At 46.5% G+C, this 570,064-nt stretch overlaps 21 protein-coding genes, 6 long non-coding RNA genes and 1 pseudogene across 46 annotated transcripts; 10 read left to right on the plus strand and 18 right to left on the minus strand.

Annotated features, from left to right (window-relative positions):
• The first annotated feature begins 4,180 nt into the window (after nucleotides 1-4,180).
• RIIAD1 (regulatory subunit of type II PKA R-subunit domain containing 1) lies at nucleotides 4,181-13,800 on the plus strand. Its single transcript, XM_061606539.1, has 4 exons — nucleotides 4,181-4,378; nucleotides 7,938-8,014; nucleotides 11,122-11,168; nucleotides 13,565-13,800. Exons 1-4 carry the CDS (start codon nucleotides 4,295-4,297, stop codon nucleotides 13,636-13,638), a joined length of 282 nt encoding a protein of 93 aa, XP_061462523.1. The 5' UTR covers nucleotides 4,181-4,294; the 3' UTR covers nucleotides 13,639-13,800.
• Nucleotides 13,801-17,599: 3,799 nt separating this feature from the next.
• Nucleotides 17,600-28,293, minus strand: MRPL9 (mitochondrial ribosomal protein L9). 4 transcript variants are annotated; one of them, XM_061606450.1, is made up of 8 exons: nucleotides 27,725-28,293; nucleotides 26,645-26,772; nucleotides 26,098-26,257; nucleotides 25,068-25,192; nucleotides 24,214-24,264; nucleotides 23,085-23,186; nucleotides 21,338-21,421; nucleotides 17,600-17,941 (listed from the first exon to the last, which is right to left on the minus strand). In XM_061606450.1, exons 1-8 carry the CDS (start codon nucleotides 28,011-28,013, stop codon nucleotides 17,864-17,866), a joined length of 1,017 nt encoding a protein of 338 aa, XP_061462434.1. In that variant the 5' UTR covers nucleotides 28,014-28,293; the 3' UTR covers nucleotides 17,600-17,863. The 4 variants fall into 4 exon arrangements, with proteins under 4 accessions (XP_061462434.1, XP_061462433.1, XP_061462436.1 ...); XM_061606449.1 differs by lacking the exon at nucleotides 17,600-17,941 and adding an exon at nucleotides 18,711-19,283 and having other exon boundaries at nucleotides 27,725-28,288; XM_061606452.1 differs by lacking the exons at nucleotides 17,600-17,941; nucleotides 26,645-26,772 and adding an exon at nucleotides 18,711-19,283 and having other exon boundaries at nucleotides 27,725-27,929.
• Nucleotides 28,294-29,415: 1,122 nt separating this feature from the next.
• OAZ3 (ornithine decarboxylase antizyme 3) lies at nucleotides 29,416-35,373 on the plus strand. Its single transcript, XM_061606728.1, is given in 7 exon segments — nucleotides 29,416-29,442; nucleotides 30,261-30,460; nucleotides 30,758-30,818; nucleotides 30,820-30,897; nucleotides 32,327-32,502; nucleotides 33,740-33,825; nucleotides 35,168-35,373. Coding segments are annotated over 7 exon segments (834 nt in total).
• Nucleotides 35,374-35,639: 266 nt separating this feature from the next.
• Nucleotides 35,640-58,657, minus strand: TDRKH (tudor and KH domain containing). Of its 3 annotated transcripts, none has more exons than XM_061606151.1 (15): nucleotides 58,548-58,657; nucleotides 55,729-55,871; nucleotides 54,460-54,566; nucleotides 52,384-52,573; nucleotides 50,633-50,766; nucleotides 47,604-47,910; nucleotides 46,191-46,354; nucleotides 45,910-46,082; nucleotides 43,574-43,638; nucleotides 42,944-43,095; nucleotides 41,599-41,733; nucleotides 41,067-41,163; nucleotides 39,165-39,284; nucleotides 38,077-38,172; nucleotides 35,640-37,361 (listed from the first exon to the last, which is right to left on the minus strand). In XM_061606151.1, the coding sequence occupies exons 2-14, from the start codon at nucleotides 55,850-55,852 to the stop codon at nucleotides 38,108-38,110; spliced, it is 1,833 nt and encodes a 610-aa protein (XP_061462135.1). In that variant the 5' UTR covers nucleotides 55,853-55,871; nucleotides 58,548-58,657; the 3' UTR covers nucleotides 35,640-37,361; nucleotides 38,077-38,107. The 3 variants fall into 3 exon arrangements, with proteins under 3 accessions (XP_061462135.1, XP_061462134.1, XP_061462136.1); XM_061606150.1 differs by having other exon boundaries at nucleotides 39,165-39,752; nucleotides 58,548-58,656; XM_061606152.1 differs by lacking the exon at nucleotides 39,165-39,284 and having other exon boundaries at nucleotides 58,548-58,656.
• A 5,871-nt stretch (nucleotides 58,658-64,528) lies between these two features.
• On the minus strand, nucleotides 64,529-88,274 carry LOC133375087 (semaphorin-7A-like). The gene is made up of 14 exons (XM_061606581.1): nucleotides 88,190-88,274; nucleotides 81,063-81,202; nucleotides 79,958-80,020; nucleotides 79,587-79,682; nucleotides 77,477-77,585; nucleotides 74,687-74,785; nucleotides 72,923-73,062; nucleotides 72,371-72,549; nucleotides 71,736-71,844; nucleotides 70,657-70,861; nucleotides 69,286-69,401; nucleotides 68,469-68,641; nucleotides 65,914-65,969; nucleotides 64,529-64,970 (listed from the first exon to the last, which is right to left on the minus strand). The coding sequence occupies exons 1-14, from the start codon at nucleotides 88,272-88,274 to the stop codon at nucleotides 64,633-64,635; spliced, it is 1,908 nt and encodes a 635-aa protein (XP_061462565.1). The 3' UTR covers nucleotides 64,529-64,632.
• A 5,309-nt stretch (nucleotides 88,275-93,583) lies between these two features.
• Nucleotides 93,584-111,388, minus strand: LINGO4 (leucine rich repeat and Ig domain containing 4). 3 transcript variants are annotated; one of them, XM_061605806.1, is made up of 5 exons: nucleotides 111,303-111,388; nucleotides 109,767-109,861; nucleotides 103,173-103,304; nucleotides 101,396-101,493; nucleotides 93,584-97,809 (listed from the first exon to the last, which is right to left on the minus strand). In XM_061605806.1, exon 5 carries the CDS (start codon nucleotides 97,795-97,797, stop codon nucleotides 96,022-96,024), a length of 1,776 nt encoding a protein of 591 aa, XP_061461790.1. In that variant the 5' UTR covers nucleotides 97,798-97,809; nucleotides 101,396-101,493; nucleotides 103,173-103,304; nucleotides 109,767-109,861; nucleotides 111,303-111,388; the 3' UTR covers nucleotides 93,584-96,021. The 3 variants fall into 3 exon arrangements, with proteins under 3 accessions (XP_061461790.1, XP_061461789.1, XP_061461792.1); XM_061605805.1 differs by lacking the exon at nucleotides 101,396-101,493; XM_061605808.1 differs by lacking the exons at nucleotides 101,396-101,493; nucleotides 109,767-109,861.
• A 2,508-nt stretch (nucleotides 111,389-113,896) lies between these two features.
• On the minus strand, nucleotides 113,897-194,535 carry RORC (RAR related orphan receptor C). Of its 5 annotated transcripts, XM_061606053.1 has the most exons (12): nucleotides 193,942-194,018; nucleotides 175,670-175,718; nucleotides 168,675-168,704; nucleotides 133,744-133,829; nucleotides 131,180-131,321; nucleotides 129,410-129,916; nucleotides 127,788-127,909; nucleotides 126,698-126,830; nucleotides 124,189-124,296; nucleotides 123,322-123,432; nucleotides 122,288-122,397; nucleotides 113,897-121,029 (listed from the first exon to the last, which is right to left on the minus strand). In XM_061606053.1, the coding sequence occupies exons 3-12, from the start codon at nucleotides 168,691-168,693 to the stop codon at nucleotides 120,865-120,867; spliced, it is 1,503 nt and encodes a 500-aa protein (XP_061462037.1). In that variant the 5' UTR covers nucleotides 168,694-168,704; nucleotides 175,670-175,718; nucleotides 193,942-194,018; the 3' UTR covers nucleotides 113,897-120,864. The 5 variants fall into 5 exon arrangements, with proteins under 5 accessions (XP_061462037.1, XP_061462038.1, XP_061462035.1 ...); XM_061606054.1 differs by lacking the exons at nucleotides 175,670-175,718; nucleotides 193,942-194,018 and adding an exon at nucleotides 194,515-194,535; XM_061606051.1 differs by lacking the exon at nucleotides 175,670-175,718 and having other exon boundaries at nucleotides 193,942-194,357.
• A 17,738-nt stretch (nucleotides 194,536-212,273) lies between these two features.
• On the minus strand, nucleotides 212,274-217,700 carry C2CD4D (C2 calcium dependent domain containing 4D). 2 transcript variants are annotated; one of them, XM_061605871.1, is made up of 2 exons: nucleotides 217,622-217,700; nucleotides 212,274-214,447 (listed from the first exon to the last, which is right to left on the minus strand). In XM_061605871.1, exon 2 carries the CDS (start codon nucleotides 214,340-214,342, stop codon nucleotides 213,269-213,271), a length of 1,074 nt encoding a protein of 357 aa, XP_061461855.1. In that variant the 5' UTR covers nucleotides 214,343-214,447; nucleotides 217,622-217,700; the 3' UTR covers nucleotides 212,274-213,268. The 2 variants fall into 2 exon arrangements, with proteins under 2 accessions (XP_061461855.1, XP_061461856.1); XM_061605872.1 differs by lacking the exon at nucleotides 217,622-217,700 and adding an exon at nucleotides 217,096-217,170.
• Nucleotides 217,701-225,733: 8,033 nt separating this feature from the next.
• Nucleotides 225,734-227,935, minus strand: LOC133374969 (uncharacterized). The gene is made up of 2 exons (XM_061606353.1): nucleotides 227,765-227,935; nucleotides 225,734-226,959 (listed from the first exon to the last, which is right to left on the minus strand). Exon 2 carries the CDS (start codon nucleotides 226,815-226,817, stop codon nucleotides 225,960-225,962), a length of 858 nt encoding a protein of 285 aa, XP_061462337.1. The 5' UTR covers nucleotides 226,818-226,959; nucleotides 227,765-227,935; the 3' UTR covers nucleotides 225,734-225,959.
• Nucleotides 227,936-233,807: 5,872 nt separating this feature from the next.
• On the plus strand, nucleotides 233,808-238,554 carry LOC133374721 (trichohyalin-like). Its single transcript, XM_061605914.1, has 3 exons — nucleotides 233,808-233,852; nucleotides 235,496-235,655; nucleotides 236,457-238,554. Exons 2-3 carry the CDS (start codon nucleotides 235,518-235,520, stop codon nucleotides 238,101-238,103), a joined length of 1,785 nt encoding a protein of 594 aa, XP_061461898.1. The 5' UTR covers nucleotides 233,808-233,852; nucleotides 235,496-235,517; the 3' UTR covers nucleotides 238,104-238,554.
• A 1,234-nt stretch (nucleotides 238,555-239,788) lies between these two features.
• On the minus strand, nucleotides 239,789-258,676 carry LOC133374943 (acyl-coenzyme A thioesterase THEM4-like). Of its 2 annotated transcripts, XM_061606290.1 has the most exons (7): nucleotides 258,381-258,676; nucleotides 256,063-256,318; nucleotides 248,202-248,361; nucleotides 246,841-247,009; nucleotides 244,129-244,239; nucleotides 243,392-243,516; nucleotides 239,789-240,854 (listed from the first exon to the last, which is right to left on the minus strand). In XM_061606290.1, exons 2-7 carry the CDS (start codon nucleotides 256,210-256,212, stop codon nucleotides 240,778-240,780), a joined length of 792 nt encoding a protein of 263 aa, XP_061462274.1. In that variant the 5' UTR covers nucleotides 256,213-256,318; nucleotides 258,381-258,676; the 3' UTR covers nucleotides 239,789-240,777. The 2 variants fall into 2 exon arrangements, with proteins under 2 accessions (XP_061462274.1, XP_061462275.1); XM_061606291.1 differs by lacking the exon at nucleotides 256,063-256,318.
• On the minus strand, nucleotides 257,280-257,398 carry LOC133375288 (5S ribosomal RNA; annotated as a pseudogene).
• A 16,686-nt stretch (nucleotides 258,677-275,362) lies between the features above and the next one.
• LOC133374917 (acyl-coenzyme A thioesterase THEM4-like) lies at nucleotides 275,363-285,612 on the minus strand. 4 transcript variants are annotated; one of them, XM_061606241.1, is made up of 7 exons: nucleotides 285,276-285,610; nucleotides 283,183-283,422; nucleotides 280,806-280,965; nucleotides 279,792-279,960; nucleotides 278,944-279,054; nucleotides 277,738-277,862; nucleotides 275,969-276,140 (listed from the first exon to the last, which is right to left on the minus strand). In XM_061606241.1, the coding sequence occupies exons 2-7, from the start codon at nucleotides 283,309-283,311 to the stop codon at nucleotides 276,052-276,054; spliced, it is 783 nt and encodes a 260-aa protein (XP_061462225.1). In that variant the 5' UTR covers nucleotides 283,312-283,422; nucleotides 285,276-285,610; the 3' UTR covers nucleotides 275,969-276,051. The 4 variants fall into 4 exon arrangements, with proteins under 4 accessions (XP_061462228.1, XP_061462225.1, XP_061462226.1 ...); XM_061606242.1 differs by having other exon boundaries at nucleotides 285,202-285,276; XM_061606243.1 differs by lacking the exon at nucleotides 285,276-285,610 and adding an exon at nucleotides 285,057-285,155.
• Nucleotides 285,613-296,047: 10,435 nt separating this feature from the next.
• Nucleotides 296,048-315,943, minus strand: S100A10 (S100 calcium binding protein A10). Of its 4 annotated transcripts, XM_061606506.1 has the most exons (5): nucleotides 315,836-315,851; nucleotides 312,567-312,651; nucleotides 311,911-312,001; nucleotides 298,534-298,700; nucleotides 296,048-296,538 (listed from the first exon to the last, which is right to left on the minus strand). In XM_061606506.1, the coding sequence occupies exons 4-5, from the start codon at nucleotides 298,663-298,665 to the stop codon at nucleotides 296,374-296,376; spliced, it is 297 nt and encodes a 98-aa protein (XP_061462490.1). In that variant the 5' UTR covers nucleotides 298,666-298,700; nucleotides 311,911-312,001; nucleotides 312,567-312,651; nucleotides 315,836-315,851; the 3' UTR covers nucleotides 296,048-296,373. The 4 variants fall into 4 exon arrangements, with proteins under 4 accessions (XP_061462490.1, XP_061462491.1, XP_061462489.1 ...); XM_061606507.1 differs by lacking the exon at nucleotides 312,567-312,651 and having other exon boundaries at nucleotides 315,836-315,911; XM_061606505.1 differs by lacking the exons at nucleotides 311,911-312,001; nucleotides 312,567-312,651 and having other exon boundaries at nucleotides 315,836-315,943.
• Nucleotides 315,944-328,752: 12,809 nt separating this feature from the next.
• Nucleotides 328,753-334,977, minus strand: S100A11 (S100 calcium binding protein A11). The gene is made up of 3 exons (XM_061605906.1): nucleotides 334,711-334,977; nucleotides 329,895-330,053; nucleotides 328,753-329,101 (listed from the first exon to the last, which is right to left on the minus strand). Exons 1-3 carry the CDS (start codon nucleotides 334,960-334,962, stop codon nucleotides 328,934-328,936), a joined length of 579 nt encoding a protein of 192 aa, XP_061461890.1. The 5' UTR covers nucleotides 334,963-334,977; the 3' UTR covers nucleotides 328,753-328,933.
• A 6,773-nt stretch (nucleotides 334,978-341,750) lies between these two features.
• On the minus strand, nucleotides 341,751-346,633 carry LOC133375168 (trichohyalin-like). Its single transcript, XM_061606729.1, has 2 exons — nucleotides 346,496-346,633; nucleotides 341,751-346,337 (listed from the first exon to the last, which is right to left on the minus strand). Exons 1-2 carry the CDS (start codon nucleotides 346,631-346,633, stop codon nucleotides 341,751-341,753), a joined length of 4,725 nt encoding a protein of 1,574 aa, XP_061462713.1.
• Nucleotides 346,634-378,696: 32,063 nt separating this feature from the next.
• LOC133375172 (filaggrin-2-like) lies at nucleotides 378,697-382,313 on the minus strand. The gene is made up of 2 exons (XM_061606742.1): nucleotides 382,176-382,313; nucleotides 378,697-381,495 (listed from the first exon to the last, which is right to left on the minus strand). Exons 1-2 carry the CDS (start codon nucleotides 382,311-382,313, stop codon nucleotides 378,697-378,699), a joined length of 2,937 nt encoding a protein of 978 aa, XP_061462726.1.
• A 20,593-nt stretch (nucleotides 382,314-402,906) lies between these two features.
• LOC133374844 (uncharacterized) lies at nucleotides 402,907-406,427 on the plus strand. The gene is made up of 2 exons (XR_009760002.1): nucleotides 402,907-402,992; nucleotides 405,911-406,427. It is a non-coding gene; the product is annotated as an uncharacterized LOC133374844 (long non-coding RNA).
• A 9,175-nt stretch (nucleotides 406,428-415,602) lies between these two features.
• Nucleotides 415,603-421,693, minus strand: LOC133374707 (keratin-associated protein 10-7-like). The gene is made up of 2 exons (XM_061605889.1): nucleotides 421,618-421,693; nucleotides 415,603-418,661 (listed from the first exon to the last, which is right to left on the minus strand). Exon 2 carries the CDS (start codon nucleotides 418,636-418,638, stop codon nucleotides 417,778-417,780), a length of 861 nt encoding a protein of 286 aa, XP_061461873.1. The 5' UTR covers nucleotides 418,639-418,661; nucleotides 421,618-421,693; the 3' UTR covers nucleotides 415,603-417,777.
• Nucleotides 421,694-427,297: 5,604 nt separating this feature from the next.
• Nucleotides 427,298-432,681, minus strand: LOC133374690 (keratin-associated protein 5-3-like). Its single transcript, XM_061605862.1, has 2 exons — nucleotides 432,573-432,681; nucleotides 427,298-428,745 (listed from the first exon to the last, which is right to left on the minus strand). Exon 2 carries the CDS (start codon nucleotides 428,719-428,721, stop codon nucleotides 427,600-427,602), a length of 1,122 nt encoding a protein of 373 aa, XP_061461846.1. The 5' UTR covers nucleotides 428,722-428,745; nucleotides 432,573-432,681; the 3' UTR covers nucleotides 427,298-427,599.
• A 34,842-nt stretch (nucleotides 432,682-467,523) lies between these two features.
• On the plus strand, nucleotides 467,524-470,105 carry LOC133374696 (uncharacterized). The gene is made up of 2 exons (XR_009759944.1): nucleotides 467,524-467,745; nucleotides 468,801-470,105. It is a non-coding gene; the product is annotated as an uncharacterized LOC133374696 (long non-coding RNA).
• A 2,286-nt stretch (nucleotides 470,106-472,391) lies between these two features.
• LOC133374794 (uncharacterized) lies at nucleotides 472,392-475,155 on the minus strand. The gene is made up of 2 exons (XR_009759976.1): nucleotides 475,076-475,155; nucleotides 472,392-474,369 (listed from the first exon to the last, which is right to left on the minus strand). It is a non-coding gene; the product is annotated as an uncharacterized LOC133374794 (long non-coding RNA).
• A 9,510-nt stretch (nucleotides 475,156-484,665) lies between these two features.
• Nucleotides 484,666-488,202, plus strand: LOC133375089 (uncharacterized). Its single transcript, XR_009760071.1, has 2 exons — nucleotides 484,666-484,912; nucleotides 487,424-488,202. It is a non-coding gene; the product is annotated as an uncharacterized LOC133375089 (long non-coding RNA).
• Nucleotides 488,203-492,213: 4,011 nt separating this feature from the next.
• LOC133375099 (uncharacterized) lies at nucleotides 492,214-502,761 on the plus strand. Its single transcript, XR_009760072.1, has 3 exons — nucleotides 492,214-492,332; nucleotides 499,168-499,361; nucleotides 502,479-502,761. It is a non-coding gene; the product is annotated as an uncharacterized LOC133375099 (long non-coding RNA).
• Nucleotides 502,762-505,321: 2,560 nt separating this feature from the next.
• LOC133375068 (uncharacterized) lies at nucleotides 505,322-522,777 on the plus strand. Its single transcript, XR_009760061.1, has 3 exons — nucleotides 505,322-505,529; nucleotides 517,597-517,768; nucleotides 519,581-522,777. It is a non-coding gene; the product is annotated as an uncharacterized LOC133375068 (long non-coding RNA).
• LOC133375066 (uncharacterized) lies at nucleotides 507,230-513,944 on the minus strand. Its single transcript, XM_061606551.1, has 2 exons — nucleotides 513,851-513,944; nucleotides 507,230-510,096 (listed from the first exon to the last, which is right to left on the minus strand). The coding sequence occupies exon 2, from the start codon at nucleotides 510,072-510,074 to the stop codon at nucleotides 508,797-508,799; it is 1,278 nt and encodes a 425-aa protein (XP_061462535.1). The 5' UTR covers nucleotides 510,075-510,096; nucleotides 513,851-513,944; the 3' UTR covers nucleotides 507,230-508,796.
• Nucleotides 522,778-535,808: 13,031 nt separating the features above from the next.
• LOC133375173 (uncharacterized) lies at nucleotides 535,809-536,294 on the plus strand. The gene has a single exon (XM_061606743.1). It carries the CDS (start codon nucleotides 535,809-535,811, stop codon nucleotides 536,292-536,294), a length of 486 nt encoding a protein of 161 aa, XP_061462727.1.
• Nucleotides 536,295-552,236: 15,942 nt separating this feature from the next.
• Nucleotides 552,237-560,013, plus strand: LOC133375005 (uncharacterized). The gene is made up of 2 exons (XM_061606432.1): nucleotides 552,237-552,399; nucleotides 556,586-560,013. The coding sequence occupies exon 2, from the start codon at nucleotides 556,618-556,620 to the stop codon at nucleotides 557,977-557,979; it is 1,362 nt and encodes a 453-aa protein (XP_061462416.1). The 5' UTR covers nucleotides 552,237-552,399; nucleotides 556,586-556,617; the 3' UTR covers nucleotides 557,980-560,013.
• Nucleotides 560,014-570,064: the final 10,051 nt, after the last annotated feature.

The following is a 570,064-nucleotide window of genomic DNA, read 5'->3' on the forward strand; positions in this document are numbered from 1 at the left end:
AGGACTTCAGATTGGACTGGGAGGGTGCCAAGGCCCCAAAGCAGAGAAGGCTTGAGACAAACTCACAGGTCAGAACACTAACTGCTAGCATTGCTATCATCTTCCCACCCCAGCAGGGCTCATGTGCCTTTCATAGCCATATGTTAGGCAGAAATCCAACAGGTGCAGTTTGGGGGAAGGGCTGTAGCTCAGTGGTAGAGCATCTGCTCTGTATGCAGAAGGTCCCTGAGCCAAATGGCATCTCCAAATAGGGCTGGGAATATCCCCTGCCGGAAACCCTGGAAAGACTCTGCCAGTCAGTGTAGGCAACACTGAACTAAATGAACCAATGGGTCTGACTCAGTATAAGGCAGCTTCCTATGACATTTCCCTACCGTGCCTCTACGTGCGATGGAAAAGCTCCCCTGCTGAACTCCTGCCTGTATTAAAGGCCCAGCAGCCGTGCCAAGAAGATGGTATCAACTCTGCTAAATGTATTTGGCTCTCCACAGGATATTAAAAACACCCACCCGTCAAACCTCCTCAAATATTTCCAAGCCAACAGACCACAGCAATCCAAGTTTCAAACAGTTACAGTGCAATCCAACAGGCAGCCACATTTCTAGGTGGGGCATTTTCTAAGGGGAGGTGTGCAGTGCCAACCAATCTCCACCCGCCCCACCTCACTGGTGGAGATGATATGAGGCCCAGGCCAGGCAAAGGGAAAGGCAGTGACCTCCATCCAGGGAGTGTGCTAACAAATGACGTTTAATTGTCTCACCCTTTTCTGAGAGATCCCCAGGAATACCAGACTCAAAAGCTTGATTTTGCCTACAACTGCAGTCCCCTTTCCCTAGTGGTCTGTCCCTGTGTCCTTATTCTACATGAAACTGAACTATTTTGGTCATGACAGTGAGCTTCTGAGCTTAGCTCTTACGCTAGTTTTAGATTCCACCGGAAAACAAACAAACTTGTCCCTACTACAAATTTAGGGAAGGGCAGTCCTTTCAAGGACTTGAAGAGTGCTATCGTATCTCCCCTCAGTCTTCTCTTCTCCAGGCTAAACATGCCCAGTTCTTTCAGTCTCTCCTCATGGGGCTTTGTTTCCAGTCACCTGATCATCTTTGTTGCCCTCCTCTGAACCCGTTCCAGTTTGTCTGCATCCTTCTTGAAGTGGGGTGTCCAGAATAACCAGTGCTGAATAGAAGTGAACTAGTACGTCACGTGTTTTGGAAACTATAGTTCTGTTAATGCAGCCTGAAATAGCATTTGCTTTTTTTGCAGCCACAAATCAATAATAATCATAATAATCATAATCACAGAACAGTAGAGTTGGAAGGGGCCTATAAGGCCATCAAGTCCAACCCCCTGCTCAATGCAGGAACCCAAACCAAAGCATTCCTGACAGATAATAATAATAAAAAAATAATAAAATTTTATTTGTGAGTCGCCTATCTGGCCGAATTAACGGCCACTCTAGGCGACGTACATGTACATGATAAAATACAATAAAAACCAATGAAAACCACCAACAATAATTAATATACCAATATTAAAAGCAACCCACCCCAGAGATCCCATAGGCCTGCCTGAACAGCCAGGTCTTCAAGGCCCGGCGGAAACCTATCGGGGAAGGGGCATGGCGAAGGTCAAAAGGAAGGGAATTCCAGAGGGTGGGGGCCACAATCGAAAATGCCCGCTCTCTGGTCCGCACCAGCCTCGCTATCTTAACTGGTGGGACCGAGAGAAGGTCTTGCGTGGCTGATCTTGTCAGGCGGCATAATTGGTGATGCTGGAGGCGCTCCTTCAGATAAACTGGGCCGAAACCGTATAGGGCTTTGAAGGTCAATACCAACACCTTGAATTGGGCCCGGTAAACAACTGGTAGCCAGTGTAGATCTACTAACACCGGAGTGATATGATCACGGCGATGGCTGTTCCTAATCAAGCGTGCTGTCGCATTCTGTCTCAGTTGTAATTTCCGGACCGTTTTCAAGGGTAACCCCACGTAGAGCGCATTACAGTAGTCTAAGCGAGAGGAGACCATGGCATGTATCACCCGTGGGAGCAGATGGGCAGGAAGGTAGGGTTGCAGTCTCCTTATCAGATGTAATTGATACCAAGCTGCCCGGCTCACTGCCGAGATCTGAGCCTCCATGGACAGCTGGGAGTCAAGAATGACCCCGAGGCTGCGGACCTGGTCTTTTAGAGGCAATTTTACCCCATTGAACACCAGGTCTATGTCCCCCAGCCTGCCCCTGTCTCCCACAAGCAACACCTCGGTCTTGTTGGGATTTAGCTTCAGCCTATTCCTTCCCATCCATCCACTTACGGATTCCAGGCACTTGGAAATGGTGTCCACAGCCAACTCTGGTGAGGACTTAAATGAGAGATAGAGCTGAGTGTCATCCGCATATTGGTGACACCGCAGCCCGAATCTCCTGATGATGGCCCCCAGCGGCTTTACATAGATGTTGAATAGCATGGGGGAGAGGATAGAACCCTGTGGTACTCCACAATTCAGAGGCCAAGGGTCTGAAACCTCATCCCCTAATGCCACCTGTTGGTGCCTGTCTGAGAGATAGGAACGGAACCACCGTAAAACAGTGCCCCCTATTCCTAATCCCTCTAGGCAATCTAAAAGGATACTGTGGTCAACGGTATCGAAAGCCGCTGAGAGATCCAGGAGGACGAGGAAGGTGGATTCTCCCCTATCCAGCGCCCTCCTCATATCATCCACCAGGGCGACCAAGTATGTTTCAGTTCCATGTCCAGTCCTGAAGCCCGATTGGAATGGATCTAAATAATCTGCTTCATCCAAGTGTGTCTGTAACTGTTTGGCCACCACTCGCTCAATCACCTTGCCCAGGAATGGTAAATTAGAGACTGGGCGGAAGTTATTCAACTCTTGGGGATCCAAGGAGGACTTTTTCAAGATGGGCTTTATGACTGCCTCCTTGAAGGCCAATGGCATTGCACCCTCTTCCAAGGATGCATTTACTATTGCCTCGATCCCTCCGCTCAGTCTCTCTTTGCAGCTCATAATGAGCCACGAGGGGCGGTCCAGCTGCCTCTTGAATGCCTCCAGTGTCAGAGAGCCCACCACCTCCCTAGGTTGTTGGTTCCATTGTCGTACTGCTCTAACAGTTAGGAAGTTTTTCCTGGTATTCAGCCGAAATCTGGCTTCCTGCAACTTGTGCCCATTATTCCGTGTCTGCACTCTGGGACAATTGAGAAGAGATCCTGGCCCTCCTCTGTGTGACAACCTTTCAAGGCCTCTCCTCATAGGGCTTTGTTTCTAGTCCCCTGATCATCCTTGTTGCCCTCCTCTGAACCCTTAGCAATATGCTTAATACCAGGTGCTGGAAAGAGACAGTGTGGTGTACTGGTTAAGGTGTTGGACTACAGCCTGGGAGACCAGGGTTTGAATCCCCACATAGCCATGAAGCTCACTGGGTGGCCTTGACCCAGTCACTGCCTCTCAGCCTCATGCAGTTTGTCTGCATCCTTCTCGAAGTGTGGAGACCAGAACTGGACGCAGTACTCCAGATGAGGCCTAACCAGTACTGAATAGAGAGGAACTAATACTTCATGCAATAATAATAATATACACTAATGAAGGGGGCCAAAAGGGGCAAAAATACTACTACTGATAGTAATAATACTAGTAATACCACATGAGCAAAGGGGCTCTTAATAAAAATAACACTAGCTAATTAACAACAACAACAACGGCTTTTTTGTGATGGCAGCTGTACAGAGTACTGACACTTCTTTTTTGGCTGCCCATGGCAACCCTTTTGTGCTAGTACCCACAGCACTTTTATCAAGGTATGAGTACCGGCACTTCATTTTTTTACCCCCACCCCACCCCACCAGCAACGACCACCACCACCGGACTAATAACAACAGCCACACGAGCAAAGGGGGCCGATAAGGGCAGAGGTCTGCTTTGGCACACACACAGAGGCCTGCGATGGGGGCAACTTTGCAATGCGTCAGCCCTGAAGAGAGAGTGAGAGAGGGCTAAGGCGTGTGCATTTAAGGAGGGTTGTGTGCCACTGTCTTTTTAAAAACAACACACATACACATGCACAGAGTCCTCTCCCACTCGCAGGGAAAGGAAAGCTCACCTGGGGGCTAGGCACAAGTATGTGTGTGTGGAAATGGCAGCGCCCAGCCGGCTCCCCGGGCTTGGTTCTGCTTGGCAGGCATCAAGGCCGAGGAACCAGCTGGTAGCAACCGTCCCCATGGCAACGCTAACACAGCAGCCTGGCTTGCCTGCCTGCCTGCCTTGAGAAGGAGCCCGGCAAAGATGGTTGACGCGGGGTCAGGCCTGGAGAAGCTGGATGTGGGCTCCCTGCATGCAGAGCAGCAGACGAAGCTCATGCAATTCAAGGTGGGTAGGGGAGAGGAGGGGGGGGTCTGTTAGAAAGACCCCCCAACAGACACACCTCTAAAGCATCGCATCTTGCCATTGTTTCTCTTCTTTGCTAAGCGCTTCACCGTTCCAAGGCATGCTGGGAGTTTGGTTCACCACCCTGTGAGGATTTATATAGGATTCCCCTACCTAAGGCATGCTGGGAGTTTGGTTCATCCCCCTGCAAGGATTTATAGGCTTCTCCTTCCCAAGGCATGCTGGGAGTTTAATTCACCCCCTGCGAGGATTTATAGGCTTCTCCTTCCCAAAGTGTGCTGGGAGTTTGGTTCACCCCCGTGTAAGGATTCATAGGCCTCCCCTTCCCAAGGTATGCTGGGAGTTTGGTTCACTCCCCTGCAAGGATTTAATATGATTTGGGGGCTGTGGAAGGAGAAAGAGAGGGGAAGAAAAGGCTGCTATTTTCTGTTCTCTGCATAGATCAATTTGATTTAATTTAAGATTAGGTGAGAAAGAAAGACAAGAAAATAAATATTGAAAGACACATACAGAAACATCAAATTTAGAAGACTAAGCAATGGGTAATGGCAATATTATTCAGACAGGCCTTTGAAATCTGAGATTCTTTGCCAACCAGTTTTTACCGATATATTTGACTTAAAAAAAAAAAAAAAGCTCTGTTTTTTAGGTTCTATACAGACTCATATTTTATATGAATAGTTTATAGATATTTTAAAATGCTGAAAGATCTAAACATGGGATCACAACAATGGTGCTTTTTTTTTTAAGCACGTAAAAGGGATATCGCATACACAGCTCCCTGAAGAAGTTGCTTATCATAACACTTAAAAAACAAAACAAAACATTATTATTTCCTTCAGAATGAATTTTTAAATTGGTACCAGCTTGAGTCTGGCCTCTCATTTTGGGTTTTTTTTAAAAAAAACAATTCTTTTTAGCTCTGTTTTGATATTTCCCCTGTGTTTAGGATAGGATGGTAAGTCGCCCCGAGACTATGGAGGGAAGAGGGCGTTGCTTTCCATCCCTTCCTGTATTCATTGCATAAAGCGCTGTTTCAGTTCCGCTGCAGCTCATCTTCCACCAATGCAATGAAAATGGAGGGGAAAAAACGTAATCGATCTGAAGAGGATTAGACAAATTCATGGAGGGGAAGGCTAGCAATGGCTACTAGCCATGATAGCTACGCTCCGTCTCCGCAGCTGGAGGCAATATGCTTAATACCAGGTGCTGGAAAGAGACAGTGTGGTGTACTGGTTAAGGTGTTGGACTACGGCCTGGGAGACCAGGGTTTGAATCCCCACATAGCCATGAAGCTCACTGGGTGGCCTTGACCCAGTCACTGCCTCTCAGCCTCATGAAAACCCTATTCATAGGGTCGCCATACGTCGGAATCGACTTCAAGGCAGTACATTTACATTTAGTTGCTGGAAACTGCAGGAGGGGAGTTGCTCTTGCACCTATCACCTACTTGTGGGCTTTCCACAGGGATCTGGTTAGCCGCTGTGAGAACAGGATGCTGGGATGAGATGGGCCATGGGCCTGATCCAGTAGGGCTGTTCTTAATTATGAACGCAACAACAGCAGAGAATACTGATCATATTCGCTGGATCAATTTCCCTTCTGGGCATAGGACAAATCACGCAACACTGGCAATTTCTACTACCGTTTTCACTATACAAAGTCTGTGTTTATGATCTTTTAGAATGTTTTTAGTGCTTTTGTTTGCTACCCTGGGCTCCAACTGGGAGGAAGGGCAGGATATAAATCTAATAAATAAATGATATATGTAAAAGGCAGGTAATCAATGTGAACCCTAAAAGCTAACCGAAGCTGTAGTTTTAATGCTGACGTATTCCAGAGGAGGTAGGCCTGGAATTAAGACTTGCTACAGCCCTCACACGCAGAGAAGAGAGCGTTGTGGCACCTTCAAGACAAACAGATTTATCGTGGCAGACGCTTTCATGGGCTGGAGCCCAGCACATCCGACGCATCGAGTCCACAAAAGTTTATGCCGCAATAAATCTGCTAGTCTTTAAAGGTGTCACAGGGATCCTGGCTGTACATTTTGATGGGACTCTCTGCAAGCTGGGGGTGTCTATATTATCAAGGAGGGGGACTTCATGCTCTTCCTTCCCCTTGTTTTTCTGGTCCTTCTCAAACAAATCCCTGTTCTCTCTCTCTCTCTCTCTCTCTCTCTCTCTCTCTCTCTCTCTCTCTCTCTCTCTCTCTCTCTCTCTCTCTCTCTCTCTCTCTCTCTCTCTCTCACACACACACACACACACACACACACACACACACACACACACACACACACACACACACACACACACACACACACACACACACACACACACACACACACACACACACACACACACACACACACCTGGTTTCTATGCCAGTTAGTCATTATAAGAACTACTCTTAATAATAATCGGTGCCTCAGCTTGCTGTCTTCCTGATCTTTTTCCCTTGCGTGTGTGTCAGGATCCCTCCTGCTGCCACCACCTGTCAGGTCCCACCTTGTGTGCCCCAGCTCTGGTCACCACCAGTCAGGATCCTGGTTTTTATTTGTTCTCTCACAGATCTCTAGCACAGATCTTGCAAGATCCCACTGCTAGGCAGCACCACCAGCCACTCCCTATTTCACAATATTGCCTTGAGACTTTGCCTTAGTCTCCTTCTGGCTTATTGTTACTTTGTGTCTGGGTGCACTTGCAGGCCACAACCCCCCTGCATCTTTGTGTCTATAAAGCATACAGCCCTGGGTTGCTCAGGATACTTGATGATGTTACGCTATCTCTTCACCACTGCCACCATTTGATACTGTTTTTCCACCTTGGTAAATATCCTGCCCACCCTTCTGGTCTGTGAAAGCCTCAGCCAAGGATCAGGCTTTTGGTAAACCAAGAAAATATTTATTTATAAATTCCAAGAAATAACAAGATTACTTAAGGTATATTTAACAAGCATATGGTTTCATATATTGCGTTACTCTTTGTTTCTAGTCATATATAATCTGCCTCAATACCAGCCTAATGCAATCCAACCCACAACTCTCTCAACTCCTCACAACCCAAAACAACCTCTCTCAACTGTCATCCTCTCATTTATACCTTCAGCCACTCAAACGCTCAGCCAACCATCATACAACATTCTCCAGCATTCTAGCCCATGTACTCCCCCCTCTCACTCAGTCCACTTACCATATATACTTTAATAAACCTGCACTTACCATATTTACAGTAATATCTATATACAGGGACATCACAGTGTGCTTTTTAGACTGTAAGCCTGTGGGCAGGGATTGTCTTGCTTTAATTGATTGTCTGTAAACCACTCCGGGAACTGTTTTGGCTGAGGATGGAGGTGCTACAGTCTTTCAGCCTAACCTACCTCACAGGGTTGTTGCGAGGATAAAATGGAGAGGAAGGCGTACCGGGTATGGCCCCCTTAAGCTCCTTGGAGGAAAAGCGGCATATAATTGTTAACAAATAAATATGCATATTGGTGTTTGAAAGCTCACATCTTAGCCTCTCCGTGGACCTTTCGTTCCCAGATAAACACCAGGCTTGCCAATGAGAAATACCTTCGAGCCCACAAGGAAGTAGAACTGCTGCTGTCTGGATTTCTCAGGTAAGCTCCGGGTGGGCAGGGAAATCGGATTTTGAGGACTAGCTTTCCTGAGGCAGGGCAGCAGGCTTTACTGCTGTTCAGCTAACTCCAACGCAGTTTCAGAAAAGCTTGCCAGGCCAGCGGTGCCTTCCTGCTGGAGTCTTTTCAGATGCTTTTGGCTGCTGATGGTCAAGGATCATAGCAGCTGGGAGGCCAATACCATTTGGAAGGTCACAGGTTCTATTCATGTTAGTTTTAACTGTTGTTTTTTTTAAAGAAAGATTATATCCAACTGTTTGTTCTACTCAGACCCATTGAAATTAATGGATCAAAGGGAGTAATGTGTATTAACTTCAATGAGTCTACTGCTCTAAGCGGCATTAGCATTGGCTACAACCCAGTCCCTTTAATTCCTTAATCCTAAAGTCATAAAGCCAGGATCCACAGCAGAGACCCTGTGTCTCTACGGATGGGGAGAGGTGCTGTTGCATTCAGGTCCTGCTTGTGGGCTTCCCATTGGGACATCTGGCTGGCTGCTGCAAGAACAGAGTGCTGGACTAGATGGGACAAGGGCCCCCTTTTGTCCTCATCCAGCTGCAAGGCTCTCTTAGCTTATTATGGAACCTCCAGGTCCAGAGGCAGTCTATCTAGATTCCTAGGGGCATTCGGCCACTTTGAGAACAGGATGCGGGATTAGATGCCCATTTGCTACCGGGCCAAGTTCAAGGTGCTGGTTTTGGCGTACAAAGCCCTATACAGCTTGGGACCAGCATACCTGAAAGACCGTCTTATCCCTTATATACCCAGTCGATCACTGCGCTCTGCAGGCAAGGGCCTCCTGCAGATACCATCTTATTAGGAGGTTTGTTCTGTACAATACAGGAAATGGACCTTTAGCATGATGGCACCTACTCTGTGGAATTTCCTTCCTTTGAATATTAGGCAGGCGCCATCTCTGCCATCTTTTCGGCGCCTTTTGAAGACTCCTCTTTCAACAAGCCTTTTGGTTGAGACCTATCCAAGTCTGCGTCTGTGTTAGAATTGCTTAATATGTTTTCTAATAATGTTTTTAACCCCCTTTTTAAAGTTGTTTTCTGAAAAAATGTTTTTAACGCTGTTTTGTTTTAATGTATTTTAAGATCTGTTTTTATGATGTTTTAAAGTGTTTTAGCGCTTTGTTTGCTGCCCTGGGCTCCTGCTGGGAGGAAGGGCGGGATACAAAGTAAATAATAATAAATAGATGAGACCCCTTTGGCCTGATCCAGTTGCAAGGCTCTTCTTAATGTTCCAGTGGTAAACTACAACTCCCAACAATCCCAACTGCCAACACGGCCAACCTCCGCAGGTTCCTCCAACCCTTGTTCCCCTTCAACAAGGGCGGGGAACCTGCAGCCCTCCAAACTCCCAGCATTCCTGACAGCAGGCTTAACTCACCTTTAAGAATGAGATGATCCAGGAAAGCCAAGAGGATTGGGAGGCCTGCTAGGGTAAATTCTGCTGAAGCTGTCAGCAGGTTGCAAGATGCTTCTTCTTCTAAAACCCATGGAAATTTGCATGCAGGTGGAAGGAAAGAGGTAAACCAGCCAACAGGTGCCTTTATTGCATTTAAATAGAGGGAGGTTCCTCTGGGTCCACCCTCCCCTTCCAGAATGTGGCTGGCAGACTTTACAGGGACAGAGATGTCAATAAAGAGGCTTCTTCAGTACATAAGAAGAGCCTTACTGAATCAGGCTGAAGCGATCCAGCACCTGCCTTGCACAGAATGTCAACACGTTTGGCCATCTGCCTGCCAGACAGAAATTGTGGGTGTTTGTGCTTGGTGCAATGAGCTCCCGGCCCTCAGAGGAACACAAGTCTGTTTCCTTGAGACCAAGGTGGCTGACATGGAGAAGCTGAGAGAGAGGCCAGCAGACGAGCCTTTCGGTATGCGATCGCTGCATCCCACATAGAAAAGGAGTGTCTTGGGAAAGGAGCGGCACTCTGAAGATGGAAATGATCAGAAGGGACCCATTCCTTGGGGGATGAATAGTTATCTTCTTGTGCCGGGGGTATCCTGGTCATGGGCGAGAGGATCATTATGGTCATAGGTGTCCATAGGGGGACAGAGCGCAGGGCCGATTAATTCCTTTAATTTACAAGGTGCAGGGGGTGTTGCAAAGAAGAAACTTCCCCCAAAGTTTGGTAAAAAGTTTAAAGGCAAAGTCAAGAGGGTCAGATCTCTTCAGAAGGCTTGAGGGTTGTTCAAAACCACCACAACAGAAGCTCAACTAGAAAAGGTACCACCAAGGTCCAACAGGGCTGGAAAGGCGCCTGTGATGTCACAGAGCCGAGTTATCAGTTCGTCAAAAGCACACAGCAAAGCCCTCCCTGGACTGAAAAAGCATTCTGAATGCTCTTCTTAAATAATAATAATCCTCCTTGCATGCAGAAAATGAACACGGCAGGGATTAACATCCTTGGCCAACTTTTTCCTGGAGGTGCTACCTTTCCAGATGAAGAGAAGTTTTTTTTTTTTTTAATGTTTAGTGTTTCAGTCTATATTCCCACCATAGTAGTTCGTATTGTGTGATTTTGCTTTAACACCATTTTTAGGCATAGGTGAGCAGAGAGTGGGCTCCAGCTACCCTCCGCTGGAATAGTTCCTTTAATTTAGCAGGTGCCTGGGGTATTTTTGTGTGTGTGGCTACAGTTCAGCCTTCCGAACTTTTTTTGGCCAATTTCTTCCACCCAGCTTGGGAGGAGGGCTTCTCAGCCACCTTGCTAATTGCTTTATCGATTCCCGATGAGGGAGCCGTGTAATTCCAAAGAGGTCTTTTTAATTGTTATAAATATTTCCTCGGCTCCGCAAAGGTTGTACGTTCTTGGTTGTTGTTTCTTAAATATAAAATGCGATTCCCCCCCTCCACCGTCGCCAAAGTTGGATGCAGAGGTAAATTAAATGCTTCTCCTTGGTTGCTAATTGGCTTATTGATTCCCAATAAGGAAGGAGTAATTTTTACCCATTTCTTTTGCACACCTCTGATGACTTAGAAAAGCAACAGCGAGGAAGAAAAAACCAAGTGCTTAAGAAACTCTTTTTAAAGTCTTTTTATGTCCACCTTCCCTCCCCCCCCCCCAATTACTTTCAGGGAAGTCTTGATGGAAAGACCAGATAACATACGGGAGTTTGCTGCTGGTAAGTTTCTTTTACTGACCTTGTAGATTGGGAGATATTCCCCCCCCCACATAACGGGTACCACAGCATAGTCCAGGGATGCGGAACCTGCGGACCTCCAGATGTTGGTGGCTTCCATCCTCCCTGACTATTGGCCATGCTAGCCAGGGTCAGACAGGAGTCGGAGTCCAACAGCATCTCACGGCATGGACCTAGCACGGGCAGCACCCACGCCAAAAGGTCAAAGATCCAGAATCTAGACGTGACCTTCTCAGCTGGTGGGACCAGCTTCTGCCTCTGCTTAGATGCAACGGTACTGGGTGTCACGGAATGTCCACTGACATTCCAAATGCGCAGGGATTAAAGCTCCCTGCGGCAAAATGTTCACACATCAGTTTTGGGGAGGAAGGAAGGGTGTGTGCGCTTGACCTGTTGCCACATACCAAGACTAGGCCCTGTGTCCTACTTCCCATCCCAACTAAATTGCTGTCCTTATTCTTTTCCCTTTGAAGGATGCCCAGCTAACATTCCTTTATGAGTTTACTGCTAGCGCAGTCCCCCTTCAGGGTTCAGGTCTCTCCCAAGTGTCTCTGGAAGAGCAGTGGCTAATCTGTGGCCCTCCAACAGGTGTTGTTGGACTCTAGCTCCCATCAACCCCAATCAGGGAATGATGGGAATTGTAGTCCAATAACATCTGGTGGGCCGCAGATTTCCCCAGGAGTGCCTTTCCTAGGATGAGACTGTTCGTTATGAGGGCACTGCCAACGCTTCCTGGCTGCATGGGGTGAGGTGGGGCTGTTGTTGCTGTTTTACTGTTTTGTTCTTAATGGCATATTTATTTGTGCTTTGAACAACGTTGTAAGTTTTTTGGGAGACCTTCAGCTAACAAGCGTCAAACAAGCCTAATAAATAAATAAATAATGCAGTATAATAAACTTGCCAATCCGAAATGTGTCTGGAATTTGAATTAAAAAAAAGGGGGGGGACTTGCAAAGCGCAACAGGCAGCTGAGCTCAAGTAACCCCCCCCCCCACCAGCCAGTTAGAAATGAAAGATGGAGTGAAAGACGCTCCTTGAGCAAGGAACAAACAAACTGAAGCCATTCCAACCGGGGGTTGATGTTCTGGCAACGGGAGTGGAGCTTAGGAGTGGCCGGTGTGCCTAGTACTCTTTGCTGTCAGATCTGTGACAAAGAGAATGTACCGTACAGAAGGGACCATTCAATCAAAAGGTGGGGGGAGGGAGAACGGGATGCCAAGTCCTCACTGTCCTTTCTTTCTTGCTGCACTGGGCCTTTAAAGCAAAGAACTTAACATTAAGAGGCACGCAGGTCGCTGTCCCCAACCAGCCCAGGATCATGTATTCCAAGTGTTGGGAAACTCAAATGCGGCCCTCCAAGCCGCTCCATGTGGCCCTCGGGATTCTCCTGAAGCCACACCCTCACTGGCCTCACTTCACAGCACTTCTGAGCATCTTTGTCTCGCCTGAACGTGCCCTAAGCTCAGGCCTAAATGCGGCCCTCCAGCCCTCTCTGTCCGGCCCAGACCGCACACCCTCCTCGAGTGCTTTTGCCTGGCCAGAACGTGTCCCTGAACTCTGACAATGATGCTTTCTTACCTGGGTGAAGGACAGAGAGGGGCGTGCAAGAGTGTGTAGAAACAAACCTACTGGACAACAGGCAACAATTGCATTTGTTGCTCTGCCGGCCTTTTACCTCTGGCCCTGCCCACTGCTGGCATGCAGCCCCTGAAAGGTTGCTTAGAAGGGAATGTGGCCCTCAGGCTGAAAACGTTTCCCCACTTTGGTGTATTCCAACCAGGCAGCACTTCTCTGAGGTTTCTGGGACATTTTTTCATATGACGTCCCTTGAACAGAATCCATTTATTTTCCGCATCTCTGCATGCACTTTTCACTCCCATGCACACTTTTCAGAACGTGTTCTTTGGCTGGCGAACCACACTGCAAAACTTGGAGAAGTGTGCGTTTCGAAGGAGAGCTTGCCCTCTGGTTTGAGCAGGGTGGATTGGGCCGTTTCTCCGTCCTCTCTGCATGCATGCAAAGCACGTGCTCAACTTCCATGCTACGGGTCCTTGCCCAGTGGAGGCACTGCCCCACCAGCCTTGAGCCTGCCCTGAGCCACCCCCACCTGCCTGCCTTCTTACTTGCAACCAGTCTAGGGGGTGGCTGCCAGTTTCCTCCTCGTTAGCATCAATGTTGCCCTTGTAGAACTCAGCCAGGAGGAGGATGGGGACAAAACGAGAATCTGCTCGTTCTGCCTGTTCATTGGCTGTAGCTCCGCCTGTCATTGGCTCTGGCTACACCTACTTTGGGGCTCTCTGCTTTCCACCCTGCCAGCCCCAATGGGCGCCAGCCACCACCGCCTTCGCCTAATCTCTTCCTCCACCCTCTCATTCCAGACTATTTCACCAACCCGGAACTCCACAAGAAGGTCCAGCAACAGATGATGGAAAAGCTAAATGAGGCCATCTGAGAGCCACCTTGCACCCGAGTCCTTCTCAGGGGAGGATGCCAACTCTTCACCTTTGGATCCCCCCCCCTCCGTAACTAACAAATAGACCTATACCTTGCATGGGGCCTCTTGGAAATGGGAGTCAACGGGTTACATCCAACTCACTCCTTCTCAGAGCAGACCCACTGGAACCCATAGACTTGATTTAGTTGTATCCATTGGTTCCACTGGGTCTGCTCTGAGCAGAGTTGGCTACAACCCAGAGCTTCAGTGGGGTGGCTTTCATTCTTTTGCATTGTCTTTTAACCCTTTCTTCTCCAGGAACCTGGAGCTGCCAATAAAGCTGGACTTTCAATCCAAGGAGTGATTTGGGCTCCTTTATTTGTGGCGATAAAATATCTGCTTGGGGGTTAAGGGCGTGGCAGGGAGAAGGGGCTTTCTTAAAAAAAATACAGCTGTCTTCAAGAGTAGCTACAGACCTCCAAGAAGGGTGTACCTTTGTAAAAAAAGACTATATAAAGCTTGCTATCAATCTTGTGCACGCTTCCTTGGGAGTACTAGAACTTACTCCTGAGTGAACACATGTAGGATCGAACAGTAACTTCTAGAAACCCTAGCCTACTTGTGTGGTGCGTGCTTTGATTATCATGTGGTTGCTCAAGAGATATAAGAGATGGTCAGTGAGGGCAGGCCTCTCACTGACCTTTAGGCCCCTGCAGGCGTTCTATCTTGTTGGCTGCTGGTATCAGCCGTGAGTTGAATCTGGGGTCACCAGCAACCACAGCCCAAAAGGTAACATAGGAATTTAGTTTCAAAAAGGAGGCAATTTGACAAAGTGGGCTACGAGAGGCTGAATCTGCTTGAGGGGGTCCAGTGGTTCAAGGCCTGGGGCGCGAGTGGAGGGAATGCCCTCATAAATCATCTAGAGGTGTGATTCTCTGCTGCCACCTGGTGGTGTTAAACAGGAGAGGGTCACGGAACCCTGTTTACAGGCGGGGACGAGCAAGGGTGCAATGTTTTTGTTGCTGCTGCAAACCAAATAAATTAGGAGCCAAATTGGAGGAAGGCAGAAACACTTGAACGCAGCAGCAAAAGGTGTGAATCTTGCTGTCATTAGTGCCGCCACAGACTCAAGCAGAGTAGGAGTCCAGGCCCTCAGCTTTCTTTCAAGCGTTCAATTTATGCCCAGCTTTCCTGCTGAAACAAAGCAGCTCAGAATAATTTCAAAAACAGAGCAAAGAGGACGATGAAGACCAGTAACTGGTCATCGGCTAATGACCACTGGCTAATGGCTCACTCAGAAAGAGAGCCAACATCATGGCGTAGTTGGTTACGAATATCAGACTAGGACCCTAGGAGATCAGTGTTCAAATCCTCCTCTCAGCCATGAAAGGCTCACGGGGGGGAGGGGGAGAGACCATGGGGGCCAGTCACTATTTCCAGACCAGGGTTCAAATCCCCACACAGCCATGAAGCTCACTGGGTGACGTTGGACCAGTCACTGCCTCTCAGCCTCAGAGAGAGGCAATGGTGAACCCCCTCTGAATACTGCTTACCATGAAAACCCTATTTCTAGGATCACCATAGGTTGGGATTGACTTGAAGGCAGTCCATTTCCATTTCAACCTACCTCAAAGGGCTGTTGTGAGGATAAAATGGGCGGTGGCTGGGGGAGAACCACATACGCCACTTGGGGCTCCTTGGAAGAAAGTCGGGATAGAAATGTAAAATAAGTAAATAAAAGCCACACAGAGAATGGTTGTGCGAATGAAGATAACAGCTGGGGAGGCTCTAAGGGAGAGGGAAAAAAGCTATAGGAAGTTGTCTCATACTGAGTGGGGACCATTAGTCCATCTCGCTCAGTATTGTCTACACTGACTGGCAGGGGCTCTTCTGGGTTTCCAGAGTCTCTCCCCAGCCCTACCCGGAGATGCCATTGGGGATCAAACCTGGGACTTGCACACAAAGCAGATGCGCTGCCTCTGAGCTACGTCCTTTTCCCCAAGAGAAACGGCGGATACATTAATACCTCCAGGGAACATGGCGGGAGACCTTGCTCCCTACAGCAGGGAGAGCTGACGTGGCGACTTCCAGATACTGCTGTAACTTCAGAAGCCAGCATGCCCGGTGGCCAGGAATGCTGTTGGGAATTAAGACTCCGGCAAAACACGGAGGATCAGTTTACTTATGAAGATTGGGGTTCCACAGCAGAGACAGTGAACCTGCGGCTCTCCAGCTGCTGCTAGACTCCGGCATCCATCAGGGCAGAGATGGTGATGATGTGAGTTGCCACCCAGCAACATCTGGAGGGCACCACGTCAACAAACCAGGGGGTGGGTGCCACATCCAGTACTTTCAGACATGCTAGCGGGCGCCTGGATTTTTGCGTCTCCAGCTAGGTCAACTTCCCAGCACAGGTCCCCTGTTAAAAAAAAAAAAGTCTGCCTCTACAGCGTGTGCCATTACACCACCCTCTCCCTCAGCCACCAGCCCCGTTTCCAGGCGTCCTCCCTCCCTGCCTGGCAAGGATCTTCCCTCTGACATTATCTCAAGAGTCACCTTGACGAGGCGGGATGTCAGTCTCGCCATAACTGATGGGCCTTCTGCGGCAAGGGCCTGGCGCGCCCGTGAATATTCATGCCGCCCTCCTCCTCCTCCTCCGGCAGAGCGCCCCTTTGCCGGCCCACGCCCCGCTTTTGTCACGTAGGGGCTTAATGATACTTTTGGCAGCTTTTCCTACTTTGCTTTTAAAAGGAGGGGAATAACTAAAAAAAAAAGCTTTCCCATTATCGTCTCTGTGGGGGCTAGAGGGCCCACACTTTCTTTTGAAGGCTGCTCAAGTGCTTCAAACCTAAAGCAAATAAAAGCTCACGTTTCCCCCTCTAGAGAGGTATGATGATGATGATAATATTTTTAAAAATATATTAATCATCCTTCACACCATCCAGTGGTGAATTATTCTGGTGCACGCTTAAGACGGCATTGCTAATGCTGAAGGCGCATGCCATGTAATTGATGGCTTGGAAAGATATACCCAAATCAGAAGGCAGGCCTGCACTGGCAAGAGTCCACAGGCTGTAGCCTCAGGTGCCCACCGACGTAGAGCCATCTGTGCCCGTCTCCTTTATGTTTCCCATTTCTCGGCTACAATAGCGAGGTCTCTTTTGGTGCAGGAGCCGCCGCCGTGGAAAAGGGCTGCTGTGAGCCCTTCTGGGAGGGCTGTTCTCAAAAAGGTGGTTCGACGCACCAGCTGGGGTTGAGCTCAATGGCCCACCTCCTGAGCCCCTGCATGTTGGCCAGCGGCCTTCCCATGGTTGTTTTTAGGAACATACAATCATAGAATCGTAGAGTTGGAAGGGGCCTGTAAGGCCATCCAGTCCAACCCCCTGCTCAATGCAGGAATCCATCTTAAAGCATCCCCAACAGGTGTCTGTCCAGCTGCCTCTTGAATGCCTCGTGTTGAGAGAGCCCACCACCTCTCTAGGTCATTGGTTCCACTGTCATATGGCTCTAACAGTAAGTTTTTCCTGACGTTCAGCCGAAATCTGACTTCCTGCAACTTGAGCCCATTATTCTGTGTCCCTCTAGGGCAGCGTCTCTCTAGGGTTCCAGACAGCAATTGTTCCCAGCCCTACCTGGAGCCGCCAATGACAGAACCTGGGATATTCTGCATGCAAAGCTCTACCACTACTATGGCTCTTCCCCAGCAGGAAGCTGCCTCTTCTGCTGACTCAGACCATTGGTCTATTAGCTACACTGACTGGCAGCAGCTCTCCAGGGTTTCAGATGAGGGTTTATCTTCCAGCTCTACTTGGAGATACTCTATCGCTGAGTGAGGGCTCTTCCCCTTTGTTAGGCACTCCCTGTGTGGACAGAGTCAAAACCCGGCACAGAGAAAACCAGATTTTGCAATCTTCACAAATGATTTCTGATCTAATCGTGCACGTTTGTTTTTTAAAAATAATAATAATAATAAACAGCTTTCTTGGGACATTATGGCGCAATGCGTTGTAAGGATTAACAAGATAACATGGTGCCTTTTGAGCACTTTGCAGAAGCAGAAGCACCACTTTAGAAACGTTGTGATTTTGCTGAAGACCTACAGCCCAAACACCAGCTGGCGATTTCAAACGAGTATCAGCCTTCCTCCACTCTCCGGCTCTTAACCACGGACACTTCTCCTCTAGGTCTTCCTTTCTCTAGTTTTCCTTCCTCCTTTGCAAGTCGTCCTCCTGAACTTCTCGTTTCACTGGGCCACTCCCTCTTCCAGCCTTCCCTTCTTGGACAGCAGCTTCACCCGCCCGTTTCCGAGGTTATACTGACTCTAGAGGAGTCAGGATAGAGGCACGTTCAGCCAATGGCAACAGACAACTAAGAGCAAGGCTTGGACAATGGCAAATGTGCAACCCTTAGGGCAGGGGTCACCAAACTGGTGCCTGTAAAGGCCTTCAGTGGCGTGGCCAGCAGGTAGCCTAGACCGTGAGCTTTCATTTTTTTTAAAAAAAGTCTCCAGCCCTCCTAGAAAGAGAGTTATGGAGCAAAATGTGCAGGTAACCTTCTAAGCAACTTTTGTGAAAAGAACCAGCCTTGTTTAGGGCCAGCCTTGGGAGAAAAACAGAGTTCTTTTGCCTTTAACAGCTGCATGACAGGCAGAAATTCAACAGGTCAATCCTTTTCTAGTATAGAAATACAATTATGGGGAAAGCTTCACCATGACTGCTCTCTAATTTGGTGTTATGCCACACACCCCTTCGCAGCCACTGCGTGCTATGCCACGCCCCCAAGGCAGCCATTTTGTGACTGGCGCCCCCAGCACACTCTCAAAATTTGAAATGTGCTCTCTGGTCCAAAAAGGTTGGCCCCTTCTGTCTCTTCCTCTGTGACAGCGAGGCGCCGGGGCTGATCAATCAATGCCGATGCCTCCATCACCACCGCAAAGCACTTTCTGCACCTTACAATATAGATCTGCCTTCCTGTGTAAAGAGCAGAGATACGAGGAGTAGCTTAACTGTGCCTTCTCCTCCTCCCACTCATCCATCCCCATCCACAGAAAAGGGGCCTCGCTGGGCTACTCACTGCAACCAGGACAAGAGTTTTTGACACTGGAACATTTTTATTCGTGAGATTCGAGGTTCTGCTGCTCTCCAGCAGAGCCAGATACCAAAAAAATTAAACATCATGGAACAGTATTGGATGTAGCCATCTTATTCAAGAGAAAGTTGTAGAGATGGGAAAATTTTCTTCTGTGTTTAGGATGCGAGATTTATTTATTTATTTATTCTGTGTCCCTCTAGGGCAGCGTCTCTCTAGGGTTCCAGACAGCAATTGTTTCGGTGACCACTCCTACCGCCTACCCCAAATACCGGCACAAGAGGCCCAGTTTGCCCCCCAGGTCCTGTCGAAACTTGACATCGCCAGCAGGCTCCAGACTTGCAAAGCTGGGGAGAAGGCAGCTGGATGGTGTCTAGGTTTTATGGCCTGTTTGCCGAGTGCTCTCCCCCACCCCACGCCAATCCTCCTCGGGGGACTTCAAGGGCATCCTGGAGTTAGTGCTCCAGAGCATCTTCGGACTCTGGTTGGGCCAGCCACAGCCTGTAGCTTTCGGACTTGGGTTCCGAGAACTGTACCACTGACATGGGGACCCGGATGGTGTCAAGGCCGTTCACCTGCAAAACGCACAAGGAAGGCAGAGGTGGGCCAGGAGCCCAGGCGGCAGACCTGCTCCCTACAGGTAAGGCAATGGTGGTGGCAAGAGGAAGGGGGTAGGAGAGAGATGGCAAGGAGGCCATTTGCACAGCCCTGCTGAGACTAGGAATGCCTTTTCTCAGCTAACGGATGGTTTGCAAATTGTTGTAAACTGCCCAGAGAGCTTCGGCTATGGGGCGGTATACAAATGCAATAAACACATAATAAATACATAAATTTGCAAGCTGCAGCCCCCTTTGGGGCAGAGATGACTTCACCACGGTACTCCATGCTCTGGTAACTTCCAGGCTGGATTACTGCAATGCGCTCTATGCGGGGCTGCCTTTGAAGGTGACTCAGAAACTTCAACTGGTCCAAAATGCTGCAGGCAGATTACTGGATTCTGTTTAGAATTCATATAACAGAAACAAAAGGGAACAGCACCAAACAAAGGGCAGGATAGAGAGGCAAGCTCTGGTGCTGGAAGAAGTTTATTAAAAGCTCAAAGCTTCCAGCACCAGAGCTTGTCTCTCTATCCTGCCCCTAGAATTCATATAACCTGTTCTAAAACTGCTGCGTTGGTTGCCAGTTTGTTTCCGGGTCCAATTCAAGGTGATCACTGTAGTGTTTAACATCTCCTCCCCTACAGACCCTCTCGGGTGCTGAGATCAGGGAGTCATTCCACCACCCCCAGAAGTTTTTTTTGGGGGGGTGGCAGCCCAGGAAAGGGCATTCTCTGTGGCAGCTCCTAAATTGTGCAATTCCTTCACCTCTCCACCTGGCACCTTCCTTATACAGCTTTCGTTATATGCTGAATACACATCTCTTCACCCTCCCCTTACACCTTGTTGTTGTAATGTGCCTTCAAGCCGATTTCGACTTATGGCGACCCTATGAATCAGCGACCTCCAACAGCATCTGTTATAAACAACCCTGTTCAGATCTTGTAAGTTCAGGTCTGGTAAGTTCAGGGCTGTGGCTTCCTTTATGGAATCAATCCATCTCTTGTTTGGCCTTCCTCTTTTTCTACTCCCTGCTTTTCCCCCCAGCATTACTGTCTTTTCTAGTGAATCATGTCTTCTCATTACGTGTCCAAAGTATGATAACCTCAGCTTCATTGCCTGGCAGATATATTTTTAGGAACCTCCCCAGTCATGCACGTAAGTTGTTTTAAACCGTTTGTAATATTGTATTTTATATTGTTGTGACACGCCCTGGGACCTACTATTGATGGGCAAGTAATAAATTTAACAATAATAATACAAAATGTGAGATGTTTTTATAGGGCACCTTCTCCCCTGCACACTTCCCTGTGAATCAGTAACTACAGCATGGATCCTTAGCAGCGCCTTAGCCCTATTTGAGTGGCCGGCAGCCACACACTCTTTGCGCTAAACGAAAAGGAGTAAGACTTACCACAATTAACAGGGCCGGAACCAAACGGGTCAACAATGAGCACAGGGGAGGCGACCAACAGCCAGCTTAAAGTACTACACCTTACTGGGTAGACGCTCTGCCAATGTGTGCATGAATGACTGTGTCTATGCACACACCCACACACCATAATATTAATAATAAAAACTTTAGAGGAAACACAAATTGTGGCAGGGGGAAACTAAGGTCACTTATCAGCTTACATCGATCACACCAGTTTGTTGTTTGCACGATGCTCCTCAATATACACAGAGGAATAAGAAATCAGTTTCTATATTACATACAGAATAAGAAAATTCCCTGGATCAAACTGAGGGCCCATCCAGTTCAGCATTTCTGTTTCTAACAGTTGCTACTGGAAAGCTGCCCCCACGGGCATCCCCTGTCATCTGTAGGCTGCCTCTGGACACAGAGGCTCCATTATCTAATCACGTTGGGTAGCCCTCTCTTTTGCGATTAATCTGGATGTGTGTTGCTGGCACCATTTGCCCCATCTACTGGGACAGGCTTGATGCGAGTCCAAAGATGCCCTAATGGAAAATGCCCAGGGCTCTGTTAGGCTCTCCGGGCCCAAGGTGGTAAAGCTGGAAGGTGGCCTTACCGTAACTTCGCACCAATATTCTCCCAATTCTGTGATGGGCTCGTCTGGCAGCTTTAAGGTGTGCGGTGGCACCACGACCCCGAGCTGGAAGGAAGAGGACCCAGCGTTATCACGACAACCCACTACAAACAGGGCAGGGGGCACAGCGTTTGAGACACCTGCTTCCCCTATAGAAACAATCACTCTTCCCTCTTCCTTCTCCAAGGATACACAATACAGAAAGCTTATCCTAAGTGAGGAAGAGACGAACCCTTTGAAATGCTCTTAAGATCCAGTGTCTGCCTGTCCGCCCTCCCCCACCTTAATTAGGTCTCTCCCACGCACATCCTAGCTTTTGGCAACTTCAAAAACTTGTCACATAGCTTACATTTCTGTCTCCTTTCTGATCAGTGTGTGTGTGTGTGTGGCTGTCACACCCCTACTCTGGGTTTAGTCTTGTAATGGATCTCTCACACTGGCCCCAGCAAAGGTCTCTCATGACCCCACTACTAGGTGCCACCACCTCACACTCTGTAATGCAATACTGCCCTGAGTCTGTGCGTCTCCTCCTCAGATTGCTACGTAGTGTCTGGGTGCACTTGCAGGCCACAACTACCCTGTATTTTTCTGCCTTTAAAGATTACAGCCCTGGGTTGCTTTGGATACCTGCTACTATCCTTTCACCGATGCCACCATTGATAGGGTTCCCAGTTTTGGTGTTTGCTCTGCCCACCCTTCTGGTCTGTAATATCCCAACCAAGGACCAGGCAAGTTGTTAAACCAAAACTATTTATTTATTAACACAAAGAATAAACAGGATTACTTTAAGTTCAGTCAACATGTATGTGGTTGCATATAATAGTTTCCTCTTTATATATCTTAGTCCTAAAACCTGCCTCACTACCCGCCTAAACACAAATCCACCTCTCCAAAACCCAGAACCAACAACCAACTCCCTCTCCAACTCAGCCTCTCATTTATACCTTCAACCACCCAGACACTCAGCCAATCACAACTCAGCATTCTTCAACATTCTAACCCGTGTACTCTCCCCTCTCACTCACTCTACTTACCACAATTACCCTACAAAACTGACACTTACCATAATTACTGTACAACATTTACAGGGGCACCACAGTGGCCTTCTTAAGATTAGAGCTGATCGGCAGCATGGCCCTTTTTGGACCACATCTCCCATCAGCCCCAGCCAGCACAGACTCTTTTGGACCACATCTCCCATCAACCCCAGCCAGCATGGGGTATCAGTAGCTGGGGCTGCTGGGAGTTGTAGTCCAAAGCGTCTGGAGGATGCCAGGCCAGAGAAGGCTGCTATATAAGATGTAACCTAAGTCAGTAGTCCCTAGTCTTTTTCCCCACGGACCACGTGAATATTACTGATGGTCTTTGTGGACCACTTAATGATTTTTCTGCCTGTTATAGCTGTTGTGATGCGTTGTGCTAGACACTATATGGCATTTAATTGTATTTCTATTGCTTCTTCCATTTCTTATGCTGCGTTTTACTGCGTGACAATCTGCATTCCATAGAATTCAAACGGTAATGCAATGCAATATAAGGAATAAAAGAAACAAATAAATATACAATTAAAAATCAATATGAATATTTGGTGCGGGCATGTCGCGGGACCACCGGAATGACCAGCCATCCGTGGGCCACAGCCCGGAAATACATCAGGTAAGCCACCCGATTCCCTCCCAATCATGGCTGATGTGCACGAAACACAACTGTTAACAATGGCGGCACTCACGTTTCGGAGGAAGTGGCGGGCTACGATCGCATCGGTCAGCTGCCACTCATCGCAGTCATTCACTCCGATTTCCAGGGTACACTTTCGCAGAAACCGGACGGTCTAAAAGAAGGGGTGGAGAGGGAGTCACACCATGGAAATCCGTATAAAAAACAAGCCCACCAAAGAATTGCACTTACCTAACCCTGCGTTGAAGCTGGAAAAAAAAAGAGAGGAAAAAGAGCAACCCTGAACTAACCTACCAAATAAACCAAGAGAAATGTTAAAAGTACACAAAAGAGAGCCTGCCAGAATATCAACCATCTCGGACCCTGCAAACAGTAGACGAGGACTTCTTGGTGGGGGGACTGCCAACGGGGGCTGCCTGATAGGTGCTGACCTGTGGCACGGCCTTCTCAGTGGTGGTTTCCCCATTTGTGGAATTCCCTCCCTGGTGAGGTGCGCTTCTCCTCCTCATTATTGACTTTCAGAAGGAATCTAAAAACATCCCTGTTTACCCGGACATTTGATGGCCGAAAATTCACTGTTCCTGGCAACTCTGAGATTGAGAGAACATTTTTAATGTTTTCTAGAATGTTTTCAAATTGTTTTTAGAACACTTTCTTGAAAAAAAAAATACTGATGTGTTTCAGGCTCCTTCAAGAGGAAGGGTGGTATATAAATCAAATTATTATTGTTATTATTTATTAAATAATATAATAATACATACATACACTGCCCTTTTAACCTGTCCATAATAATAATAATAATAATAATAATAATAATAATAATAATAATAGACTGCCCTTTTAACCATGTCCTTTGGACCAGAATGCAGAGCTCTGAAGGACTGCAGAGGGTCCTGATCCAGTGGCAGACAGGGAGGAGAGGTAGGTAGATTGAAGTTCACAGGATGACAGCAATACAACACATTAGCCTTACACAAACACAGACGATATTTCATCAGCAACATTCTCCTAAGAACTCAGACCAAAGAGGCCAGCCTGTCAAGAGTGATCTGGAACCTGAACAAAGCTGGTAGATCAGTGATGGGGAACCGGCGACTCTCCAGGTGTTGCTGAACTACAACTCCCATCTTCATCATCACACACATGCCCCCTCCTTGCTCGCTAAATCTGTACTGGCTCACCTTTTCGCCAGTATGAGTCTGGAGTTTTGGCAGTTTCCCTTCCCGGCGTAACTAGGGGGCAAAAAAACGGAAGACAGGGTCACAGGAAGTAAAGAGCAGGACCCCGTCCATATTGCTCGAGGCTCAGACCAGCAACGCAAGATGGCCCATTTGCACATCTGTACATGACAGAAACGCATAAAATTATGCACCGCGAAGGAAGTAGAGGGAGGAGAGCCGCGCTGTCATAATTTTAATATGTGCAGGCGCCGCGCTGTGCATAATTTTAGTAGAGAGCGCGGCTTTCCTCCCTCTCGTAATATGAGAACTCAGGGGCCGCCTGACGAAGTTGGATGTTTAGGGGATGCAGGACGGACAAAGGACTTGTTCACACAGCTTGTAACTGAACTATGGAATTTGCTCCTGCGAGATGTAGTGACGGACACCAACTTGGAATGGGTTTAAAAGAGGATTAGACCACTCATAGAGGACGAGAAGGCTATCAACGGCTACTAGCCACAATGGCTATTGCTCTGCCTCCACGGTCAGAGGCAGGATGCCTCTGAATACCACCTGCTGGGAATCTCAAGTGAGAAGAATTGCTGTCGGGCTCTGGTCCCACTTGTGGGATTCCCATAAAGGGCATCTGGCTGGCCACTATGAAAACGGGATGCTGGACTAGGTGGCCCCCTTTGGCCTGAGCCAGCTGCAGCGCTCTGCTGATGTTCTTATGGAACCTCCATATCCAGAGGCAGTCGATCTATATCCCAAAGTTCCTAGCGGCATTTAGCCACTGTGAGAAGAGGACGCTGGGGAAGAGGGACCTTTGGCCAGATCTGGCTGCCGGGCTCACCTGATGTTCTTATGATACTCACCTGGTTTTCCTCCTCAAATATCTGCTTGTTTTCGGGTGAGGCGTAAACGGCTCTGTTCTTGAAAAGGAGCTCGTTACGACCGAAAGATCTGTGCACAAGGACGATGTCGCCACGGCTTCCCACATCTGCAAATAAGAAGTGTGGAATGTTTTGATCTGCAAAAGAAGGCAGGAACCCCCAAGCATGCCGAACATAACGAGGGCTGGGCGCACAACATGAAACCATGAAAGTACAGAATTCAGTATCTTGCAAATCCCAGCTTAATTTTAAAAAGTAAAATAAAGAGAGGTATGTGTGTGTGTGTAGACATTTCTAGCCACTTGCAACCTTTCTCAACCTGCTGCCCTGCAGTGGTTTGGGGCTACAACTCCCCCTAAAAATGGATACTTGGAATTTTTTAAGAGTACCGTCCTAAAATCCGCATGCACATGAAGGTGTGGTTCAGGAAGTTTAAACATAAATAACAAAACTTCTTGGTGCTGAATTTTAAACATATTGGGTGGGATTCAACGCTGGTCCTGCTCAGAGTAGACCGACTGAAATTAGTGGTCACTAATTAATTTCGATGGGTCTACTCTTGAGTAGGACTCAGTTCAATACAACTTTTTTTTTAAAGAAAGCATGGAATCCACAGACATGGAATCCACAGAGCTTAGTCTTCTCCTTGAGAAGCTAGTTTCCAAGGGCAGAGAATGTACTGTTTTTATGGAAGAGGATAAAAAATAGTTTGATGGTGCAACCTGGGCACAGGTTTAATGCCCCCCCATAAGAAGATAGTCTGTGAGGCCTAACTCCCAACCCTGCCCCCCAAACCAGTTATCCAATCATCTACACCTTCACACGTTCAGGCAAACTGGTGCATCCCCATCTGACGGCACCTCGCAAGCCGCCTTTGAACTCCCAACTCCCTAAGAACGGACCATGAGCAAAAGCACACCCGGGTACGTTAAACCGAATTAAGCGTCTCCAAGAAACGAGCTTGCGCTAGAGGGGAATGCTGCGAGATGCAGGAATCAGTGGGGGAACATACCATCCACAGTCTGGGTGAGGATGAGTTCCAGCGGTTTCTTTGGACTGTGCTTGGTGTCTTCCACCAAACAGAAGACCCGGAACCGGCGGTGCTTCACCCTAGGCTGGCGGCCTTCCTTGCTCAAGGGCACCTTCCACCAGCGCTCCACAATGCACGTTTCCTGAGCAGCGGAGACAGAGAACTTCAGAGGAAGTACCCACCCCTCACCTCTGTCTCTACATACCCCTCTTGGCCTGCCTCCTTCCCCTTCCCTTGTCTTTGGGAGAAGAGTGGCTGCTTTGCATGCAGCAGGTTGCAGGTTCAAACCCCGGCATCTCCAGGTAGGCCTGGGAATGCGCCCTGCTTGAAACTCTGGAGAGAAAAGCTTTTCTCTCTCTCTCTCACAACACTAGAACTCATGGGCCTCCGACGAAGCTGAACACTGGAAGACTCAGGACAGAGAAAAGGAAGGACTTCATGCAGCGCAGCTAAGCGTGGGATTCGTTCCCACAGAAAGCAGCGACAAAAAAGGCTTAGGCAAATACATGGAAATACAACGGCTACTGGCCACAGTGGCTAATGTTCTCCCTCTGCGGTCGGAGGCAGGATGCTTCTGAATAACACCAGTTGCGGGAGAGTTGTTGCGGCACTCAGGTCCTGCTTGCGGGCTTCCCCGAAGAGGCGGCTGGCTGGCCACTGTGGGAACAGGATTCCAGATGAGATGGGCCACTGGCCTGATCTAGCAGCCAGCCAGTTCCGAAGAGAGCCACCACCAATCAGTGTAGATCATACTGGGCTAGACAGACCAATGGTCTGATTTGGTAGAATCATAGAATAGTAGAGTTGGAAGTGGCCTATAAGGCCATCAAGTCCAACCCCCTGCGTAATGCAGGAAAGAAGCTGTATAAGACAGCTTCCTGTTGGGGAAGGGCTGCATCTCAGCGGCAAAGCATCTACTTTACATTTTAAGTAGAGATCTTACCCCAGTCTGCATCTGTGCTGGAATTGCTTTTTAATATATTTCTAAACCTTTTTTAATGTTAATCCTGCCCTTTGTCCCAGCGGGAGCCCAGGGTGGCAAATGAAAGCACTAAAAACACTCCCCCCCACTACAGTCTACTCTTAAAAGGAGCATATGCACAGATTGAAATACATATAAAAACGCCCCCCCCCCTGGAGATTCCCTCCCTCTTCTGCAGCCTCGCCGAGCTTCCCCATAACCAGTCCCCTCCCCCAGAGCAGCACCATCTCCCCCCAATCTACACTCCCTCCCATATATGTTCTCTCAACTACCCCCGAAAAGACAACACTCTTAAAGGCAGCATATGCATGCATGCATGCATGCATATACACAAACGCAAAACCCCAGATCGCCCCCATCTGCACTCCCCCCATATATTTTGTCTTAACTACTTCCTCCACAACTAGAGTCTGCTCTTAAAAGTTGCTATAATTATATTTAAGTACATATATATATATCCACACTCCCTTAGATATGCCCCCTCCCTCGCAGTCTTTCTGAACTGCCCCCCAAAAGCAACCCCAAAGCCCAGGCACCCCCTCCCCATATATTTTACCGCCACCACACACATTCCTCTACGGCGCATATATTTTGCCTTCCCCAGGGCGCCTCCTCTTCCCCCCTCACCAGTGGGGCCGAGAGGCGGAGACCTCGCTGCTGAGGTGGGGGGCCCTTCCCCGCCGCCGCCCCCAAGGCGACCCGCGCGGCCCGCTTCAGAAGCGCCACCGCCGCCAGCATCCTCCGCTCCCTCGTTCACGCACGCGCCTGACGGAGGCCCCGCCGAAGCCTCGGCTTTTCCTGGCTCCGCCCGCCTGGCGGGTCGACCGCGTGGCGGGCAACAATTGAGGGAGGAGCCGGGTGGAGTTGGCAGACACACACAAAAAGCAGCGTGGACTGTTGCTGTTTTCAGTCGCATCGTTTATCTGTTCCTTTTCTCCTTATGGCTTTTGTTTCCTCCAGACAACAGCACCCACCGCCAACCAAATTCTGGCGGGGTGCCTCTGAACATACACAGAGTGTGACGTTTCCTTTGACAGGCAAGCCCTGTATACACGGAGAAGCGGCCAACTAAATTTTAGTGAGGGTACGCCCACTGAAATCAATGGACCTAAGTTAGGCATGTCCATTCATTTCAATGGGTCTACTCTAAGCAGGACTAACAACTGGATACCACTCCGTGGCTGACTCAAAAGCAAGGCCCAGGAAGTGGGTGGAGGCGGTTGCAGCCTCCAATAAAGTCATGAAGTAGGACTCTACAGAGCATGCGCAGAGTGCATGCCTCTTCCCACAAGCCCAACAACAACAAAAAGTGGGGGGAAAAGACCAAAGGAAAAAGTCTCTGAGCATAGACAGCGTGTCTTTCTCTCTTTTACCCCCCCCAAAGGTTCTTTTAAAAGGATCAAGTGTGCACACATATTGAAATTGTTAAGATGCTTCTAAATAATTTTGTTTGTTTTAAGATATTTTGTTTTAAAGATGTTATTAATTGCTTTATCATTTGTTGTCTGCTGGCCTGGGCTCCTTCCATGAGGAAACGCAGGATATAAAATAAACAGTGCCTCCGAGTGTACACAGAGTGCTCCCCCAAAGAGAACTAGATTTCTTTTTTAAAGGATAAAAAGGCAAAGGTGTCTCTGATCGTTTACACAGAAACATACAAACGGAATAAAAGATTATTTGAAAAGGACCTAAGGACAAAGTGCTTTCACACACATACAGAGTACTCCTCCAAGTCCCAGTGTTTAAAACAGTTCCTCTGAGCTTGTACAGAGTGTACAGGACAGAAAGCAACACTTTTTTAAATGTGAAAGGCGTACCATTGAGTGCACAGAAAGTTCCTCCACTTCCAAATACAATTATCCCTCTCCAATTCTTGCGCGTATGCCTACCATAACTTCTAGCTGGCTTTCACTTTCATTAAGCACTATCTATCAATCAGTTAGTAGTAGTAATAGTAAAAATAATGTTATTAATTGCATTTCACATAAGTCTCAAGGCAATTAATAGTGATTAATCAGTTCAAAATTGCAGTTTGAAAAACAATCCTTTTTTAAACTGCAAGCATAGGACTGCGGCCAGATTTGATTTTCGTACAGCAACTACAGGGCGATGAAGAAGAAATCTCATTATGCTACACATCAGATTTCTACTTGGCTTGATCGTGGTTTCATTACTGCAGCTTTGCCAAGCGGGTTGTAGACAACGGCAAACATTTGTTGCATCTCTACAATACACACAAATGTGTGTTAAAAATCCAGTGGCCCTCCCAGTGTTGCTGGACTCGAACTCCCAGCAACCAGCATGGCCAATGGTCAGAGATGGTGACGGAAGTTGAGTCGAGCAATGTGTCCCCACTCTTGCTTACACCCACCTGACTCCAAGAATCCCCACCTGGTTGGGAGCCTTCATCTTCAACAGATTTGAAAGTGGCTTACACGCTGCGTACACCCTATACATTGTTTTTTCCCAAAGGATCCTGGGAACTATAGTTTACCCCCTCACATAGCAACCATTCCCAGCACCCTTAAACTATAGTTCCTAGGATTCTTTGCGGGGGGGAGAAACTATGTGCTTTAAATGTGTGGTATGTATGCCCTAGGGTTATATCCCATGCTAGAGTGCATGCATGGACTGCCTTCAAATCGATCCCGACTTATGGCAACCCTACGAATAGGGTTTTCATGGTATTCAGAGATGGTTTACCATTGCCTTCCTCTGAGGCTGAGAGGCAGTGAGTGGCGCAAGGTCACCCAGTCAGCTTAATGGCTGTGTGGGGATTCGAACCCTGGTCTCTCAGGTTGTAGTCCGACACCTTAACCATTACACCACACTCCTATTGAAATCAATGGACATGACTAATTTAGACCCACTCGTTCCAGTGGGTCTCGTCTGAATAGGCCTTAGTTTGATACTAAGCTCAGCGGCAGGGCATTTGCCTTGCGTGCAGAGGCTCTCAGGTTCAGCCCCCAGCATCTCTGCTGCCAGTCAGTGTTGACAATCCTGAGCTAGTTGGACCACCTGGCTGGGGCCACCAGGTGGAGGGACCCGTCACAAAGATGCTTGTGCATCACCGTTGCCGCGGGCCACGTGTGTGGATGAGAGCCACAGGTGTGTCACAATAGCCAGCCCTGGCCTACTTAAGCTGGGGCCCTCGCCACTCAAGGCTCACTTTGCCCAGGGGGAGGCACTGCCCAACAAGACGCTGCACATCCGGGAATCCCCAAACACACTGACCCTCCTTTGGACCAAGAGGGGGGCAATACGGAACCTCTTCCGCCCACTGTCATCCCCCGTTCCCTATTTCTGCTACTTCTACAAGTGCCGCCTTATGTATCGGCGGAAAATGACTCCCTGTGGCAGGAGGTAAGGCGTGGGCCTTGAGGGTGGCATGGGCCGCTCTCTCTCGCAGGACAGGTGAGGAGCCTGTGTGCACTCCCTGCTCCCGAGGAGACGGTTGGGCTCTCAGGAGACCTAGCCCATGACCAGGGATTGATGGGAATGGTAGTTTACCTACATCCAAACTTGACCTGTGTCGAGGCCAGATGTGTCAAGTTTGTAGTCCCATTTAAGCACCTGTGGACTTCAAAACCTTTTTTCCCCTACAGAAAATGATGAGATTAACAGTGCTGACCCTGCTCTCTGTTCCCTTCTCCTGCACAGCTCAACCCTTACCCAGCGTGAGAGCTTGAGTATCAGGCCCCGCTACTGTCGGCAGTGTTCCTGAGTTCGAGGGCGGCTGCCCAGACAGGAGAAAGACCACCGAAGAAGGGGGCAGCGCAACCTTTAAAGAGGTATACAAGGTAAGATGTCCTGCCTCGAGTCTTCTGGGCCTTGCATCTGGTTATGATTATTTTTCTATCTACAAGGCCATCTACACGCACAACGCTTTCCAAAGTGCACACGGACGGGTCTCTGCCCCAACGGGCTTAGTCTAAAATGCCCTTCCTTCTGCTATACCTGACACATTAAGTGGAGCCAGAGCCAATCACAGGCAGAGTCATCTTCTGATTGGTTGTCAGGAGGCAGATGGGATTGGCTGAAGGCAGACTGAGGTTCATGGGGCAGCACCCTATTCGCCCTAATGGACACGCCCCTATGACCAACCAGCTTGATAAGGCAGAGCACGGAAAGGCAGAGCTGGAAAAGGTTCAGAAAAAGGGAAACGATCAAAGGGATAGAGCAACACCCTTTTGAGGAAAGGCTATTACATTTGAGGCTTTTTGCTTAGAAAAAAAAGACCAGAAGCTAAAATGATGAACCTGAGTTTATACTTTGGACACATCATGAGAAGACATGATTCACTAGAAAAGACAATAATGCTGGGAAAAACGGAAGGGAGTGGAAAAAGAGGAAGGCCAAACAAGAGATGGATTGATCCCATAAAGGAAGCTACAGACCTGAACTTACAAGATCTGAACAGGGTGGTTCATGACAGATGCTCTTGGAGATTGCTATAATTCGACTTGAAGGCACATAACATACACACAAGAAGACACAATTAAGGTATACAAAATTGTGTTATGGATGGGGAGAGTTCTCCTGCCTCCCATCATATGAGGGCCCCAATGAGGTCATTGCATTAAGCTCAAAGGCTTTTTGGGAGTGGGATGGGAGAAAAACCTATGTCTAATCCCAGACATTGAGTCCGCAAGGGGCAGGGGACAGACTTAAGCGTTAACCCAGTGGTCATCCTACATAAGAAAATGGTATCATTTATTTATTTATTTACAGTATTACATTTGTATACCGCCCCCATAGCTGAAGCTCTCTGGGCGGTTTACAAAACTTAAACATAAAAACAAATATATGAAAAAAAGAGAACCCACACAGGGAATCTGACAAGAGAGACCTGCAACACAGTGTTGCAGCGCAGAGTGCTCCTCTTCACTGTCCCAGCCAGCAATATCCTTTTCCAGGTATACCATTACAATCCGCCTCCTGTAACAATCAGTTAGCATCCCGTTGCCACAAAGCAAGCTCAGTCCTCACTGAGCCATTTTTGAACCCTCCCATCCCATCTTAATGGACTCTCCCTCCCTTAAAATTTTTAGTCTTGTTCTTCTGCAGTCCTTGGAGTTCCCGTGCTTGTAGGTACCTCTCTCTTGTGTGTGATGCTGTTTTGGGTACACAAACAAATGGCACTCAGAGTCTGGACTTGGAAAGCGAGGGAATTTTGCTCATGCTTTTTATAATCAGCATTTCCAAACATTTCACCCACTACCACAACAGGCTGGGAATCTCACCGTATTCGCTGGCGATCGTCAGCACCCTGATCACCCGATTCAATTGGACTTCCATTTCACCTGGGGCAGCCAGGGGGTCAGCCACTGGCACGGCCTCCTCCAAGCACACACACTTTTCCTCGACACACCTTACCTCGCCCTGGACCGCAACAGCCGTGAAAGGTGAGTGGATAGCAGCAAAGACTTTTGTGTCAGTCTCCTGTGTGTCCTTGCGCTATGACAAGGCTGGACTCTGGTGATCAGAGACTGTATTCTTCAGCATCCTAAAAGTTTTTAGAATCTCGGGGTCATTTTAGGTATGGGAAGTTAAGTTTCTAGCTCTCACGCAAAGCTCAGAAACATAGCAAGGGGGAAGAGGTCAGCACTTCTTTGGAAAGCAATGAAACCCGAAGACGTCTCAACTCCAAAAGGTCATCTGGTGGGCTCCCAGATATGGCTGACACTTAATGATCACAGGTATTTGCTGAAGCATAGTGGTCAAGAGTATGAACTGTGGAGGGGGGAGTGGAAGGCTGTTGTTCAGAGCTTGCCCCAGATTTACTTCTGAGGCTTTTAGGGAAACTTCTGATGCCTCAGCACCCCACACCCCACACCCCACCCTTCTGCAACACAGAGAAAATACTTTCGTACCTTAAAGGGCTGTTGTAGTGTTCACTCCCACGATAGCGCAGGTAACTGGCTTTGAATGCGGGGGGGGGGGAATCATTCCATTTCGCATGTTTGGAAGAGATTGCCTTTGCATTTGGTAGTCAGAATGACAGCACCCACCCGAGAGAGATAGTAGCAGGTTTGGGGAATCTCAAGATTTGCACAAGTAGAAAAACAGTTCTCTTTCCTAAGGGTGTGGGACCCCAGAAAGAGCCTAGTTAAGTACCGAGCATGGTCAGTGGCAGTGGAGTGCTAACTTGATTGTTGGAGTAAAAATAATGTAAGAGCCTGAAGGAGGGGGAATGGAGTATCCTGAACTCTGTGCTGTAACATTTTGTTACAGGTTTGTGTTAAAATGTACATTTACAGTGTCCCCCCCCCCCAATCATTGATTTGAACTGCTAGCAAACTGGAGGCTCAACTTTAGCTCCATAAATAATGGTGGGGCTAGTTTCACAGTTGAGGGGGTCAGGCTAGGAACCTCTATTCAAAAACAAAACTCCATGCATGTAGAAATCTAGCATGTGAGAGAGAAGAGTTCTGGTGTAGCCAGAACTGTACATTCTCTATGTACAGAGAATCCTGTGTGTGGAGGAACATTCAGGCAAAGACCTCGCACACAATCTGAAGCAGTATAGCCCCAACACAGGCAGAATATCTTACCGGTGACTAGGCCCTTTGAAATCTCACTTGGAAGACAACCGCATCCTCAGGGGCCTAATTTGGACCCTGTGGCTGTTTCTGCTCCTAGCCTGTTCGCAACGCTGGAATACGTGGAGGAGAAGACAGAAGCAGACCAGGTGTTTGTTAACTTCCACAAGTCTCGGCGGGACAGAGGTGAGAAACGCTTTCCCAGGGAATTTATGTATGTATTTGATTTATATCCCGCCCTTCCTCCTGGCAGGAGCCCAGGGCGGCAGTAAGACTCTGGCTTTTTGGCCCGGGATTGAATTCTACATACCATAAAACAGGGGATGGAACAGAAAAGGGCAGCTTAGATTAGCAAAGCATAAACATAGCCATGTTGCCCCATACAAAAAAAATCCAAGGCTATATAAGCAGCAATACTTTCTATTAGCCGTAATAGTGTGCAAGCTCTCAAAGAGCCTTGAGGGAACATAGCTCAGTGGTAGAGCATCTGTCTGACATGCAGAAAGCTCCAGGGTTCAACTCCTAGCATCTCCAGGTCATGCTGAAAGTGTCCCCTGCTTGAAACCTTGGGGAGCCATGATCAGTCAGCGTGGACAGGCCTGTGCTAGATGGACCAGTGGCCTGACTTGGCATAAGGCCGCTTTTTAGGTTCCCTATTCGGATCCATGAGGACCGGGAGCTTACTTTATTTTAAAGGGAAGAGCATGGCTCAGTTTGGCTTTTACTGACAAGTTAGAAAAACCTAGACCAGCACCTGCAAATGAATGAGGACACGTTCAAGGTTTATGAAATTACACATTGCATACAGAAAATGAGGTTTGTCCTCCTCCGATAGTACTAGAAACCAGGGCCATCCAGTGGAGCTGAATGGTGGGGAGATTCAGGACAAGGCAACACACTAAATGCGGTGAAAACTAGAACTGACTGGACACAAGGGATGGGCAAGAAATTACAATTCACACCTAAAGCCAAACCTATCAAATTTGCACTTTCCAAAATATGAGGACCAAAACACAGCCATCCTTCAAAATGCACACTCGTTTGAATTTTGCGATGCAGTTTGCCAACCAATGTTTACAAAAATGCATGTTAGGGTTAAAGCCATAAAAATGAATCTGCGAGTGAAAATAACATGCAAAAATGCATTATGACTAGAAACGGCTAGGAAATGTGTACATTAGTCACAACTGCCTACACAAAGGTGTTCATTAGGAGAAACGAACACTAAAAATGCAGAATTTTCATAAGGACTAAGAAACAAATTTGCAAATTGCTATAGAAGGGTGCAGATCTGAATTTAAGACTGGGGGGGAAAAGTGGGAAACAGAACCGAAACGATAAGTTCTTTCTTTCCATCCCTACTGGAGACACACACCAACTCCAGAATTAACTTTTAGTAATAGTTGTGAAGTCCAGGAAGAGCAAGACGGAAGGGAAGAGTCACACCAGAGCAACAGCACCAGGGCTAGGTAAGCAAAGGTATCTTCTCGCCCTTTGGTTCTCTAACCCTGTTCTCTTCCCCCCAAAGGCGACCTGCTACGAGCGTTTGGCTTCTTGGGTTTCGAACTCGTACAGCCGGACTACCCCAACCTCCCGCCCTGGGAGGATGTCATTTTCATGGCCTACCCCATGGAACGAGAACTCTGCTAAGAGGAGCGGCAGCAGCAGACCCTGAAATCAGACACGCCAAACAGACCGCATGGGGCTGTGCTTACGGGCAGGCTCCTTGAATGAGCTGGCCAGTCTGGCGCCTGCTCTCTACTAGGTGGCATTAAACTGGCATGAAAGCGCAGGCGTGCTGTGGATGAATTGGGTAGGGGTGGGCCAGTGCCTCAGTGGGGTAAAAGGCAGAGTTGGGCATAAGTGTTTTATTTGCCTAATCCTCTTCGAAAGCCATCCGGGTCAGTGGCTATCACTGCCTCTTGTGTGAGTGAATTCTATTGTTTCGCTAGGCACAGGGCGAAGAAGCACTTTCGTTTGTTGTCAGGACAGAACTCCAGTAGAACTAAAAAACAAGCCTTTATTTAGGAGAAAACACAAAATCTATTACCTGATGTACACAAAACATCAGTCCAACATATACCACAAGTCCAAACATACCACACCTCGTTTCTGAAAGGACGAGATGGAAAGAGCCATGTTGCTTCCAACTTTCACGTATAACCCACCCACCCCTTGTCCCGAAAGCAGACAACGCAAGCGACTCCTGTTGTATTCAAACCAGGATGAGACTTTTTTTTTTTTTTTTTAAAGACAAAATCAGCAAACCAGTCTTGCTTATTGGCAGTCGGTGGCACTGGCCTTTTGGACAACACAAATCCACTTGCTTTTGATAAAAGGTCGGCCTTTTTTAAATCGCCAAAGGGGAGCACAAGTAGGACTCTAGCCAAGCGAGGCTTGAGCATCTATGCTGCGGTGGTGGATCCTGTGGCTATCCAGACGCTGTTGGACTCCAACGTCCACCAGCCCCAGGCAGGATGGCCAGTTGTCAGGGATGACGTTGGAAGTCGGGCCACCCCAGGTCTAAGCTGTCAGAGAGCCGCCCCTCAGCCTCCCTCTTCAAGTATTTTAAATTGCTAGCTGTCAATCATCACTGTCTCTACCCCCTGCCCCTGCTTGTAAGAGGACACTTTTCACTTGCCCTGTTGTCTAGCAAGGGCTTGGCTCCCTCAAAGCTTAGCCTAATCCAGGTGTGGGGAACCTTCAGATGTTGCTGAACTACAACTCCCAACATTCCTGGCCGTTGGCTGCTCTTGCTGGGCCAGATGGGAGTTAGGGTTCAGCATCATCTGGGGAGCCAAAGGGTCCCCACCCCTGGCCTAATCAAAGTAGCCGATCGACACATGCAGAAGCCAGACGATGCAATCTTGATGGGCAGTGCCATTTGAGGATGCGGGTGGAGGGGACCGCCCGTTTAGGACGCTCCCCTATGCCCTCTGCACCTACAAACTTAGAACGGACAGGACAGACCTCCTCTTTCTCCAGCTCTGCAATATGAAAGGGGCATTAACTCTGGAACAGGAGTGGTGAGCATTCCCACTATTCCACCTGGAATCTGAAAAGTGGTAAAGCTGCAACTCTGGCCCCGCTACGCAGGGAGGTTGGCTTGACAGGTTCTTGCAGCCGATTCTCAAAACCACTCTCGGCCCACCCAACCAAGTAGAAAACAGGTACGGCCAACGAGGCTGGCAAAATTTTACTGTGAAGAACTGCCACATTCCTCTCTGCCTAAACTTTTATTTTTTGGGGGGGGGAGGGGAACAGATCCACACCTTCAACTTCCCAACATGCAGCACAAAATGCCCAAGCAGCCCTTGATTGCAGTTCAAGGTCATCTAGCTCCAGGAGAGGAGGCTTCGCAACAAGAGGAAGGCGACTCGACCCACCAGTTAGGCATCATCGTGTTGCAAGTCCCCCAACAGAACGCCCCACCCTGCCTGAGTTACTCAAACGCAACTTAAAGAACATCAGTGTACACAGCTCCCTTTGGAAATCGTGTCAGGGAAGCCAGAACTGCTCAGAACAAGAGTCTTAACTTTGTGACCTTTGAAGGAAGCACAAGTCTGCTTTATCGAAAAAGTTCTCGAGCTTCTTGACCGACTGGGAAAACACTACACGGTGGCTGTAGCGGATCTGTCGTGTCATTTAAGTGTCAGTCGTGTTGTTTAAGCAAGCAAAGCTGCAAGGACAGCTCCTGCTGCTCTCTGTTCCAGGCACATCAGCTGGGATCCAAAGAGAAAAGAAAAAAGTTATGTTGGGTGGGAAAGACGAGATGAAACCCTTATCCAGTGATTGACAAGTCCTTCCAACACCCAACTTGGCAGTCGCGTGCCGATCAGTTTGTTTGCCCAGCAGCCACCCCTTCCACCACGTTTGATTGCTGTAAACCGCCCAGAGAGCTTCGGCTATGGGGCGGTATACAAGTGCAATAAATAAATAAACAAGCAAGGCTGCCACTTCTGCGTATATCGTATGCAAGACTGCATACGCAATTGTTGCGACCCGGCCTGGGACCTTAAGGTGAAAGGAAGGTAAGGGATTTGCCAGGTATGTAAAAGTGTTAGGCTCATACATTTAAGGACCTCGAGTGACTGGGCAAGGACTGAGCACGCTCCATAGCCCCCAGCATATACATTAATGCTGCCGTGTAGAAGGAAAAAAAATGATGCGAGGGAAAGAATTGGCCTCTTTGAGCCCTTAACAGGGCCAAGTAGATAAGGGTTACATCGCTGCCATGCATTTAAAAGCCCTTTTCACAGTCATGGCTCCTCCCAAAGCATCTTGAGAACTGGCGCTTGGTAAGGATGCCAAGAGTTGTTAGGGGACCCCTCACAGAGCTATGGTTCCTAGTACCCTTAACAGACAGTTTCCGGGATGCACGTGGGGCACAGAAACTCGCTGGGCTCAGCGCCGCCACCGGCAACACAAGGAACTCACCAGCTTTTCCACTATTACCGTTCTGGGCAGCTCAAGGAGTCAAGGAACCATTGTCCAGCGGGAAGAGGTCGCCACTCTCTGACATGGAGGCAACTTCTGCGGGGACATTAAAAAGCTGCGTTAGCCCAAGAATTGCTAAGGGAGAGTGCGTATTTCTGCTGCCTCTAAACGTGGTGGCACGCAACAGGGAGTGTAAAGAGGTGCTCAAGAAGTGTTCTAGGAGTGCAAGTCCCTTAGGGCCAGTGCCTTATAGAAACAAAGCCGGGATTAAAGCAAACAAACACCGACCCGGGAACCAGAGCCATTGTCTCGCTGTGCCCTGCGCCACCTAAAGGTGGGATCTCTCTCAGTGAAGGTGCCCCAGAGAAGTGAATGAGTGGTGCTGTGGTGAGAGGCAGCCAGTTAAGAAACTCGTAAGTTTATCAGCTTCCTAGAGATAAAAACAGGGTGGCTTGCCAAAAAGCAGCAAAGAAAATGCAGTCTTAGCATGAAATGAACAGAGGCCCATTGTTAGAAGAAAGCACAAGTAGATCCAGAAAAAAAGCAACAGCTGGAGAAGCTAGAGAATGAACTTCCCATCATGCTGACTCAATTATGTCTTTATGGATCAATCGACTCAACCCAAGTTGAGTGATCTACTCATTAATAGTGGCTTTCAAATGTTTAGGGAAGACTTCACACGGATTCATCTGTGAAGAAGGCCACAACTTTAGTACTGGAGGAGTCTCTATGGCATATTTTAAGCCTCTTTCAGTTGGGGGGGGGAAGCCAGGCCCATTTGGCCTCAGTTTCCCTCCTGTTCGAATATACCCAGCTCTCCTCCTATCACTGCAGCTCAAACCCAGTGGGGCCAGCTGTGTTTCACAGAGGTCTCCCACCATGGGAAGCTTCCGCAGAAACCCCACGGCTCTCTAGAACACAACAGTTTGAAAGAAGGGGTTATCGAGCCGATTAAAGCTGGCAGCCTTAGAGAAAAGCCACGTGTCTTCGCAGAAGGGGTGACGGCGTGCCCAGCAAAGTCCCGCCCAAGCGCAGTGCTCCCCTGCTCACACCTCAACGAGGAGTCAGTTCAAGTCGAGGGCCGGTACCTTCTTCCCCAAATGCTTCCTCCTTCTCTCTACTGTCAGGAGCGGGGTTGCCGAAGGCTCCGTGGGCCAAGCGGCTAGAAGGAGACCCATCCTGATGAGACTCATCGAGAGAGGGCGACCCTTTGCAGAAGAAGGCAGAGGAATCCAAACTGTCTACAGACGTGGAGAGGTAGTAGAAGTAGCCCCGGGGAGAGTATGTGCTGCTGTCTGCCTTAGTGAAGGACAAGTCCTCCTCACCGGGGGAATCTATGCTCGAGAGCAAGGGTGCTGAAGGAATCTCCCCGAGTTGGCAGGGATCGGTGGGGGTGGACGTCTGTTTCACTTCAGACCCCAATGCCGCACCATCTGGGAGGAAGGCCAGCTCTCTTGCCACCTCGGCCTGAGCTGGTGCTCCTACAGGTGGGTCTGCTTCAGAGTACCCGCTACGGTTCCCCATTTTGTGTCTAGGTATTGAGGGGGGACCTTCCGGGGGGGTGTCAAAAAGGATGGAGAGCTGCAAGGACTCGAGCGAGGATGCAACACTCTCTGGGGTGGATGCTGAACGACATCGTGGTTCCGTCTCGTTCTGGGGTTGTTCGACAGGATCATCTGACACAAGTTAAAACCAAGTTACTTCACTCACACTCTCTCTCTCACACACACAGGCCCCTACCGAGAGACAGCCATCCTTGAGCAAGTGGCCGAGAAAACCGTTAGCAGTCAGCAAAGCTAGAGATGACCTATCCAACAGGGCACGACTGACCTCGGAAGATCTCCTAAAGAAGCCCCATCTATGAAACTGAAATCCAGGAACTTCCAAGTTGGATTACTGAGACGCATCTAACTGGTTTAATTCCTACATCAGGAGTTACTGAAGGCATAGGATATAAAGAAAATAAGATGTCTCAAGGTAGGCCCTTCTGTCCAACATTGAAGCATGTGGGTGGTCCTTTGAGACCCTGGCATTGCCCCAAAGTTATTTGCTTGGTGCTTTACCAGGCCGTTCTTCATCCTTGGCCTCCCAAATGTGAGACTACAACTCCCATCGTCCTTGGTTATTGGCTATGCTGGCTGGGGTTGATGGGAGTTGTAGTCTGACAATATCCAGCGACCCAAGGTTGAAGAACAGTGCTGTACAGAAGAGTCCCTGCTGAATCTTGGTCTATTCTGTTTCTTCGCAATTGTGAGCAGATTTGAAAGTTCTATGTCCTCCCTCACTTTTGTTGGGGGGGGTGGAGAACCATAGTTTACTGTGATCTCTTATTTGGGCAGGTGATGGTTTGTGCAATTCTCTTAAAGTTACTACAGTAGGTATCCTGCTCTTCTGCTGCTGAGTGCAAGGTGAGGCCCCTCATCAGGTAGATTTTTTCGCAGCCCAACCTGCTGTCATTACACTTCATTAACCATCTCCCGTTTTCCAATAAACCTATCCAGAGAGTGCCTTTGACTGCACTGCAGTAAGCAGGACGAGACAGAAAAGCTGCTGCCCAAGGGTGGTCATACCAGTTATGCGCTCAAGGTGGCTGGTGCAAAAAGGTATTGCAGGCAGCTGCAATCATCTGTCCAATTCATTTTTGTTTTATTTACAGTAGTCTGGTAGAGTGGTTACGAGCATCTCCTAGAAGACCAGGGCTCAGATCCCCAACTCAGCCGCGAAGCTCACTGGAACGACCTTGGGCTCTCTCAGCCTAACCTACATTGCAGGGTTGTTGTGAGGATAAGAATACTCCACCTGGAGCTCCTGGGAGGAAAGGCGGGATATAACATCTTAATGAAAACGGCATCTCGTTAGAAGGCTCTCGACTGGAAGAGCTAGAAAAAGCCCTCTATGCGATATCCCTGCGGTCCCTAGATAAATTTGTGACAGCGAGGGGGCAGATGTGCGCACCTGTACTCACACGTGGCAAAGACAGAGGAGCTTACCTGAGAGGCTGAGGCAAGACAAGGTGTGCGGCATCTCGTCCGGGGTTATCTGTGTGTCTGAGACAAGGCTCTCCAGGGATGCCCCTGTGACATCTCCCTAGGGAGAAAAAGGGTGGTGTTGTTCACAGGCTTTGGGGAGGAACAGACTCCGCTTTTGCCCTGGAAGATGTTTTTCGTTTGCAACAAATATGGCTTATGGAGTTTGAAGTTTCTTCCACGCAGCAGCCAAAACGTCTTGTGCAACCAAAACTTTTGGGATCAGCAAAAGTTGTGCCCCCAACATTTTGCCACCCCTGGAAGCTTCATTTGTATTGCGCTCACAGACTTAATGCCAGAGGGTGAAACTCAAACCCAGCACAGCACCTCCTTCATCTACACAAAAATCCTTACAGCTGTTCAACACCAAGGCTTTTGGCTGCTGTCATGAGAACAAGGATCTTGTTGTCCCAGCATTCGGAACCTGACTACAGCCCCGGGCAGTTACCAGCTGGGCCAGCCTATCCAAACCCAAGGAGGGGAGATTGTTATTCACCAAGGCTCTGTTGGGGCCACTCGAAGTTGCCCCTTTCTCCAACTGATGGGGTCCGTCTCCTGTGCCCCTATCTCTATCCTGAGGGCGCCACACCGCATAGCCCAACCGCACGAGCTCTTCCCCAACATCGATGTCCTGGAAAGAGGGAAATGTTATCAGGAGAAAAGCCGGCTTCATTCAGCTCCCCCTCTCCCCTGAATTGTTTTTCATTCCAGCAAGTCATTATAAAACACAACTTTTTAAGAAAGGGTGTTTGCTTGGTTTTCCTCTTCCCTCCTTATCCTGTTTTCCTCTTGTGTCGTGTCTTTTAAAGATAAAAACCAGCTAAGAGGAAGTTTTTTATATGGCTTTTCTTTTTGGGGCTAGTAGGTGACACTTCCTCCACTGGGCCAAATCCAACCCTTTCAGCCATCACCCCGTGGCTCTCCACTGTTCAAATTCATAGGTGAGAACAATGAATAGCAAAGAACAGTGCTGCCGTCAGGAGAACTGACTGGAAGTTTATTTTGTTGAATGGGGTGGAAGGTGAAAGGACAGCAGCAAACAGTTTCCAGCTGATCTCCTTCCCTCCAAGACATCCTCTCGTGAGACTAGCTCAGCCTTTCCCAACCAGTGTGCCTCCAGATGTTGATGGATCACAACTCCCATCAGCCTCAGCCAGCATTGCCAATGGTCAGGAGAGATGGGAATTGTGGTCCAACAACATCTGGAGGCACACTGGCTGGGAAAGGCTGGACTAGCTCCTGATCAGGCCTTCAAAGTATCTTGTCAAACGCCTAGTCCTCATTGAGGACCATTTTGATGTGGTAAAGCCTAGAAACATGTCAATCACCTCAGTAAGAACTAGTTCAGGGGTGGGGAATCTCTGGCCTGTGGACACAATCAGACCCACCAGGCCTCACCATTTCGTCAAGTCATGCCCAACTGCCCTACCTGAGAAGTGCGACATTAGGTGCAAGACCGTTAAAGACATAGTAAGAGTTGAAAGTTGATTTTTTTTTTTTTTAAGGCACAGACAATCAGTGAACCCTGCAAAGCCCAGACAATCAGCTGATCATTGGGTCTTTTGAAACATCTGCCCACACAGTTCGATTCCAAACCACACAGGCTAAAAATGAGATCACCTAACATCACTGTGACATCAGGCGATTGATAGGTTAGCAGTCCCCACCTACCAAACTCACCTTGTTGAGTACATGGGAGAATTAGATCCAATCCTTCTCATCTGTGAAATAGGGTGTGGGGACTGCACACCCATACCAGACTCGAGCCTGAGCATTATTAAGATTTCTTTTTTTTTTAAAGAACAATGTCTGTGAAAATATCAAAGCAGACACTGCCTTACCTGCCCAGTGGAGGTATTGTACAATCTCACATGAGGCCAAGTGCTACTCCCAGAAGGCAGATAGCTGCAGATCTTCGCCACCACTGGCTTCCACTTGGCACAGTGGGCGAGACGGTCAAATTCGTCCAACGCCGCTTCAGCCCACTGATCTCCTGTTAGATTGGGCAAGGATGAAAAGACAATTATGGTCAAGCACTCTGCTGCCTCCAACAGCCTGATCCTAAGGGGGTTTTCCTTGGAAGCTGATCCCCACTGGACTTTAAAAACAGCTCACGCCAGAGGGATAGCCCTCTGAATTACATCCTGATTTCACAGCCTGCGCCACAGGGATGATGCGATTGGTTAACAGCCTCAGATGAGCTCCGCTGGATCACACCAAGGGCCTGCCTAGTCCGGCATCCTGTTCTCACAGTGGCCAACCAGACGCCCCGCTGTGAAGCCCACAAGCAGGACCCGCGGACAACGGCATTCTTCCCACTTGCGATCCCAGCACCTGGTATTCTGTCTCCAACAGGGGACGTAGAACCTAGCCACTGTGGCTAGCCACTATCGACAGCCTTATCCTCCACGGATTTGGCTCATCCTCTTTTAAAGAAACCAGAGTTGGCTGTTCCCGGGCATGCAACTCACCAGCCGGAGCAATGCAAGCGAGGCTGCACTCGATCGCTTGGAAAGGGAGGCTTAGGAAGTCGCTCCTGGAAGGAGAAAAGGGAGAAATTACGCTCAACCGTTGCGGCCTTAAACAGGAGCCTACCCTTGCTTACCTCCTACCCTCCGCAGCCCTGAAAATGCAGAATACAGATGAATCGACATCTAGGTGTTTTTTTTCTTAATGGCCAACAGCCGAAGAGAATGTAGGGCAAGGGCTCCATTAAAGAACGGAACTATTTTCACTCGCTTCGAGGTGTCCACGCGTGTGTGTATGGGGGGAGGCTAAATGAAGAGCCTGCAGAAGGGTGCTCCAAAGTGGCAGCCACTAAGGAGACCCTGCTTGTTGTCGAAGCCTATGTATGTATTTATTATTTGATTCCTATCCCGCCCTTCCTCCCAGTAGAAGCCCTTGCTGAAGCCTATCTGGGTTGCAAATAAGTCCATTCCATCAGGGTACCTGCATTGTTTCCATCCTAGCTGGTTGCTGTACAAAGTTTAAGAATTTGTTCCTGACGTGCTTTCCCCTTGTCCTCCTCCCTCTTTTGTGTCATGTCTTTTCTGACTATAAGCCTGAAGGCAGGGACTCTGGTCACATCCACACAATCCATTTAGAGCACTCTGCTGCCACTTTTAACAGTCACAGCTTTCCCCCAAAAGAATCCCGGGAAGTGTAGCTTTGTCAAGGGTGCTGAGAGCTGTGGAGGAGCTGTGCTTTAAAACGGACGGTGTGGATGTGATCTGGTTTTTGTAACCCACCCTGGGAACAAGGAAAAGAGTTAATGCTTTAAATACACGCACATGGCATATAATGTTCAACCCATCAGTCGATCAAATGCTTTCCCCCCCCCCAAAGCAGTCAAATGCTCCTAGGTCCTTTGTCAAGAAAGAGGTGCCAACTTCTCATAGGAACGCAGGAATTGTACGGAGTCAGACCCTTGGCCTACCTAGCTCAGTACTGTTTACACAAGCAGTTCCCAACCCTTTTTCCTCCACGGACCACTTGCCAGACCCCTGAATGGTTTTCCTGCCTGCTGTAGGTACATGTAACATGTTGTGTTGGGCACTATAGGATCTTTAATTGCATTTTTATTGCTTATTTTATTTCTCATGTTGTTTTCAACTGTATTAGAATTTCAATTCCATAGATATCAGATTGCGCTACAATAAAACGCAGTATTAAGAAATAAAAACACAATTAAAAAACTCTGGATTTGTGGTTAAAGACAGGAGATGCATAGTAGAACCTCGCTATAACGGGGCTTGCTGAATCGCGGATTTGGTATGACAGCATCCTGGAGTAAAATACTGTTTACGGAACCTGGCTTTTATCATAATGCGGGGACATCCTATGTCCCGACCCTCCACGTTATGGTGAGGTCCTACGGTGTTTAATGGGATGCACGGGCCATCTCTTGCCTTCAACCACAAATCCACAGACAGGCTGCAGACCATCTCAGTTTATTTATTTGATTTATATCCCACCCTTCCTCCCAGCAGGAGCCCAGGGTGGCAAACAGAAGCGCTAAAAACACATCAGAACATCACAAAAACAGACCCTAAAATACACCAAAACAACTTCAAAAACATTTTTTTAAAAAAGCTTTTAAAATATCTTTTAAAAAGGGTTAAAAACATTGTTTTTTAAAAAAATTAAAAGCAATTCCAACAGACACAGACTGGGGTAGGTCTCAACTTAAAAGGCTTGTTGAAAGAGGAAGGTCTTCAGTAGGCGCCTAAAAGAACAGAGATGGCGCCTCCCTAATATTTAAGGGGAGGGAATTCCACAGGGTCGGTGCCGCCACACTAAAGGTCAGTTTCCTATGTTGTATGGAACAGACCTCCTGATAAGATGGTACCTGCAGGAGGCCCTCACCTGCAGAGCACAGTGATGACTGGGTATATAAGGGGTAAGACGGTCTTTCAGGTATCCTGGTCCCGAGCTGTATAGCGCTTTGTACGCCAAAACTAGAACCTTGAACTTGGCCCGATAGCAAATGGGCAGCCAGGGCAATTCTTTCAGCAGTGGGGTGACATGTTGGCGATACCCTGCCTCAGTGAGCAGTCTCGCTGCCGCATTTTGCACCAGCTGCCGCTTCCAGACCAAAGAAGCTCGCAGACCAGTCGTGGTCCTACGGGCCGCACTAGGGGAACCCTTAATCTACTACTGACCGGCAGCGGCTCCCCAGGTTTTCAGGCAAGGGCAGATTCCCAGCCCCACCTGGAGATGCCATCAGGGATTGAACCTGGGCCCTTCTGCAAGCCAAGCAGACACTCCGATGCCAAGCAACGGCCGCATTCCCAGGCGTGGCTCTCACCGTAACTGCCTCAGCTTCTCCAGAGGAGCCTCCCCGTTGTCCCCGAAGTCGACGTAGTAGAGATCCAGGTTCCCACTGTCCAGAGTGCCGAGGACTCTGGCCCTGTACCAAGAGCGATCTTCCAGGTACGGGGCAGCCACAATGTCCCCCAGGCGCACGTTCGGGAACTCAGACTGGGCGGGCAGAGAAGGCGAAGCGTGTCATGTGACGCGAGAGGGGAAGGAGGGGTGTTCCTGCCTCCCCACCACATATGTGTTCCCCCCTCCCCAACGGAGCCTCACCGCGCAGCTGCTTTCATAGTGCTGTGTCATTTCCCAGGTGAGCTTGTCCAGCTGGAGGGTCCGCGAGCCGATAATTTGGATCCAGAAGTGGTTGGGGTTTTCGGCTGCCGACACGTAGACCTCCAAGTGCTCGTTGGCATGGAAGCTGAAATCCGGGCTGGGGACTGAATGCGTAGGGAGCAGAGAGTGAGGAACTGTTCCCCCTCCAGGTACCCAAGGTCAGGGCCTGACCCACAACTCAACGACTCCTCCCTGCCCCAATAAGATTTAATCTTTCAGCATCCGAACACCAGACATTTCACAGCAGCAATATATTTCAACCCATTCTACCAAAAAAAGGAAGGCACTAGACCTCATGATTAGGGAATATTTACTTTGATGAGTAAGGTGTTACGTTGCTTTGGGACTTTGTGTGGAAAATGGATATAAACTAACAACAACAACAGAAGAGGGAGCCAGCTGTGTGACACCTAGCCAAGTGAGACGACCCCTCCCCTCTGAACTGTATTTAAGGGCAGGCTCGGCTGAGGCTTCCTTGGAAGTGCAGCAAGACAAACATCTGGAGCTCTACTGTCTGTTAGCTTTCTTTGCTCTGTACTAGTGTCTTTAAATCTGGATCGGTTGTTCCCAAACCTTTCTCCCCCATGGACCACCTGAAAATTATTCATGGTCTTGGCGGACCACTTAATTTTTATCTGTATATTGCGGCAATTGTAAATTTAGCGCTAGATGCTTTATGATTTTTGTTGGCCATTTCATTGCTTATTTTATTGTATTGCCATTTGAATTCAACAGAACTGTATAGAATTCGTATGCTTTTCACAGACATGCCACGGGCCACTGGAGGTCCACGGTCTGGGAACCCCTGATCTGGGTTAGTTCTTGTGTAATATCGTGTTGATGTTCGGTGTTAACAACTAACAGGTTGCTGGTTTTCCTCCTATTTGAACTGATTACGTTTCGTAAGCCATCTTCTCTCCCCTACACCCAATGATCTGTATTTTGCTATTTTAAATGTTCGTTGCAAGCCACGACATATAAATAAACTCAATCAATCAGCCAACCAACACCTATTGTACTTGAAGCATGGGAACGTTGTGTATGGGTGTATAAAACCAGCCCGGGGAGGACTTTTATGCAAGCATAAAACTGACTGCAGAACATAGGGACCAGCATCCTGGGCCATTTCATGCTTTAACAGAAAAAAATGAAAAAAAGTTTCTAGCAATTTAAGAAACTCACTGCTGCAAGATACAGCGATTGCTCTTAAAGGGGAACCAACAAGCTCACAGAGAGGCCAATCAACCGTTATAGACCATGAGAGTTAAATGGAACCTCCAGCTTCAGAGGCAGTGTAGCTCTGAATAGGCATTGGGGGGAGAGAAGAGATAAAGGCCGCTTTCTTCTGCTTACCTTCAAACACGGAGCTTAGCCAAGAGGTTTCCGGTGCAGAATCCTCGGGAGATCCGACTTCGCTCTTCAGCTCCTGCGGTTCATCCGGGGGATACTCCGGGATCTTTTCGCCAGCCCCTTCCCTGTGCAATGGGCTGGGTGGCCGACGGGAGGCTTCTCCGGTGCACGGTAGGCCCTTGTGGTCGCCAGCGGCAGCTTCCTCCCTCCTCGTGCCCAAAGGCTGCTTGCGCTGAGACCGCGCTGACGCCACCTGCGAGAGCTTCTTGCGAAAAGTCTCGTCCTCAGCAACCTTCTCTGCAATCAGTTGCTGCAGGAGATTGGGAAAAGAAGCCAAGGAGGCTGCTGCATTTAACAGCCATTTCTCACTGACCCTGCGTGCCGTCGTCTGCATCTGTTTCCAATCTGATTCAAGGGTCCCAATTCAGCCTGGGGACAGGTAAGCCAAAGGATCACCCCCCTCCCACAGACCCCCTGCCTGGATCTTAAGGTCGTCATCAGAGACCATTCTCCAGGTTTTCTGCACTCCTAAATTGTTAGCTAGGGTTTAAACGCCATTTTAGAACGATTGTATACTGCTTGTGTTTGTTTTACGTAGTTTTTTTAGAAGAAACCTCTTGCTTTCTGTTTTAATTTTTTAAAAAAAAGATAGTTGTGAATTGCCAAGGGGATGATTAATGGGCACAGTCTAAAAAGGTTATAAAAATATATGCGGCTGCAGAGACGGGCCTTTTGTCCTGGGATCCCATAACTGCTTTTGGCTGGGCAAGGTTGCTTACTGCCACATCCAGGTCCTCGCATCTGGACATTTTTTAAAAAACTGTTGTTAACAGCAACCCAATCATCTTTCCAACTAACCCTGCAAGGAAGGCCAGCATCACCTCCGCCATACCAAGGAGGAAGAGCTGCGGCTCACGCAAGGCTGCCACATTAGCATTTCTGTAAGAAGTTTATAAGCCGCCTTTCCATTACCGCAAATGTTAACACACCGTGAGAGCACAAGAAAACCACGTGACACAGATGGGGAACCTTAGGCATGGGGGACAAATGAGGCCTATCCAACTCTTGAGTGCTTGTGTGTGTTCCTGATAGTGCCTCTATCGCCATTCAAAAGACCGGCCAAAGCTCAGCAGCAAAGCACCTTGGTTTGCGTGCAGAAGATCCCAGGCGCAATCTCTGGCGTCTCCAGGCAGGGCTGGGATAGACCCCTGCTCTGGAGAGCTGCTGCCAGTCAGTGTTGACAATACTGAGCTGGATGGACCAAGAGCCTGATTCCTAGTAAAAAGCAGCTTCATCTGCTGTTCCTATATTGCTTATCTGGATGGAGAGATGTGGGAGCAGGTATAGAAACCCCAGACCAAATACAAGCTACTGCACCAAGTTAAAAGAGTGATGTCAGTGGCTCCACCCACTCTCACCTCTGGCCCCGCCTACCACGGCCATGTGCCCTCCCGAAGGTTGTCCTTGAAGGAATGTGGCTCTGGGGACTGAGAAAGGTTCCTCACATTTGCTATACAAGAAAACAATTAAGGGGGGGGGAAACAGAGCAGGAAGAAGCCCAGAAGGAAATGAGCAGCCAGCCTTAAAAAAGAAAATTCAGCACTGCAAATTGTAAGTCTTTTACAGCACGGCTTCTCACTAAAAAAAAAAAAGCTTCCAAGAGACACAAAAATGAAGCTTAGTGAGGGTGTTCCTTAGGAACAGGCTCCCAACACCTGATGAGGTTTTCTCCCTCTCTTGCGATACTGCAGCTTGGAGCCATCCAACGAAGCTGGTTTTTGGACGATTCAGGAGAGACAAAAGGAAGGACGACTTCATACCGTAGACGGCCAAACTATGGCAGTGGTCTCCAACCTTTTCCCCACCATGGACCTCTTGAAAAGCACCGAGGGTCTTAGCGGACCACTTCATGATGTTTCTGCCTGTTGTCAGAATTGCCATGCGCTGTGATAGGCACTTTATCTTTTTTAATTGTATTTTTATGGCGTTTATTTCCTGTATTGTATTTTCAAGATTCTGGTTTTGGTGTACAGAGCCCTATACAGCTTGGGACCAGGATACCTGAAAGACCGTCTTACCCCTTATATACCCAGCTGATCACTGCGCTCTGTAGGTGAGGGCCTCATGCAGATGCCATCTTATCAGATCAGTTCCACACAACATTGAAAACAGACCTTTAGTGTGGTGACACCTACCCTGTGGAATTCCCTCCCCTTAAATATTAGATAGGCACCATTTTTGTTATCTTTTCGGTGCCTCCCGAAGACCTCCCTCTTTCAACAAACCCTTTAAGTAGAGACCTTATCCCAGTCTGCGTTGGAATTGCTTTTTAAGATGTTTTTAAAGCTTTTTTTAAACAAGATTTCTTAAAATATGTTTTGTTTTAATATATTTTCAAGTCTCTTTAAGATGTTTTTAGTGTTTTTGTTCGCCCCCCATGGCTCCTACTGGGAGGAAGGGCAGGATAAAAATTTAATATTTTTTTTTTATAGTATCACAATTTGCATCCCATAGAATCCAAACTGTTGCACAATAAAATGCAACATAAGAAACAGAAGCAATAAAAATCCAGTAAAAATCAATATGAATATTTCATACAGACCATGGGCCACAGTTTGGGAAGCCCTCAATGCTGGGATTTGCTCCCACAAGAGGCAGCGTTGGCCACCAACTTGGATGGCTTTAAAAGAGGGTTACACGAATCCATGGAGAATAAGGCTATTGACAGCCCCTAGCCAGGATGACTACGCTCTGCCTTGACTGTTGGAGACAGGATGCTTCTGAATACCAGCTGCAGGAAACGGCATGAGGAGAGAGTGCTCTTCCATTCAGGTGCTGCCTGTGGGCTTCCCATAGGGTCATCTGCCTGGCCACTGTGAGAACAGGATTTCTGGACTAGACGGGCCACTGGCGTGATTCAGCAGGCTCTTTATGTACTTAAAAAATGGCAGTGCTCAGCACTAGGCATTCAGTACTAGATGAACGCAATCTTAACACTCAAGCACTGTTAGCAAGCAGGGGGACGAGCTCACCTTAGCCGCTTCCACCTCCTTGCGAGTCCCAGAGAGAGTGATGAGGCGGGTGAGCGAAAGGCTACCTTCCCGGTCGCAATCCACCTTGGCTCCTGTGCTCTGGCTGATGGCTCGCACCGTCTCCCCACCCCTGCCTCCAGACGAAATGGGATCAGACGCCGTCAGTGGGGGCCCCCCAAGGTCGTACGCGCAACAGGATGAGAACATGCGAGAGAAAACACAGAGCCCGATCTAAGAAGCGCAGACTTGTAATACAACTTGCCTTGTTCAAAAACGCCCCTTGAAGATCAGGCAGGAAAACATTACAATCTTGGTTCTGGCGTCCTCCTAGGCCAGCCTTTCCCAACTAGAGGGCCACCAGATGTTGTTGGACCACAACTCCCATCAGCCTCAGCCAGCATTGCCAATGGTCAGGAAAGATGGGAATTGTGGTCCAACAACATCTGGTGGCCCACTAGTTGGGAAAGGCTGGCCTAGGCCATCTAGAGCGGCCAGGCTGGTAACCTGTGGATATACTGAAGGCTGTATACCATTCTGGCACTTCAAAGACTCATTGGCCCAAATCGACAAGATGCTTTGGCCTGTGCTGTTCCCTGCTGGAACCCTAGCCAGTCACCTGTACCTCCCCACTGCATTTTGTATTTTAAAGTGTTTTTAGTACTTTTGTTTGCTGCCCTGGGGCTCCTGCTGGGAGGCAGGGAGGGATATAAATTAAATAATAAATAAATAAAAATGTATATGTAGAAGGAAAGCAACGACTGGGTATAAATCGCCACCTGTAAAATAGACTGAGGTCCACCAGGGAGGCAATTGAGAGCTGAGCACCCTAGGCCTAGATCTTCAGTGCCAGCAATACCTCAATGCCAGCAATACCTCTTCATCAAGATGGCCTTTGTCATAAGAACATAAGAGCCTGCTGGATCAGGCCAGTGGCCCATCTAGTCCAGCATCCTGTTCTCACAGTGGCCAACCAGGTGCCTGGGGGAAGCACGCAAGCAGGACCCGAGTGCAAGAACACTCTCCCCTCCTGAGGCTTCCGGCAACTGGTTTTCAGAAGCATGCTGCCTCTGACTAGGGTGGCAGAGCACAGCCATCACGGCTAGTAGCCATTGATAGCCCTGTCCTCCATGAATTTGTCTAATCTTCTTTTAAAGCTGTCCAAGCTGGTGGCCATTACTGCATCTTGTGGGAGCAAATTCCATAGTTTAACTATGTCCCTTCCCCTCTCCCTGGCCTACTGTGCTGCATTTTACATGTCCTCTGAGGACCTTTAAGATTTTCATAGGGAATGCCACAAACTCAGTGATGGTTGAACGTGTGAGAGAAAACTCGGAGCCCGATCTACGGAGTGCAGACTTGTAAAACCACTGGCCTTGTTCAAAATCGCCCCTTGAAGATCAGGCAGGAAAACATTGCCATCTTGGTTCTCGCGCCGTCCTAGGCCACCTAGAGCGACCAGGACGGTAACACTGAAGGCTGTATACCATTCCAGCACTTCAAAGACCGACAGACCCAGATTGACAAGATGCTTTGGCCTGCGCTGTTCCCTGCTGGAACCCCAGCCAGTCACCTGTACCTCCCCACCGCATTTTGTACCAACTGAAGTCCCTGAACAGACTTCAAGGGCAGCCCGGCATCGAGCACGTTGGGCTGTGATGCAAAGCGGGCAGCCCATCAACTCCTCCCTTCCCACCCGCCAAAGGAGAGCATGCAAGAATATTTCGGGGTAGGGGGGGACGGAGAGCAATTACCAATTATCCGCCCGACAGTGCGCTGGGGCACCTGAATCTTTTCCTTCACGGGCAAGTTCTCCGCCAGAATTTGATGGATGGCGGCTTTAGCCTTGCACACCTGGACAGGGGAGCCACAGATCCGGATCAGCCGCTGCTCGCCAGAATCCTCCACATCAACATCAATGCGGGCTTGGGTGTCCTTCTTCAGCTATTGGGGGGGGGGGGAGAGACAAACGGGCTCCTGAACAGCAGCATCAACAGCTTTCTAGATCTAGGCTATGCCTAGGGTGCCCAGCTCTCAATAGCCTCCCTGGTGGACCTCAGTCTATTTTAGGGGTGGCGATTTACACCCAGTTGTTGCTTTCCTTCCACATATACATTTTTATTTATTTATTTATTATTTATTTTATATCCCACCCTGCCTCCCAGCAGGAGCCCCAGGGCAGCAAACAAAAGTACTAAAAACACTTTAAAACATCATAAAACCAGACTTTAAAAAACAAAACATCTTTAAAAACATTTTTTTATAAAAGAAAGCTTTCAAGACATCTTAAAAAAAGGTTAAAACATGTTAAAAAAAGGTTTAAAAACAGCTTAAAAAGGAATTCCAACACAGACGCAGACTGGGATAAGGTCTCAACTTAAAAGGCTCGTGGAAAGAGGAAGGTCTTCAACAGGCGCCGAAACGATAACAAAGACGGCGCCTGCCTAATATTTGAGGGGAGGGAATTCCTTGTATTTTTAGATACAAGGGCTTTTTCTTTTTAAATGGCCAGTGTTGTTACTGAATGGGTAGTATAAACTATTTCTTTTTGTGGCTGCTCCTGAGGAAGAAGATTCCAAGGAACAGAAGCGTGTTGGGCCAGTAACTGCTTGTCTGTTGCATGGAGTATTAAGGCAAGCCACGAAGGCCACTGTCGGAGGCAGTACACCTCCGAATACCAGGTGCCAGGAATCCACAGGTGGTGCAAGTTGCTGCTGCACCAAGGTCCTGCTTGCGGGCTTCCCAGAAGAGGCATCTCGTTGGCCAGTGCAAGAACAGGATGCTGGACTAGAGGGCCCTTTGATCCCATTGGGCAGGGCTTCTCTTAGGTTTTTGCGAGATGGAAAATGTTCCAGAACCCCCCCAAATGGAGCACTACCTCTATGAAGGCCCCTATTCTCTCCCCCCCATGGCTTCTTTACGGAGGGGCAATGAACTTGCACCCTGGATCAGGCCTGACAAGCTATCTTCATCCTCCATTCCAACGCTGGGCTGGAAGGAGAGAGGTTGCCTCCCAGTCCTGGGAGCGAGCACAGGGTGCGCAGTCACTCACATGAACATGTGCTATGCACGCATGCAACACCCCCATGCTCTAGGTGTGGGTTTATGTGGCAAGCGTGATGCGTGCACAAGAAGTGTGCCCGTGGCCACCACCAGCATGTGGCCCTCGGAGAGCTGGGCAACTTTATATTTGTTTTCTCATTTGTATAGCATCTTCCATTGCAAAGAAACGGATGCAGCCCCCAAGACAAGAGGTTGACAGCTCCTGAATTAATGCGAAGGCAGGCAGTACTCTACTCCCTAACAATTAACCATTTTTATGATTCTGCTGGTTTTAGTTCCAACCCCTTTCCCAGTGATGACTAGCATAGCACTGACCTTTCCCCCGTTCCAGTGCCAGCAATACCTCTTCATCAAGATGGCCTTTGTCCCTTCCCCTCTCCCTGGCCTACTGTGCTGCAGTTTACATGTCCTCTGAGGACCTTTACGATTTTCATAAGGAATGCCACAAACTCAGTGACAGTTGGAGGCAGGCCAACAGTGGGCGGAGCCAGGGTCAATGGCGGGCGGAGCCAACTAATTCTGCTTTCCCCCGCATCTTCTAACTTCCGAGTTCTGCAAGGGCAAAACGGAGACCGAGGAGGACGAAGAGGATCACAGGCAACGCCAGGAACCTGGGCTGACTCTCAGGTAAGAAGGCTGACAGGCATGGGCTGAGGTTGGTGGAGCACTGCCTCATTTAGCCAAATGCACCAACATCCAACGCAATGAACCACCCCGCGCCCATGAGGTAACAGGGGATCCTTACTTAAAAAAGGAAAGAAGCCCACCTGCTTGACATTGGCTCCGTGCCGCCCGATAAGTAGCTTCACGGCATCCTTCGGTATCTTCATTTCCACTTGCATCTCCTCTTCTCCCACAAACGTCAGCCGCTCCTCTGGATACCCCAACCGGAGACAGACAGGATGTACACAAGAAGAGAAACGGCCAGTGAGGACCCAAAACATTCTCCCACATCTCAGGGGGTTGCCTCTCCTTGGCTGCTAGGAGCCCATCACCCCCAGGGAAGAGAAGGGGGCCGGCACTCCCTGCACACTCCCACATTTTCGGCTCGAGGAGATGCATGGCTATTGTTTTCAGTATGCTGCTGAAAACCAACAGCTGGGAATTGCAGGTGGGGAGATGGCCGTTGCGCTCAAGCCCTGCCTGTGAGCTTCCCAGTGGGAGCACTTGACAGGCCACGTCCCAGCAGTGCTCTTAGGATGTTCTTATGGATCCTCCAGACCCAGAGGCAGTCAATCTAGGTTCTTAGGGACATTTGGGCCACTGTGAAAACACAGCGCTGGACTAGATGGGCCCCTGGCTCGATCAAGCTACAGGGCTCTTAAGTTCTTAGGATCTTATTTATTTATTTATTTGATTTATATCCTGCCCTTCTTCCCATACATCTTGAAACATTTCAGACTTGATGAAAAAACACATTGGTAGTACAGCCTAATAAGCCAACAACAATATGGTGCTCTTCATGAATTAAAAAAACAACAACAGCCTGGCCTCTCTATGCATCTATAGTGCCACCCTAAAGGCACCAATTTGCCAAGCGAAGAGTATAAAAACATGCTGGGACTGTGCTCAGCAGGTGGGAGGCTTAGAGAAAAAGCACTCCCCAAACGCACCATTTTAAAATGTGTTAATTTCTGGCCCTGAGCCAACACGCACTGACTTAGGAGCAAGTGAGCCCCAACTAATACAGCAGACCTTCACTTCCAAGGAAACCCGAATGGGAGGCACTAAAAAGCCCCCACCCCACCCAACACCATGTTCCAGTCGGATTTGATGGCAACCGTCCCCTCCTTTAAAAAGTGCCCAAGGACAGGAAAAGGAATCAACAGGGGGCGGGGGAGAGAGACAGATGAAATGACACCAACTGTCAATCAAGAGGCAGCTCTAGTGCGGGGCGAAGCTTTGGACTCTTTCCAAGAGTGGAGAGGAGACGGAGAGAGGAAACGCACAGCGGACAGAAGCCATAAACATTTCACAGCCCAGATTCACCCACGAAGAGGAACCAGCCCTCCCGCTTTACCGGGGCACACACCCACCTTGGGTTTCCCGGTAGCGGCGGTACAGGATGTAAAGGATGGCGCCACTGGCTGGGACCCCGAGGCCCAGGGCCACCTTCTGCAGTGTTGTCAGGCTGTTCCAGGAGCTCTGCTCGCCGGCCATGGCCTCCGCAGCCGGCGCCCTAAACGCAAAAGGGAAGAATTTCCTCAGATACAGCTCCCTGCTAGAGAGACCCACCAGGTACATCATCCGGAGAGGGATCCGGCGGCCCGCAGCATCCGCCAGACAAGAGCTTGAGAAGCAGTCTGGCTGCCTGAGAAATGACTTTGCTTCGAGAAGCCTTGGATGGACGCCTGGAGCTGCCTGCATCCCAAGCAGAGGTTGGGCCCAGCCCCAGTGAGGAAAATGCAACATGGGTGAGATGCCCAGCTGAGTGCTCCAAAGAGAATGAGCCAAGCCAAACGGGGGAAGGAGAATCAATCTGGTTTTGGAAATGCTGAATGTGGCCCTCCCAGACCTCTGGAGGCCACACCCCTCGCTATACCCCGAGTGTCTCTTGCCTGTTTGAAATGAAACTTTTCTGACTGAAGGACAGAGAGGGGTGCAGGTGCGTGGGTGGAAACTAGCTTAGGGTACAAAGGTAAAACCCACTTTTCCCCCCACAACCGTTTTTGCCCTTGGTTCTGCCCACCACTGGCATGTGGCCCTTCGAAGGTTGCCCAGAAGGGAATTTGGCCCTTGGGCTGAAAAGGACTCCCCCACCCTGATCTACAGGTTCCTGTCATTCATAGTGGCCAGACTTAGGCTCCAAGGTAGCCTGCACGTACCCACAAGGAGAGAAGCCAATAGCCCCTACTACTATATATGTGCCCAGTATCTAGTGCTCAGAGGTATACTGCCTCTGCATTTGGAGGCTCCCTAACTAGCATAAGAGCCAGAAAAGCCTTGCTGGATTGGATTGAGGGTCCATCCAGCCCAGCATCCTGTTTGCCAGAGTGGGCAGCCAAAAGCCTACAAGCGGTGTGTGAAGGGAATAGCATCACCACCTGCTTTCAGCCTCCATGCCCACCAACAAGTGGAACCGACAAGTTGAATGCCCTCATTGTGGGGCATCTCTTTGGCCATCACATGACCAATGCAGGTTCCTCCTCCAAAAACTTCGTCTAATCCCCCTTTAAAGCCATCCAGTGGTTCTCGCTACACCCAATGGCAGGGAGTTCCACATGCCCAGGACACATTGTGGTCAACAAGCCATGTTCTTAACCTGCTGCCCACCACTGCACTCAAGTGGTTAGCCTCCACCACATCCCGAATGTTCCAGCGGTAAGAGCAGAAAACAGTCGTCTTGCCATGCAAGCCTGTACGTTGGGAGCCGGGGAACCTGTGGCCTTGATGTTGTTGGACTTTTCCTCCCATCTATCCCAGTGACCAGTGACTAGGGATAATGGGAGCTGTAGTCCAGCAACATCTGGAGGGCCCCAGCAGCCCATACCTCGGTATAACATGCCAATCCTCGCATTACAACACTTCTACTGTGCCATTCTAAAATAGCAAATAGAGTCTATTAACTAAATAGCTCTATACAACTAAAAAATACTAACCGTGGGATACTGAACACACAATATCCTGGGCTTTCCAGTTTTTTCAGTTGTTAAGGCATGCAAGCCATACAGCAATTAAAAAATGAATAAGATCTCATTCTCTTAGACATATTCCCCTGGTAATAAAATGAACAGAAATGTAAATAAAATCCACCCAGGACCCTGTCTTCCCCATTTCTTTGAGGGAATCCTACAGACCTGGTAAGAAAATTAATGCAAACTCAAGTGAAACCCACAGAAAAGCCCCTCCTCCCCATTCCTCAGAGTTAAGGCATATGACCCTGGTCAGAAAGTAAAAAAGGTAATAAAATGAGTTAACATTAATGAAATATATTTGTATTTAATACAGAAATAAGACCCATGCAGCATCCTGCCCTGCCCATTTCTTTGAGACAACCATACAAACCTGGTGAGAAAATGAATTAAGGTAAGAAAATAAATTAACCTTAATGAAATACCATTATATTTAAAATATAAACAAGACCCACACAGCATCCTGGCTTTCCCATTTCTCTGAGATGGTTGTATAAGCCGGCAGAGAAAACAAATGAAGGTAAAAGATTAAGCATAAGTATTAATTTATGTTTATAGTTAAACTATAAATAAGACCCACAAACCATCCTGGCCTCCCCATTTCTCTGAGTCAACAGGATTAACGGAGCGAGAAAACAAATAAAGGCAAGAGAATAGACATAAATATAAATGAACACAGATATACTGAAAACATGAATAAGACCCGCACAGCATCCTGGCTTCTGCACTTCTGAGACAACTGTATAAATCGGGTGAGAAAACAAATGAATATAAATGTTTGAAATATAAGTAAGGCCTACACAGCATCCTGGCCTTCTCATCTCTCTGAGACAATTGTATAAACCGGATGAGAAAATGAATGAACAGAAATATAAATGAATATATATGCACATGCATGCTTTTGTGTAATATATATATTAAAACCCACACAGTATCCTGGTCCTGCCATTTCTCCGAGTCAACTGTATTAACCGACAAACGAAGGCAAGAGAATAGACGTAAATATAAATGAATATAGATACACCGAAACACGTAAGTGAGACCCACGCAGCATCCTGGCCTCCGCACCTGAAGCAATTACATAAACCTGGTGAAAAACGAACGAAAACCAGAAAACGCAAATAAAACCCACGCAGCCGCCCCCTTTCCCGTTAACACACCTGGCTCCCCCCCCCCGTCTACAGGTGTTGCCTTCCCCCAGAACTGCCCCCCTCCTCACCTACCAGCGCACCCCCCCGAACCCTCCGCAGATACTCTCCGCGCCGGATTACAAACGACAATGACGACGCCCAGTCGGGTTTTCTCCACCCTCGCGCTTACGTCACCCTCTAAGCGCCTCCCCTTGCTCCCATTGGAGAAAAGGAGACGACCGCTCCAATTCTCCCGTTAAAAAAAAAAAGAGTTGTAATTGGGCACGATGCCAGCAGGTGGAGACAGAACGGACGGGCAGTTCTAATTGGACGCTACTGCCGGGGGGGGGGGAAGAGTAGCTCATTCTAATTGGATGCTAATAACAATGCAAAATAAAAAAGGGGGGGGAAGGAAAGAAGTGAGAAAGCGGTTTTAATTGGAAGTCACTAGTTGGAGGGCGTGTCAACTCTTCAGAACGACCCTCCCACCACTGCGAGATTAAATTCTGACTGAGCCTCCCCCTCAAGATTTATTTATTTATTTTTAGCCAATGAGGAGAGACGTGCTGGGTTCCCGAGGCGACGGGAGGCGGAGTAGGAAGGGAGCAGAGCAACCAATTAACTTTAAGCTAGGATCCAAAAGGAAAGGGCGTGAGGGAGGGGGAGGAGAATAGCTGTGGGCGGTGCTTGGGATATTTTTTTTTTAAATAGGCAGGGAAAGAGTCCAGGCTGCAGCCAATCAAGTGCCAGCATTGTGAGGGGGGGGGAGGAAACAGGTTTAACTGGTCCCATGATGCGCTGGGCCCCCCAACAGGGATGCTGTTGCTGGTTTCCCACAATTCACTGGGCAAAACAACAACATCTTTGGTTCTCTTAAGGATGGTTACACAAAATGCAAAAGATTTGGGAAATGTTCCTGTGGGTCTCATTGGGGGAGTGACTGAGATTTGAGCTGTGCCTTCCTCAGTATTTCTTATTAGCCTCAATATTAATTTGATGCGTTATTCCCCTGGTAAAAAACACACAATAAGGGCTAGAAACTTGGTGTCTGTGTATTTTGAATTGAAGGCAAGCTTTCTCGGATTATGGCATTCTTGGCCACATTGCATGTGATTTATAGAATTTATTTATTTATTTATTTATTTCATTTTTAAACCGCCCATAGCGAATAGCTCTCTGGGCGGTGAACAAAACAAGATTAAAATACAATATTACAATAAAATTACAATAAAATCAGCAACAAGTTAAACGAAAAAAAAAAATTAAATGAAACACATTGAACATTAAAATGCCTGGGAGTATAGCCAGGTCTTAACCTGGCGCCTAAAAGAAAGTACCGAAGGCGCCAGGCGTATCTCCACAGGTAGGCTGTTCCACAGTTCGGGGGCCACCACAGAAAAGGCCCTAGATCTAATAACAATCCTCCGGGCATCCTGATCAGTTGGTACCCGGAGGAGGGCCTTGGATATTGAACGAAGTGAACGGGTAGGTTCATAGCGGGAGAGGCGTTCCACAAGGTATTGTGGTCCCACACCGTGTAAGGCTTTATAGGTCAAAACCAGCACCTTGAATCTGGCTCGGAAACAAATAGGCAGCCAGTGCAGGCGGGCCAGGACAGGTGTTATATGCGCAGACCAGCGGGTTCTCGTTAACAACCTGGCTGCCGCATTTTGCACTAGCTGAAGTTTCCGAACGGTCTTCAAGGGCAGCCCTACATTGGGAATTGCTGCAGGGAACGCTATGAGGTCTATGCTGGAAAAGATTGGTGGCTGCTGCTATCCTAAGTGCTAGCTCCAGGTATCAGCTGAGACACACACTTTTTTCAGGGTTCAAATCACTTTTATTTCTCTTCCCCACCCCACACAAGTGCATTTTTATGCTTTTCCACTCCTCAGACAGTGGCAGAAAGGACTGGAGAAATCAATACAGATCAATGCTTTCAATATGCAAAGCAGAACCAGAACCAGAAAAGAGGCTGTGTGGTGGAAGAAAACAGCAAAACCACCCTGGACTCAGAGAAGCAGCCTATATTTTGGCCCCTGGCCTACGATGACGGCAGCTAAGTGGTTAACGCATTTCCTCTAGATGCAGTGCAACAGCCAATGGTTTCTGGAGATTCATTCAGAGTTAACTGAACAACGCTCAAGTGAACTATAACTCTGGCTTTGCTTTCCTCTGCGATCAAGGAAAACTCGGGCAAAGAAATGAAGAACAAAGAGGAAAGGCCCTCTCACTGGAAACTACTGGCAATCTTTACTCTATGGCAAGGATTTTCAACATTTTTCAGCCTGAGGGCCGCATTCCCTTTTAGGCAGCCTTTTCGGGGTCGCAAGCCAATGACGGCCAGGGGGCAAGCAACAAATGTTAAGTTGTTCTCACACATCACCCTCTCTTTTCTCCGTCCAGGCAAGCAGGAAGCTTTATCAAAGTTCGAGGATACATTTTAGCTAGGCAAATGCCACTCGAGGTGGGTGCAAAGCACGGCTAGTGAGGGGTGTGGTCCGAGGGTCAGATGGAGAAGCACAGAGGTCCGCGCTCAGCCCCCAGGCCTGACCTTCCCCAGCCACACCTTGCATTAAAGCTCCAGTCCCTGTCTAATATACATGTCCCGTTCTGAACAGGCTTTCCCATTCACTCAGGAACCCCGCCATTAAATTGAACAGGAGAAGACGATATGTTGTTATATGCCTTCGAGTCGATTACGACTTATGGCAACCCTATGAATCAGTGACCTCCAAGAGCATCTGTCATGAGCCACCCTGTTCAGATCTTGTAAGTTCAGGTCTGTGGCTTCCTTGATGGAATCAATCCATCTCTCGTTTGGTCTTCCTCTTTTTCTACGCCCTTCTGTTTTCCCCAGCATTATAATAATTGAAAATGAAAGCCTTGCAGTCAGCTCAAATCTGAGGTGCGCTTACGGTCGCACTCGCACAGCCACACCATCCATTTAAAGCACTCTTAAACCATTTTGACAGTCATGGCTTTCCCCCCAAAGAACTGTGGGAAGGGTAGTTTGTGAAGGGTGCTGAGAATTATCTTAGGAGACTCTTTCTTCCCCTCACAGAGCTACAATCCCCAGCGTTCCCTGGAAAGAGGGACGAATTGTTAAACCATTCTGAGAATTTTTGGGGAAAAGCCATGTGATTTGAATGTACTTTATATGTATAGGGTGGGCGTGTCCCTTACCTGATGAGCCACATCTGCACCTTACATTTAAAGCACCCTTATCCCTCTTGAAAGATCATGGCTTCCCTCAAAGAATCCTGGGAACGGTAGTTTGTGAAGGCCCTCCTAATAACTCTCAGCACTCTTGGCAAACTACAGTTCCCAGGATTCTTTGGGGGAAGCCATGACAGTTAAAGTGGTACAGGAATGCTTTAAATGTGTCGCGTGGCTCTAATAAAGTCCACTCGCCCCAAGCTGACTGTGTTTGCAATACCCCAGTGGGTTAAGAGGCTCAAAGAAAGAGCATTTGGGGGGTGTCAATCCACCCCCCTTAGCCCACTCCTAAACAGCTGGTTGCCACCAACCAATTGGAAGAGAAACTAACTGCATTCTGAGTTTTTGGACACAGTTCCTAATCCAGCTATGGAGATTTTATTGATTGATTCCGTGCATTTATATCCAGGCATTTCTTCCTTCTATCATGGAGCCTAAGGGGTCCCCAGGCAGTCATCCATCCAGGCACTGAGCAGACCCCGACTGGCTTTAGCAAAGGGGTGGGGTGAGCTCCTGCACCTTTAGACCATGCTGTCTGTTTGGATGCAAACACTGCCCTGTCTGGATTGGGACAAATATATCCATGAAGACACTCCCTATCACAGTGCAATTCTATGCATGCCTACTCAGAAGTAAGACCCCTGGCATTTCACTGGCCCTAGCCCCCAGATAAATGAATGCATGAAAGATTGCAACCTATTGTGTACACACAACTGGGGCCTTTGTGCGCTTCAAGGGACATTGGACACTGTTAAAGGCGTTGTCGTTGAAATCTGACAAAACTGACATGCCGTTTTGATGAGTCACCAGCTGTGCCGCAGCCAAAGTTTAAACAAACCTCAGTTGGCTCGTTCGGTCCTCTCCTAGACAGGCCTGCAGTTGGAAGTCTCATGAGATGGGGATTATTTGGCATTTTGTGGTTTCTTCTCATGCCTGGTCCCTGCTTGCAGTTTCTGAAGCCCTGAGGGTCTGAGGCTTTGTGAAAAAGCTTCCAGAAAGCCCCTCTCTTGGTTAGGCATAGAAATTGGGGTAGCCAATGTGGTGTCCCCCAGATGTTGTTGGAGCTTGAGAGCTGGAGTCCAACAACATCTGGTGGATGGAGGGCACCGCGTTGGCTATGCCTGACCTATCCAATTATTACTGGACATCCACAGATATCTGGCAAAATCATACAATTATTTCCAGACTGGACTCAAGGCTATTTGCCTATTTTTTGTCCCGCTGCTCGTATCCATAAGAACGTAAGAAGAGTCTGCTGGATCAAGCCAGTGGCTTGTCTAGTCCAGCATCCTGTTCTCACAGTGGCCAGCCAGATACCCAAATAGGAAGCCTGCAAGCAGGCTCTGTGCACAAGAGCACGCTCTTCTTCTGCGGTTTTCAGCCGCTGGTATTCCAGCCGCTGGTATTCAGAAGCATCCTGCCTCCATCTGTGGAGGCAGCACTTACACTTTGGAACCCCTTGCTTCTTGACAGCTGGCAGGCACGGTCTTCACTGTCCTCTTCGGCACCTGCTCAAAACACTGTTGTTCAGGCAAGCCTCTCCAAGCACATAGGATTTGTTTTAATCTGCTTTCAGCTTAGCTGTTGATTTTAATGATATTTGGATTTCTTTGATATATATATATATAAACCCCTGTTCCCTGCACAGAGCTACAGTTCCCATGGTGGACTACAGTGCTTTTTTTGGTAAAAAATGAGGTGCTGCTACTTATATCTTGACAAAAGTACCATGAGTGCCAACAAAAACTGGTTGTCACAAGCATCAAAACAAGTGGGGATGATACTCCGTACCAGGGACTACTGTCACCGAAAACCCCCTGGAAATAGGGGTCTCCTAACAACTCTCAGCACCCTTAACAAACTACAGTTCCCAGGATTCTTTAGGGGAGGTCATGACTGTTTAAAGGAGTATCATATGGATGGCGAGGATATACAATCTAGAATTCTTCTCCACTATTGGCTGGTCATCATGACCCACATTTACGTTCCTTCACAAGTTTAACCAGCTCTTTCCTCCACGTCCTTCCATGGAATCTTCCCACGGATTTTCTCGGGATAAAATGCAGCGGTTGCATGCTATGTTAGGATGCAAAAGTTATATGGGTTGGGCATAATTTACATCAACATATTTTAGGTTATTGGAACGCTTGGGATAATTGTCATGAAGGTATGACAGCAACAAGGGTCGGACTCTGAACTTTTGAAAATGTCTTCTTCCAGATGAATTTACACACAGGACTGGCAGATGTTGACAGCTGTTTTGGCACCCAGCTTGTGAAGTAAGGCAGCGTTGGCCAGCATTTGCTGCAAACAGTGACTGAGGCCCCAAAGCTATTTTGCTACATAAATCCCACTCCTTCAGAGTTGGCCAGGCACCCAAATCAATCTCTTGCTTCAAGCGCAGAAAAGGTTTCCCAGGCTATGGAGTGCATGCAAACAAGACAAAAGCTTTGAGTGCGTTACATCCATCATCCAAAATAGAAATGTAACATTTAATGTAGTATATTTCTTTTCACCACTTGAAAATGGTTTGCTTTTCAAAAAAAAGAGGGTTTTTTTGAGGTGGGGGAAGTTGAGCCCGGGTTTAATCCAAGATGACTCAGACACGTTCTTCCATCCGTAACCCTGCTGGAATCGACAAAGCAATCAAATATTTTCTTGCCCGCCTTGATCCTGCTGTGACTGTTGACATTTCCTAATGAAAGGTCATTCTAGAACTGGGAGTAAAAACGACGACTGTGTTTGAGTGGGACAGAACAGCAGCCTTAGAGGATGGAGCGTTCAGATTTTGAAGCTACAAACCATCCTTTTGGTGAACTGGGTGCGATTTGCTCCATGTGCAAACACAAGTGGCTGGAAAAAATGAGCAGGAACAACAGAATTATTTGGTACTAATTGTTTTTTTTAAAAAAACAGACAATGAGTTGGCAGTGTGTGATGATAAGATCCACAGCCTGGTCTATAGCAAGAGAATCGTTATGGCCAGAAACAAGATGCCTGTAGCCACAACAGCCAGGGAGACCTCTGGGATCCGACCGCTGTTGAGGGTGACTTTGAAGGCTGTGATTTCCTCTTGATACCCTTCTTCTCGGGCAGTGCATTTAAAGACACCTTGGTCCATTGGGGTGCTCTCCCCGAAGCGGAGAGTGCAAGATTGCTCGTCCATGGAACACGGGTACGTCTTGTCGTCTTTGACCCAAGTATAGATGGCATGGCGAGATTGAAGAGGGCATGGCAAATAGATATAGCCAGTGGGGTCTACGCTCACTTTCTTGAGTGCCTCCTGGGCTAATTTTTCTTCAAAGTTCAGAATTAAAAGAGAGAGAGAGGGGGAGAGGGAGTGAGAGACAATGTAGGAGAAACCATTTTTAAATAACAAGGCCTCAATTTGTTTCCAGGTTCAGTGAAGGGCTCCCCCAGACAACTTGTTTATTCAGCATTCATCCTGATTTGCTTGTACTGGCTAGACTGTCTGGTCTTTACTGAGCACTGGTTCTGATCTGTTTATGGGGCAGTTATACAACAATGAGCATTCATCCTGCATTCATCCCGATTTGCCTGTGGGGGTGTTTACACAACTTCCTGTTAATCATTTATTCACCGGTAGGGATGGAAAGATCTGTCCATTTTTTTGGTTCTCTCCGTTTCTCATTTTTCCAGCCTGAAATTCAGTTCTCCACATTACTGCAGCAATTTGTGACAGATTGTTAAACCACTCTGGGAGCTGGAGCTCTGTGAGAGGAAAATGATCTCCTAACAACTCTCAGCACTCTTAACAAACTACAGCTCCCAGGATTCTTGGGGGGGGGCACGACTGTTTGCAGTGGTATCATAGTGTGTTAAAAGTATTATGCAGATGGGGTCCAAGTCTTTGGCGCTTAATTTTTTCAGTCCTTGGAGCAAGTCAAACAAACCTGCACTGGAATTATCCAAGGGGCTCAGGGCAGTAGCACTCTGGGTTTTAGTCCAAACTTTCAAGGAGCTGTCCCGGGCGCTGAAGCTAGGTTTTAACACCTTGGACAATGCCTTGAAAGTTCAGACTAAAACCTGGAGTGGATTCCACTGCCCCACTGACATGGAGCCACTGGCTGCCACTGGGTCAGAGATAGAGGCGTTGAAAGCAGACCCAAGTAAAATCAGGATTTTCATTCTTCCATCACCCGTGCCTCCTAAAGGACATCCAACCCTACCCAGCCAATCGGGCCATGTGCCGAAAAGGTTCCATGCAGCGTTGCCTTACCTTTAGCCTTCTCGCACACAGATGCGGCGTTGGACGAACCCAGGTTCTGAAACAAGCTGTTGAAGGAGAACGGAAGAACATAAGGAGAGCCCAGCAGGATCAAACCAATGGCCCATCAGCACCCTGTTTTCCAAAGTGGCCCAAAAGATGCTTCAAGGAAGCACATGAAGACAACCACACTCCCCCTTTCCCCCCTTTGCTTTTGTGTTTATCTCAAGTGTCAGATACCAGTGGGACCAGGTGAATCGGTCAATTTCAATTTCTAATTTTTCCACTCACAAGGTCAGTTCTCCACATTAGTCAATGATTTTAAATTTTAAATTTTTACAGTTTTTTATTGTGTGTGTGTGTGTGTATATATATATGATAGTTTCTTTATGAATAGCAGTAAGCAAATATTTCTATAAATAAACACATAAACAATCGACACATTTCTTGCAAAGCAATTCCCCTAAAATAATGCATTTTCAAAATTTTATTTTTGCTAACAGATGCATTCCTACACTCACTTTACCCAAGTACGTGCACTTTATCCACATTACCTGGCTGAAAAACGGCAATGTAAAATTCGGCAAAGTGCAGATTTCGAAGGCTGGCTGCATTTTGGTTTGCGTGTTGTGCATTAGGCAAGTTTGCTTTTAAACGCGGGTGGCGGTTGTTTTGTTATTTGGTTTTTATGGTATGGTATATTTACTTTTGCTTTTTTAACAGCGTTGTAAGCCGCCTGGAGACCTTTGGGTAAGAAGCGACTAACAAACCTGATGGGCTCCTTCAAGGAGGAAGAGCGGGATGTAAATTGGATAGACAGACAGACAGACAGACAGACAGATAGATGAAAATGGAAATGGACTGCCTTCAAGTCTATCCCGACTTATGGCTACCCTATGAATAGGGATTTCATGGTAAGCGGTATTCAGAGGGGGTTTCCCATTGCCTCCCTCTGAGGCTAGTCCTCCCCAGCTGGCTAGGGCCCACTCAGCTTGCCACAGCTGCACAAGCCAGCCCCTTCCTTGTCCACAGCTGCCAGCTGGGGGGCAACTGGGCTCCTTGGGACTCTTGCCCACGGCTGCACAGGTGGCAGGGGACGTGACTCCTGAGCCACTCCCAGTGGGGGTGATCTTCAGCTGGCCCCTGACACCCAGGAGACACGAGCAGGGATTTGAACTCAGACTCTGGACTCCCAGCCAGGCTCTCCTCCCGACTGTGCTATACCAGCTGTGTCGATAGATGATGATTTAAATGAGAATGGAATTGAATTTCTCCCCCCCCATTGCTACCAGCAACAAAAAGCTGCTGTGTATCCTCCTGCCCTAACAGATGTTCCTGCCCAGGATTCCTACTCCCCATCAGGATACCATAAGCTGTCTGGAGCAAGAGGCAAGGATTTCATCTCTCCCCTTCTCCAAAGGACCCCAGGTTTTCGTTTTTGAAGTAACCCTCAGAACACTTTGGAGTTTTCCTTTGTTGCCATTTCTCATCTCTTCAGGAATGTGCATGTTTCTCAAGAGCTTGGGAAGCTGCCTTATACAAAGTCAGATCCTTGGCCCAGTCAGCTCAGTACTGTCTACACTAACTGGCAGCAGCTCTCCAGGGTGTTCAGGTGGGGTGTGTGTGTCTTTCCCAGCCCTTTCTGGAGCTGCCAGGAGCTTTCTGCCAATGTTCTACCACTGAGCGACGGCCCTTGCAGATCCCTGAAGTATTAGGCTGGCTGGGAGCTCTCAGATTTGAAGGCAAGTCTCTCCGCAACCGCTCAGAGGTCTGTGTGTGTAACATATAGCCTATTTATGACCCTTCCTCTGAAAACAGCATAAGGTTCCAGTCCTCATGTTTCCGAATAAAGGGCTGGTTGAAAGAGGAACACAGAAAGCCGTCTTTATACAAGCTAGACAGTTGGACCATCGAGCTCAGTGTTGTTGACACGGACTGGCAGCGGCAATGTGGGGTTTCACAGAGTGGTCTCTCCCAGCTGTATTGGGAGACTCTAGGGGAGCATCACCGAACAACTAACAAAGCGGAATGATGTATGGATGGGGCCAGTATAAATCTACCACTCATGCCCTATTATTGACATTTGAACAGAAATATTGACATTTTGAAGGGAAATATCAATACAATTATCATCCTTAATACCAATATTTTAGAGGTGGATTTTTTTTTTAAAAAAAATCAATTTTAGAATATAGCTGCGGAAACTCGCTACATAAAAATCCAATCCTATAGCAAATCAAGCAAATTAATGGAAAATTCTGTACCAAATCTGAATGGGGCAGAATCTTAGCAGGTCCCTAATTGCAGCAATAATATATTATAAAATATACCCCCCCAAATGAACCCAGTCTGGAGGAGCCTTACCGTAGGCCCATTAATTTCAGTGGGTCTACTTTGAGTATAAGCTGAATGCAGCCTAACATCCCAAAGAAATGTAACAGCTAGACTGACGCATCAGCAACGACCATGGGGAGCGATGCTTTGGAAAGGTGACTGATCGGGATCAGCCATTTCCCTCTCCAATCTCCTACCCCCACCCGACCCCAGCCTATGCTTCTGTGACAGACCTGCCCGTGCGGTTACCGCCTTGAGAGACGGCAGAGCAGCTCTTCCCGTCCACGTCCCACCCGCAGTACGGGTCACGAGCCAGGACACACTTCCAGCAGTTTTCCTTATACTGGTTGCAGTCTGCCAATGGCAGGCGCGTCACCTCGAACTCAGTGCTGGCGTACAGGTGGCCCTGCCAGAGAGAAGGTGGATTATAGCGGGGGAGAGAGAGAGAGAGAAAACCCAGTTTGCGCTACACAGTTAAAGCACCATTTTGCCGCTTTGAACAGTCATGGCTTCCCGCCTCCAAAGAATCCTGGGAACTGTAGTTTGTGAAGGGTGCTGAGAGGTGCTCAAAGAGCCACAATTCCCAGAGTCGTTTAACAATAAATCCTTCTTTCCAGGGAACTGTAGGAACTGTAGAGAAATAGGGGGGGCTCCTAACAACTCTCAGCACCCATAACAAACTATGGTTCCCAGGATTCTTTGGGGGAAGCTGTGACTGTTTAAAGTGGTATCATAGCGCTTTAAACGGATGGGGTGAAAGAGAGAAGAAGAACAACTTGCAGAAATAGAGGAGCCTTCTCACCAAAGACAATTCTCCCCCCACCTGGGAAACTAAAGAGGAAGCGAATTCCGTATTAGGAATTGTTGGCAAAGGGATCCAAAGTTTTAAAAAACCCTGCCCTGCTGCCCTCTCAGGCAGCAAGGGGGCAAGGAGGAGGACATTTCTGAAGGGGCCCAGCTGGACCAGTGCACAGGCAGGATATGTAAGGGGGACCCCTGGCATTTGCCCAATTGTGTCATTTGCTGGCGCCGCATCAGCCACCCCCTTACCGTGTTGGCGTCCAGGATCATAGAAGAGACAGGGGCTTCCGTCTTGAAGGGACTCATCTCCGCCACAATCACCGTCTGGTCCTTGCTTCGCAGCACCTTGTGGATCTTCCCTTTGGCTGCCGAAATGAGAGAGAGAGAGAGACAAAAGTTGAATCTGATAATGCCTCTTTGCTTGCCAGGATGGAGGACTCCGTGAAGAAAGTAGCCTACTGTGCCAAGGTAACATTTACATGGGTTGCTCTGCCCATTTTTGCCTTTGGCCCCACCCACCTGCTGGCACGGGGCTCTCAGAAGGTTGCTCTAGGCCATGCCCCTGACTGCTGCTGTTCTGTGCCCCCCATAAGGGCTTCTACTGGCTGGAGTGCTTGCCTGGCTAGAAGACAGAGAGCAATGCATGTGAGCATGAAACCTACTGTCCAAAGGCAAGGGCATGTACACGCTGCGTGATCATCTGCATTCAGCGTGTGATGCAACCGCCTTCTGGGGGCGCTGCACACACAAAAACATCCCCATGTCATCCCCGACTCACACAATTTGTCACTCTAAAGCACATTCTGCTGGAACGGTTACAATCCGTTCAGTGCTCAGAATGCCCTTCTCAAGGGCTTGCTGCATACACAGAGAGTGCTTTTGCCTCCTATTGGGGCAGCCCTACTGGCACCACAGGGCTGCGGGGTTGTGCTGCCACCCCTCACTGTGTTCAGCTTCTCTACGAATGAAACAGGCAAATTAGGAAGCAGGGCAGCAGCTTACCTGCCCCCCAGTGGAGGCGCGACACTGAATCCACTGTAGGTTTCAGCCCAAACTTTCAAGAGGCTGTCCAAAATGCCAAGCCCAATTCCAAAAAGAGGTTCCCCACCTGGAAAGTTCAAACTAAAGCCCAGAATGGATTCCACTGCCCTGCTAACATCAGAGCCACCAGTCTCCATTGGCTGCTTCAGTACACTGATATACAGTATATCCTGATATATCTCAGCACCCCAGTTTCCAGCCCCTTCCTTCCAAAAGACACAAAATAAATAAATGGCTCTGTGGAAACTCTGCTTGAGGAGTTTGAAGACACGAGTACGCAGGCAACGTGGACAGTTGCTGCAGCTTTAGACGACGTTATTGCTCAAAAGTGTGCACAATCACAAATCATTATGTACAAAAGCTTGCTGTGAATAAAACAACCAACCCCTGTGCGTCTCAAAGGGTATGTGTGTACCCCCCAAAAAATCACTTTTGCTGCTGCTCTGCAGAGGTCAAGACTTGCTGCTGAAGTTCCCCGCCCCTGCCATTGACGATTGATTCTATCTCCCCCCCCCGCCAATATTTTGGGGTTGGAAGGGTGATCTCCCATGTTCCCCTTCTGGCCCCCACCAAGCTCACCTGTTCCTAGGAAGAGGACATCATGGGGTGCACCGCTGGCATCCCGCACGCTATCCACCACCACCTGGGTGTACGTGTCGTTATTCTGGAGGACAAAGAGGGGACGTTCCTCGTCCGGGTAGATGACTGCATCTATTTCTGGGTGATCCTTGATGAAGGTTAGGGTAGCTTTAGGCAAGGGTGGATGGGTGTCCGGTGAGGCACACTGTGGCAGAGGGGAAAAAAGCAGACAGGGATGAGTCGGAGTTGCATGGGTGGTGGTGGTGGAATTAAGTGGTGTTTGTTGTTATGTAAGAAACTGGGAATGGAATTGGTTTGTTGAATGATATGATTGACCATTTATGGTGGTTGGAAAGTGAGTTTTTTTTTTGTTCTAGAGGGAGATATTCCACCTTGAAGTTGGTGCAATGCTTACAGAGGCTCTTCTATGAAGGGATGGGGGAAAGTGGCTGCCATTGGGACCCAGCGTCTTGTTTCCAAGAGTGGCTAGCTCAGAGTGTGGGGAAGGGCGAATCTCTCAGCTGTGGCTTTTGCTGGTTGCTCAACTTCTCCGCATATGCACATTTTTGCTAAGCAGTTTTGCCTAATATGCTGCGTTTTGCAAAGCCAGCTTTGCCTAATACAATGCATTTTTTTTGTATGCTACTTTCAGCAATATGTGCACTTGCATCCCAGTACAGTATATGGACTTTCATCCACATGACTTGGCTGGAAAACTGCACTGCAAAATTCAAGCAGAGCTTGGAAAAGTTATTTTTTGACTACAACTCCCATCAGCCCCAGCCAGCATGGCCACTGGATTGGGCTGATGGGAGTTGTAGTTCAAAAAAGTAACTTTTCCAAGCTCTGAATTCAAGGATGGCTCTGTTTCAGTTCAGGAATAGTTTTGGAAAGTGCAAATTAAATAGGTTTGCCTTTGAACACAAACTGAATCAAATTTCGCTCCTATCTCTAGTTCCATCGGAATTGCAGCATACACACACAGCTTTGAGGATGGACTTTGGGTACCAGGGGCATCTGAAAGGGAGATGTTCAGATTGCCATTCTGAGAAAATCCAGAGGAATGGGATGGACCTTACCATGCCAGGTCTGGGCGAGGGGATGGAACCCGTGACACCCTTGAACTTTGAAGTCTTGAAAACTGAGCTGATTTCGTTCATGGAGTATGAACAGACAGCCGATGACCCCCTATGGGCAATAACAAAAACACTGATGTGATATCAATCAAATATTACAGTCAACCAGTCATTAAAGAAGTACAAAATATATATTTTTTAAAAATACAAAATCACAGCTTCAGAAAAACAGGTGACATGTTATGAACTTAACAACCACGTATTATCACCTCTTCGGTAGTGGAATTATTATTATCTGATTGCCTTCCTCACATGAGTTTCAAGGCAACATACAAAATTCAATAGAAACAGCTAAACAACAGTTAAAAACATTGAAAATAACATCAAATTTAAAAACAATCCAAAATAGGGACCCATGGCAGAGACTTCTTTGTCCACTTGGGAAAGCTCATCAAAATAAAAATTGTTCCCGGAAAGTGCAGATAGTGGGGGTGTCTGTTGATCGCTGTTCCACGCAAAAGCACACCAATAAAAGCAGCAGGTAGCGGACAAAGAACCAACTTGAATCGATATCAGCCTGTTAGGTTGACGGGATGCTTTCAAACAGGCACCAACCGACGGATCCCATCCCTACTCACCACGTGCTGGAGAAGATGCCGTACAGCACTGTCTCGTTCTTACCACCCTCCTTCTTGAAAACAAAGGTGTCCCGGAGGTGGTGGAAGCGCTTTGGTTCAGTGGGGTGTCCGCACACCAGCCTCGCCTCAAGGAAGGTGCTCCAGGAATCTGACATGACGGGCTTCCCACCTTGGTCAACCTGGAACGCCCAAAGGACCATATATCAGGGGAAGCCTTTCAGATGTTTTGGGACCACAACTCCCATCATCTCTGACCATTGGCTACGCCGGCTGGGGCTGATGGGAGTTGGAGTCCAAAAGTACTGGAGGGCACCAGATTGGCTACTCCTGCTATATATGAACACAGGAAACTACTTTAGTTGGGCCATTGGTCCCTCTAGGCCAGGATCATCTGTCTGAGTGTCTCAGGCAGGAGTCCTTCCCCAGCCCTACCCAGAGATGCCATTGGGGATTGAACCTGGGGCCTTCTGACTATAGAGCAGGTGCTCTACCACCAGTCTACAGCCCTTCCCCCCATGGTGGAAACCCCCAGGTCACACTCTCTCCTTGTACCTTGCAGACACGTCCGAGCCGGGCTTTATAAGGCTCCTCATCCAGCCCGGCCGTCTGGTTGACCTCGTTGTAGAAGAAGAAGATTTCGTCATTACTCCGGTCCTTTTCCGCCAGCAGGGCGGCGCCAACAAATTCCGCTCCTGGGCCAGGAGAGAATTGAAATGGTGCGACAGCTATTGTGACCTACACAAGAAGAGCCCTTATCGAGGGATTGACTGGGTCTGTCCACGGAGACCCCATCACTCCAGTCAATTTCTGCTGATCGGCATGTTTTGCAAGACATTATTCCTATATCACAAATTTACCCTCGGCAACAGGGGTGGGCAACCTGTGGACATCAGCCTAATTTTCGCGCTGCTCTCAACCTAATTTAAGAATATCAGAAGAGCCCAGCTACTGGATCAGGCCAATGGCCTGTCTAGTCCAGCCTCCTGTTCTCACAGTGGCCAACCAGATGCCCCAAAGGGATGCCCACAAGCAGGACCTCAGTGCAAGAGCAGACCTTCAAACGCAAGCAATCACTTTAATGTCTGGCAAGAGAGGAAGACAGAGAGAGGAAATGGGGGGACATTAGGAAGAAGAAAAAGAGGACCATCCATCTGCTTGTGGCTCTGGTAGGGATGGGCAAATCTGTCAATTTCTCCACATTTTCAAATCGGTTTGTGGATTTCTTTCTCTTTAAAGACCTCACGAATATTCATCAGAGTTTTAGTGCAGATTTCTCGTAATATACAAATTTTTCTTTGCAATTCCCCCCCCAATAGAGACATATTTGCAAACCAATTTTCCCTCACAGAATGCATTTCTGTTATTTTGACTACGCTGTGCATTTTTATGTACCCTTTTCTCCTGTATCTGCGTCTTTGTACACAGTGCTTGGCACTGCAAAATCTGGAGAGGTGCACATTTCGAGAGACGGCTGTGTTTCGGGTTTGCGTAGTCTTTCACAAAGTACGAATTAGGGACGTTTGCCTTTCATTGTGAACTGAATCAAATCTCTCCCCCCCCACCCCCAATCTCCAGCTTCGGCCCTGCCCATAGCCAGCTTGAAGTTCATGACAAATTTATTTTATTTATTTATTTGATTTATATCCCGCCCTTCCTCCCAGCAGGAGCCCAGGGTGGCAAACAGAAACGCTAAAATCACTTTAAAACATCATTAAAAGACCTTAAAATACATTAAAACAAAACAACGTTAAAAACATTTTTAAAAAAAGCTGTAAAAACATCTTTGACCCCCCCCTCAAGGGACAGGCCCTTGATAGAAAAAAAAATGATTGGATGCCACTCACCTATCTGTTCTGAACAGAGAAGTGCAAAGAGCTTCTCTCTGTGAGTGAACACGGCAGTGGCTGATGTGCCTTTTTGCCCATTAATGGGGGGGGCTGATGGGGGTGTATGGCCACTTTGCTCTTTTTCTGCTGTCTTAGATATGCCATGCCCCCCCCCCCCGCACTTCCTCAAAATTCCAAAGGTGCCCACTGGCTCAAAAAAGGTTGGCGACCCCAATGGGATTGTACTTACAGACAATTTTTCCCCTGGATTTTTTTCTTGATTTATTGAACAGGATTTATAAAACGCCTAGCCACCAAAAAGTTCTAAGTGGGTTACATACAACAATTCTTCATCGAAAAATGCCAATAAAAGCAAACGCTGAAATTGACTTCAGATTCATAAAATATAAATAAAATCAGGCATTTTAAAACAGATATTACAATGGGGACAAAAGGACGAATAATAATTTTTAAAAAGTGTGTTTCTTACGGGCCAGCCAGCTGTCTTCACTTTTAAGCCCCTTTTTCTTCCCAAAGCTCCTCTGGATAGTGCTTTTGTTCCCAGACAATGCAGAATAAAGGCTATCTTCTGAAATGGGAACATCAAAGTGGAAGATTTGGGGGGGGTGAGGGACACAAAAATCTCGAGTCACCCATTGCAGACGTCAACATGATGAGAGTCAAAACAATATACTGTATCATATGTTTTTACTTCTTCCAGGCTTGTAGTGCTTCTGATTAGCCTTGCAAACTTATGTCTACAATAATGAGGACTAGAACTTTACATCAAATACACACAAATACACATACACACATGCAATTAATTCGAAGAAGCATTGGTAGGCTGCACAGAATTGGTAGGGTGCACCCCTTTGGAATGGGGTGAACATGGGCCTTGACGGGTTAGGTAACAAATGAAGCTGCCTTGTATCAAGTCAGGCCATTAATAATAATAATAATAATAAAATTTTATTTGTGAGTCGCCTATCTGTCCAAATTAACGGACACTCTAGGCGACGTACAATAACATAGTAAAATACAATATACAAATCAAAAAACCACAATCAGTAGTTAATCTAAAACCAGCCTTCAATTAATACATCATAAAACTAATCCACCCCAGAAATCCTATAGGCCTGCCTGAATAGCCAGGTCTTTAAGGCTCGGCGAAAACCCATCAGGGAGGAGGCATGTCGAAGGTCAAAAGGAAGGGAATTCCAGAGGGTGGGGGCCACAATCGAGAATGCCCTCTCTCTGGTCCGCACCAGCCTAGCTGTTTTGACTGGTGGGACCGAGAGGAGGTCTTGTGTGGCTGATCTCGTCAGGCGGCATAATTGGTGATGCTGAAGGTGGTCCTTCAGATAAACTGGGCCGAAACTGTATAGGGTTTTAAAGGTCAACACCAACACCTTGAATTGGGCCCGGTAAACAACTGGTAGCCAGTGTAGGTCTACTAACACCGGAGTGATATGGTAATGGCGACGGCTATGCTTAATCAAGCGTGCCACCGCATTCTGTACCAGTAGTAATTTCCGGACCGTTTTCAAGGGTAACCCCACGTAGAGCGCATTACAGTAGTCTAAGCGGGAGGAGACCAGGGCATGTATCACTCGTGGGAGCAGATGCACAGGAAGGTAGGGTCGCAGTCTCTGTATCAGATGTAATTGATACCAAGCTGCCCGGCTCACTGCCGAGACCTGAGCCTCCATGGACAGCTGGGAGTCAAGAATGACCCCCAGACTGCAGACCTGGTCCTTCAGGTGTAATCTCACCCCGTTGAGTACCAAGTCTATATCTCCCAACCTTCTCTTGTCACCCACGAGCAACACCTCGGTCTTGTCGGGGTTTAGTTTCAGCCTGTTCTCTCCCATCCATCCACTTACGCAGAGCTTGGAAAAGTTACTTTTTTGAACTACAGCTCCCATCAGCCCAATCCAGTGGCCATGCTGGCTGAGGCTGATGGGAGTTGTAGTTCAAAAAAGTAACTTTTCCAAGCTGTGCACTTACGGACTCCAGGCACTTGGACATGGTGTTCACAGCCAACTCTGGTGAGGACTTAAGTGAGAGATAGAGCTGAGTGTCGTCCGCATATTGGTGGCACTGCAGCCCAAAACTCCTGATGATGGCCCCCAGTGGTTTCATATAGATGTTGAATAGCATGGGGGAAAGGATAGAACCCTGTGGTACTCCACAATTGAGAGGCCAAGGGTCTGAAACCTCATCCCCTAATGCCACCCGTTGATGCCTGTCTGAGAGATAGGAACGGAACCACCGTAAAACAGTGCCCCCTATTCCTAATCCCTCCAGGCGATTTAAAAGGATACCGTGGTCAACGGTATCGAAAGCCGCTGAGAGATCCAGGAGGACGAGGAAGGTATATTCTCCCCTATCCAATGCCCTCCTCATATCATCCACCAGGGCGACCAAGGCTGTTTCAGTTCCATGTCCAGTCCTGAAGCCCGATTGGAATGGATCTAAATAATCTGCTTCATCCAAGTGTGTCTGTAACTGTTTGGCCACCACTCGCTCAATCACCTTGCCCAAGAATGGTAAGTTAGATACTGGGCGGAAGTTATTCAACTCTTGGGGATCCAAGGAGGACTTTTTCAAGATGGGCTTTATGACTGCTTCCTTGAGGGCTGATTGGCATTGCACCCTCTTCCAAGGATGCATTTACCACTGCCTTGATCTCTTCGCCCAGTCTCTCTTTGCAGCTCAAAATGAGCCACGAAGGGCAAGGATTAGTCATTCTAGCTCATTTAGACCTGCCCTAAAAATAAAGTAAGGTTCCAGTCCTCATGGTTATTAGAAGACCCGTATTCTCCTTACAAAGCTACAGTCCATCAATTGGTTTCATAATCAATCCTTCTCCCCAAGGAATTATGGGAATTTTAGCCCTGTGAGGAGAACAGAGGAGTCCCCTAACAAGTCTCAGCACCCTTGACAAACTATAACTCGCAGGATGCTTTGGGGGGGGGGAGCCACAACTGTTAAAATGGTATAATAGTGCTTTAAATTTTTAGTGCGGATGCAGCCATGCTCAGCTGTCGCTGGGCTTTTTTTGTGTGGGTTTTTCCCTCTTTAGTTTGTTTTAAAAAGGGTTTTGCACTTCTGCAATTCTTGGGCTTCCCTGGAGCAGGCTAATACCTCTCCCTTCTATTCTCAGTGGGCCTCATTTTGGGCCGTTTTTGAAACATGACCTGTCAATTCGGAACCCCGTAATACCAGTCAAGAAATTGAGATGGGGAAAACTTCAGCTCCTTCCTCTATTCCTCTTTACCTACGACAATGGTCACAGCATTTTGGGAGGGTGACACTGGGGAGATGTTTTCCCCTGCGGCGGTGAAAATCCGGCCTTCCTTGTCCTTTTGCAACGTTGTGCCACTGACCTTGAAAGAGACAAAAGTAAACAAAAAGCGAAGAATGCCTTTTGGTGTATCAATTAAGCTCGTGACCTCCTTTACCCCGATTCCCATATCTGTGGCTTTACTGCCACATTGTTCCACCCACCCAGAAGAAGGACCCGCCTTTCCTGTTTGTCACCTTCCTTTCTTTCCACGGGGATCTGCAGGAATTTTCCTCTGTGTGTGAGCAAAGTAAATACATCCAATAAGCAATCGAACGTAACTGAAAGTGTGTGTGTGTGTGTGTGTGTAACGGGATAGTTTCTCGCAAACAAATGAGACCAATGCCTGCACATTTCATCTCATATCTCTGGTTCTACAAATGCTAGAAACTTTAAAAGAGAAAGAAAGCTGGGAATCTAGGGATTATGGTTCATTTAGGGGGCAGCTGCCCCCTTGCGCCCCCTGTGGATGTGCATGCAGATAAATAGAAAAATAGGCAGATAGTGCCCCACCCACTTCCCAATTCAGCGTCCAGGAAAAGCCCACAAAATATACAGGTATCTAACATGTTACAACTGGAACGAGATGCTCCTTGTCCAGATAAATAATTGAGGTCACATCCACAGCATACATTCAAAGTGCATTTAAAGAATGTGGCTTCCCCCAAAGAATCCTGGGAACTGTAATGTTAAGGGTGTTGGGAATTGACGCCCTGCAAAGGGTAAACTACAGGATTCTTTGAGGGAAGCCACGTGTTTTAAATGTCTAGAATGGTACAGCTAGGGATGGAAAGATCTCTCTATTTCACTTCTCTCAGTTCCTAATTTTTCCAGTCATGAATTTGTTAGTGCAGCAATTTGCAATTTAAAAAAAAATCATGAAAATTCTCCAGAATTATAGTGTGAATGTCTCCCACTAAACACATTTTTGTATGTAGTTTTGACTAATGTACACATTTTTGCAATTTTTCCTAATATAAAGCATTTTATATGTTATTTTCACACACACATTCATTTTTCTGCACATTTCCCCCGAATATATGCATTACCGCAAACATTTCTTCAATGTTTCAGTTAATGAGAACTGCATTGCAAAATTCAGCTAAGTGGAAATTTGGAAGGATTTGTCTGTGTTTCGGTTAGAAAGTGTGAATTTGATCAATTTGACTTGAAATAGAAAATGAATCGAACTGTGCCCTTGGCTACATGGGCTTTCTTGGCTGCCATCTGTTTCACTGTGGCTTTCCTAGCCAGGAAGCTGCCTGGAGCTTCCAACAAAGCCAAGTTGATCACCTAATCCAACATTCATCCTACTCAGAGTAGGCTCACTGAAATTCATCAGCATGGTTAACTTTTGGAGACAATAGTCAAGAAATCAGAAGAAGGCTAGGACTGGGGAGGGCAGCTATGAGAGAACTAGAAAAGGTCCTCAAATGCAAAGATGTATCACTGAACACTAAAGTCAGGATCTTTCCGATCTCTATGTATGGCTGTGAAAGTTGGACAGTGAAAAAAGCAGATAAGAGAAAAATCGACTCATTTGAAATGTGGTGTTGGAGGAGAGCTTTGCACGTACCACGGACAGCGAAACAGACAAATAATTGACAAATAGACAAATAGAGTGGCCATTGGCCAGATAGGTGACACATAAATTAAATTATTATTATTATTTATTATAATTGGGTGTTAGAACAAATTAAACCAGAACTATCACTGGAAGCTAAAATGATGAAACTGAGGTTTTCATACTTTGGACACATCAAAAAAAAAGAGGAAGGCCAAACGAGAGATGGGCTGATTCCATAAAGGAAGCCGCAGACCTGAACTTACAAGATCTGGACAGGGTGGTTCACTCGCTGATTCATAGGGTTTCCAGAAGTTGTAATTGACTTGAAGGCACATAACAACAACAAAGTGTTGGATTCAGTGCATATTTATTATTTTTAAAAAAGAATAATATAAGCAAACACCTGCCAATTCTGCCTCCCTCCCCTCCGCCGCTATTTCTCAAAGTCCTTCATGAATCCACTGGTCTCAGGCTTACCAGAAACCAACATTTGGGAGAAGCTGCATTGGTTCCACAGACAAGGATCTTGTTGTCTTGCTTCTCGATCACCCGGATGAAATTATCACAGTCCTCCTACGAGGAACGGCGGCCAGCAGCAGCGAATGCGGCAGGGTGAAAAGCACAGAAATGTTTCTGTCAGGGCAAGGGATGGCTCTCTGCTCTGTTAAATGTCAAAGCGTCCTACTCCAGACCAGGCCAGGAGCGCTCTGCCTAGCCAGATCGTGCCATCGCAGGGCCGGGAGTTGAGGCACCCTGCCCCCCCGGAGTCCCGCCCACTCACCCTTCTCTTGGGAAACATTTTGTGGATCTCTGACCTGGGTCCCTGTAGCTCCCTTCATCCTCCTCACCTGTACAGCTCCAGGCTTGCTTTTACAGTCCTTCTCAGCTTTCACGTCGGCCTTCAGGGTGACCTGGAACAAGGAGAGAGTCCGCACTGAGGAAAGCGGGTTAGCACCGGCCCCATGTTCCCACAAAACCCAGGGAGGCTAGGTTGTCGCATGCTGGTCCTACAGAGTAGTCCATGAAACAGAGCAAGTCAGGGTAGGGACACAGGAAACGGCCTAATGCTGAGTCAAAACTACAGTCTATTTAGCTCTGTATTGGCCACACTGGCTGGCAGCACCTCTCCAGGCCTTCAGGACAGGGGTCCTTCCCAGCCCCAGCTGGAGATGTCACTGGAGATTGTGTTGGAAGTTTCACTTCAGTCAATGCATTGTCCTGCTGTGTGTTCTGAAACTGTTGACCATTGGGGCTCCATGTAGGATCCTTACTTGAAAGGGCCCCTGCTTGAATTCTCCCCTTGCTACTTTCCTCAAGTTTAAGAGTGCCTCTGATTGGCTAGACTGATATTTTCAGGGCTGTCATCAGACTGAACCTGGGACCTGCTGGGTTGTACCTAATTATGTCCTGCTCAGCATAGACCCATTCAGATTGCCGGACCTAAGTGTGCCACGCCTATTAACTTCAATGGGTCTACTCACTGTAGGGTCACTCCCACACCATATGTATATGCCACTTTAAACAGTCATGACGTCCCCCCCCAAGAATCTTGGGAAGTGTCGTTTGTGAAGGATTGTTCGGAGAGTTGTTTGGAGACCCCGATACCCCTCACAGAGCTATAATTCCCAGAATAACTTAACAGCCAGTCCCTTTTCCCCAGACAACTCTGGGAACTGTAGTTCGGTGAGGGGAATAGTGTTCTCCTTACAGTTCTCGGCATCCTTCACAAACTACCCTTCCCAGGATTCTTTGGGGGAAGTCAGGACTATTTAAGTGGAATGAATGTATGGTGCAAATGTGGTCCAGCACTAGCATCTGATACTGGCAAAGCCAGTATTTTCTCTCTCTCTCTTCTCCCTCTCTCAGCTCTTTGGTTGAACAGGCACAAGCAAGGAGGGGGAGGGAAGAAAAACACCCAGACTTCCCAGCACCTTGCCTCCCCCATCTCCTCACCTCTGTTGGGGTGACCTCAGAACCTGTAAATGTCAGGAGATACAGCCTCCCTTGTCCACCGACGAATACCTGGTCAGATCCGGTGTCGTGGAACATCGTTGTTGGTCTCTGCCTACTCTTAAAAGTGAACGTCGGGGCATCTGAAAGGAGAGAGGCAAAAAAAGGGTTAAAATGTTAAGATCCTGCCCACCCCAGTGTTGGGATTTAACCCTGTCAAGACCTGGAATCTGAGGCATGTGCAGAAATCAGCTTACTTTCCAATTTAAAGTATACAATAATTGTTCCGCCCCACCTCTGGCCATGCCCAACACTGGTCTGTGGCCCCCAAAAGGTTGCCCAGGAGGGAATGTGGCCCTCAGGTTGAAAAGGGTTCCACATCCTTGACCCACAGAGGGCCTTAGTTCTACGAAAGCACATGTAGGTGTGTCAGCTGACCAGGAAGCTCCTGTTACGTGGGGGGCAGCTGCATAAATGCAGTCAATATATAATAAATAAATAGCCTTAAGAGATAAAAAACATCAGAAAACGGAGATGAGAAACAACATCCAAAAGGGCATTATGTTAAGGAAAACATACGTATTAGGGGAAATAGGCTGTGCAACTATGCGGACATTATGTATTTATTTATTTATTAGATTTGTTAGTTGCTCATCTGGCTGGTTGTCCAGCCACTCCGGGCGACGTACAGAATAAAAACATACAAATACATTAAAACATTAACATATCAACAGTAGTAATAAGCCTAACCCACCCCAAAAGCCTGCCTGAAGAGCCAGGTCTTCGAGGCCCGGCGGAAGCTCATCATAGCGGGGGCGTGGCGGAGATCGTTTGGGAGGGAATTCCACAGAGTGGGAGCCACAATAGAAAAAGCCCTCTCCTTAGTCCTCACCAGTCTAGCTGTTTTAACTGGTGGGATAGAGAGGAGGCCTTTTGAGGCTGATCTTATTGTGCAGCATCCTTGGTGAAGCTGGAGGTGCTCTTTCAGATAAACTGGGCCGAGACCGTATAGGACAGCCTTTCCCAACCAGTGTGCCTCCAGATGTTGTTGGACCACAACTCACATCTTTCCTGACCATTGGCAGAGCTTGGAAAAGTTACTTTTTTGAACTACAAGTCCCATCAGCCCAATCCAGTGGCCATGCTGGCTGGGGCTGATGGAAGTTGTAGTTTAAAAAAGTAACTTTTCCAAGCTCTGAATTGGCAATGTTGGCTGAGGCTGATGGGAGTTGTGGTCCAACGACATCTGGTGGCCCACTAGTTGGGAAAGGCTGGTATAGGGTTTTAAAGGTCAAAACCAACACCTTGAATTGGGCCCGGAAAATAACCGGCACATTAGGCAAAACTGCAGACCACAATGGATTAGGGGAAGATCTGCATTATGAGAAGGATGAAGAATACTGAGTAAGATGGACTATCGGTCTGATTCAGCATAAGGTAGCAGCAATCTGTGCACCTATCCTGACGTCCTCTGCCCCGTGGACTTCAAGAAATTCGATTCAGTTCGCATTCAAAGGCTGTCACACTTGCACTTTCTGAAGCATTTGGATTTTGCGATGCCGTTCTCCATCCAACCAATGTTTACAAAAACGCAAATATTAGGGGAAAGTGGCATAACAATGAATCTATGAGTGAAAACAATATACAAAAATGCATTCTGTTAGGGAAAAGCCCTTGCAAAAACGTGCACGTTCGTCAGCGATGCCTACAGACGTGTGCTTATTAGGAGAAACTCGCACGGCACGGCTGACAAGGTTTCGTGAGGAGTTTTTAAACAAACAAATAAACCGCAAATTGCTGAACAACGTGAAGAACTGAACCGAAGACTGGGAAAACCAGACACCGAGAGAAACCAAAATGGACAGAACCGCCCCTCCCTCGGCTCTAGCAAGGCCCCTGCTCGAAAACGGAAGCGTTCCTACTCCTTTGCATCACGCAAACATTGCAGCCTTGTTGACAAGATGGAGGGAGAAAAAATACACAATAATGGAACATTTGTCAGAAGATCAAAGATGGCTGGAAACTGTACATTAGCAAATAAATGGATGCTTGGATCTATATACATAAGTGGTTGCTTGGATCTGTTCACATTGAGTTACAAGGCCGGGCTGGGCACCAGAAAATAGCAAAGTGCAAAATACCCAACCCTGTCCCAAACAGCATCTCTCTGTGGCTGGTGTAATGCTAGCTCCCTGCATTCCCCACTCCCCCCCCCGTTCTCTGACGGTTTTCCTAATTAATACGACATGAGCAGTTCACAATTTGAGTCTGCGAGGGTGAGCAGGAAATACACATTGGAGAATAAATCTGGGGCGTTGTGTTTTCACCCCCCCCCACTCCTCCTCCTTTTCCTTTTCCTCTCACTGCCGGGATCTTTATTTTATCTGCATTGCAGAGAGTGCCAAGACTAGCCTGACCTAGTCTATAAAATCTCCTCCTCCATCTCTCCACAAAAAGTCTCCTGTTTTTCAGTAGACAGCAGCTATCTCTGAGCCAACCCCTGCAGTTTCAGGAGTGGTGCTGCTTTTAATGCCTGGGAGGGGGAGGAACGGAAATCAGATGCCTAGCTCTCAGGTCTATATCTGAAAACTGCCCTGTCTGGTCTAGAAAACCTTGATGGGTGCAGAGATTCCCTGAGTATGTGCAGAATGCATCATCTCTGTCCTGCCTATGTGGTGAGGGAAGTAAGCGCTACAGGTCCCTAGAGGCCATTTCTTTCTGCTTCTTTCACAGTACCCAAATTTCAGGGAGAATGAGGGTGGGGCTGGACTTTGGGCCAGACAACTGCGGAAAGCGGGGGCATGATTTGGATGAAATCAGGAGGTCAAGAAGAGAAAGAGAGCTTATGGGCTTCAATGTCTGTTAGCCACAAAGGCTAAATGGAACCTCCAGATGCAGATGCAGTCTACCTCAGAATATTAGTGGCTGGACAGCAATACAAGTAGGGGAAGGCTGTTGCCTTTTGTCCCCTACTTGAGGGATGCCCAAAAACATCTGATTGGCCTCTGTGAGGAACAGGATGCTGGACTTGCTGGATCCTCTCAGTCAGATTCAGCAGGTTTTTTTGTTGCCCATCATAGTTAGGAATAGAACCCCCATTTCTAAAGACAGCCTTGCCTTGCTCTGACCCAGGGGGGCTCTTCTTATGTTCCACCCCCACTCCAAACATTTGAGCACTGTTCATACATTGGAGGGCTCAGCCCCAGGATTAAAAGCATCCCGGGGAAACTGTGAAATTAAAGACAGCCTGGCTGCTAGCTCAGGCCAAAGGCCCATCTAATCCACCATCCTGTTCACATAGTTTCCAACCCTCCCTTAGAGCAGAGGAATCTGGATAGACTGCTTCTGGACCTGGAGGTTCCATAAGGACGTTTGACGACTCCTGTAGCTGGATCAGACCAAAGGGGGACCATCTAGTCCAGCATCCGGTTCTCACAGTGGCCAACCTGATGCCTCTTTTGGGAAGCCTGTAAGCAGGGCATGAGGGCAACAGCACTCCACCCACTTGTGATCACCAGCAATTGGTATTAAGAGGCATCCTGCCTCAGACAGTGGAGACATAGCCATTATGGCTAGTAGCCATTAATAGCCTTATTCTTCATGAATTTGTTTAATCATCACTGCCTTTTGTGGGAACGAATCCCATCCAGGGCCAGCTCCAGCAGGCGGCCAGGTCGGGCCCTGGCCGAGGGCCCCTGGGTCCCAAGGGGCCTCTGAAGGGCCCCTCCTTAGGGTGGGTAGCGCTCCCTTCCGCGATCCGCGGCAGTGTCGGCTCAGTACTAAATCATTTGGGTCAGTTTTCAAAGGTTAAGAAAGGTCACGTTAGCAGCTTCATGTATTTGCCTAAGCCCCTATTAAAGCCCTCCAGGTTGACGGCCCTCACTACATCTTGCGTTCAGTGGATTCAGTGATCGTTGTGAAAACAACAACACAGGAACTTAGGGATAATAACAATCATACAAGTCAGATGTTGGTCCTTCTAATTCAGCATCTTCTACACCAACTGCCACCAGCTCTCCAGGGTCTCAGACAGGGAGCCTTTCTCAGTCCTACCTGGAGATGCCGCAAACTGGACCTGGGACCTTGTGCATGCAAAGGAGATGCTCTTCCACTGAGCCATGGGCCTTCCCAACAATGTCAAAACAGACACAGGGAACTGGCGGATCTAGATTTTGAAGAAGTGGGTGTCTTGTCAGCTCACGTATCCATGAATCATAAGGGTAGGATAAGCCAAACGTCCATTCCAAGAGGCCGTGTTCCATCCAGCCACGACACTTATCACTCCACCCTTCTTGGGTACAATGCAACAAAAGGTGGCGGTGGGAAGCAAGCTCCGCCCTTTGCAATGGTAAATTGCAATGTGGTGGATTGCAACTGAGCCAGAGCCAACACACTCTTGGTGGATAGGGCCCACTCAGTCTCCACCGGTGACCCACCAGATGCTGCGCAGGCTGGTGGTGACCCCTGGAACTGGTGGGGCGGAAAGCAGGGAGCCCAACAGGAGGCGGAGGCAGAGCCAATGGTAGGCTGAGCCAACTCTAATTCTAGTTTTGGCCCCTCCTCCTCCTCCCTGCTGAGTTTTGAAAGGGGCAACCCTGAGACTCATGGGGAGGAAGCCGAGAGGGAGGACCATGTCCCCGGACTAGCTGTGAGCAGGAACGCAGGTGGGAGGGCTGGCTGGGGGCAGTGCCCCCCTTGCCCTAAGGGAGGAGCCCCCACTGATCAAGATGCTTCTGGAAAGCTCACAAGCAGGAACGATGAAAGATGCACAAGCATCCCCGGTCGCTTATTCCCGGTATATAGAGCGAGACCAGAACACTCGCGTGCATATATAGATCGGCGTAAAATGCCTTTTGGCACTGGACACAGCTGTGTCAGACCGCTGGTCCATCTAGCGCAGGATTGTCTGCACTGACCGGCAGCGGCTGACTGGGTTTCCGACTGAGGTCTCTCCCAGCCCTACCTGGAGAGGCCGTTGGGGAGTGAACCGAGAGTTTTGGCATGCTCCGATACTGACCTATAGCTCTTCGCCTAAAAGTAAAGCAAGGTTCTAGTCCTCATGGCTCCGAATAAAGGACTGGTTCCGAGAGGAATGTGGGTAGCTGTCCTATCGCAAAGCAGGTCCTTGGTCCTTCTAGCTCAGTGTGGTCTATCCCAGCCCTACCTGGAGAGGACACTGGGGAGTGAACCGGGAACCTTCTGCACTCAAGGCAGCCACTCTAGCACTGAGCTGCAGCCCTTCCCCTTAGAGCATGGCCCTTCAGAGCTGTAAAGAGCACTCTTCAAAGCTTGAAAAGCGACACTTTAAGGAAGGTGTAAAAATATCCTGAACTTTTAATAGGCAGCCCCCAATAATGGTTTTAAAACACTGTCACAGGGTTGGGTTCAACTAAGTCCAACTTAGAATAGGCCCACTGAAATTCATGAACCAGTTAGTTAATTACTTACATTAGTCATGCCTGTTATTATTATTAGCCAATGCTGTGGTATAGAGTGTTGGACTAAGAACTGAGAGATCAGGGTTCGAATCGCCACTCAACCATGAAGCTCACCGGGTGACCTTGGGCCAGTCACTGCCTCTCAGCCTAACCTACCTCACAGGGTTGTTGTGAGGATAGAAGAGGAAGGAGCATGTAAACCACCTTGAGCTCCTTGGAGGACAGGTGGGACACAGCCATGCAATAAATAATATTAACTTCAGCAGTTCTACTCTGAGCAGGACCCCCACTGAATGCCCCCTTCAGTATCTTATATAACCTTCGAAGCCTGCTTGGTCACCCCCTCTGCAATATGGAGAGAGTGTGTGCTGCTTTGGAAAGGGAGAATTCTATAGCTGCACAGACAGGCTCCTCTTCCTCCAGAAGCCGCAGCATAAATCAATTGACTAAATAAACTGCCTTGCGGCTGTCTAGTGACTCAGACAGGATTCTATACCTGAATGCCGGAGCTATCCCCGGATTGTTGTACTGCATCGCAAACAAGAGGCGGCTTTAGCGAGAGAAATGTTCCATCGTCTGGTCCAATGACAAGGAAGGACCCTTTGTGTAACGAAATGTCTTTACAGCCCTCAACGAAGGGGCAGGCGGCGTTCGAATTGCTGCCAGCAGGGGCGCACCGGCGAGCGCTTTCACAAAACTGCATGTGCTCTGCTGTGTCAGGCCGTCGTCTCCAGACGAGGGAGGCACAGGACTGCGTTGCTGCTCCACCCTATGACGTTACTGCTCTTTTCTGAAGGCGTGGATCAACTTCATCCCAAAGCATGTTGTTTGGAGCGATCTGGCATCAGAGGAATGATCACCCCAAGACCCAGCTTGTGTATCCGAGTGCTAGTGCTACTCAGAGTAGACCCTTTGAAATGACAGGACACGGCGTACTGAGGTCCGTTAGTTTCAATGGGTCGACTCTGAGTAGAATTCCATTGGGTGCACCCTGCTGTCTGCAACGGGTGACCCGCCCTGTCCAGACACGAAATTTGTCACTTGAGGTTGCACTTCGCAATGAACATGGACAGGTTAACTGGCTCAGAGCGATTCAGCCAAGCCGGTCCCCTGATCCTCTCCAAAACGGGTAGAATAAGTAAGTTTCTGTGGCAACAGCCTCTTCCCTCCTCCTCCTCCATCATGCCTCTTTGCAAAAGAATGCATAGCATCTTAGTTTTACTTTGAAAATTGAGGCTCTCGGAGGTGAGTTATCGGGAGCCCATGAACTCAACCCCACCGCCAAGAGGATCGGTGGGCCTCCCATGTTTAGGGTGGAAAGAAATCCCTACAGACTGCCCAACAGACGCAGAACAAATGTCTGGCATGCCTTCTGCAGATCTGCAAAGAGTTTCTCTAGAGGAAAATCAGCAACGCTGTCGCATCAGTGAAAACCTGCACAGGAGCAGTTCCTTTCCATACTGCCCCCTTCAATCCCCATGCATTAAATAAATTAGAAAGCCATCGCAATCTGCACCCTGTCTTTTTTTTTGGGGGGGGGAGAGGTGAGGGTAAGAGCTTCTGGTCAGATAGACTAAGACAGGTGCCAGGCTGACCTTTTATAAATGCGCATCGTTTACACACAGCTCTTTTTAAAAAAAAAACGCAAAATGCCCACATCAAAAAGGGGTACAGCCCTCTCAACCAGCTCACCTTGCAGAATCAGCTTCAGCCTGGGGACCTTTTGGGAGGAGATGAGGCAGAAGAGGGAGAGGAGGTAAACAGGGGGTGCTCTCATCTTTCGGGGTGCCTGCGAGGAGGACAAAGATAGAGTCCTCCTCCGAAGGATGGGATGCTGCAGCAGGAAAACTTCACAGGCGGAGCCTCTTCCCAGCTTGTGTCTGTGTGCTTTCTCCTTCTCTGTTTTCTAATTTATAGCCCCTTCAAAAAAAAAAACACCCACCAATACACCACCCTGGCCAGATGCAGCAACGTCAGCATAACTTCCTCGAGGAGGAAAGGGGGAAAAACACACAATATGACCAACCTCCTTGTTTAAGCACATGTGAAAGAGCTGGTGCAGTTGAAAAGGAATAGATTTGCAGAGGGAGGGGGCAGGAATGAGCCAATGAACAGAAATTCAATTCCGTTGCCATCAACGATCCTCACCCTGGAGGGAGAGATTCCCACCTAGGAGCTGGTGCGATGCTTACAGCCCCCTCTGCCGTGAGCGGATGGGGGGAGGTGGCTACCACCAGAGCCCAGAGTCTCCCCCCCCCCAGGAGTGGCTAGACCAGAGAGTGGCGACGGGCAGATCTCTCAGTTGTGGCTTTTGCTGGTTGCTCATAAGCATTTCAGCGCAAGTTTCTCCTCATATACACATTTTTTTGCGAAGCAGTTTTGCCCAATATACTGCGTTCTGCAAAGCCAGCTTTCCCTAATACAACACTTTTTTTTTTTTTGGTATGCTGCTTTCAGCAATATATGCATTCGTACCCCAGTCTATGGATTTTCATAAGCATTCTATTGCGAACGTCCCGATATACATGCTTGTTGCAAAGCAATTCTGCCTAATATGCTGCATTTTGCAAAGTCCCCCTTTTGCCTAACAGAATGTGTTCTTTTGCATGCTCTTTTCAGCAACGCGTGCCTATTCATCCCATTTTTGTACCCACGACTTGCCTGTAGAGCTGCGGTGCAAAATCCAGAGTTGTGCGAATTTCGAAGGATGCCTCCGTTACTGTTCGTGTATGGTTTTGGAAAGCACGAATTAGGGAGGCTTGCCTTTCCGTGTGAACTGAATAGAGTTTCTCCCTGCGGGGAACCATCTGATGTTGCTGGACCACAGCGCCTCTTGGTCCTAACCGTTCGCCAAGCTGTCAAGGGCAGATGGGTGTTGGAGTCCATTAATATCTGGAGGACTGCAGGTCGCCCCCATCCTCCCTGGGCTAGCCCAACGCTGATGGGAAGCCCACCGACTGGGCGCGATGGTAACAGGCCTGGCTTGCCACTTGTCCCTACCACCGTATATTCAGAAGTAGGCTGCCTTTGCATATGGACGCTCTCTTTAGCTAGCACAGCGAATAGCCCCTGGGAGGCCCACCTAGATCCAAGGACCTGCCTGTGCTGGATCTGATCTGCCATCCTCCTCCCTATCGTGGCCAACCAGATCCCCTGGAAAGGCTCTCAAGGGATGGTGCAATGGCAAGAGATCTCCACCGCAATTCCTCCCCTAAGCGCCTGGCTGCTGGATCAGGCCAAGGAGAGAGCCAGCTAGTCCAGCACATCCTGTTCCCACAGTGGCTAACCAGATGCCCATGGAGGAAGCCCGCAGACAGAACCCAGGTGCTTCAGCAGGGCTTGCCTTCCTGCCTCCCCAGCTAACGGCAGGAGCTGAGCTACAGTCTCCATGTGGGGAAGCTGCCCTTTTAGAGACAGAGAGAGAAAGCAGACAGAGTGGCTGCGTGCTGTCCTGGGCAACAGCCACAGCACCATCCACAGCCAGTCCAAGGCGAGGGTCCAAATAGGCAGAGTCCATAACAAAGGGTCAGGCGAGAAGCAAAATCAGAGCAGTCCAAGGTCAGGGTCCAAACTGTTGGAATATGTGGTTCAACTCCAACTTGTGGGTTGAGGCTGCACGGAGTTAAAAAGGGTAGCTAGAGAGGAGACCTCCTCATTGCTAGGCTAATACCTAACCTTTGGTCTCCTGCTGTCTCCCTTCCTGCTAGACTGATATGCATAGGATGTTTTTATGATGATGATGATGATGATGATGATGAAATACCCCACCTTTCGGCCAGAGGCCTTCAAGGCGGCTTGCAAAAAACACAAATATAAAAATACAATATAAAATACATCAATAAAACAATACAATTTGCTTAAAACGTTTCTCTTCAGGAACACCTGTCCAGGCATGTAGGAGTCGATTAGTGTTTTAATCTGCTTTTGGCTTCGATGTATGTTTTAATTATTCATTTTTTTCATTCAAAAGGAAGCTGATCTCCACCCCTGCTGCCCCCTGGGAATTTCCCAAAAGGCAGAGAGTGCCCAACAACATTATGGGACGATCATATATTTTTTTCCTAGCACAGCTTGAGCCAAAAGGCCAAAGAAGCAATGCTGAAGAGGATGGATGGCCAGTGATTAGGGATCAGCTTCAGCCTGCAGGCCGCCCTTTAATGTTATGCATCTCGAGCAGGAAGCCTGCCTTCCCCTCATCCCCTTTTCCGTCTGTCTTTCTCGCAGCCATCTAAAGCCTGTCTCCCAGTTTGCCAACTGATACTGCATGCAACCTTCATCTGTTCTGGGAACAGGCACAGTCCATCAACAACATCGGTTCTGAGGGGGCGCCCTCTTCTGTCGGCGCTGGAGCACTGCAGCTGTCTGGCAGAGTCACCCGAAAAATAAAACCAAACCCTGCTCCTGCGTCACGCTTGATCTGTAAAAAGATCAGGGAGCACGGCTTCAGCTTTCACGTGTGTGCTTGCAAAATGAGGTGCAGGGCCTTCTCTTCAAACCTCAAGTGGCCCTCTGCTCTCCCTCCCACCTCCTCGATAGCGCATTTTGACACGCATTGGCTGGAGTTCATTTTTCAATGTTCCTGTAATGGTTGGCAATGTTCTCAGCACAGGTTTCTCCCCCCACCCCGCCAGTCAGTGGGATCTGCAATTTTTGGCACCCACAGACTGTTTAATTACTCATCACTATGGGGACTCGGAGTGAATTTTCTCACAAACAGCGGAGGATGAGATGAATCTGTCGCTAAGCTTTACCAAATGGGTATGTGCTTGTTTTGAGAGAACAAGCTAATCATCCTGGGTTTAAAGTCTGTCCAAAGGGTGTTCTCCATTACTTATATTAATATCTCCATATTATTTCATATTTATATTCATATTTATAGGTGAACCTCCCTAATCTGAACTTTCCAAAAGGAATATGTGAACCGAAACAACTATTCTCCAAAATTTGCACTTCCCCAAATTTTGCAATGCTGTTCTCCAGCCAAAACATGCGTACAAAAATGCACATATTAGGGTACTGGGGGGGGGGGGCGCAAAAATTCATCAAGTGAATAAAAATAGTGTAAGAAAATGCACCCTATTAGGGAAAATGGCTTTGCAAAAATATGTCCGTGAGGCAGAAAATTGCATACAATTATAGAAATTTCCACAAAAATGTCTATGCATGTTCACGAGGACCTTGTTTTGGTTTTAAAACACAAACTGATATGGAAATGTGAAGAACCAAGTAAGCCTGGGAAATGTGAGAAACTGATGCATCTGCCTGCCCAGAGCTGCTACGCCCCTCAAAGGACCTGGGGTGTGGGTTCATGCCACAAATTTGCACATGCGAAGTTATTGCCACCAAGAGCTTGTCCCCAAATTTGCTGACTTCCTCCTCCCTCTCAATCCACTTTCCTTTTGTGTCATGACTTTTTCGATCGCAGGTGGGTAAGGTTTTTCAACCCTCCGCGGGCCATTTTTGGACAGATGGGCAGACTCACCCACCTGTCAATTACCCAATGTCACATGTGACCCAATATCACATGCCACATTCAACGTTCAGACCAGGAACGGGCACAAGCTTATCTTTACAGCTTCATGCTTAAGCTACTGTTCTCCCCCCGCTCCAGACGGAACTTGTGAAAATTCCATTTTCTCCATTGCTACAAAACATTATTTAAGTCCTATTACCCTCTGTGTTCCATCATCCCACACACAGACTCTCTGGAATAGCTAAGAAATAATCAGGGTGATGTGCTCAATGCCGGGTTTATGCTGAAGTTGCCTTGGAGGTGTTCAGGATGCTGCGTTGTTGGTTTCAATTGTTGTGTGGGGTTGGGGTTTAATTTTTTCTTTCTTTTTTCATCTCTCAATTTTTTTTAAAGCCACCTCGGGGGCTCTCTCTGTGTAAGGTGTCTGCTAAAAGAAAGAAAAAATCCCTAGAAAATAGGTGGAGTCTGCAAAAAAAATGTTGCAGTGTGGGGTGCTTCCATTTAGAGCTCCAGCCAGCCATGCCCTCTTTCAGAGTACTCCATTCCATCCCCCCTTCCTCCATGGTTTTCCACCCCCACTCCAACAATTTGCAACATTCCATAGCTACTGAGCATGCTCAGTCACCACTGGACTATTTTGGGTACCTTCCTTATTTGTGGTTCCCCCCTAAAGGTTTTTGGGGGGCACTTCTACAAATGTGGGGTTCCTCTGATCCTCCTGATACCCTCCTCTTGAGTGTGTGTGGAACTGTTCCAACTACATAAGGATCCACCCTCGCAAAATGTGTTCACTGCTGGTATAGGACGATAAAGGATAATGCTAGGATAATAAATAAGAATTGCTGTGATTAATGCCATTACTAATTTAATTTTAAATTGGTTGCTTTACAAAACATTTTTTTGGGTGTGTGTCAAATTATAAATGACAGGAGGAACGTCACCCTTGTGTTAAAGTGTCTGCTTCTACCTCACCCCATTTAAACCCACCTCCATCTCCTCCCATCTTCCTCTGGAAAGTTCATTTTTAAAAGGAACTCGTTCTAGTTCAAGTTCAACTTGTCCAAAAAGGAACTTATTCCAGTTCATGCCCACCCTGTTACAAAAGAAACTAGTTCTGCTCACATTAGCTCAGAGTTCAGTTCTGGCTCATCCAAACAGTCCTCAACAATTCCACCCCACCCCAAGAATGTTTTGCTGGGCTAAAGTGTAAACTATACTTAAGAATGTTGGGAGTAAAACACCAATGCATGTTACAAGGGACCTGAACCAGCGGGGGGGGGGATAGGCAGAAAGGAAATATATTCTTCCCTCTGCTGGTTCCTTCTCTAAAATGTTTGCTGCTTTTGCAGGCTTTGCTCCTTCCCTGCCTCCCTTCTCTTCCTGTCTTTGTTCTCAGTTAGTTAGTCATGGCTCCCTGAGTTGAAGCTACATGGCTGTTTTCAGCGTGTATGACTTTACCTCTTTGTAGTAATAAGCCTTAAGTTTCTTTAGTCTTTCAATGACCAGTCTTAACAGACCTGTTATTTCTGCACTCTGCTGCAATACATATATACCAAAACTCTAACAAAGATGACTAAGGAAACACACACACACACGCGCACGCAAATGGGTTAATTTATTTTCCCCAACAATTATGATCTTGAATTATGATCTATGGGGGTTGGACTTGATGGCCTTATAGATCCCTTCCAACTCGACTATTCTATGATTCAATGAAGCTTAAAGACCCAGAGTCGAAAGCGTAAAAAAAAACACATATGAGAATAACGAGGAACTAGAAATTGTTCAAAGTCTGACCCTAAAGCAAACTTAATTCATGTTCAGTTCACCCAGCAATGATGCGAAATAATTTCAGGTGCAGTCCTGAGATTTTTGAAGAATTCAGTAAAGTTTGTTCAGCCCAACTAGTTCATTCCAAGCACTGGTTGGACCTCAGCCCCCAGCAGCCAGTAGGTCTAATTGTCAGGGTTGATACAGATGGGTGTTTTAGTCTGGCAACGTTTGAAAGGCTCCAGGTTGAGGAAGGCTGTCCTAAGGCTTTGCAAGCAGGATGTTCAGGGGCGATGCCAATGACCCAGCAGGGATCATTTCTCTTTGAAGGAAAAGGCACCGGGGACTGAGGGGTTCATGTTAAAAAAAAAATGTGTTTATTTATTATACAGCCATGAGAGTGGCCGTATAATATAGCCAGCATGGATTTTTTTGAATTCCGCAACATTAAATTGAAAATACCCCCCATGCCATTCTGCTGCTTCCCATAAGCTCATTTCAAAAACAAAACCTTTCAAAACCTGTAGTCCTGAACTCAGAAATGCTCGCTTAACAACCCTCTAAGTTCTTGTGGCGATACACAAAACCAGAGAGGATCGAGAGTTCAAAGTGACAAGAGAGAGAGAGAAAATAAATGTATAGCTGATCTGAAATTGTCAAGCACAGGTAGAGGGAATCGTAAGGCAGGCCCCGGTTCCTGAGAGCTTCAGAGCTCTTTCAAATGACAACCAATGTTAAGCCTCTTGTTTTCCAGCACCGAGCCGAGTCCAACCTTCAGAATTCAAATCCTCCACTTTCCAGTTACCACTGAGATTCTGGCTGCCGAGATTTGCTTGCGGGAAGCCTCGTAAGACTTCAAAACCTGTGCATGGATTTCAATGCAGCACCCAGAGTTCCCTGGGAAGAGGGACCGATGGTTAAGGCGCTCTGGGGACTGTAGTTCTGTGAGGGAAGTCGGGGGTCTCCCAGTAACTTCAGCACCCTTAACAAACTACAGCTCCCAGGATTCTTGGGGGGAAGCCACGGTGGTGTAATGTGGTATCACAGTGCTTTAAATGGTTGGGTCGGATGTAGCCTGAAGCTCCTCTGGGCATGGAGGAAAACAGTCCATGCTCCTTTGGCAAACGGCACACATACTGCGTAGGGCCTGTGAAGCACGAGAAGTCCAGTGGAAACTAGAGATGGAAGGCTGTGTCAGTTTTGGTTCTCTCTGTTTCTCATTTTTAAAATCTTCAATTCGTTTCTCCACATTTCTGCAGCAATTTGCTTAAAAAAAATCCTCATGAAAGTTCTTCAGCATTCCAGCGCGAATTCCTCCTTCTGAACACATATTTGTACAGTAATACCTCAGTTAACGAAATAGATGCATGCCTGGGCATTATTTCTTTAACAGAAATTTTGGTACCAGAGGGAAGAGTAACATGGAAAGAAAAGGGATAGGTTCTTACATCACCAAAAAGAAGAGCAGTTCAACGTATTTCAGCAAACTTTTTATTCAAAACTAACAATACGCATGTCTGAAATGAAACAACCAGGTCAGGTGAGCCTTGCATACAGACCACTTGAAGGCTTCGTACCTTTGAGCAGGCAAGGAGCACCACCACCCTGTGCTTGATCTCTCTCTCTCTGCCACCCTCCCCTACACTCGAGCAGACAAGTCTGCAGTAAACAGTGCTTCCAGGGCACCCAAAGCACTATTTACTGCGGAGGCGCCTGCATCACTTGGCAAGGAGCGCCATTCCAGCCATGCGTGAGACAGCTGCCTGCAGCAGCTGCACTCCCCTAGACAAGGAGCCACTTTCTGACTATGTCAGAGCATACGCTCCCCCGCACACCCCAAAAAAACTTTGTTAAAAGGAGCTTCTTTCCTGGAGGATTTGTTAACTGAGGTATTACTGTATTCAGTTTTGACTCATCTGCACATTTTCCCAAACAATTTCTCCCAATGTAATGCATTTTTGTATGTTATTTTCACCAATATGCTCGTTTTTATGCAGACTTTCTCTAGATATATGCATTTTTGTAAACATTGGTTGCTTGGAGAACTGTATTGCAAAATTCAAATAAGTGCAAAGTTCGAAGGATGGCTGTGTTTCGGTTCTCATATTGTTTTCAAAACTGCAAATTTGATAGTCGACTTTAAATTCAAACTGAATCGAATTCATCACCCATCCCTAGTGGAAATGTGAAAAATTAAGATGTCCCTTGGCCTGTAAGTGCTGGCATTTGAAGAAAACAATGGTGACCTTCTTCAGTTCCAGAGAGAAGCCAATTGGATAGTTCATCTGGGCTTTTCTGCTCCTGTCCTGGGTCTGCTAGATACGGCCTTGTAGCCTCGGGAATAGCGTGGCACAGAGCTGATCACATGGTGCTTGACATTCCCTCTGCCCTTACTCCAGAGGGAGATGAAGACAAAGCAGACGGTGACAGAGCACAGGAAGGGCACTATCCCAATGGCCAGGATCCCCGCCAAGGTGCCAACATCAACAAAGAATGGGTGGGAAGCTCTCGAGGCGTTGAGGGAGCTGGCATTGTTCCAAAGGGAGGAGTCATTGAGGACATGCAGATAGACCAACACGGTGTCGTTCCCTGCTACATTGCTCGCAACGCAGCGGTATGCCCCACTATCTTGAAGAAACACGTACTGGATCTTCAGCGTGCCATTGGAAAGGACTGTGATCCGACCCTTGCGGCTGGCGTCCAAGGAAATGTTATGAGGGGACAGCCAGGAAATGGTGGGTGGCGGATTCCCATCACCTTTGCAAGTCAACATCACCTGGGCACCTTCTACAATGCTCTCTCTCTGAGGAGTCTTGCCCTCGATTATAGGCTTCCTACAGGTGAAGTGCTCTGGCAGGACATCAGAAAGTTTACGGAAGACCTTCCCTTCGCTTGTCGAGTTGGTAGTGCAAACAGGCTGCTGTGCCTCAAAGTTCAACCTCCGCTGCCTCCGGATGATCCAGAGAAGGCGGCAATCGCAACCCAAGGGGTTCCTGTCCAACCTGAGGACCTCCAGGTTCCCCACCGAGTGGAAGATGCCTTCTTCAAGGGTTCGCAAGTCGTTGCCTGAGACGTTGAGGACACGGAAGTGGAGGAGGCCTTGGAAAGCATTGCCTTGTACTGTGGCTAGCCGCCCACCCGTGAGGTGGAACTCCTGAAGGCGGGAGAGTTCAGCCAGCTTCTGCCCACGAATCACGGAGATTGGGTTGTAAGAAAGGTCGAGGGAATGGAGATAAGCCAAATGCTTGATGGCTTTATAAGGGACATCCCGGAGGCTGCACATTGTGATCGACAAGGAGGTAATGTTCAAGCCAGAGAGGCTCTGAGGCCCCAGCACTGTCAGGAAAGGCCACCGGTGGATCTCCAGAATCTTCAGGTGATGCAACTTCCTGAAGGAGTGGTCAGGGACGACGCTGATGTTCAGGACCTTGAGCCTGAGCTCCACGAGGTGGTGGAGGTTGGAGAGGGCTTCTGTCGGGATGCCAGTCAAGTTGCACTTCTCCAGGGTGAGCTGCCGCAGACTCCGGAGGCCTCCGAAAGCTCGGCTCGAAACAAAGATCAAGTGGTTATCCCCCGCCTCCAATTTCCGGAGACTGGATAGGTCCTTGAAGGAATGGTCCAGGAAGAGGACAATCTCATTTTCGCTAATGTCAAGGACGGCGAGGTTGGGCAGCCCCGTGAAGAGGCCAGGCGGAACCATCTTCATCTTGTTGCCCGTCAGCCAGAGGGTCATCAGCCTCTTCAGACTATTGAAGGCGCCGGGTTCGATGTTGGAGAGGATGTTATAGCTCAGGTCCAGCTCTTTCAGGGCCTGCAGGCGGGAGAACATGCCTTGGTGCAAAGTGCGGAGGAGGTTTTGGCTCAAGTCCAGGAGCTCAGAATCTGGAGGGATCCTGCCTGGCACGGTCGTCAGGTTCCGCCCGTTGCAGAAGACAGTCTTATCTTGGGAGAAGCAGTTGCATTGCGAAGGGCAGCTGTGCCTGAATCCTGTCAAGAGGGCTGCCGGAATGAGAACCAGCAAGAAGGGGCCCCAGTTTGTCCAGGGGGAAGCCGCCATCTCACTGAGTTTCTGCAAATAACAACAAGAGAAGTTAGAGAGACGGAACTGAGAACAGGGAAGGCAAAACTCCCAGATCATGTGATGATTGGGTGTTGCGACAAAGAAAATGCCTTCTTCTCCAGTAGGAGAACAGGGATGTTTCCCTTTGGTTAATGTTGGTAGATTTCAGGAGGCCTGACATCACCTCTTGTTGCTGTTCCCCCACCAGCATCAGGTAATTAGGGGTAAACTGCTTACGAACATGGAGGATTCACTTACCTGCTACAGCCGTGCCCAACTTTGCCACAACGCATCTCTCTCAGAATGCCATTTGAGATTAGGATGAAAGGATCTGTCCATTTCGGTTCCAATCTTAAATTCAGTTCTCTACATTTCCGCAGCCATTTCCAATTTCTTTATTTTATATATTAAAAAATCCTCATGAAAACTCTTCCGCATTTTAGCGCAAATTTCTCTTAATAAACACAATCCTTGTGTGTAGTTTTGACTAAGGCACACATTTGTTGCAAGCAAGTTTTCCTAATATAATGCACATTTGTGTTTTATTTTAACTAACATTTATTTTTATGCACTTTTTCCTATTATTATTAGGACCTAGTATGCATTTTTTAAAACATTATTTGGTTCGAGGACTGCATCACAACGTTCGGATAAGTGTGAATTTCGAAGGGTGGCTCGGCTCTCAAATCGTTTCGGAGGATGTGAATTTGATAGATCTGCCTTTAAATGCAAGCGGAATCCAATTTCTCCCCCACCCGTTTGAGATATATAGAAAACTGCCCTACACTGAGTCAGACCATTGGTCCATTTTGCTCAGCATCGCTTACACTGACTGGCAGCAGTGGCTCCCCAGGGTTTCAGGCAAGAGTGTCTCCCAGCCCTACCTGGAGATGATGGTCAGGACTGAAACTGGGAGCTGCTCCATGCGCACCAGCAGATGCGCTGCCACTGAGCTATGGCCCTGCCCCTCTATGTGTGTGAGACAGGAAGTGTGTGTGTGTGTGTGTGTGAGAGAGAGAGATGTTGATGGTGTGTGGATTAAGACTGACCACAATATCCACAGATTCCCTCTCGGAAAGCCAGTGGTGGTGTCGTGGTTGGAATTATTTTATTTATATCCCACCCTTCCTTCCAGAAGCTCAGCAAACAAAAACACTAAAAGCACTTTAAAACATCTTAAAAACAAGACTTTAAAACATATTAAAACAAAACATATTTTTTAAAAAAAAACTTTAAAAACATCTTTAAAAGCAATTCCAGCGCAGACACAGACTGGGTTAAGGTATCTCCTTAAAAGGCTTATTGAAAGAGGAAGGTCTTCAGTAGGTGTCGAAAAGATAACAGAGACGGTGCCTGTTTAATATGGAAGGGGAGGGAATTCCAAAGGGTTGCTGCCACAACACTAAAGGTCCACTTCCTGTGTTGTGCAGAACAGACCTCCTGATAAGCTGATATCTGCAGGAGGCCCTCACCTGCAGAGCGTAGTGATCGACTGGGTATACAAGGGGTAAGACGATTTTTCAGGTATCTGGGTCCCAAGTTGTATAGGGCTTTGTACACCAAAACCATAACCTTGAACTCAACACAGTAGCTGATGGGCGGACCAGGAGATCTGGGTTGAAATCGCTGCTCAGCCTCAAACCTCTCACTGGATGACTTGGGCCAGCTGCCATCCCTCAGTCTAACCTACCTCACAGGGTTGTTGTGAGAACAAAATGGGGGATTAAAAGAGTGGGATTAAAAAAAGGTAACCCTGTAAATACATTTGAGATGTGTTTGACCACCTGGGGTTCCATCCCTGAAGAAACGTGGGATATAAATATAAGAAAATAAAAGAAAAAGGTTTTTGTTTTTTTTTAAAAAAAGTTTCATTTTTAAGATATACTATAAATGTTTTTAGTGTTTTGTCATTTGTTTGCTACCCTGGGCTCCTTCTAGAAGGAAGGGTGGCATATAAATTTAAGAAAGAAACTAAAAGAACCCTGTTTGGGGGAAATAGCGAATTTTGCGATGCAGTTTGCCAACCAAACAATGTTTTCAAAAGTACATATATTAGAGGAAAGTGTACATAAAATGAATATATATGTATTATTCGATGAGAAATGGCTTACAAAAATGTGCACATTACTCAAAACTGCCTACAAAATGTTTTTATTAGGAGAAATATGCACTAAGATGCTGGAGAATTTTCATGAGGATTTTGTGTTTAAAAAATGTGCAAATTGCTGCAGAAATGTGGAGAAATGGATTTAAGACTGGAAAAAAGGAGAAATGGGGAGAACTGAAATGGACAGATCTCTCCATCCCTGTTGTTGTTATGTGCCTTCGAATACGACTTCTGGCGATCCTATGAATCAGCGACCTCCAAGAGCATCTGTCCTGACCCATCCTGTTCAGATCTTCTAAGTTCAGATCTGTGGCTTCCTTTATGGAATCAACCCATCTCTTGTTTGGCTATTCAGAGTAGACCCAGTGAAATTAATGGACCTAAGTTAGTCATGGTGAATAACTTCAGTGGGTCTACTCTGAGTAGGACTAACATTAGCTACAACCTAAATTATTAAAGTGCTCATTTAAAGCTAGCAGGGCTTCTTACAAAAACATGCATTAGCCCCAGGATTCAGAAGTAAACCTTTTTACATGACCAATCATTCCTTTTAATTTAGAAAACTAGAATTTCTTACCAGTGTATGTACTAATACAACCATTTGTTAAAGAGATCACATTTATAAAAGATAGTGGGGTGTGTGTGTGTGTTATGTGCGTTCAAGGTGATTATGACCTATGGCAACCCCATGAATTGGCGACCTCCAACAGCATCTGTCATGAACTGTTCAGATCTTGTAAGTTCAGGTCTGTGGCTTCCTTTATGGAATCAATCCATCTCTTGCTTGGCCTTCCTCTTCTTCTACTCCCTTCTGTTTTTCCCTATCAACTGGGAAATGGAGGTACTGCCTTCTCTCTCCATCACCCTTGAAGCTAAGGACAGACTTTTCATTTTTTCAGTCTTATGTTCAGTTCAGCAGATTTCTGCGTCGGTTTCTGCTTTTGTTTCTCAAATCTTCCCAAAGATTTGCCAGCATTTTAGTGCCCATTTCTACAAATATACACATTTTGTTCTGTGCTTTTGCCTAATAGACATTTTTTTCAAGCAATGTCCTCTAATACAATGCATTGTAATGTTACTTTTGCTGCTGTATATGTGCACTCTGCCTCCTAATATATGTATTTTTGAATATTATTTTTGCTATTATGCATATGCATTTCAATGCACTTTCCCATAACACATACATTTTGGAATGTTATTTTAGCTACTACATATATGTCTTTTAAGGCGCTCGTTCCCCTGATATACATATTTGTGTGCACATGCCTTTGTGAAAGCATTGTAAATTTTAGTGTGAATTTTAGTGTGAATTTCAAAGACTTTGGGTTTGTGTATTGTTTTGGGAACGGTGAACGAGGAAGGTTTGCATTAAAGCAAACTGAATCAAATTTCTCCCCCAACCCTTATTCAGACTCAAAGCCTCTTTGCAAGCCCTTTATAAAGAAACTATTTTTTTTTGGGGGGGAGGGAGGATGTAATTTTACTTACACAAAGTTGTGCCGGAGAAACAAGCTTCGGAAGGGCCCGACTCCTTAAGTTTAGTCATCTAAACTCACCAGATTTCTGTTTATACTATTTTTCTCCGCCTTTTAGAAAAAAAAAAGTCTTACTGCGGGTGGAACCTAATTGGTGATGAATCATCATTTTATATAATTACATCCTCATTAAAGGTGGCATTTCGCTCAAGGGACACATTTAAACCTTTGACGGAGCATCAAGGCTGTAACCAATTCTGATCTGCAATTGCAAATTCCCCATGCCTTTCAACCACCACCACCACCCAAAGTCAACATGGGAGGCTGAGACTTTAAGCCAGCGATGTGGCTTTCCAGATGTGGAGAGGGTGGATAGCAGAAACCTTTTTCTCCCCCTCTCATAATACTAGAACTCAGGGGCATCCTATGGAGCTGACCGGTAGAAGATTCAAGACCGGCACAAGGAAGAACTTCTTCCCCCAGTGCAGACTGAAACTATGGAATCCGCTCCCCACCAGAGGCAGTGCGGGCCACCAGCTTGGACGGCTTTCAAAGAGGATAATAATGATAATAATAATAATAATAAAATTTTATTTATGAGTCGCCTATCTGGCCGAATTAACGGCCACTCTAGGCGACGTACATCAATACAATAAAATACAATATAAAACAGGATGAGACAAATTCATGGAGGAGAAGGCTATCAGTGGCTACTTGCCACGAAGGCTCGGTTCTACCAACACTGTTGGAGGCAGTAAGCCTCTGAGTAATACCATCTGCTGAGAACTGCAAGTGGGGAGAGTTTCTGTTGAGCTCAGGTCCTGCCTGTGGGCAGTAGCGCAGTAGCAATTTCAGAAGGGCAAGGGTCCCTTTGTGATAGTCACAGCCACACACACCCCTTTTTGCTCCTGGGTTAAGAATGAGATCCTTGCTAACACCTTCTCCTAAAACAACAGACATCTCTAGGAGCCAATCGCGACAACCGGACAAGATATGGAGTACACAAGCTTCCGAGGAGCCACGTAGCACATCGCCTCAGCCCCGGAGGCCTGTGCCGAGAAAGGGAGGGAGAGAGGGAGGACACCCACCATGGGGAAAGAGAGAAGAAAAAACTTAACTTGCTGGTTCTCTTAAAGCTGTATGTACACCAGGGATGGAAGGGTCTGACCCTTTGGGTTCTCTCTGTGGCTCGTTCTTCCTCTCTGAAATCCAGTTCTCTACATTTCTGCAGCAAACCCTCATGAAAATTCATCAGCATTCTGCAGTGCACGTCTCCTGATAAACACATTTGTTGTATTTCGCTTGGAGTCACGTTCACGTTTTTTGTGAGCCATTTCTCCTAACATAGTGCCATTTTGTTTGCAAATGGTCACCGTCCCTTTTCATGCATGCTTTCCCCTAATAGATGTGTATTGTTGCAAACACTTTGGTTGGAGAAGTGGACTGCAAAATTTGGAGATGTGTGCATTCTGAAGGACGGCTACGCTCCCGTTGTTGTGCTGTTTTGGAAAGTTCAGATTTGATCATTTTGCCCTTGAATGCAATCTGAACCAAATTTCTCCTCCCCGCATCCCCAACATACACACACCCCAGGAACAGCCTGAGGTAAGGGATTGGCAAGAAACTCAATTCAGTTCACATTGAAAGATGAATTTATCCAATTTGCACTTTGTGAAAACTATAGGACTAAACCAGTCTCTCTCTGAACCAGTTATCTGTTCAGCAAAGTGTGTTTCACATGTGGGGAAGGTGAAATTTGGCATTATTTCCCCAGAAGGCAACATACTGACCTATGATCATGACAGATGCGGCTGTGCAGAATCAGGTGATGCGAGCACCCCACAAATGCTAGCCCTGACGCCTTTCTGCTTCAGCAGATCCCGCTGGTCAGTTTTTCCGTCATCAACATTGTTGCTTGACTGCTGCAGAAAGAGAAGAACAACAACATATATATTTTAAAAAATATATCCAAGTCTCTTTGGGAAGAATAATTCTCACTCTGCTCAGAATCTGAAGGCCAGAATGCAGCCAGGCCCTTAGGAAGACAGGAAGCTGCCTTATACCAAGTTGTACCATTGGTCCATCTGGCTCAATATTGTCTACACTGACTGGCAGCAGCTCTCCAGCGTTTCAGGCAGGGAGGACTCTCCCAGTCCTACCTGAGATGCCTTTGGGGATTGAACCTGGGACCATCTGAATGGAAAGTGGGTACTCTACCACTGACCTGTGGCCTTTCCTGCATTTGAGGGACCTACAGTCCTTGCACTAGAAATAAAGCAAGGTTCTAGTCCTCATGGTTCTGAAAAAAAGGGCTGTTTTAAACAGGAACACAGCTGCTTACGCTGAAATTTGCAGTTCTCTGAATCCTGCAATGCAGTTCTCCAACCAATGTTTACAAAAGTGCATCGAGCAGGAGAAAATGTGCAAAAGGTAATACGGAAAGAACGTACAAAAAAGCATTATATTCAGAGGCATGGCTTGCAAAAGTGTGTACGCTAGTCAAAACTGCATACTAACCTGCTTCCTTAGAACATTTGCACTAAACTGCTGAAGAGTTTTTTTTTTTTAATTGCCGCAGAAATGTGGAGAACCGAATTTATGACGGGAAATATGAGAAGCGGAGACAACCGAAATGGACAGACCCTTCCATCCCTGCTTGAGGACATCACATTCTCCCTTGCAAAGGCCGTTCCTGACCAACCTGGACACCGCTGGTTCTCTCTCTGTGCCAGGCTAAAGGAACACAATTTCTTCTAAGTGTCCCCTTGGCACAACTCCAGTGGATGCATTAAAACAGAGGGATCAAAAGGCAACAATGATTTAGAAAGCGAGAGAGACATGCACGGGGGGGTTGGTGAAGGGCGGGCCGTAATATGACACAGACATTTGGAATGGGCAAAGGCGTCTTCTCCCCTGGATTACCAAGGCTGCAAGAGAAGAGCCGTGATGACGCACAGCAGTTCTTAATGCTGCCCTTCCCTCTGCGGCTGGAGAACGGCATACAACTGACTTGTCTCCTACTTTCGTCAGCTGCTGGTATAAATCTTGAGTCCGCTTGAAAGCTGGCAGGCCATTGTGGCTAAAGGACTGTGGGACAGACTGGGAAGGCTCCGGAGGGGAACGCAATCAGTAGTATAGCGGCAAATTCAGAAGTGCAGGCTCCTTTTATGTTAGTCACAACCACGCCCCCTCTTATTTTGCTGCTGGGTTGAGAATGAGATCCTTTTTAATGCCTCCTCCCACAACAACAGATATCCCTAGAAGGCAATAAGCATGAAAGTGGAGGGTGTTAGCTGCTGAGAAGAGTCTTCTCAGTGGCCGACTCAACTCCTTCCACTCTGATTGCCTCCAATCAGCAGGAAAGGACAAGGAAGCATGTTAGAAGACTCTTCTCAGTGGCTAACACAGACCTTTTTCATGCCGACTGTCTCATGGGATGCCGGAGACATAGGGATCCGCTGGGACCCTGCTCCCAAAAAAGTAAGGGGTCTAAGACCTCCCGAGACCCTCGATGACCATGCCCCTGACCTCAACCCCAAAAGCACTAGGTAGCCATAGGCAAGTCACTTTCAGCCTTCCCAATAAGGACATAAGAAGAGGCCTGCAGGCCGAAGGGGACCCTTCTAGCCCAGAATCCTGTCCTCACAGTGGCCAACCGGATGCCACAAGCAAGACCTGAGCGCAAGAGCCCTCTCCCCTCCTGTGGCTCTTTAAATGCAAACTGAATCAAATCTCTCCTCTGTCCCTAGTCAGCTGGTATTTGGAAGCATCCTGCCTCCCCTCAATCTTCTAAACATTTAGCTTCTTTGGATCTGCAATAATAATAATAATAATAATAATAATAATAATAATAATAATAATAATAATAATAATAATAATAATAATAATAATAATAAAACACTTGTTCACAGGCCTTCTTTACTAGATTGTTTTGGGAAGAGCCGTAGTTCAGCGGCAGAGCCTCTGCCTTGCACATGGACGGTCCCGGGTTCAATCCCCGGCATCTCCAGGGAAAGTTACTCTTGCTGAAACCCTGGCGAAGCGCTGCTAGTCAGTGCAGGCGACACTGAACTAGATGGACCAGTGGTCGGACTGTTGTAAGGATGACAAAGGAACTTATGAGCGACAAGAGAGTCTTGCACGACATCCTCAAGGCTTGCCTATCAAAGCAAAAGATTTCGTGAACTTGCACCGACTTCCCCGGCCTGACGTGGACTCTAGTCCACAAAAGCTCAGGCCGTGATAAACCTGTTAATCCTTGAAGATGCCACAAAATTAGCCTCACGCTTTAAGCGGAGGCCGCAGAGGCAAAGCACGTGCCCAAAGTGCCTTGGTTCTGAAAGTGCAGGGCAAGGTCTCCCCCTGAGCGCAGCGCCTCCTGCCTGAGAGGAGCGAGCGGTGTGACGCTGGCCGTGGATCCTAATGGGGAAATTTAATCAGACTAATGGGATCACAGGAAGGCCAGAGACAAAAGGAACAAGGCAGCTTGGAACAGAGACTTTCTGTCCAAACCAATCTCTTGATGGCCTCTCTGTGGCCGGGCCGCTGTCCTGCACCAGCAAAGCGCAGAGTGTTTGCAAGGTGCAGAACTTAAAACGGGACTGCAGGGAGATGCATGGATTTGTGTCCAATGAAAGAGAAGTTCTCCCTGGATCTGGGGGTTGCAAATTAGCTGTTCTCATTTCTGAAATGGAACCTGGAATGCACTTCCCGGTGTTAATCAGGGAGGATGTTTTGGCAATCAGGGATGTTTTGGCAAGAACTCGCAGGCAGGGGTGTAGTCGCCCAGTGTCTCAGGGGGTCTTAAGTTCTGTTACTTTTTTGGGAGCCAGATCCCAGCAGGGTCCCTATGTCTCCAGTATCCTATGAGCCAATCAGCGTGAAAGAGGAGCGTGTTAACCACTGAGAAGAGTCTTCTAAATCAGTATTCAAGCCTGGCCAGATTATTCTATAATCTTAGAAAGCTGTATAATTTTAGAAGGGGGCGTGGCTGTGACTGTTACGAAGGACCCCTACACTTCTGAATATGCCACTACACTACTGCTCGCAGGGTTCTAGACCTCACTGAGGAAAGAGGATTTTGAGACGAGGCACAGTCACTCAAAGCAAATTTGTCATGGCCTCTCACGAAGCACAAGGGCCGGTGTTCAACGCTAGCCCTTCTCAGACTGGACCCATTGATGTTAATGGACACCACTCACTTAGGTTCATTCATTTCAACGGGCCTACATTGAGTAGAAAGTGAAATATAATCCATTGTTTTCCTAGTCTTTCCAGGTGGTATGGGCTCACATTCCCTTTAGTTGTAAGAATTCTCCATTTTTTAAAAGTTCCCATTGTTTCTTCAAAAACAAAAAACCCCACACTGCACACACAGAGACACATTTGGCACGGCTTGTGGCTCCTTCAGTTCATTGGCAAACCTTGACACGGCACATGTGCATGCACCGACAGAGCACTTGCAAAAAAAAAGAGAGGGAAAGTTGATGTGCTTGTACCTAAGAGCATAAGAGTCTAAGAAGAGCTCTGCTGGATCAGGGCAAAGGCCCATCTCGTCTACCCTCCTCTTCTCACAGGGGCCAACCAGATGCCGCAATAGGAAGCCTGCAAGCAAGGCCTGCCTGCAAGAACATTTCACCTCTCTTGCCTTTTCCTGAAACTGGTCTTCAGAAGCATGCCACCTCCAACTATGGGGGAAGAGCATAGCCCTCGTGGCTAGGAGCCACTGACAGCCTTGTCCTCCATGAATTGGTCTAGTCCTCTTTAAAAGCCCTCCAAGTTGATGGCCATCACTGCCCCCTCTGCCAGCGAACCCCATCATGCAACTCCGCGCTGTCTGAAGAAGTCCTTCCTTTAGTCTGTCCTGAACCTTCCAACATTCACCTTCGTTGGATCTCCCATGGGTTCTAGGGTTACGCAAGAGGGAGAAATACTTCTCTCTATCCAACTCTTTCCATGCCATGCATAATTTTGTACACTTCTGTCCGGTCGCCTCTCTGGCACTCTAAACCAAAGGGCCCCTAGAACTGCAACCTTTCCTCACAGAGGAGTCACTCTATATGATATGATATGATATGATATGATATGATATGATATGATATTATCAAGATTCCTTTGGCGCTGGCTTCTCAAGGAGAGCATACTTTATTGTGAGTGCTGAGAAGAAGCCACAAAGGAAGCTATGTGCATGCGCCATCCGGCAGTGTCACATTTCTTATCGCATGGTGTTTGACCAATGAATGGGAGCACGTGGATACATCAGTTAAACATCTCTCTCTCTCTCTCTCTCTCTCTCTCTCTCTCTCACACACACACACACACACACACACACCTTGGTGCAACCATCCTGTCCCATTCTGGACATTCAAAGGAGCCCACTGGTCAAGCCATGGAAATGTCAAGGCAGGCCACCTGTTTCAGCACCATGGAGACCTCCTAGAGTGCAACATGCTCCCTACAAGGACTGACGTGAACTGCGGCCTTCTGAGCCGCTGGCTCCCGCCTCCTCCTAGGCTGCACCCCCTTTTGGAGCACTTCAGCCAGTAGCATAGTGATAACTCCAGCAGGGCAGGGTCCCTTCATGACAGTCGTGCCACATCCCCTCACAGCCAGTCCCCCTCACTCACTGGCTTGCTATCCGTTGTCATCTCCACACTCCTCAGTCCTTCCTTACATGCAACTTCTCCCACAACGTCCTTAGGAGCCAATCAGCATGAAAGGGGAGTGTATTAGAGTGTTAGCTACGAGAAGAGTTTTCTCAGTGGCTGACTCACCTCTGTTTCCTCTGATTGGCTACAATCAGCAGGAGAGGACAAGGAAGCATGTTAGAAGACTCTTCTCAGTGGCTAACACACTCCCCTTCCATGCTGATTGGCTCACAGGATGCCGGAGATGTAGGGACCCTGCTCCCAAAAAAGTAAAGGGTCTAAGACCCCGAGATCCTGCACCACTACACCCCTGAATACAGCAGGGGTTCCTTCAAATATCCCAGCATCTGGTGAATGACAGTCATTAAGCCGTGGGTGGAGGGGACGGTAACAGCTCTTGGGAAATCCCAGGAATCTATGTTGGAGGAAGAGCCAGCGCTCAGGGGTGGAGAGCATCTGCTCTGCATGCAGAAGGCCCTAGGTTCAATCTCCAATGGCATCTCCAGTTGAAAGGATCAGTGGGAATGTGACAGGAAAGGTGTCTCTCTGACCAAAGTCCTGGACAGATAATACGGGCCAGGATGCAACAATGGTTTGACTAGATGGAGCAATGGTTTGCCACCTCTAGGCTCCTCTGGGACAAAGAGTGGGACAGACATGCATTAAATATAAAAGGGAGCTTCTTATGTTCAAATACGGCAGGAGTAGCCAACTCGGGGCCCTCCAGGCGTTGTTGGACCCCAACTCCCATCATCCATTGGACATGCTGGCTGCTGGGAGCTGGAGTCCAACAACACCGGGAGGGTCACAGGTTGGGGAAGGCACGGCCAGGGGTGATGGAGCCCAACAGCAACTGGGGCCCTGAGGTTGAAGAACACTGGTGAAGGCAGTATTAGGCTAGATTGCCTAGTGGTCAACAGCAGCTAGTGGCTCCATATCAGTGGGCAATGGAATCCGCTCTGGGTTTTAGTCTGAACTTTCAAGGAGCTGTCCAAGCCATCTCAGCAGCTCCTCAAAAGTTTGGATTAAAACCCGGAGCGGATTTCATTGCCCCACCAATGTGGAGCCACTAGCTGCCACTGTCACTGGTGTGACTTGGTATAACACAGCCGTTTTTTGGGGGGGGGTTATGACTCATGAGTAGCCCTTTTTTCATGAGCAAGGCTCAAGCAGAACAGGAAGGCCTTTTATATTCCTTCCTACACAGCAGGACCCAAAGGTGGCCTGGGTGGGTGGAGTCAGTCTGAGGGCAGAAGATTCTTCACTGAGAAGGCTGCACCCTGCAGTTCAGTGTTTCACCACATGGGGCAGCCTGGCAGCAGCTTCCAGCATTCACAGTGATTTGAGGCTGAGGAGTGGCGGGGGAGAAAGGGGTCAAGCTCTCCTACCCGCACAGCTGTTCCGCTCCAAATCCGCCTCCCCAAAGCTGCTTCTGCTACCCGTTGTGAATGTCACACCTCATCCCACCCTGAGCCAGGGCGTTTTGCTAGCTGAGTCTGTTCTCAAGGGGGCGGAAATGTCTCCCTAGTCCATGCAATCCTGAGTTTCCAAGTCACTGCTTGTATTTTCAGATCTGGCAGGAAACATTTACGTGTGTGTGTGTGGGAGGGGGTAAGTGCGGGGAGGAAAAAAAGTTTAATTTACTGTTGTCTGCTCTGGATTTCTCTTTAAAAAGTTTTTTTTTTTTTAAAAAAGCACATTAGCATTTGCAAGAAGGAAATTGATGCTCAAACTCACCCCCTCCTCCCAAATGTCACGGAAACCTTCCCACGAGGATTGGAAGCAACCTGGGTCTTGGCAGCAGAATCTGGTAGAATCATATTTGCAGTTCCCTTTTCAAAATAAAAATGAATGAATGAATGAATGAATGAGGGGGAAACCTAAGAGCTCTGTGATGCCTTCAGATGGCATGTGTTGGCTTGGATACCTACTACACCGGTGGGCTGGAGGCTGGGCCATTCGGGCTAATGGGGCAGTGCCCTGCCAAGCACAGTCTGCCCTTGCCTGCCTCCACCTGCCTGCCTTCTGACTTACAGTGAGCCAGTCCAGGGGGTGGCACCGCTTGTCAGTTTCCTCCTCAATCTCAGTTTTGCCCTGGCAGAATTTCGCAGGGAGGAGGAGGAGGGTGGAGACAAAACTAGAATGAATTGGCTCCGCCTCTCATTGGCTCTGGCTCCATCTACTGTTGGGCGCCTTGCCTTCTGCCCCACCTGTCCCGATGGGCACCTCTGAAAGACAGCAACAGTGGCTTAATGTGTAGGGATCTGTTCCCTTAAAAATAAAGTATCCCTCTCTAACTTTTTTTTAATTAAAAAAGTATATATAGGGCAAACATAGATTCTTCCAGTGCTGAGATGTTAATGTCAAGCTTCTTTAAAGAGAAGGAAAAGCGAGTTTAAATGAAATACTGACAGCGTGCAAATAAATGCACATTCTTTCCCTCTGCCCACCCCAATTTATTTCATTCACCTTCCTCCGTAGTCTCCATGGCATCGAAACTTTGACTGGAAGCGCTTTGGGGACAGGGTCCTTTGTTGTTGCTCTGTCAAGTTTGGGAGATGATGGACCAGAGCCATCTCCCCCCCCCCCCATATGCCTTGAAGGGGCCGGGAACCAAACCTGGGCTTTGTGTAACATGCAAAAGCGCACGCTCCGTCCCTTGAGTTAGGAAGCCCGCTTCCCCCCAATCTCATTTCTGCAAATGGGGCAGAGATCAGACCGTAAGTCAGCTCCTGGCTACGATGGCTGTGTGGGGCCTCCTCTGTCAAGAGGCAGCATGCCTCTCTGAACAGCAGTTGCTGGGAATCACAAGTGGAGAGAGTCGCACTTGCGCTCCCATCCTGCTTGCAGACTTCCCTTTGGGGCATCCGTCTGGCCACTGTGGGAACAGGATGTTGGACAAGACGGGCCCCCCGTGGCCTGACCCAGCAGACGAGCTCTTCTCAAACCCCATCACCATCTCCCCCAAATTGTTGCCCCCCATCCATGGGGGGGAAGCTGGGACCTTCTGCACAGGACCCGGGACCTTCTGTGTGCAGAGCACAGACTCCACCACAAAGCTAAGACAAGTAATATCCAGTTAACAATTTTGCAGACCTCTGTCGTCCTAATGCCCTCATTGAGCTCTGGGAAATAAAATAAGGTTCAAATGCACATTGCCCTTTACCTCCTAGGGAGAGGCGTCACTGGAATGGATCAATGCGCCCTTGTTTCTTACACATTTTTGAGGGGGGGAGAGGGTGTTTTCTCAACAGAAGAGAACAGGCAGCTTACCTGAAGTGTGCCGGAGACAGAAAGCGTCTTCTTGCTCGTTCCGGTGACAGAGCTCCTCCAAACGATGCCGAATGCTAGTCGTCCCCTTTCTGCCTCCCTCCCTCCTTCTCTCGCTCTCTGCCAGCCACGTGGATGTCACTTTGCCAAGGGAACGTTCCATCCCCGAGTTTTTTCTGCTTTCCTAAAGACTCAGCGCAGACACAGCCGAAACAGATTTATCATAATTGCAGAACGAAGCAGCCGACATTCAGCCCAGCAAAGAGAAAAGGAGCAAGTGGATTTTGGTAGCTAAGGCAGGGGGGTGAGGAATCTAGGCTGGGGGCCAAATACGGCCCTCCAGACCCCTCTGTCTGGCCCTCGGGACTCTCAGTTCCCCCTCCCAAGGCCACACCCCTTCACTGGCCCCGCCTTATGTCCTTGAGTGCTTTTGCCCAACGAGGTGGGGAGCATCTGTGGCCCTCCAGATGTTGGTGGATCCCAATCAGTCATGCAGGGTCACGGGGAGGGGGACAAAGACCCCTTACATTTTTGGGAGCTATGCACAAGCCAATCAGCATGAAAAAGGCGCATGTTAGCTGCTGAAAAGAGCCTTCTCTCATGCTGATTGGAAGTCCATCAGAGTGAAAGGCGGTGAGTCAGGTTGCTGAGAAGACTCTTCTCAGTAGCTAACACACACCTCCCCTTTCATGCTGATTGGCTCCTACGGTAAGTGAGCTTCATGGCAGAGTACCTTGGTCTCTCAGATCCTAGTCCCACACTTGGCTTCATTTCAGAGTTCTTAGAAATCAGAAAGTTTCTAGCAACATTTAGCCCCCTGAGAGAGAGATTTGGGGAGGGGGAGCCCATGCACCATAACAGTTTCACTCTGGTTCTATAATTCTGCAATTGCAGGAGAGTGAATCCCGGGGGCGTGGCTGTGTGTGGTGTGTGGTGTGACTATCATGAAGGGACCCTGCGCTCCTGAATTTGCTGCTACACTCTGAACTCCCAGCAGCCCCGAGCCAGCATGGCCAGTGACAAGGGATGATGGGAGTTGGAGTCCAGTGACATCTGGGGAGATGCAAGTTCCCTAACCTCTGGGCTAAAATGCATCCTCCTACTGAGAGAACGCCGCTTGCTTGCCTGGGTGGAGGATGATGGAAGCGTGTGTGTGTAGATAACTCTGTCTGTAGCATGGTGAGAATATAGCTTCCTCTACAATGGTGAGTTGTACCTGTTGGCCCACCCATTTTCCCCCTTTTGGCCCTGCCCACCCCGGCACACAGGCCTCAGAAGGTTGCCCACAAAGGAAAGCATCCCTTGGGGTGAAATAAAGCTCCCCATCTGTGACCTAAAGTGGGTTTGAATCTTAAGGGCTCCTCCCCTTCTTGGGGAAGCCCACAAGCACGGCACAAAGCGACAGGCCTCCCGTCGCTTGCCACTGGCATGTGGTACTCAGAGGTAGACTGCCTTTGTACACGGAGGTGCCATCGAGCCATCAAGGCTAATAGCTCCCGACAGATTCAACTTCCTCCAGGGGTTTGCTTAAGCCAGCTACGGGAACTGGCAATTGCTACAGCTCATCACAGTTCATTTCCGAAGTACCTTTTATGCGCAGTGGCGAGGTGCGTCGGAAAAAGAGGATCCCCAATTGCCGACCGTATTGCTCGCAGGTGGCGTTTCCAGCCCTATGGCTAGGGATGGAGGAGAGATTTGATTCAGTTTGCATTTAAAATCAAATTTATCAAATCTGCATGTTCCAAAACAACAGAACGACAACACAGCCATCCTTCAAAATCCATACTTATCTGAATTTTGCAGTGCAGTTCTCCAGTCAAGTATTTTTTTTTACAAAATGCATATATTAGGGGGAAATGAACATAAAAATGATGACTAATTAAATTTATATCCTGCCCTTTCTCCCAGAGTGGCAAACGAACGACAAAACACTAAAAACATCTATAAAAGATATTTAAAACATCTTAAAGACAAAAAAAAAAGCTTTGAAAAAAATATTTTCCAAAAAACCCTTTTAAAACAGTTCCAACATGGATGCGGGCTGGGATGAGGTCTCTACTTAAAAGGCTTGTTAAAAAAAGTTCTTCAGCAGGAACCGGAAAGATACGGTAACATACAAAAATGCATTCTGTTGGGAGAAATTGCTTGCAAAAAGTTGCATGCAAAATTGTATCGATTAGGAGAAATTCACACTAAAATGGTGAAGAGTTTTCATGAGGATTTTTTTTTTAATTGCAAATTGCTGCAGAACCCTGCAGAATGTAATTTAAGACTGGAAAAATGACAAAAGGGGAAATGAAACGGACAGATCCTTGTATCCATACAGATGGCCCCCAAGTGGAAGGGCAACCAGGCCGTGTTATGCACTTCTCGTCTGGGTCAACAGCAGCGACATTAAGCAGAGCTTTGGTGGATCAGACCCACAGGGCGCTTCCCCCCCACTGTGAACAGAGGAAGCTGCCTTTAGAGCACTGAGTCAGCCTGGCAGTGGTGGTTAGTGGTGTTGGATGTTGTATCTGGCGCAAGCAGATGCCCAGGATGCAGAACAGTATAGTGACAGGCTAGATGCCAGTTGAAGCAATGAACCAGACAAGTAATAAGTCTTAAGAGTCACTTTACTGACAATAGAATATATCACAAGCTCTCTCTCTGTACAAACTCCTCGGCCCCCACACCGACTGGCCAGATCTGCTAAGTCTTATAGATAAGGCCAGCTGGTTGACTTGGATATTTGTCCTTGAGATCTGCACGGACTCTGTGCTTCTTGGCCTTGTAACTCTGCTGTGGAAAAATACATTCAGGTACTCTTTCTTTGCCAACACCCCCCACCTATTTTTCCATAGCATAAACCTTTATCATTTACATTACATCTTTCATGTTTCTTCTAACTTTTGTTATCACAATTACAGTTACATTTCTTGCAGTCACTTCAATTACATTTCTCCACATGATACATTTCTTTTCTTCAGTTTACATCAGCATCATTTGTAATACAGTTACTCCATTGCAATCTCAGCATCATTTGCATTATATTTCTTTCAGCAATTATTTTTCATGATTCCCATCATCCCACTTTTTCCAGTTACTGAAGTCTATATGCTTAATGGAATTTATTTTAAATCTAACAGGTGGAATACCTTTGGTTGTTCTCTCTGATCTGCGTGGTTGTATTTCTGCCTTAGTGTCTGTGTCTGTGTCAGGCGATTCCTCAGTTTCTCTCTCAGAGCTAGAACTTGATTCACTACTGCTGCCTGTTTCTTCTTGTTTTATTGGTACTGTATCTGCCTGTTCTTGTTCATTACTAACTTCAGTGTTTCCCAACTCCACATATGTTTTCTCTTCCCAATCCTGCTCTATTGCTTGCACGCTTCTGCTTAACACCACAGACCTTTGTTTTGGCATCCAAATTCTGTAATACGTGTTTTCAAATCCCAGCATGTACCCTTTGTCTGCTCTCCTTTGCAGCTTCCCTGTCCTTTTATTTTTGGGAACATGTACCCAGCATTCTGCTCCAAACCTAATCAAATGTTTTAATCTGGGTTTTCTGTCATACAATTTCTGATAAGGAGACATTCCAGTGGCCTTATGGAATATTCTGTTTTGAATGTAAGCTGAATACAGAACACACTCTCCCCAGAAACCTTGTGTTAAAGAGGAGTCACATAGCATTGATCTTATTGAGTCCTGAAGCAACCTGTTCCAGCGTTCAGCTAACCCGTTCTGATTAGGACTATAAGGGGCTGTTAACTCCTGTTTTATTCCTCTTTTATCCAAGTGTTCAGTAAAAGAGTGTCCTAAGAACTCTCCTCCTTGATCTGATCTTATTCTCTGTATTTTGACACCAAACTGCACTTCAATTTTTGTAATAAATCTTTTCAGTTTCTCTGCAGCTTCACTTTTAGCTTTTAGTAAATAAACAGTGCAGAATTTTGAAAAATCATCAACTATTGTCAGGAAATATCTTGCACCCCCCTGAGTAGGTTGAAATGGCCCCACTAAGTCCACGTGTATTAATTGATAAGGTGCATTTGTACTGGGCATGGCTTCTTTGTTCTTTGCAGCCACAACTGCCCTAGTTTGTTTACACACGTGGCAGTCTACATATTTTTCACAGTTTCTCAATGTCACATCATTACTGTTCTCTGTTGTTTTCACCACATTTTCATATCCTATATGGCCTAGTTTTCTGTGCCATAAATGAACACAATTATTATGGGGTTTCTTATTAGCACACGAGTACATGATTTGTTTGTTTCACGTGTAAGAAGAACAATGAGTTCCTCACTATTCCTTTCATGAATATTTTTCCTCCTCTCATTACATGCACTGAACCCCTTTTGAACATTACATTGAACCCCATTTCATTGAGTTTCGACACAGCCATAATGTTGCATTCAATATCAGGAACAAACAGCACATCAGTCATAATGGCATTGAAACCTGCTAATTTCACTGTTCCCCTACTTTTGATCTGTTTCTTAGATCCATCAGCCATTATTACATGATCCTCTATGTCACAAAATGTATGAAACATGGATTTATCTTTGATTATACTATTTGTTGCCCCACTGTCAATTGCCCATAAATCTTTACAGTTATTTCCCTGCTCATTGTTAATACATTGCTTATTCTTACTAGCATAGATCACCTGTACACATGGTTTTCTTCCTCTTTCTCTTCTTCTTGCTTCACAATTCCTTTGAAGATGTTGCTTGGAACCACAAAAATAACATGCCTTTTGTCCATACAGTCTCTCTTGCGCTGCTTTGTTGTTCTGCTTTTCCACGTGTTTAGACTCAGTCCTTTCTTGCTTTGCCATTTCTTGCCTTCTTTGAAATTCTTGTAAAAGTTTTCCTTCTATGTAATCCATATTGAGATTTGCATCGTCCATTGCTTCCAAAGAGCTCACCAGACTATCATAACATGAATCTAGTGAAGATAATGTGATATACACTTTTTGCGTTTGAGAATGTTCAATTTCACGTTCTGACAACTCAGTAAACAGTCTGTTTATCTCCAACAAATGCTCTGACATGGTTGTATCTCCAGATAAGCGCATCTGATACAATCTTCTGGCAAGATATATTTTAGAACTGGCAGTCTTTTTCACATGAATATTTCTTAAAGTTTCCCAGGTTTCCTTAGCCGTTGTTGCATCACGCACGTGCAGTAATTGAGAATCATCAATAGCAAGAACAATTAACGCCTTTGCCCTCTCATCCAGCCTTCTCCAATCTGCTGGAATAGGCACCCCGGCGGGTGGGTCTTCTGCGATAGCTTTCCACAGGTCTTCTTTCACTAGAAAAGCCTGCATTCTCTGTTTCCAAGTGCCATAATTTTTCCCTGTCAGCCTTTCCAAGGGAATCCCGGCTGATAATGTAACAGACATACTTTCACTTTTCACAGTTCACCGCCTTTGTAATTAGAGCTTCTCACCTCTGTCCTTCAGTCCCACGGCTCTCTCACAGCTTTCAGCTCAGCTTTCGGTTTCTCCGTCTCTCTGCTGTTTTACTCGCTGGTCTGCAGTTCTGGCTTTTCTCCGGACATCCATCTGCGCATCGAAACCATCCTCTGCTACCACTTGTTGAAAGTTGTATCTGGCGCAAGCAGATGCCCAGGATGCAGAACAGTATAGTGACAGGCTAGATGCCAGTTGAAGCAATGAGCCAGACAAGTAATAAGTTTTAAGAGTCACTTTACTGACAATAGAATATATCACAAGCTCTCTCTCTGTACAAACTCCTCGACCCCCACACCGACTGGCCAGATCTGCTAAGTCTTATAGATAAGGCCAGCTGGTTGCCTTGGATACTTGTCCTTGAGATCTGCACGGACTCTGTGCTTCTTGGCCTTGTAACTCTGCTGTGGAAAAATACATTCAGGCACCCTTTCTTTGCCAACAAGTGACTCCAGGTTAGTGGGGCAGCACCTTGGACATCTCCTTAAAAGTATGGACTAAAACCCGGAGCGGACTCCACTGCCCCACTGACGTGGAGCTGCCAGCTGCCAGCATTGACCACACGGACCGGCAGTGGCCCCTCCAGGGTTTCACGCAGGGAGTCTTTCTTCCATCCCTATGTGGAGATGCCATTGGAGACGGAATCTGGGACCTCCTGCATGGAAGGCAGGTGATCTGCCACTGAGCTATGGTCCTTCCCTTAAAAACTAAGCAAATTCCCAGTCCTCATGGTTCTGAAGAAAGGACTGATTTAAATAGGGATATAGGAAGCTGCCTCATACCAAGTCCGGCCATTAGCCCATCTGGCTCAGAACTGCATGAATGAACTGGCAACGGCTCTCTTGGGTTTCCCAGCCCTACCCAGAGATGCCATTGGGGATTGAACTTGGGACTTTCCGCCTGAAAAGCAGGTGCCCTACCACTGAGTGATGGCCAGCCCAGTCAATTCTGAGAAGCCCACCAGCAAGGGCAACACCCCTCCTTCATGGTTTGCCCCTCAGGAACTGGAATCCAAAGGTACACTGCTTTTGACCATGGAGGCTCAGGGGATGCTGTAGTGCAAAGCCTGCCCCAAGCAGGGGTTGGACTAGATGGCCTCCAAGATCCCTTCCGACTCTACAGTTCTAAACTTCTAAAGCTGTTGGAGGCAGCATATGTCAAATTTGCTACTCCATCAATAGGAAGTCCATGAGCCAAGACCAACAGAGGGAGAGAGAATAAACCCAGCCATACATTTTCATATGCACCATCATTTAATTAAATTAAAAAGCAACCTAAAACATTTCTGTTGTACACTTTGAAAAGAAAGATAGCTCTAAAGTTTTTTTATCTTAAAATTAAATGTTTTAAAAATAGATATTTACACAAAAACAACAAAAATCCATTTAAAGATATCAAATAGATTTTTCAAAACAATGATAATAATATGGGGTTTTGTTCTCTAGAAGACAAAGGCTACACAATAACAGAGAAGATCAGATGGAAGATAGTGCAAAGCAGGCTTGCAAAGTTAGGGTGAGGTGAGATGGTCGCTATTTTCAGGTGGGATCCAAATCCAGGTTGTGCAATTCTTGTTGATTGATTGATTGATTACATTTCTATCCCAGCACTCCTCCAAGGAGCTCAAGGGGGTGTGCATGGCCCCCTCCCCCCATTTTGTCTTCACAACAACCCTGTGAGGTAGGGCTAGGCTGAGCGACAGTGACTGGCCTCCAAGGTCACATCTAGTGACCTTCCAGCTTCCCCAAAAGATTGGATTTTTCTCCTTTTTGCAATAAAGCAAGCAGAGGGAAAAATGCACTGGAAAGTTTGAGATGACACTTGCAACGTCATCTAACCTCCATGAAAACAAATAAAAATGGAGGCTCAATAAATAGCCAACGTCATCTAACCTCCTTGAAATCCCTTGGAATCAGGTGGTTACAAGACGGGATGATTTGCTTCCAAATTACATTCAATATCATCTCCTGCCTCCCTTGCTTCTACCAAGTATAAAAAGGTAGTTTTATTACATTAAGTTTCTCCCCAGTTATGTCAAAGGAGTTGTGCAAAGGGCTATTTCTTGCGCTCGCTCTCTCCACGCACAAAAATATGCATAGAAACTTGCTCATTCCAAAAATAAGATGATGTTACCTAACATTTGTTATTAACACAGCTTTTTAAAAAAAAAACTCAGAGAGGTGTGTGGGAGAGGAGGAAAATACCAACTGAGACCTACTCAGAGTAGACCCACTGAAATGTATGAACCAACGCGAGTTGTGTCTATTAACTTCAACAGGTCTACTCTGAGCAGGAACATTGGACACTGCCCCAAGGGTCCCACAGCAACTGGAGAGCCACAGGTTCCCACAAACCCTGTTCTAAGATAAAGCACCCCATCCCCTCTCAGACAGAAGGGAACGTGTTGGAGCTGTCATCACACACAAAAAAGTGAGAAGTGGCTTTATTTTATTTTTGCTTTCTGACCTCCTGCTTAATCCATCTGCAGATTCAACCCACTGTTTAAAACCCACGTGATGCATTGACTAAGATTCCTTTAGTTGACAGACAGCCTGAAGAAAAAGATACAAGAAAGGTCGCGTTCCCATCACTGAGTCGTAACTGTCCCCGGAGGGGGAGACAGATCATTCTCTGCAAACAATGATTCCCAGAATTCTTTGGAAAAAGCCAAGAAATGTGAAACTGGTGTATCATAGAATCATAGAATAGTAGAGTTGGAAGGGGCCTATAAGGCCATCAAGTCCAACCCCCTGCTCAATGCAGGAATCCAGATCAATATAAGTGGGTGTGGACTTCATGGCTGTTTAGGACGGAGAAAGGGTACCGGGGTTGGTTAAGCAAGAACTGAAGTTCTGCAGAAAAAGAAAAACTATAGAAAAATACAACCGCTTAATTCAGCTCAAGTCCTACAGCTGCCTCCCTGCTTCCTGGGCTACCCCACCCCAATGCCTTCCCCATTGCCATCCTACAAACAGCATGCCCCTTTCTGTGCTTAAACCACACAGGTGGTTTCTCCTGAGCCAGCTCATCCTTCTCACAGAAGCTGCGTGGCTGGTCAATATTCTACCGATCGTCAGCTGCGTGTCTGGGCAGCTTAAGCACGGAACGGTCGTGACGACAGACTTTATGAGACGATTCACACGAGGAAAGCCCACGGGCTTCTCTGCTGCGATGGGAAACGGCTAAAGACTCTTGGATAAAAGCTACTGGGCAGTATTTGCGTTTGGTATCTGTGTGCAAATCTTTTGTTTTTTTTAAAAAAAACTTTTTAAAGGAAAGCAAACGCAGCAAGATTTGGGTTGGGGAGGTTTTTTCTTTTTTGGTAAGTTGCTGGTTGTTTGAATCTAGTCTGAGAAGTCAGTCTCTGCGTGTGTTTTGAAACACGCACAGTAAAAGAAAAAGACAGAGACTCCTTATCAAATACAAAAGCATACAGACATTGAAAAATAGAGATCTATCTTATAGAACCACATATATCACATATATAACAATATAGATAATATATTATTTCTTAGAAACTTAGTTTCAAGGGAAAAAAAAACTGAATAGCTTAGTGGAGTCTCATGCCATTAGACAGCACAATGAGGTATTCTTGGCTACCCAAGTCGGCCATCTTGGCCATGGTGTTACAATGAGGGCAGCTAATGGGACTTGCCCCTCCAATGAGAACGCACCATATTAGGAGCGCTGTTTGTCCACAAGACCCTCCCTTGATTAACACTTTGACTTTGAGGGTGGTGAACCTCCATATGCTTCCCAAAGTGCTACATAAACATCGCTTAGCCCTCAATCGCTAAGGTCCCCGTGAGACGTGGGTTCAGTGTGGGCCCGCCCGCTCCGCATTTCTCCAGGGCCGAAGTGGCGGGGTCAACGTTGCATACCAAAGCTGGTGTCAGAAGTGGGGATCTTTTGAAGACAAAAAAACCCAGGCATTCTCTTCCGCTTGCCCCGGTTCCATGCGGGAACACATGGACGGGGGGATTTTGGTCTCGACGATCATATCCCACCCCTGCCCGGTCTGGCGTCAGTTGGAGAGGGGAAAGCTAGAGAAGGCAGGGAGAGTGGCAAGAGATCCCTGGGAGGTCCTCGCCTCGCTGGGAGCAGGGATTACTCTCCTGCTGTTCCCTGGAGTGGATCACAGTCTGAGCTGAACAGCTCCTTGTATAGAGGTGGGAAGACAGCATGGACAATGATGGGGTACATCTCGCGGAAGGAGCGCAGCTTCTCCACATGTTGACAGCAGAGGCTTCGCAGCTTCCCTTTAGGGGGTAACTGTTGGACATGAGAAAAAGAGAGATTTTATATAGATCATTCTATCTACCTACCTATTGGTGTAATTGTTCATTATATTGAACATTGTTATCTTTAAAACACCTAACAACAATGGATTTTGTGAGCCCTTATGGTTAGTAAGAGGGGAGGCAGACGCAGCCCCTGCAGACGTCACAACTGGGCAAATGCCAGGGCCCCACACACTACGGACAGAACGATCTGTTAATTTCAGTTTTCTCACTTTCACATTTTTCTGTTCTTCTACATTCATTTCTCCACATTTCTGTAGCAATTTGAGAGCGGTTTTTTTTTTAATCCTCATGAAAATTCTTTGGCATTTTAGTGCAGATTTCTCCTAATAAATACATTTTTGTATACAGTTTTCACTAAGGTACACATTTTTTTGCAAGCAGTTTACCCTAATATAATGCATTTTGTATGTTATCTTCACTCATATCTTCATTTCATGCACACTTCCCCTTAATATATGCATTTTTGTAAACCTTGCTTGGTTGGAGAACTGCGCTGCAAAATTTGCATAAGTGCAAATTCTGAAGGATGGCTGCATTTCAGTTCTCCTATTGTTTCGGAAAGTGCAAATTTTGACAGATTCCGCTTGAACAGTTTTGTATGCAGTTTTTGACTCATACACATTTCTGCAAGAGATTTCTCATCATATAACGCATTTTGCCTGTTATTTCCACTCATATAGTATTAACAACATTTCTTACCTGCCCTTCACCCAAAGGTCCCAGGGCGGGTTACAACAATCTAAATCAGACAAATACATGGCTATCAATGGCTACTAGCCATCACGGCTAGCTTCTACCTCCACCACTGGAGGGAGTATGCCTCTGAACAATATCAATCACTGGGAATCACAAGTGATTACGTTTAGAACTTGCTTGAGGGCATCTGCTTGGCCACTGTGAGATTAGAGCGCTGGACTAGACAATCCTCCTTTGGCCCAATCCCAGCAGGTTAAAAACTTCAACTTATATACCTGAGTAGCACTAGCTTGAAGTGAGGTGTACAAAGAGGACGAAGGCTCGATTCTATCGACCTAGCACGATGTTGTCGTTTTACCAGGAAGAGCCAATCGGGAAGCTGCACCTTGCCAGCCAACCACAGAGGCTGATGTTGCACCCCTGCATTTCCCTTCTGTGCCTCTAGAGGGCTCTTGTAGAGGGCACACAATTCCAGGCAGCTTTCCTAAGTGCTCCCGGTTCAAACCTTTCTGTCCCCGACAGACACCCACCTTGGCCAGAATGCCTTCCCGGTGGTTCTTCCGTAACATGTGCTTGAAAGCCAGTTCCAGGTTGCTCTGGAGATGCTCGACTTTGCTCTTTTCCTGCAACCAGGGACGGCCTGCAAGGGAGGAGAAAGAACTGAAAGAAGTCCCTTGCGGTTTTGCCACCGGCGGCTAGAAAGCTTGGCCAGCTCAGAATCAGCCACTTGCCTGAGCCTAATAATTTATTGCCTTGCAACTAACCCAAGCAATGCCCCCTTTCTGAGCCTATAAATCTACTGACACTTGAAAACAAATATTGCCACGAAGGGTGGGGAAACTCAGGCCTGGAAGGCTGAATGTGGCCCTCCAGCCCTCACTACCTGGCCCTCGAAATTCCCCCAGGCCACACCATCACCATCCATTCACTGGGCCCTCTTCCGCCATATCTGTGCTAGGAATAGGATCCATAGTTCGGTGCCAGTTCAATTTTCACTCCGTGGAATTTCCTTCTGGACCGCCTCATTGGGGGTCAATGTTCACTACTTGCTATAAATACCAACTCATTCCTCCCCCGCAAAAACATCAATATTAATGTTTTTTTTAAAAAAATCATTATTTCATGGATTTTTAAAAAACACTGATGTTTTAAATGAACTATTAATACTAATATCGATATTTTGAGGGAAATATTAATAATAATATAAATAGTTTGAGGAGAATATCAATATTAATATTTTTGAGGCAAATTTTTAAAGAATTCAGCGTCAGCCATGGAAAAGCACTAAGAAAAAAACCTGATCCGCAGGACAAAAAAAAGTGAATAAATAGGAAATCCGGTGTCAGATACAAATTTTTGCAAAATTTGAGCAAATCCCTAATCTGCACCATCCATTCAATGCACTATGATGCCACCTGAAACAGTCATGGCTTGTCCCAAAGGCTCCTGGGAACTGTTGTTTGTGACGGGTGCCCGCCGCTAAACCCCATAACTGCTACTCCTGCCAGCACTCTCTTTAAAACATAACTCAGTATCAACAAGCAACCTTGCAGAGGGCTCTTACTTGAGTTAATCAGCACCAGCGCCGTGAAAAGAGCGATTTCGTTCTCGGAGAAGTGGAACGAACAGAGACTGTGAGCAAAGTCGAAGATGGAGGTGATCAGCTCGTTGCATCCTGGAAGGGGAAGGCAGGGGAAACCCAAATCAGCAGCAGCAGCAACAACAAAAGCCACCCTCCCCTTTTGGCCTGCAGGGCCTTTTTTTTGCAAAGCTGCCCTCCCGACATGAAAATCTGAAGTGCCTGCTGGATTAAGGCCAGTGGCCGATCTAGTCCAACATCCTGCTCTCACAGAGGCCTCAATAGGAAGCCTGCAAGCACCTGCCCCACACCTGATAAAGATGGGACAGGCAAGGATGTGGCAAAGTGGGGCGCGAAGCCCTGTGCTTTTGCAAGCACCACCAATACCCTGAGGCTCATCCCGCAGCGGCTAACTGGATTTTGCAGACTCGACTGAGGACAAGACGGCCTGTTGGCCAGCTGGTTACATGTGTAACAGCTTGGATGTTGCCTCCAAGCCTGCAGGGGCAGACATCTTGTGCACCTACTCAAACCGTGGCCTATTCAATCCTGGCAACACACACCCTGACAGATCTCCCTTTTCACAGTTTGACCATAGCTCAGTGGTGGATCACTTGCTTTGCATGCACAAGGTCCCAGGTTCAACCCCCAACAGCATCTCCAGGTAGGGCTGGGAGAGACTCCTGGTTTGGAACCTTGGGGAGCCCCTGCCTGCCAGTGTAGGCAATGCTGAGCTAGATGGCACGACAGTCTGAGTTAACATGAGGGAACTTCCTATGCGCCTAACCATCCTTGGGACCAGTCGCAGGGGGGGTTAGGGCTATTACCCCAAGATGACAGGTGTTCCCATACCAAGGGATTTGAAGAGCTCTGGGCCAGCGTATTTGCCCTCAAAAAATACAGTCCGGTTCTCGGAATTGAAGGCACGGCACATCCTTACCAAAACCACTTCCATGGCACCTGGGTGGAAAAAAATAATGTAAAATAAAAACAAAGGTTTAAAAGGAACAACGACCCTAAACAGGAAGATATAGACAAATACTGTTCTTTCAAAACTGCCAACACCATCTCGTCTAACATCCTGCTCTCGTGGCGGCCGCTTTAGAATGAAGTCCAAACATGGCCCCTGTTCTCAGGTGGCCAAGTTGGGTGCCCATTTCCGGGGACAGTGGGGAGGCAGTGGCCGCTCCTGCACATCATTCTCAGGGCTCTAGAGAATTGGGAAGAGCGTTGCCACCCCCCAAAACAAGCGGCATCTAAGAATGGACTAATGGGCTTGCTTTTCTGTTTTTCGCTTCAGCCTTCAATTCGGTTTCCCCATTTCTGCATCTGTGCATTTCTCTTCAGGCAGGGGTTCCCAAACAGCGGTCCACGAGCTTTTGCTAGGTGGTCTGCAGCATGTCCACATGAAATATTCATATTGATATTTATACAGCCTCTAGCAGGGCATATTACAATCGCTACAACATGCAGAAAAATCATTAAGAGGTCTGCCAAATCCACCAGCAATTTCTAAGTGATCCGTGGGGGAAAAACAAGTTTAGGAACCTCTGTCCTAGTATACAGTAATATCTCAGTTAATGAATCTTTCAGGAAGGAAGCTCCTTTTAAGGAAGGCTTTTTCCTCCCAAAGGTGAAACTGACCAGCTTTGCTTTGCTATGGGTAAACTTTCAAGCCTGTGACTTTGCTTTAAAGTGAAATTGACCAGCACGTAACTTTGCTTTGCTAGCATGAAACTGACAAGCCGGTGGTGTGTGCTTTATATTAAAGAGATCTCTTGCTTTCTTCCAGGCTGGGGAGGGAAGGATCCGATATGATTCAGAGGAGGAGAAGGAGGGGAGAGGAAAGGTGGGTGTGTGGAAAGGGTGCCGGGTGGACATCCTTTAAAATCCCTGCCAACTGTCTATGAGCAGGTGTAGGAACCTATCCCTATTCTGTCCATGTTATTCCTACCTCTGGTACCAAAGCTTCTGTGAAAGAAGTAACGCCCAGGAATGCATCTACTTCGTTAACTGAGGTATTACCCTACGCAGTTTTGTAGGCAAGTTTGTCTAATGTGCATATTTTTGCAAGCAATTTTATAATACGCTACGGCCGTTAAAGTTGGTACAAAGAGCAGCAGCCCGAATGATCATGAGAACCGGCCCGCGGGCTCGCACTACACCTCTTCTTTTTCAATTACATTGGCTTCCCATCGGTCTTCGACATCAGTTTAAAATTTTGGTTTTAACCTTTAAAACCTTGCATGGTTTAGCGCCGTCATACTTGTCAGATCGCATTACGGAATATAAACCTTATCGGCCTGTACGATCTATAAATGACCATACTCTCACTGTTCCATCAACCTTCTCTGTTTGCCAAATGGCTACCAGAAAGAAAGCTTTTTCAATTGTAGCCCCTACTTTATGGAATAATTTACCACCTGAGATACGGTCCTCTTCTTCTCTCATTGACTTCCGACGCCAGACCAAAACATTTTTATTTCAGCAAGCTTTTAATACTTAATTGGTGCTGATACAGTTGTTTTTAGGGATAATACTATTATATGAATTGGTTTTTTTGTTTTATGTTGTTAGCAATTTGGGATGTTTATTGTACGCCGCTCTGAATTCCGAAATTCGGAACTAGAGTGGGATATAAAATTTTTAAATAAATAAATAAATAAATAAATAAAACATAAAGACTTGTTGTATATTAATGCTGTATTTTAAATTGGCGTGACCCACCCTGAGACCTTAGGATGAAGGGCAGGTAATAAATCAAAATATTATCAATAAAAATAATATTTCACTAATATTCCCATTGTTATACACACTTTCTCTTAACATACACACTGCTGTACACTTTTTGGGGGGGGCGTGTGTGTTGGAGAACTGCACTGCAAAATTCAGAGAATTGTGAATTTCGAAGGACAGCTGCTTTGCTGTATGTCTTATTCTGTATTCCTCAAAACTCATCTCGACTGGGAAGACTCGGTCTTGGATCAGGCATGTGGAACCTTGGCCTTCCAGAGATTGCTGAACTGCAACTCCCATCATCCTTGGCCATGCTTGCTGGGGCTGATGGGAATTTAATTCAGCAACCTCTGGAGTGCCAAAAGTTCCCCACACTCCTTTGTCGTCTCCCCAAACAGAAACAAAGCTTTGCACACTGAGAGCTCCTGTCGCTTCCCACTCTTTCCCTTCGCTCTTGTGGCTATCTCTGTGCACCATTAAAATTCAGACTGTAAGTGCTTTGTGGCAGGGACCTGTCTCTCTCTTCAAGCTTGTTTTGCTCCATTCAAATGGCATTGACGCGGCTGGTGGTGCAGAAAGGAATCAAGAAGAAATTATCTGGCAAAAGAGCACCGGCGGTCCTCACCCGCTTTGAGCAGCACAATCTGATCGTTTTGGCAAAGGTCCATAAAGCTGTCCATCCGTTTAGCGAACTCCACCACATACTGGATGGCTTCGGTGATGCGGCAGGCACAACGTTCCCACATCTCTTCCATGGACTGGACGAGAGGAAAAAAATCACAGAGTTAGCCGCCTTGCACTGAATTGGAAGGTTGGTTCATCCGACTCCCTTAAGGCCTAAGGCAGGTCCACTGCCAGCCCGCATTGGAAGCACATGACTTCCCCCCCGCAAAGGATTGTGGGAACTGTAGTTTACCCCTCGCTAGGGATGGAAAGAGGTGGCCATTTCAGTTCTCTCTGTTTCTCATTTTTCCAAGCTTAAATTCAGTTCTGCACATTTTTGTAGCAATTTGTGATTTTTTGAAAAAAAACCTCATGAAAATTCTCCAGAATCTTAGTCAGAGTTTCTCCTGACACGCACATTTTTGTAGGCAATTCTGACTAATGTACACATTTCTGCAAGCCATTTCTCATCATACATTTTTGTATGTTATCTTCACTCACATTTTTATGCACACTTTCCCCTAATACATGCATTTTTGTGAATACTGCTTGGCTGGCGAACGGCATCGCAAAATCTGAATAAGTGCAGATTTCGAAGCCTGGCTGTGGTTTGGTTCTCTTATTGTTTCAGAAAGTGCGAATTTGATTGATTCAGCTAGAAATGCGAACTGTATTGAATTTCTTACCCTTCCATCACGAAGACCCATTGAGTTGAATGAACCTGAATATCTTAGGTCCACTCTTTTCCAACAGGTCTACTCTGAGCAAAACTTTGCTGGAGAATCCAACAGCTATAACCACTTTTCCAATGGAAAACAATGACACTCCCTTCAGAGTAGCCATATTCAGGATTGCACTGTTAGAGGCAGAGCCCCAGACCTTAAGTCCCTAAGGCAGCCTTTCCCAACCAGTGTGCCTTCAGATGTTGTTGGACCACATCTCCCATCTTCCTGATCACTGGCAATGCTGGCTGAGGCTGATGGGAGTTGTGGTCCAACAACATCTGGAGGCACACTGGTTGGGAAAGGCTGCCCTACGGAACCCCTCCTCACCTTTTTCTGATAGATCCCAACTTCCTCCCGGGTGAAGGTCTCCCACCTCAGGAGCTGGAGGTCCTCCAAGCGAAGTTGACAGGTCTCCCGATAGGATTTGACGATGTTCTGTGTGAGATGTTCTGGTGGTGGTGGGGGGGCAAAGAAGACAACAGGTAAACAAATCAGGATAGCAAGTTCCTGGTTAGACACTCCCACTTCCTCCTCTAGCTCCGCCCACTCCCACCCCCCTGCCGGAAAGACGTGAGAGATACAGTAAGTGGTGAGGGGAAGCTTGCAAACCGATTGCCCTCTGTGTCCTCCATACTTCCGTCTGCACATCATAGAAAACATGGAATGTGTATCCAGGGATGGGCGAATAAGTCAGTTTTGGTTTCTCTCTGTCATTTTTTCAGTCATAAGTTCAGTTCTTTACATGAGTTTGCAGTGTTTATTTATTAATGTAATGTTTTAATTTATATCCCATCTTTCCTCCAAGGAGCTCAAAGTGGTGTTCAAACATGGTTCTCTCCCTTCCCTATTTTATCCCACAACAACCCTGTGAGGTAGGTTAGGCTGAGAGACAGTGACTGGCCCAAGGTTGCCCAGTGAGCTTCATGGCTGTTTCGGGATTCGAACCCTGGTGTCCGAGGTCCTAACTCGACACCCTAACCATTACATTAATCTGAATTTTAGTGTAAATTTCTGCATGCAATTTTGCCCAATTTTGCAAACTGTTCTCCCGAATATAATGTCATTTTCTACATCGTCTTCACTAACATATGCATTTATTGTATATTCACACTTTGTCCTAGCGTACACATTTTTGTACACACGACCTGGCTGGAGGGCTGCACTGCAAAATTTGGAGCAGTGTGAATTTTGAACGACGGCTATGTTTCGGTCCGCATATTGTTTCGGAAAGTGCAAATTTGGTAAGTTTGCCTTTAAAGGCAAACTAAGCTGAATTTATTTCTTCTGGTCTCTCATACCAAGCAGCGTATGGGCGGTGGGTGTCAAAAGAGCTGAGCTTTCACCATTCTCTGGGAGGTCTGCGCCAATTTCGGTGGCTACTTAGCACCTTTGCCATCCGGTCCCAGTGCTAAGGTTTTGCCTCTTTCTGCTGGGATTTCCCCAGCCAGATCTGCATTGGCCAGGTTGGGGGAGGGCATTCTGGCTCACCATGGGGGCCTCTCACTTTGGGAAGTGGGGGGGAACATTATTAGCCTCTGGGGGCATCTGCCATAGTAGAGTCATATGGCTGGGCCGTAGCTCAGTGGCGGAGCATCTGTTTTGCATGCAGGTTCAATGCCTGACATCTCCAGGTAGGGCTGGGAATGTCCTCTGAGTTTGAAACCCCAGGGAGCTGCTGCCAGTTGGTGCAGACAAGACTGAGCTAGATAGACCAACGGTCTGACTCTGTACGAGGCACCTTCCTGTATGAGCAAAAGGTCATAGCTCGGTGGTCAAGCAGTTGCTTTGCAAGCAGAAGGTCCCAAGCTCAATCTCCGGCATTTCCAAATGGGGCTCGGAATGTTCCCTGCCTGCGACCTTCGGGACCTGCTGCCAGTCAGTGTAGACGATACTGAGCTAGATGGACCAACATTCCTATTCTTACGATCTGTGTAATGCGCATCGCTCACCAATTTCTGTCAGGGAAGAGTTTGGCGATTCCAAGAGGCTGGCGAAGCTGGTGTAGAAGTCAAGGCTCTCGAGGCCCTCGCCGCATGCTGGCCGCTTTGCCCCGTTGACATCTGGGCGCAAGAGCTCTGGTGACGCCTGCGCCTCCAGGGCGTAATAGACGCTCCCCCGGCTCTCCATCTTGATGCGCTCGGGGCTGTACTCCTTGGTGAAGGGAGCCCGCAGGTCCTCGCCCAGAATGCTCTGGGCCTTGGCGAGTCCATTGGAGTAGGCCAAGGCGGCCGTCTCAGCTGAGGGCTGGCTGAGGTGGGCCTGCCCATTCAGGAGTGTGGTGGAGCACGCCGAGGCTTCCAGGAGGTCCGGTGGGGGAGCCAACTTGAGCTGCCCATTGGCCACCCCCAAGGAGTAGGCCGAAGCTTCCCCGCCCTCTTGCTGCTGCTGCAGCTGCTTCTGAACCTCAGCGTGGAGGCTGTCCCGCTGCTTCTTAGACATACGGCCAAATTTGACAGCTGGGAAGGAAAACGATCTGTTATTTGTTGCCCAGGAAAGGAGAAAGAAGATTGTTAAAGCCAGGGTGTGTAAGTGAGTAGCTTTTCCTAAGAAAGAGATGTGATCTTCTTTTAGTGGATTTAACTTGTTGATAAGTCCTTTATGTATCAATATAATCCACTATTTTATATGGATCAAATCCAATGTTAGTCCGATTAAGAGTAGGCCTGCTGAGTGATATCCAGCTAAGTCTGACTCAGCGTAGACCCGCTGAAATTAACAGAGCGAAGTTAGTCATGTTGATTCATTTCAATGGGTCTACCACACCTCCTGAACGTCAGAACTCGGGACACATGATACCTCTGTCTTTTCTGGATTCAGCCTCAATTTATTGGCCCACATCCAGCCCATCACCACCTGCAAGCACTGGTCCAGTACCTCAACTGCCTCTCCTGATTCAGATGGAACAGAGAGGTAGAATGGGCATCATCCGCGTATTGGTGACACCTCACTCCAAACATCCTGGTAAAAATCCCCAGGGCTTATTGTTATTATTATTATTAGTTGCTTGCCATCTGAAGGTCTCCAAGCCACTTCCAACAATATTAAAAACAAAAACCAACGATCATAGCATAAAAACAAACCAACAAAACAGCAACCACCCCCATGCAGCCACAGGAAAGCTTTGGCAGGACACAAGTTACTGTAAACTGCCCAGAGAGCTTCGGCTATGGAGCGGTATGTATATAAAATAAATAAATAAATAAATAAATAAATAACAGACAACACCATCTCAGTCTATCAAATGGGCTCCTACTGGGAGGAAGGGTGGGATATAAATCAAATAAAAATAAAAAATGCCTGGGGAAAAAGCGAAGTCTTTCCTTGGCGCCGAGAGGGTGTCAAGGAAGGGGCCAGGAGGACCTATCTGGGAAGTGTAATGTAGATGTTAAACAAAGATGGAGCTCTGAGGGACACCACAGGACAGCTCTGATGGTGTCGAACAGTTCCCACCCCGCATGACTGGAAATAGCTCTGGAGGTAGGAGCGGAATCACTGAAGCACAGTGCCCCTGATCCCTGCCTCCCTGGGATTCTCCAGAAGGATACTGCGGTCAACCGGATTGAAAGCTGCCGAGAGGTCGCGGAGAACGAGCCGGCGTTGGCGTCCGGCCCACCTGTCTCTCCTGACAAATGTCATCAACCAGGGTGGCCACCCAGTGCCACAAATGGACCCACAGCCCCGCCCCTTGCCCCCAAAGGCTTCCCCAGCTGGTGGCTTACCATCTCGGGACATGCCAAGGCTGAGGCATTTCTGCAGGCGGCAATGCTGGCATCGGTTGCGGCTGGTGCGATCGATTTGGCAGTTCTGCTGCCGGGTGCAAGAGTAAGTCACGCTCCCTTGCTGGCTGCGCCGGAAGAACCCCTGAGAGTGGAAGACCGAGGAGAAAGGGGTGGGGGAAGAGATGGGCACCTTGAGAACCTGAGCTTCATCTGCACTACACATTTAAAGCAGTTTTGTACCACTTTAAACAGTCATGGTTTCCCGCAAAGAATCCTGGGAACCGTCGTTTGCGCAGGGTGCAGAGGGTTGTTAGGAGACCCCCTACTCCCCTCGCAGAACTACAATTCCCAGAATGGCTTGACAATCAATTTCTCTTCTCAGGGAACTCCTCCCAAGGAAAAGGCTGGCTCAAATCCTGGTGCCTCCAGTTAGCGTTAGGGCAGGGGGGAGAAATTGGTCTCAGTTTCCATTTAAAGGCGAATCTATCAAATTCGCACTTTCCAAAACGATGCGAGAATGGCAACACAGCCACCCTGCAAAATTCTCACTCATCCAAATTTTGCAATGCAGTTGTCCAACCAGTGTTTACAAAAATGCATACATTAGGGGAAAGTGTGCATAAAAATGGATATAAGAGGGAACATAGCATGCAAAATGCATTATACTAGGAGAAATAGATATATTAGGCAAAATGTGCTCACGAGTCAAAACCTCATGCAAAAATGTGTTTGCTGGAGTGAGGGGCACTAAAACGCTGAAAAATTTTCATGAGGATTAAAAAAAATATCACAGATTGATGCAGAAATGTGGAGAACTGTAATTAAGATCAGAAAAATGTGAAACTGAGAGAACCGAAACTGACAGATCTTACCATCCCTCGTTAGCGCTAGCCAAAAATCCTGTCTGAAACTTTACAGAGCCATTGCTGATCAGCATAGATGGTACTGGAGGTAGACAGGCAGATAGTCTGCTCTGAGATAAGGGAGCTTTTTATTTACACAAATGAAGGTAGGGACAGGGGCATGACACATGGATTTTTATCCGCCCTGCTGAGCGTTTCATTTTGTGGAAATCCTCACGACAACTCATCAGCATTTTATTGTGAATTTCTCATACTACACACATATTGGAATGCAATTTTGCATAATATACACATTTGCTGCAAGCTGTTCCACCTAACATAATGCATTTTTGTGCACTGTTTCCCATTAATATATGGCACACATCCCCCTAATTAGAGATGAGGCCCAGGGGGAAAAACACTGGAAAATTTCAGGGAAAAAAAGGGGGGGGGTTCCCCAATTTTCAAAAGAACAGAAAACAAGAAAGCTTCTGGAAAAACCCCTACTCCACCCCTCCACTACTTTTTCCGGGTTTTTTCCCTGGGCCTTCACATGTCTATCCCTAATAAACACATTTTTGAACACGTTCCCTAACATTACACAAATAAAGACAGAGACAGGCAGACTATGGAATGATCTCTGTGACGAGGTGTGCCTGGTGCCAACACTGCTATCTTTTTGGTACCAGGTCAAGACTTTCCTCTTATCCCAGGCATTTAAGCATGTGTTTTAAATGTTTAAATTGTGTTTTAAATTGTTTTTAAAAGATGTGTTTTAAATTTGTATATTTGTTTTTAATGTTTTTAGGTACTGTAAACCACCCAGAGAGCTTCGGCTATGGGGCGGTATATAAATACAATAAATAAATAAATAATGTTAAATTTAATCCGTCCTGCTGAATGTTTAATGAAAATTATCAAGATTTTAGTGCATGTTTCTTCTAAGATACCCATTTCTGAATACAATTTTGCCTAATATACACAATGAATGACTAATTTATTACGATCAAAGATCAGTACATAAAAAAGCATGAGTAAACAACATCATATAAAGTACATAAAGCCATAAATGAGTAAAAAGTACAAAATTAAAATCAGTATAATATACTCTGCAAGCACATCCCTCTAACATAATGCACGTTTTGCATACCCTTTTCATGAATATATGTTTCATGAGCACAAATGTATAACTGTTATGCACATATAAGATTTTATCTCCTAATATGCACTTTTGATTTAGTTGGAGAACTGCTTCACAAAAATTCGAAGCGTGCATTTTGAAGGGCAATTCTTGTTTGGTTCACATGCTGTTTTGGGAAGGATGAATTAGGTAGGCTCTCATTGAATTGTGAACTGAAGCAAATTTCTTACAGCCTGCCAATAAAGCCTGCTCCCGGTTTCATGTAAACGTAGAGTTTGGAGAGGAATGGGTGTGAAGATCCCTAGTACCCTCCTTAGAAATACAGTTGCCTGGGGAGAGGAAATAATTATTAAACTAGTTCAAGCCCATCGCAAGGGATGGGGAATCTGTGGTCACTGAGATATTCTTGGACTGCAACTCCCATCAGCCCAGCCACTACGACCAATGAATGAGGTAACAGAAGGTGCAGTTGAGCATATAGGGGAGGACACATGTTAGCCACTTGTCCTGATGTGTGTGGATAGCAGGCGGGCCACCGCGAGGAGGAAACCAGTTGTGGGATCGAGGCCACCTGTACTCACCTTGCACCCTTCGCAAGTGATGACGCCGTAGTGGATCCCAGAGGATTTGTCTCCGCAGATCTTGCACGGGATCACCTCTATCTGGGCTACAGTAAAGACGACAAACTCAAGCTTAAAAAAAGGCACATCCATTTTAGACTGCTTTCATCGGGAGCATAAAATTTATGTTATTTATTTAAAATATTTCTATCCCGCCCTTCTACTCTATAATAGGGCATTCAGGGCGGCTTACAAAAATAAAATCAGACATGTAGATAATAAAATTGTAAGCAGTAAAATCACAAGAACATTAAAATAAATTAAAATACATAAAATACAATTAAAATATATAAAATACAATATATAAATCCAACAGATATATACATATATATAGGGACTGGTACTAAAGGGACTACAAAGGTAAAATTTAACGTAGAAGACATAAAATCAGTGTCAGACTCTACCTTCAGTCCCTCCCAATTATGGGATTATGATTACCTCGTTTAGTTCCTGTGTTCATTTTTGTCATTACAACCTTTGCTTGCTTTGTCGTAGATATATATTTAGAGCCCGTTCTAGCTGTGATTGTCATCTGCTTTAAACATTGGATTCTATACTGTTGTGACCTGCCCTGGGACCTTTTGGTGACGGGCATGCAATAAATTTAATTATCATGATGGTTACAATAATAATAATAATTACCATTTGTTAAAACCGTATTGATTTCGTTGAGTTTCCCCTCAGTCATTTGGGAAATACACTATATTTGTTTTTATTGAAGAAAACTTATATACCACTTGACTGTTATAAAATCTCTGAGCGGTTTACAAGAAATATTCATTTTATCAATTAAAAACAAATTAAAAACAAATAATTACAAACATTTAAAAGATAATTAAAATGAACAGGAGATGAAAAAGAGATTAAAACACATCAGCATCTACCTGTCTGGAGATGCTTGTCTAAACAAAAGCGTTCCAGGCAGGTGCCGAAAAAAGTACAGCAAAGGAACTTGCCTGATGTCAACAGGCAGGGCGTTCCAAAGCGTAGGTGCTACCGCACTAACATGCAATTTATCTCCTTCTGGAGAAAAGCTCCAGGTGCAACACAGATTGTGGTCCACCAGGGGGCACCCTTGCACCACACTCCTCCTTGCCAGCTTTCAGGAGGACACAAATATTCATCCGTGGCATCCAGCAAGAGTGCTTCCGAGCACATGAGAAGTGCCCTTCCTTTGCTGCTCTCCCAGGTCTTGGGGAGAGAAGGATCCCCCCTCTTGCCACCTGAGGCCCCCTTCACCTGGAGATGCTAGCTATTGCATCCTGGACCTTCTGTCTGCAGGTGCCCTAACCACTGAGCTATGGATCCCCTCCCGAACTATGGTTTAAACCAGGTGTGTTAAACCCCCCCGATGTTGTTGGACTCCAACCCTCATCAACATCCCTGACCGTTGGCCATGCTGACAGCTAGGAGTTGTGTGTCCAGCAACATCTGGAGGGCCACAGAGGGCTCCCCCACCCCCAGCTCTAATGGCCATAGAAGGATGCCTGCGTCCCTTCCCCTAGAGGACATGGCTGGGCCTTCCATGTAAACCACAAAGCCGCATTTTCAAAGCTGCCACTCAATCCCTGGAAACATGAGCCATAAATTACAACCCTCCCCCCCAAAAAACCAGTGTCCCAAGGCATGCACAGAGAGTATTTTGCTCCCTTAGGGACACAGAAACACAGAGGTTTGAACCTGGGACCTTCGGTGTGTAGAGCCAATGCTCTGCCACTGAGCTACAGCCTTTCCCCTGGGAATGAAGTAAGTTTCCAGTCCTCATGGTTCCGAATAAAGAGCTGGTTTAGATACCAACACAGGCAGCTGCCTTACACCAAGCCAGACCCTTGGTCCACCTAGCTCACTCTGGCAGTGGCTCTCCAGGGTTTCAGGCAGGGGGCTCTCCCAGTCCTACCTAGAAATGCCACCAGGGATTGAACCCGGAACCCTCTGCATGCCAATCAGGTGCTCTGCCACTGATCTACAGCCCTTCCCCTACCCAACCCCTCTGAGTAACAGCAGCCTGCTCCCATGCCTGGCTGGGACCGTCGTCTCGGTGGTGAGCGATGGCACCAGAGCCACGAGGCTGCCGGTTCGAGGCGGACCAACCCTCCCTTTGCTTCTCGCTGCTAGATATATTTAACCACCCTGAGGTGACTTGGGGAGAATCCACCGGGCTGAGGCATCATGTCAACGCAGCAAACCGCACACAGGGGAAGGGAGCTTTGTCATGCTTCACCAGGTGGCTGTGGCAAAGGGGGGGCAGAGAAACCCCAAGAGGCGCGCTGCATACGTGCAAAATAACAGCAACCTTCCCACCAGAGATGGAAAGATCTGGCCGTTTCAGTTCTGCCCATTCTCATTCTTCCAGTCCTAAATTCAGTCCTGCAGCCGCTTGTGAATTCTTATTGTTTTTTAAATCCTCCTGAAAATTTGCAGCGGTTTCGTGCAAATTTCTCCACACACACACGTTTTTGTAGGCAGTTGTGCCTAAGGGATGCAGTTTTGTGAGCCGCCTCTCGTCCTGTCGTGCATTTTTGTCTTCTATTTTCACCAAGGTCTTGGTTTTGATGCACGTGTCCACCAAAAAATGCTCATGTCAGGGAAATTTTGGTTGGAGAGCCACATGGCAAAATTCCAAGGAGTGCGAATTTCAAAGGATGGCTGTGTGCCAGTCCTCTCCGCATTTTGGAAAGTGTGAATTTGAGGAAGTCAGCTTTTCTCTCTTCTCTACAGCATGAACACAACCCTACATTAGGGATGTGTAGAGTTCCACCCAATTTAGATTCGGTACTGGATTTTCCATTAATTCGCTTATTCTCGATTTACTGAGGGTCAGAATTAAATCTGCCTCTAAAGCATCGATTGTAAGAATGATAGTCTATTGATAGTTCCTTTAAAATATTGATACTTCTTTCAAAATATTGATATTTCCCTCCCCTTAAATATTAGACAGGCGGCATCTGTTATAAGAACATAAGAAGAGCCTGCTGGATCAGGCCAGTGGCCCATCTAGTGCAGCAACCTGTTCTCACAGTGGCCAACCAGGTGCCTGGGGGAAGCCCGCAAGCAGGACCCGAGTGCAAGAACACTCTTTTCGACACCTACAGAAGACCTTTCTCTTTCAACAAGCCTTTTAAGTAGAAACCTTATCCCAGTCTGCATCTGTGTTGGAATTGCTTTTTAATAATGTTTTTAAACCTTCTTTTAAAAAAAATGGTTGTAAAGCTTTAAAAAAAATGTTTTTAACGACGTTTTGTTTTAATATGTTTTTAATGGTTGTGGTTTTTTTAATCTATTTTGAAGTCTGTTTTTATGATGTTTTAAACTGTTTTTAGGGCTTTTGTTGGCCGCCCTGGGCTCCTACTGGGAGAAAGGGCAGGACACAAATCAAATAAATAAATTAATTAAAAAAAATCGATATCAATATTGGTATTTTTTTTCCAAGTGAAAAAAAATGGATTGGTAAAAGCAGGGGCTAGAAGAAACATGAATTGATGTCAGCATGTCAGGCCGACAGGATGCTTTCCAACTGACACCGGCCAAAGGATCCCATCCCTACCCTACCCGGAGTCTGGCTGTTGGATCAGACCCCCCCCCAAAAGCCCATCTAGTGCAGCATACTGTTATCCCCAGTGGCCAACCAGAAACCTCTAGGAAGCCCCTCAAGGAGGACAAGAGTGCAACAGCTCTTCTCTGCAGCTCCCATAAGAACGGTAGACTGCTTCTGCATAGGATGGTTCCATTTTTACTATCATGGCCAGGACCTGAAGGCAGGTCTCTTCTCCACTGAATTGCCCTCATCCACTACTTAAGAGTCATCTAAGTGACCAAACGACTGTACAACCCTACGGTTTGTTGGGCTGTACAAATCAGCAAGGGAGCTCTCTTTCACACAAACCCTCAGACACTCGTAGAGACGTGTCCAGGAGGCTGTGCCCTGCCTATGCCAACATTTGGCTCCACTCACCACCTTTTTTTCAGCCCAAGGGCCTCATTACCTTGGGGGGCAGCCTTATGAGGGCCACATGACAGTGACAGGCAGAGCAACGGACTCTTAAAAGGTCTGTTAAAAAGGGACTCTTAACCTTTGTACAGTAAGTGAAATTCCAGGCTAGCAAAGGGTGTTATCATGCTTCAAGGGCATGTTCCAGCCAGCCAAAAGTGCACAAGGAGGGTGTGCAGCCTGGGAGAGTCCAGAGGGCCGAGCAGAGAGGCCTGTAGGGCCGCATGTGGCTTCCGGGCGGGAGGTACCCCATCCCCTGCATTAACGTATCCCAATCTACATCTGCGTTGGAATTGTTTTTCAGATTTTTTGGGAAGATGTTCTTTAAAAAAATGTTAAGATTGTTTTTTGGTTTTTTTAGGATGTTTCCTTTGTAAGATTTTTTTAAAAGATATTTTGTTTGTCATATGTTTTAAAAGATGTTTTGTTTTTGAGATGTTTTTAATCGCCCTGGGTTCCTTCTGGGAGGAAGGGAGGGATATAAATCTAATAAATAACCAAGATTTATTATTGTTGTTGTTGTTGTTGTTGATGATGATGATGAATGCCTTCTGTGCCTGGCTCTAGTTGATAGATCTAGGGATTCTAGAAAAAAGAAAGTCCATCCAGCAAGCCTGAAGTCTGCCCACTCCTGACATAGCTCACCTTGCAGGCCTGTTGTGAGGAGAACCCCAACAATCACCCCATCCTCTGAAAAATTCCCTGCGTCTTTACGGGCAGTTAAAACAAAACAAAAGACACCCTACTCCTGCTTTGCATCACCTGCAGCTGCCTTGCGCCATCTCAGTGTAATACCAAATTAACAGTGGAGGGAAAACATAAAAAAATAAAACCACAGAGAGCAGCGGTTTCTGCTGCTAGCCTCAAAAAACAGCGTCGCTAGAGAAAGGAACGACCGAGAAGAGAGGTGAGTCAGCCCCCTAAATTAGTCAGTCAGTACACCTTGACGATCCTGCCAGTAAAGAAACTACTCTCACTTTTTATACAAAGATTGATGCCAATAAATCCATGCCCCTGACACAAGGTCAACAGAAGCCTCAGTGGAGGTGACTGCAAGGAGATTTCAAAGAGAAGTGAAAAAAGCAGAGAAAAACATGACAAATTATATATAGATATAGATATAGATATAGATATAGATAGATAGATAGATAGATAGATAGATAGATAGATAGATAGATATAAAAACTGGTGTGGTTAGGAAACTGGGTTTTTTATAACCCTGTAATTCCCATCCACCTGCGTCACAACTTCCGTTGCATCATAGGAAACTGAGCTAGCGTTGGTGGAAAAAAGAAGGGCGGAGCTGGCGTGTTCTGTGGGAGGGGTTGGGCTCAAAATCTATTCCCTCAAGTCAAGCGGAGCCCCCCCCTCCCAAGTCTCCAATGCCATTAAGGATGGGGGAAGAAATGTGATCCACTTTGCATTTAAAGGTGAATGTACGTAACTCGCACTTTCCGGGAAAAAAAACACACGCAAACCAAAAACCCAGCTGTCCTTTGAAATTTGCACTTTTCCAAATTTTGCAATGTAGGTTTACAGCCACGCAACGTGTACGTGTAGCGGGGTCAAGCGTGCATTTAAAAAATGCACACCTCTAGCAAAGGCCAAACGGCATAGAAAAACATTTGCGCTTAAAATGTTGATGAATTTTCATGGGGGCTTTTTTAAAAAAATCATAAACTGATATGAATTTCGTGTAGAGAACTGAAAAATTAGAAACCGAGAGAAACCACAATGGGCACATTTGTCCATCTCTAGTTGCCACAGCAACCAGGAGCATCCCGCCATCATGAATGCAACTTTGGTGGGAATTTTCCCATTGTGGGAATTCAAGAGAGGGGGTATGGAGAAAGAACGAAGGACTGATTTTGGATGCTGAATGGAGCTACAGAGAGGAAAAATGACTATAAATCTCGCCAGGACGGACCCAGTCTGAGGATCTATATAGCAAAACGCCCTGCCATCTTGTTAAACGGTCACATATTGAGAATCCATGGGGAACTAGAGGGCCTGCAAACATAAGGCTGTGATCTCAGGCCGTGTTACCACAGCAACTGGCCAGGGCCTGCTGCCATCTTGAACATGGCTGCCACTGCAGCCAGTTCCCAAGCACATCGCGCTACGGTCCATTTGGATCCCCCCCCAAAAGCTAAAAGAATGGACTTGCTTTCATATCAATGCATTGTGTGTGCATATATATGTGGGTGTCGTCGGAACCAACCCACCATGAATGATCTGCAAATAAGGGTCAGAGATAACACACTACAAAAATCGTCATCTGGGCATGATAGTACATGGAATTGCATCAAGATGATTTTTGTGCGTGATGCCTTCCCGACGGGCTCATGAGCTCCCGTGCATAGGGAGAAACAGCACACGAATGAACCATGATGTAAAGGATGACTGCATCAAGATTTTTTTGGGGGGGACTGTTTTATCCACGTCCCCAGATGTTGTCGGACTACAACTCCCATCATCCGTGGCTGTCGGCTAAGCTGGCTGGGGCTGATGGGAGTTGTAGTCTGACAACATCTGGGGACTCAAAGCTGAAGGACTGTGACACCATTCAGTCCCACTTCCCAGGAAACTCTGGGAACCGTAGCTTGGTGAGGGGGAATAGGGGTCCCCTAACAACTCTCAGCACTGTGAAGAATCTACAGTCCCCAAAATTCTTTGGGGGAAGCCAGAGTGCAGGACACAGAATAACAGGCTCAAGTTACAGGAAGCCTAAAAGAACATTTGCCTTTTTTGCAGCCACACTGCATGACAGCGCTTCCCAACCCCGGCGAGTTAAAAGCCTGTTTGATGCGGCAGTTCAGCCCTACCCCCCTCAAAGCCCAAAGTTCTCCCTTCCCCACATCCCCTTACCAACTGGGGTGACAGGGAAGAGGGAATGAGTCATGCAGGCACAGGGGGTGGGGCAGGAGGGAGAAAGCACTTATTGGCTTTTCAGAAATCCAGGATGGGTGTGCGCTGCTAAGAAACCCAAAATAAGAGTTCCCCCCCTTTCAAGGGTGATTCAGGGTGCTAATAGACCCAGGGGCTGGTACAGCTGTTTGCACACTGCTGAGGCCTCTGATAACATCAGAGGCTGCTGTGGGGGAGCAGCGAGATGGAGGTTGGCGGGGGGCCCTTCCAGCTGGGGTATTCTGGGTCACAAAGGCACAGGCATCAGCTGCGAGAGGCTGTGGCTTAGAGATAAAATCCTGCCTCATTCTTCTATATAAAACGCCCAGGGCTGAAGGAAGGTTAGGCTCCACAGGCTACACAATGGACCCCGGCTCAGTCTGAGTCCCCCGCTGCACGCATTTCCTAAGGAACCCAGAACAGCTTTAGGGTCCCTGGAAAACCCCTTTCCTGGTTTTCCCTTGGGGGGAGGAGTTTCTCATTTTTTAAAAGAACTGTTCATATGTAGAGCTAAATAATAAGTTGCACCCTGCCATTTCACGGCTCCAGCCTGGTCTTTTTGGAAATTAAATCGCTGGGTGTTAAGAGTCTGTGTGAAAGTTTGCACGGATGTGAGAAAACAAGCAAGCCCATTTGTGGGTTTATGTGTGCGAGAGCGAGGGTGTGCGAGTGACGGCACGCCAGAATCAGGCTCTTGCTCATCCTTGGCAGCTGCTGGGGGCCGAAAACATGCAGAGGCATGCTGATATTGGAGGGGGCTATTACAGGGGTACCTTGCTCAGAGGGCCCTCACATCTATGGACGACCCTGGCACAGATGCATCTGCTTTCCCAAGTGGTTCTTCTGAAGGAAACCAAGCAGCCACTAGGTAAGCCCACCGGGGAGTGGAGGGCAAGTAGCCCTCACTGCTTCCATTGTTCTGCAAGGACCCCTAAAGCCAAATCCCACTGCTACCACCATTTCCTGCCCCCCAACCTCCCAGGAGCAGAGTGCACCCCTCTCTCATCACTGAGAAACTGGTTTGTGCACACACCTAAGTTGTCTGATTGTCTCAGCGGGAAGAATGAGTTAGCTCCCTTGAAAAAGGTTTGTGTGTGTGTGTGTGTGTGTGTGTGTGTGTGAGTGAGTGAGTGAGTGAGTGAGAGAGAGAGAGAGAGGGGGGGGCATGTAAAAGCTCTCTTTGCGGCACTTGGACCCATTCAGATGTGCAAACCATCGCTCGGGGTGGTAGCCACGAAGTGACTGACCTGCATGTGAGAATGTTAGCTACACTTTGCTCTCTCTGATTATTGGTTTCTGCTGATCCTAGCCCCCTATAAATAGTTGCAGGCAACCCTCCAGCTCTTTTTTTTGGAACAAATGCTTAACTATGTTTCTGGCCCTCAGATCCTCCATTTGAACTCTGGGGTGAGGAACATGCAGCCATTCAGCTGTTGGTGGGACTTCACCTCCATTATCCCTGACCATTGGACATGCTGGCTGTGGCCGATGGGAGTCCCAAGAACAAACAGAGGACCACAGATGTTTCCCAACTCTTATTGCTGTTGGGTCTGTGGTCCTGGCTTGGCCATGAGCTCCTGCTCAGCTAGTTTTCCCGCTCACAGTCACCAAGACTGTCACTTCCCTGGAGTGGGATCCCATTGCTAACACCACTTCTTGATGTCCTGGGAGGATTGTGCTTTTAAGCAAACCACAACCGGCCTTCCTCTCCACCCCCAATACCTTGGAAAGTCCACCGCCACACCATTCCAGGAAGAGTTTGAACCCAGCCACCTCTGGTTTTGAGGCATTCAAAGCACAAGTTTAAGATGCCGGCCCTCAAGCACGGACCAGCAAGCACATGCATGTGCCATGACATCAAAACTAGCTCTCGTTACAGAATTGCATCTGTTAGCAAAACACACACAAAACCACATTGCAACATTATTTTTTTTAAAAAAAGTATTCAGGATGACTGTGTTTATTGGTAGCAATGCATCCCTCCCCCCTCCATGCCCCCTCCTCTTCCTTTCCCCTCTTGCAGCGTACGGGCAGCCGCAACGAGGTGGAGGGGTGAGTCGTTAACACTTTCCCCACATGAATCAAAGCAAAAAAAACACAACAAAACCCCAGCACCCGCGTCTGGGAGACACGGACACCCAACTCCCACCTGTTGAGTTTCTTACTCAGCTTGTCTGGGTGCTCTTGCAAAAGTGAAGCTGGAAGCAAAACAACCCACCCACCCCTCCTTTGTCACGGCTGAGACCAACAAGAGTTAAAGGTGTTGGTCCTGGGGTACAAAGCCCTATAAAGGGTTGGGACCAGGGTATTTTAATTTATTTTAATGTTTTTCTGATCTTACTGCTTACAATTTTATCATGTACATGTCTGATTTTATTTTTGTAAGCCGCCCTGAGTGCCCTATTATAGGCTAGAAGGGCAGGATAGAAATGTTTTAAATAAATAAATAACAAATACCTAAAAGATCACCTCACTCCTGATTAGGGATGCGCTAGAATCCCGACCAATTCAAATTTGGTGCCAAAGTTTCCATTCATTCGCTTATTCTCTGTCATTGCGGACCAGATTTTTAGGTAGCAATTTTCCGCAGATATTCTCAAAAAAGGATTTTTTTAAAAAAAAAGAATGCCTGTAAAATGTTGATATTAAGAACAATAACTTTATCAGCGTTTCCTTTCATTTATCGACACTGCCTTTCAAAATACCAGTATTTCCTTTAAAATTATTGATATTAATATCTTCCCTTTTTTTTTGGCGAGAGAAAATGCCGGATCAGTAAAAGCAGTGGCTTGCGGACAAAGAACTAACTCGAATCAATACCGGCCTATTCGGTTGACGGAATGCTTTTGAAGAGGCACCGGCCAACAGATCCCATTCCTACCCCTGATATACTCAATCGATCACTGACTCTGCAGGAGAAACCCTCGTGCAGATATCATATCATCAGGAAGTCTGGGAGGAAGGATGGAATATCAATCAATTAGTCCGTTCCCTACAATTAGGGAAAGAGCCACAGCTCAGTGGTAGTGCATCTGCATCTGCTTTGCACTCCCAAAGGTCTCAAATTTAGTCTCCAGTATGCCCAAAATAGGGCTGGGAGACACCCCCAGCCTGAACAGCCACTGCCAGTCAGTGTACGCAACACTGAACTTATATCCAACTCCATTTAAGGTCTCTTCCAATGTTCCCATATTAATCAGCCCTTGATTCAGAACCGCAAAGGCTAGAATTTATGTTTTAGGCAAAGGCCAGAGCTCAGTGGTAGGACATCTGCTTGCATGCAGAAGGTCCTTGATTCAGTCGGTGGCATCTTCAGGGAGGGCTGGGAGAGGCTCCCTGCCTGAAACTCTGCAGAGCTGCTGCCAGTCAGTGCAGGCAATGCTAGATGGAACAATGTCTTCTTATGGAATCAGGCCTTTAGTGTGGTGGCCCCACCTCGGGACTTCCTCTCTGTTACACATCAAGGAGAGGTGCCTATCGAAGACCTTCCCTTTTCCAACAGCCCTTGTAAGCAGAGAGATTCTTACTCTGGTCTGAACCAGATTTGAGATTTCAATGTCAGTTGTACCCAAAGTAAGCCCACTGAAATTAATGGATCCTAGTCGGTCATCTCCATTAATTTCAGTGGGTCTACTCTGATCAAAACTAACATTGCATACCGCCCCTTATGATTTTGGACTGTGTCCTTCTAGCAGAGGTTTCGTGGAAGCAGCGCTTTTTATTCCTATTTCCCCTCCCCCAGCATTCTTTATATCTTTATTAAATTTATATCCTGCCCTTCCTCCCAAAAGGGTCCCAGGGTGGCAAACAAAAACACTGAAAGCACCCTAAAACATCTGAAAAAAACAAAAGACTTTGAAACATATTAAAACAGCACTATTATGACTGTAGTATTTATACACTAAGACATAGGGTGGGTCAGGGTATCTTTCGCTCGGGAGAGGAAATTTTATTCGAAATGTATTCTTTTACTGTATGTTGATGAGCTGTGATTTGTTGAAATATGACTTGTATTTTAATATGTATCTTGTATTTGCCTTTTACATAGGTTTAATTGTGGTAGCCTATGGCTCTGAGCAACAGATTCATTTCATTTCAATATTAACACAAAGCATCTCTAAACGCACTTTAAAACAAAACATTTTTTAAAAAACCTCTTTAAAAAACAACTTAAAAAGCAATTCCATCACAGACGCAGACTGTCGTACAACATCCTTAGATTCAGCTCTTAAGGGGAAAGCGAATGCATCTGAGTGCCAGCTTCTTGCAATGGTGCAACCCTTTTAGTGGGGTGGGAGAATTCACCTCACTGCTCCTAGCAAGGAAGCTACATCAGCCTTTGCCAACTTGGTGTTCTCTAGCAGTTTTTGGCCTGCATTTCTCATCAGCTGTGGTAGCTGGGGCTGATGGAAGTTCCCGTGCAAAACCTCTGGAGGGCACCAGGTTGGTAAAGGCCGAGCTAGATTTCCTTGCTATTGTGTATATTTTGCTTTGGTGCCAATGCTGTATTTCTCATTCTCTTTTGTGAGGGTGACTCACAGGCCAAACAATGAAGGCTGACTACAATGAAGGAATTCTTGCTGGGGGTGAATCGTCGTTCGTGGGGGTGGGGCGGGAGACAGAGACGCTGAATCACAAAACAGTGGGAGGACAGTCTCGGGGTCAGAGACAGGTTGGAGGGTGAGAAAAAAAAGAAAAGACACACACTTTCCAAAATAATCTTCCCTGCCTTTCCAGAGCCCTTGTTCAAAACAGTCTCACCTGCAGATCACAAGCACCCCGGCGAACCAAGAGGCGGTCAAAACAAAAGTTAAGAGACAACAGTGGCCAATGCTGTATCGGGGGCGGCCAATGTGGTGACCACCAAATATCGCTGGACTCCAACTCCCTGAAGCCCCCCACAGCCAGTATGACCAATCAATGGCCAGTGATGATGGACCCCGCAGTCCTCAACATTTGAAGGGAATTTTATGAGGGTCACCTCGTGTGACACTCAGGAATAATGTAGAATTCTTATTTTTGCTTTGGACACGAGACAGGCTAAAACTCATACCCCACAGCCTGGGGACAAATCTGGAGCCAGAAGCATTTTTAGGCTTCCAGGGTGGATCGACGGTGTACAACCCAGTCACCCCTTCCTTCTGCGGCGTTTTATGAGAAGGGTGGACATTTACTTATCATTCTGCTTCCTGTTGAATTGACCTTTTAATTGTTATTTTACTGTGTCATTGAGCTATCGTACCCTGTCTGGGGAACCTAGGATGAGAGGGAGGTAAAAATGCGCCCAATAAATTGGTAAGACAGATAAGTAAACACTTATGCCGCCCTATACATTTAAAGCAATATTCTGCCAATTTAAACAGTCATGGCTTTCCCAGTTTGTTTCGGGAATTCTGGGAATTGAAGTTCTGTGTGGGGAATGGGGGGTGTCTCCTAACAACTCTCGGTACCCTGAACAAATGCCAGTTCCCAGAATTCTTGGGGGGAAGCCATGGCTGTTTAAAGTGGTATGATACTGCTGTAAATGTACAGTGCAGATGGAGCCATAAAGGAGAGCAGTGGCCTCACTCTGCATAAGCAAGAATCCAATGCTCCTTTCCAACATGGAAACATGCGTTTAAATGCAGATCTTCCCCTAGGACCCCTTTGTGGGGTGACCCAGGACTGGCTTCAGGTTTGGGAGTCCCCTTGCCTTGGAGGGGGAGGGTGACGGGGCCACCCACTTACCTGGCAGCAGCAATTGGCAAACCGAAGCTGCCACGTGGAATTTTCCAGGGCATTCTGAGAAATTTTTAATTAAGTGGTGGCTCACATGTTAAAGATGGGGTGGGGAGTGGGGGAAGGTGCTGGTGGTTGTGGGCCCCTGCTTGGTGAGGGGGCTGTTCTGCCTTCCTTAGGTTGGGTGGCTTTTTCTGCGGTTGCATCTCGGTGATAGAATCCGCCCCCTAAACAAACCCACCATATCTTTCTTCTTATCTTTTGGATGGGCAAGGCTCAACACATTCTGCTTGATCAGGCTTTCTTTCTTTTTTAATCTCAATTAAGAGATTTATGAAGCATTCCTAAGGATGGGGTTAGATATTTGGTTCTGCTTGAGTTGAAAGGCAACCCCTACTTAATTTACACTTTCCAAAACAATACACAGACTGAAATGTAGCCATCCTTCAAAATTCACACTTCTCTGAATTTTACAATGCAGTTCTCCGGCCCAGTAACGTGTGCAAAAAATGAATATAGGATGGCAAGTGTGTGCCTAGAAATGCATTTATTATTGACAACACCACACAAAAATGCATTGTGCTAGGGGAAATGCACATGGAATGCCGACACATTTTTGGTGACAATTTCTGCACGAACCTTTAAACGTTGCTGAAAACGTTTCTAAGCCGGCCAAGTCTACGCAGACCATTACGAAAAGTATTTTCTGTGTTAGCTAGCTGGTGATCTGTAATATATATATATTTTTAATGTGGTTGTAAGGTGTATATAAAATTGCTATGAGCCACTTTGATTTTGTTTTGTTTGAAACACAACTGCGGCATGCCCGTGTTTGTATAAATAGAAAATGAAATAAAATAAAATGGCAAACGGATGCTGAAATGTGGCCCACTAAGACTGGAAAAATGAAGAACGGAGAAAAGCCAGAATGGAAGGAATTCATCCATTCTTGAAAATGAAATGATCTGCCTTCAAGTCGATTCTGACTTATGGCGACCCTATGAATAGGGTTTTCATGTAAGCGGTATTCAGAGGGGGTTTACCATTGCCTCCCTCTGAGGCTGAGAGGTGGTTACTGGCCCAAGGTCACCCAAATGTACAGAATGTATAGAAGGTCCTCAGGGCAACCAAAATGACCATGGGGATAGAGCACCCCCCATATTAGGAAAGCTTGCAGCGTTTGGCCACTCTTACTTTAGTTTAGAGAAAAGGCAAATGAGAGGTGACATGAGAGAAGCGTATAAAATTGTGTGTGGCACAGAGAATGCGGACAGATAAATGTTTTTCTCCCTCTCTCCTAACACTTGAAAGGGACATCCAATGAAGCTGAATGCTAGAAGATTCAGGACAGACAATAGGAAGGACTTCTTCACGCAGGGCACGGTTAAACCGTGGAATTCCCCGCCACAAGATGTACAACTTGGGTGGCTTCAAAAGAAGATTAGGCAAATTCTTGGAGGCTGTCAATGAACAATGGCAGACAAAATGTCTTCCAAGGAAGTCTGCCTGCCTCTCATTGGCCCAGGGAAGACTGAGCATGCTCAGTTGCCACTGCATGTTGACCTATCGCCTGGAAAATGGAAAAAGGGGATGGGGGAGTGACTTCCTGCTGGGGGAATCAGGAGGTGAGGATGCCTTGCAACTCTTAAGGATGGACAAGTCTGTCCATTTCAGTTTCACTTTCCCTCCCAATCTTAAATTCAGTTCCCCACATTTCTGCATCCATCTGCAATTTTAAAAAAATGTGTTAACATTGTAGCATGCATCTCTGCTAACATACATATTGGTGATTGCAATATCGCCTAATAAACATATTTTTCAAGCAATTTCCTCTAATATAACACATCTTTTTAGTTTTGTTTTGCTAATAATAAGCATTTATGGCCACTTCCCCCTGATAATATCAGAGCTTGGAAAAGTTACTTTTTTTGAACTACAACTCCCATCAGCCCCAGCCAGCATGGCCACTGGATTGGGCTGACGGGAGTTGTAGTTCAAAAAAGTAACTTTTCCAAGCTCTGAATAATATACACATTCCTGTGCACAGTGTTTGGCTGGAGAACTCCATCGCAAAATTCAGAAGACGCACGGAGTTTGAAAGTTGGCTGCGTTTCAGGTCAGATGTTGTTTTCGGAAGGGCGTATTAGGAAGATTACCTGTAGACGTGAGCTGAACTGAATTTCTCCCCTAATACTTAGCAATGCTTCATACATCCATTGAGATTTTTAATTTTTTAAAAAAATAATTGGACAAATAGAGTGGATTGGGCCTCACAGTCCCAAAAGATAGTGGCAAAAGATGTCAGTGTGAATTTCCCTAGGACAGGGAAGGGCGAGAAATTCAATTCAGTTCACATTTCAAGCAGAATCTCTCCAATTCACTTTTCGAAAAAATATGAGAACCGACACACAGCCCTCCTAAATTCACACTTATTCAAATTTTGCAATACAGCCAAACAGCACTTACAAAAATGCATCTGTCAGGGAAAGTGTGCATAAACATGAACATATGAGTGAAAAAATAACATACAAAAATGCATTATGTGAAGAGAAATGACTAGCAGAAAAAGGTCAAAACTGCCTAGCAAAATGTGTTTATTAGGAGAAATTTGCTCTAAACGGCTGGAGAATTTTCTTGAGGATTTTTTTTAAAAAAATTGCAAATTGCTGCAGAGATATGGAGAACTGAATTTGAGACAGGAACAAAGAGAAATTGAGAAAACAGAAATGGACGATCTGCCCATCCCTAGTCTAGGGAGGGTAGTCCATAGCCGGGATGTCCCCGCAGAAAAAGTGACGAGAAAATGCCTTTCTAAATAGAGGCATTCTTCCATCCCTTGCCTGTTGTAGGGAATGCTAGTTCTTAGATCAGGCATGGGGAAACCTGTCGTCCAGCTGAAGTTGCCAGACCCCAACTTGCATTGTCCCTGACCATTGGCCATGCTGACTGCCGGACAGTCGCGACCCCAGAACATCTGGAGGGCCTAACAGATGTGCCCCATCCCAGATGTTACACCACTGAAAGAGAGAAATAAGCAACACAGGTAACTGCATCTCACTCAGCCCTATCAGGGAATCTTCCTCCGTGTTGCAACACAATCATTTCCGAAAAAAGGAGAGGAAAAAGTTTAAAAAAAGGGTAAGGTGACCTCATCAAACTGCTGAACTCAATTTTATCTGCAGATTTGAGTCTACCCACTGAGGGCTCAATCAAAACCAGAATTCTCTCTCCCACAACTACAGGTATTAATTCAGTCAGGAAAATTGCATCATGGCCAGCAAACCGCTGCAAAGGTCACAGGCTTTTTGTGCTTTGTTTTCGCACGGGGCTGCCTTTGTTATGCTGTTTCATGGTATGTATTCTATATATTGTCTTTTGAAAAACAGAATGGGTTGCATCCAGTGCCAGTCCTATGCCACATCTCCATGGTACATTTAAATGTCTTTTGTAAACCGCTTAGAGGCTTTTTCCAATCAAGTGGTATATAACTTATTTTAAAAAATTAAAAATAGACGATAAAGCACTCTGATTCCACTTTAAACAGTGACAACTTCCCCCAAAGAATCCTGGGAAGTTTAGCATGTTCAGGGTGGGGAGAGCTGTTAGGAGACCCCCCGTTCCCCTCTCGGAGCAACAATTCTCAGCGTGGGTTAACAATCTATCACATGGCCCCCAGAACGTTGCCCAGAAGCGAATGTGGCCCTTGCACAGAAAAAGGTTCCCTACCCCCTGATCTATCAGCTCAACATTTCTCGCATCTCAATGAAGTGGGCTCAAATCCACCCATGCGCTCCCCACAAGAAATGTATCAATCTTTTAAGATACTACAAAATGCTATGTGCGCATGTGTGTTTTCAAAGATACGCTGCTGGCATTTTGATGGGTTCTCTGATGTGAGCTACTGAGACAAAGCAGGAACAGATGTGTGTGGGGGGGAATGAATGCAGATGTGAAATGAAGGTTTTGCAAGCGAACCCAAAGCCACAGAACTGATGCGCCAAAGAGGAGCTTGTAGGTTCTCCACAGGCCACCAACAGGCGCACACAATAAAAACTAACTTTAAAAAAAACCCAGCAATTTCCTCCTGTTGCTTTAACATTTCAGTGTGCTAATACATCGCAAAAGCCCACATCCTCCCCCCAAAGCTCTAGTTGTATCTACCCATACATTGCTTATGCCCCACATCTCTCCTTTGAACACTGGAGCCCCTTCAAAAGTCGTAACCACAGAGAAGGATGGGGGCCTGCAATATGAAAAAAACACCACCACCAAAAACCTTCCCCGAAAGCAGCCTGTCGCTTGCTCCTAGTCTGACTTGGTCACTCCTGGAGAGAGAGGGCGAGAGAGAGAGAGAGACCAGCCCATAATTTCTTATGTGGCCAGGATGCTCTCGGGTTTCTGCTATGGCTATCAATTTCTCCCTACTTTTTTTTAAAAAAAATTAGCTAATACTAACATATTGCCACAGGGGCTTCAGCCAAGGATCTCCCAAACAGAGATGGCACAGAACCTCACCGCGGTTCAGATTTTGACGCCAGCTTCCCTAAATCACACTTTTCTGAACCTAGGAAGCCGTCAAAACCTGAGTCAGACCAATGCTCTATCTAATTCACATACCCTGTGGAATTCCCTCCCCTTAAATATTACGCAGGCACCATCTCTGTTATCTCTTCAGCGCCTATTGAAGACTTTCCTCTTTCAACAAGCCTTTTAAGTAGAGACCTTATCCCAGTCTGTGTCTGTACTGGAATTGCTTTTTAATATATATATTTTTAAAAAAACCTTCCCCCCCAAACAATGTGTTTTTATTTAAGATGTTTTTAAAGCTTTTGAAAAAATATGTTTTTAAAGTTGTTTTGTTCTAATGTATTTTAAGGTCTGTTTTTATGATATTTTAAAGAGTTTTTAGTGCTTTTGTTTGCCGCCCTGGGAGGAAGGGTGGGATATAAGTAAAAAAAAAAAAATAATAATAATTCAGCACTGTTTGCACTGACCAGCTGCAGCTCTCCGGGATTTGAGGTAGGGGACATTCCCAGCCCGACTTGGAGAAGCGATGGAGTCTGGGGCTTTCTGCACGAAAAACAGGTGCTCTGCTAGTGAGCTGCTAAGTCCTTTGACTAAAAATAAAGCAAGATCCTGGTCCTCGTGGTGCTGAATAAAGGGCTGGTTCAAAGAGAAATATAGGAAGCCGTCTTGTTACGATAGTCAAGACAGTTGGACCAGCTGGCTCAGTTTTGTCAGCACTGACCGGCAGCGGCACCCTAGGGTTTAAGGCGGAGTAGATTCCCAGTCCTACCTGGCGATGCCATTAGGGATCAAACCTGGGACCTTCTACATGCAAAGGTGATGCTGTAATATTGGGCAAAATTGCGAGCAAAAATGTGTAGGAGAAATTTGCCCCATAACGCTGATCCATTTTTTAAAAAAGAACTGCAAACTGACCACAGAAATGTGGAGACCAAAAAAAGGAGAAACTGATTCTTTCAACTTATAGCTAACTAAAAAACAGAAACACAAACGCACATCGACAACACTGTGAGAGTTTCAAAAGCAGCAGCACCCAGGAAGAGCATCCCTGCAAGATCCTGAGATTATAAAGATCGCAAGGATTTGGGGGTAGAAAAAAGAGAGGTGAAACCCAGGATACGTCGGGGAGAGAAAATGTGTGGCCCTCCAGACATTGTTGGACAGGTCCCACCACCATCGCTGACCACTGGCCATGCTGGCTGGGGCTCATGGGGGTCCAAAATCATCTGGAGGGCCGCAGGTTCCATGACCAGCTCAGTTCTTTAATCTGGTTTTGAAACTGGGCATGGAAATACTTTTGTTAATGTACATCTGGACTCTATTGAGGAAAAGGTGCCTGTGCTGCACATGGCTAGCAGCAAATGGAGCCTTCTGATGCAGTTGCATGTCCGGACGCAGCCCTACATTGCCCCTGCACTTATGATGTAGATAACTATTGCTGGGGGGGTAGGTGGTCCGTTCACACTGTATCACAGTTGCAACCATTTCTACATGTTGTAATCGTTGGGGCATTGGGGTCATCGAGACTGCAATGCACTCTGTTATTTATTTATTGTACTTAAGAACATAAGAACATAAGAAGAGCCTGCAGGACCAGGCCAGTGGCCCATCTAGTCCAGCATCCTGTTCTCACAGTGGTCAACCAGGTGCCTGGGGGAAGCCCGCAAGCAGGACCCGAGTGCAAGAACACTCTCCCCTCCTGAGGCTTCCGGCAACTGGTTTTCAGAAGCATGCTGCCTCTGACTAGGGTGGCAGAGCACAGCCATCATGGCTAGTAGCCATACTTATATACAGCCCCATAGCCAAAACTCTCTGGGCGGTTTACAGTGGGGCTATGTGGGGCTTCTCTTACACCTGACCTGGAAACTGCACTTAGACTGGAATACTACAGCCAGGTTCCTGATGGGTGTGAAACTCTGTCAGCACACAATGCTTCCGCTTACAGATCTGCACTGGTTGCCAGTTTGTTACCGGGCCAAGTTGAAGGTGTTGCTGCTGGTATATAAAGCCCTTAACTGCTCAGGACCAGCTTACCTGCAAGACCGCCTTACCCCAGATTTAGACAGTGGTGCAGTTAGGTCATTTTAGAGTCTGAACTGAATGGTCTTAGGGGAGGGGGGTAAATATTCAGATCCAGGGTGAGGAACCTTTGGCCCTCCTGATGGCACTGAACTATAACTCCCATCAGCCCCAGCTGGCATGGCCAATGGCTAGGGATGATGGTAATTGTAGGCCAGCAACACTGGGAGGGCCAAAGGTCTCCCACCCTTGCAATCAGCTATTGCAAGCCAGTTTATTTTGTAAAATGCATGATTAGCGGTTGCATAACTTTATGTTGCCGGACGGCTGTACAGAAAAAGGGAATAGCTATGATGAAAAGAGAACATGAAATTGATTTCTTTTCTTTTTTTAAAAAAAATTAAAACCACACTGAAATTCAATTTGCCCACGACCTTTTGGAAACCTTGGGATCCCCACCTCTCAGCAGATAGGCTGTGACAGATTAGCCCAGCAGATTCTATCTGACACAGACGAAAGCTGTTTATCTCTCAGAACAGAGTGGGAAGGAAGGCCTTAAAAATTGTGCCCATCACAAAAAACACAGAAAGCAAAGGTGGCAACTTAATTTGATGGCTTAATGCCCTGTTGAAACCTGAGAGAGACTTAAGACAGAGAAATTATTGGAGCGATGACCTATAGGGATGCAGTTAAAACAGATAGCCATTTCCTAGTTTATGGGTGCCTCTGCGTAAAAGTAACATTACAGGGAAGAAGCAGGAATGGAAAGATCTGCCAGTTTCAGCCATCTCTCATTTTTCCAACCTTAAATTCAGTTCTCCACATTTCTGCAGCAATTTTTTTTTAAAAAAATCCTCGTGCAAATTCTTCAGCATTTTACTGCAAATTTCTCCTGATAAACACATTATTATTAATTATGAAATTCATATCCTGCCCTTCCTCCCAGAAGGCACCCATTTTTCTATGCCGTTTTGACTAATGTATCCATTTTTGCAAGCAGTTTCTCCTCATGGCATTTTACTTTCACTAATACAGCCCTTTTTTAAAAAAATAATGTACATTTCCCCCTTAATATTATGAATTTTTGCAAACACTGAGCTGGAGGACTGCATCATAACATTTGAGTAACTGCAAGTTTTGAAGGATGGCTGTGTTTCAGTTCTCATGTTGTTTCAGAAAGTGCAGATTTGACAGATTCCGCTTTGAAGGAAGAAAGAAAATTTAACCCAAGTGCGAAGTATTTCCTTGTAAGCATTCAAGTCCCAACTGACTTCTCCTTGTAGGGATTTAAACATGGGTTTAAGCCAGTGGTGGTGGACATACGTGTCCTTCCAGATGTTGGACTACAATTCCCAACAGCCAGCATGACCAATGGTCAGGGATGATGGGAATTGGAGTCCAGCAACATCTGAAAGGCCACAGGTGTTCCCCCACCCTTGGGAGAAGTGAATTCCTGTGATGCACAAGGAGGCAATCTTGTGCATTATTATTTATTACTATTATACATCAATTTCCACACCACTAAATCAAGGGTAAAAAAAGAAATTCTCAAAGTGGGGTACATAAAGTCAAAGGTAAAACTCAATCAAAAAGCAGAAAAATATAAAATTGGGTCGCATTGGAGGAAGGAGGGAGAAGTTTCATTCAGAAAAAAACTGGGTTTTAGAGGGTTAAATGGAGCACCCCAGTCCGCTGGGTGTCAAACTCTTGCTGGTGGGAGGGGGGGGAATCATGTTTTTGACAGTGTTTATACACTTCTGTTGATGTGCGTGACACTTAGGGATGAGCGAGAAATTCGATTCAGTTTGCATTTAAAGGTGAACCTGTAAAGTTACTGTAAACCGCCCAGAGAGCTTCGGCTATGGGGCGGCATACAAGTGTAATAAATAAATAAATAAACCTGCCAGATTTACACTTCTCAGAACAATACGCGAACCTAAACACAGCGATCCTTCAAAATTCACAGTTCTTGAATTTTGCAATGCAGTTCTCCAACTAAGCAATGCGTGCAAAAAATGACAATAAGTGTATAAAGTGTATAAAAATGCACACGGTCATGAAAACAGCACACACCAAATGCTGGGGGAAACTGCTTTGCAAAAAAAGCGACTCTTAGGCAAAATTGCACCAAAATGTGAATATTATGAGAAGTTTGCACTAAAATGCAGGTGAAGTTTCACAAGGACTTTAAAAAAAAAATCAGATACTGGGGCAGAAATTGGAGAACTGAATTTGTAAGATTGGAAAAATGATACACCTGAGCAGAACAGAAATGGGCAGAATCTCCTTGTCCCTAATCACACTGAACAAAGTCTGCCTGGATAAATATAAAATGTTTTAAGCTGGTGTCTAAAACGAAACGCAGAAGACACCTGCCCAATGTGCAAAGGGAATGAACTTCACAATGGTGGGGGTTGCTATGTGAAATTGGGGTCCACATGGATGTCCTAAAAGGGGACCATTAGAAATGCTTCTCCAGCAGACCACAAAGAACAGGCAGGAATGTGTAGAGAAAAGTGGTTCTTGGTAATGGGAGGGGAAACCATACATTTCTAGTCCATTTTCCAAATGTGCATTAGAAAAAAAAGTCATAGCAAAATAATTACCCTGAATAATAAATGTTCTTTCCCCCCATTTCAAGCATTTGGGTGATGAATTTCTGGTTTTATATTCTTGTTCGCTCACAAGTAAAACGGACGGAGATATTTGATTTAGTTTACATTTAAAGCTGAATGCATCAAATCGGCACTTTCCAAAACAAGGAGAACCAAACACGGCCATCCTTCAAAATTCGCACTTATCCGAATTTTGCAATGCAGTTCGCCAACCAATGTTCTCAAAAATGCTTATTTTGAGGGAAAGTGTGCATGAAGATTAATATATTAATGAAAACAACAAAATGCATAACAGGAGAAAATGCTTGCAAAAATGTGTACATTAGTCAAAACTGCCTATAAAATGCATTTATTAGGAGAAATTCATGTTACAATGCTGGAGGATTTTCACAAGGAGTTTTTCTTTTGTAAAAAAATTGACAGATCGCTGCAGAAATGCGGAGAACTGAATTTAAGACTGGAAAAAAGGAAAAACCGACAGAAGCGAAGCAGACAGATGTTTCCATCCCTACTTGTTAGTAATCAAAATTCTTGCACTCAGACTTCTTTGTTGGTTGATGGATGAATGAGATGGAGAAGAAGATTGTAACACTAGGTTTCTTGTCTGACAGTTTGGGCACAGAAGGTTTAAAGATGGCTCAGTGCTCTGTTAGGCAGAGATCAGTAACTTAGATCTACATCAGCGTTACGCAACCTTTTTCGACCCAACGCCCCTTTGCAAAATCTTTTTGTGCCTAACGCCCCCCTCAGATTAAGTATATGCCAATGCTTCCTATTCTTCCCATAAAATATGAGTAATGCATAAAAGGTATTTTCAATTATTCTTACTGATCGTTTTTATCATGCCTTTTTATTGCACTCAGATTACACACTGAATTCTTAGTATGATTTATTAATATACATACATAAGCAAAAACTAATTAAGTCCACACCAATAGAATACACTGTGTTACTTAACAACAAACTCATTCAGTTTACTGGCATTGTTTCGTTAAACAAGTTCATTTAAACATCACAGAAACAACGGGTAGTGAGTGTGTCCCATTCCTAAAGAAAACCAGCAAATAACTGACTGTCTGTGTCACCCGTTTGCACATGACACTCATCCGTTGGAAGAATCCGCCCTCCACCAATACACCCAGCTTATCAAACACTCTCTCGTGATTGGTTCCAACATCCCTCAAGACAGCATTGGAACATTACCTAGTGCTGGGGCATGGCTAATATCCCCATTCCTTGATATGACACTGGCCGCTATTCAGAGTTTCTTTACTAAAGAGCACACACTATTTATAGTGTTATTTCCATGAACTGAGACTATTAAATACATTCTAACTGGGGACAAAACAGTTTAAAAATTAATGATTTGTGTATTAAATAAAATTAAACTTAAATGCTTCAACTGTCGCATCAGACCGCCAAATGTCAATGAACCCAAACACCCCCTTAAAGTTTGTAGTCATGCCAATGCCCCCCTGAAAGGCTGTAATGCCCCCCAGGGGGGCGCTACCACCCACATTGGGAATTGCTGATCTACATTATCTGAGAACTGCAGCTGAGGAACCCTGATCTCCATTATGCCTCAATAATTCCCTAAATTATGGAATTGTTAGAGTTTTGTACTTGCCTACATTAACTGTCCCCAAATATAGGTGAATATTTACACTCGCTCATTTCGATGTGCTGCCTTCCGTAGTGATAAATGGACAATTTAACAAGGTCCTGGTGAACAAATCTGGGTGGAACTGGAGCCACAGAATCTGCTGATCAATTTCTTTTTCATTCTCCTCCAATTAAGGACTCTCCCCAAAGATCTTCTATAAATTTGCAATTGTTGAGAGCCCCCTCCCCCACTATGAACACCTTGAGGACCAGCAGTGGATATTTAAAGTCGTGCCGGAGAACAGAACTCTTTCAGAGCAGCCCTTTTGGAGAGGCCGACAAGAACGAAAATAACTTCAAGAATGACTTTCAGAGGGCAGAGAAACACGCAAAATGAGTAAGGAGTCTCACGAATCCAAATAATTTGCTTTAAAGATGACACATTTTTTAAAAATAAAACAAGTATGCAAGGCCCAGTTGTGAGAATATTAAAGTGTGTGGGAGAGTGGCGATAGTTTTTTTTAAACAACAACAACAACAACAACCAGCTTCAGTTACATAAAATATCCAGTGTTGGATATAAAAAATACAGGTTTGTCTTCAATTTACTCTGAGTAAACTCACTGAAATTAATGGACATAACGAAAGGTTGTATGCAACTAAGTCCTACTCAGAGTAGACCTACTGGCATTAATGAGCCTAAGTTAGTCATGTCTATTAACTTCTATGGGTCTACTCTGAGTAGGACTAACATTGAATACCACCCTAAGTCAGGTTCATTCATTTCAATGGGCCTACTCTGAATAGGACTTAGTTGAATACAGCCCTTAGATATACTGAAATGAATGGGCATGACTGACAGCACCATTTGTTTCAATGGGTCTTCTCCGAGTAGGAGTTACTTGGGATTAGGACTGGGGAAAATTTCGATTCAGTACGTATTTAAAGCCGAATGTATCAAATTTGCACTTTCCAAAATCAATATGAGCACCAACACACAGCCACCCTTTGAAATCTGCACTTATCCGAATTCTGCAATGCAGTTCCCCAACCAAGCAATGCTTACAAAAATGCATATGGTTAGGGGACAGTGCGCATAGCCAAGAATATATGAGTGAAAACATACAAAAATGCACTGTATTAGGAAAACTGCTTGCAAACATATGTACATTAGTCAAACCCGCATACAAAAATGTATTTATTAGGAGAAACCTACACTAAATATTGGAGAATTTTCACGAGGATTTTTTTTTTTAATTGACAGATTGCTGCAGAAATGTGGCGAATCGAATTTAAGGTAAGAAAAATGAGACACTAAGAGAACTAAAAGTGGCAGAGCTTTGCATCCCTCGTTGGGGTACAGCTCACGGCTTCTACCAAAATGGGGAAAACAGGGAAAATGATTTCAGCTGATTTACTTGAGAGGCGAGATGCTCCTGTGATTCTTTTGGAAAGAAACATCTAGCCAGTTTGGAAGCCAGAGCTTGGAAAAGTTACTTTTTTTTGAACTACAACTCCCACCAGCCCAATCCAGTGGCCATGCTGGCTGGGGCTGATGGGAGTTATAGTTCAAAAAAAGTAACTTTTCCAAGCTCTGTTTGGAACGCAGCACCAGCAGAAGAGCCTTACTGCCAGATCAGGCTAGTGACCCGTCTAGTCTGGCATCCTCACAGTGGACAACCAGGTGCTTCTTCTGGGAAGCCTGTAAGCAGGACCTGAGCGCAATAGCAATTCTCCCCACTTGCCATTTCCAGCAACATGCATTCAGAGACATCCTGCCTCTGAAAGTGGGGGGGGGGGACATAGCCATTGTGGCTAGTAACCACTGATAGGTTTAGCCTCCTCCATGAATTGGTCTAGTCCTCTTTTAAAGCCATCCAAGTTGGCAGCCATCGCCAGCTCTTCGGGCAGGGAATCCTGCAGGTGAACTCTGTGGCAGGCGAAAAGGGACTTACTTTTGCCTTGTGCCATATCTCCCAACATTCAGCTTTACAGGATGACCCCAATAGGTCCTAGTATTATGAGTGAGAGAAAAAAATTTCTCTATATCCACTTTCTTCACACTATGCATGATTTAAATGGAAAACTTCAAAACTGAAGAACAGGGCACTGTCAAACTGTGTCCGTTGGCAGAGTTTTTTTATTTTAAAAAAAACACATTCTTCAAGTTTATGCAGCGTCACTCATGCCTAAGAGCACAAGCCAGGAACAGCATCTCGCTCAACTCTGCCCTGAGATCAAAGGCTGGCACAAGTGGGTGGGGGGAAAAAGGGGGCAGCCCCACACATTTTAAGCAAACGAGAGGGGAAAAAACTTCATGGTGATGGCACATTGGAAAATTTGGATGTGCACAATCAAAGTCAGCCAGCCATCCTTTGAAGTCCTTCACTGGTGTTTTCAGCCCCACAATAGCTCACAGCCTGCATAAGTTTTCTCAGATGTAAGCTCCGCTATGTTCAATGGGGCTTACCTTCATGTAGCCACACAAAAGCCTGTGGTCACACTCTCCTTTTCTCTCATCATCCTCAATGTTTAATCCCGTGTTTTGTGAAGAAGGCTTGCTTTCAGGTGAAGAAGGGCTTGCTTTTGTCTGCCTCAAATCTCCCAGCCATCAACTTGCTTATTTTAAATATCCCACACCCTCATCCAAAATAAAAAAAAATAGGTTTCACAGTGGTATTCATAGGACTTTAAAATCTACAATACAATGTTAGTACCACACAACTGAGAAGAGTAAAAGAAATTCACCCAGTTCAAAATACAATAATTTAAAACGGCTTTGGATGACCTAGGATTATGAGAAGAAAAAATATATATCTCATATCCTCCACCCTGATCATAACTGTATACAGGACTTTCATTTGTCAGTCTGTAATCTTGTCCCCATCAGTTTAAGACAGGCTGTGGTTACTGAAAAAACAACATACACACTGTAGAGATTTGGGGTTGTATCTAACTGAATTCTTTACAGAGTAGACCCATTGACATTAGTGGACTTAAGTTAATAATCATGTCCATTAATTTCAATGGGTCCACTACAAATATGACTAATGCTGGATATAACCCTTTGTTTTCTCCTGCCTTCACTGAGACACAGTGTGGCATAGTGTCACACTGGGACCTGGGAGACCAGGGTTCAAATCCCCACCCGGCTATGAAGCTCACTGGGTATGACTTTGGGGGCAATCACTGTCTCTCAGCCACCTCACAGGGTGGTTGTGAGGATAAAACTGGGGGGGGGGGAAGGACCATGTTTGCACGCCACCTTGAACTCCTTGGGTGGAAAGGTGGGATATAAATGGAAGAATAAAATAAAACCACTGCAGCTGCTCATCACCCTAATTTGCTCAGAAACCACATTTGCATCCATACACATACATTTTCCCCCCATTTGAGTTTGTTTTAAACTTTCTGATGTTTACAGCATTGGCATTTTCCATCTAAAAGGCATAAACATTTCCAGATATCCTGTTACCCCTTCGACGGATCAGATGTGCCAACTGCCAGATGGATAAACCACAGGGTTTCTAATGTATAGACCCCATGTTGTATCTGCCTTTCCCCTTTCCTCTCACATTTCTGCCAACTCTCCAGGCTGTTTCAGATTGTTTTAATTTGCGTCCCAACAGAAACAAATGATAAACGCACAAATACTCCACCAATCAAGTGCATTACACAGAGGAGGGCCTAGGTCTCGATCGTCCCAGAGTGCAGGACACGGAATAATGGGCTCAAGCTGCAGGAAGCCAGGTTTCGGCTGAATGTCAGGAAAAACCTCCTGTTAGAAAAGCGGCAAGACCGTGGAACCAATGATCTAGGGAGGTGGTGGGCTCTCCAACACTGAAGGCCTTCAAGAACCAGCTGGACAGCACCCTGTTGGGGATGCTTTAAGCTGGATTCTTGCATTAAGCAAGGGCATGGACTCAATGGCCTTACAGGCCCCTTCCAACTCTACCATTCTATGATTCTATGAAAATAATAAATAAATATGGTGAAAAAGACCAACAAGGAAAAATCACAGATACGCAGACGTTCCTAAATCAGCACCTGTTTTCATGGTCAGCAGTAGCTTTCATGGTGAGGTCCCCTCACATTTTTTTTTAATCAATCCACAAATTGTTGCCTGGCACTTCTCCACTCAAGGCTGCACCAGTTTTGGCATTTTTGCAGTGCCTGGTCTGCCTCAAGCAAGAACAGTAAAAAGATACAACTGCGGCACCGAGTTACTGAAGTACGCCTTCTTGCACTCACCTCCACAGTGAGGGCAGGTGAATCTCTTCATTTTGGTTTCTTTATGTCTCTTGGATTCCCGAGCCAAAGTTCAGCTCTATTAACAGTTTGATACCAATTTTGTTTTTTAAAAAAATAAAAACGAAATGTCTACATGAAAATTCATCAGCATTTCACTGCAGATTACTCCTAACTACGGATGGAAGGATCTCTCAATGTCAGTTTCCTTGGTTTCTCCTATTTCCTATCTTAAATTCAGTTCTCCACATTTCTGCAGTAAATTTGCCATTTTTTAAAATCCTCAATGAAATTCTTCAGCCCTTTAGTTCAAATTCATCCTCATAAATACATTTCTGTATGCACTTGTGTCTACGGTACTTATCTTTTTGCAAACAATTTATTCTAATGTAATGCATCTTTGAATGGTATTTTCATCAATTCATTCATTTTAGGCATAGTTTCCCTAAAATATGCATTTTTGCAAACAATGCTTGGTTGGCAAACTGCATCGCAAAATTCGGGTGAGTGTGAATTTTGAAGGATGTGGTTCTCATACTGTTTTGCAAAGTACAAATTTGATAAAATCAGCTTTAAATGGAAACTGAATCAAATTTCTCTCTTAACCCTACTTCTATAACATGCACATTTCTGTATGCAAATTTCCCAAATACCCAGTTTTGCAAAGCAATTTCCCCTAATATAATGCATTCCTGTTTGTTATTTTCACTAATATACACATTTCTACGTTCCCTAGTACACACAGTTTTGTATATATGCATGCCTTGGCTGGAGAACTGCATTGCAAAATTCACAGAAGTATGAATTTCAAAGGAGAGCTGTGTTTCGATTCGCTGATCATTCCGGGAGGTGCAAATTAGGTACGTTCATTTTCAAATGCAAACTATTGTGAATATCTCCCCATCCCAAGAAACTCAGCTGTGCACATGGTTATTGGCTTGAGAATTTATTTTGTTTTGTTTTGGGGGGCTTGAGCAATATTGCCCTTAAATTGGGAATGTTGCAACCTCACCCCTGCTTGAGAACGAGACCCTCCTTTGGGTTTCTTGGGGCCCTGTCAAATGCCCGAATGTTCTGAGTGCTGCAGCTGGCCTTAAACCCACAAGTGGTAACAAGCAGTGGCCTTCATCTCCCCCTAATATCTTCCCCTCCACGTACCTCGCATGACAATGCCGGCTTGCAGGCAGAGGGGACTCTCGGTGATTTGATTCAGCAACACCTGCTTGCCTCTGGCTGTCAGCGCTTTTGTATGAGCCTGGGTGTGTTTGTGTGTGGAGTCTGATTTCCCTTTTTTTAAAAAAAGGCAGCATCAGCAGCCACATTTACAGGTGATCCAGCACACGGGAGAATGACATGCCTGTCAGCCAATCAGAAACTCTGGGTGTATTTTGGGAGGGAGGGGTTGTGGTGCACGACGCTGAAGAGAGAAACTGAGAGCAGCGAGGTGGAAAGTTCCAACCCCACAAAAGGCCCAAAAAAGAGAGATAAAGAAAGATGAACAAAGAAACCACAAGAAAAGTTTCCACTTGCCAAAAAAGAAAAGAAAATTGGAAGGGGGCGAGAGGGTCTGCTCTGAGAAAAAGAAGCTTTGAGCCCACACGCGAAGTTGAAAAAGCCACAGTAGGGTGCTGGTCCTGGCTTTTTGCAAGCCGCAAGGAGAAGAAACACCAATCCCCTCTCTAGCACCATGGCTCAGTGGCACAGCCTCTCCTGGGTGTGAAGGATCAATCCCCGTCATCTCCAGTATAGGGCTGGGAAAAGATTCCCTGCCTGAAACTCTAATGAGCCACTGCCAGCCAGTGTGAGCGATACTGAAGCTACAAGGGCCAATGGCCTGAGTCAGTACGAGGCAGCTTTCCTATGTACCATTGCCCAGCGAAGGGCACTTCCAGAGCCTCCACAATGAGCTGCCATCATTTAGTAACGCCCCTCTGAGGACGGCTCACAATAATATTTACACACACACACACACGCACAGTTCCCAAAAAATCCTTTCATTAACACATTTTAGAGAATAGCATTCAAGAACTAGCACGCCAACCAAATACCGTTCTTGGAAAGCCCAGTATCATTGGGGCTGTGCCTACCTTCCCGGGGAAGGAATGCCAAAAGCTGTTGCAGTCACCACCGAGAAGGCCCTGTCTCTGGTACCTGCCAATCGCAATGGCGATTGCACAGAGACAGGGCCAGTGAAGCTGACCTTAACACCCGGGGAGATGCACATCGGTGCAGGTGTACCTTCAGCTCATCTGGTCCCAAAACAGTTAGGGTGTGTGTGCAAACTCAGATCTGGGAGCCCAATGAAGCTCTCCAGGTTTTCCAATCTGGCCCTGAAGAAACACCCCTTGTTTCGTCTACCTTTCGCATCTGACCTCGCTCACCACCGATACGTCCCCCTCCCGAAGGTTGCCCACAACGGAATGTGACCCTTGAGAGGGCAAAGGGCCCCACATTCTGGTTTAGAACTTTTAAGGGTTAAAACCGGTGCCTAAATTTGGAACCAGAAATGAAACAATAGCTAATATAAAATGGAACAGAATCAGTGCAACATGTTCTGAAATGCCTGGCCAAGCCTGTTTATTTACATTCATGTGTTTAACGAGGCCTGAGCAGAAATGTCCAAAAAGGTGAGTTTTCGGACAGTGTTTTGGGGATTTCCCCAACAGCTAAGCCTTTCATCTTCTACATATTCATGAGTAGTTTAAAAAGGAAAAGGAAAAAGATTGCGGACTGCTGCAGAAATGTAGAGAACTGAATTTAATGCGGGAAAAATAAGGAACTTGGAGAACCAAGCTGGGCCGATTTGTGGTAGATTGCTCTGGTCCCAACTGCATGGATTCAAGTGTGAGGATGGTGTGACTCCAGATGGATTTCCTTATTCCCCACCCCACCCCTAGGCCCACCACCAGCCTGACAATTCTAAGCAATTCCAAGTGTGCCCAATCCAGCATTGGTAGATGCAATCTCTCCTGTGACTTTGGGAAGCAACTTCGCAAAGCTTGAAATATACGGTTAGATTAATCAACTGAAACTGCCTAGATTAATCAAATGAAACTACCCTCGATTAGTCAATGGGATTATGCCATTAACCAAGGTCACTCTGTTTTTGATTCATTGGTAAGCCACTCTGAGCTCAGTGTTGTAGGAAAGGGGCATATGTATTGATCTATTAAGCAATCATAGTTTATGACTTGAAACTGGGATTTGAGATGGTTGGAGCGAGCAGCCTGAAAGCAGAAGAAAGGGGAACCTCATAAACTCCTAGAGTTCCTTGGACTCCCAAATTTAGGGATAGAAAGCAGTTAATTTTGGTTCTTTCAGTTTGTCATTGGTTCTTTCACTTTAAATTCAGTTCTCCACATTTCTGCTGCAAATTTGCAATTAAAAAAAAAAAAACTCCAGTGTTTTTGTGTGAATTTCTCCTAATAAGCTCATTTTGGTAGGCAGTTTTGATGAATGTACGTATTTTTGCAAGACCTTTCTCCTAATATGATCCTCCGTGGCGCAGAGTGGTAAGCAGCGGTAACGCAGCCAAAAGCTCTGCTCACGGCCGGAGTTCGATTCCAACGGAAGGAGGAAGTCGAATCTCCGGTAAAAGGGGTCAAGGTCCACTCAGCCTTCCATCCATCCGTGGTCGGTAAAATGAGTACCCGGCATATGCTGGGGAGTAAAGAAAGAAAGGCCGGGGAAGGAACTGGCAATCCCACCCCATATATACTGCCTAGTAAACATCGCAAGACGTCACCCTAAGAGTCGGAAACGACTCGCACTATAAGTGCGGGGACACCTTTACCTTTTCTCCTAATATAATGCACCATTGTATTTTTTTTCATCAATACATTCATTTTTATGCACACTTTCCCCTAACGTGCATGTTGGAAAACATGGTTTGGTTGGCAAACTGCATCGCAAAATTCAAATATGTGTGAATTTTGAAGGATGGTTCTATTTCGGTTCTCATACTGTTTCGGAAAGGGTGAATTTGATAAATTTGGCTTGAAATCCTTGCCCATTCCTACCCATCTCCCAACAGCCAGCATGGCTAATGGTCAGAGATGATGATGGGAGTTGCAATCCAACAACATCTAAAGGGCTACAGGTTCCCCACTTAAGAGTGTGCTTGTCTGTTCTTTGAAACCACTTTGCCTCTGACACACAAACCTCTTTTCTCCATTCCCACAACAGTATTTAAACATGGCATAACAATGAACAGTATTTCTGCTTATTAAATGGGCCAGTCTACGCCATTTCTTGCAATGTCAAGAAGTCACCGATAATCACATAGTGCACCCATTTAAATTTAATGGGTTGTGTCCAGCCTGGGTCCTTCTCAGAACAAATCCACTGAAATTAACGGACTCGACTAACTTAGGTTCACTAATTTCAATGGGTCTACTCTAATTTAGCTGGATACAGCTCATTTTTTTAAAACAAGATCAACCTATCAGTTAAAAGGGTGATGACCAATCCATTAATTTTTTTTAGAATGTTTTGAACTGTTTTCAGAATATTTTTACAATTTTTTTTTAAATTGATGGGTTGCAGACCTCGGCTCCTTTGGAAGGAAAGTTAGGGTATAAATTGAAATACTACTGCTACTGCTGCTACTGCTACTGCTACTGCTACTGCTACTGCTACTGCTACTGCTAATTTAATCTGTAGATGGCATGGGGGGATTCAGAAGACAGAAGTAGAGGTAGTGATGGCCACCAACTTGGATGGCTTTCAAAGAGGATGAGACAAATTGACAGAGAAGGTTATCAATGGCTACTAGCCACGATAGCTGTGTTCTACCTCTACTTGCCTTGCAGTACCAGTAGCTGGGAACTGCAAGGGGAGAGAGTGCTGTTGTGTTCAGGTTCTGCTAGTGGGCTTCTCATAAGCACCTGGTTGGCTACCATGAGGCCAGCCTAGATGGGCTTTTGGCTGACCCAGCAGGGCTATTATGGAGCCTCCAGGTCCAGAGGGAGTCTATCCAAATTCCTAGGTCCTTGCGGGCATTTGGCCGCTGGGGGGAAGAGGATGCTGGACTGTGATGGACCACTGATTTGATCTAGCAGGGCCCTTTTTAGGGTCTTAAAACCCAGGACCTCACTCCTATCCTCCTTTCGATACCGGCTGTGCTATTTCTCTCCGGATGTGTTTTTATCGAGGTCGTCCCACCACCGCAAAGCGTGGCATCAGGCCAGGAGGCCCTGCGTCCCCAGGTACGGGGACCGTGCTCGGCAGCCGGGGAGCCCAACCGCATCATGTCAAGTAGAGCACCGTGATGCTGATCAGTGCTCCACAGCAACAGGAAGGGGTTGCACCACACAAAGGTTGTTCCAGGCACCCAATGCAGGAGAAAATAATGTTCCCGTGCCCCTAGCCTGCAGAGGCACCGAATTTTGAAAAAGTAGGTCCCAGGGAGGGGGAACAACAACAGGAAGCCATTTAAGCATGAGGCGTGGCGATGGAACTTGGTAACCCAGGGTTCCATTGACGCAGCCGTCCCAAAACTGGTGCCCTCTATAAGTTGCTGGACTCTAGCTCCCAGCAGCCAGCAGGGCCAACGGTCAGGGATGATGGGAGCTGTAGTTCAGCCGTGTTCTTGGACTCCAAATCCAAGTAGCCAGCACAGCTAAAGGTCAGGAATGATGGGAACCGACGCCCAACAACATCCAGAAGGCCTCAGGCCTGGGGATGGCCCCACTAATGAAATGGGCGAACACTCAGAGGCATGGGCTGTTGGTGGCTGTCAATGGAGCCTCCTTTCTCAGGAACAGCGTACCTCCAAACACCAGGACAAACAGCAGCAGGAAAGGCTAATAGGAAGGGCCGCAGCTCAGTGGGACATTATTCGTGCTGCATGCAGGGGTTTGCCTTGCATTTTGCAAGGCAGGACTTGGACCAGGCTCTCAGAGATGATGGCTGTTCAGTGGGGAAATCGGATCAATGCTTGTACATTCGCCCTCCCCCTCTCAGCATAGTCTACCAGTACGCTGGACGCTCCATTAACCTTTCACAGCTCATCCCCACTGAATACCACTAATTATCCCACACAATGAGTTTTGAAGGGGAAAGGCACAGTGGATTCCCACCCCCCTTTCAGGGGCAAACCGTCATCCATATTTTCAGTGCCATTGAGTATAACAGTTCCGCTTCAAAATCTGACACGTCTGTCCTAAAGCGTATGCTATCTAATAATGACGGCACAGACTCCGCTGGCCCTTTGGAGGGGGACCAGGATTTAAGGGCAGAGCGCCTGTTTTGCGTGCAGAAGAACCCAGCTTCAATCTGCTTTGGCACCTCTAGGCAAGGCTAGGAGCAGCCCCGGCCCGAAACCCTGGACAGCTGCGGCCGCTCAAGTGTTGACCAGGGGCAGAGAACCTGTGGCCCTCCGGAGGGTGCCGAGTGACAACTCCCAGCGGCCCCAGCAAGTGTGGCCAATGTTGTTCAGCAACCTCTGGAGGGCCAAAGGTCCCCCACACCTGGTCTAGGCCACGCTGAAGCAGATGGAGCAATGCTGTGACTCGGCAAAGGCGGCTGTTCGTAATGGATGTCACGAACTCCTTACGAACTCCCAGGATGCTCCTGCTTTTAAAGCATTCGCACCTTGCGTTCGCAGCTGCAGATCATTAACTTGAAAAGCGGCTGAGCTGGTGTCACCGAGTGCTCCTTGGCTGGTAGGGAAAAACAGAGGGCCAGCTAGGGGTGTAGTTGTGCAGGGTCTAGGGGGGTCTTAGTCCCCCTACTTTTCTGGGAGCAGGGTCCCAGCAGGGTCTCCCTGTCTCCAGCATCCTACAAACCAAGCAGCATGAAAAGGGAGTCTTCTACCATGCTTCCTTGTCCTTTCCTGCTGATCGGAGCTGATCAGAGAGAAAGGAGGTGAGTCAAGTCATTGAGAAGACTCTTTTAAGGAGCTTAGAAGAGCAGCTTTCATGCTGGCCGTTTCCTAGAGATGTCTGTCGTTGTGGGAGAAGGCACTCGCAAGGATCCCATTCTCATCCCAGGAGCAAAAAAAGGGTGTGTGTGGCTGTGACTATCATGAAGGGACTCTGCACTTCTGAATTTGCCACTGAGCTACTGGGGCCAGCTTTCAAAGGGGTTGCATCCTCTTACCTGGAGTGAGGCTGCTCTTGGGGTAAAGTGGCCGCCTGCACTCACTCAGAGATGGAGGTGAGGGAGGAGAGAGAGCTGTGGTCGCTTCACAGACTTGCCCCACCAAACAAAATGATTATCGCCTTTCCCCTCCACACCGAACCAATAAATAAGGAAATCGCACTCACACGTATGCGTCTTCTTCATCGCTGCAGACCCTGCAATCAAGAAGGAGGACAGGGAGTTAGAGAATATGCGGAATCCAACACAACCAGCTGGGCAGAAAAGAGACATTTTCTCCGCATCCCCCAGGCAAACTGCGGTGGCACCGCGGAACATCCAGCAATGTACGCAAAAGGAACGGTTGCGGGATTTAAACAAATGGTCTACCTGTTCCGTGGGATTAGCAAAGTCTGGTTTGAAAGATCTTCCAGCAGGGAAGTTACAGGGAAATCAGATGGGGAGGGTGGCTAGAAGAGGCGACAGAAAATAAGAGTGTGGGTGGCTAGGGCAGCTGCAAGAGAGGGCTATGAAAGAGGGAAAGCAGCCCAGAGGCAAAGTGAATGAGGGACTGTGACGCAAGGACAGAAGAGACCAAGTGAGTGTAGAAGCAGAGCACATAAGAAGAGCCTGGCTGTTGGGATCAGGCCTGTGGCCCATCTAGTTCTGCTCTCAGAGCGGTCACCCAGATGCCTTTGAGAAGCTTGCAAATGGGACCTCAACACAAGAGCACTCCCCCCCGCGTGGTCTAAGGCAACACGTATTCACAAGCATACCGCCTCCGACCGTGAAGGCAGAGCATAGCCACTCTGGCTAGTAGCCACTGGTAGCCTCCATAAAGTTGTCTAATGCTCTCCTAAAGCCCTCCAGGTTGGGGGCTGTCACTGACTCCTATGGGAGCAAATTCCACAGTTCAACTGGGTGAAGACGTCCAGCCTTTCACCTGTCCTGAATGTTCAGCTTCACTGGACGGCCCCGAGTCCTAGTGTTGCGAGATAGGAAGAGAAACTTTTCTCTGTCCACCTTCTCCAGGCGGCGCTTCATTTCATACGCCGCTATTGTGTTGCCTCCTACTCACCTTCGCTCTACGCTAAAAAGCCCCAAATGATTGATTGATTTTAATATTTCTACCCCGCCTTTTTGCCAAAATGCTGCAACCTGTTCTCATAGAGGCCCACAGAAGAATAAGCCAAGGGTTTGACATGCCAAAATTACTTGGGGCGGAGGAAGAGAGGGGGAAAAAAAAGGGGGACAAGGCCATTTTTGAGGCTGCATTCAGACGCACTCATTAATTAATTAGGAAAGTGACTGGGTCACACCCAAAAAGTGTGGGATGATGGATCAATGCCTGCAAACAAGCTAGGAGAAATGGAGGATGACTACTCGTTGATTGTATAACCTCCTCACAAACAAATCAGAAGGAATGCTCAATAAAGACCGGGCATACTTTAACCTCCCAGTAAGCTTGCCACGAGCGAATCATGATGAAGGCGGAATCAAAGAAGTCTCCAATAGCAGATTGCAAATAGACATAAAAAAGTTACGTCCTTAACCAAACGCAAAACTTTAGCAAAAAAAGAGTTGAGGATAAATAATACATAAATGTAAGAATTTTAAAGTGTCACACAATAAAAGCAAACTTGAAATACTTATTTCCAAAGGCGCTTATGTCGCCAGTTGATAGTCTGCGATATATATTGTTTCCAGTTTGAAAAGATTTTTTATGCAAAAGCCTGGATTTTATGCACTTGGCCACTGAGGAAGACTGGCTGTCGAAATGCATCTTGCCAAACCACCAAAGGAGCACTTCTGAAAAATATGCATTTGTCTCATATTTGCATGTGAGGTTGCAAATGGCACCTAAAAGCCAAAGCGCACTGAAGCTCCATATTTTGGCCACAAGAGGGGGCCAAAAACAATCTATTTTTTAAAGCGTGGAGAGAGAGCCCAAAATAAACCAGCCATGTGTCTTTGATCAAGAGAACCAAGCCAATTAATAAAACGCTTGCATTTAGCCGTAACACATTCTCTCCTTCACGCTGAAGAGAGGTGGCCTGCCTATCCCTGCCACCAAAGCACAAGACCTATACATATTTGCAATTAATTGGCAAATCACAATCTCACCGCAATTGTGATCAAACCGTCACTGGTTAACAGTATAGAAAGCTCACAGTGGCCAGCCAGATGCCCCAAAGGGAAGCCCACAAGCAGGGCTTGAGCATGACAGCAAATCTCCCCAGTTGCGATTCTTATTTACAGGTATCCAGAGGCACGCAGTGCCTCCAAGTGCGGACGCAGAACAGCACCATTGTGGCCAGTAGCCACTGATAGCCTGATCCTCCATGAATTTGTCTAACCCTCTTTTAAATCCACCCTCTTTTAAAGCCATTGCTGCCTCTTGTGGGAATGAATTCCATCATTCAACTCTGCACTGCACGAAGGAGGACTTTCTTTTGTCTGTCCTCAATCTCCCAACATTCAGCTTCACTGGACAGCCCTGGGAGTTTTAGCATTATAGGGGGGGGATCTTCTCCCTGTCTACTTTCAGCTTCGTTGGACGGCCTTGGGAGTTCTGGCATTATATGGGGGGGGGTCTTCTCCCTATCTACTTTCTCCACGCCATGCCCAATTGTATGCACCTCAGTCAAGTCCCCTCTTATCCGTCTTTTCTCTAAACTTAAAGAGCCCAAATATTGCAACTGTTGGGAGAATTTTGTATTTCTCCTGTGGGTTCTTTAACGGGGGTCTCCAGTTCTCCAACACAACCTTTCCTCATGGGTGGCTGGGTGGAGTACCTCCAACCCCTTCATTGCTGGGGTCGCTCTCTTCAGAGGGGTGGGAGCATGCGACAAGCAAAATCCCTGTTGCGTTCATGACTGCTGCGCCTTTGCCAGATAATTGGGAAGATCCTCTATGGTGGCTAAGCCAGGCCTAAGCAGCTTTATCATTTTGGTTCCTCCTGGTTACCCCTTAATCTTTGTGCCTATTTATAACCCGGGCTAGATGTTCCATGGTACAGACAAAAAAAAAAAAGCACAACCCCCTGAGAAACTCAGTTCTCCCTCTTTGTAAAAAAGTTGGGTTTTTTTATAAAAAAAAGTCAAGTTGCTAGTCCTTAAGATCGTGGGGATGTTTTGCAAACAAACGGTGAAAAACACACAACCCAAGCCCTGCACATCAGCAATCTGGCACAGAATTCATTTCAACTGGAAGAGGAGGGACAATCTACCCAAGGTAGATCACAGCTAGTTGTATGCAACTATGCCCTGCTCAGAGGAAACCCACTGAAACTAATGAGCCTAAGTTAGTCATGTCTGTTAACTTCAATGGGTCTACTCTGAGTAGGATCAGCATTAAGTACCACCCAGAGACAGGAGAGGCAAACCGTGGCAGAGGTAAAAAAAAAGGGCAATTAGTTCAGTGATATGTCCTCCTGAGGCTTACAGTACAGTCCTAACCATGTCTACTCAGAAGTTGGTCCTACTGAATCCAATGGGGCTTACTCCCAAGTACGGATGGGGTGAGAAATGCGATTCGGCGAGAAATGCGATTTGGTCGGCTTTTAAAGCCAAATCTATCACATTTGCACTTTCCGAAACAATGTCAGAAGTGCAGCCACCCTTTGAAATTGGCATTTATTTTAATTTTGCAATGTAGTTCACCAACCAACCAATGTTTAGAAAAATGCATCTGTTAGGACAGTGGTTCTCAAACTTTTGTTGGTTTGCGGCGCACTGTAAAACATATAAATTTTTTCTGGCGCACTTCGTGTGCAAAATTAAAAATATATTAATATATTTTAAACTATGAATAAAAACAATACAGAAAACTATTACTTACCCTATACAAATGGGTTTCTTCTCATTTTTAAAATACACTTTCATAATATTTGAGGCACACCTAGCCACCTCTTAGGGCGCACCAGTGTGCCTGGGCGCACCGTTTGAGAATCACTGTATTAGGGGAAAGCATGCACAAATAACATACGAAAACACATTACGCTGGGGGAAATTGCTTGCAAAAAAGGTGTACCCTCAGTCAAAACTGCAGACAAACGTGCATTGACTAGGAGAAAAACGCTGGTGAATCTTCACGAGGATTTCCCTCCCTAAAACCCAGGAGTGCTGCTGCCCATAAGTGTGGACAATACTGAGCTGGATAGGCCAATAGTCCAACTCGGAAGGCAGCTAACTGTGATCCTCTTTAAATCTGCCTTGAATTCAGAACGATGAGGACTAGAATCTGCATTTTGAGGGGAAGGGCCACAGCTCCTACTGTCTTGTGTGTGAGCCCATGTGAGACCCATCGCCTGCGTTCTAGCGTTTTATTTTTTTGTAAGTAAGAACGCGCTCTCTTTCTCTACAGTTTCTCCTTGCTGATTTTTTTCCTTTCCTGTAAAGGGTGGGGAAAACCACCCCAAACCCCTGCAAAATATATCCCCTCCCCCCACCAGCCCTCGGTTCCTGTTCACTTCCTGCTCCACACTGGCCCTTGAATGCTCTGAAGAATAGATACCCTCCCTTGCCGCCTCTTTCCGTGGATGAGGTTTAAATAAGGCAGCCAGCTGGTCGCTAGGGGAGCTCAGCAGTCAGAGAGGAACGAGCGAGCAAGAGAGCTGTCCTTGGGCGAACTCTGCAGTTACATAACTCAGCTCCCAAGCCTTGGCAGGGCGCCAGTCCCCAACAGGGCGGAAGATTCTCCAGCAAGCTGATCCCAGCCAACACCAGCTGGGGAGTGGCTTCTCTCTCCCCCCCCCCTTTTCCAATCCTGCACAGGCCAAAAAGGGGAAGAAAAGGACGGAGGCAGACTGTAGAGAAAGGGTGCAAGAGAAGGGAAAGAAAACGAACAACAATCTTCTCCCCGCCTGCTCCCCAAAATGCTCTCTCCTCGCCCTCTAAAAGGCCCCGCACAGCAGTGCCTCCAACTCTGACATGCAGCAAAAGACGTCCTCGACTCAGCCCCGCCTGCCTCTCTTCGGACGGGTGGGGCAGACAGGAACCGACCGCTTGGCACCGGGCTGCAGCTGGTGCTGGGGAGGAGGAAAGGCTAAAACTGGGAGCAATGGCAAGACAGGGGCCTGCCTGCGTGGGGCATCGCAGAACGGGCCCGGTGGCTGGCTCAGGCCAAAGGGGCCCCCGACATAGTCCAGCATCTTGGTCTCAGAGGGGTCAACCAGGTGCCCCTCCACGGGAAGCCCACAAGGAGGCCTGAAGTGCAACAGCAATGCTCCCCACTTGCGATTCCCAGTGGCTGGTATTCCGAGGCATCCTGCCTCTGACAGGGGAGGGCAAACACAGTCATTGTGGCTAACAGCCACTGAAAGCCTTCTCTTCCTCTATGAATTTGTCAAATTCCCCCCTTTTAAAGACAGCAGGCCAAAGGGGGCCCATCCGATCCAGCACTCTGTTCTCAGAGTGCCTAGCTGCATGCCACATTATGGGTAGCTATAGGGGAACCTGATGTGAGCTTTTCAGTTGGCGAGGAAGCCTGTTTTGAAATCTCTCTCCCCCTCCCCAACAAACACACTCTGGTCAGCCCCTTTCCCCAACTGGGTGCCTTGGGAAGAGCTACAGCAGGTGTCGAGAAACCTTTGTCAGCCCAGGGGACACATTCCTTCCTGAGCAAACTGCCCAGGGGCCACATAGCAGTGGTGAGCAAGGCCAGAGGCAGAAGTCGGCAGACCAACGGTTAGTTTCTACTAGGGATGGAAAGATCTGTCCGTTTCGGTTCTCTGTTTTGTTCCAATCTTAAATTCAGTTCTCCACATTTTTGCAGCAATTTGCAAGCTATTTTTTTTTTTAAAAAAAATCCTCATGAGAATTCTCCAGCATTTTTGTGCAAATTTCTCGTGATAAACACTTTTTTTGTAGGTGGCTTTGAGTAATGTACTGTATACATTTTTGCAAGCCATTTTTGCATGTTTTCATTCATATTTTCATTTTTACGCACACTTTCCCCTGATATATGCACTGTTCTAAATGTTGTTTGGTTGGCAAACTGCATTGCAAAATTCAAATATTTATTTATTTAATTAAAATGTTTCTATCCCGCCCTTCTACCCTAATAGTAGGGCACTCAGGGCGGCTTACAATAAAATCTCACACACACATAATAAAATTGTACACAAAGAACTCCAAAACATTAAAATAAATTACAATACATAAAACACAACTAAAATACATAAAATACTATATATATATACACACACACACATATAGGGGAGTAGTACTAAAGAGACTAAAAAAGTAAAAATTAAAATAAAAAGCATAAAAACAGTCACATAAGTCAAAAAAGTGCAAATTTCAAAGGATGGCTGTGTTTCCACTTCCATGTTGTTTTGGAAAGGCACATTTGAGAGATTCGGCCTGACATGTGAACCGAATCGAAATTCATGGCTACTCCAAATTTCTAGACACCCGCATTCTCCATCTAGGCAAGCGAGAGGCATGGTCAGAATTCAAGGGCACATTCCAGCCAGTCAAAAGCTTAAAGTGCAGAGCAAAGGGGTGTAGCCTGCAGAGAGGGGGTGTGGCCTGCAGAGAGGGGGTGTGGCCTGCAGAGAGGGGGTGTGGCCTGCAGAGAGGGGGTGTGGCCTGTGGAGAGCTCCAAGAGCCAGCTAGAGAAGCTTGGGGGGCCACATTTTCCCCACGGAGCCTGAGGGATCCCACTCTGGCAATATAGAATACCCAGAAATAGGAAAGGCTCTATACCATGTCCAGAATGAAAGAAAACAGGACTCGCAAACATTTTGGGGGTTTTGTTCCAAGGGGGGGGGAATTGAAAAGATAGCCAATATTTCCTCACTCCTCCCCATCAATACATGGAAATTCCCACACAGATGCAACCTCCTCACTCCACCCCAAGATTTGGAGGAAAGGCACTTCCTGGAGTTACTACATCGGAGCTTCCTTGGGACGCCAAATTATTTTGCGAGGTTTTCCCCCTTCCCCTTTTTTCCACTCCTTGCCGCATCTTTAAAAAACAGCCCAAGAACAGAACAGGAAAAAAACCAAAACAGTCTTGTCTCTTGTTTGAAAGGCTTCCTCCGCACCTCCTCGCATCAGGGCCCTTCGACGTAAAATAAACAAGAATTGGAGTGCTTTGATATCTCTCGGCAGACAGAGAAACACTACCCCCAACTTCTCTCTCTCCCACACACACACAAACACACAGACTAACCTACCTCGCAGGGTTATTGAGAGGATCAAAGGAGAAAGAGGGCCTTCTTTACGCTGTTTGGAGAAGAGGTTAAAAATTATAATGTATTAACAGCAGCCTATGGTTTACCTGGGCTTTAACACCATCCCCTTTAACTTGTAAACGTTTTGGCTAAGGGCTCCAGATGTTGCTGGACCAGTGGTCAGGGATGATGGTGGGAGTTGGAAGTCCAGAGGGCCTCAGATACCCCCCCCGCTTCTAGCTAAATCCGACATATCTGGACATGTGTGTGTGTGGGTGCAAGACCCAGTTACCCAAGCGTCGAAGAGGCTGTAGCTCAGAGACACACCATCTGCTTTGCATGCAGACGGTTCCAAGTTCAATCCCTGACATCTCCAGGTAGGGCCAGGAGAGACTCCTTGCCTGAAATCCTGGACTGCCACTGCCAGTCAGTGTAGACAACAGTAAGCTCGATAGGCCCCAAGGTCTGACGCTACATAAGGCAGCTTCCTATGTTCCTAGGAAAGGTGGTCTGCATGTGCCCAGAGGCACTATCTTCTGGACAATCCTGTCGGGACTACCTCCGGGGGGTGTTGAGTTGGTTGAAACCCAGCCCTGGGGATGCCTGAAGGTCATCCCAAAAAGACAAGTGAATTTTCAAGGCTTCTGTGGTCTGAGCAGGGGTGGAACGATCTGTCAATTTCGGTTCCCTCCGCTTCTCGTTCTTTCCCAATCTTAAATTCAGTTCTCACCACATTTCTGCAGCAATTGGCGAGTTTTGTTTTTAAAGAATCCTCACGAAAATCCTTCAACATTTTAGTGTGACTTTATTAGGAGGAATTATTAGTTTATTAGAACACATTGCTGTTTACAGTCTTGACTAACGCACACATCCCTGTAAGTGCTTTTATTCCGACACAATGCATTTTTGGAAGGCGTTTCCACCAATACATTCATATTCAGGTACACTTTCCCCTAACCGTACGCATTTTCGTAAATATTGTTTGGTTGGCAAACTGAATTGCAACTTTCAAATCAGTGCGAAGTTCAAAGGAGGGCCGTGTTTCGGTTCTCCCATTGTGCGAATCTGACAGACGAGGCTTGCAGTGTGAACTGAATCGAATCTCTCCTCTATCCTTAGGTCAGAGGCGTGTCTTGTGTACGCACACTCCCCCCCCCCCCACTCTTCCCATCAGGAGAGATGGCTTGGGCGAATGCAAAGACGCGCCCAGGCACACCCTAGCCTGTGCAAGAGGATTATATAACGACCGAATGTTATGCAGGTATAGACACTCGCCTCATCCAAGTCAGGCACCGGCCAGACCCGCTTGTCTCACCGGCAGGACTCGACAGCGTGACAGGGGAGGGGGTCCTGTTGGCGCACGGCAGGGTGGCAATTAGGCGTGCCACCTTGGGTGTGCGCTGCCAGCTGCTGTCAGAGGTATGGTGTCGCCTGAGATGGCTCACCTACACGTGGCCCTCCATGCACTTGAAGCCACAGAGGTGGTGGCAGAAATGAGAGCATCAGAACCAAAGCAGAAGAGTCCGGCTGCTGGATCAGGCTAATAGACCATCGAGTCCAGCAACCTGTTCTCGGGAGCGTTCGGCCACTGTGAGAACCTAGGAATCTAGATAGACTGCACCTGATCTGGGAGGTTCCACAAGAATGTCAGAAGGGCCCTATAGCTATCAGGCCAAACATCCACTGAGTCCAGCCTCCAGTTCTCACAGCAACCAAGCAGATGCCCTCAAGGGAAGCCCGCAGGCAGGGCCTGAGAGCAAAACAACCCGCTCCTCTCCTGCAGTTTCCAGCAACTGGGATTCGGAAGCATAGCGCCTCTGACTGTGGAGACAGAACACAGCCATCAGGGTGGATAGCTTTTGGGCAAGGAGGTGGCTGCTTGAGATGGGTCTGTCTGATGTCCCAAACACTGTAATTTTCTTTCCTGGTGGGGGGGTAGCAGGGGGGCAGGGATGCGCTAGCAGGGAGACCATCGCCTCTCATGGGTGGCTCCCACACCTACATGTTAACAATAGGGATGGAAGGATCTGTCCAATGCGGCTCTCTGTTTTTCGTTTTCCGAGCCACAAATTATTATTATTATTATTACTACATTTGTATACCGCTCCATAGCTCTCTGGATGGTTTACAACAATTTAAAAACATTAAAAACAAATATACAAATATACAAGTTTAAAAACACTTAAAAGAAACAATTTAAAAACACATGCTAAAATGCTTGGGAGAAGAGGAAAGTCTTGACCTGGCGCCGAAAAGATAATAGTGTTGGCGCCAGGCGCACCTTGTCAAAAAAATCCTTCCATAATTTGGGGGCCACCACTGAGAAAGACCTCTTTCACTTCTCCACATTTCTGTGGCAATTTGCATTTTCTTAAAAAAAAAAAGCTCATGAAAATTGTTTAGTGCGCGGATTTCTCCCAACAACCACACTTTTGCAAGCAATTTCTCCGAACGGAATGCATTTTTGGATGTTATGTTCACAAATGTGCTCATTTTTATGTACACTTTCCCCTAATATATGCAACTTTTTTGGTAAACATTGCTTGGTGGGAGAACGGCACTGGAAATTTTGGGTAAGTGTGAATTGTGAAAAATGGCTGCGTTCCAGTTCTTGAATTTTTTTCGGAAAGTGCAACTGTGATAAAGTTGGCTTTAAATGTGAAATGCATCCAACTTCCTCCGATTTGCCTAGCCCCACCCACCGACCTATCTGCATAGCTCCGCCTCAGTTTCCATTTATTGGCCATGCTTGAGCACCGTGGAATGTTGTGAACTTCCCTTGCTTTCCTTTAAGATGGTCACAAACAAGCCCGACTTTTCCTGAGGGGGTGGGGCTTTAGCTAAAAGGGGTGTGGCCACCTGTTTCAGAGGGGAGGGGCTTCTAAGCACCAGGGTGGAGCCAAAAGCCTCTCTCCAACCTGCCCCTCTCCCAATATTTAAACCAAAACAACTTCTGAAGAACAGAAAACCCAAACACGGAGGCAGGTATCAGAAGGAAAAAGAGTACAAGACGGCTTAGTCCTTGTTAAAAAAATAACACCCCCCCTGCCTGAAGCAGGTCAACAAAAGTCTAAATCTCTCACCTGAGAGAACATTTCTGGGGAGGGCATGTTTATTTCATCTTTCCTCCTCCCCCCCTTCCCCAAAGCCGAGTAAACTCCTTTCTCTGAGCCAATTTCTTCCCCTGCAAAGTGAGAGACGAAAAGTGCGAAAAGGGGGCTTTGTTAAGATGGAGCAAATTGGCTCAGAGCTCATAATCCTCCTTCATAAATAGCCGCGCTCTCTCCATGGGCCTCAGAACAGGGGCCCTTGCAACATCTAAATCCCCCGAAAGGCCTGCCGCTGGCTTCTTGCGCATTTGGAGTACACGGTTATAATTTTTCTTTTCAAGTTCCGCATCGAGAAATGCTCAGTTCCACAACCAATACAGAAATAATACACATCCTGCCAATGGATAGGATGGTTTCATTTCACACGCTCTTCCCAGTTTTGGTTTTGTAAGCCCAGACATTCAACAAGGAGCCTGACTCAGGGCAGGGGAGACCCTGAACTCCAGCCGCTGGAAATCTTTTCATTCTGCCCCTCAACTGCCTTCTGAGGTCTTGGCAAACTTTGCCTGCAATTCACCTTTAATGCGTGTGGAGGCAAAAGCCGCTAACTCATCACTGAGGAGAGGTACTCTTATCTTTGCAACCGGTATTTATTTATTTATTAGATTGATATCCCACCCTTCCTCCAAGTAGGAGCCCAGATTGGCAAACAAAACCACTAAAAACACTCTAAATGTACTGCCTTCAGGTCGATTCCAACCTATGGAGACCCTATGAATAGGGTTTTCATGAGGCTGAGAGGCAGTGACTGGCCCAAGGCCACCCAGTGAGCTTCATGGCTATGTGGGGATTCAAACCCTGGTCTCCCAGGTTGTAGTCCAGCACCTTAACCGCTACACCACACTGGTAAAAACCACATCATAAAAACAGACTTTAAAATATATTACACCAAAACATCCTTAAACATATATATTTTAAAAACATATTTTTTAAAAAGCTTTAAAAACATTAAAACCATGAGGACTAGAACTTTGGTTTGTTTGCTCTAAATAGGAGGAAAGCCACAGTCCGCAGGACTTCTGCACCAGCCACCACCCTCTTTGCCCTGCTGCTGACACAGATTTGCCTCGATCTTTTACGCCTTCTTACCCATCACCGCCCGCAGTGTTCAGCACAGTGTTCAACATTAGCCCTGCCCTCTGACTTGTTTGGTACTGGACCAGGGCTGATGCCCTCTGGATTGGAGCCACGGGTTGGGTGGGGGCTGTGCACAGCCCTATTCGGAATGGCTCGAGCCTCTGTTTCCCAGGTAGGAGAAGGATTCAGCTGCAGTCGCACTGTTCAAGGAGGCAAATACGAAAGGGCTGCCCTCCGGGGCATTACTAGGAACTCAAAGTTCTCCGGGGACAGTACAAGCTGGCAGGTGGCTGGGGAGCACCACGGTGCTCACCCTCCTTGTAAGCTAGGGGCGGGGAGCCTTTTTCAGCCGAGGGCCGCATTTCCTTCTGGGCAACCTTCCGAGGGCCAGATGCCAGTGGGAGGTGTGGCTGGAAGCTACAGCAGGCGGATCGACACATGCACAAAGGCACCTCTGCACGATTGGCTACTTTCTACACAGATCCCTCTCTGTCCTCCCATCTAGAGGATGATCAGAGTTCCAGGACATGTTCTAGCCAGTCAAAAAAAAACTTGGGGTGAGGTCTGGGGACAGTCCCGAGGGACTTCTGTAAGCAAAAAGTGTTTTTTAATAGTTAAAAAATGGGTGGTGGTGGTGGTAAGAGATCTGAGGGCCCAAGGCAGAAGACCCATGCATGACCCCGCTAGCAGCAGCACCGACTACACCTGGGAACTGGGCCCCTCGCCCTCTTGAGGCGTGGGCACTTGTCATCACAGGGTTTCGTTTGAGCCAAGAACTTGCCCCAACGTCAGCTTCGTTTGTGTCTATTTTCAGTGCAGGTTATAACTAGTCCTCTCTTCCTCCCCCACCCCCCGTCAGATCATAATGGGAAGGGTGTCTTCCTGAGCATGGGCCAAGGGCATTTCTCCCAAAACGCAGCTAGCGTTTGGAGGGGGGGCTGTCAAAGGCTGAATTGGACAGCGCAGGTTCAAGGCAGAGTACAATCCTGTCCGCTCTTGCGTTAGGAGAGTGGGGGAAGAGTGGCTGTTTTGCACGGAGACGGTCCCAAATCCAACCCCCGGCGGGTAGGTAAGACCCCTGACTGAAAACCCAGAGAACCTGCTGCTAGTCAAAGCAGACCACAGAAGCCAGATAGGCCTGTGGGCTGACTTGGTGCAAAGCAGTTTCCTATGTTCCTACCTAAGCCAGACTTTAATCCAGAGCCATGAGGACTGACACCTTGGTTTATTTTCAGAACAAGACACCTTGTTTGGCTCCGACTCCAATACCTTTGGGTAGGCAGCACTGCGCTAGATGGGCCAACGGTCTGTCTCGATATAAGACCGTTTTCTATGCTCCTATTTAAATCATCCCTATTTGGGAACCATGAGGACTGGAAGCTTACTTTATTTTTAGGGAAAGGGCCATACCTCAGTGGGCTGAGCACCTGCTTTGCATTCAGATCATAGAATCATAGACTAGTAGAGTCGGAAGGGGCCTACAAGGCCATCGAGTCCAACCCCCTGCTCAATGCAGGAATCTAAATGAAAGCATTCCCGACAGATGGCTGTCCAGCTGCCTCTTGAAGGCCTCCAGTGTCGGAGAGCCCACTACCTCTCTAGGTCATTGGTGCCATTGTCGTATGGCTCTAATAGTTAGCAAGTTTTTCCTGATGTCCAGTCGAAATCTGGCTTCCTGCAACTTCAGCCCATTATTCCGTGTCCTGCACTCTAGGATGATCGAGAAGAGATCCCGGCCCTCCTCTATGGCAGCGCATTCAATCCCTAACAGCATCTAGAGGTAAGCCGGGAGGGGGGATGTCCCCTCTTATGAAGCCCTGGTGAGCTGCTGCCAGTCAGTGCAGGCAGTACTGAGCTAGAGAGACTTGGCGTGAAGGCAGATTCCTAGGTGTTGCCTTCCAGGAAGCTCAGATTCCCAAATAAGGAGGGGGGATCTTGCCAAAGCTTTTCGCCCAGGCCTCTGGAAGTGAGGAACACTCAGCCGCCAAGTTTTCCATGGGCAGCCTTCCTAGAATTCCACAGTGCTGAGCTGGCTGATCCGAGTGCGCTCCCTCAGAAACGCACACATATATAAACCCACAGACACAGCCTGTTCTCCCTGCTTTCCACCAAGAGTCTTCGCTCAAGGGACACACCCCTCCAGATCCCTGCCCTCCTCCACCTTTCCTTTCTGCCAGCTGCTTTTCAGTTTTCTCCCTTGAGCGGGTATAAGTAACCCATCACTCCACCCCAGACGCAGCTGCATTCCACCACTGGGAGAAGCCAGGAGGCCTGACAGGTGGCCTGTTAGGGCTGAGCAAATATGTCAACAGGGATTTCTCTCTGTTTTCCCATCTTAAGACTGGTTCACCAGATTTCCACATCAGTTTGCAAATTATTATTATTATTAAGCCCTCAAGAAAATTCATCAGCATTTGAGGGCTTTCCCCCCTGCTCCCGATGTATATATTTTTTTGCATGCAACTGTGGCTACTGTACACATTTTTGCAAAGCAATTTTCCTTAATGCAATGCATGTTTGCAAGCTATTTTCACTTAACATATGCAATTTTATATGCAGACTTTCCCTTAGTATATGCATTTTTAATAATACTATATTTATTTATTTATTATTTGATTTATATCCCGCCCTTCCTCCCAGCAGGAGCCCAGGGCGGCAATAATAATAATAATAATAATAATAATAATTTTTTCCAGAAAGGTGAACTCAAAGTGACTTACAATTACATTTCTACCAATTCTTTAGCTGTAGAGGACTGCATTGCAAGATTTGGAAAGGTGCAAATTCCGAAGGATGGTTGAGTTTCAGTTGGCTCATTGTTTCAGAAAGCATGAATTCGGTAAGTTTGCCTTTATATGCGAACGAGGGATGTGGAAGAAATTCAATTCAGTTTGCATTTAAAGCCAAATTTATCCAATTCGCACTTTCCAAAACAATGAGAACCGAAACACAAATCCTTCAAAATTCACACTTCTCCAAATGTTACAATGTCGTTCTCCCACCACGCAATTTTTACAAAAATGCATATATTAGGGGAAAGTGTACACAAAATGAATATATTGGTGAAAGTAACACGCTGAAAAGCAGTATATCAGGACACACTGCTTGCAAAAATTGAGTATGTTAAGTCAAAACTGCATACAAAAATTTATTAGGATAAAGTTTTCCTTAAAATGTTGGAGAATTTTAATGAGGATTTTAAAAAAAAGCACAATCGCATGCTGCTACAAACATGTGGAGAACCAAATTTAAGGAACATGAGAAACTGAGAGAACCACAATTGACAGATTTTTCCATCCCTAATGCGAACTATATCCAATTTCTCCCCTACCTCTATCCCTGGGCCTGTTTCCTCCCTGAAACACATTTTCTTGCAAAGCGCTCAGCTTAACCCCGACTGCGTCCATGGAAGAAGCTACATGAAGTGTGTGGTCCCAGATCCAATCTCTGCTGTCTCAAATTAGAAAAAGAATCAGGCCCCTCTCTGCTAGAGACCCTGAAGAACAGGGACAACCAACTGGGTGCCCTCTAGATGTTGTCGCACTGAAACTCTCATCATCCCGTGACCATTGGCCATGCTGGCTGTTGGGAGTTCGGTGACATCTGGAGGGTGCCAGGGTGCCTACTCTGGGGGGTAACTGCAGGCCAAAAGTGGTGCTGGTCCAGGTGGACAAAAATAGCCTGCTCTTTTCCAGAATGGGATGTTGGGAGTTCTTGCACAGCAGATTCTGCATAGATCAGTAGGGAGAGAGGGGGAAGAAATTCGACTCCACTCACATTCAAAGGCGGACCTTGGTAATTCGCAGTTTCTGAAACCACGCCCGAATCAAAATGCAGCAAACCTTCAAAATTTGCACTTCTCCACATTTTGCAATGCCATTCTCCAGCAAAGTAGCACGTACACAAATGCATATAGTAGGATAAAGTGTGCAGGGAAATGCATACGCTCAGTGAATGCAATATACAAAAATGCACTACATTAGGGCAGATGGATTTGCAAAAGCGTGTCCAGCCACTATTTTCAATATAAGAAGAGCATGGCGGCTGGATCAGGCCAAATGGGGGCCCACCTAGTCCAGCATCCTGGTCTCACAGTGGCCAAATGCCCATAGGAAATCTAGATAGACTGCCTCTGGACCTGGAGGTTCCATAAGACCATCAGAAGAGCCCTGTGGCTGGATCGGGCCAAAGGGCCCTCTAATCCAGCATCCGGCTCTCACAGCGGCCAACCAGGGGCCCCCAAGGGAAGCCCCAAAACAGGACCTGCGTGCAGCAGCACTCTCCCCTCGTGCAATTCGCAGAAACTGGCATACTTACTCCAACAGTGGAGACAGAATACAGAATACGTGGCTAGTAGCCACGGATAGCCTTTTTCTCCATGAATTTGTCTCGCACTCTGTTAAGGCCCTCCACGTTGGTGGCCATCACTGCTTCTTGTGGGAGCAAATTCCAGAGTTCAACTCTGCACTGTGGGAAGAAGGAATTCCTTGTATCTGTCCTGAATCTCCTGACACTCAGCTTCATTGGATGACCCCGAGTTCTCGTATTACGAGGGAAGAAAACTCGCTATCCACTCTCTCCGCACCATGCCTAATTTTATACGCTTCTAACATGTCTCCCACCCCCGTTTAATATCCTTGTTACCTAAACCACCCCCCATTCTTCTGGTCTAGAAAAAACCTGGGCAATTCCATATACACCTCCCTCCCCGGCGAAACTGACCAACCCAAGGGAAAAGTCGGTCAGTTTCAACAGTGTCCTTTGCTGTTGATGTTGCCCTAATTGATGCAAAGCACACACCTGCCTTTTGGAACTGGTGGGTGGGTAGGATGAAGGAAAGAAGAAAAACAGTGAAAGTGGTCACATTCATCTTTAAAGCACATGGCTTCCCCCAAAGAATCCTGGGAACTGTAGGTGGTTAAGGGTGCTGGCAATTGTAGCTCTGCAAAGGGTAAACGATGGTTCCCAGAATTCTTTGGGGGAAGCCACATGCTTTAAACGGATGTGTCCATTGACACGATTCCCGATTTGGGGAATTTCACTGGTGACTAGATGGTTGTCCCTGTTAGCCACTAGAGTGTTTTATAAATAAATTCATTTTGAAGTACACCCCCTATCCACCACACATGAACTATAGCCTAGGGCACTGTTTTTCAAGCTTGGGTATCCAAATGTTGTTGGACTACAACTCCCATCAACCCCAGCCAGTTCAGCCAATGGCCAAGGATAATGGGAGTTGAAGTCCAGCAACATCTGGGGACTCAAGGTTGAAGAACAGTGGCCCAAAGGACACCCTCTCACACACCTTGTTCCAGATTGTAAATGTATGTAAATATATATGCACAAACAACAAACCAAGACGCTGTGTAGGGATGGGTGAGAATTTCGATTCAGTTAGGATTTCAAGCCGAATCGATCACATTCGCACTTTCTGAAACAATATGGGAACCGAAACACAGCCATCTTTCAAAATTTGCAGAATATTGTGATGCACGTCGCCAGCCGAACAACGTTTACAGAAATGCATATATGTGGAGAACATGTGCATAACAATGAATATATGGGTGAAAATTAACATACAAAAAGGCATTATATTAGGACACATTGCTGGCAAAAACTGTGTACATTAAGTCAAAACTGCACAAAAAATGTGTTTATTAGGAGGTATTTGCACTAAAATGCTAGAGAATTGTCATGAGGATTTTTTTTTTTTAAAAAAATAGCAAATTGCTGTTTGCAATTTGGAGATCTGAATTTAAGATTGGAAAAATGAGAAACTGAGAGACCTGATATGGACAGATCTTTCCATCCTTAGGGCTACGTACTGCCCAGCTTATAGAATCCTGGAGTTGAAGGGGTCCTTAAAAGGTAATCTATTCCACCTCCCCTGCCCAGTGCAGAAACGGCCATGACTAACACTACTGATTTCAGTGGGTCTACCCTGAGAAAGGATGGAAGAGAAATTCAATTCAGGCAAATGTGCACTTTCCGGAACGCCACATGAACAGAAACACAGCTTTCCTTTAAAATCTACACTTCTCTCAATTTTGAGATCCAGCTCTCCAGACAACGAATGTGTACAACAATCCACGCAACACCAGTCTCTTAATTTCCACCGTCAGCCTCAACCGTGGCACAGAGATCATAAGGACAGCTAGGGTCCTCTCTCTCTGGTATATCTTTAACCACAAGAACAAACATCCCCTTTCCTCTCAAATCAGTCCACGACAAGCGATTGTTGGGTAAACCAAGAAAGGGAATGCAGAAAAAAGTTTCAGCTACATACAAGGCCCCCAGTTTACACTGCGTTTCCTTTGCACTGAAAAGAATGGAGGGTGGACTAACATGAAGGCATTAATGTAAACTTAGGTCATTTATGTAATTAATTATGCAACTCGCATCACTCTGCTGCAGCAGACAGAGCAACGAGTGTCCTTGTTGGTGGACAACAAGCTGCGGCAGAATGGAAAGAAAGGCAAATATACATCCCTAAGGATCTTCATCCATCCTTTTCCATGAAAGTATCTCCTGGCTAAAGGGTGCCCACTGTTCCTCCCATTGCACAGGTGTGGAAATTGAGGCTGACCCAAGGCTAGCCAGCCATCAAACTGAAGGCTCCATCTGGTGGTAAGGTCATAAGAGGTCGCAGAACAGTAGAGTCGGAAGGGGCCTATGAGGCCATCGAGTCCAACCCCTGGCTCAATGCAGGACTCCAAGTCCAAGCATCCCCGACAGGGGGCTGTCCAGCTGCCTCTTGAAGGCCTCCAGCATTGGAAAGCCCACCACCTCCCTAGGTTATTTGTCCCATTGCTGTACCGCTCTAACAGGAGGTTTTTCCTGATGTTCAGCCAAAATCTGGCTTCCCATAAGATGAGCCCGTTATTCCGTGTCCTGCACACTGGGACAATTGAGAAGAGATTCTGGCCCTCCTCTGCGGTGCTCTCTCTCTCCCCCCCCCATCAGCTAGGCCACACATATACACCCACCCTATTCTGTTAAGCAGAAAGGTCAGGTGGCAGAGGAGACAATCCATGCGGGCTAGGCGTTGCCCCTAGATGGGTGAGAATTAACCACCGGATGCTTTCACACGGGGGGGGCACTTGCTAACCTCCTTGGACTGTTCCCAGCCGGGGGCCACCATTAGAGTTCCCTTTAAGGTCCTCTGTGCCTTCCCACTCTCCCTAATTGGTGCAAAATGTTCAGCTAGCTCCAAGCTGGGATCCTTAGGTGACCACTTTTGTTTTTGTCGCTGTGCTCCTTCCTTTTGAATGCCTCCAGTGTCGGAGAGCCCACCACCTCCCCAGGTCATTGATTCCATGCTTTCTTTCTCCCCCTTTCAAGAACATGCACGGAGAACCTGATGTTCAGATGCTGCTGGACCTCCAACTCCCACCATCCCATGGGGAAGAGCCGTAGGTCAGTGGGAGAGGACTTCTCTGCATGCAGAAGGTCCCAGGTTCAACCCCTGGCATCTCCAGGTAGGGCTGGGACAGCCTGAAGTCGTGGAGTGCCACCATCTGCCAGGTTGCAGATAACAGTCAGGTAGATGAGCCAACGGTTTGACTCTGTATAAGGCAGTATCACCCCCGGCCGTCGGCCATGTTGGCTGTTGAGAGTGACTGGGTGTCGCCAGTCCAGCCACATCTGGACACCCACAGATGTTCCCAATCCATACTTTAGTAAATATAAGCTCTGCTGGATCATAGAAAGCAAAGGCACATCAGACGCTTTGCTGGATCATACTCCATTGAGGCCTTCCTTGTAGTTAAAGGGCGGCTAAATTGAAACCATAAGTGATTGATTGATCCCATAAAGGAAGCTACAGACCTGAACTTACAAGATCTGAACAGGGTGGTTTATAACAGATGCTATTGGAGGTCACCGATTCTTTTTGTTGTTGTTATATGCCTTCAAGTCAATCACGACTTATAGCGACCCTATGAATCAGCGACCTCCAAGAGCATCTGTCGTGAACCACCTTGTTCAGATCTTGTAAGTTCAGGTCTGTGGCTTCCTTTATAGAATCAATCCATCTCTTGTTTGGCCTTCCTCTTTTTCTACTCCCTGCTTTTCCCCCCAGCTTTATTGTCTTTTCTAGTGAAACATGTCTTCTTGTTACGTGTCCAAAGTATGATAACCTCAGTTTCGTTTTAGCTTCTAGAGATAGTTCTGGTTTAATTTGTTCTAACACCCAGTTATTTGTCCTTTTCACAGTCCGTGGTATCCGCAAAGCTCTCCTCCAACACCACATTTCAAATGAATTGATTTTTCTCTTATTGACTTGAAGGCATGTAACACCAACAAACTGAGCCCCTGAGATGAACCAGACTGGGGCCACATTCGCATCATACATTTATTCTGCTATTATTCCACTTTAAACGGTCATGGCTTCCCCCAAAGAATCCTGGGACGTGTAGCTTGTGACGGGTGCCGAGAGTTGCTAGAAGACCCCTACTACCATCACAGAGCTACAAATCCCCAAATGGTTTAACAATCCATCCCTCTTCCCAGGGAACCCCTGGAGTTGTAGCTCTGTCATGGGAAAAAGGGGTCTCATAACAACGTATAGCACCTGTCCCAACTCCCCTATGCAATGCTGCCTAACACACATGCTTTTGCAAAGCAATTTCCCCCAGTACAATGCATGTTCGCATGTTATTGTCATATTTGCATTCATTTGTACCCTTCACTGAAGCTTGTGCATTTTTGTACACAATACTCGACTGGAGAACTGGCCTGCAAAATTCAGAAGAGTGCAAATTGCAGAGAGATGAGTTTCGGTTCATGCACTGCACAAGACGGTGCGAATTTGGCGCCTTTGAATGCAAACTGAACCAAATTAATCCCCTGTCCCTAGCTGAGGCCCTGAGTCTCTTGACAGCTGACTGCCATAGGCCAAACTGGTTTGGATCAAGTGCTTTCCCTCTGCACAGGCGACCCTAGTAACTTTCCGGCAACAGCCAGCGACTCCTACGGCCAGCCGTTTCTTTGAAAGCTTTGCGTCCAAGAAACCCATTCAGTCCCAGGCTTGATCTAGGGGCGCAGAGCCAACACTGGGGGATTTTTTTGGGGGGAGGGGGGCAAAAGATTATCAGAAGCTTAAGAATGAGTGCCACATCACATCTGAGTGAGATCAGCTGGGCTGTGCCGGAGACTGGTCCGGCGCATTAACATATTAGCTCAAATCCTCCACGGTTAAAAATAAAAACGATCACTTGCAGGGAAAAGCAGTCAGTCACCCCAGTTGCCAACAGGGGCAATTAGCTGGGAAAAGAGACAGCCAGAGAAACCTTCGGTGGAATCCCACAGGGTCTCTGTCGCAGCCAGAAAGGAGCGCAGAAATTGCAGTCGCAGAATTGTGGCCAGTTCTCCGAAGAGACCTTGGAAAGGGCGAGACATTATCCAATTCTCATCTGCGCTATACATTTAAAGTAGTATGATACCACTTGAAACAGTCATGGTTTCTCTGCAAATAACCATGGGAACTGTAGTTTGTCAAGGGTAGCTTCACAGCACTACAGTCCCCAGGGTGGCTGAACAATTGATCCCTCTTCCCAGGAAACTCAAGTCTTTGCTCTGCCCACTTTTGCCCATCCCCGCCATGTGGCACCTGGGAGGGTGCCCATAAGGGAATGTGGCCCTCAAGGTTCCCCACCCCGCCGTACATGGTCAAAGGCACTTTGCATATGGTCTGGAGACACCTCCAAGGGGGTAGCTTTTTTAAAAAAATGGAGGGAGTGGGGGGTGGGGGAAGAAGGGACTCCAACTCAAATTAAAGCAGCGTCCACAGTATTTGTCTTGAGTCCAAAGGCTCAGCACCTTCAAGCATCTAATAATAATGGAAAGGGCGCCTCTGATCACATGCAGAGCAAGTCTGCCATTTCTTCCAATGAGACAACATCCAGGATTGGGGAAGCGGGGTCAGAGAATGGGCTCAAGTTGAGGCACCATGAAAATATTTAAAAAACCCATACACTTGTTCTCTGAATAAACACATTTCTGTATGCAGTTTGGACCAATGCATGCATTTTGGCAAACAACTTCTCCTAATATAATGCATTTGTGTATGTGATGTTCTCAAGTATATTCATTTTTATGCATATTTCCTCCTAATATATGCAGTTCTGCAAATGCTGGTTGGAGAACTGCGTCACAAAATTAAGGTACGTGCAAATTTCAAAAGATGCCTGTGTTCCAGTCCTCACATTGTTTCGGAAAGGGCGAATTTGATAGATTCAACTTTAAATGAGAACAGAATCAAATTTCTCCCCCCCCCCAAACAACAACACCCCAAACTTCTGCTGAAGACAACAATCCCTTGGCACTCATGTGAAAACGGAAGGCAGGTGGCAAGTCTCTGCTGGGCTTTAAGCTTTGTAGGTACTTCTGTGGGAAGTTTAAAAAAAAGTTTTCAACGAGATGAGAGCTCCGGGAAGCGGGTAGGAGGAGGAGGTGAGTGTGTGCACCTCTCTGCTAAGGAATCAAAGCAGACCAGGCCATCCACACATGAGGGTTTGTGAGAGGATCCTTTGGCACAGAAAAAAATCCCTTTAAAGGGGCAAAGGTGTTCATCAGAGAGGTAGTGACGCCAGGAGTGAAACCCAGAGTCACTCAGAAACTGGCCAGGCGGCGTTCACCACTTCCCTCTGCCTCGGAGAAGAGATACCATCTCGCTCTCTCCCCGGCAGAGAGCAAAGGACTCGAAATTGCCACTCTGCCGTAACCACCATGCAAATGACTTAATTGGGGCTTTCAGCAGATGGAGACGGTTTTGTCAACAACCCCAAAGGGGTATGGGTTTAAATGTGTGCTGTTTTTTTAAAGAGATAAATCAGAGCAAGGGGTGGTGGCGATTATCTGGGGTTATGGTGCCACTGTGGCAAAGGCCACATTTAGAACTGCTAATCCTACCAGGATTTTGGGGCCTAGGCCTCTCTCTCTCTACCATGCAGGTGATTGCATTAGGATGACATAATCCCAACCAATGTGTTTTTTTCCAACAGGGAGGACTAGGAAACCTTCTCACCCCCAGCTTCATCACCACAGTTGCCATTTATAGGAACACCATTAAATAGCACTTTGCACAGCAAATGTGCGCAAGGCTCAGGTCTCTGCCCCAAACCGCTTGCAGTCTATAAATTCATCAGGGAGTGGCAAATGACAGGGTACATAGGAGGCTGACTCAGACCACTGAACGTCTAATTCAATACTGTCAACACTGACCGGCAGAGACTCTCCAATGTTTCAGACTCCCCAATGTTTCCTGGCCTACCCGGAGATGCCAGGGTTTGAACCTGAGACCTTCTGCATACAATAGAAATGGACTGCCTTCAAGTTGATCCCAACTTATGGCGACCCTATGAATAGAGTTTTCATGGTAAGGGGTATTCAGAGGGCGTTTACCATTGCCTCCCTCTGAGGCTGAGAGGAAGTGACTGGCCCAAGGTCACCCAGTGAGCTTTCATGGCTGTGCGGGGATTTGAACCCTGGTCTCCCAGGTTGTAGTCCTGCACCTTAACCACTCACCACACTAGCTCTCTGCATGCAAAGAAAGTGCTTTATCACTGAACTACGGCTCTTGCCCTAAAAATAAAGTAAGAACCTAGTCCCCATGGTTCTGAGCAGAGGACTGATTTAAATGGGGATCCAGTTAGTTGCATCGGGTGTGGGGAGCCTTTGGCCCTACAGATGTTGCTGAACGACAACTCCCAACATCCCTGGCCACTGGCCGTACTTGCTGGTGTGGATGGGAGTTGTCCTTCAGCAACATCTAGAGGGCCAAAGGTTCCTTGCTCCTGTCCTAATGGACACTGACCAGCAGTGGTTCTCTGGGGTTTAAGGCAGGGAACGGTCCCTGCCTTACCTGGAGATCCCAGGAAATCAAGCCGGCAACCTTCTGCGAGCAATGCAGGTGCGTTTTGGGCGCAGGTGTGTTTTGGGCTTGTTCAAACTTCCCAAGGCCAACATCCCAACCAGGTCAACAAACAGCCCAAAGATCAGAGAGAAGACTCTCCTTCTTGAGAAAGCAGCAAGAGACCGAGTTCCTGTATAGGAAGACAGGAAAATGTCTTATACACCCCGGGGGGGGGGAGGGGGAGAAAGGCCAGCAGACCAAAGATGCATGGGGAGGCAGTATTGGTCTCTGCAGAGGCAGGCCCCATGGCGAAGTGGCCAGCCACATGCACAGCAAAGCGACCTCACTTCTACTTCCCGTGAAATAGGCATCCTGGATACCTCTGTGTGTTCAGAAACAAAGTTACCTCCGATTAACCCCTGGAGAAGGAGCACATCAAAATGTGAGTTCCCATACAGCGAGAAAGACCAAAAGACAGAGGGAAGGGGGAATATATAAATTTAATGGAGGCATAAATCCATCTCGCTTTTCCGGGGTGGTGGTGTATAGCCAACAGGGGGCCATTTGGGAAGCCCTTATGTTTTCAGTAAAAGATAGCAAATATTTTATCTTTTGATAAAAGAGCATGGCGTGTGTGAGAGAAAATCAAGGGAAAATAAGTTTGTTTCGAAACAGTAGGCCATCGGGGACACGGAGGACAAGGCTACCAATGGCTACTAGCCACGACGGCTAAGTCCTCCCTCCTCTGTTGGAGGCAGGGGGCCTTTTGAATGCCAGTTACAGAGAGAGTTGCCGTTGCGTTCAGTTTCCTGCTTGGATGGGGGCATCCGGTTGGCCAATGCCAAGTCCAGAGTGCTGGACAAGCTGGGCCCTTCTGATGTTGTTATGAAGCCTCCAGGTCCAGAGGCAGTCTATCTCTGCACCTACGCCTCAGACACCCGAGCTATGTCTTGGCAGGACTCACCCTATTCCAGCAACCGTCGTTTGTTTTGTTGTTAATATTGAATTTAAAATTGTTGTAACCCGCCCCAGGACCTGCTAGTGGAGAGTCGATCAGTTCAAAAACTTGATCCCGAGGTGCTTAAAGGCATTTGCCCCCTGCGAGAACAGGAGGCTGGACTAGATGGGTCCTCTGTGGCCTGATCCAGCAGCCGGGCTCTTCTTATTACCCGAATGGGCCACGATATAACCCACCCACCTACCCAATAAAGTTGCACATAATCTGATCCCAACTGATGGAGAAAATTACCCTTGGCAAAGCAAATTCCTGGATTCTCCAGGTGGGGGCCACAGCGGGCGATCAAAAAGCAGGTATAGTTTGGGGGAGGGAGAGAGAGAGAGAGAGAGAGAGAGAAAGAGGATGGGCACAATTGCCCTTTGATCACCAGCAGCAGCAGCAAAACTCTTAGGACAAAACTCGTTTTGCAGTAAGATGAAGTGTGATGGATGTGCAGCGTTCAAAGGCGCCCGAATACAGGAAAGCTTTTTTGGGGGGGGGATAGGACCTGCAGATAGCTCTCCGTAACTGAATGCCTGCACGCTTGTGGGAGGGGGTAGAAATCTCTTCTTGCTTGCCTCCCCACCTTTTTTCCTTTTAGAACCTCCCCTTGAGTTTTGACAGCGACTACGCTCTTAAACATGACTGCTTAAAAGCTGTTTACCTTCCTCTCCTCCCCCCCCCCCGCCACCTCCAGGGCCACTTTTGCCCTCTTTTAAATGTGCAAACTTTCCCTTTGCAGCCCACCGGGAATTGCCCCCTTTAATACTCAACGCCCACTTCTCTCACCCCATGCAAATTCCCTCCCTATTCCAACTTACCTCTCTCTTAATACTTCCTCCCCCCAGCGCACCAAATCTGTGCCTTCCTCATTTCCAAACAGCCCTCCTCGCTCAGAGGCTTAGAGGGTGGTGTGTCCAACGCCAACCCCCATTTTGAACTTACCTCCTTTTTTGCCTCTCAACCCCACCTCGCATTCACCCCGGGTTCAGTCCCCCCATTTCTCCAGTCCCCCACCTTTGCTAACCCACCTCCTGTCTCCCTCCCAAGAACGAAATGCCTCTTCTAACCCTCCACTCCGGCGCTTACCTCGCAAGCTACCCCGAAAGCCCCACGCCTCCCTTTCCGGGTTCTGCCTCGCTGCGGGGAGCCCACCGACAGGGCGCGTCTCCAGGGCGCACCAGGAGGAAGAGGAGAGGGGGGGAACCTAGGGGTTTGTCCCACTGGGCTCGCTTACCTCTGGCGGCGACGGCTACGGCAGCGTCTCTACCACGCTTGGCTCCTGCGGGGCCGCCGAGGCTGGTGCTGGGCTCCATGGAGCCGGGGAGGGGAGCGCGGCCAGCAGCCCGCCACCTTTCGCTTGCCCAGCTGGCTCCAGCCCGGGGAAAGTGCGGGCAGCCAACAGCGATCGAGGACGACTAAGGGCTGGCTGATGGGCTGGCGGGCTGGCTGGGGACGCGGCTACAGCGGAGGAGCAGGGGAGAGCAGTGGCTCTCCGAAACGGCGGCGGCGCGCTTGCACCGGCCCCGCGCGGCCGCCAGGGGCGCACCGCCAAGACCCTTCCCCCTCCGGCTCCTCCCCGCTGCGCAACAGGCAGCAATTAAACCGGTCGAGGTGTCTCCTCCCTGATCGATGCTTCTCAGCATCCCCCCGCTCCCGCCTGGAAAACGCTCGTCGGCTTTTGAAATATATATTTGCCTGTGCTAACCAAACGTTCGCCCCGTGGAACAGGCGAGCAATTAAACCGCCCGAGCTTCCCCTCCTCATCAATGCTTCTCTGCCCCACTCACGGCTGGAAAATACTCCTCACCTGTTGGCTTCTCCTTCCATCACCACCACACAAAGCCTCGTCCTCGCCCGACTTTTTTTTTTTTAAATGCTTAGGAAGATGGGCTGTTAAACAGATGAAAGTGTCCCCCCAAAATCATTGCATCATCCTCCTGGCTGGGAAAACCTACGCACACCCTGTTGCATTCCTGACTGTTTGTGGCACTTGTCGTGTCCCAATTGTTCCTTAGCTTCATTTACTACTTCTACTATTTATTTATTTATTGTACTTGTACACAGCCCCATAGCCGAAGCTCTCAGGGCGGTTTACAGTACCTAAAAACATTAAAAACAAATATACAAATTTAAAACACATGTTTTAAAAACAATTTAAAACACAATTTTAAAAATGTAAAACAATTTAAAAAACACATGCTAAAATGCCTGGGAGAAAAGTCCCTCGGAGTAGGCACCCGGAGGAGGGCCTTAGATGTTGAGCATAGTGTACAGGTGGGTTCGTATAGGGACAGGCGGTCCATCTGGTATTGTGGTCCTAAGCCGTGTAAGGCTTTATAGGTTAAAACCAGCACCTTGAATCGAGCTCGGAAACATACAGGCAGCCAATGCAAGCGGGCCAGAAATGGTTTTATATGTTCGGACCATACCACTGCTATTATTATTAATGGGAAGCGGGAATCTCTCAGTGGTCCCTCTCTTATAAAGTGTTTTTAACAATGGTGGCAACAGATTGTAATTAAACAGGTGAAGCTGAACGTGTCTTCCTGGCTGGAAAGCTCACATCACCAGTTGGATTTCTGTCTGTCACACAAACGCTTGTCCTGCCCACCACTCTAAAGCTTCTATGCTTAACAGCTGCAAAACAGGCTGTTATTAAACAGGCAAAGTTTTCCTCAATTTTGTTGCCTTTCTGCCTGTCCCTGTGCCTCCCTAGCTTGGCAGCTTTTTTCTTTTTTCTTAAACTCACTCTCTCATAATCACTGCTCAGCTAGCAGAAACTAAACAGGTGAGGTTTTCCCCGTCAGTCAGAACCAGTATGGTATGGGTTAGAGTGTCAGACTGGGACCTGGGAAACCTGGGTTCAAATCCCCCGGCTCAGCCAGAAAGCTCACTTGGTGCCCTTGGGCCAGTCACTATATCTCTCAGCCTGCCCTACCTCACAGGGTTGTTGTGAGGATAAATCAGGAAGGGGACACCCATGTTTGTACACCACCTTGAACTCCTTGAAAGAAAGGTGGTGTATAAATACAACCGTGAATAAAACAAAATAAATCTCTGTCTTGAAAAACATCACCTGTTGAATTGTGCCTCTCACCTGCCCTGTTCTGGCTCTAAGTTTTCTATGCCTAACAACCGCATTACAGGCTGTTATTAAACAGGTGAAGCTTTCTTATTTATTTATTTCTTATTTATTTATTTGTTACATTTATACCCCGCCTTTCTTTCACCATGGAGCCCAAGGCGGCATACATGTGGTTCCAGGCGGTCTCCCATCCAGACACTGACCAGACCCAGACCTGCTTAGCTTCAGCAAGGTGGTGGCCTCCTGTGCCTTCAGACCAACAGCCTGGGTCTTCTTGCATCTAATGCATCATCTACTTGGAAAAAACACTACCAGCTGCATTTCTGACTGTCTTGGAGGACTTTCCCATGGCCCACCTGTTGGATTGCAGAGAGCTTTGTCTGCTGAATCTCCTTCCCCCCCCCCATGCAACATTAAAGATGAGATGTGCCACCTGACCTGGAAACCCCTACCTGGGGCCCTCCTTATACGCCTTTAAGACTCAAGAATAGTCTGCGCAACAGCAGGCAGAAATTCAACAGGTGCTGTCTCCCTTAACCCAACCCCCCCATGCTCCCATCAGCTGCAGATAGGTTGGATTACTGACAGGCAGCTTTTTAAAGGGACAAGAGAAGCGGGGGGGGGTGTTGCTGCTTGGCATTCCTACAGTTAAGATTGGCAGAAATCAATGGGTTTTTTTTGGGGGGGGGTAGAGCTATGGGAACTGAAGGTTGGCAGAAGTTTTGAAATGTGTTTTCAATATGCATTTGCCAAACTATTTCCTGAAGGCTTTGGAGGGGGCGTGGAGAATCAATTCCAACCCTTCCCAGTAACAAACTCAACTCTGAGGATTGTACAAGCTTCCCATTTGGAAAAGCTGATAGGAAACTTATGCCCTGTAAACAATTCTATGTATATTTTAATTGCAATGTATTTTTTTAAAGGCAAGGTTTTGTATTAGACACATTTTGTTCAACAACAAGGAGAGTCACATAGGCAAACCCTCCTATTTCACAAACGGTTTCCACATCTCTCCTTCGTTTTGGACAGAAATTCAACTGGTACAGTCCTTCAGCATCGACAGTCCTCCACCCTGCAAGCATATTTTCTAACTAGTGAGTGTTGCAGCCTTTTTTTTTTAAAAAAAAAGAACGTTCACCCCCTCTCCTGATAAGGCTGTGGTGTTTTTTACCACCTGCCTAACAGGCAAAAATATAACTGGTGCAGTTCTCCGGGCATGCAACATCCTTTCCCACATGCATATATCTCCTTCCTCAAACACCTGCTTTGATGGGCAGAAGTACAACAGGTGCAGCTCCTACACTTACAAACCCGCCACCTTCACAAAGAATTGCCCAACAGATGCCATTATCCCCAGTCTGTTGTTCCAGTACAGCAGTTGCACCGGCAACTAATACAGTTCCACTTCCACAGCTGTGCTGACAGGCAAAAATGCAACTGGTGCCCCTCTCCATGTACGCGACCTCCTTTCCCACACTCTCTCTCAAGAATTTCCCAACTGCACTTGGCTATCAACCCTCCTTCTCAGAATCCTGGTTACTTTAGCTGTTGCACTGGCAGGCAGGAATGAAACTGGTGCAGCTCCACCCAGGCGCGGGACCTCACCCAGCCCTGGCAACACGGATGCTCTTTTTAAAAACTTTTCGCGCCTTTCCCAGCAAATCTCTCCCCCTCTTCTTTTAACAGCCGTCTTGACAGGCAGAAGTGCAACCGGGGCAGCGTGCACCTCCGCTCCCTTGGGCGTTCTCCAGGCGCCTTTCTCAGCCTGGTACCCAGCAGCTCCGAGGAGCGGCGTTCGATTAGCCGGGGCTGGACCTTGCCCTGCCACATTACACAACGCCTCATTGCTGCAGCTCGGTGTCATTCCAGCCCGGGCCCTGGATCGGGGCCAGCAGCTCCTCGCCTGGCCCAGGCGGTAAACAGAGCCGCGCAGGCAAGCCACGCCGAGGCCGCGTGACTCGGCCTGTCCATCACCCTCCGCGGCTCCGCCCACTCCCCAGGCCCTGCAAGCCCCGCCCCGCCCCTCACGTGCAGCCGGGCATGGCGAAGGGACCGCCGTCGCCATTATTCCGGTTTTAAACGCTTCCTCCTGTCATGAGTGTTTTGCACTCACATATATAGTTTGCACTTAAAAAACCCCCAACACTCACATAGATGTTTTGCATTTAAAATACCCTCAAAACTCACATAGATGTTTTGCATTTAAAACACCCCCAAACTCACGTTTTGTGTTCAAAATACCCCAACTCATATATATATTTTGCACCTGCCACCCCAAACTCACATAGATGTTTTGTATTGAAAATACCCTCAAAACTCACATAGATGTTTTGCCTTTAAAATACCCTCAAAACTCACATAGATGTTTTGCATTTAAAACACCTCCAAAATCCACATTTTGTTTAAAATACCCCCCAGACTCACACATATATTTTGCACCAACTCCCCCCAAACTCACATAGATGTTTTGCGTTTAAAATACCCCCAAATTCATATTTTCCCCCTTATTTCATTTTCAAGAATCTTACCATGCATTTAAAGTACATTTGACAGGTGGCGTCCCCACTCCCCAAAAGAATCCTGGGAACTGTAGTTTGCTAAGGGTGCTGGGAATTAAAGCACTGTGAGGGGCAAACTACAATTCCCAGGATTCTTTTTGGGGAGGAGGGACGCCATGTGCTTTCAATGTCATGGAGCGGATGTCACCAAAGCTGCCTGTTAAAGTGGCAGGGCAGCTGCACTAGATGCATTTCTGCCTGTCTCATGGGAAGGAGATGGGGAGGGGAGTGTCAACTGCTGGGGCGGGAGAATTTGTGGGGGTGCACAAAATGGGGGCAATTTGGCACCAATTTAAATAACTTCTTTTAAAGAAAAAGATTAGACCTATTCATGGAGATCCGACAATAGCGACCAGCAGATCTGCAGCCAGGAGTGGGCTGGGGGCCCTGTCCCGCTATTTTTTTTCTTCCCCCCCATTTGTTTTATAGAAAATAATATAATTAAATTTATTACAGAATGTTTTTCTCCCCCCCCCACTTGTTTTAGGCTGGGGCACGGCTTGCTGGGCCTGGTAAGTGGGCGGAGCTGCGGAGGGTGATGGGCAGGCGCAGTCACGCAGCCTTGGCGTAGCCCCAAATGTTTAGGCTGGCTACGAGTCTCATTCAGAGGGAGGCAATGGGAACCCCCCTCTGAATACCGCTTACCATGAACACCCTATCCATGGGGTCGCCATAAGTCGGGATCGACTTGAAGGCACTGCATTTCCATTTTCCATTCATGCTACAGAGAGCCAGTGTGGTGTAGTGGTTAGAGTGTTGGACTACAACCTGGGAGACCAGGGTTCCAATCCCCACACAGCCATGAAGCTCACTGGGTGCCTTTGGGCCAGTCACTGCCTCTCAGCCTCAGAGGAAGGCAATGGGAACCCCCTTCTGAATATCGCTTACCATGGAAACCCTAATTCATGGGGTCTCCCTAAGTTGGGATCAACTTGAAGGCAGTCCATTTCCATTCCAAAAACAAGTCATTAAAAACAAACAGGAAGTCCTTTGGAAGGAACCGAGTTCAGGCACTAGGGGGCGGTGCAGAGGGCAACCTTGACATGGGGGCTTTGGGAGGGAGGGGAGGTCCAAATGTCCCCCCCCTTCATATTTTGGAATGATGGCAACCGAGCGCAAGACCTCTGGGAAGATGTGACGTCCCCATTAAAATGCCCAACCTCCTTTCATTGGGCCAAATGCCCATTACTGGCCCCGGGGATAATGACTGTTTACTGGGACGGCTTCTGATGGGGCACATGGATCCCTGCCTGCGGGGTGGGAGTGGCGGGCCAGGCCGCATGTGGCGAGTGGGGAGACGGGGCTGGGTCGAGGAGCCTGTTCCTACCCCCCTTACCCGCCCCCAGTGTTCACCTCCTCTCTGAGGCTGGCTCCTTGGCTCTGCCAGGTGTTGACGAGCCCTCGCAATGCTGTACCCGGGCAAGTTGCCACCCTTTCGCTCCCCGCCCATCGCCCCCAGGGCTCTGGCGGCGCTTTTTCAACCGCTGGGTGGATTTCACAGGTGCAGTTTTCACAGCATTGCGTCTTGCTGATGTAACATGCGCGGCCAAGCGACGGGAAATTAGGAAGTTCCCAGTCCCAAGGAAGGCTGGAAGCAGCCTGATATGGCATTTAGGCCATCGGTCCATTGGGCCCAGTATTGCCGACATGGACTGGCAGTGGCTCCCCAGGATTTATCATAGAATCATAGAAGAGTAGAGTTGGAAGGGACCCATAAGGCCATCAAGTCCAACCCCCTGCTCAATGCAATTTCAAAAGGAGTCTCTCCCAGCCCTACCTGGGGGTGCCAGGAGGGATTGAACCTTGGACCTTCTGCATGCAAAGCGCATGCTCTGCCACTGAGTTAGGGCTCTTTCTCTGAAAAGAGACTAAGGCTGCAAACCAATAAACACTTCCCTGGGAGTAAGGCCCATTGAACCCAGCTTACTTTGAGTAAGCATGCATTGGATTGCAATCTAAGGCTCCAGTCCTCATGGTTCTGATTTAAAAAGGAACACAGAAAGCCGTCTTAATACAAGTCAGACTATGGGTCCATTGAGGTAAGTATGGTCTACTCTGACAGGCAGCGGCTCTCCAGGGTTTCAGGTAGGGAGCCTTTGTCCTAGCAACAACCATTCCATAATGCAGGTGTGGAGCACCTTTGGCCCTCCAGATGTTGCTGAACAGCAACTCCCATAAGCCTCAGCGAGCAAGGCCAATGGCCAGACATGATAGGAGTTGCCGTCCAGCAACATCTGGAGGGGCAAAGGTTTTCCACATCTGTCCTAATGTGTATAAGTCGGAGGAAAAATAATTGATTTGTTCGCGAGTGATTAAAAAAAAAATTCAGGATGACTGAGCAGCAATTCCAGGCGCTTTGAGACAACCTGGTTATTGAGCATGCATCCTGATTTGTTTGCAGGTTGGTCAGACGACGTTGTGTCAAAACAAGTCTCACCTCATGCTTTTCCAGGTCATTTCCCATATCACAAAAAAGTCGGATCTTTTGGGGAAGCGGGTTCATCATGCAAGACCTCCCCATCAACTCTGATCCCGGCACATGACTGAATCCCACCCCAAAATAGCGAGAGCCTGGGGAGGTGCCCAGCAAATGCACCAGAATGCGCAAGCAGCTGATTTTTAATTTTTTTTTAAACTGATATCATTTTTGAGAAACTGCATTTCTGTCTTTCTCACAGATGGGTGGAGAGGAGATCCCAGCCTGCATCTGTGTTGGAACTGTTTTTCAGAAGTTTCAAAAAGATGTTTTGTTTTCAATATGTTTTTAGTGTTTTATCGCTTATTTGCTGTCTTGGGCTCCTTCTGGATGGAAGGATGGGATACAAATTAAAGAAAGAAACAGAAATAAATAAAGCAAGCAGCAGACGTGAAATTGCTCTTAGGCAAAGACGAGCGCTTGGTGCTGTGTGGACGGGTTGCCATGGACAGCCATCCTCATGTTACACGAGAGGATGGAATTTGCTGGGCTGGGCCTGGATAAGGTGTTTACCTGGCCGCTATGCCAATTTCGCGCACCTTGCCTCCGAAATTAACAGCTCTCCCACTCTTCAGTGGGAGGTGCCCAGCTGAGAGATTCCCAGAGAATCACCTTGCCCTTCCTCACGCTTTTGAAGTTTTACATTTCCCAACGTGGGTTTGCTTCACCCTCAACAATCGGTGGAAATGTTCCAAGATAGAAAATGCTTACTGTGAGATATTAAGCGTCTGATCAACAATCCCTCTGTCTCTTGGTCACATGGGCCGTTTGGTGCACTGCACCTTCCCATCCTCTAGGGGGCTTCAGGGGCACGTGTAATTGGGGAGACCCACAGCCATACTCAAGGAGTTTCAGGGCAGACTTTTAAACACTGTTTTCAATAACAAAAGGGGGAAACAATAAAAAACGAACCCTACCTTAAGGACTGAGAGCCAGTGTGGCGTAGTGGTTAGAGTGTTGGACTACGACCTGGGAGACCAGGGTTCGAATCCCCACACAGCCATTAAGCTCACTGGGTGACCTTGGGCCAGTCACTGCCTCTCAGCCTCAGCGGAAGGCAAAGGCAAACCCCCTCTGAATACCGCTTACCATGAAAACCCTATTCATAGGGTCACCCTAAGTTGGAGTCAACTTGAAGGCAGTTCATTTCATTTCACCTTAAGGACTAGAAACTTGGTTTCCCTTAGCTGAGATTCTTGAGCTTCTATATGCTGCACTCAGTTCTAAAAAAACCCCGCTCTCCACTTGCAAGAGATAAAACAGGAGATGTTAAAATAACGTTTCTCACTGAGTACATTTGTATTCGGCCTTTCCTCCGCAAAAGCCACACATGGTTGCCCCCCCCGCATTTTATCCTCACAACAGCCCTATGAGGTAGGTTAGGCAGCGAGCGAGACAGACAGAGACAGGCCTAAACTCAGGTCCTGCTTGCAGGCTTCCCAGTAGGCCATCTGGCTGGCCACTGTGAGAACAGGACACTGGACTAGGTGGGCCACTGGCCTGATCCACCCACAGGGCCCTTCTGGTGTTCTTACAGAACCTCCAGGTCCAGAGGCAGTCTGTCTTTGACTGGGGGCCAAATGATGGACATTGACAAACTTCGGTGGGTCCAGAGGAGGGCAACTAAGGAGGTGAGAGGGGTCTCTTGATAGCAGGAGGCCTCCCGCTCTTGACTGGAATGAGATACACACCAGAGCTTCCTGTTGCGCTCAGGTCCTGCCTGGGGGCTTCCCTTTGCAACATCTGCTTGGCCGCCATGAGAGGGACTCCATGGGGTCCCCTTTGGCCTGATCCAGCTGCAGCCAGGCTGCTCCGATGTCTTTATGGAACCTCCCGGTCCAGAAGCAGTCTATCTTGATTCCAAGGTTCTTAGGGTCATTCCACCACTGTGAGAACAGGATGCTGGACTAGATGACTCCCTGCCATGGCCTCATCCAGCAGCCAGGCTCTGCTGATGTTCTTAGTTGCTGAGGACACACAAAATGATTGCTGCTTTCATGCCCCCCCCCACCTTCCTGGGGTCGGAAAGTGAGTTCTGAGCCAGCTGCTGTGAAAATCAAGGGGCCAAACACTTTTGCACGGATCCATCCATTAATTCCCCAGCCAACTCGCTTAAAGCACAAACACCAGGCACTAGGATGATCTTGCAGTGTCCATGGGGGCGGGGGGGGGGCAGGCAGAGGATGATAGACCCTTATTTTCCTTCTATTCAATTCCCCTGGAAGGCACTCAAATGTAGGCTGATCCCCAGAGCCACACTGCCCTCTAGTGGAAAAGAGCCCTGCCTGCCGTGCCACCATCCGGGCTTGATTTGTCTTGCCAACCAGATGACTCAAGCCAACGTCTGTGGGTGCCACTGCCAGGCAGTTATATAACCAGGGCGATGACTCAGCGTCCTTTTGCTCACAGAGCTGCTCCTGGGTGGGGTCCTCCTGCTGCCACTGCTTTTTCTTTTTTTTTAATTTGGGCTCCGGAAAAATTGTGGAGAGCCAGCCCTGCAAGGCTGAGGATGGATGGGGCCTTGCGCCTGGAGAATTTGCCCGATGAGTGGGAGTTTTTCCAGTCTTAAATTCAGTTCTCCACATTTTTGTAGAAAGTTGCAATTTAAAATAAATAAATAAATAAATAAAAACCTGTGGCATCGCAGTGTGAGTTTCTCCAAATATACATGTTTTTGGATGCTGTTTTGACTAAGGAACTCATTTTGCAGGGGATTTTTTCTAATATAAATACATTTTTTTATCTTATTTTCACTAATATATTCATTTTGTGTACACTATCCCCTAATACATGCGTTTTTTGTAACCATTCTTTGGTTGGGGAACTGCATCACAAAATTCGGAGAAATGCAAATATTGTTTAGGAAAGTGCACGTGATGGATTTGGCTTCAGAATCATAGAATAGTAGAGTCAGAAGGGTCCTGTAAGGCCATTGAGTCCACCCCCTGCTCAATGCAGGAATCCAACTGGAAGCATCCCCGACAGGTGGCTGTCCAGTTGCCTGTTCAACGCCTCCCATGCTGGAGAGCCCACCACCTCCATAGGTCATTGGCTCCATTGTCAGACTGTTCTAACAGTTAGGACACTTTCCCTGATGTTCAGCTGAAATCTGGCTTCCTGCAACTTGAAATGTGAACTGAATCAAATTTCTCCATCTCTAGGGGAAGGGCACCATTCTGTAATCAACACTGCAAAGAGCGTGGGGAGGAGATAAAAGGAGAAAGCAGATTTGGACAAGCTGACCCCTCCCCCTCCAACTCATGCCAAGTTACACACAAGGTCCAGCACAATGAGATTCAGATAGTGTCTGTCTGGGGGCAAAGAAACATCTTTCTCTTAAAGTGGGATGTGTTGTTTAATCCGCAAAATGGGCATTTGCTAGGTTCAGACGCAAATCTGCATTTATACGTCTTGATGCAAATTTAGGGCTTCAAGCGAATTAAATATGGTGGTTGGCTGGCTGGCAGAGATGGGCACATCTGTCGATTGTGCTTTCTCTCCGATTCTCGTTTTTCCATTCCTAAATTCAGCTTTCCACTACTCTGGAGCAATTTACATTAAAAAAAAATCCTCATGAGAATTTGTCAGCATTTTAGCGTGACAGCGTCCTAACAGGCATATTTTCGTATACAGTTGTGACTCACAGTTTTGCAAGCAATTCCCCCTAATATGTAATGCATTGTTATCTGTTATTTTCAGGAAGGTATGCATTTTTGCACCCATTGCTTGGTTTGGAGAACTGCCTCGCAAAATCCCCCAAAGGGCAAAGTTTGAAGGACAACTGAGTTTTGGTTCATGTACTAAGTTCTAGAAGCTTGAAGCAGGCAGTTCCTCATTAAATGCAAACAAAATCAAATGTCTCCCCCGTTCCTGTGACTGGGGGTCTCAGTGACGCTATGCCTTGTCATACGACCTTTAACCCTGTATTCAAAGAATAAATGCTTTTTAAAGTTTGAACAATAACGGGGAAAGGCCAGCGCAAAATACCTTAAGTCACCCCCTAAACAGTGGAGGCTGGTCTGTTTGGGCAAATGGAGATCTGCCTCACCAATCTCAATCTACCCCCAGACAGCCCCCACTTGCCTGCCTTCTTATGTAAAACCAGTCCAGGGGGTGGCACTACCTGTCCACCTCCTCTTGAAATGCCCTTGGTGGTGGTAGTTCTGCTAATCAGTTGGGTATTTCAGCATATCAGTGTTGCCTTTGTAGAATTCAGACGGAGGAGGAGGATGTGGCAAAAGTTGAAGGAGTCAGCTCTGCCTGTCATTGGCTGTGACTCCACCTCCTGTTGGGCCTCCTTGTGTTCCGCCCTACCGGTTCCAACGGGCACTAGTCATCACTGCCCCATATGATGCCCATGTTCCCGTATACTCTCTACAGGGCAAAGTGATGGGAGAGCCAGAACTTCCACCCTTTGCATCTGATGAAGTAGACATGTCACGGTTTGGAAGGTGTAAACCAAACCCCACCTGCTGGTGTATGAGCAATGCGGACTCCATAATAAACTCCTGCACACTATCACAGCCCTTCAGGACTCTTTTGGATTTTTTTTTAACATTATTATTGGGCGTTCATGATGATTTGTGCTCATCATGGTGTCATGTCAGTTATATGCGATTCCACTTTCAGTAATGTTTGTGTGCCTGATTGGGACAGGCATATGCTTCAGTTCCAAGCAGCGCGTACTCTGTAGTCTCTTGCTGAAATCCTGGAACTTTTCATACTGCAAATGTTCCAGGTTTGTTTCCCCCCCCCTTCCAAAGGGGGAGCACAAGAGTGCCCTTCCAGACAGCAATAATATGGTAATGTTGGGGACGCATTGCAGAACAACTAGCAAAGCGGACTGGTGTGTGGACCATCCAGTATAAACCCACCATTAATGCACTATTCTTGCGGTAACAACATGTTGCAAAATATTCTTGCAATCCTCCCCTCCACCAGATTCAAGACAATTAAAGATCATTACCACATCTCTCCTTAGTCTCTTGGCATTTCCTATCTTTTGGGACACCAGTGCTGGCAAGCACACACAGGCCAAACCGGTGAAATCTTGGCTGATTTGCAACACGCCAGAGCAGACCCAACATCCAATTGACTGGCAGAACTACCACCGCCAAGGGCATCCAAGGACTCCCGTCCCCATTTCCACAGGTAACATACAACGGTTTGTTGAGATGCATCCTGCAGAGTATGGGGGGGGGAAGGGGGAGTAAAATTGGGGGGAGGGTGGCACAACGGGCCAAACCCTTTCATGTGAATGATCAGTGCCTCTCATGAATGCCAGATCCACCCTGAGCAGGCCTCCCGATTTCTACATCTGAGGAGGCTTCTAGGAGAGGGAGGGGCCCATCCCAGAAAACATGTTCAAAGAAGAGTCCAAGTTTGACTTTTTGCAGAAGAGCCTGAGGCCTTGGTGGGAGGGATCCAAGAGAGATAAGAACGGAATCACAGAATAAGGAGAGTTGGAAGGGGCCTGCAAGGCAATCGAGTGCAATTTGATGAGAGAGAGAAAGAGCTGTCCACACAACACCATAATCATAATCATTATTATGGTTATTTTGGGATTTATTAGTCCCGTCTTACCTGAAGGTCTCCAAGCAACTTACAACACTGTTAAAAACAAATATAAATATAAATATACCATACCATAAAACAAAACATGAAATTACAGAAAGCATTGGCAGCACACGAATACAAACATAATCATCTCAGTCTATCCAATGCCTGGGGAAGAAGATAAGTCTTTACCTGGCACTGAAAAGATATCAATGAAGGCGCCGGGCTGACCTCACTGGGGAGCATATTCCACAGACAGGGAGCCACAACTGGAAAGGCCCTTATGTGGCGACATGGTAACAGATGTATAAAAATTGCACATGGTGCGGATGAAATGGTCGGAGAGGCATTTTTCTTCCTCTCTCATAACACCAGAACTCGGGGACATCCAACAAAGTGAAATGTTGGATGATTCATGGGGACAGATAGTTGGAAGTCCTTCTTCACCTACCATGAGGGATGGGAAAATCTATCCATTTTCATTTCTCAGAGTTTCTTCTTTTCCCAGTCTTCTGTTCAGTTCTTTTCACATTGCCACATCAGTCTGTGAACTTTTCTTTTAAAAGTCCTCCTGAAAAGTCATTGACATTTTTGTGCAAATTTCTCCTAACGCGCACATATTTTTTTACAAAGCAGTTTCCCCTCATATAATGCATTTTTTGCATGTTGTTTTCACAAACACCACCCAAGCATTGTATCAATGTTAGTCCTACTCAAAGTAAACCCACTGAAATCAATGCCCTGACTTACTTAAGTCTGTTGATTTCAATGGATCTACTCTGGAGCAGGTTGGATACAACCCAATATGATCACCTCAGATTGCTATGCAGAGTAATAAGGTGTTAGAATAAACACGAGGTGCTAGTGACCTATTTTTCCTAACTCTGTATATAACAATTAAAAGTTATGTGGCTAGTCCTTATGATGCTATTGTAGTCAGAAGAACCCCCTTGCTTCTCAATACCTTTTACCCCCATTAATGTGGGGAGTGGCTGGGCCCTGCCCATAATTTGCCAAGTTAAAAGTTGCCAACCCTGCCTGGGTACTGGAAGACTAAAACTGACAGGAATAAACATCTATCTATTCTGTGCCCTAGGATTTACACAAATTCTCCAAAACTAAACTATTTGTTCCAGGACTGCCATCTGGTGGTAGACACTGGTATGACAACATGATCCCAGGATAATCTCTGTATTCCCTCTTTTGAGTGAGTCAAGACCATACTTGTTGTTGTTGTTATGTGCCTTCAAGTCGATTATGACTTATGGCGACCCTATGAATCAGCAACCTCCAAAAGCATCTGTCATGAACCACCCTGTTCAGATCTTGTAAGGTCTGTGGCTTCCTTTATGGAATCAATCCATCTCTTGTTTGGCCTTCCTCTTTTTCTGTTCCCTTCTGTTTTCCCCAGCATTATTGTCTTTTCTAGTGAATCATGTCTTCTCATGATGTGTCCAAAGTATTATAACCTCAGTTTCATCATTTTAGTTTCTAGTGACAGTTCTGGTTTAATTTGTTTTAACACCCAATTATTTGTCTTTTTCGCAGTCCATGGGATCCGCAAAGCTCTCCTCCAGCACCACATTTCAATGAGATGAGTTTTCTCTTATCCGCCTTTTTCACTGCCCAACTTTCACATCCATACATAGAGATCGGGAATACCATGGTCTGAATGATCCTGACTTTGGTGTTCAGTGATACATCTTTGCATTTGAGGACCCTTTCTAGTTCTCTCACAGCTGCCCTCCCCAGTCCTAGCCTTCTTCTGATTTCTTGACTATTGTCTCCATTTTGGTTAATGACTGTGCCGAGGTATTGATAATCCTTGACAAGTTCAATGCCCTCATTGTCAAGCGTAAAGTTACATGAATCTTCTGTTGTCATTACTTTAGTCTTCTTGACGTTCAGCTGTAGTCCTGCTTTTGTGCTTTCCTCTTTAACTTTCATCAGCATTCATTTCAAATCATTACTGGTTTCTGCTAGTAGTATGGTATTGTCTGCATATCTTAAATTATTGATACTTCTCCCTCCAATTTTCACACCTCCTTCATCTTGGTCCAATCCCACTTTCTGTATAATATGTTATGTGTACAGATTAAACAAATAGGGTGATAAAATACACCTCTGTCTCACACCCTTTCCAATTGGGAACCAATACTAGACCATACTAGACATTAGAAATGCCTTTGCATTTAACGTGCAGGTATTTTTTTTAAAAAAATCAATACAAATAACATCAGCTGCGGGTGGCTGAAGATGATCAGGCATGGAGGGGGAATGTAACCCTTCCCTCCTCTGCTGTGGACCCAAGGGAAATCATTCCTATAAAAATTGATATTTGCTGTGGAATGGTGCGGGGGACATTATAGAGATGGGAAAAGGTGAAGGAAAGAGCAACCAAAATGATCAAAGGGCTGGAGAAACTCCCCTAGGAGAAGCGTTTGTAACATTTATTTATTTATTTTATTTATTATTTGATTTATATCCTGCCCTTCCTCCCAGCAGGAGCCCAGGGTGGCAAACAGAAGCGCTAAAAACACTTTAAAACATCATAAAAACAAACCTTAAATACATTAAAACAAAACGTTAAAAACATTTTTTAAAAAAGCTTTAAAAACATCTTTTTAAAAAGGGTTAAAACATTATTAAAACAACATATTAACAAGCAATTCTAACACAGACGCAGACTGGGATAGGTCTCAACTTAAATGGCTTGTTGAAAGAGGAAAGTCTTCAAAAGGCGCCAAAAAGATAGTAGAGATGGCGCCTGCCTAATATTCAAGGGGAGGGAATTCCACAGGGTTTTTTTTAGTTTAATTCCATTGAGCTGCAGTTTGATTTTTACTCTTTTGCCTAATTTATAGAGGAGCACCCCCTAGTGCTTTTATTTATTAAATCCTCTATATACCTGCTCTTCTCAGATTTCAGCAGGCATTGCCCAACAGGCTTTCAGGCAGATCTTCTCCTTCAAAAGGACTAGAAACTTAAAAAAAATGTTTTCTTAAAAAGCTGCAGTTCTCAGGAACCTGAAGTCTGTACCTAGTACTGTGCTCTGCTGCGTCTTGGGTACCATGAGGATCCTTCCCCTATGAACTTTCAACTCTGATTGCTTTCCACACATCTCTGATTTAATTCCTCCCCATCCATGAAAAGATTTTTTTTACCCCACGCAACGGAAATTTACCTGCGTCTGAAGCCCACCTGACACAGAATCAATATTTAAATAGGTTTATTAGACCATCTGTCTAATCTTGGCTTCAGCGTCATTGGCGGGGAATATACTTTCTGCGTGCTTCTGCTGTTCCGCTGGAAGCAGAAGTAGGAAACAGGTTTTCTTTTAAGCAAATTAGGGCAATGGGTTTTAGGAATGCAGGAAGCTGCCTTTGCCAAGTCAGACTAACAGTACATCTAGCTCAATATTGTTGACACTGACTGGCAGCGGGTTGCCAGGGTTTCAGGTAGGGATGGAAAGATCTATCCATTTCAGTTCCCTCGGTTTCTCATTTTTCTAACCTTAAGTTCAGTTCCCCGTATTTCTGCAGCAATTTGTGGGGTTTTTTTTAATCTTAAAAATTCCTCGTGAAAATTCGCCAGCCTTTCAGTGCAGATCTCTCCTAGTAAACACATTTCTGTAGGCAGTCTTGACTAATGTCAACTTTGTTTTTTTTAAGTAATGTTTTTGAAGCTGTTCTGTTTTAATGTGTTTTAAAGTTTGTTTTTATGATGCTTTAATGTTTCTAGTGCTTTTGTTTGCCGCCCTGGGCTCCTCCTGGGAGGAAGGGCGGAATATAAATCAAACAACAACAATAATGTACACATTTTTGTGAGCTGTTTCTTGGCACAGAATGCATTTTTGTATGTTATTTTCACCCACATATTGATTTTTACGCACACTTTCCCCCAAGATACGCATTTTTGTAAACCCTGGTTGTTCGCCGAACTACAACGCAAAATTCAAACATGTGCACCTTTTGAAGGACAGCCGCATTTTGGTCTCCATATTGTTTTGGAAAATGCAAATGTGATAGATTTGGTTTGAAATGTGAACTGAATCCAATTTCTCGCCCATCTCTAGTTTCAGGGCAGGAACTTTTCCCCAGCCTTACCTGGAGATGTTGAGGATTGAATCTGGGACCATCTGCCTGCAATACAGTTGCTAAAGGTTTTAAAGCAGCCCAGTCTTGCTTAAGGCTAAACATCCTGTGATGCCAAATATGTCTTTGCAATTAACGTGCAGGGCTTATAAAAAAATGCAGAAAGCATCAGCTGGGGGGGGATATAATTGGGATCACAGCAGGCATGGATGGGGGCTATTTAACTCTCCATACCCTGTTGGCAGAGAAAGCGGTGTGTCTGAACTGAAATAAGGATGGATGAATCTGTCAATCTCCATCTCATTCACAGCTTCACAGTTTCCCAATCTTAAGCACAGTTTGGCACCTTTCTGTGTTTTTACAGTTTTTTTTCTTTTGTAATTTAAAAGAAGTCCCCACAAGAGTTCATCAGCATTTTACAGCACAACACACACGTTCATGTATGCAATTTCCTCTCACGAGTTTGCAAGCAACTTTCATGCGTATTATGCATTTTGCTAATTATGCATTTTCACTAAAGCAGGCAGTTCTGTGCGCTGTTTCCTTTTAATATGTGGCTTTTTGTACACTTTTGGCCTGAGGAGAATGACATTGCAAGAGTCAGAGAAGTCCGAATTTCTAAGGCTATCTGAATTTTGGTTCATGCGTAGAGTTGGGAGGATCTGCATTTCCCCTGCACCCCAGTCTGAAAAACAGACCGCTCTGCATCTACATGAACTTTTGGAGCTGGGTGATCCGGAATGCCAAGGTTGCCCACCTTTTCTGGTCACAGCTGCATTTTTAAAGGTCCACTGCCAGCCTTTTGTGTCATTCACCGCCCCCTGGCAGCTCCTGCCTGCTATTGAAAGACGCTAAGACGAGACAGGCTTAATTTCCGCTGCCTATGAATTTCATCCTTTTTTTTGCCATACACCTTTACCTTGAAGGTGACCGTGTCTTCATCTGTGACACCCCCCCACACACACACACTTTCCTTGGCTCAGTGATGGAGCATACACTTTGCACATTGAAGGTCCCAAGTTCAATCCCAGGAATCTTCAGGTGGGCCCGGGAATGTCGCCTGCCTGAAATCCTGGAGAGCCTCTGCCAGTCTGTGTGGACGGTGCTGAGCTAGATGGACCAATGGTTTGATACAGTAGAAGGCAGCGTTATCACTTAACCCATTTCTTTATTCAGAACGACGAGGACTAGAATCTTAGTTGATTCTTAACGGAACTGCAGTAGTTCAGTGAGGAAGAGCACCTACTTTTGCATGCAAGGGGCCCCAGGTCTGTCTCCAGGTAGGGCTGGGAATGCCTCCCTGCCTGAAACTCTGGAGAGCTGCTGCCAGTCAGTGTAGCCAATACTGAGCAAGATGGACCAATGGTCTGACTCAGTTTAAGGCAGCTTTCCATTGTCTTTTCCAGAGTCCAGCTGCCTGTCCTGTTCCATCAAGATCGTCTGCTTTCCGTTTAGTGGGGAATTATTATTAATCATCACATCATCGGGCACTGATATTGTCCATGTAAAGCAGAGCAGCCGAGGCATAATTAGTTGGTGTAATCATCCTGAGGACTGCGGATGAATTGAATTCAGTTCACATTTAAAGGCAAATCTATAGCATTCAGACTTTGGGAAACAATATGAGACCCGAAAGAGAGCCACCTTTCGAAATTGGCCCTTATCAGGATTTTGTGACGTAGTTTTCCGACCAAACAAGGTTTACAAAAAAGGAGTATATGGGAGGGGGGGGGAAGAGGGAAGTGAGCACAAAAAATTATTAGTGAAAATAACATAGAAAAATGCATTACATTAGGAGAAATGGTTTGCAAAAAGGTGTGCTTTAGTCAAAACTGCCCACAGAAATGTGTGTTAGGATAAATTCACTGAAAAATGCAGATGAATGTTCCTGAGGATCTTTTTTTTAAAAAAAACACACCTGCAAATTGCTACAGAAATGTGGAGAACTGAATTTATGATTGGAGAAATGAGAAACTGAAACTGACGGATCCTTCCGTCCCTACTGACATGAACCTGACGTGGGTTCATGTCAACCCTTCCCCTCTCAGTTCACAGGGCCCCTCTCTGAGCTACAATCCTCTTGGCACTCCCCTCCTGCTTTTGCTATTGGAAGGAGCGACAGGAGAACAAGTTGCCCGATAGGCATGCATTTGAAGCAGGAGGGGATTCGGTGACTGGCGGTTGGCCAGGCCAGTGACAGGGGCTTGATAGGGCTGAGTTGAACCCCACTGGCTCCCCTTGCGTTCCCTGTCCATTGGCTTTAATTGGAAGCTGCAGTTCCGCCTTCCGTCCTGCTGTACTGGTGGCGCCAGAGCACAGTGAATGATAGCTCAACAGCTCCCCCTGCTGGTGGCATCCAGTCAAGAGCCTGGATCTGGTTACCAATTGGAGACATTTTCCCCAAAAATATTTGTGGCATGCATATGTGGGGGTGTCGAGCATTGCCCGGTAGCTCGAAACTCAGAGAGAGTTGGTTGCTTGTAGCTTTCACAGATGAATGTGAAGCACAACCCATCCAGATCTCAGCTGGACGTCTTTGGCAATGCAGTGACAGCAGGGGAAGTCTGCAGGCTTCCCATAACGGGCATCTGGTCAGCCGCTGTGAGAACAGGAAGCTGGATGAGATGGGCCTGATCCAGGAGAGCTCTTCTGATGTTCTTAAGAGGATCTACCTCCCTGGAGAAACACCCTTACTGAGACAGGAGGCCCCATGGCCCCGCCTCTACCTGCCAAAGATGGCGACCTTTGACCAACTTCCTGTTGGTCAGTTGCAACATTCACCAGGACCCCTTTCAGGGCAGTAGAGAATCTAGCGGCACATCGCATTCGCCCAGAACCACGTCCCTCCGCATTCCAGAGCCTTTGTTGAGGACCTTCAGCCGCAGGCTGCACCTGGACAGCTCCTCCGAGGAGACCCCCTCGAAAAAAAAGTCCTCGTTGAAGATAGGGTTGCGGCTGCGCTTGATGACAGCACTGCGCTGCCTCGGGCCCATCCCCGGCCGCAGCTGCAGGGAGACGCAGCAACTGACGTGACGCGGGTCGCAGTGGGGTGGGTAGAAGGACTCCGCGCTCACCAGCCTGACCCGGAGACGCCCTTGCGGTGGCAAGTATTCGCTGGAGAGCCGCACGCGCCCCCCTTTGCTCACCGTCAGCACCACCTCCTTGGTGAGCCGCTCGTGGCAACGGATCAGGTCCAACGGGAAGAGTGGCAGAGGAGCCACGGGTCCCCACGGGGGCTCCTTCTCCCGGCGCGGAAAGCTGGGGCTCGTGTCCGTGGAACTGGTCTCCGCCGTTGACAGGGAGCTGGGGCGAGGTGCTGCGCTGAGGTTTGCGGAGCGGCAGGGGAATCTCCGGCGATGCCCGTAGGCTTGGCACGACAGAGGGCAGCCTAGAGAGCGCATCAGCAGGGGAGAGCTGTACGGGGACGTATCGGTGGAGGAAGCCGTGTCGCTGTCCAACACTAAACCGGGACGCACAGGAGGCTTAGTTGGAGGGGAGGAGAACCTGGCACCGTGGAATCGCCGTGGCAGGCACCTGCCGTGGAAGAGAGACTCCCGGCGGCGTGTGTGTGGGCTCTCAGGCAGGATGGCCATACCCATTGGGCCAGAGAGCTGAGGCATGGAGGAGGCGCTGTAGAGCCGCCCGAAAACCTGGCCTTCCCTCTGGTCTGAGTTCTCCGCTTGGACGATGTGCTCCTCGGCAGAGTGGGCCGGAGCCTCAGAGGCTTCGGGGCTCTCGCTCCTGCATGAGCGGCGGTCCTGGAGGGCGGCCAGATTGGGTGGGATGAAAAAGGTTGGGATCCTGTCCGGTGTAAGCACATTGGGGCAAACCAGCTGGGGGCTGGGGGGCTTCCTTCTGGAGAACATCTTGGATCAGGCACAGGCCGAATGAGGGGAAACGCAGCGCGGGCTGGAAGGTGGGCGCCCCATGAGAGAACGGAAGCCAGTCAGGCTAAAGCGTCTCAAGTTGACCTACGAAGAAACAGAAGGAGAGCTGGTTAGGCCTTTGAGGGATAAAGAGGCCATTGCTGTGGCCTCAGTGGCGTTGAGGATATGTCCAAGTTTCCTGCTATAAATTTTGAGAATCAGGAACAATCAGTGGCGTTTTCAGTCCTCATGAGGACTAGAAGCTTTTTTTTAAAAAAAGGGGTTGTCACATTCAAAACCAGATGCCGTTTCTCACATGATAATCCCACAGAGTTTATTAATTTTGCCTTTCTCCACCCGCCCTTTTCCATCACTGCATTTCTTTGGGCAATGTGGAAGAAGGTTTTTTCTTCCCCCAGGGGACTTTTTGGGTGCTCTCTCCTTGACAGGATTGCTTGACGGGATCATCATGAGACTGAAAGGAGGTAAGGATGTAGGGAAACTCCCACCAATTCAAAGAGGCTGACCCACCCACTAGGCCCTGCTGCTTTCAGTCCATCAAGGTTTCCCCATAAATCCCTGTTTTGTATAATCTCTCTCTTCCTCCTCCTCTTCCTCCTCCTCTTCCTCCTCACACAACCCCCTTCCGATTCTCACCTGGGTCACCAGATGTGTCATGTGCTAAATAACCTTTCCTCCCCACTCCTGGGCTCCTGTGCCAAATGCGCGCTCACACCCCTTTGGGGGAAAAAGGCTCTGATTTTTGCAAAAACATGAGGGCAAGGCCTTTCTGAATGATCTGGTGATCTTCATTTCCTCGACAGAGAGAGAGAGAGAGGTTGCTTCTGGCACAAGCCAAAAGGTGACTTCAGTATCTCATTAGTAACTGAGTCATTAAACCGGCTGCTCGTCAGAGCGTAGCTAAGTACCTCTTTGCCACTGACGTTACTGTGCTCTCCTGGGCCCTCTAAAAAGTTTTGAAATGTCAGGAGAAGCAGCAAACCTGAGGCCAGAGCTCTCTGTGTGCGTGGCGAAAGCCAAACAGTATTCCTCAGTGGAGGCTGGTCTAGGTGGGCAAATGGAACACTGCCTCGCCAACTTCAGTCATCCCCCCAGCCAGCTTTGCCTGTCATTGGGTGTGGCTTCATCTGCTGCTGGGCTGCTTCCTTTCCGCCCCACCTGTCCCAATGGGCACCAGTCACCACTGTCTCACATGGGGGGGGGATCTTGGTGTGTGTGCGTCCCCCACTGAACCTTCCAAAACCTGCTCCAAAACCTTTGCCTGTCTGATCAGCTGGCTTAGTCACCTCCATGTTCTGGCTGCAGAGCTTAGAAAAGTTACTTTGAACTACAACTCCCATCAGCCCCAGCCAGCATGGCCAGTGGTCAAGAATGACAGGAATGGTAGTCCAGTAGACCCACTGAAATTAATGACCATGACTAACTTAGGTCCATTCATTTCAATGGATCTACTTTTAGTAAAAGTTAGTTGAATACGACCCATAGACGGGGGGGGGGATATATTGTACGCTGCCCCTCCCACACTTGCTGGCTGAACTCAAGACTCATTGAGGCAAAGGGAACAGCGCCTCTGACCACGTGCAGACTGGGCTCTCTCTTTTAAATCTGCTGCTGAACTGTCACCTTACTTGAAATGGAGAGGGCAAAAGGCAGGTCAGTTAGGCATGGCTAAAACAGGAAGGGGTGGGACTAAGAGGTCAGGGCTAAAGCGAGCTTCGCTCTTGCTTGGGTGGGGTTAGTGGGGTGGGGAACCAGAAAACCTGACCCTCCCCGGATCAATTTTATAACAGTACAAAACAATGCCCTCCCCCCCGAAAGGCTGAAATCACAGATGTGGAAATGGGACATGTGGAGTTTTTTTTGTTTGCTTGTTGCTATTTAACGTTTTCGAGTAGGACCTGCAACAAAGTGTTGCAGCACGGATTACTCCTGTTCAGGATTCCAACCAGCCAGCTACGCCCTTTCCTAGGCTACTCCATTCCATTCCCTCTGCACACTGGTTTTCCATTTCCCCTCTCCAAACACTCAGGCATTCCGTGGCCACTGAGCATACTCAGTTCATATTGGGCTTTTTTTACAAAAAAAACACCCCTCCTTCAGTCTCCATCGCCCCAAAAACTTTTTTGTACTTCTGAAAACATTGTGGTTCTCCTGAGCGTACTGATACCTCTTCTCTTGTTTGCTCAGGGCCTTCCTGTTTGATTGCGGCCCTGTCAGCACTCACCAACTGAGTTTGCTATTAGACGGCAGGATAGATGGAGAATTGGGAAATGGAAGTCTCTGAAAGTCCCAATTCAGGCCAATAAAAGGTGGTCCCTTGGCCTTTTGTAGGCCACCCACACCACAATGGGGTGTGCATTCCAAAGCATGAGAGCATCCCAGTTGCCTTGGCCAAGGGAACGTTTGTCCTTCTCCTACCCCTGCCCCCACAAGACCCACCCTGACCCTTGGAGATACTTCAGCAAATGTCCACAAAGAGATGCAAAAAATTGCCCAGAAGGAAGGGCACGTTTCATTCCGAGACTGACAGAGCGAGAGTGAAGCTGTTTTCAAAACGTGCCACTCTAATTTCAGCTCAGCCCATTAATAAGGGTCTGCGTGCATAGTGAAACAATGCATGCACAGAATACATTTGTGTGTGTGTGTGTGTGCACCCTGCAACATGAAGTTTGCAGGGCTTAAGTGCCACCAATAAGCACACCTAACCCTAACAGGGAGACATAGATACACACCATGCAATTTCCATTCCGAGGCAGGCTGCCAAGTCCCACTCCCACTTTCAGAATAGGGAGGTTCCTAGTCCTCAGGGCCCCAAAGAAACACTCTTTTTAACGCGGTGCCAGATGAAATCTCAAAAGCCACAGGGCAAAACAGAATTTCCCGTTGCTGCAGGTGTGTGTAGAAAGTTTGGTTTCCTGCGTAGCGTGACCACTGCAGAGTAGGCTTCTGTCTGTGTGGGGAGGATACACACTTCTCAAAATGGCAGAATGCAAAAATGAAGGCGAAACAATGCACATATTCACCCTATATATATAGCTCATGACCTCCAGAACTCCTTGACATACCGAGCCCTTTGAGGTACCTTCCCTGAATGAGACTCAAGCATGTCTGTTGTCTTCCATTAAACGGCATGCAACCTGTTCGCTAAGAAAAGAAAGTTCTCCTTTCCACTTTTGGAGTCTCCCTCTCTCCGTCCTCACTTGGAAACATCTCCAGCTAACCCACCCAGCATAACAGAGCCAGTCGACCCGAGGTTACCTGCCGTTGTGCCTTTGCTCTTCTCCTTTCTCGTTTCCTTGGATCTCCAGGAGACCAGCTGGCATCAGAGACAAGCTCACGGTCCTGCTGTTTATACCTCAGGCTTTCCGACGTCACTCTTCTGTGTGACTCACGGCGAGTCGCTCTGTTGCCCACTAGAGGGCTTTCGGGCTAGAGAAACACAATCTTGGGAAGAAAAAACAACAACCCTTCAATCCTCACTGGTGTATGAAGCTCAAGAATGCATTTGAGAATGGTGCACCTTTTGGAGAGAGATGAAAAACACCAAAGGAGCACACAGAGAGCCGTTTGGCCCAGGAAATGCACAGTGATTTCTGATGGCGAATCAACTCCCCCAGTTCTTTTCTGGATTCAGTGCCGGGCTGAAATATCCTTCATGTCCCCAGAGTTGCTTTGGCACGATGCCTTAGGTTATCCAGTCTTGGTTCTGCTGGGAGGATTAGCACAAAAGAATCATTCTTCCCACCTATGTTAAATGTTTGCAAATACTTTAGCGGTAGGCCTTTCCTGTCTCTCCAAAACGATGCAACAACAGGGTTCACATTGCTCATAACCGCCAAAATATTCACAGAAAACTGGACAGGATGGACTTAATTATCAAATGCATGGGAAACTGCCTCAAAATGGAAGCAGACTGACCTTTCCATCTGTAGTCTGAATGCAAGCAAAGGTCACGTTTTGTTTTGACAAACGCAGTACAAAACAAGCAAAACACAACCTGCCTGCCTGCCGAATCGCTTTTCATGTAAACTCTTAAAGCGATTTGCAACCATACAATGAAAACAACTAAGAACAACAACACAACAGCAGTTTCAGAAACAACACACAAACAACCCCAAAGATGGATTTAAACACCACACAAATACAAAAACCACGGCTGAGCCCTGAAACATTTTTTCCCTCACCCCATCCAGCTGGAAAAGCTTTTCAGAAGAAAAACGTCTTCGTTCGTTTCTGGAAAGTACAGACAGTGGGACGTCCGCCGTCGCTCAAACAGGGATGCGCATGTCCCAGAGAACAGGGATGGCCACGCTGAAAGCCTCGCTGCGAGTTGCAGAGGAGTGGGCTTCTGACATTTTAGGGACTTCAAGGAGAAACTCTCCTGGAGACCCCAGGCCATGTTCACACTATACACGTATCCCACTATTATTCCACTTTAAACAATCATGGCTTTCCCCAAAGAATCCTTGAAAGGGTAGTTTTGGAAGGATGTTGAGAGCTGTTAGGAGATACCCTAATTCTCCTTCACAGAGCTACCATTCCCAGAGTGGTTTAACAGTCAGTCTCTCTTCTGAGAGAACTCTGAAAATTGTACCTCTGTGAGGGGAATCAGGGGTCTCCTAACTACTCTCAGCACTCTTCAGAAACGACCCTTCCCGTGATTCTTGGAGGGAAGCCATGATCGTTTAAAGTGGTGGAATAAATGTACGGTGTGAATGTGGTCCTGCTGACCTACTGAGCATGTAAGGGATAAGCAGGTCTTTCCAGTATATAAACAAACAGTCATCATCTATACAGTAATTGCTGCCAGCTTGAGCTTCTTGACTCTCGATACATTATAACACTAGAACCCCAGAACCATCTAATGAAGGGGAATGTTAACATCCCAACAAAAATAGTTAGCTGGTAATCTGAGAGCCAGTGTGGCATAGTGGTTAGAGTGTTGGACTATGACCTGGGAGACCAGGGTTCGAATCCCCACACAGCCATGAAGCACACTGGGTGACCTTGGGCCAGTCACTACCTCTCAGCCTCAGAGGGAGGCAATGGCAAACTCCCTTTGAATACCGCTTACCATGAAAACCGGGTCACCCCAAGTTGGAATCAACTTGAAGGCAGTTCATTTCATTTCACCTTAAGGACTAGAAACTTGGTTTCCCTTAGCTGAGATTCTTGAGCTGCTATATTGCTGCACTCAGTTCTAAAAAAAAGGCAGTCCATTTCCATTTTTTCATATTTGGGTTTTAATTATTGTTAAGCTGTTTTCTAAGTCACTTTAGACTAGGGATGGAATATATCTATCTATCTAGCTATCTATCTGTCTATCTATCTGTCTATCTATCTGTCTATCTATCTGTCTATCTATCTGTCTATCTATAGAGAGAGATGTGTGTAGTGGTTAAGGTGAAGGCAGTCCATTTCCATTTCAATCTGAAGACAAATGCATGGAGGATAAGGCTATCAGTGGCTACTAACCCTGATGGCTACGCTCTCCTTCCACTGTCGGAGGCAGAACGCTTCTGAATACCAGTTGCTGGAAACTGCCGGAGGGGAGAGTTGCTGTTGCGCTCAGGTCCTGCTTTTGGGATTCCCACAGAGGCATCTGGTCGGCCACTGTGAGAACAGGATGCTGGACTAGATGGGCCCCCTTTGGTCTGATCCAGCAGAGCTCTTATGCTCGTCTACTGACCACCTCATTGGATGCCTTTAGAAGAGGACTAGAGAGACTCAGGGAGGAGAAGGTTATGGATAGCTAGCAGCCCTGATCAGCATCATCACGCATCACTGTTTATTTGTACCCCGCCTTTCCATAACAGTGTATGCACAAGGTGGCTCACAGCATGAACAGAAAACAAGTCACACAACTCGCCGCAAGAAATAAATTCAAATGGTCAATCAGTCAACAAAAACATCATAAAAAACATACAATAAATTGATGCATCCTTATAATTCCTAATAAAATCCAACAATAAAATACAGAAGCATAATCCAAATAACAGCCAAAAAAAAAAAATGACCATCAGAGATTAAACTTGTACCCAAACAGAAGCCCCTAAACAACACCCCACAGTCAAGGTGGTCTCTGGCATCTTCAGGTAGTGACAGCTGCAGTCAGTCAAGGCCCCACCCTGCCAGGCCAGGTGGAAAGAGGCCAGCGAGCAGGGAGAGGGTCTTACAGCCAAGATGTTCAAGGGTCTGGAGCAACTCCCTGATGAGGAAAGGTTGCAACATTTGGGGCTTTTTAGCTTCAAAAAAGTGTGTGCGTGTGTAACATGATGGAGGTGTATAAAAGGATGCATGCTGTGGACAGAGAAACATTTATCTCCCTCTCTCTTAACAATTGGACTCAGGGACATCCAATGAAGCCGAATGTTGGAAGATTCGGAGCACGCCAAAAGAAAAGCCTTCTTCGTGCAGGGCGGAGCGAAATGACGGAATTTGGCTCCCACGGGAGGCAGTGGTGGCTTTGAAAGGAGCTTAGACAGATTTCTGGAGAAGGCTATAGACAGCGACCAGCCACGATGGTTGCGTACTACCTCCGGGATCAGAGTCGGCATCTGTCGGAGTACCGGTGGCTGGAGATCACCGCCAAGAGAGCATTACTGCGCTCTTCTCCCGCTTGTGGGCTTCCCAGAGGCATCTGGCTGGCAACTATTTTATGAAGCAATTGTTTTAAACTTGTAAATTTAGTGCATGTATGCGATCTGTACTTAAAATCAGAGGCCACCTTGACTGTTGCATGTATATATATTAGGGATGGAAGATCTATCAGTTTCGGTTCTCATTTTCTAATCTTAAATGTGGTTCTCTGCATTTCTGCACCAATTTGCAATTTGTGGTTTTGCTTTTTTTAAATCCTCATGAAAATTCTCAGTGCCTTGAGTTTCAAATTGTATATTGTTATACATTCTAATCAAGTCTGGTCATTTCATTTGCTTTGTGTTTATATCTGTGCACAAAATTGCTGGTGTTTTGAGTTTGATCGTTTCACCTGCTTAGGTGTTTATATATTTTTGGATTTCATAGAATAGTAGAGTTGGAAGGGGCCTACAAGGCCATCGAGTCCAACCCCCTGCTCAATGCAGGAATCCAAATCAAAGCATTCCCGACAGATGGCTGTCCAGCTGCCTCTTGAATGCCTCCAGTGTTGGAGAGCCCACCACCTCCCTAGGTCATTGGTTTTCCATTGGCATACTGCTCTAACAGTTAGGAAGTTTTTCCTGACATTCAGCCAAAATCTGGCTGCCTGCAACTTCAACCCATTTTTCTGTGTCCTGCACTCTAGGATGATTGAGAAGAGATCCTGGCCCTCTGTATGAAAATCTTCCAAGGACTGGAAGAGCGGTATTATATCTCCCCTCAGTCTTCTCTTCTCAAGGCTAAACGTGCCCAGTTCTTTCAGTCTCTCTTTGTAGGGCTTTATTTCCAGTCCCCTGATCATCCTCATTGCCCTCCTTTGAACCTGTTCCAGTTTGTCTGCATCATTCTTAAAGTGAGGTGTACAGAAATGGACGCGGTACTCAGGATGAGGCCTAACCAGTGCCAAATAGAGGGGAACTAGTACGACATGCGTTTTGGAAATGATACTTCTGTTAATGCAGCCTAAAATAGCATTTGCCTTTTTTGCAGCCACATCGCACTGTTGGCTCATATTCAGCTTGCGATTGACAACAATCCCAAGATCCTTCTCAGAATGTAATGCTCAAATTGCAAAAGCCAGTGGCTGATGCAAATTAATATCTTCCTATGTAGCTAGTCCCATCCACGTTTGTAGTCGCTGTCCAAATAGAGTAATCCGAGGATTAGCAAGTGTCGCATTTCCAAAAACACCCTACAGGAGTGAAGGTGCAGTCAAGAGAGTGGGGAAGAGATCCTTCTTTGTTTTGTTTCGAAATGAGGAAATTTAAAAACCAAAATGGTGTGACCTTCATGCTCCACCTAAAAGCTCGTCAGCAGGTCTTTCACCCTTTTGGCACCTCAGGGATGGGAGGGGCAGGAGAAATCTCCCAAATGTCATTCATTGGACAACAGCAACCATTTTTGAGGCTTGTGGGGGGAAGGGGAGTTGGAAGGTAGTGCTGCTCTCAGTAAGCTTTCAGTGGAAAGAAAAATTATAGGTCAGATCCTGCCCCCCCAAACTCTGGCTCCCAGAGTTGTGTACAGCGAGAGTTTTGCTTGGCAAAGGAAACTTTGGCACAGAGGAAAACAAACAGAGCAAAGCCGTCTTTCCCCCATTAAATGCCGAGGACGTGTTTAGTCACTCGCTGCCAGTTCAAGAGGCCACAACGATCGTGACTGATATGCCATACCAAAGCGGAACCTGCAACAATATGTTGCAGCACGGAACGCTCCTGTTCAGGTTTCCAGCCTGCCATTAAGGACACGCCATTCCATCCTCTCCACCCCCGGCCTGCTTTTCTGTTCTCCCTGTCCAACCGTTAGTCGGCATTCTGTGAACTCTGAACATGCTCAGTCTTCACTGGGATGTTTGAGTTCCCCCCCATCCACCCCCAGAAAGTTGTCCCCTAAGGTGTTTTTAATACTTCTGCAAACTTCCATGGTTCCTCTGAGTCTGTTGATGCCTCCCTGTTATGTGTGGAAGGTGCTGTTTTTGAATACATCTGGATCAGCATTCAGCATGTGAGTTTGCTATTGATGTGCAGGGGTGCTGCTTTGGCTGAGTCAAAAATTCTCCCTGTTGAGAATTTTGGTTTCAAAAATCTATGGGGGATGAAACAGCCCCCCCCTGCCCTTTCCATTTTGCTTTTGTTGCCATCTCCACCATGTCAGGGTGCTGATCCTCTGTCTTGCAGCCAGGGGCTGCCATATTTTTCCTCTTAGAAAACTCACGACATTACGTCATTCTGAGGAGCTTCTGAGAGAAACGACAGCCACTAGGATTTACTTGGCTTCCTTCCTTCATATGTTGCCCGTTCTCAAAGGAGATCAGAGGCAGCATTAACAGTTGTCCCCTCCCTGTTTTGTATTCATAACAACCCTGCGAGGTAGGAAAAATTGAGGGGTCGCAAGTGGCCCAAATTCACCCAGTGAGCAATGAGTTCTAGCCAACTAAATTCTACTCAGAGGAGACCCACTGAAATTAATGAGCCTAGGTTAGCCATGTCAACTAACTTCAATGGGTCTACTCTTAGTAGGACTAGTGTGGAATACAACCCAGGATTTGAACCTGGGGCTCTGATTCTGGTTTATAATGTCTCAAACCAGAGGTGAGGAACCTGGAGCTCTCCAAGTTGTTGAGGGTTGATGGGAGTTGTAGTTCCCCACTCGATAACCTTGCATCTGCAATGGAGACCTCCAAATATGCAAATCCACAGTTACCGTTTTAGACTAAAAATCCAGGTTGTCATTTCCTGCCCCCTCTGATCAGGGTTGCCAGCTTTTCAATCAGTCACTGTAGCTGTGCCTTTAATAAAGCAGCTAGCTGCCCAGACTTCAGCAGTGATCCAATTTACTTCCATGCTATGAAAAGCTTTATTAGCTGAATCCTGTAGATTGAAAGGACAGGAGCAGAAAAGTCCAAATACTTTTTTTCCTGGTCAACTGAGATTTGTTTATTTATTCTGTTATGTAAAGCGCACGGCAATACTATCCCACAAAGGCCAGAGTTCCAGGGATACACAGCCCCTCCGGACTAGGGATGGGCGAGAATTTCAATTCAGTTCATTTCAAGTCAAATCTGTAAAAGTCACACTCTCCAAAACAACATGAAAACTGAAATACAGCCATCCTTTGAAAATTCACCATTATCTGAATTTTGCAATGCAGTTCGCCAACCAAACAATGTTTACAAACATGCACATATATTCCTCGTGACAAATCTTCTCTCTGACCTACATTACGGGAACAAGACATTTTCCTGCGAGCCTGTTTAATCCCTCTCCCACTGAAGAAAGAAAAAAACCCCAAACATTCAGTCCGCTTGTGGTACGTGAAACAGGAAAAGCATTCGACGGAGCCAAGAGCAAACTGACGGGGCGGGAAACAGAGAGAGGGAACTCGCCGTCGCTTGGACAAATGGAAAGAACAGTTGCTTGTGAGAAGTTATCGCAAACTCTTCTGATAATGAATAAGACTGTGTGCTTTTCACATGACAAATATTGAAGCCTCTCTCTTTGGCTTTGGCAACCAAGTACATTCTGTTTTATTACCGAGAGAGAGAGAGAGAGAGAGAGAGAGAGAGAGAGAGAGAGAGAAGGTTTCTAGACCTCATGGGAGATTCTGGAAAGATGTGGGCATGGCACGGCGATCGTTGAGGTTAGGGCTGCCTCAAGGGCAAAGTGGCCACTAGTGGCCCCCAACCTCAGTCAGTGCCCCCCGTTACCTGGTGGATGCAGGCAGTGGTTCTTTGAAGAGCACTACAAGGACACCAAGCAATGAAGCCCCCATCTGCACTGTACAGTTAAAGCACTATCATACCAATCATGGCTTCCCCCAAGTGGGAAATGCAGTTTGCTAAGGGTGCCGAGAGTTGTTAGGAGACCTCCATCGCCCCTCACAGAGCTCCAGTTCTCAGAGTGGTTAAGCAATCAATCCCTCTTCCCAGAGAACTCCGGGAATTGTAGCTCTGTGAAGGCCACATTTGGCACTCTCAAACTCGGGCTTCTCCACTCCTGGTTTAAGAAAAGTGGACCATTAGTCATCCACCGGGACAGAATAACCCCCAAATTCATTAATTCTTTTTAAAAGGGGAAGGACCAGTGTCAGTGCAAGCAGAGAAAAAGAGAAGAGAGCAGCAATCTGTGAAAAATTTGGAATGATCGCTCCCTCCCTCCCTCCCCCTCCCCCTCCGTGTGCATAAAACCCTTGGATGGACATCTTGCTTTATTAACAAAGGGTGAGAACCACAAGACTCTTCCTCAGGAGAAGGGTCTACACTCAGTAATGGAGTCCCTGATTCATAGATGGAAGCCCCCAGATTTATCACTAGTAAGTGGGATTTCAGGAACCTGTGCAGGGAAAGATGGTGGGGAGAATCTGCTGCCAATCAGAGGAGACAGCAGTGGGCTCAACGGACAGGTGTCCAAACTTTGTATAAGACAGCTTCACGTGCCCCTCATCCCCTTTTAAAATTGGGGGGGGGATGGTTCAAGGGTGGAGCAAAGGATTTGCATGCAAAAGGTCCCATGTCCACCTCGATATCTCCAGCCAAAACAATCTCAGGTAGCAATCTTGGTAAAGACCCCCCCCCCGCACACACACACACACACCAGAGACGCTCTAAAGCCCTCACAGTGATCTGGCTCGTTAATAAGGATGCTCTCTGTATCCTTAACAGGAAGACAGCGGAACTGTACAGACAAACCACTCCACACCATATTCTTATCTGCAATCTCTTTTTATTGCCTTATGCAGAAGCAGGATGGAAAAAAGGGGGAAAACACCTATTCTAATCTGTGCACTCAAGAAAGCTCAAACAGTGATGGGCCTATTAGTGATGGGCCTGTTCCTTTCTGGAGATTCCTAATTTTATCAGTAGATTGATTCTCCAATTGCACAGGTGCAGGGGGGCATGTCCAGTTCTAGGGATGGATATTGAGGGATCTTCAGCTGTATATTAAGCAATTTCTCTCCTCCTCTAACCTTCTCGCCGAAGCCTTCTCCGTTCACCCTCTCCTTCCAGGACTCCGGGTTCACAATGCAGCTCTTTCTTCGGAACACACTCGCTTAATCCTGGCTCACACCCTTGAGGCCTCCTTCTCTCACCATCACACTCCTTGGGTTCAGGGTCACAACACTGCTGTCTCCCTCGAATATCCTCTTGGCCAACCCGTTCACGTCGCAGAGTCCTTCTCTGCTCCACGCCTCTTTCGAAGACTCCAATCTCATAACATTGATGGTGCTGCCTATCCTCACGGAGGCCTGGTTTGCAAGTTTGAGGCCTCCTCCGCTCAGCATCCCTTTCAAAGGCCTCAGGATCACAGTACTGCTGCTTTTTCTGAACATCCTCACAGAGTCCTGGTTTGCAAGCTTCAGACCTTCTCCATTCAACATCTCCTTCGAAGGTCCCAGGATCATAAAAGCACTGCTTCCTCTGGTCATCCTCACATACTCCTGGTTTGCAAGCTTGAAACCTCCCATCATTCGCATTTTCCAGGAGTTCATGTTCATAATGTTCTAGACTTCTCTGAACCTCATCCCACAGTGCTTGCTCGCATGACCAAGACCTTCTCTTCTCACAGTCCACGGATTCATTGTAACACACTTGTTGTGACTTTCTGCTTTTGCACCCTTTTTCCAGGGCCTCATAGCAATCCTCTTTCCTCTGAATAGCCTCTCTCAGTGTTGCTTCACATATTTGAGGCCTTCGCCTTTCACAATCTCTTTGCAGACTTTTCGACTGAAAACTCTCCTTGTTCGGTTCATTGTCTCTTCTTCGTGGCTGTGCCCTCCCCCCCTCCCCTTCTCCTGATCCACACAGCCATGGTCTCCTCATGTTCTCCTCCTCAGTCTCTTGTCGCTGACATTGCCTCCGGTCTTCCCCTCTTCGTATGGAACATTGGTCCCTTTCATCTCCTTCCCGGAGCTGAGACTGACATAACGGATGACAGCTCAAGGGTCTGAGGATCGCAAGCGTTCTGCAAGTCGGGGAGAAAGGGAGTTGGATCATTGGGGCTGTGAGCTGCTGTTGCCATCGACCAACATTCCTGTAGACTCAGTATCCCAACAGCACATCCACCCCCTTTTCTTCTCTTTCCATTTAAATTATGATTAGTAATATTGGCATTGTTTTAGTTATTATAGACACTGTGTCTAGGGAGGATAGGATTGTATGTGGGAGGGGGATTGCAATTGTACTGATGCAGTCCACACATGGGGACACATTTCCCAGACATAGAACATCAGTGTGGCCTGGGACACCCAACACCATGAGCGGAGAGTAGTTACTCCATCACTACAACAGCACCCACACCATCTGTTCCTTTTTTTCATCTGCAGATCCCCATACCTCAACTATTCTTGTTGCTTTAACTTTTTCTTATGATCTTCACCATGCAGTTCCCAAACTGCTTTGCTTTCTTTGGTACACCCCACAGATTTTAACCATCATGTTTCGTTTAATGATCACATAGTTTTCCCTCCCCTAGACTCCTACTCATCTTTTTTGGGGGGTAAACATCTAAAAAAATGTAACTGAGCTCTTGTAGGTCAATGGTTCAAGATGGATCTCCCAGATATGGAATGTGAAATGGCAGGCTGCACATACCATATTGCCGTTGTGTTTATGTAGAAGTGCACTAAAGATATCTGCCCTCCAATTAAGAGATCTAACGTCTTCAAGCCCAGGGAAGGGGGAGAAATCTTGGAGAAAGACACCTCTGGAAACCCAGATATTCAAAGTTAAGTCACATGGACTCATAATCCATATCAGTTCCTGCTCACCTTGATGACCTCAGCCAACTCCTCCTTGATCAGCCTCTTCATCTCCCTCTGGCTCAAGGTGACGCTGCCCCCGTGACGTTTGGCATGCTTGTAAAAGACCCCAGTGATGTCATGGATGCTGTCCAGAAGGTGAGCCATCTTCCAGAAAGTTCTGCAGGGACCTGTACAAGTAGGAATTGTTGTTAGCACAGGAATAACATTTTCTCTTGATGTAACCTTCACGGGAATTATTTAATGCTTTTCAAAGTTCTCAGTTTACAAACAAACAAACAAACCCTTAAGCATTGTGACAGCAGTTTATAAAGCTGTGAAGGATACGTAGAATATGGAGGGAGGAAATAATATGAGAATTTGGGGTCACCCAGTGAAAGAGATGGGTGTCATGTTCAGGACAGTCAAAAGAAAATCCTTCTTCACACAACACAGGTTTACCTTCGGGATTTAAATCGATGAAAGCCTTAACGTCACCCCCTCTAGGCTATTTTTAACGAGGTGATGAGTGTGTGGAATCCCACTGTTGATTGGCCCAGCAAGTAATATTCAGAGGCAGACTGTGTTGGACCATGGAAGTACTCCTTTTGGCTCTCACAATTAACAATAGATGGGTGATCCTGAGTTCTCACACATAGGAACATAGAAAGCAGCCTTGTACTGAGCCATACCATCGCTTCATCTAGCTTTATATTGTCTACACTGACTGGCAGAGGTTCTCCAGGTTTTCACACGAGGGGTCTCTCCCAGCCCTTCCTGCAGATGCAGGGGCTTGAACCCAGGATCTTCTGCATGCAAAGCAGGTGCTCTACCACTGAGCTGCGGCCCTTTCTCTGGTATTATGAGATGGAGGCAGAGAGAGTCTGCCCCTCGCCATGTACCATTCATAACTTTACAAACCCACTACCATATTCCCCCATCTTAATTGCTCGCCCCCCTCAGTTTAAAACCCCCTCCAAATCTTCATCTGTTCTTCATGGAAAACGAGCTCTCCAATCCTGGTCATCTTCCCTTTTCTTTCTCTTCTACAGCATCAAAACTTTCATTTTCTTCACCCACTGAATTTCCCAACTTTTCAGATCGCAAAGACCCATCAGATTTCAACTCACCCAGGGCAGTAGGAGCAATGGTTCGCAGGCACTGGAGATGCAGGATGGGGAACACTGCGGAGCTGGTCCCTTTTTATACGGTTCTTAATTGCGCCGGTGGAAGGCAACACCCTCCCGAGATGACGGGTCTGATTCATGTTCCGGCCAGCCCACACTGCTACACCTTTGTCTCCTCCCAATGGCTTGTTCATGTTGTTCTAGCTGCCACTTTACATTGGCTCTCGGCTTTTGGGGCCCTGCACTAGCATCAGTTGCCACATGACAACTCAGAGAGAATACGGAATCCCATCATCTCCCTTGGTTAGTTAATGCTCCGTGCACAGATTGCCCACAATCGTAGAAGGGCCGCAGCTCAGTGGTGGGAGCATTCCCCTTGCATGCAAGAGGTCCCAGGTTCAATCTCCGCATCTCTTGTTTAAAATCCTGGAGAGCAGCTGCCAGCCAATACTGAGTTAAATGGACCAATGGTCTAGCTCAGTGTAAGGCAGCTTGCTATGGTGTGCAAAGGATGGTCGAGTGTCAGTCTGCATATTTTTTTGGAAAGTGTGAATTAGGCAGCTGCAGTTTTAAATTCAAATGGAATTTACTTCTCACCCATGCCTTCCAGTGGGTTCTGATTGGCTTAGGCATGCCCAGTAATAGTAATAGTAACAGTAATAATATTTATATCCCACACTTCCTCTCAGTAGGAGCCCAGGGCAGCAAACAAAAACACTCTAAAACAACATAAAAACAGACTTTAAAATATATTAAAACGGAACATCTTTAAAAACATATTAACACAAAACATGTTTAAAGATATCTTTTTAAAAAAACATCTTAAAAAGCAATTCCAACACAGATGCAGACTGGGACAAAGTCTCTACTTAAAAGGATTGTTGAAAGAGGAAGGTCTTCCGTAGGCACTGAAGAGAACAGAGATGGCGCCTGTCGAAATAGTTAAAGGGAGGGAATTCCACAGGGTAGGCGCCACCACACTAAAGGTCTGTTTCCTATATTGTGCGGAACAAACCTCCTGGTGGGATGGTATCTGCAGAAGGCCCTCACCTGCAGAGCGCAGTGATCGACTGGGGATATAAGGGGTAAGACGGTCATTCAGGTATCCTGGTCCCAAGCTGTGTAGGGCTCTGTACACCAAAACCAGATCCTTGAACTTACCCCGGTAGCTAATGGGCAGCAATTACATGAGATATCAAAAAAAGAGAAATAAACGATGAAAAAGCATAGGAGGCGGCTGAGGTGAGCCCTGCTTCTAGTGAGTAATGGGTCAGCCCTGTTTGCAAAAGCATAAATCAAACCTGTAGCATTGTCAAGCCCTCACCCAGGTTATGCCATGTTTCCAGAACAACTTGAGGGAATCTCCAGAATTTATTTTTGGTCTGCACAAGGGATATGAGTAACACTGTCCTTCAGACACCAGTCCTAGACTCCTATCTTCAGTTTGGCTAATTACACCCTTGACCCTTTGGGGAATGACATCTTAAGTGAGCTGGTCATTTGATTCAGAGCATCCTCTTCACCTTGGAACACTGCGGTGCTGAGAGAACACAAAGACCCACTCTCACTATTATTATTGGGCTGCATCCAGCGTTAGTCACATTCAGAGTAGACCCATTAAAATAAATGCAGTAGTAGTCATTTTTATTTCGGTCAAAGACCAGCAAAATTAAAACGAATGGGCGTGACTAACGAGGGTCCATTATTTTAAACAGGTCTGCTCTGTAGAACGGAGTTTGATGGTCTCCATTATTATATATGGTTCAATACAGATATAAACAAGACCCTCCGTGGCGCAGAGTGGTAAGCGGCGGTAACGCAGCTGAAACTCTGCTCACGGCCGGAGTTCGATTCCAACGGAAGGAGGAAATCAAATCGCTGGTAAAAGGGGTCGAGGTCCACTCAGCCTTCCATCCATCCGTGGTCGGTAAAATGAGTACCCGGCATATGATGGGGGGGTCAAGAAAGGCCGGAGAAGGAACTGGCAATCCCACCCCATATATACGGCCTGCCTAGTAAACGTCGCAAGACGTCACCCTAAGAGTCGGAAACGACTCGCACTACGAGTGCGGGGACACCTTTACCTTTACATGAATATTATTATTATTATTATTATTATTATTTAATATTATTATTATTATTAACAGCATTTGTTAGTCGCTTTTTTCCAAAAACAGGACTCAAAGCGACATACAAAAAGGAAAACAAAGACGCACTGCATATGAAATAGCTTACAGCAAGTCAAACAATGGCAAAAACAAATTCAAGCGAAATAGCAGAACAGTAGGGAAAGAAACAAATGGCAGATATAACGGCAACACGGCTATTCCAGCACCTACATAGAGAACTGTGTAGCACACCAAGCAGACCTAAACAAAGTCGTATTAATTACGTCAACTGATTGAAAATATTATTACCAAAAACTCCTGTTTTCTCAATTTACTTTCTGCTACTTTGAGTGAATACCCACCTGAACGGCACTCCCAAATTTCAGCTAACGGACATGATGGTTGTGCTCTGCCTCCATGCTTCCAAATACCAATTGCTGGAGACCCCAGCAGGGGAGAGTGCTCTTGCGCTGAGGTCCTGCTTGCCGGCTTCCCAGAGGAGGCGTCTGGTTGGCCACTTTGGAAACAGGATGCTGGACTAAATGGGCCACTGGCCTGATCCAGCAGCCAGGCTCTTCTTACCTTCGTACATTAAACTTCCCCCAGCAGAAGTGTGGATCCGAGGGCCTTAACTCAGTGGCAGATCACCTGGTTTGCATGCAGAAGGCCCCCAGTTCGATCCCTGGTATCTCCAGCTAGGACTGGGAGAGACTCCCTGTCTGAAACCCTGGAGAGCCACTGCCTGTCAGTGTAGACAATGCTGAGCTAGACGCACTAAGGGTCTGACTCAGTATAAGGTAGCTTTTCGTGTTCCTGTGCGGAATGATGATCACGTTGGTCCAATGGAAACAGCCAGTTATGAAAGAGTCATGGTGCTTTGAATACATAAATTGGAAGGTGCATGTCCCTTACGCTCTTTTTAGGGATGGTTTTGTGGGTTAATAGTTCGCTTATATTATAACCAGGGTGGGGAAACTCTGGCTTGGGGGCCAAATATGGCCGTCCTAAACTTCAATCTGGCCTTGGCTATGAATACAACAAGAAGGACTAGGTGGGGTGTGTGGGGGTCATCGTAGGCATTGTCCCAAGGGACCCCCCCAAAGTTTGGTGTTGGCTGTCAGTTTTTTCTTTACTCCCTTCTAGGTATGGGCAAAATCCATCCATTTTCTCTCCGTTTCTCATTTTTTCCAATCTTAAATTCACTTCTCTGCTTTTCCACACCAGACTGTGATATTTTTTAAAGTCCCGATGAAAATCCACCAGTATATTAGCATGAATTTCTCCTGACAGGCACATTTTTGTATGGAACTTTGCCTAACGTGCATATTCTTGCAAAGCATTTCCCCCTAATATAATAAATGGTTGTTATGCACACTTACAGCCAGTGTGGTGTAGTGGTTAAGGTGTTGGGACTATGACCTGGGAGACCAGGGTTCGAATCCCCACACAGCCATGAAGCTCACTGGGTAACCTTGGGCCAGTCACTGCCTCTCAGCCTCAGAGGATGGCAATGGTAAACCCCCTTACCATGAAAACCCTATTCATAGGGTCACCGTAAGTCGGGATTGACTTGAAGGCAGTCCATTTCCATTTCCAAATACCATTTGCAAGGACTTTGGAATTGTAGTGGATCGCAAGTTGAACATGACCCAGCAGTGTGATGCTGCGGCAAAAAAGGCAAACGTGGTTTTGGGCTGCATAAACAGAGCTATAGTTTCCAGGTCGAGGGAAGTAATAGTCCCACTATATTCTGCATTAGTCCGACCTCATCTGGAATACTGCGTTCAGTTCTGGGCGCCTCATTTTAAGAAGGATATAGACAAGTTAGAGCGGGTTCAGAAGAGGGCGATGAGGATGATAGCCGGTATGGAGAACAAGTCTTATGAGGAAAGGTTGAAGGAACTTGGCATGTTCAGTCTGGTGAAGAGAAGGCTGAGGGGTGACATGATTGCACTCTTTAAGTACCTGAAGGGCTGTCACATAGAGGAGGGTACAGATTTGTTCACTGCTGCCCCAGAGGGTAGGACTAGGTCTAATGGTTTTAAGTTGCAGGAGCGTAGATTCAGACTGGACATTAGAAGGAACTTCTTGACAGTAAGGGCAGTTCGGCAATAGAACCGACTGCCTAGGGAGGTGGTGGGATCCCCTTCGCTGGATGTCTTCAAGCAGAGGCTGGACAGCTGTCTGCAGGAGATGCTCTAGCTGTGGATTTCCTGCTGTGAGCAGGGGGTTGGACTCGATGGCCCACAAGACCCCTTCCAACTCTATGATTCTATGATTCTTTTCATGTACACTTCACCCTAAGTCTGTGCATTTTTGTACACATCCCTGGTGAGGAGGACTGCACTGCAAAATTCATAGCAGCACAGAACTTTGAAGGATGGCTGTGTTTCGTTTGCGCATTGTTACATAGGTTTGCCTTTAAATGCAAACTGAATCAAATTTCTCCCTCACTCCTAATCCCTTCCAGGTTTAAAACTAAAAGCACAACCCAGAATCCGACATGTTCTGCCGGGACCGCGGTTTGATTTGCTTTGTCTTGACGTTGCTTGCCAATTTGTATTACGTTTCCTTTTGATTGCAGACAGATCTATCCTGGGCCCAGTAACTAACCAGGAAAGGTGGGACTTCACCTGCTTGTCCCATGGCAACTGGTGCTAGTTCAGGTCTCCAAAAGAGAGGCGAGAAAGAAGCTAAACAACCCGTCTGGAGGAGACGAGCGTGTGACTGGTTGGGCTGGGCTAGAGATAATGAGGCCCTTCATCTAAAGAGGGCCTCGCCCTCCACCGGTATAATTAAGAACTGTACAAAAAGGGACCAGCTCCACTCTGTTCTCCATCCTGTGTCTCTGCAGTTTATCAACTGTTGCTGTTACTGACCTGGGTGAGTTGAAATCTTCGGGTACTTTGGGATTTGAAAGTGTGTGTTTGTGGAATATCAGCACGTGATGATGGAGAAGTTTAGAAAGAGCCTGGTTTGGAAAGAAATATTGTTGATATTTAAGAATGGAAGGAAAGGGAAGGTGATCTGCAGGTAAGAGCTCCATGAAGAACAGATAAAGCTGGGGGGGGGTGGATTAAAGTTGATGGAGAAATCAGTTACTATGGGGAAATATGGCAGTGGTTTATAAAGTTATGAGTGGTATGGAAAGAGACTCTCTCTCTGCCTCGCTGTCTCACAGTACTAGAACTAGAGCAGCTCAGGACCCCAATATCTTCTGGGATGCCTCTCCCAATATGAACTTACCTGGACCCTTAGATCTTTTTCTGAGGCTGTTCTTCAGGTCTCTTCTCTAAGGAAGGCTCAGAGGCTGGTGACAAGGCAGAGGGCCTTTTCTGTTGTGGCTCCTTGTCTGTGAAATAACCTCCCCAGTGAGGTCCGCATGGAGCCATCATTGATATCTTTTTGGTGCCAGGTAAAACACTTACCTTTTCTCCCAGGTATTTGATAGACTAAGATTATGTTGTTTGTATTAGTGTGCCACCAAAGCTTTCTGTGGATGCAAAGGGGCGGTTGTTTTATTATTTTTGTTTTATGGTATGATACATTTATTTTGATTTTTAACAATGCTGTAAGTTGCTTGGAGACCTTCAGGTAACAAGCAACTGATCAATCTGGTAATAATCATAATAATCAGAAGAAGAAGACAATGAAGATGAAGATGGCGACGAAGAAGATGACGAAGACGACGAAGAAGATGAATATGACGACGACAAAGAAGACGACAAAGAAGAAGAAGGAGAACAACGACAACAGAATTTGGAATCACCAAGAAAATGTTAGGAACATCGGAATCTGCCTTATACCAAGTCAGACCATTGTTCCATCTAGCTCAATATCATCTACACTGGCTGGTAGCAACTCTCCACTGTTTCACACAGGGGACGTTCCCAGCCCCACCTGGAGATGCCGGGGATTGAACCTTCTGCATGCAAGGCAGATGCTCTACCCGTGGACTATGGCCCTTTTCTTTAGAGCTGACTGGCAGTAGCTTCATGGCTTGGAATGAACATTTGGTATCCACTGCTGCAAAATGTGGCAACAGCTTCGAAGGTGTTATGGCAGAATGGTGGAGGAGGAGGAGGGCCCATCATTGACTGTTAATCGTGATAGCCAAAAGGAGTACTTCCATGGTCCGACACAGTCTGCCTCTGAATATTACTTGCTGGGCCAATCAACAGTGGGATTCCACACACTCATCACCTCGTTAAAAATAGCCTAGAGGGGGTGACGTTAAGGCTTTAAATCCCAAAGGTAAACCTGTGTTGTGTGAAGAAGGATTTTCTTTTGACTGTCCTGAACATGACACCCATCTCTTTCACTGGGTGACCCCAAATTCTCATATTATTTCCTCCCTCCATATTCTACATATCCTTCACAGCTTTATAAACTGCTGTCACAATGCTTAAGGGTTTGTTTGTTTGTTTGTAAACTGAGAACTTTGAAAAGCATTAAATAATTCCCGTGAAGGTTACATCAAGAGAAAATGTTATTCCTGTGCTAACAACAATTCCTACTTGTACAAGTCCCTGCAGAACTTTCTGGAAGATGGCTCACCTTCTGGACAGCATCCATGACATCACTGGGGTCTTTTACAAGCATGCCAAACGTCACGGGGGCAGCGTCACCTTGAGCCAGAGGGAGATGAAGAGGCTGATCAAGGAGGAGTTGGCTGAGGTCATCAAGGTGAGCAGGAACTGATATGGATTATGAGCCCCTGTGACTTAACTCTGAATATCTGGGTTTCCAGAGGTGTCTTTCTCCAAGATTTCTCCCCCTTCCCTGGGCCTTGAAGATGTTAGATCTTTTAATTGGAAAACAGATGTCTTTAGTGCACTTCTACATAAACACGATGGTAATATGGTATGTGAAGCCTGCCGTTTCACATTCCATATCTGGAGAGATCCATCTTGAAACCATGGATCTACAAGAGCTCAGTTACATTTTTTAGAAGATGTTTACCCACAAGAAATATGAGTAGGAGTCTAGGGGAGAGAAAACTATGTGATCATTAAACAAAACATGATGGTTAAAATCTGTGGGGTGTACCAAAGAAAGCAAAGCAGTTTGGGAACTGCATGGTGAAGATCATAAGAAAAAGTTAAAGGAACAGAAATAGTTGAGATCTGGGCATCCGCAGATGAAAAAAAGGAACAGATGGTGTGGGTGTTGTTGTAGTGATGGGGTAACTACTCTCCACTCATGGCGTTGGGTGTCCCAGGCCACACTGATGCTCTGTGTCTGGGAAATGTCTCCAATGCACCAATATGATTGCACTCCCCCTCCCATATACAATCCTGTTCTCCCTAGACACAGTGTCTATAATAACTAAAACAATGCCAATATTACTAATCATAATAATTTAGAAGGAAGGAGAAGAAAAGGGGGTGGATGTGCTTTGGGATACTGAGTCTACAGGAATGTTGGTCGATGGCAACAGCAGCTTATAGATCCAACGATCCAACTCCCTTTCTCCCCGACTTGCAGAACACTTGCGATCCTCAGACCCTTCAGCTGATGTTCCAACAGCTGGAACACAACAAGGAAGGCGTGGTCGACTTCAACAGCTACCTGCATCTCCTCTTCAACACAGCTAAGGCCTGCTTCAGACACCAAGAGGCCAGAGGATGCTTCCTTCCATGTGATGGCAGCAGGAGAAAGGAGGAGAGGAGAGATTACCTTCGCCGTGAGCCCGTAGTGCAAGTGGATGAAGGAAACTGCTGTGTATGTCAGCTTGAGCTGAGAGGTGATTGCAGGAAAGACTGTCCACCACATGACCATCCAGAAAGGGAAGATGAATGTGAAGATCAATGCCGTGAGTTCGAATGCCAGGCGATTGTGGAGAATTGTGGGCAGTCCAGAGAACAAGAGCTACAAAGGAATGAAGCCAGCTGTCGAGACCTTCTGCAGAGGGACGACCTTGAGAGATGTCATCCGTTATGTCAGTCTCAGCTCCGGGAAGGAGATGAAAGGGACCAATGTTCCATACGAAGAGGGGAAGACCGGAGGCAATGTCAGCGTCAAGAGACTGAGGAGGAGAACATGAGGAGACCATGGCTGTGTGGATCAGGAGAAGGGGAGGGGGGAAGGGCACAGCCACGAAGAAGAGACGATGAACCGAACAAGGAGAGTTTTCAATCGAAAAGTCTGCAAAGAGATTGTGAAAGGCGAAGGCCTCAAATATGTGAAGCAACACTGAGAGAGGCTATTCAGAGGAAAGAGGATTGCTATGAGGCCCTGGAAAAAGGGTGCAAAAGCAGAAAGTCACAACAAGTGTGTTACAATGAATCCGTGGACTGTGAGAAGAGAAGGTCTTGGTCATGCGAGCAAGCACTGTGGGATGAGGTTCAGAGAAGTCTAGAACATTATGAACATGAACTCCTGGAAAATGCGAATGATGGGAGGTTTCAAGCTTGCAAACCAGGAGTATGTGAGGATGACCAGAGGAAGCAGGGCTTTTATGATCCTGGGACCTTCGAAGGAGATGTTGAATGGAGAAGGTCTGAAGCTTGCAAACCAGGACTCTGTGAGGATGTTCAGAAAAAGCAGCAGTACTGTGATCCTGAGGCCTTTGAAAGGGATGCTGAGCGGAGGAGGCCTCAAACTTGCAAACCAGGCCTACGTGAGGATAGTCAGAAACAGCAACAGCAATGTGAGATTGGATCCTTCAAGAAAGGAGCTGGGAGGAGGAGGTCTGCACGACGTCAGCCACAACTCTGTGAGGATGTTCAGAAGAAGCAGCTGTTTTGTGATCCTGAGACCTTTGAAAGAGACACTGAACCCAGAAAGTCTGAAGCCTGCAAACCAGAACCATGTGAGGATAGGCAGCACCATCAATGCTATGAAGCTGGAGCCTTCAAAAGAGGCATGGAGCAGAGAAGGTCTCTGCGACATGAACGAGTTTGCCAAGAGGATATTCGAGGGAGACAACAATGTTTCCAGCCTGAACCTATGGAGTGTGATGGTGAGAGAAGGAGGCTGCAAGGGTGTGAATCAGGATTAAGAGAATGTATTCCGAAGAAACAGCTGTATTGTGAACCCGGAGCCCTGGACAGGAAGTGTGAAAGGAGAAGGCCTCTGTTGAGGGTGGAGAAAGTGAGAAGGTGGGACCTCAAGTCTGCAAACCTACCCTGAGAGAGGAGAGATGGGGAAGGCAGAGATGTCATGACCCTGAAGCCCTGGGAAGGAGAGCATGACAGGAGAAGGTCCCCATTATACGATCCTGAAGGAAGAGGAGGCAAGAGGCTGCCTAACTTCCATGCCATAGCAAAGTCTCAGTGTTTATCTCATGAACCATACCAGGCTCCATCATCTCACACATTAGAAAGCCAGGCTGATAGTCTGAATGAGCGACCCCGCCCCACCCCCAGAAACAAAAGGATCTGATCCTGCTCAATGAATTGGATCCTGTGTCTCTAGCAAGCCCAGCACACAGCCAGCGAGACAGACCGAACAGCCATAAAATAACAGCCTGTAACCCTACTCAGATGTCTGACCTTTCTTGAGTGCACAGATTAGGCTAAACAGATGCTTCCCCTCACCCCTTTCTTCCTTCTGCTTCCACATAAGACAATAAAAATAGATTGCAAACAAGAATGCAGCGTGGAGCCCTTTGTCTGTACAGTGTTCCTGTTAGAACACAGAGTGGCCTTATTGCTAACACTAGGGTAAGACCATTTCCTTCAGCCCTGACCATTGGATGTGCTGGTTGGGGCTGACAGGAGCCACATTCCCAAAATTCTGGACGGCACTCAAGGTGCGACAAGTTGCTTGAGAGGAAAGGTGAGGAAACCTTAGGCCCAGGGGACAAATATAGATCTTCAGACCTCTCTGTCTGGTCCTTGGAACTTTCCCCAGGCCACACCCCCTTTTTAAGCCACACCCCTTCTCCCCCAGGCCACACCCCTCACCAGCTCTGCTTTGAACCTTCCTCGACAGCTTTTCATCTGGCCGGAATGCGTCCTTGACCTCTGATCATGCCCTCTTGGCTGCCTGGATAGAGAAGGGGGTGGGCAAGCATGTACAGAAACTAGCCTACTGTCTAAAGGTAAAATGTGCATTTCTTGTTCCGCCCACTTTTGCCTCTGGTGCCGCCCACAACTGGCAAGTGGCTCACGGAAGGGAAAGTGGCCCCTGGGCTGGAAAAAAAACCCTTCCCCACCTCTGATTTGAAAGAACCCTGCCTATTTTTTTCGTATTAGATATTAGCTTGTTACCCGATTGTCTAAGCGGCACCAGAGTAGGCATAAACTCTGCTTGTCTGAATAGAAGAGCATTTTACGATGTGCTGAGATATACGTAGCGAGTCATAATAAATGCACCTTCTGGGTCTGTGCTGATGTTTTCAGCCTGAATGTTAACAAATGCCCCTGAAGCAGGGCTGGCTCCAAAGGGTGGCCAGGTAGGGCCCTGGCTGAGGGCCCCGCAGCCCACAGGGGCCCCTCATTATGGTGGGGAAGTAGTGCTCCCCTTCCACGGCAGGCTCCTTGCCGCGGACCGCAGGGAGGGAGCTGTCTGCCCACTCGCCCTCCCCCCTGTCCACTCACCCTCCCCCTGACTGCTTGCTCACCCACCCTCGCCCCCTGCTTGCTCACCCTCACCCCATCTGCTTGCTCTCCCCCATCCCCCACTCTCCCCTGCCTGCCCCCCCGCTCGCTCACCCACCCAACCTCCTGCTCCTCCGCCCGCCTGCTTGGTAGGTAGGTAGGTCGGTGGGGCATGCATGTGTGCATGCAGGTGCCAGGGCCCAGGGCAGGCTGGTGCCCAAGGGCCCCGGCATGCCTGGGGCTGGCCCTGCCCTGAAGGAACGCAACTGGCTCTTTTCAGTAATCATTTTTATTGCAGCGTTTACAGCTAGCTTCGTCGAGAGGCCTGTGCTATTTAAAAACAACCCCCCCCATCATCCCTGGCCCTTCGCCATAATGGCTGGGGCAATTGTCGGAGCCCAGTAATATCTGGCAAGAATGGCACATTCATTCATTCATTTAAACCCTTCATACCCTGCTCTTCAGTCAAGCAAGTCTCCTAAAGCGGCTTTGCAAACGTCAGTGAGAAGATGGCCCCTGCTGTCCGGCTTACAGTCTAAAAGACATGACACAGAAGAAAAAGGGTCTGGGATGGGGGAGGAAAAAAAGCGCCCTCCTCTATTTTGTTACTTATTGGTTCACCATTACCTGCTTGAGACAACTCATCTTCATTAAAAAAAGCAAATACACCCAAAATGCTGAGGTTTTTTTAATGACAAATTGGACGTGCACCCAGCAGATATTGTTAGTTCAGTTCCATCTTCTCCAGCCTGATGTCTTCCAGATATTGTTGGACTATCAGAAGTTGTCTTGAGCTAGCTCAGCTGGGTTAGCGGAAACAGGCTGCTCTGCAAAGAGTTAGGCTGCGTAGATGCCATGCCTTTAAAGCACATTCCCCCCCCCCACCAAAGAATCCTGGGAACTGCAGTTCAAGGGTGCTGGGAATTGTATGAGTGGTAAACTATAGTTCCCAGGATTTTTTGGTGGTGGTGGTGGGGAATGTGCTTTAAAGGCATGGTGTGCACACAGCCCTGATTAAACCACACACGTAAGTCCCAAGATATTCCCCAAACGATTAGGAAACTTGCTCCTCCTGAAAGCAATTGATGCTAAATTGCCCTTAAAACAACAACAATAGCAAACAGCTTGTAATACAGAAGCGAACAAGGTCAAGAGAGATCCGATCTCTCAGAGAGCCAGCTTCTTTGATCGTAGCGCTTCTCGATGAAATGGAATCGGGGCGGGGTGGTGGTGCCGTCATTTTCCTGGGAGATCTGAATTCCTCAGGTGGACTCGGGTGAACCGCTGGAACGGGCCTGTTGCTGTGGGGAATTCTTCGATTCCAGTTTGATGCACAGAGCTGAAAGCCAGCGAGATGGGCAAAAGGTAAAAAAAAAGGGACGCCCTGCCCTTCGTGTCATGCTCTGTAAGGCTAGCAGACTGGACGAGGCCCTCAGGCTAGCGAGGGACTGCTGCTGTCTTAACCTGCTTGCGTGTTTTGTGGGAGTCAGGGCTCCCATTGTTAACAACAGCAGCCTAAAGCAGAATATCTTGGTTTATCCCTATATGGCCGTCCCTTCACATCGGACGCATCTTTGCTGCTCTCTAGTGGGCAGCCAACACTTTGACACTTCAGCAGCGAGAGGGGAACCTGCGACTCTCCATGGGAACTTAAGGAGAGCCTATTGGATCAGGCCAGTGGTCCATCTAGTCCGGCATCCTGTTCCCATGGTGGCCAACTGGACATACCTTTGAGAAGCCCCAAAAGAAGGCATGAGCTCAACCGTTATCTCCCCTCCTGCCGTTTCCAGCAACTGGTGTTGGGAAGCATACCGCCTCTGGCCAGATGATGTTGGACTACAACTCCCATCACCTTTGGGTGTTGGCTGTCTGGGGATGAGAGACGGAGTCCAATCATGCCCAGAGCTTGGAAACGTTACTTTTTTAAACTACAACTCCCATCGCCCTTGGCTGTCTGGGCCTGAAAGACGGAGTCCAATCATGCCCCGATCCATAGTCAGAGGCAGTACGTTGCTGGAAACTGCAGGAGGGGAGAGTTGCTCCTATGCTCAGGTCCTGCTTTCAGACTTCCCTTTTGTTGGAAGTGGGGCAAGAGCAACTCCTGTTTTGTTCTTTTATGTTCCAGAAGGGAGATAGGGTCCTCCAGATGGATAGGCTTGATTACCTTTACCTGTCATGCTCTGACTGACTTGTCTCTGCTCCCTCTCTCCTGAGGCATGAGGACAACTCCCAAGCCCGGGTGTTGCGCCTCCAACTTAGTTAGTTAGTTAGACCTAGGCATGCCTTTCTATCTACTATGTATTTCTATAAATAAAGTAGCTTTTCTTATTTTACTAAGTCTTAAGTCTCAGTGATCTCAATGCAGGGTAAAAGCCTGCTTTGTTAGGTAAACGCACGCACTGGCACATGGGCATTTCAGACCGTTGCCGTTCTCTGCTTAACAAATATACAGATTCACACAACAACACCTGTGGGGCATGCGGCTGGCCACTGTGAGAACAGGAAGTTGGACTGGATGGGCCACTGGAGAGACCCAGCAGGCTCTTCTCACGTTCTTATATCTGGAGGGCCTAAAGATTAGCCATCCCTGCTCTATGGAATTGTCTGCAAATGAAAAAGCAGCAGCTCACCGCTGTGGCTACAACCATGTATGCCCGGTGATAATGGACCCGGCCCAGCAGAGGACACCTTGCCAAGAGGGTCCCCTCAAACCCGGAGTCAGCCATGCACGTTCAGGAGGGTTAAAAAGTGGCAAGGGAAGAGACAGAAGTGCCCCCAGTTTCTTTCAGTGAAGGCCGATAGATGGGGCAGGATTTGGATCTCCTTTGATGACTACTGCCCGGTTGGTGTTGACCCGTGACAAGGCCTTTTCAGTGGCAGCTCCCTGTTTGTGGAATGCCCTCCCTGAGGAGGTGTGCTTGTGTCCCTCATTTTTCACTTTCAGGAAGAGTTTAAACACACATTCCTGTTTAGCCAGGCATTTGATGTTCCCGTTCCTGGCAACTCAGAGGTCGCTGGTTGAATGTTTTAACTTTTCTTTTTTTAGTATTTCTAAAGAAGTTCTATTATTTACGTGTTTGTGGCCCTTGCGTTCCTTCAGGAAGAAGGGTGGGATATAAATCGAGGTGCGCCTGGCGCCAACACTGTTATCTTTTTGGCGCCTGGTCAAGACTTTCCTCTTCTCCCAGGCATTTTGGCTTTTAAATTGTTTTACATTTTTTAAATTGTTTTTAAAAGATGTGCTTTAAATTTGGATATTTGATTTTAATGTTTTTAGTTACTGTAAACCACCCAGAGAGCTTCGGCTATGGGGCGGTATACAAATACAATAAATAAATAAATAACAACATTGCCATCGTCTTTCTATGCGAGACTTTCTACCAAAAATCAACACTCAATGCAGAAATCTAACCACGTGCCCTGCAGTTCCTCTCGGCGCTGATCTGGGTCTGCAGGATTAGTGACTCATTTATCTGACACATTTATGCGCCACCTTTGTGGTATTGCACACTCCCTGTTTAGAACAGCAGCTTATAATTTAATAGCTGTGACTCACACAGGAGTGGAAGATTAAAATAAGGTAATCCGGGTACCGAATGAGTACTGGGAGATGAAGAAAGAAATGATTCCTGGGCCCAACCCAGCTTGATGGAGCGGGGCTCCCTGTCTCGTCTCTTCCTCGGAGGCAGGGAATGAACACAGTCATGGGAAAGGTAGAGCCCAAATGACATCTAGGAATGTCAGCTGAGCATGCCCAGGGCCTGTCTAGTGGAATGTCAGTTCTTACAAAGCTGTGCAGGGCATTTTAAGGCAGCAGCAGGGAAAATGGTCCCAGACAAGCGTCAAACTTGAAGGGGGAAAAAAGCGAACACTCACCAGTGGCGTCCACGTGAAGGACCTGCCCGTCAACACTCTGCACCTGGCCAGACACGAATGTTTTCCTCCCCTCGGTTCTGTCCACTTTGGTGTCCACTAGGACCACAGACCCCAGCGGGACTGGGCTGCAGGGGGAGATAATTTGCTGGTCAGCCTTCCTCGTCTCTCCAGGTTCCCAGGTTTCCAAAGACAGAATTGGGGGAAAGTCAAGTGTTCAGAACTGGTAAAGGTTGGTACATAGGCTCTCGGCCACAAGGAGCAAGCCATCAGCTGATTCCCAGTCAGATTCACCTAGCAGCTAATCAGGGCCTGGGAACGTTTTGGGGCGGGAGTTTCAGCTGTGTTCCGCACTCACTAAAGAGTTCCATCCCTCACCATCGCTCTGTGTGATCTGGATCCTGACACAGTTTTTGCAGGGGCAGCCAGTGCCTTCCTCAAAGCTGGCATCTCTCTCCATTATCTATCAACTCCACACCTTTACAATATGCAAGAGAAGCCCTTCTCGTGCTTCTAAGGGTAGAGACACATTTAGTTTTCTGTTGGTTTGTAATCAGCTTTACTTTTTAAAAAAAGTTCAGCTTCAAACAGATTTCGCAACTGATTGGCTGATCAATCCGTTGCCCGTCCAGGTGTGGCCAATGGAAACCCTTTGCTGTAGGATACTAGTGTGCTCACAGTCTGTCTCTTCCAAATCCTTGTCTTTTCTTAGGTTATGTAGGCATTCCAACCCCCCTTACCTCCTGTAGTTTATGCTGAGGTTAGCAGTTATCATCCTGCCAGTGGATAAGAGGGAACAGGCCGCAAGGGTGTTGTCAAGGATGGTGGCGATGGCACCGCCATGCATATATCTAGATAGAATAAAGTCAAATGTCAGATGCCCAAGAAGAGATGAGGAAGATGGTGTGGAATGAAGACTGGCAATCCTAACTGTAGACCTGCAATGAGGCAGAGATCAAGACCCGGTATAAATGCTCCTAGGTTTTGCAGGACAGCCTGTTAGAAGAAGCTAGTTTTGCCAGTTGTCTTGTGTTAAGGGTCGAAAGGTCTCATGATTGGGATGCGGCCAATGCAATCGTCCATCTTTCCTCTTTCAAAAAGCCTAAGTAGGGATGTAAAGGAGGCATTGTTCTTTGGGTTTTTTTGTGTGTCCCTGCATTCATCCCATACAGCCCTGTTTCCGATCCATCAGTTTACCTACTGTCAAAAGCTATCCATCCACTGTGGTGAAATTATGTAACTTACGCAAGGTACAGGATTAATTGCGCAGCCATCACATTATTCCTCCCTGTTCATTTCAATGCAAATAAAAGCCAGTGCAAATGAGGGAGGAAGAAACCCATAATAAAAACAACAAGAGCAAATACCAATAGAATCTGCTGGATTGATTTCCATTCCAGATACAGAACGGACAAGTGAACACTGGCAATTTCTACTCCCGTTTCCATTGGAATTCTCAACTTCTTAGCTTCTAAGTGGAGATTTTTTTAATAAAAAAAAAAAAACCTCATTCGGTATCTATATTAGATTTGAAACCGTTTTTTAAATCAGATGCATTTATTTGTTTTACTTGTATTGCGAAATCCATTTGAGGTGCTTCATTAAGAAGCCCTTCATAAATGAAGCCACCATCACCATCTTTTTGCCTTGCTAAAGCCCCTCTGGATAATATGATGTGGCTTGCTCCCCTCAGTTAATACCATGCCTTATTTCAGGTAACGATGGGAAAAAATAGATTCTGTTAGCATTTAAAGCTAATTCTGTCAAATTTGCACTTTCCAAAACAATAGAACCAAAACGCAGCCATCCTTTGAAAGTCGCACTTCTTCAGGTTTTGCAGTGTGGTTCTCCAACCAGTGTTTACAAAATGCATCTATTAGGGGAAAGTGTGCATAAAAATGAACAGTGAAAGTAATGTACAAAAATGCATTCTGTTAGAGGAAATTCCTTGCAAAAATGCAGAACTGCATACAAAAAAAGTGTCCACTAGGAGAAATTCACACTAAGACTCCAATCCAATACATATCGACTTTGAAGTAAGCTTCATTGGGTTCAAATGGGACTTACTCCCAGGTAAGTGTGTACTGGATTGCAGCCTAAAATGTGGATTTTTAGTAAAACTAAAAAAGAAGTCTTTGGAGAGAATTCCTACTTGTGTCTTGAAACAGAAAATGGCACTGCAGTTTTCATGAGTTTTTTTTTTTTAAATCACAGATTATTTCCATTGATTGATTGATTGATTGTATTTGTATACCGCCCCATAGCCGAAGCTCTCTGGGCGGTTTACAGTACCTAAAAACACAAAAAACACATATACATTTTTATTATTATTTATTAAATTTATATCCCGTCCTTCCTCCCGGTAGTGTGGAGAAGTGTGGCGAACTGAATTTAAGATTGGAAAAAGGAGAAATGGAGGGAACCCAACCTGACAGGTCCTACCATCCCTAATTCCAGGAGATGGTGATGATGAGCTAATTTATGAATCACCTTTTACTTGCGACTGAAGGTGATGTACAAATGTACCCTATAAACAGCTCAAACAGTTTTAAATAAAGGACAAATAATGTAAGAAAACACAATACGGAATGAACACCTGAGGCAGAGACACCTGGAAAAGTGTGTTGAAAACATCTTCACTGGTTAGCTTGCAAGCCAGACTCTTCTCTGTTAACTTGTTCCCTTGATTATGATTATTTATCAATTTATAGGCTGCTTAATCGCCAAAGGGGCTTCTACGTGGTACGCAAAGGAGAAGACCAATGGCAACACACACACCCAACTAGACGACACACAATAAAATAATTCCATCAAGGAGGGTGTGTCCCAAGGGCCAAACAGAGAGACCGGAGAGCCGCATTTCACGGTTCTGGTTTTGGCATGCAAAGCCCTAGACAGCTTGGGACCAGGATACCTGAAAGACCGTCTTACCCCTTATATACCCAAATTGATCAGTGCTGTCTGGAGGTGAGAGCCTCCTGCAGATGCCATCTCATCAGGAGGTCCGTTCCGCACAACGTAGGAAGCGGACCTTTAGTGTGGTGACACCCACCCTTTGGAATTCCCTCCCCTTAAATATTAGACAGGCACCATCTCTGTTATCTTTTTGACGCCTACTGAAGACCTCCCTCTTTCAACAAGCCTTTTAAGTAGAGACCTTTATCCCAGTCTGCATCTGTGTTGGATCTGCTTTTAAAAATGCTTTTAAAGCTTTTCTTTTAAAGAAAAATATTTGTTTTAACATGTTTTTAAATATGTTTTGTTTTAATATATTTTAAAGTCTGTTTTGATTATGTTTCAGAGTGTTTTTAGTGTTTTCGCTTGCCGTCCTGGGCTCCTGCTGGGAGGAAGGGCGGGATATACATTTAATAAATAAATATTAAATAATTTGGCTCCTGGGTCTTACGTTCCCAGAGTCTGAAATACGGGGTACCTGGGATTTCAAGCCTTACCCTGTCAGCCCCTCCAGGTAAAGACCCGGCTGGAAAATTGATACCACCCTTTTCTCTGAGGCACTGAAGAACATCACAAATTCAAAGCCTAGGCCTTCCGTGTACACGTTTCGTAGGAAGCAGCGGGTGCCATCTCGCTTCTTAGCGGCGGGTTCTGGCCTCATCTGTTCTGGGGCGGGGCAAGAGAACCAAGAGTTGATTTAAAGTTCTCCCTTCCCCGTCAAATATTTCAATTTACATATTCTCAGCTTTTCTTTTTAACCCCCCCCCCCGAACAAGAAAGGGAAGAGGGGTTGATTTGGGCCTTTTTAATTTAGAGAAAAAGTGAGCAAGAGGAGACACAATAGAACGGTATAAGTGTGTGCATAGCACAGAGAAAGTGGATAGAGAAAAGTTTTCTTTTGTCCCTCTCTTATAACATTAGAACTTGTGGACATCCGATGAAGCGGAATGTCGGAAGATTCAGGACAGGCAAAAGAGTAAAATGAGTATCAGAGATGGGTGTGGGAGGCGGCGGTGGCCCAGGAAGAGACTGGTGCCATTTGATGATCTGGGTTGGGGCAGTCGGTGGTGGCTGGACTAAAATCCACTCTGAGCAGCATGGCGTTGCTAATCCATCATCTCAGTCGTCATGGAGAAAGGACCTCTCCTCCAGGTCTTTTCCCCCAAGATCCATTCCTTTGGACTTCTCCTGTGCCCATCCTTCTTCTCACCAACATTTACTTATTTATGTATTGCCTATTGTAAATTGTATGGTTTTTATTGATGTATTTTTATATTTGTGTTTTTGTAAGCCGCCTTGAGGGAGAGAGGGGGAGGGAGGGAGAGAGGGAGGGAGCGAGAGAGAGGGGGAGAGAGAGAAGGAGCGAGAGGGAGAGGGAGTGAGTGAGGGAGAGAGACAGGGAGGGTGGGAGGGAGAGAAAGGGAGAGAGAGAGGAAGGGGGGAGAGAGAGAGGAAGGGGGGAGAGAGAGAGGGAGGGGAGAGAGAGAGGGGAGAGAGAGGGGGGGAGAGAGAGGGAGAGAACCAATGACAGGGTTCAAGTAAAACTTTTCAGCTGGGCAGTAGAGATAAAAAAGCAGAAGTGCTCACTTGGGATATCATCCACCAAGTGCCTGTGGAGAAAGAGAGGGAGGGAGGGAGGGAGGGAGAGAGAGGGGGAGGGAGAGGGAGGGAGAGAGAAGGAGAGAGAGAGACAGGGAGAGAGAGGGAGAGAGAGAGACAGGGAGGGAGAGGGAGAGAGAGGGAGGGAGAGAGAGGGAGGGAGGGAGGGAGAGAGAGAGGGAGAGAGAGAGAGCCAACAACAGGGTTCAAGTAAAACTTTTCAGCTGGGCAGTAGAGATAAAAAAGCAGAAACACTCACTTGGGATATCATCTATCAAGTGCTTGTGATTTGGCATCCGCTTCCACGTCCCGTCTTTTGACATCGCCACGAATTTCTCATATTGAGCCATCATGTCCCGGCTCCAGCTCGAGTTGGGGAGGCCAAAGTCCTTCGCCTGCTGAAACTGAGAAAAAAGGGCCTGGAAAGCGAAAGCAGAGAAAGTAGCTTACACGGGCGTTGCAACAACAATAACAAAATCTCTAACCCCTTTATATATATATAAAATCAAGGGCCACCCATGGGAACCCCCCCTTTGCTGCTGTTCATTCTGCTGCTGATTTCTTTTTTTTTTTTACAATAATTTTTATTCAAATTTTCATAAAACCAACAAAACAAAATAAAAAAACATAACACAATAAAAATAAAAAAATTGACTTCCGATTTGTCACAGATCAGCTATAAATATATAATATATATCAAACCTGTCCCTTAATACATACAAAATCACTTTTCTCCATAGTCTATCTTAATTAATCGTCAAATCCCATTGTCATCATTTCATTTTTATCTTTCGACAAAAAGTCTAAGAGAGGCTTCCATTCCTTAAGAAATGTATCTGTCGATTTTTCTCTAAGTAAACATGTCAATTTATCCATCTCTACTAAGCCCATTAATTTCAATAGCCATTCTTCCGTTGTTGGTGTTGATTCCATTTTCCACTTTTGTGCATATAATAATCTTGCTGCCGTAATCATATATTATAATATTCTTCCATATTTCTTTTCTATTTGTTTATCCATAAAACCCAATAAAAAAAATTCTGGTTTTGACTGAATATTTATCTTTAAAAATTTTTGCATCATCCTACCTATCTGTGCCCAAAATAATTTTGCCTGTTTACACAACCACCACATATGATAAAATGATCCTTCTTGTTGTTTACATTTCCCACAAACATTAGAAACATTACTATACATTTTTGACAACTTTTCTGGAGTCATGTACCAACGATACATCATTTTATAGAAATTTTCTTTAAGATTATAGCATAATGTAAATCTCAAGCCTTTTTTCCACATATTTTCCCATTGATCCATTTGTATATTATAACCAAAGTTTTTTGCCCACTTTACCATACACTCTTTTACTTGTTCTTCTTCCATATCCATTTTCAGCAAGAGTTTATACATTTTCGCAATTATATTTTCATCATTTGTACACAAACCTATTTCAAAATCAGATTTACTTATTTCAAACCCATACTTTTTTTATCCATTTTATATCTCTCTAACAATTGTAAATAGGCAAACCATTGAGAACTATATGCTTCCTTTGTCAGTTGTTCTCTCTCTTTCATTATATATTCTCCGTGTACATTTTCTAAAAGTTCTTGATAAGTTAACCATTTCTCTTTTCCAGTCATTTCTCTTCTATAAAATGCTTCTTGACTTGAGACACATAATGGTATTTTGGAATAAAACCTTGGTTTATATCTGTTCCATATTTTCAACAAAGGACGTCTTATAAAATGATTGTTAAAGTCCACATTAACTTTTACTTTGTCATACCATAGATATCCATGCCATCCCCACTTCAAGTTATGGCCCTCCAAATCCAATAGTCTTTTATTCCTCAATAAAATCCATTCCTTTATCCAGACTAAACAACAGGCAGCAAAATAAAGTCTCAGATTTGGTAGTCCCAATCCTCCTCTTTCTTTGGCGTCTTGTAATAATTTAAATTTAACACTTGGTTTTTTTCCCTGCCAAACAAATTTAGAAATATCTTTTTGCCATTGTTTAAAAGGTAAATCAGAGGATATTACAGGTATTGTTTGAAACAAAAACATCATTCTCGGCAATACATTCATTTTTATCACGGATATTCTGCCCATTAATGACAATTGTAATTTATCCCATCTTAACAAGTCTTTCTTGATCTCTGTCCACAGTTTTTCATAATTATTATGAAACAACTTTGAATTTTTATTTGTCATAATAATACCTAAATATTTCAACTTTTCCTCTATTTTAAAATCTGTCTTGTCCATCAACTCTTTTTGTTCCCTTGAAGATAAATTTTTCACCAACATCTTTGTTTTTTGATTGTTGATCTTAAATCCTGCTAACGGTCCAAATTCTTTTAATTTGTCCATCAATACATTAATTCCTTCCAAAGGGTTTTCTAATACGATTATCAAATCATCAGCAAATGCTCTCAATTTATATTCCTCTTTTTTATCTTTATTCCCAAGATCCTTTTATCTTGCCTTATATCTCTAAGCAGCACTTCCAAGACCAAGATAAATAAAAGAGGAGATAATGGACATCCCTGTCTTGTACCCTTTTGTATTTCACATGATTCCGTTAACCCCCCCATTAACAATTATCTGTGCCTTCTGAGATGTATAAATAGATCTAATCCATTTTATAAAATTATCTCCAAAATCCATTTGTTCCAAGACCTTAAACAGAAATTTCCAATTCAAATTGTCAAATGCTTTCTCCGCATCCAAAAAGATCAAAGCTGCTTGTTTATCATTTCGTTGTTCTAAGTATTCCAACACATTCAAAACATTCCTGACATTGTCACGTAATTGTCTTTTAGGTAGAAACCCCGCTTGATCTTGCTGAATAAATATTCAGGAAGATTCTGCTGCTGATTTCTAAGTTGCTTTGGACAGAATCAGCTGGGGGAAATGGCATACAACGAAAGAAACAAATTAGTTTCAACTCTAGGATTGCGATCTCCACATCTGAATGGGCTACCCATCATTGACCCGAAATTGTATCACCTCACATTGGCTTCAATGCAATACTTTCCCCCCTCCCTCCATTGTAGACCCATTGGGTGGGTATTCAGTGGTGGTCCCACTTAAGAGTGATCCCACTGAAGTTAACAGACATGACTAACTTAGGTTTGTGAATTTCATTCGGTTTGCTCCAAGTAGGACTTCATTGAATACAACCAATTGGAATGAATGGGCATGACTGAGGCCCCGTTCATTTCAATAGGCTGCATCCAGTGTTCGTCGTATTCAGGGTAATGTAAATGTACTGCCTTCCAGTCGATTCCGAGTTATGGCGACCCTATGAATAGGGCTTTCATGAGGCTGAGAGGCAGTGACTGGCCCAAGGTCACCCAGTGAGCTTCATGGCTATGTGGGGATTCGAACCCTGGTCTCCTGGGTCATAGTACAACACCTTAACCATACACCACACTGACTCTCATACCTATTCAGCATAGACCCGTTCAAAATAATGGGCACTTCAGTCTGTTTATTTCAGTGGGTCCACTCCTAGAAGAACTTAGTTGGATACAACCAGATGGACGTACACTTGGAGTGGCATAAACCCATGTACAGTGTTGGACCACAAATACCTGGAAGATCATCTCACCCCTTATATACCCAGTTGATCACTGCGCTCTGCAGGTGAAGGCCTCCTGCAGATACCATCTTATCAGGAGGCCTGTTCTGCACAACCTAGGAAGCGGACCTTTAGCGTTGTGGCAGCAACCCTTTGGAATTCCCTTCCCTTAAATATCAGACCGGCACCATCTCTGTTGCCTTTTGGGCATCTCCTTGAAGATCATCCCAGAGTGCAGGACACGGAATAATGGGCTCAAGTTACAGGAAGCCAGATTTTGACTGAACATCAGGAAAAACTTCCTAACTGTTAGAGCGGTACGGCAATGGAACCAATGACCTAGAGAGGTAAGTGGGCTCTCCGACACTGGGGGCATTCAAGAGGCAGCTGGACAGCCATCTGTCAGGAATGCTTTGATTTGGATTCCTGCATTGAGCAGGGGGTAGGACTTGATGGCCTTATAGGCCCCTTCCGACTCTACTATTCTATGATTCTACGATCTTCCTCTTCCAACAAGCCTTTAAAGAAGAAACTGTCCCCAGTCTGTGTCTGCATTGGAATTTGTTTTTTAAAAATGTTTTGTTTTCTCACCGGCGTGTTTCCTGCCCTGGGCTCCCTTGGAAGGAAGGGTGGCATGTAAGTTTAATGAATAAATGGTGTTGGCCAGGACCCAAAATAATTGAGAGGCGGACAGCGAATTGAGTGCTTCTGAGCCACCACCTGCAGGGCTGCTTATTACCATCGGAACCTGATTAGGTTTGCCACGACCTGATGGTTATTGGCTTGTGGGTGATGTGGAGGCGGGCGATTTCACTGTCGGCGCCAGCGTTGTGGAGCGCTCTCCCTGCTGAACTATGAGAGGGGCCTCATCTGCATTCCATTCTGCCGCCTCCTGAAGACATCCTTTCTCCCAGCCAAGGACGACAGGTGTACTTCCTTGTAAGTAAAGAAGCCAAGCTTTGTTCCAGCAGACTGATGGAACATACCGAGCAACGGGAGGAGAGCAGAAATGAGCCCATTAGTCTTTTGGCGCCAGCAATGTGGCAAGGATCAAACCAGCTCAGGAGAGGAGCTGCAGGGTTCCCTAGATGCAGTTTAAGGTCAAGTCCAGGTGTCAGGATTCCAGGATCAGAAGAGCCCTGCTGGACCAGGCCAGTGGCCCACATAAGTCCAGCAGCCTGTTCTCCTAATGGCCAAATACCCTTAAGAAACTAGGAATCAAGATAGACTGTCTCTAGACCTGGAGGCTCCCTAAGATCATCAGAAGAGCCCTGCTGGACCAGGCCAGTGGCCCATTTAAGTCCAGCATCCTGTTCTCCTAATGGCCAAATGCCCCAAGAAGCAAGGAATCAAGATAGACTGCCTCTAGACCGGGAGGCTCCCTACGATCATCAGAAGAGCCCTACTGGATCAGGCCAGTGGCCCATCTAGTCCTGCACTCTGTTCTCACAGTGGCCAACCAGATGCCTCCAATGGGAAGCCCCCAAGCAGGACCTGAGTGCTAACAGCAACTCTCCCCTCCTGTGGTTTCCAACAACCGGTATTTGGAGACACCGAATGGGGTGCCTGTGAGTCGCCGGATGTGATTGGACTCCAGCCCTTAAGAACAGAACAAGAGCTCAGCTGCTGGATGGGGCTTATGGCCCATCCGGTCCAGCACCCTGTTTTCAAAGTGGCCAACCAGATCCCTCTTCCGGGAAGCCCACAGGCAGGACCGAGGACCAGAGCATTCTCCCCTCTTGCAGCTTCCAGCAACTGGCACGATCAGGACCTGTGATCCGAGACTGTACAGGAGCCCTACTCGCAGGGACACCTGTCCTGCCGAGAGCTCCTAGCCTGAAGCCGGGCACACTTCCTCCGGGAGTGGGCTTGCTTCTGCCTCTTGGGGCACTGCAGTGGCCTTGGAGACAGTACCTGGCAGTGCAGCGTCCTCTTTGGCATCAGATGGGCCCACCTCCCCTTCCCCGAGCCAAGGAAGAGGGGGGCTGTGAGACTTCCAAAGGGATAGTCTCAACAGGAGGGGCCTGCTCTAGCTCAGGGGCTTGCATGGAAGGGCTCCAATCCATGGCCTCTTCCTCCCCCTCTGCATCCTCATCAGTGCCCTTGGTGAGGGCTGTGCCCTCTGCTTAGGCAAGCGTTCGCTTGAACCGGAATTCCCTGATTGAATCATTTTGCTGGCTGCTGTTGTTTTTAAAAACAGTGTCAATTGTTATGCTGTTTTTCAGCCAGTTTGTTTTGTTGCATATATTCATTATGGGCGTTTTCAGCGCTTTGAGGGAATGGCTGATGCACGTATTTTAAATGTGAGTGGCTTTCACAACTGAGTTCACGCTTGCAAACTGCTCTCAGGAGCCATCTTCTCATGCAAGCAGGATATCAACAGATTAATTGATTCGGCAGCAGCACCTTGCTCCGAGGAAGGATCACCAAGGCCTGCCCCCACAAATGTAGATGGAGGCAAAACAATTAAGGATAATCCAGGGGTGGGGAAGGGCAGGGGAGGAGAGGAGAAGCTGGCGACAGTGGTAAGAGCAGCACCAGTACAATAATACCTCAGTTAATGAAGCGGATGCGTTCCTGCGCATTACTTCTTCAACAGAAACTTTGGCACCAGAGGTAGGAATAACATGGAAAGAACAAGGATAGGTTCCTACACCACCACGAAGAAGAGCAGTTCAACATATTTCGGCAAAGTTTTTGTTCAAAACTACCCATACGCCTGCCTAAAATGAAACAACCAGGTCAGGTAAGACCACTTGAAGGCTTCTTCCAACATGCATCCAGGGAGGCCTGCCTTGCCTTTTTTCTTTTATCATGTAGCATCTTGTTATAACAGTCTAAAGCATTGAGCACAGATCTCCTCTTTGTACACTTGAGCAGGCAGGTAAAGGGCAGCTGCTGCCACCACCACCCTGTGCCTGATCTGTCTCTCATTCTCTGTGCCACCCTCCCCTACACTCGAGCAGACGGGCCTGCAGTAAACAGTGCTTCCAAGGCATCCGAAGCACTGTTTACGGTGGAGGGATCTGCGCCACCTGGCAAGGAGTGCCATTCCAGCCACGTATGAGAGAGCTGCCTGCAGCAGCCGCAATCCTGTAGACAAGGAGCCACTTTCTATATCAGAGGGTGCACCCCCCCAAAAAGAGACTTTGTTAAAAGGAGCTTCTTTCCTGGAGGATTTGTTAACTGAGGTATTACTGTATAACACTTAAGGACTAATGGTGATGGTGGAGGAGATAACCCCATCCTGTGTACCTCCGGAAGTGCTGTTGCCTACCAGCAACACTGCTCTCACTGTCTCCAGGATCACTGTCCCCGATTATAAGGGTGCTCTGACTAATCCGTCAGCTTCAGGTGTGCCTGGAGAAAGCAGATTATTCAGATCTATTCCAGTCAATATAAACCATGGTATGGGCATGCAGTGCTCTCCCCCCATTCCATCCGAATCAGGAGACGCTGTAGACAAGCGCCTGGAGGCAGGGATGGGATGGATGGGGGCCAACAAACAGGCTGACTCCTAATAAGACAGAAGTGACATGGATGGGTGGTTCCAGCATCTGGGAATTAAGTATACAACATGTTCGGGGAGGGGGTTGTACTCCCAGACAGAACAGGCTTGTAGTCTGGGGGTACTTGTGGATTACAACTTGACACGAGTGTCCCAAGTGGCTTCTGTGGCTAGGAGTGCTTAGGCCCAACTTAGGCTGATTTGCTAGCTATGGACCTTCCTGGACTGGGATAGCCAGGCCTCAGTTGTCCATGCTCTACTGAAGACCTTTCTCTTCCAACAAGCCTTTTGAAGCAGAAATCTTCCTCAGCATGTACAGTATCTGTATTGGAATTGTTCTTAGATATTTTAATTTTCACCATCACTTACATGTTTGCCACCCTGGGCTTCTCTGGGAGGAAGGGTGGTATATGCATTTATACATAAAAAAGAGTTAGTCCTACTCAGAGCAGACCTATGGAAGCTAACAGACACAACTAACTTAGTTTCATTCATTGCAATGGGTCTACTCAGAGTAGAACTTAGTTGAATACAACCTACAATCATCATCAGGTGGTGACTTGAGACAGGATCTTTTCCATGATGGCACCTTGGCTACACAACTGCTTGTGTGTGTGTGTGGAAGAAATGCAAACCTACCTAATTTTCACTTTCTGAAACAATATGTAATCTGAAACCCAGCCATCATTCAAAATTCACATTTCATTGTATAATTCACTACGAAGTTTACAGTGATGTTCTCTGGCCAAATAATGTTTACAAAAATGCATGTCCTAGGACATAGTGTGCAGAAATACATATACTAGTGAAAATAACAAGCAAACAGGCACTAGGTTAGGGAATATTGCTCTGCAAAAATATCTATTGCATGCAACAATGTGCCATGTTAGGAGAAATTCACACTAAGATACTGATGAATTTTCATGAGGACTAAAAAAAAAGGCAAACCAATTTGGAGAACTGAACTAAAAGATGGGGGGGGAAGAGAAACCAACATTGAAAAGATTCACCCATCGCTACTCACAGCAACATTCCACATCGGCACACAGGCAGGGTGCATAGAACCACGTGGCAAAAGCCCCACGGATGTTGTCACCCAAGGACTGCATTGGGGGGACTTCCAGCGAGTGAGTCCCTTTGCCAGCTGACCACAGCTCCGTGGAATAACCTGCATGGCAGATACCCTTCAAAGTCGCCTGGTTGCTGGGAGCAAGCGTCTCCCTTTTAACATCTTGTGGCCCTGCCCACAAAAGAACCAGCAGTCACCAGGATTCCTCTCCCTGAGAGTTAATTAAGAGAGAAAATTAAAAGATTGCACAAATGACACAGATAATCATATGCTTTAGTTGGACACCGAACCCCAACTTAATTGCAAGTGTCACCAAAATCTTTCATATATGTCAGGCCAGACAGACAACATAACTTCTGGCAGAAGCTCAAAATCACAGGGCTTAAATAGATCACAAGAACTTTTTGGGGGATGCCATTTCTATTTTTCCACTAAATGGCTAGGAAGCGTTGACTCAGAGTTGTGATTAGGGATTGGTGAGAATTTCGATTCAGTTGGCATTTCAAGCCGAACCTAAACAATCAATCAAAACACAGCCATCCTTCAAAATTCACACTTGTTTGAATGTTGCAACGCAGTTCGCCAACTAATGTTTACAACAATGCATATGTTAGGGGAAAGTGTGCATAAAAATGAATAAATGAGTGAAACTAAGTTACAAGAATGCATTACATTTGGAGAAATTGTTTGCAAAAATGTGTGCATTAAGTCAAAACTGCCTACAAAAAAAGGAGAAATTCACATCAAAATGCTAGAGAATTTTCATGAGGATTTTTTTTTTTAAAAAAATTGCAAATTGCTGCAAAAATCCGGAGAACTAAACTTAAGACTGGAAAGATGAGACACGGAAAGAACCAAAACTGGCAAGGTTTCCCCATCCCTAGTTGTGTCCATAATTGTACCTTCTTCCAGGGCATCGAACCCAGCTGAATAAGCTCATCATTTGCCTCCTGCATTGAGCAGGGGGTTGGACTTGATGGCCTTATAGGCTCCTTCCAACTCTACTATTCTATGCCCCCTGCTTGAGCTTAGGGAAGTTTCCCAAATGGTGTTGTTATATGCCTTTAAGTCGATTACGATTTATGGCGAGCCTATGAATCTGTTCTGGGATATATCCTTAGGGTTTTCATGGTAAGAGGCATTCAGAGGTGGTTTACCATTTCCTTCCTCTAAGCCTACAGCACCCGGAATTCCCAGGTGGTCTCCCATCCAAATATTAACCAAGCCTGACCCTGCTTAGCTTCTGAAATCAGACGAGATTGGGTGTGTTCAAGGTAGTAGGGCCGTATTTCCAAGTGAGAGCACGATGAAGTTGATGGAGAACACCCATGAATGGCCTGTTGGCATTCTGGGCCACGCTACACTGCTGCATGGTCAGCTCCAAAGCCGGTGTCGACTAGGCAACGTGGGCTTTCTGGAAAACGCTGGATCGGAATGTTTTCTGAAAAGCTTTCTGGAAATCACACACACACACCGCAGTTGATTTTGGGATCCAATTTAGGGGGTAAAGCACGCCCTTTCGATTTTACATGCTGATGAAATCTCAAAAAAAGTTCTTACAAAAGTTTTTAAACTAAAATATGCAATGATTTTCTTTGAAAAAGGCATTTTAGGAACTGTGTTATTTACATATTAAGTTACTTTTTTGAACTACAACTCCCATCATCCCTAGGCAACATGGCCACTGGATTAGGCTGATGGGAGCTGTAGTTCAAAAAAGTAACTTTTCCAAGCTCTGAGTTCCAAGATGGCTGCGGCAGAGTGAGTACAGGAAAAACCCTGTGTTAGAAGTATCAAATAGAATCTTAAAAGAGAAAGATAACTTAAAATAGTTATCTTATCTGAAGCGGCTACTACTTACTTGTCCTCCGCTATACTGTTCTATATATTTTCTTTTTTATACTCAGAGGTTTTTGTTGTCTGAGTACTGGGAGAGCCCCAGCATTGTTGTTTTTTTCAAAAAAGGGAGGCAATAAATTTTTAAGATAAGACGACTTTGCACTTTACAAGCTTGAATAACCAGAGAAAAGAAAGGAAAGTGGAATCATTATTTTTCCTCTCCTTTTATCAACAATTGATAATATTTTAACATTTTAGTTTTTCTTTTTAATGCCTCAGAACTAAAATAATTGATAAACGTCGGTCTTCCCTCTATGATTTACGTCTGACTCGGCTAAAACAACGGTTCTTACCAGAAGAGGGTGTAAAGACTTAGGTATTACACCAGATAATGAAGGGTTACAAAGAACAAGAGAAAAGCAAACAAAAATTACCTCATATTATCAGACGAATGAGTTTGTAGCCAAGTCGCATGATGTGGCAGAGTCGAAAGAACCTCTGATTTACGAAAATCTAATTACAGACTGGGAGGCTGATAAACTGCCAATATGGCTCCGGAATAAAGAGGATAAAAACAACTTCCCAAATCTTGCACAAGAAATTGAGGAAGTGGAAGGTTTTGGGGCTTTGCATGATATCTTGTGGCCTTTGAATCACACCACCATATTAACAGCAGATGAGGAGGACTCAATGCCACCACTGGAATCCTCAAGTTGCTATGACTTCTGGGAAGGGTGACTTCGCTTGTGCCTGCTTTTGAGACAGGCTCCCGCCTCAGAAGAAGCTTATTCAGATATAAATCAGTCAGAACTTTTTTTTTTTTTTTGACTGATGAAATTTCTCCCGGGCAGGGAGAAACGTAGAGATCAACCTCAAAAGCCTGTTTTTGTTGGGAGGACTGGATTTCATTAATTTATGAGATAAGGTCCAGCCAACAATGCCGGACGGACTTCCGAACAAGCTCTATCTGTTTAAGCGATACGTTTATCTTTTCTTTAAAGAGAGAACGGACTAACAGGCAAGCACCCTTCTTTCTATTATTTTTTTTACTTGGTTTAAATTGTTGCAGCAAAAGGAGATTTGTCAGATTGATCGGCTTTGGACAACTTCTGGGTGAGCTATAACTCTTCTCTGTTATTCACGAAATTAACAGCTTATCTCTGTTTCTGTCGCAAAAAGCTGTCCTGGAAGTGCATTCTAAAGATATAAACAGAAGAGGGATTTCTATTCCTGATTTCTATTCCAAGGAATATTATATTGTCTGGGACTATTCTCTTTTTGGTCTATTTTATTTTGACGAATCTGCTTCTTCACGACGCCACTAACTGTTTTGATGCTGGGAACTAAATTTGTTTTGCATTCTTGAACATAGAGAGATAAGGCAGGTTGCTCTGTTTATACTGTGATGTCATCAAGCCTGGAATATTAACCCAATTGTTGCTGAAATAAGAAGTGGTTCTTCTTTATTTTTGTTTTGCTTTGTTTTCGTGGTTTTAAAAATGGCAATAAAGAAAGTGGCTGAGAATCTGGAAGTAACTATGTTTCAGAAAATAATGGATGAGATTGAGATAACGAAACAAACCCTGCGACAGGGTAGTAAGGAGCTGAAAATTGAACTGAGCAAAATGACGCAGGAGCTTAAAGAAATAGGGGATCCTGTGAGAGAGGAGAATGAGATCAGAGATGAGAAAAGAAAAAATAAAGGGAAGATACAAGCCCTGGAGATTGGAACAAATGTGGAATTGGGAAAAGATCTGGAGTTTATGGATTTTAGAAATAAAATCTACTGTTTGGAATTTAACGTTATCTCTGAAGAAATTAATGAAGATATTAGAGATAAAGTTATCAATGGCTTGGATAATCTTCTGGACTGGAATGATGTGATGGAGCTTGATATAGAGAAAATCTATGGAATTAACTGCAGCCTTGTGACAATGGAAAAACTCTTAAGAGATGAGCCAGTGCATTTTGTAAAAAAGAAGAACACAGATATGACTTTACAACAGTATTTCAGCAACTTATTCAGAATGGATGGCAAGAAAATATTTGGGATAGAGGAAATTCCCATCAGACTCTTATTATATGACTATGGCTACAACAGCAAGATTATTATGGAATACTGATAATGGAAGATTGGACACTGAAATTACTGGACTTAACAGGACTATTGAAGATGGAAGATGGAACTAATAGGGATAATGGAATAATGGCTATTGAAATTATTGGACCTAACAGATTCTGATGAGATGGATTAATCGAAATGTTTATTTGGACTATGGTTATGACAATAAGATTATTATAATTATTAACGAGATGGATTAATTGACATGTTTATTTGGAGAAAAATTGATAGATATATTTCTTAAAGAATTGAAACCTCTCTTTGACTTTTTGTGGAAAGAATAAAGTAATGTTTATGAAATTTGATGATTAATTAAGATAACTACTGGAGGAAAGTGATTTTATAATATGATTTAAGAGACAGGATTGTTATATATTGTAGACCTATAACTGATTTGATATGTGACAAATGGGAAGTCAACATTTTATTTTTTTTGTTTAATCATTTTTGTTTTGTTTTGTTTTTTGTCTTTGAATGTTTTATGATTTTGTTTTCTATGTTTTATGAAAATTTGAATAAAAATTATTGTAAAAAAAAAAAGTTGCTATGACGAATTCAATCCTTTCCCTCAGGCTATCGCAATGTCCAAGGAAAAGAAGAAAGAACCTGAATCACCCAATCTACGATCAACATCATTAAATTATGGAGACTTCCGGGAAGGGTGACTTCGCTTGTGCCTGCTTTTGAGATGGGCTCCCGCCTCAAAAGAAGCTTATTCAGATATAAATCAGTCAGAACATTTTTTTTTGACTGATGAAATTTCTCCCGGGCAGGGAGAAACGTAGAGATCAACCTCAAAAGCCTGTTTTTGTTGGGAGGACTGGATTTCATTAATTTATGAGAAAAGGTCCAGCCAGCAATGCCGGACGGACTTCCGAACAAGCTCTATCTGATTAATGCAATACGTTTATCTTTTCTTCAAAGAGAAAACAGACTAACAGGCAAGCACCCTTCTTTCTATTATTTTTTTTACTTGGTTTAATTTGTTGCAGCAAAAAGAAATTTGTCAAATGAATCAGCTTTAAAGAACTTCTGGGTGAGCTATAACTCTTCTGTGTTATTCACGAAATTAACAGCTTATCTCTGTTTCTATTGCAAAAAGCTGTCCTGGAAGTGCATTCTAAAGATATAAACAGAAGAGGGATTTCTATTCCGAGGAACATTATATTGTCTGGGACTATTCTCTTTTTGGTCTATTTTATTTTGACGAATCTGCTTCTTCACGACGCCACTAACTGTTTTGATGCTGGGAACTAAATTTGTTTTGTATTCTTGAACATAGAGAGATAAGGCAGGCTGCTCTGTTTATACTGTGATGTCATCAAGCCTGGAATATTAACCCAATTGTTGCTGAAATAAGAAGTGGTTCTTCTTTATTTTTGTTTTGTTTTGTTTTTGTGGTTTTAAAAATGGCAATCAAGAAAGTGGCTGAGAATCTGGAAGTAATTATGTTTCAGAAAATAATGGATGAGATTGAGATAACGAAACAAACCCTGCGACAGGGCAGTAAGGAGCTGAAAATTGAACTGAGCAAAATGACGCAGGAGCTGTGAGAGAGGAGAATGAGATCAGAGATGAGAAAAGAAAAAATAAAGGGAAGATACAAGCCCTGGAGATTGGAACAAATGTGGAATTGGAAAAAGATCTGGAGTTTATGGATATTAGAAATAAAATCTACTGTTTGGAATTTAACGTTATCTCTGAAGAAATTAATGAAGATATTAGAGATAAAGTTATCAATGGCTTGGATAATCTTCTGGACTGGAATGACGTGATGGAGCTTGATATAGAGAAAATCTATGGAATTAACTGCAGCCATGTGACAATGGAAAAACTCTCAAGAGATGAGCCAGTGCATTTTGTAAAAAAGAAGAACAGAGATATGACTTTACAACAATATTTCAGCAACTTATTCAGAATTGATGGCAAGAAAATATTTGGGATAGAGGAAATTCCCATTAGACTCTTATTATATGACTATGGCTATGACAGCAAGATTATTATGGAATACTGATAATGGAAGATTGGACACTGAAATTACTGGACTTAACAGGACTATTGAAGATGGAAGATGGAATTAATAGAGATAATGGAATAATGGCTATTGAAATTATTGGACCTAACAGATTTTGATGAGATGGATTAATCGATATGTTTATTTGGACTATGGTTATGACAATAAGATTATTATTATTATTAACGAGATGGATTAATCGACATGTTTATTTGGAGAAAAATTGATAGATATATTTCTTAAAGAATTGAAACCTCTCTTTCACTTTTTGTGGAAAGAATAAAGTAATGTTTATGAGATTTGATGATTAATTAAGATAACTACTGGAGGAAAGTGATTTTATAATATAATTTAAGAGACAGGATTGTTATATATTGTAGACCTATAACTGATTTGATCTGCGACAAATGGGAAGTCAACATTTTATTTTTTTGTTTAATCATTTTTGTTTTGTTTTGTTTTTTGTCTTTGAATGTTTTATGATTTTGTTTTGTATGTTTTATGAAAATTTGAATAAAAATTATTGTAAAAAAAAAACATCATTAAATTATGACTGGTAAGAACATAAGAACATAAGAAGAGCCTGCTGGATCAGGCCAGTGGCCCATCTAGTCCAGCATCCTGTTCTCACAGTGGCCAACCAGGTGCCTGGGGGAAGCCCGCAAGCAGGACCCGAGTGCAAGAACACTCTCCCCTCCTGAGGCTTCCGGCAACTGGTTTTCAGAAGCATGCTGCCTCTGACTAGGGTGGCAGAGCACAGCCATCATGGCTAGTAGCCATTGATAGCCCTGTCCTCCATGAATTTGTCTAATCTTCTTTTAAAGCCATCCAAGCTGGTGGCCATTACTGCATCTTGTGGGAGCAAATTCCATAGTTTAACTATGCGCTGAGTAAAGAAGTACTTCCTTTTGTCTGTCCTGAATCTTCCAACATTCAGCTTCTTTGAATGTCCATGAGTTCTAGTATTATGAGAGAGGGAGAAGAACTTTTCTCTATCCACCCTCTCAGTGCCATGCATAATTTTATACACTTCTATCATGTCTCCTCTGACCCGCCTTTTCTCTAAACTAAAAAGCCCCAAATGCTGCAACCTTTCCTCGTAAGGGAGTCGCTCCATCCCCTTGATCATTCTGGTTGCCCTCTTCTGAACCTTTTCCAACTCTATAATATCCTTTTTGAGATGAGGCGACCAGAACTGCACACAGTATTCCAAATGCGGCCGCACCATAGATTTATACAACGGCATTATGATATCGGCTGTTTTATTTTCAATACCTTTCCTAATTATTGCTAGCATGGAATTTGCCTTTTTCACAGCTGCCGCACACTGGGTCGACATTTTCATCGTGCTGTCCACTACAACCCCGAGGTCTCTCTCCTGGTCGGTCACTGCCAGTTCAGACCCCATGAGTGTATATGTGAAATTCAGATTTTTTGCTCCAATATGCATAATTTTACACTTGTTTATATTGAATTGCATTTGCCATTTTTCCGCCCATTCACTCAGTTTGGAGAGGTCTTTTTGGAGCTCTTCGCAATCCCTTTTTGTTTTAACAACCCTGAACAATTTAGTGTCGTCAGCAAACTTGGCCACTTCACTGCTCACTCCTAATTCTAGGTCATTAATGAACAAGTTGAAAAGTACAGGTCCCAATACCGATCCCTGAGGGACTCCACTTTCTACAGCCCTCCATGTATGATGGTTTCCCAATCACACAAATCACTAAATTTGTGGCTGAGGCAAATTCGCTTTTAACAACTCTAACAGAATTTATTGTGAAACGGGAACCACAAACCAATGCTGAGACAAAGGCTCTAATGGCAAACACTCTGCTCTCTCAACCAGTCCAAAAGAAAGACTACCATCTAGCGGAGAAAAAAGGGAAGTGCACCAAACCTCCAATACTTGCTGTTGAAAAGACCAAAAACCTCAAACCTGCTAGGAGCCACCATAAATGCCACATGAATTTCCTAAGACTTTTTAAGCTATTGGAAACAACTAAAGAGCCTATAGGAAAAAAGAAGAAGCGGAAAAGGAAGAGAAAGAGAAAGGAAAGGGTCAAGACAACTAGAACAACGATTACAATGCCCTCTGATGAAGAAATATTACAACCAAGTTCAAATGAGGATATACAATGTCCATCAAACATGAATGAGCAAGAAAACCTCAAATCTAATCTACAACTAAATGATGCTTACGAGCAGCCAATAATTAACTCAGACAATTTCAGATTATCCTTTCTTAATCAAAATGATGAAAGGTGGAAGCTGACCCTAAAAGAAAATCAGTTGGCATTGATAAACTTCCCAAAACCGAAGGGTTATTTATCGCTAAAAGATAGAAAGAAACATCTAATAAAGACTGTTAATGAAGTATCTCCTGGGCTCATTCAGATAAAAGACATTGCAAACATCAACTACCTTTTTTATGACTATGTAAAGGCAAGAGGCATAGTAACTTTTACATCGAAAGACAAAACAAGTCTATTTTACCAAAAGAGAGGACTCTTGACAGTATTACACATATTTACTGTTAGAGTATTTGAAAATTTAGCCCCTCCACAGAGATTAACAACAATCTCCCTTAATCAGTCTCTATCTATGCCGGATACTAAAGAGAAACCAAATGATGAGGCTCACCAATTTTTACCTGAAGAATTAATATTGTTGGATACTTTTGTTTCTCTGCCTTCTGAGGTAAAGATAGAAATTCGTACTAAACTGGAAAAACTACAAACAACATTAAAGGCAATTGATTCTGCTGAAGAAAGCCTGAATTCTAATACCTACACAGTAAAAAAGAGAATAACTCAAGAGACATCTGATTCACTTAGAATTACTCAAGATAATATAAGCGAAAAAGTTCCCCTACAAACCTCAATAAGAGCTAACGAAGTGGGAGGACATCTGGACAACCCAACCACCAATTGACGCATCACTAATCTAGGACCCCCCACTTTGAAAATCTTATCGTGGAACATCGCTGGGTGGTCTAGTAAAGTTACAGATCTATCATTTATGAATTTCTTGGAACAATTTGATATGTTACTTCTACAGGAAACCTGGACAACAAATATAATGAGACTTGATGGATACTCACCGTATCAAATAGAAGCCACTCCTAGTCATAGGGGGGGCCGTCCAAAAGGGGGTTTATGTATATTTATCTCAACAATAATTAACGCGCCTATTACCACCTGTGAACCCTTATTAGGGCTAGCCAATGCAGTAATGATAAAATTTCCTTGGCAATCTGTATTATTACTTAATGTATACCTTCCGCCAAGCAAATATAAAAAATCGGGCATAGATAAAGTCATCAAGCTTGAGAATTATATAACCAAATTAACATTAAACTACCCAGATGCCTTATTGATTATGGCAGGTGACTTCAATGCCAGACTAAATTCATTGGACGAAGCCCTGTTCCATAAACATCAAATGACAGTCCCTTCCTTAGACAGTCCAAGCTTTATGCCCACGAGACAATCAAAAGACAGTGGATCTAACTTTGTTGGCCTTTGCTTAATGCAATTGATAATTAAATTAAATTTAACTCTCCTCAATGGATGCACTTCAGGAGATCTTGAAGGTGAATTTACATATTTATCTTCCAGAGGTGCATCCACAATAATAATAATAACAACAATAACAACAATAACAACAATAATAACAATAACAACAACAACAACAACAATAATAATAATAATAATTTAATTTCTGTGTCGCCTATCTGGCCAATGGCCACTCTAGGCGACGTACATATAAACAGTTAAAACACAATGTGATAAAATACAGTGATACAATATAAAATAATACAGCAGCAACAAATACAGGGTAAGAGGCATTTCAATCATAACAGTTAACCCTCCCCAGTTAACCCTCCCCGGAAATCCCAAAGGCCTGTTGAAAGAGCCAGGTCTTTAAGGCTTTACGGAATACATTTAGGGAAGAGGCGTGCCGTAGATCTTGCGGGAGGGAGTTCCAGAGAGTGGGGGCCGCCACTGAGAATGCCCTCTCTCTAGTTCCTGCCAATCTAGCTGTTTTTGTCGGCGGGATTGAGAGAAGGCCTTGTGTGGCTGATCTTGTCGGGCGGCATAGTTGGTGGCATGGAAGGCACTCCTTTAGATAAACTGGGCCGAGACCATATAGGGATTTAAAGGTTAATACCAACACCTTGAATTGGGCCCGAAAGACAACTGGAAGCCAGTGTAGATCGAACAACACAGGTGTGATGTGATCCCGGCGGCGGCTATCCGTAAGTAGTCGAGCCGCCGCATTTTGTATAAGTTGTAATTTCTGGACCGTTTTCAAGGGTAACCCCACATAGAGCGCATTACAGCAATCCAAACGAGAGGTGACCAGGGCGTGTACTACCAGTGGGAGCTGATGAACAGGAAGGTAGGGTTGCAGTCTTCGTATGAGGTGTAGTTGATACCAGGCTGCCCGGCTCACTGCCGAAATCTGAGCCTCCATGGACAACCTGGAATCAAGTACAACCCCAAGGCTGCGGACCTGGTCCTTCAGGGGTAGACTCACCCCATTGAACTTCAGGTCGACATCTCCCAACCTTCTCTTGTCCCCCACGAGCAGCACCTCGGTCTTATCGGGGTTCAATTTCAGCTTGTTCCTTCCCATCCATCCACTCACAGATTCCAGGCACTTGGACAAGGTCTCCACAGCCAACTCTGGTGAAGATTTAAATGAGAGATAGAGCTGAGTGTCATCCGCATATTGGTGACACTGCAGCCCAAATCTCCTAATGATTGTCCCCAGCGGCTTCATATAAATGTTAAATAGTATGGGAGAGAGGATAGAACCCTGTGGCACACCACAATTGAGAGGCCAAGGGTCTGAAACCTCCTCCCCCAATGCTACCTGTTGAAACCTATCGGAGAGAAAGGAGCGGAACCACTGTAATACAGTGCCTCCAATTCCCAATCCCTCCAGGCGATGTAAAAGGATACTGTGGTCAACAGTATCAAAAGCCGCTGAGAGATCGAGGAGGACAAGAAAGGTGAATTCTCCCCTATCTAATGCCCTCCTCATATCATCTACCAGAGCGACCAAGGCTGTTTCAGTTCCGTGACCAGTCCTGAAACCCGATTGGTATGGATCCAAATAATCCGTTTCATCCAAGTGTGTTGACAACTGGTTGGCCACCACTCGCTCAATGACCTTGCCCAAGAATGGTAAGTTCGAAACTGGGTGAAAGTTATTGAAAATTTGGGGATCTAAGGAGGGCTTCTTCAAGATGGGTTTTACAATTGCCTCCTTGAAGGTTGATGGCATCACATCCTCTTTTAAGGATGCGTTTACCACTGCTTTAATCCCCTTGCCCAGTTTCTCTCTGCAGCTCATAAGGAGCCATGATGGGCAAGGATCAGTTAAGCAAGTGGTAGGCTTCACAGTTGAGAGCACCTTGTCCACATCCTAGGCATTGTAGCCCAAGAACTATACCATGCTATAGAGAGCTATACAATTATAGGTAGGCTGGAAAGTGACCATTCACCTGCCAATATAGTCATGAAGTGTGGCGATGGCCAAATATATACGGATTTACAAACATTTCCAATTGCTGATTGCGAAATCTACCTGACCAGAATTAAATGGATACCAAAACTAGATAAAGAGGTATCGGATAGATTAAATGCCCCAGATAGCCTGGCACTAAAGGAACTTATGCTTTCAAAAAATCAGTTAATAGACCCTTACTATCAATTTCAACAGATAATTAAGAATCTTCAGGCGATATTATACATCATAGGGGGCCCCAATTAGCGTAGTGATGGGCAGAGGGAGGTATGGCGCTGTGCGTAGGACGTGCCAGGTAAGGGGAACGCGGCCCAGACATGTAGTGGCTGTGCCTTGTTCCGGTCCTTCTCACACCTACAGGGTTGTTGGTTGTCCTCTCAGCCAACTCTCGGATCTCCAGTTGCTGCTTTTAAATGCCAGATCGGTACATAACAAAACTCCCTCGTCCATGACTTGATTGTGGATGAGGCAGCCGATCTGGCATGTATAACCGAGACCTGGGTGGGCGAGCAGGGAGGAGTTAGTCTTTCCCAGCTTTGCCCACCGGGGTACTTGGTTCAGCGTCATGGTAGATCCGAGGGTCGGGGAGGTGGGGTCACTGTGGTCTATAAGAGTTCCATCTCACTCATCAAGCACCATGTCCATGTAGTTACTGGTCTGGAGTGTTTGCACCTTGTGTTGGGCCAGAGGGACAGACTGGGAATCTTGTTGGTGTACCGCCCACCTTGCTGCCCAACGGCTTCCCTAACTGAGCTGACGGAGGTGGTCTCGGAGGTATTGCTGAGGTCCCCCAGACTATTGGTACTGGGGGATGTCAACATTCACGCCGAGGCTACTTTATCCAGGGCGGCTCAGGACTTCATGGCCTCCATGACAACCATGGGGCTGTCTCAATATGTTAGTGGCCCAACACATGTGTCGGGGCATACTCTAGATCTTATTTTTGCGACTGGACATGGAGATGGTGATCTGGATGTAGGGAGTTTTACATCTCTCCCTTTGTCATGGACAGATCACCGCTTGCTGAAGTTTAGACTTACAGCGGCCTTTCCCCTCTGCAAGGGTGGGAGACCTATTAAATTGGTCCGCCCCCGGAGACTAATGAATCCTGAAGGTTTTCAGAGGGCTCTGGGAGATTTTCCGGCTGAGAAGACTGGCGCTCCTGTCGAAGCCCTGGTCGAAATGTGGAATGCGGAGATGACTCGGGCTGTTGACACGATTGCTCCTGCGTGCCCTCTCCTGTGTAGAGCTCATGCACCTCCATGGTATACCCCGGAGCTGAGAGCGATGAAACAAAATAGGAGACGCTTGAGCGGAAGTGGAGGCGAACTCCTGATGGATGCAATTATGCGCTGGTAAGTGGTTCCACTAAGCTGTACTTAGAAGCGGTGAGGGTGGCGAAAAAACAATACTTCGCTGCCACCATTAAGTCATCCCTTTCCCGCCCAGCGGAGCTTTTTAGAGTTGTCCGAGGGCTACTTCATTCTGGCTCTCAGGACATGGCAGAGTCATTGGTAGCCCGCTGTAATGAGTTTGCTGGACACTTCCAGAATAAGATCCTATGCATCCGTCGGGACTTAGACTCCCAGTTTATAGCAGTTGATCCTATTGAGGTGTCCAGAGCAGTCTTGTCATGTTTTATTGGATGAGTTTCAGTTGGTTCAGCTTGAGGGCATGGACAAGGTACTTGGACAGGTACGTGCAACCACTTCGGTACTAGATCCTTGCCCCTCTTGGCTTATAAAAGCTAGCAGGGATGGAACAGTTGGCTGGGCCAGGGAAGTGATAAACACCTCTTTACGAGAGGGAGTGGTCCCTGGTTGTCTGAAGGAGGCGGCAGTAAGACCACTCCTGAAAAAACCTTCCTTGGACCCAGAAAATTTCAACAGCTACAGACCAGTAGCGAATGTTCCATTCCTGGGCAAGATCCTGGAATGAGTGGTTGCTGGCCAACTCCAGGCGCTATTGGATGAAACTGATTATCTAGATCCATTTCAATTGGGTTTCAGGCCCGGTTTCGGCACTGAGACAGCCTTGGTCGCCCTGTATGATGACTTATGTCGGGAGAGGGACAGAGGGAGTGTAACTCTGCTGATTCTCCTTGATCTCTCAGCGGCTTTTGATACCATCGACCATGGTATCCTTCTGGAGAGGCTCGCGGAGTTGGGAGTTGGAGGCACTGCTTGGCAGTGGTTCCGCTCCTACTTGGCGGGTCATCTCCAGAGGGTAGTGCTTGGGGAACATTGCTCGACACCGTGGGACCTCCAATGTGGAGTCCCGCAGGGATCGGTTCCATCTCCCATGCTTTTCAACATCTACATGAAGCCGTTGGGTGCGGTCATCAGGAGTTTTGGAGTGCGTTGTCATCAGTACGCTGATGACACGCAGCTCTACTTCTCCTTTTCATCTTCTTCAGGTGAGGCTGTCAATGTGCTGAACCACTGCCTGGCCACGATAATGGACTGGATGGGAGCTAACAAACTGAGGCTCAATCCAGACAAGACTGAGATGCTGCTCGTGGATGGTTTCTCTGACTAGGTGGATATTCACCCTGTCCTGGATGGGGTTACACTCCCCCTAAAGGAGCGGGTTCATAGTCTGGGAGTTTTCTTAGATCCTTCCCTGTCACTTGAGGCTCAAGTGGCCTCAGTGGCTCGGAACGCGTTCTACCAACTTCGGTTGGTAGCCCAGCTACGTCCCTACCTGAGCAGAGGGGACCTTACATCAGTTGTACATGCTCTGGTAACCTCGCGATTAGACTACTGCAATGCGCTCTACGTTGGGCTGCCTTTGAAGACAGTTCGGAAGCTACAGCTTGTCCAAAATGCGGCGGCCAGATTAATAACGAGGACCAAGCAGTCGGAACATATAACACCTGTTCTGGCTCGCTTACATTGGCTGCCAATATGCTTCCAGGCCAGATTCAAAGTGTTGGTTTTAACCTATAAAGCCCTATACGGCATGGAACCACAATACCTGTCGGAACGCCTCTCCCGATATGAACATGCCCGGACACTGCGCTCTACATCGAAGGCCGTCCTCCGAGTCCCAACTCATAGAGAGGCTCGGAGGGTGGTGACAAGAACTAGAGCCTTCTCAGTGGTGGCCCCCGAACTCTGGAATAGTCTCCCCATTGAGGTGCATATGGTGCCGACGCTGCTGTCTTTTCGGTGCCAGCTTAAGACCTGCCTCTTTTCTATGGCGTTTTAATTTAAATTTTAAAAAATTATGTAATCTGATTTTTGCACTTTATATGTTTTTGTAATATTTATTATGCACTTTTTATGAGATGTATTTTGTATTTTCTGTTGTACACCGCCCAGAGAGCTATTGCTAGTCAGGCGGTATAAAAATCTAATAAATAAATAAATAAATAAATAAATTTGATTGCTGATCAGGAAGATACAGCTGTCAGAGGTTACCAGCCATGATGGTTCTGCTCTGCCTCCAAAATCGAAGGCAGTATGTTTCCGAATCCCAGTTGTTGGAAACTGCAGGAGAGAGAGCTATTGTGCTCAGGTCCCGCTTGTCTGCTTCCCATCTGGGCAGGTGGCTCGCCACTGTGAGAACAAGATGATGGATTAGACCGGCCATTGGCCTGTTCCAGCAAGCAGGCTCTTCTGATGGGAGTTCTCTTTTGATTCTGGTTGCTGTGATTGCTGAAATGAAGTGTTACGTTTTATGAAGGAACTATTTTAATTTATAGGTGCAATTTCTCTGAAGGTGGGCTCTCAGTTTAAGAACATCTGCCTTGCAGACAGTCTAGTGGTTAAAGCAATAATTATAATATTTTGTAAGAGGCAGCTATGTTTTCTGGAAAATGGGGCCTCTCATGGATCCGATTTCCAAGAGAAGACAAAGTCCTGGTCCCTTGTAACTAGCTTTTATGGGCACAAACCTGATCTGGGTTCACAACGTCATTTCGTGACACCACACTACGCACTTGACCAGATAGATGTCTTTTGTAGCAGACCAAAAGCAAGCAAAGATTTATTTACTTATTTATTTGTTTCATTTATAAACTGCCCATAGCGAGTAGCTCTCTGGCGGTGTACAAAAAGGTTAAAATACAGAATATCACAATAAAATCAACCTACCAACAGTAAACATAAGCAGCAAACAAAAAAATAAAAGATTTAAAGTTATAACATTAAACGCTTAAAATGCCTGGGAGCATAGTCAGGTCTTAACCTGGCGCTGAAAAGATAGAAGCGTAGGCGCCAGGTGTACTTCTTCAGGGAGGCTGTTCCACAGTTCGGGGGCCACTACAGAAAAGGCCCTAGATCGAGTAACTGTCCTCCGGGCTTCCCGATGAGTTGGAACCCGGAGGAGGGCCTTAGATGCTGAGCGAAGTGACCGGGTCGGTTCATAGCGGGAGAGGCGCTCCACAAGATATTGCGGTCCCACGCCGTGTAAGGCTTTATAGGTCAAAACCAGCACCTTGAATCTGGCTTGGAAACAAATGGGTAGCCAGTGCAAATGGGCCAGAACAGGTGTTATATGCGCTGACCGGCTGGTCCTCGTCAGCAGTCTGGCTGCTGCGTTTTGCACTAGCTGAAGCTTCCGAACTGTCTTCAAGGGCAGCCCTATGTAGAGCGCATTACAGTAATCCAACCTAGAAGTTACCAGAGCATGAACAACTGAGGCGAGGTCATCCCTGTCCAGATAGGGGTGTAGATCTTCCTTCTAGGGAAAAAATAAGTCCACCAAAACTTTTCATTCATTCCAAAAATAGATCTTTATTTCAACAAACCCTCTTTCCAAGATAACAAATAAAGTTCAGCAACGTGCCGCAAGAGGTAACCAGCAACCAAGCAGTGATGGGCGAATGGTCCAATACCTCTGCGTAACTGAGCTTAACAAACTGCACAGCTTCGCAACAAATCAGAACAGATCACTTTTTAAAGCTCAATTATGAATCAAATCCAGATCCTGCCATGCCCCAGCGACAGCAGTAGCAGGTGTCTAATCCCTCCTGCCCCACATCCCCTGAATCCTGCTGAGAACTCCCAAACCCTCTGACCTAACCAGGAGTGATGTTTGTGTCCCCACTCCATCAACGCCTGGAATGCATTTAACAAGAGGCTGGGGAAGTGAATTTTCCCATGATACCTGATACGCTTACAACAATGTTGGGTGTCCTGGGAAGATTACAGTGCAGCAATAGTTGGATTCCAGGTGCTGGGGGAGAGGAGCAAGACAGTCCTTCCTAGCACCAGTGCTGTGGCTGGCTGCCGGATAACTGCATCCTAGTTTGAAGTGCATGGTAGGAATTTTCCACCTTAGATTAAAATATCCAAGCCGGAGAAGAACAGAGGGGCAGCAATTATAACCTCATGCTGGAAGTGTGCATCACAAGTTGCTGAGGTTGAGATTCCAGACCAAGGAGTTCCTTGACACAACCAAAAAACACAACTATATACACAGAGATGAGATCTCTAGTCCAACCCAGCATACAGATAATACTGCATTAGAAGTATCCTTCTAACGCTTACCTATCCATTTAAACCCTCCGTGGTCATTCACTAAGGTAAAAGACATTCTATAGCTTCTTCCATTAAAAATGACTTACTCCACTCCACAGTCATATTGTTCCTATGCCATTGGCTTGGGAGGTAGGAGGGGACAGAGAAGGGCGCATTTCTCAGGACAGAAGGTCGCAGAAGAATTTCAAGAGAATCTGTCACCCTGTGGTGAGCGTTCCTTTCAAAGAATGTCTTGTCAGACTGGGGGAAGCCAAGCTGAGGCCCTCCGGATATTGCTGGACTCCATCTAGACCATGAGCTGTCATGCCTTGGGCCTTCAGATTCAACAAATGCAAACCCTGGAGAGTTTCGTGCAATCCATACTGTATGTTAACGGTCCACAGTAGCCGACAGCTCTCTCAAGCTCTCCATTTCCAGCCCCAGCTCCTAGGTCACCAACATATGGTAGAGAAGCCAAAGTACGACAGCCATACTGCAACATCTTCACCCCAGTGGGAAAAACCATCTCCCTTGTGGGACTCCCAGCTCCCATCATCCTCAGCAAGCAAGGCCATTGGTCAGGGGTGATGGGAGCTGAAGTCCCATGACATCCGGGGGGCCACAGGCCACCTGCTCCTGACTTATGGATACTGGGTTGGCAAAAATACTCATTAATATGGTGGCTCTCCCATTTGAATGTCCTGGAAGAACTGCGCCCCCCACCAAATGCCCAGGTGTGAACTTAAATCCTTTCCTCCATGCAAGCGCTTGTAGTTTATAGGTGCAGGGGGAGGAAATGACTGAGAGAGGAAGCACAGGCATCCCTTAGAGAAGCCGAACGGAAGAGCTCCCTTGGCTGCGTCCCTCAAAAATTGAAGGAAGGAGATTAATAAGCAATGTAAAAGCAAAAACTGCTATCCAACAGCGAATCTGGGATATAGAATTACAAAATCGTTTTGAGTCTTGCTGGTATGTACCTTGAGTTCAGGGACAACGGGAGCGCACTGGTGCCCATACATTATGTGACAAATCTGAATATTCTAAATACAGAAGAGTTTTCACAACAGCTAGGTTCAATGTTCTGCCGTCTGCCCTCCGGGGTAGAAGGTATAGAAGAGTATCATGAACGGGTCTGCCGTTGTGGAATGGCAGAAGTGGACACAGCAGGTCATGTTTTATTGTACTGTAGTTTTTAATAGGCATTTTCGTAATTCTTTTATTACTCCAATGTTACAGTGCATTCCGGGTAAATCTGATGGGTTTTGCTTTACTTAATGCATTTATGGGCAGATATGAATCCACAGGTGACAGCAAAAGTGGCTAGTTTCTGCACTGCTGCCATTGTATGCCAGAAATCGATGACAAATCATTTTATATAGGAAGGCAGTATGCTGATTGTAATCTCCTATTCAGTCCTGATTTTATATGGCTTTGATTATTTATGATGTGTATGTACTGGTCTGTGACTGAAATAAAATGTTACTTACTAGATTATAATAAGTGCTTTTTTTCATTTGTATCTACAGGCTCAAAGAGAAGCTCTGGATATATGCTCTGGGCCAGCTTTAGCTTGCTCAAAGGGTCTGTATGCATGGTGCTCGGCCCCAACACGTGAAAACGCACAGTGCGCACCGGCAGTGAATTCTGGTGAACGCAAGCTCATTTTTCAGAGCATTTCGGGCACCTGTGGAACTAAACTAAAGGGGTGGGGACGGGGGCAGGGAAGATAACCTTCAGAAAGCATGATGCTCTGCAGAAACAGGCTAAGTGTGGCTCCCAATGATATCTAGGAACATTCCACGAGGGGAATGGGCTCATGGAAGTTGCAGATTTACAGGATTGTTATCAGGCTCTGAAAATTGATCTGTATGAAAAGGGATCCTTTTCCACCTGGGAAGATGGGCTGAAGGTGGGGGGGAAGGGTGGAGGGGCATGAACAGCAGGAAAAACTCCACTCCCTGTAGGGAGCAAAAGCCTCAGATGCAAACATATGCACATTCCCGGACTCCAGAGGGCACATCATGAGACGTTAGCCTGGTTACTCTGGTTCAACAGTGGGGCACATTTTGGTCAGGTTTGCCCGCCACTCGTTAAACCACTTAATAAGTCACCAGGGTTTGCCAAATCACAGAAACCACACGTGTATGAGGACTGCTGAACACCACCTATTTGAAAACATACAGAAAACAGTGTGAAGTTGCCCTGAGCTTGTTGGAAACTCTTTTGCAGAAAACGCCTTTCACACTGCAGTGAGTAAACTTAGGGACACACACACACAAATACCAATATATTACTCTGCTTATTAGACATTTCCTCCAAGACCTAAACATGCCTTTTATATCAAAACCACCTTATTCATCCCAAAAATGACAGTGTGGTTAAGAAGCGGAAGCATCAACAACACTGTTTGGTCCAAATCATTCGCTCTGGAAGAACCAGCTGCCTTGCCTGTACAAAAGACCCAACATTTCCAGGAACTAGCTTCCAGGACTGCAGCATTTCCGCAAAAGGGGAAAAGGCAGGTTTCCCAACTGGAAGAGGCAGCCTGTTTTCTGAAGGAGACAGGGAAGGCTTAGACATCTGCTAAGCAGTGGATGTGGGGAAACTTCGGCGGTTGCAGAGGGCTCTCGGCTGAGCTGGGCAAAGGCCAGAGAACATCCCCTGGAAGCGTAATACTGCGTCACGAGGCTGGATTTGTAAAACAGCTGCCACGTTCCAGCACCGACTGCTCCGCGCAAAAAGAAACAGCTCCCAGGAGGACAACTTTGGCTAGATGTCAGGCAGGGAAGAGAGGCATGCCTTGGATTCAAACAGGTGGAGAGGAACACACCTTTGCCAAGGTATGCAGAGATGGTTCTGGAGGGAGTTGAAACGTTGTTGAGGAGGTCAGCTCCCGGGTGGGAGAGCGCCAGACTGGGAAACTGCCTGGCTCTCTTTGATGTGACCGGCTTTAGAAGGACTGGGCCTCCTCAGGCACAACTGGAAGGTAATTGTTGCTGGATGAAGCTCTTTGTCTGCAGCTGGGTGATGTCCTGTGCCTGCAGCTGGATGAAGAGAGCTAAAACCAGAGAGAGGAGGAGGGGAAAGGAAAATAAAAGATCAGCCTCAAAAGACCTTCTCTCCATCCCACCAGGTAAAACAGCCAGACTGGTGAGGACTAGGGAGAGGGCTTTTTCAATTGTGGCCCCCACCCTATGGAACTCCCTCCCAAATGATCTCCGCCTTGCCCCCTCTATGATGAGTTTCCGCCGAGCCTTGAAGACCTGGCTCTTTAGCCAGGATTTTGGGGTGGGCTAGGTTTTACTATTATTGCTTCAGATTTTTAATGTTTAATGTATTTGTACGTTTTATTTTGTACGTCGCCCAGAGTGGCTGGAAAACCAGCCAGATGGGCGACTAATAAATGTAATAATAAATAAAAAATACAAAAAACATGTGTGCCGCTCAGCAAAGATGCACATTTAAGTCCTTCTAGGGCAGGGGTGGGGAACTTTTTTTCAGCTGAAGGGCCACGTTCCCTTCTAGGAAACCATGCAAGGGCCGCATGCCAGTGGCGGGCGGGCCCAGGAGCTAAAGTGGGTGGAGCGGCAAATGTTAATTTACTCACAGTTCCCCCTCTGTCCTCCATCTATCATTAATTATTATTAATTAGATTTATATCCTGCCCTTCCTCCCACAGGAGCCCAGGGAGGCAACCAAGAGGCATTATCAGCGTTCAAAGACATATACTATCCAGACAAAAGCAACCGAAGAGTGCTTATTATTAACTGCTTTTACTAGTCACTTTTTCCCACAGGAAGTAACCCAAAGAGACTTAAATGTTACTATGGAAGGAAAACAATCAGTTCTGTCCTGGAAGACTGGAGAAAGATCTCATAAGAACATAAGAAGAGCCTGCTGGATCAGGCCAGTGGCCCATCTAGTCCAGCATCCTGTTCTCACAGTGGCCAACCAGGTGCCTGGGGGAAGCCCGCAAGCAGGACCCGAGTGCAAGAACACTCTCCCCTCCTGAGGCTTCCGGCAACTGGTTTTCAGAAGCATGCTGCCTCTGACTAGGGTGGCAGAGCACAGCCATCATGGCTAGTAGCCATTGATAGCCCTGTCCTCCATGAATTTGTCTAATCTTCTTTTAAAGCCATCCAAGCTGGTGGCCATTACTGCATCTTGTGGGAGCAAATTCCATAGTTTAACTATGCGCTGAGTAAAGAAGTACTTCCTTTTGTCTGTCCTGAATCTTCCAACATTCAGCTTCTTTGAATGTCCACGAGTTCTAGTATTATGAGAGAGGGAGAAGAACTTTTCTCTATCCACTTTCTCCATGCCATGCATAATTTTATACACTTCTATCATGTCTCCTCTGACCCGCCTTTTCTCTAAACTAAAAAGCCCCAAATGCTGCAACCTTTCCTCGTAAGGGAGTCGCTCCATCTCCCGGCAGGGGAGGCACCAAGGACTAGAATCTTACCACTGGCCAAACAAGCACATCATTCCTATGACAGTTGATCCAAACTTTCGGAAGAGGCCTTGGCATCGTGCTTCTCTGGCATCCATGTCGGGACTTTTGCGAATGTCACCGTAGCCCAGTTAAGGACTGGCAATCCTATGTTGCTGGGCGCTAATTAAAACCGCCAAAGCTTTGAGAACGAAGCACTTACCTGTGGACTCCACGTGAACGGTCTGCCCGTCAATGCTCTGCACCTGCCCAGTCATGAACACCTTCCTCCCCTCCATCTGGTCCAGCTTGCAGTCCACCAGGACTACAGAGCCCAGCGGAATTGGACTAAGAAGGGGAGACATTATCTCATCTCAAAGCGATTAACCGGAACAACATCCGTAATAAAAACCGTACACAAAACAATTTCATTGATAATAAAAAAAATCAAAATCCAATGCAAGTACAAAACGGGATTAAAAAGAAAACCCACTTAAAAGGCTTGGAAAAGGGAGGTTTTTAAGAGGCGCCCAAAAGACAGTAGAGACAGCGCCTGTCTTGATATGTAATGGGAGGCAGTTCCAAAGGTCAGGCGCAGCCACGCTTAAGGCCTGAATCTTTTAGGTATCCTGACCCCAAGCTGCATATGGCTTATCTACAATATAGCTTCCTGATTGGTAGCTGAAGGGTCACCTTGGCAACTACGGTGAAGAGCCGTACCTCAATGGCAGAGCACCTTCTTTGCATGCAGAAGGTCCCAGCTTCAATCTCTGGCACCTCCAGGTAGGGCTGGGAATGTCCCCTGCCTGAAACCCTGAACAGACACTGCCAGACAGTGTAGGCAATACTGAGCCACATGAACCAATGGTCTGACTTGGTAGAAGGCAGCTTCCTCCGTGCTAAACGTTTAAGAGGACTTTCAGGCTGGCCTTTGTCTTCTGGACCAAAAAGAACTTGCGTCGTCCATGACCAGGGCTTGTCCTGACTGAAAAGGGCCTTGGCCAATACATGCAGAGTCCATCAGGGCCTGGAACATAAGAATAGCTGTCTGGATCAGGCCAATGGCCAATCCACTGTTTTTTTGCCCACGTTTTCTTAAGCTGCTGGATCAGGTCGAAGGGGGCCCATCTAGTACAGCATCCTGTTCTCACAGCGGCCAACCAGATGCCCATTATGGGAAGCCCGCAAGAAGGACCTGAGTGCAAAGAACAACTGGTATTTGGAAGCAGAGCAGAGCCATTGTGGCTAGTAGCCATCGATAGTCTGATCCTCCATGAATTTCCCTACCCTCTTTTAAAGCTATCCAAGTTGGTGGCTGTCGCTGCAAACACTGTGCTGTAACTATGAGCTGTGTGAAGAAGTAACAGGAAGAGGAGAGCCTCTTCTCTGTCACGTCAAGGGCACCAAGAGTAGGTCCAGATTTGATTACCTCTTATAGTTGATGCTGAGATGAGCAGTCATCACCATGCCCGCAACTTGGATGGCACACTTCCCGAGGGTGGCGTCGAGAATGGTGGCGATGGAGCCGCCGTGTGCAAACCTGGAAAATAAAAAAATGCACAAAGTCAGGCAGCCAAGGAAGAAACTGATGTGCAAAGCATGGAACCGGGAGAAGCAAGGGTGGGTTAGGAGAACCATAAGGTTTTGGAGCAGGGCTTGGGGGTACCAAGCTCCATGGGACTGTCTGTTAAGAGATGGCACATTTTCTTGGTGTTAGGGGAAGAGGGAAGGATCCCAAAAGCAACAAGGGTTGAGGAAAAGTCTGGACGCCAAACCAACCACCCCCTGCAGCCAGTCACAAGACTCCAAGCCGTCAGAAAGCACTAGGTCAGGAAAGGGGAACCTGTAGCCCTGCAGATGTTGTTGGACTCCAACTCCTATCAGCACCTCCCCCCCCCAGCCGAAGGGTCAGGGATGATGGAAGCTGTAGCACAGCAACATTTGGGAGGGTTACAGGCTCCCCATCTCTGCTTTGTACCTTTGTAAGTGAGTTTAATATGGGATCCCTGATTGATTGGCACCTGTGTCTAGGCCAGGGGTGGGAAACTCAACAACCATAGCAACCAGCATGGCCAATGGCCAGGGATGACGGAAATCATAGTCCAACAAAATCTCAGAGGGCTACAGGCTTCCCATCCCTGCTTTGCACCTGATTGGTTGGGACCTCTGTCTAGGCACTGATCTGGGGTAAAGAAGTAATGAGATGGCTGGCACCCTCAAAAATCCAAAAGTGCCCACGGGCTTAAAAAGCTTGACAATTCCTGGTTCAGGCCTTACCCCGAAGGCCCCTCAAGGTAGGGACCGGGCTGGAACATGCACACCATCCTTTTCTCCGATGGGTTGAAGAACATCGCGTATTCAAAGCCCATGCCTTCGTCGTCGATGTTCCTGAGGAAGAGACGGGTGGCTCTGTCCTTCTTTGGCTCATTTCCTTGCCTCATCCGTTCTGTGGGAGCAGCAAGAGACAAAAGCAGTTGGCATCACAGACTGTAAATGAGAGCAGCTATCATGGATATCAGATAAAGATGGAATGATATTGCAATTCCCGAAGCCTCTGTTCGAGTGCTTAGTTTGAAAACAAATGCTGTAAATTTTTGCTTACTTAAACAGCCTGCCCACACTTTGCTTCATGATTGAAATATTGAGAGAGAGAGAAAAAGAAAGTGAACTGTGTTGAAATAATTTTGGTTTGAACAGTTCATTCACTCCATTTGACAGGGTGTAATCTCTCACCTAGAGACTCGGAATACTTTTTACCTTTGAACTCTTACCTTTGTTAACTTAAGGGCCTAAAATATTATTAGACTTGCTTTTCCCCTGCGAATTCTTATCTCTGAAAAAGTAAAGAAAGACCTTTAAGAGGCTTAAGAGGATAGTTAACTTGGACTGATTAATACTGCTTGCTAACATGGTATGATGAACATGTAGGCAGGTTCACATGGAACGCTAAGCCAATGTTTAACAAGTCACAAGATAACCATGAATTGTCCCACAGACGATCAAACAAACCATGACTTGTTAATACAAATAATGGTTTGGTTTCCATCTGCTCTTGTAGCTGTGTCTTTGTAGCTTGGTAAGCATCTCGGGTGGGGAGGCCAAACGATGGTTAAGGAAGGCTACTTGGTCTGCATACAACACCAAGACATAGTTAAAACAAACCAAAGTTTGTAAGGCAAAAACAAGCCATGGCTTCCCTGGTATTCTGAATACGACAGAGAGGCTCATGGCAAAACTCTGAACAGGGAGAGAATAAAGAAGACATAAAATAAAAATACAAGAGATCCTTGCCTGGAGCATAGTACACAATATTTCTATATGAAGGCAGCTTTTTCCAAGTTCCGCCTTTCACCATCTCCATGAACTTGTTAAACTCATTCACCATGTCTTTTCTCCAGCTAGAGTTGGGGAGGGCATAATCCTTTGCCTGCTCAGACTCGTGGAACCGGGCCTGAAAAGAAAGGTTAAGAGAATGTGCACAAGTCAAGAAAGTGCAGGTGTCCACAGAGGAGTGAAAAAAGATTCAGGCTGCACACCTCCCTAAGCCTGTTCTGGGTTTCACCCCCCCCAACCCTCTAGAACAGATCTGAGGAGGGTGCCAAGGGGGAGAGGGAGGGAAGTCCTGTTGCGCAAGCAGAAATCCTTGCGCTAACGGAATGAGTGCACTGGATACCACCTAACTCTCTCAGCCTAACCTACCTCTTGGGGCTTTTGCGAGGACGAAAAAGCCATAGGAAGGGCCATGGACACACAAACTTAAGCTCCTTGGAGAAAATAAATCCAAACGAATGGCAAATTACCTTTAGAAGAGACAGAAGGGCCCATTTGATCTACCACCTTGTTTCCCAGAGAGGCCATCCATACAGCCACACTCAGACCCAAGGCTCAGGAAAATAAGAAAGCTTGTATATTATAGGAAACACATAGATGGTTGGGGGGGGGGAAGAGTAAATTCCTGGTCTTTGACCTCAGTCTGCTGGTGAGACATACACAAAAGGAATACGTTTCCTCTCTCCAAGTTAATGAAGGAGGAGGAACTGGAAATGAGGTCAGCAACCCTGAGAGCATTAGTTTATACACTGAAGTATAGGTTACCACAGAGATCAACGGGAAGGGAGGCACCCTAGGAATCCTATCGCGATATCTGTCTCTTTTAACCTCATGCAAACCCAACAAGTCTGAGTTGTATTCCAACAGTCCTCTCCGTCTCAACCAAATTCTCTCTCCCCCCCCCCCCGCCTTCAGACCCCTAAGCTAACTGATACGACTCAATCGAAAACATAGCAAGCTGCCTTATACCAAATCAGACTCTTGGGTCCTTCTACCTCAGTATCATCCACTCTGACTGGCAGTGACTCTCTAAGATTTCAGGCGGTGGCCTCACTCAGTCCTACCTGGCAATGCCAGGGATTGAACCTGGGAGCTTCTGTCATGCAAGGCAGGTGCTCTACCACTGAGCAATGTCCCGTCCCTTAAAAACAATGTAAGATTCCAGCTCTCATGGTTCTGAATGAAGGGATTTAAAGAGAAACCAAGAAAAACTGCCTTGGACCAAGGATGTCCACTGGACGACGTGGCTCAGTATGGTCTACACCACCCTTTCCCAACGAGTGGGCCACCAGATGTCGTTGGACCACAACTCCCATCAGCCTCAGCCAGCATTGCCAATGGTCAGGAAAGATGAGAGTTGTGGTCTGTGATGTTCATGTATTAGTGTATATATGGTAAGTGCTGTTTGTATAGGAGATACATGGTAAGTGGAATGAAAGAGAAGGGGGGAGTGAATGGGCAGTAGAATGCTGGATGATTGGCTGAGTGTTTAGAATGGCTGAGGGTATAAATGGAAGGATGACAGTTAAATCTGTGTGGACGGTGAACGTGAGTGGTTTGTTTTGGTGGGTTTTTGAGAGGAGATTGGGTGGAGAGTTGGTGGATGTGAGGAGAGTGTGTTTGGATTAATACTAAGACCAGTACCTCAGGAATAGATGAAACCATATGCTTAAGTGCCTTTATAAAGTAATCTTGTTATCTCTGTTATTTAATAAATATATTTGGTTTACCAAAGGCCTGATCCTTGGCTGGGGTTTCACAGACCAGAAGGGAGGGTAAGGTAAATACCAAGGCTGAAGGGTAACAGATGGTGGCAGCGGTGAAGAGAATAACACCACAAGTATTCAGAGCAAACCAGTATTATCTGCATTGATACAAAGGGATTGGGACAGCTTAAGCACGCAGTCACAGAGGTAACCTGATAGAGAGACTCAGGCAGAGTCTCTGGGAATACGGGTTATAGGACGTGACTGGTGGTGCTGCCTAGCAGGGGGATCTGGTGAGGTCTATGCTAGAGCGGGGAGAGAAACCATAAAAAAGGACAGTCCGGACTGGTGGAGTCCCTGGTGGTGCCTAGTGACAGGCAGTAACCACGAGCAGGTAGGAACCTGACAGGGAGAGCCAGGGAAGGGCGTCACATGGTCCAACAACATCTGGTGGCCCACTGGTTGGGGAAGGCTGGTCTACACTAACCAGGAACATCTCTCCAGGATTTCAGCCCCAACTGGAGATGCCAGGGATTAAACCTGGGATATTCTACATTCAAAGCAGCTACTCTATCACTGAGCTACGACTCTTCCCTTAATAATGTTTTCTTCCCGTCTCTCTTGCTACTCACTGTGGCATTCCACAACTGCACGCGGGAGGAACCCAACAAGGCTCCTTTAGACGCTGCTGCTTGACGACCACATCTCGGGGCTGTCCAGCGAGCCAGCCCCTTCGCCAGCCAGCCAAAACTCCTCAGCATGACTCACGCAACAGAGGCTTCCCAGCCGCACGCCTCTGAGGAATAGGCTTCAGCTGCTCCTCTTGCCAGTCAGAATGCAGCTGGAGAAGATCCCAGTGCAGGAGGCCACACCTGCCAAGGGAAACTGGCCCACTCAGGCTTTTGCAAAAAGAAATGCCAATAGCTCGTGTTCCCCAGCCTCTGCTTTTCAGAGGCATACCACCTCCAATAGTGGAGGGAGAATGCAGCACGCCCAAGGGCAACAGGCTTGCAGAGCAGGATGCAGGGCAGGCTCCATCCAGGTTTCTCTTCCAGTGCTTTGCTGCCAATCCGCAGCATCTGCCGCCTCAGGCAGATGCTTTGCTCTGCCTGAAATGGCAATGGACTGCCTTCAAGTCGATCCCGACTTATGGCGACCCTGTGAATAGGGTTTTTATGGGAAGTGGTATTCAGAGGGGGTTTCCCATTGCCTCCCTCTGAGGCTAGTCCTCTTCAGCTGGCTACGGCCTGCTCAGCTTGCCACAGCTGCACAAGCCAGCCCCTTCCTTGTCCGCAACTGCCAGCTGGGGGGCAACTGGGCTCCTTGGGACTGTGCAGCTTGCCCACGGCTGCACAGGTGGCAGGGCACGTCACCCCTGAGCCACTCCCTGTGGGGTGATCTTTAGCTGCCCTTGACACCCAGGAGACACGAGCGAGGATTTGAACTCACAGACTGTGGACTCCCAGCCAGGCTCTCCTCCCCACTGTGCTAATGGTAGGGAAGAGCCACCACCAGTTAAGAACATCAGAAGAGCTCTGTAGCCAGTTCAGGCCAACAGGGGCCCATCTAGTCCAGCCTCCTGTTCTCACAGCAGCCCGCCAGATGCCTCTTTTTGTGGAAGCCCGCAAGCAGGACCTGAGTGCAACAGCAACTCTCTCCTCCTGTGGTTCTGAGCCACTGGCATTCAGGAGCATGCTGCCTCTGTCCGTGGAGGAAGAACATGGCCATCGATGGCTTTATGCTCATAAATCTGGCGAATCCTATAAGAGCATAAGAAGAGCCTGGCTGCTGGATCAGGCCAAAAAGGGGCCCCCTCTAGTCCAATGTCCTGTTCTCCCAGGGGCCAACCAGATGCCCCAAAGGAGGGCCTGAGTGCCACGGCAACTCAGTCTGCATTCTGCATTCTGAATAAAGGGCTGGTTTTTTAAAAACGTTTTTAAAAAAAGTTGATTGTCACTTTTCTATAATTGCATCAGTAATTATATTTACAAATGGTAGTTTTTATTAATTATATTGTTAACTGTTATTAATGGACAAAAATAATAATTAGTATATGGTAAGTGATCAATTATGAATCACTATTAACACAAATGAGAGCCAGGGTAGCGTAGAGGTTAGAGTGCTGGACTACGACCTGGGAGACCAGGGTTTGAATCCCCACACAGCCATGAAGCTCACTGGGTGACCTTGGGCCAGTCACTGCCTCTCAGCCTCAGAGGAAGGCAATGGGGAACCCCCTCTGAATACCGCTTACCATGAAAACCCTCTTCATAGGGTCGCCATAAGTCGGGATCGACTTGAAGGCAGGCCATTTCCATTTCCATAAATATTTATTTATTTAAAATATTTCTATCCCGTTCTTACCCTATCATAGGACACTCAGGGCGGCTTACAATAAAAACAAACATATATATAATAAAATTGTACACAATGAAGACAACAAATATAAAATAATAATAATAAATCCCCCCCCCACTTAGAAATGCTATCTTTAACCCCAGCTGACCTCTAGCTGACCTCTAGGGTGACTTCTGGCCTGGCCCTCCCTCATCACTCCCCCTCCTTGACCTCCGTTGACCTTTGACTCCCCCTCTCCCGGAAAAAAATTAACCCATCACTGTCCCCTGTCCCTTTCTTTTCCCAGCTCACACCTTCCCCTCCTCTTCCTCCCTCACAGTAAACCAGGAACCGGCGCCTAACTTCCGGTGACGTCTCTTCCTCTCACCTTCTTCCTTTAGAAGACAGCAGCCGGGATCAGGTTCTACGCATGCGCGCAGGTGGCTTTCTCTCGCTTTCTCTTCAACCTTTCGCGGCCTCGTCGCCGTGACAATGCGGCGACGGGAGTTGCCAATAGTATGCCCTGTTCTATTTATCTTTCTGCTTTTCTACCTATCTCTAGAGAGAGATTGACATAGATGCTAATAATAATATAATGAAAAATATAATATAGTTATGCGTGAAATATAGTGTCCGTTGATGGCTGTGGGCCCGTCAATCATGCAATCCAATAAGACACCTTCTACTCCCGCCCTCCCAATATTCGCTTGTTCCACGTTACGCGCCCCCTTATCGAATGCTAGGTTCTGATAGGGCGGAAGGAGTGTCAATCCAAGTCGCTTTTGTCCCGTTCCTGCGCGATTTTCGATTTTTATTGGGCTGGATATCCGCCAGTCGTGCCCGGTTTTTTTTTTAAGGAATACACGATTGTGATTGGACAATGGGAATGCCTGTCTAGTTTGTCTCTTGAAGCCAACCCCAGTCTTTTCTTAGTAATACGCGCCTCCGATTGGACTAGAGGCGTGCCACTCGAATTTCTGTGGGCAGGTTTTAGTTGTCTTGCCAACATCGTGGGATTGCAGGCCTACAACCAGGGCTTGAACTTGAGGAGGTGACCTTTGCGCGTGCTCAGAGGCACTGTATCTTTCAGGACTCCCCACGTTTTCTTTGTAAGCCTTCTGGCACCTGTCCTTGCCTTCGTGTCTCTGACCATGTGCACAGTTGCTGGTTTTGTTTAAATTAAAAATTAAGTGCCATGTGTCTCTGAGTAAGTGCAGAATGCCATTGCCAGCATCTCCGATTATGAGGTGGACTTTTTCCCCCTTAAAGCTTCAGCTCCCCTGCCCAATTCTATAATAACAAATCACAGCAACAGCCCTGCAGCCAAAAAATCAAAAGAGGCTTGACTAGAATCCACTTCATCAAATGCATTTCGTGGGCTAAACTTTGGTCCTCGAAAGCTCAGGACATCATAACTCTGTTAGTCTTTATGTTAGCTGTATGTTAACCAATTAGAATGGGAATTGTCATTGCAGTCCCACATTCAGATAATCTGTACCTGTTGAACTTCTCTTTATGCCAGTGTTAAAGACTCAGGGGAAAAGCCACCATTTGTGGCATTTATTTGGGACTAGCAAAATGGCTGTTAATAATACTTTGTAATCTGTCTTTCCTTGAAAGTCCAAGGTGCTAGCTCTCTGTGTCTTTATTTGCTTATTATGGGAGGGGGAGGGAAGAGCCCCCTGGAGGTGTGCAGTATGCTTTTGTATGTCCCCCAGGCTGCGTTTAGGGATGGGGTCTGGGACATTCAGAGAGGCAGAACCGAACTGCTGGTCCAAAAACATTAAGGATCTCAGTGCCTTTAAGCATGTGCAAAGTTCTTTCCAACCCCCAGAGAGACCACCCCTTTTTTAAAAAAAACAACACAACCAGATGACCACAGAACGTGAGTGCAGCAGCAACTCTCCCCATCTTGCAATCCCTGGCAACTGGTATTCAGATTGCGGCACACTGCATCTGACAGTGAAGGTAAAACATAGCCATTGTGGCTAATAGCCACTGACAGCCTTCTGCTCCATCAGTCTGGCTAAGCCTATAAGAACATAAGAGCTTGGCTGCTGTTTCAGGCCAAAGGGGGCCCACCTAGGCCAGCATCCTGTTCTCACAGTGGCCAAACGACCCTAAGCATCTTGGAATCGAGATAGACTGCCTCTGCACCTGGAGGTTCCACAAGAACATCCGAACAGCCCTTCAGCAACTGGCTCAGGCCAAAGGGGACCCATCTAGTCCAGCATCTTGTTCTCACAGGGGCCAACCAGATCTCCATTATGGGAAACCCAAAAGCAGGACCTGAGTGCAACGGCGACTCTCCCCTCTTGCGGCTTCCAGCAACTAGTAATAGTGGAGGTGGAACAGAGCCATTGTGCCACAGCTAAACGACGAACAAGTCCTTCCCTTTTGCCTGCCCTGAATCTTCTCAGCTTTTTCCGAAGGAAGACGCAAGAGGGAGCTGTTGGGCTGAACTATGCTCAGCGTGTTCTGCTAATTCCAGAGACAGCTGGGTGGCCTTCTGTGCCAACTCTGAACCTGGCATTTATCTGCGCTGTTTTCAGGGCAGATGGCAAAAAGCCTCTCTCTCCATTAGGAATGAGATTGAATGCTGACAAAAAAAAAGAGGAAGAAAAAAAGGAAAGTACTAGAACACTGTGTAACGGTGTCACGAAACCTCTACCCAGCAAATACATATTTGTATATTTAATGCTGCATTTGGAAATGTAAGTCTCAATTGTTGCTGCGGCCCTCAGAACTCCACCTGGTTTACGCTGCTTTGAGGACTGCAGGGAGAGGCTGACATGACAGAATGCTTCTCCGTACGATAAAGAGAACAAAGTAAAACGTCCCTGCAGGTAGAAAATTAGCAGGTCAGGGAGATGTCTGGGCCTTCGAATCCTGAGATGCTAATTATCTACATGCAGGGATTTTTTATTTTGGCATTTAATTACATCAAATGCCCCCCTGACATCTGACGTGGTGCAGTCCAGACCTCACACAGGAAAATGATTTTGCTGTAGGGTTGCCTGATTCAACAGATTTCTGCAGCTAAACCCGCCCTCTCACCCCCCATCCTTGCCCCATTTTTTGGGGAAAAATCCAGCCTGATCAGCCAGCCAGCACCAGGTAGTTTGCTTTGGGATACTGTGAGAGATTAAAATGGTTCAGCCACCGCTGAAGTTCTGATACACCAAAGAGAAAAATCCTGGAGGTACTGCATCTCTTATCCCTGCAGGACTGTGATGACGGGAGAAGCAGATCTATGCAATCATGAGGTCTAGAAACTTGGAAGTGAGAATCTCGGGGACTTGAACCCCCAAACCATATTCCGCTTCCTGTTCTGCTCCGATATGAAACTGTCGCATAAATGCCAACACTCTGCTAATGTGGCATGTGATGGTGGGATGGAAACCAGAATTTGGGAGAGACAGAAATGCTGGCCTCTAATGCTGCTCAGGGGAGATGGCAAACTCCTGATGTCATTTGCACTCCATTTTTGAAGACACAACTGGGAGGAGAGCGTTGCAAGAGGCCCCTTGGTGGGGTGGGGAGAACCCTTTTCAAATTGAGGGCCACACACTCTTATTTGGGAACCTTTGGGGGGCCGCATACCAGTGGATGGCGTGGCAAGAAGGGAAAGTGGGTGGGGCATCATCTCAGTTCAATGGCACTTCCCAAGCAGGCAAAAGCACTTGAGGAGGGTGTGGTGAGGGGGTGTGTGGCCTGGGGAGAATGGGGGTGTGGTTTGTGGAGTGTTTTGAGGGCCGGATAGAGAGACCTGGAGGGCCACATTTGCATCCCTCTGCCCAGGCCTGGGGTTCCCCATCCTCTTGTTTTAGAGCTACCAAACTGCTTTTTGGCTGAATGATTCCATTGCAATTCCAGCGTCCTGGCAATTCTAGGTATGTCGTTTTACTGAATTAAACATGCCCATGAAACGTATCCTATGAAGGAACCTGCAGCCCCACCCTCTGCTGAAAAGCACATGGCTTCCCTCAGAGAATTCTGGGAACTGCTGTTTGTTAAGGGTGCTGAGAATGATAGCTCTGTGCCGGGCAAACTACAGTTCCCAGGATTCTTTGGGGGAAGCCACATGCTTTGAATGTGCCTGAAATGCATGGTATGGATGTCACCAGAGATGTCACTGCCGGGGCTGGAGCACTAGAGCACCAATAAATGGCAAAGGCTCATTTAAGGTAAGACCCCCTGACCCCGTTCAGAACTGGGGTGTCCCACCACTGATCCCTCCTGCTCCGATGGCGTTTTAATGCATGTCCGGTTCCCAATCTTGGGCCATGGGTGAGGCCTTCCTGGCCCCATTAGGAAATGCTAACCCTCGCCACAGCGTGGCAGATCCTCTTGCAGGGCACTGGGAAAAAAAAAAGTACCGTAGGTGGAGAATGCAGCTGAGGAGCTGAGCCTGGCCTGACAGCATGTGGAATGCGCATTAAAAACAAAACAAAACCCAACGTGATTACCACCTTAGCCTGGGATTCAACTCCTAACCCTGGGAGTGTCCACTCCTTCCTGGCCTCTGTCCACATGGCATGCCGGTGCGCTCAAGGCCGTTTCTCCCTGTGTTTCATTCCAAGGATTGCTTTGTATGCCTCGCCCTCCCAACTACAATGGAAGGATCTGTCCATTTCCAGTTCTGTCAGTTTCTCTTTTTTCCAAACTTCACCTCTCCACATTTCTGCAGCAATATGCAATTTTTTTTAAAAAAAATCAAGAAACCAAGCCCAGAAACCAAGCAGACTGGTAGTGGGGGGATGGAGAGGTCGCTTCCTCCTTCCCCAGCCCTCCCACTCACCATTCATGGAGTTCCTTGTCGCCTATGGCGATCAGGCGAGTGGTTAATGCCAAGACTGCTCTAGCGATCGGGCCCTCAGCTTCTGATGGATGTGAAAGTCTAAATCATCATTTTCTCCACCCCACCCTCTCCCTCCCTGTCTCGGCCATAAAGAGTGACTGTTTCATCCCCTTTACAAGCCTCTGTGGTTTACTGTGCGGCAAGAATGAGTCAGGGGCTTATTCACAGGAAGCGTTTTTTTTTAATTTTATTTTTGTCACTCCAACCAGTTACTTGATTACCAATGCTGTTCTGAGACAAGGCAACCAATTGGCCTGTTGCCAGAATCGGAAAATGCAAAGAGAAAAAATAATCAAAAATCCCAGCTGAGTCTTTCTTACTGTTTGTATTCATGCATACACAACATACAATGAAAAAGCACATTTAAGGACCTGCAACTTCATGCAGAGCAAGTGCTCTACTCACTGAGTTACGGCTCTTCCCTAACGAAGGTTGCTGAGACCTGCATGCATTTGTTTTTTTTGTTTTGCTTGCCAGGATTCAGGACCCGACGCCATCGACCTTCCCTCTAGAGAAAAATGATGAGTTTCCCCATTGCTGGAAAGGCCCAGAATTCTATAGGGGAAGAAAACCACTTCCTGAACTGTTATGAACAACAGCAGCAACCCCCCCACTCCACATAGCAACTGTTGTCGCTGGTAGTGCCACACCCAGCCTTCAGCTCAGTCGCCCTGGCAACATCAAATATTTTTGGCAAAACACACACGGGACAGGAACCACAGCGGGTGAATCACACCTGCCGTAGTGGAGTGTGTGTGTGTGTGGTTAAAGCTTGCAGTGACAGCTACTGTTTCTCATTCAACAGAACAGGGACGTGGGGGGAGAAAAAATTGGTTCAGTTCGCATTTAAAGGCGAACCTATCAAATCGCCCTTTCCGAAACAAGATAACTGAAACACAAGCCATCCGTTGATATTATCTGAATTTTGCCATGCAGTTCTAATCTCTAATCTCAGTTCTAAAGCATGCACAAAAATGCATGTATTGATGAAAATAACAGACAAACATGCATTTTGCAGGGGAAAATTGCTTTGCAAAAATGTGTTTATTTGGCAAAATAGCATACAAATGTGCGTATGCAGTGTGTCGATCCCTTGAAATGAATATCCACCCATACGTGCTTGCCAAGATTCACCTCCCCAGACCAAGAGTTGTATTCAATGCTACTTCTAGTCAAAGTTGACCTACTGAAATGAATAAACATGCCTACCTTAGGCCCATTCATTCCCATGGGTCTACTCAGAGTACAACTTGCTTAGATACAACCCTTGGTTTTTAACTGTGCATTTTTAATTGCACAGTTAAGAGTTGGAAGGGGCCTATAAGGCCATTGAGTCCAACACCCTGCTCAATGCAGGAATCCAAATTAAAGCATACCTGACAGGTGGCTGTCCAGCTGCCTCTTGAAGGCCTCCAGTGTCGGAGAGCCCACCACCTCCCAAGGTTATTGGTTCCGTTGTCATACCGCTCTAACAAGAAGTTTTTCCTGATGCTCACTTGGAATCTGGCTTCCTGTAAGTTGAGCCCATTATTCCTTGTCCTGCACTCTGGGACGACTGAGAAGAGATCCTGGCCCTCTTCTGTGTGGCAATTTCTTTACCCCTTTTCCGTAACAGCACACGAAGTTGTGTGTGATTGTAAAACGGAGGATTTTAGCATCGTACAAACCAAACGGCATCATATCATACCTGCTCTTCTTGGGGCGGGAGGGATTGTAACTGAGTGGTAGAACACACATTTTGCTCATAGGAATGGCCACTGCTCTATTCCTGAGCTGTCCCTCCCCCCCCCGGAGTTTAGAATGTTTGCGAACATGCTGTGACCTCCCACCAACTCCAGCCAATAGCCTCGCAGCAGAGGCCAAAGGTAGGCATCAGGTTCTGTGCACAACATCTCCAGCTAAGAATATGCCAGCTGGCAGAGGACGGGAAAGGCCTCTAAGCAAGGGATCAAGATGTCAATATCGGCTACAAAAGCTAGCAAGATGCCCTCCAGGCTTGAGCTAGGAGAGAAAAATCTAGAAGCGTCCTCAACAGCCCGCTGCTCAAACCACCTGGCTGCGCTCCGTGGTGTTTTGATTTCATTTTTGCCTCAGTTGCCAGTGTTGGTAACATTCCTCTGGGCTGAGGGTATATTGCTTGTGGGTGCACAGGATACATTCCTGCATCTCTGTTTGGATAGGCTGAGTGAACAAAGATAATCTGGAAACAGACTGTCTCCTGCAGATGAATTGCTCTTCGCGACTGTGTGATGTAGAGAGAGCCATAATTATGCCAAGCTGCCTTGGCGACGTATTAATCCCCAGAAATGTTGGTCTTTGCGGGCTCCGGTAATGCCAGACTAAAGGGGAGACGAGGGGACAATGCCATTGGCTGATGAAAAAACAAAATTGATGGGTTGTAATATGCCGGGGGGGGAATGGAGCAGTGAAACCAATGAACGACACCATGAAAGTCAGGCCTTGGGCACAAGATGGCCAACTTTGGCACAAGATGGCTGCCATCTTCCCGGATAGCACTGCTGGTTTTTGAGTTTAAAAATACTGAGTCTGGAGGTGAGATCAGGACAGAGGATGTTAGGGCCAATGGTGATACATTGGGGATGGGGTTTAAGGGGATATGGGCGGCGCCAAGCAGAACCTGGTGAAGCCAAAAGGCAAGGTCTTGGACTCGGAATGTCTCCTGCCTGAAACTCCCGAGAACCCCTGCTTCCAGTCAGTGTAGACAGTACTGAGCTGGATGGGCCAACGGCCTGATGCAGCATGAGGCAGCTTCCTCCGCTCAAATCTCATTGGGCAGCTGTGAGATTGTTCTGCTTTCACCTTCGGTTCCCCTCTCCACACTTCTCCAAACTTTGGGCCTCCCAAAGTCTGCCCATGCTTCCCTCTCGGGTGTGGCCGGCCCTGTTTTGGCGGCATAAGCAACGGCAGGTATGCCTGAACATCAGAAATAGAGGGAAAGTTGACTTCAGGTTCTCTGGCTGGTGCGTTAGATAAATCCCCCAGGGTCCTCTCTATGCAACTGAAGCCACATCCATGCCACGCATTTAAAGCATGCCACTTTCAACAGCCAAAGAACCCCGAGAACTCTAGTTGGTTACTGGTGCAGAGAGTTGTACGGAGACCGCCCCCTCCCTATTCCCCTCCCCGTGCTATAATTCTCAAGAGTTCCCTGGGAAGAGGGAGTGATTGTTTTGGAAAGTGCGGATTTGATAGATTTGCCTTTAAAGGGAAACTGAATCCAATTTCTTCCCCCTGCCCTAATGCTAACGGGAGATACCAGGATTTGAGCCAGCCTTTTGCTTGGCTTCCCTCAGAAGAGAAATTGACTGTCAAGCTACTCTGGGAATTGTAGTTCTGCGAGGGGAGTAGGGGGTCTCCTAACAAGCCTCAGCACCCTGCGCAAACGGCACTTCCCAGGATTCTTTGAGGGGAAAAAGCCGTGACTGTTCCAAGTTGTCCTTTCAACCTATGGTGCGGATGTGGGTGAAGAACGCACCGTGCTGGATGAACATTTTGGGTGGGGAATTGTTAAGCAGTTAGCATCAACCTTGTGGAGAACTTCAACCTCTTTAAGGCTAATGTGCAGGGCGTACAAAGCAGGAAAGTTCCCCGTGCAGAGGGATGTTGAAAAATATCCATTGTGGAGAATCGTGCCCACGCTGCGCGTTTATAAATGTTTATGTTCGTCTCCATCAGCAGGCTTTTTTAAAACCATGTTTTCCCCCTGGAGCATCACACGCAGTTTGGTTTTTGAAGCTTTTTAATTTAGAAAAAAAGGCAAGTCAGGCCAGCGGGAGGCGATGTCGGGGGATACAATAGAGTTGTGTTGGATTATGTAAGGTGTGGAGAGAGGGGATCATCATCATCATCATCATAAAATTTTATTTTTAGGCCACCTATCTGGCCGAATGAACGGCCACTCTAGGCAGCGTACATAGATTAAAATAAGATACAACATATAAATACAGTTCCAACATCAGTCTTCAAATAATCAACCCACCCACATCTGTACGTTATAAACTAAAATTACCTAGAAATCCTGTATGCCCGCTGAAACAGCCACGTTTTTAATCCTTGGCAAAAACCTACCAGGGAGGGGGCATGGCGAAGATCACATGGGAGAGAGTTCCAGAGGGTGGGGGCCACAATCGAGAATGCCCTCTCTCTGGTCCGCACCAGCCTAGCTGTTTTCACTGGTGGGACCATCATGCCAGAACCCAGTGGGGTCATCCAGGGAAACTGAACGTTGGGCAATTCAGGACAGACAAACAGAGAGACTTTTTCACGCAGTGCAGAGTGAAAACTCCCACGAGGGGATGCATTGGCCACCAGAATCGACAAATCCACAGAGGCGAAGGCTGTCAATGGCAGTGGTGTTCTACCTCCACAATATCTGTCTGAATGGCCGTTGGTGGGAATCACAAAAGGGAAGAGTGCCGTTGGACTCAGATCCTGCTTGCAGGCATGTGGTTGGTCACTGTCAGAACAGGAGGCCAGACTAGATGGGCCCCCTTTGGCCTGATCCAGCGGCAAGGTGTTTCTTATGGTGTTGCACTCTGTATACACACCGCAAGTAGGCAACAGGGTGCCCTCTGGATGCTCCTGGGCTCCAGCCCCCAGCAGGCAGTATGACCAACAGTCAGGAATGATGGGAGTTGTAGTCTAGCAACATCCAGAGGGGAACACCTTTGCCAACTCTGGGTATATCAGGAGTACACCTACTGGCCAGGGTGCTTCTTTGGGAGGAAGGGGGGGATGGAAATGTAATAAATAAATATATCCACACACATAGGCCACATTCGCACCATACATTTATTCCACTATTGTTGTTATGTGCCTTCAAGTCGATTACGACTTATGGCGGCCCTATGAATCAGCGACCTCCAGTAGCATCTGTTGTGAACAGTCCTGTTCAGATCTTGTAAGTTCAGGTCTATGGCTTCCTTGATGGAATCAATCCATCTCTTGTTTGGCCTTCCTCTTTTTCTACTCCCTTCTGTTTTTCCCAGCACGATTGTCTTTTCTAGTGAATCGGCTTCCCCCAAAGAATCCTGGGAAGTGTAGTTTGTTGAGGGTCCTGAGAGTTGTTAGGAGACCCCCTGTTCCCCTCACAGAGCTACAATTCCTAAGGTGGTTTAACGGTCAATCTCTCTTCCCAAGGAACTCTGTGCTGGATCACTGCTGTCAGGACAGTGTGGACATAAATGGACCAACGGTCAGAAGACAGCTTGCTAGGTCCCTATTTCCTAAACCAGCCCTTTGTTCAGAAACATGAGTACTGGAATCTTACTATTATTTTAAAGGGAAAAACCATAGCTCTGTGGTGGACACCTGCCTTGCATGCAGAAGGTCTCAGGTTCTAACCCCGGCATCTCCAGGTAAGGCTGTGGAAAGACTCCTGACTGAAAGCCTGGTGAGCTGCTGCCAGTCAGTGTAGATAATACTGTGCTAGATGGACCAATGTTCTGAGATAAGACCGACTCTTACATTCCAAAGACCTACTTTGTCTTTAACAGATGCCTGAAAATCATCAACATGAGGTGGGGGAACAGAAAAGTGTTCCCCCGGGAGGAAATTCTGCAGTTGGAAGCATTCTAAATGAACTGCCCATTTGCTACCAAGTTCAAGGTTCTAGTCTTGGTGTACAAAGCCCTATACAGCTTGGGACCAGGATACCTGAAAGATCGTCTTACCCCTTATATATCCAGTCTATCACTGCACTCTGCAGGTGAGGGCATCCTGCAGATACCATCTCATCAGGAGATCAGTTCCGCACAACATAGGAAGCAGACCTTTAGTGTAGTGGCACCGACACTTTGGAATTCCCTCCCCTTCAATATTAAACAGGCCCCATCTCTGTTAATCTTTTCGGCACCTGTCGAAGACCTTCCTATTTCAATAAGCCTTTTAAGGAGAGGCCTTATCTCAGTCTGCATCTGTGTGGAATTGCTTTTTAAGATGTTTTAAACGTTGTTTTTTAAAGATGTTTTGAAGATGTGTTTAACTACATTTTTAAAGATGTTTTGTTTACATACATTTTTAAGTCTTTTGTTTCTAAGATACTTTAAAGTGCTTTTAGTGTTTTTGTTTGCCGCAATAAACAAACACTTGGGGTCTGGACCTGGATTCGAGTCCTGACATCCAAGGTTTGACCTCAATAATAAGCTGGTGGAACCAGTTTACCTTCCTTCCAAAACCTAAATCCCTGCAACCTCCAGCTCCACTTATAATTTTAAGACGAGCTCAAAAAGAACGAGTTCTTAGGATTTTCCCTCGTTAAAATATGAAAACAGGCCCTCTGATTTTAAAAAGAAAAATGGTTTATTTCACGGCCGAGTAGAGGATACAGCATGGGAAAGGGATTTGGGGATTTCAAGGAAAGGATGGAGGAATGAGAGGTTGTTGATTGTTAGGGTCCAGATTAAATGCAAAGTTGGATCATTAGGCTGGAATGCACAATGTGACATTTTTCAAAGCAGAAACAGCTAGCTAGGCAGAAGGGTTAGCCAGGCAGAAGGGTTAGCCAGGCAGGCTCTTTCGGGATTATCGGTATCACGGTGGCAACACGGTTGCTCCAAAACGTGCCATCAGTGCTCCACTAGTGAGATTGCGCACCTCCATCTCATCAGTACTTCTTCCCTGAGGGCTTCATCTTTTTCACGTAGTACTCGTTGCATCCGTTGGTCAGCCCCGCAAAGAGAGAGAGGTACCCCTCAAAGTTGACTTTGCCATCCCGGCACTCTTCCAGGTTCTTCATGATCCGGTCAATTGCCATTGGATCTTTCTGGTTCTGAGAGAAAAGGGCAGATGGGTGGGGGAAAATCAGAGAAGGGGCATTTAAAACAGATACTCTGGCATAAGGATGGAGTAGAAATTCGATTCAGTTTGCATTTCGAGCCAAATCTATCAAATTCACACTTTCCAAAAAGGATACGCGAACCCACACACAGCCATCCTTCAAAACCTGCACTTACCCAAATATTGTGATGCAGTTCTCCAACCAAAGAATGTTTTACAAACATGCATCTATTTGGGGGGAAGTATGCATAAGAACCTATTATCTCAGTGAAAAAAACCTACAAAAATGCACTGTAGGATGAGAACTTGCTTGCAAAAATGTGTACATTTGCAGACAAAAATGAGCTGATTAGGTGAAATTTGCACTAAAGTGCTGAAGAATTTTGAGGATTTTTCAATGGAAAAAAATCACCAATTGCTGCAGAAATGGGGAGAATTGAATTGAAGAGTGGAAAAATGAGAAAGCAAGGGAACTTAAGTTGACAGATTCTCCCCCCCCCCCGCTCTGGCAATTCCTATTTACCAGGGGCAGACTCTATATTTCTGGGGCCCATCCTGGAATAAAAAAGAAAAGAAAAATCCCTATTTTTCTATTTCCAATGGTCAGGTGTGAGTGTCATCGCTTGTGTGGCCAAGATTGCACCATCCTCATATAAAAGGGAAGCACTAGGAGACTTGGGGGAAACCCAAAATTTGCAGAAGTACCCCTAAAAATATTTAAGGGGAACCTCAGCTAAGGATGAGATTCACTTGGTGGTGCCTGTATTCTACCTAACTAGTACATAGTTATGGTCTGTTTTTGTTATTTTTTCTGCTATCTTTTGCTTACCGGTTTATTGTTTTCTCCGGAAAAATAACATTATTGTAATCATTATTTCTAACAACGTTTTCCTTTTGGAAAGGAAAGTGGCTTTCTCTTTGCCTCATGCCCACCCACCCAATCCCCCCCCGCTTTGCCTCCTCCTTCTGCTCCAGAATTGAAAGCCAGAGATTTCCTAGTCAGTTACCCTGAGAGAAAGAGAGATGTTAGTTTCAGGTTAGCAAAGCAAAGACAGGTGAAGGTCAGTTTCGCCTGAGCAAGGCAAAGACCTATGTCAGTTAATTTCACCTTAGCACAGCAAGGACCAGTACTAGTCAGTTTCACCTGAGCACAGCAAAGACCCATGCTGGTTAGTTTCTCGTTAGCACAGCAACACAGCATAGGGAATACAAGATAATAATATTATGTTCAATGCAGTTTTTGCTTTTTTTAAAAAAAATCAGTAGTTGGGAAAAGCTGCAGAAGTTTGCAGCATTCAGGATCGGTCGGCAAAGAGAGCGGATGTGTGAACTACAGGGAAGTTTGGTGCCAAGTTTGATTTTAGCTAAATTCTTACCCATCCCTAGTCTCGGTTGCCCTTGAAAGACTGAGGAGGAAGGAGGATGGGGGCAAAACTAGAACAAGTTGGCTCTGCCTGTCCTTGGCTCCCTGCCTTCTGCCCCACCAGTCCCAATGAGCACCAGCCAACACTGCGTACAGTGGGCCTGCCTTTCCTGAACACAATCTGAGGCGAGAAATCAAGCTGCCTGGCTTAATGGAGCAGAGGAGCTGTGAGGGCGCTGCCTGGTACTCTTCAGTTTCTCGTATGCATAGATTAGGCTAAGGGAATGCTTTCTTGCTTCTTTGCAAGACAATAAAAGGAACTGCAATAAGAACATGGCACGGACTCCTTTGTCATTACAGTCAAGCCATTTTTGCTGCTTGGAATCAAGCACGAGGCTGTGTTAGCCTGGGACAGGGCATTGAGGGATCCCAGCTCTAGTGCAGGAGATCTTTGTGAAGCCCGCGAGGCTTGCCCTAGGCCACTGGAGACTGGTGGCTCCAGTGCCCTACCTGATCTTCAAACAACAACATCACCTACAGTCTGGGGAAAAAATCAGGATATTCCCCCCACACATACACCCACCCCGCTGGCCTTGCACATTTTCCCAGAGCTGCCGCACTCACTTCCATATACCCCGGGACCTCCTTCTCCATCAGCTGCCGGAGATCTTCTTTTGTTAGATAGTTCTTGTCCCCTGCGTATTTGTGAAAAGTAAACATCGCGGTTTCCATAGCGTGTTCCAACTGGGATGGCATCTTTGCGCTAATTTATGTATGGGACCGGTATCAGCCTACAGAGCGGGAGAGAGAGAACGAGCTGTTGAGTTGCATGGTTAAATCCTTTGAAGGATGGAAAAGTAAAAAGCAAAAGAACAGTGAGCAAGAACTAGGCCGGACCAGTTTGCCACCGCTGCATGGACACCACAAATCCTTCGCCATGGCTGTAGATGCCAATGCCCCCCCTGCAAATCTCTAGGCAATCCCATATTACGTGCCCAGGGAATCTAAATCAGAGGCGGGGAACCTTTTTCAAACCCGGGGACTGCATTCCCTTCTGGACAACCTTATGGGGCTGTATGCCATTGGTGGGCGGTGCCAGAAGCAAAAAGTGGGTGGAGCATCGGATGCAAACACCTCTCCCCCTTCATCCAGGGAAGCAAGGGGCATCGTCAGAGTTCAAGGATGCATTCCAGTCAGGCAAAAACACTCCAGGAGGGGGCACTAGAGAGAGTTCTGAGGGCCAAACAGAGAAGCTTAAAGGGCCACTTTAGGCCCTTGGGCCTGAGGCTCCCAAAACTCCTGATCCAAATGGTCAGAGCTGCATGCATCACATACATTGTGCAAAACAGGCATCATTTCTTTTAGTTTGCATAACATATTTTGTAATTCAGCGCTTTTAACTGTTTTGCATAATTTGAGCTGGTTTTTTGAGCTCCGTTTCACGGAGGTGGGATGAGAAACTACCACAGATTAACCCAGTTCTGTCCTCAACTGCTGTTCTGTCACCTCTTTCCGCTTCAGCAGTTTCAGCTGACCCACTTTAAAAAATGTCTAGGCAGCGAAAAGGACTAGAAACTTGATTTTCTCTGCCCCAGAGATTCCCAGGAAGTGGAATCCGGTGGTCTTCTGGAGTACTAGCCCAGCTCTGTTGCTCTGAAAGCTGCCTTGGCGGTTCTGTCCAGCACTAGAGGTTAAGCATCTCACATTTTCATTTCAATTTAAGCAGAGCACGTTGCTAGTCTTCATGATCAGAGACAGAAAAGCATGAAAAACATGGGGGTGGGTAAGAAATGGGTATTCTTCATCTTGCTTCCTTTTGCTGGCAAGACTCCAATATCACTGGGAGGGCAGGACAGGACAAAATTCAACTGGTGTAGCTCTTTTTGGAATGTGACTGATTTCAGTCAGCAGATGAACCCTAATCCCCAGATTCCCAGCTTTCATTTTCTTTTCTTTTTAAATAGTAGGTTTCTAGCATTTGTAGAAACTGATACAGGAGGCAAAACTTACCGGCACTGACATTTACAAAATGTACAGGCATTTATATCCACCACCCCCTTTCAGTGTTTTACTTTGCCCACCCCCTTAGGAAAAATTCCTGTGGATGCCCACAAACGCTAAATATCTTCCCTGGGAAACATGCACGTCACAATGCTCAAGTGCTCACTTGAGCACGTCCAAAGTGCTGCCTCCCCCCTTACTACTCTGCAACTGTGGTCTGCAATAGCGGGTTCTCTTGACCTCTTGGAAAAGTCCTCCCTAAGGACAGAAGGACAGTCCTGAAGGGCCGGTTTCGAACAGCCCCAGTAGAGCTCTCCGAAAGCAGCCCTCCCCCCTTTCCATCTCTCTCCTTTCCTGTCCCTTCACATTCCTTTCATTAAACCCTCCAGCCTCATTGCCTTTGATCAGCAGCCCTTTTTTGCTGCCAGGAACATCTGCAAACTGGACAGGCCATCTGGTTCCTATCTGGGGAGGGCTCCGCCTGGGGCAAAAGCGTTTGGCTGGGTTCCCTTGGCAGTCCCCGCCAAAGAGTTCCCCACCCATCCACCCGCCTTCCCCCTCCCAGCTTGCACTAGGAGGAAGCACACTCTGCATGGGATCATTCTTTCAACTGAGCACCTTAACCCTTTCCTGGCTCAGGCCTCCCCTTTAAGCATGTGGTACAGTCCTCCCTTGGATGCTCCAGCCCTCGCAGGGCACAGAGCATTCCAGAGTGCTGGTGGGAGATTTGCACGGCTGCAAGCTTCCTTCCATCCTCCCCCATGGACAAAGTCTTTGCACAGACAAACAAGTATGGTACAGCCCTCACACAAATAAACCTCAAATGGTGCAGCCTTTCCTTTCAGGCTGTATGAACGAAAGCCCCCCCTTTCCCTCCTGAGGGAACTTGTTGCACATGGAAACATAGGCTGCGTGCACACCACACATTGAAAGTACATTTTTTGTCCCCCTAAGAATCCTGGGAACTGTAGTTTGTCGGGGGTGCTGGGAACTGCAGGTCTGTAAAGGGTAAATGACAGTTCTCAGGATTCTTTTTTGGGAGGGAGAGGGGGATATGGTTTAAACGTATGGCATGTACACAGCTGTCAAGGAAAATGGCTAGGTTAGAAACCTTTTTCTCCTAACAAGCTTAAGAACCTAAGAGGAGACTTGCTGGGTTGGACCAAAAAGGCCCATCTCATCCCACAGTGGCCAGTCAGAAGCCCCAGAGCAGGGTGTAAACGCACCAGCGCCTGTGGTCCCCCAGAAGGTGTGGGGCTCTAACTCCCATCAGCCCCAGCCAGCATGGCCGATGGTCAGTGATGATGGGAACTGCAGTCCAGCAATAGCTAGGCCACAGGTAAGCCCTGTCCCCAGTGATCTAGCACCTAGTATGGAAAGGTAGGCTGCTTCTGTACATGGAGGTTCAGTTCCTCATGATCATGGCTAATCCAAATGGAAGATGAGCCTCGCTGGATAGGGTCAAAGGCCTGTCTAGTCCAGCGTCCAAAGTGGCCATCCAGATGGAGCCCAGAAGCTGGGCAGGAAGGCAGTAGCCCTCCCTGGCTGTCACAAGCTCTCACCCTACGCCCTCTTCAGTGGCATGTTGTCTTCTCCCCCACCCCCCACCTGCAAACGTGCCAGCTGGGCTGGCTAAAACCGTCATTCCAGTTCATGGGCATTTTTGTAAGCGAGGGATTTGTGCCGCCACATTTGTGAATGAAACCTTCGTGCAACAAAGAGATTTGAACCGAGACGGAATGACTTTTCTTTTGTTACTTTTCTCTCTCCTCCCCACCCTGCATTCTATTTTTTTTTTAATAATTTTTATTCAAATTTTCATAAAACATAGAAAACCAAATCATAAAACATTCAAAGACAAAAAACAAAACAAAACAAAAATGATTAAACAAAAAATAAAATAAAATGTTGACTTCCCATTTGTCACATATCAAATCAGTTATAGATCTACAATATATAACAATCCTGTCTCTTAAATCATATTATAAAATCACTTTCCTCCAGTAGTTATCTTAATTAATCATCAAATCTCATAAACATTACTTTATTCTTTCCACAAAAAGTCAAAGAGAGGTTTCAATTCTTTAAGAAATATATCTATCAATTTTTCTCCAAATAAACATGTCAATTAATCCATCTCGTAATAATTATAATAATCTTATTGTCATAACCATAGTCCAAATAAACACCCTGCATTCTATTGATGTGCTCAAGGCACTGTGCGCAAGGCAATCCCCTCTTTTTAATCCTCACCACAGCCCTGTGAGGGAACTTAGGCTGAGAGAACAGTCAAAAGCTCAGCATCGTCCAGGGAGCTTCATGGCTGAGCTGTGAGCTGAAGCTGATAACTCCAAGGCTGCGCGTGCGGGGAAGGGGAGTGTGCTCCCCCATCCCAGAGGGTAGATCTGAACCTAATGGGCTTCAATTACATGAGGGTAGATTTCGGTCAAACATTAGCAGAAAATTCTCTATGGTTAATAAGAGCATCAATTTAAGAATGGTCCTCCCACACCCAATTTGTCCATTAAAAATAAAAAATGGGTCACTCCCGGAGATCCCCTGCTGCGAATCTGCAATGCGATTCAGGTTTTTATGACACCTCTCCTAATGTGCCCTTAAAAGTTGGGCTACCCCCACTTTTGCACCCTGGCCACACCCACTTTTGCACATAGCCCTTGGCCAGCAAAAAGTTAGCCACCTCTGCCCTAGAGGAGTGCTGGGCTCTCCCTCTTGGGTGGTCTACAAACAGAAGCAGGTCAGCCCTATGTTGAAAATGCTCCAGCTCTGGATTTCATGCGTCGAGGGGCTGGCCTAGAGGCAGCCGCACAAGGATCCCTCCAACTCCGTGAACGCCAAACTCTGCAGTCTCATGTAGGCACTGTACCCAAACGCAGAGGCCCCTTTCTGGAAGGAGGCTGCAGAAAAGCCGAGATAAGCGCATGGCACAATCAATCCATGCGTCTTCCGCCTCATCCATCGATGCCACAACCTCAAAGTGGCTACAGACTTTTCTTCTTCTTCTTCTTCTCTCTCTTCCTCCGTTAGGGGCCCCAACGGCTTAATCATCACACCGCAGGATCGTTCAAGGCCTCTTGCAAGCTATAAACCTCAGTGCAAAGACCAGGGAAGGAGGCGGAGGGAGGCCAACTGTCGCAGCGCCCACATGCCAAAGGGCGCGGTTCTAGGAGTCCGGAAGGCCTTGGCTGCTGGCTGCAGGCCCATTTGTTTGCTCATAACCTGCGGCTTCTCCTGTCCGCACCTGGAGCCTTCTGGAAGGAATCCCACACCACCAATGGCGCGTCAGACCAGACGCCAGCACTTGAGGCCAGGCAAATTGGTAGAGGAGGTAAAGGCATTCTAGACATGCTCAGGAGCTCTCTTTATATTGCTAGGGCAGATGCTCAAAGGGGAGCCCGTGGTCAGAGGAAGCTGCCTTCTACAGAGTCAGAGCACTGGTTCATCTAGCTCAAGGTCGTCTGCACTACGTCCAATACGCTAACCACTATGCCACACTGGCTCTCCTTAGCACGAATGGAAAATGGAAATGGCCTGCCTTCAAGTCGATCCCGACTTATGGCAACCTTATGAATAGGGTGTTCATGGTAAGCAGTATTCAGAAGGGGTTTCCCATTGCCTCCCTCTGAGGCTAGTCCTCCCCAGCTGGCGAGGGCCTGCTCAGCTTGCCACAGCTGCACAAGCCAGCCCCTTCCTTGTCCGCAACTGCCAGCTGGGGGGCAACTGGGATCCTTGGGGCTACGCAGCTTGCCCGCGGCTGCACAGGTGGCAGGGCATGTAACCCCTGAGCCACTCACTGTGGGGTGATCTTTAGCTGGCCCTTGACGCCCAGGAGACACGAGCCGGGATTTGAACTTGCAGACTCTGGATCTCCTCCCCACTGTGCTATACCAGCTGTCATCTCATGATTCTAAGGGCTGATTTAAACTGGAAGCTGCCTCCTACCGAGTTGGATCACTGGGTCATCCGGCTCAGTGTTGCCTACACTGACCGGCAAGCAGCAGCTCTCCAAGCTTTCACACAAGGGCCTTTTCCTAGCTCTCCCCGGAGACTGACCTTCTACGTGTGCTCTGCCACTGAGCTAGAGGCCTTGCTCGAAGAAGAAAGCAAGGTTCCAGTCCTCATGGCTCTGAAAGAAGGGATGGTTGAAAGAGCAGCACAGAAAGCCATCTTCATACAGGTCAAACTATTGGTCTAGCTAGCTTAGTATTGTGTACCTTGAGTGGCTGCGGCTCAGGGGACAATTCCTAGCCCTGCTTGACAAAGCTAGGGTTGTTCTGCATGCAAGGCAGACCGCTGCTGAGTTGCATCTAGGGAACACTTGCAAAGGGGGAAGAGGGTTTGCTTAGCCGCAGAAGCCTCCTGCTGCCCCCTGGGTGGGTGTTGGCTGGAAGCCTCAGAGGAGACGCTCTCTTGTGAAGGCGCGGGGGCCAGGGGAGAGGTGGTGAGGAGGGGAAAGGACATCCTCCTGCCTGTTGCCAGGATGAACAAACAGGGCTTAAGTGCATCTGGCAAGCTTCCCTCTTCAGCTGCTGTCGCCAGAGTGGTACAGGCCACCCCGGAGTCCCGAGCGGATGGGCGCGGCCCTGACTCGGCTAATATTTGCCCACAGCCAGCCTCCTGGGAGATGGCTCCGCTTGGAGCCATTGCCAGCTCTCTGCAGGCAGGGGACTGAAATATCAAAAAGCAGGTGATGCATTGTTGGCCACACTCGGGGGAGACCTGCTGAAATCGGCCGCGTCGTGTGTTGTTGACGTCAGTGGGTCTGCTCTGAGTATGACTCACGGCCGATATCTGCCGCAACCAAAATACACATTTCGAAGCCTGGATCAAAATCAAGTCAACACTCGCTTTAGAGGATTGAGGTCAGAGATCCACCAGGAATGACCCACGGTAGAGAGATAGGCCCAAATCCTGCAGCAACAAACACTCCCATTTTGCAGCTTTGCTTAAAAGCACCATAGTGAATGGCTCGCTTTGGAGGACTGATGCTGGTCCTGCTGACCAAGGAGAAGGGGGGGGGAAGACCTTAGCATGGCATCGGAAAAGGCTTGGATCCTGCAACCCACCACAATCCTGTTCCGTTTCCCCCTCCCCCCTCGTTCATTGGGCTGGAAATCACATACATGTGCAGGGTTACCTTTGCCATCTTGAGGACCACCAACCTGCTTCTTTTTTAAAAAAAAATATTATTTATTTACTAACAAGATTTATAAGAATGTAAGAAGAGCCTGCTGAATCAGGCCAAAAGCCCATCTAGTCCAGCTTCCTGTCCTCACAGTGGGCAACCGGATGCCCCAATGGGAACCCCACAGGCAGGACATCAGCACAACAGCAACTCTCCCTTCCTACAGCTTCCTGCAACTGGTATTCAGAAACATGCTGCCTCTGACCATGGAGGCAGAGCGTAGCCGTTATGGCTAGTAGCCCTTGACAGCCTTCTCTTTGTATTTGTCTAATCCAAGCTGGTGGCCATCAGTGCCTCAACAACCTCTACGCTGTTTACGTAAAATGCACATATACATTCATAGGCAAGATGGTCAGGGTGCTTGCACAAACCTGAACCTTGTACCGATTCCTGTAGCTACGCCGGGTGAATGTGGAAAACGCTACGCTCCTAGGAAGTCAGCATATTTCACAGCTTCATAGCGATTTATAGATTTGTAAGTCAGAACTGCCACACTAGGTGCCATGGGGAGATTGAGTCGTGGACTCTGTCTCCAGCCGTAGCTAGGAAAACGCATCTTGAGAAGCTCACAGAGCAGGGTGAAGAGGCAACAGCTTGTTTGTTGCCCAGCAGCTGGGATCCAGGGGTAGACTGCTCCAACACATTGAGGCTCCATTGGGCTACCATGGAGTTTTGAAAATCGCTGCACACCTGTCCAATCCTTTTTTAAAAAATGTTTCCTCCTCCCCCCCAAAGTGATCCGTGCTAATGGCTCGCACCATTTCTCGTGGCAGGGATTGCTGTAAATGACTGGAAGCCCCACGGCTAGTTCTGCTGGTCAGGAGCAATTCTTTAGCAACCTGGACACTAAGGATTGGGGGGGGGGAATCAAGTCAACTCAGTTTGCATTTAAAGCTGAATCTATCAAATTTGCAGCCTCCCAAACCGTAAGAGAACCAAAACATGGCCCTCTTTCAAAATTTGCAGTTCTCCGAATTTTGCAGCGCAGTTCGCCAACCAAAGAAGGTTTGCAAAAATGGATAGATTAGGGGAAAGTGTGCATTAAAATGCACAGATGAACGAAAAGAAGATACAAAAATGCATTCTATTCCGGGAAAATGCATACACAAAAATGTGTATTGTAGTCACGTCTGCATAGAAAAAAGTGTGTGTGCAAGGAGAAATCTACGCTTTCCCTACTTTTTTAAAAATTCGCAGCTTCCTGCAGAAATGCAGAGAACTTAACTGGAAAAATGAGAAATGGAGGGAACCAAAATGAACAGATCCTTCTGCCCTCCTGCACACATCTATGAACTCTGCTCCCCACTCCCGAGAATAAAATGACGCACAGCAGCAAAAGATAAAAAAGGGAGAAATTTGGACGCCATGGTAAAACTGGCACGATTGCTACAAGTTTCTCATTATGTACATGTTCGATTTTATTGTGAGCTGCCCTGAGTGCCCATTATAGGGTAGAAGGGTGGGATAGAAATATTTTAAATAAATACGCAGGTTGCACAACTGGGCATTTCTTGGCCCAGAATGAATCATCCTGCCTCGACACCGGGGGGGGGAGGGGGAATAGCCCAGCCGTGATGCTTTGGGAGTCTGAGATGGATATGGTTTCCAGGCGTCAGCTGATCTGGGTGTGGCTTTTCGCCTGCGGCCCCCTCTGCAAACAGGAGTCCCAGCTGCCACTGCAGAGGGAGAGAGAGAGCGCACGTAGAAGATTTACAAGCAGACGTCAGCCAGTGCCAAAACGTTCAGCCCTTTTAGAAGCTTCTTGGAAGAGTCTGGGCACTGCAGAGAAGATAGACAGAGGAAAAACCACACAGCCCTAATTATGGGAGCGAGATGGATTTTCCTTCCATTTTTAATCCAGAGCTCACAGAAGCAAGCCAGACAAGGAGAGGATTCAGATTGCACAGCACCTGACTGACATTTCTTGCTGATGCTACAGAGTCAAATCCCAGCAGTCACACAAATGGGCTCACCTTTAAGTCAGAGAAACACACGCGGTACAGTCCTTGTGGACTGTGGCGTTGCAGGCTGCGCGACTGATCACCCTACCCTGAACAAATTCCCTGTATGTAGAAACACAGCAAGTCAAGGGAAAAGCTAGGTGGGGGAATCTTTCTCCCTGGTGAGCAAAGGAGTGTTAAGGTATATAACTAGCTATCGCTAGTCGGGCGGTATATAAATTTAATAAATAATAATAATAATAATAATAATACCTTAGGCATGAGGAAGCTTTGGCCCTCCAGATGTTGCTGAATGACAACTCCTATCCACCCCAGCAAGCATAGCCAGTGGCTAGAGATGATGGGAATTGTCGTTCAGCAGCACTGGGAGAGCCAAAGCTTCCCCGTGCCTGGTCTAAGGCCATTTGATAAAGAAAAATGGGGAAAAGCGGCTTTCGACTCCATGCTGTGCTCCACAGTGTGGAAATTTCTACCACCCAAGGGAACCTTGCGGGGGCAACATGCTGGTGGTGGGCAGGGCCAGAGGCAAAATTGGATCGATGGGTGCCACTCTTTCCTTTGGGCAATAGTCTGCATTCTAGCAACAGGAAGAGAAGCCAGAGGTGGGATGGCAGTGCAAAGGCACGCTCCGGCCAGGCAAAAGCACTCGAGGAGGACGCAAAGGAGGGCTGGTCCAAGGGCCAGGCAGAGAGGGCTGAAGGGCCGCATGATATTCTGTTGCATTGATCACACAGATCTTGAGAAGCCCCACGCACTTGCCCTCTCCATCAGCGAAGAGAGAGCTTACGAAGCAATCTCTTGTCCTCCTCCTTTGGGACGTTTAGAAGATTATAGGAGGTCCCAGGGCCCGAGGTGCCAAATCTCTGCTCTAGCCATTGCACAAGACAGCCCTCCCTCTCGACACAAGGCCCATCCAGGAGAAGAAAGGGACACTGGTGCTCGGACTCAGCACGGTAGCAACCGCTCTCTCCCCCCCGCCATCGGTGCTGGGCGCAGAAGGGTAGCCCCATCCTCCCCAAGCAGCAAGCAAGTTACTCATAGGTGGCATTCCATTCATACTGAGTCAGTGTATCAATGGGCTCCTACGCCTCTGCAGGCATGCACTGGGGTGCGCGCGCACACGCAGCCAAGCCTTGTTTATTTTAAGTGATGTCCTTTGTTCATTCCTTAGGGACTGCCTCCACCCCATATTCCACTCTAAGCTCCACAGCCAGCCGCAGACGCCCTCTTCCTTTGTGGCCAGTGGTGTGTGTGTCTGTGCGCGTGCGCATGCATGCGCGCACACACCCAGGCTCCCAAAAACTTGGAGCTGCCTAGCGCAATTCATCGGCCATATCGAAACGCCGCTGTTTCGACAGGCTTCAAAACTTAGCAGGTTGACACTGCAGCCTGATCGTGCAGATTGGTATCTGAGTGATGTGTTAAAAAATTAGGGTTGCATTCAGCTAAGCCCTACTCAGAGCGGTAGACCCACTGAATGTAATGAACCTGTTAATCATGCCTATTCACTTCAGTGGGTCTACTCTGAGTAGGAATAGCATCATCATCATCATCATCGTACACCTGCATGGCATATTATGCTTAATTCATGATTAGGATTAGTTTACAGAAAGGTTTGCCAGCTACATTCATGGAAGACAGCAGGGGGGCTGAGAGCAAAATAGAACCTCCATGTACAGGGACAGTGTATCTTTACCAGAAGCAGGAGAAAAAAGGCCGGTGTCCTCATGTCTGGCTTGTGGCCTTCCCAGAAGCATCTGGCTTAGGCCACTAGGGATACAGTGTACTGAATCAGACCAATGGCCCATCTAGCTCAGTTTTGTCTCCACACTGACTGGCAGCAGCTCTTGAGGGTTTCAGACAGGCCGTCCCTCTCAGCCCTACCTGCAGATGCTCGGGATCGAACCTGGGACCTTTGGCGCGCAAAGCTGGGGCTCTACCACTGAGCTAGGATGCTGGAATAGACAGATATTGGCTCTAATCCATCTTTACACCCTTAAGCATTTGCAGAGGCTGACCTTCCAACCAGGAATCACTCTCTCGTTTTTTAAAATACATAAATGAAGAAGGAAACATTTTGTCCCACATTTTGCTCTAAAACATACGGCCGGCAGGCATTTTTTAAATAGGCTGGATGCTCTCGTCGGGGCAACCAGTTCACTGATGCAGCACAGATTTAAAAAAAAGAGGAATGAAAAGCTGGAGATGCCCTTGGGGGGAGAAAGAGGAGCGAGAGCTGATGTAATCTGTGGGATGCAATGCCAGGAATTTTTTCATCCCGAGGGCCAAATTCTTATCTCGCCAATCTCCTGAGGGCCGAGTGGGAGGCACCCAAGACCAAACGGGTGGCACGAAGGACAACACACCACGTCACCGTGAGAGGAGGGGCGGGAACCTTCAGCCCTCCAGATGTGGCTGAGCTACAGTTCCCAGCAGCCTTACCAAGCGTGACCAATGGCCAGGGCTGATGGGAGCTGTAGTTCAGCAACATCCGGAGGGCCGAAGATTCCCCACATTTGTGTTAGAGGATCATAGGAAGCCCCCTAGTCAGACCATTGGTCCATCTAGCCAGTAGTGGCTCCCCAGGGTTTCAGGCAGGGGGCGTACCCAGCCCTATCTGGAGATGTTGCCGAGTATTGAACCTGGGGCCTATTGACATATTCTGCTTTTAAAAAATCCCCCTTTTCCAAACCCAAGCCTACTGACGGCTCCCTCTCATGCCTAGATTATGCTGTTTGGGTTATATTAGGATCGGCATGCACACCCTGGACATTGGGTATAGAGGGAAGAATCCATCGACTGGGATGTGAAAAAGGAAAGAATTGAAGCAATCCTAAGTGTGTCTTTTACGATCTAAATCCCATTTGGGGGACTTACTCCAAGATGAGTGTGTATATTAATTAGGGATGGGTGAGGGATTTGATTCAGTTTGCATTTAAAGCTGAATAGGAGAACCGAAATACATCCATCCTTCAAAATGCACCCCTATTCAAATTTTGCAACGCAGTTTGCCAACCATGCAACGTTTATAAAAATGCATATGTGAGGGGAAAGCGTGCATCAGAAATGAATATACGAGCGAAAATAACATACAAACATGCATTGTGAGACAAGAAATGGCTCGCCAAGATGTGTACCCTAGTCAAAACTGCATACAAAAATGTGTCGATTAGGAGAAACTTGCACTCAAATGCTGGAGAATTGATTAAAAAAAAAAGGTAAATTGCTGCAAAAGTGCGCTGAACCGAATTTAAGATTGCAAAAATGAGAAAACCGAGAGAATTCAGACTGACAGAACTTGCCGTCCCTAGTGTTAATCCAGAGTTGCTCACTACCCCTTGCTGGCCCCACAAGCAGTCTGGACCCTAAAGACACGCAGCCAAGCGAAATGGTAAGACCTCGAGGCAGAAGAAAGGACTGTACCAGTTCAGCCTTACAGGAGAGAGAAACAGCTGGGCCAATTCAGACCACAAACGTGTGCAAGAATCACATTTTTTTTAATGCTCCTTTGCTTAAAAAAAACACCAAACACAACACCCCTGCAAGTTAAACCTAGGAGCCCATTGGAAAGGAGTGTCCCAGGCCAACCTGTAACCTGTAGGGCACAAACTGGAAATTTTAGGCCTGGGGCCCGGATGTGGCCCTCCAGGCCTCTAACTGGCCCCCGGGACTCTCCCCAGGACACACCCCTCGCTGGCTCTGTTTTCTACCCTCCTGGAGTGTTTTTGACTGTCTGGAACAAACTCTTGGTTGCCCGGATGGAGGATGGAGAGAGGGTCGTAGAACTAGCCTACTGTACAGAGGTAATATTCACATTCATCGCTCTGCCCATTTTTGCTTCTGGCCTTGCCCACCCCTGGCTTGCGGCCTCCAGTAGGCTGCCTCAAAAGGAATGCGGCCCTCAGGCTGAAAAATGTCCTTGCTGCAGGGCTAGCTTTCTGCTTGCACCCTTGCTGCAGGGCTAGCCTTCTGCTTGCAAGGAGTTCCCTATGCAAGGGATCATTCAAGTGGAAGATTCTTCACTTCCGGCCAGAAGATTGTCTGCCGCCTCATTCGGCTGCAAGACTTCAAGACACATTCAGCTCCTGTGGATTTGAAAATGGAAATGGACTGCCTTCAAGTCGATCCCGACTTACAGCGACCCAATCAATAGGGTTTTCATGGTCAACGGTATTCAGAGGAGTTTTACCATTGCTTCCCTCTGAGGCTGAGAGGCAGTGACTGGCCCAAGGTCCCCCGGTGAGTTTCATGGTTGTGTGGGGATTCGAACCCTGGTCTCCCAGGCCGTAGTCCAACATTACTGATCACATTTCACATCAATTAAAAAAAAATCAGTAAAAACATCCATAACTACTGGTTGGTAAATTCACATTTCAAAGTCATGGCTAAACAACACAGTTTTGAGGAGATGTCCAAGGGAAGGCAGGGACGAGTCTCAGCTAGGGTCAAGTCTACACCTGCAGTTTGCCCAGGGTGCTGGGAACGGTAGTTTTTAAAGGGATAAACTACAGCTCCCAGGATTCTTTGGGGGAGGGAGCCATAACTGTTAAAGCAATGCACAGTGCCTTGCAAAAGTAATCAGACCATTGCCACATGCTCTCATATAACTGAATTACAAATGGTGCATTGTAATTTCGTTCTCAATGATATTTGGAAACACTGAAACTCAAAATCAATTGTTGTAAGGTGACATTGGTTTTACGTTGGGAAATGTTTGCCAGAAACATAAAAAAACTGAAACACGTTGCTTGCATAAGTATTCGACCCCTGCACTGTGGAAGCTCCCAGGTTACACAGGTGCAAGAAATTGCCCTCTCGAGGACACAGTTACCTTACCATTGGCCTCCACCTGTGAACCATGAAAGTTGCTGTCACATTGTCAGGATAAATACCCCACAGTTGAAAGATCATTGGTCAGGCTGTGGATCTGAAGGAAAATAAAGACCAAAGATCATTCTATAGAATTACAATGTACCGTTTGTAATTCAGCAACATGAGAGCATTGGTCAGGGGTCCGGTTACTTTTGCAAGGCACTACATAGGCATGGTGCTTTCAAGGCATGGTGCAGACGTGACCTATGGTTGCAAAGGACTGAACCTCCAAGTACAAAGTCAGTCTACCTCCAAAGCACTGGGGGTTACAATGAGAGGACTGGGGCAGTTGTGTTCTGCTTGTGGACTTCCCAAGAGGCCTGGAGCTGGCCGCTGAAAGTAGGAGGAGCTGGACTCGAGTGGCCTTTGGCCCAATCTAGCAGGACTCTTAACATCTCGTGACCCAACAGACAGCTCACTGCCTTGCCGCCCAGGAAAACAAATATCCTTTTGAGAAACTTTCGAGCCCCACCCTCCTCTCTCTCTCCCCAAAGCTAGGAAGGGAAGACAAGGAACTGGACTCTCCCCAAAATGACAGATCAACTCCTGGGACAGAGGGAATGAGGATCCCCTGCCAACATGTGGCCTGATGTTCTCTTAAGTAGGTCACAGAAACTCACCAGGAGAACAGTCTGTTTTCTCTTCCCCACACAGAGATGGAAATATCTGTCAGTGTTGCTTCTCTCAGGTTCTCATTCTCCCAATCTGAAATCCAATTTTCCATAACACTGCAGCAATTTGCAATATATATATATATATAATATTTGTGAGGGTTTTGTTTTAAAAAAACAAAACCCTCACGAAAATCCTGCAGCGTGCTGGTGCAAATTCCTGCTAATAAACACATTTTTGCAGGGAGTTTCAACTCAAGCACACATTTCTGCAAGCCATTTCTCATCCTATAATGCATCTTTGCATGTCATTTCACTCATACATTCATTTTTATGCACCCTTGCCCCAAATACATGCATTTTTTGTGAACACCGGTTGATTGGACAAATGCATCGCAACGTTGGGATAAGGGCACATTTCGAAGGATGGCTGCTTTTCGGTCCTCACTTTGTTTCGGGAAGTGCAAATTTGATCAATTCAGCTCAAAATGAGAACTGAACCAAAATGCTCACCCATCCCTACCCACGTCACGTTGGCTTCAGACCCGTCCATTTCCTTGCCCTGAACACTCACACTGGGGTCGCGTTTGAAAGCCGTGGGGCAAGAGCAATCTCTCCCCCACACCCCAAATCATGACACAAACAATCCTGAGATTGCAGAGTTTTTTGGAACGTGCACATGTGTACAAACTGTACATTAGCCTTTCAAACGGCTCTCTTCCGCTTTGGGAAGGGAAGACAGTGAGCCAAAGCTCGGACGGAAGGGGAAGAGCCGAGTGGCAAAGTCCCAGGTTCAATCCCCGGCAGCATCTTCAGGCAGGGCTGCCTGAAATCCTGGGCCGCTGCTGCCAGTCAGTGCGGGCAGTACTGTGCTAGATGGACCAATGGTCTGGCTTGATATAAGCCAGATTCCTATGAAAGAGTCAGTAAAGGACATTCCAAATATACAGAAAAACCCAAGATGTACATAAAAACAGCTCAATGGCTCTCTTAGCAAGAAATTGAAGGCTCAGCTAAGGATCTGTGTACCCAGACTGCTCCAGTGATCCTGGTCTCTCCAGGCTGATGCCCCCCACCCCAGAGGAGGTGGGGCAGGGCAACTCCTCACCCTCCACAATGACAAAGCCGATTCCACACCTTTTGCTTCTCTCTCTCTCTCTCTCTCTCTCTCTCTCTCTCTCTCTCTCTCTCTCAGATCCCCACCCAAACAAGAAAGCAAATCCGCTATCAGGTCCTGTCCAGGAGTAGACTCTCCCCATCGAGGGTGGAGGAAAAGATTGCTCATTGTGTAATCAGACCACTCCCTGGGGGAAGGAAGCAGGAGGGGTGCAAAACAGGGTACAGCAAACAGACCCCCTTTCCCCCCATAAATGTGAAATTAAATGGGTAGGCCATTGGTCAATTTCTGGTGGACAGTTCAGGGGCAACCTGGGCAGTGGGCTACAGATAGGGTCGGACCCCAATTTCCAGGTCAGTGACGATGGGAGTCAGACTCTAAAAGCATCTGGAGGGCACCACTTTGTCTATCCATGGCCCAGCAACCTGCCCAGGGTTGGCTCTTGCCAGCAGGGCTGAGTGAGACGGACCTTGATCGAATGCAGCAGGGCCCTTCTGGATGCATCAGGACAGCTTCACGCAAAACCGTCACGCTGCCCGTGGCCGTTAACTGCTTCTGCACCCTCACTTAGCCAATTTCAGGGATTCTAGTCCTCAAAGAAACAGACAAGGCTAGGTTGATGCCAGCCTCCACCCACTCCTAGGGTACTAGGGCTGTTTGTCTTGTTGCTCTCAGTGTAGAAAAAGTGGGGTGTTTGCTGCTGTGAATCTAAGACACCACAAAATGGGTGGGGGGTTGCTCAGTAGGTGGAACATCTGCTTGACATGCAGGAGGTCCCAGGTGCAGTCCCTGGCATCCCCTGGTCGGGCTGGGGAAAAGACTCCCGTCGGAAACCTCGCAGAACCACTGCCAGTCAGAGTAGACAAGACTGAGCTAGACTGAACGATGGTCAGACTCAGAATCAGGCCGCTTCTCCTATGCCTATATGTGTTTCAGAGGAAATGCACATCTTATTTGGATCTGCAACTTCCCTTTCCCCATAGCTGGGTTTGTTAAGCCACACTGCACCGTGCCCCCTCCATGTGGCCACAGCTAGGGAGGGGCACGCCCTTCTCAAATGGTGGGATACCCATGAGCCCTATTTCCCCCAAATTTTCTCTTTTGGACCCCTACTTACCCAAATTTTAGTTGCAGGGTGGTGGTGGTAGACCTTTCCATCCCCCCTCCAAGCACTAAATTTGGGGTTACCTTCTCCACTTTCCCACTTCCCACCTCCTAAATTCTTCTCTCTGGAAACCCCAATAACCTCTGCCTCTAAATGAATAACGCCCCATTGGCTCCAATCACCATACTGGGGAAAAAAAACACTGTATCCCCTCCAAAAAAACAAACACACCCCACACAACTCTCCCCTTCCCTTTTTAGCCATGCCTTGCAGACAAGAGGACACCCCGTTTCAGTTGCAAAGGAAATTCTTGCCAGCCATGTTGCAAGAAAAAGGACACCGGGTTGCACTCAACTTACATGCCATGCCATGCATTTGACGCACCCCCCCAAAAAAGATTCTTGGGAACTGTAGTTTACCCCACACAGAGGTACAATTCCCAGCACCCTTCACACACTAAGGTTCCCAGGATTTTTTTTTGGAGGAGGAGGGGAAATGCACTTGAAATGTGCAGTGTATACGCAGCCTTAGCCTGGCTCAAAGCAAACCCTCCGAAATCAATGGGCCCAACTTAGCCATGCCCCATTTCAATGGGGCTCTTTACTCTGAACATGCCTCAGGTTGGATACAACGCCAAAGAATTCTGGGCAACGAAGGGTTCATTTAGGAGAGAAGACCCCCCTTCCCCTCACAAGACACGCGACACATTTTCAAAACAGGAGACACCCCCCCTCTCATTCTCCAGGGGGTCCAATGAGGGCCATACCCTTTTCCCCAAGCCGCACAGTTTTCTACCTCTTTTTTTGTTATTTCTTCCCCTAAGACACCCCCCACCTGGTTTCCCAGACTGGAGAGCACCCCTACTCGCATTCTTTCCCCTAGAGTGCAGATTTTTTTGTGGGGGCTACTCTATTTTAATCGAGCCCCCCACCCCACTTTTCAGGACCCGAAGTCTTTCCCAGTTTCCACGGAGGCAGCGCGCGCGCAGCCCGTGCGCCCTTCTTTACGCACCACTCCAAAAGAATCCCCGTTACGCGCAGCGGAAAAAACACTCACCCGAACAAGACGGCTCTTGGTGGTGAAGCTGCAAACGGGGTGAACAGCCTGGAGGGAGCGCAGCCCTCGCCAAGGCTGGGTTGGGCCGGGCAGGGGGCGGAGAAGGAGGCCGGCACCTCCAGCCCCGGCTGGAGAGGGAGAGCGAGAAGACCGGCCCCTTGGAAAGGTGCCAAGTGGGGTTACCAGACATGAAAAAGCCAACCTCGCCGAGTGAAAGCAATCCATTTTACAGCCCCTCTTAAAAGCCTTGTCAATTCTCTCTCTTTGTCTCTCCCCCCCCCTCACGCCAGTTGCTTTCTTTTAAAGGCTTCTGTCTGCCCTTAACAGCCACCAGGCGGATGTTTGGCAGGTGCAGAGAGTAGCGGCAGCAGCGAAAGAGAGTGGCCTCATGCCTCTCACAAGTATTACGTTATTTATTTCAACAAGCGCATATGTTGCTGGGTTGTAACAAAACCTCTGAGCTGTTTAAGGAGAAGTAGGGCAATGATCAATGAAAAGAGTGAAAAGCAAGGCATTAAAGACATTCCAAAGACCGTGAAACTCAGTAGAAACCCAAAAGAGATGAAAACACATCAACATCTATGTGTCTGAAGTCTATTTTTATTATTATTTATATGTTTAAATAACTTTAGTAACTATTTAGCAGGTTGCAGCCATTTAAAAATACAATATTATTGTTATTATTTTTTAAGACACATCTTTTTCAAAGGACGTTTGGAGGGTGGACCTGATGGCTGCTGCTATTAGTAGCTGTCTTAAATCATTAGATTTGTTGCTTTAATGGACTGTGTTTTTCAAAAGGGATTTTATAAATTCTTAGTAGGTCCTGTGCCAGAGGGTGGCCATGTTGGGCCCTGGCCTAAGGGCCCCAGCAGCCCAGAAGGGTCCCTGAAGGGCTTCTCCTTAAGGTGGGAGGGTGGCACTCCCATTCCATGATCAGAAGAACCTGGCTGCTGGATCAGGCCAAAGGCCCATGTATTCCAGCATCCTGTTCTTTCCATGGCCAATGAAATGTCTCTGGGAAGCCTAAAAGTAGGGCATGAATGCAACAGCAGCTCTCTCCACATTCTCTAGCAACTGGGACCTCTGCAGGCTACCTGTGTATCGATAATTCATTCCGGTTAGCGTGCACACAGCCCATGTGGAGGTTAGATTATGTCCCGCCTTTGTGGAGCATTCGTTCCAATTTGTTTGCCGGGAGGTTACATGCAGCAGTGAGCATTCATCCTGCGTTCATCCTGATTTGCTTGCGGGGTGTCATCTACAATCTTCCCATTGACCATTCATTTATCCCACACTGTTCAATGCATTTCCCTGTCACTTTCCAAAAAAAGTTAATGGATCAGTTGCACGCAGGCAACTGAAGTTGCAAACCTAAAGTTCTGGGGTGCAACTGAATCGCTCCCACAAAATACTGGCAGCCTGCACGATACATTTAAGGCGGCATTAGAGCACTTCAAACAGCCACGGCTTCCCCCAAAGAATTCTGGGAAGTGCAGTTTGTGACGGCTGCTGAGAGTTGTTAGAAGTGGTTTAACAGTCAATCCCTCTTCCCAGGGAACTCTGGGAAGTGTGGCTCTGAGAGGGGAATAGGGGTCTCTTAATCATTCACAGCACCCTTCACAAACTACAGTTCCCAGGATTCTTTGGGGGAAGGCGTGACCCTTAAAAGTGATAAGATATTGCTTTCAATCTACAATGCAGATGAGGCCACAGTCCTGAGCGCCCACCCGGTATTCAAAGGCATACTACCTCCAATAGTGGATGTAGAACATAGCCATCCTGGCTAGTAGCCACAGACAGCCTTACCTTCCATGTCTAATTCTCTTTCAAAGCCGCCCAGTCTGAAGGCCTCCTCTGGTTGAAGGGTGGTCTGATTTAAAGATACAGAGCCTAAGAAGGAAGACTGTAGCAGAGATGGGGGATGGGGCACCTTGACGTTGCCCATCAACAGTTAACATCACTTGGAGCACGAGTGGAGGAGGCACGCAGGTACCTGGCCACAGCCGTCTTCACTATGATAAAATGCACTTTATTTTTATTTCAGTTATGATTTCTACTTGTGCCCCTACACAGAGAAATTAAGGGAAGGGCTGTAGCACAATGGTACAGCACCTGTTTTGCATGCAAAAGGACCCAGGTTCATCTCTTGGCATCTCCAATTCGGGCTGGGATTGTCCCATGTCTGAAATCCCAGAAAGCCTCTGTCAGGCAGTGTGGACCAGTGGTCTGGGCTCAGGATAAGGCAGCGTCCAACGTTCCTATTTAAATTGGCCTTTAATTTGAAACCATGAGGACTAGAACCTTACTTTATTTTGAAAGGAAGGGCCATAACTCAGGGGTAGAACAGCTGCTTTGCATGCAGAAGGTCCCAGGTTCAATCCCTAGCATCTCCAGGTAGGTTGTGGGAATGTCCGCTGTCTGCAACCCTGGAGAGCTGCTGTGTGTGGACAGTACTGAACTAGATGGACTGATGGTCTGACTCAGGATAAGGAGCTTCCTGTCATCCGATCTATGAAAGATCCGGCAGAACCAGTTGGGGCTGTTCGACCGGCATTTGATAGGTGGGCTACTCAGGAGGACTCACCCGTTCTTTGTCAGCCAGAAGTAGGATTAACAGGTGAGACAGCAAAAATTCTGCAGAATGGGCACGGCAAACCACAGCAGCAGCAAAAACAAAATAAATAAATAAATCACACCTTTGTGTTGCAAAAGCTGTGTTACACCCTTGAAAAGACAACAGGGCTCATTTTAATATATATATATATATATATTCCCAAAGCACTTCACACAGTATACAAAGCACAGCTGTAAAGAGCAAGAAATATCATTTTAAAAAGGGGTTCCTGTTTTGGACCCAGGTGCATCACCTAAAAAAATCTGTCCTAAAGCAGCTCTTTGATTGGGACAAATCTGGGTGTGGTGCTCAGAACACCACCCCTAAATAACAATAACACACATACACAAAAAGCAGGAAACAACCCCCCCCCCCTTAACAGGCAACTCTGCTTCCAAAAACTCCCTGAAGGCTAGTTTGTTTTTTTTAAAAGAGGGGTAAAAAAGCCTTGGCAGGTGCCTAAGTCAGTGGCTGAGGGCCATAGGGGTGGACCAGGATTTAAAATATTACAATTGTTCATTTCACATCCTCAACGATCCTCACACATTGAGAACCCCAGATCTAAAATATTTCCGTCCTTTTGTTCCCTCCTAGCAAATATATGATTTACCCCCTTCTGTCCAGTGAGGGGGAAAAAAACACTTGAGTGAGGCGAATGCAAGAAACATGGGGAGAACAGCCAAGAACAGCATCCAGTGGAATTTTAAGAGCCCAAGGGAGGAAAAAGGTGTAGACAAGAGAGCATTGCTGGGATTATCTATAAGGATGGGGAAAATAAACTTCAGCACAGCAGGAGGGGCCCATAGCTTAGTGGGTGGGGCGCGTGCCTTGCACCCAGAAGATCCCTGCTTCAATCTGGGCCACACTGATTGATTGGTTTAGATCAGGTAGGGGTGAACTTCAGGCTCAGGGGCCAAATGTGGCCCTCCTGGCCCCTCCAGTTGGCCCTCGGGACTCTTCTCTTTTTCTTGCTCACTCGCGGTCAAACTTGTCACTCATCCTCTCCTCCCCCCTCCCCCAACTCGGGATGGGCAAATTAGCTTCTCTCGTTCCCCCAGGCTTTTAAAGTTCATTTCTACATCTTTCCACCTCAGTTTAGATTTCTTTTAAATTTTTTTAAAAAGGACCCCCCCCTCATGAAAATTCATTAGCCTTTAAGGGAAAATTTCTCCTAATGCATACATGTTCGTAAGCAATTTGGCCCAAGATGCACAGTTTTGCAGAGCAATTTCCCCTGAAGCAATGCATCGTTGTGTGTTATTTCACTAATACACTAATGCACGCATTTACATGCATGCACATTACCGTGGCGCAGAGAGGTAAGCGGCGGTAACGCAGCCGAAAGCTCACGGCGGAGTTCGATTCCAACGGAAGGAGGAAGTTGAATCTCTGGTAAAAGGGGTTGAGGTCCACTCAGCCTTCCATCCATCCGTGGTCAGTAAAACGAGTACCCGGCATACGCTGGGGGGTAAAGAAAGGCCGGGGACAGAACTGGCAATCCCACCCCATATATACTGTCTGCCTAGCAAATGTCGCAAGGCGTCACCCTAAGAGTCGGAAACGACTCGCACTACAAGTGCGGGGACACCTTTACCTTTACCTTTTACATTACCGTCGGACCTGCATTCTTGTACACAGCACTTAGCTGGAGAGCTGTGTTGGCCATCGTGGTTACGAATTAAGGGCCAATTTAAACAGGAACGCAGGGAGCAGACCATCAGTTCCACTGGCTCAGTATTGTCAACGCTGACTGGCAGAGGCTTTCTAGGCTTCAGGCAAGAGAATCTTTCCCCTGGAGGGGTATTGAACCTGGGATCTTCTGCATGCAAAGCTCTACCCACTGAGCTGTATGGCCTTTCCAGCCTCTTGGCAAAACCCTCCTTCTGCAGTTGGCCACCGTGGCCTCCCCTCTTTGCCTGCCTCCTTTCCCACTGCGTGGCTTCTCCTCTGAAGGGCTGTCGTAAAAGGCCCGTTAGCCGCTATCGCTTCTGGCCACTGCTTCCTCCTTCCTGCAGGTCTGGCAGCCTTCCCAGGAAGGTTTCTCTGCCTTTTGGAAACCCAGAGAACAGCTTAGCCACACACGCTCTCCCCCACTCTCTCTGCAAAGCCTCCGCCTAGCTCGGCAGCCTGTTCTACTCTGAAGGGGTGTCCCCAGGACAGTCCTCTGTTGGAAGGCATCCTATGTTTGAAAAGTTGTCCCTTCCAAGTCCGGGAGTGCCTCAAACCTGCCCATCCATGGAGAGCACCTGATCTGAGCAGACACTGGCGTAGCTCAGTCAGAGAGCACTTGCTTGGCCTGGGGGGGTGTTGGTCCAGGGTGTCGGGGTTTGTGCGTCTTAGACCCTTTACTTTTTGGGAGCCAGGTCCCAGCAGCGTCCTATGAGCCAATCAGCATGGAAGGGGAGTGTGTTAGCCACTGACAAGAGCCTTCTCCAGCAGTATTCAAGCCTGGCCAGATTATTCTATAATCTCAGAAGGTTGTATCATTTTAAAAGGGAGGGGGGTGGCTGTGGCTATAATGAAGGCACCCTGCACTTCTGAGTTTGCCAATACACTGCTGTGTTTGCATGAAGAAGGTCCCACGTCTAATCCTCAGCACCTCCAGGCAGGGCTGGAAATGCTTCCTGTCTGAAGTCTTGGAGAGTTACTGCTGGTCCCTGACAGTTTAAAGCGACATAATAAAGTTTTATTTATTTATTTATTTATATCCTGCTCTTCCTTCCAGTAGGAGCCCAGGGTGGCAAACAAAAACACTAAAAACACTTTAAAACATAACAAAAACAGACTTTAAAATATATCACACGCTTAAAAACATATGAAAATGAAACATCTTTTTAAAAAAGCTTTAAAAAGCCATTCCAACACCGATGCAGGCTGGGATAAGGTCTCTACTTAAAAGGCTTGTTGAAAGAGGAAGGTCTTCAGCAGGCGCCGAAAAGGTAACAAGAGATGGAGCCTGTCCAATATTGAAAGGGAGGGAATTCCGAAGGGTCAGGGCCAATGTTTTCATGTATAGTGTAGATGGGGCCTGGAACTTAAGGACAGATGAAGCTGCTTTATAATGTGGGTCCACATCGGTAGGTATCGCCTCGCTGACTGGCAGTGGCTCTCTGGGATTTCCAATGGGGATTTTCTCCCAACCTTAACTGGAGATGTCAGAAATTGAACCTGGGACCTTCGGCTCACAAGGCAAGTGCTCTAGCACTGACGTATAGTCCTTGCCCTAAAAACAAAATAAGATTCTAGTCCTCATGGTTCTGGAATTAAGGGGTGCTTTAAACAGAAACGCAGGAAGCAGCCTTCCATTCAGTCAGACCCTGGGTCCCCCTAGCTCAGTGTTGCCTACACTGACTGGCAGTGGGTCGCTCCCCAGGGTTTCAGGCAGGAGGAATTCCCTGAGACGCCCGGGAATCCAACCTGGGACCTTCTGCATGCAAAGCAGATGCTCTGCCACTGAGCCACGGCCCTTCCTGGGCTCCCAGAGTTTATCCCCTGGCCTCTTCTTCACTGTTAAGGAGGGCTTCTTTTTTTTACGAGAGTGTTTACTTCTTCAAAACCTGCGGTGGCCACCCACCTTCCCCTCCCTGCAAATCAGCGCTTCTGAGAAAAAGGCAATCGTCAGTTCCTAACATTTGAACCGCTTGTGCAACGTTGTGCGTTTTGTGTGTCCCCTGACGGCAGGATGCTGGTGGCACAACGCGGACCCTGAGAAAGGGTAGTTGCCCCAGAAAGGTTTCCTTCCTTGTAAACAGAAGCAGTTCAGAGCAATGTTTGGGGGCCGCATTTTGGTGGATTCCCTGCGACCTTCGTAGGGATGGGGGAGGCAGTCGATGTAGTTCTCATTTAAAGGTCAGCCCATCGAATGCACATTTTCCTAAACAACATGAGAAGCAAAATGCAGCCGTCCTTTGAAATTTGCACATTTTGCGATGCAGCTCGGCAACCAACCAGAGGACACAAAAATGCATATGTTTGCATAAAGCTGAATACATTTCTGAATACAGCGTACAAAAATGCTTTCTATCTGGGAAAACTGTGTACCAAAAATGTGTTTATTAGGGGAAATTTGTACTAAAATGCTGAAGGATCCTCACAAGGATTCTTCCATCCCTTAGTAGATCTGTCATGCCCTCAATGAAGTATACATATAAATAATGGGGAACCTGTGGAAACATCTATTGGTCCATCTGGCTCAGTATTGTCTACACTGACTGGCAGCAGCTCTTTTAGATTTTAAACAGGATTTTAACCCTCCTTAGAGATGCTGGGGATTGAATCTGGGACCTTCTGCATGCAAAGCGGGTGCTCTACCACTGAGTTACGTGGCCTTCCTGGGTCTTGTCAGACTCCAGCTCTCATAAACCCCAGTGGCCCACACGGTCAATGGTCAGGGATGATGGGAGTTGTGGTCCAGGCAGAGTCTGGAGGACCGCAGGTTCCCCCCACCCCCAAAATATATACATTTATGAGCTGAATGACACAGAGACATACGGGTCCTTAAACTTGAAGTTCTAATAACATTGTCTTAAGAACATCAGAAGAGCCTTGCTGGATCGGGCCAAACGGGGCCCATCTAGTCCAGCACTCTATTCTCACAACAGCCAATCAGATTCCTCTAGGAAACCCACAGGCAGGGCATGAAGTCAACAGCCGTCCCTCTTACTATTACTCATAAGGAGCCCTGCTGGATCAGGACAAAGGCCCATCTGGTCCAGCATCCAGTTCTTATAGTGGCCAACCGGATGCCCCAATTTCGCCTAATGCACACAGGTTTTGGTATGCAATTTTGCCTGACGTGCACATTTTTGGCAAAGCCCATTTCCCTCAATATAACAAACTTTTGTATGTTTCCCCCCCCACTTCCATATGTATTTTTCTGCACCCTTGAGTTTTTGTACACAAGACTTGGCTGAAGAACTGCAATGAAAAATTCACATGAGTGCAAATTTCAAAGGAAGGTTATGGTTCGATTCCCATATAGTTTTGGAAAGGGCAAACAAGATCTGTCTGCCTTTAAAGGCAAACTGAATCAAATTTGTCTCCACTGCCCCATCTATAATCCTATGATTCACTCAATCCAGGAATCAGAAATTTGACTGTTCCTGGGAAATAAAATTAGGATAATTACAGTTTCTGATGGCCCTCGAGGTAGCAAGGCCTCATTTTTGTGAGAGTCTGTTTGACAGGTACCTGCATTTAATGGCTCCTGCGTGGCCTTTCTTGAGCCAGATCAGAACCAATCTTGTTTGCTCAGCGAATTCACTGGCTTTGTGTACTTGATTATTCACGGCTTCCGTCTGTGCCTGTTTTAACTGGTTAGTTTTTTCTTTCCTTCTGTGCTTTAAATAAATATCTTAAACCTGGAATTGAAGTAAATGCATGTTAAAAAAAGAAGGAGACAGCATCATCGAAACTGGTGGGACAAGATTTTACCCACCTGGCTTTATAGCCTTGGCTTCTGGCAAAAGACCAAGAGCATAATATTCTGGTTGGGCCGGTGTGATCCTGGCTGGGTTACAACCACCTTGACATCACTCTTGGTTCACCTGGATTCGCCTGGAGATTCCTGGCTGCTGTCTCAGGCCGGGCCTACCAACAGGTGAAGGGTGGGGAGCCGTTGGCCCTGGGGACTGAGTGCGGCCGTCAGGACTCTCCACAGGCCACATCCCTCACCATGCCATGCCCACTCACTGGCCCTGCTCCATGCCCCTTTTGCCAGGGTGGAATGTGGCCTTGGAAACTCTGATAATGCCACTTCCTTGTCTGGATGGAAGATGAAGAAGTGTGTGTGTGTGGGGGGGGGGGATCAGAAATGTCTATCAAAAGTCAGAAACCTTTGACTTCTGCACAGGTGGAAGGTCAGGTGCATGTCTGCTGCTCCACCCACTTTTGCATACGGCCAGCCCACATCTGGCAGGGAAGGTTGTCAATGAGTAGCAAATTGTCAATGGGCAAATTTGTCAATTTCAATTTCAGAAGCCCTCATGATAATTCATCAGGGTTCAGGAGTGCATTTCTCCTAACATCCACCATCTCTCTTACAAGCCTTTTGCTCCATGAATTTGACCAGTCCTCTTTTGAAGCCATCCGGCTTGGTGGCCTCTGCGACATCTTGCCAGAGGGAATCCCAGCATTTCACTGTGCGCTGTGTGAAAAAGTGCTTTCTTTTTTGTCTGTCTTGAAACTTGAATAATTCCCATCTGTCCAGATTTCCGTTGTTATTGTTCAGATGTTTAATGTGAACATTCAGATTTGCACTGAATGCCGAATTTTCACTCCAGCCTTTGAAACTTGGGTGCTTTAGATTTATGGGTTGTTCCTGATCAATCTGGCAGGCATGACCTCTCAGAAGGGGTAAAAGCATCAAATGCTAAATACCACTGCATGCCAACTCTTGGTTACAGGAGAAAACTATTGCACAGCAGCCAGCATGACCTCACATTTGTTGGTGTCCCTGAGCTCTAGTTTGAGAGCAGAAAAACTTTTCTGTATCCACTTTCTCCATGCCATGCATCGTTTTAGGCACCTCCACCAGGCTGGAGAGGTTGCAGCCTGATAGCTGTGCAACCGCGCTATCTCACGTTGCGAAGCTTGGACCTCCCCATTTTAATCTCCTCGACTTGTGGGGGCTCGCTGAGGTTCTGTCCCGACTTGGCAAGGGGATTGGTGCCTGCTTGACAGAAGCTTTGCCAGGGATCTGGAAACAAAGGGGCTGATTCTTCCAGGTGCTCTTAAGACACGGAGTGGGGTGGCCATTATTCATCAGCAGTCACAATCCACCCATCCTGTGAGTGCCGTGGACCAGCCCCTTGGCAGCAAAATCCTGTCAGGGTCATGGAGAGAGCAGTGCTGACTTGGGCAGAAGCTTGTGATGGTGACCCTGTGAATCTTTTGGATGTATTTCTTTATTTAATTAATTTATTTTTTGATTTATATCCCTCCCTTTCTCCCAGCAGGAGCCCAGGGCAGCAAACGAAAGCACTAAAAACACTGTAAAACATCATAAAAACAGACTTTGAAATACATTCAAACAAAACATCTTTAAAAATATTTTTTAAAAAGCTTCCAAGACATGTTAAAAAAGGTTAAAAATGTATTTTTTAAAAAAAAGATTTAAAAACATATTAAAAAGCAATTCCAACACAGACGCAGACATATTCATAGGGTTTTTTCATGGTAAGAGGTATTCAGAGGTGGTTTATCATTGCCTTCCTCTAAGCCTACGGCACCCGATATTCCCAGGTGGTCTCCCATCCAAGTACTAACCAGGCCTGACCCTCCTTAACTTGGGTGTGTTCAGGGTAGTATGGCTTTGGCTATATATGTGTGTAAATATATATAAATATATACTGTATATGCCCCCTTCACAGCACATGCTTCTTTTACAGAGAGTATGGCCCTGTCTGTGCTATACATTTCAAGCAGTATCATACCACTTGAAACAGCCATGGCTTCCTCCAAAGAATCCTGGGAACTGTAGTCTGTGAAAGGCGCTGAGAATTGTCAGGAGATCCCCTGTTCCCCTGATAGAGCTACAATTCTCAGAGTTCCCTGAGGAAAGGAATGGGGGAGAAATTCAATTCAGTGCACATTTAAAGCAGAATGTATCCAATCTGCCTTTTCTGAAACAATCTGAGAACTGAAACACAGCCCTCCTTTGAAAGTCGCACTTACCCGAATTTTGCGATGCAGTTCCCCAACCAAGGAATGTTTACAAAAAATGTACATATTAGGGAAAAGCGTGCACATAATGAATATATTGCTGCAAACAACATACAAAAATGCACTACATTTGGATAAATTGCTGGTAAAAAAATGTGTACATTACTCAAAACGGCTGACAAAAATGTATTTATTAGGAGAAATTCGCCCTGCATGCAAAATACTGGAGGATTTTCACGAGGATTCTTTTTTTATTATTATTAAAGAAAAATCGTAAATTGCTGCAGGAATGTGGAGAACCACATTTAAGACTGGAAAAATGGGGAATGGAGGGAATTGAAATTGACAGATCCTCCCATCCCTGCTGGGGAGATTGTTAAACCGCTCTGGAGTTGTAGTCCACGCAACACCTGGAGGACCACAGCATCCCTACTGATTCATGGGAGAGGAGCCTGTGGTCCTCCAGATATTGTTGGTTTCTCACTCCTGTTGTCACCTCTGGCCGTTGATAGTACTGGTTGCTGGGGCTGATGTAAGCTGGACTCCAGCAACATCAGGTGAGTCACAGGCCCCCTATCCCTCCTGACTGGCATCCGTTTTGATCCAGAAAATATCAGCCATGCCTCTGTGGCCACAGAACGTAACAAAGTGCCGTGGCTTCTCCCAAGGAATCCTGGGAGTTGCTGTTTTTGCAAAAGGTCTGAGGATTCCTTGTGGGCTTGTTCAAGTTCCATCCCAGGGCAAACGGCAAACCCTAAAATTCCCTGGAGGTTGGGTAGAGGGGAGTCACAGCGGTATGCGTTGAAGCTATCTTACTTATTTACCAAAATTTATATACCGCTTGATTGTAAAAACAACAACAGCCACCTCTAAGTGGTTTACAAAAAACATTAAAATGGTCAATGAAGACAGTTAAAAAGAAGTAAATAAAACATTTTTTTAAAAAAATGGTTAAAAACAACAGTAGACTAAAACGAGATTAAAACATGTGATTATCTATGCGTCTGGACTCCATTAGCCAGGTATTCAAAGGGCACTTTGGTGTCAGGACTTGGGCTCAGCTGAAATGTGAGGTGCAGAAGGCCCCAAGTTCAACTTCCAGGTAGGGCTGGGAATGTCCCTTTCTGAAAACCCAGGAGAGCTGCTTCCAGTCAACGTAGACAATACTGAGCTAGATGGACGAATGGTCTGACTCACTGTAAGGCGGCTTCTGATGTTCCTATAAAATGGTGTTTTGTTTTTAAAAAAAAGCCATGCAGAGCTTTCGCAGGCTGATGGTGGATTCCTAGGCATTGTGGCACCCTCTAGTGGCTAACCTGCACAGTAATCCCTTTCACTCCCAAAGGGGGAGTGGATATGGTTGGATCCAACCATCCGGTAGAATGAGGTAGGAACAAAGAGGTAAGAACGGGCTGTGCCATTTTGGATGGCAGGTGGGCCTTACTGTTTTTCAGCGTCCTTTGTGCAAATACAACAACCATTCCTTGCAAGCAGAAACCTAGCAGAGGGCCAGCCAGAATCCTTCCCCTTGCCATCCCGGTTTTTTATTCTGGCATAGAGCTCTGTTAAATAGTGGGGTGTTGGTTGGTTGGGTTTTTTTTAAAAAAAGCACAATACTTCCCTCTGCAATCTGGAGTGCGGAGGTGGGGAACCTGTGGCCCTCCGGATGTTATCAGACTCCAACTCCCATCGGGCCCAGGGTTCATGGCCAATGCAGAGAGGAAAAAAAAATCAGAAGGAAGTAATGCCTTTCTGAAACAAAAAAGATAGCCCTTCTTTCCTCTAGACACAAGTCAGAACCATGAGGACTGGAGCCTTCAAATCTTAGGGGTGTGTGCTTGTTCTTTCGCGGGTATGTCTGTAACGCAATCATCGCTCATTAGGGGTGGATTTATACCGGAGTGTCCACACATCAGTCTGCTTTGTGAGCTGTTCCTCAAGGTTACTGCATTCCTTGCCACCCAGAGGGGCTTGCTTGCCCTACAGAGCAACCAAAGCATGGGCAAAATAAATAAATAACCCGGAAAGCTGGCGCTATGAAAAAGTGACAGGATTTCAGCAGGAAGGTATGGGACGTGCACCGATTGACAGCAAAGCAATACGTACACCCAGAAACCTTTGCAGGCACAAACGGTATTGAAAGTGGCATCGCGTAAAGCTGCCCAGGTGCCATCATGAGCCCAAATTGTCAGGAATGCAGAATAAAAGAGATGCCTGGAGGAGCCCATAGTCTTGAGACAGCCACAGATGTTGCCCATCTCTGCTCTAGTGGCGACCTCCTGCTTCACCACCCTCACAATTTTAGCACTTCCTTTGGCTCCTCTGCCAACTGGGTCTTTCCGTGGTTGCATCGCCATGCACTTTCCTACCGTTTGGTAGGCACATTGCAGAGCCGGCCCTACCGTTGGGAAGAGAGAGGCTGTTTCAGGGGCCCCGTGCGGGACTGTGCAGGAGGGGGCTGTGCCCTGGGCAATCTTCCTGTGCCTTCCCTCCGCCCCATGAACAGGGCACCGCCCTGACAGCCGGCGTCTACTCTCAGCCAGCCCCCACCTCCCACCCTACCAGTCCCAACAGGTGCCAGTCCTCACTGCACAGCTGTGTCCCTTTTGGGTGCTTTACACGGGAAACAAGGACACCGTTGTGATTTGCCCATCGGCTTTATTGAGAGATAAAAATATATATATCTGTAAGAAGCGAAGGTCGCTCGCATGTGCACATTGGATGCAGCTCCTATGTTGTGACTCGCACGCAAGTGTTGGATTTTAGAATGCTTGGGAAGGTGCTGGTCTTGGGTTGGAAAGGTCAAAAGTGGGGGTGTTTCATGGTTTCTGGGGCAGCCCGCCGGTCGGGGATGACAACACGTGGGCGTGGCAGGCCTGGGCCATGCCCCCGATGAGATTCAAAAACTCGCCGAAGTCTATCTTCCCATCACAGTTCATGTCGAGTTTCTTCATCATGCGGTCGAGGATGGCCGGGTCTTTCTGGCTCTGAAAGGCAGCGAAGGAGTTTAGAGCAGACATTGGGCTCTGCCTTACCTCTGTTCGTCAGGGATGTGGAACCTTTGGCCCTCCAGATGTGGCTGAATGACAACTCCCCTCAGCCCCAGTGAGTGTGGCCAATGGCCAGGGATGATAGGAACATCTGGGGGGGGAAAGGTTCTCCATGTCTGCTTTGCAGACTGGATGGACCTTGCAATGGCATGGAGCTGGCTTAGTGGTGGGCAGATGTGCCCCTTTGCCAATTTTGCACCCACCTCCCCACTTGTAGGCTGCAAACGCTCTCCCCCCCCCAAGGGACGATTTTGGCTATTTCCATTGGCAGGGCAAATGTCGACGGCGAGGGGCATAAAACTGACATTCCTCTTGGCTCCTCTCTTGCCCAACACATTGGCTTCCCTAGAATTGTGACCGAGGCCACATCTGCACTGCACACTGAAGGCACTAGGATGCCACTTTAAAAAATCGTGGCTTCCTTCCCCGAAGGATCCTGAGGACCTTAGTTTGCTAAGGGTACAGGCAGCTGTTAGGAGATGCCTATTTCCCTCCCAGAGCGACAATTCCCAGAGTGGTTTAACAATCAATCCCTCTTCCCAGGGAAGGCAGAGCCAACTAATTCTAGGTTTGCCCCCATCCTCTTCCTGCCTGCTGAGTTCTACGCTAAGATTACGGCAGAGGAAGGCTGGGTGGGGGCCGAGTGAGGCTGGTGGGGCAGCTCCCCCATCTGCCCAAATAAGACTAGCCTTCCCCACTGTCCGAGACATTTGGACGGCAAAAACCACACCTTGGAGAAAGAGGCCAGCTCAGTGTTCATGAAGGTCAGGAACTCCTTTTTGGTGAGGGCACTGGCGTCCCCATCCCGGCCGGCGTAGCGCTGGAAAACAGCGAGGAGAGACTCGATGCAACGTTCCGTTTCTGTGGGACCGACGGTGTATCTGGAGGACTGGAAAAGGACAAGAGTGCAATTTTTTTTAAAAAGTTTTCTTTCTTTGATGACCACAACCCTTCTGATGGATTACAATTACTTAAATGCCCCCAAAGCAGCTTACAAGAGTTTACATTTTTTTTCAATAAGCCTTTCCAGTAGAGATGCTGTTTTAACCCCAGGGCCCCTTTAGACTGGTGGGTTGTTTTTGTTTTTTTGTGTGAGTGTATTCTGCAACATGTCATGGACGCAAGAACTGAGCATTGGTGGCGGATTCATAGAATCATACAGTCGGAAGGGGCCTGTAAGGCCATCGAGTCCAACCCCCTGCTCAACGCAGGAATCCAAATTAAAGCCTATCTGACAGGGGGCTGTCCAGCTGCCTCTTGAATGCCTCCAGTGTCGGAGAGCCCACCACCTCCCTAGGTCATTGGTTCCATTGTTGAACTGCTCTAGCCTTTCCTGATGTTCAGCTGAAATCTGGCTTCCTGCCATTTGAGCCCATTATTCCGTGTCCTGCACTCTGGGACGATCGAGAAGAGACCCAGGCCCTCCTCTGTGTGACCTTTCAAGGACTTGAAGAGTGCTATCCTATCTCCCCTCAGTCTTCTCTTCTCAAGGCTCAACACGCCCAGTGCTTTCAGTCTCTCCTCACAGGGCTTTGTTTCCAGTCCCCTGCACATCAGGAAAAACATCAGGAAAAATGACCTAACTATTAGAGCGGTATGACAATGGAACCAATTACCTGGGGAGGTGGTGCGCTCTCTAGCACTGGAGGCATTCAAGAGGCAGCTGGACAGCCCCCAGTTGGGGATGGTTTGATTCAGATTCCTGCATTGAGCAAGGGGTTGGACTCAATGGCCTTACAGGCCCCTTCCAACTCTACTATTCTATCATTCTATGAACCCCAGGACGACAGTTCTGGGTGACTTCAACATCCACACTGCATGGAGGTTGCTGTTCGGCTGGCACGGGACTTCATGGCCTCCATGACAACCATCGGGCTGTCCTAAATGGCTGTCGGTTTTATGTACAGTGCCATGTGCATCTGATGGCGCTATATAAATAAATGATAATAGTCATAACAATCAGTCTGACACATTGAGGAGGGTACACCCTTGACGTAGGCTGTAGCCCAAGAGATGTGGGGGATGGACCAAAAGTTGTCTCGTGTAAATCAAATCCAAAGGGCAATGAATCACCCCTGTTCCTCCCTCTAGTGGCCAAACGTGGCCTTGCAGTGCCTGCATGTGTGTGAAAGAGACGTCCTTCAGCAAAGGCGGGTGGGGTGGGGGTCATGGAGATGATGAGTCAGTTTTGGGAGCCAGGCCCGTTCTGTCCCTGCCAAGAGACACCGTGTGAAACGGCGTGTTTGCTCTGAGCAAAGGAGTGAGCTCAGGACGGGGGTGGGCGGAGGAGAGCCTTGGGCGTCTCCTGACTGAAAGGGAGGTTTGCTGGTATCCCAAAAAGTCGCACTCTCTCTCCTCTCTTTGGGTCTGAGTAGAAAGGGCCGGGTGGGGGGGAAGGAGATGAGGATCGATCCCCCTGGATCTCCTTTTCGGCCTACCCTGTTTGTTGCCACGTGGCTCACAGCCTGAGTCAGAGTGTGGCTGTGTCTCGCTCCATGTTGTCTACAAGCTCTTCGCGAGGCTTCCCAGCCCTCCCTGGAGATGCCACTGGGGACTGCGTCTGGGACCTTCTGCATGCAAAGCAGCCACTCTACTACTGAGTTATTATGTTCCCAAAGATTCTAGTCCTCATGGTTCCACAAGTCTGATTTAAATAGGAAGTGGCCTTCCGCTTGGTCGGATCATCTAGCTCAGTGCCCTGATGGGCCAGCGACTGTCCAGCATGTCAGGCAGGGATTCTTTCCCCAGACGCACCCAGAGATGCCATCAGGGATTGACCTTGGGACCTTCTACCTGCAGAGCAGATCCTCTACCACCGAGCTGCAGCCCTTCCCCAGATTTACAGGGAGGAAGACAAATGCTTTGGGCTGATTTGCTCCGTTGCTGGGCCATGCAAAGGGCTTTTAGGGCAGCCCAGCTAGAAAGCAGGAATTTGGAGGATAGTCAAAGGTCAAGACCTGGAGCAGCAGTGATTTCTAAAGCAGGGGGGAGAACTGTTGTTGCTGTCAAGAGCCACATTCCCTCCGGAAAAGACATGTTGGGGGCCGCACCCAGTGGTTGGCAAGGCTGAGGCCAGTGATGGATTGGATGAGAGAAAAACTGGACAGGCACCCCTTTTCTCCCTCTATCTCTCTGCAACCCTCCCATCTGCTTTTAAGCTGCCCCAAGGCTTTTAGTGGGTTTTGTGGCAAGGTGAAGATCCTTTGTACATGCTCAGAGGCTGGGAAGCCCCTCCCATCAATACTCAGCTCCCTGAAGGCTTTCTTAATCGTTTTAGCTTGGGTGGGTGTAGAAGAGCTTTGTACACGCCCAGAGGCTTGCTGCTATTTCCCTCGCAAAGCATCTTTGCCTCGTTTTGCCCTGGAAAGCCAATGCTGTGATTGTTGCGATGGGCACGCACGGGGAGGGAGGATTCAGAACGCAAAGCCTTTCCCTGCCTGGTGAGTTAAAAATCTTCCGCTGGATGCGTCTCTGCCTGTTGAAAGCACGCTTGCCCTGCCGGGGAAAGCAGAAGTTGGCAGCCCTTTGGACGACAGGCCCAGAGGGCATGAACAGTTGGCAATGTTGCAAAAAATAAAAAGAATGTATGGAGGGAAGTATGATGAGCAACCGTTTCCTCCTCTCCTCTCCCCCTGCCTATTGTTTTCTGACTCCCCCAGGAAATGCACCTAACTGAAATAATTTGGCCTTTTTTGGCCGGAGACTGACGTCAGAGGAAATTGGCCAACTCTTTCCAGGGCTTCTGTAACCCAATATCCCAGTCGCTCAAGAGAGGCCTGTGTGTGTGTGTGTGTGTGTGTGTGTGTGTGTGTGAGAGAGAGAGAGAGAGAGAGAGAGAGAGAGAGAGAGAGAGGTTAAGACCATAAGAAGAGGCCTGAAGCTGGTTAAAGCCTGGGAGGGGGGAAACAGCATCCTGTTCTCACAGTGGCTAAATGCCCCTAAGAGCCTAGGGATCAAGATAGACTGTCTCTGGACCTGGAGGTTCCGTAAGAACCTCAGAAGAGCCTGGCTTCTAGAGCAGGCCAACAGGAGCCCTTCTCATCCAGCCTTCAGACTTCTCACAGTGGCCAACCAGATGCCCAATACAGGAAGCCCGCAGGCAGAACCTGAGCGCCACCGCAGCTCTCCCCACTTGCGAGAACTGGGATTCAAAGGCGTACCGCCTCCGACAGTGCAGGCAGAACGCAGTTCCACCTCATTGCAAAATCACCCTCCCCTTCCTCATAGGCTTGCTCAGGCCCAGAAGAAGCTGGCCGTGGCTCCACAATGTTATGTTGCCCGATGCAACAGTTATTTTCGCTTGCCCAACCCAACACATTGTTTTCTTGCTGTGGGGAAAAGACTTCCGCATCAGCTAGAAATAGCTGTCTAGCTGACCACAAAAGGGAAGGGGGGGATGGTCTTCTCCTGCATTTTTAACAACAGCATTGTAGAGTATAATTAGGAAAGGAGAGCCGCCTCAGAAGCTCAACAGTGAAGCCTTTTATGGTATGCTGACACCGTGATGGGGTGGGCCGTACCAGTTGAATTTCTGTCTGTTGCACAGTCCTATTGGGAAGCGGCTTGTTGTTTTCCCTCCCTGCTTCTTGTTAAGGTGTCCATGCTGTGAGGCAGGCAGGCAGAAATCCAACAGGCACCCCAATTCTCCTCACAACATGCAGAAAAAAAGCTTTACCTGTTGGAATTCTGCCAGGATGACAATCCTACGTCATGTTGACATCCCCCAAGGATTTTGCTGTCCCCAAAACCCCAAATTGCATCCTGCAGCATATATAGGCGCACAAGCTGGAGCACACCTCAAAGCGGCTTGAGCTGCCACACCCTTTTGTAGGCCTCCCATGAAAACGGAGGTACTGAACGATTCCAGAGGCTTTTGAAAGACCTTCCTACGGCCATGAGTCTGAATGTTGACTTTTGCGCTAGTGGTCACAACGGGATCAAGCTGCCCCAAGCGTTTGTGGTGTGTAGCCCTTTCGGTACCAAGCGAGGGAAGACGCTCATCTCAGACGGCAGGAGCGCCTGCCACGTTCCAGCGTGAAAAGGAGATGCACTTCTTCAAACACCGTGATTGTGCACAGCCATGGCTCTTTGGTGCACATCTACCCTGCGCCACCATGCATCACCCTGCACCACATGCACCTCCATTCCCCTCTTTACATGTTGCCACAGGGAACGAGTGGTGTTCCACATGCCACAAATCTGAACGAGCACGGAAAAACTGAATTGGGCCCATGGGGCTCAGCTGTATGAGCTTGGTCCTCCTGGTTCCACCTTCTCTGCCCCCCCCATCCATCCCCCTGTCTTTGCGGAGACAATGATTTCAACCTTGGCCCAGCTCTCCTCTTTTCCCTGCCAATGTCCTTTCCACTTCCCCCTTTGCGCGGAAACAAACGCTTGGGGCCCGTCATCCCCCAGAAGTGCTCAAGGGGGAGGTGGAAAAGAAAAAGAGGAAAAGAAAACACCCCACATGTTTTCACATCCTGTGCATTACGGCGCATATGTTGTGGTCCCCCTGCCAGAGTGCCAAGCGACAGGCGTCAACTCACCATAGCTGTGGAGAGAGAGGGAGGAGAGAGAGAGAGCCGACGTGGACCAGAGAGTTGGCTGGCAGGCGGGCTGCTTGGTTGGCTAGCTCTGAGCGATGGATCTGATGGGCGATGAGAAGCTCTTTGGCTCCTCCTTGGCCCGGCCAACGCCCTGCTTTCCCTCTGTAGAGACAGCCTCCCTCCCTCTCTCCCTTGGCCTGCTTGAGCAATCACTTGGAACGACAAAGCTAGACATGCCTGTTTGGAGAGCATACAGGCCCCACCTTACTTATGCGCTCAGGAATGTGCTAGGGAGAGGAGGGGGAGGAAGAGAAAGTGTGGGTTCCCCCCCCTTCCCTGTTATCTAAGAACATAAGAAGAGCCCGGCTGCTGGATCAGGCCGGTGGCCTATCTAGGCCAGCATCTTGTTCTCACAGCCAGAGAGATGCCCCAGAGGGAAGCCTGCAAGCAGGACCTGAGCGCAAGAGCGCCCTCCCCTCCTGCGGTTTCCAGCAGCTGGCTTACTGCCTCTGACAGTGGAGGGACAGCACATGGCTAGTAGCCACCGATAGCCTTATCCTCTGTCAATTTGTATAATCTTTTAAAGCCACCTCTCTCTTTTTTTTTCCTGGCTCCCATGCTGCCCAAACAGGCAGAAATGCAACAGGTAAGGCTCTCTCGCCACACAGGGACTGCGGGATTTCTGGTGCTAAGAGCACAAATAAAGTCACTCTCACTCCAAGGTGCAGAGTCACTGCGGTGCAGTGGTTGGGCTAGAATCAGGGAGGAGGCTTGGGTTCAAATCCCCGCTTGGCTATGAAGCTCACCGGGTATCCTTGAGACCAACGCCACATCCACAGAACGTAAGAAGAGCCTGGCTGCTGGACTGGGCCAAAAAGTCCCCTCCTGTCCAGGGTCCTCTGCTAAACTCTAGGTGGCACCCAATACTGTAGTGGCAAATTCAGAAGTGCAGGGTCCCTCACTGCCACTCCCCCGTCTAAGGTGATAACATAATCTGGCCAGGCTTGAAGACTGCTTTCTGCTTCTCTGCCACTGCTGCTGCTGGACTGTCCTTTCACACTATCAGAGCTACCATTTGAATTACTGAGCTCAGGGTCTACACATTTATCTCCTGCTGCTACCAAACCGATTGATGATGTCGATGGGATGCTACCCTTGGGATTTGCAGCCTCTTCTGCAATCACAGGATTGTCTAGGCTTTTTGGAGTAGGAACTAATAAAGGCTTGCTTGCCATCGACACTCATTGGGACTCTTCCGAGCAGCTAACACACACTTCCCTTTCACGCTGATTGGCTTGTAGGGTGCTGGAGACATAGGGATCTTGCTGGGACCCTGCTTCCAAAAAAGTAAGGGGTCTAAGACCCTCCCCACAGGATCCTGGACAACTACACCCCTGGTAGCGCCGAAACGTCACCAAAAGGCAAATTCAAGATTTACCTGGGACAGGGAATCTCAGCACATATATAGGCCTTGTCTATGCTAGGGATGGAAGGATCTGTCCCTTTCGGACCTCTCAGCTTCTTCTTTTTCTAATCTTAAATTCAGCTCTCCACATTTCTGCAGCAATTTGTGATTTTTTAAAAAAGAAATGAAAATTCTTCAGCATTTTAGTGCGAATTTCTCCTAACAAATACATTTTTGTATGCAGTGTTGACTAACATATGCATTTTTTTTGCAAGCAGTTTATCCTATCACACATTTTTAGATGCTCGTTTCACCAATACAGTCATTTTGTGCACACTTTCCCCCAATATTTTTGCAAGCATTGCTTGGCTGGGGAACTGCATCGGAATGTTCGGATAATTGTGAACTTTTGAAAGATGGCTGCGTTTCGCTTCTCTTGTTGTTTTTGAAAGTGTGACTTTGATGCTTACGGCTTGCAAAGCGAACTGAATTGAATTTCTCCCCCACCGCTAGCTCTGTACCCAAATATCTGTTTCAAAGGTTCCCTGTTTGGGCAACGTTGCACGGCCTTAGGATATCGCCACTGACGCTTTCGCCATCTCTTTAGCAACTGCTTTTCAGCTGGCCCAGCTGCCTTGTTTGTGAGACTTGTGCTGGAAGGGAGGGAGGGTGTCACAACCACGCGATCTGCTTTCTGGACGCTTGCTCAGGTTGGGCAAGAAACCTTGGCGTGACGTTTGGACAGCCACCGAGTTCGGCGACATCTGGGGAGGGCTGAGGATTGCCTGCTAGCTGGGGTCTGCACAGACCCATCACCGCAACTATTGCAGGATGCGGCTGCAAGGCCAGCCTTTCTGCTAGGCAGAGTGAAGCAACTGCCCTCAGGCATCGGATACTGAGGCAGCGGCGTGGGGGAAGCTGTCCTGTTGCCAGTGTTGAAAGAAGATTCCAGTGCTATGTGTTTGAATCATCTGTACGGGGAATGGGAGGTCCTCCTTCGCCCCAGGCTGCAAAACATCTTGGACCAGCCCTGTGCAGCTGTCAGAGTCTTCACAAGCTCATCCGTTCGAATCGCATCACGCCGATTCGAAAGAATCTGCACTGGCTGCTACCAACAATCTACTGGGCCCAATTCAAGGTGTAGTTAACGTTCACTTATAAAGCCCCAAACCAGGGGGTGGGGAACCTTTTCCAGCTTGAGAGCTGCATTCCTTTCTGGGCAATCTCTGGGGAGTGGGGAGGCACAAACGTGAATTTTATCTACTAAATGATGCTTTCCTCTAGGGGTGTGCTAGAATTCTGCCCATTTCCGATTTGGTACCAAGTTTTCCATTAATTCGCATATTCTCTATTGTTGTGGACTGGATTTTTACGTAGCCATTTTCCGTGGCTGTTCTAAAAAATTGAGTGTTTTTTTTAAAAAACCCTCCTCTAAAATAATTGATGGCTGGCCTACCTGATGGAAGAAATCAGCCTGGTTTCAACACCTGTCCCCTCCTTGACATGTCTTGCGTCCAGGCCTCCAAACCGATCAGAGAGTTGGGGACATAAAAGAGCCCAATTTGGATCGGGCGCGTGACCTCCCCACTTGCCATTCCCAGAAACTGGCTCCAATAGTGGAGGCAGAACATAGTCATCGTGGCTAGTGGCCATGGATCTCCTTATCCTCTGTGAATTTGTCTAACCTTATAAGAACATTCCAAGAACAGGCTGGGTCAGGCCAAAGGAGACCCATCTCATCCACTCTCCTGTCCTCACAGTGGCCAACCAGATGCCTCCATGGGAAGACTGCAAGCAGGACCGGAGTCCAACAGCAACTCTCCCCTCCTGCGGTTTCTAGCAACTGGCGTTCAGAGACACATACTGCATCTGACAGGGGAGGTGGAACATAGCCATCATGGCTAGCAGCCAGTGATAGCCTTATCCTCTGTGGATTTGTCTAGTCCCCTTTGAAAGCCATCCAGGTTGATGGCCATCACTGCCTCTTATACAGCGAATTCCACAATCAAGCTACAAGAACACAGGAAACTTGGGAAGTTGCTTTATATTTACTGAGCCAGTCCTCTGGTCCATCTAGTCCAGTACTGCGTACACTGACTATCAGCAGCTCTCTGGGGTTCCAGTTAGGAGTCTTTCTGAGCCATATCTAGATACCTTCTGCATGCAAAGAAGCTACTCTCCCTGAGGAGCAGGGGGAGACATTCGGTTCAGTTCACATTTAAAGCCCTTTTCGAAACCAAATTTCAGCCTTCAAAAAGTCACACTTCCCCGAATTTTTCAAAGCAGTTCTCCAACCAAGCAGGGTTTAGAAAAGGTCTCTTCACCTGGGAAGCCTGGATGGTGTCCAGAATAGTGTGGGGAAAAACAGGGAGTGTCTGAAGGCCAGGGGGAAAGGCCCACAATGGACTGGTTTCAGATCAACACCAGCAAATGGGTGCGAAGAAATCAATCGTAACGTGCAGGATCAGACAAACAAAACACCCTGGTGTGTGTGTATGTGCGTGTGTAAACTTTCCCCTTGTGTGCCTCTTGTGGCATTTTTTATTCTCGTTCCACGCAGGCAAGTTCTGACTCGATAGAGGGAAGGGGGGGGGACTTCACAAATTCCCCGAACAAACTTTCCCGTGACTCATGCAATTAATAATTTCTCTCCAGGCAATTCACCAGTTCCTCTGTTAGATCGTTGACTCTTGGCTTCCCCCTGGTGGTACAGGAGCACCATCTCCCTTGCCTTTTTCGGGGCCTGTTAATTTTATATTTGATAAGCTGCACTTTCATAAAGGTCCACCGAGGTGGCTTGCAACATGCAAAAACACGGTAAAATTAAAAACCAATAAAAACCTCATTAAAAACAATAATAAAAGCGTCAAAAAATACTGCGTTGGTCAAACGGGGGAAAATCATGTTAAAAGGCTTGGTGTTCAAGAGACGCCTGAAAGAAAGGAGGGATGGTTCCTGCCGAACCTCTATTGGCAGGGAGTTCCACAGGGCAGTGCCTGCCACGCTAAAGACTCAGACCCTGGTGGAGGCCAAGCGAAACTCAGGGGCATGGGGAACAGTAGTGTAGAGGCACATTCAGAAGTGCAGGGTCCCTTCATGATAGCCACACTTTTGTTTTTTTTGCTACTGGATTGAGAATGAGATATTTGTAAATGCCTTCTCCCACAACAACAGACATCTCTAGGAGCCAATCAGCAGGAAAGGGGAAAGTGTTAGCTGCTGAGAAGAGTCTTCTCAGTGGCTGACTCACCTCGTTTCCCACTGTTGGCACCAATCAGCAGGGAAGCACAAGGAAGCGTATTAGAAGGCTCCTCTCAGTGGCCAACACGCTCCCCTGCCATGCTGATTGCCTTGTAGGATGCTGGAGACATAGGGACCCTGATGGGACCCTGCTCCAAAAAGCCTAAGGGGGGTCTAAGGGCCCCTGAGACCCTGGACAATTACAGCCCTGATGGGAAACCACCAAAAGTGCCCCTTCTGAAGATCTCAGTGATTGAAATGGAACATAGGTTAGTCAGGTGGTCCTTAAGGAAAACTGAAAAGCCCCCTTTCCCAACAAGCCTTTTAAGAGGAGATCTTCATCCTAGTCTGTGTCTCTGCACTGGATTTGAAGCTGTTTTTGCATGTGATATTTTCATCGTTTTTACCTGTGAAAGTGTTTCCCATTGTGTATGTGTTTTAAAATGGTTATGATTGCTTTTATACTGTATATGAAATGGTGCAAATGTTTTTATTGCTGATTTTTTTTTTTAATCGCAAAATTGCTTTGAGATGACTTACGGGAAGCGATGCGTCAACGGAACATAACACATGAATAAAATACACTCAAAATAAAGCCCTCCCCCACCTCAACACACACAAGAACAGGCCAACAGTCCATCTCCTCAGGGATGATGGGAGTTGCAGTTCAACAATGCTCTTGCACTATCAACTCCCCATCAGCCCCGGACAGCATGGTCTATGATCAGGGACAAGGGGTCCAACAACATCCGTAGGACCACTGGTTCCCCATCCCAGAGACAGGAAAAAATGAGGATTGAACAGAGTCGATTAATCCAGTCTAGAGCAATTTATTGAGCATCATCACATAATATAGAAGCATGAAAAAAAGAAGTCATTTACTAACATTGTAGCTTCAGGTCTATTCAAAGGATCTATAGCTGCAAGCGTCGGAAAATGGTCTGTGTCCTCTCTCATCTTCATGTTTCTATAACAATCAAACTCAACCCCCCCCCTCCAAAGAAGGTCAGGGGCAGAAGAGTTCTGTCACTCAATCAGCTGCAGAAGGAGAGGCATTGCATTGAAAGGGGACAGAATTTAAGAGGGAAAGTCATTTTACAGTCCCTCTGAAACCATCACCATCAACCACTTGGCAGAAGCAGGAAAAGAGTTGGGGCTGTCATCCAATCTGTTAGCTGATTTTAGTGTTAGTTAGCTATGTTTTAGTTGATTAACTGAGTAATTATTCAATCCAATTTTCATAAATCTGCAGAGGAGTACAAATGGTGGTTCTGAAGGGGAAAAACATACATTCCTTTTTTAAAATAAAATGATTCTTGTGGGGTACCTGAGTGGTTCCTATTGTCCAGGGACCGCCTTACGAGTGATGTATGTGGTGCCTACACAATCTCTGTCTGTCTGGGATCACCTCAGAAAAAGGCAATTTTAAAACATTAACATGGAACTGAAGCAGCAGATTAGGGAAAAGCAAATGTGAACTGGGGCAAACAGCTCACACACAGGCACACACACAAAGATAAACTAGAGACATTTGTGAGTGTGTGAACCTTTCTGCCCCTTGAAAACCTATCTTTTTTGCCTGCAATTTTTTGTGGGCAAAAAGTGCAGCATAGTCCTAGTGTCTAGATCCTTAATTTAGTTATCTTTCTGTTTATCTAGGTTTGGCAGAACTCAGCTCATTCTGACTTGCTTAGGCTGTGAAACTGAAACATATATTTTATGTGAGCAAGCCCTATTGACCATAGCAAAGTGAATATGTATAAGATTGTGCCAAAGACAGAAGTGTCAGCGTTCCTACCCAAAGCTGATGGACTGCTGTACTTTTCAGGTACAGATGCTTAGTGTGCATATATAATTACTTCCTAGCGTAAATACCAATTATGTAAAGCAAAGGCTGATTCAGAGCTGATTATAGGAATCTATTAGAAGAAAACCCAATGGGGATCATAGGCAATCTAAAGAAACGGCTGTCATCTAAGTGCTCATGAACACATGGATGGTTTGTTTTCCCTGATTGGCTGGGACCACTGAATGCCTATGTGGTCACTGATTGGCTAGGACCACTTTAGGAATTATAAATGTAAGGTACCTACATGGTCCCTTGGAGCAAAAGGACTGATGTAGGGCTGATAGGAAGAGTTTATTAGGTCCCTGCGCAAGGTCACAGACAATCTAAAGCAGAGGGTGGGGAACCTGTGGTCCTTTGGATGTTGCTGGGCTCCAACTCTCATCACCCCTGATCATTGGCCATGCTGGCCAGGGCTGAAGGGAGTTAGGAGTCCAAAATATGGAGGGATGTAGGTTCCCTAACCCTGATCTAAAGGATAGGTTGGGCACATGGATGGACAGGGGGTCGAGGAGGAGGTGGCTTCAGCCCGCATCCTTCCTGAGCTGCCTAATGCTGCTCTTGCTTCTTCTGGGCCAGGAGATATTGATACAGTGGGTTGCAAACAAGGGGCATTTTGTCACATAGAAAACCTGGCTTCTCTTGGGAGGCATCAGTCGCACTCGATTCAGGCTTGCTCTCACTCTCAGCCCTTCCTTCACCAGGCTGGCCCTCTTCCTCCAACGGTGGCTGGGCTTCTCGAGCTTGTGGGCTGCTTCTGTCACTGCCCTCCTCCGACGGTGGTTCCGTCGACGCAGGCCAGCCACCATCTCCTTCATGAGATGCACCCAGGACTGGTGGCTGCCGTTGTTCAGGTGCCCCAGGCTGTTGCACCTGAGCTCCATCTCTCTTATCAGGGGCGTCAGGTTTGCCCTTGACTTTAGGTTCTGGGTTGGGCTCACGCCCTTGGGGCTTGCCTCGCTGGCCCTCTGTGGCTTGTGGCTCACAAGGCTGAGAGGTGGTCGCCTTGCCAGCAGGGGATCCAGGGTCTTGCCGCTGTTGTCTCCTTGAGTCCCCTTCTTGAGGCCCATGATGATGCAGCTGCGGCAGATTCCTCTCAGTCCCGCTCCGTTCCGGGCCCCTCGGGCACTGGCTCCCTCTTGTGGCCTGTCTCAGCTCCGGCCCACGTGGGCGTGCTCTGCCCTGCTCCCTCTCACTCCGTTGAGGCTCACGTGGTTGGGCTCTCTCCCGTCTGACCTGACTTTGCTGAGCGTCTGCAGACTCAGCCACCCCCTGCCCTTCAAGTGCACCCTCTGCAGGTTTCAGTTCCTGTCGCTGTGGCCTTCTGGGTGTGTCAGTCATGGGTGCAGCTTCATGTGAGTGGGCTCTGCTCCCCTCACCTTCTTGCTGCAGAGGCTTGAGCGGTTGGGCACAACTTGATTGAGCCGCTTGGGTTTCCGGCTCCCCTTGTCTCCTCTGAATGTCATCCTTGGGTTCAGGTTCCTGGGCTGCGTCCTGGGCTGTCACCTGGTCAACATCTCTTCGCTTGGGGTCACATGACTGGGTCGGTCTCTGCTGTTCACTGTCTCTTGGGTCAGCCTCATGTGCCCATCTCTGGGTTTGCCTCTGCTGCTCACAATCGTTTGGGTCAGCCTCAAGCGCCTTGGTTTGTTGCCGGTCAACATCTGTAGTGACAGTTTCACATGACTGTGTTCTCATCTGCTCTTCCGCTTCTCTTGGATCAATGCCATGTGTCTGCCTCTGCCTCTGAGTGACATCTGTGTCCTGAGATGGTGTTCTCCCCCGCTGTTCACCATCCCTCGGGTCAGTGTCCCCTGAATGGGTTCTTCTTTGCTCACCATCTGATGCATCCCTTTGCTGTGACTGGGTTCGGTTCTGCTGACTGTCTCTTTGTTCAGTGTCACGTGACTGCGTTGATCTCTCCTGTTCGCTGCCTCTCGGGTCAACCTCATGAGACACGGTTCGCTGCCGGTCAGCATTTCTGGCATCAGTTTCCCAAGATGGGGTTCTCTGGTGCTGTTCACCATCTCTTCGGTCAACATCACGTGTCAGCGCTGGCCTCTGGCCACCGTCCCTTGCAACAGTGTTGTGTGACTGGGTTCTCCTTTGTTGCTCATAGTCTCTTGGTTCAACATCATGGGACTGGGATTGCCTTTGGTCCGCATCTCCAGCATCAAGGACATGGGACAGAGCTCTCCTTTGCCGTTGATCATATCTTTGGTCAACATCATACCTCTGGGTTTGCCTCCGGTCACTGTCTCTTGCATCAGTGCCACAGGATGGGGCTCTCCTTTGCTGTTCATTGTCTCTTGGTTCAACATCATGTGACTGGGATCGCCTTTGGTCAATGTCTCCAGCATCAATGTCACATGATGGGGTTCCCCTCTGCTGTTCATTACCTCTTCGGTCAACGTCATGCCTTTGAGTTTGCCTCTGCTCAGTGTCCTGTGATGGGTTTCGCCTTCGCTGTTCACCATCTCTTGGACCAACCTCAAGTGACTGGGCTTGCCTCTGGCCAACCTCTATTGGCTGAATGGCACACGACTGGGTAGGCCTCTGCTGTTCACGGTCTCCTGGCTCCCCATCACGTGAATGGGTTCTCCCCTGGACGACATCTCTAACACCAATGTCACATTCTTGTGCTCTCCTCTGAGTTTCATCATCTCTTGGGTCAAAATCACTCATCTGGGTTTGCCTTTGGTCAATATCTGCAGCATCAATGTCCCGTGATGGGACCCGCCTCCGCTGTTCACCCATTCTTGGGTCAGTCCCTCTTCTCCTCTGGTCAACATCTCTGACATCGGCGTCATGAAAGTGGGTTCTTCTTTCCTGCTCGTCATCCTGTTGGTCAATGTCACACAACCGGTCTCTCCTCTGATCGCCATCCCTGGCCTCACTGTCATGTATTAAGGTCCAGCTTCTCTTGCTGTCACTTTCTTCAGTGTCACGGAACTGGGAACGCCTCTGCTGTTCTCCATCTCTTGGATCAATCTCCCAAGTCTGGGTCTGTCTCTCATCAACATCTATCAGATCGGTGTTGGGTGACTGGGTTTGCCTCTGCAGGGGTCTGCTCCGTTCATGCCGTCTAACTCCAGGTTCACAATACATCTGACTTCTCTCCTCATAATCCTCATGTTCAGGATCACCTAGCCTATGCGTTCTCCTCTCACCTTCCCAGGGTTTGGACTTGTATGTCCGTTGCCTGTTCTGATCGCAATCAATCAGGCCACCCTTGGATGGATAGCATGCATCTTGCTCCCTGGGTCTGGTACGGGGCTCTCTTGACTGGGGCCTCTCCCACTCGTCATCTCTGAAGCCAGTCTGTTGATGTCTTCTCTCACCTTCAGAGTCACGTGGCTGGCATCTTCTCCTTTCACCATCTCTTTCTAGGATCTCAGATCTGGCATACTGCTGTCTTCCTCGGCTCCCCTCTCTCTGAGCTGGTCCACGGGCATCAGGTCTTCTCCGTTCACCATCTCTTTCCACAGGCTCAGTGTCATAATATTGCTGCTGCCTCTGACCATCCTCTCTTGGTTCTTGCTCACGTGCTTGAGGCCTGCGGGACTCCCGGTCACTGGATGCAAGCTCAGCAGGCATGGGTCTTCTCCTTTGATTCTCTTCCTCTTGGGCTTCATCTTGACGGCATGGCTGCCTTCTGCAGTCTTCTTCATTTGGTGTTTGTGCATGTTGTTGGGACCTTCTCCTATCTCCCTCATGGGATCGGGGCCTTCTCCTCTCACAGTCTGTGGGTTCAGGCTTGTAGGGACAGAGACCACTCTGCTCTCGCTGTCTGCGTTCTGGTTCACGTGACCACCGCTGGTCCTCCACTTCCACTCTTGTGGTCGGCTCACGTGTACGAGGTCTGGTCCACTCGTCTTGATCCACAGACTGGGTCTGCCTCCTCCTTTCAGCTTCTCTTACTTCAGGCTCATGCTGCTCAGCCTCCCTAGACTGAGGTGCATATTGATTCTGTCTTGTCCACTCAACTGCTCGGTGTTCAGGATCACTAGCCCAGGATCTCTCTCTGCGTTCGGGCTCACGTGTCTCCGACCTTCTCTGCTTACGTTCCAGATCATGGGACCGAGATCGTCTTTCTCCTTCTCTGGGCAATGGGCCAAAGTCATCATAAGAATCTACTGGTTCACGGCCACGTCTTTGATCCCAGTGCTCATCAGCCACACGCCAGTCAAGATCACGGGACCTCGCCTCATCTTCCGTTTCCCGTTCTCGTGGGTAATCCTCCCTCCTTCCACCTTCCCGTTCTTGGGATTCATGGGATGGGCGACATCTTCCATAATTGGATCTGATTTTCTGTGCTGCACGTGGATGGCGACAGCTTTCTTCGCCCACCCATGGTCCAAACTCACGTGGCCTGGTCAGGTCCTCCTCCGCTTGCCTCTCAGACTCTTGTAGCTGATGTTGCCTCTCATTTTTGCCTCTTTCTGTGGCCTCTTGGGAATATTGCTCTCTTTCATCCCCTTCCCGTGGCAGAGGCTCACGTGGCAGACGTCTTTCATGGTAATCTCTTGACACATTCTCTCGTGGCTGGTGCTGGCGGCCCCCTTCTGGTTCCCTTTGTCTTAGCTGATGACGGCCTGCTTCATCCCTTTGTGGGTCATGCTCATGGGCATGCCACTGAGACTCCACCTCTCCCTGCATTTCAAATTCACGTGGTCGGCCCTCATACACATTTTCCCATTCCTGAGGCCCACGGGAGGGATGGTCTCTCCCACGATCATCCCTCAACTTCTGATGGTGAGCTTGCCAGTTCCTCTCACCCTCTTGGGCTACAGGCTTCCATGGAAGGTAATCTCTCCTTTCCTCCCCTCTTGTGCTAGCTTCTGTCTGGCGAAGATGAGCACGGTCAGAATCTTGTCTCTCACGGACATAGTTTCCTTCTCTTTCATCCTCCTGTAGCTGGTGACGGTCCTGTCCATCCTTCCATCGTTCCCCTTCACGTGGACCTCGGCTGGTTTCTCCCTTTGGAATGAGGCATTCTCTGGGCTGCAGGTGACTATAGCAAGCCTTGGCCACTTTGAAGATGAGGAGAAGGTACTCGTTGAAGTCCACCAAGCTATCCCCATTGATATCCAGCAGCTGGAAGGTCAGCTTGACTGTCTCGGGGTCGCTGGGGTTCTGAAAGATGGGGAAGGCATAGAATATTATGCCTTGGATTTGCTAAGATGCTGTTGATCAGAAACAGTCCTCATTTCCTTATTCCTGCACCCAGTAGACTGGCCAAACCACAACCCACCACCCTTAGGTGCTGGTCCTCCATCAGAACTCCTGCTCACCTTGATGACCTCAGCAAACTCCTTCTGGATGAGCTTCTTCATCTCCCTCCTGTTCAAGGTGGAGCAGTCCCCATACTGTTGGGCATATTTGTAGAAGACCCCAATGATGGTGCATATGCTGTCCAGAAGGTGAGGCATCTTCATGACAGTTCCACTGAGAGTAAAAAGAAAGCTACACAGTTAGGGCAGGACCCACTTTTTTAAAAAAGCAGATTTTCCAACTGCACAAATTCTCCAACACCCCACTCTAGGAAAAAAAGAGGAAAGCTGAATGAACACAAATCGCACTTTTGCTGTTTGCTTACACCCTGTTATCAGCGGTGATTTCTCCATCAGAGCCAGTAATTCATACTGTAGTTCTTATACAGGCATGATTCATTTATGAACCTGCCTTAGTTTAGTAATTAACACTGGCATACAAAGGCACACAGACAGCTGGCATAGCACAGTGGGGAGGAGAGCCTGGCTGGGAGTCCAGAGTCTGCGAGTTCAAATCCCCACTTGTGTCTCCTGGATGTCAAGGGCCAGCTAAAGATCACCCCACAGTGAGTGGCTCAGGGGTTACGTGCTCTGCCACCAGTGTGGCCGTGGGCAATCTGCATAGTCCCAAGGAGCCCAGTTGCCCCCCAGCTGGCAGTTGCGGACAAGGAAGGGGCTGGCTTGTGCAGCTGTGGCAAGCTGAGCAGGCCCTCACCAGCTGGGGAGGACTAGCCTCAGAGGGAGGCAATGGTAAACCCCCTCTGAATACTGCTTAACATGAACACCCTATTTGTAGGGTCGCCATAAGTCGGGATCGACTTGAAGGCAGTCCATTTCCATTTTCCATTCATGCTAAGGAGAGCCAGTGTGGTGTAGTGGTTAGTGTGTTGCACTAGGACCTGGGAGACCGGGGTTTGAATCCTCACACAGCCATGAAGCTCACTGGGTGAGTCACTGCCTCAGAGGGTGGCAATGGTAAAACCCCTCTGAATACCGCTTAATATGTTTTTAAATATGCTTTGGTTTTTTTAGATGTTTTTGATTGTTTTTAGTGATTTTGTTTGCTGCCTTGGGCTCCTTCTGGGAGGAAGGATATAAATAAATAATATTTTTTACTAAACAACAACTAAAAAACCTGGTTGCAAACAATTAGCAAACATTGGGTGATAGCCAATTAAGTCATACTCGGAGCAGACCCATTGAAATTAATGGATGTAACTTGCTTGTTCATTGATTTCAGTGGGTCTCCTCTAATGTTAGAGATTGCTTTCTAGGCACAAAAAGTAGCTTACCACAATCGTTAACTCCATTAGACTAATCAGTGTGCCAGTCTACCTTAATTACCCCACCTTAATCAGTGTGGCAATCCTAACTTTCTTATTATTTATAATTATGTGCGTGCACACATGCACAGACAGAGAAAATCTGATTGCAAACAGTTACATATAATTAGTAAACATTGGGTGATATCCAGCTAACTCATATGCAGAGTAGACCCATTGAAATGAATGAAGTCAGATTAGATTACATATTTATACCCCTCTTTTCCATTAAAATGATACCCAAAGCAGCTTACAATGAAAACCCACGAAACATACATGACAAACACAAGCATGAATAGAATGCCAATGAATAGAAATGAAAAATAAAAAATACTAATATATAAAAACACTCAAATCACACATTTAAAAACAATAATATCAAGAAGAAACCAAGTTGCTTAAGTCCATTGATTTTCAGTGGATCTCCCTTAAGACCCCATCTGCACTATTCATTTAATTAATTTATTTATTTATAATTATTTTTACCCCGTCCTTTTTCCAAAACTGGAACTCACGGCGGCTTCCAGATAAAAGAACACATATAATTAAAAACATACAAAAGTCTAGATTAAAATAGAATTAAACTATTTACAGTATTAAAACCATTCATACATACAGTTAAAATAATTCAAATTCAGTTTAAAATAATACAATTAGACAATAGCAATGCAGCACCTTTCAAGCCCTGTTCTTAACAGCCTTCAATTCCAAAGGCTTGTTGGAATAAGAAGGTCTTTGCTTGCCGACGGAAGGACTGCAAGGAGGGGGCCATTCTTGCCTCCCTGGGAAGGGAATTTCAAAGCCTCGGGGCAGCCACCAAAAAGACCTATATTGCGTCCCCACTAGTGCTTGTGAGGACATGGGTATTGAGAGAAGGGCCTCTCCTGAGGATCTCAGGGCCCGGGCAGGCTAATATAGGGAGATACGGTCTGACAGATAGCCTGGACCTAAGCCGTATAGGGCTTTATAGGTCATCACCAGCACTTTGAATTGTGTCCGGAAACAGAGTGGCAACCAGTGGAGCTTTTGTAACAGGGGAGTCGTATGGTCTCTGTAACCAGCCCCAGTTAACATTCTGGCTGCAGCACGTCATATCCTATTTAAAGTCATATCCTAGTGCTTTAAACAGTCCTGGCTTCCCCCAAACAATCCTGGGAAGTGTAGTTTGCTCAGGGTGCCAAGAGTGATTAGAAGACCCTCTGTTTCCTGCACAGAGCTACAGGTCCCAGAGTTCGCTGGGAAGAGGGGCTGATGATTGAACTACTCTGGGAACTGTAGCTTTGTAAGGGGAAATACTAGAGGCCTCCTAACAACTCTTGGCACCCTGAACAATCGACAGTTCCCAGCATTCTTTGGGGGGATGTCAGACCCCTACTCAGAGTCTGGTCTTGTAACAAATCTCTCACACTGGCCCCAGCACAGGTCTCTCATGACCCCACTACTAGGTGCCACCACCTGACACTCTGTAACTCAATACCGCCCTGAGACTGTGCCTTAGTCTCCTCCTCAGATTGCTACGTAGTGTCTGGGCGCACTTGCAGGCCACAACTCCCCTGTATCTTTCTGCCTTTAAAGATCACAGCCCTGGGTTGCTTTGGATACCTGCTGCCGTTACACTATCCCTTCACCGCTGCCACCATTGAGACTGTTCCCAGCTTTGGTATTTGCTCTGCCCACCCTTCTGGTCTGCTCTATCCCAGCCAAGGATCAGGCGTGTTGTTAAACCAAAACTATTTACTTATTAACACAAGGAATAAAGTGGATTACTTTAAGTTCAGTCAACATGCATCTGGTTGCATATAATAGTTTTCTCTTTATATATCTTAGTCCTAAAACCTGCCTCACTACCCACCTAAACCCAAATCCACCTCTCCAAAACCCAGAACCAACAACCATCAACTCCCTCTCCAACTCAGCGTCTCATTTATACCTTCAACCACCCAGACATTTAGCCAATCACAACTCAGCATTCTTCAACGTTCCAACCCATGTACTCCTCCCTCTCACTCACTCTACTTACTACATTTACCCTACAAAACCCACAATTACCATAAATACTGTACAAATACAACAGGGCATCACAAGGGACCATGACTATTTAAAGTGGCCTGACACTGCTTTACATGTATAGTGCAGATTGGGCTTAACCCTGGAGATTGCCCATTGCTGTCTCAGCAACAGACAAAGCTCAGTCTTTAACATTTTAGGTGAATACGCCTCCTAGCTTAATTATCATCAAAGAAATGGGAAAGAAAAGAGAAAGGGGGGAAGGAATAAAGGGAGGGGAGAAGACTAATAAGAGAGCCCCCTAAAAACACATAAAAGGAACAAGGAAGGAAAAGAATTACGTCTGAGCATGCCTTCCAAAAGTCCTTAAACGGCTCTCCTTCTTGCACAGGTCAATGCATTGTTTCCCCTCGTTTTGACCCATGAAATCTATTTATTATTATTTATTTATTACATTTATACCCCACCTTTCTTCTCATGATAGAAACACAAGGCGGCTTACATATGGCTCCCAGGCGGTCTCCCATGCAGGGACTGGCCAAACCTGACCCTGCTTAGCTTCAGCAGGGAGCTGGCCTCAGGTGCCTTCAGACCGTAGCCTGGGACCAATCTGTCATTTCACTTAGCTTTGCCCATTCCCACCATTGGGCAAGCTGCTGTTTTAAGCAAAGGATCCCTCCTCTTTCCCAGGACTTTAGCATCAGGCTTCCTCTCTTCTCTGCCAACAGCCACATTGAGAGAGGCGTTTGTCTTTTATTTTTTTCATTGATGCAACATTTGGGGAAGGGCCATAGTTCAGGGGTAGAGCGCCTGCTTGGTATGCAGAAGGTCCCAGGTTCAATCCCCAATGGCATCTGCAAGTAGGACTGGGAGAGACCCTGGTTTGAAACCCTGGAGAGCTGCTGTCAGTCAGAGTAGACACTATTGAGCTAGGTGGACCAAGGGTCTGACTTATGTTAAGACGGCTTTCTATGTTCCTTTCTAAACTAGAACCATGTGCGCTGGAGCTTCGGTCTCATTTTGAGAGAAAGGATCCTGGCTCAATCTGCTTTAGAGGCAGAAGATGCCTGGTTGAATCTCTGGCATCTCCAGGTAGGGCTGGAGAGCTGCTGCCAGTCAGTGTAGACAACACTGAGCTAGATGGACCAACGCTCAGTCTAAGTCACCTCATCATGTTCCAGGAAACAGAAGTCCCTCTAAACTTCACTGTTGCCTATTGAATCCTGACTCCCCCCCCCAACACTTTCAGGCTACAAAATGCCAAGAGATTTCAACTCACCTGGGTCGGCAAAATCGAATGGTGTGCAGGCTTTAGAGAAGCAGGTCGCAGCGCACCATAGAGCTGTTCCCTTTTTTATACGGTGGAAGGTGACACCCTTTTGGGATGACGGCTCTGATTCATCTCCAGCCCTGCCCGAAGCAGCCAGTTACACCTTTGTCGCCTCCAAAACGGGTTGTTTAAGCTTCTTTTCATACTGACCGCTTTTAGCTGGCCTGTCATATATATATATATATTTAACAAACTGAAAATAGCATCAGCTGCTATGTGGCAACCATCAAGGAAAAATGGAGACCCACCTTCCTTGATGAGCTGTTGGGTGAGACGTTCTTTACCCCACCACCACCTTGCTTTTACAGGGTGGGAACTGGTGAACAAAGATTGGGTGAGACCTAAGAACATTGGAAGAGCCCAGCTGCTGGATCGGACCAATGGGGGCCCATGTAGTCCAGCATCCTGTTCTCACAGTGGCCAACCAGGTGCCCCAAAGGGAAACCCAAAAGCAGGACCAGAGCGCAACCGCAGAACTCTCCCCACTTGCAATTCCCAGCAGCTGGCTACTAACCGTGATGGCTACTTCCACCGTCGAAGGCAGGAATCACAAGTGGAGAAAGCGCTACTGTTGTGCTCAGTTTCTGCTCATGGGCTTCCCATTGGGGCCACGGTGAGGACAAGATGCTGGGAACATCATCATCACTGATTACCCGCCCTTCACCCGAGGTCCCGGGGCAGGTTACAACAATTTTGAAATACAGCATTAAAAAAGCGACAATGGAAAATTGACTGCCTTTGAGTTGATCCCAACTTATGGCTACCTTATGAATAGGGTTTTCATGGTAAGCGGTATTCGGGGGGGGGTTACCATTGCCTCCCTCTGAAGCTAGCCCTCCCCAGCTGACTAGGGCCTGCAACAACCTAAATTCACAAAATAGGGTCTGTTCTGAAAATATATACCTCAGGTGTCCAGATGCATCTAAAGCACTCCGTTAAAACTGTACAGTGAAGTTTCCAGATGCACCTTGGTGGGGAGGAAGTTCTACAGCTTAGGGGCCACCACAGAGAAAGCCCTCTCATGGTCTACCCCCAAGCTTCTGAGGGCGATGGAACTACCGAAAGGGCCCCCTCTGCTGATCTCAACACCACAGAGGATCTGTAGGGAAGGAGGTGATCCGTTTATGCTCCAGAAATTTAACAATGTGCATTGCAAAGATGTAGTTTTTTTTGTCTGTCCTGAATTTTCCAACTAATTGTGTGCAAATCATTCACCTCTGTCCAGATTTCTGGCTGCATGATTCAAATGTTTAATGCAAAAATCTGGATTTGCATTGAATGCAGAATTCCACTCCAGCCTTTGAAACTCAGGTGCTTTAGATTTATTGGTTGTTCCTCATCAATTTGGCAGGCATCGCAAATGAAACCTCACAAGTGGTAAAAGTGTCAAACGCTCAACACCACTGCATGTCAACTCTTGATTACAGGAGCAACTATTGCATGTCAACTAGCAAACCCTGACCAATTCAAAATATTCAAGTAAAAGATCAGATGCTGAGATTAAAACAACAACAACAACAATGCTAAGATGGAAATGTTGGTGTCAAACATTTGGCAAATATTCTACTGTCTAGAGTATGGATGAAGGAACCTGTGGCCTTCCAGATTTTGTTGGACGGCTTGCATGGCGGCTCCATGGTCAGTGGGGCAATGAATTCACTCTGGGGTTTCACTTGGAACTTTCAAAGAGCTGTCCCAGGTGCTGAACCTACTTGGGGAACAGGTTTCATCACCTTGGACAGCTCTTTGAAAGTTTGGGCTAAAAACCTGGAGTGGATTCACTGCCCCACTGACCTAGGAGCCTCCAGTCTCATCTGGCAGAGGCCACATGGAAACAGAAAGGGGCAGCTGGGGGGGCTCATGAGGAACAGCTGGAGGCTGCCGGCCCTGCCCCTTTTGCATCTGCTGCCTGAGGAGGCTGCCCCATTCTGTCTCATGGTGAGACTGGCCCTGCCTGGAACGATGCTACATCCAGGGATGGCTGGTCCATTAAGGCAAATGGGGGCGCTGCCCCAGCAACCTCAGTCAGCCCTCAGCCAGCCTGTGCCTGCCTGACCTCTTACTTTCAACCAGTCCAGGTGTGTGGCACTGCCTGTGATCTTCCTCAGTTTCAGTGTGGCCCTTGTAGAACTCAGCAGGCAGCAGCGTGGGGACAGAAGTAGACTTGGTTGGTTCCGCCTACCATTAGCTCTGGCTCCGCCTACTGTTGGCCTCACTGCCTTCCGCCCCACCAGCACCAATGGCTATCTTAGCACTATTGATTTCTATGGGTCTACTGAGTAGGGCCGAGGTGGACACAACCATCTGCTGCGGGTGGCATGTGTGCACTGCAACCCTTTCCTCCCCAGCTGTCAGTCTCCCCTAACCCCAAATTGCCCCCTGCTCAGCAGTCAGGCTTAGGGAAAAAAAACCCTTCCATTGGTTTAAGTCATCCAGAGGAGCAATGTTAGCTTTCTTTTGTGTTGCAGAGGCCTAACTGGCCTCCAGTAGAAGCTGGGCATTTAGCGTCATCGGTCCCTGGCTGTGGAACACTCTTCCAGCAGAGACGCAGCAGGCACCCTCTTGCTTTGACTTCCAGGTGTCTCTTGAAGACCTTTTTGTGCTGATGGCCCTTTGCTGTTGTCTATTTATTTATTTCAATGATTTTCTTGCTTTTTTAAAAAGATGGTGTTTGATGTTTTATCACTGTACACCATCCTGCTGTTTTTTTTGCTATGGCCGTATCAGAAATACTTTTAGAAATAAACAAATAAAATAAAGGTAAAGAAGGCTAATTTCACCTGGGGGGGGGGGAAAGAGGAACCCGCGGACACCAGAAAAGGCCTCTGAGGGCCCAGCAGTGCCCACAGGCACCACGCTGACGATCAACAGGGTCGATTAGGAGCGGGAGCCCTTTTCGGTCCAAGGACCACATGCCCTTTAGGGTAAGCTTCCGAGGGCCGCATGCCGGTCAGCGGTGGGTGTGTCCTGAGGCAAAAGTGGGCAGGGCAATGAATGTAAATTTTACCTTTGTACACCAGGCTAGTGTCTACACACATAAGAGCCTGGTGGATCAGGCCAATGGCCCATCTAGCCACCTGTTCTCACTGACAGCCTTCTCCTCCACCAATTTGCCTAATCCTCTCTGAAAGCCATCCAAGTTGGTGGCCATCACCAACAAGCCACACGCTGTCCTCCACCCAGGCAATCAAGAGACATTGTCAGAGTTCGAGGACAGGCAAAAACAGTCAGAGTACCAAGCAGGGTCGGTGAGAGCTATGGCCCGGAGAGTGCCCTGGGGGCCAGACAGCGAGGCCTGGAGGGCCACATTTGGCTCCCAGGGTTGAGGTTCCTCACCAATGAAGTAGATGGACCATTGGAAAAGGGCTGTAGGTCACTGGTAGAGCATCTGCCTTACATGCAGATGGTTCCCGGTTCAACTCCTAGCATCTCCAGGTAGTCTGGGAATGGAGAGCTGCTGCCTCAGTGTAGATTGCACTGAGCTGGATGGAGCAAAGGGTCTGACTCAGTACAAGGCAACTTCCTCTCTTCCTGTTCAATAAAGACCTGTACTCAGTACCATGAGGACTAGACTCTCACTTTACTCATAGAAAAGAGCTGTGGTTCAGTGGCAGAGCACCTGTCTCGCATGCAGAAGGTCTCAGACTCAATCCCCGGCATCTCCAGGTAGGTTTGGGAAGGACTCCCTGCCTGAAACCCCAGAGACTCCCTGCCAGTCAGTGTAGACAACACTGAGCTAGGTGGACCAACAGTCTTATTCAGCACGAGGCAGGTTCCTCTGGCTTGGAAAGGAAATGGCCTGCCTTCAAGTCGATCTTGACTTATGGCTACCCTATGAATAGGGTTTTCATGGTAAGCAGTATTCAGAGGGGGTTTCCCATTGCCTCCCTCTGAGGCTAGTCCTCCCCAGCTGGCTAGGGCCTGCTCAGCTTGCCACAGCTGCACAAGCCAGCCCCTTCCTTGTCCGCAGCTGGCAGCTGGGGGGCAACTGGGCTCCTTGGGGCTCTGCAGCTTGCCCACGGCTGCACAGGTGGCAGGGCACGTAACCCCTGACCCACTCGCTGTGGGGGTGAGCTTTAGCTGGCCCTTGACGCCCAGGAGACACGAGCGGGGATTTGAACTCACAGACTCTGGACTCCCAGCCAGGCTCTCCTCCCTGCTGTGCTATACCAGCTGTCTATGGTCTGGCTTAGTATCCTGTAATTTCGTGAGATTCGATGGACCAAATGCCTGTTGTGCAACCCAAACTGATGGCTGTCCATGGATGTCCTTGTGAGCCTCTGGATGTGTGAAGGATGAAGGGCTGTCACTAATAATCCTTCCTTTGTTTTGAATCATATCTTCCCTTTAAAAGAAGGGAAATACCGCCCGCAAGTTACACCCCACCCCTAGACTAATAATACCTCCTCTGGGACGGTAATTTCACGTTAGGCGAGGGACAGCGGAACAAAAGAACATGACGAGTGTGGCAGATGGGGGAACTTCTCGCAGTTGCGCAAGATTGCTGATAAAAAGAAACGACTGATAGACCCGCCCGCCACCATTCTGTGGTTCCATAGGAAGCTTCCTTCTACTGAGTCAGACCTTTTGGGCCAACCTGGGACCTCCTGCATGCCAAGCCACTGGGTTGCGGCTCTTCCCCATGGGCTCATTGCAAAGCGTGGGGAACGGCTTCCCCCTCCCTGTTTGATCCTCACAACAAGCCCTTGAGGTTGATTAGGCTGAGAGAAGATGACTGGCCCAAGCTTCATGGGTGAGCAGGGATTTGAACCCAGATCCCAGTTCAACACTACACCACACTGACACACTCCACTTGTTGCAAGTCCCAGTGGTGTCATTCTAATTGTTAATAAGAATGTCAATTTGCAAAACGAGAAATGCGGCATGCCAGATGCGTCATCAACTCCGAGACTTCTGTTTGCTCTGTTGCCCCTAACATACCCTTCTGGCTTTGCTCATCAGAAGATTTTTAGATTTTTTTGAGGGCCCTTGCTCTGTTAATACAACTTTTCCTAGGTGTATATAGATATATATATACGCACACATTTATATTTTGCTGTCAACGGGAAAGGATGTGAGTAACTGCGCTGGGCACACACCTGACTTAGTTTTATATAGCCAACCGGGTTAATTATAACCTTGACCCTTTGGGCTAATGATATCTTAAAGTGATCCGGTTGTTAATTTTGGTGCATGCTCTTAAATGCTGGAACATTGCACTGCTGACAGGACAAAAGGATCCATCCTTACGTAAGGCGATAACATTGGTCCAACAGGAATGGGGTTAAGTAAGCATGCCGGCTTGAATACACTCATTGCGAAGGTGCCTAATTTGTTCTCTCTCCCTCTTTTTTGTTCTTTCTTTTCTGGCCAAATAGCGTTGCATTTTGTGACGGTTTCCATATTGCCCTCCCTTCTCTCTCATCACCCTCCTTTTGGGCTTCACACCCAGCCTTGAAAAAGTCACAAAGTGTTGTGCGATGGGCGTAAAGGCTGTGATTTCAGGATGTGGACACGTTGCTGGCTGTGGCACGAATCTAGGTGCAGGCAGGGAGTGGAGAAATCTGGCCCAAGTTGTCTCCATGCGCCCAGGGAACTCTCTGGCCCATCGCTGGTAGCATTCCCCAGGGAGGAAAAACAAAACAATCCTGTTGTGTTGTGGCTTTCCAATTGTAGGAGATACAGAATGTTCCATGGGGCCAAATGCAGCCTTCTAGGACTCTCTGGCTGGCCCTCAGGGCTCTCTCTCCAGGCCCCACTCCCTCCAATAGCTCACCCCCCCCGAATGCTTTCAGTTGGCTGAAAGTTATTTAATTATGTTGGCAAATGTTATGGTCTTATGCATTGTTGGGTAGTTTAGGCTGTTCAGTTGAGTTTGCTTATTTGTGTAGTTTTACTGATGGATCTTTTGAAAGTACATGTATCACTATTATGAATAGAGAGTGGCATACAAATAAACATTCTGTTGATGAATACGTCCTTGAAATTTGTGATAATACTTCTTGCTTGCCTGGGGCTATGTCTCTCTCTCTCTCTGTGTCTCTGTGTGTGTGTGTGAGAGAGAGAGGGAGAGAGATGATGGGATCCATTGGCCGGTGCTGGTTCGAAAGCATTCTGTTGACCTAACATAGTCAGGTATAGATTTGAGTTTGTCCTTTGTCTGCAAGCCGTTGCCTTTACCAAGCCATTTTCCCCCTCAAAAAGAATATTGATATCAATACCAATATTTTTCAAGGAATTTTCAGTTTTTCAAGGATATATTGATAGGAATACCAATATGTTATACATATTTGGTATCAGTATTTTAGACACAGTTTTTTTTTTTTATTTAAAAAATGACCTTATTTGGAGAGACTGAAAGAGCTGGGCATGTTTAGCCTTGAGAAAGGAACACTGAGGGGAGATATGATAGCCCTCTTCAAGTGAGGAGAGACTGAAAGCACTGGGCATGTTGAGCCTGGAGAAGAGAAGACTGAGGGGAGATATGATAGCACTCTTCAAGTCCTTGAAAGGTCACACAGAGGAGGGCCAGGATCTCTTCTCGATCATCCCAGAGTGCAGGACACGGAATAATGGGCTCAAATGGCAGGAAGCCAGATTTGAACTGAACATCAGGAAAAACTTCCTAACTGTTAGAGCCATACAACAACAGAATCAATTACCTAGGGAGGCGGTGGGCTCTCCAACACTGGAGGCCTTCAAGAGGCAGCTGGACAGGCCCCCATTGGGGACGCTTTAAGTTGGATTCCTGCATTGAGCAGGGGGTTGGACTTGACCGCCTTGTAGGCCCCTTCCAAGTCTACTATTCTATGATTTCATGGTATAATGCAGCTCCATATATTCCTAGGCTTGCAAGACGGATAGTACAAGGTTGCTCCAAGTTCCACAACAGCTGCTTGTTGCCACACATTCCCCATACCTTCACCCAAGGCACAATTATACCCTTAGTTCCATGAAATGAAAAATATGTGCCCTGGCCACAGTGTCTGTCTTCTTGTTCATGCGGTCCCAAATCTAACATGAAATTACCACCCCAGAGCAGGTATTATTAGTCCAAGGGTGTGGTGCAACTGGAGGCGTGTATCATCTATTTTAAAGGAAGAGATTTTTTGTTAAAAAAAGTGGTGGAATTATTAGTAACAACTCTTCACACTTATTCTTCCCAGCACTCTGTAGGGCTTCCTCAATTGCTTCCAAACTGAACTCCTGGACAGCTTATTCACTCCGTATTGAATGCTTTGTCAGAGTTAGAGATGGGGGGAGAAATTGAATTCAGTTTGCTTTTAAAAGCAAACTGATTTCATTCACAGCTTCCGAAACAACACATGAACTGGAATGCAGGAATCCAAATCAAAGCACTCCCGACAGATGGCTGTCCAGCTGCCTCTTGAATGCCTCCAGTGTTGGAGAGTCCACCACCTCCCCAGGTCATTGGTTCCATGGTCATACTGCTCTAAGAGTTATAATCTTAAACATAAGAACATAAGAACATAAGAAGAGCCTGCTGGATCAGGCCAGTGGCCCATCTAGTCCAGCATCCTGTTCTCACAGTGGCCAACCAGGTGCCTGGGGGAAGCCCGCAAGCAGGACCCGAGTGCAAGAACACTCTCCCCTCCTGAGGCTTCCGGCAACTGGTTTTCAGAAGCATGCTGCCTCTGACTAGGGTGGTACAGCACAGCCATCATGGCTAGTAGCCATTGATAGCCCTGTCCTCCATGAATTTGTCTAATCTTCTTTTAAAGTCATCCAAGCTGGTGGCCATTACTGCATCTTGTGGGAGCCAATTTCCATAGTTTAACTATGCGCTGAGTAAAGAAGTACTTCCTTTTGTCTGTCCTGAATCTTCCAACATTCAGCTTCTTTGAATGTCCACGAGTTCTAGCATTGTGAGAGAGGGAGAAGAACTTTTCTCTATCCACTTTCTCAATGCCATGCATAATTTTATACACTTCTATCATGTCTCCTCTGACCCGCCTTTTCTCTAAACTAAAAAGCCCCAAATGCTGCAACCTTTCCTCGTAAGGGAGTCGCTCCATCCCCTTGATCATTCTGGTTGCCCTCTTCTGAACCTTTTCCAACTCTATAATATCCTTTTTGAGATGAGATGACCAGAACTGTACACAGTATTCCAAATGCGGCCGCACCATAGATTTATACAACGGCATTATGATATCGGCTGTTTTATTTTCAATACCTTTCCTAATTATTGCTAGCATGGAATTTGCCTTTTTCACAGCTGCCGCACACTGGGTCGACATTTTCATCGTGCTGTCCACTACAACCCCGAGGTCTCTCTCCTGGTCGGTCACCGCCAGTTCAGACCCCATGAGCGTATATGTGAAATTCAGATTTTTTGCTCCAATATGCATAATTTTACACTTGTTTATATTGAATTGCATTTGCCATTTTTCCGCCCATTCACTCAGTTTGGAGAGGTCTTTTTGGAGCTCTTCGCAATCCCTTTTTGTTTTAACAACCCTGAACAATTTAGTGTCGTCAGCAAACTTGGCCACTTCACTGCTCACTCCTAATTCTAGGTCATTAATGAACAAGTTGAAAAGTACAGGTCCCAATACCGATCCTTGAGGGACTCCACTTTCTACAGCCCTCCATTGGGAGAACTGTCCGTTTATTCTTACTCTCTGCTTTCTGCTTCTTAACCAATTCCTTATCCACAAGAGGACCTCTCCTCTTATTCCATGACTGCTAAGCTTCCTCAGAAGCCTTTGGTGAGGTACCTTGTCAAACGCTTTTTGAAAGTCTAAGTACACTATGTCCACTGGATCACCTCTATCTATATGCTTGTTGACACTCTCAAAGAATTCTAATAGGTTACTGAGACAGGACTTTCCCTTGCAGAAGCCATGCTGGCTCTGCTTCAGCAAGGCTTGTTCTTCTATGTGCTTAGTTAATCTAGCTTTAATAATACTTTCTACCAGTTTTCCAGGGACAGAAGTTAAGCTAACTGGCCTGTAATTTCCGGGATCCCCTCTGGATCCCTTTTTGAAGATTGGCGTTACATTTGCCACTTTCCAGTCCTCAGGCACGGAGGAGGACCCGAGGGACAAGTTACATATTTTAGTTAGCAGATCAGCAATTTCACCTTTGAGTTCTTTGAGAACTCTCGGGTGGATGCCATCCGGGCCCGGTGATTTGTCAGTTTTTATATTGTCCATTAAGCTTAGAACTTCCTCTCTCGTTACCACTATTTGTCTCAGTTCCTCAGAATCCCTTCCTGCAAATGTTAGTTCAGGTTCAGGGATCTGCCCTATATCTTCCACTGTGAAGACAGATGCAAAGAATTCATTTAGCTTCTCTGCAATCTCCTTATCGTTCTTTAGTACACCTTTGACTCCCTTATCATCCAAGGGTCCAATTGTCTCCCTAGATGGTCTCCTGCTTTGAATGTATTTATAGAATTTTTTGTTGTTGGTTTTTATGTTCTTAGCAATGTGCTCCTCAAATTCTTTTTTAGCATCCCTTATTGTCTTCTTGCATTTCTTTTGCCAGAGTTTGTGTTCTTTTTTATTTTCTTCATTCGGACAAGACTTCCATTTTCTGAAAGAAGACTTTTTGCCTCTAAGAGCTTCCTTGACTTTGCTCGTTAACCACGCTGGCATCTTCTTGGCCCTGGCGGTACCTTTTCTGATCTGCGGTATGCACTCCAGTTGAGCTTCTAATATAGTGTTTTTAAACAACTTCCAAGCATTTTTGAGTGATGTGACCCTCTGGACTTTGTTTTTCAGCTTTCTTTTTACCAATCCCCTCATTTTTGTGAAGTTTCCTCTTTTGAAGTCAAATGTGACTATGTTGGATTTTCTTGGCAATTGGCCAGTTACATGTATGTTTAATTTAATAGCACTGTGGTCACTGCTCCCAATCGGTTCAACAACACTTACATCTCGCACCAGGTCCCGGTCCCCACTGAGGATCTTCTTGGTAGTCCTGTCACCCTCAGAAGTTCGGATGGTGGCCGTGGCCGGGAGAGGGCTTTTTCTGTGGCAGCCCTAAGTTGTGGAATTCCCTCTCTGCCTGGCGCCTTTGCTGCACAGTTGTCGGCGACTGCTAAAGACGCACCTCTTTACCCAGGCTTTTGGCACTTGAGATGTATGTTTTTAGGACCCACCCTGTTCATGTGAACGTAATGTGTTTTAATTGCTTTTAATGCTGTATTTTAAATTTCTGTAACCTGCCCTGGGACTTACTGATGAAGGGTGGACAATAAATATCATCATCTTCTAGATTTGTTCATTGCTTGTTACCTGAAGGTCTCCAAGAGACTTACAACATAGTCATACAATATGTCATACAATAAAAACAATGCTAAGGCTGCAATCCAATACACACTTACCTGGGAGCAACTCTCATTGAACCCAGTGGGGCTTACTGCTGAGTAGACATGAACTGGATTGCAGCCTAAAGCAGCAACGACCCCCATTCAGCCACAGGAAGCTTGCGCAACTCCCGGATAACAAACAGTATAATCTTCATCTATCAAAAGCCAGGGGAAACAGATAAGTCTTTACCTGGTGCCAAAAAGATGTCAACGAAGGAGTCAGGTGGACCTCAGGCGGGCAGGCCATATCTGCACCTTCCATGTAAATTTATTTTATTATTTATTTAAAATATTTCTGTCCCGCCCTTCTACCCTATAATAGGGCACTCAGTGTGGCTTACAATAAAATTGAGCACATACATAATAAAATTGTACACAATAAAAATCACAAAAACATTAAAATACATAAAATAATATATATACATATACACAGACATACACACATATATACATATATAGGGAGTGGTACTGAAGGGACTAATGAGGTAAAAATTAACATAGAAGGCATAAAATCAGTGTCAGGCTCTACTTTCAGTCCCTCCCAAAGGCTCTCCGGAACAAGATCATTTTCAGAAGTCTCCGGAAAACCATCAGGGAGGGAGCAGAGCAAGCACTGCGATATCACTTTGAACAGTCGTGGCTTCCAGGGCCGGCTCCAGGAATGCTGGGGCCCTTGGGCATCAGCTTGCCTTGGGCCCCCGTCATGTGTGTGTGTGTGTGTGTGTGTGCATGTGCGTGCATGCCTGCGCCCCCACCTACCTGTCTGCTGTCTTTTACCATTGCCCTTAACGAAGATGGCGGCCGTGGTTTCCCTAAGGGAATGATGCCTCCACTGCCATCTTTGTTGATGACACACATGAGTGCTATGTGCGTGCATCTCTGCCATCAACTAAGATGGTGGCAGGGGTTTCAGTACCTTAGGGAAACTGTGGCCGCCATCTTAGTTAAGGGCAATGGTAAAAGACAGCAGACAGGTAGGTGGGGGTGCGTGGGGATGCGCAGATCATGGGAGGGGAGCGGAGGGGCGGCTGAGGGGCCCCCTGTAGCTCCAGGGGCTGTTGGGCCAGTGCCGCACCTGGCCGTCCTTTAGAACCGGCCGTGATGGCTTCCCCCCAAGCATCCTGGGAACTGTCGCTGTGAGCACCTCTGAGACTCCCTCACAGAGCTATGGGTTCCTCTTCCCAAGGAACTCTGGGAATTGTAGCTCTGATATTTTATGATATGGCAGTATAGAAATACTTTTGTAAATAAATCAAGGTCCATACCCCAGGCCACACCCTTCAGTGGTGCAGCTCTGCTCCCTCCTTGAGTGCTTGTGCATGGTACGCATGTGCCCTTGAACTGTGATAATGCTTCTTTCTTGCCCGTGTGGAGGATGGAGAGGGGTGGGTGGGGGAACACCTCTGGCCTTTGCTGGAGTATAGCCTACATACTATACTAATCATCACATCCATTGCTCCACCCACTTTTGACCAAGGTCCCCGCTCACCACCAGCACACAGGCTCCAGAAGGTTGCCCATGGAGGAATGCGGCCCTCGGATTGAAAAGAGGTTCCCCACCCAAGACCAAGCCAAAGAAGAGGGGTGTTCGTGTGTTTTCACATCTGCCGCTATGGCAACGGAGGCTATTTCTGCACTTGCCAAGTGACAGGTACAGCGCAGGATGGGATGGGTAGGCGACAAAAGGAGTCGAACGGTCTGTTTGAAGGTGGTGAGGGAGTAACAGGCTGAGCTAGTCTGCGTTTATGCATCACCCGAGGAGGGTGTCGCCTTCCGCTGGTATAATTAGGAGCTGTATAAAAAGGGACCAGCTCTGTGGAGTTCTCCAACCTGGTTCTTTGAGGCCTGCGAACGGTTGTCTTTACTGACCTGGGTGAGTGGAAAACCTCCATGCTACCTTGTGATCTGAAGGGCAAGGGGGGGGGAAGCCGTAGCGGATGATGGAGAAGTAGGGATGGGAAGAGCTGCCATTTTTGGTTCTCCCGGGTTCTTATTTTTTCCAATCTGAAATTCAGTTGCTCAGCAATCTGCTTTTTTTTTTTTTTAATTCTCATGAAATTTCTCCAGCTATTCAGTGCAAATTTCTCCGGTGAATCCCATTTTTGCAAGCAATTTCTCCTAATGCGCTTTTGTAAGTAATTTTCACTAAGATACTCATTTTCATGCACACTTTCCCCTAATATGTGCATTTTCGGAAACTTTGGTTGGAGAACGGCACTGCAAAATTCAGAGAAGGGTGAATTTTGGATGCCTGTGTGCTGCTTCTCCTGTTGCTTCAGAAAGTGCAAATTTGATCGATTTGCCTTTAAATGCGAACCAAACAGAATTTCTCCCCATCCTCCATATAAGTTTAGAAAGAGCCCCAATCTTTTTTTAAAAAAGAGGATAAAATATACAAATGTTAGTCCTACTCAGAGAAGACCCATTGAAATTAATGGACATGACTAAATTAGCTCTGTTCTTCTCAGTAGGTCTGCTCTGAGTGGAGGTGAGTTGAATATTCAGAGATGCAAAATGAATAGGAACGAGCAATGGCTACTGTAACCACAACATCAGATCACCTTCTCCACTAAGGGCTCATCCACATGTCTGTTTAGTGTGAATCTGGTGCTACTGGCTTCCCTCTGTAATTTGCATGGTTCACATGACATTGCAGGCAAGCAGAAGCTAGAATGCAGTTTTCCCCTTTAAATCCGTATCAACCCAATCCAATTATAATGTGAAAAGGAAAGGAAAAACTGTCTCAGCTTCGCTGCGCTACTTCCTGTAGGCACTTTGCCTCAATTTTTGGGGGGGCGGGCTCTCTTATGCCCCATTGCCCGCTCCCTCTCCCTCTGCCACCTGCAAAAGCTGCCACAGCCGCTGCCCACTCTGCCTTTCACTCACTCCTCTCTCTAATCAGTTTCATATAGTTTTGTGTCAATTGCACCCCAAGGCAATCCCGGCTTCAGCTGGAAGAGGAGTGCAATTGACAAGAAACAATGAAACTGACAAAAACCCCTCCCCTTCTCCATTAGCAATATCGACACTCCATAGAGAGTAAACATGTAAAATTGGGGACAGGGCCACAAGGAAACAGCAATATCAAACCTTCCAAAAGAATGCCAACTAGTGTGAAAGGAAAACAGCAGATTGGAAGCTACCATTTAGCAGAAATTGTGGACCTTGAAAAACTATTGGATGGTAAAAGCAGCTTCTTCAGTACAGGCTCCAGTGTGGATAAGCCCTGAGAAGAAGATGAAAGGTCTGGTTCTTCTTAGCTTTTTGAGGGAGGCAGCCATTCAGATGAAGGGATGTTGGCAGACAGTTATAAAATTATGAATGATTACGGGAAACTGTTTCTAAGAGAAGAAGGAACCCTTCCTCTAGGATGGTATTCGAAGAAGCATTCTCTCTGGAGTGGAGAATAAGGGAAATGCCCCTGCTAATACAATCTTAGCAGAGGCATTCTATCCTGTATCACAGAGAAGAAGGAATATAGGCCCCTTCCAACTCTACTGTTCTGTGATTCAATGAGGAATATGGGGGTTGCCTTTTATATTTGCTGCCCTAGTAATCAGGGCATGCTTTTCTCACTAAAAAAAAAAGTCATCAATTGATTAAGGAACTCTGAATGGTTACAGTCCAGGGAGATATACTGCCCCTGCGCTAACCACAACTGTTGTCTCAACAGGTCTCAGTGGAACCTTCTGAAAGATGGCTTACCTTCTGGATGGAATCTGCACCATCATTGGGGTCTTTTACAAGCACGCCCAGTGTCAGGGCGGCAGTTTCAGCCTGACCCGGAGGGAGATGAAGAGGCTTATCCAGAAGGAGTTTGTTGAGGTCTTACGGGTGAGCGGAAGCTGTGATGGAGATCAAACGGTTAAGGGGGTGCATGGGGAGTCATGGTTTGGTCAGTCTAGCAGCAGTGATGGCTGGTGCCCATTGGGAGTGGTAGGGCGGAAGGGAGAGAGGCCGACAGTAGGTGCAAGCAGGGCCAATGACAGGCAGAGACAGAGCCAATGGTAGGTGGCATCAGAAGAGTCAATGTTAAGCAGAGCCAACTAATTCTAATGTTCTCCTCCTCCTCCTCCCTGCTGAGTTCTACAAGGGAACACCGAGATTAAGGGTTAGGAAAATGACAGCTGGTGACACTCCTTGGACTGGTGGCAGGCAGGGGGTGGTTGGCTGAAGGCAGACTGAGGCTGGTGGGGCAGTGCCCCATCCTCCCTAATAGACCAGTGTCCACTTTTTGCCAGGGACAGGGATAAGGAAATCAGGACTGTTTCTGATCAACAGCATCTTAGCAAATCCAAAGGGTAATCCTCTATGCCTTCCCCATCTTTCAGAACCCCAGCGACCCTGAGACGGTCGAGCTGACCTTCCAGCTGCTGGACATCAATGGGGATAGCTTGGTGGACTTCAACAAGTACCTTCTCCTCATCTTCAAAGTGGCCAAGGCCTGCTATAGTCACCTGCAGCCCAGAGAATGCCTCTTTCGGAAGGGAGAAGCCCGCTGTGAAGGGGAACGATGGAGAGATGGACAGGACTGCCGCCAGCTATGGGAGGATGAAAGAGAAGAGAGACGAGATTCTGACTGTGCACGTCTTCGTCAGACGGAAGCTAGCACAAGAGGGGAGAATCCCATAGCGCATGAGGGTGAGAGGAACTGGCAAGCTCACCATCAGAAGTTGAGGGATGATCGTGGGAGAGACCATCCCTCCCGTGGGCCTCAGGAATGGGAAAATGTGTATGAGGGCCGACCACGTGAGTTTGAAATGCAGGGAGAGGTGGAGTCTCAGTGGCATGCCCATGAGCATGACCCACAAAGGGATGAAGCAGGCCGTCATCAGCTAAGACAAAGGGAACCAGAAGGGGGCCGCCAGCACCAGCCACGAGAGAATGTGTCAAGAGATTACCATGAAAGACGTCTGCCACGTGAGCCTCTGCCACGGGAAGGGGATGAAAGAGAGCAATATTCCCAAGAGGCCACAGAAAGAGGCAAAAATGAGAGGCAACATCAGCTACAAGAGTCTGAGAGGCAAGCGGAGGAGGACCTGACCAGGCCACATGAGTTTGGACCATGGGTGGGCGAAGAAAGCTGTCGCCATCCACGTGCAGCACAGAAAATCAGATCCAATTATGGAAGATGTCGCCCATCCCATGAATCCCAAGAACGGGAAGGTGGAAGGAGGGAGGATTACCCACGAGAACGGGAAACGGAAGATGAGGCGAGGTCCCGTGATCTTGACTGGCGTGTGGCTGATGAGCACTGGGATCAAAGACGTGGCCGTGAACCAGTAGATTCTTATGATGACTTTGGCCCATTGCCCAGAGAAGGAGAAAGACGATCTCGGTCCCATGATCTGGAAAGTAAGCAGAGAAGGTCGGAGACACGTGAGCCCGAACGCAGAGAGAGATCCTGGGCTAGTGATCCTGAACACCGAGCAGTTGAGTGGACAAGACAGAATCAATACGCACCTCAGTCTAGGGAGGCTGAGCAGCATGAGCCTGAAGTAAGAGGAGCTGAAAGGAGGAGGCAGACCCAGTCTGTGGATCAAGACGAGTGGACCAGACCTCGTACACGTGAGCCGACCACAAGAGTGGAAGTGGAGGACCAGCGGTGGTCACGTGAACCAGAACGCAGACAGCGAGAGCAGAGTGGTCTCTGTCCCTACAAGCCTGAACCCACAGACTGTGAGAGGAGAAGGCCTCAATCCCATGAGGGTGACAGGAGAATATCCCAAAGACATGCACAAACACCAAATGAAGAAGACTGCAGAAGGCAGCCATGCCGTCAGGATGAAGCCCAAGAGGAAGAGAATCAAAGGAGAAGACCCATGCCTGCTGAGCTTGCATCCAGTGACCTGGAGTCCCGCAGGCCTCAAGCACGTGAGCAAGAATCAAGAGAGGATGGTCAGAGGCAGCAGCAATATTATGACGCTGAGCCTGTGGAAAGAGATGGTGAACAGAGAAGACCTGATGCCCGTGGACCAGCTCAGAGAGAGGGGAGCCGAGGAAGACAGCAGTATGCCAGATCTGAGATCCTAGAAAGAGATGGTGAAAGGAGAAGATGCCAGTCATGTGACTCTGAAGGTGAGAGAAGTCCTCAACAGACTGGCTTCAGAGATGACGAGTGGGAGAGGCCCCAGTCAAGAGAGCCCCGTACCAGACCCAGGGAGCAAGATGCATGCTGTCCATCTGAGGGCAGCCCGAGAGATTGCGATCAGAACTGGCAACGTACATACGAGTCGAAACCCTGGGAAGCTGAGAGGAGATCACACCAGCTACGTGAACCTAAGCCTGAACGTGGAGCTCGTGACCTGAGCAGGCAAACCTGTTGTGAACCCGGAGCCATAGGGAGGGAAAGGAGAGCCCTTCCTCGCGGATCTGAGCACAGATTGCCTGAACAGCGCAAGCCCCAACGTCGTGACCTTGAAGCCAGAGAAAGAGGGAATAAGAGGCAAGATGTCAACCGCAACAATGCAATCTAGAATCTGTTGCGGGCAATGCAGGTGTATCTAAACAATGTGAGGCTGAATCTTGTGTGTTTTTCCTTTAACTAAGGGTATAATTCCACCTCGACTATGGCTGCATACACACCATATATTGAAAGCACATTTAGACTACATCCCCCCAAAGAGTGCTGGGAACTGCAGTTTGTTAAGGGTGCTGGGAACTGTAGCTCTCTGAGGAGTAAACTACAGTCCCCAGGATTCTTTGGGGGTTAGGTGTGCTTTAGCATGTACATAGCCTGAGTATGGCATAATGTGGAGCATTTAGTGAGGGATCTGGGATGCAGAGCAACACTGTACACCACGGGAGTGGGAACCTGTGGCCCTCCAGATGTTGTTGGGCTCCAACTCCTGTCTGCCCCAGCCAGCAAAGCCAATGCTTGAAAGAGATCAGAGTTGGGAGTCCAGCAACATCTGCAAGGGCACAAGTGTTCCATCCCTGATCTAAGGACTAGTATTCCCTGCTGCATGCAAGAGATGGAAGAATGCCTCTATTTAGAAGAGGCACTCCCTCAGGAGAGATAAAGAAATGCCTCTTTTTTAGACCGGTGTTGGTTGGGGAACTTGTGATTCTCCAGATATTGTTGGGCTCCAGGTCCTATGTGCCACAGCCAGCATGGCTAATGGCGAAGGATTATGGGAGTTGTGGTCAAGCAACATCTGGAGGGCCACCCCAGGTCAGCCACCCCTGATGTACATCACGAATTGCAATCCAATTGTTTTAAAAACAGGCATTTATTTTCCTTCCTTCCTTCCTACACGAAACACTGTAAACTAATTTCCATTGTAGTAATTGGTAGAGAAATTACATGAGTTCAATATGGCACACTTTTCAAAACATTCTGCACCCCCCATTGGCTTCTCTTATTTCAAACCAGTTTTTCTTAGCCTCTCATTGGCCTCCTGCTCAGCCCTCTTTCTGATTAGCTGGACAATCCCGTGTCTCTTTCTTAGGCCAGGTCAACTACTTAGTCTTAGATATTCTGGGCAGAACTTGGAAAAGTTACTTTTCTGAACTTCAACTCCCATCAGCCCAATCCAGTGGCCATGCTGGCTGGGGCTGATGGGAGTTGTAGTTCAAAAAAAGTAACTTTTCCAAGTTCTGATTCAGGGTACAACATATTCCCGCCCTGTCTATGGGTCGTATTCAACTAACTTTTACTAAAAGTAAATCAATTGAAATGAATGGACCTAAGTTAGTCATGGTCATTAATTTCAGTGGGCCTACTCCAGAGCTTGGAAAAGTTACCTTTTCAAACTACAACTCCCATCAGCCCCAGCCAGCATGGTCACTGGATTGTGTTGATGGGAGTTGTAGTTCAAAAAAAGTAACTTTTCCAAGCTCTGGTCTACTCTGAGTACAAGTTAGTTGAATACGACCCTATGCCTCCAAACTATGGCTTGGTGTGGTGGTCAGCATGTTGGACTAGGGTCTGGGAGACCGGGGTTCAAATCCCCATTCAGGCATGAAGCTCACTGGGTCTCACCTTGAGCCAGTCACTGTCTCTCAGCCTAACCTATCTCACAGGGTTGTTGTGAGGATTGAGCTCCTTGGAGGAAAGGTGGGATACAGATGTAGTAGATCAGTTGACTCATACTTAATGTGTAAGGGTGTCGGTGGGGGAAATATACTGTAATCTGTGGGGTTCTGAGTACCCTTCCTCATTCCTTAAGGGCATTTGGGTTCTGGTGTATTGCTGTAAAGGTAAATGGAGAAGAAATAAACACAGATATTATTTCAAACAATGAGTAGTTGCTTCTTGTCAACCAACCATAAGCTATCGAAAGGCGTTGTCACTGGTGGTGGTGACCTCAGAAGGAGAAGATGCACAAGGTCAGGTCTCCCTGGTTCCTCCTTAGAGGAACCCTAGTCATCCTGAGGGCCACATCCCCTTTTGGGCAACCTTCCTGCAGAGGGCACTTGCCACTGGTGGGCACAGCCAGAGGTAAAAGTGGGTGGAGCGACAGGTGTGCATTTGACCTTGGCACAGCAGGCAAGTGTCTACACACACTGTTTTCTATCCTCCATCCAGGCAAGCAACAGGCAGGGTTGGAGTTCAGGCTGGCTGCTGGGGCTGCTGGGAGTTGGAGTCCAAACAGCATCTGGAGGGCACCACAGGCCTACCAAGTTCTTACTCAGGCAGTCAGCCCAGTGGCAGCTGGTGCCCATTGCGGCTGGTGGGTTGGAAGGCGGGGAGCCCAACAGGAGGCAGAGCCAGAGCCAATGACAGGCAGAGCTATGGCCAATGATGGGCAGAGCCAACTAATTCTAGTTTTGTCCCCATCCTCCGCCTTGCTGAGTTCTACAAGGAACGCCACTGAGACTGAGGAGGAGGCAGCTGACAGGGCCACCCTTAGGACTGGCTGTAAGTAAGAAGGCAGGCAGGTGGGGGCTGGCTTATGGCAGACTGAGATTGGTGGGGCAGCATCCCATTTGCCCCAATGGACCAGCCTCCATTTTGCCAACCTGTGTCTGGGCTTCAGCTTAAGTAAACGAGTGCTTCTCCATACATAAGCGAAAAGGGGAAAAAAAACCCCACCCTCTCCTTCAACGTACTCAATTTCAATGTGCAAGGATTTTGTTCTTTTCTTCAAGAGGAGCATTCCGTCATGGGATCCTTCATGCGCAGTGTGATAGCCCACATACAAGGTGATCATCACCACAGTGAAGATTAAGGTATAAGTCCCAGATGACAAAAATGCAGTAACACTGGAGAAGCATCGCAGTATAACTGGTAAAGTGGAATGGTGTTGCGGACAATCCAGTATAAATCTATTGCTAATTGCAGCAATGGCATAAATAAATAAATACATACATACATACCTGTCTGGAGGGGTCCTTTGAGGCTTCAAATCCCCCCCAATAGTTTCACATACATCACCGGTTCCCAAACTTTTCTCCCGAATGGATTACTTGAAAATTGCAGAGGGATTTGGCAAACCACTTAATGATTTTTCTGCCTTCCGTAGCCCTTGTCATTCTGTAGATTTCAGTTTGTGCTACAATGAAATCCAACATGAGAAATACAGGAAGCAATACAAATGCAATTAAAAATCAACTTGAACATTCAGCGGGATGGCTATGCCATCTCCCATCTTCAACCGCAAATCCACAGACACACTACGGACCACGTGAATGAAGCTCACGGATCACTGCTAGTCCACAGACCATCGTTTGGGAACCCCTGATGTAGATGTTAAACAGCACTGGGGGAGGGACTTTGACCTGTAGCAGTCACCTTCCAAGAGCACCTAAGAAGCAGCAATCATTGTCCGATGGCGAGTGATGCATGACCACCACCCATTGGCTTTTTGGGTCAGCAATTCTGTAGACCTGAGGTCTACAGCAATGAAATGCTGCCTGCATTTTTGGGGAAATCAGGGACGGCCAGTGTCCTTGCACCCCCTGGGGTGAGGAGTGAAAACAGCTTTCTCCTATCGGGTGACATCTGTGTCCTAGATTGAGGAGGCAAGTGAACAATGTTGGAAGATAAGGAATGGAATCCCTCCCAACTGTCCATCACGGTCTCCTTGGTTCTTCATTTCCCCCTATCTTAAATTCAGTTCTCCAGCAATCATGGAACTCCTCCAGCATTTATCATGGAAATTTCTCCTGACACACACATTTTTGCAATGTCTCTTAATGGAATGCAATTTTGGTATGTTATTGTTGCGAATATGTTCATTTTAAGGCACACTTTCCCCGAATATAGGCATTTTTGTGAACATTGCTTGGTTGAATTGGCAAAAGTGGAATAAGTGGGAAATTTAAAGGATGGCCGAGTTTCGGCTCTCGCATTGTTTCAGGAAGTGTGGATTCGATCGATTTGGTTTTGAATGAGAGCCAAATCAAATTTCTCGACTCCCCAAGTTCTCATTCTGCCCTTTCACTCAAAGCACCCAAAGCGCTTGGCACAATCGTCAAGGGCTACCTAGATGCTGAAAGTAATTACCTGCATGATTAGACCTGTTAATCAATCAATCAAATCTTTATTTACAGTCAATTGACCACAAATACAGAACATAATATTAGATGTTATGAAATAAAAGTCTACATAATAACACAAACTACAACATACAGCATACATAACTGGGTTATAAAAACAACTCAATTAGTTTAATTGCCATTAACAATCATACGGAGTCTGGTCAAGATGGCCACTCTATAATGGCCTTCTTGGAAGGGGGCTCTTTCATACATCTCCATTAGCCATGGGATTTCCCCCCCCCACTCATCCCTTCGATGACACAATGCCATGACCTTTCCATTCACACGGGTCTGTAAAGAAATGGCTTACAGAGAAGCACGGCCGAAGAACACGGTGGAGCTAGTCCCTTCTTAAACGTTTCTTAATTATCTGTTTCTGCTTAATTATCAGTCTGCTTCTGTGTTGGAATTGCTTTTTAATATGTTTTTAAACCTGTTTTTTTAAAAAAACAAGATTTTTTAAAACTTTTTAAAAAGATGTCTTCAAAGCTTTTTTTTTAAAAAAAAGTTTTTAAAGTTGTTTTGTTTTAATGTATTTTAAAGTCTGTTTTATGATGTTTTAAAGTGTTTTTAGTGCTTTTGTTTGCAGCCCTGGGCTCCTGCTGGGAGGGAGGGTGGGATGCAATTAATTAATTAATTAATTATGGGAGTGGCTGGTGGCACCCTCCTTAGATGATGGTCTGATTCACCTCCATCTCAGCCTGCCTAGTCCCATCTTGTTCACCTCCCAACGGGTTTTCTTAACACTGATCTTGTCCAACTTTATTTTATTTTTGTTGTTACCATCTTTTTGGAGTCCAGCAATAGCACTGGCGGCAATAGGACAAGTAGAAGACCCCTTGGTATGCCATCTTCCTTAGTGAACTTTTGGAACAGGCCGCTATTGGAGTGCTGTTTCCAGCCTGAGGGCTGTGTCCCAGGAGAACAGAAGAACAGCCTGCTGGATCCGACCAAAGGGGGGGCATTTATCCTATATTGCCACCATATATTTATCCCATGATTATTCCACTTTAAAACACATGGCTCTACCCCCAAACCAAAAGCATCCTGGGAAGTGTAGTTTGTGAAGGGTGCTGAGAGTTGCTAAGAGACCCCTGTTCCCCATAGAGAGCGGCAGTGGCCAGGGTGGTTTCAGAGTGGAATTGTGGCACTGAAGCTCTATGGGGGGAATAGGAGGTCAAATTAACAATTCAACAATAGGGGCTAAACCTTTCAGAGACAAGCTGTTAATGGCCCTATCACATCAAGAGAGATATCTGAAGCTATAAACAAAATTAAATCAGGAAAGGCGCCAGGACCAGATGGGTTACCTGCAATGTACTATAAATGTTTGGAGGAAGAACTCTTGCTACCTTTACAGTATACAATGAATTCTATTTTGCAAGAGGGAAAGATACCGGATAGTTGGAAAAATGCTAACATAACATTAATACCTAAAGAGGAGCAAGATTTAACTAAAACAAAAAATTATTGGCCGATATGTCTATTGAATAATGACTATAAAATTTTTACAATGATCTTGGTAGAAAGAATGAAAATAATATTGCAACAATTTATCCAGGAAGATCAATCGGGGTTTTTACCTAAAAGACAATTACGTGACAACGTCAGGAATGTCTTGAATGTGTTGGAATATTTAGAACAAAGAAATGATAAACAAGCAGCTTTGATTTTTTTAGATGCTGAGAAAGCATTTGATAATTTGAATTGGAAATTTGTGTTTCAGGTTTTGGAGCAAATGGATTTTGGAGACAATTTTATAAAATGGATTAGATCGATTTATACATCTCAGAAGGCTCAGATAATTGTTAATGGAGATTTAACGGATTCATGTGAAATACAAAAGGGTACAAGACAGGGATGTCCATTATCTCCTCTTCTATTTATTCTGGTCTTAGAAGTGCTGCTTAGAGATATAAGGCAAGATAAAAGGATTTCGGGATTAAAGATAAAAAAAGAAGAATATAAACTGAGAGCATTCGCTGATGATTTGATAATTGTATTAGAAAACCCTTTGGAAGGAATTAATGTATTTATGGACAAATTAAAAGAATTTGGACCGTTAGCAGGATTTAAGATCAACAATCAAAAAACAAAGATGTTGGTGAAAAATTTAACTTTAAGGGAACAGAAAGAGTTAATGGACAAGACAGATTTTACAATAGAGAAAAAGTTGAAATATTTAGGTATCATTATGACAAATAAAAATTCAAAGTTGTTTCATAATAATTATGAAAAATTATGGACAGAGATTAAGAAAGATCTGCTAAAATGGGATAAACTACAATTGTCATTAATGGGTAGAATATCTGTGATAAAAATGAATGTATTACCGAGAATGATGTTTTTGTTTCAAACAATACCTGTAATATCCTCTGATTTACCTTTTAAACAATGGCAAAAAGATATCTCTAAATTTGTATGGCAAGGAAAAAAACCAAGAGTTAAATTTAAATTACTACAAGACGCCAAAGAAAGAGGAGGACTGGGTTTACCAAATCTGAGACTTTATTTTGCTGCCTGCTGTCTAGTCTGGATAAAGGAATGGATCTTATTGAGGAATAAAAGACTATTGGATTTGGAGGGCCATAACCTGAAGTGGGGATGGCATGGATATCTATGGTATGACAAAGTAAAAGTAAATGTAGACTTTAATAATCATTTTATAAGACGTCCTCTGTTGAAAATATGGAATAGATATAAACCAAGGTTCTATTCGAAAATACCATTATGTGTCTCAAGTCAAGAAGCGTTTTACAGAAGAGAAATGGCTGGAAAAGAGAAATGGTTAACTTATCAAGAACTATTAGAAAATGTACACGGAGAATATATAATGAAAGAGAGAGAACAACTGATAAAGGAAGGATATAGTTCTCAATGGTTTGCCTATTTACAATTGTTAGAAAGATATAAAATGGACAAGAAAATGTATGGGTTTGAAATAAGTAAATCTGATTTTGAAATAGGTTTGTGTACAAATGATGAAAATACAATTGCGAAAATGTATAAACTCTTGCTGAAAATGGATATGGAAGAAGAACAAGTAAAAGAGTGTATGGTAAAGTGGGCAAAAATTTTGGTTATAACATACAAATGGATCAATGGGAAAATATGTGGAAAAAAGGCTTGAGATTTACATTATGCTATAATCTTAAAGAAAATTTCTATAAAATGATGTATCGTTGGTACATGACTCCAGAAAAGTTGTCAAAAATGTATAGTAATGTTTCTAATGTTTGTTGGAAATGTAAACAACAAGAAGGATCATTTTATCATATGTGGTGGCTGTGTAAAAAGGCAAAATCATTTTGGGCACAGATAGGTAGGATGATGCAAAAAATTCTAAAGATAAATATTCAGTCAAAACCAGAATTTTTTTTATTGGGTTTTATGGATAAACAAATAGAAAAGAAATATGGAAGAATAATATTATATATGATTACGGCAGCAAGATTATTATATGCACAAAAGTGGAAAATGGAATCAACACCAACAACGGAAGAATGGCTATTGAAATTAATGGACTTAGTAGAGATGGATAAATTGACATGTTTACTTAGAGAAAAATCGACAGACACATTTCTTAAGGAATGGAAGCCTCTGTTAGACTTTTCGTTGAAAGATCAAAATAAAAGTGATGATATTGGGATTTGACGATTAACTAAGATAGCCTATGGAGAAAAGTGATCCTGTATGTATATATTAAGGGACAGGTTTGATATATATTATATACTTATAGCTGATCTGCGACAAATCGGAAGTCAACTATTTTATTTTATTTTTCTTTTGTTGTATTGTTGTTTTTGTTGTTTGACTTTGTTTTGTTTGTCTTTTGAAAAATTTGAATAAAAATTATTAAAAAAAAACAATAGGGGCTAAACCTATTTTGGGACTAGGCTTCAGCACCTTGGGCAGTTCCTTGGGAGTTTGGACTAAAACCCAGCATGGCTTCACTGCCCCATTGATGTCAGAGCCACCAGTTTGCACTGGCCTAGGGCAAGCCTCACAGGCCTCACCAATCTCCTGTGGTAGAGCTGGGATAACACAATGCCCTGTCGCAGGCGTGTTGGAAGTGGGGCAAGAGCAACTTCTGCTTGGGTTCTTTTGTGTGTATTTCAGAAGGAAGATAGAGTCAGGGTCCTCCAGCTGGCCAGGCTTGCCTACCTTTACCTGTGCTCTTCTCTGGCTAACTTCCTTCCATTGTAAACTGATATGCTCAGGGAAGCTGACCTGCCCCTCCTTCCTTTGTTGTCTTCTTCGACTGTCCGAGGAGAGAGGAGACATCTTTGTCCTTTTTCTCTCTCATGAGCCATGAGGGCAATACTGAAGCCTGGGCATTGTGCCTCCAACTTAGTTAGTTATTTAGAACTAGGTATGCCTTTTCTATCTACTATGTATTTCTATAAATAAAGATGTTGTTCCTATGTGCCTCCAAGTCGGTTACAACTTATGTCGACCCTATGAGTCAGTGACCTCCAATAGCATCTGTCATGAACCACCCTGTTCAGATCTTGTAAGTTCAGGTCCATGGCTTCCTTGATGGAATCAATCCATCATAAATAAAATAGCTTTTCTTCTTGTACTAAGTCTGAAGTCCCAGTGATCTAAATGCAGGGTAAAAGCCAGCTACTAAGGAAAATACACATACTGGCAACCACGCAGCTCAGACCGCTGAGAATCTCTGCATATATGTATACATATTATTTCCATAACAAGGCTAACACAGCCTCATGCTTGATTCCAGCAGCAAAAACGGCTTGACTGTAAAGACAAAGGAGTCCGTGCCATGTTCTCATTGCAATTCCTTTTATTGTCTTGCAAAGAAGCAAGAAAGCGTTCATTCAGACTAATCTATGCGTATGAGAAACCGAAGTGTACCAGGCTGCGCCCTCACGGCCCCAGTCCTCTGCTCCGTTAAGCCAGGCAGCTGAATTTCTCACCTCAAATTGTGATCAGGAAAGGCAGGCCCTTCTACTCTGTGCTCGGTGTTGGCTGGTGCACATTGGGACTGTTGGGGTGGAAGGCAGGGAGCCTCAACAGTAGGTGGTGCCTGAGCCAAGGACAGGCGGAGCCAGCTTATTCCCATTTTGCCTCCATTCTCCTCTTCTTCCCTGCTGAGTTCCACAAGGGGCAGACGTGAGACTAAGGGGGACACAGGCAAGACCACCCCATGGGCTGGTTGTAAGTTAGAAGGCAGGCAGGTGGGGGCTGGCTGGGGGGAAGACAGGTTGATGGGGCAGCACCCCACTTGCCTTAATGGCTCAGCCTCCACTGATTATACGAGAGGGATATTAGCCTTGGGTAGAGAGATTTGGGGCCGGTTCGTTACCCCAAAGAAGGGATGGGAAACCTGTGGCCCTCCATAAGTTATTGAGCTACAACTGCTGGCCATACTGGCTGGAGCTGATGGGAGCTGGAGTCGAAGAGCAACTGAAGGGCCTCAGATGTTCCTCATCCTTGTGCTAAGGTGGCTCCTCCGGTGATACCTCCAATGGAAGAGGGAGCGGGAGGAAATCATGTGGGATGGGTGCATAACATTGGAAGCTTCCTTATAACTGCTCAAGCATTGGTCTATCCAGCTCAGTATCGTCTACACTGACTGACAGTGGCTCTCCGAGGCATGAGGTATTCCGTGTCCTGCCTGGAGATGCCATTGGGGGTTGAACCTGGGACCTTCTGCATGCAAAGCAGGTGCTCTAGCACTGAGCTAAGGTGCTTCGTGTTGGGGCTGCAGTGATAGAGGCGAGGGCTGGGAGAACTGAGTCCCCAAATGTATGTTTCAGTTGAAAGTGGGCCGTGGGTCTGGAAAAGCTGAAGAGTACAGGTGTAGACAGCACTGAACTAGATGGACTAGTGGTCTCACTAGGAATATGGTGGTTTCCTAGGTCCCTATTGAAATCCACCCTTTGTTCAACACCATGAGGACTGGAATCTTGCAGAAGGGCCCAGGTTCAATCCCCAGTGGCATCTCCAGGCAGGGCTGGGAAATACTCCCTGCCTGACACTCTGGAGAGCTGCTGCCCATCTGTGCCCTGAGCTAGGAAGGCTGCTTCCTATTTAAATCAGACTTGTGGAACCATGTGGACTAGAATCTTTGGAAACATAAGAACTCAGTGGTAGAGCATCTGCTTTGCATGCAGAAGGTCCCAGGCGCAGTCCCCAGTAGCATCTCCAGGGAAGGCTGGGAATGTGCCCTGCCTGAAACCCTGGAGACCTACTGCCAGTCAGTGCAGACAACGCTGAGCTAAATGGGCCAGTGATCTGACTCGGCATAAGGCAGATTCCTGTGTCCCTGAGCACCAATCCTGATCTCTGAGGCTCCACCCCTGAGGTTATCTGAGGACTAGATGGAAAGCAAGGGTTCGTGAATATTGGGTTCTTTGGAGGTGTGTGTCCGAGAGCTAACATTTCTCTCAAGGGAACCAACTTTGGTACACCAACTAAATGGTGAAGCATATCAATGATTTTCATTCTGGATGCCCACAAATAAGCCTAGCCCCAGCCCCTTTCTTCTGGTGGCCTAGCAAGCTAAGAATATCCAACTGGCCACTCATCATGACTTGTTGGGTGCTTGGCAATTCTCCCCAACCCAGTTCTTGCAGCCCGAGGTGATTGGGAAAAAAAAAGTTTATCCAGCTCCTGTCAGCCACCACACACAGCTGTGTATATATGCGCACGACTGTGTTCAGCTTAGTGGGTCACCAAACTAGCATCTGGAGGGCTTCTGGATTTGGCGGTGGCTTTAGTGTTTCGGGGACCATGGAGAAGGGAACTGCAACACTCTTCGATGTTGCTGGGGCCAAGCAGATCTGAAGGGCTGCCTGGCCAAAGACTCTCTTGGCCCTTGGGTGGCTGGAGTCTCCATTAGCCCGCAGTTGGCTTCCCTCTCCTGTGTCTGAAGTGGCATTCCTGGTTGAGGGGAAGGGGCCTGCTCTGGTGTCAGAGAGCAGCAGTCACAATGACAGCGATACTGGCTCTGCCCTGAGCTTCGAGGCTTCCTCTCCTCTGGATGAGGTTGATGATGCCTTGGGATTGAAGATGGACATTTGTGATGGCCAGCTGCTGCCCGTTCCATTGGCTTACAGCAGGCTTCTGTCTCTGATACCATGGGCTTTGTCTCCTCTTGAGGAGAAAGGGCCTGCTGTGGTGTCAGAGGCTGACATTCATTACACTGATACTGACTGTGACCTGAGTTTTGAGGCTTCCTCTCGTCTTGAGGGGGTTTGCCTCGTTCTGAGGTCAAAGATTCATCTTCCTGATGGTGAGTTGGGGCCTTCTCTGGAGTCTCTGCTGACTCACAGCTTTCTTCTCTCTCCTGGGTCTGAGGCTTTGTGTCCTTTTGAGGGGAATGGGCCTGCTCTGATGTTCGAGACTGACATTCGTCACTCCGATATTGGCCCTGCCCTGAGTTCTGAGGCTTCCTCTTGTCTTGAGGGGGTTTGCATTGTCCTGATGTCAAAGGTTCATCTTTCTGATGGCCAGCTGTGGCCTTCTCTGGAGTCTCTGTTGGCTCACAGCTTGCTGCTGTCTTGGATGTCTGAGGCTTTGTCTTCTCTTGTGAGGAAGGGGCCTGCTCTGGTGACTGACATTCATGGCGGCGACATTGGCAGTGCCCTGAGTTTTGAGGCTTAGTCTCCTCTGAACAAGGTTGATGATGTCTTCTTGTCAAAGATCGACATTCACGATGACCAGTTGTAGTCTTCTCTGGAGTCTCTGCTGACTCATAGCTTTCTTCTCTCTCCTGGGTCTGAGGCTTTGTGTCCTTTTGAGGGGAATGGGCCTGCTCTGATGTTAGAGACCGACATTTGTCACTCCGATATTGGCCCTGCCCTGAGTTTTGAGGCTTCTTCTTGTCTTGAGGGGGTTTGCATTGTCCTGATGTCAAAGGTTCATCTTTCTGAAGGCCAGCTGTGGCCTTCTCTGGAGTCTCTGTTGGCTCACAGCTTGCTGCTGTCTTGGATGTCTGAGGCTTTGTCTCCTCTTGTGAGGAAGGGGCCTGCTCTGGTGACTGACATTCATGGTGGCCATATTGGCTGTGCCCTGAGGTTTGAGGCTTAGTCTCCTCTGAACAAGGCTGATGTTGTTTTCTTGTCAAAGACTGATGACCAGTTGTGACCTTCTCTGATGTCTGTGCCTCCTCACAGCTGGCTTCCTTCTCTGAAGACTGAGGCTTTGTTTCCTCTTGAGGAGAAAGGTCCTGCTCTGGTGTCAGAGGTGGACATTCATGACAGCGATATTGATTCTGCTCTGCATTTTTAGGCTTCTGGTCCTCTCGATGTGCTTGGCGTTGTTCTGCAGTCAATGACTGACATTCTTCATGGCTAGTTGCGGCTTCCTCTGGAGCTTGAGACTCTTGCTCCTCTCGGCCAGTCGAGGCCTGCTTGGGACCTCGAGACTGACATTCTTGTGGCCGAGTCAGTTGCTTCCCATGTGTGGGAAATCTACAGCCTGGTTGACAACTCCGGGCACGTTCTGATCCTTGAATTTCCTTTGTTGGCTGTTCACAAGAATCGCCCTCTGTTTCCTGATGCTCCTCTGCAGGTTTACTATTTGGGTCTTGTTCTCGTGTCTTGGGATTACATCCCTGTTGGCGTGTTGACCTCTCTCCTCTCTGAGGCCCCTGCTCTCGCCGGCAGGTTGAATGTTGCTCAAACATTGAAGCTCTTCCTTCCTGGCAGCCTGATGAAGACCGTTCTGCCTGGTGATCCTGGATGGCCCTGGAAGCTTGAGGTTCCTGCTCCTGCCTTTGGTATGCTCTTCCGACTGTTCCCTGTGACTTTGGCTTCACCACATCCTCTTCTTTCTTTGGTGGTTTGTGGGTGTCTCTCTGACTCAGAGTTTGCTCTCTCTCGTGAGTACCTTGTTGACCTGGCTGGTCTTGCTCTGGTTTGTGTGGCCCTGTGCAGCCCTGTTCCTCTCTCTTATGTAGCTGGGACGACTGCCGGACTTTGCTCCTTTGAGTTTCTTGAGCCGAGTCTTCATCTAGTCTGAGAGCCTCTTGTGGACTTCGGCCGTTGAGGTCCTCATCTACAGTTTGAGGTTCCTTCTGCAAAGGCTTGGTGCAACAGTGCTCTGCTCTCCGTTCCACCCGAGAAGCTCGGTGCTTTGGTTCCTTCTCTGCCCTTAGATGCTCCTTGGTCTCCTTCTGATTTGGACATACCCCCAAAGGCTTCTGTGGAGATCGGGAAGTTGGCTCCTGCTCTCGTTTTAGGAGTTCTTTATCACAGCATGAGTCCGATTTGTGAGGCTCCCACTTTCCGTCTTGAGACGAGCACTGAGAGTCAGCATCAGAAGCTTTCTCTTGCTCTCGGGAAGCTTGACGGGTTGAGTCTCTGTCCGGGGCCGATGCATCCTGTTGCCGTCTGCTGCTCCCTGATTTCTTGGGCTGTCCTTCTGTTCCTTGGCACTCCTGGTCTTTCTTGTAGCAGGCCTTGGCCACTTTGAACACCAGGACGGTGAACTCCTGAAAGTCCACCTTGCCATCAAAATCTTTGTCGAGCAGCTGCAGAATGGTCTCAATCGTCTCGGGTTTGTGTGGGTTCTGCAAGGAAATGCATCAAGCCTGTTACTCATTTAGGAACACAGGAAACTCCCTTAAGCCAAGCCAGATGATTGGTCCATCTCATTCACTGTTCCCTATGCTAACTGGCAGATATGGGGCATTCCCACCTCCAACTGGAGATGTGAGGGACTGAGCCTGGGACCTTTTGCGTGGAAAGCAGGTGCTCCGCCACTGAGTTACGACCTTTCCTCTTAAAAAATAAAAAATAAAGTAAGATTCCAGTCCTCATGGTTCTGAAAAAAAGGCTGATTTAAATAGGAATCTGCCTTATCAGACTATTGCCCCATCCAGCTCAGTATTGTCTATGGCCCTGTTCTTCAACCTTGGGTCCCCAGATGTTCTTGAACTACAACTCCCATCATCCTCAGCCAGCTTGGCTACTGGTGAAGGGATCACGGGGATTGCAATGCTTTAGTGTGGCAGCACCTACTCTTTGGAGCTCCCTGCCTATTGACACCAAGCAGGCACCTTCGCAGTATTCCTTTCGATGCCTGCTTAAAACTTTTTTTGTTTCTTTTAAGGAAGCCTATCCAGACCCATAGAAGTCAATCTGCTCAATCTTTTTAGTGGTTGTTTTAATTGATCCAAAGTAGGCAAGTCTTCCACGTTTGTCCTCCCTTCCCACCCCTGTGGCCCAGAAGGCTGGCATTGCTACTCACCACGATCACCTCGGCAAACTCCTTCTGGATAATGTGCTTCAGCTCGCCCTTGGTCAGCGTTGCGCAGTCCCCATCGCTCTTTGCATACTTGTTGAAAGCACTGATGATGCTGTCAATGTTACCAAGGAGTTGGGACATCTCTTTGCAAGTTCAAGGGAACCTAGAATGAAAGAGCAGGATATGATGTTCTGCCTTGGGGAAGCCAGCGTCAGCCTGGGGTATCTGGGAGAACATATTTGGACGCAACTAGTGGTGGGAGAATCTGTCAGTTTCTCATGTTTGCAATCTGAAGTTAAGTTCCTTCACATTGCCACATCATGTAAGTGATTTGTTTTAAAGTCCCCATGAAAATTCACCAGCAAGTTTCTCCTCCTAATAGACATATCTATGTGTGCAATTGTGCCTAACACATACATTTTTGCCCAGCAATTCCCCAATATATAATACATTCTTGTGTGTTATTTTCACTAAACAGTGCCTTTTTATGCATGCTTTACATGACTATGCACATTTTTGTACACACTCTTGGGATGGAGATCTCCCTTCCAAAATTCAGAGAAGTGCCAATCTCAAAAGATGGCTGGGTTTCAATTTGTTTTGGAAAGTGCATATTTTGTTATCATCATCATCATCATCACCATCATCACCATCATCACCATCATCACCATCATCATCATCATCATCATGATCATCAGTATTTACCCACCCTTTACCCAGCGGTCCAAGGCGAGTTAAAAACACATAATTAAAATAGTTGAAAACAACCTAAACAACATCACAGGGTGATGTCCACCACAGGGTGGGTCCTAAACATATACAGAGGTAGTGGGCTGTCTGACACTGGAGGCATTCAAGAGGGAGCTGGACAGCCATCTGTCGGGAATGCTTTGATATGGATTCCTACATTGAGCAGGGGGTTGGATGGCCTTATAGGCCCCTTCCAACTCTACGATTCTATGATTCTATGATCTCAGGTGTTGAAGGCCAGGGTGAAGAGATGCATCTTCGGCATTTGCAGGAAGTTGTGCAATGAAGTTGCCAGATGCACCTCGGCAGGGAGGGAGTTCCACAGCTTAGGGGCTGCCACAGAGAAGGCCCCTCTCCTGGGCCATCACCATCCTGAGCTTCCAAGGGTGGTGGAATTACCAAAAGGGCCCCCTCTGCCGACCTCAACACCTGCAGGGACTGCAGGGAAGGAGGTGGTCTTTCAGATATTTGGGACTTAAGGCATTTAGGGCTAACGCTAACACTAGCAGCTGGAACTGGGCCCAGAAGTGAACTGGCAACTGATTAGGTAGGCCCGCCTTTAAACTCGAACTGAATCAAATTTCTCCCCCGTCCCAGGATACAACCCAGTATAACCTAGCTACTTAAGTCCTACCCAGAGTAGACCCACCACTGTCACCATCTATGCAAGGGCTGGGGAACCTGTTTGAGCCCAAAAGCGGCATTCCCTGCTAGGCAACCTCCTAGGGGTCACAAGCCAGTGGTGGGCGGGGCCAGAAGCAAAAGTGGGTGGAGCAATGAGCGTTATCATTGCCTTCTACCCGCACGAGAACATTCCTCTCCCAGGCACACCAGAGGAAGGATCAGAATTCAAGGGCACATCAGAAGAAGACAAAAACCACTCAAGGAATGCACAAAGCAGGCCCAGTGAAGGGTGTGCAGCTGGGGAGAGTCCCAAGAGCCAGACAGCACAGTGGTGAAGCATCTGCTCTTCATGCAGAAGGCCCCAGGTTCAAACCCCAGCATCTCCAGGTAGGGCTGGGAGAGACGCCCATCTCAAATCATGGAGAGAGTGGCTGCTAGTCAGTGTAGACAAGACTGAGTTAGGTGGGCCAAGGGTCTGACTCAGTATAAAGCAGCTTCCTCTGTTTCAAGGTTGAATCCCATATCTGCAAAAAAAAAGGTTCCTACAGCTTCCCATTCGTCCCTGTTACCTACAACGGTAGGATCTCTTCCTGCTTTGGAACTCACCTGTCCGGCAAGCAACAGTGTGTAAGACTCCAAAGGCCCGTTGTGAAGCAAATTGGCAGCCAAATATCTTTATATAGGCGCCTCTTAATCACAGCCTCATAGCAGGAGGCTACCTCTGTCTGTGCCAGCCTCTGATTCAGATGCAACCAAGCCCAGATGGGGATCTTTCACTTGACGAGTCAGCAGCTGAGCTCACACTCCCCTGATTTGGCTTTGCCTTGCCGCAGAGCTTCTAGGGGAGGCCAACCTGCCCTCTTCCACACCCATCCCAGCACGACAGACTTATAAAAACTACAAAAGCACAGGTGCTAATTCTGCCCTTTTGTAGCTTTTAGCGGGACATGGTCCGCCTGAATCCCGTTTGGCAAAATCCAGTCATGCAAGGGCGCGGCGGCGAAGCAGAGGGCCTGCAGTGTTGCTCAGCCTGGTGTTGGCCCTGCAATTAGGGCTTCAGCGGCAGCTTGAGAAAATGTCAGGGGTGAGTGGATTTCAGGCTGCAGTCCTTTAGCATCCCTCTGTGTTTGTTTGGCGCTGCGTCACATTCCGCCTGGGTTTCTGTTGAAGTGGGAGGACTTCCAACATTAGTTTTTGGGAACGGGGTATACAGACGTTGTGGAGGATTTTCCACTGCCTAACTTCCTGTTGCTGATCTACACCCATGAATGGATAAAGAAGAGTTAAAAAGCAATCATGATGGGATCACCTAGAACAGGAGTAGGGGACTTTTTTCAGTTTGAGGGCCAGAATCCCTTCTAGAAAACCTGCTGGGGGCCACATGTCAGTGGTGGATCATATCAAACCAAGTCAAGTCAAGTCAAATCCTTTATTTGCATTACCCACAAGCCATTGCAGTGGAGATATATAAAATAAAAACAATAGAAAACAAATATACAGCTTAATCAAGTTTTCCTGCTGAGATTCTACCATAAAATGCCAGACAATAAAGTTAATATATCCAAAGTCCATCAGCGTAATAGAAATGGATAAATGAAGCTATCAACTGAAAAAAAAAGTTGTGACAGATTAGAACTCAAGGCATCATTGTTGATCTTGTTCTAATGGCATCTGCTTAAAATTTTGCAGACACTTCTGTCACCCTCTGTATCATCCTAAGAAGGGTCCTGCTGGATCAGGCCAAAGAGTGGGGCATCTAGTCCAGCGTCCTGTTCTCACAGTGGCCAACCAGATGTCCCAAAGGGAAGCCCACAAGCAGGACCTGAGCGCAACCGCAACTCTCCACACTTGTGGTTCCCGGCAACTGGGATTCAGGGTCATCTTACCTCTGGCATTGGAGGTGCTTCACAGCCAACATGGCTGATGCCATTGTGAGTCTTATCCTCCATGAGTTTGCCCAGTAGGACTCCCTCCCAGGTAAGCGATTCACAGGGTTGCATTTGCATGGATGCATGTACACATGGTGCATAGGGACACCAGAGACAGCAGAGCATTCCATCGGGATCGGAGATGGGAGTGGAAATTGCTGCAATTCGCACATCTGTCCGAGGTCAGGACAGGAAATCAAGTGAGCGCATGTGAGTGGATTCGCGATCAGGGTTTTGTTTTAGTACGCAAACGTTATGTAAATAATTAGGCTATTTTCTGCATTGTTTTTGACATTTCTCCTTCCATGGAAATCAATCATGTCATTAATTATGTTAGTTTTGGCCATCATGGATAGTGAGATGAATCACATAGGCTTTAGCGGAAACTGAACTGCAGCAGGATGAAAGCAGTGCTGATTCTGACGAACATGGGACAGGATGGTAATCACCGTCCCTTTACATCCCTAATGGACACTAGAATAAAGGCAAGTGGAACCTGCAACAAAATGTGGCAGCATATTGTTAGCTTGCCAGCCAGTCAGCTACGGCCTCCCCCAGGGTATTCCATTCCATTCCCCTCTTCCAGATTTCCCCCAACAGATCCTCATGATGCCAAGTTCTCATTGGGTTGTTTTGGGGATTTTCATTGCGCCCTTAGGGCTATATAACTGAAAACCTTGGTGTTCCCCTAAGCATGCCAATACCTCCAACTTGTGGCCTTTTCGGCTCTAATCTTGTCGGCACTCACCAGCTGAGTTATTTACTAGAGGGATGCATCCTGCTACTCCTCCCATTAGCAAGCTACATTCTAGTGGCCTTGAAGAAAGGAATGGAATTTGCAGCGTATTTATCTGAACGCTAATGCTGGTCTGAAAGGCCTCCCTCAAGTTTCAAGGCACCATTCATATTTGGAAGATATTTGGTCTATATTTGGGAGCCTGGTGGCAATTTGGAGGGCATCCAACTCATTGGTGCTCAGCCTCTCTGTGCCCAGCTGGGCAACCATGTCATTATTTCCATGATCCTAGGAATGTGCATGATGGAGTATCGACCTCAAAAGCGTTCTGTGGAGGAAATGGCACCCCCAGCTGGCTTCCGCCATCAAGGAAGCATTTCCAGACACCTCCCCGGGAGAGACAGCCTTTCCTCAGGATCAGGTATCACAGGACTGTCCCTGGGAAATGGGGAACCACTACAGCAAATGTCTGTGGTAGGCTGGCTTTGGCTTGGACCCTCACAGATTTTGTCAGGCTCCTGCTGGGATCAAGAGGGGACATGATGGTGGTGTACAAAATTATGCAGGGTGTGTGGAAACAGTGGATAGGGAGAATTTTTTCTCCCTCTCTTATAATGCTAGAATTTGGGGACATCCAAAAAAGCTAAAATTTGGAAGATTCAGGACAGAGAAAAGGAAGGACTTCTTCACACAGTGCAGAGCTGAACTATGGAATTCCCTTCCCCAAGAGGCAGGGATGGCCACCAGCTTGGGTGGTTTTAAAAGAGGACTAGACAAAGTCATGGAGGACAAGGCTATTGACAGCTACTAGCCAGGATGGCTTTGTTCTGCCTCCACTATCTAAGGCAGGATGCCTCTGAATACTAGTTGTTGGGAATCATACGTGGGGAGAATGCTCAGGTCCTGCTTTCAGGCTTCCCATGGGCATCTGGTTGAGAAAAGGGTGCTGGACTAGATGGGCCTCCTTTGGCCTGATCCAACAGTCAGGCTCTTCTGATGTTCTTAAAAGCCATTTCATCTCAAGTTTTTGTTTTAAAGGACTGACACCCGCTGGCCAGTTCAGGATATGACAGGGAAGCTAAGAGCTACTAAATGCAGAGGAAGTGAAATCGGCTGGTGGGTTGTCACTAGGCATTGAATCCTCTTCTTTTTTACATTCCGTTTTTAAGTGTGGCCCCCTGGTGGTCGTTAATGATCTGATTCGTTTTTCCTCCAATATCTTTTCATTTTTCCAATCTCCTCAGATATTATTTTTTGCTTTGCAGAGAATTATTGATATTATAATTGTTATTTATTCACGAGTCTCCACTGGTATCAATCTTTATTCTGAATTCTGTAATGATTGCCTGTTTTCATTCCTTTTCAAGTGCACTGCAGAGCAGATTAAGGCAGATAATCAAGTCAGTGTCTTCCCCTCTGCTGCTTACATTCAACACCCCATTCCCCCTGTTGCTTTCTGTCTGTAAGTTACAATCAACACTTCATTGACATCAGTGAAAGGGAATACACATTTGAAAAACTCAGATAGAAAGCAGAGCAATAAAAGTATCACTCACACTATTGAAGATTTCAAAGAGGTTTTTTTTGTACAAAAGGAATTAGAAAAGAAGAAGAAGAATGAATTGGAAACCAGGTGTAGAGAGTTGCTACTTCAAAATTCTCTCCGCAAAGATAGAGAATATTAGAAATAATAATTAATCCGATGGCAAATCTGATTATTGAAGAAACGGAGCCCATCGCTAGTTGTCACTAGGAATAGGGAAGAAATTTGATTTGGTTCACATTTCAGGGCAAATCTGTCAAATCTGCACTTACTGAAACAATATGAGAACCAAAACACAGCCCTCCTTCAAAGTTCACACTTATTCAAATTTTGCAATGCACTTCTGTGACCAAATAACCTAAGAATACAAAATATTATGGGGAAGTTTGCATTAGAATGAATACATCAATGAAACTAACAGAAAAAAAGTACATTTTACGAGTCAAAACTGGAAATGCATTTATCAGGAGAAATTTGCATGATAATGGGAGAACTTTCACGAGGATCTTAATCCCGCCCCCTTGCTGGCCCGCAAATGGCTGCATAAATGTAGAGAACAGCAACTGAAAGAACTGAAATGCCCAGTTCCTTCCATGTCTAGCTGACACTCTAAACTACAGTGAGGTGAAACAAAAGCTGTAAGCAGTTGACGCTAAATGCTGAATGTCAGGATTTGTGGTGCAGGAACCCGAGAAATATTTGCACACGTGTAATCTGCGTGTTACGAGAATTGTGCAAATAACACTTTAAAAGATATTGGCTGAGTTGGGTTTCTTGGGGAAAGTCACCTTAGTGGGAAGTTTCTAGTCCCTCTGGCGGGTGAAAAAACAACCCTACAATTAGGAAACAGCTCAGTGCAGCCATGGTGGAAGTCCAACAACAGCTGGTGTTCTCTTCCTCAGAGCAGCAAGCAGGGCCCTGTGGAGGGTTAATTTGCCTCACCACAGCCCCCCCACCTCAGAGAAACTCCCTCATTTTGCCCCTTGATAGGGCCAACCCTGATTTTAGGACTATCAGCTCCCCAGCCCTACCTGGGGATTGGACCTGGCACCTTTTGCATGCAAAGCAGATGGCCACATTCCCCTCCTCCCATGGTTCCATAGCCTTTTACTATGTATGTATCAATCAATGTATCTGTCTGCACTTCAGAACTCCTCTCTGGGGGCATAATCAACCTTTCTAACTGTATTTGTTTTGATTTTTGTAAGCCGCCTTGAGTCCTGTGGAAAAGGTGGGCTATCAATGAATAAAATAAAGCAAATAAGAAATAAATGCCTCATTCCTACATTGAGGAGGGGGTTGGACTTGATGGACTTATAGGCCCCTTCCAAAACTATGATTCTATGATTCTATGAACTGCTGAATGCTTAAAATGTACCCCTATGCCAGTGTTGGTCATAGGTTGCATTCCTATGCTGGTTCTTAGTTCTTGGTTACAGTCAGCGGCCAAACCACATCTAAACTTAGCTGGATTGTTATGTTTATCGAGCAGCACCTTCAATGACTAGGCCAATTGCAGGAATGTCCACATCTCGGCAGATCTGAAAAAGAAAACTTTGAAATATTTAAAGGCACCATGGTGCTTGAACAAGGGTGACTAAGAACCTGTGATCTTTCCCACTTTATCAGCATATGGAGCTCATTGCCACAAGATGTGTTGGTGGCCACTGTTATTAGAGCAGCGGTTTAATTATATTTATATTTATTTATTTTTTTTCAATAATTTTTATTCAGATTTTCATAAAACATACAAGACAAAATCATAAAACATTCAAAGACAAAAAACAAAATCAAAAATAGTTAAACAAAAAGAAAAAAAAGAAAAAAAAAACAAAAATAAAAAATAAAGAGTAAAATATTGACTTCCCATTTGTCAAAGATCAAATCAGTTATAAGTCTATAATATATAACAATCCTGTCTCTTAAGTCATATTATAAAATCACTTTCCTCCAGTAGTTATCTTACTTAATCATCAAATCTCATAAACATTACTTTATTCTTTCCACAAAAAGTCAAAGAGAGGTTTCAATTCTTTAAGAAATATATCTATCAATTTTTTTTTCCAGATAAGCATATCGATTAATCCATCTCATTACTAATTATGATAATCTTATTGTCATAACCATAGTCAAAATAAACATTTCAATTAATCCATCACATCAGAATCTGTTAGGTTCAGTAATTTCAGTAGCCATTGTTCTATTATCCCTATTAGTTCCATTTTCCATCTTCCATCTTCAGTAGTCTTGTTAAGTCCAGTAATTTCAGTATCCAATCTTCCATTATCAGTATTCCATAATAATCTTGCTGTCAAAGCCATAGTCATATAGTAAGAGTCTGATGGGAATTACCTCTATCCCAAATATTTTCTTGCCATCCATTCTGAATAGGTTGCTGAAATACTGCTGTAAAATCATATCTCTGTTCTTTTTTTCAAAATACACTGGGTCATCTCTTGAAAGTTTTTCCATTGTCACATGGCTGCAGTTAATTCCATAGATTTTCTCTATATTGGGCTCCATCACATCATTCCAGTCCAGAAGATTATCCATGCCATTGATAACTTTATCTCTAGAATCTTCATTAATTTCTTCAGAGATAACATTGAGTTCCAAACAATAGATTTTATTTCTAAAGTCCATAGACTCCAAATCTTGTTCCTGTTCCACGTTTGTTCCAATCTCCGGGATCTCCTCTCTCACAGGGACCCCTGTTCCAGTCTCCAGGGTCTCCTCTCTCACAGGGACCCCTGTTCCAGTCTCCAGGGTCTCCTCTCTCACAAGGACCCCTATGTCTTTAATCTCCTGTGTCTCCAAACAATAGATTTTGTTTCTAAAGTCCATAGACTCCAAATCTTTTTCCTGTTCCACGTTTGTTCCAATCTCCGGGGTCTCCTCTCTCACAGGGACCCCTTCCAGGGTCACCTCTCTCACAGGGACCCCTATATCTTTAATCTCCTGCTTCATTTTACTCAATTCAATTTTCAGCTCCTTACAACCCTGTCGCAGGTTTTGTTTCGTTATCTCAATCTCATCCATTATTTTCTGAAACATAGTTATTTCCAGCTTCTCAGCCACTTTCTTAATTGCCATTTTAAAAGAAAAATATAGGAAAACCACTTCTTATTTCAGCAACAATTGGGTTAATACTCCAAACTTGGTGACATCACAGTATAAACAGAGCAGACAGCCTTATCTCTCCATGCTTAAGTAAACAAAATGCAGTTCCCAGGATCGAAACAATTAATGGCGGTCGTCAGGAAACAGATTCGTCAAAATAAAATAGACCAAAAAGAGAGTAGTCTCAGACAATATAATATTCTTCAAAATAAAAATCTGGAATAGAAATCCCTCTTCTGTGTATATCTTTAGAATGCAAATCCAGGACAGCTTTTTGCAACAAAAACAGAGATAAGCTATTAATTAGTGAGTAGCAGAGAGAAGTTATGGCTCCCCAGTGAGATGTCAAAAACCGATCAATCTGGCAAATCTCTTTTAAACAGCAACAATTTAAGTCAAGTAAAAGAAAAATATAGAAAGAAGGGTGCTTGCCTGTTAGTGCGTTCTCTCTTAGAAGATAAGATGAACGTTCGCTTTATCAGATAGAGCTTGTTGTTGAAAATCCGTCCCACCTTCGTCGGCTGGACCTCGTCCCATAAATTAATGAGATCTGGTCGTCCCAACAAAAATAGGCTTTGAGGTTAATCTCTTCGTTTCTCCCTACCCGGGAGAAGTTTAATCAGTCAAAAAAAAAAAAAAATCTGACTGATATATCTGAATAAGCTTCTTTTGAGGCAGGAGCCCGTCTCAAAAGCAGGCACAGGCTAAGTCACCCTTCCCGGAAGTCAATTATATTTATATTTAGAATGGCCTCATTATGAGATCTCTCACTGGGTGGTACACAACTAAGTCATGCTCAGAGTAGACCCACTGGAATCCATGGACCTAACTTTGGATGCCACCCAATGCCACGCGAGCCTGTGTGGTGTGGTGGTTAAAGGGTCAGATTTAGGCCACATTCACAACATACATTTACTGCACTGGTACTCCACTTTAAACACATGTGGCTTCCCCAAAGAATCCTGGGAAGTATAGTTTGTGAAGGGTGCCAAGAGTTGTGAGGAGACCCCTCTTCCCCTCCCAGAGCTGCAATTCTGTTAAATCACTCTGGGAACTGTAGGTTTGTGAGGGGAACAGGGGATCTCCTAACAGCTCTCAACATCCTTCACAAACTACACTTCCCAGGATTCTTTGGGGGAATCCATGGTTGTTTAAAGTGGAATAAAAATGCATGGCGTGAATGTGGTCTAGGATCTGGGAGACAGGGGTTCAAATCCCCCCTCTCTACTCAACCAGGACGCTCACAGAATGTGATCTTGGGTCTAACCTGCCTCACAGGGTTGTTGTGAGAACAAAATAGGGAGTGGGAGAAGCGTGTGCGCCACCTTGAACTCCTTGGAGGAAAGGTGGGATACAAATGTGACGGATCAATAAACAAAAGATACGGCACAGATGGGGACCCTGTCATTCTCCAGATATCTAGATTCTGACTCCCATCAGCCCTGACGGTGGCCATGCTGGCTAGAGTTGATGGGAGTTGGAATCTGAAGGACTGCAGATTCCACATCCCCATCTAAAGCCTTTCAATGGTTCCTGTTCCTTACAGGAAAGGACTGTTGAAGTCTCCATTTTTAAAAAATCTGTCTGGGCTCCTAAATGATTGCTCCCCCCTTTTTAAAACCAGTCCACACTCCAGTAATGATGGGTGAGAAATTACTCTCCGGGAAGCATTCTCAATTGCAAAAAAAAAAGAGCTTGCCTTGGCCAGATCTACAGATCCCTTCTTCAGCTGCTTAGCAGGCTACCATCTTGTGGTAGAGATGGGAAGCGCAGCCCACTCAGTTGGCTCTGCTGAAAGATTCCTCCTGCCCCTACACGGTTTCCACAACAGCTGATCATTATAAGAACTTACCATTTAACTTTAAGCATTGCTGCCTGTTTCCCCCCTCTTCCCTCCACATCCTTTTTTCCCCTTTTGTGCAGTGTCTTTTCAATTGTAAGTCTGTGGGCAGGGACTGCCTGATTTTAACTGTAAGCCACTCCGAGAGCCTTTTCGGCCGATGAGCTGGGTCAAAACATTCTAAACAAATAACATATAAGCTGGGTGGGGTCTTTCTATGACTTTCCCCCCCAATTTCTGGGCAATTGGCAACTGTGTGTGAAAGAAGACATGCAGGAAATCTTGCCGTAACCCTCCCTAAGACCTTATGGGGAAGGGTGAGTAAGAAACCTAAATGATGGTGACAATGAGGATATTCTGTACTTTTCATGGAAAAGGGCCACTTAATGTGTTAGAAGAGGAGCTGGTTTCAAACTTGATGCAGTCTTGATGTTTCTGGACTACAGCTTTCATTGCCCCTAAGTCCAGAGCTTGGAAAAGTTACTTTTTTGAACTACGACTCCCATCAGCCCAATCCAGTGTCCATGCTGGCTGGGGCTGATGGGACTTGTAGTTTAAAAAAGTAACTTTTCCAAGCTCTGCCCCTAACCAATGGCCATACTGGCTACTGGAGCTGCTGGGAGTTGGAGTCCAACAACGAGGGCACCATGTTGGCTATCCATGCTCTGGACCTTTGCTGGGTCCCTTTTGAGCTCATTGATGTCCAGCTCCTGAGGGCCCTGTAGTGATTCTCTATTTGGGGCATTGTGGGGAATTTAAATGGTGGTTAGACCCTGGTGGCCCAGGGCAGCTGCTAGAAACGCCTCTCCTGGTGCTGATGTCAGTTCTGATCTTGTACCAGAGGGATGGGGAGCATCTGTGCCCTTCCAGATGTTGTCGGCCTCTAACTCCCAACAGCCCCACCAGCCAGCAGGGCCAATGGTCATGGAGGATGGGAGCTGGAGGCCAGAAACATCTGTAGGGCCAAAGGTTTCCCTAACCATGTTCTGTCAGCTGGGGTGACCAACGATCTCCTTCTCTCTGCCCATTCACCTTCACTGGGCGAAAATACTGTATCTGGAATTTTGCACAGTCTGCTTGCAGTTCTGGGTTCAGACACTACAGGTCTCTTTTTGCTTTGGGTCTGGAAAAGCCGGAGAGAATGACAACTAGGAAACCAAGGCTGGGGCATCCAGCTAATGATTTACTTTGGATAATGCATCATGAATTCACTGCCGTAAGTCATGGACCCACATTCACACCATACATTTATTCCACTATTATTCCACTTTAAACAGTCATGGCTTCCCCCAAAGAATCCTGTGAAGTGTAGTTTGTGAAGAGTTGTTAGGAGACCCCCTGTTCCCTTGATAGAGATACAGTTCCCAGAGTGGTTTAACAATCAGGGACCTCTGGGAATTGTAGCTCTGTGAGGGGGATAGAGGTTCTCCTCTCAGCACCCTTCACAAACTACACTTCCCAAGAGTCTTTGGGGGAAGCCATGACTGTTCAAAGTGGTATAACCTCCAACAAAGGAGAGTCCACCATCTCCAAAGGTAGCTCATTCCACCATCCAACAGCTCACATGTCCGGGAAGTTCTTCCTAATGTTTCATTCTAAACACGTTTTTCTCGCAGTTTGAACCCGTTGGTTTGGGTCGTCCTCTAAAATCTTTTGAGGACAGAGAAAGCTTGGCTTTTCTGAGCTGCTGAAGTTCAGAGAGGATCTTGTTGCACCTTTTGCTTAGGATCAACTCACTCGTCTTCCTCTCAGAATAATTGCACCCTAACAGGGGTGGATTGCATTAGGGGAAAAAAAAATGAAATTAAAAATAGAACATTGCTTAGGTGTACAAAATCGTGGGACATCTGTAAGCAGAGAGCCTTCCCTATCATTATCAGGGAATTTAAAAGCCATTATTAGGGGCAGGTCTATCTCCAGAGCATGCCAGAAGGGTAGTTTTGGCTCGCTGTCAAGAGGCTGATTCACGGCGGATGTTTAAATGGCCACAGGCCCCGGCCTGCTCTGTAATTTAAATTGCGTGTGAATTTGATGAGCACCTGCGAGGGCCTTGTGATAATGGAGCATTCTGGGACATGCTCAGTAGAGGTCCGTAACGATGTAAGAAGCCATCGCTGGAATTTTGAAGAAACTCCTGCAAATGCGATGAACAAGGCACTGTTTAGAGAGAGCAGCTCAAGTGTCTAATGCCTTTCCCCGCACATCTGCCGTCTTCCACTTTTTCAGGCTCAATATTTTCCCCCGCCTTCAGCCAGCATCCTGTTCGTACAGTGACCAACCAGATGCCTCTTGGGAAGCTCAATGTAACATACTGTTTCCGACACTGGAAGCAAAACATAGCCATTGTGGCTAGTAGCCACTTATCCTCCATGAATTTGTCGAATCCTTTCTAAAAGCCATCCAAGTTGATGGCTACCATTGCCTCTTGTGGGAGCAAACTCCATAGTTTAACTATGTGCTCAAGAGGGGAGCAGATCAGAAATAGACCTCATTCTGCCTCTAGAGTGCCTGATTTTTAATCTCTTCCTGTATCCGTATCGTATCCAGGCAGCTGGTGATCCTAAGACACCTGTTGGTATTGTTGCACACACCATACCAGGGTGTTGAAGCAATACTTTGCTGCAATAGATGTTATGGGAAGGCAGGAGAAGAGCATGAATAACCCTCAGAGGAATGTCGTTGGCTGTTTACTTCTCGAAGGCACCCTCACGGTGCTTCCCACTCCACGAGGCCCCATGCCAAGGTGCCTACGAAATTCTCTGGGGAGTTGGTTATTGTAAAAAGCTGGCAGTCCTGTTGGTGAGGTTCTTTCCATTCCTGGGAGAGGATCTCCTGCAATGCATCGCTGCACTCAGTCTCCTGAGGCTGAGCACCTGGAGACACCTTGGCGGCATGCATAGTTTGGCCAGGCCTGTCCATGCATAATTCTGGAACACACCGGGACACTCCAGAAGTTGCTCCAACACAGCTCCCATCATCATTCCGGATCAATGGACAGTCTGGCTGGGGCTCAAGGGGATTAGGGACATAGATTAAATGAACTGTGCTGGATCAGGCCAGAGGTCCATCATTGTCCAGCATCATTGTCCAGCATTGTCCAGCATCAGTGAGTGAGTGAGAGAGAGATGGGCTGCCTTTAAGTCGATCCCGACTTATGGCAACCCTATGAATAGGGTTTTCATGGTAAGTTGTATTCAGAGGGGGTTCACCACTGCCTTCCTTTGAGGCTGAGAGGCAGTGACTGACCCAAGGTCACCCAGTGAGCTTCATGGCTGTGTGGGGATCTGAACCCTGGTCTCCCAGGTCATAGTCCAATACTCTAACCACTACGCCATACTGGCTCTTGTCCAACATCAGTAACCCACATTAAAATGGGAAGGGATAATGTGATCTGGGGTCCAACACCACCATCAGAACGAAAAAAGAGCCCTGCCGGATCAGGCCAGTGGCCCATCTAGTCCAGCATCCTGTTCTCACAGTAGCCAACCAGATGTCCCAATGGGAAGCACATCAGCAGGACCTAAGGGCTAGAGCAACCATCTCTTCCTGCGGTTTCCAGCAACAAGTATCCGGAGCATAGCCATTATGAGTAGGAGCCTTTGATAGCCTTATTCTCCACAGATTTGTCTAATGCTCTGACATACATACATGTAGTTAGATAGACAGACAGTCAGACAGACAGACAGATAGATGATAGCTAGATAGATAGATAGACAGACAGAAAGATAGAGACAGTCAGGTAGACAGACAGCCAGACAGATAAGAGGGCCATTCCTATCATGAATCAGAGTGAGACGGCTGACACTGGTGAATGGCAAGGTGCTGGACGGGAGAGCTGCATGCACCATGTCACCTACCCTGCACTCCTTAAGCTAGCCTGCTTCCCCCAAGCAGAACAGAGGGATCGTCAAGTAACATTCAACTTGCCAGTTCAGTCAATTTCTGTCCATGGAGGAGGAGAAGTTGCCATCTTGTTCTTTCACGGAGACAACAAAATCTCTTGGGCCATCCTAGATAGATGAGAGATGAAAGGGGCCCATAGCTCAGTGGCAGAGCAGCTGCTGTGCACATGGAAGGTCCCAGGTTCAGTCCCCAGCATCTCCAGCTTAGGATAGGAGAGAATCCTTTCTGAAACCCTGGAGATGAGCTGCCAGCCAGTGTAAACCATATTGAGCTAGATGGACTGATGGTCTGACTCAGGTTAAGGCAGCCTCTGATGTTCCTAGATAGAGAGATAAAGAAGGAAGTCTATCTGAACTTATCAATGTAGAATTATTATTATTATTTCAGTTGTTTATTGTTATGATTATATTTATATTAGCCACCCAATATCGTCATCAATATTATTATTATTCCTCCCCAAAGTATCCTAGGGCAGCAAATAAATATAACACTAAAAACATCTGTAAAACATCTTAAAAACAAAACATCTTAAAACTTTCATGAAAATAAAACATCATAAAAACATATCTAAAAAAGAACTTTACAAACATCATGAAAAGCAATTCCAACACAGGCGCAGACTGGGATAAGGTCTCTACTTAAAAGGCTTGTTGAAAGAGGAAGGTCTTCAGCAGGTACTGAAAAGGTAAAAGAGATGGCACCTGCCTAATATTTAAGGGGAGAGAATTCCAAAGGGCAGGTGCCACTATACTGTTATTATTATTATTATTATTATTATTATTATTATTATTATTATCATTATCATTATCGTCATCATCATCGTCATCATCATTATCATCATCATCATTTTTACCCCGCCCTATTTTCCAAACTGGAACTCAAGGCGGCTTCCAGATAAAAATACATGTAATTCAGAACATAAAATAGTCTAAATTAGAACATACAATAGTCTAAATTTACCCCACCCCTATTTTCCAAACTGGAACTAAAGGTCCACTTCCTATGCTGCATTGAATAGACCTCCTGATAAGATGGTATCTGCAGGAGACCCTCGCCTGCAGAGCGCAGTGATCAACTGGGTATATAAGGGTTGAGATGATCTTTCACATATTCTATTTTGAGGCTGTATAGGGCTTTATACACCAACACCTTGAACTTATCTCAGTAGTTAATGGGCAACCAGTAATAAAGTACAATATCAGTAACTTCATTAAAAAAAACCCACAATCGCAACATAATAATTTCTCCATATGACCAGTGAGATAAAAACATTCTCGGCTATGACCAGCAGAGGGAGTTGAGCACCAAATCAAGAGGGAAAATTCAAGCAAAATCCCCAAAATTATCAGGCTTTGAGGCTATGTTTTGGAATGCTTAAAAAAAAAAAAGGCAGGCAATCCAGTTGTGTCCCCTTTAGGGGGCATACGCTATGTGCTCAAGGGCTTCAGGTTTTATTTTATTAAATCAAAATTGTGCAATGCTATTACAAGTTTAAGGCCACTGAGAAGATTGCAAGGCTCATGGCTGGACTGGAACTTGCAGGAAGGATGGGGAGAGACAATCCCAAACCTCTGTTGGGCATGGCTCTCTGCACAGAGCATTCCCGGCACTGATAAAAAGATTGTTCAGAACGATAGGAGTTTTTCAGAGCACTGGGAAAACCGCCCTATAAAAACTGCAAGTGGTAGCTTACAAGACTAGTACCTCAAGAAATGCTAAAAGGAAACACTCTGGAGTCTTTTTTTAAAAAAATAACCCACAAGACAGTTTTATTTGCAAACATTGAAACGTTGCAATCACTTAATTAAATGTCAACTTTTTGTACAGTGCACAGCATGCTAAGAGCATCGGAAGTGGGCTGCTTTAAGCACGGATGGAAAGATCTGTCCATTTTGGCTCTCTCAGTTCCTCATTTCCCCCAACTTAAATGCGATTCTCCACATTTCTGCAGCAATCTTCTTTTTTTAAAAAAACCCTCATGAAAATTCTCCAACATTTTAGTGCAAATTTCTTCTAATAAACACGTTTTTACCTTGGTGCACATTTTTACAAGCAATGTCTCTTAATATAGAATGCATTTTTTTGGTATACTAGATTCACTTATATTCATTTTTATGCACAGCTTTCCTCTAACATACTTTTTTTTGGAAACATTCGTTGGAGAACCACGTTGCAGAATCTGGATAAGCACAAATTTTAAAGGATGGCTGCCTCTTCGTTCTCGTATTGTTTTGGAAAGTGCATATTTGATAGATTTGGCTCTGAATGTGAACTCAGCCGAATGTCTCCCCAGTCCCTTGGTTCAAGGCTATCAGACTCCCACCCTTTAAAACCTTCAAAAGATACAACTGCTGCAAAGAAAAATAATGGCTCCACCAGATGTCCTTTTTATTTAAAGATCTTCCAGTCAAGAAAGGCAGCCTTGAGGACAGCCTCGTTACAGCTAGCTGGGCAGCGAGAGACTCCTGCAGTGGTAAGTAGGTATGCTTGGGAAATTCAAGCCAGAATTTCCAACAAGATCAGAAGGATCCAGTATGATTCCTACAGTATGATACCTGCTATTGGAAGCTTGTAATTGCTGTTTTCTTTTTTCTTTTTAATAATGTTATTTGTTATTTAATTTTGAGAATTGTATTATTTTATTGGTGTATTATGTTCTATTGATGTATTGCTATATTCATGTTTTTTGTAAGCCGCCTTGAAGGCCTTTTGGCCATAAGGAGGGGTATAAATTTAATAAATAAATAAATAAATAAATTGTGTATTCATCATGATTTGTACTCATAACAGGTATCAGGTAGGGATGGAAAGATATGTCCATTTCGGTTCTCTACATTTCTCATTTTTCCAATCTTAAATGTAGTTCTCCACATTTTTGCACCAATTTGCAAATATATCTATTTAAAAACCCCTTATGAAAATTCTCCAGCATCTTAATGCAAATTTCTCCTAATAAGCACATTTCTGTAGGCAGTTTGGAGGCATGTACACATTTTTGCAAGCCATTTCTCATCATTGAATGCATTTTCGTATGTAATTTCCACTCATATATTCATTTTTATGCACACTTTCCACTAACAGATGCATTTTTGCAAACGTTGTTTGGTTGGCGAACTGCATTGCAAAATCTGAATCAGTGCGAATTTTGATGGGCGGCTGTGTTTCAGTTTTCATATTATTTTGGAAAGTGTGACTTTGATATATTTGGCTTGAAATGCAAACTGAATCAAATTTCTCACCTATCCATATTATCAAGGTAGTTATACACAATTCTGTTTTCAATACTGTTTGCTCCTGCAAATGTTTTGGGGCAGACATACTGCTTCGTTTCCAATCAGTGCGTATCCTGTAACTTCCTTCTGAAATCCTGTAACATTTCACATCCCCAAATGTTCTGGGTTGTTGTTTTTTGGTCTCACTTTTGTTGCTCTCTAGTGCAAGAGTGCCCTTCTAGGCAGCAATAATGTGGTAACATAGGGAAAGCATCGCAGAACAACTGATACCCCAGGATGATGTGTGGATGGTCCAATATAAATCCACCACTAACAAACTGTTATGGCATCTATTAAATGTTGCAGAATGAGGGATGAGTGAGAATTCTGCTGAATTTGAATTTAGCAACAGATTTTTCAATGGTTCTAATATTCTGTATCTTTGCAGAGCAATCCTGTTTGGTCTGAACTTCAGCCATTTCCCCAGCACCAGATTCCCCCCCCCTCAAATATATTGTTCTTTTATTGATTTTACTTACACCACAGCACAGCACACCAGTATAGCTCTCTCTCTCCCACACCCCACTTGAATAATCCAAGCTCCAAACAGGGAGGAAGCAAGCCAAGCCTTTAATAGCCTATAACAGTGGAAGAGGAGGACGATGCAAGGCTGGTTTCCTTTCAAAATATCACTATTTTTTTTTCAAAATGTTGATAGTTTCCATTTATTGATAATTTCTTTCAAAATATTGATATTAATATTGATATTTTTGTGAGAAAAAAAGTTAAGGCAATACCTAATGGACAAAGAATGAACTCAAATTGATATTGCCTGTTAGATTGATGGAATGCTTTCAAAGTAGCGCCGGCCCTTTGCAGAAAACACTCGCAAACAAAACAAAACAAACCCAACTCACAGACTGGAGGGCCCCAAAATGCAAACTGCTAGGAAGTTGTGGGGTAGGAGGTGAATGAAGAAGACGCATATCTACGATATATTTTGGAACATTGTTTGTTTGCTATGCAGTTGGACATCTCTTGATATTGTAACTAAAAGATGCATTATGGTTCCTGAGAGTAAGGAGCAGGTTTTTGGCTAAGTTCGCATACAAGCTGGATGCCATTTTGAATCAAGGTGGTGGATGGAATATTTCAAAATGGCCTTGCCTTTAACTAAATGTTGTGTGATGGTTCTTGAGATCAAGGAGCAGGCTTTTTTGGTCAATGTTTGAATACAACTGGATGCCATTTTGAATCAAGATGGAGAACTAATTCTTTCAAAAGTGGCCTCAAAACTAGGAGAGCTGCTGGGAGACATTTGACGTAGTAAGCGACTGCTAAACGCAACAGATCAATTTCCTTCCCAAGCAATCATCCTAAGAAAGGACATCTCCAGCAACCCAGGGTTTAATTGGTAGTTGGCTCAGAAGATCTTAACCGCACCTGATTGAGATTATTCATCTCCTACTGTATGATGCTGATCTCTTTTTCAGTTCTAAGAAATGTGAAGAATTTGGGAGGAAGAGATTTTTTCCCCAGCTCTGTGTGTTGAGTGTTGACGGAAACATTCGGCACGTGCTCATAGGGTCATAAGGGCCAACCAGAGGCCACAGAAGGAGGTGTCAACACATTTCTCAGAACAGGAAACTGCTTAGGGCCTCAGAATGGAAAACTGCTTATTCTTCTGGCCCGAATTAATTATTTTGTTTTATTTATGTTTTTCTCTTCCCTCCCCCTTCTGCTTTTCTACAAATCATGCCCCTCAAAACAGAATACGACTTGAGGGCCAAATGAGATGAACAGCCATTTCTGCAATTGCATGAATGACTTTAAAAAAGGAAATTGCAGGTGTGAAAACCCAACCCAGATCAATGTGTGTGTTCAGAGTTTGGCGGCGGCGGCGGCGGCGGGGCTATAATGCTCTGCTGCAGTCCCAGATCTAGAAGGATCTATTTGTATTTGAAGAAAAGCGTCCACTGATGTGAATAGGAATCCCCCCCAAACAAATAGAAATCATAGATCTCATTTTTCCAATCTGACATTTAATTCCACTACCCTCTGAAGCTCCAGTGGTGGTGGCCTGAGAGAGGGTATTCTCTGTGGCAACCCCTAAGACTTGAAACTCCCTCCCCACCGAGGTGTGTCTGACAGCTTCACTCCACAAATGCTGAAGACAGACCTCTTTACCCTGGCCTTTGACACCTGAGACATATATATTTGTAGGACCCACCCTATTTTGTGATTCTGGTTGTTTTTAATTGTTTTTCGCACTGTATTTCAAAGGTTGCTGTCACCTGCCCTGGGAGCTCTGGGTGAAAGGTGGGCAATAAATGCTAATGATAACAACAATTATTTCTGCAGCAATTTGCACATTTTTTTTGTTTTAATATATTTTAAAGTCTGTTTTTAAGGTGTCTTAAGGTGTTTTTAGTGTTTTTGTTTGCTGCCCTGGGCTCCTTCTGGGAGGAAGGGTGGGATATTAATCAATCAATCAATCAATCAATCAATCAATCAATCAATGAAATAAATAAGTTAGGCCAGTGTTTTTCAAACTCAGCCCTACAGATGTTGGGTCATGATTCCCATCATCCCTGACCATTGGCTAAGCTTGTTGAGGTTGATGGGAGTTGTAGTCCAACAATGTTTGGGGACCTGAGGTCTAAGAATACTGTGCTAGGCTGAGAAAGAAAGAATAATCTGAGTTGTACCACCACCACCACTACTCTCACCACTCACTATTCTTCTTCTTCTTCTTCTTCTTCTTCTTCTTCTTCTTCTTCTTCTTCTTCTTCTTCTTCTTCTTCTTCTTCTTCTTCTTCTTCTTCTTCTTCTTCTTCTTCTTCTTCTTCTTCTTCTTCTTCTTCTTCTTCTTCCTTCCCACTCCAGAAAAAGCCAAGAATTGCACAAGAATGATGGTGTGAAACCTCACCAGACAAGCATGTTTTATCCCCTGAGCCATTGATGGAGAATTTTGGGAGTTGCTGGTGTGAAATTCCATTGGGTCAATTGGGTAATTATCACCTGCGCTCGATCCGGTCCAAACTTCTCTGCCCGGAAGAGTCATTTTAGAATGCAGTATAAAAGAGCGTCTGGCAGTGCTTTGCTCCTCAATCCATTGGGTTGACCTGCCTCTTTGCTCAGCTCTGTCTGTCTTGTGGATTTGGGTAAGTCTCTTTGGCCACATGGCACCCTGCCCTGCACATTGCTCTTCTCTGTTCTCCTCCTTGGGGCTTTCAAAAGAGGGTTAGAGATACGATCTTCACAGAGGAAAGCTCATGTCACAATCCCTGGCGTTCTGCAACTCCAGGCTGGTGCAGGAGGTGACATCATGAGAACCTGAAGCAAGGTGGCATGCTTATCTCTGATTGTTTTCTTTGGAAGGAGGTGGGATTTAATAAGTTGGCTGACTAGAGTTCCCCCAGAGTCTTCCTAAGAAGGGGAGAAGGGACTGCCTGTTGATCTGGAAATCACAGTGACACTTGAGTGTTGCTTCCAAGATTTAAGGAGTCCTTGAGTGTCCCCCCCCTTGATGAGTGGGTCAACCCTTTCCACACCACTGTTGTAGCTTTCCATTGCTGAGGTAGTGGAGCATCTGCTTTGCATGCAGAAGGTCTCAGGTTCCATCCCACATGTGGCTGGGAAAAGACTTATTTTTGGAGCCCCAGAGAGCCTCTGCCAACCAGTGTAGACAGTACTGAGCTAGATAGACCATAAGGCAGGTCCCAAGGTTCTTATTTAAAGCAGACCTTTATTCGACATCATGAGGACTCGGATCTTACTTTATTTTAAGGGGAAGAGCTGCGACTCAGTGGCAGAGCACCTGCTTTATGTGGAAGGTCCCCCAGTTCAATCCCCAGCTACTCCAGGGTGCCCTGCTTGCGGGCTTTCTAGAGGCATCTGGCTGGCCACTGTGAGAATAGGATGCTAGTCTAGTGTCTGGACTGCTCCGGCAGCCAGGGAACCTGTGGCCCTGCGGATGGTGTCGTACTCCAGACCCCATCAGCTCCAGGCGACCTGGCCAATGGTCAGGGATGAAGATGGGAGATGGTGTCCAACAACATCTGCAGGGCTGCCAGATTCCTCACTCCTGAAGCAGAGAACGCCTTCGAACAGAGGACTGTCTAGGAAAGCTCTGAAAGTAGAGGATACCTTCAAACAGAGGGCCATCCTCTCTGCCTTAAGGCACATGGCCACCTTCTAATTGTGTGAATGAAGGTCTTATCTAGTTTGCCATGGAGATTTCTGGTGCACAGATATTTGTGGCCTGGAACTTTGGGTGTGTGGCTTGCTAATAGATGGAGGGAATTGGCCTCAAGAGGTTGCAGCACTGGAAGCTGGTCCATTAGGGCAATTGGGGTGCTGCCCCAACAGCCCCAGTCGGCCTTCAGCCTGCCCCATCTGCCTGTCTTCTTATTTGCAACCAGTCTAGGAGGTGGCCCCTGGCTGCCAGCTTCCTCCTCCTTAGGTGTCAGTGTTGCCCTTGCAGAACGTTGCATGGAAAGGATAGGGACAAAGCTAGACTTGGCTCCCCCATCCTTTGGCTTCTCGGCCTTCTATCCTGTCAGCTGCAATGGGCGCCAGCCAATGCTGGATGGTGGCGATGGTCGGTGGCTCAGACGCCTTTGAAAGGGGGCAGCTCAAAATCCCGGAGAAGAGTGAAGACTGCATCAGCGGCCCCCACTGGCCATGACAGCTAGATGGAACCTCCGCCGTATTTCTGAATCCCAGATTTTGGGGAGCATATTACAGGAGAGGGGCTATAGATGTGAGCTCTCTTTGTGGTCTTCCTAGGAACATCTGGTTGGTCCACCGCGGTGGAAGGAGAGAACCCGGCAGCTGGACTTGGGTGGTTGTTGTTAAAAACACACACCCACAACCCAGCAATGCCATTGCTAAGGGGGCTCTTTCAGTGGAGGCATCCTGCTTACGAAATGCCCTCCCCAGCTAGGCTTGCCTGGCGCCCACCTTAAGATCTTTGCAGCAGGGGGTGAAGATGTTTCCCTTCTCTTGTCGGAATTTCTCTACTGAGATGCGTAGCAGAATTGCGTAGCGCAGCGGAACGGAGAGTATTGAGCGAGCTTAGTGTATGTGTGTGTTTTTTGAATCTTTGCTAAGATTCTACCTTCCCTACAAATTAGTCAGACAGAGACTTTAAGCTTTAACATAAGAAACAACTACGTTATTCTGGAAGTACATGCTTGATAGGAAAGAGTTCTATATCTAGCTAGCTAGCTATGCTGGAGCAGCGAGCACTGGTCCCAGTACTCGCCCTCATCCTGGTTGAGAGAAGAGACAAAAGAGAAGATGTCTGCTCCCCTCTTGAGAGAAAGAGAACACAGAGAGAGGAGGGAAGGAACTGGGATCAAACATCCTGTTGCTTATCAGTCTAGCAGGAAGGGAAGAGACGGCAGGATCAAAGGGATCGGTATAGCCTCAACCAGCAAGAAGTCTAGCTCCTTAGCTACCCTTATTAACCCCATGCCACCTCAACCCACCAAGTTGGAGTTGAACCTCATACATTCCAACATCTCTCAGGCCTTTCATTTTGGAATGAACTCTTTTCAAACGACCCTTTAGCACTGTTTTTCGAATGATCTTTTGTTGTGTCTGCTGGGGATGGGCCATAGCTCAGTGAGCAGAGCGCCTGCTTTGTGTGCCAAAGGTCCCAGGTTCAATATCTCCTGCCTGAAACCATCTAGCTCAGTATTGTCTGCACTGACCAGCAGCCGCTCTTCAAGGTTTCAGGCAGGGCTTCCCCACCCCCAGCTCTACCAGGAGTTGCCCAAGATTGAACCTGGGATCTTTCACATCCAAAAGGGATGCTCTACCACTAAGCGACTGCCGTTCCCAAAGTTCTCTCGTTAGGAAGGAAGCCTCCATGGACAGAGGCAGTGTATCTGTGATTACAAATTGATTGGGATGAAATGAAAAGGAGAGGACTGTTGCTTCACGATCTGCTTGTGGGCTTCCCGGAAGCATCTGGCTGTCCCCTGTTGGAAGCTGGAGGCTGAGCCAAGGTGGACCTACCGTTGGACTCTCTTTACAGCCCTGAGTTCATGTTTGTTTGTTTTTGTCTCTGCAGGTTTGTTCTCGTGCTTTTGGAAACATGTCTCAGTGCAAGCAAGGGTGCAAGGCCCCTCCCACCAAAACCGTCCCATGCTGCCCTCCGGCCGTGAAGTGTCCCCCCAAAACCGTCCCATGCTGCCCTCCGGTTGTGAAGTGTCCCCCCAAAACTAAGCAACCTCCAAAGGGCTGCTGTTGATGATGCTCCTTTTCGATGACTGGGACTTCTATCACCCTCCAGATCTTGTTGATGCGACCTCAACTGATTCCTTCTTCACCCCACTTTGCAGTCCTGTTCTCTGTGAAACTGCTGAGTGCAGGGGTCCCCGTTTGTCCTATCCTATGTGCCTGCATCACATCATTGCGGTGTGACAACATCTTGTTGACCAACTTAATTCCTGTCTGGAATCCCCTTCTTGGGACAATGGAGGGCTCTGCCATGCTGTTGTGAAACACCCAGTGTTATGACTGGTTTCATTGTCTCCAGCACTCATGGGCTGGTGGACAGCAATAAAAAATGATCCCTTTCCTAGCAACAGGAGATTGTTGGATTTTTCTTTCCTCTGCTACATTTCTCTTACTAATTTTTTAAGTCAATGGATCAGGGTCAAATGCAACCTTACGTGCGTGCACACAAATATAATGCTAATGATGAGAACACAATGCCTCCATAACTTCCAGGAGTCCATATAGACCTGCAGTTTTCCCATCTCTCCCCTCCATTCCTCCTTTCCTGGCACCTTGAAGGTTGCAATGGCATCATCTGAGTGGTGCCAGGGATCTTGAAGACAACAATTTCCCCAGGGCACCCAAATCCTTGGTATATTCATTGGGATGCATTTCCCAGGCCTTCTTGTGCCTCAGATGCTGCTCAGCATTTATCAGCCACCAAAGCTATTAGCCATTTCAATTCTGTCTAGTTCAGTGTAGTACAGCAATGGGGAGCCTCAGGTCTAGATGCTAAATGTGGCCCTCCAGGCCTCTCTATCCGGCCCTTGGGACTCTACCCAGGCCACACCCCTCACTGACCCCGCTTCACACCCTCCTTGAGTGTTTTTGCCTGGCTTGAATGTCTCCTTGAACTCTGATCATGCCTCCTGCGAACCTGGATGGTGACTTAGGTTTAGAAACTAGGCAACTGTACAAAGGTAAAATTAACAATGGTTGCTTCACCTACTTTAGTCTCTAGCCCCACCCATACCTGGCATATGCCCCCCATGGGACTTAAAGCCAAAGGGACCTGAATTCATCTCCCCCACTCAGAAGTCCCTGCCTTCCCTTTGGCTTCCTTCCTTCTTCTCCTCCCCACCTGGCCCACTTCACAGGGTTGTTGCGGTGATAAAATGGTGCCTGCCTTGTCTCCTGTGCTCAGTTTCTTGGAGGAGCAGTACTGCATCCATGCAATTAATATGCATTTGGGGAGCCTTGTCTGCCTCCGGGTTGGAGTTCATGATGAACTTGATTAGGCTCCAACATGCTGCTTGACATAACAGCTGCTTTATGATGAAAACAGGCGCTGTGCCCTGGAGTGTCACAGATCTGCATTTGCAATCAGGACCATGATCTGGATGACTTGGGCAGAACAGGGTAAACCATGAACGGGGTCCCTCCAGCTGATTCCAGTTTCGAATCCAGGTGGCCTTGTCTGCTGTTTCCTCTTCACCCTCCTTGAAGTTTATCTTTATGTCCTTTAGATCGTCCCTGAATGACTCCAGTTTGGGGCATATTAATTATGGGGTTACCGCAGGAGTGGCAAGGCTTTGTCTGGCTTCCCATTGCTTGACACTAGTGGCCTCCTCTCTGTCAAAGATGGGTGCTTCGCCATAGCTTGGTTCAATTTCCCCTGTGGGCGAATTTCACAAGGAGGCAGTGTCACTGTTGCTGCCCAGTTTTGGTGCTGCAAGCTAGGGGTGGGGGATAACCTCAGTTTACATTTAAAGCCGAAGCTATCAAACCTGCACTTTCTGAAACAAAATGACAACCGAAGCACAGCCGTCCTAAATTCATGCTTCTCTGAATTTTGCAACGCAGCTCCCCAAACCATGTTTGTGGAAATGCGTATATTAGGGGGAAGTGTGCATTCAAAATGAATACACGCGGGAAAACAACGCACATGAAAGAATTACGTAGGAGAAATTGCTTGCAAAAATGTGTACATTGGTCAAAAACAGCATGCAAAAGCGTGTACGCCGTTAGGGTAAATTTGCGCCAAAATGCTGAAGAATTTGCATGAGGATTAAAAATAAAAATTGCAAATGCCGCAGAAATTCAGAGAATGGAATTTCAACTTGGGAGAGTGTGAAACTAGGAGAATCAAAATGGATAGATCCTTCTATCTTTACTGTGAACTTTATCAAATGATGTCCCTCCAGGACAGTGAAGTGTAGGACACCCTGTCAGGTCATCGGTGGTGGCGGCTGGCGCCCATTGAATCACCAGCCTCTGGATTTTGGTCCTTCAGCCCTCTAGTGGAGATCCAAGGGAAAGGCCTGAACACCCAACCCTCCACAATTTGGGGTCTCTTTTCAGTTTCCTCTAACATGACCCCCTCCAGGTTCAACCCCATTGGTCAGCTCTTGCAGGGAATCACATAAGAGGGGCAAAGGCACCTGAGAATATTAGTTGTTCATTTATTTATTTATTTATTTATTTATAGCATTTATACTCTACCACCCTTGAGCCACAAAGGCTCTCAGAGTGGCTTTGAAAGCAAACCAGTCCTTATTTATTTATTTATTTGTTATTCATTGAATTTATATCCAAAAACACTCTAAAACATCATAAAAACAGACTTTAAAATATATCAGAACAAAACATCTTTAAAAACATGTTAAAACAAAACATCTTTAAAAACATCTTTTTCTAAAAAAAGCTTTAAAAACATATTCGAAAGCAATTCCGACGCAGATGTGGACTGGGACAAGGTCTCTACTTAAAAGGCTTGTTGAAAGAGGAAGGCCTTCAGAGGGTGCAGAAAAGGCAAGTGAGATGGTGCCTGTCTCATATTTAAGGGGAGGGAATCCCAAAGGGTCAGTGCCACAATGCTAAAGGTCTGCTTCCTATGTTGTATAGAACGGACGTCCTGATAAGATGGAATCTGCAGGAGGCCCTCACTCGTAAATCGCAGTGATCGACTGGGGATGTAAGACGATCTTTCAGGTATCCTGGTCCCAAGCTATATAGGGCTTTCTACACCAAAACCAGAACCTTGAATTTGGCCTGGTAGCAAATTCGCATATTTAAGATGGTCCCTCTCCTCAGGCTCACCACCTCAAAAGACAACATGTGAATAAGCAGCATCAGGAGGGAAGAGGGGAAAACAAGCTCAGCCACAAAGGCATAAGGTCACAAATGGCTCGATGGGAGTTTAGTTGCTAGCTTCAATGGAAGCTAGACTATGACCTTATATTAGTTATGGGGAATCTTTGGCTCTCCAGATGCTGAGGAGCTGCATCTCCCATCAGCCCTTGCAAGCTTAGCCAATGGCCAGGGATGATGGGAGTAGTAGTTCAGCAACATCAGGAGGTGCACTCCTGCCTTACATCCAGCTAAATTGTACTCAGAGAAGACCCATTGCAAAGTATAGTCCACTTCCTGATGGAGGAAGGGTGGGATATAAATACATAAATGAATAATTGAAATGAATGGACCAAAATTAGCCATGTTAATGTCGATGGATCTATTCTGGGTATGACTAATATTGGTTGTTCTTTCATGTTTAATGTAATCAATTAACCCATCGTTAAATATTCATCCCTTATTTAAATTGGCAGCTTTGTGATTTGTGGCAACTCCCTATGACATCGGCTTAGGGTAATGCCAAGATGGATGGCAGAGTGTTTTGGAATAATGGGATGGATGAGATTATAAACCAAATTAAACCACAATTAACAAGTCATGATTTCTTGGATACATGGCTTGGGAAATGGCATCTTGACATTTCACAACCCTGACTGGAGATGGCCCAAAACTGGAAGGATGATAGCAGGTTGACAATGAGAATTGGTGTAGCAGACTCTGGGAAATTGCTACAGCAGGAAAACTAATGCATAACTTGACGGTGGCCAGGGGTGAGGGTAATGTATTAGATTTCTAATCAGATGGTTCTGCTTTATCCAACACACCAGAGAACAAGACTTGGATCTGATACTTGCACCTGCCTTTCAAAGGCTTTGGGAGAGAGGATAAAGGTGGAAATTGTTTTGTAGAGACTTGCGTCAAGTAGAGGACTTAGCAACCTGGAAATGGGGTCAAGAGTGGCAATTTATTTGTGGCAAACTTTTATACTGGACTGGACACTCTGACATTGTCATAGCTTTCTATGTACTTAAAATAGCCTTACAGGACGGTCAAAGAAGGGGCTGTTTTGAAATTTGAAGTCATCCCTGGATTTCTTTGTTATATGTTGTTCTGTTGATCTACATGGTTGTGTTTATGCATACTGAAAACAAATATTTTTTTTTTAAAAAATCCCTTCACTGATCCTGACTCTGAGCTTCCCTGTAAATGCTTTTGGCAAAGTTCACCCCCTCATTTAGATGGATTTCCGCATGTTGACATCTCACACATGCCCCATGGGTGATTTTGAACAAGTGATGATGGTGCTGGGTTGGTAGCAGCAGAGGAAAAATTGCATAGAGAACACTTTTGAAATGATGACGAAAGGCATTTTTTCCTTAACCACCCCAGCCAGTTTGCACACACCCTCTCATTAATGAATGATCCACAGCTAATTCCTCTCAATGGGAATGTTGCCTGATGAGAGGTTGCCTCTCGGATGCCTGCAAACCATTTCATAAGGAAAGTGCTTCCCTGGTCAGATGTCTGGATCTTTGGCCTTTCTGCATATGGAAAAATCAACAACAAAGTTGCCTTTGCCTGTTAAACAACCGAACAAACCATAGATCCATGCAACCAAAGGTTGTAGAAAAGGCATGGAACAGCAAACATTTGGAGAACGGGACTATTCCTAGAGCTCTCGACTTTTTGTAGGCGTTTTTAAACTATGATAAAAAGTGCTATCTGCAACAAGATGTTGCAGTGCAGAGTTCTCCCAGGTACCAGCCAGCCATGCCCTATTCTTGGATGCTCCATTCTGTCCCTCTTCATCCTCATTTTCACTTTCTTGTTACTTTTAAAAAACCAGCCCCAACAGACAGTAAGCAAAAAACAACATTTTGTGGTTGTTATTGGTGGTTGCTTTGCACACTTTTAAGAATTGCTGGTTGTTTTTTTTTTAAAAAAAGGATTTTCTTAAACTTATGCTTATGCTCTTTTAAACATTGTCAGCTGCTTGGAGACCTATTTTGTTTCACAAGTTTAATTTGTTTAACTTGTTTAATGGTGATGATGATACCATTAGCAGTAATAATAATGATGGTTATGTTGCGTAAAATGCTTCTTAGAGTTCCCTGTGAAGACGGATCAATTGTTAAACTACTCTGAGAGCTGTAGCTTTGTGAAGGGAAACAGGGGTTTCTAACAGCTACCGGCACCCTTAAACAAACCACATTTCCCAAGATTCTTTGGGGGAAAACATGACTGTTTCAAGTGATATAATAACTGCTTTAGTAAGTGAGTGGGCCAGTGACATGTCTCATTTCAAATGCCAGTCAACTCATGTGCATGAACATTTAGATACTCTGCGGTGCCCAGTCTACCATTTTGCACCCTGTAAATGTGTTTTGAACTGCAGCTCATAAGGATATGCTATTTTCCAAGCATATCTTTCAGCCAAAGAACCAACACCTTCATTCCTCTTAAATCAGTGGAGGTTGGGCTGGTGCAGGCCAAATGAATAAGACATTTGGGAAATGGAATCAGGCCTTCAACAATGCATTATCGTATCCAGGAGCTCAGCCAGTGACCCTTGGCAGGAGCAAAATCATAGCACTGTAGAGTCAGAAAAGGCCTTTGAAGTCACCTAGTCCTAGGACCCTCCACCCAAGACAGGACCTGCAATTCAGGGTGCATCTGATGAACAATGGCCACCAACCTGGGTGGCTTCCAAACACCAGCTCATGGAGGGTAAGGCTATGAGTGGCTACCAGTGTCCTATTCTCAGTAGGCTCCTGAGAAAGCAAGAGGCTTCCCAGCAACCACATTACTGTGGGCCACACCAGGCAGTATCCAGGACCAGTCTAACATCAGAGTCCAAACAAGCAGAGTTCAGAAGAAGTCAGGCAAGCAGCAAGCAGCCCAAAGGTCAGGATCCAAGGAGTCCATGGGCAAAGCAGGAGAAGTCACGTGACAGGTCTGGGATAATCTATAGTAGATAAGTCAGGTACAAGGCTGGTACGTAAACATTGTTCTAACAGCTCATTCATCCTAACACTGGGGTTTTTGAGCTGGAGTTGCTGGAACCACGCCCTCAGCCTCAGCTGACTCCCATCAATTACCTTCAGCGAGAACTTTACTCCTGAGGAGACCTTGCCAGCAATTGGGCACTTCTCCAGATGGGCTGTGTCTCTAGCTGATGTTTGAGGTGACATTGTGTCTTGGGCTTGGGACCCATTCAGTCTCCATCTCAGAGGCCAAACTCACTCTGGGTGCAGATGGCCCTTCGTTGGCCTCATCTCAGGACTCTGGCTCCTCACTACCCCCCAATGGAACTTGGCCCAGGACCCGGTCTAAGGCTGGAGCCTCCTGATTTTCCCCTGATGAAGACTTTGCTTCTGGGGACCTGGCAACTAGCCTCAATGGCTCGCCCTGCACTGTGGAAGGAAGTATGCTTCTGAATGCCAGTTGCTGGGAATCACCAGTGGGGAGAGTTGCTGTTGCGCTCCGGTCCTGCTTGCGGGCTTCCCAGAGGAGGCATCTGGTTGGCCATTGTGAGAAGAGGATGCTGGACTCACTGGGCCCCCTTTGGGTTGATACAACATCAGGGTTCTTCTTAGGTCCTACAGCAGGGATGGTAGAACCTGTGGCCCTCCAGATGTTGGTGGACTAGAACTCCCATCATGCTTGAGCATTGACCATGCTGACTCCTGGCGATGCTGGGAGCTGGACTCCAACAATGTCTAGAGGGCTTATGAAACATTCAGTTCCTCCTCTGCAGCATGCCTTGATGCTTAAATACCTGCAGAGATGGAGAGCCCACCACCTCCCAAAGCATTCTGTTCCTCTAACAAATGGCGTATCCCACTAGGATGTTTCTCCAAAGCCAAAATCTGCTTCCCTGCAATCTCCACCCACTTGTTCTATCATAGAATTATAGAATAGTAGAGTTGGAAGGGGCCTGTAAGGCCATCGAGTCCAACCCCCTGCTCAGTGCAGGAATCCAAATCAAAGCATTCCCGACAGATGGCTGTCCAGCTGCCTCTTGAAGGCCTCCAGTGTCGGAGAGCCCACCACCTCTCTAGGTAATCTTGACGTCCGGAGTAATGGAGAACTAGTCTGCTCCATTGTCTGTGTGGTGGTGATATTTGATAGTTGACCTCTGCTGTGCTTCCTCTTAATCTCCTCACTCCCTAAGTCTTCATGACAAATTTTCAGCAGCGGCTCCATGTCAGCAGGACAGTGGATCCGCTCCGGGTTTTAGTGCTGAAGCACCTTGGACAGCTCCTTGAAAGTTTGGACTAAAAGACGGAGCCGAGTCCATTTTCCCTACTGGCTTGGAGCCATCAACAGCCACTGCAAATTTCTCAGTGTTTTAGTGTGCATTTTCCCTTGTGACTGTATGCAATATTAGAGGCCATTTTCCCTAGCGTACACATCTGGGCAAGCAGGTTCCCCTAATATAATTAGGGATGGAAAGATCTGACCGTCTTGCTTCTCCCAGTTTCCCCCTTTGTCTAATCTTAAATTCCCTTCTCCACAGTTCTGAAGCAACTTATTTTTTATTTTTTTAAAAAGAATCCTCAGGAAACCTCTTCAGCATTTTAGTGAGAACTTCTCATACTAAACACATCTCTCTGTGCTGTTTTGAATAAGGTACACATTTTTGCAAGCAATTTCTCCTCATAGAATGCATTTTTGTGTGCTATTTTCAGAAATGTATTCCTTTGTATCCACACCTTCCCCTGTCATATGTATTTTTGAAAACATTGGTTGGAATGCATTGCAAAATTTGAATAAGTATGAACCAAAGACGGCTGGGTTTCGGTTCTCATATTGTTTTGGAAAGTGTAAATTTGATAGATTCAGCTTTAAATGTGAACTGAATGAAAATTCTTCCCCTGCCCTAAATATATTGCATTTTTGTCTGTCATTTGCATGAATATATGCATTTTAATGCATATTGCCCTTATATACACATTTTTGCACACATTTTTGAGATTGGAAAACTGCCTTGCAAAATTCCAAATTCCAAAGGACGGGTGCATTTCAGTTTGTGAATTGTTTCAGGAATAGCGAATAAGGTATGCTTGCTTTAAAATGTGAACTCAATCAAATTTCTACCCAATCCTTAATGTTAATCATGTGTACCCCAACTTACTCAGGCTCTGTATTCATTCAGGGATATGTCCCACTGGAATCAATGGACTCAAGTTAGGCACGCTCATTGATTTCAATAGACCAATTCTGAGGCTACAAACACACTCAGTCCTACACAACTGAATTAGTATTCAAGAAGTCCTATTCAAAGTAGACCCATTAAATTCACGAACCCAAGTTAGTCATGTCTTTTAACTTCAATAGATGTACTTTGAATAGGACTAGCATTGAATACCACCCCATTCATTAAAAGCACTTCCCCCAAAGCATCCTGGGAACTGTAACTTGTTAAGGGTGCTTGGAATTATAGCTCTGTGAAGGGGTAAACTATAATTCCCAGGATTGTTTGGGGGGAAGGCATGTGCTTTAAATGTTTTTTAAATGTATGGTGCCTATGCAGCCAAAGTTAGTTGGATACAACCCTATGAATCCATACTTTTCTTTTTCTGAATCCACAGTATTCTTTTCGGTAAACTACACATTCCCAATCAAACCCTCATATATATATAAGCAATTTTTTTATGTGTGAAAGAAACACCCCCACCCCCAAAAAAGTTTAGCGACAGAGTGTAAACTTTATTGCAGCCCTTCAGGCACACATAAGACATTCCACAGACACTTGCAAAAGTTATTTTGTGTGTAAGCGGTGCAGGCAAGTTGAAACAGTGTTCTTTCTGCTCTGACACTGGCAGAGACACAGATCTGCAGACGGCAATAGGAAGATGATCCGACGGCGTCAAGGCAGGATTCCAAAACCATCACAGAGAAACCTCTCAATTAGATGAAGAAGAATGTACACTGTCGGGAGCAGGAGGTGGTGAGCCTGTCTACAACCGGCTCTACTGTTAGGTAAGTAAGGCTACCGCCTTGGGGGGTAGATCTGGAGGATGGGCAAGAGTGCTGAGTGTGTGTGTCGTATGACGTACCCCGTGGAAGGGCCCTAGCTCAGTGGTAGAAAATCTGCTTTGTGTGCAGAAATTCCCAGGTTCAATCCCCGCCACCTCCAGGTAGAGGTTGGGGATGCTTGTGACGTCCTCCCCCTGGTTCTCCCTGTCAGGTTCCCACCTGCTTGTGGCTACTGCCTTTCACTAGGCACCACCAGGGATACCACCAGTCCGGACCGTCCTTTATATGGTTTCTCACTCCGCTCTAGCACAGATCTCACTAGATCCCCCTGCTAGGCAGCACCACCAGTCACGTCCTATAACCAATACTCCCAGAGACTTTGCCTGAGTCTCTCTCTAGCTGGTTACTTTTGTGACTGTGTGCTTATGCTGTTCCCAACCCCCTTGTATCTTTATAGATAAAGCATACAACTCTGGGTTGCTCTGGATACTTGACTTGTTACTATTTCTCCCTTCACCGCTGCCACCATCAGATACTGCTTCTGTTCAGCCTTGGTAATTACCTTGCCCTCCCTTCTGGTCTGTATATCCCCCAGCCAAGGATCAGGCCTTTGGTAAACCAAATAAGTATTTATTAAATATCAGAAATAACAAGATTAGTTTTAGAATGTTTCACAAGCATATGGTTTCATCTATTCCTGTTTTGTACTTGACTTATTATTAATCAGAACTCCAACTCCCTCTTTCTCCACACTCCCAACATCCACCCAGATTCAACTGTCATTCTTCCATTTATACTCCCAGCCATTCAAACGCTCAGCCAATCATCCAGCATTCTACTGCTCATGTACTCCCCCCTCCTCTTTCACTCCACTTACCATATGTCTTCTATATAAACAGCACTTCCCATATTTACACTATAAGCTCCCAGTTTGGAATCCTGAAGAGCTGCTGCCAGACAGTGTGTAGACCACTGTTCTTCAATCTTGGGTCCCCAGATGTTGCTGGACCACAACTCCCATCATTCATTGGCCATTGGCTAAGCTGGCTGGGGTTGATGGGATTTGTAGTCAAGCAACATCTGGGGACCCAAGGTGGAAGAACAGTGCCGTAGACATTACTGGACTGATGATCTGACATCTTATAAGGAGGGATCCCCCTGCACCCCTTGATTTAGCCTGTTGCCGTTAGGTGTCACTGAAGTGCCGACCTGTCATCAGGGCGGAAGTAAAAATCAGACAATAGTCCAGTTGGCTTCACTACATAGAATTTGGGTGTGTGTGTCTTTTTCTTTGCCTTGTATATTTTTCACGCTGGCCCTGTGCATGCCAGAAGGTTCTTTGGGTTTTGACTTTCACGGGAGTCCTCAGAACTGAATCTTACATGCACGCACAGACAAACAATTCTCAGCTAGGCACATGAGCCATTGGGGGGGGGGCTTCTAGGCAGAGGAATTTAGATGGACAGCTGTGCGTTTGATAGTGTGAAGGTACTTCCACTTGACGTAGAGAGCTGGAGTTGGTACATATGTGGTCCAAGTCTATTGGGCTACTGAAAATACAGTCCGAAAGCAAGATATTTTATACACGAGTCCCCTAGAAGGAGGGTGTGAAGTGTACCGCAAATGTTTCTGAGTGTTGACATTCAGTTTTGAGAAGCTTTATTGGATTTCCTTTCTCCCGTTGAGTCCAGCCTTAGGGAATGATGCACTCAAGGGCCAGTCACAATGGACCACTGAGAGAGGCAGTCTGTTCCACTGGGGAGTTTACAGAGATGATGGGAAGTCTTTCAGCACCTTAATGGCCAACAGCTTTATCGTGGCAGAAATCCTTGTGGCTTACATTGTCAGATGCACAAAAAGGGCCATAGCTCAGGGGTGGAGTATCTGCTTTGCATGTAGAAGGGCCCAGGTTCAATCCCTGGCATCTCCAGGTAGGTCTGGGAAAAGGCCCCCTGCCTGCAACCCCAGAGAACCACTGCCGGTCATGCTAAGCTGGATGGACCAATGGCCTGACTCAGTATAAAGCAACTTCCTTTTTTCCAGTTGGCAGATATATGGGAGTTAATATAGGTACTGTAGATAGATGCATCAAGACAGTAAGGAGATCCCTGCTAGGTCAGATCAAGGGTCCATCTAGACTTACATCTAGATTCTCACCATGGTCAAACAGGTGCCTCCAGGAAGCTCATAAGCTGGGCATGACGGCAGGACTGGTCTAAGATATTTTACTGGTCCCAGGCTATAGTCTGAAGGGACATGAGGCCAGCGCCTTGCTGAAGCTAAGCAGGCCCAGATCCGGTCAGTGCCTGGATGGGAGACCACCCGGGAACCACATGTATGCCGCCTTGGGTTTCTATCATTAAAGAAAGTGGGGTATAAATGTAATAAAGAAATAAATAGATAATACTGCCTTAGGCCAGGTGTGTGGCACCTTTGGCCCTCCAGATGGATGATCTATCTCCATCCACCCAACCCTGCAGAGCTATCTGCCCTTTGAATCTAACACTTCATGTGTCTGACCAAGTGGTCTCCCCCTAGCTCACAGAAGCTTCTGCCACGATCAACCTGCCCGCTTTCCAGGCGCTCCAAGACTCCTGGCTGCTTTTACGAGAAGTGGGGGGTGTAGGGTTGCATGAAGACGGAGTCGCAGCAGGCCTCCCCTTCGCTTGGGGGGCCTGGCTTCACCGATACGTGGCCAGAGGGATTCAAGCAGACGACGGAGCCCGGCATCACGTAACACCCCACTGCCTCTCTGGATGGGGCTGAGGAGGCCCCCAAACACTCACTGCTGCTGCTGCTGCTGCATAGGGTCACACAAGGGGGAGCACAGGGGCCCGCATCGGCGAGGAGGGTGGACGACCCACATGGGGCAGAAGAAGCCTCCATGCACGGAAGGGGGCAGGGCTGTTCGCTGGCGCTGCAGGCCGGTGCACATGTGGTCAGGCTTTCAGTCGGGCATGGAGGCATGCAGATGGGTGGAGGGAGGCACGGCTGCGTGGACTGGTACATGTTGCTCGGAGGGTCCCCGCATGGAGCTGAAGAGACCTCCATGCAGGGAGTGGGGCAGGGCTGTTCGCCAGCGCTGCAGGCTGCTGCACATGCGGTCAGGCTTTCAGTCGGGCACGGCGGCATGCAGATGGGCGGAGGGAGGCACGGCTGCGTGGACTGGTACATGTTGCTCAGGGGGTCCCCGCATGGAGCCGAAGAGACCTCCATGCAGGGAGTGGGGCAGGGCTGTTCGCCAGCGCTGCAGGCTGCTGCACATGCGGTCAGGCTTTCAGTCGGGCACGGCGGCATGCAGATGGGCGGAGGGAGGCACGGCTGCGTGGACTGGTACATGTTGCTCAGGGGGTCCCCGCATGGAGCCGAAGAGACCTCCCCACATGGAGCACGGGCAGCTTCCGTGGGGCACTGGGGCGCACCGGTGGGAGGAGGGAGGCAGGGCTGTCTGCACTGGTAAGCCATGTTGGTGGGTGCTGTGGGCGATGCTAGAAGGAAAAAGGAAATCCTATCGTTATTCTTCGTTTGTAATTATCATCATTATCCTCGCAGCTTTGCACACATAGGCAAGTTGCAAGCCGAAACCGCCGCTTTGTTGTCGGACAGGATTGTGGGTGGGCGGGGAGAGTTCCCTGCAGCTTATGAACTACTCCAGGTGTTCCAGGTCCTTCTGCGGAAGGGCTGAAGCTCAGTAGTCGAGTACCTGCTCTGCAGGGAGAAGATCCCAGATTCAACCCCCAAGGGCATTTCCAGGTAGTTCTGGGAGAAAACTGCCTGAAACCCTGGGCAGCCACTGCAATGCTTCATTAGGTGGATTAATGGTCTGACTCAGCAGAAGGCAGCTTCCCTTCCTTCATGAGGGCTAGAATCTTACTGTTCATAGAATCATAGAAAGGCAGAGTCAAACCCCCTGCTCAGTGCAGGAATTCAACTTAAAGCATCCCCCATAGGTGGCTGCCCAGCTTCCTCTTGAAGGCCTCCGGGGTTGGAGAGCCCACCGCCTCCTTAGCTTGGGGGTCCTTTTTGATCCATTCCTGCCGCTTGAGGCTCAGGTGGCCTCGGTGGCACGGAATGCGTTCTACCATCTTCGGTTGGTAGCCCAGCTACGCCCCTATCTGGATAGTGGTGACCTCGCCTCAGTCGTCCATGCTCTGGTAACCTCGAGATTGGACTACTGCAATGCACTCTACGTGGGGCTGCCTTTGAAGACAACTCGGAAACTACAGCTAGTGCAAAACGCAGCAGCCAGACTGCTGACGAGGACCAGACGGTCCGCACACATAACACCTGTTCTGGCGCGTTTGCACTGGCTACCTATTTGTTTCTGGGCTAGATTCAAAGTGCTAGTTTTGACTTATAAAGCCTTACACGGTGTGGGACCAAAATACCTTGCGGAACGCCTCTCCCGCTATGAACCTACCCGCTCACTACGTTCAACATCTAAGGCCCTCCTCCGAGTCCCGTCCCATAGGGAAGCTCGGAGGGCTGTTACTAGATCCAGGACCTTTTCAGTGGTGGCCCCCGAATTATGGAACAGTCTCCCCGATGAGGTGTGCCTGGCGCCTACTCTTCTATCTTTTCGGCGCCAGGTTAAAACCTTTTTATTCTCCCAGGCATTTTAATGCTTATTGTTAATTTCTTCTATATTAGTTGTTAAATGCTCAAGTTGTATGTTTTTAATGATTTTATCTGATTTTTTACTGTATTGTATTTTATTCCTTGCTGTGAACCGCCCAGAGAGCCATAGGCTAAGGGCGGTATAGAAATGGAATGAAATAAATAAAATAAATAAATAAATCTATTAAAGTGAAGGTGGAAGAGCACCTGCTTTGAATGCAGAAGGTCCCAGGCTGAGTCCCCTGCACCTCAGCTAAGGCTGGGAGAGGCGCTTGCCTGAAACCCGGAAGAGCTGCTTCCAGTCAGTGTAGACATACTGAGCTAGGTAGACCAATGGTCTGATTCAGAATAAGTCAGCTTCCCGTGTTCTGGCAAGTTGAAGAAGAGTGTCTTTGTGCTGTTTAAGTTGGAAGGGCCTTTTCCTCCATCCCAATCCTTCTGGCTGTCAGCCACACCTTGGGATGGAGGAAACTGAGGAATGGGGAATGGAAGCTTGGGAATGACAAAGTATCTCTGGACTGGCATGGAAAGAGGACATACAACAGCTGTGACCCATTTCTCTGTTAGAGCAATTGCAATTTCATCAATGGAAGGAAATGAGAAGAACGGCCATCTCAAGGACCTCCACAAGCATCTCCCCCTCCTCGTTCCACTAGGAGGTAGGATGGAAAGATCTGTCAGTTTTGGTTCTCTCGGTTTCTCATTTTTCCAATCTTAAATTTGGCTCTCTTCATTTCTTCCACAATACCTGCTTTAAAATCCTAGGGAGCTGCTATTAGTCAGTGTAGAGAAGACTGAGCCAGATGGATCAATGGTCGGTCAGGGCATTTTATTGATTGATTGGTTATTTATATATATATTTGAGAGAGCCAGTGTGGTGTAGTGGTTAAGGTTGAACTACGACCTGGGAGACCAGGATTCGAATCCCCACCTAGCCGTGAAGCTCACTGGGTGACCTTGGGCCAGTCTCAGCCTCATGAAAACCCTATTCATAGGGTTGCCATAAGTCGGAATCGACTCGAAGGCAGTACATTTACACTTTAAATATATTTGTATACTGCTATTTCATTTAAAAACATTAAAGGGGTTTACAACAGGGGAAAGAACGTACAGTGAATGCCGTTAAAAATGCGGTAAAAACAAAAGCCAGCTGTTGCAAAAAAGACATCTTAATTGCCTGCACAAGCCTAGCAGAACAGAAAGGTTTCCAGCAGGCGCTTAAAATTGAAAGAGAAGGAGCCTGCTGCACCTCTGTTGGAAGAGGGTTCTGGAGAACTGGGCCAATGACGCTGAAGGCTTGATTTCGGATCGATGTTCAGTGAGCCTTGGGGAATGAGCAAAGCTGCTTCTGCAGATGATCTCCGGGTATAAGACGCTTCCCTACGTTCCTACGAATGTACTCTGCTTCAGAACTGAGAACTGGTAGAGTCAATTAATGCCACACTCAGCAGCCCAAGGAAGGACACACACAAGTGTGTGTGTGGGGTCCTGAAGGCAGCCTGAGAACAGGCATGCTTTTTTTATCCCCCCCCGTCTGTGAAATGTTGCAAGAGGCTAAAGGCAGAGCCGCCCTCAACATCTCCCCTAAGATCTCAGACACGTCTGGGCATAAATTTCTTTCTTTCTTTCTTTCTTTCTTTCTTTCTTTCTTTCTTTCTTTCTTTCTTTCTTTCTTTCTTTCTTTCTTTCTTTCTTTCTTTCTTTCTTTCTTTCTTTCTTTCTTTCTTTCTTTCTTTCTTTCTTTCTTTCTTTCTTTCTTTCAAAAAACCCTCTTCATTTGGTAAACTTCCAAACAATCAAACAAACAAAAATCAACAGAGGACTTACCCAACTCTTCCAGTGCTGATAAGAGAAGACGTCCAAGGTGAGAGGGGCTGTCGAGCGCTCTTTTTTATACAGAGGATGTAGGAAACAAGCCTGCTCCACCCACAGCTCACTCAGTGGATTACATTCGGGTAATTATTAGCTGTGGCAGTAACAGGCTGAGATGTGTTCCTTAGTGCCCCTTTGATGCCCTCCTTGACTCCAGCAGATAATAAACAAGGTTCGCCCCAGCCTATTATTTTCCAGACTACATGATTTGTGTAAATATTGAGGCGTCGGTCAGAAAAATGCAGGAGGGAGCTGTGACTGGGGATGAGAGAATCTGTCAATTTTGGTTTCGCTCTGGTTTTTCCAGAATGTATGCATGTATGTATGTATGTATGTATGTATGTATGTATGTATGTATGTATATCCTCCCCTTCCTCCAGCAGGAGCCCAGGGCGGCAAATAAAAGCACTAAAAACATGTTAAAACATCATAAAAACAGGCTTTAAAATACATTAAAACAAAACATCTTTAAAAACTTTTTTTTTTAAAAAAAGCTTTCATATATGTAAGGTTTAAAAACATATTGAAAAGCAATTCCAACATAGACGCAGACTGGGATAAGGTCTCTACTTAAAAGGCTTGTTGAAAGAGGAAAGTCTTCAGTAGGCGCCAAAAAGATAACAGAGATGGCGCCTGTCTAATATTTAAGGGTATGGAATTCCACAGAGTAGGTGCCATCATGCTAAAGGTCCACTTCCTATATTGTACAGAACAAACCTCCTGATAAGATGGTATCTGCAGGAGGCCCTCACCTGCAGAGAGCAGTGATCGACTGGGTATATAAGGGGTAAGATGGTCTTTCAGGTATCCTGGTCCCAAGCGGTATAGGGCTTTGTACACCAAAACTAGAACCTTGAACTTGGCCAGGTAGCCAGTCCCAGCCAGCATGGCCAATGGTTAGGGATGATGATGGGAGTTGAGTCCCAACAACACCTGGAGGACACTGCATTGGCTACCCCTAATCTAGTCTCACATATCTATTTCTAAAAGATGTCCCTGAGAAGCCCTCCAAGAAGCCATGGCATTTGTCTTTCAGCAACTGATATCTCAGAGATAGACTGCATCTCTACAGGGAGGCTCTGTCTCTGTCATGGTTAATACAAATGTATGGAGAGCTCTGCTAGATCAAACCAAAGGGCTATCTCAATTTTTACATGGAGAGGTAAGGGTAAGGGTAAGAGTCTCAATGGTTACTAGACACAATGGCTATGTTCTGCATCCACTGATGGAAGCAGTATGACTCTGAATACCAGTTTCTGGGAATCACAAGTGGGTAGAGTTGCTGTTGCCCTCAGGTCCTGCTTTTGGGCTTCCCATGATGGACATCTGGTTGACTACTGCGAGAACAGGATGCTGGACTAGATGGACCCCTTTTGGGCTCTTCTTATGTACCTGATTGAGAGTCAGCGTGGTGTAGTGGTTAAGGTGTCGGACTACGACCTGGGAGACCAGGGTTTGAATCCCCACACAGCCATGAAGCTCACTGGGTGACCTTGGGCCAGTCACTGCCTCTCAGCCTCAGAGGAAGGCAATGGTAAACCCCCTCTGAATACCGCTTACCATGAAAACCCTCTTCATAGGGTCACCATAAGCCGAAATCGACTTGAAGGCAGTCCATTTCATTTTTTTTAATGTGCCTGCTCAGGTTCCCCAACAACTGCTGTTCAGAGCCATGGTGCCTTTCATCCTGGGGATAATCTGTAGCCATCATTATGATTATTTAATTTATTGATACATTTATTTATTCATTTCATAAATGAAATGGCTCTATCCATTCTGGTTCTCTGTTGGCACTCATAAAAAGAGGATCTGCTTGGGCTGGGACTTTAGCTTCCCACAACCTGGCTCCTTCCCTGGCTTTGATATCTTGGCTCCAACTTTTGGGTTTCACTCATTGAGTGCCTCATCTACACAATGGAACCATTAAATCAATTCGTTCCAGGCCTACGAAGAGTGATTTGTCTCCCCGCCAACAGATGCACTGAGGAAGCCACAGTTTCTCACACACTTTCCCACCCTCTCCATTGTTCTCTGACAAGGTGAATGGGTGAGCCATTGCGTTTAAGATTTGCGTTTGCTCCTGAGGTACAGTGTTGTCACAATGGTGCCTTGTCAGGGCATGACATGTTTGGCCGTGATGGGAGTGAGTTCATTCCAATTTATGGATCTTTCAACTGGTCCCGTGAGCAATGGCAGGAGATCAACACTGATGATTTAGGCGAGGTGAAACTCCTTCAGGAAGGAAACGAGGAGACTGTAGGTGGGTGGGTGGATTGTGGGTGGTTGAAAGATGGTTGACAGTGAATTGACTGCGGAGGTAGACTATGGCTGTTGACAGTGGGCAGCTTGTTGCTGCTGTTGTTACCATTATTTAAACTTATATCCTACCTTTCCGCCTGAAGGGAGCCCAGGGCAGCAAACAAATGATAAAGTACTAACAACAACTTAAAAACAATACATCTTTAAAAATGTCTGTCCTTCCCTTCTTCCTCTTTGACCCCTGATGGGATGCATCTGGTTTCAAAGCTGGGGTGTGTGTGTGACAACAGGCCTAAATCTCCCCAGGGAAGGGAGATTTGTGCCCATTAATGTGCAACAGATCTTGGAGATGGCTGCATTCGATTGGGGGGGCATCAACGGGCCTAGATCCCCCTGCAGAAGGGAGATTTGGGCCCATTGTCATGCCCCCCAGTCAGCCAGAAATCCAGAGATTGGGGTGACTCATGCAGAGATCCTGGGAGGACCCCCCAAAACCAGAGTCTCTGGGTGAAATCCGGAGTCCTGGTTGAGGCTGGTTGAGGGTAGATTGAGGGTGGTGTGGCAGTGCCTGATCCACCCCAAAGTCCCAGCTTCCTCTTGAGGCAACTTTCTTCCTTGATTTCCTGACATGTGTGACCAAACAACCCATCTCTCTCCCCAGGGAACTCTGGGAATTGCATGTTTGCGAGGGGGAATAGGGGAGTCTCCTGACAACTCTCGGCATCCTTCACAAACTACACTTCCCAGGAAGCAATGAGTGTTTTTAAAGTGATATGATTCTGCTTTACATTTATGGTTTGACCTGGGTAGAAATTTCATACAGTCATAGAATCATAGAATAGTAGAGTTGGAAGGGGCCTATAAGGTCATCAAGATGCGGTAATGGCCACCAGCTTGGATGGCTTTAAAAGAAGATTAGACAAATTCATGGAGGACAGGGCTATCAATGGCTACTAGCCATGATGGCTGTGCTGTGCCACCCTAGTCAGAGGCATCATGCTTCTGAAAACCAGTTGCCAGAAGCCTCAGGAGGGGAGAGTGTTCTTGCACTCAGGTCCTGCTTGCGGGCTTCCCTCAGGCACCTGGTAGGCCACTGTGAGAACAGGATGCTGGACTAGATGGGCCACTGGCCTGATCCAGCAGGCTCTTCTTATGTTCTTATGTTCTTAAGTCCAACTCCCTGCTCATTTGCTGCATTCATACCTTTATACCCAGTCAGACCAACAGTCCCTTGAGATCCACAACGTCTAGACCAGGAGCCTGAATGTGGCCCTCCAGACCTCATTATCTTGCCTGTGTGGCTCTTCCCAGGCAACATCCATCAACGGCCTTGCCCCATGCCCCCTTCATGTGCTTTTGCGTGGCTGTGATGTATCCTTATATTAGGAGAATGACTCTGGAGGTGTGTGTCTGTGTGTGGCCACATTCAGACCATACGTTTATTCCACTTTAAACAGCCAAAGCTTCCTCCAAAGGATCCTGGGAAGGGTAATTAGTGAAGGCTGCCGAGAGCTGTTAGGAGACTCCCTTATTCCTCTCACAGAACTACAATTCCCAGAGGGCTTTAACAACTGTCCCAGGGAACTCTGGGAATTGTAGCTCTGTGGAGGGAATGGGGTGTGTGTGTCTCTGAACAACTCTTCGCAAATGACCCTTTCCAGGATCCTTTGGGGGAAACCGTGACTGTTAAAAGTGGAATACATGCGGAATAAATGTATTAACTTTGGACACTTAATGAGAAGGCATGATTCCCTAGAAAAGACCATAATGCTGGGAAAAACAGAAGGGAGTAGAAAAAGGGGAAGGCCAAAGAAGAGATGGATTGATTCCACAAAGGAAGCCACAGACCTGAACTTACAAGATCTGAACAGGGTGGTGCATGACAGATGCTCTTGGAGGTCGCTGATTCATAGGGTCGCCATAGGTTGTGATTGACTTGAAGGCACATAACAACAACAAATGTATTGTGGTAATGTGGCCTATGTGTAGAGACCTCCAGAGTTTGCATGGCTGCAATGTAGCTTACTGCACCAACGGAAGAGTCGAATCCATTGCTCTGCCCTCTTTTTGCCCATGGCCCTGTCCACCACTGGTATGTGGCCTCTGGATGTTTGCTCAGGAGAGAATGTGGCCCTCAGTCTGGAAACGTTTCCCCACCTTTGGTTTGCACTGACTGGCACAGGGGCTCCAGGTTTACAGGTTGGGTTCTTATCGCGTCCCCCACCAGTTTAACGTCAAGAACACACAGCAACGTCATGCATCTCCAAATCATTCACTGGACCTAATCTGTTCTGTTGGGGAAGGGCCATAGCTCAGTGGCAGATGCCTTGCTTGCGGAAGGTCCCCGGTTCAATCCCAGGCATCTCCAAGTAGAGCTGGGAACGTCCCCTGCATGAAATCTTGGAGAGCGGCTGCCAGTCAGTGCAGACAATCTTGAGCTACATAGACCAAGAGACGACTCAGTAGAAGGCAGCTTTCTAGGTTTCAGGTAAGGATATACAACATGATTCCCCAGCCCTGCTGTAATAGCAACAAGTCCCTCTCCTTTTATCTTCATGTTTATGCATTCAGGTTGCATGCCAATACGATTCTGGCAGGTGGCAACTTATTTCCTTCTTGTCTGGGAGTCAAACTAGGCAGGGATCTCACACCCCAAGGCTAAGAAATGGACTAGTAACTTAGTAATAAAAACAACTCTCTCTGTCTCTCTCTCTCTCTCTCTCTGCCTCAGAGCCCTCTTTAGGCAGATCTGAGTATAGCGTCTGGACTTGGAAATGGCAAGCATCCTATAGACCAAGCGTGGGGAACCTTTGGCCCTCCGGATGTTGCTAAGCTACAACTCCCATGGCCATTGGCCATGCTTGCTGAGGATGATGGGAATTGTAGTCCAGCTTTTGGGTTCGCTACGCCTGCTATCGATTGACCAGACCTAGTATACATGCGAAGACCATCAAGGCATGGGCATCCATGGGTAGGATGTGTTTTCTCCATCCTGTCTCCGCCCCCCCCCAGCATCCTAGGAATTTGAATTCTTTATTTCCACAGTGCACTTATTTTGCTTTCTCCAATATTTCTAATGCTGCTTGCACCTTGAGAAGGTTTTAAAGCAAGAGATAACAGTTGCCTCCCATCCTTCCTTGGACGAACCATAAACCCCAGATCCCTAGTTTTCATTTCACCCCCCCCAAGAAAAAATTCCAGCATTGATAAAACCTGAGTTATTAGACAAAATGCACAAGCTCTATTGTTTTGAGAGGAACTAGCCTGCTCAGTGTGTTACTTTCCGTCCCTCCCCTTGAAAAATTCATGCAGATGTCCATGCGTCAAGATCAGTGCGATGCATGTGAACAGGAATATCCGAATACAACAGCATGGGTGTTTTTATATTTGCTTTTTATTGCTGTCTATCTAATGCAGAAGCTCTGGGAAAGCGAGCTGGAGATGTCCCACCACCAAACAGCATTCATTCTCTCTCTCTCTCTCATTGCAAGGGAGATGTGCTATCCCAGCAGGATCATAACTCGTGCATTTTAATTTGAAGCGGTGACTGGGGAGACGAGCAGAGAAGGTGCAAACAGGCATCTTTCGGGGTTCACGGGGAAGCTCAGCAAAAGCTGGAGGAAGGAGCACGTCTCGTCGTTTCGCTCATTCCATATCTGAAGATGACCTCACGGGCGCTTAGGATTTCTTTACGTTGCATTGACCCATGTTAATGGAAGGACAGCTCTTCACGCTGACTTGATCAGAGCAGACGGTGACGCCGGGATTTCCGCCCTTGGTAGCGCAAGTCTTCACACACGCCGCAGCCCCGCAGGTGCTGGTGCAAACAGTGGCGCCTGGAGCCCCACACTTAGTCTCACAGGGAGTGATGCTGACATTGCCACAGGGGTCCTGGCAGACGGTTGCACACTGGCCCTTACCTGGGGCCACACAGACAGAACCGCCAGGGGTCTGTTGTGGCGTCACGCAGATGGAACCACCAGGACCTTGACAGACAGTGGCGCACTGAGGCTGTTGTGGCATCACACAGACGGAGCCACCCGCCCCCTGGCAAACAGTAGCGCATTGAGACTGGCCTTGTGGCACGAAGACAGATCCAGAGGGGGTGGCGCACACAGTCGGGCCTTGGGTCTGCTGTGGCGTCACACAGACGGAGCCTCCGGGACCTGTGCAGACAGTGGCGCACTGAGGCTGTTGTGGCGTGACACAGGCGGAGCCACCCGCCCCCTGGCAAATAGTAGCGCATTGAGATTGGCCTTGTGGCACGAAGACAGATCCAGAGGGGGTGGCACACACAGTCGGGCCTTGGGTCTGCTGTGGCGTCACACAGACGGAGCCTCCGGGACCTGTGCAGACAGTGGCGCACTGAGGCTGTTGTGGCGTCACACAGACGGAGCCACCCGCCCCCTGGCAAACAGTAGTGCATTGAGACTGGCCTTGTGGCACGAAGACAGATCCAGAGGGGGTGGCGCACACAGTCGGGCCTTGGGTCTGCTGCGGCGTCACACAGACAGAGCCTCCGGGTCCTGCGCAGACAGTGGCGCACTGGGGGCGCTGTGGCGTGACACAGACAGAGTTACTCTGCCCCTGACAAACGGTTGCGCACTGGCCCTGCCCTGGCGCCATGCAGATGGAGCCTCCGGGGCCCGTGCACACGGTAGCACATTTCGGAGCGCCCACGTCTGCGCACGAGGTTTGAGACGGGGTCACGCAGATAGCACCTCCTGGCTCGGCACACACGGTGGTGCCTTTCATGCAGGAGGGCGGTGGCAGGCAGGGTTGCTTGCACTGATATGACATCTTGTTGGGGAGTTTCCCAAAGCTCTGAAAGTGAAAGAAATGATCATTGAGAGATGCCAGTTCAGGAATGGTCAGCCCAATCCTCACTTTGTTTTCCCCACACTGGGGAAGGGACGTAGCTTGGTGGCAGAGCATCCGCTTTGCATGCAAAAGGCCCAATCCTCAGTATCTCTAGGTAGGGTTGGGGAAAGTCCCCTGTCTGAGATCCTGGAGAGCTGCTGCCAAGTCAGTGTAGGCAATAGTGAGCCAGATGGCTCACTATTGGCTTAAGGCAGCTTCCTGGATCCCTATTTAAAATGATGAGGACTGGGATCTTGGGGAGGTTTTTTTTGAAGGGCTACAGCTCAATAGTACAGAACATGCTTTGCATGCAGGAGGTCCCAGGTTCAATCCCCGACATCTCCTGGTAGAACTGGGAATGTCTCCTTGAGAGCTACTGACAAGTCAACAGACATTACTCAGCTAGAAGAATGAAGGGCCTTACCCGGGATGAGGCAGCTGCCTCTGTTCCAGAAGAACAAGATCCCAGAAATGAGTTATTGGCTACGTTATGTACCATATTTCTTACAAGGTGAGTAGCCAACAAGAGCAGGAGTAGCCAACATGGTGCCCTCCAGAGGTTGGGGTACTCCAACTCCCATAATCCCAGACCATTGGCCATGCTAACTCATGGGAGTTGGAACCCAAGAACATCTGGAGACCTACAGGTTAGCCTTCTTTGTTACAGACAGGTTTACTGTAGGCATCTGGTTGGCCACTGTGAGAACAGGATGCTGGAGAAGCTGGGCCATTGGCTTGATCCAGCAACGCTCTTCAGATGTTTTTGTGTTCTTATGTACTTGGCATAAATAGCCTTTCTGAAAACATTCTTCACCGCAGGGATGTGTAGTCCTCCAGATGGTCCTGATCTGTAACTCCCATTAACCCTGACCATTGACCATGCTAGCTAAGGCTGATGGGAGGTGTAGTCCAACAACATTTGGAGGGTTCCACATCCCTGATATGAAGACTGTAAGCTCCCAGATTCTATGGCCTCCCTGGTCCCTCTTACCATTCAGCTCCCTATGAGGAGCGAAACTGCATCCTGCAGTGACATCACAGCTGCTAAACCAATGGCTGTGAGAGGGAATGCGACATCTCTGCCTGAGAAGCCCCACTGTGACATCAAAGCAGATTTTCTAATGGCATCCAGTGAGGGCAGAGACTGAGAAGGAGACTGTGTGGAGAGGAATATTACAGGTGATAAAGAGGGGCCCTTAGCTATGTAAATCATCCCCGTCTTCAGCATAACAATAATTAATTATGCCGTCTAGAAATTAACAGCTCTCTTACCAATGCTAAATACATCGGCATTTGTTCCTTGGAAGTTGCTACACAGCTATTAAAGGGCGCCTGCAATGCCTGCAGACCACAAGTGGGTGTCCATAGACGCTGTTCTTCAACACAGCCCGCTTGTTACCCAACCCCACTGTAAAATGAATGGAGGTTTGGGACATGCTGATGCACAAACCAGTTTGCCCAAGGGGACCTTAGCTAAATGTTGGGTTGTCCCAATGGAGAGGATCAAACCTATTAAGTCATCCTAAATCCAAGTCCTCTTGCAAAAATGGCCAAGCTCTGAAGCTGATGCGCACGAAACCCACATGAGACATGACTCGGATCTCATTGCCTCATTACAAAATGTCTCCAGGGAAGTATCCCCTCAACATACCCAGGTCTACATTTTTCAACAGTAAGATCCTCTGAGATGTGAGTTGGCTGGATCATGGCCAAAACTCCTCATATGCTGAGATTCCACAGGGAAACAAACAAAACCCTAACCCTGCAGGATGTGACCTCATCTTTCTGAGAATGTCATTTTCAAGTTCCTAGACCTTATGATTGCCATGTTGCGCTTGAAAGTGTGGGAGCATTCCCCTCCAAAATTCTTGTCCTTTCCTCAAGCATAAGAACGTCAGAAGAGCCTGGCTGCTGGATCAGGCCCAAGGGGGCCCATCTAGTCCAGCATCCTGTTCTTAGAGTGGCCGGATGCCCCTAAGACTCTAGGAACCAAGATAGACTGCCTCTGGACCTGGAGGTTCCATAAGGACATCAGAACAGCCCTTCAGCAGCTGGATCAGGCCAAAGGAGGCCCATCTAGTCCAGCTGTTCTCACAGTGGCCAACCAGATGCCGCAATGGGAAGCCCGCAAGCAGGACCTGAGCACAGCAACTCTCCCCGCTTGCAATTCCTGGCAACCGGGATTCAGAGGCATCCTGCCTGTGACAGTGACTTCTCCTGTGCCTGCCATCATACTCATAGGGTGCAGCAAAGGCCATGCGCCACACAGAAGTCTCTTCTCCAAGGCCAGGCTGCTGCCGCCTGCTTGCTCTTCTGCCTGGCTTCCAGCCCCACTGCGCTGCATCTGCCACCGGAAGCATCGGTCTCACTCAGCCGCGTGGCCGAGCTGACCCTGTGTGCATCCACAACTTTGCAGCGGCGGCTGGTGGCTCCATGTCAGTGGGGCAATGGAAACTTCCCAGGAGCTGTCTGAGGTGCTGAACTTGGACAACTCCTTGAAAGTTCAGACTGAAACCAGGAGCAGATTCCACTGCCCCACTGTCATGAAGCCACCACTGCAACTTTCTATAGAGGGTTGTTCATTCAGGCAAGCCTCCACCTGCAATCTGGAGTGATATACCTCACCCAGCTGCTTTTTATAGGGCACCCAGAGCTGGAAATCCCCAGAGGATGCCTTTCTATGACCCCTGCTTGACAAACTCCATCCGTCAGAGGACTTGTCATCCCTTTTTCTGCGCCAGTTGAGTTTGAATGGTGATACTTCTTGATGAGGGTTTGTTTTCCTTGTAAGTTCTTTCCCCTTTTAATGGTTGGTTGTAAGCAGCATGTAAACCATCAATTTGAATGAATAAATAATAAAATTAAGCCCTCGGGCAAAGCAACAGGCAAATCATCTATCTGAATGAATGAATGAACAATAATACGAATAGCGCATGGGTACTGCTTCTGCATAGAAGGCGAATAATTCAGGGCGGGGCAAAATCGGTGAGTAATTTGAATGGGGAGGTACCGTTGTTGAACTGCACCTCCCATCACCCTCAGCTGGCATGGCCAACGATTCGGGATGACGAGAGTTATGGTTTGACAATGTTCTTGGACTCCAACTCTCACCAGCCCCAGAAAGCATGGCCAACAGTCATGGAGGATGGGAGTTATAGTGCAGCACCAACTGGAGAGCTACAGTTTCCACAGCCCTGTGGTAAAGGATGTTTTCTGAAAGGCTGTTTCTGCCCATTGTATTTTGGAGCCAACAGCCCGTTCTTTCTCCTTCCTGCTGCTGTTATGATTATTCCTGTTTTATACCAGGCCATCAAGTTGTAAATTGCTAATCCCATGAAGAGTGAATTGTTGATGGTTATCTCCACCATCAAGCTCTTACTCTGCTTTTCAGCCTCTCTCATCTCCCTTTGACCTTCTGCTTTCCCCAGGCATCTTCTCATCCTACAAACTGGAACTCCTGTTCCACACTGCTCCAACTCCAATTTTCTTCCCTCCCCATAATTCTCCTCCGAAATTGCCTCCTCTGAAAAGAAGGTATAGATATCCCCCAAAGGCAACAACTTCCACAGAACAGGTGGCACCTTGGTCTCTGAGTGGCCATTGCATACCATCCCTGAAGTCACCTGTGGAGATGACTACTTTGGATACTACCAATTTTCTGCCCAGCTGCGGATACAGTCCAATAACCAAGGGAATGCTGCAATAAGCAGCCAGACTACAAGCAATTTATCAGGAGAGCAAGAGAATGGCTTTTCCTTCAGACAGAGAGACAGAGATTCCAAGATACTTACTGTAGTGGATGGCAAGAGCTGGAAGATCCAAGAGTCCAAGTTGAGTTTGGAGGACACCGGGAGCTCACTGTATCTTTTATATGACTTTCAAGAGGCAAGCTCCCGGAAAGGCGATGCCCCAAGGGATGGGAAGGAAGCATGTTGTTAAGAGCATCCAAAGCTCACTCCACCTAGTCATCTCCAAATTGCTGACAGATGTCATTAGTTTGAATGGGATCCTAATGTGAACAGAAGGCTTTTGACAATGAAAAGGTTGGGTCATGTGCAGGTGGTTGGACCCACATCCCAGCCCATATCATTCTAACTGGAAATGGACATGTGAAAAAGAAAACATAAAGAACCAGGAAGAACTTAAAAAGTCACAAGAAACGTTTAAGACCTTAAAAAGGAAATATGGATGGATGGATGGATGGATGGATGGATGGATGGATTCTCTCTTCTGTTTCTGTCCTCCTATTCCTTCATTAAACTTTGAGTCACATTGTGCCAGAATCTATTCTATTCTTTGGGCCGCTATTTGAATTGGCCAATTTTTTTCTGGATCTTGCATGCAAACTCAAAGGTGACTAGAGGAGTTGTTGCTTGGGGGCCACAGGAGGCAGTGACGGCCACCAAGTTGGGTGGCTTTAAAAGAGAATAAGACAAAAACATGGAGGATAACACTATCAGCCCACTCCACAATAACGTAGAGCAGGGGTTTCTCGGTGCCTGCCCCTCCTCTCTGGCACCGCATTGCTGCTTAAGATAAGTGCCCCATATCTGGACTTTCCAGAAACAGTTGAAGACATTTTTCTTTCTAAAAGCTTTTGCAGCCAGATGAAGGGCTGCCATGGTGTTCTGCCTTAGGTGTTTATTTTGATATTGTTTCCCCCCCCCATCATTTTCTGTACTGCTTTTATATCCATATTTAGCAGTGTTTATGGTGTATTTATATATTGGCTTGAAACATGTGAAGGGTGATTTGATGATGATATAGCCAATGAAGAATTACGCAGAGTAGACCCACTGAAGTCAATTGTCCTAAATTAGTCATGCCCATTAATTTCAATGGATCTACCCTGAGTAGAGCTAGCTTCTGAGACAACCGAGAGCCAGCGTGGCAAAGTTAACTACTTTGTTCTGGGCTATCACCTTGGGAGACCAGAGTTCAAATCCCCACTCAGCCATGCACCTCACCGAGTGACCTTGGGCCAGTCTCTGCCTTTCAGGCTTCACCTACCTCACATGGTTGTTGTGGGGATGAAATGCATGGGGAAAAAAAAAGAAAAATATGTATGCCACCTTGAGCTCCTTGGAGGAAAGGCAGGATGTACTTGCCATAATACATACATACATAACAAAATAACACTAATAGTATTAATAGCAAACGAGAACAGTCATGCCCAAACTGGGCATGAGAGTGGATGGATGGGTGCGGGATGGCGGGCCACCACCCGGAACTGCCTTCTAAAAGAGTCCCTCTGAGTGAAGTAGCTGCTAATCGTCTCTGTTGGATGCGTATGCACCAGGCTTATGATATTCTTATTATTTATAAGCAAGTGACTAAATATAGGCTATTGCAAAATGCAATGAGCTTATACGTATAGAACAGCCTTTGGCTTATTCCTGGGGTTGGCCCCATCATTAGGCAGAATGAGGCAACCTCCTTTAGGCGGCAGATGCTGGAGGGCAAGGGTCAGCAGCCCCCTGGCCCTTCGGAGTCATCTGGCCATATCCTTCTGTTGGAGAACTGAGGCGTATGTGTGTCCGTGTGTCCGTCACATTGCTTGGACAGTGCCCCGTAACTAGCCTGCTATCCTCAGGTGTGGTGGAAGATGTCACCCTGTTGCCAATGTTAGAGTAATAGCCAACTGCATTCCAGTTGTCTTCTGCATGTGGAAAAGGGGCGGGGTGCTGTCTTGTCCTTCCCTGATCACCTGATCACCCCCCTACTGCAGGAGTGGCTAAACTTTTTTGACCCTACGGCTAGATTCACCCTTGGCCAGGCTTCCAGGGGCCACATGGCAGTGGTGTGGGTGGCAAACAGCGGAGCCGGCAACCCCACACACTTGCACTTTCACACGCATCGTAGGAAGGAGCGGTTAATTTCCATCCTCTCCATTTCTCATTTTTTCTATTCTTAAATTCGGTTCTCCACATTTCTGTATCAATTTGCAATTAAAAAAAAATCCTCATGGAAATTCCCCAGCATGTTAGCTTGAGTTTCTCCCAATTAATACATTTGTATGCAGTTTTGACTAATGCACACATTTTTTGCAAACACCTTATTCTACTTTAATGCCTTTTTCAATGTTATTTTCACCAGTGTATTCATTCTGTGCACACTTTCCCCTAATATTTTTTTGTGAATTTTTTGGGGGTAAACATTGCTTGAACAGAGGACTGCATTGTAGAATTTGGATAAGTGCGGATTTCATAGGATCGCTGTGTTTTGGTTCTCATATTGTTTTGGAAAATTTGAGAAATTCGGCTTTAAATGCAAACTGAATTGAATTTCTTCCCTATCCCTAATGTGCACACACACACAAAAGACACAGACACAGACACAGACACACACACACACAAGATACACACATGCTCAGAGAGCCAGAAAAAAAAAATCATGGAGTGAGAAATCAGGATCCTAATCCAGATGCCAGCTATTCTTGTCCTATTTTTAACTAAGCCAAAGTAGGAGTCATTGAAGCAATGACATATTCGTCCCCTGCCTACTAAAGGTAAAGGTGTCCCCACACTTGTAGTGCGAGTCTTTTCCGACTCTTAGGGTAACGTCTTGTGACGTTTACTAGGCAGACTGTATATATGGGGTGGGAGTGTCCAGTTCCTTCCCCGGCCTTTCTTTACCCCCTAGCATATGCCGGGTACTCATTTTACCAACCATGGATGGATGGAAAGCTGAGTGGAACTCGACCCCTTTTACCAGAGATTCGACTTCCTCCTTCCGTTGGAATCGAACTCCGGCTGTGAGCAGAGCTTTTGGCTGCATTACCGCCGCTTACCACTCTGTGCCACGGAGGGTGTTCCCTGCCTACTAGAGATGGGCAAATCAGTTTCAGTTTCTCTTATCAATCTTGCCAGTCTTAAGTCTACTTCTCCTCTGTGTCTCCACATTAGTTTATGGATTTGTTTTAGTTCTACAAAAAAAAAAAGCCCTTTTAAAAATTCATCTGCATTATCTGCACATTTGCATGCCATTTTACCCAATGGACACAGTCTTTGCAAAGCCATTCCCCATAACGTAATGCACTCTTGTGTGCTATTTTCACGAGTGTGTGCATTTGGAGGCGCACTTTGTTCTCATACGTGCATTTTTTGTACACTGCAAAATTGCAGAATGGCACCGCAGAATTCAGAGACATGCGGATTTCAAAGGATGGCTATATTTCCTTTGGTGTGTTGCTTCAGAAAGTGCAAATTAGGTAGGCTCACCTTTAAATGTGCACTGAATCAAATTTCTCCCCCATCCCTAATGCCTAGAGAGAGAGAGAGAGAGTGGTGTCCCTGCCCTCCTTGGGCTCTTGTTCCACCTGTCACTGACATTGGCTCTGCCCACTTCTGTCATGCAACCCCCAACAGGGTCCCCCCCTATATGGGGATGCGGTCTTCAAAAGAAAAGCAAGATGTTGTCCACCCCTGGTACAGAGCAGCTTCATAGAAGCCCATCTTTGACGAAAGCCTTCAAACACGCAAAGATCATCCCTGCTGGCGGTTCTCTTACATCAGACAGGTAACATCTCTAATTAAACCCAGCTTTATCTTTTAATGCTGGGGTGTGGTTTTTAAAATCTGATAAGGAAGACAGCTAGCTGTCTCCTCTTCCTCATGCGACATTTGGCTTTAACAGACGCAGTTAAAAAAGGGGGAAAATAGGAATGGGAAAAGAAGCTGGAGGAAATGTAGCAATTAAATTGTATTTTGTAGGCAGCTGTTTCCTTTTATAAAAACATTTGAAGGTTATTCCCTAGGGCAGAAGTTCCCAAACTGTGGTCCGTGGACCACTAGTGGCCCACGAGCTTCATTCCGGTGGTTTGTGGCATGTCCACACTAAACATTCATCTTGATTTTTCATTGTAGTTTGATTGCTTATTTTAAGGCCTGGATTGCATTTTAATGTATTGCAACAAGAATTCTGTGGAATGCAAACCACAAATAGAAGACATCAAAGAAGCAATAGAGGCACAATGAAAAATCATACAACACCAAGCGCAGAGCCTTACAAGTGCTACAACAGGCTGTGAAAAATCATTCAGGACCCTCAGCAATTTTCAAATGGTCCGTGGAGAAAAAACTTTGGGAACCATTGCCTTAGGGCAGATCTTTAATAACCAGAGAGTTGAATCTAAGTTCTACTCAGAGTAGATCCATTTAAATTAATGAACCTAAGTCAGTCATGTCTATTAACTTTAATGAGTGCGTTCTGAGAAGGACCAGCATTGGGTACAAGTCTCTGTGCTAGAATGATAAGCCAGAGCTCTCTCTCTCTCTCTCTCCTTGCAACCCCTAACCCTCTGATTTCAGCTCAGAGGACAGTTGGTGTTCCCTTGCAGGGATGTTGCTAGGCACTGAAATGATTCAAGGCAGGGGTCGCCAATGTGGCACCCATGGGCACAATGGTGCTCTTGCGTTTTTTTGCTGGCACCTACATAGCCATAGACTCCACCCCTCATCTCCCTCTTGGTTATGGAGCCATGAGGTTGGTCATATTTTTCTCCCTTGAAAAGTACCATTGCATCTAAGTGAGTTGTATTGAGACTCAACCCATCAAAAGAAATGGACCTAACTGATTTCATCGATTTCCGTGGAGCTACTCTGAGGAGGGCTACCATTGGACCCTTTACCATTTGTGATGTGTCCTCTTAGCTACTGTTTTAGTCATGGGAATGTGATTTGGCCCCTACGTGCAGGCCAAGCTGGATGTGTCCACCATAACGCGATGTGAAAGGCAGTGTGGTGTGGTGGCTAGAGTGTCAAACTAGGAGATGAGGGTTCCAATCCCACCCAGCCACGAAGCTCTCACTGAGTGTGTCCTTGGGCCAGTCACTGCCTCTCAGTCTAACCTACCTCACATATATGACACCTTCAGCTCCTGGAGAAAAGTTGGGATATCAGTGTAATAATAATAATAATAATAATAATAATAATAATGATGATGATGATGATGATGATGATGATGATGAAGAAGAAGAAGATGAAGAAGAAGATGAAGAAGAAGAAGAAGAAGAAGAAGAAGAAGAAGAATTTGTTGTATTTATTTATCGCCTTGGTGTCAAGGCCCCCAAAGTGGCTTACAATTTTACAATCATCATAATCAGAACAACATCATTAACAACAACATTCTTCAAAAGATCATTTCCAGAATGCCCAGTTCTTGATGTAATCAGGTGCTCTTAACATCTTGGTGGAATGTAAGATGTCACACCCGATTTGGAGAGAGAGAGAGAATAATCTTATGCCAGTTAACAGATTTATCCTTTTAAATAAATGGCTCCTGAGTCATCATTATTGCCTCTGGAGCAGAAAAGGACCAATAAAAATATGTCAGGGACAGCTCAGTCCCACCAGAGAAGGTGAGTCCTCTGGGATGGAATGTTGCCCAGTCACGTCCGTGGTAGGATGAACGATGGAAATTGGAAGGACTTACCTTATCCTTTGATCCTTTTGATTAATTAATGGAGCATGTGTGAGTCAATAAATGTATTCCTTGTTTTTTGTTTTTCCTTAATTGGAGTAATGCTCCTGAGTTCCTTCTTTTCTCTCCCCCCCCCTTGATGGAGTCAGGATTTGAACCTGCACTTGAGCTGGTAACTTGGAGTGACATTTGGTGGGGATATTGTCTTGTGTGCAAATGCTCAAGACAGGGATGTGTGAATCTGTTCTTGACTTGGGGACCAGGTTGCTATGGGGCTGCCTCAACCCCACTGTGGTGTAGTGGTCAGAATGTTGGACCAGGACCTGGGAAAGACCAGGGTTCAGACCCCCACTCAGCCATGAAGCTTACTGTGTGACCTTGGCTCTGTCACTGTCTCTCAGACTAACCTACCTTACAGGGTTGTTCTGAAAATAAAATGGGGAGGGGAGAATCATGTATACTACCTTGAGCTAGGTGAGCTTAAGATAGGTGTCAATGTAATAAATAAATATAAATAAAATAAAATAAAAACATACCACTGCTTGACACCTGTGCTCCTCAGAGGAGGTACATGTCCCAGATGTGTGCTTAGTTATTACTAGAAGCTGGGTTTTTAGTCTTGTGGTTCCAGCCCTCTGGAATCAATTGACAGCCAAAGTGAGACAGGCACCCAGTTTTGATGTCTAAGTGCCTATTGAAAATGTTTTTTTTCCAGAGAATCATAGAAAGGTAGAGTTGGAAGGGGCCTATAAGGCCACTGAGTCTAACCCCTTGCTCAATGCAGGAATCCAAGTTAAAGCACACCCGATAGGGGGCTATCCAGCTGCCTCTTGAAGGCCTCCAGTGTTGGAGTGCCCACCACTTCCCTAGGTCACTGGTTCCATTGTTGAACTGCTTTAACAGGCAGTTTTTCCTGACATCCAACCGAAATCTGCTTCCCTGCACCTTTAGCCCATTATTCCGTGCCCTGCCCTCTTGGACGATTGAGAAGAGATCCTGGCCCTCCTTTGTGTGACAACCTTTCAAGGACTTGAACAGTGCTATTGTTTCTCCACTCAGTCTTCTCTTCTCATGGCTAAACGTTCCCAGTTCTTTCAGTCTCACGTCACAGGGCTTTGTTTCCAGTCCCCTGATCATCCTTGTTGGCCTCCTCTGATGTTTATCTGATGTTTAGCAATTTTGCAGTTCAGCTTCAATGATCTCTTCACCAAGAGAAAAGTCAATCTTGTTTAAGAAAGCTTTCCCTAAGGTGCAATACGGTCTTTTATGGAATATTCATTGTACATCTGTAGAAATGATTCTCTTGTCCTAGAATTTGTAGGAACAGTTTTATTGTTTTAGAGTTTGTAGGAATTTTTTTTTTTTTACAGAACTTGGTATCCTCTGGAGTGCATTCAGCTAACGTATACTCAGAGAGGGATGCGGTTCTCTTCCCAGTTCTGATCCACTTGCATTCCGATAGTCCATCGTTTGATCTCGATCCACCCTTTTTTTGTTCCTGATTGCTTTGGCACTTGGCAATACGATCTGCTGCTGTTGTTTTTTGGTTGCAAAAAAAATTGCTTAATTTTTAATGTAAATACTTATGTAAATACTTACGGTGTTCCATGTGATTTATTTTTTCCTATTTATCACACCTACACGCTGTTATGAATACATCAACTTGGAGGAAATTATGAAGGTAATTATGTAAAAACGGGGAAAAATAATTTTAAAAATCCATGCCGATTACAGCTGTGGCCTGCCACATAAAATCCTTGCTGATCACAGCCACAGCTTGCTGCAAGAAATCAGTTGGAATCCGGTACTAAGTCCGATTTAGCAGATATTCTCCTCCATCCTTACTCTGAGTAGACCCATTGTCTAACGGACCAAAGTTAGTCATGGTCATTCATTTCAATGGGTGTCCGCTGAGTAAAAGTTAGTGGAATACTGCCCTTTGTGCTTCATTTCATTTTTATCTTGTTGCACACCGCTGGGATGGCTCCAGGCTGTGAAACAGTTTATAAATTTCTAATAAATAAATAAATTAGAGGTTGCATCCAATTAAGCTTTATTCAGAGTGGAAGTCCCATCAGAATTCATGGACCTAAATTAGCCATGCCCATTGACTTCAACAGGCCGGTTCCAAGTAGTATTAACAACTGGAGTAACAAGGGGACAACTTTTACCCCATGTAGTGTCACAGCCAAAGCTCCTCTTAGTTTAGGTGGTTATTTATATCATATGTCCTTTGTGTTTAGTAGGATTCTGGAAGAAGAAGTAGGCAGTGACAACCTGTAAAACGAGAAGAAGGACGAGGGGATCACATCCTGCCCTCAAACAGCTTTTCCTAATCCCTTCCTGGCCCAGGAGATCACGCCAAGGACTCTCATGGGAATCACGAGCCCTTGTTTGTGGTTCATGCTACTATTTGTTTAGGCTTGTTAGGCAATGTGGCTTATTCATCATCATAATCCCATTGCTGTCATTCCTGGCTTTTCTAGACAAGGAAGGCCAGCACCCCTGGTGCTGTGGTAGGGGATGAATTAGGGGGAGAGCTCTCGTCGGAGGCCGCTAGCAATGACCAGAGCTTGGGAAGGTCATTGTAACATAAGGACGTGCCTGAGTCAGAACCTTGGCTCCGTCTAGCTCAGTACTGTCAACAACGACTGGCAGATTTTCGCTCCAGATTTTCAGCTTTCCTCAGCCCTGCCTTGAGAGGCTGGGGACCGTCTGTGTGAAAAGCAGGTGCCCAGCCACGGAGCAAGCGCCCTTCCCTGCAAGTTCATTGTAAAAAGGAGCAAGTTCTAGTTCAGACTCGACATTTCCCCAAAAGGAACTAATTCCAGCTCACGCGGATCCCTTTACACAACAAACTGCTTTGGGTTCACCGTCAGTGCACAGCTCAGATTGGGGCTGTGAGCCAGGCCTGAGTCCTGAGCTAAATTGGGCCCATTCAGATGTTTTTGGGGACTCAGCCTAGCCCGGTTCAGACAGCCATGGATCGCTACAGATCAGATCAGAGGACCCAGAGCATCCTGAGGCTGTCAGGGGGTGGGACACCAGGCAGGAAGAAGAGGCAGCTGTGACTATCCGGATCGCTCCCTCTACTCGTCAGCTGTTGAGCTGGGGAAGCATTCCTGGGGGGAGGGTGTTGCGAGGGGCTTTTCTGCCAAAAAGGCCCTGGCAGACCAGCATTGTGGAGGATCAACCCCTCTGCTCAACAGCTGATGAGTGAAGCGATCCTGCACATAACTGACCCTCTCTCCATTGGGAGAGGGGAAGGAGACGCAATGTCTCCTTCCCTGTCCCCTCCTGGTGATATGCTTAATTGTTTTTTTTTCAAACCCTAGCCAGGGGTGGCTAACGTTTGGCACTCCAGTTGTTGCTGAACTACAATTCCCATCATCCCCAGCAAGCACGGCCCATGGGCAGGGATGATGGGAGTTGTAGTTCAGCAACAACTGGAGTCCCAAAGGTTTGCCTACAAGCCCCAGGTTATTTGGGAGTGGCTCCAATCTGGGCTGGATGGTCCCCAAGTTGACCCAGGGCAGATTGGCCTCCTGATGGGCCCCTGGAGTGGAGACACAGAGAGGATGGGGGGTATCTGTTGGATGTTGTATCTGGCGCAAGCAGGTGCCCAGGATGCAGAACAGAATAGTGACAGGCTAGATTCCAGTTGACGCAATGAGCCAGACAAGTAATAAGTTTTAAGAGTCACTTTACTGACAATAGAATATATCACAAGCTCTCTCTCTGTACAAACTCCTCGACCCCCACACCAACTGGCCAGATCTGCCAAGTCTTATAGATAAGGCCAGCTGGTTGCCTTGGATACTTGTCCTTGAGATCTGCACGGACTCTGAGCGTCTTGGCCTTGTAACTCTGCCATGGAAAAAATACTCTCAGGAACCCTTTACTTGCCAACAGTATCTACACCAGGCTGGTTCAAATTCATCCCAAATGACCCTCAGCAAACCCTCTCCAGCATTCCGAATGTTACAAGCTGGATCTATCTATCCTTTTGATTTATATCCCACCCTTTCTCTCAGCACAACCACCTACGTTCGTCAAATGGTCTTTCCATTGATCCATCTCATTGGGCTGGCTTGGGAGCCAGTTCATTGCTTGTAGATCCTGTCAAAATGGATGTGAAATGTCAAGTCATGACTAACTGACTGAAGTCCATACAGGAGCTGCCCGTGTAAAACTATCTGAGGTGAAGGACAAGACGGCACCTTCTTCCATTCCATGGACAGAAGCCAATTAAAGGGCAGCTGAATATTTCTGAATATTTCTTCAACCTTATTAAATATATGGTCAGGAGGGGAACAAAGGAGATCCTGTTGTCTGAAAGGGTTGTCTGAAAGCCCTTTCCCCATGGATCTTTTCCAGATGGGGAAGTGCGGGAAGCAGGGAAGCCTGGCGAATGCTGAAGAAATGTGTACTGGGAAGGAAAATGGACACACCACCCTTTTGACCATCTCACAACAATCAGGTAAGCTCAAAGCCCCGCACAAAAGTGGAGACTGACTGCTCTGATGTCAATGGGGCAGTAAATCTGCTCCAGGGTTTAGTCCAAACTTCCAAGGAGCTGTCCAAGGTGCTTTAGCACTAAAACCTAGAGTGGATACCCTGCCCCGCTGGCATTGGAACCACCAGTCTCCGCTGAAGTTCTAAAGAAATTCTAAAGCACTCTGGGAATGAGGCAGAAAAACAGAACCCTTGAAAGCAGATTTTGGTACAGCATGAGTTCAAATCAAGCAGGTTCTGCTTTAAATCAGCATGATTCATTGCAGAGGAAATGAAGCAAATGAAATTTATACATTTTATACCTTTTGTTGCACCATCCCGGTCGGGGATCTGCAAGTCAGATTTCAGGATGCATCTCAAAATTACAGCTGTGAGCTCTGGAGAAAACAAACAACTCAGTGGGCAATAATTAGCAAAGAACAAATAGGTAACATGTCACTGAGGGAGAATGTTTCGGCTGGCCAGCATCTTCTTATCTGGCTTCCAGGACGTACATGAAGGGTCCTTGACTCTCCTGAAAAACTCGCAGAGAGACTTGTTTTGGTGGAATTATCACAGAACATTTTCACTTATGAGCGGGAGTTTTCAGGAAACCTCTCCCCATTCATCTGTTTTGCCACCACTGTTATCTGTTTTTGTGATCCGACCACTAGCAGAGATCACAATCTCAGTGAACATAGGAATCTGCCTTACATCAAATCAGATCATTGGTCCATCTTGCCTCAATATCATTGACATTGATGTAGCGGCTCTCTCCAGGGTTTCCAACAGGGGACATTCCCAACCCTATCTGGAGATGCCAGGGACTGAACTTGGGACCATCTGCATGCAAAGCAGATGCTCCGCCACTGAGCTACGGCCCTTCCCTTAGCGGGCCTTTTCCCTCCTGCTAGGCTGCAGGCTGAGAGCAGGTAGCCTTGCCCTCACTCGCAACAGGCTTCATGAAAGAATCAGAGTGGTGGCCGTTCTCCCTGTCCTCACCATACAGCCTTGTGGAGGGCAGAGGGAGGTTGTACCTGAAAGGAAACAGGACCAGGATTGCTACTGCTGATAAGGTCACTGCTCCCCCATTTTACTCCTGTTTGTTCGCTCCCGGTCACTAAAACCCGCTAACTTCACGTCCTTTGAAAAAAGGTGTCGCTTGGACTGTCTTCACCCTTTGAAGTCCTGGCAAGCTGTGGCTCTCTGTCTGCCATGCTGGTGACAATGGCAGTGAGGGGGTAGACTTCTCCCAGCTCTTCACCCAAAACTTGGGCATGGCACTGACCATCTCCTTCCTCTTTCCCCCAGGTGAAGCAGTGGTCCAAACTCACAAATATCTAATTCAGGGGCAGCTGGCCTGTGCCCCTCCAGACATTGCTAGAGGACAACTCCCATCCTTCCTGACCCATCATTGGCCATGCAGGCTGGAGCTGATGGTCGCTAGAGTCCAACATCTGGAGGGCCACGCAGGTTAGCCACTTCTGATCTGGATATACCAATGGATCAGGGATGGGGAACTTGTGGCCTGCCAGATATTGATGGACTCCAACTCCCATTGCCCCTGACTGTTGGACATGCTGGTTGTGGGCCTGAGAGGAGTTGGTGTCCAACAACATCTGGATGGCTGCAGGTTCTCCCTTCCTGCTTTAGGTAATCAGATATAACGTAAATCAAGGGGAGCCAATGTGACTCCAACTCCCATTGTTCCTCAGCTAACATGATCCATGGTCAGATATGAAGAGAATTGTGGACTGGCAATTTCTGGAGGTTGTCCTGTTGTCTATCCCTGGTTTAAGCAAACGGTCAGTCTAAGCTTGGAATGTGTGTACATCTTGTTAACATCCAGCTACAGTGACATGGGAAACACACACACACACTTGTGGATTGAGGGCTATCATCGCAGGGCTTTCTAAATCAGCTAATTGCTCTGTTGACTTCAACCTCAAAAGGGAGATTGCAGACCTGCATGGGTGCTTTCCTGTTTATGTGGGGCAATGAGTGAAGGAAGAGTTTAAAGTATTAGCCTCCGGAGTCCTTTGTGGGACACTCCTGAATCAGGGATGATGGGATGCTCTTTCACATTGCTTCCGTTCTAGAGCGGCTCTGAAGCTTCCATTTGGAACTTTTCCATTTGGAGGGTGCAGATTTGGAAGGAGACAAAAGTAGGAGGAAATGCATTCATCTTTAATGGGTAGGGGTTAGAAGCATTAATGTTCTCTGGAGGAAGGAGGGGGTCATCGGTAAAGGAAGGGGCACTGAGGACTTTTCAAAAGCAATGTCCCCCTTTAACATATATTCTCTGTGCCATTTTTAAGTGGCACAAGGACACACGTGGGCCACCATCTCCCACCACCATGCCTCAGTTGGTATGACACTGGAAAATTGTTTGCACATTTTATTGAACACAGCTAGATGACTCTACGCATGCGCAAGAGTTTCCGGGAAGAGTGTGCAGTTTATTGATGTGTACAGCTCAACTACTATTTCTTATTTACGTATTCTTACGTTTCTATCCTGCCTTTCCTCCAAGGAGCTCAAGTTGCCATACAAACATGGTTCTCCGCCTCCTGATTTTCATCCTCACAACAACCTTGTGAGGTAGGTTAGGCTGAGAGACAGTGGCTTGGCCCTCAGGGTCACCCGCTTTGTGGCTGAGCGGAGATTTGAACCCTGGCCTCCCAAGTCCTAGTCTGACACTCCAACCACTACACCACACTGATTGTTGTGGACACGGGTACACAGATTATACTCATTGAATGTCACACGTGGATAACCCAACTATTTGTGTCGTATCTAACCAAGTTCCACTTGGATGAGCCTGAGTTCTAGAACGTATGAACATAGGAAGTAGCGTTATACCGAGTCAGACCAATGGCTCACTTTGCTCAGTATTGTTGACACTGACCGGCTGAGGCTCTCCAGGGTTTCAGACAGAGGATATTCCCAGCCCGACTTGGAGATGCCGAGGACCTTTGGCATGCAAAGCAGATGTTCTCCCACTGAGCTATGGTCCTTCACTTAGGCATCTGGTTGGCCAATGTGAGAACATGGTGCTGGACTAGATGAGCCTTCATCCGGATCCAGCAGACCTCTTCTGATGTTCTTATCGATGACAAACTTTCTGGCTTGTCTTCTTGGTAAACCGCTCTCCTGATTTTCACCTTTTTTTGGGGGGGGGGAGGATGCATTATGAAAACGTTGGTCATGCAATTTGGGAGCGATACCACTCATCAGGAGTCCACTCCATCGAGTGGGCGCATGGACGTGGATGACCATGCTTTCAACAATTATCATGTTTTGCTGTGGGACCTGAGGTATATCTGAAGAGCTTATTGCCACAGCCTTCCTGTGCTAACAGTGAGTGGGAGTGGGGGGTTTGTTGGTATTGGGGTAGGCATCCAGCCTCTCTAAGTGTGGGTTTTGCTGACAGTTGCCCAGGGCTCAGAAGAGAGTGTTGTTCTGAGGAAGAACGAGCACCAATTCACAGTAAACTGAAACCTGAGGTGACTACGATCAGGACTTGACATCTTCTCCAGCCCCACCCAACTAATCCTAATCAATTCTCCACCCTCTTCCTTCTCCCAACTGTCAACTGGCCCATCCCAACTGTCATTCCATTCTCCTTTCAATTCCCCCCACCCACCTACTTTCTCATTCCCGACTCCGCTTACATTCATTTCTGTACTGGGCCAGCCCTACCATTAGGCAGAGTGAGAAGCCATTTCAGGCAGTACATATGGTGTAGCGAGGCAGGCATGGAGCAACTGTATGGCATTGGAGGACTGAGCTGTGTGCACCAGGGCCACTGTTCACTGGGTAGAGTTGTAGAGTGATTGAGCGACAGAGCACACATTTGGCATGCAGAAGGTCCCCTGTTCAGTCCATGGCATTTCCTGTTTAAAACATTTCAGGTAGCAGGAGATGGGGGGGAGGAACTCTGCTTGAGGCCCTGGAGAGCTGCTGCCAGTCAGTGTAGACAATACTAGGCTAGATGGACACTCTGGTCCTGCTTGTGGGCTTGTAGGGATCTGGCCACCCACTGTGAGATATAAGGCAGGTTCTGCAGGCAGAGAAGTGCCCTCAGTAACATGTGGCCAGAAACAGAAAGGAGGCTTGACTGATATGCTTAACCCTAACCCCAACCCTATCCCTAACCTCGAACTGATGTGGCTTCTAATGTTGAGAACATCATATTTGATTTTTATTGCTATTGCATTTATTACAATAGTATCCCACCTTTCCTTCAAGGAGCTCAAGGTGTTATATATGGTTCTCTTCCCTCTGCATTTTATTCTCACAACAACCCTGTGAGGTAGGTTAAGCTGAGAGATTGCGACAGGCCCCAGGTCACCCAGCAAGCTTCATGGCTGAGTGGGGATTTGAGCCCTTGTCTCCTGGGCCCTAGTCCAACACGATCACCACTGCATCCCCACAAGCACTTGGGTGAGACCTGCCGGATCAGAGCAAAGGACCATCTAGCCTGGCATCCTGCTTTCATCAATGCCCCACCAGATTTTTCCAAGAAACCCACAATCATTAAAAAAATGTTAATATGATTATCTCCCTGTTGCACCAGAGAAGGGATATTTCATTGTATAACTGGAGGAACTGGTATAGCCACCATGCCTAATAGCCACTGGATAGGGTTATGGTTCCTGAAAGTTCAATCTACCAATGTCATAAGTTGAAGGATTTATTCATTTATTAAATGTACATCCTGCCCTTCCTCCCAGAAGGAGCTCGAGGGCGGCAAACAAAAACACTAAAAGTACACTAAAGGTATTAAAACAAAACATCTTTAAAAGCATCTTAAAAAAACAACTTTACAAACATCTTGAAAAGTAATTCCAGCACAGACACAGACTGGGATACATTCTCTATTTAAAAGGCTTGTTGAAAGAGGAAGATCTTCAGTAGGCACCAAAAAGATAACAGAGATGGCGCCTGTCTAATATTGAAGGGGAGGGAATTCCAAAGTGTCGCTGCCACAACACTAAAGGTCCACTTCCTATGTTACCTAGATCACTGTTCTTCAGCCCCAGATGCTGTTGGACTACAAATACCGTCATCCCTGGACAGCATGGTCGATGGTCAGGGATGATGGGAGCTGTAGTCCATCAACATCTGGGGAACCAAGGCTGAAGACCAGTGACCCAGAAGATGGAGCACAGTTGTATCGTGCTGCTCTGGAAGGCAGGATCCAAAGCCAATGGGTTCAAAGACTGGCCACCAACTTGGATGGCTTTAAAAGAAGATTAGACAAATTCATGGAGGAGAAGGTTATCAATGCCATTTCTATATCGCCCCATAGTCGAAGCTCTCTGGGCAGTTTACAACATAAAAATCAATATACAATCTATAATATACAGCTCATACTTGGTGCAATTAAAAGGAAAAGCAATACACCCCATTTTAAATAAACATAACTAAACAATAAATCTCAACAATGTACATAACATAAGAAATAAAACATACCGAACATAACAATTATAAAAATATCTAAAAATATCCTCCAATGTCCCACTGTGCCTCTCCCCACCTAACCCCATCTTCTACAACCAATAGCACTATAAATTAAGAGGTGAGCAAGTCTGCCAGCGTGAGTTAAGATCTTCACAGGGTGGACTCAGAGTGGGGTTAACATGGAACTGGCTCAATGAACATATCGCTTCCCAGCACCACAGCTGCTTGATGATTTCATGTATGCAGTTACTTCTTGCAGAACCCCTCGCAGGCACACGGTGTGGAGCATGAATCCCCACTTTTGGTCGAGCAAGAAGAGCACGCATTGGAGCATGGGATCCCACATCTTGTCGCCCACATGCATATAACTTGGGGCACGCAAGAAGCTATGCCTTTCCCAGAGGCACAAACATCACAGCCTTTTGTGGTGTATGGGATGGTGCTGGCGCATCTTGTGACACATGGGATGGCCCTGCCACAGCATGCATCACAGGTTCTGGTGCATTTTGTTCAAAAGGCCGCAGAAAAGGGATCATGGCCCTCGGGAACACAGGGGAGCGGGGGCGGAGTTGCACATGCGCTGCTGATAGGAAGCTCACCACTTGCAGCACATGAATTCATGCATGGGTCTGGGAGTGGCATCACAAAAACCAAAGGGGTTGTAGGCGTAGTCGGAGTATCACATGCATCTTCACATCTGAAAATGGTAACCTCTGCACAAGGGGTTGGGCAAGGCATCCCAGAGGAAGAACTGCATGCTATATTGAGCAGAGGAGGGGCACATGAATCTGAACATTCAGGTGTGCATGGGGCTGCACATGGGGCTGCACATGGGGCTGCACATGGGGCTGCACATGGGGCTGCACATGGGGCTGCACATGGGGCTGCACATGGGGCTGCACATGGGGCTGCTGGGATTGGCCCAGTGCCGGAAGTGCATGGGAGGTTGCATCCCACATAGCATGAATCCATGCATGCCTCTGCGCATGGGACTGTGCATGACTTCACACACTGAGTTGTACAGGCTTCTGCAGATTTTGTTGCGAAGATAGGAGGGGATGGGCAGGGCTGCGTGCACTGGAACATCCTTTCAGGGCTGCAATTCGACCTGAAGGAGGGGAAAAATAGACTTTAGAGCAGAAGTTCCCAGACTGTGGTCCATGAGCTTCATTTGGATAGTCCATCATGGGAAATGTGAAACAGCCTAAAAGAGTTTTGAAGGAGGAAGTTTCACAACTTTGAGGTTGCCACAGAGAAGGCCCTCTTCAGGACTGTTGCCCCTGAAATCCTGAGGGCAGTGGCATGACCAAGATAGCCCCCTCTGCTGTTTGTGACACCTGAGAAGTTCTGCAGGGAAGGGGTTGGTCTTTCAGGTATTGTGGGCACAAGTCATTTAGGCCTTCAAATGTTAAGGTGAGCAACTTGAATTGGGCCTGGAAACCAACTGGGAATTGAGAGATGCCTCCTGATTTCCTGGTGAATTGTAGCCCCCAAACGTCTGATCTTCACCGGATCTCCAGTGGTTTTCTCCCCATCATCAGGAGATGATGGAGACTGAACCTGGGACCTTTGGCATGCCATGCAGACATTATAATCATTTATGCATTAAACAGAGAAAAGCACTGCCTGCTTGCTCCCAAGTCCGGGGCCGGCAGTGAACGCCGAAGCGATTGCCATGAATTCCTTCTGCAGACTGCACTCTGTTTTCCTTTGTCCAGGAGAGCCACCCACATATTAACCGCAACAAATTGGCTTCGTGCCCAGTCAGTTCAAAGCCCTAGCTTTGAACTTCTGCCACAGGCTTCTGAGCATGCACGCTTAGCTAGATGACATCATCCCTCTTACTTCACCCTTCCAACCTTTTACTAAGGAATATTAAAGGTACAGAAGACCTCTTGGAGGCTGGGCCTGGCAACCAAGAGATCTTCTGTATCTTTAAAAGTTGGGCAGGGGGAAGGGAGAATTCCACCTTGTGGTTTTTCTCATTACAGAGTTGCAAGAACACCTGCACTTGGCTGACCTTCTCTTCTCCTAAAGATACAGGATCAGTCTCAGGCCATGGACCTGGCAACCCTAATCCACACCCACTTAAAACACTTTCCATCCATACATTTAAAGTACTGTGATAACACTTAAAACAGATCCCCCCCAAAGGAACCTGGGAACTGTAGTTTGTTAAGGGTGCTGAGAATTGTTAGGAACCCCCCTCTCCATCCACCTTTTCTGATCTGCAATTCTCAGAGTTCCCTGGGAAGAGGGATTGACTGTTTCAACCTCTCTGGGAACTGTAGCTCTGAGAGGGGGAATAGGGGTCTCCTAACAACTCTCAGCGCCCTTAACAAACTACAGTTCCCAGGATCCTTCGGGGGAAGCCATGACTGTGTAATCATAATGTGTTAAATGCATGATGAGGATCTGGCCAGAAGCTCCTTGTTCAAGATTGTCCTGAAAGAAACCTGAAGGACCTAAAGGCAGCAAATCACCACCGGAAATAACCTCACAAAGTAAAAATAGATGGATAGACAGGCAGACAGAGAGGGTAGAAGGATCCTAAGGATCCGAAACTTACCCACAGTAGCAATGGAAGCAGGTTGATGGAGACCACAACAGGAGTGGGAAGCCTTAAAGAGCATCCTTTCTTTTTATGTGTTCCTCAAGGACATGCCCTGGGAATGATGCACCTCGGTGACTAGAGGAAATGTATAGTTACAGAGTCAAATCCCCACATCATCTCGTAATTTTCATCTTACCGTCCACATTTTCAATAGGACTCTAATTTGACAGGATGTGTGATGGGGTTCCGGTATGAGGTGGCTGGGGCATATTAATCATGATAGGGTTTTTTTCCCCTGGTGTGAAACTCTTGTTGGGGGGTTAGCAAATCTGTCAATGCTGGTTTCTAATTTTTCCAACCTGACATACATTTTTGCAATCTTAAGTACAATCTTAAGTATGTTTTCCACATTTCCACACCATTTTCTTTTCAAGTCCTCATGGAAATCCATCCGCATTTGAGTGCAAATTTTCCCTAGTGCATATGTTTGTATGCAGTTTTGCCAACAGTGCACTTTTTTGCAAAACACTTTCCCCCCTAATAGAATGCATTCCTGTATGCTGTTTTCACTAATATACGGTCTGGTCCTAGAGATGGGGTTAGGTAGAATCATAGAATCATAGAATAGTAGAGTTGGAAGGTGCCTATAAGGCCATCAAGTCCAACCCCCTGTGCAATGCAGGAATCCAAGTCAAAGCATTCCTGACAGATGACCGTCCAGCTGCCTCTTGAATGCCTCCAGTGTCGGAGAGCCTACTACCTCTCTAGGTAATTGATTCCATTGCCGTATGGCTCTAACAGTTAGGAAGTTTTCCTGATGTCTAGTCGAAATCTGGCTTCCTGCAACCTGAGCCCATTATTCCGTGTCCTGTACTCTGGGACAATCGAGAGCTTGTTCCTATCTGTTTGTATTCTGACAGTCTGGCTTTCAGTACCGATTCACCTTTTTTTCTGTTCCTGATTGCGCAATTGCCAATTCGCAATTTTTTTCCAGTGGAAAAATAACGTATGTGGTTTTATTTCCAGTGAAACATTTCCCCAGTGTACTGCAGCCTCCCACACTGCCTGATCTGAAAAAGATCCACAGGAGGAGTTAACTTGTGCTGACTTCCTCGGAGCTTTAATTGAAGTGCAGGTGCCAGGGGAGGCTGTAGGGAGCAGACCACCAGTGAGGTGATTTGTAATGTAAGAAAGGGGTATTCACAGACACCCCTTGACAACCCCCAAAAGCAAGGCAAGGGCACCAAAAATACTTGATTGACCTGTGGCAATTTTGAGAGTCAAAACTCCATTTCCGGGGGAGCTTTTCCAAAGGAGCTCTTCTGTGACTCCTCCATGTGGAATCCTAGCTTCACCTTGTTTTTAAAAGCCGAGCCTTGAGGGTCTCAGATGCCATGATTAAGCATGAGGAGACAGGTGGAGAAGGGGGGAGATTACATCTTTCCAACTTCTTCTAATGAAAGAGTCCCAACTATTCATTAACTACAACTGACACATGCCTTAATGATGAGGAAATCTTGATGCACTGTCAACATCTGCTCTCTGGACTCATGTAGTGCATTTTTCCTCTATAATTGGGCTTGTGTTTTTGGATGCGTGTATATATATATATATATATATATCTCCATCCCATAAAACATGAAGGTAATATTTATGTGATGAATTTGTTTATTTATTATTTGCTTTCTATCCCGCCCTTCCTCCCAGCAGGAGCCCAGGGCGGCAAACAAAAGCATTAAAAACACTTTAAAACATCATAAAAACAGACATTAAAATACATTAAAACACAACGACTTAAAAACATTTTTTTAAAAAAAAGCTTTGAAGACTTTTTTTTAAAAAAGGTTAAAAGCAGACTGGAATAAGGTCTCAACTTAAAAGGCTTGTTGAAAGAGGAAGGTCTTCAATAGACGCCGAAAAGATAACAGAGATGGCGCCTATCTAATATTTAAAGGGAGGGTGTTAAAGCTCCCAGTAAATAAAACAGTTACTACTCATTTTGCATCTGCTTTGATTGCATCTTAATCCAACCAAAACAACATATAGTTCCCTACTGTGTTCCCATACAAAGGCACACATAGGCAACTAGGAATTCAGCTTCTTGTATCTCCAGTCTTAGGCTCCATCTGCACTATACAATGAAAGCAGTATCATACCACAATCAAACATTATTTGATTGGAGAAATGCACTGCAAAATCCGGATAAGTGCAGATATTGAAGGAGGGCTGTGTTTAGGTTCTCAAATTGTTCAGAAAGTATTAATTTGATAAATTTGCCACCCTGGGCTCCTGCTGGGAGGAAGGGCGGGATAGAAATCAAATAATAAATAAATAAATAAAATAAAGGTGTCCATTCTCTTGGCTTCAACCTTTTGCTCTATTTCTTCCTGCTCATAGCAACACATGGAATTCTAATGAAAGAGTCCCGACTATTCCTTAACTACAACTGACACATGCCTTCTCTTGGAAGAGGAAACTGAAGAGTTATGGCCCTCTGGTGTATCACATACACCTTGGAGAGAGAGATTGCGTGAAGTAGGCTATCAGTGGTGGACTCGGGTCTGAGACCGGAAAGATAAGAAGGAAATTTTCAGGGGCTTAACAGGGCAAATTCAGAATTTTGAGATCTAGGCTTGCTGGCATCTCTCGCTTGCCAGAGTTTGGTCGGAGTTTAGCTCCCCCTGCAAATCAGCTTGCTAAAGAGAGTTAAAAGCTACATGCTGTTGCATGTCAGCCATCAAATGCTAAACATCGCTGCATGTCAGCTTCCACACCAAAATGCTAAATGCCAAGGTATATCAGGTATTTAAGTCTGATGTACATCAGCCTCCGTATTGCAGCCATTTTATGTGACATTGACGGAATGGCTATTTCACACATAATCATGTGTGTGACTTGATTTAGCACTCCTTATTACTCAACACACACTGGGACACAAGAACAAAGGAAGTGGCCGTATACTGAGTCAGACCAGCGTTGTTTACACTGATTGGCAGCAGCTCTTCAGGGTTTCAGGAAAGAAGTCTTTCCCGGTCGTACCTGGAGATGCTGGAGACTGAACCTGCAACTGTCTACATGCAAAGCAGATGCTCTTTCTCTGAGCTATGGTCCTTCCTCTAAAAATGAAGTAAGGTTCTAGTCCACAAGATAATTCCTGAATAAAGGGCCAATGTAAATAGGAAGCTGCCTTGTACCAAATCAGATCGTTGGTTCACCTAGCTCAATATTGTCTACACTGACTGGTGGCGGCGGCTTTCAGCAGGGGAACATTCTCAGGCCCGGAGATGCCAGAGATTGAACCAGGTGGTTTGTTTGTTTACACGCTATGGTCTACGGACGAATGCAACAAACCCGATTCTAGTCTTGTCTGTTTCCCCAAATGTCATTGCGTGTCAGCTGCAAAAAATAATGTCAATGATCTGCCGTCAAATATAAGATCCTGGAATGAAATACCATGGGATAGCAAATGCTTTTTTTTGAGGGGGTGATGCTTTTCACAATGGACATGTTGATGTTTTTGTTTCCCGCCCTCTCTCCCCCACACCTGAATTCATCCTCACAAACAGCCTTGGAAGGTAGGCCCGGCTTTGAGTGGGTCACCCAGCTGCCTCGTGGCAATGAAGGGACTTAAACCTGGATGTCCCCACTCCTGGCCCGACACTCTAGTCTGATGCCAGATATAGCTCACCTGGGTCAGAAGCAGAGCTTGGAAAAGTTACTTTTTTGAACTACAACTCCCATCAGCCCCAGCCAGCATGGCCACTGGATTGGGCCGATGGGCGTTGTAGTTCAAAAAAGTAACTTTTCCAAGCTCTGATTAGCTGTCCTAAAAATCGAATCCATCTTTCCAGATTCCAGGCTCCCTCCCCTAGTCGTCTGCAAACTGCATAGTAGCTAATCAGCTTCCTCAGTTTGTCATATCCTTGCCACAGGCGCCATCTGGTGGCTGACTGCCTTGCCCTGCACACTTTCAAGCAGGGATCTACACTCATAAAGGCCAGGAACTTAAAAGCGGAGATGTGCAGGTCGCTGAACTCTGGGGCCGGCACTAGTGTCCTTCTGCTCACCTGAGTTCCTACAGAACGTAGCCTTCCTACATTCGGCTCTCTTCAGGAGTTATCTGCAAAGGAAAATGTAGATAAGAACATACAAAGAGCAGCATAGCTGAATCAGGCCTCAGGCCCAACTGGTCCAGCGTCCTGTTCTCACAGCGGTAGGGATGGAAAGATTTGACAATTTCGGTTCTCACCATTTCTCATTTTTCCAAGCTTCAGTTCTCCACATTTCTGCAGCAGTTTGAGAATTTGTAAATGAAAAAAAAAATCCTCATGAAAATTCCCCTGCGTTTTAGTGCTAATTTCTCCTAACAAACATATTTTTGTAGGCAGTTTTGACTCATGGACACATTTTTGCAAGCCATTTCGCATCATATGATGCATTTTTTGTATGTTATTTTCACTCACACAGTTTACGTTCATGCACATTTCCCTCCCAACGTATGCATTTTTGTAAACATTGATCTGTTGGCCAACTGCATTGCAAAATTCGAGTAAGTGTGAATTTCAAAGGAGGGCTGCGTTTTGATTCTTGTAGTGGTTTGGAAAGAGCAAACTTGATAGATTTGGCTTGACATGTCATCTGAATCCAGTTTGTCACCCGTTTCTACACAGAAGCTGACAAGATGCCTCTGGGAAGCTTAAAAGCAGAGCCTGGGTGCAATAGTGCTCTCCCTATTTGAGATTTCCAATCAAGCGGTATATGTGAGGACACAATCACATGAATGTCAGCCCAGATGCATAGAACAGAAAAAGGTGCCTTAAAGTGAGTCAGACCACTGGTCCATCAACCCCAGTACAGTCCGCACTGACTGGCAGCAGCTCTCCAGACAGGGGTCTCTTCCAGCCTTACCAGGAGATTGAACGTGAGACCTTTTGCATGCAAATCAGGAACTCCACCACAGAGGTACAGGCCTTTAAGCGCATAAGCTTATCCAGAATCTGCAAACCCAACTTCGCAGGACAGTGTGTGAAAGGAACTATGCCAATGTTGATGTGTTATCCTTGCGTTATGGAGGAAAGATACAACGTTCAGGTCTGAGGTTTGGGAGGTCAAATCCGGGCATCGTAGAATGGAGAGCAAGGCCTAGATAATGGATGGGGACCCTCTGCCCCTCCAACTGTCATGGGCTGCAACTTCTATTATCCCTGACGATTGGCCATGCTGGCTTGGGCCATGGGACTTTGAATCCAACAACATCTGGAAGGCCGCAGGTTCCCTGTCCCAGTCCTAGATTCTGGTCAATCCTGCTGGGGAGTTGGCTTAACATGTTGGAGTGCCCCATGTCAAAAATGAGGATTTGTGAGACCTAGGAAGAGAGGAAGCTGCCTTATGCTGGCTCAGGCCATGGGTCCAGCTAAGGCTCAGCATTGCCTACACTGACTCTCTAGGGTTTCAGAGAAGGAGACATTCCCAGTCCTACCTGGAGATTCCAGGGATTGAACGTGGGAGCTTCTGCATGAAAAGCAGGTGCTCTACCACTGAGCTGTGGTCCTTCCTGAACAGGAACATAGGATGCTTAAACCATTGGTCCATCAACAGGATTTCATATAGCAGTCTTTCCCCTGTCCCTACCTGGAGATGCCAGGGATTTAACTTGGGACCTTTTGTATGAAAAAGTGCTCTGTCACTGAGCTATGGCCCTTCCCATGTGTGAATTCATAACCTGGCCATTGGAATGAGGATCCTCCTCTCTCCGGCTCATTTTAGTCCCGCTAATTATATATCCTCCAAGAGTGTACGGGTGAAAAATGAGGACACCCTTCTAATAACAGCTCTGTTGTTCATCCTGAGATGATTGCCCAGCTCATCTGCTGCATGACATAGTGCTGAAGGCTCTTCTCCCTGTTAAGCATGTCCTGTTTGTTGATTCTATTACTGCTTCTCCTTCGTTGATTTGAAAGTCAAGAAGGCATTTTGAAATCCAATGGGTTTGTCATTTAGGTTAAAGATGCACTAGTAAACCAATGGGCCATAGCCAAATAAGGTTTACTTTGAGTAGACCCATTGGCACACGTTGACCTCATGTAGCTACGTCCAGTCAGGTCAGTGGGTCTATTTTGAATATAACTAACCTTTGGCCACAACGTTTGACATTTTAGCCAACTTTCGACCGACTCAGAGAGTAAACCCATTGAAATCAATGGGCATGGCTCACCTTGGCCCATGAATTCCAATGGGTCTTCTGTGAGTAAAATGTCGTTGGTTCTATCCAATGTCACTCATGGAGGACTGTAGTCCTATTCAGTCCTACCTAGAGTAGACCTGGCCTTGAATACCACCCACTCAGAGAAGACCTACTGAAATTAATGCGCATGCCTAATTGTGGTCCATTCATTCCAGTGGGTCTACTCAGATTATAGTTTAGCTGGATACAACCCAGTCAGAGGTAGAAATGTTGTAAAATGCTGAATGTGTTCCCACCACAAAGCCTCATCTCTTCCCAGGCTTTGTGTGCTTATTCCCCTTATTCCAGAGCAGTTGGAATGTTCTCAAACATTCTATACGACCCCATTGTATAGGGAATGCTGAGTTTAAACCACTCAAGCTGGATCTGTTACACTTACAGAAGATGGGTGAGAAGTTCCCATTTCAAGCAGAATCTATCAAATTCACACTTTCCGAAACAGTATGAAAACCGAAATGCAGCCATGCTTAGAGATTCACACTTACTCAGATTTTGTGATGAAGTTCGCAAACCAATGTTTACAAAAATGAATATGTTAGGGGAAAGTTTGCACAAAAATGAATACGTGACTGACATAGCATACAGAAATGCATTCTATGGCATGAAATTGCTTTCAAAAAATGTGCACATTAGTCAAAACCGCCTATAAAAATGTAGAATTTGGAGAATTATTTGGAGAAATTCACACTAAAATGCCGGAGAATTTTCATGAGAGTTTAAAAAAAAAAGAATTGGCAAATTGCTACAGAAATGTGGCGAACTGAATTTAAGATTTGTAAATGAGAAACGGAGGGAACTGATATCGACAGGTGCTTCCATCCCTGTTACAGGCAAGACCCACTGAGGTTTTGACAATTGCAGCTTGTGTTTGACTGTCTCTGATTTTACAGGTGTTATCAACCCCAGCCAGCAAGGCCCAAGATTAGGGATGATTAGAGGCCAATAGTATCTGGAGGGTCACAGCCAGATCTTCCCCTGAACACATGCTGTCTCTCTCTCTCTCTCACACACACAATCTTGTGTCATTTCCTGTCCCTCCCCTTCGTATGAAAGGTTTCCTTGACAGAATATGGGAAAAATCATTTCATAGCGATCACCAAAGCTGAAATGAAGCTCAGATCTGTGGGAAACAGATCACAAGAGTCTTATCCTTTTATTTTGTACAATCAGCCTTGTACCCATTTTAAGAACCCCCCCACCAAAAAAGTGCAGTGTTTGAAAGTGTACAGGTTTGAAAGGTCCATCCCACCACCTTGATTGAAAATAGCATCCCGCTGTTTCCAAACACAGATGAAAACCTGCTTCTTGATCTCAGGAACCAACATGCATACTGTGGTTAAATTCAGCGCACTTCTGAAAGGTTTAGTCCTCCATGGCTTCCAAACATAGACAGAGACCTGCTGTATGGTCTCAGCAAGTATCTTGCCAGATTTGCTTCTGGTGTGAAAGATCCTCCATGGCACAGAGTGGTAAGCAGTGGTAACGCAGCCAAAAGCTCTGCTCACGGCCGGAGTTCGATTCCAACGGAAGGAGGAAGTTGAATCTCCGGTAAAAGGGGTCGAGGTCCACTCAGCCTTCCATCCATCCGTGGTTGGTAAAATGAGTACCCGGCATATGCTGGGGGGTAAAGGCCAGGGAAGGAACTGGCAATCCCACCCCATATATACGGTGTGCCTAGTAAACGTTGCAAGACTTCACCCTAAGAGTCGGAAACGACTCGCACTACAAGTGCGGGGACACCTTTACCTTTACCTTTAGCAAGGTGCGTCCAAGTGCATAGCGAACATACAACTTTCCAAAATATAAAGTCAATTTCAGGATGTGGCTGAGCATTTTTTTTTTGCGGGGGGTGAAATAGACCTGTTGAACTAGTCTTTCAATGATATGTCCCTGTTGGCAGACAGTACATCATCTGGAATGAGGAATGAGGCATATGAAGAAGAAACATATAATTCAATGTCATTTGTCTGTGCAGGTCCATTTAATGTCCTTGCTGAGTGTTTCATGTTTATATTTCCATGAGTTTCAAATGACTTAAGACACCATTCCTCTCTCTCTCTCTCTCTCTCTCTCCCACCCTCCTTTCAATACAGGATGCATCCCAACTTTTTAGGGCTAATTACCCTTTGTGCTTAAAAGTCTGAAGCCCAGAACAGGAAACAAAGAAAGGGGGAAATCCCACGAAAGGACATTTACATTCCTGTCAGTAAATCCGAGAGCAAACAAGTCTTAGATTCACTTCAAAACCAGCAGGGGTGGTTTGCCTTGAGACATTTAGGACTAGCAGGGTAGATTTTGCCAAAGCTGAATGTTGGCTATTTCAAGACTTTTTTTTTAAGACAAAGCTTTCTGTGTGAAATCAGGGTGCGAACGTTTCAGCGAGAGCCCCTTCCAAATTCATAGAAATAAAGGAAGCCATCTTCTACTAGGTTAAGAACGTAAGAAGAGTCTGCTGAATCAGGCCAAAAGCTCATCTAGACCAGCTTGCAGGTCCCAAAGTGGCCAACCAGATGCCTCTTCTGGGAAGCCCACAGGTAGAACAGCACTGTCCCCACTTGGAAAGTACATAGGGACCTGGTTGGGCCCTGTTCCCAAAAAAGTAAAGGTTCTACGACCCACCCCACCTCCATGACCCTGGATGACTACACCCCTGTTTAACAGCAGGGTGTCGACAACAAATTCACAGAAGTCTGGGGGGAATGGGATTTGAACAAATGATCTTCTGAACCTATTCCTACTCAGATAAGACCTCTACTCTCCACCCTATCCCCCCTCTCTTCCAGCTTCCCAATTAACACTGTCTACTCCCTTAAATGGAAAAAATGGACTGCCTTCAAGTCGGTCCGGACTTATGGCAACCGGAGGGGGTTTCCCCTTGCCTCCCTCTGAGGCTAGTCCTCCCCAGCTGGTGAGGGCCTGCTCAGCTTGCCACAGCTGCACAAGCCAGCCCCTTCCTTGTCCTCAACTGCCAGCTGGGGGGCAACTGGGCTCCTTGGGACTATGCAGCTTGCCCACGGCTGCACAGGTGGCAGGGCACGTAACCTCTGACCCACTCCCTGTGGGGGTGATCTTTAGCTGGCCCTTCACACCCAGGAGACATGAGCGGGGATTTGAACTTACAGTCTCTGGAGTCCCAGCCAGGCTCTCCTCCCCACTGTGCTATACAAGCTGTTTACTCTCTTAAACCCCCCTGTCCATTTACCTTGACATGTCACATTCCAAGCAAGCTCCTTCCTGTTCCCTTCCAAAGACAGCCCCGAAACACGGTTCAATACATAATTTCATTGGGGGGGGGACTTATAGGCACAGCCAATTCTGCATATTGGAAGGCATTGTTTACTTGTAGCATTCCAGCCTCGTTCTCAAGACTGGGGTAACAGGGGAATGACCTTTGTGATCTTACACAGACACTCAAGCGATGTGATGCATGATATTTTCTCTGCAGAGGGAGTGGAGCAGATCTGAGGTGCTTCTAAAGACATGTGCCAAAACACAGGGGCAAAACTTCAAGGTGATGATTCCTAGACATCATTTGTTGTCATGTCGGGCATTAAGTCACTGGCTTGGTCATTTTCTAGGGCTCTTGGGAAGCATATAAAAGTCCTCGCTTCCCTTGGCTCCCAATAACACTTGGAAGGTTTCCTCCTTCGGTCTTGGTGAGCGAACTGGGTAAGTAATTTTATTATGGGGGTTGGAAGGCTTGCTTTCTGCTTCCTTTTTATTCTGGGGGTTTGTGCCTGAAGATGTTCTGAAGGTGAACTGGAGAAGGGCCATAGCTCAGTGGTAGAGCATCCGCTTCTCAAGCAGAAGTGTAGATGTTCTGTGTCTGAAGGGAATAGGCTATAGCTCAGCGACAGAGCAGCTGCTTTGCTTGCAGAAGATCCTAGGTGCAATCCCCGGCATCTCCAAGTAAGGCTGAGGAAAGACTCTGGATTGAAGCCCTGAAGAGCCGCTGCCAGTCAGAGTAGACAATACTGTGCTAGATGGACCAGTGGTTCTGACTTGCTGCTTCCTATGTCCCTGTGCTTGAAGATTTGCTGGCACTTGGAAAAAAATTGGTTTTAGACATAAGTTTTCTTCCCAGTTCTTGTGAGGGGCCTCTTATGAGCTTGATTTCCTGAAATCTTTTTTTTTCTCCTGATGTATGTCAGGATTCATCATCCAGGCAAAGAGGGGAAAAAACATGTCGTGCTATCAACAGAAATGCAAGCAGGCTTGCCTGCCTCCTCCCATGTGTATGAAGACATGTTCTCCTAGATGTGTTGACCCTTGCCAACTGTGTCCACCTCGACAGTGTGTGAAGGTGTGTCACCCCCAGTGTGGCTGCCAATGCATTCCAGTTTGCGGCCCAGCTTGCGGTCCGACCTGTGGGCCAGCCCGTGGCCCAGCCTGTGGTCCACCCTGTGGCCCAGCCTGTGCAGCGCCTTGTGTGAAGAAGTGTGCTGACAAATGCATGGATCCTTGCTCACCGAAGTGGAAATAACCAAGAAGGAGTTGCCATCACCTGACAACCACAAACAGCAGAAGAAAGGGCTAACGTTGGGTGCGAAAGGCTGTGCGGATTCTGAGCATCATCACATTTCGGCAACAACGCAAGCCAGCATCTGTGGTCCATGAAAGCCTAGTTCTGCAACACAAATAAAACATGGCAATGAAACTGATTTGTGCAATGTTTCTGCGTAATTTATTCTCCCTCCCTATTTTGCAGTCCCCTCACCCACTTCTGGTAATTATGGTTATGATGAGTAGGATACCTGAACTCTGAGAGCATTGGAGGTTTTATCCAGTTACCTCTCGAGCTCCTGAGGTTTCAAAGGGAATTCCTTTCAAGCGTATCTTTGCAATCATGAGGCCTAGAAACATCTTTCAAAAAGAAAAGAAAGAAAAGTTGAACCAAATTTCACATTTTAGACCAGCTTTTCCCAACCAGTGTGCCTCCAGATGTTGTTGGACCACAACTCCCATCTTTCCTGACCATTGGCAATGCTGGCTGAGGCTGATGGGAGTTGTGGTCCAACAACATCTGGTGGCCCACTGGTTGGGAAAGGCTGTTTTAGACCATACTGAAAAAGGATGAGGCATGCAACTAAATTTCACTCAGAGTAGACTCATTGAAATTAATGGACCTAACTTAGTCATGGATGTGAAAGTTGGGCAGTGAAAAAGGCGGATAAGAGAAAAATCAACTCCTTTGAAATGTGTTGCTGGAGGAGAGCTTTGCACATACCGTGGACTGCGAAAAAGACAAATAATTGGGTGTTAGAACAAATTAAACTAATGGACATGACTAATTGCATATTTGCATTTGTAACATGAGTAGGGAACCTGTGGCCCTCCAGCGTTGCTGGACTCCAACTCCCTTAACCCTGGACCATCGGCCACTGGAAGGAGACAGAGTCCAACAACAACAACCAGAGGGCGCCAGTTCCCCGTCCCTGCTTTAAGCAGAGCAATTCATACAGTAGATTGAGGCAATACTTCCCTCTGGTGGCCAGGTGAAGGAAGATCACTCGGTTCACCTTAGGGCGGTTTGTTTCACCGAGGGGCCTGGGATAAAGTCGCATGGAATCCTGAGCAATGAGGTAATGTTTCTGGGGAGAGCCAGTGTCCAAGGCTGATAGGTCAGAAGAGATCCAATGGAGCTAAAACAAAATTGCTGCTGGGGCAAACTTTCCCAGTGTTTGTCAGGAGCCAACTAGCCTCCTTCATTTTATAGGGTGGTTTTCTCCCATGCTCAAATAGCTTCTCTTGCACGATTGCATCAATGCTCACAGAAACCTTCTGTTGAGGTGGGGAAGATTTTTAAGGTCGAGAGGCCACATTCCATTTGTGGAAGCCTCATAACTGTGGTTAACAAAACAGAGTTTTGTATTGTTCTACCAAAAGGTTTCCGCTTCATCAGATGCTAACATTCAAATGCTGCTACCAAGGTGGCAGTTACAGAGGTTTGAGGATGGAATGCTCAGAGGGGCTTCATTTGCAGAAGCTAAGTAGTGGCGGTACTGACCTCCAGGTTCAGGCTATGTAGTGCCAATGTGTCCTGATAATGTATCCAAAAGTTCTCCCTCTAAATCAGTGCCGCTGGATCTGTTGGCATCTCTATAGCTATTATAGAAAAGTCCAACAGGCTGTGGCCCTCAGTGTTGAAATGTTTTGCGACTGGTTGCTCCACTTTTTTGGTCAAGAATGCTGATTTATGGTTTCTGAAGCATGTGTGTAGGTCAGTTGTAGTTTCTCCTACATGTTGGATATGACATCCTAGTCTTTTGCATATGTATATATACACATACAGTTTTGAAAGCAACAAACAGAATTTCACCCAAGCTTGCTCTGGATCCCTGTAAGGATTCTGTTAATCACCTAAAAATATATGCACGTAATTGTGATTAACAAAACAGAGGTTTTTATTTTACTAGCAAAACATTTCGACTTCTGGGTATACCCCCTGGACACATTGGCACCTACCATGTCCCTTTTGGGTGTCAATTATTAATTTCATCCTGCATCTATCACACCTCATGATGTCATTATTGCATGCTATCCTTCCTGGCCTCTGTGGAGAAGAAGCCAGTGTTCATGGTCCTCCCCATCTCCATTTTATCCTCACATCATCCCTGTGAGGTAAGTCAGGCTGAGAGAGAGAGACCGAGAGAGAACGAGAGATTGGCCCAAATTCAGCCAGTAGCTGTTATAGCCCAGTGGGAATTTGAACTCAGGTCTTGCTAGTGGTAATTCGATACTCTAACCACTCTCTCAAGATGTTCTAGGGCCAAGGAGACCATCTTTCAAATCCTCATTAGGCCATGAAGCCCCACTGAGTGACCTTCAGAAAGACTCTTTCTGCCTAACCTACCTCAAAGGGATGTTGTGAGGATAAAAACAGTGATAGGGAAATGGCATATGTACCACTCTTGAATTCCTTGGAGGAAAGGTGGGATTAAATGTTTTAAATAAATACTGAGCTACATGGACCGATGGTCTAACTCAACAGAAGACAGCTTCCTGTGTTCTTGTGTTCGGTCAATGTGAGGATTAATGTGAGGCAGGGAGCAGGTAATCCACCTAAACCTTGGAGAAATGTAGGAAGCTGCCTTTTACAGAATCAGGCCATTTTTCCATCTAGTTCAGTGTCATTTATAGATGGGATCCTCTTGTTGGTGCCTGTTCGTTGAACTGGCAGGTGGTTCCATTCCATGTTTGTTTGTTTTATGCTATCTCTTGCTTTGAGCACTTTGGTAAAGTCAGTTTCAGATTAGCAAAGCAAAGAGCAGGCCGGTCAATTTCATGTTTGCAAAGCAAAGATGCAGGCTCGTCAGTTTCATGTTAGCAAAAATCTGGTGTTGGGAAAAGCTGTGGAAGCTCACAACATTCAGGATTAGTCCGCAAAGATAGCGAGCATGGAAACGAGCAGGAAGTCCAGTGCCAAGTTCAATTGTAGTGAAATTCTCACCCATCCTTAGTGTCATATAGACCAGTGTTCTTCAACCATTGGACTCCAAAGTCCATCACTCCCAGCCAGGGATGATGGGAGGTGTTAGTCCAAGGTTGAAGAACACTAGAACAACTGGCACTGGTTCTCCAGGGTTTCAGATGTGCCGGAGGTTGAACCAGGGACCTTTTGCATGCAAGGCAGATGCTCAGCCATGACATTTCTCCAAGAAAGATCCCAGTCGTCATGGTTCTGGATAAAGGGCTGATTTAAACAGGAAGCTGCTTTGTACCAAGTCAGACCATTGGTCTATCTAGTTCTGTATTGTTGACACTGATTGGCAGTGGCTCTCCAGAGTTTCAGACTGGAGATGCTGACGGGGATTGAACCTGGGACCTTCTGCATGCAAAGGAGATGATCTACCACTGAGCTAAGGGCCTTCCTTCAAAAATAAAGGGACATAGGAAGGTGCTTTATGCTATGTCAGGCCCTTGGTCTATCTAGCTCAGTATTTGTCTACACCACATCGCCTCTCCAAGTTTCAGGAAGGGAACATCCACAAATGCCTCATACATATCGGCCAAGGAAACTCTCTTTTGTAGCTGACACTGTCAAAGTAGAAATGAAAAGCAGGACAACTCATGTCAGAGCTGGCTGAACTGCAGACTCGCCTCAGGAAACTCCGTAGAATTGTTTTGCTTTGCAGATTTAAAGAGGAGTTCCTGTCCAGGCTTACATTAAAACAGAGCATCTCCCTGGGGTGGATCTGTGCTGCAGATGTGCACTTGATTTGTTCCCCCCCCCAGTATGGAGGATAAGATTATAATGAGAGTGATCAAAATGCCACTGGTATGCATAAGCTGTTTATAGCAGGAAGATTGCATTTTATTCGTATTGAAATAATATCACAGGCAGGCAATATCTGGAGAGTTGTGCATTATTCTGTGATGCAGGGTGTGTGTAGAGTCAAGGAAGTCATTGCTTCTGGGTTGGGTCAAGTGGAGTAATGGCACCAAGTGTTATAATTGGGCTCCTACTGGGAGGGGCGAGATATAAATCTAATGAATAAATGAATGGATGGATGGATGGATGGATGGACGGACGGATGGACGGACTGATGGACAGATGGATGGATGGGAGGTGTGTGGGGGCACCCAGATATTTGCTCCAGTGAGCTGATAATGAGCCGAAACTAAATCCCTCGTGGCGTTTAGGCGTTGCTCATCATGGGCTCACCATTGTAGACAAAAGCTCACTGTTCCCAAATGTATCCTTGTGGTGGAGGAGATGCCATCAAGCAGGCCCTGTGTCACAGGTGGCCGGGTCTTAAACTGGGTTTTTCACAGCCCAAGGGCCACCTTCTCTTCTGGACCATCTTCCGAGGGCCATGTGTCAGTGGTGGGCGTGGCCAGTGGCAAAAGTGGCCAGAGCAACCCATGTAATTCTTTTCCCTTGGCATGCTGGGCTAGTTTCTACACACACTTGCACACACCCCTCTCCATCCAGGTGAGCAACAGGCATTATCAGAGTCCGAGGACACCTTCCACCCAAGCAATATTATTCAGCATGTGAAGTGGGGCCAGTGAGGCGTATGTCCTGGGGAGAGTTCCAAGGGCAGCACCGAGAGGACAGAAGGGCCACATTTGGTGTTAGGACATGGGTTGCTAATGGTCGGCCAGTGGTGGTTTTCAATTCCTTCTCCCTTATCGTATTGAATCAGGGGAAAAAAAGGGGGAACACCATTCTCCATTCTTCCTGATAACAAGAGAGGGCTTGTGAGAAGATGTCCTTACGGTTGGACCTCCTTGGCTCTCTTGGAGAACTCTTGAGGGGAGGGGAACTTTCCCCAAGAATTCTCCTAGAAAGCTCAAAGGAACCAAGCAAACTGCAAACTACTGACTCTCTGTCTCACACACAGAGGAGGCTGGTCACTTAGGGCAAAGGGGGCACCGCCCCACCAACTGGCATCAGCCATCCCCCACAGGACATTCTCTTTACCTATAACTAGTCTAGGGGGTAGCTTCTTCCCCCTTAGTCTCAGAGTTTCCCTTGTAAAACTCAGTGAGGAAGAGGAGAAAACCGGCATGTTTAATTTAATTTAATTTAATTTAATTTATTGGATTTCTTAGTCGCCCACCTGGCTGGCCATCCAGCCACTCTGGGCGATGTACAAAATGAACAACGTAACACAAAATGACACGCCAATACAATAACAGTTGTCTCTGCCTGTCACTGGCCCCAATTCCATCAACTGTTGGCTTTCCTGCCTTCCAACACTTCACTTGCAACCCCCCCTCCCCATACACACACCAGTCGTTGGAAAGTCCATTTTTAAGAAGGAATTAGTTATGTTCATTTTTAAGAAGGAATTCATTCCAGTTCAAGTATGCCCTCTCCAAAAAGAGACTCATTCTGTTTCAGTTCAACTCGCCGGGCATTCTTGCTGTACTCATCATTTTTTTCCTCCAGCTTTCAGAATTTTCCAAGCTGAAGTTTTACAATTTTATGAGGATTTTACAACATGCTTAAGCAAACATCAAACACGCACACATGTGGCATAAACAATTGTTGTATTCATTTCCCCCAACAATTACGATCTTCAAGCTTAAACAACAGCATCACTTTTCAGAACAGTAAGAATGGTGAAAAGCACTGGCGCAATTAAACACAGGGATATGTGCAAGGAAACCCACGCACCCACACCCACATCCACATGCATTATATATGTATATATAATTGGATTAAAATTTAAAAAATACATTGAATTAAAAATTGCCCAAAGTTCCACCACAATAGGAACTTAATTCATGCTCAGTTCACCTGGAAATTACATGCACTACTTTCAAGGTGTAATTCAGGGATCTTTGAATTAATTCAGTGAATCAGTTAATCTGAATTAATTCATGCCAAGCACTGATAAATATACACACATGTTTATTAGTAACAGGGAACAAAATCAATCCACCATCAGCTCAGACCTCAAATTTGGCCCAAAGGAAAAAAAAAGATTTTGCATCTAATAATGATGACATTAATTATTGTATAATTATAATAAATAATCATATACCTTTGAGGCCTGTGACTCTCAAAAGCCTGACTTCTCCAGAGAGATTGGCTTGACATTTCCATATTCATCAGTCCCAGAGGGCTGCAAATGCATTATGCAAAGGGGTGAGATGAATCTGACAGGTTCAGGTGACTAAAAGATAATGAGCCCTCCAGTCTGCCCTACTCTGCATCCCTTGGCATTTAATTCCTAGGAGGCAAGCCTCCAGGATTCCTATAAAAGAGATCTCCTTTCAGTTGCCTTCAATCACCTTGGCTTCTTTTATCTCCAGTGCAGTTCAGCTGAAGAAGGTAAGTCATGGTCTTTTGGGAAAACCAATTCTGCTGCTGAGATGAAACTGCTGTGCCACAGGACAGAGAAGAGAGACCTGGTGCTGTCCAAGATGCTGTTGAACTCCAGTTCCCATGAGCGCCAGCCAATATGGCCAATGGTCAGGGATGATGGAAGCTGGAGTCCAATCGACAGCTGAAGGACACCAGCTTATGCAGGGCTAAGCAAAGACTTCTGTGTTATTTCAAAAGCAGGGGTGGGGAATCTGTGGCCCTTTGGAGGTTGCTGGACAGCATCTCCCATGAGCTCCAAACAACACGGCCAATGGTCAGGGGTGATGGGAGTTGGACATCTGAAGGGGGCAGGTTTGCTGTCCCTGTAACAGAATTACATGATTGAATGATATATTACCCTTGTTTGCCAAATCCCTCGGGGATCCATGGCACCTCCTAATCTTCTGATCCACCAGTCCTGTCACACAGAGTCTTCATCCCACCAGTGGCAAAAATAAAGATGCTCATTTAGGACAGGTGCAGGTGTATTTTGGCCCTCCGGCTTAGGAATGGAAGACAAATTTGATTCAGTTTGCATCTCAAGCCGAACCGATCAAATTTGCACTTTCTGAAAAACGAGGAGACCGGAAGCACAGCTGTCCTCTGAAATGTGCACTTACAGGAATTTTGCAATGCAGTTTTTCAGCCGAGCATGGTTTACAGAAACGCATGTATTAGGAGAAAGTGTACACAAAATGAATATATTGGGGGCAAAAAGCATACAAAAAAAATTGCATTATATTAGGATAAATTGCTTGCTGGAGACCACTAGAGGGGAGTGTTCTAGTTGGCCACTGTGAGAACAGGGTGTTGGACTAGATCTGCCACTGGCCTGATCCAGGGGGACTCTTTCGATGTCCTTCCTAGTTGCTGGGAATCCCAGGTGGGGAGAGTGCTGCCGTTGCACTCAGGTCCTGCTTGTGAGATCCCCATCATGGCAGTCTGGCTGGCTACTAGGTGGGGCACTGGTGAAGATCTTCGGTCCTTAACAAAATGCATTTTTTCTCACCTTTCTTTTCAAGTGTTGCCTAATCCCAGAAGGATGTCCTGCCCGAATCAGCAGCAGAAGCAGCAGAGCTCCGTGCCCCCCTGTAGTAAACAATGCCCCCTGAAACAGAACCCTCAAACATGCCCCCTGAAACAGAACCCTCAAACATGCCCCAACAAGCCCAGCTGTGGCGGGAAGCCCCTCTGTTCTGCTGGGAAGCCCCTTTGTTCTAGGTCCAAGCAGACCCCTTGCCAAGAGGAGCAGGGCAGCAAGTAGTCTGGCTACTAATAGAGACCTCTCCATTGGCTGCAGGATCAAACGCCCAGCCATTATTTGCTTGCCAAATCAGTGCCCGCTTATCCCTGAGATGCCTCAGTGCTTGCTTTGCTAGTCCCCTCCTTCTGGTGCTTTTCCTTTCCCTACCTCCTCTGCTTGCCCAATGGCTTGTAGCCACGAATGCTACGTTCTCCCTCCACTGTTGGAGGCAGTGTGTCTCTGAAGACCAGTTGCTGGGAACTGCAGGTGGAGAGAGTTATGGTTGAGCTCAGGTCCTGCTTTGAGGCTTCCCAGAGGCATCTGGTTGACCACTGTGAGAACAGAAAGCTGCACTTCTCTGTGTTTTGCGATGCAGTACTCTTAGGGATTAATGTTTACAAAACAATGCGTGCCTTAGGGGAAATTGTTGCTAAAAATGCCTATGTATTAGTGAAAGTAATATAAGGTTTGGGGAGGTTGCGTGCAAAAAAAAAGTCTATATGTTGCAAGATTGCATGCAAATATGTGTCTATTAGGATAAATTTGCATTTGAATGCTAATGAATTTTCATGAAGACTTAACAAAGATATCAAACTGATGCACAAATGTAGAGATCTGAACTTAAAATTGAAGCAGAAATGAGGAACAGAGAGAAACCAAATTTGAGAAATTGGTCCGTCCTGATCCCGTACCCACTTACCTGGGAGTGAGCCCCCTGCTGAGCTCAGAGGGATGCACTTTCAAGCAACCATGCGTACGTTCGTGCCATTGGCCAACAGCAGTGGGGGAATCTTCATGATCAAGAAGCTCATCCAAGTGCCGCCAGCGTCTTCCTTGCCCCGACACACTCCCCTTGTGCATTGCCATGCGGACGATGTGTGGATCCTCGCCTGCCTTCTCACAGCTCTGTTGATGGTTCAGCGATGTGGACACAATCGCAGGGATCTAGTTTTACTCTGAGGCAACCTTGTAGCCAACTGATCTCTCTGTCTTTTTTAAACATCAGCCTGATGCTTAATTGAATGTCCCCTTTTATTTATTCTCCCCCGTGCTTTGCTACAATAAACATTTGCAATTCATCACACTGATATGACCATTGGTGTTTCCTTGAGACTGTGAAGAGTTTCTGGGGTACTGTGGGTGAAGCCTTAGGCCAGGCGTGAGGAAACTCAGGCCCAGAGGCAAAAATATGTGGCCCTCCAAGTCTCTGCACCTGGCCCTTGGAGCTCTCCCTCAGGCGTGTCCCTTCCTCACTCTTAGCCCCTCTTTCCTCTTCCTCTGCTTTGCACCTTCTGTGAGCATCTTGGCCCAGGAGGAACATGCCTTTGAACTCTGATCACGCCTCTTGCCGGCCAGAATGGAGGACAGAGAAGGGGTGTGCGAGAATGCATGAAGAAACTAGCACACTGTGACTTGTACATTTGTACTTTGCAGAGGTAAAAACTCACATTGGTTGCTCTGCCCACTTTTGCCTCTGGCCCCATCCACCACAGGCACGTGGCCCCTGGAAAGTTGCCCAGAAGGGAATGTGGCCCTCAGGCTGAAAAAAGCCTCCCCATCTCTGTCATGGACTGATACGCTTGCGTTCCATGGTTAGAGTGGTTTTCCTCTTAAGCGCCTGATGGACCTACATCAGTTGATTCAGGGAGGGGGGACCTTTGGACCTCTGGGTGTTGCTGAATGGCGACTCCCATCATCCCTGGCCATTGACCATCCTTGTTGAGGCTGATGGCAGTTGTCATTCATCAACAACTGGAGGACCAAAGGTCCCTCACACCTACTATAGTGGAAGGATGGATAGATTTATTGCCAGTAGTCAGTCCTTATTTGGCTATTTCGGGATCCAACCCCCCCCCCACCAAGAGCCCACCTCTACAGATTTTTTTTCTGAATCCTGCAAAACATTTGGGTCCCCCCCCCCAAAAAAAGCTTGCTGGTTCCTCCTTCATCATAGATGGTGCAATGCTGACTATGTAAGGCCCAGCCCTCAGAGAACTGAGTTTTCTCATAGTACGTCATGAAGGTGTACACCACAAAGAAGAAAGGTATTTAACTTCATGAAGTTTCCTAAGAACACCTCATTAATTCTTCTTCATCATCTTTTTTATTTTTATTTTTAAGGAATGTGCCAACAGCGCGAGAACGAGGTCACACCTGCCATTTATATTCCGGTAGTGCAATGTCTCCAGGTGGTGATATGAACATATATCCCTGTTCAGCAGGACCACATTTTCTATTGTGCAAAGCTCTTTCTAATGTGAGGTCTTGGTGGAGCGAAACCTGCCTGAAACCAAACCATACATTTAAAGCGCACGGCTTCTCCCAAAGATCTATCCTTCAGAAACTACAGTTTGCAAGATTCTTTGTGCTTTAAATGCTCTTTAAATGTGTGGTGTGGATGTGAGCAGAGCTACAGTTACCAGCAACCCTTATAAAACTTATAAAACTACAGTTCCCAGGATTCCTTGAAGGAAGCCATATGCTTTTAATGACCGAACTTCACTAGATTCTATTTTCATATGACCGAACTTCATTAGATTCTACTTTGTGGAGAAATGGATAGGGGGAGGGTTGGGTGAGAAATTCAGTTTGCATTCCAAGCCAAATCTATCAAGTTTGGTCTTTCTGAAACAATATGAGAACCGAAACACAGCCACCCGTCAAAATTCGCACTTATTCAGATTTTGCAATGCAGTTCGCCACCATACCACGTTTACCGAAATGCATACATTAGGGGAAAGCATGCATGACAAGTGAATATGTGAGTGAAAAATAACATACAGAAATGCATTACATGATGAGGAACGGCTTGCGAAAATGCTTACATTAGTCAAAACGGCCTATGAATATGTGTTTATTAGGAGAAACGTGACACTAGAATGCTGGAGAATTTTCATGAGGATTAAAAAAAAAATAACGCAAATTGCTGCAGGAATGTGGAGAACTGAATTTAAGATTAGGAACGTGAGAAACTGAGAGAACCGAAATGGACAGAACTAGATAGAGAAGTTTTTCTATCCCGGTCTCATACTACTGGAACCCAAAGGGTCCATCCAGTGACGTTGAATGTTGGAAGATTTGGGACAGACAAGAGAAAGTACTTCTCTTCCTCTGTTCCCAAGTGTGTTGCGGGGAAGGGCTATAGCTCAGTGGTAGAGGATCTGCCTACCAAGCAGAAGGTCCCAGGTTCAACCCCAATCATCTCCAGGAAGAGCTGAATGCCAGTCAGTGTGGACAATACTGAGCTAGATGGACCAACATAAAGCCACTTCCAGTGCACCCCTGCGTTGCAAGCCACCCTGTGCCTCCATCTGGAGGAAGGGTAGGGTATCAAAAACTTTCAAGTAAATAAATTGCTGGAGGCAGGACATGCGAGGAAACACAGGTTTTATTGATGTACACAGATTTAAGAATAGAGGCCTGGCTATTACTCTACTGATGGATTCAGGAGAGGTAACAAACAGCATTGCTCTCTGACAGAAGCAATCCCTCACCAGGATTCAGAAGAGGTAAGGAATGGTTTGTCTTTTTTTCTTTCTCGGACAGAATAAGAACGCATTCACACTATACATTTATTCTGCTACTATTCCACTTTAAACAGTCATGGCTTCCCTGAAAGAATTCTGGGAAGGGTAGTACGTGAAGGGTGCTGAGGGTTGCTAGGAGATCCCTATTCTCCTCACAGAGGTATAATTCCCTGAGGGGTTTTAATAACCAGTCCTTCTTCTGAGAGAACTCTGGGAATTGCAGGTCTGTGAGAGGAATAAGGCTTTCCAAACAGCTCTGTTCACAAGCTACACTTTCCAGGATTCTTTGGGGGAAACATGACTGTTTAAAGGGGAATAAGAGTGGAATAAATATTCAGTGTGAACGTGGTGTGTGCGATCTATCACCAGCAAAATTGTATGTCAAGCTGAACAACCACCAGGCGAGGGCTTTCTCAAGCTTTCCGGCTCCAAGGCAAAAATGTTTGAAATCCCCCCCCCTCCCCAATGAATTGCAATCCTGAAATTTTGCCAACTTTTAATTTTTTTGTTTTAGGCACTATTTTATTTTAGCCAATTGACCTGGTTTTTAGTATGACAGAGGTTGCACGAAAAAGCTGACTGCCATACACTGACCTTTGGGGGGTTGCTGGTGGAAGGCAATAGTAAACCCCCTCTGAATACCGCTTACCATGAAAACCCTATTCATAGGGTCGCCATAAGTCAGAATCGACTTGAAGGCAGGCCATTTCCATTTTAATTCATGGACATTGGATTGCATCCAGTGTTAGTCCTACTTAGAAGAGCCCCATTGACTTTTGTGAATGTGACTAATTTAGGTCCATTATTTCCAATTGGTCTATTCTGAGTAGAACCTAATTGGATGCAACCTATTAAATTTAGACTCACAATTAGCAGTCCGTGCCTTTCCTTCTTATAGGTTGCGGATACATTCTGGCACACTTGAGCACTGAACTAAATCTCAATGTGAAAAAAAGAAGAGAGGAATCCTGATGCAATTGCACAATCACATCAGAATTCCTTTTTTAGCACTGAGATGCAATTGGTGTACAGGTATGCTGGAGCACATCAGTAGCCTTTAAGGAGGAGAGACATGAACTCAAAACTGCAGCAAGCACATACCACTTCTAAGATTAAAATCTGAGTATTTCTAAGTTAAACTGGAAGGCCAACAGTGGGAATGCTTGAAAGAGAAAACCTAGGGAATAATACTGGAACAGAAGGGGGAAAACATGCCAACCTTAATAGTCATCATCACAGATATCCAGATAGTCACAAGACCATGGCTGCCCACACTGAGGGCAGCATGGATATCTACAGATGGGATAGCAGGGGCCCTGACTTAGAGGGTACTGACAGCCTGGTTAGAAACATGGCCTGAGGTACACACACTGAGGATAGAAGGGTTGCACACACTGAGGCTGACATGGATTCACATATATAGGGCAGCATAGAGAGATGCATTGGGGCAAGCACAGATGTCTGTAGACAGGGCGCCACGGAGGGTATATGCACTGTGGTCTGGTTTAGATAGGGCAGCATTTAGAAAGGTATATGCTGACAGACTGAGGACCATAGATAGGCCTGCAGGGGCTCTGACATCAAGGACGATATGGCTTCATGCAGGGGTCACGATATTTAGAAAGATATACATGGATGGACTGGCCATAGGATGGCTTGATGCAGAAAGGAGCTTTGGTGGGTAGGCATTCCGGGCTCTGCTTGATCAAGACAATGGTGCCATTTTCCAGGAGGATGGGACCGGATACATCCACAAGTTCTGGATATGGCTGATGGAAATTCATCTTGTTATACTGGGGTGCTGCTGATGGTGAAAAGAACCTGGAAAGAGGAAGTAGCTTAGTTCTGAAGATCAATGAAAGCATTCTGTACGCAACCAGGCTTTAAAGCAATAATTTGCAAATCAAATAATCCCTCAATTTACCCAATGTTTCTTCAAAAGCAAATCCCATTGTGTTCAGGCGGGCCTACTCCTAGGAAAGTCTCTGCAAGTTTGCAGCCTTACAGCACAATCCTGTAATGTCTACTCAGAAGTAAGCCTCATTGAGTGCAGTGGGATTTATTTCCAGGTGAATGCATATTTATTTATTTAACAAAATTTATGCACCATATGAGTACAATCAAACCTCTAAGTGGTTTACAAGGAATATTAAAATTACCAGCAGTTAAAAACAAGTAATTAAAACATTTAAAACAGAATTAAGATTAACAGTAGACTAAAAAGAGATTAAAAGACGTCAACATCTGTATGTCTAGACTGGCTTCCCTAAACAGAAAGGTTATAGAGCAGGTGCCAAGAAGATTCTAGCAAGGGAGCGCAGTAGAAGCCAGACTGGAGAGCGTGGTGGGCTATAATTCTTAACAAAGACACCAACAAACACACACTTCCCTCTGCACAATCATAATGACGGGCATTTTTAGCTCATCACGAAATAAATCTCCCATATTCTTCCATGTCTCCAAACAGCTCACACACAGGCTATAGGGAGACCAGAACTGACCTCTGAGCAGCTAAATAGCAACTTACCGTCTGTTCCTTCTCCAATAGATGACAACAGTTTAAGTTCATCAGGTTAAGGATCACTGGGTATGAAGACCTTATATACTGTTTGCAAGGCTTCCCGTGATGCCATGCTACACGGGAAAATAATCGTGTCCAACCCAGCATGGTTTCCTGCAATTCTCTCCCCAGCTTATCATTAAAAAAAAAACACCGCTTCTTCTGCTGTCAAATTAGGAAACTCATTCCCCTGACTCTGAAGTGGAAAAAACAGTTTATCTCATTGCCTTATTAACCTGCTATTATGTTTAACTTATTGTGTCTGAACAAAAAATGACATTCTGGAATTTGCTGGAAGGACAGTTTTTCCTCACATTCCATGCCATTGAGCACAAATATCTGAATGAGGACCAACCCCTCCCTGAGTCATTTTGTCATAGGAAGGGCCATGGCTCAGGGGGTGGAAGGTTACCAGGGAGGCTGAAGTGGGATGGAATTACCTGCTCATCTCATCTCTAGGCTGCATCATGGGAAGCTGCCTTAAACCGAGTCAGACCCTTTGGTCCAGTGTATTGTCTACACTGACTGGCAGCAGCTCTCCAGGTTTTCAGATGGAGATCTCTCCCAGCCCTGCCTAGAGATGCCAAGGACTGAACCTGGAACTTTTTGAATCAAGGAATATGCTCTGCCACTCGGGGTGGGAAAGAAATTCAGTTCAGTTCACATTTAAAGGAGACTCTACCAAATCTGCAAATTTCCTGAAACAATAAAATGGAAATGGACTGCCTTCCAGTCAATTCCGACTTATGGCAACCTGGTTTTCATGGTAAGGGGTATTCAGAGGGGGTTCACCATTGCCTTCCTCCAAGGCTGAGAGGCAGTGACCGGCCCAAGGTCACCCAGTGAGCTTCATGGCTGTGTGGGGATTTGAACGCTGGTCTCCCAGGTCATAGTCCAACAGTCTAACCACTACACCACAATACATATACTGAAACACAGCTAACCTTCGGAATTCATACTTCCCTGAATTTTGTATGTTATTTTCATAAATATATTCATTTGATTCACATTTTCCCATTTGTCTGATTACAGGCGGCCGCTGTAGAGATCACATCACTCCTGTGTTGAAGGAGTTACATTGGTTACCGGTTGTGTACCGAGCCCAATTCAAGGTGTTGGCCTTAACCTTTAAAACCCTATACAGTTGTGGCCCAGCTTATCTGAAGGAGCGCCTCCAGCATCGACAGGGATGCCGCTCAACAAGATCAGCCTCAGAAGACCTTCTCTGGATCCCACCAGTCAAAACAGCTAGACTGGTGAGGACTCGAGAGAGGGCCTTCTCAATTGTGGCCTCCACCCTATGGAATTCTCTCCCAAATGATCTACGCCATGCCCCGTCTATAATGAGCTTCTGCAGGACCCTGAAGACTTGGTTTTTTAAGCAGGCTTTTGGAACGGGCTAGTTTTACTGTGTTCTTAAACTTTTAACTGTTTTATATACTATTTTAACGTGTACGTCGCCCAGAGTGGCTGGCCAACCAGCCAGATGGGTGACTAACAAATCTCATAATAAATAAATAAATAAATTAATTTGTATATGCATTTTGTAAACATTGTTTGGATGGTGAACGGCATCTCAAAATTCAAACAAGTGTGAATTTTGAAGGATGGCCTTTTATCAGTTCCCATATTGTTTTCAAAAGTGTGAATTTGATACATTTGGCTGTAAATGCAAACTGAATTGAATTTCTCCTCCTTTCCTACTTGTTGTATGTTCTTCCCAGTGACTCCTAATTCAAACTCTGGTTGCAATACGTTGGTTTGGCTTGTTGTCTTTCCATCCAAACACACTCCTTTTTTTTAACCTTCTGGCGTGCCGTCAAAAGTAGATATTAGCATCTGATTTAATTTTTTTAAGTGCTTTGATTACTGTGTTGATACCCTGCCTTTGGGGACAGGGTGTTTTTTTTAACAAAATAATAATCTCAGAAATTAAACTCTTATTTCAACATAGGGAATGTCCCCTTAAGGTCTAATTCTCACAGACAGCAGATGATGAGGCAAACTTGTTTGTGGTTTTGTACCACTTAAAGCTGCAGGTGAGGTGATGATGTGTCGGGATGCTGTTTTTCCACCAGGGGAAAGAATCTACAGCTAGAAATCTCGCATGTCAGGGAGAAGCTAGGCTAGGATCCTTTTCTCTGCTAGGTTTCTATGTACAGTGAGAAGCACTCAGTCATGTTAAATCTTCTCCCTCCTCCATGTGAAGTATTAAGGGGTACAAGAGATGCATGTTTATGGCTCAGTTTGCTGTTTCTGACTGCAGTGTGTTGGTCATATCGAAGGCTGCAATCCTAACCCCACTTGCCTGGAAATAAGTCTCATGGAACTCAAGGGGACTTACTTCTGGGTAGGCATGGTCAGGATTGAAGCCTTAGGGTTGCACTCAACTCATTCCTACTCAGAATAAACCCAATGAAATTAATGAACCTAAGGCAGTCATGTTCATTAACGGGTCTACTTTGAGTAGGACTGGTGTTGAATACTTTTAGGTAGGCTGATGGAGGAAACTAGAAGGAAAGAAGGGAAAAGGTACTTGGGTATTCAAGAATTTAGGATATCTGTCTGTCTGTCTGTCTGTCTGTCTGTCTGTCTGTCTGTCTGTCTGTCTATCTATCTATCCATCTATCCATCTATCTATCTAATCTTCTAACTGCAAAAGCCAGTGGCTATCCATCCATCCATCCATCCATCCATCCATCCATCCATCCATCCATCCATCCATCCATCCATCCATCCATCCATCCATCCATCCATCCATCCATCCATCCATCCATCCATCCATCCATCCATCCATCCATCCATCCATCCATCCATCCATCCATCCATCCATCTCCATACATATTATATTTTTCTTAGGCTGCCTCATGCTGTAATCCTACAATAACAGCTTTCTAAATGTTTTGGGGTCATGGCAGTGGCAGCAGGTGAGGAGAGGTAGGCTGGCAAGTGGGTGAGGGAAGGAGGGAGATGGGCTGGGCTAGGCAGTGGCAGCAGTGGGGGAAGTCAGAGGCAGGGGAGGAGATAATGGGGGAGAAGGTGGTGGTGGTGGAATTATGAAGAGAAGGAGGCAAGTGAGGAAGCAGTGGAGGAGATGACAGTGGTGGAGGGGGTCTAGGCAAGCTGTGCATGTTGTGGAGGAATAGGTGAGGCAGGGCGAGGCTTGGTGAGTCCCTGAGGAGCATGAATGGGCCAACAGCAGCCACCATGCACCAACACCTGGAGACCCTGGGGGGGACTGGTGAGGAGAGGACTGCTTGGGGTTTCCTGGGTTCCTGTTCCTGGGGTTAGGTGGTGGAGTTGGTGTGCAAAGCATGCAGGGGTGGTAGCCCCTAGTGTGTCTGTCCATGTCTGCATGTGTCAGTGGCCAGCCAGATGCCCCAATGGGAAGCCGAAAAGCAGGACCTGAGCACAAGAGTTGTCTCCCCTCTTGTGGTTTCTAGTAGTCTGAGCATATAACACCTGTTGTAGCCCATTTGCACTGGCTTCCAATATGCTTCCGGGCCAGATTCAAAGTGTTGGTACTTACCTATAAAGCCTTATACGGCGCGGGACCACGATATCTGTCGGAATGCCTCTCCCGATATGAACCGGCCCGTACACTACGGTCTACTACGAAGGCCCTCCTCCGGGTTCCGACTCATAGGGAAGCCCGGAGAGTGGTGACAAGATCTAGGGCCTTCTCAGTGGTGGCCCCCGAACTATGGAATGGTCTCCCCGAGGAGGTGCGCCTGGCGCCGACACTATCATCTTTTCGGCGCCAGGTTAAAACCTTTCTCTTCTCTGAGGCATTTTAATTCCTGTTAATTCTAAATTATTATATTTTGATTTTAGACTGTACAGTTTTGTGTACAGTTTTCTGTTATTTTTATTGCATTTTTAATGTTCACCGCCCAGAGAGCTGTTGCTAGTCGGGCGGTATATAAGCTTAATTAAATAAATAAAATAAAATAAAATAAATAAAATAGAAGCATACTGCCTTTGACCATGAAGGCACAATATATCCATTGTGGCTAACAGCCATTATAGCCTTATCCTCCGTGCAATGTTTAAATGTATGATGTAATCTAGACACAGAAGTCTGGGAAAGATGAGGGTGAGGCAGGAAACTGGCTGAACATCACATGAGAACACAGGGCGAAAAGCCTTGAGGCGTACTATGTCACAGGCAGTTGAAACTCATCTTCTGTTTAGATGGATGTACTTTGTCCTTGAATGTTTCTACAAGTTTAAGTAGCACAGAGGGTGTGAGCCATATCACGGGGATAACCAATTAAACCACTGCCAAGGATGCTGATCCCCAAAGATCAATAAAATAACTGGCAAAGAGGACTGGTTTCTTGGTTTTCACATGAATATTTATACTGAATGCGTTGGTGGCTTCCTCAAGCCTTATGTGTCAATAGGTACATTCCAGTGATGTTTTCTGTGAAGGCCACATTGCTGCTGCTAAGAAACATAAAAAAAAAAAAAACCTGGCATGCTGGTGGCATTTTTTTAGGATTTAGGAGCATCTGAAGCTGAGTTATACCAAGTCTCATCATTGGTCCATTCAGCTCAGTGTTGTTGACACTGGGTGGCAGCAGCTCCCCAGGGTTTCAGACAGGGGTCTCTCCCAGCCCTAACTGGAGATGCCAAAGACTGAATCTAAGATCTTTTGGAAGCAAAGCAAGTGTTCTGTCACTGAGTTATTGCCTTCCCTCTAAAAATAAGATAAGATTCCAGTCCTCATATTTACAAATAAAGGCCTCATTTAAATAAGAATATGTCTCATATTGATTCAGTTTCTGTTTCCCTCCATTTCCTGTTTTTCCAATCTTAAGTTCAGTTCTCCACATTTCTGCAGAAATTTGAGTTTTTTTTAAAAAAAATCCTCCTGAAAGTTCATCAGCATTTTAGTGCAAATTTCTTCTAATAAACATATTTTATGCAGTTTTGGGTAACGCAAACATTTCTGTAAGCATTGTTTCCCAAGTACAAAGCATTTTGTAGGTTGGATTCATTAATATATCGATTTTATACACATTTCCCCTTCATATATGCATTTTAGTAAACATGGTTTGGCTGGAGAACTGCATTGCAAAATTCAAAAAACTGCGAATCTGGAAAGATGGCCATGGTTCAGTTCCCACATCATTTTGGAAAGCACGAATTTAACAGATTCAGCTTTGAATGCAAACTGAATTGAATTTTTCTCCCATCCCCACCTCTGAGCATAGGCAGTGCCTTTGTCCCCATCATAGCAAACGTACAAACATCTGGACAGGTGGGGGCATGACTTCTCCAGCTGCATCAAAAGTTCAGGAGTGTATGTGGTACAGCCCTTTCACGGGCTGTAACACCTCAGTTCCCCACAGGGAGATGCAATTGCATGAAACAATCCCAGTATGTGTGGGTGTGTGGGTGGGGGAGGGAGGGGAAGTAAGCCTTCAGAACAAATCTGGAAGAACAATTCCTGCATTCTCAAGGAAGAGAGAGAGAGAGAGAAATGTGATGCTCTGGCAGGTGGTAGCAGGAAGCAGAAGATTTATGGTTGTGTGTTCCTAATTAAAATAAAATGGAGCTCTGGATAATTGAATTTGCGACACGATAAAATGTTTCCTAATATGTAATGTGCAGCAAGCGTCTCCAGGGCATCATCAGTGTCTCTGGAGAGCAAAGCAAATTCAAGTCATTGAACATCACAGTAAATGACATCATTGAGGTTTAGAGACAAAAATCATCTTACCCCTTGTATCCCCCATCGATCACTGCACTTTGCAGGTGGAGGCCTCTTGCAGATACCATCTTATCAGGAGGTCCATTCCACACAACTTAGGAAGCAGACCTTCAGTGTGGTGGCACCGACACTTTGGAATTCCTTCCCCTTAAATATTTGGCAGGCGTCATATCTGTTATCGTTTCAGTGCCTACTGAAGACCTTCCTCTTTCAACAAGCCTTTTAAGTAGAGACCTTATCCCTGTCTGTGTCCATGTTGGAAATGCTTTTTAAGATATTTTTAAAGCTTTTTAAAAAAGGATGTTTTGTTTTAATATGTTTTTGTTTTTAAGATGTTTTAAAGTGCTTTTAGTGTTTTTGTGTGCCATCCTAGGTGCCTTCTGGGAGAAATGGCAGTTAGTAAGTAAATAAATAAATAAATAGATGTCTTGAAATGCAAAGGAAAACCCTCATACACATCATACATCAATAGAACATTTAAAGCATTTAATAGCACATATTTTTTTAAAAAAAGTTTTGTATTGTGTGAAACGTGTAATTTGGTTCTTATGATATTTATTGTTAATGTTAAGATGTTAATGTTTAAGGTGGTTTCTTTTAAACATTTTGCACTGTTTTAAATGTGTAATTTGGTTTCCTTTTTTTTTTTCTACACTGTAAATCACTTAGAGGCTTCTTTTTCAAATATAAAGCAGTATACAAATTAAATAAATTAAATTAAAGACTTTCCTCTTCTCCCAGGCATTTTAGCGTGTTTTTTAAATTATTTTAAAATTTTAAATTGTGTTTTGAATTGTTTTTAAAATATGTGTTTTTAAATTTGTATATTTGTTTTAATGTTTTTAGTTACTGCAAACCACCCAGAGAGCTTTGGCTATGGGGCAGTATATAAGCACAATTAATTAATTATTAATTAATTAATTAATTAATTAATTAATTAATTAATTAGATAGATAGATAGATAGATAGATAGATAGATAGATAGATAGATAGATGGATAAAGGAAGGAAGGAAGGAAGGTGTGGCTGCCCCCAAAGAATTCTGGGAAGTGTATTTTCTTAAAGGTGCTGAGAGTTGTTAGGAGACCCCCAATTCCCCCTCACAGAGCTACAATTCCCAGAGTGCTTTAACAGTCAGTCCCTCTTCCAAGGGAACTCTTAGAATTGAGGGGAATAGGGGGTCTCCTAACAACTCTCAGCACCTGTAATACACTACACTTCCCAGGATTCTTTGAGGGAAACCATGACTGTGGGATAATGCTACTTTAAATGTATAGTACAGATGGGGCCAGAGAGAAACTGAAATCGCATTCCGAATTGGAAACTGGTATCTTGTGATTTGGTGAATTGCAATTTTGGTCACGACCAATTTTTCCTGAAAGGAAATTAAAACTCACAAAAAACACTTGAGACATAAAACAGCAAGCATCTGACATAATGCACAGATGGAATGGAGATTGTGAAAACATTTAAGCAACCTTTAAATAACAGCAGATTGGGAAGATTAGCCTTTTCAAGGAGTTGTTGTGCAGACTGAATTATGGATTCAATGGGGAATACAGAGCGACTGAGCCAAGCACTTAAAAGAAAGAAACGACAAGAAATTTGCTAACGAGGATTATGAAAGAGACTCACACGCACAGAGAGAGAGAGGGAGGGAGGGAGAATTAATTATATCCTACCACATTGAGAAAATCCTTTTAACTGGCATTTCAAACTACTATTTGGATATATCTGATTCTGGAAAATTTGTAGTGCATAGATTTGACACATACTTTTGAATTAGTGTGAGTGAAAGGTGTTTTTTTAACCTTGCCAGAAATAACAACAATAATAGCATGCATATCCAAAGAGCTCAAGTTCCTTCCCATTTTATCCTCACGAACAGCCCTTTAAGGTAGGTTCGGCTGAGAGACAGTGACTGGCCTCAGGCTGACTGGGAATCAGTCACTTCTCTATTAAATTACTGAGCCGTCTGGGATCTGTCACAGTTTCAAGACCTGGGCAGGCTGGTATAGAGGGAGGCATGCTTTCAGATATTTGGGTCCCAAGCCATTAAGGGCCTTAAAGGCAATGTGAGTGGTAGCATTTTGGTAGATTACCATAGATTTACATGAAAGTACTGGAATGCCCTCACCGGATCTGAACTAAAGCACATTGAGTCAACTCTTCTCCATCCAAGAGTAAGGTTGGGGAAGACATTTGATTCAGTTCACATTTCACTCTGAATCGACCAAAGTCTCATTTCCTAGAACAATTTGTTAACTAAAGCACACCTCCAAATTTTGCAGTGCAGCTCTCCAGCTGTGTAATGTGTACAAAAATGCACAAGTTAAGGGAAATTGTGCATAAAAATGGTGAAAATCATACAAAAATGCATTGCCTTTGGAGGAATTGCTTGCAACAATGTGTAGTCAAAACAGGATACAAAGTTGTGTTTATTAGGAGAAATTCACACTAAAATGCTGAATTTTCATGAGGATTTTTTTTTAAAAAATCACCGATTGCTGCCAAACTGAATGTATGATTAGAAAAAATGAGAAGCCTAGACAATCAAAATTGACACAGCTTTCCACCCCTGGCTGCAGGAGCAGTATCCTCAGTATTGTCCAGAGCTTGGCAAAGTTCCTTTTTTGAACTACAACTCCCATCAGCCCAGTCCAGCGGCTATGCTGGCTGGGGCTGATGGGAGTTGTAGTTTTAAAAAAGGAACTTTGCCAAGCTCTGGTATTGTCAATGAACACGACACCTTTCTGAGTTTCATGGGGCAAACAGATAGCTCTCTGCCTACAGAGCATTTGCAGTCTAAAAGGGACAATGAGAACACAATATAGGAAAGGGAGGGAAAACCAAGCACAGAGATGGATGGGAACATCATTGGAGCCCTGCTGGATCAGACCCAAGGCCCATCTGGTTCAGCATCCTCTTCCCCAGAGTGGCCAATCAGATGTCTCCAAGAAGTCCAGAAACGGTGTGAAGCCAACAGCCCTTCCCACTCCCTTTCTCCCCCTCCCCAGCAACTAGTATTCGTTACTGAACATTGAGGCTACGTGTACATCTCATGACTCTGGGTCACTTTGAATGAAAGAAGTGGACGTACATCGAGATGGACCAGTCAAGCCTATTTCCAGTCCATGCCAATTTTGCATGTGTTCATTCATGAATTTGTTCCATCCCATTGATGTATTATAGATAGATATAGTGTGATATCTATCTATCTATCTATCTATCTATCTATCTATCTATCTATCTATCTATCTATCTATCTATCTATCTATCTATCTATCTATCTATCTATCTATCTATCTATCTATCTATCTATCTATCTATCTATCTATCTATCTATCTATCTATCTATCTATCTATCTATCTATCTATCTATCTATCTAATCTACCTACCTACCTACCTATGCCTGTACTGAAATGCATATTTGCTTGTTTCTTGACTTTTTCAAAGTTTTAAATTTTTAAAAATATATATTTTAAGCTGTATTGTTTTATCACCTTGAATGTTTACCACCCTGGGCTGCTTTGGGCTGGATAGAAATTTAATAAATAAATAATAAATATTTAAGTATTCCTTAACCTGCTTATCCCACAAGTACTCTTATAGTACATTTAATAGTTCAAACTATTTACAAGGGAGTCACCTCCCTTCACCTCCCCAGACAAATGTATTTTATATCTTACTATCTGTAGATTTAATTCTTCTTAAAAGGCACCATTTCCTTTCCTGTTGTTGGAATGAATCCGAGTGTGTTTCCTGCAACCCAGCTTCAACCACATTTCCTTGGCTGCTGTGGAGAGCATGGATCAGGCCCTGTAACGTTCCAATGAGCTTTTGCAAAAAAACAAAAAAGTAAACTTGTCATCATACATACCCTCAAGATTGGGAGGATTCCACATGCGAATAATAGTTCTAAACAAGCAATTGGAAGATGTGTAGGAGGCAAGATGCCAGAGTACAGCGGAATACCCTAGGGGCGCTTCACTTCTGGAACCGCTTGAATGAAACAGTATAAAAGGAGCTTGCTTGTCGTCGATCCTGGACTGAATCTATTTGGCTTTTGGTTGGTGCTGTTTTGGGTGAGTATCTCAGAGTACCGTGTTGAGTTGTATCTTGTGTGCCTGTGTCGTTGTGGACTTTGACACGGCTTGGGGGGAAGCAGTTGTGCTGTTGCACTCAGGTCATGCTTGCGGGTTTCCCAGAAGAAGCATCTGGTTGGCCACTGAGAGAGCAGGATGCTGGACTAGATGGGCCCTCATTGGCCTAATCCAGCAGCAGGGCTCTCCTTAGGTTCTTCTAGAGCTGAAGGGGGCCTTGTAGAGCACCTGTAGAAACCTGTGCCCCTCCATTGATGGTAACTCTCCAGATGTTGCTGGGCTGATCCAGCAGGGCTCTTCCGATCCTCTACCTCTGTTGTCAGAAGCAGTATGACTTTGAAAACCAGCTGCTGGGAATTGAGGTTGGACAGTGTGCAACTGCAGTCAAGTTCTGCTTGTGGGCCTCCCATTGTGGCATCTGGTTGGAACCACTGTGAGAACAGGATGCTGGACTGGATGGGCCTTTCACAAGATCTGGCAGCGTTCTTTTTATGTTCTCCCACCATTGTCCGAGGCAGGATATCTCTAAATACCAGTTGCTGGGAATCGTAGTTGGGGAGATCAGCGCCGTTGCGCTCAGGTCCTGCTTGCGGGCTTCCCATGGGGGCATCTGGTTGGCCACTGTGAGAACAGGATTCTGGACTAGATGGGCCTTTGGTCTGATCCAACAGAGCTCTTCTTATGTTCTTATGAGGAACCATAGCTGAATAGCAGGACCCGGTTGCCTTAGTCTCCTGTTCAATCCCTGGCATCTTCAAGTAGGGGTTGGAAAAACTCCTCTCTGAAAATCTGGAGAGCAATTCCTAGGCAGTGTAGACATTACTGGCCTACATGGCCTAGTGGGCTTATTCAAAATAAGACAGCTTCCTGTGTCCACAGCTCAGCAGCAGGACACCTCCTTTGCTTGCAGATGGTCACAGGTTCAGTCCTTGGCACCTCCAGGTGGAGCTTGGACTAATCCCTATCTGAAACTCTGGATACCCTCTGCCCGTCTGTATAGACAAGACTGAAGTAATGGACCAATGGTCTGACTTGGTATAGGTCTGCTACCTAGGTTAGTCTTTATATGAGCCCTTTAGTCAAAACCATGAGGACTGGGATTTTAGTTTATTTTAGTGGAAGGGACATAGCTCAGTGGTAGAGTACCTGCTTTGCATGCAGGATGTCCCAGGTCCAATCTGTGGAGTCTCCAGGGAGGTTTGGGGGAAACTCCCTGGTCTTAAACCCTGGAGACCCTCTGACAGTCATTCTGCAGAGAAGGCTTTCTGTTGGAAGCCATGGATAACTTTCATCCAGAATTGTTCAATGCTGAACTAGGATATGTTGGGTACAATCTTCTCCTCTGGGGGAAAATGCTAACTTTATCTAATAATTTATTACCCCCCCCCAATTTATGAAGATTTTCCACTGTAGATCACAATAATGAATAACAACAGACATGAAGTATAAGAATTATTCACTAGAATCAAATAATAATAATAATAATTCTGTTAAGTTTTCAATAATAATAGATACAGCATCCTTTTGAGTGGGGACTGTCATAGAACTCTGTTGTCTTTTCGGCGTCTGCTAAAAACCTTCGTCTTTCAACAAGCCTTTTAAGTAGAGACTTTATCCCAGTCTGCATCTGCGTTGGAGTTATTTTTAGATTTTTTTAAAAAAAGATGTTTTAAAGATTTATTAGATGTACTGTTTTTAAGATTTTATCACCCTGAGCTCCTTCTGGGAGGAAGGGTGGGATATAAATCAATCAAACAAACAAACACTTTGTTGTGTGGATGGGTTAGCTGTCGTGATTTTCTTCTGAAAATTAGGTGGAGTGTAAGGTTTGTTTGTTTAAAAAAGTAAAATGATGTAATAAATAAATTCCTGGGAGGAAAATGATCCTTTAATTATGCCCCTATCTTTAGAGGCTGGAGCTTCTGTGGACTTATGCATCATGCCATGTTCTGCTTTCAGTCAGATAAGATGGGAAAAGGCCACAATTAAGGTTGTATCCAGGTGATCCCATCAGCCACAGCTCTCATGGCCAATAGTCTGGAATGTTGGACCATCTGACAGCATCTGGCTGGGGAATGCTGATTTCAGCTGGGATGTATCTCAGTGGTATCTTAATTCAACACTGACAATTTGAGGTCTTTCACTATACCTGAGGGCAGCAGCGAACACCAGAATATCAGAAAAGTCTTAATGGACCAGTTCAAAGGCCTATGTCCTTGTCTGGGCTCATGCCCCAAAGCAGGACCTGAGTGCAACAGCAACGCTCTCTCTGTTTGTGATCCCCAACTTGTCATCCTCAACTGGTGAGAGGTCCTTCTTCCAAGATCTTTCCCCCCTCTGCCTGACCCTCAGCATCTGCCGCCTGGCAAACAAAAGCATTAAAACCACTCTAAAGCATCATAAAAGCAGACTTCAAAATGTATGAAAGCAAAACTTCCTTAAAAACATATTAAAACAAAACATCTTTAAAAATGTCTTGTCTTGTCTCCCCAGATTTGCCCGGAGTTCCATAAAAAAGATGGCATACCAATTTCAGCAGTGCAAACAGCCCTGCCTCCCACCTCCCAACTGTTGCCCTAAAGGCGATACGAAATATGGAGACGTCTTCCCCCCTGTGTGCCCAGTGCCCTGTGGTCCAAGTTGCATCCAGCCGCCCCCTGACAAGTCTATGAGTGCTTGCCCTCCACCATGCTCAGATCCATGCGCTAAAATCATCGGGGAGCCCTGCGCTCCTGTGGGCACCACTCCATATGCTCCAAAGTGCAATGACGCATACACCCCCAAATGTGTGGATCCATGTGCCCCGAAGTGTGTGGTTCCATGTCCTGAGCCCTGTCAATCAGTCTATGCCCCACCATGTGTCCCAGTTGGCATTGACTCATGTGCTTCAAAATGCGTTCCTGTGGATCAGCCCTGTAAGCAACGCCCTTGTTAATGACACGTGCGCTGTCATCAAAAGGCCCCCAGAAACTTGAGATAAATTCTGGAGCTGTGCATGGCATCAATCAAGCTTTTCTTCCTGGCTCTTTTGCATCTTATCTTGGGGAAAAAATGTCTCTGAGGGTCCTTTGCCAATTTAATGCACCTTTTCCTTGGAATATTTAAGTCACTGGTTGTTCATCCCACTTGGGGTATTGCATGCGCTTGAGAGGGGGAAGTTTATGTACAACGTATTTATCTGTGATGTTCTCCTCCCCGACACACTGGCCTCTCAGAATTTCAAAACATTGAGTGTTGCCTTGCAAAAAAAATAAAAGTTATACTTTGTCGCATGACCTCGCACGACAATGTTTTTCTTCCTCTCTCTTTCACCTTTCTGGTAGGTTCAGGACTGGAGAAAAGAACATGCTCCATTGCACAATATTTAATTGACATACGGGGATTTGCTGCCAAGAGCTGTAGTGATAGCTACTGGTTCAGATGGATTTTAAAGGAGTGTTTGACAAATTTGAAGTGGAGGGGAGACGGGAATCCCTGAGCTCCTGTTTGCATCATTCCATGTACGCCGAAGTGTGTGGATCCATGCAGCTCCTCCATCTGCGTGCCACCATGTGCCCAAAAGGGTGTGTCTCCATGCCCTGATGAGCATAAGAAAACATCAGACCTAAATGGAGCCTCCAGGTTAAGAGGCAGCATACCTTTATTTATTTATTGAATTTATATGCTGCCCTTCCTTCCAGAAGGAGCCCAGGGTGGAAAGCAAATGCCAAAACACTAAAAAACCTATTTAAAAATGTATTAAAAACAAAACATCTTAAAAACCCATATTTAAAAAAACATCTGAAAAGCAATTACACAGAGACTGAGATAAGGTCTCTACTTAAAAGGCTTTTTGGAAGAGGAAGGCCTTCAGTAGGTGCCGAAAAGATAACAGAGACGGTGCCTGTCTAATATTTAAGGGGAGGGGACTCCAAAGGGTCGGGGCCACCACACAAAAGGCCCGCTTCCTATGTTGTGCAGAATGGACTTCCTGATGAGATGGTATCTGCTGGAGGCCCTCACCGGCAGCGCGCAGTGATCGACTCCTTTGAATAGCAGACGATTGAAGCAAAACAATGGGGAGGGGCTGTTGCCTTCATGCCCTGCTTGCTTGTGGGCTTCCTGGAAGCATCTGATTGGCCGCTTTCCAAAGTCATACATGAACCGAAACACACAACAACAACAACAATAAATTAGCCACCAGAGATTGATGCACTCACAAATTTTACTTTTAAGGGGAGTCTTTCCTTTTACTTTCCAAAAAAACCTGCACTGATTTCTTCATAAGTTAACAGACTTCCCTTTTTATAAATTGTCTCCCAGATTTACTGCTCATTACTGGAGATCCCAGCTGAGAATGTCCTGGGATTTTCGGGAAGGCGGAACAACTGGGAAAGCTATGGAATGCAAACCACCAGAGAGATGACTTGCTGAATGAAAGAAAGCACCCTCTCACCCAGACATCCCTCTGTCACCTCAAAAGTAAGGCAAATGCAACGACACCGCCTCCAACGCCCTACCCATGAGTATTTTGACAAAAAGACATTTTCAGATAACATTAGGAGGAAAAAAACAAAAACAAAGCCAGCCAACAGAACAAACTTCAGAAGGGAACCACTAGAGAGATCTTATTCCCAAATTTAAGGGACTCTGGTTCTTCCTAGTAGCTATGCTGTCTGCTGGGTTTGTACTCTGCTGAGGAAGAAAGAGAATGATGAACAGGAAGGGCTGTAGCTCAGTGGATATGTACAGAAACTCCCAGACTCAATGCCCGGCATCACCAGGTAGGGCTAGGGTAGCCTGAAAGCCTGGAGGCCTGGTGGCAGCCATTGTGGACAGTACTGAGCTCGATCGACCAACTGTCTGGCACAGGGTGAGGTGCCTTCCTACTGGGGAAGGGTCAGGGGTCAGTAGGGGAGCATCTGCTCTCCAGGTTCAATCCCTGGTGTCTCCAGGTAGGGCTGGGAATGTCCTCCACCCAAAACCCTGGACACTTACTGCCGGTCAGTGTTAATGGTGCTGAGTCAGAAGGACCAATGGTTCGACTCCGTATAAGGCAACTCCCTACATTCCTAAAGGCCAGCGGGCAAAGAACTTTGAAGGAGTCTTTTGAAATCCTTAAAAAAATATTTATTGGGGAATCATGTTTGATCATGCTCTGTGTCTCTTGAGGTCATTCCTCCTCCTCCTCCTCATCATCTTCTTCTTCTTCTTCATTTTTTAAAATTTATATCCCACCCTTCCTCCCAAAGGAGCCTAGGGCGGCAAACAAATCAACAAAAACGGTCCAGCAACAAAAAGAAAAGCACTCTAAAAATACTTCAATGCACTCTAAAAAGCAAAATGACACTTAAAAACAACCAGACAAGCACAGTAACAGTTCAAAAGCACATTTATGCGTAAACATTCTTCCCTCCAGTGATCTCCGGTTCGCCAGGCACAGTCCTCTTCAGCCATCCAATGCCTGGATAAACAGGAATGTTTTCAACTTCCTCCTAGAAGTCAATAGTGATGGAGACAGACACACCTCATTGGGGAGGGCATTCCACATATGGGGAGCCACCACTGAAAAGGTCCTGCCACTGTTCAATGCCAACCGGACAGCCACCAGTGGTGACACCACCGGCAAGGCCTCGCCAGCCAATCGTAGGGTCCAAGATGCTTGATACCGGGGGTTGCGCTCTTTTGGATAGGCCAACCTGCTGCTATTGTAGGACAGCCACTGCTACAAGCATTCCTGACAGGTGAGCATCCAACCTCTGCTTCATAACCTCTAACCCAGAGGTGGGGAACCCAAGGGCTGCTCTCTTTGGTGTTTGGGCCATGTTCCAGGGGCCGCACATACCAGGTAGGGCAAGACGTCAGAATGGGCAGGGCAATGGATGCACTGCGTGCCTTTTGTACAGGTTACATTCCAGCCTTGCACATGTAATAAGGTTTTCTAGATGCATACATCCCGAACACAGGTCACTATCCTTCTTCCAGGCAAGCAAGAGGGACTGCTGAAGTTCAAGGACACATTCAGGACAAGCAAAAGCTCTCAAGGAGGGGGTGGCCTGTAAGAGGGGATATGGCCTGGGGACCGCCACAAGGTCAGATAGAGAGGCCTGGAGGGCCACATTTGCCTTCCCCATCCCTGGGCCCCTCTCACCTCTGCTGTAACTCAAGAAACCCACCACTTCCCGAGACAGCCTGTTTTTGGTGTTTCTATCCATGCTGGTCCTCTCTTATTAAGAAGTGCATGGTAGGAAGAAATCCAACTGGTGAAGAGACTTTCTTGGAATGAAGGAGGTGGCATGAGAATATAAGATGAGTCTGCTGGATCAGACCAGTGACCCATCATAGTCCAGCCTCCTCTTCTCACAGTGGCCAACCAGATGTCTCAATGGGAAGCTCCCAAACAGGAACTGAGCGCAAGTGCAACTCTCCCTTCCTGCGGCTTCCAGTGACTGGTGTTCAGAAGCATACTGTCTCTGACAGTAGAAGTAGGCCACCTTTAAATCTGTTGTGCTTTGCTGATGTCTCATGCATGCTAAATATTTTCTCCTTTTTTAAATTCCCAGGGTAGGGTAGCAATTAGCCTGAAAGGGAATGGGCGTGCCATTTTACCTCTTTGCCAAGTAACTCTTAGGGGATTTTGTGGTCTGACGGCAGTGAGGAGAACAAAAGCAAGCCAGATCCACCTTTGCAGTCCATCTTGTTTTAACATGCTGGAGCAGTTGTAACTCTGAGGAACAAGAAGGAGGGTCAAGAGTTTGCGGCTACTCCGAAATGATAATTGGAAGGAGCTTTGCAGGGGGCAGGGTGGAGAAACAACACCCAGGTTACTTATGGGTGTTTTTAATTCTAGAGAAGGAGCGGCAGGAGAAGGGCAACGGAATGGACCCTCCCTTTCCAGTGGCAGTGTACCTGTGAATACCAGATCCTGAGAATGGAGCCTCTCTCTCTCTCCAGTGGCAATATACCTGTGAATAACAGATCTTGAGAGTTTGAGTCTCTGTCTCCAGTGGCAGCATACCTGTGAACTCCAGCTCCTGAGAATGGAACCTCTTTCTCCAGAGGCAGTATACCTGTGAATACCAGATCCTGAGAACATACAAGAGAGGACAGCCACCCCCTCTGTGTGGACTACAGCTTCCATTATTTCCTGATCATTGGCCATGCTGCTGGGGCTGATGGGAGTTGTAGTCTAACAACACATCTGTGCTCCCCATCTCTACTTTATACCCTTGTAAGTACACTTCATATGTGATCCTTGATTGGTTGAGAAATGTACCTAGGGCAGGGGTCAGGACCCCATGACACTCCAGATGATGTTGGACTACATCTCACATCATTCCTGATCATTGTCCATGCTGCAGGGGCTGATGGGAGTTGTAGTCTAACAACACATCTGTGCTCCCCATCTCTACTTTATACCCTTGTAAGTACACTTCATATGTGATCCTTGATTGGTTGAGAAATGTACCTAGGGCAGGGGTCAGGACCCCATGACACTCCAGATGATGTTGGACTACATCTCACATCATTCCTGATCATTGTCCATGCTGCAGGGGCTGATGGGAGTTGACGTCCAGCAACATCTTGAAAGCCACCTCACACTTCCCATCCCTGCTATATTAGATGTGGATGAAGCATGCATGCAAATCCTGCACCAAAGTTGTCAAGCGTGGACCACAAACCCAATGGGAAAATAAACTGTCAAAAAGTGGTGCCTTTTGGAGCCAACAGATTAAACAAGAAAACATGGAGTCAAATTGATTTCTTGGAGATTTATTAGCAACACTTTAATCTCATGATAGCTAATGCACATAAGGAAGCCAAGCATCACCCACACAACATGAAAGGCATAGAGAGAAAGGAACAACTGAGTCAGAAAATCCTTCTATGGTGCCCCCAAGCCTTTTGATATGTCATCATCATCAACAACCATTCTTGTTCTGCACCTCAGCAAAAAGAGGGTTAAAAATGCCAGTGAGAAGATAGTCCCTGCCTTCAGGCTCACAATCTAAGAAACCTGACACAAATGGAAAACAGACAAGGAGAAGGACAAAACAACAAGCTCAGGTCCTTGTTCTTAAATACAGGCATTTTGCAGTGAGCTGCAGGAATTGGGGGAGGAGGGAATGGAGATGAGCCCAACATTGATTGACTTTCAGCAGAGCCAACAGAGAGGACCCTGAAGCCCCATTTCCCTTCCTTTCTCATAACCTTCTTAGTTGTCCGCATAAATATATGCATGGAATCAACCCAAAAGAAAAGAGTAGAGTTCTGCAGCTAACAGAAAGGAGAATGCACAAAGAGGACAGGGGGCCATGAAGTTAACTCCAGCAGTGCTGGCTGATTGGCTGTCCCGTCTTGATGGCTGACTCTGTGAAGGGAACTTAGGAATGCTTGTGTTGCTGGGTACCATGATGGTGATGGTATTTGACTTGGCCACCATAATCTGTATCCGATGGACATTGCCCTGGTTCTTGACACTGAGATCCACTTGAACTTTCACAATGAGATCCAGTTGGCCATTGGCAATGAGATCCAGTCGATCCTTGGCAATGAGATCCAGTCGACCCTTCACAATGAGATCCAGTTGATCCTTGGCAATGAGATCCAGTTGACCCTTGGCAATGAGATCCAGTTGACCCTTGGCACTGAGACACAGTTGACCCTTCACATTGAGATCCAGTTGACCCTTGGCACTGAGACACAGTTGACCCTTCACATTGAGATCCAGTTGACCATTGACTCTGAGATCCAGTTGACCACTGATTCTGAGATCCAGTTGACCCTTGGCAATGAGATCCAGCTGACCACTGATTCTGAGATCCAGTAGAAACTTCACATTGAGATCCATTTGGATTCACACCAAACCCTGGAGGGCACACTGGTGGCTGCTTGCACTGCTGCTTGTGTTGGTGAGGCATTGTATTTGACTTTAGGGTGACCTGAAACAGAAGAAACAGGATTTGGACTGCATCCCTCCATCTCAATGATGTATTACTTTGCAGTAAGTAGCCTTGGGAACTTTAGAAGCGAAATGATCTCACTGTGTGTCCTGGTATTAGCCACACCCAGTTTACCGGTGCATCCATAAATTAGGGCAAATGCATTGCTTCTGGAGCCCCGAGACCTGGATTCCTCCATAAGTTAATTCACCCACAGACAATGATAACCTGGGAAGGGTAGAGCACATGCTACAGCAGGCAGAAGCTCTCGGGTTCATCTGAAGTTGAAGGATCTTGTACAGGAGGGCTGAGAAAGACCTGCGTTTGAAGCCTTGGAGAACTGGGCCTCAGAAGGTCTCAGTTTCAATCCCCAGCATCTCCATAAAGGCTTTGGAGAGACCCCTGCCTGAAAACCTGGAGAGCCACTGCTACTCAGTATAGACAACCCTGAGCAGATAGGTCAGTGCTGACTTGGTATAGATTTGGTATAAGGCAGCTTCCTCTGTCCCTATTTAAACCAGCCTTTTATACTGAACCATGTGGACCGGACTCTTACTCTGTTTCTAGGACAAGGGCTGTAGCTCAGTGGCAGAGGGCCTGCTCTGCATGCAGAAGGTCCCAGGTTCAATCCCCACATCTCCAGGCAGGGCCAGGAAAGACCCCATTCTGAAATCTTGGAGAACTGCTGCCAATCTTTGTAGACAGTACTTACTGAGGTAGATTTGGTATAGGGCCACTTGCTGAGTTCCTAGCTAGTGTCCATCAGACCAGACAGTAGTGATCCAAGGTCCTTCTCCAATGCCCTCAGTCTATAACTACGCCTAAGCATGTGCGGCTGAACCAACTGCATATCACTTCCCTGTTTACCCCTGGTTTCTTTTCATCATTAAGTCCCATGTGTTGAATTTTAAACTGTATGCTCCTCGGGGTAGAGACCTGTTGCATCCCATAAAGCACCATTCACACTGACTATCATGTATAAACAATATTTTTTAGAAGAAGGGGAGGACGAAGATGAAGAAGAAGAAGACTATGGGATTTGCTCCCACAAGAGGCAGGGATGGCTACCAACTTGGACGGCTTTAAAAGAGGATTAGAAAAACCCATGGAGAAAAAGGCTGCCAGTGGCTACTAAACCTGATGGCTATGTTGTGCCTCCAATGTCGGAGGCAGGTTGCTGGGAATCATAGGTGGGGAGAGAGCTGTTGAGCTCAGGTCCTGCTAACGGGCTTGCTACTGGGGACTCCTGTTGGCCACTCTGAGAACAGGATGCTGGACTCAACGGACCACTGGCCTGATCCAGCAGGCTCTTCTGATGCTCTAACCTTCTTACAATAGTCCTACTAGATCTGATGAAGGCCCCATGTATTCTAGTAACTCATATACCACAGTGGTCAGTCAGATGCTTCCATAACCGCATAAGATGAGCCTTGCTGGATCAGGCCAAAGGCCCACCTAGTCCAGGGTCCTGTTCTCACAGTGGCCAACCAGATGCCTCAATGGGAAACCCCCCAAGCTGACCTTTGATCACAACTGTGCTCTCTGGGGAACTGCAGAAGCAGGGCATGTAAACAACAGCCTGGGAGAGGCTGTTGATCCCCGGCAGATGGAATTTGGAGGCATACCGCCCCTGGATATGGAAGATCCATTCCTAGCTGTCATGGTTAATAAGAGTGAAAGAAAAGCACTGTTGGACCAGAGTGAGGGTCCCTGCAGATGAGCTTCATGCTTCCCACAGTGGCCAATCAGATACTTTTGGGAAGCTAGAAAAGCAAGGCTTGGCCTGTTTCCCCAGTTTGGAAAGTTGCATGAGAGTTCTTGCTCCTTATGTAGGAACTGGGGGCTCTCCATCTGCTTCCCCCTCCAGGGGGAGGAAGAACATAGCCATCATGGTGAGTGGCCATCAATAGCTTTACCCTCTGCCATGAATTTGTCCAATCCCCTCTTGAAGCCATCCCAGTTGGTGGCCACGAGTGCCTCTTGTGGGAGCAGATGCCATAGTTTAACTATGCTCTGCGTGAAGAAGTCCTTCCTTTTGTCTGCCCTGGACCTTTCAACATTCAGCTTCACTGGATGGCCCCGAGCTCTAGTATTATGGGAAGAGGAGAAAAACTTCCTATCCGCTTTCTCAACACCCAGACAGCAACCTCCAGGCCTGAGGCAAGGATGTCTTCATCCAACAGGTATTAATGACCGCTGGTGGTATGGAGATCTCTTGGGGGGTGGGGGGTAGTATTCTGCTTCCCCTGCTCCTCCTCTGAGGGAAATCTCAGCTTTCAGGTGTGGGCAGGGCTGAATTCTGACAGACATGAAGTTGACAGCTCTTCCAACCATGGATACACCTAGAATCTGTTTGAGCAGAGTTTACACTTAACCCCATGGTTAAGAGACGTCAGACGTCCATAAATATGTCCACTCCTTTGTTCAAGCTGCCTAATCTGATAGCTGTCCCCAGCCTAGCATGGTCACCCCCTGTTGATGCCATTCCTTGAGAAGCGGTCAAAATAAGTTTTCTAACGAGGAAAATAAAGCCAGTAGTCCACTTACCCAACACGGCTTGTTGACGCAGGTGAGCGAGAAGAGGAGTGGTTGGTGCAATCTGGGAAGGAAAGTTCTTTTATAGATCTTCTGACCCCCTACCCACCCAGGAAACAGATATGAGTCTATGGTGACTTAAGACTGACAGAGCTCAAATCCACCCTGCTGACACGGACAGAGCTTTGTAAGAAGGATATATGCTGTCTCTTACTTTGAAGCAAACACCCTCTTTTTTGGAACACGTCTAATTTAATGAGACAGCAGAACCTGTTTGTGAGAGGACGAGGGGAGAGGATGGGGTCTGGTGAAGCCAGCTGCGTCCTAATGATAGAGTAATATTTCCAGCAAACAGCAGTAGCGTAGTAACAAATTAAGAAGGGCAGGGTCTCTTCTTGCCATGTCCCCTCACAGCCGTGCCCCCTTGCTCACTCGCTTGCTCTCCGTTGTCCTCTCCACACCCCTCAGTTCTTCCCACATGCAACTTCTCCCATAACAACAGATGTCCTTAGAAGCCAATCGGCATGAAAGGGGAGTGTATCCGAGTGTTAGTTACTGAGCAGAGTCTTCTCAGTGGCTGGCCCACCTCCTTTCACTCTGCTTGGCTCCAATAAGCAGGAGAAGATGAGGAAGCTTGTTAGAAGGCTCTTCTCAGTGGCCAATACACTCCCCTTTCATGCTGATTGGCTGATAAGATGCTGGAGACATAGGGACCCTGCTCTCAAAAAAGTAAAGGGTCTAAGACCCCCTGACACCCTGGATCACTACACCCCTGTTGCCAATGCTGAATCTTGCAAATATAAATATTTGGAGCCTGCTCCTTCATAGACCTCTGCCAGAGGATGCTACTAGGACAGATCTTCCCCAGCACTGGCTAGCTGAGATCTTTTTTTTAAACTGGAGATGCCACTGAATGCACATGAGAGCTTCTTTAGGCAGACAATATATCCCAAACATGTAAAGCTGTCGTATGCCGAATCAGACCACTGGTCCACATGGTCTGAAGTGGGCCTTCAGAGTTCCAGAGAAGGGTCCCTCCCAGCCCATCGTGGAAATGCCAGGGACTGAACCTGGGACCTTCTGCATGTAAGGCAGACACTCTTTCACAGAGGTATGTACCCTCCCCATTTAGAAAAATAGAAAGCTGCCACTCTACTTCCACTGTTGGAGGCAGTAGACCTCTGAATGCTAGTTGCTGGGAATTGCAGGTGGGCCCAGGTCCGGCTTGGCGGCTTCCCCTTGTTGGCCACCATGAGAACAGAACGATGGGCTAGACTGGCCATTGGCCTGATCCAGCTGGGCTGTTCTTATGGTCTCTTGAGCCAGAACCTTGGTTCACCTAGCTCAGTATTGTCGACACTGACCGGCAGTGGTTCTCTGGGGTTTTAGATGGGGATCTTTCCCAGCTCCCTGGAGATGCAGGGATTGAACCTTCTGCCAGCAAAGCATGTTCTTTTTCACTCAGTTATGGATCCTTCCATTGGGAAAAATAGAAAATCACCTTTTCCTGTGTCAGACATTTGGTTTATCTGGCTCAGCATTGCCATTTGAATGTAAGAAGAGCCTGGCTGCTGGATCGGACTAAAGGGGGCCCATCTAATCCAGCATCGTGATTCTCACAGTGGTCAACCAGAAGCCCATGAGAAGCCCACAGGCATGACCTGAGCGCAGTACCACTCTAGGAGTGCAAGAACATACCGACTGTCCGGGGATTGCCCAGGGTTTCAGATAGTTTGCTAGGAGACCCCTATTCCCCTCGCAGAGCTACAACTTTCAGAGTGGCTTAACAGTCAGCCCCTCTCACCAGAGAACTCTGGGAATTGTAGCTCAATGGGTAGAGGTCTCCTCAGGACTCTTCACAATCTCCACTTTCCAGAATTCTTTGGCTGTTTAAAGTAGAATCATAGTGGAATATGGAGTGAATGCGGTCCAAGTTCAGCTCTTGGAGCAAGGCCACTGAAGATAATGGTATTAGGATAGGGGGTGTCCTGGGAAGACAATCCGGTGTAGGGAGAGCCCTGAGTAGGGATGGTGGAGAAATCAGATTCTATATGCATTTAAACACATTTTTGTATGCAACTTTGACTGAGTACCCAAGTTTTGCAAGGCATTTCTCCTAACGTAATACATTCTACGACCAGGGAGACCAGGGTTTGAATCCCCACACAGCCATGAAGCTCACTGGGTGACCTTGGGCCAGTCACTGCCTCTCAGCCTCAGAGGAAGGCAACGCTCAACCCCCTCTGAATTCTGCTTACCATGAAAACCTTCTTCATAGGGTCGGTCGCCATAAGTTGGAATCGACTTGAAGGCAGTCCTTTTGTTCCATCTGTTATTTTCACCGGTGTTTACATTTCCATGCACACTTTCCCCTAATATATGCACGTGTGTAAGCATTCTTCGGCTGGAGAACTGCATTGCAAAATCTGGACACGTGCGATTTTCAAAGGACGGCCAGGCTTCGATTTCTCGTACTGTTTCGGAAAGTGCAAATTTGATCGATGAGAAATGAATTTAATTTCTGCCCCCTCCCCGTCCTGGAGACGTACAGACCCACACCCCTCGAACCGTATCTGTTGGGAGCGGTCCAGATGACGCTAACCAGATCCTTCCTGTGACAATGGTGCGAGGGTTCTACCCATGAATCCTGTGCCAGACAGGACGGCGGGGTTGTAAATCCCTGCATTTGCCCATTGTTGACCAATCTATCAAGACACCAATTAAGTTGGACATGTTGTTCTTGGAAAGGGTGGTTCTTTTCTTTTCTTTCTTTTTAAATAGAGCATCTGGTGGAGAAAGCTCTAACATGCCAGAAGGGCGGATTCTACATGTGTCAATCTTCATTGACTTGTAGGCTCAACATCATCCCCATTTCCTGATGAGTTGGTGCGTGAAGGGCTATAAAAGGCCCTTGCTATCTTCACTCAGCAAACCATTTGGCTCTCCTCTACTCACCTGCATTGGCATATTGTGGGGTAAGTTGGTCCTTGGATATATTTTCCCTTTCTGGTGAGGCTTAAGTTATGCCAGCTTCTTTATGCCCATGGCTATTGGCCAAAATTGCTATGTTCCACTGATGTAGGCAATAGACCTGTGAATGCCAGGGAATCACAAGTGGAGAGAGTGCAGTTGTGTTCAAGTCCTGCTTGGAGGTTTCCCAGAGGCATCTGGCTGGCCACCGTGAGAACAGGATGGTGGACTGGATGAGCTTTTGGCCTGATCTAGCTACAGGACTGTTCTCATGTTCTTGGTGAATGCCAGCAAGAATTGGCCATCATTGATCTTGAGACAGTAATAAGATGTTCATGGAGCAATGCAACCATAGGGTTGTATCAAATGTTAGGTTTATTAATTTACTTAGGTTCATTCATTTCAATGGCTCTACTCTGTGTAGAACATAGTTGGGCATAACCTATAGTTGCTTACCACCAAATCTGTCTGAAAGTAGTGCAATGGAATGGCTTGATACTGTGTTTCTTGACTCCAAAATAAGATTGTCTGGGTTCAATAGGGTTATATTCCCTGGTAAGTAATGCAAGGTTAGTTGTGCAAATCTTAAATTCCATTGACCTCAATGGGACTTTGCTAGGACTTACTTTTGCTGGATACGAATTGTGGGACATAATGGGTGGCACCTAATGTTAACCCTACTCAGAGTAGACCTATTGAACCTAATCAATATGACTAACTTTGGTCCATTCAATAGGCCCACTTGAAGGAGAGCTTAGGACACCACCTATTAGTATAACTTTCCTCAGCATTTACTTTTGAGGAAGAGTGCTTCTGACATTCTTCTCATCCAAATTCCTCCCTGGGTTTTGATTCTGTGAATTACTTAGGAATGGGGAAAATCTCTCAATTTTTGTTTTTCTTAGTTTCTAATCACCTCCTCCCGAGCTTAAATTCAGTTCACCCCATATTCACATATGCACAAAAATTTAAAAGATTTTAAAATTCAGCATGAAAATCCATATACATTTTTGTACACATTTCTCCTAGTATACATATTCTGTATATAATTTTGCTTCAGATGTGCCTTTTTTGTAAGCAATTCCTTCTAATCAAATGCACTTTTGCATGTTATTTTCATCAAGATATCTGTGTGCACTCACCCACACAGACACACACACACACACACACACACTTTCCCCTGATGTACAGACTTTTTTTAGATGTATTTTGGAGTAGCAAAATTCTGAAAAAAATGTGAATGTTAAAGGATAGCTTCGTTTTGGTTCACGAAGAAGCCAAATCCACTCCCCTGCTGCCTCAATCCCTAGAATTACTTGATTTGGCTTCTCAAGTGGTGTTGATGCATTAGAAATCCGCTACTGTCCTGCTTGTGGTTTTTTTCTTGTTTAATTTCTGGATTTTGTGCATGACTCAACCAGTGGCAGAGCATCCCCTCTGCATGCAGAAGGTCCCCAGCTGAATCTCTGCCTTCTCTGGGTAATCTCTGCCTGCAACCCTGGAAAGCCCCTGCCAGTCAGTGTAGACGACACTGGGCTCGATGCACCAATGACCTGACTCGGTATAAGGTGAATCCTATGCAGAGCTTGGAAAAGTTACTTTTTTAAACTACAACTCCCATCAGCCTCAGCCAGTATGGCCACTGGATGGGGCTGATGGGAGCTGTAGTTCAAAAAAAGTAACTTTTCCAAGCTCTGATCCTATATTCCTATGCTGCAGTTTCCCATCCCTGCAATTGCACCTTTCCTTCCTCACCTGCACCTGTCTTGATGTGAGATCTCCCACCTCAAGGGTTTCAAGCAGGGGTGTTGCTAGCTATCTCAAAATCACTAGGTGTTGCTGTCAATTTTTTTTTTTTAAAAAACCTCAGGTTGGAGGACAGTGTCACAAATTTGCAAAGCCGTTGTATATGCTAACTGATATGCATGGATGAACATTGAGGGCGTCTTTCAAAGTGAACAAGCACACTCTGACTCTTGCTGTTGGGCTTACCTTGACCTATGGGGTGCGGAGGGGGTTTTCTGGGCCCGTAGACCCAGAATTAAGCATAGGAAGCCACATTATCTCGAATCAGACCCTTGGTCCATTGGGCTCCATACTGCGCACACTGATGGGCAGCGGCTCCCCAGGGGGTCAGAAAGGGGGTCTTTCCCAGTCCTACCAGGAGGTGCCAAGAACTGGACCTGGGACCTTCTGCATGCAAAGTGGGTGTTCTACCACTGAGCAGTGACACCAGTAGCATAGTGACAAACCCAGAAGGGCAGGGTCCCTTCATGATAGTCATGTCACGTCCCCTCACAGCTGTGCCCCCTCGCTCACTTGCTTGCTCTCCGTTGTCCTCTCCACACCCCTCAGTTCTTCTCACGGGCAACTTCTCCCACAACAACAGACGTCCCTAGGAGCCAATCAGCACGAAAGGGTAGTGTATTAGAGTGTTAGCTACTGAGGAGAGTCTTCTCAGTGGCTGGCTCACCTCCTTTCACTCTGATTGGCTCCAAGCAGCAGGAGAGGACAAGGAAGCACGTTAGAAGGCTCTTGTCAGTGGCCAACACACTCCCCTTTCATGCTGATTTGGCTCACAGGATGCTGGAGACATACGGGCCATGCTCCCAAAAAAGTAAAGGGTCTAAGACCCCCTGAGAGCCTGGACCACTACACCTCTGTGTGACATGTCCCTTAAATAGCATAGTAGGATCCCAGGATTCTGAAGAAAGGGCTGATCTGAATTAGAAAGAGAGTCAGGCCATTGGTCTATCTAGTCTTGACACTGTCTGGTGGTGGCCTTCCAGGGTTTCACGCTGGGGAATTGTTCCCTTCTCTACCTTGAGATACCAGGGATTAAATCTGGGACCCTTTATATGCAAGGCAGATGCTCTGCCACTGAGCTATGGCCCTTTTTTCCCAGTGGTTGGCTGGGGACTCACCAGCATTTCCAAGCTGCCCTGTAAACAAAGTTAAATTGTTTTGCCCATTTTTTTGGGGGGGGGGAAATGGGGCAGGAGATTTGGTGCCTGCAGCAAAAGATCCAGGGCTTGTTCCTGGTTCCACGGTGAGTTATGCAAAGCAATGCATGGTTGTCTGTGACTCTGGCAGCTGGGATTCAAAGCTCCGTTTCATTTCAGGTTTCCCTAAACCAAGGCAGAGGAAATGTCGCAGCAGCAGCAGTGCAAGCAGACGCCATCCTGCCCACCGACCTCCTGTACACCTCCTTCAGGATGCGTGAAGCCATACCCACCTCAAACGTGCCCAACTGAACCTCAGTGCCCAGGAAAACCATTCCCAGGGTCAACCGGAAGTCACGGGCAGTGCCAATCGGGCAAAGATGATGGCTCTTACCACCAGCACGACAGCCGTCAGTCTAAGCAATGCTGAGCTGTCTTATCTGAGTCAGCCTTCCCGAAATGAAAGGACGTCAATAAAATGCTTCCTGCAGACAACTGCCCGCCTCTGTGGTCTTCTTTTCTCTTTGGGTCATTCTTGCTACAGATCTATACTCTTCCTGCTTGGTCAGTTTCATCATGTTTTCTGCAGGGGGTGGTTGGGACTTTGGGGAAGCTTTTAGTGGCAGAGGATAAAATTCCAGACTGCTTGGCTCAGTCTTCAACCCTCAGCAGAGGCAGGAGAGGTGCCGTAGCTGGAATATCTGCAGAGCAAACTGTTGCCATCTATTATTGCTCTGCCTCTACGACTGCCCACCCTGTAAGGCAGGAGAGCTCTCAGCCATCCCTGAAGGAAGGCCGGGACTCTTGGGAAGGGGGGAGTGGGAAATTCCCCAAACAGCATAAGTGATCTTGGGCCAGGGAGGGGGCTGTTTATGCTTATGGTTTATTTTTACCTGCTGGAGGGTGGGTGAGGTATTCTTTTTGCTTTGACATTGCTTACTGTTACGTTTTTATACTGTGTTTTATTCATTTTGTTTTAACATTGGGCAAGTGGTACCATGAACTGCAAAAAAGACAAATAACTGGGTGTTAGAACAAATTAAACCAGAACTATCACTAGAAGCTAAAATGATGAAACTGAGGTTATCATACTTTGGACACATCATGAGAAGACCTAATTCACTAGAAAAGACAATCAATGCTGGGGAAAACAGAAGGGAGTAGAAGAAAAGGAAGGCCAAACGAGAGATGGATTGATTCCATCAAGGAAGCCACAGACCTGAACTTACAAGATCTGAACAGGGTGGTTCATGACAGATGCTCTTGGAGGTCACTGATTCATAGGGTTGCCATAAGTCGTAATCGACTTGAAGGTACATAACAACAAGTTGCTTGGGGACCCTTGGGTATCAAGAGACTAATAAATATTATTATTATTATATCATCATCATCATCTCAATCAGATGTGGTGCTTCCCAGGTCGATCCGAATCACCCAAGTGATTCAGGTTCAGGATCTGGGATTTAGCCCAATCCGGTGCGCAGCCCTAGTTTAAACCCTCAACCATCCATTTGTCTCCCCCAGTGGTGGTCGGTGCCCACTGCAACTGGTGGGGCGGAATGCAGGGAGCCCCGACACTAGGTGCCACCAGAGCCAGTGACAGACAGAGGCAACTAATTGTAGTTTTGCCCACGTCCTCCTCGATGCTGTTCTGCAAGGGCGACGGTGAGAAGGAGGAAGGGGAGGAAGCGGAGCCACCTCCTGTAGGAGTTGCAAGCGAGAAAGCAGGGCAGGTGGGGGCTGGTTGAGTGCAGGCTGGCATTGGTGGGGCAGCACCCCATCGAGCCCCTACTGGTCTCCCCGAGGTGAAACAATGAGGGTAGAGTTACATTTGTTTGCAAAACTCCCTCATTCTCTGTTTTCTCTTTCATTCCAACTTTCCCGTTGCTGTTTCCCTGTCCCTAGAAATTAAGCCTGTAAGCTCTTTCGGGAGTCGGGACAGGGATGCTTGTCTTTCTTATGTGAAGTGAAAGTTTGTTGATTGACCAGTAATAATGAAGGCCGAGCCAAAACAGAGCCACAGGCCCTGTTTGCAGGCAATCAAAGCCCCCTCTCTCAGTTTTGGCAGTTGAGAGGGTGAACTGTTAGCATGACTGTAAATTTTTAACCATTTTACCCATGAAGCAGTGACCCCAATAGCAGCCAAACTCTGCCTCCTCCCCCAGTTCAAGTCTGCTATGCATTCTCACCCCCACCCATCCAACCAGAATGAGGACCGTGTATTCCAGGATGAATTTCCCTCACTCAGAGTTGGCTACACCCCTAGTGATATTGTCATAGTGCCAAATCTGACTGGCTAATGGTCACTATGATTTGCGCTATGGTCACACTTGCTAAGTGGTTCCTAATTTGCTGGGACCACTTGATATTGGGAGCATTTCCCTCACTCAGAACAGGCATCATTTGCCCTTGGAGATGCCACACTGCCAATTCTGATTGTTTATTTGGCACTGTGGTGCCATCATGCTGGCATCATGTGATGCCATCATACTGGCAATGTCACTTCCGATTGGCTGGGTTCATATTATGAGCAATGAGGAGCCCCCTGTGCAAGGTCGAGTCTTTTTGTTTTTAAGTGCCAAAACAGCTAGATGGCAAACTTATATATATAAGATAGACAGTTTTGAAAGCAACAAACAGAACTTCACTCAAGCTTGCTCTGGATCCCTATAAGGATTCCGCTAATCATATATAACCACACTCTCCCCTTTTATGCTGATTGGTTGCTAGGGGTGTCTGTGGTTGTGGGAGAAGGTATTAACAACGGTCTCATTCTCAACCCAGCAGCAAAAGAAAAAGGGAGGGGAGGGAGTGTGGCTAAGAGATCTTGCACTTCTGAATTTGCCACAGCATTACTGCTTGTACACGCTTGCCCATTCTTGGAGAGAAAGGAAGATGCCGTTAAGAACTGGAAGCAAACAGCGGTCGAGCAGGTTTGGGTAGTTCAACAATCCTCTGATAAATGAAGAAGCTAGTTGTCAGCATTCTCCCTCGGCTCTTGACAAATCCATCCAACACTCTGATAAGAAGAAGGGCCATCGCTCAGTGGCAGATCACCAGCTTTGCAGAAGACGCCAGGCTCAGACCCCAGCATCACCAGGTAGGGCTGGGATAGAACCTAGTCTGGAATCCTGGAGAGCTGGTGCCAGTCAGTGTAAGCAATGCTAAGCTTGATGGACCAGTGGTCTGTCTCAGTATAAGACAACTTGCTACGCTCCTAAGAACATAAAGGTACGGTGCCATCTTATTCCACTCAGCAGTAATTTGGGGATGCACCTTTTATGGTTCTCTGTGATGTTGCTTGGAGATATTTTATGAGAAGTGATTCGTCAATGACCTGTATTCCTTCCTGGCCTGACAGTCAGCTCGTTTCAACAGCTGGCCAGCGTGAAGAGGGAGAACTGAGGCAGGGTCAGGTGTGCAGGGATGTTGTTAGGAAGTTAGGAGGGGACTCAGGGGTCAGGCCCCTAGAGCTCCTCCTCCCCCTTTAAGCTTAAAAAAGTTGGCTTACAGGGAGAGAGGAGGCTGAACATGCTGCAAAGTGCAGTGCCAGTGAAAAGCCAGCCCCCGGGCTTCCTAATACGCTCCAAGGACCTCTATACATGCATGGAAATGAGTGCTGCGAGTCTGTGCCTCCCTTGCAATGCCCCCGGGCGTCCTGCAAATGACTCATTGCTACAAGTGCTATTGGCTTCTGCCCTTCTTTTGCTTCTGGGCGTGGCCACTGAGGAAGGGCAGGTGACATCACCTGCGGGGCGGGAGGAGACTATTGTGTTCCTCATATGTACATCCCCTCCATCCTTCCTCCAAGGGACAGGTGGGGCTTAGATGGGAGGCATCCCATGTGACCTACCTAAGAACGCTGTGAGGCAGGCAAGGCCGAGGGAGACAGTGCATGGCTGGGTTGGGGGCCTTTCAAAAGGCTTGCCAGGGTCCCATGTGGCTCAGACTGTCAGACCTCCGGTGCTCCGTCTGGTGGGCTGAAATGAGACAGTTTCCCCCAGGAAACCCTAAAAGAGGAGCTGAGCTCTGGAAATGTCAAACCAGCTGAACACCTGGCAACTGAATCTCTCATGTAAGAGACCCTTTTCAGCAGCCGCAGTCCAGTGGTGGTAGAGGCCCCTTGGGTGGAAGGCAGGGAGGACAACAGTAGGTGGAGCCGGAGCAAATGGTAAGCTGACGAACTCTAGCTTTGCCTCCACCCTCCTCCCTGCTGAGTTCTACAAGGGCCGACACAGAGACTAAGGAGGAGGAAGCTGGCAGCCAGGGCCATCCTCTGAACTGGTTGTTGTATGTCAGAAGGTAGGCAGGTGGAAGGTGATGGAAGGCAGATTGAGGCTGGTGGGCAGTGTCCCACTCGCCCTAATGACCAGCCACAATCCAGAGGGCTATGAGCTCAAGGCAACTGACTACCCTTATCCACACAATTGACCTTGGTTTCCCATGATTTCCCATGCAATTGACTATTTCTCCATGTTTTCCCACACAACTGACTGTACTTCTCCATGTGAGGAGATGTACAAGCCTTAATGGAAACAATGTATCAGCACATGGTGATACATACCACATGTGGACCTGACTCCCATTTTCCAACCCGTGCCTTAAGGTGGCCTTCCCAAACCTGGTGCTCTCCAGATATCCTTGCATTATGACTCCCATCATCCCTGACCATTTACTGTGCTTGCTGGGGCTGATGGGAACATAGGAAGCTGCCTTGGATCGAATCAGACCCTTGGTCAGGAATCAGACCACTGAGCCACAGCACTTCCACAAGTTGGAGCCCAACAATTTCTGGACGGCAGGATGGGGAGGATGGTATAAGATATTCGTATTTTATCTCACATTGGTGTTTTTTATGCTGCTCTTCATTCAGTCATATTTCCTGACATTCCCCACCCCCCCAAACACAAATCTCCAAATTCAAAAATGAGTAGCTTTGCTGTTTCCTTTTATTTCTGAAATTCAGAGTATTAGGAACAATCAGTTTGATCCCAGAAGCACATATGGATGGATTAACGATAAACAGTAAGGATTTGGATACATAAATCAACTTCCTGATGGTGTCATGATTACCCTGCAACATAAGCAAATATGACCTACACAACTGTGGCATGGAAGCCATCCAATAAAACCGCCTTTGTTTTGTGCAATTACCTCAATTAAATTCACAGTCAAACAACCCGGGCATCACTGGGAGCAATTTCTCTTTTGAAGCTTTAATGAGTTGCTCCAGGTGAGAAGCCCTGATGAGTCACATTCTTTGGCCAGCATCTCACTGAGGACATCTTCAGTAAAGACGGAAGTGGCCATGGCTCCCTACTGGCCACATGAGCTCTAGAAGCCATCCTACAAGGGTCTGTGGGCGAGGAATAGCATGTGCAGGAAATGGGAGTAGCTTCCAAACTTAAGGAGAGCCCTGCTGAATCAATCCTAAGGCCTATCTAGTCCATTGCCCTGTGTCCCACAGTGACCAGTTGGATGCCTCTGGGAAGCCAGGAAACAGGGCATTAGTGGGAGAGCTCTGTCCCACTGTCATTCTTATACTGAGTCAGGCTGTTGATCCATCTAGCTGAGTATTGTCTGCACTGACTGACAGTGACTAGCTAGGGTTTGGGACAGGTGTCATGCACAGCCTACCTAGAGATGCCAGGGATTGAACCTTCTGCATGCAGAACACATGCTCTACCACCGAGCTATGGAGCTTTTGGTCCTGTTGGTAATATATAGCCATCCCAGCTAGTCACTATAGACATTCTAAAGAATAGAGGGCAAAGTATTTCTCCCCCTTTCCCCATTTTTGGATTGAGCCAATTTGGTGAGTGACACTTTTGTCTATTGTTAAAGTGGAGATAAGACAATGGTGTGGGTCACTTTTCACCATCCGGGGGGGGGGAAGAGGAGGCTTACAGGCAGGGCTCTTCTCTGTTTTAAGAACTGTACAATCAATAATATAATCAGTAACCTATGTTGAAGAGACAGGGCCTACCCAAGAAAGGAAGGGATGGCACCTCCCATTCCTTGTACAGAATCCAACCAGACATTAATACTGACAATGGGACTGAGTCTTCCACCACACCTGAGGCTACCGGGCTAGCTTAAGGGATGCAGAGCAGGGTAGCTTCGGTGAATCAGGAAGAATAGGAGAGAAATTGTGGTCCCTGCTGTCTGATGCATCTGCCTCACCCTGCATAATGGTAGGGCCGGCCCTGAGAAGGAAGAAACTAAGAGCTCATTGCATACCCACTGAAAACCAATTCAATAGTCTAATTCCAAAACACGTCCTCCAGAAGCGGTTTAAACGTAAATTTGTTGGTGGAAATTATGTTATTTACTAGCAATTAGCATATGGACAACAGCATGCACAATATATCAACAGGTGTTTTTTGTTTTTTAAAAAAAGACATTTACATGAGCAAAAAAGGATGAGGTATATGCAGGCTGAGAGCTGGATACATGGAACATATTGACTTTCTGCCGTGATATTTTTCTCAGGCTTGTTTACTTCTGTGGAGGCCACTGGCAAGGTTGCTTTCTCTGCTGCTGATCAGTAGGGGGTGGACATTTAGCTGAAGGTGGGCAACACGGGACAGGAGTTGGCTCCTTGCAGGGAGGCTGCTTCTCTGGGCATGGAGCTGGGATGACCACTACTGGTGGCTCCTTGCAGGGAGGCTTCTCTTCAGGACATGGTGTAGGCAGTGGGCATGGAGTTGGAATGACCACTACTGGTGGTTTCTTGCAAGGCTGCTTCACCTGTGGGCAAAGAACTTGCTCAGGCTGAGGGCATGGAATTGGGACAACCACGACTGGGGGCTCCTTGCATGGTGGCTTCTCTTGAGGACATGGTATTGGCTGTGGGCATGGAGTTGGGATGACCACTACTGGGGGCTCCTTGCATGGTGAGTTCTTCTGAGGACATGGTGTTGGCTCCAGGCATGGAGTTGGAATGTCCACTACTGGTGGTTTCTTGCACGGCTGCTTCACTTGTGGGCAAGGAACTGGCTCAGGCTGAGGGCATGGAATTGGGACAACAATGACTGGGGGCTCCTTGCATGGAGGCTTCTCTTGAGGACATGGTGTTGGCTCTGGGCATGGAGTTGGGATGACCACTACTGGTGGTTCCTTGCAAGGAGGCTTCTCTTGACATGGTGCTGGCTGTGGGCATGGAGTTGGGATGACCACTACTGGTGGCTCCTTGCAAGGAGGCTTCTCTTGACATGGTGTTGGCTGTGGGCATGGAGTTGGGATGACCACTACTGGTGGTTCCTTGCATGGAGTCTTCTGTTGAGGACATGGTGTTGGCTGTGGGCATGGAGTTGGGATGACCACTACTGGTGGTTCCTTGCATGGAGTCTTCTGTTGAGGACATGGTGTTGGCTGTGGGCATGGAGTTGGGATGACCACTACTGGTGGTTCCTTGCATGGAGTCTTCTGTTGAGGACATGGTGTTGGCTGTGGGCATGGAGTTGGGATGACCACTACTGGTGGCTCCTTGCATGGAGTCTTCTGTTGAGGACATGGTGTTGGCTGTGGGCATGGAGTTGGAATGACCACTACTGGTGGCTCCTTGCAAGGTTGCTCAACTGGAGGACATGGTGTCGGCTGTGGGCAGGTCACCGGAGGGAAAGTGATGGTCTGCTTGCATTGGTGCTCCTCCTGTGGACATTGTGGTATTTTCACCACTGGTGGGCATGGTGATGGTTCTGGCACTGTTTTGCACAGTGCAGGTGGCAAGGTGGGTGTTTGTTTGCACTGCTGCTGGTTGCTGGATGAAGCCATTTCCACTGACTTTCCAAAAGGCCTGCAAGTGAGAGGGAAAAATTTGCCACCTATAATTCTGAAAAACCATAAGACACACACAAACAAATAGTAACCATTTGCCATCTTGAATGACAAATGTGAGCATTTGCAAGTTAAAACTTCCATCCCTTCTCTGCCATCACTTACGCTTGCGTGAATTTAGAAAGTTACTTTATACGAAGTCACAGCACCGGCCCATCTGGTCCAGTTGTGTCTGCAATGAGTAGTGGTGGGTCTCCAAAGATGACATCTAAGGGTCCTTCCTGACCTTACCCAATGCTGGGGTGTTGAACTTGGGACCTTCTACATCCAAAGCATGTGCTCTTCCCCTGAGCTACGTCCCTCCTGCTAATACATAGGAAGGTGTCTTATACTGAGTCAGACTCTTGGTTCGTCTACATCAGGATTTTCCACAAGAGCCTTCCTCAACCTAGTGCCCTCCTGGCACCTGTGGACTACAGCTCCCATGCTCTCTGAACATTGTCCATGCTAACTAGGGAGTTGGAGTCCTATAACAGTTGGAGGACACCATGGTAGGGAAGACAAGTCTGCACTGAGTGGCAGTGACTCCTCAAGGTTTCAGACAGGAGCCTTTTCAAACCCTACTTAGAAATGCATTTTAGGATTGCCTCCCCGGTGAGATGACCCTGTCTCCCTCATTACTGAATTTCCAGAGGCATTTAAAAACATCCCTGCTTACCCAGGCATTCGATGGCTGAAGGAGACTGTTCCTAGCAGCCTGGAGATCACTGGGTGGAAGACTGTTGTTATCTGTAATTTTTTAAAAAGCGTTCCATCCGCAATTGTTTTTAGATTGCTTCTTGTTTCATTTTGCTAAATGTTGTGCTGATGTGTTTGCTGCCCTGGGCTCCTTCAGCAGGAAGGGCAGGATATAAGTAAGTAAGTAAATAAATAAATAAGCTGCTGCTCGAACCTGGGACCCTCTGCCTGCAAAGCAAGTGTTCTGCCACTAAGACAAGGTCCCTCCCTCACCCGCCAGCAGGGACAACCCTATCAGAGACCCAGGGCATCAGTTTGGACAAGAAGGAGGTGTTCCCTTATTGGCTGTCTCCATCTGACAAGATGTTGAACCTGGGACCCTCTGCTTGCAAAGCGGGTATTCTGCTACTAAGACAAGGTCCCTCCCTCACCCACCAGCAGCGACAACCCTATCAGAGACCCAGGGCATCAGTTTGGACAAGAAGGAGGTGTTCCCTTATTAGCTGTCTCAATCTGGCAAGATGTTAAAAGACCACTTCCATCCTTATCCTTCAAGATGGCAACTCCTAAATTGACCAGGAACTTGCACTTCCTGTGTATCCCAACTCAAACACTGTTGAGCTGGAAAAGGTACATAAAAGTTGAGGTCTGTCCTGGATCCTAATGGGTATCCTAGCTGGTATCTGTCCTGGATCCAAATTCATTCTATGCACTTTGGGCTGCCTCATTCGAAGTAATATAATGATGACGATGCAATAAAAATGTTCAATGGTTATACATGTGTGGAGAATCTGTTGCTCTCCAGATGTTCCTAGATGCACCTCTTACCCTGGACTTTGACACCTGATACATAGAGATAGAGATATAGGGTGGTATCCAACCACTTAGAGAAGACCCACTGAAATTAGTGGAACTGAGTTAGTCATGCTGATTAATTTCAGTATGTTTACTTTGAGTAGGACTAACAGTGGATGCAATCCTTTGAAATTAATAACGTAAGTTGCCACCCAAGCTGATACAAAAATCTCTTCCATCCCCCCAACCCCCATAGCTCAACCCAAAGGGCCAGAAAGCCTTCTGAAAGAAGCTGCGTTTGAAGGCTTCCTGGGCTGGAGGGTGGGGCAAGGCAGGTGGAAATAGCCTCCCCTGATGACTAACCGAGTCTCTCTCCCCTCATAGTCCTTCTCCTGAAGGCAGCTCCCTTTTGAAGGCTTCCTGGGCTGGAGGGTGGGGCAAGGCAGGTGAAAATAGCCCTCCCCTGATGGCAAACAGAGTCTCTCTCCCCTCATAGTCCTTCTCCTGATGGCAGCTCCCCTTTGAAGGCTTCCTGGGCTGGAGGGTGGGGCAAGGCAGGTGAAAATAGCCCTCCCCTGATGGCAAACAGAGTCTCTCTCCCCTCATAGTCCTTCTCCTGATGGCAGCTCCCCTTTGAAGGCTTCCAGGGCTGGAGGGTGGGGCAAGGCAGGTGAAAATAGCCCTCCCCTGATGACAAACAGAGTCTCTCTCCCCTCATAGTCCTTCTCCTGATGGCAGCTCCCCTTTGAAGGCTTCCAGGGCTGGAGGGTGGGTTTTTATTTATTTACTATTTGATTTATATCCTGCCCTTCCTCCCAGCGGGAGCCCAGGGTTGCATCCCATGCTAATCCTACTCAGAGTACACCCCCTTTAAGTTGACAGACATGACCAGCTTAGGTTCATTAATCTCGGTGGGTCTTATCTGAGTAGAATTTAGCTGGATACAACCCAAGGAGAATGACCCTGCCCGGCTTTTTCAGGAATTGGGGGAATCAGGGAAGACGGGGGGAAATGGCAGCTTCAGCCACTCAAGCTATCCAATATGCTAAAATTGTCCTGACATTTCCCTAATTGTTCTTCCCCCTGGAGGAAAACGTCCTTCACCCAGCACAGAGGCATGCAAATTGGGATTGTCCCTGATAAAGCGAGTACAGGCGATTATCAAGACTTACACAAAGGACTCCGAGCACTGGAAAAATGAGAACAATGATGTAATGCCAGGCTATTATGAGGACGCAACTCCCCAGGTGTTTTGACACCTCCAGCACAATCCCAAGCAAACACGACCTCAAAGGGAAGCTCCACTGAATTCATTGGGACTTCCTCCCAGGGGAGAGTGCAATAGGACTGCAATGTTAGATCACAGGTGGCCATCGGTGGGGAAGCATACGAATGTAGGAAGTTGCCTTATATGAGCTGGACCTCAGGTCCATCTAGCTGAATATCGCCAACACTGACTGGCAGCAGTGTCTCCAGGGTTTCAGGCAGCAGTCTCTCCCAGCCCGACCTGAAAATGCCGGGGATTGAACCTGAGGCCTTCTTCATGCCAAGCTGGTGCTCTAACCACTGAACTACAGTCCTCCCCCCTCTTACCTATCTTACCCAAGCTCCTATTTCCCCCTCGCATTAAATTCCTAGGAGAATTTGTATGAGATCAGCTGTATTCAAACAGCCTTCAAATGGGGGGGGGGAGAGAAACTTGCAGAGCCTTGATAAAAAATCCAGAAAAAATATGTCAATTGAGAAACAATAACGCTAGCTGTCTCCTGATATTACAGCAACTGCTGAAACTTTGAGTTGCATCCACTGTTTGTCCTGTTAGAGAAGACACATTGAAATCAATGGGCCAAAGTTAGTCACGTTCATAAATACTAATGGGTCTACTGAAGTAGGACTAGCATTGGATACAACCCATTAACATCATCACTATGAGTAGTGCTACAACAGCTATGAGTAGTAGTAGGCTACTAGTAGTAGAGGAATAGTGGTAACACCACTCCTACTTTTTAGGGTCAACAGAAACAGGGTTCCCAAAACAGTCACAGAGATGCCTACTGCTACTGACTTATTTTAACAAGAACTGCTGCACCTGATGCTATAATGCTACTATTCCTCTGAAACAGATTTGCCCAAAAGGTTACAGAGATGTCAAATACTACCACTGCAACAGCTGCTTTGGCTACAGCTAGTACTGCGACGACATTCACACAATTCTGTAGTGTCAGCTGAAAGAGACTTACCGAGCTGGTCACAGAGATGGTGCTTGAAGGAATTAAGTATTCCCCAGGAATGGTAAATGCTTTTTATATCCAGTACCCAAGCCCAGCCTCCGGATAGAGTGTACAAACTTGGATGACTCCATTCTTTCACAACGGGGTGCTACTCATCACGCCTTTCTACATTTTCTCTGAAAGGCCACTCCCTTCTTGGACTCAGCGTCTGTGATGGCTGTGGGCAATTTGTGCCAGTCTCTTCCTTGACTAAGATATGCGGCTATGTTCTAAAAATAGACACCCTAATGGCTGGCAGGCCATATTCTTCCACTGGTGTGTTGGCGGATTTTTGTTCTGTGGGCGTAAGGAGCTACCAGGGCCAGATTATCCTTTGGCTTAGTACACTACAGAGAAGGACCCCAGAAAAAAGTGGGACAGCTAATGTCATATTGCGATTGCCTCTCTCCTTGCTCTAGGTTAATTGCAATTGCAATGTACCTAAGGACATAATGCCCAAATTGGAGGTGTCCGCCTTGCCTCCAGCTCTAGGAACAGTTATAACACCGACTGCCTAGCTAGTTTACAGAATATCAGTTCAACTAACACTCTGCTATTCGTAAGAAGGGCATGTCACAGAATCAACAAGAGTAGGGGAAGGAGCATTGGTTTGTGAGATGGTTCTGGTGGCTGGTACAAATCTGCTTCAAATGTTCTCCTCTCACCACATTGAAAGAAGATGTCATGCCTGGCAGCTTTCTATGCCACTACAGGCAGCTGCATCTAAAGATCTCCCTTCCAGCTGTTTCCCATATGACAGAAGGCTTGCTGGTAAACCAGTCCTGAGTCTCTGTCAATAAAGAACAAGACTCTACGATACTCTAGGCATGAAATTGAGTGAACAGCTATAGTGGCTTCCCTTGGGGCATCTGGCTGGCCACTGTAAGAAGAGGATGGTGGACTAGGTGGGCCAGTAGTCTGATCCAGCAGCCAGGCTCTTCTGATCAACCTATGGCTCTTCTTTGTTTGGTATGTGGGATGAAGAAAAAATCAGAAGGGGGACCTCCAGGCAGGGTTGCCTGTAGTGGTTGCAGGAAACAACAGCCACTATAGGCACTACAGGGCTGTTTTGGGAGGAAGAGAGGGATAATATAAATACATACATACTAGGGGCCTTCCTTCTATCTCAGTGAGACAGACACATGAACTGGCCTTAAGTTTATTGGGTAACTCCAGCAATGGGAAAGCCATCTTGCACAAACGGATAACAGATACTATACTAATGATGACTTCACAAGTAAAAACTGATTTCCAGTAATGATATCTATATGTTGAAACATACTGCTTTGGAAGACGTACTCTAGTTCCTTACAGCTTTTAAGTAGGGGATGGTTGGCCATCTCTCAGGGATTACATGCTAATAAATGGACTGTGTCATCAGTAGAGATGAGGGGAAAAATGGATTCAGTTCTGATTTAAAGCCACATTTATCAAATCGGCACTTTCTGAAACGATATGAGAAGCAAAATGCAGCCATCCTTCAAAATTTGCAGTTATTTGAATTTTGCTATGCAGTTCCCCAACCAAGCAATGTTAACAAAAATGTGTATGTTAGGGGAAAGAGTGTATACTATGGACATATTAGTGAAAATAACCTATAAAAATGCATTGCATTAAGAGAAATTGCTTGCAAAAATGTGTAAGATGAGTCAAAACTGTAGACAAAAATGCGTTCAGGAAAAACGCTGAAGAATCTTCATGACAATTTTTTTAAAAAAGAATTGCAAATTGCTGCAGAAATGTGAACTAAATTTAAGATTGGAAAAATGACAAACTGAGAGGACTGAAATGGACAGAACATTCCCTTCCACAGCTTGGGCTACATAACCTTTCAGGTACCATTGTTACGCTATGATCCTATTAACTTCTTAATTGGAAGCGCTGTTCCGCAGTGGAACAATCTGCTTTGGGAAGGTGCTCATTCACTGGCGTTATGTAGGCAGTGGTTGAGTTGCCATCTATCAGGGATGTTGTAGGTGTGAGTTTCCTGCCTTGAGCAGATAGCTGGACAAGATGACCTCCAAGATAGAATCATAGAATCGTAGAGTTGGAAGGGGCCTATAAGGCCATTGAATCCAAACCCCTGCTCTATGCAGGAATTCAAATCAAAACACACATGATATGTGGCTGTCCAGGTACCTTCCAACTCTATGATTCAATGAAAAACCTTTGGAGGGAGAGGAAATCTCCATTGGTTGCTAGATGCATGGCCATTTGAGCAAAACCATTGGAACGTCCTGTACATTCCAGCTCCAGGGCCCTTGGCCAGCTAATCATGAACATCTTTAAACATATCATGGACCTTTAAGAGATGATCTTTTTTTTATTTTTAAAAGTGGGTTTTTTAACCACATAGAAACAGACTAGAGAATCTCTCAGATGCATAACAGCAGAACCAGAGCTTGGAAAAGTTACTTTTTTGAACTACAACTCCCATCAGCCCAGTCCAGTGGCCATGCTGGCTGGGGCTGTTGGGAGTTGTAGTTCAAAAAAGTAATTTTTCCAAGCTCTGATCAGAACTTAGGGTCATCCAATGGTATGGACTGGAGCAGTATGCTTTGAATCAGCCTTCTTTTCCCTGGATCACAACTTCCTTCAGCCCTCACTTGTGTTGTTAATGGCCACAGAAGATGGAGCTGTAGTCCAGGAACATCCAGAGGGCACCACGTAGAGGAAGGCTGTTCTAAATAGACAACAGAAAGCACTTCTTCAGGTAATGCATACAATTAACTTGAAGGCATTCATTATTACTGACCATGAGCTTAGATGGCTTTTAAACAGGATTAGATAACTCTGTGAAGGGTAGACATTTCACAGGCTCTTAGTCAGAGCAGCTAAATGGAACATCTGCTAGTCAAATGTTCATGTAAAACAAAAAGAGTTGCTCGTTTCTCCTACGACCTCTTTCTGACTTCTCAAATGGATTGGGCCATCCACTCTTGGGTAGTGATGGAAGGCCTGTCAGTTCTGTTTCCCTCAGCTGCTCATTTTTCAGTTCTCCATATTTTTTGCAGCAATTTCCATTTCTTCCTTTTTTAAAAATCCTCACAGAAATTCATCTGCATTTTGTGCACATTTATACCAATTAACTCATTTTTGTCTGCAGTTTTGTTGGACGAATATACATATTTTTGCAAGCAATTTCCTCTAATATATTATCATAACATTTTTGTACACTGTGCTCATCAATAAACTCATTTCTATGCACACTTTCCCCTAATATATGCATTTTTTGGAACCTTGATCGGTTGGATGGAGAACGGCATTGAAAAAACTCAGTAATTGTGCATTTCGAAGGATGGCTGTGTTTTGGTTCCCATAGTGTTTCGGAAAGTGCAAATTTGATAGAGTCGCCCATCAAATGTATGCTTTCCATCAAATATAAAATGTGTGTGTCAGGCAAAATGATGTACATAAAGGTGTATATTTTGAGAAATTCACATTAAAATGCTAATGAATTTTCATGAGGCCTTTTTAAAAAAACAACAGAAAATTGATGTGGCAACATGAAGAACTAAACTTAAGATTGGAAAAACAGAGGGACAGAGAGAAACCAAAACTGACGTATTTGCCCATGCCTAGGTGGGACTTATTTGAACAGACTATTGGACGATTGCTTTATGTTTCCCCCCCCCAAATCTCTCCTTACTTTTGACCTATCCTTGGCCTTTAAGAAGACCCTCAGAAAAGGTCTTTTCTCTGCATTCCACTATTAGGAGAAGTTCATTACATGGTGACCTAGAACACAGCCTTCTCCATGGTGAAGTCGCATCTATTGAATACCCTCCTCTTTCACCAATCTTCCCCAACCACAACGATCGAGAGGATGGAGTGACACCCCTATGAGGAAAAGTTGCAGCATTTGGGGCTTGTTAGTTTAGACAAAAGGTGAGCCAAGAGGTGACATGATAGAAGTGTATAAAATGATGCATGGCATGGAGGAAGTAGATAGAGAAACGTTTTCTTCCCTCTCTCATAAAACGAGAACTCATGGACATCCAGTGAAGCTGAATGTTGGGAGATTCAGGGACAGACAAAAAGAAATCACTTCTTCACACAGCACATAGTTAAACTGTGGAATTCGCTCACACAAGAGGCAGTGATGGCCACCAACATGGATGGCTTCAAAAGATCAGACAAATTCATGGAGGAATAAGGCTAGCAATGGCTACTAGCCATGATGGCTATGTTCTGCCACCATAGTCAGATGCGGAATGCTTCTGAATGCCAGTGGCCAGAAGCTGTAGGAGGGGAGAGTGCTCTCGCACTCGTGTCCTGCTTGAGGGCTTCCCATAGGCATCTGGTTAGCCACTGCGAGAACAAGATGCTAGACCATATTGGCACTGGCATGATCCAGTGGGCTCTTCTTACGTTCTTAACTTAGCGCCCTCCAGGGGTGAATGGACTCCAACTCCCTTCAGTGCCAGCCAGCTGGGTGAACAGTGCAGGGATGATGGAAGTCATAGTCTAAAACATCTGATGGGCATCAGCTTGGGGAAGGCTGCTTTACACGTACAAGTGTTGCCAATGGTGCTATCAGTTTGGCACCAGGTTAAGCAGTATTTATTTGCCCTGGCATTTGAAGTTTTGTACTCTGATTGTTTCATCTCCTATGTTGTTCTTAGCTGCTGTGCTTGTGTTCTGTCAAAAACTCTCACTTTGCCTAAGGAGGAATCCTCACAGATCTTAATTTCCATTGCAAAATTTTCATTATCATTCCAAAATCTCCCCCGTCCCTTTCTCCTTTTGCATCTTGGCCTTATGTGGGTGTGGGAACCTTTTGTTGTTGGACTATAAATCCCAACAGCCCTAACCAGCATGGCCAATAGTCAGGGATGATGGGTGTTTTAGGTAGAGCTTGGAAAAGTTACTTTTTAAAACTATAACTCCCATCAGCTCCAGCCAGCATGGCCACTGGATTGGGCTGATGGGAGTTGTAGTTCAAAAAAGTAACTTTTCCAAGCTCAGTACGCACCACACATTTAAAGCACACAACTTCCCCCAAAGACTCCTGGGAAGTGTAGTTTAACCCCTCACAGAACTATGATTCTTACCATCCTTAACAAACTACGGTTCCCAGGATTCTTTTTTGGGGGGATTCATGTGCTTTAAGTCTATGATGTGTACGGATGAATTTCAGTTCTCTCAGTTTTTCATTTTTCTAATCTTTAATTCAGTTCTCCACATTTCTACAGCAATTTGCAGATCTTTTTTTTTTTTTTAAAACATCCCCATGAAAATTCTTCAGCATTTTAGTGTGGATTTCTACCGATAAATACACTTTTGTATGCAGTTTTGAGGAACATGCACATTTTTGTTTGCAAGCAGTTTCTCCCAATATAATGAATTTTTGCACATTATTTTCACAAATATATTCATTTTGTGCACACTTTCCCCTAATAGATACTTTTTTTTTTATAAAGATTTGCTTGGTTGGGGAACTGCATCGCAAGATTCTGATAAGTGCCATTTTTGAAGGACTGCTGTGTTTTGGCTCTCATATTGTTTGGGAAAGTGCAGATTAGATACATTTGGCTTTAAATGAGAATCCTCCAAATTTCTCACCCATCCCTAATGGTGTGTATGGTGTTGTAGTCTGGCAACATCTGGAGGGCCATGGGCCCCTCGGATGCATATTCAGTGCAGTCTGTAAGGAGTCCGATGCATTTTTTTTTAATTAATTTTTATTCCAATTTTCAGAACCAAAACAATACAAAAAGAAAACAACACAAATCAATAACTAGTACAATACAAAAAGAAAAAAAATTTGGAGACAAATATTACAGTTTGGAATTCAGCGCTGTCCCTGAAGGAATTGAAGAGATTGGAGATAAAGATATTATCGGTTCAAAAAAATTCCTGGACTGGAAGGATTTGATTGAACTTGAAATGGAGAAAGTTAACAGAATTAATCCCTGTTTTGTGTCAATGGAAAAACCTTCAAGAGATGTACTAGTGTATCATGTGGAAAAGAGGAACAGAGATGCGGCTTTGCAACAATACTTCAGTGATACGTTTGGATTTGATGGCAAGAAAATATCTGTGATGGAGGAAATTCCTATCAGACTTTTATTATATGACTATGACAGCAAGATTTTTGGGTGCGTAAAGATGGAAGATGGAAGATGGTCCCAATATGGATAATGACAGAAGAGCGATTTAAAATTACTGGACTTAGTAGATTTGATGAGTTGGATTAATTGATATGTTTATTTAGTAAAAAAATTGATTGATATACATCTCAAGGATTGGAAACTTCTCTTTGACTTTTTGTGGAAGATTAAAATGATAGGATGTTAATGAGATTTGAAACCAACTAAGATAACCGCTGGAGGAAGGTGATTTTATAATCTATTAAGAGATAGGTTTGTTATATATTATAGATTTATAGCTGAATTATAGCGATTTGAAATTACTGGACTTAGTAGATTTGAGGAGTTGGATTAATTGGCATGTTTCTTTAGAAAAAAAATTGATTGACATGTATCTCAAGGATTGGAAACTTCTCTTTGACTTTTTGTGGAAGATTAAAATGATATGATGTTAATGAGATTTGAAACCAACTAAGATAACCGCTGGAGGAAGGTGATTTTATAATCTATTAAGAGATAGGTTTGTTATATATTATAGATTTATAGCTGAACTATGACAAATCGGAAGTCAATATTCTTTCTTTTTTTATAGGAGTCCGATGCATTTTTAATCACTGAGAGATGAACAACAACCTCCCTTGGTGGCAAGGACAGAAATACTTTCTGCCCAAGAAGAGCTCATAGGTTCATGACTTCTTCTTCCAGTCAATCTATTCCATTTCTGATCTAACTTGCAACCACAGCAGATATATTCATGCTGGGTCAGCAATATCAATTTCCCCCTTTCGGCAAAGCAGCACTCACAAAACATTGTTGAGCCATCATGTTAGTTAATTTACAGTACTAATTAAAGTCGGTTGGACAGTGTTTTCAGTCAGGTGGCAATATTTGTTGTGGCTTTGTTGGCGAGGATATTTGCCTTGCCCAGATCAACTCCCAGACAGGATGCACCAGACAATGAGTTAGGAAAACAAGAGGGAGAGACAGGAAGTCCAGGCCCATTGATTGCTGACCAGCTGATATATTTTACCGAAACTTCCTTGCAGTATGGAAACAAAGGCCGTATCCGCACCTCACAATTAAATCAGTGTCATATTAAAGGTACAAAATAATAATAAGAAATAATATGTCACAACTACCAATAATAACAATAAGCCACCATCAGTTGACCTTGTGGATACAATAACCATCAGTACGTGCACCTTGCGTTGTTGTTGTTGTTGTTGTTGTTATGTGCCTTCAAGTCGGTTACAACTTATGGTGACCCTATGAATCAGCGACCTCCAAGAGCATCTGTCGTGAACCACCCTGCTCAGATCTTGTAAGTTCAGGTCTGTGGCTTCCTTTATGGAATCAATCCATCTCTTGATTGAGTTAAGCATATAAAATAATATAAGCCCTCCAGATGTCCAAATAGGTGTCCGCTCAAAACTGATGTCTACATGAAATACGTTTTCAAAAAAGCATGCTGGTATTATAATTTTTGAGTTGAGAAATGTGTTCAAACGTTCTGTGAAGTGAAAAAATCAGAAGCATAATTACACTCTGATCCGTGTATGAGTTTGGGGGGGGTGCGCGCATTAGGGCAGTTCACTTAGAAATGCAGAGTGGCAATGTAAGAACATAAGAAAAGCCTGCCAGATCAGGCCAATGGCTGATGTAATCCAGCATCCTGTTCTCACAGTGGCCAATCAGTTGCCCATGGGAAGCCCACAAGCAGGTCCTGAGTGCAAGAGGACTCTCCCATCCTGTGGTTTTCAGCAACTGATATTTGGATGCATACAGCCTCTGACTATGGAGGCAGAGCATAGCTACTGTAATAGCTATGGATAGCCCTCTTCGCCATGAATTTGTCTAATCCTCTTTGAAAGCCATCCAGGTTGGTGGCCATCACTGCCTCTTGTGGTGGCAAATTCCAGTTTTTTCTTTTATCTGTTCCTGAATTTTCCACCATTCAGCTTCATTGGATGTGCACGAATTCTAGCATTATGAGAAAAGGAGAAAAAATTTCTGTATCCACATTCTCCATGCCATGCATCCTTTTATACACTTCTGTCATATCGCCTCTTACTCTCCTTTTCTCTAAACTAAGAAGCCCCAAATGCTGCAATCTTTCCTCATAGGGGAGTCGCTCCAGCCCCTTGATCCTTCTGGTTGCCCCGTTTTGCTTCTTCCCAATCTCTATGCCTATGCTACGATAACACACATGGGCTAGGTTAGGTGTGCCGACATAGCCAGAAAGGTAAACACCCAATCTATGAGAAATGTCATGCAATAATCTATTCCATGGGTTACTCATTCCTGCCCTGAGCTAATGCATTGTTTCAAAACCCCCTCATTCTGAAGAAAATGTCTCAGGTGACTTGGAAACGTACCTCCCAGTGAGACAAGATTGGCAACTTCAGCTAGGGTGTAACTTCCTTGGCTATCTCGTGAAGGGTGGCTGGCCAAGGTTGCAAATGAATGACATCAGCTTGCAAAGGAAAAATGGGCCACCAGAAATCACTTTGCCCAGCGATGACTGACAATGATTAATTTCTTGCAACCAAAACAGCTGTTGTGTTTGCTAAATCTCTTCTGCTCCTGAGATAACATTCATGCTTAACTGAAGAGGGCTGTTCCTGGCCACCTGGAGGTCACTAGATGGAAGATTATTGTTAAGCTGTAATTGTGTTTTAGACTAGATGGAAGATTATTGTTAAACTGTAACTGTGTTTTAGAATGTTATCAAACTGTTTTTAGGATGTTTCTTTTGTCTTTTTTGTTGTAGTTAAACTGTTTTGCTATATTTGCCATCCTGGGCTCCTTCGAGAGGAAGGATATATATTTAACTAAATAAATAAACTTGACCATTCATGTTTATTTTGATCATACTTTCAGGATTGCCTTTCCCCATACGTGCCCTCTAGATCGCTTCAGTCTGTGGAAGTGGCACTGTTACAGGTGCCACATAATACTCGTTCCTCAATGGTATGAAATCGGTGTTTCAGTGCAGCAGCACCGACACTTTGGAACTCCTTGCCTATTGACATCAGGCAGGCGCCTTCGCTGTACTCTTCCCGGCACCTGCTTAAAAAGTTTTTTTGTTTACACAAGTCTACCCATGCATGTAGAAGGCACCTGTGTTTTGAACTTTTTTTGTAGCTTATCAGTTAGTTTTGATCCTTTAAAAACACCTGTTCTGAACTCTCTTGGTCATTGTTATTTTTTAAAAATGTAACCCATTTGAGGTTTTGTTACAATCGAGAGGCTGATAAACTTTGTTTAAAAATAAAAAGAGCCCTGTTGGATCAGACAAAAGGCCTGTCTACAGCAGCATCTCATTTCTCATGACCAATAGTCAAGTATGATGGGCAGCAGAGCCCAACAACAGCTGGTGGGCCACCAGGCTCTGGACTCCTGGGTTACCCAACAGAAGGGCTGGGAAAGCCTCTTAAAATGAAAGAAGGGAAGGTGCTGATCCTGTGATATGAATCACATGGACCATCATTAGCCCCTCTTTTCCAAGCGACTACTGCAATGGATGACGTTAGGAACACAAGGAACCTCCTTATCCTGAGCCAGACCATTGGTCCACCTAGCTGAGGACTGTCTACGCAGACAGGCACTAAATGAGCTAAGTGGAAGGCACATCAAGCAAGTCCTCATTGTCACTGTCTTCCATCTGGAAACCGATGTCCTCACTGTGGGAGACTGTGTGGGTCTAGGCCTGGTCTCCACAGTCACTTATGGACCCACCGTTAAAGACCTTCTCTTGGAAGACAATCTTACTCGGTCACGGGCGATCACCAATGATGACACAGACTGGCAGGGGTCTCTCCCAGACCTACTTGGAGATGCAGAGGGAGGGGAGCTGCTGCCAGTCTGTGTAGACAATGCTAAGTCAGGTGGACCAATGGTCTGACTCAGTGTACAGCAGTGTCCTACGTCCCTAAGCCCCCAAGCAGCCCCAACAATGCCCAATTCTTTCACCCCTGACATAACCCTTCATGGCTTCAAGGCACCATGTCTTGAAATCTGCGATGACTCAATAGCCACTACGTCAAAATGAGTAACATTTCAGATTCCACTTCTTCCTCCTTTGGCCCCCGCCCGGCATGCATAGAGGAACTGTCTCTAGGAGAAGCGTAGAGCCCAGCCCTGCTGGGTTTCCTCAGAAGTAATCCTCATGGATTTGTATGGGGCTTACTACCACGGAGGCATGCCCTGGGTTGCGGCCTTGCTTTCTGGCTTCGCCTCCTGCACCAAACTCCTTCACCTTTCCCTCAGACTTACACGTATCATTCATGCTCTTGCGAGAGGTTGCATCAGACAAACTTGGCCACCTCTCGAGGTGATCAGATCTTCCAACAATGGTGCAACAAGGATCTTACCTGATGTATCATTATGTGATGCATGCCTCCAGCTTCCATAAGCGTATACAGCGGGAAAAAAGAGGGAAATGCTCACACTCTATGCTCCATCCAGCCAGGAAAACAAGAAGCATTGTTATCTGAGTTCAAGGATGCATTCCAGCCAGACAAAAACACTCAAGGCGGATGAAAAGTGGGTCTGGTAGGGGGTATGTCCTTGGGAGAGTTCCAAGGGCCAGATAAAGAAGGATGGAGGGGTGTATTTAGCCAGTGGGTCTAAGGTTCCCCTTCCTTGTTCTAAGCAGAGAAAGGTTTTTTTATTTTCCCCTTCCTTACCCATGCCTCTCAAAGTATGTTTGTCCCTCTCCTGCATATTTCTTCACCCCTCCAAAGGGCCAGGCTCTTTCATCCCTCCGCCCCGCTCACCTAACATTCCCTTCTTCTTCTTAAGAACAGACTCAATGGGAAGAGACTACTGCCAGCTCATAACTCCAGTGCTCCAAAGCTTGGACTGGCTGCCCATATGTTACTTGGTCAGGTTCCAGGTTCTTCCAGGTTCAAGGTAGGTTCTTTCAGGTTCAAGGAAGGTTCTTCCAGGTTCCAGGTTCTTCCAAGTACAAGGAAGTTTCTTCCAGGTTCAAGGAAGGTTCTTCAGGTTCAAGAAGGGTTCTTCCAGGTTTGAAGGTTCTTCCAGGTTCAAGAAGGGTTCTTCCAAGTACAAGGTAGGTTCTTCCAGGTTCAAGGAAGGTTCTTCCAGGTTCAAGAAGGGTTCTTCCAGGTTTGAGGAAGGTTCTTCCATGTTCAAGGAAGGTTCTTCCAGGTTCAAGAAGGGTTCTTCCAGGTTTGAGGAAGGTTCTTCCAGGTTCAAGGAAGGTTCTTCCAGGTTCAAGGAAGGCTCTTCCAGGTTCAGGGTTTTTCCAGGATCAAGGTTCTTGCATTAATGTACAAGGCCCTTTGCCCCTTTGGCTCAGGATATCTTAAAGACTGTCTGATCCCTTACATCCCGACTGTTCACTGAGATCTTTTGGGGAGTCTCTGCTGGTGGTCCCCCATTGCTCAGATGCACAGATGATTACTGTTACAAGCTGTGCATTCAGTGTAGTGGGCCCAAGCCTGTGGGAACCCCTCCTGACTGAGATTAGACAGGCACCCTCCTTGTTGACATTCAGGGGCATTCAGATGTTCTTGTTCCAGCAGGCATTTTAAGGTACTATTTGGTTTTATGATACATTTATATTGTTTTATTGTTTCATTTTCTGTCTGGTTTGTTTTTATGTACACTGCTTAGAAATTGGAATAATTAAGCAGTATATAAATCTTAAATATATGGATAAATAAACACAAGTGCCTTGCTGCTAGACCAGGCTAAAGACCCACCTAGCCCAGCATCTTGTTTTCACAGTGGTCTACCAGATGCCCCAGTGTGAAACCCCCAAGCAGGTCCTGAGTACAACAGCAACTCCCTACAACTGGTATTCTGAAGCATATCACCTCTGATAGTGGAGGTAGAACATAGCCATGCATGGCTCGTAGCCACTGATAGCCATATCTTCCATGGATTTGTCTAAAACATAGTTAAGCTGCTGGACAGGGTTCACATGTAATACTAAGCCATGGTTTAATAAAACATAGCTTAAGAACATAACAGACTTGCTGGATCAGGCCAGTGGCCCATCTAGTCCAGCATCCTACTTTCACAGTAGTCAACCAGATGTCTCTGGGAAGCCCAGGAGTTGCATTGGCGATCACTCATGGCCGAGTAAGATTGTCTTCCAAGATAAGGTCTTTAATGGTGGGTCCATAAGAGACTGTGGAGGCCAATTCTGGATACACACAGCCTCCCACAGTGAGGACATAGGCTTCCAGATGGAAGATGGTCACTATGAGGATTTGCTTGACGTGCTTTCTGCTTAGCTCATTTATCCCTTTCACCCTGTACTCGTGCTTCTTCAAAGTCCATAGCACCTTTGATAATGGCCGATCTCCAATTGGGAAACTCATGGGCCAAGGTTTCCCAGTTCTCGATGCTCATGTTACATTTTTTTAGATTAGCTTTGAGAACATTTTTAAACCTCTTTTGCTGTCCACAGATATTCCATTTTCCGTCCTTAAGTTGGGAGTAAAGTAGCTGCTTTGGAAGACGGTGATCAGGCATTCGAACAACATGGCCGGTCCAGGAGTAGGACCTGAACATAACAGCAATTCTCCCCACCTGAGATTCAGCATGCTGCCTCCAGCAATGAAGGTACAACATAGCCATTGTGTCTAGCAGCCATCGATAGCCTTATCACCTTGTTGTAAACCGTCCAGAGAGCTTCAGCTATGGGGCGGTATATAAATGCAATAAATAATAATAATATCAGCTTTCCTCTCTTGTCCCTTTTCTTTCTATCCCCAGGTGGTGATGATAACATCATTGTTTAATCTCTCTAATTCCCCTCGAAATCTCTAGGCTTTTCCCCTCAAAGGAGGGACACCTCACTTTCCATGCAGGAAGTTAGTAGCTGGAGTTGACATTGGTCCAGCGACATGACCGAGGGGAGGAAGGTCTCTGGGAGAATGAGGAATCACTGGGTGGGCTGTGGTAACTGAGAACCCCTGAATGGGACCATTGCAATTCCTTCTATCTCCAAGAGATGCTTCCTGGGATATTTTTTGCTGATGCAGGGTTTACCTTCAGCAACTAAGGGGAATTGCAGGAGTGAAACTGGTTCTTCCTAACACATCTCTCTGCATCCATTATTATTATTGTTGTTGTTGTTGTTGTTGTTATCTTTATTTATACCCCACCCTTTTTCCAAACTGGAACTCAAGGCGGCTTCCAGATAAAAGTAAGTACATATCATATAAAACATATAAAAATCAGCATTAAAACAGAATTAAACTATTAAGATGTTAAAACCAATTAGCCATACACTTAAAATACTGCAGCCCAGTTTAAGAGCATACAAGTAAAACAATAACATTCAGCACCCTCTTCAATCACTACCCTTAAAGCCTTCAATTCCAAAGGCCTGCCGGAAGAAAAAAGTCTTTAGCTGTCGGTGGAAGGACTGCACAGAGGAGGCCATTCTTGCCTCCCTAGGGAAGGAGTTCCAGAGCCTAGGGGCAGCCACCGAAAAGGCCCTGTCTCGTGTCCCCACCAGTCGCACTTGTGAAGGTGTTGGGATTGTGAGAAGGGTCTCTCCTGAAGATCTCAGGGTCCGGGTAGGTTCATCTAGGGAGATACGGTCTGACAGATAGCCTGGACCTAAGCTGTATAGGGCTTTATAGGTCATAACCAGCACTTTGAATTGTGTCTGGAAACAGATTGGCAGCCAGTGCAGCTGTTGCAGCAGGGGAGTTGTATGATAATTATAGCCTGTGAACTAATATGGCTTGCTCTGTGGTGTATTTTACGGGCAAGGGCTCCCTCTGGCTTTTAGATCCCAGTACTGTATTCAGAAAACCCACAGAGGCCTTATTTTAGATTTCTTTCTAATCCCAACGTCATTCCTTCATGTGAATGCTAGAGGTGGAGCACCTTACCAATGTGTGTGTGCGCGTGAGCGAAGCATAAGGTGTGAATCTTGAAGGACTGGCTGAGTTTCGGTTCTTACACCGATATGCTTGAGATGCAAGCTGAATCGAAACTTTCTCCCATCCCTAATCCTGGTCTCATAGTGACCACCCAGATGCTTCAGTGGGAAGCCTGCAAGTAGGATCTGAGCACAGCATCAACTTTCCTCACTTGTGAATCCCAGCAACTGGTATTCCGAGACATACTGCTTTTGACCGTGAAGGCAGAATGTGGCCGTTGTAGCTAGCACCTTTGACGGTAACATAGGATGCCTCATACCAAGCCTATCTAGATCAGCACAGTTCCTTGTTGTTTCGATGTCTTGAGAGAGTGGTCCCATTCTGAGCAAGCACCAGGTTGTTCCCCCCCCCTGGAAAATCTGCCCAACACAGAGTTAGGGATGGAAAGATCTGCCCGTTTTGATTTTCTCATTTTTCCAGTCTGAAATTCATAGATCATAGAATAGAATCATAGAATAGTAGAGTTGGAAGGGGCCTACAAGGCCAACCTCCCACAGCAATTCTGCCGCAATTTGTGTGTGTGTTTAAAAAAAAATCCTCGTGAAAATTCTTCAGCATTTTAGTGTGAATTTCTCCCACTAAACACATTTTTGTATGCAGTTTTAACTAATGTACACATCTTTGCAAGGCATTTCACCTAACACGTTGGTATGTTGTTTTCACTAATGCATTTTGCAGATTGAGGCAGATATCAAGGTCCCAGTAGACAATTTTGATGGCAAAGTCACCTATGGGAAAAGGAGAGCTGCTGGTGGTGGATCATATAAAGGCCATGTAGATACAGTGCAAGAGTTGGCGGCCTTTGGAAAGAAGGCACAGCCACCCTTCTTGCAACTTGGTTACCTTCCTAATCAGCTGTTTAGAACATTTTGACTTGGGCCACAGAGTTGGGTGTTAAGCCTCTGTCCTGGAAATACTAAAATTCCTGTAGCAGTAGGACTTAATTAACCATATGTAAACCACCTTGGGTTTCAATCCTGAAAAGAAAGGCAGGGTATAAATGTAATGAATGAATAAATAATACACGCATCTTTAAGCACATTTCCCCATAACATATGCATATTTGTTAACACTGTTTGGTTGAAGAACTTCAATGCAAAATTTCAGAGAAGTTTTGGAACGTGCAAATTTGATAGATTCAGCTTTAAATGCAAACTGAACCGAATGTTTTCCCCAACCGAGCACAGAGTGCATTGCGAGACTCAAGGCTAAAGTGCACAAGCACACACAAGATGGCAGCTGCCTAATGTCTAACCAAAATGTGTGTGACTGCACCACGGCCAGATCCAAATGGTTTTGCCAGCATGAGAGAGAGAGAGACAGAGAGAGAGAGAGAGAGAGAGAGAGAGATGGAATCTGGTCCAAAGGATGAGCCACTGCAAGTGGAATGCAGGTGTGCACCTTGAAGTCATGTTGAACAAATGAGGATGAGGGTGGAGAGAAAGCAACAGCAGCAACAACAACAAAAAGGAGGACAAGCTATAATCAAGCAATCCGTGGCGAGCTGTGCCCTTGAAAATCCAGTTCTGCAGCTCCTGATGCCTACAAAGAAACTCATTCCAGGACTAGGAACATTTCCTTCTCAGTCCAACCCACAAATTTCCTAAGGGAAACAAATGTGGCCGGACGAATTACAAAGGAAGAGTGAGAACGATAGACAGGGAGACAAGTTAAACCTCCAGATTAGAAACTTGGTGCTGTTCTGCAAAGCATTACACGCGCGATACATAGCCAGGATCAGACAGAATAATGGGGAAACGGCTCAGTTTCACAAAGAGAACACCAAAATGGCCTTCTGGGATTGGATCTCGCCGAGCATAATAGAATCCTAGGCTCAAAGATTTGGGAAGGGCCTTGTAGGCTGGCTAGGCTGAGAGCTAAGAAGGTTGTGGTTGGGACATACTGGTTAATGTAGCTCAGTATTGTCTGTTGTTATGTGCCTTCGAGTCGATTACGACTTATGGCGGCCCTATGAATCAGCGACCTCCAATAGCATCTGTCATGAGCCACCCTGTTCAGATCTTGTAAGTTCAGGTCTGTGGCTTCCTTTATGGAATCAACCCATCTCTTGTTTGGCCTTCCCCTTTTTCTACTCCCTTCTGTTTTTCCCAGTGGTTTTCCAGTGGTTAAAGATTATGGGGGGTGGGAAGATGTTCTAGGGCAGGAACCTTTGGCCCTCCAGATGTTGCTGAACTACAGATTCCATCAGTCCCAGCAAGCATGGCCAATGCCCAACGATGATGGGTGTTGTAGTTCAGCCAAGGTTCTCCACACCTTTTCTAGGGCAAGGTTAGGCAATATAAGTGGGATGGCCAATGTGGTTCGTTCCAGAAATTGTTGGACTACAGCTCCTTGATCATTGGCCATGCTGGGACTACTGGGAATTGTAGTCCAGCAACATCTGGAGGGCTCCACATTGGCTACTCTAGGTGTTCTCTGACTGGCAACAGTTTTCCAGGGCTTTCAGACTGGGGTCTCTGCCAGCCCTACCTGGAGGTGCCGGTGATTGAACCTGGGACCTTCTGCATGCAAAGCAGATGCTCTGCCATTGAGCTACCATTTCCTACATGACAGCGCTCTGCAAATACCTGAAGGGCCATGGCTTGGAAGAGGGCAAAGACTTGTTCTCTGCTGCCCCAGAAGGCAAGACTAAACCTAGTGGGCTTACATCACAGGAGGGGGGGTTTGTGGTTTCACTTTCAGAGAAATGCAACTTTAACAGTCAGAGCCGTTCAACAATGCAACCAATTAACCAGATGGGTGGTGGACTCCCCCTTTCAAAGGGAGGCCGGCCAGCTATCTGTTGGGGATTATTTAGTTTCCTGATTTCCTGAATGAAGCATGAACTGGATGTTCTGCAAGGCACCCTCCAGCTCTAGGATTCCATGTTTCCATGTGGCAGGGACATTTATTCTTCTGTTGAGGGTAGCATACCCTTGAGGGTAATCTGTCAGGGGCTGCATGCCAACTGTGAATGCAGTTTATATCACCCCCTTTTCTCTCTCTCTGCCACTCCTCCTCTCTCTCTTTCTGCCCTCCTCTCTTATTTCCCTCCCTCATTCCCCCCCCCAAAACCCCATCAGGGCACTGGGGGAAGGACCGATTATTCAAGAGGTCTGAACCAATCTCTTGCAAAAGTTATTTGAAAGTAACCCAAAGAGATGGCAAAATTAGGCTGCAGGCTACAGGTTTCCCGACTATATTGTGTGTCAGGGGTTTTCAGCTTGATGGCCACATTCTCTTCTGGGTAGTCTTCGGGGGGGCACATGCCAGTGGCAGGCAGGAGCAAGAGCAAAAGTGGGCAAAGTTATGAACGTGAATTTTGCCATTGAAGGGTAAGCTAATTTCTACCCATGCTTGCATGTGCCCCTCTCTATCCTTCATCCAGACAAGCAAGGCATGGTTGGGGTTCAAGGACACATTCTAACTCAGCAAAAACCCTCAAGGCGGACCCAAAGAAGGTGTGGCCTGGGGAAAAGTGGTGTGGTCAAAGAGGGGTGTGGTCTGTGGAGAGTCTGGAAGGCCATATAAAGAAGCCTGGAGGGCTGCATTTGGCCCTTGGGACTTAGGTTACTTTTTCCTGCTGTTATGGTCATAAGTGAGAGCCAGTGTGGTATAGTGGTTAGAGTGTTGGACTACAACCTGGAAGACCAGGGGTCAAATCCCCACATAGACATGAAACTCACTGGGTGACCTCGGGCCAGTCACTGCCTCTCAGCCTCAGAGGGAGGCAAGTGTGAACCCCCTCTGAATACCGCTTACCATGAAAACCCTATTCATAGGGTCACCATAAGTCAGAATCGACTTGAAAGCAATCCATTGCATTTTTCATGGTCATCAGGTCTTGAGAAAGTGGGCCGATTCTATAATTCCACAAAGGAGGGGAGATCTATCAATGGCTATGTTGGTCGAAAGGAAAAGAGATGGTCTATGTCTGGAAACCTTTCAAGGCTGGGTGGGTGTTCTTCCAATGTTCGCATGACAAGAATCTCGGCTGTTGTTAAGGTGGTCACTCCTTCCCAGCGTCTTTGGAGAACAGCTGAGAATTTGAAAAAAAAATGTGGGTTTATGTTATTTTAAAAAAGATCTTGGTGTTTCAGGGGGGAAGAACTATTGGGTGTGGTGAGGCAGGCCTGACAAAGGTGCGAGTCAGAGATACCTCTCTTTTTTTTTAATGCCTCACTTGGGAGTCTTCTATCGTTGGAATGGCCCAAACTGATAATTTGAATGAGCTGATGGGGTTGCAATGCGTTTTGAAGCAGAAGGGTATGTGTGACGCACTGGAACGCCCCCCCAAACCCTTTTTAAAAAGGACCACTGTTTTGCTCCTCTTTCCAGAGCCATTCCAACAGCTTTGCAGAGACAAAGGAGCCTTGTTTTGACTTGAGGGTTTGGGTGAGTAAGCTATCATGCAGAACCTTTTGCTATTCTCAGGTCAGTTTTGTAGATTCAAACAGGGATGAGAGGAGAGTGACATAAGAGAGCGTCCCTGCCGTCTGGTGCCCTTCAGATGTTGCTGAACTCTGACTCCCATCAGCCCCTGCCAGCATTTTTCCTTAGATTTTTTTTGTACTTCTGTAAACTCTGTGGCACAGAGTGGTAAGCGGTGGTAACGCAGCCGAAGCTCTGCTCACGGCCAGAGTTCAATTCCAACGGAAAGAGGAAGTCGAATCTCCGGTAAAAGGGGTCGAGGTCCACTCAGCCTTCCATCCATCCGTGGTTGGTAAAATGTGTACCCGGCATATGCTGGGGGGTAAAGAAAGGCCGGGGAAGGAACTGGCAATTCCACCCCATATATACGGTCTGCCTAGTAAAACGTCGCAAGACGTCACCCTAAGAGTCGGAAACGACTCGCACTATAAGTGTGGGGACACCTTTACCTTTACCTTTTTAAACTTTGGGGTTTCTTGCTCTCATTGTATTTCTCCCTTGCGTGTTCTCAATGCTGTTTTTGGCTTCATAAGCAACAGCCCGCCCAACACTGAACTTCAGAAAAAGGGGAGATTATGTTATCTGTCTCCAGTAATACCAGATCTTGGGGGAGGGGTCAGTCACGGAATGAAATCTAGGATGATGAGTGTTTGTGTTCTAACACCATGTGGAGGTCCACATGTTCCCCAGCCCTGATTTTGGGCACTAAAAGTTAACACCAGCACTTTTAATTGAGCCCTGAAACATACTGAGGACCGCCTGACTCCGTGTTCCACCTTGATCACGGAGATTTTCTGATGGGGCACTCTTGGTGGTTCCCTACGCCCCTGAGATTTGGTTGACATCCACCAGGGACCAAGCCTTCAGAGGTTTGGCAGGAACCATCCCTTCTTTCTTTCAGGTGTTTCCTGAAAAGCAAACTTTCTAAACAGGCCTTTTAATATTCTTTTCCAACAAATGCAGTATTTATGGATGCTTTTATTACTGCTTTTAACCATTTGTTAAAGAAAATCAATTATGTTTTTGTATGGGGCAATGCCGCTTTGATACTCCTTTATGAAAAGTGTGGCTTATTAAATATTTTAATAAGTAAACAAACAAACACTGGTGGTAACCAATGCAAGTGGTGCAACCTCAATGTTTTGTGGCCAGACTTTCTGGCCCCCACTAGCGTCCACGTCAGCATGCGTTTGCACCAATTGAAATTTCTGAATAATCTTCAAAGGCAGGCCCATGTAAAGCACATTAAAGTAGCCCAGTTTGGAGCTAACTAACTTTAGGAGCATAACGCTGGAGAAGGACCATAGCTCAGTGATGGAGCATCTGCCTTGCATGCAGAAGGTTCTAAATTCAAACTCTGTTATCTCCAGGCACAGCTGCAAAACACTCCCAGTCTGAAATGCTGTAGAGCCAAAGTAGGCAATACTGAGCTAGGTGGACCAAGAGTCTGACTTGGTGTATGGTTAACTGAGAACAGTTTGGGCGTCTCTAGATAGGGCATCTCTGGATATGTCATCATTTGGCCAAATCAGATTGGTTGCGTAGCACTGTGACATCATCCCGTTCACTCTGTGATCCCTGACTGGTTGGTATCACTTAAGTGATTAATTCAGGAAGGAGGAGGAAGTAGCAGTTCAACCACCTGACAGATGGAAAAAAGAAAAAGGTGACGATTCAGATTTCTTACGGTAACTCTCAGAAGGCCAATGTGGTCATCACCTAGCTTGAAGCTAAGGAAGTTTGGGTCTGGTCAATGCCTGGATGGGAGGCCAGCTGGGAACCACATGAATAACACTTTGGTGTTCATGGTTGAAGAAAGGCAGGATATAATTTTAAGAAAATAAAACATAAATAAAAGAAATACACATTTTTAAAAAGGAAAATGCCATCTCTGTAGTAGCCAACACGTCCCCCCTTAATCAAATATTCTCCCAAAGAAGACCTGCCTGAACCAACCTTGTCATCATTTGTTTGAGCAGCACCAGTGATATATTATGGTATTGTTAAATTTTTGATTCTTGTTGTTTAAATAAATGCAAACAGATGTGGGTTTAAATTGCAGAATACGTTCTTAGGGGAAAAAAATCAATTATGCCTCCTCCTCTACATGCATTGGGGAGTGTCTTGAAAACTGTGTTTGTTTACAGCGGCTTTTCACTTCCAGTAGATTGCTGGATTATTTGCATTTATTCATTACTTTTTTGCACGGGAAGTAACCCACAGCGACTTACAAAATAATTCAAACATTAAAACAACACACACACACACACATACATATAAGAAAATGAAAAGCTAAAAAACACAGCCATAACGTATATAAAAAGACAGGCATAACCCATCCCACCCTGCTAAAAAATAAGCAAGGAAGAGGCCAGACATTTTTTTTTAAACAATGCTTAGGTCATCGTATTATTGCATTTTTATTTGGTTGTACATGAGAAGATCGAAATCTGCCTTAAACTGAGTCAGACCAATGGTCCATCTAGCTCAGTACTGTCTACACTGACTGGCAGCCACTCTCCAGGGTTTCAGGCAGGAATCTCTCCTGGCCCTACCTGGAGATGCCTTTGGGGATTGGACCTGGGACTTCCTGCATGCAAAGCAGACACTCTTCCAGTAAGCTGCGGCACTTCCCTATGTAAATCACATTGGGACTTTTTTTTAAAAAGGGAACGTGATACACAAATATAATAAATGAAAGCAGCTAAATGACCACATGGATGTGGCCAAGTTTTAACCCCACCCCAAGATGGAACCAGACGAGGTTCTGTTTTGTTATCCATGCTTCCCACCCCTCCTCTAAGAAACATATACTGAGTCAGACCATTGGCTCAGTATTGCCTACCAGTAGCGTAGTGACGAATTCAGAAGGGCAGGTTCCCTTCATGATAGTCATGGCACATTTCCTCACAGCCGTGCCCCCTCGCTCGCTCTCCATTGTCATCTCCACACTCCTCAGTTCTTCCCAAGTGCAGCTTCTCCCACAGCAACAGATGTCCCTAGGATCCAATCAACACAAAAGGGGAGTGTATTAGAGTGTTAGCTACTGAGAAGAGTGTTCTCAGTGGCTGATTCACCTCCATTTACTCTGATTGGCTCCAGTCAGCCGGCGAGGACAAGGAAGGATGTTAGAAGACTCTTCTCAGTGGCCAGCACACTCCACTTTCATGCTGATTGACTCATAGGACACTGGAGACATAGGGACCATGCTGGGACCCTGCTCCCCAAAACGTAAAGGGTCTAAGACCCCCCTGAGACCCTGGACCACTACACCCCTGTTGCCTACATTGACTGCAGTGACTCTCTAGGACTCCAGACTGGAGAAGCCAGGGACTGAACCTCAGACCTTCTGCTTGTGAAGTAGAGCTATGGCCCTTCCCCAAATTCTTCCCTGTTTTCAAGTTTTTTTTTAAAATCCCAGCACGTATCAAATATCGCTGTTGTCTCTCGCAGGTTGAATTAAGGAGCCATAAGATGTCGGTGGAGCAAAGTCATCAGCAGCAGAAGCAGAGCTCTGTCCTACCCCCTGCACTGAGCAAGGTGACTTCAGAACCCATCTCAGAACCGCTAACGCTCCACGGACCGGACCTAGAACCGGAACATCAGCCCCCAGCAACCAAAGACCCAGAAAATCTGCTCCGGAGAGACAAGGAGCACCACGAAAGGAACAAACCGCCTTCCCAGCCACCTACATCCGATGCAGAAGTGGAAGACAAGCTGGAGTCCAAGCGTGGACCTCCATCAGGAGAGGAGGAGGAGCGTCCATCGCAGGCTGAGCAGCAGCACAAGGAAGGCCTAGATTTGCCTCGTGCACTAAGCCAAGAGTTCCTAAAGACAGGCCATCCTCCTCCTCCTAAAGAAGCTGAAGGTCACCTCCCCACCCAACCTCCTCCTCTGGTGGAGCAGCATAAACACCAGCACCAGCAGAAGAAGCAACCACCCCAGTGGCCACCAAAGTAGTCCCGTACAAGGGAAGGCCAATGGAGATCTGGTATACACATTATGATTCCTGCTTCAGGGTGATTGTCCATCATTAAGGTCTTCCTTCAAGCTCATTTCCATTCTTGAGATTTTATTAAGGCAGTGCTGAGGAGTGAGATTGCTAGAAGCTGGTGCTGGGGGAAGTTCAATCCCCAATGTTCCTATGTTCCTAAATGCTTTCATTATGGATTTCTCCCAGAGCTTGGAAAAGCTACTTTTTTGAACTACAACTGGCATCAGCCCCAGCCAGCATGGCCACTGGATTGGGCTGTTGGGAGCTGTAGTTCAAAAAAGTAACTCTTCCAAGCTCTGATTTCTCCAGAGGAGCTGCTCCAAAACACTCCTTTTGGTGGGGAAACTTTACGCTGGACCAGGTCTCTTATTGCCTTGCTATTTGGTTGCAGGAGATCTATTCATGAGCTGGTGCTGGTGCTTGTTCCACCTCACTGATGGTGTTCAGCCCCGAGTGTGACGCTTTACTGCCCTCTAGTGTACATAGTGGAAAACCTACTTGGGAAACTCATCCTATTCAGATCAGCATCGTGTGGCACCTTAAAGACTAACAGATCTTTTGCAGCCTTAAAAATGAAGAAGTTTGCATCCATTTTGGACTTGAACAAGACTTCTCCCCATTAACTATATCCTGAATGATCTTTCCTGTGTTAATTTAGGACTCAATCAAGACCAGGTATTTCCTCTCCTGTTATGGGGCGTTAAATTATCATAGCAAAATAATCTTTTATGGCCAATTACATTTGTTGTGAATGGCCATGGCATTTCTCTTTTACACAGTCCAGAGCTTTGCAAAGAAATATCATGGGCAACGTCCCTCCTCTGGTGTGATAATAAGAAGTTAAATACATATATTAGGGGCAGCGAAGGAGATGTGCAAGCATGCTAGCTCCACCCCCATTGCTGTTCCAATCACTCTCCATGAGTTGGATGATCCACTGAAGTCTGGAAATGGGACACTGTCCAATCAATCTTGGCCTGCATTTAACCAGCCTGCCACCTGCCTGCCTCCTTCCTTACAACTGCTCCAGGGGGTGGCACTGGTGGTCACCTTCCTTCTCCCCCTTAGTCTCAGGGTTGCCCTTATCGAACCCAACAGGGATGAGGATGGGGTCAAAACTGGAAGGAGCCGGCATTGCCTGCCATTGGTTCTGGCTCCACCTACTGCTGGCCTCCCAGCCTTCTGCCCTAACAGCCCCCGTGGGCACCAACAACCCCTGGAACAGTAACTGTCAGTGGTGGCTGGTGGCTCCGTGTCCGTGGAACAGTGGAATCCATCCCGGGTTTTAGTCTGAACTTTCACGGAGCTGTCCAATGTGATGAACCCTATTCCCCAAATAGGTTCAGCACTTTGGACAACTCCTTGAAAGTTCAGACTAAAATCCAGAGTGGATTCCACTGCCCCACTAACATGGAGTCACTAGCTACCACTGAGAGGGTAGTCTCATGTACTCCAGGGTACAGAAGGGTCACACTCAGGTCCTGCTTGCGGGCTTTCTATAGTCATGAGGCAGACCACTGTGAGATCAGAGTGCAGGACTGGATGGGGTTTTGGTCTGATCCTTCTTAGATTCATAAGCAGAGACTCTCCACATGTTTTAGAACCTGGATTTTCCAGGATTCTAAATTGCACAGGGAGCTTCCTCATGTAGGGAAGGTCCCTACTTGAGAAAAATAACCCTCTGTGGGTTGCAGAGTGCCAGGAACATCAGTAGAAGCAGAGTTGGCATATCCCTCCCTGTTGTCTCTCTCACATGTTTATTTAACTTCTAATCATAACATCTAAAGAGATCTTACAGCGCTTGGATCTCATGGCCTTTATAGCCCCATTCTTTACCTTTCTTGCCTGATTATGACTACTTCATGCAGATGACCAAATGGCTCTAGTTCAGGTAAGCATAGGCCACAACAACTCAGGTAAACTTGAAAGTTCTGCAAGACTCCTTGCTGCGTCTGATGGAACAACTTCCCCTCTGGAGTTCTTCCGAAAGACGTTTCAGTTAAGCACAAGACACCTATTCCTGACATCTGGCTAGGGTGGAATGCCATCTTTGTTTTATGGGACTGTGTTACCTAGACACAGCTGATCACGGGATAGCCAACATGGTGTCCTCCAGATGTCACTGGACTAAGTAGGAATGACCAAAGGTCCATTAGCTCAATGCTATCTACACTGACTGACAGTAGCTTTCCAGGGTTTCAGACAGGGTCTCTCCCAGCCCTATTGGCTGGTCCATGACTGAAATAAATTCATTCATTCATTCATTCACCCAGCTCTACCTGGAGATGTCAGGGCTTGAACCAGGATCCTTTTGCCACTGAGCTATGGACCTTCCCAACTACAACTCATCATCCTTGAACACTGGCCATGCTGGCTGGGGCCAAAGGAGCCCTGCATCTTGAGAGCAGCACTCCAAATGTAATGAAGCTGATGATCACAGGGTGCTTTAAACGGTTAAATTGTACCAATCATTTTCTTAGAATTTCATAGAACACCCTTCTTCCCTATTCCCCTCCAGCTGCAAGTCCCCCTGTAAAATCAGCTCTATCCTACTGGCCCTGTCGCTCTTTGTTAATTCATGGAACCAGAGTGAAGCTTACCATGTCCTGGTTCATGATGCTAAATATGATCTAGTTGCTGGACTTGGACTGCCATCATCAGCCCCACGCAGAATGAGCAACTGTCAGTAATGTTGGGTGTCAGCAACATCTGGAGGGCCACAGGTTGCCCAATCCTGGCCAAGAAGAAGTCACACTTCACAGATAAGTATGCCTCAAGGTGAAGTAGTAGATATATAAGCCAGCTTTGCAAATGAACCCACAAAATGTAATAGTCCTACTAATACCTTTAGAGACCCATCTACCCACACATGCTTATGTTAGTCGTTGGTGGCCTGCATGGTTGGTGGTTGATCTTTGCTCACCATAGGTGACCAAATGACTGTCTATTCACACACTTGATATAACCCACAGTTTTAACCACCGTTATTGGTCTGACCCAAACACCAGCATTGTGACGTGGGGCCCACTTTGATGGGATCTGGTCTCTCCCCATAACACACTGAAAATGAGTGTAAACAGGAACCTTCTGGAAGTTAGGTGTAGTTGATTGAGGACTGTCTCCCAGCTCCACCTGCTGGAGAGCGGAGGGAACTACAATCCATTCGCTCCAGGAGTTCAACATAGCAGGCCCACAGTCTCCTTGATTTGGGAAACCAGGTGATGGTACTAAATTGAGAGACAATTGGGTGCAAAGTAAAGAATTTAAGACTCACAGACCTCCCTCAGTCTATCACCTGGCTCTTTCTCCTTGCTTTGGGAATTGAGGAAATGGCCCTTTTGTGAGTTGACAAAGGGAGATTTGCTAGGGTGGTTAATATGCAATTAAATTGCTCGTGACTCTTAGACACACCAAATCCTCATAATCATAAAGGAAACAACACACTCCTGGTTCAGATGATGCCTAATCCAACAGCCCACCCAATGGCTTCAGTTGAAAAGTTAACCTATAAAACATACACCACCCAGCTCCTCTGAGATCTATAGAGAATTCCAACATTGCTCCCGCCTCCATAAAAGCAGCTTTTATTCCCAAATGTTCTGTCTGCAGATATGTCTCATGTCTACTGTGCTATCTCAGAAGGAATGTAACACCTGCATTGCCATCTTATTTCTGTCCCTTATTTATTATTTCAAATGAGCCCAATCATATACACTGTCATCTCACCTACCCTTCCTACTGCAAGAACAATTAATAAACCACCATGCATCACCTTGCTTCAGTCTTTCTTTGGACCGACTCCCCATTGCTTTGGAGGACATGGACACCATGTCCAAAGCACAGGGATCATTGTGCCTTTTTGTTTGTGTCCCCCACCCACAAATTGAGATGTTCTTCAGGGACAGCTTCGTTTGAAGCTGGAGAGTTTAGGGAGCCTTGGGTGATGCGAGTTGAATCATCAGGGCAAGAACATCAGAATTACAATTAATTAAAAGAAAACCATCAGATCATCAGAAGAGTCCTGCTGAATCAGGCAAAAGGAGGCCCATCTAGTCTAGCTTCTTGTTCTTACAGACGGACCTGAGCACAACACCTATGGGTGAAAATTTCAATTCAGTTCACTTTCAAGCCAGATCCATCAAATTCACGCCTTCCAAACCAATACGAGAACCGACACACAGCTCTCCTATGAAATCCACACTTGTTCAAATTTTACAGTGCAGCTTGCCAACCAAACAAAAGTGCATGCATTAGGGGAAAGAGTGCATAAAAAACGAATACAGGGTGAAGATAACATACAAAAACGCATGATTGGAGGCCACATGCTTCTGAATGCCACTTGCTGGAAACCACGGGAAGGAAGAGTTGCTGGTGCGCTCAGGTCCCACTTTGGGCTCCAGTTGGGGGGTGTCTGGTTGGCCCTTGTGAGAACGGCATGCTGGACTAGATGGGCCATTGGCAGTGTTCTTCTTATGATCTTTATGGCTTTAAAAGAGGATTAGACAAATTCATGCAGGAAAATTCTTCTTCTTTGGACTGCCTTCAATTTGATCCCGACTTGTGGTGACCCTATGAAGAGGGTTTTCATGGTAAGCGATATTCAGAGGGGGTTCCCCATTGCCTCCCTCTGAGGCTGAGAGGCAGTGACTGGCCCAAGGTCACCCAGTGAGCTTCATGGCTGTGTGGGGACTTGAACCCTGGTCTCCCAGGTCGTAGTCCAGCACCTTCACCACACTGGCTCTCTGGAGGAAAATAAGGCATGACCTGGTAGTTGATGTCAGACTGGGAGATCTGGATACCCAAGTGTATGGCTACATTGTGATTTTCAATTAATCCAAAATTGCTGATTCTTTTCTTCTTATTATTAAAAGCGCTGGAGGATATCTCATCACCTCCTGCCACTCCCCCTTAATGGGTGTTTCCAGTCCTCCTTCACATCATGGGTTACTTTCAGCTCTCAGAAGCTGAGCTGTGCTTTGATCTGCCTTGCATTGGCTGGTCTGCTTCTCACTTAGAGCTGGCTAAATCCCAGCATCCCAGATTTTTCTGAAAATGGCACAGAACTGCAGATGTGAAGGACTGTTCCCCCTTGAGAGAAATTCCTGGTGTTTTGTGGTTATTGTTCCCTGTGAATTGCTTTTTGCTTTGTCTTGAAATGAGCTGAAATTTCTAAGAAGGCCTATATAGTAAGGAATCCTGTTTCCCACAGTTACCAACCTGAAGCCTCTGGGAAGCCCACAATCAGGACAGCAGGGCAATGATTCTCAACTATTTTTTTTTACCTGCAGCAACTGGTATTCAGAGGCAGATTGCTTCTAATACTCAAAAATAACCATCATGACTGATAGCCATTTATCTGATTCTGGATGAAGGAGTGCTCCAGAACTTAATGGACTCCAACTCCCATCATCCCTGACCATTGCCTATGATAGCTGGGGGAAGTGATGGGAGTCCAAGCAAGGAGGTTAGCAGGTCAGGGAAGGCTCTTGTAATTTTTCATAAGGATCCCATACAGTTCATTCTCAATTCCATCATCAATCAATCAGTTTATTTTGCGGTCATTGACCCGTCATGTTATAGGTATAAAATACAAGGGATAAAGTAAAACGACAGTATTATCCTGCATATATACATAAAATTAAAAATATAGAAATATTTGTCCTAGGGGATCTTAAGACGGATTCGTTGTGCTGCATATATAAAATTAGCAACTTTCATTGTGATTCCTCTGTTATTTCCTGCGACAAGGAAACGTATCTTGTTATCAGGAGTCATCAGAGCGATACTTTGCAATATATTCGCTAGAAACTTAGAACGTATAAAATCATACATGGGGCAGATTAAAATAACATGGGCAAGTGTTTTGATGTTGTCTTTTCCACATGGGCACAAGCGTTGGTCATAGGGGATCCCCTTATATCTCCCCAAGAGTATAGCTGAATGTAGAGAATTAAATCTGGCCCTGGTGAAAGCTGAGCGAAGCATTGGAACTTCAAGAAAGTCCAGATAGGAACCGTGCTTAGAAGGTTCAAATTCCAGTTGGAAATATACGGGTGAACAGAATTTTGTAGCCTCTGTAATGGCTGATTGGAAGTTCATATATCCTTAAGCCGCATGCGAATGGCAAGTTTGGCCGAGGGTAAGGTTTGGGACGAAAGGTATTCAGGAGATAAACCAATCGTATAGAGTTTGTTCTTTATATTGTTGTTCCAGCTGGAGGTATACGTATCTCCCCAAATATGGGTTAAGTAACCCGGGGGAGGGTCATACGAAACTCTGGCCCAATAATTTAAGGCAAACTGCCACGCATAGCATTCAATAGAGGGCAAACCAGCTTTGAGCCTCAGGGTGGCAGCCGGGGCACATCTTGGTAGACCCAATGTCTGGCGCAAAAAGGAAGAGAGAACCGATTCTATAGTGGAATTAAATGCCTGAATCCAGAGTTGTGTTCCAAATAATAATTGGGGAATGATTTTGGTCTGGAATACCTGGATTATAGCTGGTAAGAATCTTCCTCCTTTATGATAAAAGAAGTGGAGTATTTTTTTAACAGTGATGCGTGCTAGTATGACAGCGGCTTTTATATGAGGAGCCCAATTTAAGGATGAGTGGAAAATTATACCTAAATATTTGAATTGTGACACTAAGGTCATGTGTTGTCCGTTAACTGACCAAGTGCCTGTATGTCGGCGTCTTGAAAATACTAGGATTTTGGTTTTTTGGTAATTTATAACTAAATGATTCTGAGTACAGTAAGCCATAAATACTCTTATTAGCCTTTTTAGTCCAATCTTCGAGAGCGAGAGGAGGGCAGCATCATCCGCATATAAGAGAAGAGGACAAACATAATTCGCTATTTTAGGCATGTGGTGATCTTGGGATATACAGTTGGGCTTAAGGTTGTTCAAAAATAGATTGAACAAGAGAGGAGCTAACATACAGCCTTGCCTTACCCCCTTATTTACAAAGATCTGATTCGTTAAGCCTCCTTCCCTTCCGCAGCAGACTCGTAAAGAGGTGTTTTGATGGAGGTTATATATTAGAAAGAATAACCTTTTATCTATAGTAGATCATGCTAATTTGTTCCAAAGAATTCCTTTAGGGATGGAGTCAAACGCGGACTTCAAGTCCACAAAAGCCACATATTGACCATTGCCGCTGTGTGCCATATACTTCTCTGCAAGGTGGTTTAGGAGAAGGCAGTGATCTAATACTGATCTACCTTTCCTAAATCCAGCCTGTTCATTGCCTAATATGCTTTCTTCTTCCATCCAGCTAGTGAGTTTTGCTTTCAAATAGGAAATATATAACTTGTCTATTATGGAAAGTAAGCTGATAGGTCTGTAGTTGGACGGGTCCTCTCTATCGCCCTTTTTGTATATAGGCACAACTATTGCTTCTTTCCAAGCCTTGGGGAAATGACCGGTGTTGTTAATCTTGGTAAATATGCTGCAGAGAATTGGTGCCCACCAGTCAGGGAAGTTTTTCAAAAGTTCTGGTGGGATATTGTCTGGGCCGGGGGCTTTAGATGATTTGAGCCTTGCAATTAGATCAGTTATTTCTCTCCTCGAGACAGGAGGCCACTGTGGAAGATTAGTGAAGTTAGGAAAAATACTGGGATTAATGTTGATGGCACCATTAATTTCATAGAGATCCTTGAAATATTTTTCCCACCTATCTGGGGGTATATTACAGAAGGAGTGAGATGTTAATCTACCAGAAGCAGAAATAATGGACCAAATTTTTTTTGAATCTTTGAGTCTGGCCGCACAATTCCATCATAAATCGACAAACTATTTATTACATTTATATGCACCTTTCTTTCATCAGAGAACATAAAGCAGCATGCATGAGGTTCTCAGACGGTCTCCCAGCCAGGCACTGACCAGACCTAGACCTGCTTAGCTTCAACAAGGGGATAGCCTCATGTGCCTTCAGTCCACAGCCTGGGATCTTCTGGACCTGATCAGCCTTCATATGGGTGATTATGTGACGCAGAGCTAGATGGATTCCTGCATGGTTGACCATAGCCTTATAGGAACATAGGAAGCTGCCTCAAGCCAGACCATTGGTCCATTTAGATCAGTTTTGTCTGCACTGACTGGCAGTGGCTCTCCAGATTTCCTTTCAGGCTGGGAGTCTTTTCCCAGGTCTACCTGGAGACACTAGGGATTGAATGTGGGGTCTTCCACAAGCAAAGAAGATGCTCCACCACTTAACCCACCAACATGGCGGATAAGGCTATCAATGGCTACTAACCACGATGGCTAGGCTCTCCCTCCATAGTTGGAGGCAGTATGCTTTGGAATACCAAGGGCTGGAAACTGCAGAAGGGGAGAGTGCTCTGGTGCTCCAGTCCTGCTTGAGGGCTTCCCATTGAGGCACACAGTTGGCCACTGTGAGAACAGGATGCTGGACTAGGTGAGGCATTGGCCTGATCCAGCTAGCTCTTATGTTCTGATGACTGGGGAACACAGGAATCCATGACCAGTTCAAGACTGGGTGACTTTCCTCCACTACTAGGGTCAGTGTTGATAGAACTGAGCGAGGGACCAGGATATATGAAAGGCCATCTTACCCCTTATCTACCCAGTCGATCACTACGCTCTGCAGGTGAGGGCCTCCTGCAGATACCATCTTATCAGGAGGTCCGTCCTGCACAACAGAGTAAGTGGACCTTTAGTGTGGTGGCACCAACACTTTGGAATTCCCTCCCCTTAAATACTAGACAGATGCCATCTGTTATCTTTTTGGTGCCTATTGAAGACCTTCCTCTTTCAACAAGCCTTTTAAGGAGAGACCTTATCCCAGTCTGTGTCTGTGCTGGAATTGCTTTTAAATATGCTTTTAAACCTTTTTTTTTAAATATGTTTTTAAAGCTTTTTAAAAATGTTTTTAAAAGATGTTTTGCTTTAATATATTGTAAAGTCTGTTTTTATGACATGTTAAAGTTTTTTTTAGTGCTTTTGTTTGCCATCCCAGGCTCCTGCTGAGAGGAAGTGCAAGATATAAATCTAATAGACAGACAGACAGACGGACGGACGGACGGACGGACGGACGGACGGACGGACAGACAGACAGACAGATAGATAGATAGATATGTGTGTGTGTATTATGTGCCTTCAAGTTGATTACGACTTATGGCGACCCTAGTAGGGTTTTCATGGTAAAACATATTCAGAGGTGGTTTGCCAGTGTCTTCCTCTGAGTCTGGGTGCATCTTAGTCTGGTGTCTCAGCTTTGACCATTCTGCCTTGGGTGACCCTGCTAGGAGTCTAGCCTCTTGGTCTAGACTCCTGACGGCATTGTACTCAGCTTCTTCAACACACTCATACCACCTCACCACATTAAGGTGTGCATCCTAGAGGGGGATGGATGGATGGATGGATGGATGGATAGACATTTGCATCAGCCACTGGCTTTTGCAATTAGAAGACTGACCGATCGACCGACCGACAGACAGACAGACAGACAGACAGATCAGCCAACCGACCAACTGACCAACCAAGGGTCTGACTCGGTATAAAGCAGTTTCCTGTGCTCCTATGAACTGCCAATCAGAATAGGAAAAAATAATAGAGAGAGATAGCTGAGACGATGCTGCTTGATTCATCTTTCCATCACCAAGGGCTTCTTAGCGGCGGACTGGCTCTTGGTTGTTTTGTTGGCTGATTGTGAGTGTGTATGCGGTGAGTGTTCGTGTGATGTTTGGTGTATGTTGTAAGTGTGTGTGGATGTTTTATTATGTGCCTGGGTGAGAGGAATTATACTCAGGAGGAATGTGCGGGGGCCCCAAAAGGCGTAGTGACAGGTAAAGGGAGATATCACGCTGTGTGGAAGACAGGCTAGGTGAGGGGAACGCAGCCCAGACAATTGATGGCTGTCCCGTGTTCCGGTCCTCCACACACCCACAGGTATGCAGGATGTCCTATCAGCCAGCTCTCTGATCTCTGGATGCTGCTTTTTAATGCCAGATCGGTACATAATAAGACCGCTCTCATCCATGATTTAATTGTGGATGAGGCAGCCAATCTGGCATGCATAACTGAGACCTGGGTGGGAGAGCAGGGAGGTGTTGGTCTCTCTCAGCTGTGCCCACCTGGATACTCAGTGCAGCATCACGGTAGATCTGAGGGCCGGGGAGGGGGGGTTGCTGTGGTCTATAGGAGCTCTATCCCCCTCTTCAAGCACCATGTCCACGTAACTACGGGCCTTGAGTGTTTGCACCTCGAGTTGGGCCAGAGGGACAGATTGGGGATTCTATTAGTGTACCGCCCACCCCGCTGCCTAACAGACTCCCTGACTGAGCTGACAGAGGTGGTCTCGGAGGTTTTGTTGAGGTCCCCTAGACTATTGGTTCTGGGTGATGTCAACATCCATGCCGAGGCCATCTTATCTGGAGCGGCTCAGGACTTCATGGCCTCCATGATGACCATGGGGCTGTCCCAATATACCACCGGCCCAACTCATGTGGCAGGTCACACTCTGGACCTGATTTTTGTTACGGGACATGATGATAGTGATCTGTGTATAGGGAGTCTTACATCAACTCCTTTGTCATGGACAGATCACTGCTTGTTGAGGTTTAGACTCACAACGACTTTCCCCCTCTGCAAGGGTGGGGGACCTATTAAGATGGTCTGCCCCCGGAGGCTGCTCGATCCTGATGGTTTTCAAAAAGCCCTGGGGAGTTTTCTGGCTGATAAGGCTGGCGCTCACGTCAACACCCTGGTCGTTCTGTGGAATGCGGAGATGACCCGGGCAGCTGACGTGATCGCACCTGTGCGCCCTCTCCTCTGTAGAGCTCATACAGCTTCATGGTATACTCCGGAGCTGAGGGCAATGAAACAATGTAGGAGACGGCTTGAGTGCAGATGGAGACGAACTCCTGACGAATGCAACTTTGCACTGGTGAGTGCTAATAATAAGACGTACTTTGGGGCGGGGCGGGCAGCAAAGAAACAACATATCACTGCCTCTATTCAAGCCTCTATCTCCCGTCCAGCGGAGCTGTTTCATACTGTCAGAGGGCTTTTACATTCTGGCCCTAAGGACGTGATGGAATCTTCTAAAGCTCGATGTGACGAATTTGCAAAGCACTTCCAGAATAAAATCTCTTGCATTCGTCAGGACTTAGACTCCAAAGTTATAGCAGTGGAATCAACTGAGGTCTCCGGAGCACAGTCTGGTCATATTTTGTTGGATGAGTTTCAATTGGTACAGCTTGAGGATGTTGACAAGGTGCTTGGACAGGTACATGCAACCACTTCTGTGTTAGATCCTTGCCCCTCTTGGCTAATAAAAGCTAGCAGGGATGGCACTGCCGGCTGGGCCAGGGAAGTGATCAATGCTTCACTAGGTGAGGGAGTGGTCCCACACTGCCTTAAGGCGGCGGTGGTGAGACCGCTTTTGAAGAAATCTTTCCTGGACCCAGATAATTTGAATAACTATAGGCCGGTAGCAAATGTGCCATTCCTGGGCAAGGTTCTGGAGAGGGTGGTTGCATCCCAGCTCCAGGCACTCTTGGATGAGACCGATTATCTGGATCCATTTCAATCGGGTTTCAGGCCCGGTTTTGGTATGGAGACAGCCTTGGTCGCCCTGTATGATGACCTGTGTCGAGAGAAAGACAGAGGGAGTGTAACTCTGTTGATTCTCCTTGATCTCTCAGCGGCTTTTGATACCATCGACCATGGTATCCTTCTGGAGAGGCTTGTGGATTTGGGAGTTGGAGGTACTGCTCGGCAGTGGTTCCGCTCCTATCTGACAGGTCGTCTCCAGAAAGTAGGGCTTGGGGAGCACTACTCGATGCCCTGGGCGCTCCAATATGGAGTCCCACAGGGATCAGTTCTGTCCCCCATGCTCTTTAACATCTATATGAAGCCACTGGGTACGGTCATCAGGAGTTTTGGAGTGCGTTCTCATCAGTATGCTGATGATACGCAGCTCTACTTCTCCTTTTCATCTTCTTCAGGTGAGGCTGTCAAGGTCCTAAACCGATGCTTGGCCGCGATAATGGACTGGATGAGAGTGAACAAATTGAAGCTCAATCCAGACAAGACTGAGATGCTGTTAGTAAATGGATCCCCTGACCAGTTGGATGTTCAACCTGTTCTGGATGAGGTTACACTCCCCCTGAAGGAGCAGGTGCATAGCTTGGGAGTCCTTTTGGACCAGTCCTTGTCACTTGAGGCGCAGGTGGCCTCGGTGGCACGGAGTGCTTTTTACTAACTTAGGCTGGTGGCCCAGCTGCACCCGTATCTGGAAAGGGAACATCTTGCTACAGTTGTCCATGTGTTGGTAACCTCGAGATTGGACTACTGAAACGCACTATACGTGGGGCTGCCCTTGAAGACGGTTCGGAAACTGCAGCTTGTGCAGAATGCAGCGGCCAGATTAATAACCGGGACCAAGCGGTCGGAACATGTGACACCAATTCTGGCCGGCTTGCACTGGCTGCCTATACGTTTCTGGGCCCAATTCAAGGTGCTGGTTTTGACCTATAAAGCCTTACACGGCACGGGCCCACAATACCTGGTGGAACGTCTCTCCCGATATGAACCTACCCGTGCACTATGCTCAACATCGAAGGCCCTCCTCCGGGTGCCTACTCAGAAAGACGCCCGGAAGGCAACTACAAGAAAGAGGGCCTTCTCGGTAGCGGCCCCTGAACTATGGAACACCCTTCCTGACGAGGTACGCCTGGCGCCTACTTTACTATCCTTTCGGCGCCAGGTGAAAACCTTCCTCTTTGCCCAGGCATTTTAATATTTTTAATATTTTTAACATTTTAGTATTTCAGTATTTGTATTTAATGTGGTATTTGTTAGTTATATGTTTTATTTGTTTGTTTAATTGTTGATTTGAGAATTAGATGGTTTTTAATATTGAAATGTAAAGACTTATTTTTATTTGTTGTACACCGCCCTGAGAGCTTTGCTATGGGCGGTATAAAAATTGAATTAAATAAATAAATAAATGGGATGAGATGGATAAATGGTCTGACCTTGTACAAGGCAGCTTCCTGTGTTCTAGTGTTTATACCAGATCCAGGCATTCTGAAGGATTTTTACCACCTCCTAATCCCAAGAGCTTGTCTTGCACACCTCTGTGTCTTTTTGTGCTTGAAGAGGCTGAACATAAGAAGAGCTCTGCTGGGTCAGGCCAGTGGCTCATCTCACCTAGCATCACACAGATGCCTATGGGAAGCCTGCAAGCAGGACCTGAGTGCAGCAGCACTCTCCCCTTCTGTGGCTTCCTAGCATTCAGAAGCATACTTCCTCCAACAGTGGAGGTGAAACAGAGCCATCATGGTTAGTAGTCATCAACAGCCTTGATTGTTTTGGTTGCCCTTTTCTGAGCCTTTTCCAGCTGTACAATCTCTTAAGATGCTAAGGCATGAACACACATTTCACAGCACATGTAAGTCCTAGACTCATCAGAACATAAAGAGAGCCCTGATGGGATCAGATCCAAGGCCTATCTAACCCAGCATGCTGTTCCAACAGAGGCCACCCAGATACCTCTAGGAAGCCCACAAGCAGGACATGAGTGCAATAGCTTGAACTCATCAGCCAGACTGGCTTAAGAGCTGAGGATCTTACATAACCAGCAATGTACAATATATGCCAGTGTTGTAACTTCATCTGATGCAATCGAATGGTTTGATTTGCACCTCATGTCATGGTGTGAGATAATGCCAGCTTGCTTCCAACATGGCCTTGCATTCCAAACCAGAGCATCTTGGGATAGAGCCACACAGACGTGGCAACCATACCACCCATGTGGCATATATTGGAGAAGGGAGGAAATGGCCAGGTGACTGTGGGTCAACAACCAAGGGCTTCCTTCCTATTCTTCCAATCTATCCTTCATAGCAATGGTGGTCAACCTGATGTCCTTCAGAAATTGCTGGACTCCATCAGCTCAAGCTGGTGTGGCTCTCCTGGCCAACCCTGTTGGATTCAGGCTCACTGTTGTCTTTTTCTGTAGTAATGTGAAATCTCAACTTAGAGTGTTTCATAGATCAGCTGACAGATTATACAGAACTCTGCCTCATCACACAACATACCTAGGTATGACCTCAAACTAACACATCGTTCAGCAATGAGACACATCCGTGGTCCCTCGAGACCCTTTAAGTAGACTTGGGGCGGGCTTACTCTATTTGCACGGGGAAGGTCTCACCAAAGAATCACTAGGGCCATCTGGATACCCTCGTCATCCTTCGCTCAATGAGAAATGCAGCACCTCTTCCCTTAAATTGTGAATAAGCTCTGGGCTATATTAATCATCTCTGAACGTTCCTGCTCTTTAAAGCACATAGTATGGTTTGGCATAGTATTCCGCTGATAGACCCAACAGACTTCATAAAGCAAGCACATGATGTTTTTTGGGAGAGGCAAATGAATGCTGGCATTTAGCTGAGCATTATACACACACACACTTCCTGCGAAATAGGAAAAATGTCTTGATCTGAGTATGGTGTGTGTCAAAAATCATTAGCATACACCAGCATAACAGTTAAAATTTTTACATAATTGTCAGGGCACAAACCTTGTGTCATAACGCAATGTAAGGAAGGATCTCACCTCAAGACAGCAGTCATGACATAAGATACTGCCCTTTATTTGACAGCATACATTGTAAATATACAACCGCTGTGTGAATACCAAATATCCAACACCAAATACCAAATGTTCAGGATATAAATCCTTCCAAGGCAGCTAACAAGTACTATTAAATTACACATTTTAAACAACATGGTAAAACAGGGCTTGCCAACGCGATGCCCACAGGCATCTTCTATATATCTTCTATAACACTGGGAAGGGTCACAGGAAATAGCCCCTTACAATGTACAATATGAAAGAGAGTGTGCTGTTCCTACTCAGTTCTGTATGCACCATTTCACCCTCTCCTACACCCCTCAAGGCACCATTTGTGTTATGCCACACCCCCACATCAAACATTTTGTAACTGCTGCTCACAGAACTTTCTAGAAGATCCAAGTTTGCCCACTGCCTCCCCAAAGATTGGTGACCCCTTACAACAAACCATATCAACATATCATAGGGGTTGCACCCAAAGGTCATCCTACTCAGAGTAGATCTATTGAAATTAATCAGCATGACTAAGTTGGGGCCATTAATTTCAATGGAAACTACCCTAACGAGAACTTAGTTGCATCTGATTAGGCCTTCCTCAGGCTTAGAGATGTGAGAGGAGTTCTCATTTAAAGCCAAATGGATCAAATTCGCAGTTTCCAATGGGAACCGAAACCCAGCCATCCTTCAAAATCCACATTTATCCAAATTTTGCAATGCATTTCTCCAATCAACCAATGTTAACAAAAACCCTTATATCGGGGGGGGATGTGCATAAAAATGAACATATTAGGGAGAATACCATGCAAAAATGCATTATAGTAGGATAGATTATTTGCAAACATATGTACATTCTTCAAAACTGCATACAAAAATGTGTTTATCAGGAGAAATTCACACAAAAACGCTGAAGAAATGTCACGAGGGGGAAAAATTGCAGATTGTTGCAGAAATGTGAAGAACTGAATTTAAGAGGGAACTAATGAGAAACCAACCGAACCAAAACTTGACAGATGCTTCCATCCCTACTTTGAGTAGACCTGCTGAAATCCATGGGCATGCCCACCTGAAGGCTGCTGTCATCTAAATGCACAAATCCATCAATTTATTATCCAACGTTTACCTGGGCTGTTTATGTTGCCCCACTGTAAACAGCCCTTTGATCTCTCACCTGGACTCTCTTTGTCTCCTTCCAAACACCTGCAGGGTGTGACCTTTGCAACACCTGTCAATTAGCAGAGACATGACAATTAGTGATAATGTAAGCCACGTTCTCTCCTCGCGAATCGTTCAATCCACAGCATCCGGCAAAAATGTCGGTGTGGAGCTGAAAGGAATCGCACATATGGATCACCTCTGTCTCATGCCCACAAGACTGTTGTGGGGAGCAGAATAAATTGCCTGCTCCCTCTCAGAGCTCCTGTGTTCTGTGTTGGGTGTCCTGCTCTCCTCTCTGCCGAGCGGGGTAAGTATGTTCCTTCTCCTTTGCCTCTTAATTGCTATCCCCTGCCCCATGCTGTGCAGACTGTAGGATGGTAATGTGGAGATGGTAAAAAGACCTCCATTTGACTGTATAATGCCCGCTTGGTGTCGCAATGAGTGAGATGAATAGGTGAGCTCCTTTGGGCCTGCTTCTGTATGCACTGGCGGAACTTTCTTGCATCCCATTTAGAAGGAGCCTTGCTTCACGAATGCCTTGAGCGGTAGGGAAATACAGCTGCCCAACTGGTTATTGGTTGCTGCAAAAATGCCTGTTGGTATGATCAGTAGTGTGTCTTTGGTATAAGAGCTGAATGCTGCAAAGTCCTCTTGGGGTTGTAAGGTGGGGGAGTAAATCTTCTGATCCTGGTGTGTTCAGGCATTAAGAATTACATCTGGTCTCTCATCACAGAATCATAAGCGTTGGAAGGGGCCTATAAGGCCGAGTTCAACCCCTTCTCAATGCAAGAATCCAAATTAAAGCATCCCCAACAGGTGGCTGTCTAGCTGTCTCTTGAAGGCCTCTAGAGAGGAAGAGCCCACCACCTCATCTATGTAGCCCTGCCTTGGGTTTCACTTCTTTGTCACTAGTGTATTAACAGAATGTTGATAGCTAAATCTATTTCTGTCTGTCTGTCTGTCTTCTGATTACAAAAGCCAGTGCCTGATCCAAATATCCATCCATGCATCCATGCATCCATGCATCCATGCATCCATGCATCCATGCATCCATGCATCCATGCATCCATGCATCCATGCATCCATGCATCCTTCCTTCCTTCCTTCCTTCCTTCCTTCCTTCCTTCCTTCCTTCCTTCCTTCCTTCCTTCCTTCCTTCCTTCCTTCCTTCCTTCCTTCCTTCCTTCCTTCCTTCCTTCCTTCCTTCCAGTTCTGATGTTCAGGAATGAGTGATGATGCTTAAATGGCCAAAGCAGCACTACCCAGGCTCAGGAGGGAGCAATCAGCATGCTTAGGTGGGAAACCCCAGTTTTTTTCAAAATAGATAGGAACTCCCGAAGGGGTAGACCCTGAAACTGCCCACTGAGGACTGAGCATGCTCAGTATAGCCACCAAATGCTGATTTACTGTTGGTGAGGCCGGGGGGGGAGGTCACAAAGAATGGAAAAACGGGTAGTAAGGGGAATGGAATGGAATCTAGAAAAGTTGAAGAACAAGGGATTGCATTACACTGAAACGGAATTCCTCTCCCATTCCAACTTCTGAATGGTCATTTAGCACAAGCAGAGGGCTTGGTGCGGTTGAGCAGAGTTCATCAGTGGTGGGTCCCAAGATGTTGTTGGACTACTACTACAACTCCCATCACCCCTGACCACTGGTAAACTTGGCTGGGGATGATGGGCATTGTGGTTCAACATCTGAATAGCAAAGGTCAAAGAACTCTGCTTTAGCGGACTGAAGGCACCGAGCCAGCCAATTCTTTGGATTTTAAATTGTTTTATCTGGTGTTAACATTGTAGTTTCATATTGTAACTCACCTGGGACCTTATGGTGAAGGGCACATACTACTACTACTACTACTACTACTACTACTACTACTACTACTACTACTACTACTACTACTTCTTCTTCTTCTACTTCTTCTACTTCTTCTACGTCTACTTCTACTTCTTCTACTACTACTTCTACTACTTCTACTTCTACTTCTTCTACTTCTACTACTACTTCTTCTACTTCTACTACTTCTACTTCTACTACTACTTCTTCTTCTTCTTCTACTACTTCTACTACTTCTTCTTCTACTACTACTTCTACTTCTTCTTCTTCTTCTACTACTTCTACTTCTACTACTACTACTACTACTACTACTACTACTACTACTACTTCTACTACTACTACTTCTACTACTACTACTTCTACTACTACTACTATTTTTTGTTCATTAACAATTTCTTAAATGAACAATTTTTGTTCATTAAGTAACAAGTTCATTGATTTCAAACTGTCTATTCTGACTTAGATGGACAGCACCCTAAATAATTAAGAACCCTATTAATATAATTCCAGTGGTTGGGTTAAATATATTGAATTCAATAAATACATTGAATTACTGGTGTAAATATAATAGATAAGATGTATGCATGTATGTATGTATGTAGGGATAGATAGATAGGTAGATAGGTAGATAGGTAGATAGGTAGATAGGCAGATAGGCAGATAGGTAGATAGATAGATAGATAGATAGATAGATAGATAGATAGATAGATAGATAGATAGATAGATAGATAGATAGATAGATAGATAGATAGATAGATAGATAGATAGATAGATATGCCCCAAACAGAAAAGAATAGGTCTATGGGATAAAATTTGAGGCATTAGTTTGTGCCTCAATATTTCTTTAAGCAAATCACTAAATTCGTTGCCTTTATATTCAAAGGATTTTTATAATTCATTTGATTCTCTTATATTGTAATGAAAGCAATTAATTAATTATCTAATCACATTTATGTTAGCATAATCATAGAATGTAGAATTTGATGGGGGGGGCTAGAACTTTTTCAACGGTAGAACAGTCCAGCCTCTCTGCTTAGAAACTTTCAACCAGGAGGAACGCAGTGCCAAAGCTCTAAGCTGTTGGTTTCCAAGATAAACCACTCTTGCCATCAAGATGTATTTCAACAGATATCTTCTAAAAGCAATAATCTCCTATGGTCTGTAGTGAGTTGAATTCATCATTATGGCCAAAATTCAACACCAAGTCCACGGGTGACAAAATTGGGGCATTTCACCAAATATTCTACAAGGAGGGGGATTCTCCAACAGACTGGGGAAAGTCTCCCAAGCATAAATCTCTAGCGGACATTATGTCCCAAGAAATTTGTGCTTGCTTCTGCCTTGAGCAGCAGGCCAGAAGACACGGTGATGGGAGACAGAGAAAGTGTCAAAGGTGACCAACAGCAGGTTGTTTTCTGAGGCAGGAAAGAGCTGAAAGGGGATATTGGGAAGGAAATACAGTTCATGTGCAGAGACAGAGAGCTTTAACTTATAATAATGATAGGTTAGTGACTAGCTTAGACCGTCTTTCATTATTTTTAATTTTTGCAATAGTTATTATCTATATAAAACACCACCAGTGTGCTCAACACTTTATAGAGGTACCACTCATGCACCACCAGAGGGCTGACAAGAGTAAAGGTTATGAAATACAAAAGAAATTGTGTGTATCCAAACAAAAGCAATAAAAGAGAGCAAAAAATCATAAGATGCTGTGAATTTATTTGTAAACAAACAAACACAGCGTGCATGCACTTTCGACTAGGGATGGAATGATCTATCCACTGCGGTTCTCTCAGTTTCTCATTTTTCATAACTGTTTTGAAGATTCCCCCCCCTGAGGTTTATCATTCTTATTTTTCAGCCCCCGATGAAGGCCTAGAGCAGCCTTTCCCACCCTTTGGGTCCCCGGATGTTGCTGGACTACAACTCCCATCAGCCCCAGCTAGCATGGCCAATGGTCAGGAATGATGGGAACTATAGTCCAGCAACATCTGGGGACCCAAGGTTGGGAAAAGCTGGCCTAGAGTGAGTGTAAGGTGAAATACCCTTTTTTTAAACAAAAACAAAAAAACAACCCAAATGAAATCACCTACTGCATCTTGCAATTTTTCACTGTCTTTGACTGGCAAGGATTAAGATTTGCCACCCTTGATCTAGAACAGTCTTTCCCAACCAGTGTGCCTCCAGATGTTGTTGGACCACAATTCCCATCTTTCCTGACCATTAACAAAGCTGGCTGAGGCTGATGGGAGTTGTGGTCCAACAACATCTGGAGGCACACTGGTTGGGAAAGACTGATCTAGAAGGCCGAGGAACAGCAGCTAGGCTCTGTGATGGCTTTGAAAGAGGATTAGACAAATTCAAAGAGGATAAGGCTACCAAGGGCTGCTAGCCATGACGGCTATGCTCTGCCTCCATAGTAGGAGGCAGTATCATTCCAAATACCAGTTGTTGGAAACCGCAGGAGGAGAGAGTGCTCTTGCATTCAGGTCCTACTTGGGGGCTTCCCATAATGGGCATCTGGTTGGCCACTGTGAGAACAGGATGCTGGATTAGGTGGGCCGTTGGCCTGATCCAGCAGGCTCTTATGGTCTTATGATGCTGGTGGAGGGGCTTACATGGATTGATAGCCTGCTGTTCTCTGCTCTCCCCAGGCTCTCTGCGGTTGCACTAACCCACATCCAAGATGCAGTGCTATGAACAGCAGTGTAAACAAGCCTGCCTGCCACCTCCCATCTGCCAACAGAAGACTGGTGGGAAAGGCAAGTCAGGGTGCCCGCCACAATACAAACACCAGAGTTATCAGTCGTTCACACCAGAATACGCACCACCGTATCCTCCCCAGAGACAGCAGTCAAGTGCACAGCAATACATCCAGCCCTATTCTTCGCAGTGGCAAACCTCGTATGCACCTCAAAGTATCCAGTCAGGTGCTCCACAGCAGCAACAATCCTATGGTGCACCACGCCTCCCAGAGTCCCAACAGTATTTGCCAGCTCAGTACACTCAGCAGTGCCCTCAAGAGCTGTTGTTCAGCTCCTCACAGGGCATCCAGAAGCCCTCCTCCAAATCAGTGTCTTTTGCCTACCAGCAGCCATGTGCGCCAAAGGGCAAAGGGCAGTCTGCTTCTAAGGGGTTTCAAGAGTATGACACAATCCAGCGTTCACAGGCATGCACAGTGAAGGGAAGGCAGCCACCTGTCACCAAAGGCAGGCAACAGTATGCAAGCCAACAAGGCATATCAAAGGGAGGTCCAGGACGCACAACCGAAGGTAGCCAAGCCGATGCAAGCCAACTAGGCATATCAAAGGGAGGTCCAGGACGCACAACCGAAGGTAGCCAAGCCGATGCAAGCCAACAAGGCATAACAAAGGGAGGTCCAGGACGCACAACCAAAGGTAGCCAAGCCGATGCAAGCCAACAAGGCATAACAAAGGGAGGTCCAGGACGCACAACCAAAGGTAGCCAAGCCTATGCAAGTCAGCAAGGCATAACAGAGGGAGGTCCAGGACGCACAACCAAAGGTAGCCAAGCCTATGCAAGTCAACAAGGCATAACAAAGGGTGGCCTGGGATACACAACCAAAGGTAGCCAAGCCTATGCAAGTCAACAAGGCATAACAAAGGGAGGTCCAGGACGCACAACCAAAGGTAGCCAAGCCTATGCAAGTCAACAAGGCATATCAAAGGGAGGTCCAGGACGCACAACCGAAGGTAGCCAAGCCTATGCAAGTCAACAAGTCATAACAAAGGGAGGTCCAGGACGCACAACCAAAGGTAGCCAAGCCTATGCAAGCCAACAAGGCATAACAAAAGGGGGCCTGGGTAGCCAGCAATATGTGAGTCAACAGCGTGCAACAAAGGGAGACCCAGCATATGCAACCAAGAGCTATCAACAGGGGCCAAGTCAGCAATTCAACACCAAGGATGGTCCGATCAACTCAACTAAGGGCAGTCAGCAGTATTCAAGAAAGGGAGGGCAATCCTCCGAGGTGAAAATATCCACCAGTGGTGAAAAATATTGTTCCGCTGATGACTGGCTTTGGTGAGGGAATAGGACATGGGGACTTTGGCAGCCAAGTAAAGTAAATACATCAGTAAATTCAAGTAAATACATCAGGATGCAGATGGGAAACTGTTCTCCTATGGTGGCTATTTCTGAGATGATGATGGTGAAGCTGATGATGGTGGGCACTCCTCCTTCCCAATATTAGAACTTGGGATCGCTGTATGGAATTGCATGGCTCAGGACAAAGAAAAAGAAAAGCTTCTTCACGTGAAATAGCATTTATTTGTGGGACTTCTTCAAGTCAAGTCAATGTCTTTGGGAAGTCACAAGGAGGACATGAGTGCACCAGCTTGGACCTCCATCTTCAAACCAGCAAAGCCAGCCAAAGTAAAGAGAACTGAACAGCAACCCTGATGCACACTCTAGGCTGGGGGAATGAGGATCATCAGCTTAGCATGCTGCTATGTAAATGCCAATTGATTCGGTTGGGTTGGGATAGTTGGGTTGTATAACTGTCAAGCAGAGGGTAGAATATTACTATGCCAATACCAGTGGGTTGGGTTGGGTTATATCAGAATGGGGTCGGAAGTAGAAGGTTGTTGATCAGCCTTTAGAAACGACCGATGAAACACTTTGTTTCATTCTGTCCAGATATTAATATAGTGAAGCACACACAGGGCTGATTTCTATAAAGCCTGTGCAGAAGAAATGTAGATGTAATTGTCTCTGCACTCCTGTTATGACTTTGATATTTTTTAACTGTCCTTTTTTTTTGGAGACCATCTTTTGTATTACTTTGTCAACTGCTGATGTACAGACCTGTGTTTATTTAATTTTATAAAATTCTATGGTTTCCTTTGTCCCTTCAGTATATAACATTGCTTGAGAGGAGTGTCTTGGGCTCAGCACCAATTTTAGCTTTATATTATTATTATTATTATTGTTGTTGTTGTTGTTGTTGTTTTTATTATTATTATTATTGTTGTTGTTATTATTATTATTATTGGTAATTTATGTATGAATTTGTTAGTTTTGCTGCACCGCTTTCCCCACCAATTAGTCTCTGTGCAAAGCATGCTATTTGTTTGTTAATTGCAACCCAAGGTGTTCTGACCAGCCCATGGCAGCCCAGTGATGCCTTTTCTGGAGAGCTGAGATTGGCCAAAGTCAGGGATGCATTTTGAACAGAGAAATGGACACCTCAAATATGAATGGGCTTAAGTAAATTGTAAACCAGAGGAATTTATGGGGATTTGGTTTCAAGATCAAGGTAGATTCAATTCTGGCAAAGCCAACCAATGTGTGTGTGTTGTTTTTATTGGATACCAACAATTGTAACTGGTGATATTCAATGCAAGTCATATTCTTATTAAGCTCATTGAATATCACCTAATAGTTCTTGTTGTTAGGCTGATTGCATCTCTTTCCATGTCTCTTTGTATACAACCATTTGTAATTGCTATCCGAGTCATTTGTTTGTACGAAGATGACTCAGAAGTTCATTGTCTTCCTTTCTTTCTTAAATGATGGTTATCCCTCTTGCTTCATCGTATCAGGCACATTATTTTCTATTTTGTACTCATCTACTGTCTTATGCTGATTAAGTACTTTAATATATACACTCTGATTGTGTGTGTGTGTGTACATACAACAAGAAACAGGACTGTAGTTCAGAGGCATCTGCTTGGCATGCAGGAGATCCCAGGACCAATCCATGGCATCTGCCAGTCAGTGAAAAAGAAGAATGCATTGATTGTCTATGCCTGTAGACCATAGCAGAACAAAATGTAAGACCAAACATTTAAACACTTTCATACAAGATTTTTTTAAAAATCACCATTAAAAGCGATAGATAAAATGTAAGGACGACCTTAATTTAAAAAGAGCTTTCCTTGTAAAACAGATGACCACAGCAATAAAATAGCATGTGAAAATTATGTCAGAATCGACAATTCAACCTGAATATGTCTAGACCGCAGCCGTGCATACAACAACTGCCTCCGAGGGGATATTTTGCTCTTCATCATTTTATTAACTGCTTTTTCTGGAACATTAAAATGTCATGTTAAACACCTTCCAGCCCTTCCTGTTTTGCTTTGCTTCCTATGCCGTCCTTGTTTACAGCAGCCTCTCACTTGAAAGGACTGAAATAAATAAATAAATAAATGATTTTTTAAATAAATAAATAAATACCTTGTTTAGCGCCTGAGCTCCTCAGGCCTAGGAGAAGGGAAATCAGCTGGAAGAGCAAGTCTTCTGATTCTGCAAAATTGCTCCTCACTGGAATGCCCACTGGCTTAGGATGCCTGCTTATCTGGCCCAGTTTGTTTATTTTTAAAGGTGAAACAACCTTGCAGCAATAAAACTCTGGCAGGCGAGTTTTTGGCAAACGGGAAGTTTTGCAGTAGTGGTGGTGGCGGGGAGCTTATGAGATGAATATTCTGTCATGTGGGAAGGGCCACAGCTCAGCCGGAAGAGCATTTGCTTTGCATGCAGAAGCTCCCAGTTTCAATCCCAGGTAGGGCAGGGGAAGACTCTCTGTCCAAAGCTGGGTTGAGTGAGAAATTTGATTCTGTTCACCTTTCAAGCCGAATCAATCACATTTGCACTTTCCAAAGCAATATGAGACTGGAAACACAGCTGTCCTTTGAAATTTGCACTGATTCGAATTTTGCAATGCAGGTCCCCAACCAAGCAACGTTTACAGAAATGTGTATGTTGGGGGAAATGTACCTAAAATGAACGTGCAAGTGAAAACAAAATATAAAAATGCATTGTATGATGAGAAATGGCTCGTGGGGAAAATGTGCACATTCGTCAAACCTGCCTACAAAAATGTGTTGATTAGGAGAAATTTGCACTTGACACGCTGGAGAATTTTCATGAGGATTTTTTTTTTTTAATCACATGTTGCAGAAGAAATGTGGAAAAATGAAGTTAAGATTGTAAAAAAATGAGAAAAAGAGGGAACGGGGACAGACAGATCTTTCCATCCCTAGTCTGAAGTCCTGGAGAGCGGCTGCCAGTCAGTGTCGACAATACTGAGCTAGGTGGATCAGTGGTCTGACTCATTACAAGACAGCTTCCCAGGTTCAAAAAATAACATAACAGAGACTGCGGGATGCCTTTATGGCATTGTAACCATCTTGCTGGAGTCCAGCAATGTCACAATCTTGAGTCCAACAATCCAATGAGTGGGGGACAATTGTTAGAGTGGGGGTGAAAGAACCTGTGGCCCTACAGATACTGTTGGACTCCAGAATCCCATCAGCCCCTGTGGCCAGCATAGCCAATGGTCAGGAATGATGGGGGTTGGAGCCCAACAACACCTGGAGGACCACAGGTTCCCCCCCACACCTTTGCTTTCAGAGGTAGCATTCCTTGTTATATACAAGGGAGGAACACCTCTGTTTAGAAGAGGTATTCCCTCCTGAGAAAGGGAGTGCCTCTTAGAGCAAGGACAGAGAACTTATGACCCTCTAGATCAGCCTTTCCCAACCAGTGTACCTCCAGATGTTGTTGGACCACAACTCCCATCTTTCCTGACCATTGGCAATGCTGGCTGAGGCTGATGGGAGTTGTGGTCCAACAACATCTGGAGGCACACTGGTTGGAAAAGGCTGCTCTAGATGTTGTTGGACTCCAACTCCAAATAGCCCCACCCAGCATGGCCAATGGTCAGGGATGAGAGAGTCCAGCTCTAGGTTAAAGTGTCAGTTTATGAGACCTAGGTTCAAAACCCTCAGCCTACCTCACAGGGCTGTTGTGACAGTAAGGCAGGACACCACATGGAACACCCTGAGCTCCTTGGGAAATGCAGTTAATACACATAGTAGATAATATCAGTTGTGTAAATGAGCCGGGTTGGAATCCAGTGGCAGAATTCATGTTTTGGATGGAGAATTGATATACTGCTGGTGAAAGAAAGCTAGCACAGTGGGGGATTCTGGACAGATTCTGGGGGATTCTTCACACAGAACTTATTAAAATTCTGGGGTTTGCTATCACAAGATGTGGTGATGGCCACCAACTGGGATGGATTTAAATGGGTTTAGACACATCATGATGGATAAGGCCATTGATGGCTACTAGTCATGATAACTTATGTCAGCCTTTCCCAAGCTTTGGGTCCCCAGATGTTTCTGGACTACAGTTCCCAGCATTCTTGACCATTGACCATGCTGGCTGGGGCTGATGGGAGTTGGAGTCCAACAACCTAAAGGCTGGGAAAGATGGATTGATGTAGTACCTTCATCCTCAGAATCAGGATGCTATTGAACATAACACTGCGGATATCACAATGCAGTTATACAAAGCTATGGTGCGGCCACATTTGGGATACTGTGTATGGTTCTGGTTGCCTCACCTCAAAAAAGGATCGTGTAGAGTTGGAAAATGTTCAGAAAAGGGCAACCCAGATGATCAAGGGGATGGAGCGACTCCCCTATGAGGAAAGGTTGCAGCATTTGGGGCTTTTTAGTTTAGAGAAAAGATGAATAACATGATAGAAAGTGGACAGAGAAAAGTGTTTCTCCCTCTCTCATAACACTAGAACTTGTGGACATCCAATGCAGCTGAATGTTGGAAGGTTTGGGATGGACAAGAGGAAGTCCTTCTTCACACAGCACAGAGTTCAACTGTGGCCTTCGCTACCGCAAGAGGCAGTAATGGCCAGCAGCATGGAGGGCTTTAAAAGAGGAGCAGACAAATCCATGGAGAAGAAGGGTATCTACTAGCCACAGTAGTCATGCGCTGCCTCCACTGTCAGAGGCAGTATGACTCAGAAGACCCATTGCTGGGAATCGCAAGAGGGGAAGGTTGTTGTTACGCTCACATTGTGCTTGTGGTCTTCCCATTGAGGCATCTGGTTGGCCACTGTGAGAACAGGATGCTGGACTAGATAGGCCACTAGCCTGATCCAGGAGAGCTCTCCTTATGTTCTTATGTTATGCCGGTGAACAAGAGCTGTTGGGAACTTAAGTGGTCTTTGTGCCCTGTTGGGGAGCTTTCCAGAGTCACCTGGCTGGCCACTCTGGTAAAGAGGATGATGGTAGACTAGCAAGGCCTTTGGCCTGTCCCAGCAGAGTTATGTTCACACAGACCTCTGCCGGAGACTACATGGAACTACTGCCCATCAGAACTGGCCTTGATGAACTCATGAAGTCCTCTTCATGTGCTGAGAGCCCAAGGGCTCAATGGGTGGGAGAAGGGCAAAATGCAATCCACCTGCCTTTGAGAGCACAAGTGATGATGCCTCAGCCATACTCTGTACTTTGCCAGTCACTCTGGCTCTGATCATACGGACAGATGTCAGGATTTAGTCTGGGTAGGTCCTGGAAACTGGAAGACTCCTCAGAGAAGGAGCACAAGGGATGGGGCTCTCCGGGAGGTTCTCTGCACTTCCAATGAGCTGAGTAGCCATCAGACCCAGGCATTCTCTCTCCATGCGCCCTTCCGAGTGATCAGGATCCTAAGGTCCATTGGGGAAGGGCTGTAGCTTAGTGGGTAGAGCACTTGCCTGGCATGCAGAAGACCCCAGTTCACTCCCCAATGGCATCTCCCTGAGTGAGACTCCCTGCAAGCCCTGCAGAGCTGCTGCCACTCAGTGCAGACAGTGCTGAGCTAGATGGGCCCAATGGTCCAGTATAAGGCAGCTTCCAATGTCCGCATGATCCTAGTCACAGCCTCACCCCCTTTTAGAACTCATCAGGGAGGAAGAGGATGGGGGCACAACTAGAGTGAGTTGGCTCTGCCTGTCATTGGCTCTCTGGCTCCACCTACTGTTGGGCTCCCTAATTTCCTCCTTGCCATTTCCCGTGGTCCCCAGCCACCTCTGGGCATGGGAGCGATGCTTCCATCCCACGTGGCTGACCCATTTGCCAGATCGAAAGGACGCTTCTCCCAGTGCCCGATGGCGTCAGTTGCAATGGCTGTCTACCAAGGCACCGTCGCCAGAGGGGAGATGGCGGCAGAGACATGCAAGGCACAGAGGGCGGAAGAAGTAACGAGAGTGGATATAGGGCAAAGCAATTGCCAGGGCTGGCGTCAGCGAAAGCCCAGCTACACCCTTGTGGTTACTCTCTTCTTGAAAGCAGGAAAGGGCTATTTGAGTTCCTCCTCCTCAAACGAAAGGGTTTGGGCTGGCCAGCTTGTGGGTGACACCCAGGAAGCCTTCTGTTTGGGGCTGGATTTTAATCAAGGGCAAGTCAACGGGCGCTTGTTTTGTTCTGCTGCTTCATTAAGAAGGGAGGCGGAAGAGGAGGAGGCATCAAGGGAGCCAGCCACCCTCCCATTGTCCTCAGGGTTGGCAGGTACACAGACATAACTTACCAGCTGTGAGGCCTGAAAGGAAACAACTTCCACTGGGAATAGCTTCAGGGATTCCCTGTTCCTTGAAGACAAGTGGAGCTGGCAGGGCCCAACCTATCTGTGGCTGGAAAAAGAAAACAGAGAAACAATTATTGGAACCCGGTGACTGGCACTGCTACACACTTACATGTGTGTGTGTGTGAAAGAGAGAGACAGAGAGAGACCTTACTGGACGGCCAGAGTATAAATAGTATCATAGAACCAGAGTTTAATTAACTTTGAAGGTCATCTAGTCCCTCTGCTTTGCATGCAGAAGATCCCCGTTTCAACCCAGAGACTCCCAGCCTCAAACCTTGGACAGCCACTGACTGTCAGTGCAGACAGTACTGAGCTAGAGAGACCAATGGTCTGAGAGTATAAGGGAGCTCCAGGTGTTTCTAAGGGCTAAAGGTTGTGTTTCAGCTGGTGGAGCTCTTTCGTGCAAGCATGTCTGAGTTTCAACCCCCAGCATCTTCCAGGTAGGGCTGGGGGGAAAAGTGCCCTCCTGCCTGAAACCCCAGAGATTGGCTGCCGGTCAGTGTTGGCAAGAATGAGCTTGACGAATCAGTGATCTGACTTGATATAAAGTGGGTCCCTGCATCCCTGTGTCTTAAAGCAAGGGCCGTAGCTCAGAGGTAGACCCTCTTTTTTGTGTTCAATGCCCAGCATCAACAGGAAGGGCAAAGGATATCCCCTGTCTCGAACTCTGGGGAGCTGCTGCCGGTCAGTGTTGGAAAGACTGAGATAGAGGGGCCAATGGTTTGACACTGTATAAAGTAGGGATGGAAAGATCTGTCCATTTCTGCTTCTCTCCTTCTCTCCTTTTCCCAAGCTTAAATCCAGTTCTCCACATATCTGCAGCAATTTTTTTAAAAAACATTTTTTTCGTGAAAATTCTCCAGTGTTTTAGTGCAAATTTCTCCAAATAACCACTTTTTTTTGGGCAGGCCATTTTAAATAGTGTACATATTTTTGTAAGAGATTTCTCGTCATGTAATACATTCTTGTATCTTATTTCTGATCATATACTCGTCTTTATGCACACTTTCCCCTAACATAGGCATTCTTGTAAACATTCTTGGTTGGCTACCTGAATTGCAAACAAGTGCGAATATCAAAGGATGGCTGTGTTCCAGTTCTCATATTGTTTCAGAAAGTGCAAATAGGATGCATTTGACTTCAGATGCAAACTGAATCCAATTTCTCACCTGTCCTTAGTGTAAAACAACTTCCTGTGTTCAACCTTGGATCCCCAGATGTTATCGGACCACAACTCCCATCAACCCCAGCCAGCTTAGCCAATGGCCAGGGATGACGGAAGTTATAGTCCAGCAACATCTGAGGATCCAAGGTTAAAGAACACTGATCAACTCCAGCCCCCTGCTGATGCGGGAAATCTGATGCTACAGCAACCCTGATAGGTTGGGCCATCTAGCCACTGCTTAAGAACCTTCAACAAAGGAGAACCTACCAGTGTCAATGCCAGTCTTTTCCACTGTTAAACAGCTCCTACTATCAGGAATGTCTTCCTAATGTTTAATCAAAATCCCGTCTTGGAGTTAAAACTCCATATCCTTGGACCAGCAGAAAACAAATTTACTCCATTAACAAAGTGGCATTCCCTTCAAATATCTGAAGATGGGGATCACATTGTGGTGTAATTGTCTCTTCTCCCGGCTAGGCATACTCAACTACCCACAGGAGATGGCCTCTAGACTCCTCCCTATCTTTGTGACCTTCCTCTGGACACACTTCAGAGGAACTGAGGCTGGACTTAAGGAGACATACTAAATTTTGCCATTGAATTGCTCAGAATACATGTACAGTGACTTAGAAAGGTTTGAGAGTGATCTTGAGATTGCTGATTGTTGCATGTCATTGTCTGCTTGTTTCATTTCATTCATACCTTGCTTTTCTGACCGGTGGGCCTATTTTAAAGTGGGTCCCAAGCTGCATCCCAAATTAACTCAAAGGTGCCTCCTACATTGACGTAACGATGCATCCCACATCAACTTAAAGGTGTATTCTGGACTGACGTAAAGATGTGTCCCCAAATCAACTTAAAGGGGCATCCAGAGTTGAACAAAGCAGCATCTTGGAACTTCAACAACAGCTGAAGACCAGAGGTGTAGAAAGAGGAAGATCTGGATACTGTTTCTGCCCCTATTATTGATTCAAAATGTTAATTCTCAATGATTCTCATTGTTTGCATGTTTACACCAAATGGGTGAGGGGAGTTAGTCACCACAGTTAATAGCTTGTCCTGATTACCCTGTGGAGCCTAGGTGAGGTTCTCTCAGATGAAAGAAACTCCTGGGGCTTTTAAAATGTTAATTAAAACCATTTAAATGTAAAGCATGATATTATCATGAATGTTAATATTTTTCAACCTCGTTTGGAGCCACACATCGGATAAAAACATTACTTAGAAAGGTGTGGGCAGCCTTCCATCACAGCTTTGCTCTGGAATTAGCCCAGCTGGATTGGTGCCGCTCTTAGCAATTCATTTTCCCCGCAGCTGTTTTTGAACAACAGAAGGAAGCATTACCTTTCCCTGTTGCTTGATCTCTTGGTCCTGGTTGGTCCTGAGTAGGTCTGGACTCTCTAGGTCTGTCTCCAAGAGGCAACAAGGAAGGATGCTTTCTGAGCACCAGAAAACATCCCTCAGTGCTCCCAGGAAGGCTGTTTCCCAAATTCTCCCCTTGTATGGGCAGGAGAGAAATTTCAGTGCACAATCTGTCTAATCTGCATTTACTGAAACAACGTATGAACAGAATCACTGCTATCTTGAAATTCACACTTCTCTGAGTTTTGTGATGCAGTTTGTGTTGTTATTATGCACTTTCAAGTTGATTACGACTTATGGCGGCCCTATGAATCAGCGACCTCCAATAGCATCTGTTATAAACTACCTTGTTCAGATCTTGTAAGTTCAGGTCTGTGGCTTCTTTTGTGGAATCAATCCATCTCTTTTGGCCTTCCTCTTTTTCTATTTCCTTCTGTTTTTCCAAGCATTAATGTCTTTTCTAGTGAATCATGTCTTCTCATGATGTGTCCAAAGTAGGATAGCCTCAGTTTCATCATTTTAGCTTCTAGTGATAGTTCTGGTTTAATTTGTTCTAACACTCAATTATTGGTCTTTTTTGCAGTCCTTGGTATGCTCAAAGCTCTCCTCCAACACCACATTTCAAATGAATTGATTTTTCTCTTATCCGCTTTTTTCACTGTCTAACTTTAACATCCATACACAGAGATTGGGAATACCATGGTCTGAATGATCCTGACTGTGTTGTTCAGTGATACATCTTTACATTTGAGGACCTTTTCTAGTTCTCTCATAGTTGCCCTTCCCAGTCCTAGCCTTCTTCTGGTTTCTGGACTATTGTCTCCATTTTGGTTAATGACTGTGCCAAGGTATTGATAACCCTTGACAGGTTCAATGTCCTCCTTCAACTTGATGCAGTTATCCAACCCCCAAAATGTGTCCAAAAAAGAAATATTTGGGCAAAGTGTGCATGGAAATGTGTATATTTGTGGCAGAGGAAAAACAGATATTCAGCAGGCACCTTCCGTTTTAACCTTTAAAAACCTGTTGAAAACCTTCCAGGCTTATGCAGGCCGTTAAGAGGATATCTCTTTGCAGCAGCTGACCTTGTTTTCATTGTGTTTTTAATGTTTTTTTATTATGCGGGTTTTTATTTGTTGTAAACGGCTTTGATCTCTTTTCTTTCTTTGAAATGAAACAGCAGTATACAAATATGTATAGAAATAAATAAATAAATCAGGCATCTCGGACTATTTGCACGGCTCCCATCAGCCCCAGCCAGCGAGGGTGATAGCCGGTAGCAATGGGGGTTGGAGTGCAAAACATCTGAAAGACAGCACGCTGGTTACCCCTGATGTGTGGCTTCCCACAACAAAAGTCCCAAAGCGATCTGCAGATAGAAGAAACGAAAATGAAAAATTCATAAACCTGGTGAAACATAGAATAAAAAAAACCATTCAATCGCTGGTGCTTCCCAAAAGTCTGTGGAAAGCAAAGCCATCTTTACTGGGCATTGAACAGAGGTGTAATGGTCCAGAGTCTCAGGGGGGGGTCTTAGACCCCTTGTTTTTTTGCGGGGAGCAGGGTCCCAGCAGATTCCCTATGTCTCCAGCATCCTGTGAGACAATCAGCATGAAAGGGAAGCGTGTTAGTCACTGAGAAGAGTCTTCCAACATGCTTCCTTGCCCTTTCCTATTGATTGGAGCCAATCAGAGTGAAAGGAGATGAGTCAGCCATTGAGAAGACTCTCCTCACCAGCTAACACTCTCCCCTTTCGTGCCGACTGCCTCCTAGGGACGTTGTTGTGGGAGAAGGCATTAGCAAGGATATTCTCGACCCAGCAGGGAAAAAGAAGGGAAGGGGTGTGGCTGTGACTATCAGGAAGAGACCCAGAACTTCTGAATTTGCCGCTATACTACTGGCACTGAAATGGTGTTGAAGTTGGCACCAGGTAGGCTTCCCTGGGGAGAACATTCCAATACTTTCAACTCCCGAAAAGGCTCGTTCTCTTGTCCCCAGCCTCCGTACCTCCCTAGGAGGTAGCAAGCAGAGAAAGCCCTCAGATGACATGCACACTGTTAAATCAAAATGCCGGAAAGGTGTGGACGAATGGCAAGCTGTTGCAAGTTTTCCATTCACAGTGCGATGCACAAAATTGAGGGTTTTTCCCCCCTAAAATAGAAAAGTAACAATGGATAGTTCCTCTTGAACTTGTTTCTCCTTTAGTGTCCAAAGACCACGTGATTTCAAACTCCTGGGCAGTGGCAGCTGGTGCCCATTGGAACTGATAGGGAAGGAGGGAAGGAGGCCCTCAGTAGGTGGAGCCAGAGAGCCAATGAGAGGCAGATCCAAGTCGTTCTAGATCGCCCCCATCCTCCTCTCCCCTGCTGAGTTCTGCAAGGGCAATCCTGACAATAAGGAGGAGGAAATGGACAGGCAGGGCCACCTCTTGGACCCGTTGTAAGTAAGAAGGCAGGCTGCTGGAGCACCAGAGTCATTGGTGGATCATCCTTGCTCTGCCAAGGGAACGCGGCGATAATGAGGCTTTCAAGTTTGTGTGTTACAGATGAGCTTAGAGAAAGTCAGAGAATCTGGAAAAGAGTCAAGCTGAGCTTGGGTTTTTCTTTCCTTTAATGGGGTTCATGTTTCACACTAAGACAGCAAGATTGTTTTACATTTTTTTTTAAAAAAAACAAGTTTTAATTGCTTTTTGATCTATACCAGAGTTGGGGACACTCCACGCTTGGCCTGCTAGGGGTTCAGATTTGGCCAGGAAGGCCATTTCCCCCAAACCATCTCTGCCTGACCCACATCTGACATCAAGTGTGGGACAGATAGAGATGCAGCTGCTAATGTACAATTGGGAGCCTTAGAGTGTGTTTCTGACCCTGCACTGATGGGCGGTCAAGCCAAAGCCTCAAGTGCTTTACAGCACTGGGCAGGGCTCTTTGCAAGCCCTCTTGCGGTGCTTTGAAGTCCTGAAGTCATAGTGACATCAGGTGATTGACAGGTGGGCAGCCCCGCCCATCACCCTATTAATTTTATTGTCTCCCAGCAGCTACTTTTCAGAGGTAGACTCCACCTGAACATGGATGTTCCACTAGGGACAGGTGAGAATTTTGATTTGGTTTGCATTTCAAGCTGAATCTCTTCTATTTGACCTTTCCGAAACAGTACAAGAACCAAAACAAAACACAGCCATCCTTTGAAATTTGCACTTTTCCAAATTTTG

Source organism: Rhineura floridana, chromosome 22 (genome assembly GCF_030035675.1).
Source record: "Rhineura floridana isolate rRhiFlo1 chromosome 22, rRhiFlo1.hap2, whole genome shotgun sequence".
Classification (NCBI taxonomy): Eukaryota; Metazoa; Chordata; class Lepidosauria; order Squamata; family Rhineuridae; genus Rhineura; species Rhineura floridana.

What these genes read in the sequence shown, in the direction of transcription:
- LOC133375087 (XM_061606581.1), bottom strand. Translation starts at nt 88,274, where the DNA reads ATGAGAGCACCCCCTGTTTACCTCCTCTCCCTCTTCTGCCTCATCTCC. An exon ending in TGTCCTCTTCCTAGGAACAG is followed by an intron (nt 69,402 to 70,656) that starts GTGAGCTTGGTG and finishes TCATTTCGGCAG; the next exon opens with CCAAAGGGAAGATCCACAAG. An exon ending in TGATCCTGGACGCCAACACG is followed by an intron (nt 68,642 to 69,285) that starts GTAAGGGGGTGG and finishes TCTCTCTGGCAG; the next exon opens with GGCCACCTGTACGCCAGCAC.
- LOC133374969 (XM_061606353.1), bottom strand. Translation starts at nt 226,817, where the DNA reads ATGAGGAGACCATGGCTGTGTGGATCAGGAGAAGGGGAGGGGGGGAGG.
- LOC133374690 (XM_061605862.1), bottom strand. Translation starts at nt 428,721, where the DNA reads ATGTCATATCAGTGCAAGCAACCCTGCCTGCCACCGCCCTCCTGCATG.
- LOC133375173 (XM_061606743.1), top strand. Translation starts at nt 535,809, where the DNA reads ATGTCGGTGGAGCAAAGTCATCAGCAGCAGAAGCAGAGCTCTGTCCTA.
- LOC133375168 (XM_061606729.1), bottom strand. Translation starts at nt 346,633, where the DNA reads ATGCCTCACCTTCTGGACAGCATATGCACCATCATTGGGGTCTTCTAC. An exon ending in AGTTTGCTGAGGTCATCAAG is followed by an intron (nt 346,338 to 346,495) that starts GTGAGCAGGAGT and finishes CCCATCTTTCAG; the next exon opens with AACCCCAGCGACCCCGAGAC.
- LOC133374943 (XM_061606290.1), bottom strand. Translation starts at nt 256,212, where the DNA reads ATGCAGGTTATTCCACGGAGCTGTGGTCAGCTGGCAAAGGGACTCACT. An exon ending in TGCCGATGTGGAATGTTGCT is followed by an intron (nt 248,362 to 256,062) that starts GTGAGTAGCGAT and finishes TTCGCTTTCCAG; the next exon opens with GCCCTTTTTTCTCAGTTTCA. An exon ending in CTTGATAGATGATATCCCAA is followed by an intron (nt 247,010 to 248,201) that starts GTGAGTGTTTCT and finishes GCCCCGCCCCAG; the next exon opens with AACAGATGAGGCCAGAACCC.
- LOC133374917 (XM_061606241.1), bottom strand. Translation starts at nt 283,311, where the DNA reads ATGCTGAGGAGTTTTGGCTGGCTGGCGAAGGGGCTGGCTCGCTGGACA. An exon ending in TACCTTGAGGGGCCTTCGGG is followed by an intron (nt 279,055 to 279,791) that starts GTAAGGCCTGAA and finishes TTTATTTTCCAG; the next exon opens with GTTTGCACACGGCGGCTCCA. An exon ending in CTCAGCATCAACTATAAGAG is followed by an intron (nt 277,863 to 278,943) that starts GTAATCAAATCT and finishes TCCCCTTCTTAG; the next exon opens with TCCAATTCCGCTGGGCTCTG.
- LOC133375172 (XM_061606742.1), bottom strand. Translation starts at nt 382,313, where the DNA reads ATGTCCCAACTCCTTGGTAACATTGACAGCATCATCAGTGCTTTCAAC. An exon ending in AGTTTGCCGAGGTGATCGTG is followed by an intron (nt 381,496 to 382,175) that starts GTGAGTAGCAAT and finishes ATTTCCTTGCAG; the next exon opens with AACCCACACAAACCCGAGAC.
- S100A11 (XM_061605906.1), bottom strand. Translation starts at nt 334,962, where the DNA reads ATGCTCTCCAAACAGGCATGTCTAGCTTTGTCGTTCCAAGTGATTGCT. An exon ending in CCTCTCTCTCCACAGCTATG is followed by an intron (nt 330,054 to 334,710) that starts GTGAGTTGACGC and finishes GTCCTTTTCCAG; the next exon opens with TCCTCCAGATACACCGTCGG. An exon ending in AGCTGGCCTCTTTCTCCAAG is followed by an intron (nt 329,102 to 329,894) that starts GTGTGGTTTTTG and finishes GCTGCCTTTCAG; the next exon opens with AGCCAGAAAGACCCGGCCAT.
- LOC133375005 (XM_061606432.1), top strand. Translation starts at nt 556,618, where the DNA reads ATGCAGTGCTATGAACAGCAGTGTAAACAAGCCTGCCTGCCACCTCCC.
- MRPL9 (XM_061606449.1), bottom strand. Translation starts at nt 28,013, where the DNA reads ATGCGACTGAAAACAGCAACAGTCCACGCTGCTTTTTGTGTGTGTCTG. An exon ending in TCCGCCTCTCGGCCCCACTG is followed by an intron (nt 26,773 to 27,724) that starts GTGAGGGGGGAA and finishes CTGTTCCCACAG; the next exon opens with TGGCCAGCCAGCCGCCTCTT. An exon ending in AGACTCATACTGGCGAAAAG is followed by an intron (nt 23,187 to 24,213) that starts GTGAGCCAGTAC and finishes CCCTTCTTTTAG; the next exon opens with ACCGTCCGGTTTCTGCGAAA.
- LOC133375066 (XM_061606551.1), bottom strand. Translation starts at nt 510,074, where the DNA reads ATGGCTTCATCCAGCAACCAGCAGCAGTGCAAACAAACACCCACCTTG.
- RIIAD1 (XM_061606539.1), top strand. Translation starts at nt 4,295, where the DNA reads ATGGTTGACGCGGGGTCAGGCCTGGAGAAGCTGGATGTGGGCTCCCTG. An exon ending in CGAAGCTCATGCAATTCAAG is followed by an intron (nt 4,379 to 7,937) that starts GTGGGTAGGGGA and finishes TTTCGTTCCCAG; the next exon opens with ATAAACACCAGGCTTGCCAA. An exon ending in CATACGGGAGTTTGCTGCTG is followed by an intron (nt 11,169 to 13,564) that starts GTAAGTTTCTTT and finishes CTCTCATTCCAG; the next exon opens with ACTATTTCACCAACCCGGAA.
- LINGO4 (XM_061605808.1), bottom strand. Translation starts at nt 97,797, where the DNA reads ATGGCGGCTTCCCCCTGGACAAACTGGGGCCCCTTCTTGCTGGTTCTC.
- RORC (XM_061606051.1), bottom strand. Translation starts at nt 194,020, where the DNA reads ATGGAGCCCAGCACCAGCCTCGGCGGCCCCGCAGGAGCCAAGCGTGGT. An exon ending in CGTAGCCGTCGCCGCCAGAG is followed by an intron (nt 168,705 to 193,941) that starts GTAAGCGAGCCC and finishes TCTTGATTGCAG; the next exon opens with GGTCTGCAGCGATGAAGAAG. An exon ending in GGGAAGGCATTCTGGCCAAG is followed by an intron (nt 121,030 to 122,287) that starts GTGGGTGTCTGT and finishes CATGTCCAACAG; the next exon opens with TTACCCCCTAAAGGGAAGCT.
- C2CD4D (XM_061605871.1), bottom strand. Translation starts at nt 214,342, where the DNA reads ATGTTCTCCAGAAGGAAGCCCCCCAGCCCCCAGCTGGTTTGCCCCAAT.
- LOC133374707 (XM_061605889.1), bottom strand. Translation starts at nt 418,638, where the DNA reads ATGGCTTACCAGTGCAGACAGCCCTGCCTCCCTCCTCCCACCGGTGCG.
- TDRKH (XM_061606150.1), bottom strand. Translation starts at nt 55,852, where the DNA reads ATGGCCGGCGAGCAGAGCTCCTGGAACAGCCTGACAACACTGCAGAAG. An exon ending in ACGGAGCCAATGTCAAGCAG is followed by an intron (nt 52,574 to 54,459) that starts GTGGGCTTCTTT and finishes CCCCCCCAATAG; the next exon opens with CTGAAGAAGGACACCCAAGC. An exon ending in AGGAGGTGGAAGCGGCTAAG is followed by an intron (nt 47,911 to 50,632) that starts GTGAGCTCGTCC and finishes AATCTCCTGCAG; the next exon opens with CAACTGATTGCAGAGAAGGT.
- LOC133374721 (XM_061605914.1), top strand. Translation starts at nt 235,518, where the DNA reads ATGGCTCACCTTCTGGACAGCATCCATGACATCACTGGGGTCTTTTAC. An exon ending in AGTTGGCTGAGGTCATCAAG is followed by an intron (nt 235,656 to 236,456) that starts GTGAGCAGGAAC and finishes CCCGACTTGCAG; the next exon opens with AACACTTGCGATCCTCAGAC.
- S100A10 (XM_061606505.1), bottom strand. Translation starts at nt 298,665, where the DNA reads ATGCCATCCCAGTTGGAACACGCTATGGAAACCGCGATGTTTACTTTT. An exon ending in AGGTCCCGGGGTATATGGAA is followed by an intron (nt 296,539 to 298,533) that starts GTGAGTGCGGCA and finishes CTTTTCTCTCAG; the next exon opens with AACCAGAAAGATCCAATGGC.